This window comes from Carettochelys insculpta, chromosome 4 (genome assembly GCF_033958435.1).
Source record: "Carettochelys insculpta isolate YL-2023 chromosome 4, ASM3395843v1, whole genome shotgun sequence".
NCBI classification, from domain to species: domain Eukaryota; kingdom Metazoa; phylum Chordata; order Testudines; family Carettochelyidae; genus Carettochelys; species Carettochelys insculpta.
Window position 1 is genome coordinate 102,484,832 of NC_134140.1, and position 483,556 is coordinate 102,968,387.

The 483,556-nt window shown below is 42.4% G+C and overlaps 5 protein-coding genes and 2 long non-coding RNA genes across 17 annotated transcripts; 3 read left to right on the forward strand and 4 right to left on the reverse strand.

The window, feature by feature from the left end:
• Positions 1 to 34,308: 34,308 nt before the first annotated feature.
• PDE5A (phosphodiesterase 5A) lies at positions 34,309 to 130,097 on the forward strand. 6 transcript variants are annotated; one of them, XM_074993384.1, is made up of 21 exons: positions 34,309 to 34,501; positions 50,920 to 51,508; positions 54,350 to 54,439; positions 71,920 to 71,991; positions 73,553 to 73,642; positions 74,690 to 74,827; positions 76,036 to 76,103; positions 80,293 to 80,401; positions 84,285 to 84,369; positions 93,832 to 94,007; positions 95,400 to 95,459; positions 106,422 to 106,568; positions 108,428 to 108,553; positions 110,241 to 110,335; positions 113,981 to 114,068; positions 115,905 to 116,005; positions 116,097 to 116,174; positions 117,156 to 117,219; positions 118,949 to 119,023; positions 119,974 to 120,057; positions 124,555 to 130,097. In XM_074993384.1, the coding sequence occupies exons 1-21, from the start codon at positions 34,398 to 34,400 to the stop codon at positions 124,690 to 124,692; spliced, it is 2,577 nt and encodes an 858-aa protein (XP_074849485.1). In that variant the 5' UTR covers positions 34,309 to 34,397; the 3' UTR covers positions 124,693 to 130,097. The 6 variants fall into 6 exon arrangements, with proteins under 6 accessions (XP_074849485.1, XP_074849487.1, XP_074849486.1 ...); XM_074993386.1 differs by having other exon boundaries at positions 115,914 to 116,005; XM_074993385.1 differs by having other exon boundaries at positions 95,400 to 95,450.
• On the reverse strand, positions 108,659 to 170,026 carry LOC142012696 (uncharacterized). 2 transcript variants are annotated; one of them, XR_012645426.1, is made up of 5 exons: positions 169,651 to 170,026; positions 114,429 to 114,501; positions 112,010 to 112,133; positions 110,256 to 110,345; positions 108,659 to 110,155 (listed from the first exon to the last, which is right to left on the reverse strand). It is a non-coding gene; the product is annotated as an uncharacterized LOC142012696 (long non-coding RNA). The 2 variants fall into 2 exon arrangements; XR_012645427.1 differs by lacking the exon at positions 114,429 to 114,501.
• Positions 147,550 to 158,691, forward strand: FABP2 (fatty acid binding protein 2). Of its 2 annotated transcripts, none has more exons than XM_074993392.1 (4): positions 147,550 to 148,408; positions 154,938 to 155,110; positions 156,675 to 156,782; positions 158,297 to 158,691. In XM_074993392.1, exons 2-4 carry the CDS (start codon positions 154,949 to 154,951, stop codon positions 158,345 to 158,347), a joined length of 321 nt encoding a protein of 106 aa, XP_074849493.1. In that variant the 5' UTR covers positions 147,550 to 148,408; positions 154,938 to 154,948; the 3' UTR covers positions 158,348 to 158,691. The 2 variants fall into 2 exon arrangements, with proteins under 2 accessions (XP_074849493.1, XP_074849492.1); XM_074993391.1 differs by lacking the exon at positions 147,550 to 148,408 and adding an exon at positions 153,319 to 153,691.
• Positions 170,027 to 184,791: 14,765 nt separating the features above from the next.
• Positions 184,792 to 245,079, reverse strand: USP53 (ubiquitin specific peptidase 53). Of its 2 annotated transcripts, XM_074993393.1 has the most exons (16): positions 244,662 to 245,078; positions 227,948 to 228,691; positions 225,353 to 225,445; positions 220,083 to 220,217; positions 216,378 to 216,491; positions 216,208 to 216,290; positions 212,626 to 212,731; positions 211,216 to 211,362; positions 208,536 to 208,685; positions 207,844 to 208,015; positions 206,644 to 206,793; positions 204,137 to 204,283; positions 203,102 to 203,825; positions 201,219 to 201,295; positions 189,689 to 189,788; positions 184,792 to 188,722 (listed from the first exon to the last, which is right to left on the reverse strand). In XM_074993393.1, the coding sequence occupies exons 2-16, from the start codon at positions 228,089 to 228,091 to the stop codon at positions 187,750 to 187,752; spliced, it is 3,315 nt and encodes a 1,104-aa protein (XP_074849494.1). In that variant the 5' UTR covers positions 228,092 to 228,691; positions 244,662 to 245,078; the 3' UTR covers positions 184,792 to 187,749. The 2 variants fall into 2 exon arrangements, with proteins under 2 accessions (XP_074849494.1, XP_074849495.1); XM_074993394.1 differs by lacking the exon at positions 206,644 to 206,793 and having other exon boundaries at positions 244,662 to 245,079.
• Positions 245,080 to 245,222: 143 nt separating this feature from the next.
• LOC142012701 (uncharacterized) lies at positions 245,223 to 310,925 on the forward strand. The gene is made up of 4 exons (XR_012645428.1): positions 245,223 to 245,551; positions 270,936 to 271,030; positions 308,511 to 308,574; positions 310,544 to 310,925. It is a non-coding gene; the product is annotated as an uncharacterized LOC142012701 (long non-coding RNA).
• Positions 260,024 to 282,018, reverse strand: MYOZ2 (myozenin 2). Of its 2 annotated transcripts, XM_074993397.1 has the most exons (6): positions 281,860 to 282,018; positions 281,168 to 281,271; positions 275,190 to 275,359; positions 269,521 to 269,650; positions 267,007 to 267,190; positions 260,024 to 260,455 (listed from the first exon to the last, which is right to left on the reverse strand). In XM_074993397.1, the coding sequence occupies exons 2-6, from the start codon at positions 281,241 to 281,243 to the stop codon at positions 260,224 to 260,226; spliced, it is 792 nt and encodes a 263-aa protein (XP_074849498.1). In that variant the 5' UTR covers positions 281,244 to 281,271; positions 281,860 to 282,018; the 3' UTR covers positions 260,024 to 260,223. The 2 variants fall into 2 exon arrangements, with proteins under 2 accessions (XP_074849498.1, XP_074849499.1); XM_074993398.1 differs by lacking the exon at positions 281,168 to 281,271 and having other exon boundaries at positions 281,860 to 282,013.
• A 789-nt stretch (positions 310,926 to 311,714) lies between the features above and the next one.
• SYNPO2 (synaptopodin 2) lies at positions 311,715 to 455,672 on the reverse strand. 2 transcript variants are annotated; one of them, XM_074993396.1, is made up of 5 exons: positions 455,428 to 455,672; positions 352,522 to 352,673; positions 343,337 to 344,145; positions 337,859 to 340,047; positions 311,715 to 315,406 (listed from the first exon to the last, which is right to left on the reverse strand). In XM_074993396.1, the coding sequence occupies exons 1-5, from the start codon at positions 455,530 to 455,532 to the stop codon at positions 314,834 to 314,836; spliced, it is 3,828 nt and encodes a 1,275-aa protein (XP_074849497.1). In that variant the 5' UTR covers positions 455,533 to 455,672; the 3' UTR covers positions 311,715 to 314,833. The 2 variants fall into 2 exon arrangements, with proteins under 2 accessions (XP_074849497.1, XP_074849496.1); XM_074993395.1 differs by lacking the exons at positions 311,715 to 315,406; positions 352,522 to 352,673; positions 455,428 to 455,672 and having other exon boundaries at positions 335,799 to 340,047; positions 343,333 to 343,375.
• Between the last annotated feature and the right edge of the window lie 27,884 nt (positions 455,673 to 483,556).

Here is a 483,556-nt window from a genome sequence, read left to right on the forward strand (position 1 = left end):
TTATACCAGCTTGGGATCTGACCCATACATGAACTGATTTTCTTCTTTCTTCCTCTAGCATAAATTATAAGGCTTTGAACTCACAGTGATGTAGAACTAATTAACTTGAGAAAATACATGATGGTATAAATACTTTATAGGCATGCTATCAAATGGTAGCATTATTTGCATAGTGAGTGATTTGAATCCATAAACCCAGAGCACAATGCTGCAAATATATCTCAGAATTTTATTCAGCCTCAGTACTGACCCATCAATCTCTCCTGGGTAACCTAGGCATCTGACCTGTACAGTTGCCTGAAATGCAACCCATTTTTACCCAGCTCCATCCAATCTTAGATGAAACAGTCCAGGTTTATCGAAAGGAAGGTAACAACCCTGAATGTCATTTGGTTTGTGAGGGTGAGGTAGGAAGTTTGCCCCACTCCAAGAATACTGTACACAATAGAAATAATTCCAATGTTTCTGTATTCAAGGATAATGGTTTTGTATTTTATTAATTCACTGGAAGCTTTAACCAAATAAATATGTGCCTTTATTAGAATCTTGGGAAAGGCCTCACTATGTCACTGCATTTGTTTAAACAAGAAATGCAAGAGTTCAAAGACACCACCAATGTGCATAAAGTAAGGAAAAAGCTAATGTAAAAACGACTTGAAATTGCATCCAAATAGGCTTGCTCTTATTTCATAGAAGCATGGACAATATAATATGGCAGCACATAATATCCTCCCTTTCCTCTCTCTTCGCTCAGATTTCCTTTGCTGATTAACGAAAACATATTGTAGATTTTAGAAAAATAAAAAGGATAGTCTAAACTGTTCTCTTACTACTCTTCTGAGTCACAGGGTATGTAGTTCATTCTCTACAACCACAATCTGTGCTCACAAATGCACGGCCAATGCAGTCTAAGAGCGTGTCTACACAGCAGTTATTTTAGAACAGCCGCCGCTATTCCAAAGTAACTTTGTGAGTATCTACAGAGCAAAACTGCTATTTTGAAATAATTTTGAATGAATGACTGGTTTTAATAAGTGGTTGCATATTTTTGTTAGCATCTCAAACTTGAGGTACTTCTGAACAAAAAAAACAATAACGAAAGGTATGGCCTCACCCACCTTGCTTCAAATTTCCTGGGACCAACATCTCCAACAACACTGCCACCCAGCCCACATAATCTGGATTTTCTTAGTTATAGCAACAAATTAACAATCATTGGTCATTGTGATAAAAATGAGCTTCTCCTAGAAGAAATAAAAGTCTATTCAGTATTGCTAGGGAGAGTAATGTTTAGCATGTGCCTAGAGGCAGACTGACAGGAGATAAGGCACGGGCCCTATAAACTCTGCTCAAGGAGACTGTTCAGCTTCGGGAAGCTTCTATCATAGTTGGAGTTTAAACAGTTTTCATACTCAGTTCCATACTAACATTAGCATGGTCATTTCCCTGCCAGCAACACAATACTTATCCTAACAGAGGAGGATTTTTTTTTTTTTTTAAAAGATTTTATTTGAAAAGCAAATAGTGTCAGACTAATCATTTAGTCAGAGAGTTGTTTTATTCTGGCTGATGTAATGCATTCAGTTTCAAGGCATTTGGTGATTTAGCTGAAAGGAGGAGAAGGCATTTGATCAAATCCATATACCTGTTCAGTAGGAGTTGATCCTGAAAAGGGCCACATGACCACCTACAATTCCCACAAGCTCTTAGGGTCAGGACTTAACAGTCAGAGGAATAAAAGCCAAACAGAACAAAGCTGTAAGCTCACATTCCGGGGCAATGTTGAGATGCCTCATTTCTCCTTAACATTAATGGGAGATGAGGCTGTAATACTTGCACTGCACTCAGGTGCACAGTCTCAGGCAGAAGAAAACATCAGTTACCGCACCGCTGCAGGCACAGTCTAGTTTAGTATCACTATATGCCTACAGGACTGGAACAAGTGACACTCCACTGACATCAGCTATTATTTTAAAGAGACAATGAAGTGGATGCATAGAGCCCTGCACAGATCCAGAACTTGCATCTGCATCTGTATCAGCACGGACATTCACAGATGTGGATACCTGTGATATAAAGTGAGTATCTGCAAATTTGTAGGATTCTAGATACAAAATATGTATCTGCAGCTACACCTGTACCTGCAAAAATGAGCCAGATCTTCCACACCCACGGATGTGGATACCTGCGGATATAAAGCAACTATCCATGGATTTGCAGGGCTCTATGTATCGAATCCTGATCATTTTGCCTTTCTGCACACTATGAACAGCTAAAATTCAGAGGGTTATAACTACAACAATTTTTATTAGAATAGACCTTCCTACAGCTGCTGTTTTCAGACTGCCTTATTTTTATTTAACAAACTTCTTTGAGCATATTCCAAACTGTTTATGAGGAAGAAAAATAACCCTCTGTTCCTCTTGATTTCTGCTAACTACTCATCTTATTCCTTTTTGCTAACTTTAACAAGGGTTAAAATTTTTAACAGCAAGGGTGCTTCTTGAGTTTTTTTCCTTTCCTGTCCCCAGGATGAATGGCTAGGCACAAGTATATTGCCTTCTGCTTTACAAGCATCTAGTTCTATTAATCGTTCAAAGCATTTTCTCAGCACATTCTCACTGAGAATCATGAATGCTAGCTCTCTGCTTGATAAAGCATTCTGTCTTTCTTTCTATGTGTGTTTGTGTGTGTGCAGAAACAAAGCCCTAGCATAGAGGGAAAGTATCTGGCTCAGGATCTTTTTAGTAAATGTAACCTAAAAAGCTGGAGTTGTTTACACGTGGAAATGACCATTGAGCAATTTTGCACTCTTTATAATTCACAGTGACTTCTTATTAATATGGCTAATGCTTGCTGGAAGATAAAATGGTGCTGTAAAGCACTGTAAGAGCAATAGTGCAATTTTAAACAACTTCAAATTTGTCTGTCTCTTCTCCTGGCTTTAAGTTAAGGGTGTTCCTTCTGTCAATTAAACAGATAGCAAAGCATCTATTCTACAGAAGCAAGAAATTAGAATGCTCCAGAAAATCCATCATGTATTGGAACTATTTGTAAACTCACTGATACAGTGTACAATGAAGAAAGTTAATCAAAACAACTTCTTTGTTACACTTTCCAAAAACTGCTCTCATGGGATGGATGCACTGAGGGCTCACAGAAGGGAATCCAACTCAAAAAACAAACTCAGGAGCTAGTGCTGGAAAAGGACAGTAAAATAAGACAAATTAACGAAAAGCTAAACTCAGCCTTTCTGAGATCTAAAGTGGAGGCTGGTGGAGAAGGAAAGCAGTTTGCGCAAATCAAGTATGACACAAATATGTTTCCATGGGATCCTGAAAGTAAAAGCACTTATGTTTCTAGAGTTTGATGAACTCACTAAGTGGGTGGGAACATCTTCTGTTTCTTTATACTAGTTATAAACTGCAGTACAGTTTGTAGGAAAGTCTTTATGCCCCCACCTATAGTGTGTTAAATAATGACTGAAGCATTTTTTTACTATATTTGATATGATCAAAGCTAAACAATGACTGCTCTGTTATGTCTTTGAAAGGAATATATTCACATGCACTCATCACAACACAATAGCGGCTATGTAATTGTATATTAAGTATTTTGAAAGTGGTGTTTTTTAAGGAGGACTTTTTTCCTCCTAGCCCAAGTTTGTTTGTTTGGTTTGGTTACTTACAGAGAAAATAATTTTGTCCACAAACATTTTCTGACAAATTTTTTGGAAAGAATTAGAATTCTTGTCTTTTAATAATGGACAAGGACTGAGTTGACAATCTGATCCTTGAAGAGTTAAACTGAAACTGAAGTTTGCATCACATTTTGCAGCAGATGAAACCCTTTGATATATATGTGAGTTTTCCCATTTGAATAGAAAACTGGCTTTAGGAGCGTATTGCAGAGATCACATTTAATAGCCTCTAATGGAGGACTCGAGTGAAGCACTAATAACCTTTCCTCCTCCATTGTCTGTAAGTAATACAAACCATAATCCTCTGTCTCTTTTCTCTGATCTGCCTTACACTGATGAATCCATAGGACTGCCCAGAATTGCTTACAGTGCAATGCGTTTCAAAAAAATATGCGGAAAGTAGCTTTTTAGTTATTCTGCCCTTCTGCTGTTGAATCACCAAATATGGATTGTAAAAGTGGGCAACACGCTGCTACAGACTATGGTAGTGGGAGTACAGCTCCAATTTGGCAGCTTGCTGTTATCTGAATGTTCCTTCTCTATTTCCTGTCACCAACATACATTTCATAGACTGAATAAATTAATTATCAGCATATGGACTGAAAGTAATTAAAATTCAGAGATGTGTATTTGAAAGGAGATGAAAAACAGTTCCTAGATTGGGCACCAATGAAGTGTGACCTACAGATGGCTGGAGCCCACAGTGATATAATGTAACCCATAGCCAAGGCAAATTAGATTAAGCCAGATAATCTGATCCTGGTATTTTTAATATGTGATAATTGCACTTCTCTATATGGGTTTCTAAATGGAAATGCTTTTTTAGGATGGGCACGTTTCCATGTTAATACTAGTTTGTCAAAATATAGCATGGTTCTGGCAAAGATCTCAAAGCAATTTGTCAACATTAATGGTTTAAGTTTACCAGGGAAGTAAATATGCCTGGTTTCTATTGACTAAACTGAAGCAGAAACAGAGGGTACACTAATTGCCCAAGGTGAATTTTAAATGATCAGTTCCTCAGGGCTGGGTTTAGTTGGTTTTGTAATCTTGTTTATGTGGTAGGTGGTGCTTAGCAAATAATAAGTTTCCTAGTTATGTGACCACTACTGTCTTCCTACTGCCTTAAACATTAGACAATAATGGGAGCAAATCAAATGGAAACATCACTAAAAAAATACTAGTTCTATGCTGTGAGAGAACCACACCATGAAGATCCCTGTGTGTGCAACTGTCTATGTGTGTGTTAAGTACTGCTTTCAATTGGGCCATGTGATTCACTCAATATCACCTCTGCTCCTGGACAGTAACTTTTGCTTCCTTTCTCTCTCTGATATTCCTGATCCTTGCACCACACCTGGAAGTTGATCTGTGCCATTTAATATCTTCTTTACTAACAACAGAACAATTCAACCACACAGGAACGCAGTCTCTAAGTGAGAATCATCCCCCATATCCAGGATGAAGTCTTGCATGCTCCACACAGGTCTGGCTATGCATGATCTCTCTTTTACAATGGCTATCAGAGAACAATTGTCAGATCTGGCTTGACTTCCACGTCTTGCATGGCCTTTCCGCATGCATGATATTTGGTTTCTGTGTTCTCAGATTGGCATTGCAGTACAGACCCTGACTACAAGAATAGTGCTGACAGCTGGCATAGTATAGGGAGAAGTTATTTTTTTTCCAGTATTTCCCAGCTGTTGCCAGGTCTCTCCCCTTCACTCTATAATCCAAGAATTGTGTTGCCGACAGCATCATCAATCTGACTTTGTGTGAATGAGGGAGTGTGTGTGTGCACCAAAAAACTAGCAACCGCCAAATATCAAATTCATGTTTTTTTCCTTTCTAAAGTGACTGCCTGTTGTTTTTCTCTCATGTTTTGAGTCCATCTGCATCTTCCCAGGCTGTGGCTATGCAGACATGTCTGCCTAATTTTGTAAGAATGAGTGTTTACTTCTAAGGGAAAGTTGGAACCAGCCAAGGAATAATTGCCAAGTCCATTTTTTGTTCTGTTTTCCTCCTTATATATGTTATTTTGAACTGAAAAGGTTTGGCTCTCCTTTCTCACCACTGTAAATCTGGATTAAGTTCATGGAGTTACTGGTGCAGATACCAGAGTAAGAGAACCAGGGCCTTAAATCACAGGACAGCTGTACCCATCTGTAGTGGTGTGATAACCCACTCTGGCAAGAAGAGGGTTACAAGCAAGCCAGACGGGGCCTGCACAAACCTTGACAATCAGGGAGAGGAACAGTCAGCCTGTCAGGGTCAGGCTGAGCCCTATAAGAGACTGCTGAGCTGAGGGGAGTTAACTCTTGCTCTGGCCGAGGAGGAGGAAAAACTAGCTCCTGGTGGAGGAAGCAGCTCCCAAGACATGCAGTGCTAGGCAGGGTGCCAGGGCAGCATGAGCCCTGGCTAACCACTGCCAGTCCTGAGACAAGAGCCAAGTGGGTGCAAGAGGTCATGGGGAAGTGGCCCAGGGAATGGGGGTCAAAAGAGGGGCAGGAAAAGGCTTCTGCCAGTGAGTCCCTGCATTGGGACCCAGAGTAGTGGGCAGGCCTGGGTTCCCTCCATCCCCCTTGCACTGCATCTTGCCAGTTTGGAGCACGGCCAATGTTGACTTTGACTTGCCCCTGAGAGGAGGGGCTTAGTCGCAGCTGCAGTCTGCCAGGCAGACGATAAACCTCCAGAAGGGAAAGAGAGCAGAATAGCTGGCATTGCTGGAGGCAGTGTCCCAAAGAGGGTGCCACAGTACAGGGAGAGCCATGGGTCCAGATGGCAGCGGCATAAGAGCGGAGAGGGATGATGGGGGAAAGACACCAGCCAGAAGGCAGTGCACTCCAAAGGACTGAGCTAATTCCTGGTGTGACCTGCAGGAGGCACTGCAGCAGTGAGTCAACACAGTGACACCCTCCCACAGCATATCCATGCACTGCATTTGATCATACACGAAGATGGGGGTCTACGCTTCACTAATTTTTTTCTTCCTTCCGCCCTCTCCCCTCACAATTTCTCACAGTACTTCAGCTCTGCACATTGTAGCAATTTCAGAGGATTACAGCGGACAGCGCCCCTGGGTGCATCTAGTCTTGTATCCAATGTGTCATCTAGACTTGGTCAGGGCATAGAAAACCTTGCATTCCATTTGGTTGCTGCGGGACTTTAAGATGATGCCCTTGCAAACCCAACTTCTCTGAAGGAAATCTTAGAAAGGGGTATACATGGGACACATTTTAAGAAGAGTCTTTTACAAACTTGACTTCGAGGAAGAAGACTTGAAAATGACAAAACTATGATTAGCTTCAGTAAGCACAAGATCAGGCACCAGATTTTGCTGGCTTTGGTTATATTTCCAAGCCAGTTTTAAAGACTCATGCAGTTTGAATTCAGAGAAGTATCCAAACTTGGATTTGTTCGTCAGAGCCCAGCCTCCAAAACTTTAGAGAGCCATGCCTCTCTACAAATTACTCAACAGATTTCTGGTTCTTTGCTTTGTCTGTTCAGTTCTATTATGTAATTTGTCACAAGGCAGCCAATAAAATTAAAAAGCAATATGTTTTTTGTTCCATTCTGCAAGACGTGGCATGTTTCCCAAGAGAAGAGTTTTACTTCATACCTATAAGAACATGTAACATACTGAGACACTACACACTAAAAATTTTGCATGGCACGGCAAGCAACTCGATATGGGACTTAGCTGTTTTATGCTCTGAAGGCTGTTACTGTTATAATTAGGATTATGAGGAAGACAAAATCTGTCATCCAAATCTCTCAGCTGTATTTTTTAAAGAAGAAATATTGCTCTTCTTTGTCTTTTCCTTTTGTTTTGGAGTTTGTATCTAGGCACTGCAGTTCATCCTACCTGAACAAATGAAATTAGTTCATTTGAAATAAAAGGGTGCTGTGATATGAGATTTTCTAGTTAAACTGCAAATATTAAACTAACAACATAAATGTTTTTGTTCTCTCAAGACCAAATTCTGTTCTCAGCCACACTAGTATAACATCTGGCATATACTCCCAGTGTGAGAGAACTTTGTGTATAGCACTTGAAAACACAGAATCTTGTGACTTAACTAAAACAATGGGGTAGATTCTTATCACAATTACACCGGTGTACATAAATTGCAGACTTACTTTCATCTAAATGTGATGATCACAGTTTGACCCTGTATGTTTAAAACATGAAGCTCTTGCATCTTAGCATCAATGGCATGCAACTGAGTATTACATAAGCAAGTTAGCATTTAATAGTGTATTCTATATACATCCCTTTCTCAGATTCCTTTCTGCATGGAATGACAAGTTGTCTTCCCAGAAATCAGGTCTGCATGAGCTTCTTCTTAAAGTCCCACTGCCAAAAGGAAGGAAAGCTTTCCTATGAAAGTGTTAGACTCTCCAGGTACTGATGGATCTTTCCTACCAGAGAAAATTAATCTGCAGGATTCATACAGTATTTCTTTGAAGAGCACTGTTTTTGCTTTGGAACTTAACAAGTGGCAGGTATTTTCAAAACAACATTAGGTTTCCATAGAAGGTTAAAAATAGTCACTAAGCCCTCTCCTGTGTCCAACTGCAAAGCTGAATACTGCCATGTTATCAATACAGCTAGTATATTTTTCAGAAACAAAGTATAAACATGTAGCTAATGCACTTAATATAACTTTGCTGAGTACTTTCGCTTCCTTTCTTGGTTATGGTTATATGAGCAAGTGTTTGTTTAAATGGGGGTGGGGGGAATGAATAGATTCCCCAGACTCCTCTCCTCTGCCAGCACACACACGCCTCTCTGCATGTTGTGTAACACAGGGTGAAAGGAAAACAAATGTGAATCCGTTTTAAAATATTTGCAGTATGTCCTTGCTTTTTCCTCCTGCAAATGCACACTGTAGGCACTATCAATGGGAGTTTGGCCACTCACTTCAACAGAAGTCAGGTTTAGTCTCTCAACATAATCAGAAAAGTCTTTGATCCCAATTTTGCTTTGACACTGGCATGAATCCAAAGTAACCCCACTCCCCTAGTGCTTTCATGTAAATGTTGAATAGGATGGTGGAGGATATTAAATCTGTAAAGGTGGAGGTAATTGCTCACCACCAGCCGCTGCCATCATTAAGAACGGAATGGTTTGAGCCATTCCCTGTGCCACTGATGCCAGCATTTTGTCTCTGATATGCCCCACAGTGTTCCCTCTATTTCTTTTCATTTATGGACAGAATAAACTTTATGTACCCCAAAGCACATGTGGGTGTGCATCACCAATAGACACACAGGCTGCCCACCCTGGATAATTCTGGGTGCTAGTCGAATGGGCGGCGCCTGAATCTCTCCTGGGTGGCTGCCGAAGAGCTCAGCTTACAGGGAGCACTGATGCCCCAGCAGTATCAGGTGCTGCAGAATGATCCAGTACAAAGAGTCTGAATGTTTCTCACTGCCCATGGTTAATGGAAGATCATGCAACAGTAGAAACAGCACCATCTCTGGGGTGCCTCTGTTTCTAGTCTAAATCGAGGTTAATAATAACCAAAACTTGTTGCTGCCTGAAGGAGGTTTGGCAGTGGAAATAAGGTTTTGTCATTACTGTTCACTCTCCAGTAGCCAAGTGCCAACATAAAAAAGCTACCACCATAAATGTCGTTAATTGGCAAACTTTTTGATAGCTTCTGGGAACACCAAGGATTTGGAGGCCTGGACAGTGAATATAATTGCCATTGCTGTGGCATGTTGGATATATTTACACTGCAAAAAAATGCAGCAATGAGTCTCAGAGCCAACTAACACAAGCTAATGGAGCCCATGATATGGGGATAAACAGCAAGAGTGTAGATGAGTTCCCGGCATCCAAGTTTCTGAACCAGAACACCAGCCCAAGGAGAATGTCCACACTTCCCTTTTTTGCCTTGTAGCGTAAGCCCTGTGAGCCCAAAGCAATTGACACAGGCTCCGAGACTCACTTTCACAGGTTAGTTGGCTGGTTTGCAATGTAGAGATCCCCACTGACACAACTTGCTGTATCTACTCTGAGGATAAGAAGAGTGCTCCATTCTCTAGTCATGCCACCCCATCATCCTTCAAGAGCACTAAAATTCACACACAAATAAAATAGTAGGCTTGATGTTGATCTACTGCATTACCTCTTGTCTCCAGTTTTCAGCTCTGTGTTTTTCATGAAAGGTCTTCTAATTACACAAAACAGACAAATTCTTTTCTTACAGCCACGTGGGTATTATTCACCAGGTCCCCATGTGTCTGACTCAGAAGACAATAAAACAACTGCATTTATTAGCTCTAAATACCTTTGAAGTGATTGTTTCATCTCTGTAGGTCAAACATCTGTGGATCATCTCCAAAAACTTTGGCAGCTGGTTACAAAGCAGGTGCAATTGAATGCATCTGCGTTCCAGGTAGCTCAGCTGTATGAGTGATTCTGTTGACCTGTCAAAGCAATGCACTCCATGCCAGCGGTTTGAGAGGATGCATTGGAATAGAGGTCAAAGAAAGACTATTCAAGAGACCCTGGTACAATTCAAAAGCATTTTTCTTACTACTTCTCTCTTTTTTATATTTGTTCATACTGTTTGAGTTATTTTTCCATCACATCAGAGCAGTGGTGGTGAGAATTAATAAAAATGCAAGTGCAGCATCAAGTATTGAATTTTGAATAGATTCTTTGGGTATTGAATATATAATCACATATTTTTTCAGATTATCTACCTACCCCTGCATATTAATCCAGAAGTACTCATGCAGGTAAAGTAATTACAGTCTACTCTGCTACTGATTTATATGCAATATGATCTGCACTGCAAGTTTGTCTATGACCAATTATGTATTTTACAGAAGAGACCATTGTTTATGTTAGAGATGTTCTTACCCTGAATTGTTTTCTTTAAACAATTGTTTTTCATTTTGTTATACTGATCTTGGTAATTAATCTGCCCTGTTGAGAATAAAACATTCTTTCCATTTTTGGGCTAAATCCCGGACTAACCTGAAAACCATTTGCCTTTTTAGGCAGCAACAAAGAAGGGCAAATAATGAGAATTACTGGACCAGATCTAAGGATTTTACATATGAGTTTGTAGAGCTTTTAATTTCAGTTTCATGGATGTTTATGTCAGCAAACTTTTATTGGTACAAATGAAAGGACAGCACTAATTTCAGGCGCATAGCAGAGATTCATTATCTCCTAATTTGTTTCTTAATTAAGAAAGTTCATTCTGGCAGAATCAGATTTTTTGAAAAGGTCAGGTCATTCAGGCAGTGAACAGAAACACTACTAGATATTTAACAGAAAGGCACTGTTAAGATGTATAGTTTTAATATATTTTTGATGTTTTATTATAGTTTAATCAATTGTATGGTTGATGGTTTATTGGTAGTTCTGGAGTGGATCATTGTTTTCTCTGGATCCAACATGGAGTTTGTGAACTCTGACTCTTGGACTCCATTTCCAATCCTGATTGTAAACAACCAGGGCAATGGGTCCAGACAAGTTCTTCCTGGATGTTACTATTTTTTTCTTCTGGCAGAGCTGGCACCCAACATTCTATCACCTCAGGTTTTTTCCTACCAAAGAGACTATGTAAGGGCTCCCTCAGTATCTGTGTGCTGCTGTCCATATGAGAGACAGTGTTTGTGGTATGGGCCTCTGAGCTCCTCAGACAGATCCTCAGAGGATACCAGCATTCCCAAAACAAGACTGAGGAAAGGAGAAGCCTACCGAGAACACTAGTAATATCAGTCTACCTATATCGGAGGGGTAGCCGTGTTAGTCTGGATCTGTAACAGCAACGAAGGGTCCTGTGGCACCTTATAGACTAACAGAAAAGTTTTGAGCATGAGCTTTCGTGAGCACAGAAATCTCATGCTCAAAACTTTTCTGTTGGTCTATAAGGTGCCACAGGACACTTCGTTGCAGTCTACCTATAGTGACTCCTGTGACCCAGTTATCATCTTTCTTGAGGGCTTCTCCACAAACAAAGACAAATATCATTCACTGGATGCCCCAGAGTTTCCTCATCAGAGGCTTAACATTAGCTGGAGAGTTGTAAGTCCTGGTCCTTGTTGCCACATTCCTATCAGCACCAGGTGTTTAAGTAGGAAATAGGTTTCCATCTGGGAGTATCCTTTCTTTTACTGCATAGTCATGGAAAGACTTTATTTGGCAACTGAGCTTTATGCTCTGGGAATCAGTTACTGCACACTGTAGTGTTTGAGTTTGTCTTAATCTTTTATCCCAACCTTGTATTAGAACATAATGCAGTTCTCTGGGTTATACCTTTCCTGCTATCTCCTCTTTATTTCTAATTTATGGCTTAGACGCACCATAGTTTGGTTATTCCACTGTTGATAGACCCTGAAATAGGTGAATCTGAATCTTCTGAGGAAAGGGGTTTTCCTATTTCTATTCCCTCTACCATTATATAGGTTGAAAAGCATTACCTTCCTCCCCCTGGGGTAACATTCTTTGGTGACTGTGGCAGGACCTCTTTGGGAATAGCCACGCATTTAGGTCCTATGAGCATCCGATTATTATTTGATTTGTGACAGTGACCGACAGTCCAACTGACTCAGGGAGGGGGTGGTTTGGGTAAAAAAACCCACACCCTTCCAAAATGTGTGGCAAAGGGTTGGGATTTAATTCTGTCCATGGAAATCTTGACTTGGTGATTAGTGTTGCATGGATGCCTGGACCCTTTGCTGATAAGGAGGTAGCAGTGACGGTAGCCTGCTTATCAGTGCTGTTAGTGTCCCTCTGTCAAAGGGGTGGAAATGGGATGGTACTGGGCCCCATAAAGGCTGCCACCTTTCTTAAGCAGGCAATAATTAAGGCTGGAGTCGTGAGCCACCATCTTGTGAAAACTGGATGTTTCCTTGCGCAGACCTTTGAGCTGCAATATCTTGCTGGCCTCAGCTTCGTGGCCAGGGTCCTACTGGGAAGTGGTTTCTTCTTGTGGCCTTTCTGGCGTGTGTTGCTTTGTTGTGGTTGTTGTTGTTGTTTTTTGTGGAGGGTAGGGGGTTGGCGTAACCATTCTGTCACACAGCTGGGTAACCAGCCAACAGTGTGCTGATGGATTGCGTTTTCAGCCATCCCAGCTTAGTAAAAACTCGCTTGACTATTGTATTGATATATTTGGTAAAGGTAAAAACCCTTGGAAAAGACGGTCAATAGCAGGAGTTGACTCACTGTGTAAGTTCTTCATGCTGTGGGCCAGGTATTTAACTATTAAGCCTGTTCCAAACAAAAGGACACAAATGCGTGCACTGATTTATGGCCTAGTCACGGGAAGGGTGTTAAACTCACAAGTGCAGCTGTTCACACAGCAGACCGCTCAGACACTTGAAAAGAAACAGTGGCTTAAGCAGCAGTGTGAGCAACGAATTGCAGAACAGCAGACAGCAACTGCCCACATCACCAGCCTCACAGTGCCAATCTCCCAGTAAGAACAACTGCAGAGTTCAAACACCTCAGCTGCTGGGGCTGAAAAAGCTGTGGAGATAAAATGCGGGGAACGTCAGGAGTTGCAAGCAGCAGGATGGCAGCTCCTGAAAGAGACCCAGGCAAACAGCAAAGGGTCAGTAAACCATCTGACTTGCCCACGCCAGATAGAAAAACTGCAAAAAAACAAGTACAGTTAGCAAAGGGTTTGATGGGAGCAATGGAGACAGACCCGTCAGCTGCTTTTAGATCTTGGATAGATGAAATCAACTCAGAGTTTGGAACAGGAGACCTTCCACCAAGGTATTCATTGGAAGAAAGGCTGGAACCCTCGGCTCTTCAATGCTTTTAGGAAGATCTGCCCAACACTAAGGGATGTCCACTGGTCCTTATAATGACTACCATAACACAATATGATAATCAGAGACCTTCTGTGATTAAGCATGAGAGTAAGGGCCTTATCTCAGAGCACCCCAGGGCTCCTAGGAAGCAGATGGGTCCTTTATAATAAGGGAACTGTGTAAATCTTGCTGACTAAACTGTCAGTAATATCAAATCGTAGTCAAGATGATGCAGTGACACTTTTAACAGATTGTATGTCCACTAACGAATTTGCTACCCTACCATATGGAACAATAATTGATATGAATGCTGATCAGTCACCTGTATATAAATGTGCATTGCAAGTGTACTTCCCTAATGAGATTATTATTGTAAGGCATATGCTGAAAGGCAAAATGCCAGAAGAACGCCCAGAAAAGTACTTTTTTAAGAAAGAAGCTGTTGTTTTGGTTTGCTGGTATGGGTATAAACAATGGTGGTATTTGCGACAGTGATATCCCTGAAATGAGAGAGTTATATTTGCAAGGTCTGTTACCCACTGTAATATTGGAACTAGGCTATATAAACACTCATTTTATACCATTACCTATATTAGAAGCTAGAGTGAGGGAGTGTATATGAGCTACACAACAACTAGTATATCCTGGTGCAGGAGCTAGGAGACAGCAGCATATAATAACAAAACTGCTCCTTGTAAACTTCCAAATAAAGGGCCAGTCCAGCAACCAATTAAGACACCTAAATTTAGCAGTAAAATATTTCATGGGTCAGCAGAAAAGATGAAGATCGTGAAAAAGCTGCGTAAAAAGGATCTTACAACATCTGACAAAAACACACTCAGAGCAAAAGTCTGGTGATAACTACTGGAATTAGTATTTGGATATTGATAGTATTACAGCGATGTCAGTGTTTGTGAAACCAGTGAAAGTATATTTTTCAAGAGGAGTTTGAGAGAGGATAGTATCTGCTGTACGACAATACAAGACCTATTCAGGTCTCAGGAATAAATAAGAATAGAAGAGGGAAGTGCAGATGTTGACTCTGACACCGCTGGTAAAGCAAAGATGTGTGATGAGGTGTACAAGAAACAACAGGGAAGTAATGGGGCAAAACTGTGGAAAACCTTGAAGAGGCCAAGAAGGACCTTAACTGTTTAATACATGAAGAACTTTGTGGGGTGGGAGTTACACGATAGGTGCATTGAGTCTGAAGAAAAAATTGGCTGTTCCTTTCTGGAAGTGACAAGTTGGGGAAGAGGGAGGAAGCTGAGATATCTGGATTCTGAGATATGGTGCGATGGGAGAAAAATAAGTGATTTTGGAATTGCAGATGTAAATAGTTGAGACAGTGTTGGCAGAACTTCACTTTGAAGAAAAAAGGCATTTACTCCCCTTTCTTTTTGCTAGACTAGCTAGTCTTCCACGAAGTATTGTACTGCTGCATTCACTAGTGCAGCTCTGGGAGAGCATTTATTTTTGTATGGGGAGGCTGCTGTGATACGAAGTTTTCCTGCTGTAACAGAAAGGACTCCAACTGTCCTAATGCCTTGAGCCTCGTTCAGTGAGAAACAGATGGACCCCCAGGCAGAGCAGAAGCAATTCAGTGCTGCTAGTGAAGAACAGTATTGTATTTCAGTTGAGAGCTCAGTATAACTCTACTTATGCACAGCGCATATTCAAAAGGTGTGAGGTTACTTCAACTTCCTTCTAGTTTTCACTTCAACTTTACCAACAGGTCAAAAAAACACCCTTCTTTCCATTCCTTCATTCCCCTTTGCCTTTTTTTTGGGTTTCTGAAACATTAAGTCTGTTTTCTGCTCCTTTAGTGTGTATTAGTAAATAGTAATACTTCTTTCAGATAAATTATCTGTTCTTACTTATTTAAAATGCAGCCATTGATAGGGCCGCAGGTTTGCAATGAAGAGGAGAATTAGAGTCAGTCACTTTAAAAGCACCATGCCTCAAGGTAACGCTAAGGTCCATGACTTATTTAAGCTGGGGAAAGACATCAAACCAGACTGATTAAAATCAGAGAACATCTTTCTACTTCACTCAACAATTCAGAGACTGTTCCTTTTCAGAACTTTCAAAAAAGTCTGGTGTTTTTTTCTTTCTTTTGCTACTTTCCTTTTCATATCCTTCCCTGTTTGTGCTTCCAGCCTGTCTGCTCTTATGATATTTTTGCAAACAGCAAGTACTAGAAAGGCAAGGGGGAAAAGTCTGTTCTCATGAAATTTTTCAGTTCATTTTACCAAGCAAAGGGGTTCAGATTAGCATTGTCTTGTACTAAAGCATGCTGTAAGACACACAAAATTCAGGTACATTTCCTGGCTTTGCTATAGACATTGACATGAGCTTAAGCAAGTTAGATTTCTCTGTGCATCAGTTTTCCCTGTCTATAAACTGGGGATAATATTTATCTCCTCGCAGGAGTGTGAGAAGATAAATCCATTGAAATTTGTTAGGCACTCAAATATACAGTGAATGGAAGATTTGCCCAGAATTGCCCAGGTCCGAGGTTGGGCTGGGTGGCGGACTGTGTGGCCCACTAGCTGGCTTCTTCTTGGGGCTGGCCTGGGGCACTGGGGGTGGGGGCGGTGTTAACCAGCCTGGTCAGTGGCACTGGGTTAGAGGGTTCTCTCCAGGACTGGGGCACTTGACCCTCTAGTCATTTGTATGACTGTGCCTGCAATCACACCCCTTCCTTTCTATCTGATGCAAAACAGTCACACTCCACGTACATCTTATTGTACTGGCACAACCAAACCCTGATCTTGCTTTGAGTTATGATAAGAGAAAGCAGCATACCGAATTTGGTTGTCCTCTTATTGTTTAAGAGGGGTTCCTGAAGAAATGGACTAACAGATGGATGGACAGGCACATAGACAGATGCACAAACTCTCTAAAATATATAGTAGATGAGGGACATAAAATATTTTAAAGCAATAGTTTGACCAAGTTTTCAGCCACAGATTAGGCCTTTGTTGCACTATGAGACTATTCTAGTGACTGCTTGCTGATTTACCCAGTGCCACTGCATGCTTCAAGCAAGACCTGAGCAAGAGATGTGGCCCAGGATGGTCTATAGTACAGATTATGGTTATCATTTTTTTCTCCTACATACAGAGTGAGGACAAACATGATCAACTGCAGATTGTTAGTGCCAAGCAATTGATATTCAGCTGTCAAGAGATGAGTTCAAATATTTTGGTGGTGGAAACCTATTTTTTTAAAAAAAGTAATAAACTTAAATGCAAGCTAAATAGCTTTTGGCAAGCTACTAAAAAGTTCTGGGAATGGCACATTTCCGTCACATATTGTAAATTTGCCTAAAATCGCCTTCTAACCTTCTTCTCAATATGCTCTTTACTTTCATATACATAGACATAAATGAACTCCTATCTGGAGCTCCAGCTGCCATAAAATCATAATTACACACATAAATACATCCATCTGGCTCGATCTATATCTATATATTGTTAACATGTGACGCACAAATATCTGACCGCCCAACAAAAATAAATCCCTCCACTTTAGCTCACTTTCTACCTCAGAACACCCCATGCCCTAAGAAGCAGGGTAGGGAGAACCCGAGTATGAGTTGCTCAGTTGCTTAGTGGCAGGAGAACCGAATAGTTAGGTCTTAGGCCTGGTCTATATTACTGGGGGCCATCAATCTAAGTTACACAACTTCAGCTAAACAAATAATGCAGCTGAAGTCAACTTACTTAGATCTACTTAGTGTGGCTTCTTCACTATGGTGAGTTAATAGCTCATGCTCTCCTGTCTACCCTGCCCTGCTTCTTATTCTGGTGGAGTATTGGAGGCAATGGGCATGTGCTTGGCAGTCAATTTATTTGCATCTGTACTAGACATGATGGATCCAGTGAGAATTGATTTATTGCTGCCTGTCGATCCAATGGGTAGTGCAGATAAGTCCTGAGATTCGTAAATAAAATGCTGACACCATTTCTTTCTGTGAATAATGATTGTACCACTATTTTATTTTTCCCCCCGCTCAAGAAACTACTAGAAAAAGTTAGGCACCTTCTTGCAAGTGACTCACAGCCTCCTTGTTTAAGATTTAGCTAAAACAAAAATTAATACTCTGCAGACAATTTTCTACAAACAACTGTCTGACACACCAGCATCTTTGGCACAGCTGGGGGGGAATTTCAGGTTTCTATAGTCACAGTCCCAACTGATTCAAAACACCAGCTTCCATGAAAATATGTGCTTAGTGCCTGTCATATCCCTGTCCAAGTGCACCCATTTCTTTCTGACTGCTTTGCTCTCCTTGGGCCTAATTCAGCTCATATTACTAGCTTTGGCTAGATCTACACTATGATGAAGAATTGATTTAAGATATGCAACTCCAGCCTCATGAATCGCATAGCTGGAGTCCATGTATCGGAAATCGATTTATCGAGCCATCCTCTCACTCCATCGACAGTGAGGAGTACCAGGATCAATGATGGAATCCTGATGGTTCAATTTAGCATGGCCTCATTAGGAGTGCTAAATCGAACTCCAGGTGCTTGATTACCCTCACACTGATTTTCCGGTAAGCGTAGACCCTTAGTTGTGATTTATTATTTGTAGCACAGTAGTGCCGAGAGGTGATATCTGAGATTGGGGCTCCAGTGTGTGCTAGGTGCTGCACATGCACAGGGTAGGAGAGAACTGCACTAGTTATTCATGGCATGTGTGTAAGTCCATGGATTTCAGTGGAATTACTCCTGATTAATATCAGAATTGTGGCCTTTCAGTCTTAGGTGACTGTGCACTGGGTCAAGTGATTGAGCAAACCCTTTCCATGCAATGCACATTTATCCAATCTGCACTCACAAGTAACTGCTTCTGCAGAGATCTGGGATTTTTTTTCCAATGAAAACTTGTCCCCCATACTCATTATGTTAAGGATATGAAACCATGACTCCTGGAGTTCAGGATTCAAAGCACAAAATTTAGCCTATGGACTTAACTACAGTCCTTCTTCTCTCCCCATTCCTAACAAACTGTTGAGGAGTTTTTCTGCTACAGTGTGGCAGCTCCATTTTCTCGTAAAAGGTGGCTTCATTTCACATGTGAGTGAATGACATGTTAGTGTATCAGATGCCCTCAACCTACCTTGCTTGAAGTGAACAGAATCTGAGGGACCATGTTATTTCTCAGAAAACCTTTCACATCTTGCAGGATTAAGTTTATAGACTGGGGAGTCCTGCAGGCACTATGGCCCACTCCTCAAAAATCAATGGAAATTAGCAACCTAAATAGCGTTCAGGATTTGTCCCTCTATAAATGTCAATTGTTAATGTAATGTGTTGTTATTGGTCTGCTTCTAGGCAGCTTCATTTCTGCTTTATTCTTGAATGGAATTTGCTCTTCTGAGCTTTGCTTCTTGTGGACATGTTCTATTCATGCTAAATAACTTTCTACTATCAATTGCTTCCTGTTAGGTATTATGCTGACCTATTCATTAAAAAAATGTTTTCAGCTCAAACGAAAGATTTCTTCACAGGACTATGACATAGCATCTCTCCACATGCTTTTCCGCAATATGATTCTACTACTTTTCTTGCAGGCATTATTGGTTTGCTTTAATGCAGCCATGCCAAATTGCACCCTTTTAGCCATTTACTGCTAGGTGCTGGCTGCTAAACCTGTGCCCATCTGATAGAGTTGCAGAGCTATCAACACAGATAAAGTTAAATTAAAAAAGGAAATGTTTTCAATTTTCAGTAATCCCCGGATAATCCCGTCTGATCAATGTATAAAACAAGTTGTTATAATACATAAACCATTAGAAGTATTTCACTTAAATAATACGTCTTTGTGCCAGATTTCAAATTAGGTGTTATACTTCACAGTGAGGAAATGTTTAATTTAAATAATATATCATATGCTAATGAGAATGAGCAGCATCAGATTTTTAGATGGTGTAAATCACGGGAGCTTCATTGTAGTTAATGAAGCTACAGTGATTTATATCAACTAAGGTGTGGCTAGTAATATGCTAGGAAAAAAATGTTTTGTTCTCTCTATTACCCCATAATTAATTTCACCATTGTACGATGGCTGTTTTTTTCTTTTAGATCCAAGTGTCATGGAGATTGTTTCGTAGGATGATGAGCTCTTTCGATTCCCAGTGCAGTCAATGGGAGTTGACGGTGCTTTGCGTCTGACAGGACCAGGCCCTAAACAGCCTGATCATAATTTCCCATATATCAGTTTATAGATAACCAATTGTTTCTTCTGTATTGTGTATGTTATTTCTTCAAGCTACCATTGTTGTATGTAGTGTTGTTGTAGCCAAGTTGGTGCCAGAATATTAGAGAGACAAGTGGGCGAGTTCTTCTCTTTCATTGGGCTAACTTCTAAAGTTGCTCTAATAAAGATACTAACTCACCCATCTTCTCTCTCTTTAAGCTACTGGCAGTTGCATAGGTCTCAATTTGATTTGTACTGAATCAAGCTGACTTACTTTGAGCCAAAGCCTTAATGCTCACTAATGAACCCAAAGGTGGATGAAGAGAACTTTTCGAAGAATACAGGAAGATAGCACTCTTAGTCAAATAAGGCTCTTGTTAATAATACCCAGGAGGCAAGCCCAAACTCAACAAGTCTGAGTACTGGACTTGTGAAATAAAAGTAATGACAACTTTTGTAAAGGCACCATGAACGAGGGGAATGTAAGGATATGGCCTTTTCTGTAGTCATATTGGAAGGCTTGTAGTCATATAGAAAGGTCTAAGCATGAGGCCAGGTCTACACTATGAAAAAAAAATTGATTTAAGATGCAACTCCAGCTATGTGAATTGCATAGCTGGAAACAACGTATCCTAAATCAATTTTTCATGCTGTCCTCACAGCAGAAGGTCTCTGAGAGAAACTCTCCTGTTGATTTTTCTTACTCCTCATGACTGCGTGGAGTACCAGGGTTGACAGCAGAGCCCTGGTCATTTGATTTAGTATGGCCTCACTACATGCACTAAACGGAACCCAGAAAGATCAACCGCTACCATGTCAATCTTTCAGTACATGTATTTCCCTAAGGCCTCCATCTACAACCAGACTGAAAGAGCAGCAGCCATTAGTTGTAAAGCAGGGAGTCACAGCCTCACAGTCCCTCTAACTTGTATTAAAGTAGTGTAATACCAGGCTGTTAAGGAGATCCTGTCCTAACAGCACCCACTATCACCAGACAAAGAATGGGAGCTCAAGATGGGTAAAGAAAACTTACTTTGATAGCATGTGGTCTGGCAAGAAACTCCTCATCAGTGGTTGAGTTTGTGGAATCATTCTATGATTACAGTCCTAACCTTCCTATTAATTATTTGTATGATCTCTGTCTGGTGCATAATAAATTTTGCTAGGTGTAAATCAAGTAAGGTGGTGGGGTACGATTGGTCAGGTAATTCTGTTACAGTACATTAGGACTGGTTAGTAAAATTTTAGTAAAATAATTGGTTAAGGTGTAGCTAAGCAGGACTCAAGTATCAGTATACAAGCTTTGGGAACCAACTCCAGGACACAGCTCTGAGACCAGAGCTGCCAGACCTCAACCCTGTGCCAATTACATTGTGTAGAAACTGGAGTCCCCCAGATGGACCAGCTCCTGAGTGGGGATCAAGACAAGGTCATTAGTCTTATGGGGAATGGTGAGCTTTATATGTGCATTCTTTGTTGTTTTTGTTTTAAATGATCGTTAATAATAAGAGATTAAGATGACTATTAGGCAGTGGCCACACTAGCCCCCTCCTTTTGGAAGGGGCATGGTAATGAGGGATTTCGGCAGATGCTCATGAGGCACCAATGTCAGCTAGAATGGCAGGTTATCCTGCACTTACCAATGTTTGTCCCAAAAAATATTACTGAAAATTACAAATATGCATTGAAAATGTCCTAGTAGTTGAAGGCTGTTTGCCCCCAAGACACTGCCTTAATTGGAGAATTATTGAAAAATGTCAGGAATTATGCACAGATTCCAGCACAAGCACCTCAGTTTCAGTTCTTCTGCAGCAAGGGAGGCTGGTGGTGACTCAGCTGGTTTGATGGGAAGGGCCAAAATCCACCTCTCTAATCTGCTCCCTAGTCAGAATGGCAGCAACTTTGTACCCATGATCTGGAGTGGTTTTAGTTAGTAACAAATTGTGAAAGGCTCTGTAGTCCACTATGATGCCCTAAACCAGGGCTTGTCAGTAGACAAATTGTGGGCCAAATAGAGATCACCATAAGTTTTTGAATGGACATCAAATCTTTTTATTTACTTATTATCATCATTATTGTTTTCTCTGGAGTCTAAACTGTGACTATATGTGGACGAAGGAAATTTAGATTATGGATAAAAAAATATTGAATAGCCCTGCTGGAACCATTCAGGCTCTAGATTCCCATTCCCTAGGTCAGTCAAAACTAGGTAAAGGCATCAGAATCCACAGCCACTGTGGGGAATACCTCTCATCTGCTTTCACTTGATCTATGAACAGCAATGGTGGGCGCTGAATGGTTCCATTCACATTTCCTTGGCTGAACAAATGTCTGCACCACAGAAGTCTTTAGGGAGGGGATATGAAGGCTGAAGGGGAAAATGGATGGAACCTGAACAGATTACGCCATACCCCTTCCAAAAAAGCAAACAGAATCCAGAAATAGACTTGTTAGTAGGTAACAACTTCTTTCCGTCTTAACTGTTCTTATAAATTTTGTTGTTGAATGTAAGTAAAAATACCACACAAACCCATTTATACAATTAGAAGTGCTGTGGGTAATATTACTTGCAAATTAATTTCTAAAACATTTTTCATATACTTTTTCAGAACAGTAGTGGAGATTTAAGTTCAAAACCAGTACCTCTTTTAACATATCCACCATAATGTTATGTTTAATTAAACTGGCTGTTCACTTTGTTTACTGTTTTATTTCTGTTGCTAAGAAGTTGGTAAATAGGAAGAGCTTCCACTGACTTTCAGAATCACAGATTAAGGGTGGCATTCTTGTAAAAAAAAAAAAAAAAAAAAAAAAAAAAAAGAAGTGCTGGTATTCAGCCAGCTCCCCTACTTCCCCCCTCTCCCCCAGCAATCCCATGGCTGGGGCTGTCGAGGTGCCAGTACTCAGTACTGGCAGGTACTGGCACCAAAAATGCACTGCAGGTTAGTACATTGCTTATTTGAGTCTGTCACTTCATGGTGTAAACTAACTATATTCCAATTTTCACCTCCATTGCATAGTCCCCCTGTGTATCTTCGCCGCCGGGGGAGACTTCCCCTGGCAGCAGCAAGCACCACTATGGGCGAGCGGTGGGAGGGGGAGCGGTGTTCAGTAGAGGACCACTTAGCCACCGGGGAAAACTTCCCCATGGCAGCAGCAAAACCTCCAGTATCTTAGTTGCCAGAGGAAACTTCCCAATGGTGGCTGCTAGCCCCCAAATATCTTTCCTGCCCTTGGAGCCCTAAATGTATGCAGTCTATCATGGTGCTGCCTGGAAGCATGGTCAGTGCCAATCAGCAGGCACATCCTTTCATTGGGTTGGCAGCTACCCACGTGATGTGGCAGAGCACAAGAAAGACCCAGACTGTGTAGCACCTGGTGGGGGAGGAAGGGGGTTCACACACAAAGGTAAACCACTGTGAAGAAGTTTCTCGGCGTCTTATGCAAGCACGACCCCCACCACAGCCTTGTTGCCATGTGGTGCAGTGAGGCAGTGGCTGGTGCCAGGCAGCACAGAAAAAAATAACAGTCGCAGAGACAGAGCCACAAACTCCCTGCAGGGGCTATCTGAATGGGTAGATGTGCTCACAGTCCTAATAGCAAAAAAAGACAGACATTTCAAACATGAGCCCACAGCCAAAGACTTGCTGTTCCCTCTTGGAAATTCATGGTCTTCCTATTACTGGAGAACAGCAGCTAGAGTGGGGCAGTGAGGAGCATTATGGGTTATATACTGGACACCTCTGGAGGCTAATAAATTTGATTTTAAGACAGGGTGCTTCCACACTGGCCTTTAATTGAACTTCTGAATTCAAGCTTGATGCTATACCCATCAGGTAAATGCAATTTTATAATCCCAATATTAGCGCTCCCTAAATCGAGCTAATGTTATTTACAGTGAAGGCAGTCACATGGTAATATTGAGCTAACTGCCTTAAATTCAAATTTATCTCGTAGTGTAGATGCAGCCTGTGATAGCAACAAATATAGGGGTTGACTGCTCACCTCAGACAGATTGCATGTCTGCAACAGATACGTGAAATCAAAATCGAACTCCAGCAGGTTGACCCTGACCAGCTGATCTTCCCAGAAGCATAGATGTGCCCAAGGGTTTTATATGCCAGATCTTGATCACCTGAGTTAAGAATTTTCCCACACTTACAGGCAGGTAAATGATGGGAACAGCAGGGAGCTGAGTGTATATGGGCACAGCTCAAAGGATGCTGAGAAAAGGCTGGCATTGGTACGCTCCCGAGTGATTTCTGATCAACAACTTGACAGCCTTGTTATGTCTACATAAAATGATTTCACATCAATTAACTAAGGCAAATTGGATGCTTACAAGCGTTTCTGAGGGAAAAAAACCCAAATAGTATTGTTATCACATGCGATAAGCTTCTGTGCAAATTTGATGCAAGGAGCCACACACATCCTATGCCAACTTTGGGCTGGCCAGAGTCTCAATGGGGAGTGCAGTGTCTGCTGCCTCCTAGCTCCTCTGAAGCTGCTTGTTCAAAGGGGGTGGGAAGAGGAAGTCATTCCCCCGCTCCTCTGCAACAATCCAACAGGCCTCCCTGGTTCTGGCATACATACATTCATCCTGGCCTCAGGAAGTGTTCTGGCTGACTAAGCTAGAATTCCTCCTGGGGTCTATATCTGCACCTTGCCCCCTACATACATCATTCAGAACTCCCAAAGTGAACAAAGAACCATATCTTACTTATTGACAGTCCTATAACATAAACGTGCAGAGCTCTGTATAAATAAGGAGTTTAATTCAGACCACAGTCTATGAAGTTGTGCTTAGCTACACTGAGCCTGAATTTAGCCCCAAAGTCACATTTAAATGCTTTATCTGTGTCTGGCCACATTTCCAATTGCATATTCTGTGCTGCATTGGAAATATCACTGAAATTCCTTTTTAGCTTCATCCTTCATAAGTTTACAAAGATCAGGGCATTAGAACTGTCCCCTGCCCCCAATGAATTTACAATCTTGCTTTAAAACCCTGGCAAGATCTAAAATAGTTCTCCTAAGATTTTCAGTGTAAAGCAGGAGAGAAAATCAAAACAGTAGACCTCAACTAATAAGTTAAACTTTAAGCTCAAAGTCTAAGCTCTGCTTTCCAGGCAGTGAAATAGAAGAGGCTGTTATGATCCATCTGATAATCATTATATTACAAACAATTTGAGAAGCCTCTCGTTTCCTGACAGTGAGAGAAATGTTAGCTGCTGCTTTGATGGAGATAGAATACTGTATCATGTTAAAAACAAAAACACAAGGAAACTACTCCTATGCACGGCTTCCTGTAAGATATATGCAATGTAATCCCAAAGGAGAAAGCAGTGGAGGTAGTGTGGTGGCAGCTCTGTGAAATTGCATTTATTTGGGAAACATTTCCAGTAATTACTAGGAAGGAGTTAGAGGAAAAAATTTGCAAGACATTCTCATGTGTTTATAGAATTTGAAACATGCTTTTAATTACAAGGAATGAGATTCTAGCCCCCACTTTGGCCGCATTTATCACTTCAGAAATGCAAAGGGAGCAGAAAGCTTGCCTAAATAGCCAGCTAGGGATTCCCCCCACAGTTTGGAGAACCTTGCTGGGGTAGAGCCAGCATAGCTTGCTGGAGCCATTTCTTCCTGGTCCCTCTGGTAGTTCAGAACAGCCCTCAGGTTATTTTTAGTTGTGCTAAGAACCAAAGCAGCCCAGTCATTGGTCAGCCCCAGGATCAGGGATGGCAGAAAGGTGGTGAAAATCTATGTTGTTCACAATGCCCAGCCCTGCTAAAGTCTGCTCCAGTGCATCTGAGGGTGGAATTTAGTACCACCATTGCTATTAAGTAAATTGATTTAATACCGTAAAACAGCTCTGTTTATGACTCTATAAACAAAAATACACAAATAATGACACAATCTTTAAATCAGCCTCTTCTCTCTCATAGTATTGGTATTCTGTCTCTTTCATTTGTATATATGTGGGTAAGAAACACCTATACTGGGTTTCCACAGCAGATGATTACTTTCAAATTGACTGGTATACTGAATATTCTTGTACATCTGAAAGTGAACTTTTAAGTGTGCTGTTTGCTTCTAGGTGCATCTCCTTTACACATTTGAAACTGGGTTAGAAATAAAAACTTCATCATACATATTAAAATAGTTTTTAGGCTCAAAGAATAAAAGTCCTTCATTTAAGAGAAATTCCTTGCAGAATTCAAGGAATGTGGGTCTGTGTCCAAGCAACTTACCTGACATACCAAAAATGAAATAACACATAAAAAATGAAGTGTGAACAGTTCAGATTCTCAAACTAAAGGATGTTCTTGAGATTTTAATCCTGGCATGATTTTTAAGAGAATCAATTTAGTACTACTGCATTCTGTTTTCCAGTTGTATGGACACAATAAGATTGTAGCACTTGTGTCCATAGTCTTAATTTCCCGTTCTTGCAGCTTTAAAAAACAAAGATTTATTCTTAGTGAATTGTGTGCACCTGAAAGATGCTACATGATCAGCCCTAGAGACTGCAGGTATTTCTTTATCCCCATTCTGTCCCACCAAGATGAATTATTCATTTTTTGCATTGTTGTAGCTCTTACGAGCCTCAGTCCTGGACCAGTATCCCATTGTGCTATACCTCACTCCTGACTTGGAGAAACCAAGGGAAAGAGTAGATACATCAGCCTCCAGAACCATTCAAGGGTTGGCTCCCTCCCTGAGACTAAGGCACTTCTTGACATTTCTGAGCCAGAGATTTGGTCTAAATTTTGAGAGTGGTGAGTAATCTCTGTCTCAGTTATTAGGTACCAGCCTGGGAGATACTAAAAAGCTTTGTTTTCAGAGGCCAGGAAGAGAGTATGTGTTCTAAATTCTATCCACACATTCATGAAAGACTCCTTAACTTTTTTTCTGATTGTCTTCAGTTCCATTAAAGCACATTCTCCTCTACCAGCACCGGACAGTGAGGGGAGAAATGGATGAAATAAGGACCTAATGCCTAGGAGCACAAGAAAGAAACCAGACTTTATTTCTTAGTCTCTGTAAAATGATTTTGGCCAGAGTGATGAAGGCCAGTCCTGTCAGAGGATGGGGCCAATGTCCCCTGACGACTGTTACAGTTGAAAAGTTGCCATCTTTTGACTTGGCCTTCTGAGAACTTTTAGTTGTGCAGTGGGGACAGCAACAATGGGGTCATTGGGGCTACCAATCTAACTGACAATGAGCATTAAGTAGTAGAGAGAAGTTAACTATGGGATGGCAAAGTAAAACATCAACTGTGTGTGCCACAGTAGATGCATCTCTTGTACCAGCTTTTCTAATGCAACTTGGAGCAGATCCTGAATATCATGTTAGATTCTAAAACCATAAACAGAATAATAAGCAATAAAACCCACATTCTCCGGGTATGAGCTGGCAACTATCATAAGAACATAAGAACATAAGAATGGCCATACTGGGTCAGACCAAAGGTCCATCAAGCCCAGCATCCCATCTGCCGACGGTGGCCAATGCCAGGTGCCTCAGAGAAGGAGAACAGAAGACAAGTGATTTATCTCCTGCCATCCATCTCCTGCCCTTGTTATGAAGGCTAGGGCACCATACTTTATCCCTGGCTAATAGCCTTCATGGCTAAGAGAATTTGGGATGAAATCCCTGATTTAAATATAAGTTTTTTCAATATAAATGCTTATTGGTATGTTCGTCAAATTCCATCCCCAACCAAATCTGCCAGAAACTAGTTCTGAAAGTGTAACAGAAACAAGTAAGAACTAGTGTTTGGTCTCCGAATAGCTATATGGGAGCATAACTGACACACACACATATCCCAGCTATTGCCTCTGGTGTTTTTGGTAATATCTGTTTTTGCTAGGTATATCATAAAGTTGGTCCCATTGCACGCATTTCCCATTACAAGTTATAGCGTTCCATTTATTTATTTGACACCAATAAATGGTTGGCATAAATAGTCTTGTCTGGATTCTCAGCTAGATCTTTTACACAGATGACAGAAGGGAAGCAAAGGCAAATTACTTGTCCCCTAATGCTGCGGAACCAGCCCCCGCAACGCAAGTAAAAGCAGCTGTACACTTGCTCTGGCTTACAGTACTGAAAGAATCCCTTAGGGTTCCACCCATGACTGTCAGGATGCATTATGTTCCAGCTGTTTTCCCTTGTGACCCCCAGCATGCCCTGTCCTTGCTTTGGAACATCCTCTAAAATAGGGAGATTATGAGCGGCATAAAGTGGGCTACCTTGGCTTTTTACCAGCTGCGCAGCATTCCCCGGCTCTGCATGACTAATGCAGTTTTAAGTCTGTAATGCACCAGTGGAGCAATGCAAAATGGGCTTATCCAGAACTGAGGATGTGGCTGTGTGCAAAGAACAGTATCATTCATGGAGAATAGTATTAGCAAGCAGGTCTCTGTGTGCCAGAATCAGAGAACAGGACTGTTTAAATGTTGATAAATGACTGCACGATGTACTATAGATGGAAGCAGAATTTCATTTTGGCAGCAATGTTGATAAGTGTACTGGTCACCTCACTACAAGGATTTTAGATGGCAACTTTCCACAATGGTGAAAAAAAAAATCCTGCAAGCCCAGTACACAGAACTACATTTGCTGACAGTGTAGCTATAGTAAACATCTATAGCAGCCTGTGCTACAGATCAGGTGGCAATCACAGGTTTTGAGAAGCCGATCTCCAGAAAGTGAGATCGCTGGATGACTTGCCATTGCTGTAGCTGAAGCAATATACTAAACTGCGCAGAAGGCGGCGTTTATTCCTTTTCATGGGGAAAATATGTAGGAATGACTTCTTTTGAATGAAAATGAATAAACAGACTCTCTTTATGCATAACAGAGCATGCAAATAGATCATTCTCTATATACTTTCTTTGTTGTTGCTACTGACCAAGATGAGTTATCACACTCTAAATTATATGTCAGACAAGCCAAACCCTATTCTTATCTTGCAGTAGTCTCCTTGCTTTGAGTTATTTTCGAAGCATATCCAGGAAGAATTCAGTGTATGTCAAAGCACTCCCCAACTCTACTATGTTTCCATTAGCACTTTTGCACAACAACTTTGAGCTGGAAAAGCATTCTGGATATTATACTGAACGTGACAGTTATTGCAACCCTCACCTAGTATCTTTGGGGATGAGAGTATTAAATTTATGCATAGTTTATATATGATTGTGTTCTATTTGATGGAACAGGGATTCCACAGTTCCTCTGGAAGCTAAAAGAGTATGAAGTGCTTACCTTAGAGATAGTAATCAAGTCCAGAAATGTTTCATCCCTTAGGTATTCACATAGACTGATTCAGGATGTATTCCCCAGAGATTAAGAAACAAAGTTTTGGTTTGTAAAATATACTTGAACTGACTCAACCTTCTTTCCATTTGAGCAAACAGACAGGCCCTTCTGGCCAAGGAGGAAAGCATGAAAAGTCTTTGGCCTACTATGATTGCACAAGACTGATGGGTGAGCAATTCCTGGTATGCTAGTGTGTGTTTAAATCTGCTTTGTTTTTCATTATGTTTTCTCTGTAATACCATTTTACCTTAAGCATAAATGTGCTTACTTAGAAAGAGCTGCAAAATAACTTGGCAATGCACTCTTCATAGCCCTTGGAAACAAGGTGATGTGCAGGCACTGGCCATTAGGCAAGCTGGTTTGCTGTGGTCAGAAGGGAATGGGGCATGGTCCCTGCCCAGAGACAAATGACTGCTGGAGTCCTGAGACCTGACTGGGACACTCCTGAAGTTGACCATGAAGCGGGGTAATATCCTGAAACGGTGACACAAAACACAAAAATGTCCTGCTTTTCCACAAGCAGCTTTTGACCTTAAATAGGGTTTACTTATTCATAGATTATTACTGAGCATCCTTTCCAAGCTCATAGCTATTACTTTGGGCTTACCATCAGCCTAAAGAAGACAGACGTACTCGGTCAGGATGTTGCTGAATCCCCATCAACCAACATTGACATCTATACGTTAGAGTTCGTCCACGAGTTCGTTTACCTCAGGTCCACCATCACTGACACCCTGTCGTTGGACACTGAGCTAAATAGGAGGATTGGAAAAGTGGCCACAACTCTGTCCAGACTCAGCAAGAGAGTGTGGAATAACAACAAGCTGTACACTCACACCAAAATGCAAGTCTACAGAGCATGCATCCTCAGCACCCTCCTTTATGGCAGCGAGACTTGGACCCTGTATGCCCGCCAGGAAAAGAGGCTGAATGTCTTCCACTTGCGCTGCCTCAGGCACATCCTTGGAATATCATGGAAGAACAGAGTGACCAACACCCCCGTCCTCGAGCAAGCTGGAATCCCAACCATGCACACCCTCCTCGGGCAGCGTCGGCTCCGCTGGCTTGGCCACGCCCACAGGATGAATGATGAAAGGATTCCAAAAGACACCCTGTATGGTGAGCTAGCCTCTGGCAAAAGACCTCCCGGACGCCCCCAGCTGCGCTACAAAGATGTCTGCAAGAGAGACCTCAAAGAGGTAGACATCGAGCTGGACAACTGGGAAGAACTAGCAGACGACCGCAGCAGATGGAGGCAGGGGTTACACAAGGGCCTTCGGAAGGGCGAGAGGAGGATCAGACAGCTAGCAGAGGAGAAGCGAGAGCACAGAAAGCACACTAAGGACTTGCCAGACACCCACCACATCTGCAAGAGATGCAGCAAGGACTGTCACTCTTGTATGGGTCTTCATAGTCACAGTAGCTGCTGTAAATGAAGTCCTCAATTGAAACTATAAAGGGCGTGATCCATAGTCTATGCAGACTGAAGGATGCCTACTAAGCTATTACATATTAATACTGTCATCTGAGCTCTGGGACCAAACTGAAAAGCCTCAGTGTGAGCTGAGATGCATAGTTCTTTCCTGCATGCTTTGCAAGCCAAAGTTTTGGAAGGCTTTTTTCCACTTTTAGCCCTCATCTTTGTTGTGTATGGCTTCAACAGCCACTTTTCACCTTAAAAATGGAAACAGCATGTCCAGGATAGCATAAATAATACATTCATGGAAATATCCAGTGACAATCTCCTTCCCTCTTTCCCAGCAGTTTCATTCTAACCTCTGCATAGCATACTTCTCAGCCACTAATGTCTTGCAACAGAGAATGCAGGAAGATAATTTCCTGTACTAACTACATTGTCTCTTCTCTATGGGCTAAGTTATGGCTTTGTGACAAGCCAAAATCAGAGTCTACCAGGTGGATTTCCCCTTGCTTTGTGTCTGGGACAACACAATATATACGCTCTCCTACCTGGTGCAGGTAGGCTGATCATTCCAGTTCATACGTCATTGCTCACATGCGGCTATGCTAACTGAGTCATGATTTACTTCGACATTTCCACAGTGCCCAGAACAATGGGAACCCATTCTCATCTGAGACCTTTGTGAGGTGCTACAATAATGTACATGTTTATTACTACTAGTGGTACTTCTACAAGTAATCATCTGAGATGGGGGACAGCATGTGTTGCAATTGCCATGCACAACACACAGAGAGTCCTTTTAATTGAGAGGAAGATTGTAAGGAACATTTCATACAGTGAAACATCCATTGAAAAACTGTGACAGCCTCTGTAAGTGAGTGTTGTCAGATTGTTTATAGTGGCACTTCTTCTTGGCAGCCACTCAACGAGTAAGACATCATCATGTCACCCTCCTATTTGTGGTGTATTTCCCTTGTAAGTACTAACTTGATATCCTACCCAAATAGTGAAAACTAGCTAATACAAACACCACAATCGTGATATCACGTGTTCTGATTTGGCTCAGCTAGGAGGAAAAAAAATAGACCACTGTGAAGACATGGGACTGTAGTAGCTTTTGGAGGAAAATTACCTCTAGATTTTAAAACCAGGAGAATTTCTGGAAAAAAAAATAATTATATGTATACTGCAAAGAAAACGGAAGGAAAAATATAGAGAAGATAAAAATATTAATATTTTCATGTCTTTCCTGTTTATTTTGTGAAATAATCCAAAATATTTAAACCACTTGAATATAAGTGAATGTTCATATTTCCTACCAGACAACAGACTGGAATGTGTGTGTTGACATCATAGGATCACAGAAATTTCCATACCAGACCAGATCCAATGACAAGCTAGTCCGGTGTCCTACCTCTAGCAGTAGTCAATGCCAGATGCTTCTCCAGCAAACATAAGAACCTCTCAGGCAGCTGCAAGATAATCTGCCACCACATTAGGTCTCATCCTGATCTAATAGTTAGAGATTGGCTTAAATTTACAAATGCTAGAGTCCTCCCAAAATACATTCGTGCTAACAATGACAACTCTGGATATACTTGTTACCCATTTAACGGTCTAGTCCCTTTTTGAATCAGATCATGTTCTTGGCCTCAGTAATTTCTTTTGGCAATGAGTTCCACAATTTAATTGTGAATTGTGCGAAAAAGTATTTCTTTTTAAATTTTCTGTCATTTAACCGACCTCTTGTGCTTGTGTTATCAGAGAGGCTGAAGAGCAGTTCATGTTACACCACACCATTTATTAGTTTATATTTTTTCACAGCCACCCTTATTTGACTCCTTCAAATCCTGTAGACCAGTGACTGTTTTTAAGAAGATTACATATTTTCATTCGCATCTTGGGAACTTCAGACCTGAGCAGCCTCATATTCCCAAGAGTTCTGAACATGGGCCTGGTAACATTGTTTTTAAATCAGCATTGCCTATTCCTCCAACATCTGAGAGCATTTAATCTCTATTATCAAAAGAGACCAAGTATTGTGTAAGTTTCTCCTTTCATCATCTGTAGTACGATGGAAGCAAATTAGCATCTCAGCAATATCCATATTTTCCTTAATTACATTTTTTAGCCCTTGATAACACAGCAGACCTGCTGCTTCTGCTCAGTTTTCCTGCTTCTGATGTACTTAAAAAATCACTTGTTCATTTCACTCCATTAAGGCACTCAGTCCATTCTGACCCTTCTAATTTCCCTCCTACTTATTGCCTGCTGTACTTTATGCCCCTGTTTATTCACTTCACTAGGGTCAGATTTTGAAGGATTTCTGTTTAGGATGAATAGTCTCTTGAATATTCCCATTTAGCCATATTTTTTCTAGACTTGGCCTTCCTAGTTCCCTTTCTCTGCAGTTGTAAACATGCCTTCTGAGGCAATTACAACACAAATTAGGGAAGTTCATGTTGCTTCCCTTTCTGTATGCACCACTTTATTTCACCACCAGGTGAAATTCATAAATCTTGAAACACAAAGGGATTACAGAGAATCTTTTCCCTCAGGCTGCATAGGTGCAAGGCCTGTTTAGGAGCTGGGCCAGTCACGATTACCACAGTTCACACTCTGAACTTGTACATCAACCTATCGGGAACTGCAGCGCAGTCACCCTAAATAGCAGACAGAGCATGTTTGCAGCTCTTATCTGCATATTAAATGTACCTGTCACTGAAAATACTGCATTGGCTTCCTGCAGTTAGGTGACTTTCACCCTGCTTGAATACCTCTCAATCCCATTTGATTAGAAAATAGACCACTCATTTTAAACTCCTGTTTTTCCATTTCCATAAAACTTGCCTCTGCATGTGAGATGCAGCCATAAGAAATGCTAAAGCTGGGAACAAACAGCGAGGCCTGTTAATTATTACACTTAACATTCTGCTGCTCTACAGTATTTGATGCTTCTCATTCATCTTTGTCTCAAATTTAAAGCTCTGAAACCTCACATTTTTCCTTGTTGAAACATCCAGCCTTTAATATTATGATGGCTCTCTAGAAAGAGAAGTTGAAGTAGGAGAGCTGTGATTCTTATTGGGGTCAGGCATTTAGCCTTCAGTTTTCAAACTTTAGAGAAAATATGAAAAATTGAATGCCAGACACCTATGAAAACCAGGCTACTGATGTTCTGGTACCCAAAAGGATTAAGGAACCTAACCATCAACACACAAGATGGGAAATGGGTGTGTAGAGCTGCCTTCTGGTAAGAGATGCTGGAAAAGGGTTTCAATCTGCCACCTTTTAAACATAAGAACAGCCATACAGAGGGGAGACCAAACGTCCAGCTAGTCCAGTATCCTGTCTTCCAACCGTGGCTAATTCACACAAGGGATGAAACATAACTGCTCTATAAAAACGAATGCCATGAAAAGCCTAAGGCCCTGAAAAGGCACTCAGGAAGCACGCTTCTGTTTTGCAACTTAGTTTTCTCTCTTTCTAGGGCCTGCTGGGGCATCTGCTTCGCCTTCCGCCTGGCCCCCAAACAAATGGCTCATTTCCCCCGCCGGTCACTTAATCAAGGGCTCTCCCGGGCTGCAGCTGGGGTGGACGCTGTGCCCCGAGTAGGCTCGCCCCTGGGTGCTTCCCCCTGCGTGGAGCAAGGACCTTCCCGCCATTCCCCCGTTTGAAGCAGGGCACGCAGCGGGCTCCCCTCCCCTGCACGACGACGGGAGAGGAGCCGCCAGGGGGCTGGCGCTGCGAGCCAGGAGGGCCGGGCTAGGCCAACACCTGGGAGCGGGAGCAGGAGCGAGGCGGCGGGCGGGGTGGGGCGCTGGCTGCGTGCCAGGGTCCAAGCTCCGCGCGGAGGCGGAGTAGGGTCTCCCCAGCGCTCCTGCGGCGGCTCAGAGCCGCGGCCGGAGGGGAGGGGGCGAAAGCGACCGGCGGCGCGGCTCGGAGGCGGCCGGGAGCATGAAGCACCGCTGCCTGCCCCCGCCGCGGCAGGAGGCGGTGGAAGCCTGGCTGGACGATCACCCGGACTTCACCCGCGCCTACTTTGTTCGGAAAGCCACCAGGTAGGGCGGCGCGGGGCGAGGAGCCGCCGGCCCCGCACAGGGTCCCCCGCAGTGCCCGGGAGCTCCACCCCGGCCCCGGCCGCGCTCCCCTGCGGATAGCAGCAAAACCGAAAGCGACACCCCGCCGCCCTGCGGCCGCCCTGCCCCCCCCCCCAGCGGCGCCGCGGGGGCCCAGCTGCAGCTCCCACACCACCATGCACAGCCTTTGCCGGGTGGTTCCCGGGGGCAATGGGAACGGGGCGCGCTGCGCTCGGGCGGCCGTCCCGCGCTGAGAGCCCCGGCCTGGCCTGACTCCGGACAGCGGCCAACTACCTCGCTCGCTGCGGGACACCCTCCCCCGCCACTGCGCACCGGGAGGGAGCTCGGCCCGCGGGGTGGAGGTGGGGGGGGGGTGTCACTCGTTAATTCCCACACAACGTGCTGCTCGGCCGGGACCGGATGTCTGCGCGGCGGGCGGGCGGACTCCGCAGGCTCTGGGTGAGCCGTCGGGGCGCGGCGCAGCTGCGGGGTCTCTCCAGGCTGGGGAGCTGGGCTGGGGGCGCGGGCTGGGGAGCGAAGGCTGAGGGGGGAGGAGGAGGTGAGTGACCGCAGATGACCCCAGGCTGGGGGCCCCTGCAGCGGCTGGGGGTGTTTGGGGCGGGGCGCGGCGGGGCGCGGCGCCCACATGGGCAATCCCAGCGGGGCTCGCAGGGAGCTGGGGACCCGGCCTGCGGCTGGGCTCTTCCCCGCCAGGGGGCAGCGCCGCGCCGCACTGCGCAAGGAGCCGCCGGGGCCGGGCCTGGCGCCGGCGCGGGGAAGTTTTCCCGGGAACTCCGGCGGGCGGCTTGGAGGGGAGGCTTTGAGCTGGGCGGGTGCGCGCCCGGGGGCGCTGGTCCGAGCGGAGTGCGAGTCCCCCCGGCCCGTCATGCTGCCGTTCGGAGACAAGACGAGGTACCTTCGCGCCGCTCCTCCGCCCCGCGCCGCTGCCGGCGGCTGTTTTTAGAGGTGGCATCGGGTTTCCACGGGGGATATTGTCCTATGAACAAAGCGGCGGGGATGCAGCGGGCCGCAGCTGCCCGGGTACAGCCGAGCGCGGGGCAGCTGCTGGGAGCGTGGGGCACAACCTCTGCGGCTTCCCGCCTGCTCCTGGGCCGCTTGTACCATCTACTCCGCTCCGCTCCCCTCCCGACGGGTCGGAAGCAGTCTGGCCGCTGCCCCTCTCTGCTGGGCGTGGGGCGGTAAGGAGAGCGCTCCCCATCACTTATTGCCCTGCAGGGGTCAGTCACCTGCTTCCCTGGGGCCATCTGCGTGAGGTCCTTTCCCCTCCCCTCCTGCTGCTTTTCTGTGGGGCTCTCAGAGCCATCTCTCTGGAAGCCAGCAGGCAGAATGGGCTGTTTAAAAACCCGGGGAAAGGAAGCTGAATGGGGGGACTTGACATCTGTGGTTAACCTTTGTATTTCTACGAAACACGGGCGTGCGGTATATGAGCGAGGGATAGTTTGCTTATCTATTAAAAATAGGGTAGTAGCATTTTAACTAGGTTTGAGAAGTAGCATTTTGTCAGGTCAGTGCGCCACACATCTTAGTAAACTGGAACTAGCACCAAACAAATACAAATGCTAATTAATAATAGTGCTGATTCTGTCGATTTGTTTTCCCCATGGAGTAGTTGACTGGTCTCTCTTTTTTTGGCACTCAGAAACATTTGTAAAAAAAAGGCAGTGGTTAACAAAATACAAATTAATCCATTCCTGTGACTAATTCCTGTGACTTAATAAATACCCTTATGTTTTGAGACGTTTTCTACAGAAAACTGTAAGCTTCATATATTTGTCTATTTTTTTTAATAATAATGGAGATGCCACATTATTTTCAGAACTGTCTGCCAGTCTGACTTAAGTGTTTGTGGCTTTTTTGTTTTAATTTTTGAATTTACCTTATAAGTAGGGGTCTGTACAAATATGGGAGGGAGTCCACATTTTATGTGCTGATTTGTAGTTGAAACAGCAGAATTTCTGCTATTTGATGGCCTGTCTTGTTCTCCTTGTATACTGTCAAAATATGCTTCAGAAGCCTGAAGAATTTGAAGCAATCTGTATAGTTGGTAAAATGTATAACTTTCTATAAGGTGGATTTATTTTGGAACACAGTTTGACAGAAGACTTGGAACACCATTTTATGTTTTTGTTGTGGGTTTTTTTTTTTTGAATTGCATAATTTTGCAAAAGTAATAATTACCTTGATACAGGGTGATTGCAGTTTATTTTTCTGAGTAAGTGTTCGCAGAATCAGTGTTTTACTCTACTGTTTTGATTGCTTAATGCTGTACTTTTTCTGTATGGTAAATAGGATTTCTCTGAGAGAATTTTTAGCCTGTTCTTTTAAAATGTAACTTAGTGCTGCACCTTTTTAGTTTGTTTCATCAGTAATATATAATATGGACCTTGAATTATTCTGGTAACATGAGACTGGTACATCATGTTTGAGTCAGAATTTATAGTGTGTGTGTGTGTGTGTGTGTTTAATTTTATTTTGAGGCATTAGAACATTTGTTACATTTCAAAATATGAGTACGGAGAACTGAGCTCTATTCTTTCTTGAAAGGAACAAAATAATATTGAAAGTGTGATTTAAAACCCAATCAGCATAATTCTTTCCATTGATTTCAGTGGGTTTTGGATCAGGATCTAACTGAGCAAAGATGTTTTACAAAGTTAAAATCAGTTATACAACATGCACCTCTCTTTCTTCATGGATTAATTTGTATAATCCCTCACTCATAAAATAATCCCACTGACTTCCATAGGAATACTCACATGAGTAAACAAACAGAAAAGAAAGACAAGATTAGATGGTTTTATCCCATGTGTTTTATAAATAAGAGCCACCATATCACACACAGTCTCTAAATTGTTGGGGATATTTTTCTATTTTTTATAATCACATTACCTTAATGGCTTTCTGCACATAGTTTACAGGGAGAACACATTTCCTAGAAAGCAACACTTCAAAAATGTGTATTTCAGTTAATTTATAATTATTTTTAATTTACATATCTATTGAAGCTTTGCTGACCAGTATTTTGGGCCAATTACAGTACGGACTACAGGACTAGACCACCTGTGCACTAATTTGGATAGCATTGTTATCCTTTTTATAAAATTTTAATGTATAGCAACAGTTTAAACCTTATATCAGTTAAGGCAGCAAGCTATGGATCTAATTCTGCAAGGTGCTGAGCCATCTCATGTAGGTTGCTCAGTGTTCTTCAGGACATGCACCTTGTAGGCCATATTACTACTTTTCCACAGTTTATACTAATTGGGTGGATGATGAATTCTGTGATGCAATATGTTATGTTCTGATATGAAAGTGTGCCACCTGGGCCTGATCCTACAGACATTAAATGGGAAGTTTTTACCTGCATAATCATTCCCATTGGCTACATGGAAGTAAGGATTACTCCCTTGATAATGGTTTACAGTCTCAGGACCCACAGGTGTTTTACTAGATTTAAACTACAGGGTGAACCTCTGTCTGGCACTCTTGTCCAGCAACATCCATAATCCATCCTGATTTTAATTAGACAGACAACCACTCGCCATGGGTGTGTCCAATTTTCCCCTGGTTTTATAAAGTTTGTTTACAGTCACCAGTCCTGGCTCTGTGTTCTGTGCTGCTGTTTAGCTGTAATTTGTCTCAACTGTCCTCTAAGAACCCAGTCAGCAGTGAAAGTATTGCTAATGTGCTAGATAATATTGACCGCCTGTGGACCAGCAAATTCTCTCATCATTCATGGGTCCAGTTCTGAGGGTGCCACATGAGAGAGGTTCAACCTGTATTTCTTTTTCTAAGAATTCCTGTACTAAAATTAATCTTTGATGTTTAGAATTTTATTTGTAAAAGTGGCTTTTCAGAAAATGGAGGGGAGAGATTTTGAATTCAGTTAATTATTTTCATTCTAGTATAGTGTATGGCCTTTATTTTAGACTGTATCTTCTGATTTTTTCCCATACTTTTCATAACTGATGGTCAAAATCATTCTTCAGATTTTATTAAGTGCATTGAATGGTATACAAATTTTAATGCTATGTTAGACTAACCTTGCATTTCCTGTTCCCAACAACGTCTGTTTTGGTTAGAAATTAGTTTATAGAATCATAGAAGAGTAGGACTGGAAGGGACCTCGAGAGGCCATCGAGTCCAGCCCCCTGCCCTCATGGCAGGACCAAGCACTTTCTAGACCATCCCTGAAAGCCATCTATCTAACCCCTTCTTAAATATCTCCAAGTGATGGAGATTCTACCACTTCCCTTGGCAATTCGTTCCAGTGTTTGATCACCCTGACAGTTAGGAACTTTTTCCTAATGTCCAACCTGAACCTCCCCTGCTGCAATTTGTCCGTTGCCTCTTGTTCTATCCTCAGAGGCAAGGAAGAACAAGTTCCCTCCTCATGCCTTATGACACCCTTTTAGATACCTGAAAACTGCTATCATGTCCCCCCTCAATCTTCTCTTTTCCAAACTGAACAAGCCCAATTCTTTCAGCCTTTCTTCATAGGTCATGTTCTCTAGACCTTTGATCATTCTCGTTGCTCTCCTCTGGACCCTCTCCAGTTTCTCCACATCCTTCCTGAACTGCGGTGCCCAGAACTAGACACAATACTCCAGCTGAGGCCTAACCAGTGCAGAGTAGAGCTGGAGAATGACTCCTCGTGTTTTGTTCACAACATACCTGTTAATGCATCCTAGAATCATGTTTGCTTTTTTTGCAACAGCATCACACTGTTGACTCATATTTAGCTTGTGGTCCACTATAACCCCTAGATTCCTTTCTGCTGTACTCATTCCTAGGCAGTGCTTTCCCATTCTGTATGTGTGACATTGATTGTTCCTTCCTAAGTGGAGCACTTTGCATTTGTCCTTATTAAACTTCATCCTGTTTACCTCAGCCCATTTCTCCAGTTTATCCAGATCCTTTTGAATTACGACCCTATCCTCCAAAGAAGTTGCAACCCCTCCCAGCTTGGTATCATCTGCAAACTTAATAAGTGTACTTTGTATGTCAATATCTAAATCGTTAATGAAGATATTGAACAGAACCGGTCCTAAAACAGACCCCTGCCGAACCCCACTAGTTATACTTTTCCAGCAGGATTGAAAACCATTAATAACTACTCTCTGGGTATGGTTATCCAGCCAGTTGTTCACCCACCTTATAGTAGCCCCATCTAAGTTGTATTTGAGTAGTTTATTGGTAAGTATATTATATGAGACCGTGTCAAATGCTTTACTGAAGTTTAGGTATATCACATCCACCGCTTCTCCCTTATCCACAAGGCTCGTTATTCTATCAAAGAAAGCTATTAGATTGGTTTGACATGATCTGTTTTTAACAAAACCATGCTGGCTGTTCCCTATCACCTTACCACCTTCCAATTGCTTGCAGATGATTTCTTTAATGACCTGCTCCATTATCTTTCCTGGCACAGAAGTTAAGCTGACTGGCCTGTAGTTTCCCCGGTTATTCTTGTTCCCCTTTTTATAAATGGGTACTATATTTGCCCTTTTCCAGTCTTCTGGAATCTCTCCCGTCTCCCATGATTTTCCAAAAATGATTGCTAAAGGCTCAGATACCTCTTCTGTCAGCTCCTTGAGGATTTTAGGATGCATTTCATCAGGCCCTGGTGATTTGCAGACATCTAATTTTTCTAAGTAAATTTTAATTTGTTCTTTTCGTATTTCAACTTCTAAACCTATCCCTTTTTCACTAGAATTCTCTGTCAGGCATTCCTTCAGATTTCTCAGTGAAGACCAAAACAAAGAAATCATTAAACATCTCTGCCATTTCCAAATTCCGTGTTACTGTTTCTCCCTCGTCACTGACCAATGGCCCTACCCTCTCCTTGGTCTTCCTCTTGTTACCAATATATTTGTAAAAAGCCTTCTTGTTTTCCTTTATGCTTGTAGCTAGCTTGAGCTCATTTTGTGCCTTAGCCTTTCTAATCTTGCTCCTGCATGCTCGTGGTGTTTGCCTATATTCATCCTTTGTAATTTGTCCTAGTTTTCATTTCTTATACGATTCCTTTTTTAGTTTGAGATCATGCAAGATCTCCTGGTTAAGCCAACGCAGTCTTTTGCCATGTTTTCTATCTTTCCTACGCGGCGGGATAGCTTGCTTTTGGGCCCTTAATAATGTCCCTTTGAAAAACTGCCAACTCTCCTCAGCTGTTTTTCCCCTCAGTTTAACTTCCCATGGGACCTTACCTACCAGCTGTCTGAGTTTACCAAAATCTGCCTTCCCGAAATCCATTATCTCTGTTGTACTGTTTTCCCTTCTACCCTTCCTTGGAATTGTGAACTCTATGATTTCATGATCACTTTCACACAAGCATCCTTCCACTTTCAAATTCTCAATAATTTCCTCCCTATTTGTTATCATCAGCATCAGGTTAACGGTGGTATACTGTGTGTGTTATGTGGCACTATTATTTGGGTGCTTCGTCATACCTCTTTTGTCCCTTAGACAGCACCCTTGCTGAAGACCTCCATAGATCAGTATTTCTGGTTTCCTTTATTGTTCCTCTGAAAAAGGGACTTTCTCTTAGTCCCTATTGCGCTTACAGGCAAATTCATTGTTTATTGCTGATTCACTCAGCTCAAGGAAAAGTGTGCTCCAGCTGTAAGCAACTTCATTGTTCCATACGTTTTTTTCCCCCTGACTTGCTAAATGTATGGTATGATAGATGAAAAGTTGTTAAACCAAGCTTTGCATTTGTCCTAGTGAAAAATAAGGGTCTTTGCTACAACTATTGTGGGTTATTAGGCATGGCTGGAAGTCATTTTACAAATTAATTAAGAGGAAGTTGTTTTAGGAACAATACATTTCCTTAATAGTGTGGTATTTTATTGCTTTTTGCAGATTTCCAGAGGAAAGGACAACCTGCTTAGAATTCCTAGATAACAAAGCTTGACTAGCTCAGTGATACATACTGACAGAGAGGTAACTATGTTAATCTGTATCCTAACAAACACACAAACCCAAAAAAACAAACAAAAAAAAAATCCACAAAAAAGTCAGATAACACTTCAAAGACTAATAAAACAATTTAATAAGTTGTGAGCTTTTGTGGGGCAGACCCACTTCTTCAGCTCATCACCAAATAAATTTTGTTAGTCTTGAAAGTGCTATGTGACTGCTTTTTTGTTTTGTTGCTGATACAAGAAAGAACAAACACAGCTTGTTTCTCTTAGGCTGCATGTACACTAGCCAAAAACTTCGAAATGGCCATGCAAATAGCCATTTCGAAGCTTACTAATGAAGCACTGAAATACATATTCAGTGCCTTATTAACATGCGGGCGGCCGCGGCACTTCGAAATTGATGCGGCTTGTCCAGACGGGGCTCCTTTTCGAAAGGACCCTGGCTACTTGGAAGTCCTCTTATTCCTATGAGCAGATAGGAATAAGGGGACTTCAAAGTAGCCAGGGTCCTTTCGAAAAGGACCCCCGTCTGGGTGAGCCGCGCAGCGGCGAACTGCATCAATTTCGAAGTGCCGCGGCCGCCTGCATGCTAATGAGGCGCTGAATATGTGTTTCCGCACTTCATTAGTAAACTTCGAAATAGCCATTTGCATGGACATTTCAAAGTTTTTGGCTAGTGTAGACATGGCCTTAATGACAGTTCCAAGTATTCCATTTGGGATGGCTTCTCTGTTCAGAGGTCTTCTGTCTCTCTGTTCTGGGAGACGCTGGAAAATATCTTTAATCCTGAGTCATTTATTGGGTGTGTTAGTTTTGTAAGTTTATTTTAGTTACAGATTTTCTGTGTCATCTCATAGTTTTGTGTAGTAATATAGGTCTGTGCTTAGTTGTTTCTATAGAAGGCAAAGTCTATGCATTTTTATAAGTGTACAGCTCAGCTCAGACTGTCAAACGCATTTTGAATGTGTGTTTTGGAGAGTTAATTTTGAACTACCAAATTTGAAAATACTTTGGTAATCCCATCTGAAAAAATAATATACTGAAAATATAAAACATTTTAAAAGGAATGAGTCAAATCAATCCTTGGTGTAACCTTATTGTCATTAGTCACGTTACACTATTCAGGCCATGGTAATTTGTCCCATTTTCACACTTTGTTCATGTTTTATGTATTTGAGGATTTTTGCCTGAGAAAGTCGTTCATGTAAACGTGCTTTCTATAAAAAGACATGATGTGTTTTCTTGGTTTTTTTTCCCCCCATACACTTAAAATCCACTAAGTAGCCCATACATGCTTAAACTCTTCTCAGGAACCTTTGCTCCCCAAATATATTTATACAATGCGCATGAAGACCATTGTAAAATTTTAAGGCTCCAGTCCAACAAATGTTTAGGCATGTGTAGAAAGTTACTTGTAAGAGTCAAGTTACACCATATAAGCAAGTTATTTACACTTGTGTCTATTTATTTGCAAGAAATGTTCAAAAAGCAGAAGCAAAGCTTTCTATTAATTCAGGAAAAAGCAGGGTCCATGGCCTCCCCTGCCTTTGTACAAAATGGAAGGAGCATGATTCTAGAGTGCTTTGACTGCTGGGAGCTTTGTGTGCATCAGGGTGAGAGGATACCAAAAATAGTGTTGGGAGGGAAGTTTAAATTTCATCTGAAGGAGGTGGGAAAATGTGCTGAAGAGTTGTAATCTTTGCCATTGGGCTAGTATTTCTCAACTGTAGGAATTCACATAAAATTTGGCTACTGTTTTCTACTGAAGAATCCTCTCAGATTTCAGCTACTGATTTTGAATTAAGTTCACTCCCTGTGCAGCAGGCTGTCACAAGGCTATATAGTACTTAAATCACACTGAAGCATGATTTTTGAGGCTTTAATGGGATTTAAGTGGTGCAGAGACATTGTATTGGCCCTCTGAAAAAGGATGAGATTTTGACCACTACCCAGAATGTGTTCAGGCCAAAGAAAACATGTTCAGATTTTCATAGTGTATTTGCATGTTTTTGAATGTTTGTCTAAAGGTGACTAGCACAGAGAATGTAGGATCCAGGTCAAGCATTCTAAACCATGCAGCCCAAACTTACACAATATGTTTCTTGAGTCAGACTAATACTGTACAGTCTGTTTTCATTTTCAGCATTGAAGAGAATGTGTGTTGCTTTCTCAGAGACAAATATAATTACCAAAGTCACACAGCATAACTCTCCTTCTTTAGTATCCAAGAAACATATATGGAATAACTTATGATTTATTTAAATTGCTCAAAAGGCAGCATTAGGTGCCAGACTCCATTTAGAAAAAGCCTGTGTTCAGATGGCCCTTGAGTAATTCAGTAGTTTTCATTTCACATTAGACCTGTCACCAGTCACAATACATATTTTGCTTAGTTTAAAAAAAAAACAAACCCATTTACTTATGTTCTGTGGGTGAGTGCACCCCCGTACAGAGGGCCAGAACAAACCCACTGCACCAATTAAACCCGAATTAAGTCCTATTTGGGGAATTTAAGTGGGCCTGTAGTAGTACCTAGGGGCGAATTTTACCTTCTGGGCTTAAACACTTCCTGTTGCCCTCACAGGAAAGTGGATGGGTGCCTTTGTTATTTTGAGGCTGGGACAAGAAACAAATATAGTATCAGGAAAGTTAAGATACAATTTTCTTATATAAACCCTTGATCTTTGGGCCATGTATCTTTATATCATTGTAGTTTTGCTATGCCTTTTTTTGTATAGTGAATGGAAAGTCCCTTCTACGTCTTCAGCTGTATTTGAAAAAATGTTGAGATTACGTATGCATAGTAAAAGGTGATTTGTGAATAGTCAAGAAAAACAAATTACTGTGAGGATGTGCACTTTTTGGGTATTCAAACTATATGGCCTATTTAAAAAGAACACCAGAATCAGGCAAGATTTTAAATTATTGTACAACACTGAAAAATCATTTAATTTCGGCTCATGCATGAACATAGTATCTGAATCAGGAGCAGGAGTTCTTAATTTGCATTTATATTTGGCAAAACATATGTTTAATTTAAGACCATGTGTTGTTTTATTCAGTAGTCACTCGTATAAAACTATACATGTGCATAGGAACTTTGCTGAGTATGTCCTTATGGTAACTGTTATCTTTAAAATCACTCTTCTATCTTTTACAAAAAAAATTGTTTGGTGTTACAAGTTGCATTTAAAGGGAATAAGGCAAAACAGTTTTCTATGTCTCCCCCAGTGATGCGCATTTGATAGCACTTCATTATTGCTGTTTAAATTATTTCTATCTTGTCGTACAATTTCTCCTGTTGGTTACGTCTTTAACAAAGCAGAGGAAAGGAAAAAATTTTTAAAACGTATGTGTAGGGAATGTGGCAGAAGGAATGCAGTGCTGCTGAAGGCTGGGAGGAATGAGCCTTAGCTCTGTAAGACATTGATTACACAGGGCTCCCTGGTTTAAAGCATTGTGAGAGACAGGGGAGGGGTACTGGTTGAGCCAGCTTGCTGAGTGCCTTGGCCCTGCCTATGCCTTGGCCATATAGCTATAAGCCTGGCTTGACTAACCCTCCCCACCTGTTAAAAGACAGAGCTGGATACTAGGGTGTTTGTAAAACCCCACACTAGACATACCAAGAGCTGAAATCACAGAGTGGCAGCTGAGGCCACACAGCTGAAATCACTGGGTTCTGCCTTAGGGCAGTCCCAAGCAGTGGGGTTAGGACCGGCGGACAACAGCAGGACCAGCGGGCGGCCGGTAGGAGCGGCGGCGGTGGCGGTAGACGACGGCGACCGGCGGGCGGCCGGTAGGGGCGGCGGTAGACGACGGCGGGCGGCCGGTAGGGGCGGCGGTAGACGACGGCGGGTGGCCGGTGACAGCAAGGGGAGGCTACAGACAAGTGGACAGCTAGTATTGCCCTGGAGATACTGTGGGCTTTGAGTTTGGGACTGCACCGCAGAGGGTACACCCTGTAAGTGGAAAAGGGCCAAGAGCCCCAGCAAGAGACTGGGTTCTCCTGCATATGGGGATGGTATCTGGGTAAAAGGGGTTTTGTCTCTTCTATGCTGAGATATACTGCATCTGTCGCTGTAACCTTGGGGTAGGTTACGGTCATTAAACAAGCCATTTCTATCTCAGACTCTGTGCTTGCGAGGGAGGAGGGGAGAACCGCCTTACAGGCACCCAGCACGGGGGTGAAATTGTCCCAGGCCACTGGGTGGGGGCTTGAGCCGGTTGGTTGTATCCTTGATAGGAAAACCCCACAAGAGTTGAACCCGGCCCTTCTGGCAGGCATCTGGCGTTAACAGAAGGGTTACATATGAATATGTGAAAACCTCAACGCTTGGCAAGAGCACTCAGGGGCAGGTTTAGTACCAGAAACTACCTTAATTTTTTTTGTTAAAAATCAAGTAAATTTGAATTTGATGACGATCTTTGAAATGACTTCCTTATCTAATTTCATTAAAAAAATTGAAAGAACATTTGTTGATGTCTACTAGTCATTCTGAAAAAAGCAATTTGATAAAGACTAATTATTAGGCCTAACTTGGAAAAACTGTCTTCAATAGCATTAGGACCAGACGCTAAAAATTAAAGCAATTTATATTGATATTGTATACCCCAGTGAGTCCAAGCTTGATTGCCTTTCTTCTGAGAGTCACAAAGTGCTTTACAGATGTTAAGGTGATCATAGTGTAACCCCTAATGACACAGCTGGTATCACTTCTATTGCTCATGTGAGGAAGGCAATTTTGATTTCTTCTTAATTCATTAAATATCATCATTTTCAAGGGGATAGATAAGTAGAATATCTGTTTTACAGATGGGTAAAATGGAATATATGGTGATGAAGCCACTCTTGTAAGGCCACACAGTGAGTTCTGTGGATGAGAGCTATTAGTGGGGAACAGTATAGTTTGTGGGATGGAATACTTGACCAGGAGTGCTCATTTTTACTCCTAGATCTCCCCTGGCTTGCTGTGTGGTCCAGGACCAGTCAATTCTCCTCTGTTTCCCCTTCCACCCACTTTCTGTCCTTGTCTATTTAACTTGGAAGCTCTTTGGCACAGGGACTGTTTCTCATTATTGTACAGCACCTAACATAGTGAGGCCCTGATTTCAGATGAGACATCTAGGGCTGCTGTAGTACAAATAATAAATGTAGTTCTCTACAAATGAACATACGTACTCAGGAGTATATAATATTCCCAAAAACATTTTATTCCCTATTTTCAAAAGTAATAACCCTCAGCCTCTCCTCCTCCTCCTCCAAAAAAAAAAAACCTATCAAAGGCTGCATCTATAATACAGTCCCCTTTTGAAAGTGGAATGCAAATGAGGCAAATCAGAAATGTGACATAAGTGCTGATTTACATGTCTTGCGCTTCATTTGTATAATAGCAATTTCGAAAGAGAGTCTTTAGAAAGAAAAACAGTAGTGTAGATGGGGTTCTTTCGAAAACGGGATTTGATTTCAAAAGAAGCCTTCTTCCTAATTCCAAAACAGAGTGCCTGTTATTTTGGAAAAACATTTTGAAATAACGGGCACATGCCAAAGACACATATACCTTCATATCCTGAAATAGCTCTGCTGTGTAGACATAGTCTAGGTGTCTGATACTGTTAGACATTACTTTTATGGCTTATCATATGCTGAGAAAATTGTTTTGTCATGCACGGCTAAATGGAAAATGGTGCTGTAAAAGTGAAAACAAGTCAAGTCAATCCTCTGATTTTTAAAATGTATTACAATGACTCTGTTCTACATTTCAGCCAAAACAGAATTTTAGTTCTTCCACCCATACATTTACAGTGCACTCAGATCACATATTCTGACTTTTCTTTACAACTAGGAAGGCTAGACATTATTTTTGTTTAATGAAAGCTGAGGTTTTTAGGTGATTGCTATCTCCAGGAGTGGAGCTAAGGCTTAAAGAAAAATACTGAATATCGCAAGTCTCGTGCTCAAATTGCAAGAGTTGGGAACAATGATTTTAATCCGGGGCACTCACAGTCATCTTATACAACTATTTATTTAATAATCACCTGTTTAGTTCCTCAGGGTATGTTTGTGACCATTTCCTTCTTTTTTTCCTTCTGAAAAATTTCCCTTTTCCTCCTTCAGTAAGGAGAACGATTAGATGTTGGCATCTTATTTTGTCTCTTATCCAAACAGCTTGCAGGATGAGTTTGCTGACATGCCTCTTGCAAAATATGATTTCATGTATTTCTAGGGTACAGATTCTCCCCTCCTACATCTTAACATTATCTGTGGGAGCGCAGCATATTAAGTGCTTTAAAGAAGTACTTGTTAAAATCAGTTTTATGATAAGGTATTGATCATTCCTCCCCTTGACATAGTTTTTCATATGAAAAATGTTATTTCATAAACCACTTGGATTGGACTAGATTGCTTTGAAGAGGAACTGTGATACTGTAATAAAGACAGATTATTAGGAATCTGTATTAAATAAGCTCAGATGTTACTTCCTAATTTTTAAAATGTGTAATCTGCAGTCACATTGCTCCTTTTACTAGACAGGTATTCACTCATAGACCCACCACATTTTAAGTCTATCCTTACTCAGTGAATCAGTTTTTAATACTGCATCCATGTACTTCGTAGTCCCAGTCAGGATATCAAGTTATACATCGTTGCTGAAACCTTTGCAAGGCAAGACAAATATACTTCTTTTTCAGGTTATAGCTCACCACATAATAGTGATAATATTTATTGTTTTGAGGTATAGTTGATATAAATGACTTTAGGGACTAATCAATCAAGTTCAACAATCCCTTACAGCTTTGTGTTTTACAATGCAGTGGAGACTCTCTGATAAACATGGAATATGTATACACAGAGTTATTAATATTTAATGTATGCAAATACTCATAACTAGAGCTGATTGAATACTTTCCTAGGAAACTTTTTTTCCATCTAAATGGTTTCTTAGGTCTGGGATGGAATATTCTGTGAAAGAGTCCCACCCCAGAACAGCAGTGGTTGGTTTCTTGGTCTTTCTCTTTCATTCTGATGTGGAGCAGAACCATATTCTGAAACCTCTGAACGTTTTTTGTAACAGAATTCTTGCTTTCGAGCACATCTCACTGGTAGCATATCACTGACCAGCTAATGGGATTCATTCTGCTCTCAGTCAGCTGCACCTTTGAAGGTGTGCAATGCTTCTTCTATGGTATGCCGAGAAAAGAACAAAATCCCAAATTTGGGATATGACCTCTGACCTCTCTGTCAAGGCTACCAAAAGACCAGACACTTTGACTGATTTTTTTTCAGCTGTCCAGGTTGCCCACACATTACGTGATTTGCAAAAATTATATTCTTTGAGCTGGTCATGGACAGTATGCCGCCTCCACTTGAGAAAAATGATCATCAGCTGTGATTGCAAAATTCTATGTTTCTGATTTTAGCCAAGAAAGTTTTGATAAATGTTCATTGAGTACACGATTTAATAATTTAATTTCGGATACGATGCATGTTTTTGTAAGTAGAGGGGCTGGTGACTGTCTTACTGTGTACATACCTTGGGGAATCCCCTAGAGACACAGGGCAGCCATGTGGCCTTCCTGATGTCCCTTACGTTAAAATGATAAATCTAAATAGTGTCGCCACATTTGAGGGTCATTGCTTGCAAAAAGCATGCATGTGCTCTACCATCAGACTGTGATTGCCACATCTCCCCAAAGAACATACTGCACAGTATTTACTGAGGTAAATACGTTTATTTCAAGATTTTCAAACCAACTCCTTTTTATAATATTATGGTCCTTGTTTGGTAAAGTTCTCATGTGTACTTCATGTTTTTCATTATAAAAGTGAAAAAATCATTCAAAGGGTTCTAAGTAAAGGCCTGGTCCTGCTACTTGGTAGTTTAGATATGTGGTTCCTTGCAGGAGTGGTCCTTTGGGCCGTAACTCTGTTCTAAGGATTCCCATGTTATCTACCCCAAGTTCTCATTGCTGTCTCTCAGTCTAGTACCGCAAGTTCTGTTTCCAGAATTTTGTTTGTTCTGTCAGCTTTTCAGTTTCCAAGGAAGCTTTTCCACTCTACCCTGACAAATTGGCAGTCATTGCTGTACCATCTGTATGAGATAAAGTTCTGTACAAACTGGACCTTATAATATTGTTACTGAATTTCAAAAGCAGTTCTTTTAGAAACAGGGATACTGGATAATGTGCCAACAGCTCAGTATTCACAGAGGGTGTGGGGAAGGGAAACTCTGATTAAACTACCAGTATGTATGGTACATGTGTCCCAAATTTTATACCCTACCTCTATTGCTCCATTAATGACACTAATCAAATGAGTAGAATAATGCGCATTCATAGTGTTTCTAAGACCCTGACTTTAGTGAGTGACCAAGGCACAAGCATGTAGTGGAAGTTCATTATATAGTTAAGAAGTGGCATATGGGTATACAGTTAAAGACTGTATCAAAATGAATATGTTCAAGGGGTAAAATTAAGGTGGCATGTTCAAACTAAACTTGGTCTACTTTTGAGTACTTAACTGTTCGAGCTTCGGAAACAATGGTTGCATGAGTAGGGACCATGTAAGGGAGTAACAGTCTGAACACTTTAGGATCTAATCAGGCACCGTTGAGATTGATGGGAGCTCAACTTTTGAATATTAATTATCCAACCAAAATTGGATGACAAATGTTTAAATGTATTGGTCAAAATCACAGCTGACCAAGCTTTTTTGATCGAAAATTCTTTTTGTTGAAAAATGGCCTTTAAGTGAAAATTTTCACACGTTGAATTTTTCTCATGAGTTGATGAAAGCTTGGATGTTCTCCCCTGCCCCCAGAAAACTGTGGAAAAAAGAATAATGTTGTTTTGCGTAAAGATTTGTAGCATTTAGGGTTAGTGAGTCTCATTACTGTTTCATGTACAAATGAGGGATTCTTTCCCCCATGCAGTGTGTTGTGCATAGTGTGTATGTAGGGAAAGGGATCGTGTGATATGTTTGGGGTGTTTTGGTTTGGAGTTGCCTTTTCTTTTTTGGTGTCTTTTTCTGAAGTGTTAGGGATGACCACATCTGGAGATAGGCCATTGGGCAGGGTCGGTGGGGGTTGGAGAAGTCCAGGCCAGAGAAGGCATGCCCCAGCCAAACCCTTTTACCTGCCTAGTGAGTCTGTCTTGATTGGTGGTGTTGTGGTTTTTTTTGTTTTTTTTTTTAATGGTTTTGTGAGAAGCAATCCCATTCCAGGCACACCCTATTTTCCTGGCACAATCCAACCTTTATTTTTCTTTAAGATATGATAAGAGGAAGCTGTAAACAGAATTTGATGGTCCTAGCTCCTATCATTTTAGGAGGAATTCTTGAACAGATAGACAAACTCTTTCAAATATATAGCAGACTGTGTAAAAGGGCTGGTCCCCTTAAATAATTATCACTTGGAGATTAGCACATAATGTTTATTACCATTCACTTCTGCTTTACAGAGAAATGGTCAATGCATGGTTTGCTGAGAGAGTTCATACCATCCCGGTCTGCAAGGAAGGAACCAAAAACCACAGTGAAGATTGCTCTTGTCCTGCTCATCAGACTACCGGAGCTGAGAGCCCCAACCTTGGGACACCAGCAAGAAAAATCTCTGCTTCTGAATTTGACAGGCCTTTAAGGCCCATCATTGTCAAGGACTCTGTCGGGACCGTGAGTTTCCTTTCTGGTGCTGAAAAAAAGGAACAGATGCCTCTGCAATCTCCAAGGATTGGGACTGATGCAGGGGATCAGTGCTCAAGACTCTTAGAACTAGTGAAAGATATTTCCAGTCACTTGGATGTTACAGCCCTTTGCCACAAAATTTTCCTGCATATCCACGAGCTTATAGCTGCTGATCGTTATTCCCTTTTCCTGGTCTGTGAGGATAGCTCCAATGAGAAGTTTCTTGTCAGCAGGCTGTTCGATGTTGCCGAAGGTTCCACCTTGGAAGAAGCTTCAAACAACTGCATTCGCTTGGAATGGAACAAGGGGATTGTGGGACATGTAGCAGCTTTGGGTCAGCCTTTGAACATCAAGAATGCATATGAGGTAAGTGTGCAAATTTTGTGTAAGTAAAAAGAGGCCAGATCCTCAGCTAGTATAATACAGTGAACTCTTGAATATCCAGCAGCCCCAGGTCTGGGAACTTGCCACATATTCCAGTATGCTCTGGGTGGGGAGCCATGCCGTGTGGGGATCCACTGTGGGCAGCTCACGCATGGCTGCATGGGGAGCCACTGTGGGTGGGGCACTATATGGGGAACTACTCTGGCCGGCTTGTGCCTGGGCACGAGCTGCTCTGGACTGGGGCACCACACCATCTGGTGAGCCACTCTGGCTGGCTCCTGCATTGCAAGTCACTTTGGGCAGGGCACCGCGTGCGGAGCCACTCTGGGTGGTTTGTGCATAGCCATGCTGCGTGTCTGTCTGGGCGGGGCACTGTGCCTTGTGTTGAGCCACTCTGGGAGGCAGGCATGGGGTGGGAGAGCAGAGGAACCACCAGCCACTCACACATGGGATAGAATGCTGGTTAACTGAGAAGTTTGGGTATTTGAATACCAGATAAAACAGAGTTTAGCGTATATGCACTTCATTGGATCCAGATGGGTTCACACTAACAGAATTTGGCTTCAAATGGCTCTAAATATATGTGCATTTAGCTACAGATGATGTTTGTGGAATGCATTTGAAAAAAAGTGGTGGACATTTGAGGGCAAGGGTCAAGGTTTCATAATGGTTTTAACTGGGTCTCTCTTTTTCCACCCATCTTAATTTGCATTTGCAATTCAGCAAGTAGGGTATGTATATGACAAAGCAGGCTAAATTATGGGGTAAATAATTGCTTGCACTTTTGAAAAATAAATGTGGGCCAATACATGAAAATCTGCTTCTAAGAACTGTATAAAATCGAAGGCTGCGTAACTGGACATAATGGGATGAAACTGAACAAAGGAAAACGTAGGCTGACTGTCAGGAAATAAGCCTCATAACAAGCTGGAAAAATTTTTTCCAACCAAAATGGTAAAACCCCTATTTTAATAATTTAAGCTTATACTCCTGGTTGTTCTGTCTATCTTGTAATAAACAATCCTGCCTGATAAAGCCTATTTTGTGCATTCAGAGTTAGGGACAAGGGAAGGGTTCCCAAATGAAAAGGGGGGAAAAAAAAAAGACTAGAGTTGTTGGTCATCCCAACCACCTCCTGAGTGGATTTTTTTTCTACAGCAATACGTGGAGGGGTAATTACAGTCTGCTTTAATAGTCATCATAGATGAAGACTGTCATAGGCCAAAATCCAGAAAAATACATCATGTGTTTTGCCTTAAGCACATGAGATCAGTTGGAATATTCATGTTCTTAAAAATAAGTACATAATTTAAATATTTTTCCTGGATCAGGCTCCTTGTACTGAACTTTAAAAGGGAGATTTCTAATTCACCCAGATTTGATTTCACGAACATTTTGCCATAATTTAGTTAGAGGAAAAAAAAATAAAACCAGTATGATAAACCATTTAAGGAAAAAAGCTCAGATGAAAAGGAACAAGAATGAAACTCATTTAATAATTTGTGCTTGTTGTACTTATATAAATTTTTGGCAGTCTGTGCTAATTCTCATTGGTCTATAGGTAAATATAAGGGAAATGTGTTTTACTCATGGTACATAGTCGCCGACCTATAATACAAGCAGGTCTACACTTAAACACAGTTATGTTACAGAATGTGAAATTAGGATTAAGGCTGGGATTCAAAGGAGCCTCATTAAATTTCAGTAGTATTAGGCTACCTAACTCCCTTATACACCTCTGAAAATCCCAGCCTGGATGACTGTATCTTTTTGGTTACAGCAAAAATATTATATTGCCAATGGAGTCATTTTCAGTGTTTCTTTTTGCAGTAATAACAGGGGTTTTATACATACACAGTACAAATCAGATTTTATATGGAGTGTTTCTTTTTCTTCTGGCCATCTGACCTATGCCTTACACTTAAGACCGTTCTTCCTGCACAAGCACTAGACTTTCCCAAAGCTGTGTTGTGAGAAATCCAGGACAAAAGTTCTTTCTTTTCAGTTCCTGTCCTAGAGCATATTCTTACAAATGCTGTAATACTTAGTTTGCCAGCTACCTATTAGGCTGATTGCATTGAATGACTAATCAAATAAGCGGTAAGAATTTGTTCCAGTTGTAGATGACTATTTTTCGGTACCTTAGAAATAAACCTAATGAGAGCTTCAGTCAGTTTTTAGAAAATGATTATTTTTGCATTAAACCTGCTTTCTGAAGCACATGGGATTGACTTTTCATGGAGCGTAGGAGAGAGACTTAGGAAAGCTCGGGAGCCTGTCACACTCTTCCAGCTAATGTTTTCAACACTGAAAAGAAAAATAAAGTACATTTCATATATTTTTGCTGTATATTTCATAAAAGCCCATTCTTCATATTTTTTTCTCTTATGGGGTATTGTTGATTTTAATCACAAAATGGAAATACTACTCCTATTAATAAAACATACTTAGCCAGGCCTGCCTGTCTTTTTGGTGTCTTGAACATTTCCTCTGAGAACAAAAGATATACTAAAATTGGTTATGCAGAAATATACAGCTGAACAAACAGCTTTTCCTCAGCATACTGCATTTTCTGACACTTGCATTTATCCACAAGCGTTTTATATTCTTCATAAGCAGTTTGTTTTCTACAGTATTGCTCGAAATTCACTGTCAGTAATTTATATTTACATAGTCATTGGCTCATAATGGAAACATTGTGTGAGTAACAGTAAAGACAAATGTGGTAATTCCCCAAGGGGCCTGTAAACTGAGAAATTAAAAAAAAAAAAAAGACATTCTTTGAGGGAAGATACTTAATTCCACTTTTTTTTCCCCCATCAGGATCCCCGATTCAATGCAGAAGTTGACCAAATCACAGGGTACAAGACACAAAGTATTCTTTGTATGCCAATAAAGAACCACAGAGAAGAGGTAAGCTGCAGCACCTGGACCATCATATACAATAGTGTTTGTAGCGCTGTTAACTTTTTTTAAATGTTTTTCAACAGTACATCATGATTATACAGTAGAAGAAAATTAGAAACCATGTTTTTATATCATTCTGTGGAATATAGTTTCATTTCTTCTACTTAACTGATGTTAACCAGAGTTATTAGAACAGCTTACTCATAGCTATTTTTTAAAAATTGTGTTTATATTTCCAGTTACAAAAGGATTCTGCTTTCCTTATACACCAAAAACTCTCAGTTCACTTAAGTAAAATCACTATGGCTGTGGCCACACTTGGCCAGACTTTCAAAAGGGCCATGCTAATGGCCAAATCGGAGGATACTAATGAGGCGCTGAAATGAATATTCAGCCCCTCATTAGCATGTTGCTGGCCACAGCACTTTGAAAGTGCTGTGTTTCGCTCACACACGGCTCATCTACATGTGGGTCCTTTTCAAAAGGACTCCGCAGACTTTGAAATCAGCTGTTAGGAATAAGGGCATTTCGAAGTCTGGGGGGTCCTTTTGAAAAGGACCCCTGTGTAGATGAGCCACGCGTGAGCGAAATGCGGCACTTTCGAAGTGCCACGGCTGGCAGCATGCTAATGAGGGGCTGAATATTCATTTCAGCACCTCATTAGTACCCTCAATTTGGCTATATAGCATGGCCCTTTTGAAATTTTGGCCAAGTGTGGACACAGCCTTGGAGCTCTGTATATGGAAGAAGCACAGGAGCAAGTAGTAAAAATAAATGAAATTCTTCTGAACTTTTTTAACATACGCATGATAAACAGCTATATTTAAATACGTATCATACATACCAGTAGTGCCCAGTAACTTTAGACCTAATTACAGGCTCACTGATTGTCCCATCCATTATAATAAGTTATGAGGAGGGACTTACCTTATTTTGAAGGCATCTTTTCTGAGTTAAAGGAGTTCTTTAAAGGTTTTACTGTATCTTTTTTCACAATCCATATAAATCTTATCTTTAAATGACATTTTTAGGCGATTATACAATGGTGACCATTACATTCTACCAAACACCTTGCAAGTTTAAGATACAGAGTAAAGGCTCTTTTTCATAGACCCAGAACAAGATTTTCAAAATTATGTACTGCAAGTTTGGCACCCATGTTCACTCTTTAGGTGCCCAGATAAAAATTGTGTGATTCAGAGAACGTGCGCATCCACAGCCCATATTACCCTTACTAGATTTACAGTGAGATGCATGCTATTAGAATCTGGTCCTCAGGTTCTCTGAACAGCTCTTCCCTCCAATCCTGTGTCACTTCTCACAGCAACACTCCATTAAGTTCTGGTTCTGCTATAACTAGAATCAAAAAAGTTTTTTGTCAAGGCCTTCAAACCATACACAAAGTAGGCCTCTATTTGGTGACAACATGTAGAACCATATCAAGAGGACATTAGAAAATGAGAAATTAAGTGAGGAATGTCATCAAGCTGAAAAAAAAACACCATTAGCCATTTGAGTGGCATGAGCCGGCCTTCCCTCTGACATTCATGTAGTTCAGGAGTGATTCCAATTAAACCAGTGCAACTATAGGTTTCCTTTAAGGATGTGTCTAGATTGCCAAGAACTGTCTGCAAAATATATGCAAATTGCACAGTGCATTTGCATATCTCCTGTCCACCATTCTGTCGGGAGACGCTTTTCTGACATTTGGCCTATCTACATGCAGCCAAATTTTGGGGAAAAAACCCCCTGAGCTATCCCTCCTTTCTCGTGGAATGAGATGCATAGAGATGTCAACAGAACATTCACGACCAGCAGATCTCTTTTGAGAGATCTGCAGTCTGGACGCATATCTGTTGACAAAGAAGCCTGCAGCCTAGTCATAGCCTAAGGAACAAAAAAATCATTTTTGCATTTTTATGTATTGCTAATAACTGTAAGAGCTGCTTGAAACTAGAAGACATAAGATTCAACTTTACTATTGTCCATCCTTTTTATGATGTTGGCACAGCACAATGACCAAGAAGTGCCCCAGAAATTTTCAGACAGGGATTTCTTGTCCACTAATTTTTCCTCTTTCAACAAAGTTCACAGTTCATATTGTTAAAATGACTGACTGCAAAAACTGATTTTGAAAGTACCATTTTCCCTTTTTTTTTTTTTTTTTTTAAACCCCTCCACTCTCCTTGTGCTGTTGTGTTGTAAGAGACAGATCTTGTCTTGAGTTATCTCATTCATTTGGTTCTGCTGGTCCTAGCTGACCCAGTGATTAAATGTGGGATCTCTCTTTCCTTTTCTGCATCTGATTTCTGTTTCCATTTTTTCCCCACTGCTCCAGTCTTGTAAGGACACTATTTCAAATTTACAACCCACCACCTCAGGGTGCTTGTGCTTTTGATATTGTTCTCCCAGTCAGATGTTGCTTCCACTTCAGAGTGCCTCTCTGTGTGTTAGTTGGCCACAGCTGCAACTGGCCATGAGCAAACAGAATGCCGTGGGCAGTTATGTCTGGCTGGGAGAAGGGTGATGGTTGTGTGATTGAAGCAGGATGGAGGGTCTATGTTTTGTCCAGATCACATGTTTTGTGTGTGTGCATTGGAAAAACACAAGAATGCTATAAACTAAGGACTTGGAATCATAAATTACAAGACATATTTCAGCTGGCTGCAATAGATGGGTGCTTACTTCTGACTCTGGCCAGACATGAGCAAGAATTAAGTACAAACACCCTTTGCTCATATACACTAGCACAGACTTATTGGGCTGAATGAATCCGTAACAGGAAATTTGCAAATCCTGGGGGAAAAAAAACTTAACTGGGTTTCTAAGTGCAACAAATGGGTAGATTAACAAATTGGAAAAGGCTAAATGGGGAGGGCAGAAATGATGCTTTACTCCTATATGTTGTAAACTGGAGGATCTAAACTATGAAATTTGTGTTAGGGGACTCTTTTTTATTTTATTTTAAAATCTCTTCCCAGAAGGTTTTCATCACACTCACTGTAATGCTCTGCTGATGCTTTTCTGGAATGATATGTAATTCAGTGAGTAAATTACCATTGACTTTCAGCCATTTTTTCTGTTAAAAGCAACCTCCCCCAACCCCCACAAAATAACCCATCTTCCTCCGTGCCCCCCCACCCCACACCTAAAAACAGCCCAAGCCTCTGTAGTAATATAGTATCCAGAATCTAGGGAAAACTGCCCTAGTCCAGAATTTCACTGGTCACAGTCCAGATATATAGCTACATAAGTCTGAGACACATCTGAAAGTAAATGGTTAGAGAGAAAAGAAGGTCTTTTCTGCTTTGAAATTTGGCCCCTTGTTTTGTTATTTTAAAAGCAAAAAGTTAGCGTTTGAACTGCAGAAATATTGTGGTTGAATATCAAACTTCAAGGCCAGGTGGAGAATGAAGTAGAGATTAAAAATAGGCTCCAATATGTTTAGACTACCGTGTGGAACCTGAGCTTAAAGAGCTCAGTTTAAAATGACAACGAGGAGTAAGCTCTTCCAGGAGCAGATCCCATTGAGAAGGACTAATAAATCTGTTGTGATCTTAACAACAAAAAGCACCAATATGCAACAGCAAGAACCTCAGTACGTCATACAAAGACTGGAAGCAGATGTGTTAACAACAAAAAGTAAACTTGCAAAGCTTCTCTCCTACTTAATTCTAGGTGAAAGAGCCAATAGAAATTGGGCATATCAGGCCCAGGACTGGAAAACACCGCTGTATGTATTCTTCAGACTCAGAGCAGTGAGAGAGTTACGCAGGGCTAGCTCTATTTTCTACAAGCTCCTATTTTCCCCAGGAAGAATTACAGATGCAAGCTGGCCATGCTTTGAACAGGACTTGAAAGGGTTTGAAGCAGGTTCTGATATCTGCAGGCCACTGCTGCACAATCTCTGGTAACTAAATGGAGCCTCTGTCCCATTCTGCCTGAAAAACATTGCCCCATAGTTTGTTTTGGCGTTTCAGAATATGCCATCTGATGTTTATAACTATTTAAAAAAATCAAGAAGGAAGAAGGATGAGAAACCTGACTCTGACTTTACAAAAGGGAAAACAAACTACTACCATGAGAGAATCAATTTCTGACTATTTTTGTATTTAAAACTGTCACACAGTAATTGCATGGCAACTGGTGCCTTCTGGTTTTTTAGTTCTGGCAATTCTCTAATAATAGCTCCATAACTTATAGTCTCTTAGTTTATGAAACCGCCACTCCGACTATGAAATGTAAGAGAAAACACACAGCTCTCAAACTGAGTGAATTCTTAAAATCAATGGTTCAGCGACCACCAGAAAAACGTTGGCATTAGCCAACTGTTACCATACGATTATGGTTATTTCTTGTTCTAGTTATAAAGGGAAACTGGCATCTGTGGGCCACAGGTGTAGCTCTGGGACCTAATTATTATCAGTTCAGTATTACTGTGCATTTCCAGGAAGCAGGAATGTTTAAAATACTTCCCTTCCGCTAAGTTGATAGTTCATGCATTCTGGAGTCATAGCACAGCCTTCCAACATTTTTAATGTACCAAGAGCTCTCATCACTGCAGGAGAGAAGCCTACATCTGTATTTCAAGGGCTTACATTTGTAGTGTTCCCCACATGCACCTCCTCCAACCCAACAAGCTATAAAAACTCCAGGGGGATTGAAAATTATTTACCAGAGCACCACTCCAGACAGCTCCAGCTGATTTTTAAGCCCTGTGTATTCCTGGGTATATGTGCTGTTCCACATCAGCCACGATCCAACAAATAACTTAAACACATGCTTAACAATGAAGCCAATAAGACTACTGGCCTGCTGAAAGTTCAGCATGTGTTTAAGTGCTTTCTTTGATGGAGGGCCTGATGTTTGTTTGGCTCTGCGCTCAAGAATTAAGCAGGGTCTTTCTCTGCATTTAGTTCAATGAAGTAAGATACTGCTCAGCATGAGTAAGGGCAGCAGAATTGGATTTTGTGTGTTCTGGTCCCAGGAAGGGAGTATGGGATAACTAGAGATTTCATTTGTGACCTTGGACAAAATCACTTCTCCTTTTTGATCTTCACCTGTAAAATGAGAATAACAACACTGTTCTACTTCAGAAGAGTGTTTTAAGTGTAAAGTATGCATTGTATTGTACATGCAAATTATAATTTATCATGTGCTAACGGCAGTGGACCAGCAAACAAATACTTGGTAACCCAAGATTTCATGATTCATTAGCAAGACAGCCCCCACCGCTGGGCCACCAGGACTCTGGGCCGGATTGTGAAAATGCTCTGGCCAGAGGCCATGAGCTTGTGACCCCGAGCAAGAGAGAACAGCAGCAGGGCAGCTCAGAACCTTGTTCTCTACTGCCTGCATACACTGAGTCTCTAGAAGATGTTTTTCACCCCCAGCTAGAGCTTTAATCATCTACAACTCATGGATGCCCAAGAAATACCGGTGTCACTGATTTGCCCTCAGGCACAATTATGCTGAAGTGAGTGGGTTGCAGTAGCATTGGTTTTGGATAGATTCACAGATCTGAAAATGGACTACCAAAATTGTCTACTGTAGTTGTCATCTCTACTTCTCAACACTTCTCCATCTATTTTTTCAGACTTGTATAGGATCTGTAGCAGGGCTTCTCGTGCTCCTGGGCCCCCGGCCCCTGTTTTGTCCATAAACTCAATGGAGAGCACTCCAGTTCCAGGCACCCATGCTTGTATTATGTGTGAAAGTCCACCACCTCCTATATACAGTTGATCATAGAAATCCCGCTGGTTACCCAGCAACAGGGGAGCAGAGCCTTCCATGCCCTGGCTCCTCCCCTTCCTCTCTGTCTTTCCCCTTTCCTATGCTCTTAGCTATAACCCCCTCTGTTCCAGGCTCTCAGTTGCCAGCAATCAGGCCTGGGTTTGATCAGCCAATGCCTATAACCCTTGTTGGTCAGGGCTGCCGTGACAGAGCTCTGGCTCAGGCTCTCTGGCCAGTAGTCTGTCACAGATCATTGTAAAGATGGCTTCATAGAAATGTCTTGTAGCACTGCAGAATCAATGGTGTTTTTGTGGAATTTTGCAATAGAATTCCAGGTTAAATTCATAGTTGGTTTAGAAATCAGAGAATTCTCTATTAAATCCTGTAGACTAGCTAGAGTAACATTATATTTTTGGTTTCACCCTTATTAATTGTATGTGGGATTTTCCCATGTGGGAGCTCTGAGCTGACTTAACTGAGGTACCCCTCCCAAGCTCTGAGCCAAAGTACAGGAGACTTAACTTCCTGCTGGCCTGCTAGGTGAATGAATCATTCTGGCAGTGATTACTACAATTGTTTTGGCTTATTTAATTTCATTTTTATTTTTCCCTGGTCTTCTGACCCTGGGAAGCACTTCCCAACAAATCAAGAATGCTGTGTTTTTTCATAACAGCTACTTTTGTTGTTGCTGCTGTCTTGCTGACTTTTATTTTTTGTAAGGCTTAGCTGAGTGCATTAGTGACAATCATTGTGGGAAAGTGGTTCTTACCTCCCTTCTGCAACGTAGACATAGTTGTCTTTTTGCCTTGATGTTGACATTGCCTAATGAGCATCTGTACATGTTGACACTCCAGTAGTTAGCTAAGACACATTATGTTGAAGAAGATAGGAAATGAAAGTAGTTAGTTAGTTAGTTAAAAGCTGGAGTCTATAAACAAATGAGCAGGACTGCATACTGTCATGGCCATGAATCACACTCAGCCTCTGCAGTAGTAACAGAGACTCGAAAGCTGTGCTAGTCTATATACTATGAAAACAAAAAAGCAGTCCAGTAGCACTTCAGAGACTAACAAAATAATTTATTAGGTGATGAGCTTTCATGGGACAGACCCACTTCTTCAGATCATAGCCATACCAGAAGGAGCAAAGTCTAAAAATCATACAGGCCATAATTTCATATGGGTTGGATCCAGTGTTCCCTGTAAGCTCAGCACTTGGGGGTGGGGGAGGGAGGGGTGGAGAGTGTGCCATCCGGGAGAGATTCAGTTGCTGTCCAGTGCTCACTGCATCCAGAGCTGTCGGCATATGGTTCTTCTGGTGATGCACATTCCCAGGTGCCTTGGTGCACATAACATTTGCTCTGCCTTGGACAGAAAAAAAAATTGGCAGGAACCTTGGTTGGATTCCTTCTTTTTTAAATGGGTGTTGTTTTTAACTCCTTTCACCATTATTTGGCACAGTAAGTCATCTTTCTCAGCAAGGGGCAACCTAGGCTAGTGAGTGGGCCCCATGAGTGGCCCTCATTCATCTCAGTGGGTCGCAAGATTGTCATAACAAAAACAGTCTCCCGGGATAGGGCGGTTTTGCTACCTCTGCTTGTCTACCTAGATTTGCAGATGTGGTGACTGAACCATAGCAATCCTTTGATTGGATGCAGAAGAAGTGCACAGCTCTGTGTTTTGTGCAATCAGCATGCACCTTACTTCACGTGCCCTTGCTTTGAGAGTGTGTCATTTAGTAATACTGACAGGAAAGAAAACGTATGTGGACGAAAACCAGCAGAATCTGACAACCTTGTGCCTGGGCAACGGCAAGCCAACTGTCTCATGGGCCACATGGGCTACGTCTACACGTGCACGCTACATTGAAATAGCTTATTTCGATGTAGCGACATCGAAATAAGCTATTTAGATGAATAACGTCTACACGTCCTCCAGGGCTGGCAATGTCGACGTTCAGCTTCGACGTTGGGCAGCACCACATCGAAATCGGCGCTGCGAGGGAACGTCTACACGCCAAAGTAGCACACATCGAAATAAGGGTGCCAGGAATAACTGCAGACAGGGTCACAGGGCAGACTCAACAGCAAGCCACTCCCTTAAAGGGCCCCTCCCAGACACAGTTGCACTAAACAACACAAGATCCACAGAGCCGACAACTGGTTGCAGACCCTGTGCATGCAGCATGGATCCCCAGCTGCCGCAGCAGCAGCCAGAAGCCCTGGGCTAAGGGCTGCTGCCCATGGTGACCATAGAGCCCCGCAGGGGCTGGAGAGAAAGTGTCTCTCAACCCCTCAGCTGATGGCCGCCATGGCAGACCCTGCTATTTCGATGTTGCGGGACGCGGATCGTCTACACGTGCCCTACTTCGACGTTCAACTTCGAAGTAGGGCGCTATTCCCATCCCCTCATGGGGTTAGTGACTTCGACGTCTCGCCGCCTAATGTCGATTTCAACTTCGAAATAGCGCCCAACAGGTGTAGCCGTGACGGGCGCTATTTCGAAGTTGGTGCCGCTACTTCGAAGTAGCGTGCACGTGTAGACACGGCCATGTACAGCTGCCCAGATCTTTCTTTTGGGCTGGGTTGATTGACTCCGTAAGTGTTCTCAGAATGCAAAGCATGTTCTGAAAGTCAGCAAAAAGGAAATGACTGAAAGAGGGCACTGGCTGTCTTTAAATTAGACTTGAGGGCTGAGTGTGCAAAAAATGCAGCAAGAAGCAATCCAGGTAAAATAAAATTCAGAACACAGCCATCATCGTTGAAGAAATGTTTGCTGTGTTCCAGGAGATCCTAAGGGGTTGCACTGCCAGTGGTAGGGAGAGGAATCAGCTGTCCATTTCAAACAGTTAATGACTGTAGTGGTCTCTGACAATTAAAGGATTTCTCGCTCTCTAAGGCTTGGTCTATACTAGGCAGGTAAGTCTATTGAAGGTACACAATGCCAGCTATGGCAGCTGTGTAGCTAAAATCAACATGTCTGCAATCAACTTACCTGGTTGTCCTCACTGAGGGAGGTTGATGGGAGAAAGTATTTCTCCCGTTGACCTCTCTTACTCCTTGAGATGGAGAGGAGTGCAGAGGTTGATTGTCGACCGCAGATAGTTGATTTTGAATGTCTCTACCAGATGTGGGAAACTGAGCTCCGAAATTTCACTCCTGAAAGAGTCGATGTTCCTCGTAGCAGAGACAAGACCTAACTTGAATCAGGCCTTATGAAAGGGGAAAACTGATACTCCTGGAGCCAAAAGCCCTTTATCTTCGGGACATTAGGCACTTCCCCATGCTGTGTGCTATCATTGGGTGGGTGAAATGAAGTGGAAGGCTGGTGTTGCCTTATTTATTTATTGGTCTTCCTTCTGTGATTGGTGACCAGGGAGCTAGCTGAATCACTGCAATTCTGAAGTTGCATTTGTTTGTAGTGTCGGGTTGTCTCCTATAAACTGGATAGACATACCAAAACAAACAGCCTTTGGTACCATAGGAGTCTTTCAGTTGATTTTGATAGCTTTTCAGGACCTTAGTTACCCCTCACCCCCCCTAATACACAGACATGTTCTTTATCTCCCTCTGCCAGATTCTGGCCCCAGCTCCTACATGCTGCTCTAGTAACATGTGAGGGGGCTGCAACAACTTGGGGGGACAATTCCCCTTATATAGGAGCCTCGTAAGTTTGCACATGCAGTCCTGTACTTCCCTCTCTCATCACCACAGCGTAAGGGCGGTGCTGGGCTTCAAAAGGAAATAATTAGTGCTCAGCATTGCAGCCCATTGGCAACCATAGAGTGGCCCATCATAAATGAGAGGCCTCCATAAATTGCCAGTTATTTCAGTACTAAATTCTTTCCTGCCCAGTTCTGCCTATCATCTTCCATCCTCGCTTGCTGAGCCCCATCTCCTTCACTGCCAGGGCTCTGGGAATACAAAAGTACATGGATCAGAGGGGTAGCATGTTAGTCTGTATCTTTGAGAACAACAAAGATGATTGCTCCATGCTTAGGCTGCAAAATGTTAGTCTATAAGGTGCCACAGGACATCTTGTTGTTCTCAAAAGCACATGGGATGATTTTGTGGGCAGATTTTGAAAGTAACAGGAAAATGAAAAAATAGCTAACTTGACTCCTGTTGCTAACCTATTCAGCATTCAATCCAGTAACATGACACCTGCTTACTAAAGAATCAAAGAATGTAGACTATGGGGCCTAAGCAACAAGACATTTTTTTTTCACACCATTGCAGTGTCTTCATTAGCTAAAAATGCTTGAGGGTTTGTGGATTGATAGTGTCTGCAGCACCCTTCAGACATTACAGAGAACAGTAGAGGAATTCTGTGGAACCCAGATATGTAAATCTGTTGGTTAGGTGTATTGTGCATTCTGCCAATATACATGCACTTAAGACAGGCTTCCTATGTTTTGTGTTCATGGACTCATAGATTTCAAGGCCAGAAGAGACCATTGTGACCATCTAGTTTGGTCTCTTGTAGCATGCAGGACATAGCACTTCCCAAAATAATTCCTAGGGCAGATCCTCTAGTAGCATATATCTGGAATCATCATTACAATCACTTTGGGGCTGGGTTTCCATCAGGTTTAGACTAGACTAGCTCCTTTAAAGTCAGTGGAGCAAAACGAAATTACCCTAGCTGAAATCTGACCTATTTTCATTGTATGATATGTTGCAAGGAAAAAATGTTGATGTTTTGGTTTTATATAATGCTTAGATCTCTAAAATACGGTTTCTATAATCTTCATGGCTTGTGTGCTGTAATATGAAGTACAGTTGTCCTAGTTACTCTAGACACTTGAGTTTTATGACTCTTCTAATTGCCTGCCAGTAGGAACATTTCTTAGTTTGGCTAAGAGCCTTATCCATCTGATTTTTTTCTCATTACTGTCACTGGGCCAAATCTTATTGAAATTAATACGGTTTGTTAGAATTTATACCAAAATGTCAGTGAGGTCACAATCTGCTTGTGTTTTACGTAGAAATGGCAAACACCCCTAAAACATCTTTAAAAGTGATATCTTTAATGTCATTGAACCAAAAATTGCTAAGCTTTGTCATCTACTTTGAATTTTTTTATCGCAGAAGAAAAGCCATGAATTTAAGGTGGTTTTTTTTTTTGTTTGTTTTGTTTCTTTTTTCTTTAAGCACCTATTAGTGAAGGATTTTTGCAGGAGTCTTAGAGGAGTGCAAGTTCACTCAGTATGCATCCTTCTCTCAGCGAAAGAGAAATCTGCAGGGCTAATGAGGAGAGACTAAGCGGTCTTTTTAGTATATGCTAACATAGTCCTTTTACTGTTTCCTTGTGGCCCTTTAAGCACCACAAGCTTTCCTTTCATAGAGGAAAGGTGTTTACACAGGATAAAAGTGCTCACCTTTCGGATGCCTCAGAGAGCCTATGAGCTCATTAAAATTATCTTAGCTTCTGTGGCTCAAAGCTAATAAAAATACAAGAAGGCCAGTGGTATGAATAAAGACCTAAGCATCAGCCAGCATGCCAGTAGGTTACTGCAAGAGCATATGAAGGGGCTAGACAGTCTACTTACTGTTCAGAGGCTGTTGCAGAATTAAGGAATACTTCATCTCTGTACAGGAGTGAGAATATTCATAGGATCAGAAGCATTGTTCATTGTGTACATGCCTGCTCCTGTTCCACTGAATTCAGTGGGAGTTTTGCTGAACCATATGGTCCTCACAATAAAATCTTTTTAAAAAATGGACCATATTAAGCCCATAGCTGGTAGTGGTCCATCTTGCAAAACAATGACCTATTTTGTACCACTGATATTTTGCAAAGGTTCACCTGGGGGTTTGTAAATTTGTCTTCTCTCCCATTAAGAAAAAACTATTTTTCCATCTTCTTTAAGCATTGGTTTGAGTTACAATGTTAATGCATAATAGGTAAAAACAATTCTTCAGACAGATACACAACAATGTTCTTTTTATGTTGTCTGTACTAAAAGCAGGATGGAAAATACCATTGTTTTGCCCATTCACTGGACTTCACACTGCTAGGGTATCAAATGATGCCATTTCTCTGGAGTATGGCCATGACTTTCTGCAAGTGTGCCAGAAAATCTGAATTAAATTAAAACCATAGTTTCAGCTAAACCACAGTGCTGCTTCACTGTGCAACTTCACAGATTCTCATCCTATATACCTTGGGCTCCTTCTGCACTGGTGAGCTACTTAGTCATATTTTGCCCCTAATGCATCTCCATAGCAGGAAGTAATGGTGGAAAGGTAGGGCAAATGCAATCCAGCTGCTTTAACTGTGTCTCTGAGTAGACCTAAATACCACCATGATAAAGCTCTTGGATCCTATCCTTTTCAGCTTCCACTCTTGTTAAATTTGCTCTCACTTGTGGAAGTGCATCATTCTTGATATGCAGATATAAAATTGTACTGCATAGCAAAGGCTAAAGCAGATTTTACTTTTGCCAGCTCTTTGTTGGTGTCAATGGGCAAAGCCTCCTTAGAAGGCAGTGGATCTACATCACTTCATACCAGCTAAGGACTTGGATTCCAACTGAATCTGTTAGGCACTCTGAGAGAGACATATTAATTGATTAAAGTAGCATGTTAAATATGGAGAGAATGAAAGAATGTAGGACAGATACATAGGTCTGTATTTGTATTCACAATAGTAATAGAATATGAATTAAAGGAATTTTTAAAATGGAATGGCAGAAGCGTTAAGCATAACAACCTCTTGGTTTGATTTTCCTCTCATTTACAGGGTAAATCAGGCCTTTGTCTTTAGAATGCATTCTTCCTTCACCCTGGAGCCTGCCATTAAATCCCAAAGTTAAACTTATGACTGCCATTATTCACGTGGCAAAAGATCATGCGCTCATAAGCATAAGTAGTGTAGGTTCAACAAGAAGCTGAGCTGGTGTGTGGGATGGAACACTTTGTCAGCACACAGATGCAATAATTGCAAGGGGAACACAGATAAATTCTGTCCAAGTGAATGATTTCTTTGGACAAATATTCCCTATCCTCACATTTGCTCCAATGTTTTTGTTGGCTTCTGTCACATACTGTAGCTTCTAAAAAGGCCATCCATGTCCTTCATCTGAAAGGCTGGTCTCTAAATTGCTCACACGATGAGGACTAAAACTCCAGAACAGCCTGGCAGTTTCATTTCTGTCCCGGCAGCAGAATCACACTCTGCGGTAGAGAGCTGGAGTTGATGCTAAGCAGTGACCTCATTTCCACCCTCATCCACGTGAGCAGTTCAGCAGTTTGCTTGGCCAGATGGATTTTTTTGGTGGCTATGAAGGTTTGGAGAACCCATATGTGGCTTGCTGGTGAGAAACAGCTTTATATGGTCAGAGGATACACACACACCAGGGAACAAATAAACAGAAGCCAGTCAAACCAGCGGGAGAACAATTACAAAATCCAAGTAGCCAGTGGAATTTTCAGATTAAAACTTAAACTGGATTGCTAAATTGGAAGGTGGGGAGTGTGTCAGAGTTTCCTTTGGGCACTAAGCCATTTAGGGACTGATCGCTTGGTAAATGGAATTAAGTCAGAAAGTTTTAAATGCAGAGTTTGCATCCCTCCCCGTAGCCTTTTGAATTCTGATCACCCGTTCAAAAGTATGTGTGTACGTGGGAGGGTGAGAGGAGCTCCTGCCCCAAGACAAAACTGAATTTTGAGCCTGGTGCAGGTGCATGTGTAAAGGTCTGCATGTTTACCTTTTGTTATCCTGGAAGTGTAGCTGTATTGGAAAATTAGGCCCTCAACTGAAGAAATGATAGATCAGATCTTGGCCTCTTCAGCATCTGCTTTGCCCTGGTCTGTTGGTTTAAAGCAAGGGAACTGTCCTTCTGCCTTTGCCAGACGCAGTCTCACAGCAGTGTTGTGTGGATTATGGATCTAACCCAACACACATTCCCTAGAAGAAGGTAATGGCAAAACTAAGCTACTCTTCCTTTTTGTTTTACCCTTTCTTTGAGGTAGTTTGTTCAAGCAGATGTTCTTGCATTGGCCCATACTGTGAGAAATGCATCATGCAGTCTTCACTTGTCCCCTGTATTAACAATAAACATTGCATTAGCACTGCGGAATCAGTTCAATTTTCTTTAGGTTTAGCACTGTCTACAGAATGCAGTTTGTCAAAGGTGTCTGAACGTGCCCTGGGAGCTGCAAGCATTGAGCACCTGGAGGAGGCATGCTATAGCTCATCAAATGATTTAGCAAGTACATTTCCACCATGTTTGGAGCAAACCCATTGTGCTGCCAGGTTATTCTGCACCTTTTGTCAAAATCAGCTACACTGCTTGAACAGGTCACTTCTTTGGCTGAATTTTTTTCTCTGCAGTAGATCTCAAGAATGTGAGAAATTAAGATCTTAATTGACCTCTCCTGGAGGATTATTTTCTGTATCTAAGAAGTGAAGTTTTAATCTCACAATAGAGTTTGTCAGGAAACTTGAAATGAGATGTTTCCCCACAACTGTTTTGTATACAAAAAAAGATTCAGCTAGTAATTTAAAATAACTTGAACTTAAACAAGCTTTTGTAAGTATGTGTTCTCTTGGCAAATACAGCTGGTCTGTTGAGTTCTCTAATTGTTTTACAGCAGAAATTATTTTTCTTGTTAAAGACACGAGGGGCTTGTCTGCGCTTCCCCCCGCCTTTGAAGGGGATGCGGTAATCAGGGCAAAGGGAAATTACTAATGAAGTGCTGTGGTGAATACGCAGCACTTCATTAGGCTAGTTCTCCCTTCTAGCAACTTTGAAGTGTCAAAGTGCACTTCAAAATTTTGAGCAGTCAAGGCACTTCGAAGTGCCTGTGGCTGGATGCATGCTGGCACTTGGAAGTTTGATGCTTTGAAGTTGCCATGGGGGAGAATTAGCCTAATGAAGTTCTGCATATTCACCGAAGCACTTCATTAGTAATCTCCCGCCACCCTGATTACCATGCCGCCTTCGAAGTTGGGGGCAAGTGTAGACCCAGCCTTGGAGCTCTTACTATCTGGAGAGTGCTGTGATATATGCAGATAATGTGATATGTATATGATCTTTGTTACGTGAGGCTAGTTTGATATTCATTCTAATGCCTATGGAAAAACAACAGCACATCTGAAGGTTAGGACACTGGATATTTCCAGACCTGGAGTAAACAATCAGAACAAGGACATTAAACAAGGACTCAAACAACCTGGGCTCCATTCCTAGGTGAGTCACTGATTGTTTCTGAGACCTTAAGCCTGTTACCTTCTCACGTCTGTTTCCCAGTTGCAAAGTGGAGTGTTTCCCCACCTCCCATGGCAGCTATGTAATCCATTGATTGTGAAGTGCCCGGACACTATAGTGGCAAGGACTGTATAAGAATGTGGCTAGAATGCAATATTCACAATGTTAACGGAGGAAATATACCTTTGGTATAGGGGCTGATTATTGTGTTTATAGGAAGAGCCCAACATTTCAACAGTTCCTTAGTTTGAAGAATAAATGTGAATCTTTTAAGAGTACGTACACACACACACAAAATACCCATGTAATATATAAAATGTATTGTTTATCACTGATTAAAAAAAATCCACATAATCAAATTATTTGGACAGAGATTGGGAGGAGAACATACTCTGATTCTAAGAACAAAACCCTGGACTTTGCCCACAGTCCCACAAAACAGGCTGTGTGCTGGGAAGGGATTCTTCACCTCACAGAAATAGCAGAGATGCTCCAATGCTGCTACTACTACAGGATTTAGGTTGCCAATGGGCCTGTAGCTGTTGCTACTCCCTGGGAACAGCTAGGTTCTGTGTAATTGTGGACCTACTCGCCCCCTCTTTTTTAGACTTAGCCGTGTCTCATCCCAACAAGCCTACTAAGTGTGCAGCATTGCTGACAGCTGTCATGGGTTCTGGGACAAGCTGGGAGAGGGGACCCAGCATGGTGCCAATGGCAGAAGGGATGGGACGAGAGCATTTGGCAGGGCAGCAGCCACCAGCCTCATCCCCCTCTCCGTCTGAGCTGTGTGCAGCCAGAGCTGCACTGCCACAGCACTTTAAAGGGAACCTTTGGCAGCGGCAGCAGCTCCAGGCCCCCTTAAAAAGGCTGGGCCTGTGGCAACTGTCCTTGTTGTCCCTCCATTGTTGGGTGGGTGTGTTTTAACTGAGCAGACCTCCCTGCACAGGCTGCTACAGAAGGGATATTCACTCCAAGCAGTAGATCTGTATTGATTCCATTGTCTTCAAAGCCTTTCATGGCAGCAGAGGAGGGGAAGGATTTGCCCCCATAGAGACTAGAGCCATGCTTCAGCAAGAGACTACAGCATGTGCCTATATGCATGTGAACAGTCACACTGAGGTCAGTGAGATTTCTGGCATATTTAATGTATGCAGGTTCTCGCATATCATGTTGAACTGAGGCTTAGTCTAGTACAATTAAATCAGCTACATTAACACATTGTTTAGTAGCCTCAAAGGTAAGTTAAAAAGTAGCTTTGAGTATTGCATGTGCCTCTGAATCCTGCTGCTAATCTTTGCAGCAATTGCATTTTCTTATTTTTAATGGCTACGTCTACACGTGAAGCCAACATCGAAATAGCTTGTTTCGATGTAGCAACATCGAAATAGGCTATTTCGATGAATAACGTCTACACGTCCTCCAGGGCTGGCAACGTCGATGTTCAACTTCAACGTTGCGCGGCACCACATCGAAATAGGCGCTGCGAGGGTACGTCTACACACCAAAGTAGCACACATCGAAATAAGGGTGCCAGGCACAGCTGCAGACAGGGTCACAGGGCGGACTCAACAGCAAGCCACTCCCTTAAAGGGCCCCTCCCAGACACAGTTGCACTAAACAACACAAGATACACAGAGCCGACAACTGGTTGCAGACCCTGTGCCTGCAGCATAGATCCCCAGCTGCCGCAGCAGCAGCCAGAAGCCCTGGGCTAAGGGCTGCTGCCCACGGTGACCATAGAGCCCTGCAGGGGCTGGAGAGAGAGCATCTCTCAACCCCCCAGCTGATGGCCGCCATGGAGGACCCAGCAATTTCGACGTTGCGGGACGCGGATCGTCTACACAGTCCCTACTTCGACGTTGAACGTCGAAGTAGGGCGCTATTCCGATCCCCTCATGAGGTTAGCGACTTCGACGTCTCGCCGCCTAACGTCGAAGTTAACTTCGAAATAGCGCCCGACGTGTGTAGCCGCGACGGGCGCTATTTCGAAGTTGGTGCCACTACTTCGAAGTAGCGTGCACGTGTAGACACAGCTAATGTGTGGTGGTGCTGGTGGTGGTGGTATTATCATCCTTTGTCCTGAGGTAGCACGGAATGGAACCAGGCCATGCTACATGCTGTACAGGCACATAACGAAAAGATGTTCCCATTCTCTTGTGCGAAAGACTCATACAATGAAAGGGACGTTAGGTGACAGAGTATGAAAAATGTCATCAAGTGCACAAAATAAAAAGTGGCAAATATGGGGGAAGATATCCACAATCTTTCTGTTGCAGCAGGCTTAGGTGTTAGTAACAATAGTAGGTAAAAACTTTGCAGCAGCTGTACAATTTTTTTAGTTAACAGCCAGTACTAAAGATCTAGTCAGGAATTTTTAAAAATAAATGAAAACCATAGATTCAGCTTTCTAACTAGTCAAACATCAATTGCAAAAGTAACCATAATCAGAGTTTATAATCTTCTGTAAATGTTGCTTTCCAGACAGTGCAGAGGCAGACAACTCCTGGTTATGTAACTCTTTGTTATTTTCATTGTGTTAGGTTGTTGGCGTGGCTCAAGCTATCAATAAGAAATCTGGAATTGGTGGAATTTTCACAGAGCAAGATGAAAAGGTATCGGGGATGGCGGGGGGAGAGAGTGGAGGTGGAGGGGGTGTGTGGTTTTCTTCTGTGACAGCCAGAACTCTTGAAGTTATTCAAGCTGCACTAATCTTTGAATAAGTAAAAAAAACAAGTCTTGATGAAACTGTAATTGTTTCTATCTAAGGTGCTGCAGAAAGGTAGATGAGAATCAGTTTAATTTCTGGGTCAGTTTGCTTTCTCTCTCCTACTAAGGCCCAAAATGTTTCCATGGTTAATTGAACATATTATAAAGAGGTGTAGGCTTACAAGCTAGTAGCTGAAATCACCTTATCTGAAAGGAATGTTAAAATGGGCACTTGGAAGCAGCTTAACCTTAAAACTGAAGCTTGCCAAGCAACTTAAAAATTACCATATAACTTAATGTCTGTGTACTCCAGCAGTACAAAGAAATAAAGCACTGGATATGTTACAGTCATGCCTGACCTAATCAGTAGTGCAGAAAGCACCCAAATTCTGAACTCTCACATTGCAGCCACTTTCAGAATGCTCTTAGGCTTCACATGCAAACTGTGGTGCACCACGAAAGGTTGAAGTCAGGCCGAAGAAGTTGACTCAAGCCTTGGCAATAACAAAGTAAGAATTTACTCCTTCCCTGCCCCAGTGGAATGTGGAATGAACATCCCCTGGACATCAGAATTAATCCTTTTCCTGAAGAGAAGCAGCTCATGGCTTCTCTGCTTAAGCAAGATTCGATTTTTCCACTTTTAAAAATACTTAATTTCTTATATAATAGATGCTTATTTTGTGTGTTGAGGTTTTGATGGTGAGATTTTGGTTGGCATGGCTGGCCTGTTTCTTATTCCAATGTAGTTCAATCACTTTGTTTCCAGAAAAAGGTGGGAGATTCCTGATGAGATGGCAACAAGAGATCAAGACCAGACACACAAACCCTTTATGCACACTTAATAAAAATAAGCATACCAATTGCTACCACAAAGTCCAAACAAACAAAACTAACTTGCAGAGTGTGTACCTGAGTAGATTTCAAGGGGTTGTTTTGGTTTTTACCAATTCTTAAATTTAATAGAGTGTTCTGCTTTTGTACATGGATCAGGGCCAGTGTATAGGATTACTGTGTAAGTTAACAGGTAAGGCACATATTGAAAACCACTTTTTCTTCTTTGTATATATTTGCAGGTTGTGCACAAAATGGTACTGCCAGAATTCTGGCCACAGTAGGTTTAATTAGATGGACTTTTAATAAAAGATATAAACAAACTTATTTATATTGAAGCTAAAAGCTAGGAAAAAGAAAATAATATAACTTTCTAGTTCTTCATACACAATCAGTGGGCATTTTGGATGTGAAAATACCGGGCTGTTAGAAATAAAAAAAAAAAAAATAACAAGAACTTTCCTGGGTGTAAATAACAATTTGTCAGATCCAACGTGTTGTGAAATAATTTTAGGTCTATACCGTTATCCCACACAGGACTCGGCCTCTAGTAAGATACTGAAATAACACAGAGAAGTGCAGGTGTTCGCAGACCTTCTCTTAGTTAATTCTTGACATGTAATTATCTGTTTTCAGGATTTTGCTGCTTATCTGGCGTTTTGTGGAATTGTTCTTCACAATGCTCAGCTATATGAGACATCACTGCTTGAAAATAGGCGTAACCAGGTATGACCAACAGATTGAGTCTAGCCTGGGTTGTGGATAGTAGTGATTTGTTATATGCACCTTCTGACTTTCGCCATGTGGTAGATGTTCCTTGCTTATATTTATGTGTGTGTCTCCTTGCAGGGATTCCTGTGAATCTCTGTTAAAACCCTACTGCCCCGTTCTGCATAGTGGGCTGTGGCAGCAGAATGTTTTTCAATTTGTAACTTTAATCAGGAGCATATGGCTTTAATACTTTTGATCTAGAGAATTATTCCTGGAACTTGTGCACCTTGTGGAGGGCAGTGCAGAAATCTCTGTAACCTCTTTCCACATTAGTATCCTGGGTTTTGCATCAAGTCAGAATGTGTCTTATTGCATGTATTTCCGAGCACGAACCTTAAATAGCTCAAGCATTTTTGCTAAAGTTACCCATACAAAGTGAAACATTCTGCCTGTTAGATTCTGCAGTAGCAGTGGGAAGCAGAGCTAATCTCTTTTGGTATGTTTCTGGCAATGCATCTTGCCACTATCTGCTTTGTGAGAGTTGTTTATACAACTGCTATGTATTGAGGAAAGTACCTGGATGTTCTACACACAATATGGAAAAGATATTTAGACGCAAACAGGTAGAAATGGTTCCAAAGCTTTCCAGTAGGGTAGAAGGTTAAGCCTGTTCCTTGAGTTTATAGGTCGAAAAACATGTCAGGCTAGATTCTCAGATCTGCCTGCATTCTCCATGTCACCTGACTAGGGAATCAGCAATATAATCCGGCCACATCTGGCTGGTTGAGAATTTGTGCTTCCGTCCCCCATCATCCTCTTAGTCTACCAGGCTCCAGTTGGACTCTGCATCTAGGTATGCTCTTTGCCTCTCTCATCAAAGATGCTCACAAGGGATGCCATTAATGATATCCCACATAGACTGTTGCCTGGCAAAAACTTAACTTTGGTCATATGAATATATTTTAATGTATGAGACTGAAGAAAAAATTCAAGAATAATAAAATATGATAGTTTAACTCCTAGCTATTAGAATTTTCACAAAGGGTTTCACTTTTTGTCCAGGTGCTCCTTGATCTTGCTAGCCTGATTTTTGAAGAGCAACAATCTTTGGAAGTAATTTTGAAGAAGATAGCTGCAACAATAATCTCCTTCATGCAGGTGCAGAAATGCACCATTTTCATAGTAGATGAAGATTGCACTGTGAGTATCCCATGTGGCTTTGCTCTTTATTGCCCCCCAGATCAGATTCTCCACTTCCATTTTCCATTCTGTCTGGTCACATTTTAAACCCACTTTGCACAATGTAAATTACTACACAAGTGCAAGGAACTGGCAAATCAGGCCTCCACTGTAAAGGAGAGGGAAGACAGGAAATGGTTGCAGCATATGCTTTGTTCGCAGGAACAGGTACCTTCTGTCCACACTTCCACTAGCCTTCCATCTCTGATCCCAACAACATTTTCTGCTCCCATTCTCATTCCTCCTCATCTCTATTTATATGACATCCATTCAGTGTAGATGTCGGTTCTTCGGGACATGACCTGTCTCTGGGTCAGATTGTGATTTGGTGCAGCTGTTTTGCACTGCCGGCTGGTGTAATCTGTCCCTATGGCCCTCTTAACTGTCCCAACAAGAATCATGCCCCCCACCCCCAGTGGTAAATATGCTCCCTCCATGACAGAGAGCTGCTGTGGGCTGTCGCTCTGCAGCTGCTGTAGCAGGGAAGAGGGGTGTGGCTGGAGGAGGAATGACATGGCCAGGACCATTTTGTTCTAACAGAAGTTAGAGCATCCCCTGCATAAAGCTCAGGAGGGGCTTCTTTTCACAGCAGCATTACTGTCACAAGAATGCAAAAGCCCAGTTCCTCTCTACCTCGATTTCTCATCTATACAATGGGGTAATGATAACGCCTTGCCTCACAGAGGTGTGCAACAATAAATTCATTAGTGTTTGCAAAATGCTCACGGACTACAGTGGTACGAAGCTATAACGAGATATATCAATACATTTAAGGTTTATTAAGGTTCTTGGGATTCTATACATACAAGCAAAGTGATATGACTTAAGCTGATCACAAATACATTCTTTGTGTAGAGTTAGGTGAATGTTAAAATAGACTCTTTTTATTAACAGCTAGCTCCAGAGCTATTTGTAAACATGCCTGTCCTCATGTGGGGTGAATGTTTCCCTGGAGATGCAAGGGACTTCAGTGATGCAGAGAGGTTAAATTTCCTTGTTCTGGGCCAGAACTGCCATGGGTGTGTGTATGTAAAATGCAATGAAATATTTCTCTTTCTGCTTAATGCAGACTCTTTTACTGCTGACTTTCTCCATATTATTGTAACTGTTAGTCAGAATTATAATTTGTACTAATTGCCAATCAATAAGAATCCTCCTCTTATTCGTAGGAATCATTTTCTAGTGTGTTTCACATGGAGTTTGAGGAACTAGATGATTCAGCTGACGTCCTAAAACGGTAAAACAATTTATTCTCAATTTCTGTTCAACACAGGCAAATGAAAATTACTGAAGAAACCTGTTTTTTTTTTTAATAATTGTAATGGCAAACAATTTCAGTAAACAAAACAAGACAGTGAATTATCATCTACTGTTACCTTGAGAGATGTATGTACCAACCCCCCAGGTCTCAGCAGAATTTGTCCCACAGTTGTGCCTAAGGACTGCTTTGCATAATTTTCTTCAGCTCATGTGGTGTTTTCAAAGTTAAATATTCATGCACAATGTGTGCTATACCTTTTTCCTGCACTGTGCTATTATCTCCCGCAAAAGCCTGCTAGCCTTCATTTTTAATGTGATTGTTTTAGATTTTAAGTCTTAACATCACACACATCTTCTTCTGAAGAAAGAGAAGTTAAAGGAATATAGAAATTCGTATTACCCAGCACAACCAGCTTTAAATATCTCCTAAAGCCCCTTATTGTAGAGCTAAGTACAGAATGGGAAGTTTACCACATTATTGCAGCCTTTTTCTGTGGCTTTAGAAGGCTTGGAAATCTAGACTATACCTGGCTCTCCCATGCCACCTATTGCTTGTCCTCTTCTGCAGTAACCAGCAGAAGGGTCATTGGAAGTAAGCAGCAGTATGTGAACCACAGTATGCCACGCTGTTGGCCGCTGCCCTATGCAAAATGAATGCAATGCCATTCTCCTGTTGTGAACCTTTGCAGAAATGTTGCCACCCTGGTACTTAGTGGAATGCCTTGCTAGTTTGTTTCAAGTTGGGCAGGTATTGGAATCTTGGAGAAAAACCTAAGCTTTGGGGGGCATGCTTTTAAATTCTGAATCTAATGTAGACAATGAAGTTAGAATGTTGCAGCCACAATTTCATGTAAACAGAATATTTTCATAGAGACTTTCAGGAGTCGTGACAAGAAGTCCAATATTAAGTCAGTTTCGTTCCACTGCCTAGTTTTTGTGAATTCCTAGTGATTTGGTATCATAGGATTTCTGTCCCGGTCTAGAATTCTGATGATATGGCTTTGTGTAACAGTGGCACCTACTGGCTGAACGTGTTATGAATATTAATATTATTGAGAAAATTGCAATAGGACCCTATAACCTCAATCAATATCCCATCCCATTGTGCTTGGCATTGTGGAAATATGCAGGATACTACGGTCCCTGCCACACCTATCTTATAAATATGGCCCTGGTCCTGGGAAGACTCAAATATGTATAACTTGATATGAAGTCTCTTGAAACCAGTTAGAGACTACTCGTGCCTAAAGTTACATACATACTGTGTAGGGACAAAGCCTAGGAAAGATGTAACTGTGTGCAGCTTACGAATAGCTGTACCTAAAGCCTATTCGGTAGGTCTGTATAGATCTACAAAAGGCAGAAATCCAGTTCAGATAGGCACAAATCTCTGGTCTGCAATTTATCTGAGGACTAGTCATGAGAAGTATGAAGACCTATGCTCAGTTGTACAACAGGCAATAATCATAGTATTAGCTGTCTGTAATTAGTGCTCCATTTTAATCAAAGTATCTGAGTACTTTACAAAGGTGCATAAGTATTAGTCCCATTTTATAACTAGGAAGACCTGAGATTTGAGGTGGTATTTCAAAGAATCAGGAGTAGAATCCAGTGACCTGACTTCCAACCTGCTTTTCCTTACCCCTCCATGTAAAAAGAAAAAGAAAAAGGCAATAATTGGATTAATGTACCTATGTTAAATAGATTTCAAATTCAATCTCTGCCACAGAATCTGTACCTAAAATGCTGGATTATCACCTATTCTCTAAATGTTTCTGTTGCTTACAAAGCTGTTATTTTATGTAGCACGGAGGGCTCACTTTTCAGAAGCATGAGATCAAATTGTACACAGGGAACACTATTGGATATGCAGTGTCCACATCCAGCATTGTGCACCCTGTTCACCTCTTTCTGCTAATGACTGCTTCACATGTGCAGTTCTCACACACATTTTAGAAAATTCAGCTCAAGAGTCCAGTTTAAGCAGCAGCATTTTTGGTTTATATTGGGACTTGGACTGCTTGAAAGTATGAGTAAAGGCCGGGGCGGGGTGCTTTCTTACTCCTTTCTCTAGAGCAGGCAGGTGGCAAAATGGGCAGGCCATGGGTCCTTCCATTCACACCTCCCTCCTACTAGCTCGTGGATGCACCTGAGGGTAGTTTGTTGCGTACAGAGGCCAGCAGTGAAGTCTTCTCTCAATCTGAGAGCAGGGAGGAAATTTTGGTCTCCTAAGTCGTCATTCCTCCCCTGAATCGTTCTGGGGCAGCAACTTTATGGTGGGCTGTCTTGTGATCCACTCAGCCCACTGAAGGCTGATCCTCTAAGGTCACAGTTTCAGGGGCCATAAACGGCACCGTGACATGCCTTAGATAGAATAAATGTTTACAAAAGCTACCCTTGGATACTCATCACATCATCTGTGAGCTGAGTCAATCCCAAATCAGGCCAGTTTTCACAAGGGCAGGGTTTATCCCTAAATAACAGAAGAATTCTTTCCCGCCTCTCATGTTGTGCATGGATTCTTTGGGCATGTGCATTTATAGTTGAAAAATAATTGAATCCCATTTACAAGTCAAAGAGAAAAAGCAGAAGCCTGCGGGGAGCAGGTATATTGATAGGAGATGGGTGCTCTTCTAGAATGAGTGGGACAAGAATCAAAGGGCCTTAATTAAATATAGAAGTACTCAGCTGTTTGAAAAAAGCGATGATTGATTTTTGTAATGTTATTTTAGTCCCTGATTTAGGGGAAACAGCTGTTCTGTGTCAATAATGCAATCCCCATGCAATTAATTGTTCATTCATTCTAAGAGCACATTTTACATGAACTTAAAAGCAAAAAATCACAAACATGACCATCTGCTCTCTGTTTAAAAATATGTGAATTTTGTCTATTGATTTTTTTCAAATGTATAAATGTGTCAGATTGCTAGATGAATATTGGTTCTACTTCTGTGAACTCACATTTGGCTGGTTGAGGTAATGTCTTTTATTTGACCAATGTCATGCATCTTTTCTTTCTGATATCTTGGGACTGACGTGGCTACATCTGTCAAACATTTTTATCCTTCATTCTTGTAAGCTGCATTGATTTATTTCTTAAGTTTAGCATTTTAATACATCTCTTACTATCCTAACATGTAAGAGTATTATTTCCTCTGGAGGGGGGGACAAGGCATAAAGCCTTAGATCTTATCTACATGAAAAAATTGCCCTTGTTTATCTGAAATTTGTTTTTTAAACCAATTTATTTCAGTTGGTGCAAGCCCCTGTGTGGATACTTGTTTCAATTAAAATCAGGCTATTTCAGTTGTGCTTAAATGAGTTGGGCAGTTTTAAACTAAACAGAAATAAGCCACACTTAAACTAAAAGGACTGCAAAGTGGCTTGTACCAGTTTAACTTTAAAATAGTTATTTTTTAAACTTTATTTATACTGGTGCAGCTTTCTCATGCATACAAGTTCTTAGCAGAACCACAAATATTGAGAGAGAACTTGTATGGATTTTAATAGAAGTCACTTGCGCACATGGAGCACTAAATACACCCACGCAAATCCTGCATTTCATTGTAATTGATTAAACAACAAAAACACATGCATCAGAGATAAGACTTATGATGTTACTTTTAGAATATTGTTAATTGTTTGGCCTTTTGTAGTGACATGCACAGTATGGAATGGCTAGACATTCGTATCGCTCTTAGCTTAGTTTAAATGAATGTGGATAGGCAAAATGGGGCTGTCTGAGTCATCTAACTATAGCACAGCCTACAGTGATGTGGAGGCAAGTATCAGAGAGGTAGCCATGTTAGTCTGTATCCTCAAAAACAATGAGAAGTCCTGTGGCATCTTATAGACTAACAGATTTTTTCGAGCGTAAACTTTTGTGGGCAAGGTCTTGCTTTGTCAGATGCATGTGCCTGCATTCGTCATGCATCTTAAGAAGTGGGTCTTTGCCCACGAAAGCTTATGCTCCAGAAAAACAAATCTGTGAGTGTAATAGTTATGTGGAGGGTTGGAGATAGTGGTGGATCTCTGCTTGGGAATTGATCACACCTTTCCCTTTGATTTACACGATATATTTTACATTGGCTTTGCATTATTGCATGTCCCAGTGCCATACAAAGACTGCTGTGAATAGTACCATTCTGTCCTTGCTGTTCCCTCAGGGACTGTGATGCAAACAAAATAAACTATATGTATGCTCAGTATGTCAAGAATACCATGGAGCCTCTTAATATACCAGATGTCTGCAAAGACAGAAGATTTCCATGGACAGTAAGTAAACTGAAATTGAGTTTAGAATCCAGTAACAAAAGACAGATGATTTTTTGTTTGCCTTTCATTTATGACCGAGATGTGCGTATGTTTAACTTATTAGTATGATCATTGCTCCATTTATTGACTGCCAACACTCAGAACTGTTTCAACTTAGCAAGAAGATACAGTCCTTGCCCCAGGGAGTTTAGAAACAACACATTTCTGACACAGAATGGGGCAGGGTGGCCCAGAAGATGGATTAATCGCAAAGAAAATTGGTATAAAAATAAATCTAATTATACTTATTTAAAGAACACATGGTCCTGCTTCAAGAGAGAGACGTATGTTCTAAGGGAGTTTTGAAGGAAGACTGAATCGAGGCTTTGCACATCACTCCTCAGGTTTGCTGTAAGATTTGGGGAATGGTCTCAGAAGTTCTTTCTCCCATTTTCGGGCTGGTAGAGTTTAGCCATGATATAGATGTGAACTGTTTGCTGTTCGGAGGAAGGCACAAATGTTCTTCAACACCTCACACTTCCCAGTCTGCAGAGCAGCACTAGGAAGAGTGAGTTAGTGGCAGCATATCCCAGACACCACTTGGATAGAAGCTGGAGATTTAGGAAGAGAGGAAAAATTGGTAACAAAGAGACCAGTGTGGTGGAGTCCCCAAGCACAGGTCTAGTGCCTTGGCGTCCCTGTCTGCAAAAAGCAAACCTGTCACTGTCAGGAAAGCCACCTCCTCCTCTTATTGCACTTTTGCAACTGCCAATTTTTTTTTTTTTTTTTAAAAAAGCATAATACGTTTGTAGGTAGCCTCTGGCTGAGGGAGAGAGCGGGGGCGTGTTATTGTCAGCAGATGGGCTTCCACTATACTTTCTCCCTTCTGGGGTCAAGTAGCAGATGGGCAGAAGGTACAATGTCCAAAAAGATTGTTCCTGTAACTGGATAGTAGGGCTACTGGAGACCCGCACAGCGATTCCATTTTCAGCTTTGATGGTTTAGCAGCTGAGAGTGCTCTGCACTTTGCAGGTTAGAGCCAATGTGTAGCCCCATTTAATGTCTCATGGGGAGCAGGGGGCTACAAAATTAGTTAGACAAAGAAATAGGTGAATATTTGGCAGGAAATTTAAAATACATAAATATCTAGGGAGCAATTTCAAACAGGGTATTTTTTAGGACAAACCATTTGATTTGGCAGCAGAATTAGAATTCTCTGCTCAGGCAGAAATGCATTGCTCCCGGACTCTCAGGCTATGGCTACACTAGTGAGTTTTGACAACAAAACTGGGATTTTGACAACAAATCTGGTGGAACTTCCACACACACAATCAGTTTTCTTGACTGTATGCTGACAGAAGTCAGCGCTTCCGCCGACAACCTTCTGTCTCTCCAGATGAGGAAGAGTGCCTTTTGTTGACGGGTTCTGTTGACGGACTAGGTGTGTGGACACTCTGGGGTGGCCTTCTCTTGACAGATGGGGTGTCCAGGTCAATGGGCAGCCCTGTTAGCTGGTCTTCCAGGTGTCTGTTTTGTTGAGAGAGCAGCAGGCAGTCCAGCTGCTCTGTCAACAGAGCAGAGCACTCTTCCAGTTGCTTTTTGTGCATGGCTACACTCTGTCAACAGAAGTTTTGTCGGGAAATCTTCCAACAGTGACTTCTGTCGTCAGATTGCTGTAGTGTGACTGTAGCCTAAACGATTTGTTGACATACATTTAATTCTAGATACAAGGATAAAGAAGAAACAATACTACTGCTGGAGAGGAATTCCAGGTTATCTATTTCTTCAGCACGATGAAATAGAATCCATACCTTGTATTCCTTTCAAATCTGTTTGCCCTCCCTTCATCTCTTCAACAAGTTGAGCATTGGTCTAATTCCTCTAAGTAATATACATGGGGTAGGGAGTTGGGGAGGGGCAGTGCTCCAAAAGCCAATTCAGGTCAGTGGAGGGACTCCACTGGCTCAGGATTAGGCCAGATCTGAACATTACTTGGGTCATTGAGTCCCTTTCTCCACCAATCACTTAACTGGCCCTCATGAAAGCCCTCCTTCAGTGCGTCTCCACAGTGATTGCTGGAGAATTAGGAGGGAAGGAACATTTGGAATAAATGATGGACAAATGATGGTTGCCATTTGAGATGAAAAAGGTTAATGCTTTAAACACTCAACAATAGGGGAATCAGGAATCGGAGGGCAGGAGAAAAGAAGACTGAAGAGCAGCAAGAACAGAAGGAAATATTAGTGAAGGATAAAAGAGGAGAAAGTGGGAAGGAAAAAATGGGGTAAAAATGATAGTGCAGAGACAGGAAGGATGTGCATGAAGAGGGAAGAATAAAGAATAGAAAACAGAGATCTACAAGGAGTGGCTGGGATGATTTTCATCATTGACTCAAGATAATGGACAAATCTTTCTTGTCAGTTAACCAAGGAGAACTTTCCCATGGCTAATATGCCTTAGAAGGGCAGCAAGCAAGCAAGCATGCATGCAGCAGCTTAGTCTCATGGTGTCAAACAGAAATTTCAGGATCATCACAGGGTGCCATGGCTGGTGCTGCAGCTGGACCTGCTGCTGCTGCCACCACACACTTGTCCCACCAATTGGTGGGGTGCATGCGCAGAGCAAGCAGAGGGCATTCCATTTCAACACATGTCAGTGTCTCGTTCGCCATATGCGGCGAACAGGAAGCATATTGGACACCGCTGACTTAGTCCACAGTGCCACAGAAAATAACTAATGTGTTTGTGTCATTTTGAGGAGGCAAGCGAATCTTTGATTTCTGACGTGGAGAGGTGGTGTATGGGGATGAGAAATGAACCAAGAAATCAGGGCTACGTGCCAGTCTGTCTTCTCTCCATCCCAGTTTGGGCTTTAGGACTTTTGAGAACACCAAACATTATCTGCTTGTTTCTCACCAGTGCGCTGCACCTGTGGCAAGTTGTTGCATTTATAATGAGTGAGCTTACCCTGGCATATTCAGACGGGTATTTTCATGGCTGTGTAATTAGGCTACTGAGTAAGCGTATAAAATGCAGCAGCAGATCTTTGAAGATAACTCTTATCTCAGGTGCATACAGATGAGACAGTAGTCGTTACCAGCATAAATAAAAACATGGCAGACAGGAGCAACACATTGTGTTCCAAACTGCTCTCTCTGAAGAGCTGGATGGCTTTGGGAGGTGCACGGGAGGGCTGGTGTTCCTTCTTCTTTCCAGTTAATTTCACTGGTATCGAGGCTCTTAATTGCTAAGAATTGCCTGGAGTCATCTAAAGCATGTCACACATGACATCATTCCTTCTACAAAGAATAGCATATGCTATCTTACACTAGGCAAAATGTTCTTTTATTTAAGAAGTGATCATGTCTGTAATGTTGAACAGAAACTAACCCAGGCAGCCAAGAATCAAAGAAACTTCGGAGCTGAAATATTAGCATGCCAATATTTTTCCTTTCCGTATATAGCATCAGACATTGGGCCCCACTTTGCTCTCAGTTATCTCCCTGGGTCTCCAATAACTAGGTGTTACAGAGCAGAATTAAGCCCATTTTTTCCTTTCTTAATAATCCTCACAACTGGGGAAGTGCAAAAGGTATTTCAGATCCTCACCAATTTTTCCTCAGCTGGCCCTGAGTTGAAAATCCGTCCCTTGTACACAATATGTTCATTTTCATTCTAATGAAAGGAACATAAAATGAAGAAGTGGACCCAAATGACTATAAATTCATCTGGAAACTTCATTACTCATTTATTTATCTCCATTAGAATAGACGCTGCTCAAACACAAGGAAGACAGGGCCCCTCCACCATAGAGCTGTGGTGTAAAAATAATTTTACAGTCTGCCTCCCTTGCATGGTATAGTTCTGTGTGTAAATTTTAACTGTATTCTTTATTTGCTTAACAGAATGAAAATGCAGAAAATGTAAACCAGCACGTAAAAAGTTTGCTTTGTACACCAATAAAAAATGGGAAGAAGAATAAAGTGATAGGTATTACCATTTTGATATGTTTATATTTCTTCTTACACACTGCATGCCCAGTTGTTAGATGCATGTTATGGTATTTTGTTTAACTGTTTTAGGTGAGATAAAATGTATTTATATTATACTCATAGAATGTAACTGTTAGGTTTTTTAATACTTGTATATTATTGCTGTATTGAAGTATTTCTGTACTACAAAGGATAATCTCAGCAATATGAAATCCAAAATCACAGACAATGACAAGACAATGAAATTCAGGTTGCCTCTCCCTTATTCAGCATCCTCCAGACTTGACAGGTCCCAAATAAGAGAATTTGTCAGACTAGCAAAGGTCCAGGGCTTCTGCACACAGACAGCCCCAGGCTCTGAGGCTGCTGCTGTCCCAGCTTCCTGCCTCCCTCCCCTGGGATTTTGACCCCAGCTGAGACTCCAGGGGCTCCCAGACGGCTCCAGCCCCTGCTCCCCAGCTGCCAAGGCGCTTCCAGGGGGATCTGGCCAGTCCTGCACTGTCAGACCATGGATGTTGCCAGATGAGTGAGTACCGGATTTGAGAGATGCAACCAGTAGTTGTCCTACTTCTAATTCATGGCACCATCATCCTGTCTGTCTGTCTTTTTTGGCCTACCATAGGTGAAAAAGTACTAGTAAGACCTTAAATTATTTTTCTCTACTTTTTCTGTTTATTTCCTTTGTGCATTTGGCAGCGCTTTGTTGGTAATTATTTTCATGTTAACTATTTCCTGTACATAGAGTCCCTGGTTATTTGTATGGGTATTTTGCATGGTAGTAGGTAAGAAAAAAATTTATTTAAAAAATAGAAAAATATAAAAACCTGAGGCACCTGGCATATGCACTAAGGGGGAGCAGAAGCACCTGAAATTACTTCTAACTCTTTTATATTGTTTAGATTTTATGTTGATAGTGACTTTTAATCAATCATATATGCTCATTTAATGTAACAAATTTAGTATGTTAAATATTAATCTCATCAATATTATACTGAAGAATAGGAGAGACAGACAATGGGATGTCCTGTCTAATACTATCCAGCTCCTTTGTGCCACTCAGCTGGTGCAAAGAGGCCAGAACTAATCATACCTAGTCAACAGAAAATCTCCCTCTTGGAGGGGAACACCCAGGAGTTGTAAGTGTGCTTGTATTGAAATCTTCACCTGTCTAACAACTCATCTGGCTTGGGGACATCTCGAGGATGAGGAGTGAGCATGGTGGAACTGCACCCATTAAGCATGCAGCATCAGTGGTACAAGTTGGGGTTGCTCTGAAAGTCATCCAGGGTGTGACCGGCTGATTACAGATTGGGAAATAGTTCTGAAGAAGCCTCCACAGTTAGCGCAGGAAGCAAAGCTCACCCATATCAGTGAAACACTAAAGGTCAAATATGAATTTCTAAGGCTTGGTGTACCCTAGGAAGTTTAATTGATTGAAGATATGCAATTCTAGCTATGGCAATTGCGTAACTAGAGTCAACTTATCTGCAATCGACTTACCTGGCCATCTATACAGACAGAGGAAGATGGGGAGAAACTCTCCCCTTGCAATATCAAGGAGTCGAGGGGTTGACTGTTGACCCCAGGTAGTTTGATTTCACGCATTTCTACCAGGCACACACAATGGAACTCTGGAAGATTGACCCTGAGCAGGTTGATCCTTCCAGTAGTGTAGACATACCCTAAGTCCTTACACAGAATTCCTGATGTCCTCAATGAACTGATTGAGCTCAGTGGAAGGTCACTTGGATGAAGTCTGAGCCAATAGTAAGGAAGGGCCTCAGGATTTCCACCACTGATATTTCACACAGTCCTAGGCTATGTCTACAGTACAAGATAAATTAAAATTTAAGGCAGTTAATTCAATTGTACCAAGTGACTGTGTTCACTGTAAATACCATTAGCTCAATTTAGGTAGCACTAATATCAATATCATAATATCGTCAGAACCGGGTGGGTGTAGCATCAAGTTTGAATTTAACAGTTTGATTGAAGGCTGGTGTGGAAGTGCCATGTCTTTGAATTGAATTCATTAGCGTCCAGAGGTCAAGTGGCACTGCTACATCTGGTTCCTGGCTCCCTGCCGCTCACGGGAGCCAGGAAACCGAGTAGCACAGCACCTGGATCCCTGCTGCACCTGGCTCCAGGCTCCCATGAGCCAGGTGCAGCAGCACTGGTCAGTTTCCTGGTTCCTCCAAGCTGCAGAGAACCACGCAGCGGGGTAAAGCAGGGCCAGGGGAGAGGGCACAGAATGCCGGGCTGAGGGAACTGTGGGATAGGTTCCCACAATGCACTGGTGCAACAGTCAATATTTGGCCACTGTAACGTGGCAGCACTAACTTGACTTTTTGTGTGGACTTTGTGGGAAGTGAGGACACTCAAAATTGAATTTATAAAGTCCAGCATTATGAAACTGAATTTAATAAAATCAAATGTATTTGGTAGTGTAGACATAGCCCTAGTCCAGACTAGGAGTACAGATGTATTTTTAAAACTGACACATTTTAAAACTTAAATGTGCACATAGAAATCTGTATTGTAACAGGTCTTGGTAGATTCTAGTGGGCAGCCTGGGATTTGTCTCAACTAACTTGTCAGTTTAAAATACAGCTGGCAGTGCATATTGGGAGCTGGAAGGCTTTTGTATGGAGTTTTGCATAAAGCATAAATGAACTTGGGAAAATAATGGATAAGCTCTGGGTGGTACCTCTGAGAGGCACAGCACAGAACTTACAGCCCGAGGGACATGGGAAGCTATGGTGGTTTTAAGCCACAGTGTGGGTCTTCATATAATGTTCACTGCACTGGGGTCCTGTAGAAGTAATGGCAGCTTCCCTAGGGGCTGAAGCCCAACATGTGGCAACCCCGCTCCTGATGTGCCCTTTCTGCTCTCAGCCATGTCCCCACCAGACTCTACTTCAAGGCTTACAAGGGGTTTCTCCAAGAGCTAGCAGCTGCCTGCCTCAGTTCCTGCATCGGGAGAATCGTCCCAGGGCCAGATTTGGGTGTCTGAAGTCCCAGTACATCACTCTAGACCTTTTTAAGCCAGAATACAGTGGTCGGACCTTGGGTGAGGTCCTCATTGTAAGTGTTCTTGGTCATTACTGTCTGTGTCCCATAGGACTTTAAAAATCCTTAGTGTGAAAATTCTCCAAAAAGCAAAGGAAATCAAAGGAGAAAAATCTAGAAACGAACAAAGGGCATCCATTGAGCCATCTGGTGAATAGATAGTGCTAAGTCCCTCTTCACACACAGTTCATCTGTATGAAGATGCTGCTCAGCAGTTAGTTGTTACCACTATGTCAGAAGAATTCAGCACCTACATCTGTTAGGTAGTGGAAGAGACCCAGGGTAATAAATGACACCTTGTCATGTTTTTCATCTACTCCTGATAAAATCTTTTAATATTCTCTGTAATATATTTCATTAAAAGATCTGTTGTTGTTTGAACAAAGCTGTAAAAAGAGAATCTACTTGTATAAATCCACTGAAATCACTGGAGTCACATGGTGAATCAGCCTCAAAGAACAGAATGTCTGCAAGTGGGTAAATACAACAAATACATGGTCCTGTGAAGTTACACCAGGCTCTCTAATTCATGCACTTCTCAGATATTTATTTAAGAAAGAAGAGGTTATAATCATTGCAAAATGTGATTGTTGGTACTGTGTTTTTCTTGATGAGTTCAACTGTAGTCATTTCATGGGATCCATATATGCCCAGATTTTGTCTCACTTTCTGCTGTCTCTCCCATTTAGTGTAAACATCTCCATTGCTGTAGTCAGACAACCATTTTGCAAGGCTGCATCTACACTAGTAAGCTTTTTCAGAAAAGTCAGGACTTTTTAAAAAAAACAAAACAAAAAACTTGTCTACACACAAGGCTTTCTTTCTATCTGAAATTGAAAGAACATGGCCTTCCTTTCAGCTGCCCTCTTCCTCTCCCAGATGAGTAAGAGCATCTTTTTCGAAAAGATTTTTTTTTTTTTTCAGAAAAAAGCATGTGTAGATGGTTCACAAGCCCTTCTATCAAAAGAGCAGTCCTCATGGCGCTGGATCTTTCAATCCCTGGCTTGCTCTTTCAAAAGAGCAGGGGCTGTGTGGACGCTCTCTATTGAAAGAGCAGATTGATCTTTCAATCTGCTTTTTTATGTGTGTTTTTTTTTCCCCAGAAGATCTCTTCTGGAAATATTTCTTTCAAAGGATCACCTGTAGTGTAGAGACAGTCCAAGTGAGCAGTTGATTTTCTTTTTTAAAAGTTGAAATAGGAACAAAAATAAGCAGAGTTTCTATTTGTATTTTTTGTTGCATTTCACAACGGTGGTCGTCTTGTTTCATTATATTAATAGAGGAGCAGGCACCAAGAAAAATTAGTTTGCGGGTTAAAATAAAACTATTTTTAAAATGAGTATTTGTTTACTGACACCTTTCACTTCCCTGCTTAATTTTCACTCTAAAAGATAAACAAGGGTGCCATATTCCCTGTAGCCTATAAATAGCTATATGGGTCTCAGAGATCTGACACACAATTTCTGTCCCTCCCTACTCTTCCTGAGATTCTGCTGGTGCTGTGATGGAACAGTGGCAATGCAGTCATTGGTTCAGTAGGGTAACATTTTCAGAAGCATCTAAGTCCCATTTTCAAATGAGGCTAAGGCAGTTTCTATGCTACCCCTCCCTTTTGGAAGGGATATTTAAATGACACAGATCAGAACTGGTTAATGAGGTGCTGATATGAATATTCAGTGCATCATTAGCACAATGGCAGCCAATTGTGCTTCAAAACTGCTGCTGTTGAAACACAAACTGGCTAGTAGATGTGATCGCTACGAAATGAACCCCAGACTTTGAAATTCCCTTACTCCCACTTTGTTTTGTGAATAAGAGAATTTCAAAGTCAGGGGTTTAGTTCAAAGCACCCACATCTACACGGCCAATTTGCATTTCAAAAGCAGCACTTTTCAAGCATGACTGGCTGCCATTATGCTACTGAGGTGCTGAATATTTGTATCAGCGCTTCATTAACAAGTTCCGATCCATGTCATTTAAATACCCCTTCTGAAAGGGAGGTGGTGTAGACATAGCCTGAGAGAGGCACCTCAGAGCTTTAGGCCTGTTGACTCTCAAATGGGACTTCAGAATTCCTAGATGGAAGTCACTTTTGAAAGTGGAATGTTAGTTCATGTAGTGTGTCTGCACTTTGAGTTGGAGGGGTGATCTGCAGCTCCAGTAGACATCCCTTCCTTCGCTTTTATTTGAACTAGGGAGCTGAAAATAACAGTGTAGCAGAAGCAGGATGAATTCCACCAAAGTATGCAGAGGACCTAGTCTGGTCAGCTAGTCTGTCTCACTGCCCCCATCACTTTAGTTGTGCATCTGTTTTCGGCATGCTGATTCCATCTGAGTACATGTATGTACCCTAGCTGGAATTTCTACCACCAGCTCCAAGTATGGATGTACCATAAAGTCACTTTGCAGCTTTTGAAAGTGTTATCCCTGGTCTGTAGATTTTCAGGGTTAGAAACAAGGTACATGTATGTGCTGTTTCCAGCAGCAAGAAGTAACATCAGACTCTGTATATCCTGTGCTGGTTTCTGACAGCAGTTTTGTCCCTGCCTTTCAACCATCCACACCATCAAATTCTGCTGTGTCCCAAATGTGTGATGTTTTCTGGAAAGGAGTTTCTAGTGACTACATTAGAGGATTGGGGGAATACTTCATAGTCAGTACTCCTACTTCCATATGTATTTCCAGGCCTCATTTCATGGAGACATTGTTCTTAGCCATGAGCTCTGTGCAGTTGATGGAAACAGGAAGTCCTCAGAGTGGAATTATCTGTAACTTGTCTAGTTTTCAGGATTTATATTTTATACTTGCTGCTTTTATGGGACTGTAGTTCACTAGATCTCTTATTTTGAATACTGTACTGAAGCACACAGAAGGCTCAGTGGAAGATTGAAATAATTTGGGCACAATTAGGGATTCTTCACTGTGCTTGTTGCTCGAGGAAGGGTTTCTAACTCATCTCATACAGGTTCTTCTGTTATTTGCTGTTCAAATGCATGATTAAGAGTTTCTGGCAGGCTGCTTCGTATATGTATTTTTTACTTGTACACTAAAGCTGCGTCTACACGTGCACGCTACTTCGAAGTAGCGGCACCAACTTCGAAATAGCGCCCGTTGCGTCTACACGCGTCGGGCGCTATTTCGAAGTTAACTTCGACGTTAGGCGGCGAGACGTCGAAGTTGCTAACCTCATGAGGAGATAGGAATAGCACCCTACTTCGACGTTCAACGTCGAAGTAGGGACCGTGTAGACGATCCACGTCCCGCAATGTCGAAATTGCTGGGTCCTCCATGGCGGCCATCAGCTGGGGGGTTGAGAGATGCTCTCTCTCCAGCCCCTGCGGGGCTCTATGGTCACGGTGGGCAGCAGCCCTTAGCCCAGGGCTTCTGGCTGCTTCTGCGGCAGCTGGGGATCTATGCTGCAGGCACAGGGTCTGCAACCAGTTGTCAGCTCTGTGGATCTTGTATTGTTTAGTGCAACTGTGTCTGGGAGGGGCCCTTTAAGGGAGCGGCTTGCTGTTGAGTCCGCCCTGTGACCCTGTCTGCAGCTGTGCCTGGCATCCCTATTTCGATGTGTGCTACTTTGACGTGTAGACGTTCCCTCGCTGCGCCTATTTCGATGTTGGGCTGAGCAACGTCGAAGTTGAACATCGACGTTGCTGGCCCTGGAGGACGTGTAGACGTTATTCATCGAAATAGACTATTTCGATGTCGCAACATCGAAATAAGCTATTTCGATGTTGGCTGCACGTGTAGACGTAGCCTAAATGTCTCTTCTGTGAACAGTATGTGGTTCTGAGAGAGTCGCTTTCTCCATCTGCAACAAAGCAAGAAAACCTTTCTATATGGTTTCCTTTTGGACTTGCATACTCTTTTTTAAGATATGCTGAGAGCGTGAGAGAAACCTTCTGTAGTTTTATAAGTATGCTCCAAAAAAGAATTAAAGCCCCTTTAAATCTGATGCATATGAGCCCACTGATGCCTCATGGAAAACTTTGGAGAAACATCATTTAGTGATCCTTTGGCTTATATATCATGCAATATATTTACTGTAGTTCTCTCTGCACTTATTTATTGAGTCATTTACATAAAAACAGTCTTCATTTTTCAGAGGTCATGTGATCTTCTGGAAGTCATAATTCCCTATTCATTAAATCACAGTTGCTATGGAAATAAATATAATGTCATAAACAGCACTAAACAGAGTAGAAAGTCAGACCCATGAAATTGTCCCACACCCTCAAAAAAGTCTAATAATAGATCACTTCCTCTGCCATAAAGGGAAACCAATCCATTTTTCAATGAATTTTTATTCACAGTTGTGTGTTATCTCTTTTGCTGTTGTGCTGAAAGTTCCCAATGAGGGATTAGGCAACTGTTTTGCTGTACTCTGCCCCCAAAAAGCTTGCAATTGCAATGTTCCTATTGATTTAATTGAGAGCAGGATCTGGTCCTTGGAGGATTTCCAAAAATAGGGCCTAATTTGGCAAAAGAAGCCACGCTCTTACTGTGATATAGGCAGGTTGGAAACTGTTCTGTGTATAAAATCTTATTTCATAGAACTTCTGTATGTGGGTGCAGCGATCCTTTTATTTGAGTTGCTGTAGACTGTTACAGAGAAGACACATCTATGCATTATGCTTGCACATCAATACTTTGAGTCCTGTTTTTCCGTAATCTAAAATGGGTAATTTTAGACTAGAAGTGTAGATTGTTAGCAATGGTGGGAATTTTCTATAAGCATTCTGTAGTGTAGACTAAGCCTTCAAATAGGTGCCGATTACACCTGCTGTTGATACAGTGGCAAAATAATTTCCATTATAATTCCCACCTGCCACCATCCTCCTTTTTGAGAAGCTGAGAGCAGCTCTGGCATTGTTGAGGAGCTCTCTTTCAGAGGCTGAACATTATGGCTACATCTACATGGGCAGCTTCTGTCGACAGAGAAACTCCAACAAAACTTCTGTCGACAGATCATACCTACACACAAAAGGAGCTCAAAAGAGCAATGTGCTCTGTTGATAGAGAGCAGCCAAACTGCCTATCCCTCTTTCGACAGGTTGGTTAACTGGAAGCTCTGCAAATGGGACTGCCTGGGGAACTGGAACCCCTGTCTGTCGACAGAAGTATCTACATGGGCACTCTGTCAACAAAATGTTATACCTGATCGGGAAGAGGTATAATGTTGCAGTCCGAACAGTTGTGTAGACAAACTCTCGACAGAGCACTTTAGCTGTAGATGCTCAGCCTAGTTTAGTTGACCCACGTAGATGCGGTCTATAGGTAACAAAAAGTCAAAGATCAAAATTCTATTCCCATTGATAGTGGTGTAATTCTGAAAGTAAGAAAATGCTAGACTTTACAGTTCCAATAGCAGTAAAAGTTGGGTGTCAGACAAAATAATGTTTTATATTTCTTTTCACAGGTTAAATATATAGTGTAATACATTATTGATTTAAATATGTGGCATAAAAAGCACAGAATAGTCAAAATGACAAAACTATATCTTCAACCATAATTTTACATTTTCTAGCTCATTACAATGTTTAATTGTTTGTAACTTTTCATTGGTATAATGACTTACATTTAATCAGACAGGTGTCTGCCCTCACAATCAGACATTTTAGCAGCATACATACGGAAAGTTCAGTATGTCTGTTACTGAATAATGTCAGTAGGACCTTTTGATAACATCTGTAGCTGTTGTATTTTTAATAAGTCATCTGCAGTTAGAGATTGAGCCCAACCCAATGAAGTCAACAGGTGGCTTTCTGGTGCCTTAAATGGGCCTTGATTGGGCCCTTTCTTGGAGAGACCACATCTCCATAGAATCATAGCAAGCACACTTGAACTTTGAGCCTGAACTTGAAGTGTTTTCCATTTAATTTTGTTTTAACTTTCTGGTTCTGTTTCAAATAAGGAAGTACAAACTTTATGTGCCACTATCCTGACATTCAAAACTGTTCTTTTGGCATGGTTACAAAAATCTAATTAGCCTCTGAAGGACAAATTGTCTTTGGGGATTAAGTCAATCTAAAGCACTTTTAATAATAAATCAAGAAAAAACTGCCCTGTAGAACTTTGGAAAATAACGGAGGCTACGCAGAACTATATATCTGTTTTGGAGCTCTTAATTAATACTTGCAAATCCACAGAACAACATATAATAGTGTAGATTTTAGTCTTTGGCATATGAAAAAAATTCTAGAATAGTTCTTTTATAGCATTTAAATTTGTGTCCTGTATATGTTTGCTTTAAACATTCACTGTTTATATGTTTTATTGACTATAAGATTTCAGAGAACTAATATCTTTTTCTGTTTTGTCTCATGTAACAGTGTGGTATTTTAGCAGTTGCTATATTACTTCTTTTCATTCCTGTGACCTGACGTAGGGGTTTGTCAGCTTGTAAATAAGATGGAAGAAAACTTGGGCAAAATCAAGGCTTTCAACAGAAATGACGAACAGTTTCTGGAAGCCTTTGTCATCTTTTGTGGCTTGGGGATTCAAAATACACAGATGTACGAAGCAGTGGAGAGAGCCATGGCTAAACAGATGGTGACATTAGAGGTGAGCTCAAAAGCTAAGCAATCCTTATTTTGGCCCAAATACCACTTCCCTAATCACAACCTAAAACTACTACTATGAGTAAAGTGAGCAGAATTTGGCTCACTGCATTAACGGGCACCATACTTATTTGCTGCTTGTTTCCATATTTGCATGAATAGTATTTTATTTGTTGTTTTTTTAACTGCACTCATGAGATCCCATGGTAGACATGAACGCTGCTTTTCCTGAACACCATGTTGCATGTTTGCTACAGTCATCAACATCACTGGTTTGTCCAACTACATAGAAAGAGGAAATGGTTTGGAGGATTAAGGGTGTCTTTTTGTCTAAGGTTTGCTGTGATGATTTTGGCTCAGTTCTGCAGATAAACAAATACATGCAAAACCAGCAGGATTACTGTAGGCTTTCTGCAACTTCCTCTAACTCCATCAAAGTATGTCAAGCATGAAGGTCATCTGGTTCTAGCCTTTGAATTGTTTATGGTTACGTTTAATGACTGTGGTGTTAAAGAAAGTTCCAACACAATATGCTAAATTACTTGGAAAATGGTAACTGTAAGCCTAAAACTTAAATTTTGTTGCCTTTGGATCTGTTCAGTATGTATAAAAGTGTTCGCAAAATTTCTAAAATGTGGATTATGCACCCAGTAGTTTCTAAAGGAAACACTGCAACTCTCATGTAAACCTGTACTTAGTCACTCTAAGTAGGGCAGATGATAGCCATGCTTCCAGCTAATTTATGTGCCTTTAAACCTAAGATTAGGTGGCTTCTTTACATCTCACATTAGTGGCTCTGCTGATTTATCATTTAACAAATAAAATTTGTATAGGCTTTTCTCTCTTTGAGCCAGAGCTAGTCTCTTAAGCACACGTTTAAAGGAACCTAACGCAGTACCATTATCCCGTCTTTAATTGCACAACTAATTATATATAATCAAAATATTTGCTCCTGGACTTAAAGTCGTCTTCCAAATTTTATCCATGACAAAATTTAATATCTGAGTTATAAATCCATGCAAGAAAGGGACATATTTTCAGGAGAATGTTGTCCCATAGTTATAGCTGCGTTGTGATGTATTTGTCTTTGAAATGGCGTATGAAAGCTTTCCCAAGAGAAGGGGGGGTTGTTGTGTTTTGTGTGTGTGTGTTTTTTTTGTTTGGTTTTTTTTTTAAAAAGAGCATTCTTTGCTCATTTATAGATTTCTTGGCCTGACTATATCAAAAAGCTGTTCGGATGAGCATCCCTCTGCTCATGCAGAGCTCCGTTAAAGTCAGTGCATTGCAACATGAGAGACACAATCAGAATCTTTTTCTCTCACTTTTTTTAAAGTCAGTTGATTTTACATTGCATGCTTTCATTTGTACTTAGGTTTCTGCATTCCTTATCCCACAGGTCCTCTCTTACCACGCTTCAGCCACTGAGGACGAAACAAGGGAGCTGCAGGTAACAGCGGTAATTGCATTTTTCTGTTTTAAAAATATTTTCATTCCACAAAACGTTTTATATTTCAAGTCGTCATGTGCTTTGGGAGGAAGACAAATATTGAAATACTAGCATTTCTACAAGACAGAAATTTTTTTTCTGTCAGCTCTACTTAAACAGTAATCCTGAGATATTGTAATTACTGTATTCCCCTGGTTTGCTCATTGTGTACCTCTGTAGTTAACATCCACTGCCTCATGAGCAACTGCATCTAGTAGGTCAAGGTATGTTTCATGCTCACTCTCCTCCAGTTCTGGGGCCTGTTGCTGATGCCTATTGTTTGTCCTATTGAAGTTCTCAGTCACATATTCTTTGTTATAAAATTGAAGCTTGTTATTGTTAGATATACTTCTAACTTATCTAAGGCTATCCATCTCTCTCTTTTCCCTTCCTGTCTCTTCTCTGTCTGATAGAGTACTCAGTTCTTTGATACCTGTTGTACTTTGCCTCCTAAGGACTAGAACTTTGGCCATACTTCCATGGACCACTTTTCCCCATCAGAGACACCAACCAGGAGAATGGGCCTCTTCATTCTAGTGGCTTCCATTCAGGCCTTGCCTCTTGATCACTGATTGTGCTGCTGACCTCTGTTGGGTTCGTAGTCTGAAAACAGAATACCAACTGCAGGCACAACTGTTAAAGCAGCTCCTTTGTGTACTGTCTTTTCTTCTTGCAGCTTTTAGTTTTCATTGAAGCCACACTTCTCCATCTTCCTTCATTTCCTATAGCCTCTGCTGCGCTCTGCATTCTCTCAAATTGCTTTAACTTTCCTGAAGGTCAGTTTCATCTTTTTTCAGTTTCTTTCTTCATGACTTTCCTCTCCTTTATTTTGTCTGCCAGTCATGCCTCTCCATCCTTCCTCCAGATCAATTAATACTTAAAGATGGGTATTCCATATGTTCTGTTCATCTGTTGTGCATGTTCCCCTCCGGACTAATTCCGATCCTTCATTTGCCAGTCTTGATAGTTCATCAGTGTTGGCAAAGAGCTTTGAGAACCTCAGATGGAAAGTGATATAAAAGTGTAGAATGTTGTTATTGTTACGGCAAATGGTATTTCCTACTTTAGAATGTTGCTTCATTTCTTGGACCTTCCTAGTGTCAAGGATCTGCTACAAGAGCTCCCATGCTGTACTGTTTGCTTCTCAGTCAACTTAATTCTATGCACTGTATTGTGCTCCCATTTCTGCTACTGCCTTGGTTCTGGCTTGCTTTATCACTCAGCACCTAACTTCTACACAGGTCAAACCTTTTTTCGAAATCACCCCATTGCTAGGTCTCCTTTTTCCGACCAACAATAAGCTTGAGGTCAATGCTGATACCTGAAATCAAGAGTTCTAAAACAAAAGGCAAATTTTGCTAAATGTATAAATGCTTTCTAGATTTGTTTGTTAAACAACGTCAGGGACAAATTTGGCCTTCAGACTGAGGCCTACAGGTTCCATTGACTTCAGTGAGAGCTTGTTTTTTCCACTTTCTTTGAGCTTGGCAGTTATCACAGGATCATAGAACTGGAAGGACCCTTGAGAGGTCACCAAGTCCAGTCCCCTGTACTCATGGGAGGACCAAGCAATCTCTGACAGGTATCTGTTCTTAAATCTCCAGTGATGGAGATTCCACAACCTCCTGAGGCAATTTATTCCAGTGCTTGGTTACCTTGACAGTTGGGCGGTTTTTCCTGATGTCCACATCAGCGCTCTGCTAATCAGCTGGGCAGCACCTGAATCTCTCCTGGGTGGCCAGCCAAGCGCTCAACTTACAGGGAACACTGGTCCAAACTAAACTTCTCTTGCTGCAATTTAAGCCCATTGTTTCTTGTCCTATCATCATAGGTGAAGAAGAATTTTTTTGTTTAAATTCCTCTTCCTTATAGTAACCTTCTAGGTATTTGAACTCTGTTATCACGTCTCCTCTAAGTTCTCTCTTTTCTAGACTAAACAAACCCAATTCTGTAAGTCTTCCCTCACAGCTCATGTTTTGGAGATCTTTAATCGTTTTGTTGCTCTTCTCTGGATTCTTCCCAGTTTGTACATATCTTTCCTAAACTGTGGCACCCAGAACTGGACACGATACTTCAGATGAGGCCTAATCAGCGCAGAGTAGAGTGAAAGAATTATTTCCTGTGACTTGCTTACTGCACTCTTGTTAATACATCCCAGAATGATGGGTGGGGTGAGGGGTTTGTAACAGTTTTACACTGTTGATTTGTATTAAGTTTTTGGTCCACTATGACCCCCTATATCCCCTTCTAAAGTACTCCTGCCTAGAGAGCCATTTCCCATTCTGTATGTGTGCAACCAGTTGTTCCTTTCTAAGTGGGGCACTTTGCATTTGTCCTTAATGAATTTCACCCTGTTTATCTCAGACCATTTCTCCCGTTTGTTCATAGTCTATCTCTGCACTTAAAGAATGCAAAATAATAACATGTGAGATGTTTAACAAGCTGCACCACAACAGAGATATTCTGGGTAGGCTGTCAGAGGCTGGATTCCTCCCAGCCCATCTGATGATTATCTGAGAATTCAGAAACCACTAGTGAACATTTTTTGCTCTTTAGAAATTGTAGGACCATGAACAGCCTGTTCCACTTTCCTACCACAGAGAGCAATATACTTTCAGTCTTGCTACTCTTTTTGAAACAGATCATTATTGTCAGAGAGCTTCCTTCAAGTGAATAGAAGATTAAAGTGCACATGATTGTTGTAGATGACATTCAAAAGAAAACTTTTGTGTTCTGGTTTTATATTCCATCATTCAGCGTTTGAATAACATTCTAAAGAATCTCTCTCTTCATTGCGTGTAACATCTTCTTGGAGGAGCTGTTATTTTTAAGAAAGAACCGTCACCAAATCAATAGATTTTTCTGCAGGCTGCAATTCAGAATATGAGCACTACTGAGTGTGTCAATGTTTGTTTGCTTATGTTTTGTACAAAAGAGGAAGAGTTTTTTCTGTTTTTATAAACCCAAGCTCTGATACCTCTGCCATATGTTTAAAAATACAATCGAACCAACGCACCCAAAAGTGTTAGCAGCCTCTCCAAAACCACAAATGGGGGTGGGGGGGAACCTTAAGACACACTAACCACAGACTCCAACCTAGAGAGTATTCATCTTCCTTCTCCAAAACCCTGGAAATGTGATCAGATTTTTTTAGCATGTGCTCGGGGTCCGCAGGCTGGTGCTAGTGTGAGCAAGGAGGAGGATTGACTGCAGAATACCACGTTCCTGATAGAAAAGTCTCTACCAGCAGCTTTCCCCGCTTTTATTTTTTAAAGCTGGCCCGGGGGAGGGGATTTCTATGCCTGTGCTAGTGAATGTACCACTGGGAGCCTCACTCAGAGCAGTGTGGTTTGACACCAAAGCTGATCCACCAAACATTTTAGATCTTTAGGCAGGGGACTGGATTTAGATGACTTCTGAGGTCCCTTCTGGCCATATGGTTCTATGATCTAAACTGGCACTGGCCTAAGAAAGGGGAGAAATTATGGGAATGTTTTTTTCCTTCAAATTTTGAAACTGGATCAAAGTTCAAAACATTCTGACCAGTTCTGTAGCTAGTTGAAAAATGGGAAATACACATTATAAATAATGTCTCATCTTTTCTCATTTATTGTTTGAATTTCAATATCTCAGGTTGTGACTTGTACTGGTCAGTGGCAGGATAATAAGTTTCAAAGGTATGTCTGCACTGCAGCTGGAAGAGAGCATTCCCTCCTGGATAGACTCACAAGAGTGGGAGTCGAGCTAGCATACTAGTAATTGTAGGGTGGATGTTGTGGCTCTGTAACGGGGTCCACCCGCTCATTAGCACCCCTTTGTGGTCAAGGGTATTGCATAAAGTCTTGTTTGGTTGCCCTCAAGGTTCTGAGGGTGGGATGTGACTAGCCCTGTCCAGGGTTCTATCTGTTTCTGTATTAGGTCTGTGGCCTGTCTTTGGCCATAGGGCCTGGGTCTTGCCCAGATCTAGGTTCAGCTCACACTCAGAGCTGTCTGTAGTGCTGCTGGTCTCCTAGCCCAGAAGCTTCTTTTATATGGGCCTGCTGGGTCTGACTGGCTGCCACAGAGAGAGCTTACTCTATCCTTCTGGGAGGACCTCTCTTCTTCTCCTCTCTCTAGGATGGGGTGCGGCCAGGCCCCCTAGTGTGCTGTAAGGCATGAGGGCTTAGTCCACCCTATCACAGGCTCCATCAGAGACTCAGACTGGCCACCTGAGCACATGCTTATGGAGTTGGGTGCCCCACATAGTAAGGTTGCCCATTAGCTAAACGGACTGCCACTCCCTGCCCTAGCAGCCTTTTCTGAGTTGATTTAGAGGCAGCCCCAGGTTGTATGCATTGCAGCAGTCTAATCTCAAGGTGACAATGGTCTGGATCCTGGTAGTGAGATTCACAACCAAAAGAAATGGTCTCAGTGTTTTGGCCAACTGTGTAGGACAAGGGTGCCATTTCAGGAGGGGTGGGGGCAGAGTGGGGCAGCCATGTATCCTGGAACACTGTTTGCTCTTCTTCCCACTCCCTTGATTATCAGGGAGTGAGGGGAAAGTACCCTGCTTGAATGCATTCCTCCCACTTCTGGCCAGTGAGGGGAGGGGATGGAGGAGTAATTCATGCAAGCTTTGTACTTTCCCTTCATTCCCTGATAGTCAAGGGAATGGGAGGAAGAGCAAACAGTGTACCAGTATGCTTGGTTGCTGCTCCCTCCTGAAATAGTGCCTTTGGTGTATGGGCAAAGAAGCCCTCCCTGTCACTGCAGTTACATGATTTCTAGCAGCAGCTGGGGATCCAGTAATGCCCCAGATCTTTAACCTGAGTAACAAAGGGTGGGCTGAGGAGATCCATTAAAGGGCCAGGTCAGATTCTTGCCCTGCCTTGAATTGCACTGCCCCATTTCTATCTTAATACCATCTGGAGGCATAGTAAACCCAGCAATATGAGTCTGTCTCAGTTGATTTAAGGACATGGAATGAGGCATGTGGCAGCATTTGGGTCAGATGAAATTGAGACACAGAGCTGGGTGTCATCACAGCATAGTAAAAACATTGTAGCCCAAGCCTAGCACTGATTCTTCCAGTGACAGAGTATTCATGCTCAACAAGAGGGAGCACAAGGAAAGAGCCCTATAAAACACCACAGGAGGAAATCATTGACTTAGAAGAAGTTGCCCAAAATACCTTTCAAGACTTCTCAGAGAGGAATGAAACCATGAAAGAATGACCCACCTCTGCTCTCTCTGTGGTTTGCAAATGAACATAATACAAATTGCTACTGTGCATCTAAAATAAAAGCTAGAACAATTGCCAGGTGGATGTTTTCATTTAAACTTATTGTAGCCCCCCAAATGCCCATTCAGTAATTTTCAAACAGTGGACAATGTAGTATTACAGTCTATTATGCAATATGATGCATTGGTAGAATTTTTATTCCTAAAACCAGGGTAAGAAGCTGATCTTGCTCACCCTTTACAAATCTGTAGTCAACAAACCCCATGTCTGATATATACTCATGAAAGCATTTTTCTTTGTTTACATTTTTAGCAACAGACTCAAAGACTCAAAAGTGGCAAAAACTGAGCTGTCATCATGTTTATCATATTTTTCTGAAGCCATCTGGTGTTTCTGTATATGCAGCTGCTTTAGGAGGGTTGGAGGTCAAATAACTCTAGACACCAAATGGGCCATTTTAGGTTGGTTGGAAATCAGTGCTCTAGGCCCAGTTTTAACTTAAATATAGGGTAAAGGTTTGTTCCTAAATCTGAGCTTACGTTTCGCATTAGGAATGTGTATTTCTGTCTATGGCTAGAAAAAAATCAGCTGTTTCTTCTTTTAACTTTTTAACTTGTTTAAGTTCATCTATGCATGTGCAGGTATAAGTCTATCCCATTTTAGGATTGTGCTTACACCCATGCTTGAATGCAGTCCTGAATAGGGTTACTTCCCTGAAGCAGAGTACAAGTAGTCACAGGAAGACATACATTTCTGAACCCATTGGCGTGATATTAGCACACTGGAGTTATGGGTGAGAGGGGGCTCAGCCCCCAAAATGTGAGCAATGGTGTCACTACCTGGTGGCCCAGCAGCAGGACAAGCAAGAGTCATCCCCGGAGCCCAGTAGCAAACAGCGAGGTCTGCAGGCGCTGGTATGAGCTGTGGGCAGAGATCTTCCTGAGTGTGTCCAGTGCTCAGAAGGCCACTCCCCATTCCTGTTATGGTACTGGTGAGCCATCCCATCCCTTCCAGCAGAGCTGGGGTTGGTGCTAGGAAGGGTGAGAGTAGCGAGTGAGACAACAGGAGGAGAGGTGAGGGGGAAGGGGCTATGGAGGAGAGAAGCCAGATCCAGCTTTGGCCACTGGAACTTCTACAGAACTCCCCGTGCTCCCAGCCCTTCCCTCCACCCACAGCCCCTCCAAATAATCCACCAAAGCCTGACCTGACCCTCAACCCTCTCCCACCCCCAAATAAACCCAGATTCCACAAACCACATTTTCCTTTCACAGCCCTGCCCATCTCTCCTTCCCACAACGCAAACCCTCATCTCCCCAAATACACGCATCCATCACACAACACCCCCAAGAGGCCCACCTTCATTGCCCAAAGCCCCACATATCCTGCCCCACCATTGCTTATCCCCGATAAATCCAGCTCTTCAAACCTCCCCTACTTCCCTGTCCCCAGAACACTTCTCTCCCACCAGCCTCCCCTTTCGTTCCTGCCCCGTCATTCTACGGCTCCTGCCTTCCCCCGATCTCAGCAATTCTGCTGCCCCAGCACCCAAGTCTACGTACTGTACAAATCACCTCAAATGTCACCAGCTCTTGGCTGCATCCATCCTTCAGATGCTCTAGTCACTTATGACTCTCTCCAGGAACTCCTCACGGGGCCCTCACCCCTTTAGTCCTGGTAGCAACCACCCAGCTTCAGTGTGGGACTGGTGTCCGTTTTCCACCTCTCCTTGGGGTCGGCAGACATCCAAATGTCCTCCTGCATTTGGAAGTGCTCACCACAAGAGCTATTGCTGGCCCACGGAGCCAGGCCCTGTCAGGGTGAGTGCAGGCTCTATACACCCTGTGATATTTTCCAGGGATATCCAGGGTTGTGTGACACCTTGGTGTGAAAGAGACCTGCCTGTACCTTCCCTGGATCAGTTTCCTGACAACCCCAGCTTCAGGCAGCACAAGGGCGCTCTTCTCAGCCCTGTGGCCTTTGTTCTCTCTCTGCAGGCAAACAGGAAGCGCATACCAAGCCTTGAACCCTCTGAGTGCCCTTGTGGTATGCCACACCTCAGTTCCACTGAACACATATGTCGACACTCCTGAAAAACAATACACCCCAGCTTGTTAGGATTCCTTTAAATCCTTACTTCACTTAACATGCAGCACTTAAGTATTTTTGAAGTGAAAACAGGAACAAGTTTGTAATCAACAAACAGAGATTCAAGTGATGGAAAGTAAGAGTATTGGAAACAAATGGTAATTATATAAAACAAAATCATAGTAGGCTTTTGAGAGCCTAAACTTAACTCCTACTGGGTAGTTTACCCCCATTCCTTTTCCTAGTATTTTCAGCCACAATGTGTTTTGTTCCTCTTTCGTAAGATCAAGTCTGCTGGTGGCTTGTCCTCACAGACTGAATGAATACTGGAGAGTTCTCTGCACCCCAGGTATAATTCCAAAAGTTCGTTAAGTTTCCCCTAAGCAATTTCTTGTTCATTCCTAAAATCCCCACAATCTGTCAATTAGCATTTTGTTCGGACTGTAAATGGGTAGCCTTAGGACTCATCTAGTTCTCAGTTTGCCCACGACCAGCCAGAGAGAGAAACATCTCTTCTCTCCATCCTCCCTGACAGGAATAGGTGGGTTACCGTTTGGTGACCTGCATTAACACACAGACCTAGAGAACATAATTCATAGTGTCTATCCATGGTTTCTCACGTACTTTCCCTACATGCATCTCACTGTGATACAGGCTTTCAATAGAGACTACATGGCATTCTTTGGCAGACTGGTATGTAAGTATCAGGCCCAGGGAATCTCTGTAACCGTCATGTACTCTTGTGCCCTCTGCGAGTTGGCATCAAAAAAGTCCTTGAGCCATACCCTCATCAGGGCCTCTTCTCCACACTGGGCAAAGATAGTGACCCATACTACACACTGGAGAGCAGAATGTGACAGTTTCACTCAGCTCCCCTCAAAGAATACTTTCACCAGCTGCCTATGATTGGAGTCCCTAGTTGAAGCCTCTGGGCATGATCAAAATACATACAGCAAGCAACAGTAATTACAGGCCAGCTCATTTCACCACAGTTATGCAGAGTTAACAATAGCTTCTCGTCCTTCCTTCCCAATGCTATACTGGTTTGTAATTTTGCTGAGGTGGCAAAAGTGAACATTCTGGATGAAAGAAGTGGTGGTTTGGGAGGGAGGTTACTACTACATTCAGAAGGTACAGTGCATGTCACTGAGCCAGGCTAGGAACAATAGTGAAAATGGCTTTCAAGCAGCATAGAGGAAAAGGAGCTCTGGTGTGTCTGGGAACTAAAGGAGAAAGAATTGAGCAACCATTGTGTTGGATGTATAGCTGGGAAGCTGTGATTTCCGTCTCTCAGCTGGGGAGAAGCTTGTTGCTCTTTTTCCCACATGGGCATCAAAGGCAGGACATCAATGCATAGAAAGAGATAAATTATAGAAGAGGTCAGAATGCAGGCATGAGAAAATGTCCTGCCACGTTCTTGCTGTGTACATCCTTTTACCTCAGGAAAGAGCTGGTTGCAAAAGCCGTGTGTTGCCGTTACTTTGCATAGCTAGGGAGCAAGTTGATACACAGCTAAAAGGACGGTGATGATGTAGTAAGTCAAGTCGTAAGTAAAATCCTGTGTGTGCCACTCCTCCCTCTCCCTGCCCAAGACAGGCTCTTATCTTCTGTGGTTTATGTGCCTCAGGACAGTTGAAACCTCTCACTGGAGTGGATGTTAATTTATTGGGGGAAAAGATCAGAATCTCCCATACTGAGAATTACACTGATCACAGAACTACCCGCTTTAACTGTTTTGAATGAGGTGTAATGAATGTTGTGATGTTTTTATTCTCAACATTTTAGGTTGGAAAGGTTGGTGCTTCAAGGAGGACAAAATAAAACACTCCTAGTTCACTACTAAATCATGGTGTTGACCCTGGGAAACAATGCAAAAAGCTGTAGCATTTGGAGTTACCTCTTAGATGGCCATTCGGTATTCCACGTAGTTGTATTACTTCCTATGGAGAATATTGGCAAAATGGTCCCTTCATCTAGTAAGGCCCAAATGTGGGTGAACTCAAAATGAGACGCAAGACTTTCAAAGAAAGAGGCTTAAAGCAATATAGGATTCTTTCTTACATGCCAGTTTCCGTAACTTCGGTTTCATGATTCTCCATATCTGATGTAAGTAATACAGGGCAAGGAAAGTGAGAAGAAAGGAAATGGTAGCTATTGAAGGAGGTTGTCATTTTTACCAAGAGAGAGCTGAGCAGCATGATCAGAAGTAGTACTACTAGTGTTAATAGAAAAATACCTGGACTTATACCCGGACTTCAGTAAGGACAAAGGCGAAAAATAAAACACAACTCTCCTTTTTATCGGTACAGTCTTGATTTAATAAAAACAAAAAAAAACAACTCATCAATAGATACAGGGTTGAAACACTGCAAGGGAATTGCACTGGAAAATCCTGCCATTTTTATTTGATATAAAGAACTGGTAGGAGCTTTTGGATCATAGTGTCAGACTTCATTCATCTTGATATTTATTTCTAATGCTCTTAATATAAAGACCCTGAAGATGCTGCAAAGTGGCTTCTATAATGAATTTCACACCTGTATAATGAAAATGTGACACATGGGCTGTGTCTACGCTAGCCGAAAACTTTGAAATGGCCATGCAAATGGCCATTTTGAAGTTTACTAATGAAGGGCTGAAATACATATTCAGCGCCTCATTAGCATGCGGGCGGCCGCGGCACTTCAAAATTGACGCATGTTGTCCAGATGGGGCTCCTTTTCTAAAGGATCCCGGCTACTTTGAAGTCCCCTTATTCCTATGAGCAGATGGGAATGAGGGGACTTCAGAGTAGCCAGGGTCCTTTCAAAAAGGAGCCCCGTCTGGACGAGCTGCGCGGCGGCAAGCCGCATCAATTTCGAAGTGCCATGGCCGCCTGCATGCTAATGAGGTGCTGAATATGTATTTCAGCGCTTCATTAGTAAACTTCAAAATGGCCATTCGCATGGCCATTTCGAAGTTTTCGGCTAGTGTAGACATAGCCATGGAGACATTGGAATAGGTAGTGCTACATGTAGTGCTTGATTTTGAAGGTTGTGCAGGGTGGAGCTGAAATTTTCCATGCCCAAGGCTTGACTCTGATGTGTTTTAAAAGCATTTCAGATGGGCAGTTTCAGCCATTTCTGAGAATGAGGTTAGAGGAAAACACGTAGTGTGAGCCTCTTTAAAGCAAGCTCCAGCTATTTCTTTGTTAGGTATGGTGCTTCCATAGTTTAGAGCAGGAGCTCAAAATCTATCAAGTCCTATGATCAGAAAAGTGCTTTTTGCTGTCTCTAATGCAGAAGTCTCAGAACATTACCATATGCACCTTTTTCAGTAGCACACATTAGAAGGTAGTAGTAAAATCTGCTTTAAAATCAATGACGTGATATTGCCCTGGGTAATTTTAGATGACAGGAGGATGGTCCATGTAATTCTTTTCGGATCATGGATAAATTACATTAATTCTAAGACCCATACAAGATTAACATTGAACAGTGAACAGGACAGATAAGGGAACATGGTCACCAGCTCTGAATTTCATGTACTTTAGCACAATACTACTATTCTTCTATTGCATGGAGATTTGATTATTCAAGACTTTCTAATTGCTGCTAATGAGTTTGTTCTCTTTTATTTTCCCCCAGGCAGCTGTGGTGCCATCAGCACAGTCTCTGAAGCTAATGGACTTCTGCTTCAGTGACTTTGAGCTTTCTGATACTGAGACAACACTGTGCTCAATTCGAATGTTCATGGATCTCAACCTCGTGCAAAATTTCCAAATGAAACATGAGGTATGGAAGATATAGAATGCTATTTACACATGAAGGAAGCATCAGGCAACTTCATTTCAAGTGTGTGTGTGTGTGAGAGAGAGAGAGAGAGAGAGAGAGAGAGAGAGAGAGAAACTAATTTGGTAGTCTGAGTAGCTGGGGCGATTGATGTGAGCTACAGAGCCTTTTAACTAGATCAGTTCATAGACTCTCTATGATTACTAGAATTTAAAATTAGACAAGACCATTAGATCATCTAATATGACTAATATAGACTCGAGAAATTCATCCAGTTCCTCTGGATTGAGCCCAATTACTTGTGCCTGATTAATGTGTATCTGCCAGTTCGGAGTGAGTGTGTACCAGGGTGAAAGTGAGAACAGAAGTCTTTCCCACCACACATAATGAGTTGGTTTCAATCCAGTTCCTAATGTAGAGGTGCCCACATCATAAAAAAGCCTCACCACAACTGGCAGCCATATTGAAACCCTCACCAGAATCACCAAGGCATTAGTGGACATGGAAGTTGAGTTATCTTTTTCCCAGAAGCCCTGGTCTCAGCACAGTCATATTAACAGGCTAGCAGCTTACATTGCTCTTGCCTTTTGCTCATTGCTCTTCTTGGCCTATGGATAATATTAATTTTCCGTTGCTGTCAATGTGACATCTTTTGCCGGAGCACTCAAATTCCCTTATACAAAGTGATATCAAGATCCTTAGCTGCCATAAATCAGCAGAGCTCTGTTTAAGTGTATAAATTTAGTCCAATTTACACCATGTGGCAGTCTGGCCTTTATACCTTTTGCTTTCATGAAACAACTGGAGAGTCTTTTTCTTTCCTTCTGTAAAATACCTAGCTGTGATTTGCATAAATAATAAACAACATGCTAAGCACTGAAAAGCCTTTATATCATTCTAACATGCTTTACAAGGTCCATCTGTCTCTTCTTATGTTCTGGTCCCATCTTGTGTGAGGCAAGAACCCATGTTCACTTTCCAATCCACTTTTCCAAACACTCTTTGCAGTCCCTCTAATTCAGAATGGAACAGCTACTGGTGACCATACAAATACCATGGAAAAAATTCTTCATTTGGCTAAATCATCTTAACTCCAAAGTCTGGATCTATACTAGTGTACCTGGGACCATAACTGAGTTGTTAGTTTATGTCGTGGACTGGTAACTTTACAGAATACAAGTGTTCCCATAATAAATTTTAAAAAGCTACAATTGCCTAGGTCAGGGGTGTCCAGTGTGTTTACCACACACCATAGGACCACAGCTGTGGCCCGCCCGCAGCTCTTGAGCCACATGCAGCTCTTGGAGCCTTTAAATACAGCTCCTCTTGAGAGCTGCAAGCAGGGAGTGCCATCCACTTGATCTAGGTATGTGCCCCACCATTTGGTGGGAGAAGCATGTGGTGGCCCCAGAGAGTTACTGGCACTGAATTGGAACGGGAGGCTGGGGGTCCCTGGCTCTGGGGGAGGGAATTTTTGGGAGGGGGGTTAGGAATGCCTGTCTCTGGGGGGAGCCTGGCGGGGGAGGGCGAGGGGCTGGGAGTGCCTGGCTCTATGAAGTTTTATATAATGTAATGTGGTGAATACAGAAAGATGACAACCACGAGTGTGGCAATCTTTGAATTCCTGTTGGACACCACTGCTCTAGGTTTAGAAAGTCAGGAAGTTAAGCTAAGAGACTGCAGATTATCCTTATCTGTATTTTTGCATAAAGGTGTGTCCAGGTTAATCTTTACTGAAGACAAGTAACAAGGAAACTCTTTCCACATTAAATCTATAATAATTAGCATTTATTACATTTGTGAGCATGAAAGGAGTAAAGTAGTGTATTTTGCATTTAGCTGATTGATGTTGTTTGTTAAAGGTTCTCTGCAGGTGGATTTTGAGTGTGAAGAAAAATTATCGAAAAAATGTAGCATATCACAATTGGAGACATGCCTTTAACACAGCCCAGTGTATGTTTGCTGCTTTAAAAACGGGTAAACTGCAGGTATGTTTGACTGCTTTCACCCCTAACAGTCTTTTTTTTAAACTAAGTATTGTAACAGTTGCACAGACCTATGTCAGTGTGGGACTGAAGTCAGTGCATCTTCTCTGAAGACTTTGGAACCTGGCCTTTGAATCGGAGAACTGTAGGACTGGAAGGAACCTTGAGAGGTCATCTAATCCAGCCCTTGTGCTGAGGAAGAATCAAGTATTCCTAGACCATCATTAACAGGCGTTTGTCAAATTTGTTCTTTAAAACCTCCAATGTCAGGGATGCCACAAATGCACTTGGAAGCCTGCAACAGAAGTTGTCTACAATCATAGTTATAAGCTTTTCCTAATATCACCCCAAAATCTCCCTTGCTGCAGATTCAGATGATTACGTCTTATCCCAGCATCAGTGGACAGTTGATCACCCTTCTCTTTATATTGCCTTAACATATTTGAAGACTTGTATCTTGTCCCCACGTACTATTCTTTTCTCAAGACTAAGCATGCCTAGTGATTTTTTTTTTACCTTTCCTAATATAGACTTTAAAAACTGACCACCTATTTGTTGCTGTCTTCTGGACTCTCTCCAGTTTGTCTATATCAATGGTTTCTAACCTTCTTATGGACAAGATCACTGTGGAAATTTAAGAGCAACCCAGAATCTACCTTGCCTCTTCTCTGGGGCCCTGCTCTTTCCCCAAATCCTGGCTCCCCTCACTCCACCACCCTGTTGCTTGCTCCCCGCCACCCTCACTAAGTTTTTACTGGGATGGGATGGGGGTTGGGGTTCAGGAGGTGATGGAGTGCAGGAGGGTGGGTGTGGTTGCTGGCTCCGTGAGGAGGTCAGGGCTGGGGCAGGAGTGCACAAGGGGGTCTTGCTCTGGGAGGGGCTGGGGGATGCGGTGTGGGCTCCTACTGGATGCTTATTGCCCACAGCTCCAGGTTGGGGGTGCAACAAGTCTGAGGCAGGTTCTCTGCCTGCTCTGGCCCTGACCCCACACTAGAGTCCTGCATGGATGCAAACGTCTACCCACAGATAGGCAGGAGTTGTTACATGCAGAGCAGCAGGGCTCTCCTCCAAGTGCAGTGCCACTGTTACTTCCTGTGATAATTAAACTACTATCCCTTTATTGGCCAAATGATCAATGGAATATTTGACCTGACTCTATTGCCTGATCAGTCCAAACTTCAAAGATACTTATGTGATGAAGCTTTTGACCGAAAATAAGACCATTTCTCAGCTGATGTAAAGTGGTATAGCTACATTGAGGCAGTGTGATCTAATGGGTAAGACACTCAGGAGACAAGGTTCAGTTCTCAGCATTGTGAGTGGTTTGCTGGGTGACCTTGGGAACTAATTTCCCCGCACTGTGCCTCGGTTTCCCCATTTATTAAAAAAGGGGGGGATAATGATAGTGATCTCCTTTTGTGAAGTACTTTGAGATCTACAAGTAAAAGGAGCTATACAACAACTAGGTATTATTGTTATGTTTTACACCAGAGGAGGATCCTGGCCTGTTGTTTTTAATACACCAACTTCTTCAGTGAAGATTTAATGCCTATGAGGAAACTAATTGTCCTATTAGGACTATAGTCACATAAATATATCAGTGTTCTGGAAGACAAGAAAAGAGACATGATGTGTTTAGTATTAAATCTGTACTGCAAAGCTAACAGACATCTTGTATTTCCTGTTACAGAACAAGCTTACTGACCTAGAAATACTTGCTTTGCTGATAGCAGCGCTGAGCCACGATTTGGATCACAGAGGGGTGAATAACTCTTACATACAGAGGTAAGCAGATCTGTTAGAAGGGAAATGATAAGCACCAATGTGTTTTCTTCTTTCACAAAAACAAATAAAAACCCAGATAATTAGACAGAGTAGAATCTTGCTAATGTGCACTAATGACTGGGAGAGTCCTGGGCATGGAGTTTGCAAATGAATAAATTTGATAACGTTAGGGTAAATCTACCATGGCTACGTAATGTTACCTCATCAACTACCCTTGTTTCTCATGAGCTCATTGAATGCTGGATTGTTTAATCTAACTGATTTAAGACTTCTTAAACATGAAATTTTGATCAAAACAGAAGCTATGTGAGAAGTTACAGAAAATAATAAGCTGGCTATTCACTAGTATGTAGGAAGTTTAAGTGAATGAACTCAACATAGGATTTTACATATATCACTTCTTAATACACTGAAGTCTGAGTAATTTCTCAGGTCTATTGATCCACACTCAAGTACTGGGGCTCAGAACTGTTCCAAGTGTGACGTGTGAGAGAGGCATGCAAAAAAAAAAAAAAAAAAAAAAAAAAAAAACCTGAAAAGCTGAACTGGTATCAGTCCTTTGGCCCACAAATAGGGAATCTCATAGCTCACAGACAAACAGTGATTGGAACCAGCTAGCTATATTTTGCCTTTATTTATTTTAAAATAAATTTCCTGGAAAACATCTGGAGATGCGTCATCTGTTCTTCAAAAATGTCCTGGGAAAAAGTCATAGACAGCAAAATCTAACATTCACACAGGCCACAAAGCAGAGTCAATTACAACTTCACATTTTTTCACCAACAACAGTTTCAAGGATTTTGTTTTTTAAATTCCTCAGTCTAGTAGAAACCAAATTAAAAGATTTTGCCAGTGATGAACGCATTTTTTTTTAAAGTTGGAGGACGGGGAGTGACAAGATACTTTTCTTGGTCAATAGGTTTTTTTAAAAAGGAGGGAGGGGTGATTGTCTGCCAAGCACATACTACAGGAAATAGACTTGGTTTCAGGATCTCTTGGCAGATAGACAATTTTCTTTCCACACGTGTGTGTAAAAGAAGTCAAGAGCAATGTGAGAAGGTTGTATAATCAAATCACTGTATTCAGAAAGAGCTGGTGTCCTTTGGCCTGGTTTGGGATCCTAACAGAAATGCCATGCATTGGTCATGCTGGGAACTTGAATTTGTTCCCACCACTAATATATTCCTTCCCAGAATAGCAGGGGCTGTGAGTGCTGAGGGGGCAACACTCTTGTACCCAGTTTGGGACCATAGCTGGCAATATAAGTTGTATCTTTTGTTAGATATGTGTGTGTCTGATCAGGATGAATTCATGGCCCCACTGAAGTCAATGGGGGTTTTGCCAGTGACTTCACTGGAGGCAGAATTGCACCCTTGGCTGCCATCCTAAATATGTGTGGAAGGACACACACACACACACACACACACACACACACACACACACACACACACACACACACACACACACACACACACACACACACACACACACACACACACACACACACACACACACACACACACACACACACACACACACACACACTTTGACCAATAACCCTGTGCACCGGTCTCCTGAGTGGCACAATCCTGGAATTCCAGTTCCTCATATGAGTAAATCTTCCTCATGCAAGTAGCCCAATAGGAGTGTGCATTTTAAGTAAGGGTTACTCACATGGGTAAGGAGTTGCAGAATCACAGGTGACTACAGTTCATGATGGAGAGTCAGCCTGAAACAAGCTTCAGAGGGAATCCTGATTAGTCCTTAGCTGAAGGTGTCCAGGCAGAGATGTGTAGGCCTAAAAAAGGGAGATTTTCAAGGCACAATTACAACATCATAGAATCATAGGATTGGAAGAGACCTCAGGAGGTCATCAAGTCCAATCCTCTGCTCAAAACAGGACCATTCCCAACTAAATCATCCCAGTCAGGGCTTTTGTCAAGCTGGGACCTAAAAACCTCTACAGATGGAGATTCCACCACCTCTCTAAGCAGCCTATTCCTAAGTTTTACCACCTTTCTGGTGAAATAGTTTTTCCTAATATCCAACCCAGACCTCTCCCACTGCAACTTGAGACTATTGTTCCTCATTCCGCCATCTGTCATCACTGAATGTAGCCTCTCTCTGTCATCCCCCTTCAGGTAGTTGAAGGCTGCTATTAAATCCCCCCCCACTCTTCTCTTCTGTAGACTAAATAAACCTAAATCCTACCACCTCTCCTTATAAGTCATGTGCTCCAGCCCCCTAAACATTTTTTGTTGCCCTCCACTGGACTTTCTCCAATGTGTCCACATCCTTTTTGTAATGGCCCCAGAACTGGATACAGTATTCCAGATGTGGCCTCACCAGTGCTGAATAAAGAGGCGTAATCGCTTCCCTAGATCTGCTGGCAATACTCCTACTAATGCAGCCCAATATGCCATTAGCCTTCCTGGCTACAGGGACACAAAGAACGCCATTATGCAATGGGAAAGAAGAAATTTTCAGAGAAGTTTCCATGTTTATGCAAAACTAAAGAAGCACAATAAGCTCAATGTCCTATAATACAATACAGGGTTGAGCTTCGCATCCATGCAGTTAATTTCATGCTGTTTGTTCTACCAATGATATAAAAAGGGTAGCACAACTCAGATGCCATTTTTCATTAGATGTTTTGTTGATCTCAGAAGAAATAATGCTAGCTCAGTAATGTGTTCATTATAAATCAAGGCATTTATTTTGGCATAGAATGAGTAAGATTATTGCGGTTCATAGGGTCACAAGCAAAGAAGGGTATGGCTAGCATTGACTCCTATAGGATCTGATCCAAAGCCTCCTGAATTCATACAAGCTTTTTCATTGACTTTAGTTGGCATTTGATTGAGCCACTATTGCCATTTGCTGTTTGCAAGCTCAGTAATTGCAGACAAGCAGCCTCCCTAAATAGACTATTGAAGAAGTTACCTGACAGGTAGTATATAAAAAAAATTCTCCTCTTTTGAAGTGTTCAAGCTCAGCACCGTTTCTCATTGACTCGTTCACTTTTAGATGCTTGCTGCTTCCAGAAGTCTCTTATTTTCTCATTACTTGTATGTTAGTGGCCTCTACAGGCACCAGTTTAAACCACAACCTGAACTTTAGAGCTGTCAGTGTTTTGAAACAGCAGATGTGTTGTTTCTAATGTTTTTGCTGCCTCATCCATCTCTCTAAGTGCATTTTCTGTTTGACCAGTCACGTGGAAGAGGGGAAAAAGAGAACAGGGAATAAAGTGGCAGGGGCAAAAGGATAAGTTATGTTGGATGCTGCAGCCGGGCACATACTCGCTGATGGGGCAGTGGGGCAGTTGTCCCTGGGCCCAGCATTTCAGAAGAGCCTGGAGCTCCAGCCACTGCCACTGCTACTTTGGCAATGGTGATGGCCGTTGCTCCAGGCCCCTTTGAAGTGCTGCAGCTGTGCTCTTCCGGCTGTGTGCAGCTGTGAGGGAGTTGGTGTGGGGAGGGGGCGGGGGCCACGAGATGGTGGTCTGGGCAGTGCTGTTGTGGGCCCTATACATCCCTTCTGGGGTGCAGAGCTGGGGCCCACAACAGCTGTTGGCACTGCTAGCTGAGGGATGGGTGTCTTTAAACTGCTCTCTCATTTTCTCCATGTGATGTTTGTACTCCTCAGAAGCGAACATCCACTGGCTCAGCTCTATTGCCATTCAATCATGGAGCACCACCATTTTGATCAATGCCTGATGATCCTGAATAGTCCGGTAAATGCCTTGTTTTTGTGTGTGCACTGTAGGAAGCCCCAGCCTATTTCACTTATATTTTTAGTTTCTGGATAGATTCCCAGTAATTATACATTCTTAAATGATCTTCATTCCTTTTTGGGTAAAGAAGGCAAATGCAGAGTCCCACGTCTGAGTCACCAAACCCTTCCAAATGTTTCCTGATAAGGGAAGCTTTGCTACTCTTGTTTGAGTACCTGCTTCCTTGGACCCAATAAAACAAGAAGCTTTGTTGCTGTTCCTGTGACCTCTAATGAACCCTTGTTTGGATTGGCAGCACTGCTTGCCTTGTAAGGTACATCCCTGCATGCTCACAACAGTTCTGAAAAATAAATTAAGTACCTTTTAGCTACAGATGCATCTTAACCAAACCCACAAGCCAAACGCTGACATTCAGAAGTGAGCACAAACATATCTGAAATAAATAAATAAATATATGCATAAAATGACCACATTCTTAATCTACTGCTACATTATTAATTCTTTTGCAGACACTACTCAACACATACAATCATTTTAAAATAGCACATTTATACTAGTCATTCAATATCAGAGGCTTGGTAATGTTGGGCTACCTAACGGGACAAGTGATTCACCTTGATTCACCTGACAAAAGCTAGGAAACGCTGTAGATGTGATCTCATATCATCCCTAATATGCTTTAGTGTGTGTCATGGCAATGATTTATTTTTGATGCTTTTTGGTAAGTGAATGAGTCTTGTAAGTTGTTTACGATATGTTAGGTAATTTGGAAAGTTCCTAAGCAGTATATAGGTTGCATCTTTCTGGCTTGGCATCTTTCAGGGCCTGACCCCAACTGGAGAGGACCCCCACCAGCTGCTGGCTCCGTTTTAGGCCCCCCCCCATATCCAGGTTCCCTCCTGCCAACCTCCAGTCCTGGTGGCCACCTTACTGCCGGCCCTGGCAGGGCCGTCACTACCCCCAGCAGGGCTGTCACCAGCCCCTATGGCACTAATGTTGGCCCCAGCCACCAGGCCAGGGTGCTGGACACAGACACTGCCCTGCAGACACTGGCTCCAGCCCCAGCTGGGCTGCCAGACATGGCCCTGGCTGCATCCCCAGCCAGGCTGCCTGATGTAGCTCCGGACCTGGCCAGGCTGCCATACACAGCTCTGGTTCTGGCCTCAGCCAGGCTGCCAGGCCTGTCCCCAGCTCTGGCTCTACCTGGGTTGCTAGGCACAGCCCCAGACCCAGATGCTGACCTCCAGCCCCCACAACAGAAGTCCCTCAGGGCTCCCCATGCACAAGGCTGCTGCCCCCTCTTGCCCCCCCACCCCACACTGGCTGCCAACCCAGCAGGACTGCCACCTGCTGGCCCTCTTCCCACTAGGCTCCTGGTTCAGACCTCTCTGGCCCAGGAATATCCATGGTCCAGCCCAGAGATTCCCAGTTTTGGGAGTTGCAACCTGTATTTGTATGTTACCGTCTCTGTACTGGAGTTAAAAAGCAGCAGCTCTGGAAAATGAACATTTTGGGATGAAATAAGGACTTGGAAATGTTGTTGCTTTCTGATTGCACTTTTTCTTGTATATACCCTGATAAAATACTATAGTGTTTTAATATACAGTCATTTACTATAGTGCTGCTACAGAGCACAGGGCTATTATTCAAGAATACTGAATTTATGTTTTTATTGGGCGCATGAGAATACAAGGGAAAGGAGAGTAGGGAGAAACCTTCGGTTACAAGGAGACAATTCCCAGGGATTTAGGAGGGGATGTAGTAATCGGCTGACATATTCCAAGTTTTATTGTTAACACTGTTCTTTTGTTTTTTGTTTTGCTTTGTTTTGGAAAGGGAAACCAGATTCTCAGCAACCTTTCCATTGACGAGTACAAGGCCACACTGAAAATGATAAAACAAGCTATTCTTGCCACTGACTTAGCACTGTACTTTAAGTAAGTTAGAGGGATGTCTGGCTGAACAGCTGCTGGCAGATGTTTGGATTGTGTCAGACTGATTATGAATCTTGTGTTTACTGGCTTTAAGGAGAAGAGGAGAGTTTTTTGAACTTCTCCGAAAGAATCAATTTAACTGGGAAGACCCTCTGCAGAAGGAGCTATTTCTGTAAGTAAACTGCAGATATTTAACAACAAAGTATCAGGTTTTCCACTCCATACTGCTGTCACTTTCAGTAATGCTAATGTAAATCGGTTTAATTCAGGCTTGTTCAAGTTGACGCAAATCAGGTGTCTAGGTTAATGGACATCTGGGTCTGAATATTTTTAAGAGAGCTGCAGGGGTTGGTTAATGAATTATTTCTTGTGGTCTCCCTCCTGAAACAGTCAGCAGAATTGCTAGCAACTGTTGGTGATGACAGGGATACTTATAATGTGGCACCTGCTCACTAGCACTTCTATTATTCCTAGAGGGTGCAGGACTCCTGACAGAAAGCAGTGTTGTTCTTCTGCTGTATGTATGTTGTCAGAAGGCAATGAAGTGTCACAGCTGAAAGATGCAGGGAGCACTGCCTCTTTCATAGGAAGTGAATTTGCTTCAAAATGAAAGGGATGTAAGGCTAGAGACACGTGGGATAGAGAACAGCCATGCCAGCAGTACTGTCATACTTCCTATGCTACCTCATCTAATTTAGAAGGCACTGCCTCGCTGGGCAGACTTGTTCAGTTAACATCCATGCCTATGGCTCATTGAGTCATTGGCCTTCATCTTCAAATAGCCAGCAAAGGTGTTCACTGTTGTCAGTGATGGCAGCCATTTTTCCAATGTGGCACCTGTCCGTCTGCAAACAGACAGACAGAGGCCAACAATCTTTGTACATGGGTCTTTCCTGTAGTAATAGATTTGATCTCAACCAGTGTGATCCAGATTTGCTCAGGTCAGATGATCCAGGCATGGTATCTCATAACCATTTTTCAGTCATCTAGTCTCCCATTAAAGGGTACTTTTATCACCTTACTGCAATTTCATCCGTTACCCTGGCTTTGATTTTATCTGATGTTGGGTACCATATTTATTAGCTTCTAAACTGAATGGTTACGTGAGTTTCCTCTTACAACAAACCATGATTTTTTTGTTTTGTTTTTACAGAGCAATGCTAATGACTGCCTGTGATTTGTCAGCAATAACAAAGCCATGGCCAATTCAACAACGGGTACAGATTAATTTAGACTTTCTCAAGGTTTTTGTCCTTCATAATGTCTGCTGCCTGTGCCTGTCTTACCTGTCACTTTGCAAAGACATTGTTGGAAGGCACAGCCTTTGGGCGCAACCCGCAGAAGCCAGATGACCTTTGTTTATATTTGTATTTATCATTAATTTGATTTATGAATGTCTGGCTCCACGCTCCTCCCAGTTTGGTTGTGCTGTTGTTGTAAATGCACATGCAAATACAAGGGCATTTTTGTGCTCTGCGTGCGTGCACATGCACGTTTCCTGCTTAACACACTTTAAAGAGGACTGATTTTAAAAGGGTGTATGGTCAACCCTGTCCAAAAGCTAGCAATCAGGCTTGTCAAATTGGACACTCATCAAGTGAAGTGCCCAAAATCACCAGCCGTTTTTGAAAATTGTAGTTTAAATATTTGCTTGTTATTTTCATACTTCAATTTACCTATCAGTAAATTAATCCTTGTCTCAGTGGATTGCTGGGAGTTGAACTTTTAACATATAAAGAGCAAATTTTGGAAGAGGATCTGTACAAGTGCAATTTGTGTATAATATCTTAAGTCTCTCAAACATACTGAATCTGATTTGGCCATAGTTTCTAACCCATGCAACTCTGCTCAGGTCAGTGGAATCAGACAGGTGAAAGGCTTGTACTAACGTGCTTGCTTTTTTCAGAACTGATGTGCAACAAAGGCCAGTTTCAGAGGTAGCTGTGTTAGTCTGTTTCAGCAAAACAATGAGTCATCCTACAGTATCTTAAAGACTAACAAATTAGGGCATGTAACACTCGCATCTTAAAATAACTCTCCCCTCTTTGCATGTACAGTAAAAGCTCTGTTATCCGATACCCCGAGGAGCTGGGGGTGCTGGATAATCAAAGGTGCCAGATATCAGAGTGGGCCCCATTGCCATTAGTCAGGTGGTCCCAGCTGGTCAGCCAGTCCCATGGCAGCTGGCTCCAGCCTTGTAAATGGCCCTACAGCATGTCAGTTAACCCAGCGTGCTGCTTATCCAGATGCTGGATTAACCGAGCTTTTACTGTATATGTAAAATCCCTGCCCTATTGAAACTTCCACTTCATGCATTTGACAGAGTGAGCTGCAGCCCACAAAGTGCTAGTTGTTTCCTATGTCCTCATGTGTAATGAAATCTTAGTGCTAAATAGTTTGAAGTATCTAGTCTGGTTTGTTTACTGCTAAAAATGTTTCATCTGACATTGCCCTATTTGACTGAGACGGCTTAGTGGGCCTACCTCAATATTAGAGATTTTGCATGTAGGCTCATTTAAACCAGCTGGGACTTCACATAGGCATACAGAATTTTTTTCAAGATCAGAACTGTCTTCTTCCTTTTTCATTCAGAGCGGACACCCAGCCATAACGCTTTGTTTTAACTCTAGGCCGGTACTCACCAACCCGTATCGCCTCGTGGCACACTTCAGCATTCTTTATAATTTCATGGCACATCCAATATACATATAACCCAGTCCCCCTCCCCTCCTCCAGAGCCAGGCACTCCCTGCCCTCTAACTCAATGCTGGAGATTCACCAGAGCCGCTGCCACCATACACTTCTACCACCAATCAGTGGGGCACGTGCACATAGCAGGAGACAGCACTCCTAGCACATGGCTGAGTGCTGCTCTGCAGCACACCGGTTGCAGAGCACTGCCTGAGGCCTTTAAAACTAATGACCAGCATGTGACATTTCTTACAGATAGCAGAACTTGTTGCTACAGAATTTTTTGACCAAGGAGATAAAGAGAGAAAGGAGCTCAACATCGAACCAATTGTAAGTAGGAAAGCCATGTTTGAAAGCACCTCCTTCAGTATAATTACTGCCAGCAAGACACCCCCTCTGCCTTTTTTTAAATGTTGTTGTTTGGTGGGGACTATCAGAATGCACAACAAGCTCTTCCCCAATCATTCTGACACCTGGGCTATGGCTACACTACAGAGATCTTTTGAAAGATCTCTACCGAAAGAACTTCTTTTGAGACAGTGCATCCACACACAACAAAGCGATCAAAAGAGTGATCCGCTCTTTTGAAAAGAGTTTCCACACAGCCCCTGCTCTTTCAAAAGAACAGGCCAGGGATCGAAAAAAATCAGGCCCCACAAGGACTGCTCTTTCAGGGGGAAAAAAGGGCCTGTGGAGCATCTACACGTTTTCTTTCGAAAGAAGCTTTCTAAAGCGGGTGATCTTCCTGAACCAGGAAAGGAAGAGTACTTTAGAAAGAAGTGCCACATTCTTTTGATTTGCTTTCAAAACGCTTTTTGTGTGTAGATGCTCCGTGGGATCTTTCGAAAGAACTTGTTAGTATAGACACAGCCCTGATCACTAGTTTACTTCTGTTGTTCCCAAACATCTGGAACTGACCTTCCAGACAGTATTGCAAGGAACCTGATTTCCTCCGAAGTAGATGAATGCGCTTTTAAACTATAAAGGAATGGAATTCTTAAAGTAGTGCAAATATCAATCTCACCCTCTTCAAGTGGGCTTCAACATCCATAGATGATCTGTGCTGTGCCAGTCCAGGAAAAAGACACAGAAGTTGTTCATGCAGCCAAGTCATCTGCTTGATAACATATCATGCTGCTAGACTTCTGTGCTTACTAAGGTGTTACTACATAGTTCCAGACTGACTCTTGGATTTTTTTAAAAAACTTATTTTAATATATAGAGCTGAGTCACCATTTGAGCTTCTTGTGAAAACTGACTACTACTTTTTGTGTTTTCAGGATCTAATGAACAGAGAAAAGAAAAATAAAATTCCCAGCATGCAGGTTGGATTCATAGATGCCATTTGTTTACAGCTCTATGAGGTACTCTAATTGAGAGGGGACTCGTCCCATGGACTGTACAATTAACTAAACCAGAATAGAGCTCAGAAGCCTGCAACAAAGGCAGAGGCTGAATTCAGAGCCAAGTTTGCTGTTGTTCATTAGTTGTTTGTTCAATATTGAATCTGGCCAAAAAACTAATTCAATATTAATCATTAGCTGCTTACTTATTTGATTAAAGTGTTTTTAATAATCATTACAAAAGCAGGTGACAAGGTAGTGTGGTCTCCTGATTGCACCCGGCAAATAGGAGTTGGATCCTTGAATTCTGTTCTTGTCTTTTGCTGCCAAGTTGCCATGTGCTTTGGGAAAACCTCTCTGTGTCTCACTACACCATCCATAGATGGGCACTATCCATTTTATCTCAGAGCTGAAGTGTTGTGAGGTTTTATTAAGGGTTGTAAAATGCTTTGAAATCCTGTTCAAGTGCAAACAGTTATGTCTACTTGGATATTCACCAAGCTTCAGATTATACACACATGGTAAAACATAACCCACTGAAATGTTTTGCCTCTTAGCTAGGTACTGAATCAGATTGTTGTGTACTAAAACGTAATTAATTTCCTATCTTTGAGACTAGATGAAAATCTTCTCCGAGAGCTGCAACTTGGGGAGAAATGGGATTCTAACCCCAAAAATCTCTCAGGGGAAAAGGGACCAAGATAATTTCACACATCCATCCCTCATTATCTGTCCCTGCTTCAAAGTCACCCTGCGTGAATGCACAGTGCAGCTTGAGAGGAGGCAGAGCTGGATGCTCTCTAATGCCTCTGAAATCCACAGAACAAGTTACTGAAGATAAGAGTCTTCAGTCATGTGTGCAGCTTCCCGTTCTGTGTCTTGGAAATCCAGCATCAGGGGAATGTGATGGTAGTTATGACTGGAGACCCCAGACAGCTCCTTTCAGTGGCAGGCAGGCAGCTGTAGAGGGTAGAGTGGCTGTGCATGACAGATCTCTCTCCAGAAAATCCATTACGTTTGCAGATGCACTATGATCTGTATACACATCAGGTTCCCCAGGTTTATGGGGCTGAATATTTACCCTTTTCCAAAGGGGAAAGGCAACCCAACCACCATACAAGAATTCAAGGGAAACCTCCCAGTCCAAAATGCTAGGTCTTATGTCAACTCTCTATCAAAATATATTGGTCCAGATTTTGCCCAGCCCTTGTTGGAGGTGCAAGGGTACAGGGAGCACAAAGAATGACCTTTGTGTGCCAGTGCTTCATAACACAATTGTATTTGTTGATCACTCCTGAAACAAACAAAATTTGCTAGTGGCAAATGACTTACACAATGACCTTCGCTGCACTCACCAAGGACACGTCTTCACTATAGAGAAGATTGACGCTACCACAGTTGATCTTCCAGAGTTTGATTTAGCATGCCTGGTAGGGATGTGTTAAATCGAACTCACAGGCTGCCCCTCTCGGTGCTGGCACTCCTGCTTCTTGCATGGAGTAAGGGAAGTTGACTGGCGCATGTGCTCCTGTCAGCCTCCCTTAGTGGAGATGGCACAGAAGCACAAATTAAAATACTTCACGTAGCTGGAGTTGCATATCTTAATTTGACCTTCCCCTTTAGTGTAGAACCGGTGCAAGATACAAGGGAAGTTTGTACTCCTGCTTTTATAAGGACATTGCACATCACAGGAGCTCTGGGAAACATATGTACTTGAGAGAGACTGCCACCTTGTGCTTCCCTTGGTTCAGGGCTGTGCCTAAAATGCACAGCTGAACCACTGAAACTCATGCATTAGGAACTGAAACTCTGTAGTGGGTTGGCAGCTTCTAGGCACTTGTACAGGAATGCAGTGGCTCTAGAGAGTATCAGTCCTAGACTGGGATTTCACTGAGCAAGGCATCGTACAAACGTGTCATGGAAAAAGGAATCCTTGCCCCAAGGAGAGTCCTTTGTCCAGAGTCTCATCCTGTACTTGTTTCAGCATTATTTTCTGCAGATTCATGCTGGCAGGTGGGTCCTCTTGGCTGTCCCCTAGGGTTACGAGACAGTTTGGAATAGCTCTGTGGAGCAGAAAGAATGAGAGAACTAGGGTTTTACAGGTAAATGCCCTGGAGAAAGCTTAGGCTGGGACATATGCTTTGTTGTGTCATTCGAATTTAACAATACACCTAAGCTGCATGAAAGAGCTAAATTTGGTTTCAATCCATGCTAGATGTATTGTCTGGAGCAGGACAGGGACTCCACCTGGTTCCTTTAATGATTAACAATTAATGAAACAATAAATCATTTGCAATGTCATCTGGAAAATGCACAAGCAGCCAGTTCACTCTTCAGTGTTCTAACTGTGTAAAAATGCACAATAAGCACAATTGTAACTTTGACCTGCCCACTCATAGGCTTTGTCATCAACTTCCACTCTGTCCCTAGGAGTGCATTGCACAGGCAGCACCTAAAGTCGGATTTACTGTTTTACCAAAAATCATTCAAGTCCAAGTGAATGGGCTTGAGGCAGAAATAACTACGGCTATGTCTAGACTGCAAGCTTCTGGCAGGAGACCGGAAGTGTCTCGGCAGAAGCGTGCCATGGTGGGAGCATTCTGCCACCATCCCTGTCTTCCTTGTTCCGTGAAGGAGGAGGGATGTCTCAGCAGAAGGGGTTTTCCTCATATTTGGCCCCATCTGGACAGGCTAAAGGTCAAGAAAGCCTCTCCTGACATTGCTGGCAGCAAGAGATGTGCAGATTGGTGCGTGATTTGCAAATCTTTTGCCAACAGTTTTCAACAATCTAGATCTAGCCTAGGTGAAATTCTCTACCCTGTGTTATGCAGGACACCAGACTAGCTGATCATAATGGTCTTTCCAGACCTTAAAAAAAATCTGGGAACAGCAAAAGTGTTTTCTCATTTCACTGACTTCAGTGCTGACCTGTAACTAACTGTTGTAGTGTTTTTAAAACGTTTACACATGCTCCAAAAAATTAAATGGTATAATTTCAAGTGAACTGTGCCTAATGGGCCTGATTTTCTTCCCTGTGATGTAAATCAAGAATAATTCCATTGAAAACTGTAGGCAGCTCCTTGGTTTTACTGGTGTCCATGGAATTATACTGATTTAAACCAGGATATGGTCCCGTGAAAATATACTGTTGTAAACTACCAGGAGACAAAGGAGAATTTGGCATCACCACCTTTTATTGTTTGAATGAAAAGTTCCACAAGTAAAATCCTGATTGATTTTTATCCCCTGCTTGTTAAGTTCACCCTGTGTCTCTCATGCAGTCGGGCACCATATGTCTAGGAGTAGGCACAACCGGTGTTCCATGTAAGCTGTGCGCCTGCTCAGGAGAAACTCAAATACCTCCCAGCTGATTAGCAGAGCACCCATGTAACGGCCAACAGCTGGAACCGAATCTGGGACCTCTGGAGCTTTGTGCATGAGCCTCTATAGGTTCAGCTAAAAGCTAGCTGGGACTCAGCTAAGGATGTAGAGTAGATTTAGTCTCTCTCTCTGGAAGTAGTCTTTAGTGCCACTGTATGGAACAGTGAAGTACTTCCAGTAGTGTGTGGCTTACAACCACAGTTAGCTTTTTTTTGTTTCTGCTGGCAATGCACATTCACACATGCCTTGGCATGCACAAAAATTTATTCTGCAAATGGATGGAGAGGATCAGAGGAAACATGGGGACCACTTATAGAATCTTAGTCATGCGAGTAGTTCTACTGAATTCCAGAGGCAAACAGAAGTAAAGGTCTGTGTGTTCATCATGTACAATTGCAAATTGGGCAGAAAAAATATTCATGGATGTTTCCATTATTCATTAAAATTTAGTTTCAGTGGAAATTTCTGGACCTGGTCCTAGTATTTATCCATTCTCTTCTAACCCAAACGTTGGAGTCCAGTTCTCTCTAAAATTTGTTCTCTACTTCACTCTCATTAGTCCTTTAACTCAGTATTGCCTGGTCCACACTAGGAGATGAAAACTAATTGAGAGTGGCTATTAAACACAGCTCTTCTCTAGACTGTTCTCAATCAGCTGCTGAGTACTCAGGGGTCAATGGTCCTTTTGTGGTTCTGTCAGGTCATCTCAGAGGGGTAACCCTGTTAGTCTGAGCTTCACAAACAGTCTTGCAACCCATCAGAGACTAACAAATTTATTAGGTCATGAGCTTTTGTGGGTAAGACCCTCTTACCCACGAAGGCTCATAACTAAATAAATGTTAGTCTGTAAGGTGCTACATGACTGCATATTTATCTGTTAAATTAGTAATTGCATGATCAATAAAAATGGCTGAATTTTGCTTCATTCGGAGAGGACAAATGATTAAGTTGTTTTTGGATTTGGAGTGAAAAGGAGTCTTGGTTAAAACTAGTTTTTCCCAACACAGCTTCACACTCTAGTATAAATAAGTGCTACATGTCAAAACGTATTCTAGTGCCTCCAGTGGCCACATCTTAAGGAACAGGAAGACTGTCTTATTACACATTTACTGTTCTGATTTGTTTTATTTCTTGCAGGCCCTGACACATGTATCAGAAGCCTGCTACCCTTTACTAGATGGCTGTAGAAAAAACAGGCAAAAATGGCAATCTTTAGCTGAACAACAGGAGAAGAATCTGATTAATGGAGAAAGCAATCAGCCCAAGCGGAACTGAGATTCTGATTTAGCAAATACAATTTTGAGTTTACACAGAAGATACAGTAATTTGGGGATACTATATTTTCTCTACGCCGTAGGGATCTGGTGTATTCTTTACCACTATTATATACAAAAACAAATATGTATTTTCCCCCACCGTTAAAAGCATAGCATGACCATTTTTATTTGATTGAGGTATAATGATTGTACATTTTACATTTCAGAGGTAAAGTAGAAAAAAAAGAACTGCAGAATTAATTTAGTTTGAGTTCTACACAGGAGGTACAAGTACAGTTGCTGGACTACCTTTGAAAGCCTTTTACTTTACAGATGTACATAGCTGTTTAGTGTCTCATGAGTGGCCAGTATCTTAAAGATTACGACATATGGCACTTTTCTTCATCTTTTTTTTTGTTATGTCACTGTAAGTAATAAGCAATGTTGTTCATTCTCTTGCGAGAAGCCTGGTGGCAAAAAAGAGCCTGAAGATTAAAATTCACTCTGAAAGCCTGCCCCACTGATTGTTATACAAAAATAACTCACTGAAATCAATGAGAGCCTCATTTATAGGGAAATGGAGGACTGGGCCCCAGTTGACAAAGCACAGGGACTTGAGATACAAAATGCCTTTTACAAGTGTCTCAACAAAATGGTCATACCTTTTTGAGAAGCTTTTAAAAAAATACTGTGAATTACTAGACAATCAGGGACCTAAATGAGATTTGCAGTGGAAGTGCCAAAAAATTATACAGAGACGGTGAAAGCTGCTCAGTGAATAAAATACTACAATTCATAATCTAGCTAACAGGGTGTTGGGAAGAGCTTGACTGATAACAGGGCTGGGAGAAGCAGAGAATGGATGTGAAGAGAAGTAAACTGAGCTGCCCATAATATCTTTATACTTCAGATGAGCTGACTGTCATAACCCGCTGACTAACCCAAGAGAAGGAACAACAGCACAGGAGAATGAGATTGTGAAAGCATGTGATGAGAAAGATGGCTCATTCAAGAATATGAGCTGGAAAAGGGCATGTTCATGGTGGTTGTTAGCAAGTCTGATTAAGTGCTGCTAGTCTAGCCAAACAATGACTATGACCACTTTGAAGGCTTGCTTGAAACTTCAGATGGTTTTTATAAGTTTTTTATAAGTTAAGATTAAAAACTAGAATGCTTTTATTGGAAAAAATCTTTTAGGACTTACTCTACTAGGAATAGTTTTTATATCCAGATAAAGTCTTAAAGCAATAAGTGAAAGGAAAACTGAAAGCAAAAGCAAATAAGAATACTGCAGGGACTTAATTTTAATTAAGGTATAACAAAAGCATTCAGAGACAGCAGATTTGCAGAAGATATGGAGGAATTCTCTCTTTTAAATTATCACTTTTTTAAAACTAGCAAATGCCTAATTAATAAAAAGTTCTTTTTAATCTGCCACTGAGCATGAATTCAAGGAAGTTTATGGACAAGACAAACCCAAAAGCACTAGAATAAAGGGAGCACAATTGCCATGTGTAGCCATAATCAGAAGATTAAAACTGTAGCACAGATACAACATTGACTGTGTAGAAACTCAAAGATGATGATGATGATTGTCATATTTATAACAATATTTTGTATTACATACCAGCTACAGCGATGGGCAAGCCTGCTATTTGAGTGTGCGTTCCATTTGCTTGAACCATTCAGGTTCAGGCAATTTTAGTTGGAAACTCCAAGAAATGTTCTTCCCCGTGAGATTTTCAGTACCATCTGCTTACAGTTCATCTTTAATGCTGTGAAAACAACCTGTTTTGTCATCTGTCCTGCTTCTGGTCCTATAAGGAATCAGAAGAGACAGAGGCACTCAGGAAAAAAAAAAAAAAAAAAAAAAAAAGGGAGAAATAATAATTGAAACATTTACTTAACTTTTCCAAATTTTCCAAACACTAAGTTTTATTATAGTAATATGGAAATGTAGAGGAGGTTGTTCTTATTTTTTCTGCAGGATTTCAACTAACCCAATCAATAGTAACTGATTTAACTCTGTTTTGAGATCCTCTGTGAACACCAGCACATTATTATTGCAGGTAAATTCGAAAACATTTCCTGTGAAAAAATATTTTTATAAGCTGTTCATTGCTTGCATTTCTGTCAATCTGATGTGTACTTTAACAATGAAGAATTCTTGGGGTAGTAAGATCTTCAGTATTGTGTGTCTGCTTACATAAAATGAGATCTGTGTACACACATATATATTATTTAGAGGCACATATACGGTCATTACCCTTAATACCTTGTCATTGCTCTTTAGATAAATAGCTAAGATTACCTCAGGATATGCAGTATTCCTGTATTCTCCTTTTAATTGTAGGAATTAACATACTGCAGTTACTGAAGTAAAATTATTTGCTTATCAGACAATTTTATTTGTGCGTGTGGATAAAATATTTGTTGCTTTATTCTTGTAATGTGATTGAGAGCAAAACTCATTTGGGAATGGCAGAGCAAATTGACCATAATATTATTGTTAGTGATACAGCATTAATAATAGGAGCCCAACTATTGTGTGTCTTGTTTGCTGTAATCTATGTGTGTGCACACAGATTTCTCATGGCTTGATTTGTATTTTTAAATCATGCAAAAGAATGCTGGTATCCTATCTTTGGTAAGTAACACAGCCATCATTTTTTATTTCCACTGATATATACACAGTTATATAGGATTTGTATATATTTAAAGCAGTCCCACAAAACTCTCCCCCTTTAGAAGAAAACATTTATTGGAACAAATATAGAATTCTATTCTAGGTAGGTTGTCTGTCAAAATGTTGTCTTAACATACAAGTATCTGTGTTTATTCTAAAGAACACAATCTTTTAAAAGCTATTGATTTAGGGTCTTAAGTTTTATGTATTTTAGACTAATTCAGAGAATGATCAGGGCATTATATTGTGTTTCGGTCTGCCTGAAAGCCAAGTCAAGAGTTCAGTTTTTGTGGTATGGCTCTAGCATGGCTGGTTTGTGTGCAGGTAAGACATATTTTGTCTTTGGTAAACATATAGGAAAAGCGATGGTTCTCTGACAGAAATGTAACCCTCTGGTCCAATCCTCCTCTCATTGCTGTATTCCGGAATTTTGAGATCAACATCTCTGGGAGAAGGAGGGGACCCACTGTGTTCTTCATATTCTTTAAAATCAAGATACCAAGAGACCAATGCTAAAGGGAGGCAAATTTTGCCATCAGATGGGCACGCATACTCCCATTGAAAATAATGGAAAATATATGTTCACCTGCTAGGACAAAATTTAGATATTAACTGTAAAACAAAACAGGCTTCCTATTACTTCACATTTGGTAAAAGCAGCTAAGGAAAATCACGCAATAGACTCTTCATAGCTAATCATTTGTACTGTTAATTATAAATCGATAGCATGTCATCAACCAGTCCGTCTCTATCTCCAGTCTGAAGCTAAGTGGGTCAACACATATTGCTTTCAGATGGTGAGGGCGCTGACAGGCTATTTATAGTGAGTTCTTTGCTCTTTGTGAAACATTCAGTAGTGGCAGGGCTGCCTCTCTTTACAACTATGGGTTTGATTTTTTTCAGACGCCTACTTTTGCCTAGTGTACATGCAACCCAAGTGCATGCAAAAGTGAGGCTTTAGAAAATCCGACGCAATGTATTTCATTGAGGGCAGGCTCTGAGATGCTAGGTTCAGATGTGAAATCTAATCCAGATCTAAGATGCTTCCGTTTTAAGGGGCCAAGTATTCTGGTTTAGCCCATTACACAGAGAAGCCTGCAGTCAAATTGGTCAAATCTAGATCCTAAGTCTATGGGGTGCTGGACTTACTGCATTTGTGAACCAGAATCAGTGCAGAGAGTGCTGATTCATACAGATTCAGAACACATTATGATGCTGTACAGGAGTCTCTCTCAAACTCCTGATCCTGTGGGTAGAATTTTCTTCAGCTGTAAATGGGGGTTTGGCCTATGTGAGGGTTGTAGATTATGCCCCTGCACAATTAATCATGTGCTGTGTATGTTCCATAAGCACTCTTCTACTTCTAGAATCCCCTGGCCTGTAACAATCACCCTTGTAAGAGCTCTCCAGACCACAGCCTTGATTTAAAAAATGGGTCTGAGGCTGTTTGTTGGATACTCATAGAATTGAGAGCCTTCATCTGAGTCAGGTCTGGATACTAGTGACATACAGAAAATTGTGACATCCAGCTATTTCTGTGATCAGGATTGCTAGCTGAATGAAAAGAGCACAGAGAGACTTTTTTCCACAGGGATTCTATGGCAAAATTCATATGTAATCACCCTTTGTAAATGTATAGTAAGAGTCCTCGCCTTCTGCTCACTGCTGCACCATGTGTCTATTCCATGATACAGGAATGATCAAATGCCCACCTGAAGTCAATGGAATGATTCCCATTAACTTCCCTGAAAGTTAGACTGGGCCCTACACAGAGTGACAGAGTGGGCCAAATTTACATGTGTTTTTTCCTATACTTGTAGGCTATGTGTACACTAGAGGGTTTTGTCATCAAAACCCAGGCAGTGTCCAGATTCCCAAGGCATTCTGTCAACAGTAAATGGACAGAATGCAGCACTTTTGTTGACAGTTTTATCCTGCCCCCCCCCCAAGGCATAATGCCTCTGACAGAAAGCTGGTCTGGATATTGTGGGGGAACCTCCATTGACAGACAGGGCTTCCAGGACACCAGGCTGTGCTGTCTGTTGTGCTTCCAGTTAGCTGTTTTGTCAAGTGAATGGATCGCTCTTGCAATCCACTTGGCAATTTGGCCAAGGTCTGTAGAAAAATCGCTGTAATCTCGATGTAGACATAAAGAGCCTGGACCAAGTTCTTTCTCTCAGTGACACCTGCACAGTGTATAGTTTATTCAGCCAGCCTCCACTGAGTTCAATAGTACCACACAGCAAGTGTAACTGATATTAAAATTTGAACTCTGTATAAACACCTTAGACACACGCACGTGTCTGTTAAAGAATGTAGTTTGAAAGCACTGTATATAGTTTAAAAATAAATTTCTATTATAGTTAAATAAAAAGAATTGTAATAAATTACTTGCCACTGAGTGTGTCTATTTGTATTCTACCTTTTCATATATTTAAACAAATATATGGTTTCTGGGCACAGTATTTTTGTACTAGGCTAACAGGGTTACTGGGTATATTATGTTCAGCTTTTAAGTAGTATTAAAGTCTTGTTCTTGCTTCTTCAGTTTTCCATACTACACAATTTTTCAGCAGAACGCTCTTAAGGTAGTCTACAGAATTTTGTCCCAGTTACTGTATAGTTGATAAATATACATAGCTAATTAATTTTCTATGATCAGACCGCTACCCATTACTTATTCCTCATTCTATTTTGTACTTGTTTTTCATGCTTTCTAAAATAAAAAAAGGAAGGTATCATCTATGTTTTGCTGTTTTGTCACTAATTTTACTATGCATAAATTTTCAAAGCAATGTCATTTTCCTCATCCACAAGAAATTACCTCTAGTAGTTTAGGTATTATTGTAAGTATCTTTACCAGTTTATAGAACAACAAGAAGTCTTGTTTCAATTTATAAAGCTCTGATGAACCTGAAGATCCTGCTTTGGAGCATTAGGGAATTTTTGCCTTAATATTAGGAAAGCTTTGTCATAACTGAAAACCAGTGGCATACTATTTCTTCTCCCTCCCCAACAAAAAAACCAAACAAAGCCCTAGAAAGGGGGGGGGAGCTGTAATTTCCCACTACAGAGCACTCCAAATACAACTGATTTTTTTAAAAAAGAAAGGTAGGCAAATATAACTGCTATAAAGAGTGCTGTGTCCATAAAATTAGCCCCCAAAGGGCAAGTCATATAGAAGAGATTAGAAGAGTCTAATCTGGTGAGTTTTTCTTAAAAGCAGCCCTGTGGCCACTTTGAGACTGAACACACTTATTAGGTCATAAGCTTTTGTGAGCCAAACCCACTTCCTCGGACGAAAAAATGTACTCATAAAAGCTCATGACCTAATAAATGTGTTAGTCTCTGAGGTGCCACAGGACTGCTTGTTTTTGGAAAGCTATAACCTACTATGTTATATGCCTCAGACAATTTTTTTGAAAAAGGTAAATACATTTTGATCTGACAGCATAATCATAAAAGTTACAGCTTGTGCAGACTGCTGACCTTGGGTGCTCAGTCAGGCCAACAGGCCTCTCAGCACTGATTATTCTTTGCCTTGTTAGGTTTTGAGCAGCAGCAGCAGCTTTTCTGGCACTAGATGGCTGACCTCTTGGGTGAGTGCACATGCAAGCAGCAGGCACTTTATAACAGAGTAATAACGTGCTAGATTTTCTGAGCCTCTTATCAGGAGCTGCATGCAAGGTTTACGCTGTCAGTTTCTTAAACTAATCCCCTTTTGCATGGGCACTTTAAAACCACCTAATCAGGCACGCACATAGCTAACTATCTTTGGACAATGCACAGCCATGTTAGGATATGTTTATACTGCAAAGAAACATCCAAAGCAGTCCCATGTTGGCTGATTTGGGCCACAGGCTCCAGGGCTGTTTAACTGAGGAGGGAGGGTCCCAGGCCTCAAGTGTCTACAGCCCTGTAGCCTGAGCCCAATGAGTCTCAGCTGGCACAGGTGAGCCTCAGGTGCTGAACAGCAGTGTACCTTTGGGAACATCATAGTCATTACTATGTGACACACTGTAGCTGTGCAGAACTTCCCAGTGATAGTGGGAATCCCAGTTAGAAGAAACACCTTTAAATATCAGCAGCATGACTCAGCAGTTGAGCAGTTCTGGCTCTGCCCAGTAGAGTTCACTGCTTTATACACAGCAGTTCATTAAAATCTCTGCATGCTTTAATAACCTTTATATCAGTTTAGTGCTCCATATTAATTTTCTGACATGGCTGATTCAAGCTATTTAAAGCTGTTACCTCGCTCTAGTAATCATTTAACAAGAGTTAACACGATGGATCCAACATTCAAAAGCCCTCAGTGTTGCCTTAACTCTGTTCCCACTAACTTCAGTTGTCTTTTACCACTGATTTCAGTGGGAGCAGAGTTAAATTAACACTGAATTCTTTTCAAAACACAACCCCATGGCTATACCAGCACATACAACTTAAGCGGCTGTACCAATATGTGTACACAAAAAAACCTGAGGAAAACTTCATCCCATATAATGGCCCCTTATATTGCTGAGCATAATGGATGTTTGTGACAGATATATATGCTTATCATTTGTCTTAGCATCTACCTTACTTCCTGGTATGTCACACCATAAATGCATGTGGTCCAGTAACTTGTGGGGGGAATTGAATTAGTACAATCCTCATTCCTTTCTTCTTAAACACTGGAGTTGCTATCAGCTCTGTAGAGTATTAAAAATCAAAAGCTGGAAATGAGGCCCAAATATGTATATATTAAAAGAATTACCCAGCATTGCTTGGGTCAGCAATGCCCCCATACAAACTGGGGAGTGGGTGATCTTCAGGCTTCCCCTCCCTAAGGGAGACTGGGGAGGGAAGCTTGGGTGGGGCTAGAGATGAGTTCAGTATGCAGGGGGCCCCAGGGACAGACAACTACCACAACCCTCTCTCACTGCAGCCGCTCGGGGCCAGGGGAGACGTGCCTCTCCAGAGGTGCTACAGCTCCAGCAGGCACAGGCAGGGGAGGGGTGCATGTTCCCCAGGTGGGACAGGCCCACGTTCATCTGTCCCCTGAGCTCCCCAGCCAGAGTGAGAAATTCAGCAAAATGTGCACTTTCCCCTGGCTTCCTAATGAAGGGCATCAGCGAGCAATGTTCCTGGACAAATTGGGGATGTAAGGGGATCTTCAGCCCTTCCCTCATCCATGCTCCTTAAATGGACTGCCTGGAGCTGTGTCTACATTTGCATGCCTTTTGAAAGAGGAGTGCAAATGAAGGAAACTGAAAATGTTATTTTGTTTCAGGAAAAAGGGTTCTTTTGAACATGGGGTTTATTTTCAAAAGAACCCTATCTACACTGCTTCTTTCTTTCACAAGCTCTTTTGAAATGAGAATATGCCAGTGAGGCACTACATATATAAATCAGTGCTTCATTTGCATTTTTGATTTCCTTCACTTGCATGCCTCTTTCGAAAGTGGAATGCAAGTATAGATGGCTCAGGTGATGGGAGGCATGGGGCTGGAGAAGTCACAGCTAGAGCGGGTGCCCTCTTTCCCCCTGTTCACCTGCCTGGTGATTGCCTCTTTTCCATATGGTTTTGTGAGAAGTAATACGATTCCAGGAACATCATATTTTCCTGGCATACCCAAACCCTTTCATTGGTTTAAGTTATGATAAGAGGCAACTTCATACCAAATTTGGTGGTCCTAACTCTTACTGTTAAAGAGAGGTTCAGACAGACTCAAACGTTCAGTAGATATGTTGCACTTTTACCAGCAGATGGCTCCCTACTTCACAAAATAAGACGCCCCCATTGCTCAGGTCCTTATCTCAATTAATTTTTGTTCTAAGCACATCCCGTTCTCCTGGCACAATCCAACCCTTACTTTCCTTTGAGATATGCTAAGAGGAAGCCATACACTGCATTTGGTGGTCCTAGCTCATAGGCTATGGTTACACTACAGCAATCTGTTGATCAAAGTCACTGTCAAAAGAGATTTCCCAACAAAATTCCTGTTGCCAGTGCAGCCACACACAAAAGCTAAGGGGAAGAGCTCTCTGCTCTGTTGACAGAGGGCGGGACTGCCTGTCTGCTTTCTTGACAAAACAGGCACCTGGAAGCACAGCAGACTGGGCTGCCCATTGTTCTGGATGTCCTGTCTGTCAAGAAAAGCCCCACACCAGAGAGTCCACATGGCTTTTTTGTTGACAGAATCTGGCTGACAGCGCTGTTATGCCTCATGGAAGAGAGGCAGAACACTGTGGGTGAACATGCTAAGGTTTATTGACAAACTTAAGAAAACGCATTTTTGTTGACAAAACTCACTAGTGCAACCATAGCCTTACTGTTTAGGAAAAGTTCTTGAACAGAGAGCTGCACAAACTCTTAAATATACAGTAGATTTTTCTAGAGCTAGTTACAATTTTTTATGTTGAAAGTTTTTCCATTAAAATATGATTTTGTTGAAACCAAAGTTTTACATTGGGGAAATATAAAAGTTGGACCCCGACCCCCCCCCCCCCCAAAGATGCCACCGCTGCAGAAGGGAACTAACAACCAGCAGGAAAGAATGCAGCTACCTATTTATAAGCCACACACAGGAATAACTGCCATGTAGAAGATAATTTACAACAGTGGTTCCCTAACTTTATGGCATCACACTCCCCCTTATGATTTTTCAGACACCCTCACGCCCTGCCCCCAACCGCTTCTTTGCTATCATCCAACCCCCCTTTTAACAAAAACTTAAATTTGTACTTTAAAATAAAAACAACCTTGATATAAAAATGTTATTTAAAATTAAAACTAAGTACAAATAGTTTTTCTTGGTCCCTTGCGGGTGCCTGGTGCAGCCCCAGTTGGCCAGCTGCCCACCTGTCAGAGCTGCCTGCCTGAGCTGACCAAGCCCCATGCTGCTGGGGCCACCTGCCTGAGCCCCTCCCCTCCCCCAAAGCCAGGCACCACCAGCCTCCCACTCTTACCCCATTCCCCTCTCCTGAACCAGGCACCCCCAGCCCCCACCATCTAACCACCTGCTCCTACTCCTTACCCAACCAACACTCACTCACCTTTGCAGGAGGCAGCTAGCTCCATGTGGGTCTTTGCTGGCTGCCTGCTTTTTATAGCTGCTATGCCGGGCTGCCCACGTAAAATGGCAGGGGCTGAAAGCTGGTGCAAAGACCAGCTCGTTCTTGGGATGAAGCAAATGATGGGGGTGAGGCTGGGTTTTCTCATGCCCCCCCCCCTCCCCCCAGAATTTCTTCATGCTCTCCAGCCTGGGAAACCATGATTTACAAAATCTTTCTGAAGGTAAGGGGACTGTTGGCCCCTTACTAAAACTCTGTGGGGGTTTTTGGTTGGTTAGCTCCCAGTATCAAAAGGGAGGGGAAGAATCTTTGAGAAAGAAGGATCCTGAGACTGAGGATAGGAAAAGGCTAGCCCCCCATGTTAGCCTGATTGCCAGGGCAGGCAGCAGTGTCTGACCTGCCACAGAGCCAGGCTCTGAGGCAGCGGCTTAGGACCTAAGCGGAACAGACTGTGACCTGTTCTGACCTGCCTGAGACAGTTGTTTGTGAGGGCTCTGAGTCATAGAGCAAAGTAATGTGTTTTCTTCTCCCATTTTTCCTCATTTCTCTTTGTTTTAAACAGATTGTTTTTCAGTAAACTATCTTCTTTTAACTACATGTAATCATCAGTGGGCCAGGGAAGCATTCAATGTGAAGAGAGGGCACCCTAGTCCCTGCCCAAGGACACCACAACAGCTATGTTTTGATCCCTCAGGAATCATAGTCCCAGCCTTGGAGTTATGACTACTCTGCCAGGCAGGAGAGTGGAAGGGGAGCCCTCAAGGCCAGGGAGGCCCCTGGGTAAGCAAAGTGGAAGTGGGGACTCAGATCCTCTCTCTGGCCCATTTCACCAGTGTATTGTAGAAACAGAAAAGTTCCCCTCAACAGCTGGACCATTTCCCCACCTACATCTAGCACCACAGCCTGAAAACTGTGGAAATTCCACTCAATAACAAGAAGAAAATAGGTCATACACTGTCAATGCAAAAGACCCATACATTTGTCAAACACATCCCTCCTTAGCTCTTGCAATGCAAGCTTGCTCCTGCCAACTCCAGATAGTGCCCAGTTCTACAGTCCTTATGAACGCTATTGCTGATGGGGAGAAAAGGGGGAAGATGGCAGGATATTCAGTTTAGTCTGTTGGTGGGGAGAGGGATGTGGGTGTTCAATACTCAAATTACTTGACTGTATTGCCAAGACATACAATAGACGACAAGTTACTTTCTTTAGCCACAGGTAATATGGAATTGTTAACCTAACTGCTAACTTGCTATCAGTAGAGCGTTCCCATGAAATCTTAATCCTTAAGTGTATAATCGAGTTTTTTATGGGTAATGGATGGATACTCCTCCTTTTATCTATAACTAGTAATGTGCAACCTTGAAACATTTTTACTGAACTTCAACAAACGTCCAAGTACACTACCCTACAGATGGAATATTTGGCTAGGTTAAATTTTATGAACCTTTAAAAATATATGTAAGATTTCACTATCACAGCTAGGTAATGAAAAGGATAGCATATCTTCTCAGAATAGACAAACAGATAAGATAGTCCTGTTGGAACACTAATTTACTTCATTGGGACACTACATATTCGGGCTATAGGCTCCTGCCACTATATGATGTTGCACAGGAGAACCCGTTTTAAACCTGCTAAGTTTGGGAGTGTTGGTGCCTGGCTCAATCAGGTGTCCCAGGGTTCTCAGCTTTTAAGACTTCTAGATATCCCCCCAGCAAACTTTCACTTTGAACTTTTGAAACTAACCCTTTTTATTTATTTTTTCAAAATGAGTTGGGGGGAATGTCCCTTCTGTGTGAAAAGTCAATGTTCCTTTTTAGTTCCAAAGTGGTACAATTTTTTTAAATTGAGAATCCCCAGGGAAGGTAAACACCATATTCTTCTTCCAGTGTTTACTCATGCCCATACAACATTGTGTGTCTGTGCTTGCCACATGCAGGAGTGCCAGAAGTTTCCCTCTCAGCATTATCCATAAGGTAGCGGCTCTGTAGACCCCCACCCCCCGAGTGGCACCCTCATGACATGGTATAAAGGAGGGCTGTGCACTCCCCCAACCCTCAGTTTCCTCTTGCTGCCAGTGACAGTGCAATGGAACGTTCGCTGCTCTAGTGTTACTTATGCTTCATTCAGAATTTGTGAAGTTGCTGTAAATAGTTGAGCGTTGGTACCTTAGCAGTTGGTACCTGTGTGAATTCCATCTGGGACTTAGCTGGGGGACAGGGCGCGCTCCAGTCCCCAGGCTTTAAACCCTGTGACGACTATATGTCCTATGCCCATTAGTGACCTGCAAAGCAGTTGTCTCAGGTGCCTAGGGGAACAGTACAGAAGAGACAGAGGAGGAGCATTTCCTGTTAGATGTGCACTTGCATAGCCCACTCTGGAGAGAGTCAAATGCTGCCCAGCTGATTAGCAAAGCACCCACAGCTGTTTTTGTCCGTATGAGTGATGAACACTCTCACATACCTTGCCCATAAAAAATTATTCTGCACATGCATCCAAAAAATTCGCACATGGGTGGAAAAGATCAGTGGGAACATTGTCGACAAGTGTGAGTCCTCTAAGCTGAGAACTGAGGAGGAGCTAGAAATGAGACTTAGAGCATCCCTGATGGAGTCAGCACTTGCTCTAGCACCAGAGAAGAGGTCCAATTTGGCACCCAGCACCATTGTCAGCGTGCGATGTCCCACCAGTGCATTCTATGAGCTTGCACCCATGTCTATCTGCAGTTCTGGCCAAGAAAACCATAAAAGCTGGTAGGGATCAGTCTCCTACTCCCTGTCAGGGGAAGGACAGGGCCAGGACCAGGGCGAGGGGTGAACTAAGACCCACGTTGGGCAGCTCTTCACCCTATTCAGGAAGTCAGGACCCCTTGTTGGTTCCTGAGGTGAGCATGACCATGCCAAAAGTGTCCCTCTGTAAATTGGCCTATGATACTTCCCAGTCTCCAGTCTTGTCCCAGGACTGCTCTTAAATCATGAGGCATGGATCCCACTGGTCCCTGAGGTCACTGAAGAGGTGCTCCTCCTGTTCTAATATCTCCTCCAAATAAGAATGAGGACACTGCCATGTGCAAACTTGCTGTTCCAGCAGATCAGGGTTGCTGAAGACCAATCTTTCTAGACACAGTTCTGGAATGGATCAATGCTCTATTTTGATAGCTCAGGGCCTCAGCACTATCTAAATCAGTTACAGCAAAGACTGCCCCATGGCCAGCCCCATGGTATCCTTGGATCTCATGGGATTCACTTGTCCTTCCCAACCTGCCCAGTTGGCATTGGGAGCTTCACATAGGCCAGTGACCTCCATGGCTCATCCATCTCTGGTGACTGAAGTCTTGGAGAAGATCTCCAAGTCCACGTGGATGAAAGGGGCCGAACCACTGAACCACCAATGGGCATCATGGACCCTCAAGGACCAATCTCCTCTTCATCAACGAACGAGGCTATCACAGTGCTCCTCGTCCTGTTCCTCAGGATGACACCAAGGTGCACAAGAAACTTCTGAAAAGGTCCACTTCCAATCACGGCCAGCAGGAGGAGCAGTTGGAAGAGCAGGCAGAATCCTCTCCTCCACAGCCCCATTCCTCTTCATGACAAGCATCCTGGCTGCTCCTCTCTGGTTTATCCCGAGGCTCAGCTGTTGATTCAGCGCCTCCACTTTGATGGCCATGGCCTGTTTGAACAGCAGCCAGATACTAATTTACATGGGTTAATTTTAGTTTGAAAAACAGAAGACTGAGTGGGGACATGATCCCCTGGAAAAGATGACCATTCCTGCAGTGATGCTTACCTCCCTTCAACAGCTGATCATAGAATCATAAAAAATTACAGTGAATGAAACTACAGGAGGTCATCTAGTCCAATTCCCCTGCACAAAGCAGGGCCAACCCCACCTGAATCATTGGAGCTAGGAGGCAGGGCTTTGTTAAACCTAGCATTAAAAACCTCTAAGGATGGAGATTCTACTACCTCCTTTGATAACCAATTCCAGTGCTTCACCATCCTCCTAGTAAAATAGTTGTTCCTAATATCCAACCTAGATCCCCACCCCCACTGCAATTCGAGACCACTGCTTCTTGTTCTGCCATCTGCCACCACTGAGAACAGCCTTATTCCATCCTCTTTGGAATCACCCGTCAGTTAGTTAAAGGCTGCTATCGAACTCCCCCTCTCTCTTCTCTTCGGCAGACAAAATAATTCCAGTTCCTTCAGCCTCTTCTCATAAGGCATGTATCCCATCCCTGTAATCATTTGCACTGCCCTCCACCGGACTTGATCCAATTTGTCCACATCCTTTTGATAGTGGCAGGGGGAGGTCAAAAATTGGATGCAATACTCCAGATGTTACCTCCCAGTGCTGAATAAAGCAGCATAATCACTTCCCTTGAGCTGCTGACAATGCTGCTACTAATGTAGCCCAATATGACATTAGCCTTCTTGGCAACAAGGGCACACTGACTCATATCCAACTCCTTGTACGCTGTAATCCCCAGGTCCTTTTCTGCAGAACTGCCACTTAGCCAGTCAATCCCCAAGCCGTAGCTCTGCATGGGATTCTTCCATACTAAATGCAAGACTCTGCACTTGTCTTTTCTGAACCTCATCAGATTTCTGTTGACCTGTTAATACTCCAATTTATGTAAGCCACTCGGGACCCTATCCCTGCATTTCAGTGTATCTACCTCTTCCCACCAGCTCAGTGTCCTCTACAAACTTGCTAGGAGTGCAATCCATACCATCATCCAGATTATTAATGAAGACATTGAACAAAACTGGGTCCTGGATCACTCTGCTTGATACCGGCTGCCAACTACACAGTGAGCTGTTGATCAACATCTGTTGAATGCACTGATCTAGCCAGCACTCTATCCCTTCATAGTCCATTCATCCAATCCATACGACTAACTTGTTTGCAAGAATCTACAGGGGACCATATCAGAAGCTTTGCTAAAGTCAATGTATACCACATCCACCACTTCCTACATACAGACAGAGCCAGTTTCTCATCATAGAATGCAATTGTGTTGGTCACATATGACTTGTCCTTGGTGAATTCGTTAACTGTTCCTTATCACCTCCCTCTCCTCCAAATGTTTTAAAGTGGATTCCTGAGGACCTGCCCCATGATTTCTTCACATACTGAGCTGAGGCTGATGGGTCTGTAGTTCCCTGGATTCTCCTTCTTCCCTTTTTTAAAGATGGGCTCTATTTGTTTTTACCCAGTTGTCCAGGACTTTCCCTGACTGCCATGAGTTTTCAAAGAAAATGAACATTTATTCTCTACACTCACATCAGCCAACTCTGTCAGTACTCTTGAATACATTAGATCCACCCCCAGTATTTGTGCATGGCCAGCCTTTCTAAATAGTTCTTAATCTGCTCTTCTACTCCCCTCCTCCCCATACTGGGAGATGGTCTTGATCCAGACTGATCCAGAGAACACCCTAGAAAGAGTTTCATTCATCAATACAGCACCTTCTCTCAAGCTGGTACCAAATGCCTTGGACCTCAGCTGGGATGTGCAACTCACAACTCTCCTGACCAAAGGGATGTGGACTCTGGATATCAACACTAAGAAGCTGATAGAGGTTCATCTGGCAAATCAGGGTCTTCCTGTCACGCAGGTTGAGCAAAGCGGTACAAGTCCTCATGGAAAACATGGTCTCAGTGTTTTACATCAGACAAGGGAGCATGAGATTGTTGGCTCTGTGCCAAGAGGCCTTCTATCTCTGGGACTTCTGCACCAGCCACATCATCATCTGGAAGAGGGTCTCCTCTTAGGAGTCAGGAACTCCCTAGCAGATCACTAAGCAGGGACTTCTACTCTCATCACGAGCGTTCCCTTCACCTGGAGGAGCCACATCATCTTCCAGAAGTGGGGAACTACCCAAGTGTACCTGTTCACGAAGCAAAACAGAAAGTGTCCATAAATTCTGATCCCAGCAGGGACTGGAGAAGGGCTCACTCTCTGGCACTTTCCCCCACTGAGAACTGAGGGCCTGATCGACATGTTTCTGATGATTCCTCTTGTCAGATCCTAGTAAAAGGTAAAGAGAAACAATTGCTGCAGCACGGCCCTGTCAGCGTTGTTAGGGCATGCTCATGAAATATCAGCAGGCTCCTGCACCCCTCCCTATTGTCCAGATCTCATGTTGCATGACTGTGGTCAGCTCTTACATCCTAACCATAAGTCTCTGCCCTTGCAGCATGGATGCTCTGTGGTTGAGCCTGGAGTAACATACCTGTTCAGAAAAGGTCTAGAAGGTCCTCCTAGGAAACAGGAAGCCATCCACAAGACTGATTTACCTGGCCAAGCAGATGAGGTTCTCCTGCTGGGCATAAGAACAGGGCATTTCCCCCTGCATTCTCCAGTGCAGTCCACCCTAGACTACTAACTGCAGTTCTGGAACCAGGATCTGGCACATTTGTCCCTCAGAGTACACATAGCGGCATCCCTGCATTCCACCTGCAAATTCAGGGACAGACTGTGCTCTCCCTTGACATGTCAGTCAGCTTCCTGAGAAGTCTTGAACAACTCCACCTACAGGTATGAGAACCTGTCCTGCTGTGGGTCCTCAACCTGGTCTTCTGTAGGCTTCCTGGCCCACCATTCCAACTGCTGGCTTCCTGATTCCTTTCCCACTTGTCTGGGAAGGTTGCATTTCCAATGACAGTGACGTTGGTGATACAGGTCTTAGAGATTAGAGCTTTGACCTCAAAATCACCTTACACAGTTTTCTGTATAGACAAGATCCACCTGCATCTCCATCTGGCCTTCTTGCCGAAGGTGGTTTCCTGCTTCCATGTGAACCGGACATATTCCTATCTTTTTTCTGCCCTAAGCCTCACAGGACAGTGGAAGAGAGGTGTCTTTCATTACCTTGACACCCCACTGGCCTTGGCCTTTTACACAGAACATACTAAGCCCTTCCAGAAGTTGACACAACTTTTTGTCACGATGGCTGAGAGAATGAAGGGCCTTCCAGTGTTGTCACTGAGGATTTCCAACTGGTCACCTCCTTGCATACAGATCTGCTAAAAGCTGGCAAAGGTTTTGCCGTTGCTGATTGTCCAGGCTCACTGAACCGGAGCGCAGGTTTTCTGGGTAGCCTTCTTGGCACACTTGCCAAGCCAAGACATCTGTAGAGCCACAACATGGTCATCATTCCACAGTCACGTCACACTGTGCCATCACCCAGCCGGCCTGAGATGACACAGGGTTTGGCAGGGCTGTTTTACAATCAATGTCACCATGAGCTGCTACCGGCCTCCATGTGTACTGCTTAAGTCACCTAATAGGGCATGGACGTGAGCAAGCACATGACAAAGAAAAGACAGTTACCTGTTCCGTAACTGGTGTTCTTCGAGATGTGTTGCTCATGTCCATGCCACAACCTGCCCTCCTGAGCCACTGTTAGAGTTTCCAGCAAGAAGGAACTGAGCGTCAGGGGACCATGCATTGCCTTTCACAATGTGCCATGGAGACACTGCTCCAGGGGTGGTCAGAGCCACTCCACTACAGATACTGCTGAGGGGAAAGCTTTCAGCACCAACGCATGTGTTAAGCGCACACCTCTAATGCTGCTTACCTCCATTCCATACATCCTGATGAACACCAGTTACAGAACAGGTTTGTTTTGAACGGTCACCCTTTCCTTGCAAAGGTTTGACTAAGGCAGTGACAAGTTCTAGATGTTGATGGACTAAAGGATTATTTCACAACTTAGTCTCACTGTGCTCACAGTGACCCAACCTCTGTGTACCTCTTAAAACTGCATGTGTTCTTCCAGCACACATCTTAGCAATTATCAAAACAAAAAAAGCAGTCTGGTAGCACTTTAAAGACTAACTACTGGACTGCTTTTTTTGTTTTGATAGTCTATAGACTAGCACGGCTATCTTTCTGTTACTGTTCAACATCTTAGCAATTGTAATTCATAAAACAAGAAGGTGGGTAGAGAAGAACTAACCCAAAGCCTTGCAGACAAACCATGGGTACCAGGGGAGTGGGCTATATGGGTAAGAATAGCCACTTTTCGTTTAGAATTAAAAGGGCAGTACAGATAAAAATTAAGAAGGATTTTCCAGAAGCACCTGACATAGGTGAAAGTCTATTTAAAAAAGAATAAAAATGCAGACAAACAAGCCAGTTTGACAGCGATGTTTAACCCCAAGAGAGTCCCAAAACCATTGAACAGTTTATCTAAGTGGCTCTAATGCTCACAGGTTCTTTGACCCATTTGCTGGAAAAGTGGCATGGCAGAGGTTGGTCTGACACTCTTAATTTTCTCTGAGTAGCTTATATTTTCTCTGGGGTGGCAAATTATAGGACTGACAAGGCAAGAAGGAAAAAAGACTCCATGTGCACCTCAGTGGGACAGCGGAATGTCAGCTCCAGTGAACACGTGCATGTCCCCCTGATCTTTGGAATGTCATTCCATTTCTATAGTACAGCTCTGTGATATGGTCTTGACTATCAGCGATGGCTATGATTAGATGGCTGTGCTAGTTAATAATTTCTTTCCACTCACCACAACTGGAGGTCAGTGCCAGGCAATACAGATCAAACTTCAAAGTTAAAATGTTGTGCAGTTGATTTCCTGTGTCTTAAAATTGATACAAATTGGAGAGTAAGATACTGGGGAGGAGGCCTCACACAAAAGCCCCAAGTTCAACCAGTTACATCTGTGCTACACAAGGTCCTGTAAAGAGCAATGCTGTGGGACAGCTTTTTTTTTTTCGCCAGCAGTATCCTTGAAAACTAGAGACATGGTTTTCACATGCAAAACACTGGTGCCCAAAAATTGCACAGGCAACTGCTTAGATGAGAAAAAAAGACATAGGCAACACTTGAGCTACGGATAACAACAAAAAAATAAAAAAGGGCAGAAGCATAATTAGAAAGGCTGGGTTGAGGCCTTCTGGGGGGAAACAAACAAACAAACAAACAAACAAAGATTTAAGAGCCATGGTAAAAAGGCTTAAGATTAATAAAGCTGGTATTTTACCTATGAGAAAATCAAGATCAGATTTTACTGTATGAAATTTCTTGAACTGCACAGGTAACGTGGGAGGGCAGAAAATGCCAACATGTTCTTACAACACATTCTATTATTGAAAGACCACTAGTCCTCAGAGCAACAGAGAATGCAGCACTCACAGTCATACATATAGTCACTAGTGTGTAGATGTGACCGAACATGTCACATACAGCTCCTACAGCAGCCATCTATTGTACTGGCGATAGATTTTTTTTGTTTGTTTTTAATTTCAGAAGGGCTACGTCTACACTAGCCGGCTACTTCAAAGTAGCCGGCACAACGTCGAAATAGCACCCATCGCGTCTACTCGCGCCAGGTGCTATTCTGACGTTGAAATCGACGTTAAGCGGCGAGATGGCGAAATTGCTATTCCCATCAGCAGATGGGAACAGCGCCCTACTTCGATGCTGAACGTCGAAGTAGGGTGCATGTAGGCGAGCCACGTCCCACTACTATGAAATAGCAGAGTCGTCCATGGCGGCAATCAGCTGAGGGGTTGAGACGCTCTGTCCAGCCCCTGCGGGGCTCTATAGTCTCTGCACTCAGAGGCTCTTAAAGCCGCGGGGACCCAGAAACCCCGTAGCAGGAAGCTGGCAGTGTGCAAGCAGCAGCCCTGCCATGTGGTGTCCCTGCACTGTCAGAGGGACATCATGGCAGCCAGCCAGCCTCACGAGCGCCCCCAGAGCTCCCCCCTCTGGGCCATCCCAGGGCTCCCAGGACTCCAGCTGGCGGGGTAGGAAGCGGGGCCCCTCCTGGACAGACCCTGAGCTCCGAGACCTGCTGGGGCTCTGGGGGGAGGAGGAGGTGCTGCATGTCATGGGTAGCAAGCGGCGGAACGCGGAGGCGTTTGCCCGGCTGGCCAAGGGCCTGGCTGCCCGGGGTCGCCCTGCCCACACTCCTGTCCATGTCAGGAGCCAGGTCAAGGAGAGTTGCGGCAGGGTTATGCCCAGGCCCGGGACTCGGCCAGCCAGTCTGGGGCTGCCCCCGCTGCTTGCCCCTATTACCGGAAGCTCAGGGTTATCCTGGGCCCACGGGGCACCTCCTCCCCCACCAGCCACCCTTGACACCATGGCCGACGAGCCCCAGCCGGCCTTGGAGACAGGGTCAGGACCAGAGGCCAGCTCGCCGCACCTCCCCCCACGCCTACAGCCAGGACCCTCCACCCCAGCCACGGAGTGGTCCAGTGAGGAGGAGGAGCTGGTGCTGGACATGCCATCCCACAGCTCCAGCCGGGTGCCTGCCTCATGGGCATCTCCAGAGCCTGGCAGTGCACCATCAGGTACGTACCCCACAGGGCACAGACCCCCAAGCATGGGGCAGGGGCACCACTTGACCAGGGGCACCCCACATCCCCACAACACCCCAGCCTGACATGGCCTGGGCAGTCCACAGCACAGGGATGGTGCCACAGCCACCAGTGCCCAGCAGCACCTCTACCCATGGACAGTGCCGTGCCCCACCCCCGGTGGGAGGGGAGGACCACTGGAGGGGGCCACCCACAGGATCACTGCATGCACTAATGGGGGATGATGGGGCGGGGACACAGGCCCTTGGGGGGATGAGGGGGGGTGGACCACGGGTCAAGGCTGGGTACTCATGGCCTCCCTTCCCCCTTTCCCCCTATTTCTGCAGGCGCACCATCTGTCATCCCCGACAGCCCTCCCAGACCACCGGAGCACCAGCTGTCAGGGACACCGCCTGTCCCAGTCCGGGTCCACTCCCGTGGATGACACCGCCACACCACCACCACCTATGACCCGGAGACGGCTGCCGCCCTCCGGCGCCAGGCAAACCTCATGCAGCAGAGGCTCCAATTCGAGAAGCGGGAGGCTGCCTGCTGCCAGGAGGCCTGGCGTGAGTTCATGGCCACCTTTAACCGGGTGGCCCATCTGCCTCCCCCGCCCCGATGTCCTCCATCTTGCCCTCCCTGCCGCCCCGCCCACTGTCGTCCCGCCTGCTGCCCCACCCACCAGCTCCTCAGAGCAGGAGCCACCCGGGGCCAAGGACCCACCTCGGCCATACCTCCCCATGCTCCCGGCTGGCAGCCAGCCTCGCCGGGGACCCCGGCTGAGAGGGGGACTGGCCAGCCAGACGCGGTAGGGGTTGTGCCCTTCCACCCCCGCCCCAGAATGATGTGCCGATGGGTGGCCTGCCCACATCTCCCCCCATAAATAGTTGTCCCCACCCTTGTATATAGTTATTTATAGTTGACCCCCCCCGGTTATAGTTTGTAGAGACGTCCCCACTTGTACATAGTTATTATTTTCATTAATCTGTTTTTTGCTAATATTATTATTTATTTGCCAAAGAGGTGACATTTTTTTCTTGTAAATAATGACAATTTTATTTTTCCCAAAACCTGTGTCCCCTGCGCTTTTGGTGAGGGTGAGGTGTGGGTGCTGGGGCGGGGGTTGCTCACTGGGCTCCCTGGTGAAAGTACTCCCTTAGGGCCTCCCGGACCCGGACCCCGTCCTGGTGGGCCTGGCAGCTCAGGGCGGCGGCTGGCTGGGGGTAGGCTGTTGCGGCCTCCTGTGCCCAGCCCTGCACGAAGGCCTCCCCCTTGCTTTCCACCAGGTTGTGGAGTGTGCAGCAGGCCCCCACGACCTGGGGGATGTTTGGGAGGCCCAGATCTAGGCGTACCAGGAGGCAACGCCAACGGCCTTTCAGGCGCCCGAAGGCTCGCTCGACCACTTGTCGGGCATGGTTGAGGTGGGTGTGTAGCGCTCCTGGCTGTCAGAGAGGTGGCCTGTATAGGGCTGCATAAGCCAGGGCTGGAGGGGTATGCCGCATCTGCCACAAGGCAGAGGGGTACGGTGGTGGGATCTCCCTCTGGGGGATGTAGGTCCCCGCTTGCAGTTGGCGGCATAGTCCCGAATTCCGGAAAACGCGGGCGTCGTGGGTAGAACTGGGCCAGCCCACGTAGATGTCCTGGAAGCGGCCATGGCTGTCGACCATGGCCTGCAGGACCACAGAGTGGTAGCCCTTCCTGTTGACATAGTGGCCACCACTGTGATCTGGGGCACGGATGGGGATGTGGGTCCCATCAAGGGTTCCGAAGCAGCTGGAGAATCCCATGGCGGCGAATCCCTCGACGGCCGCAGCCAGGTCCCCAGCTCGGACGACCCTCTTCAGCAGCAGGGCATTGAGTGCATGCACCACCTGTGGGAAGGGAACACAGGTGCCTGTGAGGGTTTGCAGAATGTGACCCCCTCACCCAGACCCCCCCTCCTGAGGCCCCCCTCACCAAGGCCCTCCTCACCCAGGCCCTGCTCCCCAGCAGGGAGTTCAGCCCCAGGCCTCCTTACCTCCATGAAGACAGCCCCGACTGTGGCCTTTCCCACTCCAAACTGCTGTCCCACGGAGGTCGGCCGGCTCATGCGGAAGTTCCGCAGCCACTGGTCATCATTCCATTCCCCATAACCAGGTGCTCCCACCACGCAGTGCTGGAGGGGTGGCTCCAGAGTCGGCGGGGCACCTGGCGGGGGAGGGCGAGGAGGGCCCAATGGTCAGGGGCGTCTCCTGGTGCTCCTGGGGAGGGCTCCCATTCCAGAAGCTGCTGGGCAGCTGCCCAGGCAGCATCTAGAAAGGTGCCTGCTCCACGGGAGACAGCTTGTAGGGCTTCCAGCTGCTGCTGGAGGTCCACGTCTGCGGGCTCGAGGGCTGCAAGGCTTGTCTCACCAACGCAGGGCTGCTCATGCAGTGCAGGCCGAGTGTGTCTGGGAGGGGCCCTTTAAGGGAGCGGCTTGCAGCTGCCCCGGAAGGGCTAGTGTGCTCTTTGACCCGGTTCGTGGGCTTTCCTGGCCCCTTATTTCAAAATAGGGGGCTTGTGTGTGTGGACGCTCCGTGTTTCCCTCCGGGGCGGCTCTTTTTGATGTTCCCCAGCGCTACCTCGACGTTGAACGTCGATGTTTGCCAGCCATGGAGGACACGTAGACGATAATCGTCGAAGTAGCCTATTTCGAAGTTCTTACTTCGAAATAGGCTACTTCGACGTTGTGTCCTAGTGTAGACATAGCCAAGGTGGAGAAAGTTACCAGGGGAGACGCTGTTCTAGATATGATTTTTCCAAACAGGGAGGAACTAGCTGAGAATTTGAAAGTGGACAGCAGCTTGGGTGAAAGCAATAGTGGAATGATAGCATTCATGGAATGGTAGAAGGGAAAAGAGAACACCAAAGACAACAGATTTCAAAAAGGCAGACAATAACATGTGCAGGGAGATGGTAGGTAAAATCTCAAGGGATGCAAATGCAAGAATCAGCCTGACCTGGGAGAAAGACCAAAGACCTTTGACTGGAAAAAAGGACATTGGGCCCACTGTGGGATGAACATGTGAGAGGAACATTTACCCAGGAGTGGGAGCTGTCGGGTGGAAAAGTCCATCTGGGTAGCACAGAAGTGTTGGTGAATCAAGGTCTCCTCTTAATTAGCACCTGCAAGTCCCCTGAATACATAACCTATTTTCTTTAAATGTTTAGAATAATTATCAGACTAAACCTTTCATCAGCAGGAATTACTTAAGGTGACATGCTACGGAGTGAGCTATGATAAATAATAATGAAGCAGGGCAGTTGAGCAGCAATAATGTATATAAATAAAAACTTGGTACAAACGACATTAGCTTTATCATGCTCAGCTTGGAATTTCCTAAAATAGATTTTTTTTTCCAGTGACTACTTGGGAAAGAGGAGAAAGGGGTTCAAAGCAAATTCAGTCTTGTAGCAATTCTGTCCAGTCCTCAGAGATCTATTTTGAGGAGGCTTTTGCCAGAATGAAATCCTGTTAGATGTAGCTCTAATTACAGCCTCATGTGACATCAATATTTAGGTCTTCAAAGATATCAACAAGTGGCGCCAGCAAGAAAAGGGAGAACCTGACAGCTGCCTCTGACGTGGAAAAAAATGATTAAACCCTTTAAAAACTCTCTTTATCCAGCACACAGAAGCACTAAAAGGTAAAGCATACATTTCTTTGTTTTAACTTCACATTTCACATCTCTGGGAGGCTGGGGCACTGTGAAATCAGTAGGCAACTTTTCACAAAGCAGAATGTAACCAAGAAATAAGCTGCCTCTCCTAGAACGCACCAAAGAAATGCTAACTCAGGTTGAACCTCTGAAATCTAGAATTCTGTGGTCCAGCAACATCCATGGTGTAGCAGGGCCACAGATGTTGCTGTATCAGAGATTCTCAACAGCTGGGAGCAGAGGCTATCTGAGAGTACAGCAGCCAGGAGCTGGAAGCCAGCAGCAGGCAGGCAAGCAGTGTTTGGGGAACTGCAGCCAGGAGCCCTGCCAGGGTGCTGAGCCAGTGGCTGTAAAGCTGGTGGTGGCTGGGGAGTCCCAGCCAGGGTGGCAGCAGGGGGAAGAAGGGGAAGGTGGCAACCAAAAAGCTCAGGGAGTTGCAGGCAGGAGCCCTGACTGGGGCCAGGCTGGTGGCAGGGAAACTAGTGGCCATCAGAGAGTCCTGGCTGGGCTGGTGGCAGGGAAGCTGCCAGCAGCCAGGGAGTTGCAGCCAGGGGTCCAGCAAGTGGGAGCCCTGCTGGACTGGGAGTGGAGCCCAGTGGCCGGGGCTAGTGGATGAGAACAGGCTGACGCTCCAGAGGGCAGCCCAGGGGCAGGGCTGGCAGCCAGCAGGGAAGCACTGACCTTCCCTAGTCTGGCAAACTCCTTAGTTCAGGATCAATCAGATCCCAAGGGGGCTGGACTAGGGAGGTCCAACCTGTAGTATGCCTATATGAAGTCCAGTAAATGCTTCGAAATCATGTAAACTAAAGGTCCACTGTTTCCATGGAATATTTTCAATTTTGCCATAGTTGCTAACAATAGAGAAGCAAAGTTCTGCAGCTGTAAAGTCCTGTGCTTGTTAGATATTTATTACGTTGGCCGTGAATTTGAGGTTACAGAAGCAGCATCGCACAGTCTTTCTATTTTATTAGGCTGAACAGAAAATATACATTATTCAGAAGTTGCATTAGGCCAGGGGCAACAGATTCCCCACCACAGAAACCATGAAGCACGTTAATAATTTATTAACTGTCACTAAACTGTTATGAACTATAACCGAACACGAAGCATCTATAAACTTAACCTATAGCATCTGATATATAGGGAGATTGATAACTTTGTAGGTCAAAGATAAATTCTCGTATAATAAAATGATTAGTATATCTGCCTGCATCACTGAGGGCTTGATTATGCCTTTGTAAACACAAAATACAGTAAACCTCTAACCCCAGTGCTCCCAGCATCACAATAGAGCCAGTGAGGGGGTGTGGGAGAGTGGGGAATTGATCTCTACCTGCTAAAGCCCAATAGATTACCCCTCTTCCCCTGCCTGTCATTCTAAGTCACAATAGCCTTCCAGGGTTGCATGCTGCACCCTATGTCATGTGAGACAAAGTCTTAATTTTGTCTTTAATACAAAACGAATTCAGTGTCCGGTGTGGGAAATGATGTTTAATATCTGGTATTTTAACCATCAAGATGGTCTTTTATTTTTCTACCTAAAATATTCTGGGGTTTTTTTTTGTTAAAGTTTGCTTTTTGCAAATTTACTTGGAAATCTTCCGAGTACCATGTAATGTTAACCTGCATTTAGAGTTTATTACGGAGACTTAAATGTTGTTAAGTTCCTACCTCCCTTCTATTTTATTTTTAGGGTAAAAGAAAGGATATGTTTCTCTGGCATGTTAGCTGAATAAATACAGTGAAACTGGCTGGAGTGAAAAGCCATTCTACATTATCCTGTATGACAATTCAAAAGGTTTGCTTTGTAGGGAGCAATCAATTATGCAGTGTATCAACCAAAGTCCAATCTAGCTAGTCCTAGAGCTAACACTCAGCCAGTTGTCCCTATAGAGTAACTTCATCCAAAAATTTTGTCCCCTTTGTTTGCCACTCCTGACCCCAGCTTACTGAGGCTGCGTCTACATTATGAGATAAAATCAAATTTAAATCAGTCAGCTCAATTTTACCACATGACTGCCTTCATGGTAGAGGCCTTAGCTCGACTTTGGGTGCAGTAATCTCAAGATTACAAAATCGCAGTTACCTGATGAGCATAGCACCAAGCACGACTTCAGAAGTTTGATTAAATGCAAGTGTGCAAGTGCCACATCTTAAAAGCAAATTTATTAGCCTCCAGAGGTGTCCTGTATGCAACCCATAAGGCCCTCTGAGTGCTGCTCTCTGGCCGCTGCTCTCCAGTAACAGGAAGAGCCTGAATTTCCAAGTGGGAGCAGCAAGCCTTTGGCTGTGGGCTCATGTTAGTTCGACAGCCTGAGAAATGGCTTCTTTCCTTCTAGGCTATTAGCGGTACACATGCACCTACCCATTCAAATAGCCTCTGCAGAGAGTTCGCAGCTCTGTCTGTACATTTGCTATTTTTTTCTGTGATGCCCAGTGCCAGCCCCTGCCCGGCCATACCACATGTCAACAAGGCTGTGCTGGGTGTCATGCTTGCATAACACACTGAGAAACTTCTTCTCAGCGGTTTACATTTGTGTGCGAACTCTCATCCCTCCCCTACAGGTGCCACACGGTTTAGGTCTTTCCCCGCGCTCAGCCACATCACTTGGTAGTCCCAACCCAACCCAATAAAGGGATATGCCTGCCATTTGGTGCTGACAAAGCTGCCAGTCGTGCGTTTCAGGCTCCAAGGGCAGGAAAGATATGCTGGGCTTTGCTGTTGCCATGGAGAAGTCTCCCCCGGCAGTTAAGATACTGGGGGCTTTGCTGCTGCCGTGGGGAAGGAACAGCTCAACTGGTCATCCACTGACACCCCCCACCCCTTGGCCCATACCTGGGCTTGCTGCTGGCGGGGAAAAGTCTCCCCTAGCGACTAAGGGGCTTGCTGCTGCCGGGGAAGGAACACTTGAACTGGCTACCCACAGCATCCACCCTTCACTCACATGGGGCTCGCTGATGCCAGGGGGAAGCCAAAAATTCTTTTTTTCCCCTGCACTTTTCTATCCTTTTTCTTCTAACTTTAAAAAACAGTCTGGGACCCCGCATTAAGACCCTCCCCACCACCAATACCGTGTATGGGGAAACCAAACATTCTTTCTTCTAATTCTGAGGATCTCTGCATTATTTCCAGGGATCAACATGTTTTCAGGGGTCAGGAGGGGAATTATGAAAATGCAATGGGGGAAGATGATGTCAAGAACAGTGAGCATACCCAGAATGCTATGGGGATGAGGATATTGGGGGATAGCTTCCCACAATGCACTACCAACAGTCGATATTAGCCAATGTGTGTGTGGCAGCAATACCTCGACTTTGCGGGGAGCACGGTGGAAGTGAGGATGGTCAAAATGAACTCGTAAATCCAGTATTAGAAAAATTGATATAAATAAATTTGATTTTGTCTCATAGTGTAGACACAGCCTTAGTATGTGTTCCTTCGTAGCAGTCAGAGATCTGCCAAATGTCATGCAAATTGTGTGACACTCACACATTTGACAGATCTCAAGTTCATACATACAAATGTGCGTGTGCGTACATAAGAGATTTTTCCCTGCAAATCAACCCTTAATCAAGAGGTATATGTGCTGAGCTATTACCCACAAGGCTGTGAACTCCAGCTCTTCCAGCAAAAAATGTTAATATTTCTTTGCTATTCATAACTTCTATTTACCATAGCCTCGTATTCCCACTGTAGTCAAGGCACCTATCATTTACCCATTTTACAGATTAAAATAACTGCAATTCTTGGTTCAAAGAAAGAGTGAGTATCTTGACCTGTCCAGGGTGGCTGGTAAACTTGTCATAATCTCTTGAAAAATAATTTTCCTGTCATCCACCGTGTATATCCCCGGTGAGGTAGCTACTTTATTGCCGCCCTCTACACATCTGGATACATGAGGAATTCAGCTGATGTTTCTGAGTTTGCTTTTTTTTTTTAAAATGACATACTCTGAACAGTAGAAACAGCAGATTCCCCAGATTGTGTTTCCTCTGGTCTTTTGATATTTGGGGCATAGGGAGTAATGCTTTTGGGAAAGAAACACAAGGACCATCTGATGGGAGCTGGCACACATTCCCTGTGTAAGATTGACTGTTTGGAACTCTTCACTTGTATTCTAGGCCTGCACGAGTGATATAACAATAGGCTGACTTTCTTACTAGTCTACAAGTTTATTCAAGAACAGTCTCTTGCTTCTCTCTCTCCTAACATTTTCCAGGCATACAAGTTGGGGGTCAGAAGAGGTATCTCAAACACAAAAATATTAAACTCTTGATTGAAATTTTGAGTAGATACTTGACTTACACAAAACCATCAGAGCCTCCACTTTTAGCAATGAGATGGTGATAGAGTGAAAACAGGCCTGCTTCTTTAGCAGCTTAATGGGTCAAATGCTCCTTGCCTTATCCACACTTGCAGCCTCTTTAAATTCCAGCAGCAAGTATGCTCCTAGGGCTTAGATTTGGCACCAGGCATAGAGTTTTCATTGAAGTCAAAGGGAGTTATGCATGAAGCAGCAACAGATTTCTGTTCATGTCTACAGGCTTATTCCCATACACTGCATCTCTGACAGGTCAGGAGCTGGCATTATTTGGGATGATGTTAATATTCTCTTCCCTGGCCAACTTCCTTCCAAAACAGATCAGTATAAATGTGAGGTGTGGATAACTTGTAGATGCTACGCAGAATTTAAGCCTACATGGTACAGCAAGGACACAACCAAAGAAGGTCATGACAACATTCACAAGTGTAATGCCATCAGAAGCCTGGGACCTATGGAGCTAAATGCATAACCCTCTAGTGCATGAGCTAAAAGCCACATAACCCTTATATTGAAGGGACACCCAATGTAAATAATATATTTCTGAAAGACATTGTCAGATCCTTGCTTCAGTGGATTGCTACTTACACTACCATTGTAATGTCAGATGTAATGTGAAGATACTATCTATTATATTTTTAAGACAGACTATTCAAGCATATCAAGTTTGGGGGAGGTGAAGTTTGACAAGGTGATGAGAAAAGACAGGTCAGTTGAATATCCAATAACTTGACCTTGAAGAGATCACATGGTGACATGAGCTTTAGCCTGCCACCTCACCCTGGGAAGATAAGCCAGATCATAAATTCCCTGTGCAAAGCTGAACTGCATCTCAGGTTGGCTAGAAGCTGCTTCAAGGAAATTCCCCCTTCAGTCTGAAAAATGGCATTTGATGGCAGCTGGAAGGTAGACAGAAGTGAAAACTATGAAAAGTTCATGGAGCAGATGGGTAAGCAGTACTTTGCCAATGGTACTATTATTGTCTCAGTGATATCACTGAATACTAGTGCTGCCCTCTGTCTGCTTTTACATGCCCTTCTACTACCCCTCTGATTGCCTCTTTTTTTCCCCCACTGCAGAAAGAGACGTCATGACACTGGGGTAGACTGCAATCTCGGTAGTAAATCTCTTAATTCCATAAATGAGAGATTTTTTTTCCACCTCACTGAAGTTCTCCCATTATTGAAAAGTACTATAGAATTTGAAATAATCTCTTTGCTAATTCTACAGCAAGGATATGATTGTATTTTTAATCATACTTATAAAATATAGTATCAAAGAAAGATCATTCTCTCCAAACCTACAGGTGTTAGACTAATTGTTAGAAAACTAGCCTCTCTCCTATAGACTGCATTTGATTCCATCGTTATTAGATAGGACTTTTCCATAAGGTACAGAAAGAGTCAGGGGGCTTACTGGAAAAATATTCATTGAAATGTAAAGTTCTGTAAATAACATACTGACTGGTAAAGAGCTGTAACTGAGGTGCGTAAAACTGTGCACCTCACTTTAGAAGCTGCTTTTGAAAATGTTCCCAATTATGCTTGATGGTCTTCATGTCTGAAAGTGCAAAAGAATTTTTATTTGCAGTTTTGGAAATAGGGAAGACAATATATGTCAAGCAATCATTTATGCTTTCTGATGCTTATTTAATTTCTGAGTTCAAGAGGTCTGACCCAAAAAAAAAAAAAAAAGAGATTGGGATTTTTCCTGCTTTTTTTGACTGTAGGACTAAAGTCATCAGTGGAGCAAATCCCATCAAAGTCAGGCTCACTTATACCTGCAATGCATTTGATCCATGCAACTCAAAGTGCACACATGAGCACAAGGCTGAAAGATTAGGAACCTGGTGCTAAAACAGAAAAAAAAGTAGAGATTAAATTCTACACATGACAAGTCCCATAAAGGAGCTGATTCGCCACTGCCTTGCACCACGTGTAATCATTTAAACCTAGGCAAAGTCGGTGGGACACACACTCGGGTGTTTTGGTAGTGTTTTGGACCAGCTTTGTCCAGGTAAAAATGGCTGCACAAAATTAAAGACAAAAGGTGGGGAACTTGGACCCAAGCACTCCAAGCAGGCCCATAATGTATCAAATTCACTTGTCCAAAAAGGGTCCTTGCAAAAGGACTTTGGAAAAGAGAAGAATCTGATGCTGAAATTTAAGTTGCTTAATGTCCAATTGTTTTTCTAGGTATTAATGTAATGAAGAGGAAGCTAGGAGCCCACGACAACCTGAAGATAGTTATTCAGCAGGAGGGAAACAAGTTCACTGTCAAGGAGACAAGTACTTTCCGCTCTACTGAGATAGTATTCACGCTGGGAGTCAATTTTGAATACAGCCTGGCTGATGGGACCGAACTCAGTGTAAGAAATCCACTTTCATATGACAAGCCTGTATTTAATAAAGTTATCCCTAGGGTGTGGTATTCACCTTTCTGATTTTATGTTAAATGTGACTCTGTCTAGCAACACAAACCCATATAGCAGACAGCGGAATCTGGCCTAAAGCCTAAAAAGATTGAGTCATGAAACATTTATTTACTTGCTCTATACCAAAATGAAATGCATCACAATGAAATCAGTGTGGTGTGAGCCAACAAGAGTGTACAACATCTGTTCTTTAGCAGCTTTGCTGGCTTTCTATTTTCATCTATGACCAATGTCAAAGTTTTGACATTACATCTAGGAAGTTCGATGTGGTGTGGGACTGAGTACTTGAGAGACAACTTCCTGCCACATGAACCAAGAGACATCAGCTAAGGAATTGACCAAAAAGGCTCTAACTGAAATGCTAGCACCCCTGATATCAAGCAGAGTTTTGTCACATATTCTAATTGAGTCAGGATTTTATCTCCTAGCTTTAAACATAAGGCTGTAGGGCAGGATTTTCTTGCAGGGCTCCTACCTCTGCAATCCACTGCCTGAGCTGCTCTGATGAAGCAGGTTCTTTGAGTGGATTGTCTCTCTCTCTCAAGCATCTGGGAAGCAGGGAGAATCAGGGTCTGGAATCAGGTTGTGATAGAGGATTAAATGGAATTAGTTATTTATGAGGAACTATGCTTTCTATGTCAGAGACAGATGCAAAGTAATATATACATTTAATTATGGATGGGCTCTGAGCTCTGTGGAAAGAACTGTATCCACCTCATAAATTTATTTTATTTGTGTTATCATTGCAGCTAGGAGCTTTAGTCCTGGACCAGGCACCCATTGGGCTAGAGGCTATACAAACAGAACAAAAAGATGTTCCTTGCCCCAGGAGGCTTATATTCTAACTGTAATATAAGAGATAACAGATGGATACAGAAAAGCAGGGGGGATACAAGAAAACAATGAGACAATATTGACCCGCATGATAGCCAGTGGTCTGAGGGCAACATAGCAGCCTGACTGCTGACAATCTTTATTTATGCATCAAGGCAAAACAGATCTCAGCAGAGATTTGAAGATGAACAATGAAGTGGCTTAGTGGCAGAGTAGGGACAGTACCTGGCATAGCATGGAGGAAAGTGTGGAAACTCTCTGGAAATTTAACAATTGGGCAGTGGAGGCTGCATGATGGGCTGATCAAGGTGAGCACAGGCAATTTGCTCGTGACTAAGATACAGCGTGGATATTGACCACGAAGGACCTTAAAAATGAAGAATGAAGCTTATGTTTGATATATAGGAGAAGGGGAAGCCAGGGAAGGGATGCAAAATAAGGCGGGGGGGGGGTGTGACCTGACCAAAGTGACAAGCTAAAAGAATGCTTCTATACGTGTATTCAAAACTAGAAAGGTGCTGGCACTCCTTTACTGTACCTGCCATTTTACAGGGCTGCTGGCAGAATGCAAAAACCTGATAGGGATTTACTCTTCGCCAGACAACACATATACAGGACCAACACTGCCATGAATACCTTGGATGTTTTTATTTTTATGCTGCAGGGTACTTGGACCCTGGAAGGAAATAAGCTTGTGGGAAATTTCACCCGGAAGGATAATGGGAAAGAGCTCAAAGCATTCAGAGAAGTCGTAGGAGATGAACTGATTCAGGTGAGTTAACAAGCCAATTGTTTTTTCTTTGTGCACAGCATCAAATCATAAAGAACTGAACTCTCTCTTACAGCTGCATGAAACTGGGAAGTATATTTGTTAATTTTGTTTCTTTTTCCAATTCCTACTTTTTAGACAATATTTGAAATTTGAACAAAATTGAATTTCAAAATACTGAACTATTTTACCTCTTCTACTTTTCCTATTTCCCTACCCATCTGCATTCATTTCAATTATATAAGTGCAGCCTGAGCTCTGTCTAAAAAAGCCCCCTGCTGGGTCCAGGCACATTCCGACCAAAGGTCACGAATCCCAAAGGTTTTATCTGTTAGGGTCTAGAAAGGCCCTTCTCACATTAGAGTCTGAGTCTCTCACTACAGATACCGCATATATCTTTGCATGCCTGAGGCAGAAAAAGTACATTATGCCCATATTTTAGAGATGGAGAGTTGATGCACAGTTCTATTAAATGACATCCCCAAATCACACAAGATGTCTAAGGCAGAGCTGCACATGGAACTTTGATATTTTGAGATCAACAGCTCTTGTATTGTTAACTTCAAATCTTCCATCCTTAGTCTTTTGAGCCTGAATTGAGAATTTGTCCACACTTGAAATGCAACAGCTGTGGTGTTGAAGCTTTGCCACTGTTAACATATCAGTGTAGGCATGGCCAACCTCAGTAGGAGGGGTTCACCTCTCAAGGTAGATAATCCCCTTTTCTGAGTGGTGGTAGCAAGGTGGATAGAAGAATTTTTCTGTTGACCTAGCTCTATGGGAGTTAAATTAGTTTACCTGTATTGCTCAGGGCTGTTGATCTTTCACAACATAGCCATGGAAACTTAGGCTGTGGCCACAGGAGCCCCTCCTTTCTGAGGCACTATGATAATGTGGCACTTTGATATGCTAATGAGGCACTGCTATGAATATGCAGTGCCTCATTAGAATAATGGCAGTCATGCATGCTTCAAAACTGCTGGTTTTGAAACACAGCTGCCTGTGTGGCAGGGGGAGGGCCTTTCAAAATGACCTGATTTTAAAAGCCCCTTATTCCCATCTGGTTTTGGGAATACGGGGCTTTCAAAATCCAGGGTCCATTTCAAAAGGTGCCCCGGCTACATGGGCGGCTGGGTTTCGAAATGTGCGGTTGCCGTTATGCTAATGAGGCACTGCATATTCATAGCAGCGCCTCATTAGCATATCTCAAAGTGCCACATTAAGGAGGGGCTAGTGTGGCCACAGCCTTATAATGTTTTAGTGTACATCAGGCCTAAGTAAGGTAGTACAGGTCTGAGTCTAACGATTTTAAAAATCCACAATGTTGAGCTGTAATCCCTCTCTTTGATTTGGATGGAAATACTTACATGAATGAGGGTTAATGATGGAGTGGTAGCTGGACTGAGCTCTTTGGTGGTAAACCTGTGATGGATGATAAATATTCTCTAGGTGGGATCTGTAAAATAAATCTCAATCATCAGTGACAAAAGCGTTTCCTCTTCATTATTTTCTTTCAGACTTATATATATGAAGGAGTTGAAGCCAAGAGAATCTTTAAAAGGGGTTAAACATCAACCCAGAAAGAGATCTGAAGGGAGAAGAATTATGTTGTATATAGCAACTGTTTTCCCTTCCCAACAAGCACCAAGTTACTGATTGTTCAGTCTCCATTTAAACACAGGGCAACATTTCGCATTTCCAGTCTTGACAATATTACATATTTGTATTTACATCAAGAACTGTTTTGATATATGGCATTGTTAAGCGTTGTTTAATTACATTTTGTAAATTAAAATAAATATTGACTCTGCACTGATTTTTCAAGTGGCAATTTGTCTTTACTATCATAAAATATGTTTGTAGTGTCTCTCCATGCATTGTATATTGAATCACATTAATTGTATAATTCGAAGCGAATAACCTCCTCCTTAAAAATAAATCCTGAACAATCTGCAGCCTTTATACATACATAACTCCTAGAAGCTTGTGTATCTGTAGATGTAAAGATTGTAATTTACATATTTCATCTTTGAAAAAAAGCAATCCAACTTCTGCTGATGTCAGTGGGATCAGCACAGGTTTGTACTGCAGATTTAGGAAGGAACAATCAATCGGTTTCACACATACAGAATGGGAAGTAACTGTCCAGAAAGGAGTATGGCAGAAAGGAATCTAGGGGTTATAGTGGACCACAAGTTAAAGATGAGTCAACAGTGTGATGCTGTTGCAAAAAAAAGCAAACATGATTCTGGGATGCATGAACAGGTGTATTGCGAACAAGACACAAGAAGTCATTCTGCTGCTGTACTTTGCGCTGGTTGGGCCTCAGAGTACTGTGTCCAGTTCTGGGCGCTGCATTTCAAGAAAGACGTGGAAAAATTGGAAAGGGTCCAGAAAAGAGCAACAAGAACAATCAAAGATCTAGAGAACATGACCAATGAAGAAAGGCTGAAAGAACTGGGCTTGTTTAGTTTGGAAAAAAAAGAAGATTAAGGGGGGACATGATGGCAGTTTTCAGGTGTCTAAAAGGGTGTCATAAGGAGGAGAGAGAAAACTTGTTCTTCTTGGCCTCTGAGGATAGAACAAGAGGCAATGGACTTAAACTGCAGCAAGGGAGGGTTAGGTTGGACATTAGGAAAAAGTTCCTAACTGTCAGGGTGGTCAAACACTGGAATAAATTGCCTAGGGAGGTGGCAGAATCTCCATCTCTGGAGATATTTAAGAACAGGTTTGATAAATGTCTATTAGGGATGGTCTAGACAGTACTTGGTCCTGCCATGAGGGCAGGGGGCTGGACTCAATGACTTCTCAAGGTCCCTTCCAGTCCTGGCAGTCTATGATTCTATTATTCTATGATTTACAAACCTGATCTGTGTTTTCATACAGGTCATGCAGTAACAAATGAGCTCTTGGTCACCAAATCCAATCAATTACAAATTTGTAGAGGACTATGTGGCCCATGCCCTTATATAGTTTCACGTCTAATATTTTACACTAATATTTTAGAACAGGCTGTGTGTATACCACAGCTGTAATAGAATTGAACTACCTATTTCTGTGATATAATCTTTGTGTTGGGAAAATTCAGAAGAACTGTGGCCTCCTATATTTTTAATTTCTATACAGTATTCACTAGCCTTTCCATGGTGACTTTCCTAAGAGATTATCCTGAAATTTTTCTAAATAAGATCAAAGAGTACAACCAAAGACTTTTTCCAACACAGCACAGGACATCTGCATACATTCAGTTATATTAACAAACTTTATAGAACTAGTAGGGAAGAAGTTGGCATATGTCGTTGATGAATCCTTGGCCGTTATCTTTGAAACGTCGTGGAGATCAGGAGAGGATCCCAGATGATTGGAAAAAGGCAAATGTAGTGCCCATCTTTAAAAAAGGGAAGAAGGATGATCCAGGGAACTATAGGCCAGTCAGTCTTACATCAGTCCCTGGAAAAATCAGGGAGGGGCTCCTCAAGGAAGTCATTTTGAGGCACTTGGAGGAGGGCAAAGTGATTAGGAATAGTCAGCATGGATTCATGAAGGGCAAGTCATGCCTGACCAATCTGATTAGTTTCTACGATGAGATAACTGGCTTTGTGGATGGGGGAAAAAAAAAAAATCAAGTGGATGTGATTTATCTTGACTTTAGCAAAGCTTTTGATATGGTCTCCCACGATATTCTTGTCAGCAAGTTAAAGGAATGTGGACTGGATAAATAGACGGTAAGATGGATAGAAAGCTGGCTAGAAGGTCAGGCCCAGAGGGTAGTGATCAACGGCTTGATGTCGGGGTGGCGGTTGGTTTCTAGTGGAGTGCCCCAAGGTTCGGTTCTGGGCCCTGTTCTGTTCAACATATTTATCAATGACCCTCAACAAGTTTGCGGATGACACTAAGCTGGTGGGGGGGGGGGGAGTAGATATGTTGGAGGGTAGCAACAGGGTCCAGAGCGACTTCGACAAATTGAAAGACTGGGCTGCAAGAAATCTGATGAGGTTCAATAAGGACAAGTGCAGAGTCCTGCACTTGGGCCAGAAGAATCCCAAGCATTGTTACGGGTTGGGGTCCTACTGGCTCAGTAGCAGTTCTGCAGAAAAGGACCTGGGAGTTGTAGTGGACGAGAAGCTGGACATGAGCCAACAGTGTGCCGTTGTAGCCAAGCAGGCTAATGGCATATTAGGTTGCATGAAGAGGAGCATTGCCAGTAGATCTAAAGAAGTCATTGTTTCTCGTTATTCAGCTTTGGTAAGGCCGCATCTGGAGTACTGTGTCCAGTTCTGGGCCCCCAATTATAGAAAGGATGTGGATACACTGGAGAGGGTCCACTGGGGGGGCGACCAAAATAATTAGGGGGCTGGAGCATATGACATGTGAAGAAAGGTTGAGGGAATCAGGACTGTTTAGTCTGCAGAAGAGAAGACTGAGGGGGACTTGATAACAGCCTTCAACTTACTGAAGGGAGGTTGCAGAGGCTGGAGAAAGGCTGTTCACAGTGGTCACAGATGGCAGAACACGGAACAATGGTCTCAAGCTGCAGTTGGGAAGGTCCAGGTTGAACATTAGGAAAAACTTTTTCACTAGGAAGGTGGTAAAGCATTGGAATGGTCTACCCAGGGAAGTAGTGGAGTCTCTATCCCTGGAGGTGTTTAAGTCTCGCCTCGACAAAGCCATGGCTGGGCTGATCTGATAGATTTGGCCCTGCTTAGAGCAGGGGGCTGGACTCGATGGCTTTTTTAGGGCTCTTCCAGCTCTATTGTTCTATGATTCTATGAAACCATAAGGGCTACATCCACACTAGTGAGGTTTTTTTTTTTGAAAAAAAGCTTGGGGTCTTTCAAAAAATCCAGTGGAGCATCTATACAGAAAATGCATTCTTTTGATATTAAATGGGAAGAATGCAGCACTTTGTTCGGCAGCCTTCCTCCTCTCCCAAATGAGGAGCAACACTTTTTCCAAAAGATTCTTTCAAAAAAGAAAGATGTGTAGATGCCCCAGGAGCTCTTTTTCGAAAGAGCAGTCCTCATGGCACCATATTTTTCGATCCCTGGCCCGGTCTTTCAAAAGAGTGGGGCTGTGTGGACATGCGCTACCAAAAGAGCAGATCGATTTTTTGATCCACTTTTTTGTGTGTGGACAAGCTCTTTCGAAAGACGTTTGGAAGAGATCTTCTGGAAGAACTTCTTTTGAAGGATTGTTGCAGTGTAGACGTAGCCAAGGGAAAAAGGAATCCAGGAGAGATGTCAGTTTCATGATGAGATGATATTAAAGCCACAATATCAAACTATCCTCATGTGAAAGAAAGACAGGAAGACTAGTGAGAGCAGGTAAGTGAACTAAAAAATAAAAAAGGGAATGCGAGAAAATGTGGAAACATGAATTAACTGAAAAGGATAAGCATTGAAAAATAGCATTGAAATGTGGGGACAAAATCAGAAAGGTTGAGACCCAAAATGAGCTATACCTTCAAACCTTAAAAGGTAATACAAAGATCTATAAATACATGGAGGACTCAGATGGTGCAGTGCATCCAATTAAAGACAGTGCAAGCCCAGAATAGAGAAACTAAAATGATAAAAGGCTTAAAAAATCTGACCTACAAAGAAAGGTTTAAAAATGGCCATGCTTAGCTTTAAGAAGACTAAGAGGGGACTGGAGAGTCTTCAAATAGATTAAAAGGTGGTTATAAACAGAATAAAAAGTCCTTTTGTTCACACAACTTGGAACAAAATGTAATGGGGCTTGATCTGCAGCAAGGGAGATTTAGGTTAGATATTAAGGAAAACTCTCTTAGTATGAGGCTTGTTGAGGACTGAAATAGGACTTCCCAGGGAGGTTGTGGAACCCCCATTATTAGAGGTTTTTAAGAACAGGTTAGACAAACACTTGTCAGGGTGATCTACTTGCTCCTGCCTCAATACAGGAGGTTAGGCTCATCATCTCTTGAGGTTGCTTTTAACCCTATATTTCTGTGATTCTGTTCCCCGTACGCCAGGTGCTGAAGGAGCAAGTACAGAGGAGGTGGCCAAACAGCCTTTTTTTTTCCCAAAAGAGATGTATATTTAGTGGTCCTGCTAGTTGAATGATATTTGGAAGCATCTGCACCTGAATATGATTATTATTTGATGTGACACATTCCACCTGCCTGCTGCAGGAGTAGACTCACTTTGTTCACCTTATATTGACTTCTGGAGGAAGGGTGTGGGTGTAAAAAGCAATGGTCCCCTCTGCAAGACCTAGAAGTCAGCTCTATGCCCTAAGTTAGCTCTATGCTGCAGAAGAACACAGTGAAAGGGAGGCTCTCTCCATTCAGAAAGTGTTAGAACCTAGTATTTGGGGACAGCAGCCATAGGGGAAACATCCCTAGAAAAAGGATCCCTAGAGAAGTTTATGAGAGAAGGTTGTGTCTTGGCACAAGTCAAAGTTTTCTTCCCTTGTGCTGTCAAAGAATCAGATCTCCAAGAGGTGTGGAAAACTGATGCACCAGTAAATATCTTCCTTACCCTCTGAGAGCCCTAAAGAATTAGGCCTGACTAAAGATAACCTTTACTTTCTTCAACCTGAGGCCAGTGGAGGGGAGAGCTGGCGCACAGCCTCTCCTCCAGCAGAGTTTGGATGAAGGGGACTGAAGTGTCTGTTGACCAACTTGTAAGCTGTACTGCTTATCTCTTCTAAGTGGGTCTGTCAGTACTCCTGGCAGCAGCAGATGTAGGATGGCTGGTTAAATGCTCAAAGAATAGGACTATGGATAAATAAGGCAAGTATGTGCAATGTTTATATTGTTTACATTCTAAGGCTAGAAGAGAACACTGTGATATTTAGTCTGGCCTCCGGGATAACAAGCTATAGAGTATTTAACCCAATAATTCCAGCAGTGGGGAAATTCTTTTTCCCCATTTATAAGTAAATGCTACCAATTTCACCAACTTGTGGCTGAGCTAGGGCACTTCAGAAAGACATTCAACATCTACATAATGGTTCCAAGAGGTGATGAATTTACTATAGCCTTTGATAAACAGTTCTTATGGTTAAGTCTCCTCGTGGTTAAAAAATTGCATCTAAATTTTTTCTAATTTCCGCTTCCATCCACTGGATCTTTTCATGCCTCTGTTTGGTAAAGGAAAAGCCTTCAGGTGGTAGATGTCAATATTCTTCTTATGTAAGTGTTTATATAGCATGATCAAGATTCATCTTATTTTTTCTCTTTAATAGCAAATTTATTGAAGTCGAGCTCTCATGTTTAGACAGGTTTTTTGAACCAAAAATCATTGTTGTACCTCTTCTTGAAATCCTGTCCAATTTTTCTACGTTTCTTAGAAGTGTTGATACCTGAACTGGATATATTAGTCCAGTCGAACCAATGCCATGTAAAAAGCACATACAAATAAAAGTAGAAGATTCCCTGATTCCACTTGATATTCCCCAGTTCACACATTTCAAGATTATTAGTATTTCTAGACACAACACCACATTAAAAGTTCATTTTCAGCTGGTCAGAGACAAGAATCCCTAAGAGCTTTTCAGAATCTCTGGTTTACAGGATTAAGTTGCCCATTTCATAAATATGGCATACACTCTTTATTCCTAACTAAATGACCTTGCATTTGTATTAAAACACAATTATCTGGGTGGTTCCTGGTTTATCAAAAGATAGAGATTTCTCTGTGTCAGTGACCTGTGCTCAACATTATTTTCTACTTTATCAATCTTTGTGTTAAGTGCAATCTTCAGCTGTAATGATTTTATGATTTTTCCTCACCCACTAATGAAGACACTGAATTGGATTCAGCCAGTGCTTTGAAAAAAGCTAAAAGGTATGTTCGGACCAAACTAGCCCTGGATCCACAAACCTTTACCAGCTACCCTGATAGCTACCTATTGGTGTGTCTACACAGCGAGGTTATTTTGGAATAACGGCCACTATTCTGAAACAACTTTACAAGTGTCTAAACAGCAAAACCACCATTTTGAAATAATTTTGAAAGAGTGGAGGGTTTATTTTGAATTCTGTAAACCTCATTCTACAAGGAATAGTGCTGATTCTGAAATAGGTATTTTGTAATAGCGGCTGTTTAGACAGGGAATAAGGGCTATTTCAAAATAAGTTATAGTGCTTCCAGGGCTTCTAATCTGAAACAGGCTCTACAGTGTGTGGATGCTCTATTTTGAAATAGCTGAGTGCTATTTCAATATGTATTTTGTGTTTAGACACACTATTTCAAAATAAGCCAGAATTCTCTTCCAGAATAGTTTATTCTGAAATAACACTGCTGTGTAGACATAGCCTACTCACTTTTTAATTGCTTCTTACCTATTACAACTGTCCCCTCTGCCCTTGGCTCACATCATTTTCTTAGTGTTTTTGTGAACACCTTGGACTAGATGCATTTACTCCCCCTCTATTGCAATGGCAACAGGTGACTAGCCAGCATCTGCCATGTATTGGGTGGTTTTTGTTTGTTTTTTTGAAGTTTCCCTAACTTCACCTACCCAGAGCTACTCTTTTCCACAAAATCTAAGAGCTCCATCTGCTGGTTATATGAAACATTTTTTTAAAAGATACCATCACTGGTATAATTTTTTAGAAGATATCACCACCTAACCACGTCAGTCACATCATCAGGGGGTCACATTCCTGCACGCCCACTAAATGTGATAGATACCATCATGTGCCAGCAATGTCCCTCTGCCATGCATATTGGACAAACTGGACAATCACTTTGCCAAAGGTTGAATGGACAAAAATCAAACGTTGGGAATCTCAATACACAGAAACCGGTAAGTGAGCATTTCAGTTTGGCAAGACACACTATCAAAGACTTAACAGCATGCACTCTAAAACAAAGAGATTTTAACACCAGACTACAAAGATCCCTTTTAAGGAGCTTCCAACATACGAATTGGAGTTTATTTTCAAGTTTGATACCTATCACCATGGGCTCAAAATAGATATCAATTATTTTATGCATTATGAGGACAATTTCCCCACCTTTGATATTTGCAGTGACCACAAACATCCCGCGTAATTTAACAGATACTTGCCAAGGTTTTTTTTCTCCTCCCGCCCCTGCTTCTTTCTCCCCATCCAGTGATTCATCAGCTTTTTTCTTTCTTTTTTTTATATCTTTTTAAATATTCTTTCTTTCTCAGTTATTATTCTCCAGATCTGAAGAAGTGGGTCTGTCCAATGAAAGTTCATCACCTAATATACAATATTGTTAGTCTGTAAGGTGCTCCAGGACAGCTTTTTTTTACTTTTTAAAATAGTAAGTTGATTCGCCAACTAATTGCTGTGTCAGGGGTTTTTTTTTTCCCGGTCTGACAGAAATTTTTTGAAGAACATAAGAACGGCCATACTGGGTCAAACCAAAGGTCCAGCCAGCCCAGTATCCTGTCTGCCGACAGTGGCCAGTGCCAGGTGCCCCAGAGGTGGTGAACCGAAGACAATGATCAAGCGATTTGTCTCCTGCCATCTGTCTCCAGCCTTTGACTAAAGGCTAAAGGCACCACACTTTACCCTTGGCTAATAGCCATTTATGGACCTAACCTCCAAAAATTTATCAAGCTCTATTTTAAACTCTGTTAAGAGTGCTGGCCTTCACAGCCTCCTCTGGCAAGGAGTTCCACAGGTTGACTGTGCGCTGTGTGAAGAAAAATTCTCTTTTATCAGTTTTGAACCTACTACCCATTAATTTCATTTGGTGTCCTCTAGTTCTTATATTATGGGAACAAGTAAATAACTTTTCAATATTCATTTTCTCCACACTATTCATGATTTTATATGCCTCTATCATATCGCCCCTCAATCTCCTCTTTTCTAGACTGAAAAGTCCCAGTCTCTCTAGCCTCTCCTCATATGGGAGCCTTTCCAAACCCTTAATCATTTTAGTTGCCCTTTTCTGAACTTTTTCTAATGCCAGTATATCTTTTTTGAGGTGAGGAGACCACATCTGCATGCAGTACTCAAGATGTGGGCGTACCATAGTTTTATATAGGGGAAGTATGATATTCTTTATCTTATTTTCTATCCCTTTTTTAATAATTCCTAACATCCTATTTGCTTTACTGACTGCCGCTGCACAGTGCATGGATGTTGTCAGAGAACTATCCACTATAATTCCAAGATCCCTTTCCTGATCTGTTGTATCTAAATTTGGCCCCATCACCTTGTATGTATAATTGGGGTTATTTTTTCCCAATGTGCACTACCTTACACTTACCCGCATTAAATTTCATTTGCCATTTTGCTGCCCAATCACTCAGTTTGCTGAGATCTTTTTGAAGTTCTTCACAATCTACTTTGGTTTTGACTATCCTGAACAGCTTGGTATCATCTGCAAACTTTGCCACCTCACTGCTTACCCCTTTCTCTAGATCATTGATGAACAAATTGAACAGGATTGGTCCCAGGACTGACCCTTGGGGAACACCACTAGTTACCCCCCTCCATTGTGAAAATTTACTATTTATTCCAACCCTTTGTTCCCTGTCTTTTAACCAGTCTCCAATCCATGAAAGGATCTTTCCTCCTATCCCACGACCACCTAATTTACATAAGAGCCTTTGGTGAGGGACCTTGTCAAAGGCTTTCTGGAAATCTAAGTATATTATGTCCACTGGATCCCCCCGTCTGCATATTTGTTAACCCCTTCAAAGAACTCTAATAGATTTGTAAGACACGACTTCCCTCTACAGAAACCATGACGACTTTTGCCCAACAAAGCATGTTCTTCAAAAATGTTCAAAGGTGTTCTGCATAAAAAAAAATAATTGTTTGGTGTTCCATGGTCTCAAAAAGTTTAAAAAGCACTGCTATAAAAGTCTGAACTGAGTAGCAGACCTCCAAATTTTTAAGGATTAAGACCGAACTATTTTGAGGCTATGAACGCTGTCTTCACTTATAGACAGATACCAAGCTTTGTGATGTATCTGTTTTTTTCTCTTTAAATGGAGCATGCTAACTCTGCAACCCAGAACTTTCTGGGTAAGTAGGAGAAAGGCAATAGAACTTCAATGCACGTACTCTACTGATCTACAGGCCCAAGGTAGTTGAGGTAATAACTTTCATTAGATTCAACTTCTGTTGGTGAAAAAGACAACCTTCCGAGCCTCACAGAGCTCTCCTACTGACAAAAGTATTTCTATCACACCCAGCACTGTAATGTAAGTATCTACTACATGGCAGGGCAGAATATTACCATTAGGCTACAGGACCCTGTTTGCTTTGACTTGTTTGGAATGTGCTTCGACAAGTGTTGTCAGGTAAAGGTGTGATTGCTTAGGAACACCACTTTATTGTTACTGACCACCAGAGAAAGGAAACTGTGTATCATTGGATTTATTCATGAAATCCTTAGATAAGTGATACAGAATATGAAGTATCATATATAAGTGATGTGTGGAGGATTACACAGGGGTTACATCACCTGCACTAACCATGAGCACTGTTCTGCTTCCGATGAATACGGGGGCAGTCCTGCCCCTCCCCCGCACTGACAGAGACCAAAAGCAGTACCCTTAGGCCGCACCCTTCCAGGAGAGGTAGGGGATTGCCCCCAAACCCACTGGAAGCGGTGAGGCACTTCTGGGGGAAGCAGCAGGTGGGGACAGAGAAGGGGTGGAGCGAAGGCAGAGCAGGGATGGGAGAGGAAGGTTATGAGTGGGGAAGGGGTGGAGAAGGAAAGGATGGGAGGAGCATGAGCAGGGAAGGGGAGGACATGAGTGAGGCAGGGACGCTTGGCCAGTAGGGCTCCCCCACGATCTCTAATACCATAAATACTAATGGCAGACTATGTAACAAAGTTTGTAGAACAGTTCAGCCAGATATGCTCATCAGGTGTGGTATCAAATATCCCACCCCCATCTTTTAGCTTCAAAAATCCAAGTCCTTGGCACTTGAGCTAATTGAGAATCCCCACTAGCACGGAAAAAACATTTACATCCTTTGAGAGCAAATGCCAAAAAGACAACATGATCACAGACTTAAGCCAAGTATAGGACGAGTAGCCATGTTAGTCTGGATCTGTAACAGCAACGAAGGGTCCTGTGGCCAGTACATGACAATGGCAGTTCTCCCTGTTTTCATAATTTCAGTAGAATAAATGACATCACCTGTTTTGCTAGGAAACTGTTTCCTTCTGGAGTGCTACACTGAATAACGCAGAAAGCCATTTCTGAAACAACAATACTTTGCTTCCTGGTATTAGAGTGAAAAGCATTAACAGCTGCCCTGCTAATGGTTTGGCTCTGATCTGCAAACAGTAATATTTGGTTAAAGCCCATGAGTGCTCTAAAATCCCTTCTCCCAGGCTACAGAAGGAATAATTAAGCTGCTTTAGGAGGTAAGATAGCACAACACAGTACAAGTCACCATTTAATGTGACATGGCCAATGGGAGGTGCAGGGGCAGTATCTCTGGATGTGGGCAGCATGTAGAGCAACTTGTCCCTCCTCCCACCAGGAGATGCTGCTGAACATGCTGTTTGCTTTCAGGAATGGCAAAAGACTACGATGGGAGCAAGCCTGCCTTAGCCCCACTATGCCACCACCTGGGAGCTGGCAGAGGTAAGCAGTGCCAAGCCAGATCCTGAACCCTTGCCCCAGCCCTGAAACTCGCCTGCACTCAAGCGCCCTGCCCCAGGCTTAGCCTGGGGCCCTCCCCCACACACTCCAAACCCTCGGCCCAAGACCACAGGCTGCATCCCAACCCTTTGCCCCAGCCTGGTGACAGTGAGTGAGGATGGGGCAAGTGGGGGGGATGAAGCCTCAGAAAAGGGGACAGGGCAAAGGTATTTCGGGTTTGAGGTGGAGCCTGGATTGTGCTTCAATTCGAAAGGTAATTTCATGCTCACAAGCTCTGAGTTTGTCCACTCACCTGTCTGGCAGTGATTCCATAGGCAGGGGCACCTGGTGCCTGCAAGAGGGGAGGCATGCACGGAGGGCCACCCAGAGCGACGTGGAGAGCACTTCTTCTAGCCATTAAAACGTTGGGGGGAAGGCAGGGAGCGACGCCGCCCCCAAGCCCAGGCCAGAGACGCATGTGCCACGCTCCTCCCAGCAGCGCTTTCTGAGCCAGCACATACCTGAAGCACTGGGGTGCTGTGGGGAACTGTTCTCTGCGGCGCTGGGCAGAGAGCAGACCACACGCACGGGGAGGCGGCACTGAGCACACCACGGTCTGCTAACCCGCCCCGGGGCGGAGCGAGGCCCGCGCTGGCCCCACCCCCGCCAGGAAGCTCGGGCTTGCTACGTGACTCCCAGAGCGTCGCGAGCGCAGCCCTCCACCCCCGCCCAACCGGGGGCTGTCACGTGACCAGGCGAGCCGACTGCGCCCCGTTGCTCCCATTGGTGTGCAGAGCCGCTCCTTCTTCTGAGCGGACAGGTGCGCATGCGCCAGGGCGCCGTATCACTTCCGACCTGCGCTGGTTGGCGGAAGTCGGAAGCTATCCGGACGGCGACCGATGGAGCCGGCGGCGCCAGAGCAGCGGCAGCGAGGCCGGGAGCTAGAGGCGCCTGCCGCCAATGGCGGCTGCCCCTGCCCCCTGTCGCTCTCCGGGCAGTCCTACTGGCTGGACGTGTGGCTCTTCGTCCTCTTCGACCTGGTGCTGCTCGTCTTCGTCTATCTGCTGCCCTGAGCCGCGGGTGAGTCATTCCCGGCTCCGTCCCTTCCCCTTGTCCGCGCCTGCACGCCCCGCGGAGGCCTAGCCACGGCTACCCGGTCTGTCTCCCGCGGTGAAAGCCCCTGGCTCCCCGCCCCTCCGGGCAGCCCAGTGCTGAGGACCGCGAGGGAAGCAGGCCCGGGCCGGTAGGGCTGGCAGGCCCGCCTAGCTGGGAGGCGCTCCTGTCAGTAACGTGCATTGGTGCTGCGTTCAGTGCCTCTTGGCTGCCTCAGGCTGGCTTTCCATGGAAGGGGGCAGGCGGAGGGGGCCAGCTGCTACTGGGCAGGAGGCTCGAGAACAGTATGTTTTGCTTTGCCCAGGTTAAAATCTAATTCTGGCTGCTACTTCCTGGACAAGTCCATGTTTTGGAGCAGGGACTCAAACGTTAGACAGGGACAGCTGGTGTCAGGGATCTGCCGTTTATTATTCCCGTGAAAATGCCCGTGCATTATAAATAAACTGTAGTTTGTACCCACACAGTAGAGGCTTTATAGCAGCTTGTGGCTAAGGATTGTGAAGGCTCTTAACATACTTAAGCTGAACAGGAATTTCCTTGTCAGCTGTAGTTCTGGGCTGCCCCAGGCTACTGTGAGTTCATGTCCAGGCACCAGAACTGAGAGCTGGGATGGAATTTGTATACTATTTTTGTTTCTTTTCTTGTTAAGTAAAACCTAGGAAATGACACATGCTACATTAAAAGACCATTATTGAGGTGGCAAAGTCAAGCACTCAGATTATAGAATGCCTGTGCAATCTTAATTCAGCCCTATCCCCTCTTTGTGCAAGGTTTCCTATAAACTGCCTGGCCATATGGCTACCTAATAAGCCCCATGCTGGGTCTCAGAGTTGTTGCACACAATGCTGATGTACAAGGGGAAAGTGTCTCTCCCCCCTACAACCCCAATTCTCCTCTCCAGCTCTGAACCCCCTTCTGCACCTCATACAGTTTATCTTCAGCCCCAACTAGAGCCCTCATTCACCCCAACCCTGAGCCCTTTCCTGCTCTCTGAACCAAGGTTTCCTCTAATATTTTAAGCGTGTGCAAAATGAATTTTGTGTACACCAGTGTGGAGATAATGTGTGACACATCTGGGAAGGATTTAGGATGTGGGATTGGACTCAGGACTAGGGCCATGTGGGGTGCTTACTGGGGGCAGCTCCCATTTGGTGGTGGGGAACAGGTGACACCTTGTGGTGTGTTTGATCTCCCACAGGCTATGATTCCCAGCCAATGGGAATGCTGGGGGTGGGGAATTTCCATGTGAGGGCAATGATGTGGCTGGGGAGAGGGAGAGGAGCTATCCTCCCTCACCCCCAACAGGTAGGGCTGGTTCAGAACACGGGGGCTGACAAGGTCTATTCAGTCATGTGGATATGGCCCATTATCAGCAGTTAACATGGAGCTGTGAACATCGAGAGGAGAAATCAAGTCACTTGGGGGGGAGTGTGGCCCTTTGTCAGTTGCTAGTGTGGAGGTGTGAACATCAAGAATGGAGAAACTGCTTTGGTAAGGGGCCAACCACTCCCAGTCTCTGTTCAGTCCCTGGTTGGTTGAGTCAAAGCAGGTCTTTGCCCAAAAAGCTTATGCTCCAACCTGTCTGTTCCTGTATAAAATGCTGGAGGACTTGTTGTTTTTGAAGCTACAGACTAACTCAGCTACCTCTCTGATACAGTTCCTAGGCATCTCTCATTGGACTCCAAAAATTAGTAGATCTTTTACCTGAATCTGTTCGTGCTTCCATTCCTCATCTGTAAAACAGAGATAATTCCCTCTCATTCATGGAGTGGTATGAAGAGTAGGGATGTTAAAGGTGAACCAGTATAGGTTAGAGTAGCCCCTGCCCACCATGTGCAGGGAGTTGCTTTAGCCCCCACAGGGCTGCTGCATTTGGCATTCCAGCTGTCCTAGGGTAGCCCCATGTGTGCTGGCCTGCCGAGAGAGGAGACCCCTGCTGCAGAGGCTTCTTTGGCCAGGCTGAAGCACCCCCATCTGCTATGTGCCAGGGCTGAGGCTGCTTCAGTTTGGCTAGGGTACCACTGCCGTGCAACTCACCCAAGGCAGTGCTGCAGGAAGGGAGGCTCTAGCCAGGCTGGAACAGCCCCATCCTTGGCGCATCACAAGTGAGGGCTCCAGCCTGGTCGGAGCCGCCCTTCCCTGGGAGGAGGGGGGCTGGAGTGGGCTTCCCAGCCCCCCTCCCCAACCCATTAAATCAGTTAACTGGTTAAACCTGGCATTTAAATGGGATTTTACATGCCTAATGAAGATGAATAAGCAGTGCGTAAAAAATATTCTGACACTATAGCAGTAAGCACCAAAGAAAAGCCCATAAAATATAAAGTCATTAAAGTAAAATACAGGAAATAAGGCATGGGGCTGCACTGTGAACAATGGGAACATATGAAATAGATGCTCATTTAAGTGATCACCAGCCATCCTGTGCACTGAATGAACCAGGAATTCAGTATGGCTATGTGTAGACTGCAGCTGTATTTTGAAATAATTTGCACAACGCAAATTGCATAAATTATTTTGAGATACCTTCTTTTGAACTTGGTGCCATCTAAATGACACTGAAGTTTGAAATAAGGGCCTATTTTGAAGGTTCCATTACTCCCGCTCTGGACTGGGAAAAGCCCCAGAGTTGCTATTTCAGGATACCTCTGAATCTTGAAATAGCAACTGCTGTCTAAATACCTATGTGGAGGCCAGGCAGTAGACCGTATAGGCTCAAGGATTCTAAACTAAGCTGCTTTTGCTTCTGGCATTTTAAAACTAGCTTGCTTTATCTTTTCAATCTTTGTTCTTCTAGCGTGTGTCTGTCTCTGTGTGGAATATAGACTTATCTACCACTATCCATCCCTTCACAAATAAAATGTCATCCAGTTTCCATCTGGCGAAATACCCATCAGATTACCAGACTTGACCTTTTCTGTGACAGGATGCCTAGTGAAACTACAGTGTCTCTACTTATCTATGGCTTTGTCGACATAGGAAAGTGCCCCAAAAGGCTCAGTGCATACATTGACTTCCCAAGAGGGATCAGTAATAGGGCTACAGTAAACTCTTTCATATGTGGCAGTCTATCACCTGGAACTCTCAGGTAACTGGCATGTTGCTGATAAGTAAATTTTAGTTACATTTTCCATGATACAAATAAATACAGCAAATACAGTAAGTTTACATTGTACAATAACTGCTGTTGACAAAGTACTCTGCATATTTTGTTTTAATATCTAATCTTGGTTTTCTTTAGTGTTAAGCATTGCTAGGTATACCTCTCATTCAGAATTATTTGACTATTCAGCAACCTCCTGGGCTTAGGGCTGCTTGATAAGAGTTTACTATATAATGACTCTCACTAGCAGCATTGGTGTCCATTGCTAATGATAACGGGTTATGTCTCGCTTAAATACCAGTTTTGTTTTAGATTTAAGATGCATGCAGAAATTTATAAGTCGCAGATTTCCAAAATGAGTATAGACCCCTTTGATCCTGCATGACTAGATGATAAAATGCCAAAGTAGAAGTGGCAGTTGTCTCTTCATTTCCATGGGGTGGAAGTGACTAATCTTTATGTAACAGTAGGCCCTCAAGTTGAGTGTTAACTCTCATTAGCGAAGCAAGATGAGAGAGGATTTAATTTTTTTTCCCCATCTTGCAGGGCTTTTTCAACTGGTACCGAAAGTTGCAAGCACAGAAGAATACTCACAGAGGGGGATCCGTGCTAGTCACACTCTGATTTGCTCACTTTCATCACTTTTTTTTTTCCTGATTTGTTCTCCTTGCTTACTGTTTTTGGTTCTCTGTGCCTTAAATATTGAGTCTGTTCTGGTCTGGCTATGGTCTGAAGAAGTGGGTCTGTCCCACGAAAGCTCACCTAATAAATTATTTTGCTAGTCTTTAAAGTGCTACTTGACTGCTCTTTTGTTTCAATAGAAAAATACTCCTTCTGCAAAGGGAATGCTGGCATCAAACTCTATGTGCCTGTGAGCTGACTGACATTACTAGCTGTAGGCACTACTCTGTCTTCGCTCTTTTTCTAGAACGTGGCAGGACAGAACAAAGTGTGTGGCTGAAGTGTGCTATGCTTTTGTAACCTCTGCTTGGTGTAAAGTTCTTTAGGCAGCTCTTAAGAGTAGTATAAATTAAAGAACAGATTCAAGTCTGTGCTAATTTGTTTGCAGGGCCCAAGGAAGCACAAATGGTTTAAAAGCAGTCTTTCACTTTCTGTGTGGAACTGTCATATTGAACAGAGCTCTGGTAAGACTTGATGTGACCTAAGCCCAGTAGTATAAAGTACATTCCACAACCAAAGTGCTGATGAGTTAGTAAGTAATGGTTAATTTTGGTTTATTCACCACTTTATACCTCAGATATAAAAGCTTTTGAATTGAAAAACTTCTTTCCAGGTTTTTCCATTTACTTTTTTTTCTTGTCTTATTTGTTAGGGTTCAAATATGGCAGACATTAAAATAGAATTAGAACTCTGAAACTTGAACTTTCAAGCAGATGAGCAGGGAAAAATTATAAAAATTGCAAGTAGACAAAAGCACTTGTTGATAGTAAATTTTAGATACTTAATTTCAAATAATGTTACTGTTACTTGACAGCTCAGGATTTAACTGATACTGGTGTTAAAATTTTTTTAAAGAGACATTAAACTCTGATTAGTTTTATAGCTCAAACACTGCATTCCTGTTACAAAGGTAATTAAGCCATATATTCAACTATAATGAGGAAAATGGTATCTAGTCTATGGGTATATCTGTAGTACAGCAGCATCATACTGTAGATGCTTCCTACATTGAGGGAACAGATTACAATATGCATATAGTCTCAAAGGCAGAAGCTCTAGCCCCATCTACAGAGAGAGTTAACGTTGACCTGCCAAAGGTCTTCAGGGTGCAAAATTTTTCAGTGTTGTAATGAGGGTTTTGTTTTTTGAAGTGTAAACTTGTGCTTATTTCCTTCCCTCTTGGTAACCTCATACTACAGAAAATATAATTTGTTTCCATTCCTCAGTGGCAGTTCCTATTCAAGATGATGAACCTTATGAAAGCAGACTGTGGAAGAGAAAGACCTATGCAAGCAGTAGAACCACTCAAAATGATTCTCAAACCAGTTAAGCCACTGAGTGCTACCGCTACATGTTGATCCATTCACAGATGTACTGACTGAAGAGGCCCGGGCTCATCTTTAGCCGGTTTACTGCAGTGCTGTGTAAATTGTGCCTTAAGTTAAATTGCTCCATAAATTTGAAAATATTCCATTTTTCATGGTAGTAAAATGGATTGTTCATTTCTTGTGTATTAGTGATTAAAGAAATTGAGGAAATAAAAGTGGAACTTGTGGCTGTCTAGCCCATGCTGTAAGGGGTCTAAACAGATTCTTGTATGAGGATGTTGCTTGGTTTCAGTTGAGGTTAGTGGTTGCTTATTTAAGTGAGCACCATCCAACTGTGGACTGAATGAACCAGGAATTCAGTCTGTTGGAGCAGGGGAGTAAAATGCATAGGCTCAAGGATTCTGAATCCTATACTAGCCTCTAGCTCCATACCAAGAGCCTCAGTAGTTTGTACTTGCAGAATTATCCCAAACCTGTGCTGCTGCTCTGTAGTTTGTGTACTAGTGCACCTGTTTGTTCATGGGGAACATGTTCTTGCCTTACCCTCAGTGAAATTGTTCCAGATCCCCAATAAATATGCATTTGCCTTTTTCACCCAATGAATGTGATGCCTATGATCTATTTGCAATAATTAAGTGTTGCAGGATCACTGATGCTTTAAGAGAGCATGAGGACTGAAGAGGACTCACAGGAGGAGTGAAGGAAACAGACAAGGGGCCCTCTGTGGCTACTTCCTTCAAGTTCAAGTGAACTAGGATGGATAGAAATAACATAAGGAAGGAAAAAAATGGTAACTACAGCTCAGCTGTTAGAACTGTTTTTGACAACAAAACTTCAAAGAGTACCTACAGGCATGGTCCAGGGCACAAAACTACTAGGTTCTGTTATAGAAAACCCTCAAGTAAAATTGGCTGATGTTGGCCACTAAACCTTGTTCATCCATATATAGGAGATTAGTTAAAGTTGAGCTGAAGCATTGGATTATGCATTAGATTACATGTAAAACCATATCCACATTACATGGTGGACTGGCATTGCAGCAGTCTATCCATCAGCCATGGATTTGTTGTCTGCCGTAAACCTGATCACCAAGCTTGCTGTTGTCAATGCTGGTATCCTCCCAAGATGAGTAGCCAGTGTTGACAGGAGAGTAACCCTTGACAGTCTTATTGCACACAGACACTGCAGTGAATGTCTATTTTAACTACACTATTGGCATAGTTTAAATACACACAGGGCCAGTAAGTGAAAACAAGGCCTTGGTGTCACCAGAAGCTGTACAGCTAGATGTCAGCCAAAGCAGATGTCTTCATGCATGAAAGTTTTACATAAGTGTTTCTTGCTTGTGTACTGTAAAGATGAACAGAAAAGAACAACCTTACTTTTGAGCCCTGTCTGAAATGCAGTAGCATGCTACTGGTCATCTTTAAAAAGTGGCCAAGAACTAATTTCAGGATTTGTCTCAGGAAAAGAGAGAGCGAGCGAGCGAGAGCAGGGTTTCCCAACCTCTGGGTTGGAACCTAAATAGGTTGCAATTACATTTCAAAAGGATCACAGCTGAGCTGGGCTGGATAGGGCAGCTCCATGGGTGGCTATTAAGAAACCATTCACACTCCTGAAGTGGTTCTCAACTTAATTGGATTAACAGCTGTCAGGCCCTTAAGCCAGTCAATTACATTGAGAACCATTTCAACTGCAGGGCAGAGAACTGCATACTTGAGGAGCAACACCCAGCTCAGGTAAGGGGGGGAGCCTGAGTCTGAAGTTGGGAAGGAGAGAGGGCAGAGCTGATCAACTCTCTGGCTTCCAGCCTCTGCAGGAGATGGGGACCCCTCAACCCCAGCCAGGTTCCAGCAGTCTGTGCCCTAGCCCACTTCCCAGGTGCAGGGGTCCCTGGTACCTCCCTTAGCTCCCTCCAGCCTGTGAGTGACTCCTAGCCCTGTGCAGCCCTTGGGCTGAAGACGACTAAGGGTGTCTCCCACAAGTGACTCCTCTTGCCCTCTGCAAACCCTGAGTGACTCCCAGCTGGTGTGACTCCCATGACCCTGCCCATGAGGTTTTAAGCCAGGGGGAGCAGTTTGGGGATGAGTATCTTTCCACCACCACAGCTCTGACTATAATAACACTACATTTACTACTTTTCCCTTTTCTATGAAATACCTATTATGAATATATAAATATTAGGGGCCATAATTTTATATTCTTGCCTCAGGTGCAAAATTAGCTAGTTAGGGCTCTGCTCTCCCTCCACCCCATTTTCGAATTACTTGGATCACCCACTCTTTCTGAATTGTCAAAATGGGTCCCCCTCTGGAAACGGCTGGGAACCACTGAGAGGGAAGAATAGAGATTGCATTTAAAAGCTTGCAAGCCATCAGGCAGGCAACTAGCAGAAAAGAGAAGTTACTCACCGTAGTAATGGTGGTTCTTCGAGATGTGTCCTAGTGGGTGTTCCACATTAGGTGTTGGGCTCGCCCCGGCGCCGCAGATCGGATCTTCCGAGCAGTTTCTGCCGGACCGCACATGCGCCGGTGCGCGCCGCTCCCTTGCGCACTCCCGGCCACATGCGCGATCCGGTCCCCGCCAATTCCTTGACCAACCGCCTCGGATGCTCCTGCAGAACACTAAATGGGGATCCGAAGCAGGGAGGATGGGCAGGTGGTGGAGCACCCACGGGGACACATCTCGAAGAACCACCGTTACTATGGTGAGTAACTTCTCTTTCTTCTTCGAGTGTCCCCGTGGGTGCTCCACGTTAGGTGACTATCCAGCAGTAACCCAAAATAGGAGATGGGTAATCGGATCATGTACAGCTTGTCCCCGAGAGGACCACTGTCGAGAGACGGGTATCCTCTTGGAATACCCTGTGTAGGGCATAATGCTTGGCGAAGGTGTCATAGGATGACCATGTCGCCGCTCTGCAGATGTCTTTTAGCACAACGCCCTTGAAAAAGGCTGTTGATGCCGCCACCGCCCTAGTGGAGTGAGCCCTGGGTGTGGCCAGTAAAGGAGTCTTTTTGAGTTCGTAGCACATTTTTATGCAGGATACGATGTGCTTCGAGATTCTCTGCGAAGAGAGACCTTCTTTTGATTTGGGAGCGAGAGAGACTAGGAGTCTATCCGTTTTCCAGAAGGACTTAGTCCTGTCTATATAGAAAGCCAGCGCCCTCCTCACATCCAGGAGGTGTAGGCACGCCTCTTTGTTGGAGTTATGAGGCTTTGGATAACGAGGGTAAAACTATAGGTTCGTCAATACGAAACTCTGAAGAAACTTTGGGAACAAAGGCTGGATGCAGCTGTAAGGTTACTGCCTCCTTGGAAATTACTGTGCAGGGTGGCGTTGCCATGACTGCCGCAAGCTCGCTCACCCTGCGAGCTGACGTGATTGCAAGAAGGAAGGTCTTCTTTATCGTAAGGAGATGGAGGGAAACCGTGGCTAAGGGTTCAAACTATGGTCCCGTTAGCGCATTAAGCACCAGGTCCAAGCTCCACGGAGGTGGAAGCGGTTTCCGAGGGGGGTATAGGTTTACCAGCCCTTTGAGGAACCTGATAACCATGGGATGGGCAAACACGGTGTGCCTTTCCTCTTCATGTCTGAAAGCCGATATAGCAGCAAGGTGGACCCTTCAACGAGGATAGGGAGAGTCCGCCTCTCTTGAGGTCCAGTAAATACTCTAGTATTACAGGTATATGCGCAGCAAGGGGGGCTAATTGCTTGGTAGAACACCATGCAGTGAATCGAGTCCATTTTTGCTTATAGGGCTTCCTGGTGGAAGTCCTCCTGCTACTTTCTAGGACTTGTTGTACTCCCTCCGTACGCGTGCTCTCTAGGGAGCTGAGCCATGGATTAACCATGCTTGCAGTCGCAGGCCTCGGGGGTGTGGATGCCCTATGGACCCCTGGGCTGCGTGAGCAGATCCGGCGCCACCGGGAGGGGCATCAGTGGACAGTCCGACATGCGCAGGAGTAAGGGAAACCATTGCTGTCGATCCCAGTTTGGGACTACTAGGATCATTCGGGCTCTCTCTCTCCTGGCTTTCTGCAAGATTTTGTGGATAAACACTGTGGGAGTAAAGGCGTAGAGCAGGGGGCCCCTCCACAAGATCGCGAATGCGTCCCCCAGTGGCCCCCGTCCCAGTCCTGCCCTGGAGCCATATTGTGGGCACTTCTTCTTGTGTTGAGTGGCAAACAGGTCTACCTGGGGAAAACCCCATGCGTGAAAAATTGGTCGTAGCAGATCGGAACGGATCTGCCACTCGTGTGCAAGTGTGAAGCGCCTGCTCAGCTGGTCTGCCTTCACATTGTGAGCACCTGGTAAATACGAGGCTTTCAAGGTTATATTGTTGGCGATGCACCAGTTCCACAATCGGACTGCTTCTGCACATAAGGCACGGGACCGAGCTCCTCCTTGTCAATTTATATAAAACATGGTGGAGGTATTGTCTGTACTGATCCCGACTACTTGCCTTGTATGTGGTCTCAAAAGTGTTTGCAGGCATTGAACACTGCTCTGAGCTCCAGTATATTTATGTGCAGTGACTGTTCCATGGAGGACCACAGTCTTTGCGTCACCTTTTCGCCCATGTGTGCTCCCCACCCTATGTGGGAGGTGTCGGTAGTGAGAAAAACAGATATTTGTGGTTGGTGAAAGGGCACCCCTGTTAGCATGGTCTTGGGGTTCACCCACCATTGCAGGGATCTGCACACCTCTGTCGTGGGCGACACCACCCTGTGGACAGTGTGTGCTGCCGGTCTGTAGATGCTCGCCAGCCAGTGCTGCATGCTGCGCCTATGCAATCGGGCATTCTGTACCACAAACGTTGCTGCTGCCATGTGGCCCAGCAGCTGTAAGCACGTCAGAACCAGCACCGTAGGGCTGAAGGTGATGACTTGCATGAGGGAACCAATGGTGCGAAAGCCAGCATCTAGTAGATAAACCCTTGCTGAGATGGAATTTATACGTGCCCCTATAAACTCTATGTCCTGTGCGGGGTCTATCTTTGATTTTGCCAGATTGATGACCAGGCCCAGCGAAGAGAACGTGTCTGCTGTGACGCGTATCATGCGAAGTACCTCCTCCTTCGAGGCCCCTTTCAGTAGGCAGTCTTTTTTTTTTTTTCCCTCCAGATATGGGAATGTAAACACCCCCTGTCTGTGCAGGTAGGCTGACACTACTGCCAAGGTCTTGGTGAAGACTCTGGGGGCCGAGGAGAGGCCGAACGGCAGAACCTTGTACTGAAAATGTTCTTTGCCTACCATAACCCGGAGAAAACGCCTGTGAGCCGGGTGAATAGTTATGTGGAAATACGCGTCTTGTAAGTCGAGGGCTGCGAACCAATCTCCATCGTCCAGTGCCATAAGTATAGAGGCGACTGTGATCATCCGAAAGCGTTGCTTGCGCAAGTACCAGTTGAGGCCTCGAAGATCTAGGCTGGGCCTCCAGCCTCCTGTCTTTTTCTCTGTGAGGAAGTATCTTGAGTAGAACCCTTTCCCTCGGAGTTGCTCCGGCACTCTTTCCGCTGCCCCTATAAGCATAAGATGGCCTACCTCCTGCTTGAGTCTCACTTCGTGGGAGGCGTCCTTTAGGTGGCGTCTGGGTGGAGGTCGTGGCGGTGGGAGCAACTGAAAGGGAATCGTGTAACCCATGGCCATGATCTCCAGTACGCATTTGTCTGTGGTGATCTTTTGCCATTGGTCGTAGAATGGTCGGAGGCGATGGTGGAACAGTAGCTTCAGATGACATTGCGCGATGGTAGCGATAGTGCAGCCCTCGATCTGTGTGTTAAACTTGTGGCCTTTGGCCCTGCCCCGAGGAAGCACGGCTCTGTTGAGAACGTTGCCTGGGAGTTCTGTACTGTTGGTGTCGCCCTTGCTTGTAGCCCCTGTGGTACTGGGGACGCTGTGGTTGGTACTGCAAACAGCTTCTGCGTGTCAAAAGGGGAGATCAACGATCTTCGCCTGCATATCCCTCGGGATACCCGATGTCTGGAGCCAGGACTCCCTGCTCATGACTACTGCCGTAGCTGTTGAGCGTGCTGCCATATCCGCTACGACTAGGGCGATCTGAACTCCCGTCCTCGAGGCCGCATAGCCTTCTTGCACGATAGCCTTGAGCACCGGCTTCTTGTCCTTTGGAAGCGAGTCCATGAGGGAGGTTAAGCTAGAGTAGTTGTAGAAATTGTGGTTCGCTAGATGTGCTGCGTAATTCACCATTCTCAACAGTAGGCTGGAGGAGGAGTAGACCTTTCTGCCGAACAGCTCTAGTTTCTTGGCATCTTTGTCCGTTCCCCCTGTTTTGAACTGAGACGTTTTTGATCTCTGTTGAGATGATTCTACCACCAGAGAATTTGGTTGCGGGTGGCTGAATAGGAACTCTATGCCCTTCGCCGGCACGAAGTATTTCTTGTCCGCTCTCTTGTGGACAGGCGGAATAGTCGCAGGGGTCTGCCATATCGTGGTGGTGGACTCCAAGATTGCTTCGTCAAGCGGTATGGCTATTTTAGAGGAGGCCGGAGATCTCAGATTTTTAAGGAGCTTATGGTGCTTCTCTTGCACCTCTGCTGTCTGGATGCCTTGCATGAAGGCCACCCTTTTAAACAGCTCTTGGAACTGTTTGAGATCGTCCGGAGGATGGACGTCCCCCGGGGCCGTAGCCTCATCCGGGGAGGACAACGAGGAACCGCTAGGGTACGCCTCTCTGGACCCCTCCGCGTCCTGTTGACGGTGGTACATCCGCTCGCTAGAAGCTTGCGAGGGAAAATCCCAGGGTTCCAGAACCAACTCCCCCTGAGATATGAGTCTCTGTCCCCGTTCGCGATTGCCCTCGGGGATACGGAACCTTCTGTAGGGATCTGTCCCTGGTAGTATGCCTATGGTGTCTGTGCCCCGCATGATAGGGGCGACCATGGCAACATGGGCACTGCTCCTGGGATGGTGACCTGGACCACTCCCTTGGTGCATACCCCCTACGTCTGGGGGAGCGAGATCTTCTGGAGACCTGGGACGCTGGGGAGACCGATCTGTGATGAGTACTCAAGTGGCTCGAAGCCCAAGAAGGGCGAAGCTGGTCCAAGCCATGGGGAGGCTGGCTGTAGAAATGGAGATGGGGGCTCCGGATAGGCTAGGGGTGACCCCTGCCTTCTCGTTGGAGTCCGCAGCACGAGCAGAGGGCTCAGAGAAAGCAGCTCTGCAGCCCTGTATGGAGAGGGACTGTAGTGCCGTGTTTTCTGTGCTGCCTTTCCCCTCCCCTGTGGGGGTGGTTCCGCCCCCTGACGCGTCGGGGATCTCAGCCCCGTAGTCTGCACCGCGCTCGGCACGCTCCTCAGCGGTGCTGCGCGGACAGTCTCCCCCAGTGCCTGCAGGCCGTGTGCCTGTGCGCTCTGTGCCGCTGGTTCCCCGGGGGTCGGTGCCGCTGTTTGCAGTGCCACCGGTTCCGGCGCTTGCTTGGCCGCCGCCCTGCCCTCGGTGCGGGGCGGCTGTTTGATCATCGGAGGCTGAACCTCCGCCACCTGCGTCTCTGCGCCGCCGCCGATCAGCTGTAGCTGCGGCTGGGGGCGGTGCGCTCCACCCGTCCCGCTCGCTGTTGCTGCCGGCAGGGATCGGGTTGGAGAGATTTTCCTCCGTTTTTGCGCTGATGGGGTTAGGGACGCGGCTTTCCTTTTATGGGCCCCGGAGGTCCCTCCTGCTGCAGCTGCTCTGGCACGTCTGGCTGGAGGGCCTTGTCGAACAGCAGCATTTTCAGCCGCATTTCCCTGTCCTTCCTTGCTCTGGCTGTTAACTTGGCACAGAAGGAACATTTCTGAGTGACATGGGATTCCCCCAAGCACCTTATGCACTGACTGTGCCCATCAGACGCTGGCATCGCGGCATGACTCACACTTCTTGAATCCTGAAGAGGACATTGTGGTGAGTCTTTGAGTTGTTAATAGGGTACTTAGCACCTTCTCTGTGCTTGTTCCCCTCTCAGATAAAGCCTGCCGTGGCAGGAGGACTAATGGCCCTAGGCTCCTGGCCTCCGGTGCTCCGCTTGTTACTAGGATTGGAAGCTTTGAATTCCTTTCCTTTCTTTGTTTTTTTTTTGAAAACAACAGCCGACTAACTTAATCTAAGACTGAAGAAACTTTAACACAATTAAAAACATTAAATACGCTAACTCTGGCCGTAGCCTGAGCGGATTCTGTCTGCAGCCGATGGCGGTTAAAGAGGAACTGGCGGGGACCGGATCTCGCACGTGGCCGGGAGCGCGCAAGGGAGCGGCGCGCACCGGCGCATGCGCGGTCCGGCAGAAACTGCTTGGAAGATCCAACCTGTGGCACCGGGGCGAGCCCGACACCTAACGTGGAGCACCCACGGGGACACTCGAAGAAGCAAATTTCACACCTCTTGCTCATACAACACTGACTGTTCAGTTGTCATTAGCTTCAATAGAGAGATCTAGAAACTTCAGAGTCTATGCTCTATATTAAATAAGTGAGGAGTTTTTTTTTAAAATAAGGTTTTCCCATTTATTTCAGTGAATGTGAGCACCACTGTTCAAGTTAGACTGCTCAAACTACTCAAGCACCATCAATCATACTCATCCCTCATCAAATGAGTACTTTAGTTATGAGTACTCGCTTAAATGGGGGACATATTTATCTACCGTAGTTCACTCTACAAGTGAGCTCCACCCTGCTAATACAAGCCTTACCCTCCTCCCTGTGGCTCCAACCCCCTTGTCTAACGCCCCTTCCCCCCGCCAGCCCCAACCCACTGCAGACAGACACCCTGCTGGCCCTGCAGCGTGACCACCTCCCCCACCCCCAAATGCAGCAGCCTGACACCCCTGCCAGCTCCACAGACAGACCCCACTGCCACTTGACCCTCCCCCCCCAGCAGCCCTAAACTGCAGCAGCCAGACCCCTTTCTGGCCCCACAGCCTGGAACATCCCCCCTACCCCCCTGCAGGCCCCACTACCTGTAACCCCCACAGCCAAACATCCCACCCTGCCGCTGGCCAGACCCCCCTCCGCCACCTATAACCCCTGCAGCCTGACCCCCTGTGGCCCCACAGTCTGATCCCACCCCTCCACTGGCCCCAAAACGTGGCAGCTTCAACCCCCCCACCACCAGATTTTAACCCTCCCTCCTACTCACAGCCCCAAACTACCCTCAACCTTTAATCCTCCCCAACCCAAGGTTCACTCACCTTTCAAAAGCAGCACCACCCACTGCCCTTCCTTCCCCAAATTAGGAGCCAAAGGAACCAATCAGAATTCTACATATAATTTAACAGGAATTTAGTGTCCCTCTTACGAGTTTCTGCCTACAAGCAGAAAGTTGGGAACCAATTGTACTTGTATAGCGAGGGAGGAGTGTATTGTGTCATCCAAGAACAAATCTGATTTGGAAATAGTTGATTGGTGAAACAAAATGCATGTATACTGTTTTAAACTATGTTTGTAAAATAGAGAACAGAAGTAGCAGTCAGAAAATTAGTTTATCTAATGATCTGAACAAGCAGAAAATATGCAACTTTGCATGAAAATAAAATTCTAAAGACTGAAAAATATTAATTACAATACCTGTTAAATGCATTTAAACATTACAAAATGTCTGTTATACAAATCTATAACCAGAAGAGGACATTTGTAAAAAAATAAATAGGCACTCTAGCTAAATCAATGGCAGGTTACACATTAAATATTAAACATCGGGTCTGTGGAGCAAATATAAAAACTGAGTGTGTCAGTTAATTATATATATAGTGCACATACAACTTATCTGGTAAACAAGTCATATACAAAAGGTTTTGCCTGGAAAGACTGCATCGAGCAAAGCAAGGAAACGCCAAAGTTATCTGAAGGATTTCAGTGAAGATGGTTGCATTTGAGGACTCCCCTGGAAGAACGTAAGTAGCCATTCTTGAATACACCTACCAATTTCACTCAGCTTTCTGGAAACTGAATTCACTTTTTTGTTAATAATCAGCCTTTACATTGTTCCTTTGCAAAGAAATATGAACAACATTTACAGTTTATATTTACATAGTATCAACATTCAATTGTGCTGCTCCTACATTAAAATACTGCAATTTCAAATACAAGATTTCTCGAAAAGCTTCACAAGTTCTAGTACTATGAAGTTTTTAAAAGATGCCTTTTTAATTAAGTAGCTGTGTGTATTAAATCCTATCTGGTACAGATTAAGATTAAATTAAAAAACAAAACAAAGATTAACATGGGGAATCTTCCATGCTTCCAAACATTCAAATATTTTTAAATCAAGTTCCTTCTCCCTATCTAATTTATCCTCTATATAGAATGTAAAGATTTTCAGCAAGTATAATTTCATTGAATTCATCTCCATACACATTGAATGTATTTGCTTTAGATGCAACAGTACCACTTCCAGAGGTTATTCTTTTAAATGCTACTGACTGGAAAGGGGATGGTTTGACATATTTGGTCTGCTGTCAGTCATGTTTATTTTAAATTACAAATCTTAGGTTGAATTCATATTAAGACAGTGGCAAAGTAACCACAGCTTCTGGTTTTTCCCTGGATAATTAATACACATGATTTTTGCAATTTGGCTGGAGCACTAATTTGCATAATGTACATAACACATTTGCAATTGTTTAACCACAGGGCAAGCACAACATATATAACATTAAGCCCTGAACTAAAAGGCATTTACACTTATCTGTAACTAGTACCTCCCAATTTAAAAAAATCTAAGCATTTTGCTTTAAAATTTAAGAAAGCTGTGAGTTTCAACTACTCATTTCACACACTCCTGATTTGGTAGTTTTATATTATTACAAGTTACATAATTTCAATAAGAATCAATGGTACAAAGCATTTAGATACCACTGAAGCTGAATTCTGAGCTTCTCTAAGGGGTACAGGTTCAATTAAAAGACTGTCCAACGGAGATGTAGATTTACACATTTGCTAAACACTGTCTAGCTGTGTTTGAGTGCGAGACTGCTAGCGGGGAACAAAAAGTTCTGTAACAGTATATCAGAGTAACTGATCCTGTAAGTTTGATCAGATTTGTGAGTGGCACAGTGATGTATTTTGAAGAAGGACGTGAAAAGAGCGACAGTTGGACATAGCGTGGTTGATTTTTGCAGCACTAGGCAAACTCAATCTGATGTGAAGAATAAGGTCTTGTATAAAGGTAGTGTTTCTTAATCTGTTACAGTTACATATGACAACTTCATATCCTATTACAGCACATTGCAGAGGACTTAATTTGTAACTTCACACCTAAATTAAATTGCAGTAATAAGTTGAAGTATCACAGCTTTCTTTGCGGAACACTGACTACAATTTAAGTTTGTTCCTTAACAGTTGGATTTTAAAAATGCACAATAATGGAACTGGATTTTGAGAGTGAATTAAAAATCTCAAATCACTTGTTCTGTTTGACGTTCACGTAGACCTCAAGTAATGTGTGAAGTTGTTCATTAAGGCATCTTGAGTACTAAAATTGGAAATTCTCAGGGGAAGCTTGCATTAAAAGACACTTACAGGATAAAGGAAATTAAGTTAGACTGTCGTGGAAGTCAGATGAAGAAATAGGTAACACCTACTGTTATTCACTAGGAAAAATGGTTCCATAAAGTAGTTACCATTCTGACTAATGTACTATATTATGTATTGGACTGTACTCATGAATATCGTTCCAGCTGGTTTAAAAGGATTACAGGTTAATTTATATCTTCTCTGTCTGTGGGCACTAAGCGTATTAAGTTCTCCACTAAAACGAACAAATTGTATTTTTCATACACTGATTATTCTAGTTATTAATTAAAAGCACACACTTTTAAAAAGGACCATTTGTAACAGACTTGGTGAATAAGCTTGTATTATCACAGAGGTAACATCATTAAGGCAAGAAAAATGAGAAATTTGTGAATATAGGGCCAAAATCTTAGCACCTTTCCCCTGCTCACCCAGATTTGCAAAATTAATCAGCCATTCTTAAAAGCACGGCCAGCAAGATGCCAAAGTATGCAGTGTTGCAGCTATGTCAGTCCTAGGATCTTAGAAAATAAATGGGTGAGGTAACATCTTCTATTGGTTCAACTTCTGTTGGTAAGAAACAAATTTTGAGTTTTGCATACCTCTCACCACACTGAGAAGGTCTATGCCTCCTACCCATAAGTAGACTCTGAAATGCAGAAGAAAACCAATTTAACAATCTACCTATTGCAATGTATGCCTTCTGTGCTAGGTTTGTATCTGTGTTCAGATGTGGGATAACTAGAATCAAGAATGCCATGGCATTCAGTGCCCAGTTCAGTTCCAGCTGGTGGTGGATGCTTATCTTTATGGAAGCCACCACTGTCTGCAAAATACAGTTTGGGTCGCTGGTGGTATTTCATCCTGTACGTATCTGTCATGCAGCTATCCACTGAAAAATAGGTTGTTAGAGATACGCTATCATTTGCATCAGGAGAGCTAGCACTTGGTCCTGTGTGCTGAGATCCTTTATTAAATATACTGCCAGATACAGTGCGGAAGTCATTAGCTGATGAGCTAGGCGCTGAATCCAGTTTGTGAACTGTGTGCTCATTCCCTTGAAATGTTTCTTTAAACCTTTCTTCATTTGTAAATGTACCTTCTGATGCAGATTTTGAAGCAGTAGATGTAGTTTGCCTTTCAAAACGTGAAAGATTCCTCTGCAACACTTCTGACAATTTTACAGCAGCTGTGGATTCATTTTTTGATCCTAGGAATACATTCAGCGTATACTTCTTTGGTGGTAAAGGAGGTGGAAGATTTTGGTAAATTACTTCTGGAATCTGAAGATTATTAGTCCTACCAGATGAGGACAGATCAATGTGGGACTGTTCTGGCAGATTCTGTTGGACTGAAGTTGTGAGCCCTGACTTTGATCCAAGAGTTCTTGTATGAGAAGGCTGCAGATGAGATGAGAGAAATTCATTGTTGTTCACTCTCTTGCCACACACAAATAAGTGTTCAGCAGTGTAAGCATGGACTGAGTGGTCAGCACTGTTCACTGGTATACTAATCTTCTCAAATTTATCAGGAGTAAGCCACTCTGAGCTCTGTTCATTTAAGTTGCTCATCTTTGTTTCTCTCTTAACATGGTCCTTAAAATTGGGCTGTAGAGTTGATGAAGGGAACATTTTTCTTTCTGGTAGCTCTGCTCTGAAATATAAACAAACAAACTTTCACAGGTATTTGTGGACCAGTCACAAGAGATTCCGTCTCACAACCATTTAGATTTTTTTAAGCATGCAACACACCCTTACATCCAAAGTACTATGAATTTTTTTTTCTTTTTTTAAGAGTGATATTGGAGTGATATTTAGAGTGATATTAGAGACACTGTTTAAATATCTTTTACCCTTGATATGACTGGGGGATTTAGAGAATTATTCAACAAATACTCATTTTGCTCACAGGTCTATCAAATTACTGCAGATTTTCTTCCAGAAGAAATTTGAAGGCAAGAGAAATCTTACTAAAGATGGAGTTAAGACCAAGAAAAGAATCCAGACCTATCACATCAACATCTAAGCAAGTCAAGAATATCAAAATATCTGAAAAAACGTCCAGTACTTTTGGGTGCCCAATTTAACACTCCATGTCCCAATGTTTCGTGAAGGTAGGCACCTGCAGCTCCCAAAGACTTAAGATGGAGCTGGGGGTACATATTACTGCAGAAAGACAGATCTAGGTGTTTAGGAAATTGCTACCTGGTTTTTTTAATTACAGTTTGACAAATTGTTATTTGTTGTATGGATGCACAAATTAGATCACTTTAAATTCCTGACCTACTTAAACTTGTTAAACAAGATTAAGGGACAGATTATTAAATGCTAATTTGGTGCTTATATGAAATTTTCAGGCACCTACACCCTCTTAAAAATCTGACAAATTTAGTTGTGTCTGACCCTTTAGAACAATCAGGTTTTCACGTCTTTTCATAAAGTAAATTTATCAGCCAAGTAATTCCGATACACTAAGTACAAAATTGAATGGCTGAAGGCTAGATTTAAAAAGCATGTGGACGTATATATATAATCTCCTGGTTAACAAATGGAGTTCCACATAGACATTGCATTTGAAATAGAAAATATTCACAGTAAAGAAAGAAAACAGTTAAATTACCTCTTCAGTGGAGGACTGTGCATCTGCAATTGTGATTCTGAAGGAAAATTAGTATGTGGTCTGTAAACAGCTTCCATATTCATTTCATCTTTCCAGACATCTGGAAAAGATACCCCAGATTTACTAAAATGATTCCTCTTCCTTAATTTAAATAACTTGTAATGAACCCTGAACAAAACAAACCTCCATTAAACAGAATATTATTCATTATTTTCAAAATTACAATGGAAAGAATACAGGTCAGCAAAACTACTTCCACTAAAAACCCTCTCCATCTTTATTCATCAGCAGTTCAATCTGTTACTTATTAAAACACCTTTAAGAAAGGCCTGCTAAAATATCTACATACCGAATAATTTAATTACTAAATATACCTCTGGCTTCTCTGATCATCATCACATGCTTAAATACCTAGTAAGTAATGGACACAGTGCATTTCTAAGATCTCTAAATGTTGTGGGAACTTATTCCAAGCCCCCCATAGGGTTAAGGTCAAGGTCGTTCGGCAAGTCACATCTACTGGAACCATGCATTTGCCCTAGATGTCCAAGGCATAAAGAGCAGAACAGGCCCAGTTGTTGTCAGTTCCTTTGCCAATGCAGAATCACAGAAAGGTGACCACCACAGTAGCAGAGAAGGAATGAGAGCTGAAGAGTTTACATGGACAACGTAACTTGAAGAATCACAGCTATCTTAGACAAGCAACCATTCTTTCAAGCAATTGTTCACATCAGTTCAGCTCTTAGTGATTACCAAGCAGGTGCTTGTGTGCTTGGAGTTGGATACTAGAGTTCCTACTTAACTGCAGAACAGCCTTACCAAAATGGGCATTCCTTCTGGAAGCCTCCACCAACAGGCAGTATAAGGTATATGCCAAACTCCACATACCTGCATACCAGATTGTAGGGAAAGGGACATTCTTCAAAGAGACAGCAGAGGATGCATTAAGTCCAGTAGAATGAGGTCTAATGGAACAAGGTGAATATAGCCTTGCTGTCTCACAACCTATCCTTACACATCAGGAGGCCCACTTACATAAGCTCTGTAAGGGTGAGAGTTACCCCTTAACTATCATTAAAGGCCATGAGTAGATTGGGCATATTCTTGAATGATTTTTGTCCTGTTGATATAAGATAGTTCCCCTCGCTATATTCATTGTGCATGAAGTTTAGCTTCCCCAGGGTTGAATAAGGTTCGGGCCAGAAAACCAGGAAGCAAATAAACTGGATCAGATAGAACTCAAACCACCAAGTGGAAACTTCAGGTGATGCTTAAGAGAGACCCTGAATATGAAACACTGTATAAAGGGAATCTGATATAAAAACATGTATTTCCTCTAGCCTTCTAGTCAATGTACCAGTCACTAAAAAAAGGCAACTGTAATGTTGGATAACTCTCCCTTTAATATGTGCAGTGCATTTTTGAATATGATCCTGGATCTGTGTTTTGATTGTGTTGCTAATAGTCTTGATTTTGAAAAGGAAAAAGGAAACTTGCAACATTCCTGCTGTGAAGGACAGCACACATTTTAAGAAAGAGAACTGACATTAAATGTAAAGTAAAATTGGCATAATTAAAGTGGGTTTGAGAGTGAAAGTCAGGAAGATAGTACAAACATACACATTTATAGCATGAAGAAACAGAATATGTAAAAAGTTTGAGAATGTCCTGCAGTAAACGTGTATGGCATTACAAATCATTTTGTGTGCACTGGTCTTGAAACAGGGGGAAAAAAGTGTGGTTTGACCTTATTTATTAAAGACCGTCTCATATTCACATGCATTGCTGCTCTTGAGTTACTGAGTTTTTACCGAATTAAAAAAAAAAAAAAAGGCTCTTCTTGCCCGTTTGGTTGCCAATCCCTGACCTAGTTAGTACAAAACTGATGAAACTGGGGATGTCGAGTGAAAGCTGGTGCTGAGATGCTCAAATGGAAACTTCATTCCATTTTGCTCATAAGTCAGTCTGATTGAAGGTTTCCTCTTCTGGAGCAGAATATTCTGAATTTAAGATGACAGCTTTTTGTGGTGGCATCATCCAGTTAAGTCTCCTGGCTGACAGATGTAATGAAGCTTTGTACAGTTACAGGATTAAGCACTGTTTTGCAGAACAACAGGGGGCACATCGGACTGACTGTGGGATAGGCAGAAGGTGGAATGGACTATACTGAAAGGCTTCTCTGTTGAGAATAGAGCAGTGGTTCCTAAACTTTTCGGCATCACACCCTGCCTTGTGATTTTTGAGAAACTCTCATGCCCCGCCCCTTCTGTACCATCATCCAACCCACCTTGTAACAAAAAATTAAATCATGTTTAAAATAAAAAACATGATATAAAAATGTTATTTGAAATTAAAAATAAGCACAAATATAGTTTTTCTTGGCCCCTTGTGGGTGCCTGGTGCAGGCCCAGCTGGCCAGCCACCAGAGCTGCCTGTGCCAGCTATCCACCAATCTAAGCCCTGTGCTGCCAGAGCCACCTGTCCAGCTGACCGAGCACTGCACTGCCGGGGCCAGCCACCCAAGCCCCTCCCCCTCCAAAGCCAAATGCCCCCAGACCCCACTCACGCCATCCCCCTCCCCCAAGCTAGGCACTCCTAGCCCCCATCTAACCCCATCCTTCTCTTCCTTCCACTCCCCCCACAACCCACACACCACTCCCCTTTGCAGGAGGCAGCTAGCTCCATGTGGGTCTTTCCCGACTCCCTGCTTTTTATAGCAGCTGCTATAAAATGGCAGAGGCTGAAAGCCGGAAGCAAAGGCCGGCTTTTTCTCGGGTAGGAGAAAAGACTGGGGGGGGGGGGGGGAGGCTGGGTCGCCTCACACCCCCCTGGAATTTCTTCATGCCCCCAGTTTGGGAAACCATGGAATAGAAGAACTGTAACTCTATGCTAGGACTATCAAATGCTCTGCTTCATGTCTTGCTGCAGGGTGCACCTCACTGGTGTTCCACCTGTATGCCCCTGTACTTCTCCCTCACATACGTCTTTCACACTGGGGCACGTGAGCCCTGCCCTTAGCTACTTCCTCTCCCTCCCAGCTTTTCTGGAGCACCATGAATCTCCTGATTTCTGAAAATAAGAGACGGTTGCCAACAGGAGGTCAAAATGTCAAAAATGGCCTCTGGTATTTCTTCCAGGCTTTTGAGGCTACCATCAAATTTGTTGCCTGGTGAAAGCCGCAGACTGAAAAGCAAATGAGGAAACAGAAGAATTGCCTGTGATGGAATTGCTCTTCTTCAGCTAATCTGATCTCCTCTTTTGTTTGACAGCACTCCTCTGGCCTAGTATCGCTATCTGAAAGATGGCTACTGGCATTTGCACTTTATTCTTTGGAACCATGTTCCTAGTCCAAGAAGAGGCGGGGGAGGTTGCTTTATGGTAACCTCATACTCGAAGCCATTCTGCCATAAACATCTTAATGAATTCAAAACAAAATTTCTACTTTTTTTCTATTGAACAACATTAAGATTTCTCCTATGATGTATTTTCAAATCAATACATTGAAAAGTCTAGATCCAAAATTAGAATATGGACATGGAAGAAGTTTAACTTTTAAAATAAAAAACAAACTAACATACGTGTTAGCCTAAAAGTTGTTACTAGCCACAGAAAGGTAGCCATGTTCTGTATCTTCACAAAACAAAGTTGTTACTTGGTTTACTGTGATTTCAGTTAAGCTTTTAACATGCAAAATCCGAATTCATCTTTCATATAAGTTCTTATTTATATAGTTACTTTTTCCACATAATTACTCCTTACACCCCATAAAATAACCAGTAAGAACTACTGTTCCAAGGTAAACTATTCAGTAAATTAGTTTACTAAGTTTTGTTCCAGGAGCTGTGAACTCCCTCTGTGAAACAGTTATTTAAATTAAACACAAGGAGGCAGCAGAGTTTTGTAAGCAATTACTACAGTGTCACCAAGGAGGCGTTCAATCACAGTCGTTCACAGACACTGGGAGGTTTGTGCCTTTGGAATTCCAGCTAATTTAAAAATAGATGTGTTATTTTTCTCTTCTGCTGACATGGAGATCCATGCATGGTTAAAACCAGAGAGAGAGTCTAGTGGGAATTTTGGCTCCAACTTCTTTGCAAACCTAAATATGGCAGATGTTAGCACACTGCAAAGCAGAAGCCTCAACACCATTAGAAAAAAAACTGAACAGTACATTCAAGATAATTTTGACTCTCTCACATACAAGCTGGTCAGATTTTTGGGATTTTCCATCTCACTTAAGATGCATCTGAACAGACAGCTTTGTTTAAAAGGCAATAGCCATTCTTCTACCCCTGAGTAATCTAACTCCACCCACCCACAGAAGCTGAAGATTTTATTTCCACGTGCTTTAGAAAATATTTTCTACAGTATTGCCAACATATTACAAATATACAAAAGTCCAACTTCAGTACACAGAAGGAACTTCAGTTTTGCAAGTGAGGATTCTTATAAACATACATTAGCCTTGTATGTCTGGCAGGTTAGATATGATTACACATTTTTAGAGTAAGTGCAGAACTACTAATGAGAAGCCAAAGTATAATGATTGTAGTATTTTGTTTGATAAATGTTAAAGGTGCTTTTTGGGGGCAGAGGGGATGTGGTTATGTTTGAGAATTAAATTTGGGAATGAACCTTGGAAAAACTAGACTACTATATTGCTGTCATGGATGTTTTAATAATAGAAATGAAATGAAGGACCTTCGTAACTCACAGACAACCACTCGTTATATACCTTCCCATCATTAGAACATGCACATCACACTTACATACTTTTAAAAAAATTACTTTTTATAAAAGACCTGATAAGGCTTCATTCCATTGTCAGAATTAGTTTAATTTTGTGTCACATGCACAACTATCAGAAAGTTTCACCCTAGCTGCTACCTGCGAGGTCGGCTGTAGAGCTCTATATATGACCTAGCCAACCCAATCACCCTTCAGTTCCTTCTTGCCAGATTCTCTAATAGTGGGGAAGAAGTGTGTGTTTTAAATAACTATCAACACCACATTTTAAAGAACAGAAGGGTCAGTAAGCTTTTTTCTTTGAGTGCTTGCTCGTATCTATTCAAATTAGGTGATTCACAAACCGAAACTAGGAGGAAGGGTCAGAGTCAACACGTGGCTGACTCAAGGACAGCAGCCCTATAGGCTGAGTCCCATCTAGACTGCTGCACAACAGCATTGTTAGATATAACAGTGTGTACAGAGGACTTGTCACAGCTTGATAGATCTTCTGCAGAAGCCCATGAGCCAGGAAGACAGTTGAAGAGGCCTGAGCTCACATAGAGTGCACCATAACAAGTGGAAGGATAACCTTAGCCAGGTCATAATACATTCGTATATAAGACATGATCCAGGAAGGGATGTGCTGTGACAAAATCGGAAGCCCTTTTCTTTGACCAGCAACAGGTCTTGCAGAAGGGCTTGGGTCATTTGATGCAGAAGGCAAGCACCCACCTCATATCAAAAGCACAGCTGCTGCTCCTGTCAGAAGCTCTGAAGTTTAGGATGGAAAACAGGAAGGAAAATGCCCTAGCTAGTATGGAAGATGAAGACCAATTTTGGTAGGAAAGGTGAGAGGGCAGAGTTGAACCTTGTCCTTATGGAACACCATATACATTATGTGCTGGTCAGTTTTCTGGCTCTTACAAGCAGAGGGGAGCCAGAAGCCAAGCTGCTGCCTGGTCCCTGTCTCCCCTTGCTCCCTGGAGCCAGGAAACTGACCAGGGTTGTGCCTTCATCAGTTTCCTGGCTCGCCTGTGTTGCATGGCAAATTTGACTTACGCGGGGGTTGCGAAAACACAATCCCTGCATAAGTCAGGCATCTACTCTACTGTGTATACTGGTATGAACTTTGAATAAAAGGCCTTCAATTGATCCAGAGTAGTTTTATTCCTGAACTACCTATTAGCTGCTTCAAAGTATCTGCAGTATTTTTATTTAGATAAAAAGAAACCCAAAGGCCATTATCTGGAGGGTAAATACCAGCTTAGATATGATGTACTTCAGATCAACCTGCACATGTCAAGATGCTGGGTTTTTTTGTTTGCTATTCGTAACTACAAATTCAGTGTAGCTAAATCTATAACATTACAGAAAGACAGAACTCATTATGCAGGCCCCCAACAAATTGTCAGTCCATTTTACGGTCAAAGGATTTAAAAAAAATAAAATTTCACAGTGTGGTAGATGTAGAAGTTTTTCCCAGAAAGAAGTGTGGGGATGCATTGCAAGGTTATAATAGGATGGTATGGTACTGCCATCCCTACTTCTACACTGCTGCTGGTGGAGTGCTACCTACGGAGGTGGGCTCCTGGCCAGCAGCATCACTGTCCGGCACTTAGTTTGGAGAGTCCACACTGAAGTAAGTGTGAAAATGCCATGACATTTTTCCCTCTCCTGCAACTTTCTTTTCAGTCTGAATCACCAATGTGAGAAACACTGGTCTCCAGGAAATCTGTATAGCAGAGGGTACAAGCACACCAAAGACCAGATTTCACACTTTGTGGTGTATTTTCCTCAGCCGTGAATTTGGTAGGGCCTGCTCATTAACATTTGAAATCAAATAGCCAAGACTACAAACTTTTGTAAGGTGCTATATGGAAAACAGTTTCATACTGGTATGAAAACAGACCAAAAGCGTATTACAGGTACTTGTAAATTGCAGCTACAAAGCCAAAAGGATAAAACAAATCCTTCACAACCCCTCCCAGTCTCAAAGTTTAAAATTCATGGTGGAAATGGCAGATTAAAAACCTACCAAATATCTACAATCCAGAACTTTGTCACATCATGTTATACCTCAAACAAGCATGGAATTTCAAGCTTGGACCTAAACCATTTCATAATGTCCCTTGACAACTTGAGTTGGTATAATAGCTGCTGTAAGCTCTGCCAATAGGAGGAAAAGAACAGAGCCACTAAGAACTTATTTTAACAAAACCCCAGTGCTCAAAAAAAGAGAGAGATCTGGAAACTAGAAGTACAAATTATGTACAGCAATGCATGCTTCTTTACACTAGCAGTGTGTCTGATGGAGGTGGTTATCCTAAAGGGGCTAGGGGGGCCAATTAAGTGCACAGGCTGCAACTAGAAAGGAACCAAGGCTCAATATTGCTTAATTATGAGCAAAGCTCCTCTGGGCAGGATCAGGCAAGTCTTCAATAAATTTAAGAAGCTGAGAACAGAAGGGAACTGCACTGGGGAAGTAGTCGCATGTTCCTCCATGATGGGAGATGTGTGATAGAGACTACAGGGCATGGAAACAAGCCAGAGAGGGAAGTAGTCATGGGGAGCAGAGGAAGCTTGGATGCTCAGAGGCACCAGAGAACAGGAGGAGGAGCCAAGAAAAACAGAAGACAGGTCTGGGAGCAAGTGGACTGTAGGCACAGTCCCTGCGTTAGGACACAGAATACAGGGAGGGGGCTTGCATTCTACCAGCCACTGGGGAATTGGCACAGAACTGAGGACTGCCAGGAAAGGCAGGGGGTACAGTTAATCCAGATGAATGAACTTCAACAGACCCTAGAAGGGGATGTATTTGTGACTCACCCAGAGGATCATGTCATGAAGAGGGAGAAGCCAGAGTCCCAAAGACAACTGCTATCCTAAATCTGGGAGGGTGAGTGTGGAACAATGACTAAGTGACCACAGAAAGGGATATCTGACCAGTGGCAAGCTATTTCCCAGATGAGCTGCACGGAGGCATGCCAGCAGAGAGTAATGAACCCTATTACAGGCTCAAAACCCTATTCTAAGGAGGGCAGACTCAAGGATGACAGGGCAATTCTGTTCTCCTTCAGTCCTTAGCATCTGCACAAGACTGTCAAAGGGGCAGTTGTTTTGTGGACACACATCTACCAAGATTCAGGTGAAGACTCAACCCTTTCTAAACATCACTTAAAAAATTTTGTGATGGGAAAGGCTTTAGTCATTATGAAGCTTCATTAGCTACACACAATATTTCATAATCTTTTACCAATTCTCTGAAGTCATAACATCCATGAATGTTGATAACTGAGGCCAAAAAGACAACTGAATATTTCTAACTATCCATTTAGATGGAATGATTTAATCTTCCTGTTGACTGATTTGTAGTTCACCTTTTCCATCCCTTTCATATGAGTTGCTTTAGTGTGTCATTCACACCTAACCATGGTAAAATAAATGGTTTGATTAAAAATACTTAACTGAGATTTATAAAATTGTGGTTATAATCCTCTTGCTTAGCAGATAAACGTGGAGTTGCAGTATGGAGCTTAGGTCAATAGAGAATAACCATAGTCATTTTGGAAATGAACTATCATAACATAGGATTCATAAAATGTGATAAGATATGCACAGAAGAATCCTAATAATACAATGCATAGATCAACTGCACTACATAAGAGAGGAAGCCATCTTGAGTCAATTAACAAATGCTCTCTTCATTAATTAGCATGGACTGTGTCCACACTGCAAAAAATTCCATCAAACAGGCTGCAGGCAAAAGGTAGGAGATGAAAATAATCTCTCTTCTCACGCATGAAGGAGGTCCCATCAGCTCAGAAGTTTCAGAAACACTACTGGGACAACTGAGAGGCCTGCATTGCCACTACTTATGCTGTGTCTCACTTGTAAAAATAGAAGGACTTCGGTCTTTTGGATGTCAGGGTGGCAGATTTGATGAATTCACTCCACGCATCTGACATTGTTTTTTCACCCACAAAAACTTATGCCCAAATAAATCAGTTAGTCTTTAAGGTGCCCCAAGACCCCTTGTTGTTTTTGGAGATACAGGACTAGCACTGCTACACCTTTGAGACAAATTACTATGTAAGAGCAAAATACCATGAAAGTGCTGTATCAAAACTGATTAACACCTTTCTGAGTCAAGGGGGAGATTTTCAAACTTACTCAACATTTACTGGATAGCAGAATTAAACCAAAGTTTATTCCATTATGAAAGAGGAGAGGGAGAGACAAAAATCAGAACTGTCCAAGTTCAAACAAGTAGCCAATAAGAGCTGGAATGTGAAATAAGATTGTTTTCTGTTCAGGGTATGTGTAACTTGCTAAACTATTATTTCTTATATACCACTTACCCAATAAATTAATACAATAGTTGATGGGGGACCTTGGATGGCTTAGTTTGATTACTTGTTGGCTTAACTTAATTCAAAAAGTATGTGTAGTGCCAAACAGACTTTTTTTGTGTATTTTGAAGGAATCTAAACAAAATCTTTGGCCCAATGGCAGTTTAAAAATCATAAGGTTTTTAAAAAGACAAAAGGGATCTCTAATAGCCCACTTTTGGTAGTAACCCCTCCCCATCTCACTCACAAAACCGCAACAAGTCCCTCAGCATCCAGAATGTTATACATCTGACCATGTACCGACCTGATCTGTTTCCCTAAGTGCCATTATCTCAATATTACTTGCCCTACTCAACAGTTGGAATGCACTATACCCATTACTTACATAATTATGATTGCTTTAAAAACTAACAGATTTGTTGTAAACACCCAGTTTGAGCTCAAAAGGTACACAGACATAGGGTGCAAGAATTTAACAGGAAGTGTTCAGTTACTGAAATGGAATATTTAGGCTTCTGCATACAAAACATCAGCAAACCTAATCTCAATCATTTGGAACTGATGTATTTTTGAAGTAGTATTTGCCATAGAAATATTTTAAGCATAATACTTGAACAGTTTATTCAGTAAGACCTGAACACCTCAGCAACTGAAAATTTCAACTACTGACTAATCCTAGGAAGCATAACCACCATATAAAACACCCCCACGCAAATACTTCCATCAATAACTGAAATTTACAGACATTTAAAGAAAAATGCTGCTTGAGAACTTAGCAGTTTGATTTAAGGATATGTAGTATATTTTGGCAGAAGAAGTTGTCTTTTTGTTTTTAAACTATCAACCTTTAACTTTTCCAGTCTCAGTGAATACTTACTGTTCAAGCTCCACACTGTCTCTGCCACATGATTTACCTCAATTACGAGCATTTAAATCCATAAAAATTAAAAAACTCAAAAGTTTAAAATACATAATACTGAATTCTGCCATGCCTGTGTACGATGTACATAAGGAAGGATAGGTTGTTTGTGCAACCTAGTGATTAGAGTACTGGGCTGAGATTCAGGACACCTAGGATCTACTTCCAGCTCTGCCACTGGTCTGGCCACAGGGTGACATTCAGCAAGTCCCTTACTCTCTGTACCTCAGTTTCCTCATATACAAAAAAGTGCTTGGGACTCAACCAATGAAAAGCATGGTATGAGAGCCAAGTAGCTACAGAAACACATCCCGTCCAACTCAGAATGCTGAAAGACACTGGTAATCAAAAAACTGCACTAGTGCACTGCAATTTGAATTATGTAACAGTCAACTCAGATTTACAATGAAACATATATGATAATACACAGGCACTTGATAATCTGATCCTTATGACCAGTTTAAGGTGGTGGGGTCCCCCAAGCTTTTCTTTGTTGCAGCATGCGGTAACAGTGTAAAGACGACAAGAACAACTGTTCCAACATACTCCCAGGGTTTTCGTTTGTTTAAAAAACACATTTTAATAGTTTCGTGTGATTTCTGAACAAATGAGATAGCCTAATAAATGAGTTTGTTCGTTCTCTCCCCCCCCGCCCCCACAGATTTATTTAAAAAGTTTAGTGTTCCTGGAAAGAGCAACATAGTTACCAAATACCAAACAGAATCAGTTCAGCAAGGTTTACCAAGTTGTGGAGAACTCATTATGATTAGTCAGAACTCTGAGTGATGAACAGTATTTGAAGTCAAGATATTGGCACTCATTGTGAAGAAAAGGAACAAGCTTGCTACGAGGAAGACAGGATAAACATATAGGCTATGTCTACACTAGAGCGTTTTGCAGACAAAATTGGGGTTTTGTAGATAAAACCTGCAGAGTGTCTATGCACAAAATGTTGACCAAAAAGCTGTGTACACACTCCAGGGGGCTCTTTTGTTAACAGAGCAGATCAAAAGATGTATCCACTTTTATGTGTGGATGTGCTCTGTCAGCAGAAGTTTTGTCAGAACATCTCTTCTGACAGTAACTTCTGTAGACAGATGCTTTTAGTGTAGACTTAGTCATAGGATAGGTATAGAATGAAAGCAAGGTATCTCTCCATGGTAAATGTGGTTGCCGGGGGCGGGGGCCACCATTTTCTTAACTATATAGATTCTATTTAGATTCACCCAAATACAAAATTAACTTCATATATGAAGTTGTCTTTTTGCCAATCCAAATCTCAGACATGCTCAACTAGAGCAAAGCAACAACAATTGGTACAGTAAGAGAAATTCAGATTTTCATTGTGTTGTCAACTCTGCAAAATCTGAAGTACCAATAACTAAGCAAATTAAAAATGTTTTACTTTTTAAAAGTAAAAACCATTTCAACTTTTTACTTGTTGTTAAAAATCAGATATAAGCACTTTTGAAAAACAGTACATCTGGAGAGTTTTTAAAAACCTCATAGGAGATACACAAGTTAAAATTCTCACCATCAAAATAGCTTCTGTTCTGTTGGGAGGTAGATTGCAATACACTTTCAGCACATCTGATTGACAGATTTTGGTCACTGAAAAATAAAAAAAAAAAAACAGACCTTGTAGTTTAAATATATATATGAGAAAAAAAAAAAAAAATCACAGCTGCCCATACATGTAAGTATAAAATATTTTACACTATAAACAATGTACTTTACAAAAACACTAAATTTAGAACCTGTCTCCTTATAAAATTAACAAATTTAAAGCTACTGATAAATAACTGATGGCTGAGTAGGGGAAAGTGGTTTAATGATTTAGAAAGTACATGTAAACAACTTGCAACTGAACTTCAGTTGCTTATCAGGAGTATTTCTGTGGCCTAACAGTTAGTGGCTAGGAAGCTAAGACCACTTCTAAGTGATAGAGCTCGGTATAGCAGATTAGATTTTTTTTAAAAATGGTTCAGAGGAAGAAAAATACATTCTAGAGTATAGAAAACACTGTTTAAAGTATTCAGTGTTAGAAAGCACTAAAAAGGAGCTGACAAAAGTTTATATCATCTTACTTTCATTATTTCAATGTTACAGTTTGCAAACAGTTTAACTAATCCCTAGTACCATTACATTTATATATCTGTTGAACCAATCTGTGAACTGAGCTTTATAAACTCTTTGAGGCACACAGATTTATTTGGTGCACTTTCCTCACTGAACTGTGAAATGTACATCCAAAGTTCTACATAAATTAAATGTTTCATTCAAGATTATATGCAATATTGATTTCACATCAGTCTCATAGATTTGTCCATCAATCTTCTCAAATTATATTCACAGACAGCCCAATGAGAGATTCAGCAGCGGACGAGGCTGACAGGAAGTAGGTTCAGGGCACAGGGTCTGGGAAGGGAGTGTGTAGGAGCTGGCTGGGAATTTTTTATTTATTTATTTTTTTGCGCGGGGGGGGGCGGGGTCTGGGCAGGAGGGAGGTGCATGGAGTAGGCTGAGGGTGTAAGATCTGCACTGTTCCCCCAACCCAGGAGGGTTTGGAGGAGGGGTCAGGGTGAGGTTGATGGATCTGGGAGAGACGGGGCAGGAGCAAGGTAGGGATTGGGAGTCTGGGTGGGAGAGAGGCAGAAGGAAAGGTAGAGGGATGCAGGGCCTGAGCAACAGAGGTACAGCTGGCCTGTGCAGCACCCCTCTGACACATGTCTTTGTACCCTCCCCTGCTGTTCTGAGGCACCACCCTCCCCTTCTCTGACTGTCCAGAATTCCAGGCAGAGTGGCAGGATAAAGCCTCCAGGCAGTACTGCTGCTTTTCCCTTTCCCCAGCTGGGGGAATGACAGCAAGCAACAGCAGCACTATGCAGAGCTGCTCCCGGGGCCCCCACCCTATCAGAGCCTGTGGGCCAGATCTGGCCCAGGCTTGCCTGACTCCAGCCCCCATGGCTTGGGACTCCACTCCCCTGCAACCCACCAAGGGCCAGATGCTGGAGAGGAGAGTCCCGAGCAAGCCTTTGGGGCCAGATCCAGGAAAGCCACAAGGGTTTCCCACCCTCTTTCATGTACAAACACTCACATTCGAGTTACTGAGAGTTTTGAATGGTATACGTGTTGAACCATGGTGCATATATATATATATACACACATACACACACACATATACATACACACACAACTCATAACTAGCGTTCATTTGGCTTTGCATTTGTTTCCCACTCAACTCTTCCTACCCTCCAGTACCTAATTTCAACATTTCTTCAACTGTTGCCTAAAATAAAAGATGGAATGTTTCAGATAGTGAATGTAACCCACAATCCAGAGAATGCCCTGTGACAATAAGACAATTTACACTTGGTAGAGGCTCTTTTTCAGGTTAAGAGTATTGTTTAACATTACCTCCAGGAAACATTTTCTTTAATAACCTTGATGTCCAGTGGGCTGGTTCCTTCAACAATAGGGGATTCCAGATTGGCAGATCCATTGCTGATATGATCACTACTTTCATATCCAGATTCAGTCCTTTGCATCTGCCAGTTATCAGAGTGGACTCTTCTCTCTGTAAGCCCTTTACCTCTCTCAATATTTCCTTTTCCTTCAGAATCCATGGAACTCCGGCTCCCTGTCTCCTGTTTTGTTTCGTCTTCATAGATAGTCATTAACCCTTTCTGGGTTTGGTTCTCTTTTGGCCAATGGATAAAGCTCTGCTCCTTTTCATGTTTAGGTTTACTGCTTGGATTTGCCTTGTGTCGTGGGCTATGCTGCTTCTTTTCAGTATCACTAAAAATGCTGTCCACGTTCAGTGTCTCCCGCATAGGCTTCCAACCTCTGTTTCTGCTTTTGGTGACACTTCCTTTGTCCCTAGAGTCTTGGCTGCAGTCTGTATCATAGCCAGTGGCACTGTCAGCTCTAGTCCTGCTTATTTTTTCCCCAGCAGGAAAAGCTTCTGTTTTATTTGATCCTGGGGCCTGTGCAGGAGGCCTCATTTGGTTGGGTACTCTTTCATGTTTATAAGGTCCTCTTCCCTGGCTACCATATAGGCGTTGATCAGCATAGTGTCTAAATCCATTTCCGGCAGGAGGGGACCCTGCCTTAAAATGAGAGCGGTTGTCACCTATTAAATCTTGTAAATGAAAGGAGGGGTGGGGGGGGAAAAAAAAGCTCCAATGAAGTTCTCCTTCAGATACATTCTTTTAATAAAAAACTTCTCTGTCTGACATAGTTTTGCCTAAAACAGCTATTTACTCCTGCCATACACTAAACAAAAACATCTTAAATGGCATTAATTTTTTAAAAAAAGTCCACAAGAGTGGAAACTTTCAATCTGGTTTTTCCTTTGCCAGAAGTGGCAAATGTAGCACGCAACTGATATTTTTAATCTAGACAAATTGATATTTCAGCCCCTCATTTCTGAAGTTTGATTTTTAAATGTACCTCGGTTTCTCCCAGTCTCCCTTCCTGGTCCTCTGTCTGCATCTTTTCTTTGGTAGGATGAAAAGTTTTTCATGTCAGCTGCTTTCTGAGCACATTCTCTGGAGATGTCCTTCAATCTGTCCTTTTGATCATTATACCCTAGCTTAACTGTAAAGATAGTAATTATTACATCTTAACAACTGAACAGTTGTTTACTATAACTTCTGTTAATAGCAATGGAAGGGCTTAAGAAGACTATACCGCCTTTCATTTACCTCAAATTTTAAAAATCCAGAACAATCTGAACACAGCAAACCTTAATAGATTTATTAATACGACAGCGTATATTGCCTGAAAAGAATTCTTACAAATGGCATGTTCTAACATTGATAAAATTAGTAAACTGTGCTTCATGCAAGCAAGGTTTATTTGTAGGGGTGAACATACTACACATTTTCCTTTAGATCTAAACAAGAATTAACTTTTAGGGCTCATACTAAAACAGAGCAAAGAAAGTTTAAATACTAATTACTGCATCAAGATTATTTCCTTTGTAACTTGAACTTGAAGCCAGACATGATGGCAAAGGTGCTTTTTTCTTTTATTGTCAACTTCAGAAACGTTCAGCTTGCTACTAATTCACTTATAACCAATCAATGTTGATTCAGAAATGGACACTGACTGGAAAACACAAATTTAAATAAAACAGATTCTTTATTGAAACTTGACTCTTTTTGAGATTGCAGGTAAGTTTCAATAAAGAATCTGTTTTATTTAAATTTGTGTTTTCCAGTCAGTGTCCATTTCTGAACCAACATTGATTGGTTATAAGTGAATTAGTAGCAAGCTGAACATTTCTGAAGTTGACAATAAGAGAAAAAAGCACCTTTGCCATCATGTCTGGCTTCAAGTTCAAGTTACAAAGGAAATAATTTTACAAAGGAAATAATCTTGATGCAGTAATTAGTATTTAAGCTCTTTTTTCTCTGTTCTAGTGTGAGCCCTAAAAGTTAATTCTTGTTTAGATCTAAAGGAAAATGTGTAGTATGTTCACAGCTACAAATAAACCTTGCTTGCATGAAGCACAGTTTACTAATTTTAACTAACCTCTAGACACTAGGGAGATAGGTGGGGTTAATTAATAGAAAAGATAAATAAACCACTTTATTAAGCAGTGCCAGTTTCTCTTTGTTTCTCTTACTGGTCTTTTTAAAGGTGTAAGCCAAAGTGGCCAGGGAAAAATTGCCTGTAACTCAATGAAGAGGAAGGGATGGAAACAAGGGCAAGCCATGTCTTTCTTGCATCAGCATCACCCAATTGTGACATCCTGATATGAGAATTTTGTAATCTGTCAATTTGAAAATCTGAGAATTCTCAGAGATAGTCGTGTTAGTCTGTACCTGTAAAGACAATGAAGAGTCCTGTAGCACCTAAGAAACAAGCAGATTTAGGACATAAGCTTTCATGGGTAAAACCCACTTCATCAGATAAACTGGAGTGGACATACAAAACCAGGTATATATGTAAGAAAAAATACTGCAAAAGAAAAATTAGTATCCACTGTAGATTAGGGTGATCAATCAGGGTGACTGTAGTCATTTAACGTAGCTGATGTGGAGATATGGATATCCATCAGGGTGAAGTTATTCTTACATATAATATACCTGCCTTTGTATCTGATGAAGTGGGTTTTATCCACAAATAGCAATAGAATTAAATCCATTAGTCTCTAAGGTGCTACAGAACTGCTCATTTTTGCAAGTTTGATTTATACATAAAAATGGACTGATGTTTTAACAAATGCAGTAGAAACCCACTATAAAAAAAGGAAGTGACTATTACTACTTATGCTTCCAAACATATAAGGAAAGGTTAAAGAGCAAAGAATCACATACAATAACTAATCCAACATATTATAAATAGTGGCTTTTTACTGGAGAACTGTATGGCTACATTTACACTACAGAAATCTTTTGAAATAAGCCCTTCTGGAAGATATCTTCCAAACAAAAAACAAAAGACAAAAACTTCTTTTGAAAGAGTGCGTCCACACAAAAGAAGTGGATCAAAAGAGCAATCTGATCTTTCAAAAGAGAACATCCTCACTGCCCTTGCTCTTTTGCAAGAACAGGCGAGGGATCAAAAGAAGGGCCCGCAGAGCGTCTACACAGTTCTTCCTGAAACAGGAGTGGAAGAACACTTTCAGAAGGAGTGCTGCATTCTTTCAATTTACTTTCAAAAGAACACTTCGTGTGTAGACACTCCATTGGATCTACCAAAAGAGACCCCTTCTTTTGAAAACTCTTTCGAAAGAACTTGCTAGTGTAGATGCAGCCTGTGTGTATAGTCATAATTGGTTACATTCAAATACAGCTTTTCATATGTCAATCATTTTGTGATTATACTGAATTTTCCACCCATGACAGAACTACTTCAGAACAAACTTTGAACCTAAAGAAAATGCATCCAAAGTTACATTAGTGTGAAACAAAAAAAGTTAGTAAGCTACTTATTTAAAAGGTATATACCTGGACCTCTACCACCACTTGCTTGAATATGGCTTCTACTAAATTCTGCACTGTCGCTCTGAAATTTTTTATTGCTCTTCTGAATAGCACAGTCTCCAAATCCATTCTCTTTTGCATGATCTGCCTTTCGAACAGATGGCTTCTCAAATCCTATAAAATTACACATTACTAATCTTCAGAAATGAAATTCTTGCTCTTTACCACTTCACCATATTTATTTTAAGTTTCAAGAATTAGAAAGTATATTTTTAGATTACTTAAAGATTTATGTAATAGTGAAGATTGTGGCATACGAGAAGATACTTTGTATCATGTTACATATAATGCAATTTGCCAATATAAACATGGTGATGGTGTTTATTTTTGATTTTTTTCCTTGAGACAATCTGGTGGCGGTTTGCAAAATGAATGGGAACAGGCCAAATCCAAATTTTCTTTTCATCACTTTTAAAAGGTTTTACCACAAATAGTTGAAAACTGCCAAACAAAGAAAAAGGGCTAGATTCTGACAAGGCACTTAGACTTCATTGACCTTTCATAATGAATCCCTCAATAGAGATTTCCTGCAACCTCAAGACTTCCCAAGATTCTGAATGGTCCTCACTTGCTCACAGTTCTTCAAAATATTTTTCCCCTCAATTTTATATTATTTTGGGGCTAACAGAAGGAATCCATCATGTATCTACTCTCATACAGACAAAACATGCTTTGACTACATATTAGATACTATTTAACAATAAAATATTGGTTATACTATTTAGTCACAAAACAATACAGAATAGATAAAAAAAAATCAATGTTCACTCTCTCTTGGTTAAGTGAGATAACAGATAAATACAAGAACATAAGAATGACCATACTGGGTCAACCCAATGGGTTCATCTAGTCCAGCATCCCATATTCCAACAGTGGCCAATGCCAAGTGCTTCCAACGGAACGAACAGAACAGGCAATTGAGGATTTTTATTGTTATAGAACTTTTCTGGTTACGGATGCTTTATCCATGGCTTAAATCCACAGTTTTTACATTTACAACAAAACATTATTTGATACTTCTAGTGTTAAACATATATACAACAGATGCTTAAAAAAAATTTAGAAAATTATTCATAAAAGCACTTAAGAACATTACAAATACTCAATTAACCCCACATATTTATCATATTCTACAAAAAATGGTATTAGTCAAGACTGACTTACCCAAATCATCCTCATTTCCTGAAGTTGCTTTGTAATGAGACCAGTGAATGATATGCTTAGGGGCATCTTCTGCCGATACAGCCGTACCATCCGGGTTAGCATAAAACAGCAGCAATGGCTGAAAGTGACATCGAATGCACTTGGAGGCCACATCTTTCCATTTTGTTCCAACCTAGTAAGAAAATGCTCATATTTTTGTAACTGTAAAAATGATCTAATACTTAAATGCCATTTTAAGCATGTCATCATAAATCAAAGACATTTTACTCAAATTGAATGTCTGATCCTAAAAAGAAAAACAGCACAATTAAATGTACTACTCATTTTGAATTTAGGCCAGTTAGAGCAGAAAAGCTAACATTTGCAAATTAATCAAACTATAAATACAACCATCGAGAGTTCATCATATTCATTACTTATTAAATCAATATTAATAAAAATCATACTAATATCTACTACGAAATTATGGTGCATTTCACAAGAATGAAGTTGTGCATTAGTTGCTTAAAATTGACTGTCAGACTATTTTTCATGAAAATATGGGACTGTAGTTCTGTTTTGGAAGTTTAGTTTTCAGTTTAGGGTGAAAGGAACAAAATGAGATCTACTGTAGAAAAAAAAGTTAAATTTTGGGCACAATGGACCACTTTAAAAATGATCATTAAACCTAGCAGCAGTAATGCAAAGCCTACCTCTTTCACATTAGCATCATCAAAGAGCACCCACTTGCAACTCTTGGCATGAAAGGCAAAGGCACAATAATGTCGGCTCGTGTAGCAAATCATCCCCACAAGAAAAAGTTCACTATTTTTGGCCTGTTCATCTGTAACCCTATAGAACAGCTGTAAAAAATTATTATATACGTATTAAAGAAAAACACACCCGTGATGATAAAGTTAGATTTAGTTAATGCTAATATTCAACAACCACTACTTGTGTGTTTCAAAGCAATTCTGTGAGTATTAAGGCAAGCTTCAATTAATAATTCACTACAATATTGAGGATTTAGACTTTAACTCATCTTTCATCAATACTTAGAATTTTTAATAATCAAGTTTATCATTAAAATATTTATATGCACAGTTCCAAAGCAGCATTTTGAATCCTCAAAAATGTTTCCCAAATGTCACACTAAACAAATCCATGTGTTTACATCACTGCAAACAAATACATCAATATTCCAGGATTTTTGTAGCTTGGCACAGAAGCTGGATAATTTCCCACGCCAACAAAATCTTCAATACTGAACTCAATTTCCTTAGCTATTCTGAGTGGCTGAAATGTTGGTCAAACAAGTATGCTGACTAGTGACCAATATGGGGGCCTATGCTACACACTGAAGATAAGTCGTTCACAAGGCATATACAAGAACTTAACTAACTGCTTTCTTCTCATCAAACATCCTAAATGAGAGGTTTGATAGACTACACAATCGAATCCTGGTAGACAAGCCAGCCCTTCATCTTTCCAATGGGAAGTTCCATTAATTTTAAAATCGGAAAATCTTTGGGGATAATTTAAAAGGGGAATCTCTGCTTTGTGTGGACACTAAAGATTACATGGCACTTTTTAATAAAGGAAGAGTTATGTTCTAATGCCTCTACCAACATTAACTTTACAGTAACATTTGCATAGCATCTGGTTGCTGCTGTCTTCCATTTTCAAAGGAAGATGTTTTTCAGTAGAGTTTCTATGTGACAATCCTTAAGGATGAAGTCTTCTCTATAAATACACGTAAATGACTTAAAGCAAGTTTAGGTTCCAAAGTCAAGCACCCAAAAATTAGAAAGTGTTAGAATTAAGGTTGCATGCATGTCTTATTGTGTGTCTATCTGTAGGATGACAAGAATTACATGTTCACATAATTAAGTGATCTCTGCCTCATTCTATCTACCAGATGACTGATACTCAGGAAGTTAAACCCTTGTGTGGTGAGGGACACGGATGTCTTCAGGGACTTTGCTTCACTTATTGCAGAAGTTTGAAAGTGTACAGTGAATAAGGCAAGGACTAAAGGAAAAAAAATTATGTCACGGTTAAGGCAACCGAATGCCACCGTGGAGAATCAATCAATCAATTCATTCTCTCCCTCTCCCTCTCTCTCGATACTATGGAGTCATTTCAACCACGTTTTCCACAAGCGGACACAGTCTGTGTTCATTTTCTGGGTAATCAATGTTGATTAGATCTGTGCTTTGAACATATAGCCTATCTGTACACTAGCCAAAAACGTCAAAATGGCCGTGCAAATGGCCATTTCAAAGTTTACGAATGAAGTGCTGAATAGGAAGTTTACTAATGAAGAGCAGATAGGAATAAGGGGACTTCGAAGTTGCTGGGGTCCTTTCGAAAAGGAGCCCCATCTAGATGAGCCACGCAGCAGCGAGCCGCGTTGATTTCGAAGTGCCGAGGCCGCCCGCATTCTAATGAGGCGCTGAATATGTATTTCAGCGCTTCAGTAGTAAACTTTGAAATGGCCATTTGCACGGCCATTTCAAAGTTTTTGGCTACTGTAGACACGGCCATAAAGTGCTATAAATATGCCAGCTACACATCCCTCACTATACAAGCAAAATCAGTTCCCAACTTTCTGTTCGTAAGCAAAAACTCATAAGAGGGACACTAAATTCCCATTAAAATACATGATTTGTTCCAGGTGCTTGTAATTCAGCAAAGAAGTGGCAGCATGCGGCGCTACTTTTGAAAGATAAGTGAACTTTGGGTTGGTGGGGGTAGGTTGGAGACGGTTAAAGGCTGAGGGCAGTTTGGGGCCATGAGCAGAAGGGAGAGTTAAAACCTGGTGGTGGGTTGGACCTGTGGGGCGATTAAGGCTGCAGCAGGTTGGGTCCACTGGACATGTGGGTTAAGGCTGCAGCAGGCTGGGTCTGGGGGCTGGCAGGATGTTCAGGTTGCAGTGGGTTGGGGCTCATATCAGCAGGTGGTGGGAGTTCTTTCATCTACTGAACAAAGTAAGTATGTGTGTCCCTCATTTTAGTGAGTACTCATAAGTAAAGTACTCATCTAACGATAGATGAGTGTACTCTGAACACCAGGTCCTTTCCATATCAAGTTAGCAGACACTTGAGAATTTAGCCATTACTCGCAATGCCCCAGATCCCCAACTGAGAATAAATAATAAAACAGGATTATTGCCACTTTATCCCCATAGGTGTATTGTGAAGATTAACAGAAATATTAGTTCACATAAAATAAATCAGAGAGTAATTTTTAAATATTAATCGTAATTCCAAAATTAGCTATATAAGAAAGTTATTTCAAAAAACAAGACATAAAAAGGAAGGACATGAGCATGATGAATCATCTGTTCACACCAAAAGTTTAGACAAGACAAATTAGTTTTAATTCAGATACCCCAGGAAGATAAAGCTGTGTTGCCAGATTCCGTATGACATCTTCTGTAAGGTCAGAATGTTCTGAATCCCAGACTAAACCAATTGTCACAATCTCAGGGCAGTTCATGAGGACACGACGAACTTTTATTTTTTGACCACAGTTACTCTAGAAGAAAAAATGTGAGAGTGAAAAGATTCAGCATGCCAAAATTTAAGAAAATGAGAGTTACTGGGTGACCAGAGTAAAACAAAGTAGTTACACACTTCTTTTTAAGCCTCAAATTTAAATTTAGTTACCTCTAAACTGGTCAGTATCAGTCACACACATAGGGCTTGTCTACACTACCACCTTCCTTCGAAGGAAGGATGGTAATTAGGGTGTTGGGAGTTTACTAATGAAGTGCTGTGGTGCATAGGCAGCGCTTCATTAAGCAAATTCCCACCCCCACCGGCAAATTCTAAGTGTTAAACTTCGAAGTACCAGCATGTGTCTAGCCGTGGCTCACCAGCCTGCACTTCAAAGTACTGGGGGGCAACTTCAAAGTCCCTTTACTCCTCAAAATTTTTGAGGTTTCACTTCAAAGTACTGGTGGGTGTGCCACAGCTAGTCACAAGCCAGTACTTTGAAGTTGCCTGGAGGTGGGGGGGGGGGGGGCGGGATGTGCTTGATGAAGTGCTGCCTATGCACCACAGCATTTCATTAGTAAACACCCTAATTAACATCCTTCCTTCAAAGGAAGGTGGTAGGGTAGACAAGCCCATATGGTTATAAAACACTAGACACACATCCTGATCATGTCACCTCCAAAGTCAGACAAGCTTCAAACCCCCTCCCCAACACCTAAAATAGAGGGCATTGACTTTATTACATTTCCCCCCCTCTGTTCACCACTGTTTTGTCAATAGTTTGGATTCTTCTGGAATATTTCTCTAGCTCTGAAACAAAACAGTAGAACACAAAGGCAAAACACAAGACAGAGAGAGAAGGAAAGGCAGGCACAAGTAAGAAAGGAGAAACTTGTGTTTGTTAGGAAAAAGTACAAGATAAACCAGGTGGCAAAAAAATCTATTTGTTGTCATATCACTACCAAAACAGTCTAAAGGAAAGTGCATTTAGTCAGCAGGTATCATTAAGCTTTATCAAATCCAGCCAAGTTATAGGGTTTGTTAGTAAGTGAAGCGTTCCTACAACAAAACATGGACTTAAGTACCTTATTTTCAAAATGGCCATTCACATACAACTTTGTATGTGAAAATACTTACACACAGATGATCTCTGCACATGTAGGTAACTGCTGACAAACTGTTGCTCAAAAAGTGGATGCAAGTATTTGCACGTTCAAAGCTGAGCTGCAAATAAATTCTGTCTAAGACATTCCCTATGTCCAAGCCATAAAAAATACAGGAATTGTTTATTGTGTATACATACAGGGCACTTCCTGAAGTCATCAGTAGTATTTGCTGCCTGTAGCAGTTCTGCAAACATTTCTGGCTTGAAACGCTCATGCCTTTCCAACATTCTGTCAACTTCATTGCTATAAACAAGAAATAGGAATACATTTGTCAAGAGTACACAGATTTAAGCTCTCTCAGGAATGCCTCAAAACTTTAGCATTGCAATGTATACCTAAGACTTAACATGACTGCCCTGCTTTGTTAACTGATTTTTAACCATTATTTTTAATTTAGTGAAATTTGTTCTCCCAAAATTTGCAGATTATCAGTCTTGAAACCCATCTATCCAGAGAAAAGGATTACAGGGAGGACTACAGACAAGTAAGTTTCCCCACAGTGGCAATACTATATGCCTCACACCTGACCTGGAACGATGATGTTACTAGTGACAGGGCAGTTAGGTTACTAAATTCTCTGATGCAAAACATGGGTACTTGGACATTGCTATCTGTCTCTTAGGAACTATACTAGATCAGCTCATTTTATGGTTGAGAGACTGATGAACAGCAGAATTTTTGTACTGAATAAGTTAATTTCAGTAACAAGTTAAAATTATCAGCCTGAAAACAGTCACAGTTGATGGAAGCAAAAGGTGACTCAGAGGCTACAGTAATTGTTTTCAGTCTTGAAGGAAGATAATGCAGGGAGTTTGCCCATCAATTTTTAATCTCACTTCCCAGTACACCAAGGGAATATTTTAAAAAAATTGTGTGCCCCTCTCCGTGTTGCTTAATGGACATAAGATGACAGGTAGAAGAGCTTATTTTCAGTGTTTGTTGAAGGAGGCCCAGGCCCTCTCTTTAAAAATAAACAACTTTGCTTTCAGGTAATGCACAAAAGTTCACAAAAAACACCCAAGACATGCTAGAGATACTCCTGCAAAACTGAAGGAGATCAGACTTAATTTTGTTGATATTTTGAATGGTAAAAGACACAAAAAGGTCTCACAGCTTAAGAAAAAAATTAAGACAAGCCTTTCATGCTATACAGACCATAAAAGTAATAATTTCACTTAAAATTTCACCACCTCTCTCATTTATTGGGCTTATAACCTTTTGTTCTCCATTCCTCTCTTCGCAGCAGAAAATCTTTTGCCATCTATGGATTTTGGAGAAGCTATCACAGAATCATAGAACACTATAACTGGAAGGGAGCTTGAAAACTCCTCAAGTCCAGCCCCCTACCCTCACAGCAGGGCCAAGAACCATCTAGACCATCCCTGATAGGTGTCTATCTAAACTCCTCTTAAATATCTCTAGTGACAGAGATTACACAACCTCCCTAGGCAATTTTTTTCTAGTGTTTAACAACCCTGACAGTTAGAAAAAAGTCTTTCTAATGTCCAACCTAAATCTTTCTTGCTGCAGTTGAACCTCATAGGAGAAAAAAATATTGTTCCTGGCCATCTTCCTTGTAACACCGTTTTAGGTACTTGCAAACCACTACCATGTTCCCCCTTAGTCTTCTCTTTTCTAAGCTAAACAAGCCTAACGTTTTCAGTCTTTCCTCAGAACTCATGTTCTCTAGACCTTTAATCATTCTTGTTGTTCTGGACCTTCTCCAATTTCTCCACATCTCTCTTGAAATGTGGTGCCCAAAACTGGACAAAATACTCCAATTGAGACCTAATCAGTGCATAGTAGAGTGGAAGAATGACTTCTTGTTCCTTGCTCATAACACTCCTGTTAATGCATCCCAGAATTATTTTTTTTTTTTTTAAAAACAGCATCACACTCTTGACTCATATTTAGCTTGTGGTCCACTATGACACTCGGTTCCCTTTCTGCAGTACTCCTTACTAGACAGTCACTTCCCATTCTGCTTGTGTGAAACTGATCATTCCTTCCCAAGTGACATACTTGGCATCCTATCTACCTCTGACTATTTCTCCAGTTTGTCCAGATCATTTTTAAATTATGACCCTATCCTCCAAAGTAGCTACAACTCCTCCCAGCTTGGTATAATCTGCGAACTTAATAAGCATACTCTTTATGCCAATATCTAAATCATTGATGAGGGTATTGAACAGAACTGGTCCCAAAACAGACCCCTGCAGAACTCCACTTGTTATGCCCTTCCCGCATGATTGTGAACCATTAATAACTACCCTCTGAGAATGGTTATCCAGCCAGTTATGTGCTCACCTTATAGTAGCCCCACCTACATTGTATTTTCCCAGTTTATTCATAAGATCATGCGAGACTATATCAAATGCTTTATGAAAGTCTAGGTTTACCACATTGAATGCTTATTGCTAATCTACAATATCTGTTTTCCTATCAAAGAAAGCTATCGAATTGGTTTGGCATGATTTGTTCTTTACAAATACATGCTGACCATTACCTATCATCTTACTTTCTTCCAGATGTTTACAGATGAATTCCCTAACTACTTGCTTCATTATCTTTCCTGGTACAGTTAAACTGATTGGTCTGTAATTCCCTGGGTTGCTCTTATTCCCCTTTTTATAGATGGGCACTATATTTGCCCTTTGCCAGTCTTCTGGAATCTCCCCAGACTTCCAGGACTTTTCAAAGATGACAGCTAAAGACTCAGATAATTCCACTATCAGCTCCTTGAGTATTCTAGGATGCATTTCATCAGGCCCTGCTGACTTGCAAACATCTAACTTTTCTAAGCAATTTTTAGCCTCCCCCCCCCAGTTTATCTTCTAGACCTCTCCCTTTCCCACTGGCATTCACTATGTTAGGCATTCTTTCATCCGACTTGCTGAAGATGAAAACAACTAAGTCATTAAGCAACTCTGCCACTGCCAAGTTTCCCGATATTGTTTCTCCCTCCTCACTGAGCAGTGGGCCTATCCTATCCTTGATCTTCCTCTTGCTTGTAATATATTTATAGAATGACTGCTTGTTACCCTTTACGTCTCTAGCTAGCTTGAGCTCATTTTGTGCCTTTGCCTTTCTAATCTTGCCCCTGTATATCTGTATTGCTTCCTCTCCATTATCATGACTAAACACATCTCACTCTTCAACTACTGAAACACTTCTTTCATGCCACTTTCCTGAAATAATGTAATACCCCAGAATAGATTCAAATTGCAGACAGTAGAAGAATAGCTTGTCTGCTGTTCTAACAAATATACAGAAACATTTACACAATAAGGAATTTGAGAGAGACGTAATAGCTGGTAGCAGTCATGCATTACTATTCAGTTACCATAATTTTCTCTCCTTCTCAGAAGGCTAACTCCAGTGGGAGATTAATCCTCATGCAGCAGTCACTGACACAGATGGAATAAGCACAGCAAAAAGTATTGTGTATTACTACTTCAAAATTAAAGGGCAGTCAATTTAGAGTACTTCCTTTTTCAGTGGTAGTATAAATAGAAGGGATGGCTAGTTTTTCGTCACGCAATTGATTTTGAACAATCAAATCCTCTCTACCCTCTTAATGATCTAAAATTTTTATTTATATGTATTTTGAAAATATGTCAATGTCTGTACAGAAAAAATGTACAAGTAGGAACATTTATAGCACTAGTTTTCACAGGATTTTGCATTTTTGGGGGAAAGGAGGAGAAAAAGGAACTTACCACAGGGCTGTTGTAGAAACATAGCGCACAAATTCGGTAAAAGGCAAGGGATCTGAAGATGCTCCACAACTACGGCACACACACTGCAAGCAAGCAAGATATCTTCTTTTTCACAGATTCACAAAATTGGCAATAAAACTGCAGATAAAGTTGAAACACAAAGATCTGACCTGTTCATATAGAGTCATAGCAAACTTCTGATGAGTGATGCAGGATTTCGAAGTGCACATGTCGGATTCACTGCTTGGCACGATGTGGAAATGAATTCTCTCAAGTATGTTTTCCTAAATGAAATGATGACATTGATAAGAAATCAAAATCCAGCCATGACCAGTAGCACGTTACTATGGCCAATGTTCTGGATGGCTCCAGGAGACAGTTACTTGACTGGTGGCAAGAAATTTGTATCAATCACTGTCCCAGTTCATGGTGCCCTATAATCTCTTTACAAAGTTTCAGCATTAACAAAACAGAATGAGTGTTACCCAAGTGGCCTTTCAGCCATGCTGTCTCCCCCCCACAATTAACATGCTGAGACCAGAGTTCTCTTTTCTACAAAAAGTATCCTAAGAACATACTTCCACTGCAAAGTAAGCCAAGGTCAGACTCGGGCTTGAGTCCAAACTGCCATTCCATCCACTTGCAAATCTCACATTTAGCCCCATGGACCCTTCTGGGGTCTCAGCCAAAGTCCAGTTGGAATCCAGGCTTCAAGCTCTATTGCTTTTAAGTGTGCAGAAAGCCTTCCAGAAGTCCACCAAAAGTTCCCCACAATCACAGAAACACAAGACTGAAAGGAACCTTGAAAAATTATCAAGTCCAGCCCATGAGCTGTGACAAGGACCAAATAAACTTAGACCACTCCTAACAGGTGTTTGTTCAACTTGTTTTTTAAAAAAAAAGTGTCCAACAAGGACTCCTCCATGGTCATCCTTGGAAGCCTATTCCAGAGCTTAACTACCCTTCAAATTAGAAAGCTCTCTCTAATATCTGAAGGTGCATTACCACAGATTAAAGCCCATTATTTCTTGTCCCATCTTTTGTGGGCTTGTAGAACTGACTGCCTTCCTCTTTATAGGCCCATGGATCAACTGCCTTTGTCCTCTTTGCCCCAAGAATCTCCAGTTTATTCCAGGGAAATTAAAGCAACTCCCCACTAGTGTACTTCATCAGCTTGGTGAGTCAGTGTTTAAACCATCACCACCTTTTGGGGACCTGAAGCAAGGCTCTAGGACAAAGCAATACACAATAATCATCATGCACCAGTGCAAAATGCAATGATACTATAGAGATGCAATGACATATCTGACATCTATGAATGCAAGAAAGTTTCTTGCCTCCACCACTGCTGAGAGAGTGCAGACAGTTTTGTGAAAGAGAAAGGAATTACCATGTTAGATCTAAACACTAAGATCAGAACCCTCTGGACAGCTTCAGTACCACGAACAGCAGAGTACATTTCTATGAGGTTCCATAGATGCCTCTCCTTCACACACCGCCTGTCCCTCACCTCCAGGGCCTGAACATAGTGTTTCTGCTCCTGGACTCACTACTATTATTTTCATGCACCCATCCCCTGTAAAAGGCCAGGCCTACAACATCACTCTTTCCCGGGCAGAAGGAGGTGGGTGAAGAGATTCATTTGCAACTTTCTGGGGGGCCTAAGAAGTGTACAAAGTTTCCTAATGAGACCACAGAGTATCCAGTGGCTCTTAGATTTGTCCCAGTGCTGCTGGAAAACCAGTATATCCCACATGAGATGAGAAAGGGGAGATTTAACACTATCATCATCATGTAGCTTGGTACATTCTACTGTATTTCTTCCTCTGTAGAATCTTTGGAAAGAAACTTGTAAGTGCATCTCTAGGGAAGTCACAAGGGGTCAGCAAGATTCTGCTGAGACAAGGAGAAGGAAGAAGTTACCTTCAAGTCTGGCTGGCCAGTTCTCATTATGTAAAGTACCACAGAGTCTAATATACAATGCTTCTTAGAAAGGCGCCTCACTTTTGAAGTGGAGTTGTTAGAAGCTTCTGTTTGACCTGCAACTCCCCTTTCTATGCTCCGAACCAGAGTTCTCCTGCCAGCAATATTACCACGAGCAAGGGGGAAGTCAGAGCACTACGCTAGTACCAGATATAACTAGTTAAGAGGTTTTGCTGCTTCATAGTTATGCTCTCCTCCAGTAAAGGAAGTCACTAATCAGCTGCAAAATAGCTCAAAACTGAAGATATATCACAAACTGCAACAGGAAAGGTCTGTGCTAGGCACAGCTAGAGGGTGGAGAGACTAAAGCTACAAACAAGAAAAATGGTGTCCCAGTTGCAGATCAGGAATACTTCTTGCAGAAAAATTAATCTAATTACAGCAGGCTATCACATAAATCAAAATGAATTACTATTAAGCTTGATACCAATCTTGTTAATTGACACCACAGGCATCTCAGCAACAAATTACTATAATTATTTACTAGATCAATTCCATGCCATCAAATAAGTGCAATACATTCAAGAAAATTTTTCTAAGCAATCTTTTCATTGCTTTTCACAGCATGAGAAATGAGGCCAAGTCCTCAGTATGAAATGAAGATGTGCCAATTTACACTACGAACTTGGGTCCCATAGTTTCAAAAAGTCTAGTACCATCAGTTTCATTAAAGAACAGGAAAGAGTAGTAACAACTGAAATGAAATTATAAGTAATTTATTATAAAGCTGCTCTTAAAATCCTAATCATATTGGGACAGACAGAATGTTTACTTAACAGTCATCTAGCACTACCTGGACACAAGGTGATTTATTTTCATTAAGAAGCTTGCAATCTAGGTCAATTAGCAAGAAACAAAGGCCAAAAAAAAAAAAAAAAAAAAAAAAAAAAAATAATACATCAGCCATTCCCAAATTTGTATGCGGAGAAAACATGAGCTGAAATGCAATGAATATACAGGCTGTTCATGAAGTCTACATTCCCTCAGAAATAATTTAAAACTACTGGTACAATAGTGTGCCCCGTCAGACATAACTGTAATTTATATGAAAACTTAAGAATGTCTGTACATCAATATTTCCTAGATCTCCCAACAACCCTCTGAACAGATTTAGATGACACTGGGTTTTTTTAAAAAAAAAAAAAAGAAGTCTGACTTTGCTCACGCTAGCATTCCCACATTTGCTGCTGGCGCTGCTCTGGGGTTAAACCAATAAGAAGGTGGTTTCAGAAGAGGGCCAATGTAGTTAAGTCTGAAGACAGAAATATACCCTCATATTTCAAATCTAAGCATTTCACGTTTTGCAATATTTAAAGTAATTATCTTTTGTGAACAACCATCACACATTAAATGAGCTTAACACCAAGCAACTAACTATTTTACACGGTCAATGAAATGTTTCTTAGATTTCTGCACCAAGTTTTAGCCATTTGTTTGTATTTCACATATTAGGTCACACTGATTTAATCTAATGAAAACATTAGTTTCTTTCCCTGTGTTAAGTACATCTCATCGATCAAGAGGATATTTCATATTAAAATGGCTGGGTAGACTGAAGTGCACAGTTCAAGTCTTGCAAGTGCTTGCTAGGATCAATGCTCTCTCTGTATTTAACAAGTTATTTTTAAAATTTGTGTAAGATGGCACTTGTAAGTGGAGCTTGAGAAAGATCACTGGTAAGGTACAACAGTTAGTCGGTTAACAGAAAACACTGTTTTCTGGTGTACAAGGCCCTTGCTTAACTAAGTCCGCAATCTTTCACGTTCTATAATACCACAGTGCAGGAGTAAGTAAACTGTCAGAGCTTAATGCATGGAGCCAATTTGGCAACATACAAAACAAACCCAAGAAAGATTTCTGCAAGACAAATTAACAGCATTGTAAATACTCACAAAACATTCTGCTGCATCATCCATGAAGCCAAGCTGAAAACGCTGTTCATCTTTAAAGCTTTCAGCCAGGGCATGCCTCATATTATCTGATGGAAGTGCCTTTTCTCGACTGTGTTGAAACTGTGCAAATATAGTCTGGAAATAGATTAAATGACTGATAGCTTCACTGAAACTTCTTCACATTATATCAGAACAGATGCTACTGCTGAAAAAAATTATTTTGTGCCACTGCATTTAATACACAAATGTCTACAATACATTAACGTTGCAAAATTGAATAGTAAAAGAGGAAGCCGTGCTAGTCTATACACTATCAAAACAAAAAGCAGTCCAGTAGCACTTTAAAGACTAGCAAAATAGTTTATTAGGTGAGCTTTCGTGGGACAGACCCACTTCTTCAGACCATAGCCAGACTACAACAGTCTGTTCTGGTCTGGCTATGGTCTGAAGAAGTGGGTCTGTCCCACGAAAGCTCACCTAATAAACTATTTTGCTAGTCTTTAAAGTGCTACTTAACACAATTTTGCAAGACAAAAAGCAGTCATCTATGACCTCAAGTAAGTAAAACCAAATCCCACTACCATCCTTCAAAATAAAACTATTATAAAAACTATGAGAATATACTTCTGAAATACTTTGAGTTATCAAGCTAAGTGAAGAGGTCTCTATACCAATCCAATACCATATGGATATAAATAAATGAAACATTTGTACATTTTGAAATTGGCTGGTAATTTTCTTCCAAAAAAAAAAAAAAAAAAAAAAATATCAATCCCACTTCAGACTTTTGGTTGAGAAGTAATCTGTTTCCTCTCATCAAGTTGAGCCATAATATTACAAAGCAGGCAAGTAGATTTTACACTTGTACAGTTAAAATCATGAAACTGTACAGAGCTATGATTAATCAATTCTGCACAGCTTTTACACAGCCCTTAGTTTGTAAGTATACTTTATATCTTGTTCACTAAATAGTTACTAAGCCGCACATAATCTTTTCATTCAGTTTTATGGTGGGCGTACATTCCACAGGGATGGAATTTAAAAATAAAATTTCATAGAACTGGAAGATAACCTCCCAAGGTCCCAAGTCCAGTCCCCTGCCTTCTTGGCAAGATCAAGTACTACCACCCGCCTCCTTTTTTTTTTTTTTTTTTTTTTTTTAAAAAAAAAAAAAAAAAAAAGGAAAATTTCTTTGCCCCAGATCCCTAAATGGCCTCCTCAAGGATGAACTCACAACCCTGGGGTTAGGAGGCCAATGCTCAAACCACCGAGCAATCCCTCTCCCTTGGAGAATGTTAGAGTAACTTGAGCATTATTTAATGAATGACTAAGTTTGTAAAAATAATGTAAACAGGTAGATCATAAACATTACACCTGTCTCAAAAAGTGAAGATAGATAAACATGAAAAACAGTTGTTTGGAAATTATACACTTTACCTGTTAAAGATGGCTACGATCATCCCCCCAACTTGTTTTGGTTGTTTAAATAGAAGTTCATACAGGGCTACTGAAAATCCTGTAATTGAGTCAATTAACTACAGAACCAGTGAAGATTAGTAGAAGCTGGGTCAGCTGACACTAGAGTTAAACAAAGATGCTATGTCTACACTAGGGGAAAACTTTGAAACAGCCATGCTAATGGCCAAATCAGAGAATACTAATGAGGCACTGAAATGAGTATTCTGCACCTTATTACCATGCTGCTGGGCACAACACTTCAAAAGTGTCACATTTTGTTCACACGCAGCTCATCTACACAGGGGTCCTTTTTGAAAGCCGACCCCCGCTCTCCCGTGTAGCCGATCCCCACACAAAAAGGACGCCACCCATGTAGCCAAGCCATGCGTGAGCGAAACAGCACTTTTGAAGTGCTGTGGCCAACAGCATGCTAATGAGTCACTGGATATTCAGTTCAGTGCCTTACTGGTATTCTCCGATTTGGCCATCAGCATGGCCATTTCAAAATTTTCCCCTAGTGTAGACGTAACCATTGTGTGTGTTCTTGAAATTACTATTGAACAGACATATTGAAGATTACATAGAGACTAAATAACTTTATTCCAGCCAAAATTTGTAGGCACTGGTCTAACTATTAAAAACTTCAAAAAAAAAACCAAAAAAAACCCACAACTGATAAAACAAAAAGTTAATCAGGTAAATATAATGTTTGGGACTTTAAATAAGGGACAAAAAAAACCAGATAGTCGGTGAAGTCTATTTCCAAGAATTAGCTGTAGGTCTCAAATTCTTAGTCTTATAAGGAAAGTCACATCAAGTCTAAATAGTGGTATTTCTCACTTCTTTGAAGTCTACAGTGACTATGTGTGCTATATGAAACAGTTAAGTTTGTCTAAGATTCCATTAAAAGGTAATGCTATATAATATAGTACATTTTATAATCAAAAATAGCAGAACTACAACTTCTTTCCAGCTTGCCAAAATATCAATTACTATGCTATTAGTTTGAAAAAAACTAAAAGTGAGATTAACAGTAATAAAACTAACAATGCTCAGTTCACTTTGTTTTGTAAGCATATATCATATGCCATCTCTCTGCTCTACCTATTGATCCAGTTTTTGGTAATGTTCAAGAGTATTAAACTTAAGAATTTTGAGCTCCTGTACAAGAACAGGATTTTAAAATGCCTTGCCACTTCTAAGGAGGAACACAACAAGAGGCAGTATTACAAAGATATTCATATTCATGAACCAAAACAAAGATTTTTAGATCCATTTTCAAGCCTTTACAGGAGAACCAGTGTACGCATTTTAAGTGAAAAAAATTCTGATTGTACAAAAAACTTAAGGTATTTCTCCCAAAAAACACACAAGACAAAGTGGGTTCTTCCTACTTCCTTATTTTACCTCTTTTTTTTTTAAATCACCCTCCAAGCTCAAATTTGTTGGTTGGCTTCCCTTAAATTCCCTTTCATTCTGTCTTCACTTGTATCACTGTAGTTCAGTTGTGCTGCACACCATACAGTATTACTTGTTAAGAATCAGTTTGAAACCCATATGGCTCAAACAAAACATAGCTGCCAACTGAGCTGTTGTGCTCTTTATTTGTGTGCTGTACACACACCTCAAACCACTAATTCAAGCAGCACAACGGACAGGTCTCTCCCAGGCATCATTTATCCAAAATCAAAGCTGGCACTTACATACAAAGTAAATGTAGAACAGGGAATCAAGCGTCTCTTCACTGATGAAGTGTTTCTAAACATTTTTCTAGAGTTGTTAGACATCTGGTTTAGAGCCATACAGGTTGACAGGGCTGCTGAAAGTTTGGTCGGCTGCCTGCAATGGGGTAGGCTGACTTCCTCCTGCTGGGCTCCATACAGCTCCTGGAAGTGTCTGGCATAAATCACTCTGTCTACTAGCCACAGGGGCTCTGAACGCTGCCCCTGCCCTGAGAGCTGGCTCTGCAGCTCCCATTGACCAGGAACTGTGGCCAACATGCAAAGCCACCTAGCCCCCCGTGAATAAGACTTGGCTACTTCCACGAACCACCTAAATTCAGCTAACATCCAGGTCTCACACCCCAAAACCCCACCCAATTCTGAACCCCTTCACACACTGAATCCCTCAGCTCCAGCCTGGAACTCTCTCCTGCACCACAAAACTGTCATCCCTAGCCCCACCTAGTATCTACACTTCCAGACAGAGTCCTCTCCCTCTCCTGCACCCAGCTCCTTGCTCCCAACCTGAGCCCTCTCCTGCAAACAAACTTGTTCCCAGAGCCTGCACTCCCACCCCTACCATGAGCCTTCCCTCTACCCTCTACTACCTTATTTCTGTAACCAAAACCCACAGTCCCAGACAGAGCCCTCACTCCCTCCCCACATACCAATCCCCGACTCCAGCCCAACAAAAAAATGACTAAATAAGTGAGGGTAGAGAAGACACAGTGATGGAAGGATGGGAAATGGCCATAGAGACAGAGCGTGGCAAAGGCTTCAGCTTTCTCTAAGTAGAAAGTTGGCAACCCTAGCTTTTCCCAATATTCCCTGTAACATCAGTTACTCTCAGTTTTACATGTTACTATCCATTCCACATGATCATATTGGAATTTCAAAAGTGTGTGTTTTCCAGGGAATCTGGTTAGTCAAGAACATACAAAAATAAAAATCAGGTGGCGTATATAAGATTTCCCCTTAAAATTATTTATTTGGCTATTCCTCTCAACATTAAACATAAACATTACAATAAAGGGGGCAGAATAAAATCTTATATAGAAAAGAATATTTGTTTATAAACTTCAAGGAAGATCTGATGCAGTGTTAGGGGTAAATGTCAGACAAGAGTTGAAATATGCAGATTTGATGCTGACGTATCAACATGTAGCACGTAGGAGCTTTATTTTAATTATTCAGTAAGTATGGTAACTGTTCCCTGCTTTCAAGCAGAAAAAATAAGCCAAATACATTTAAAGTTGGTCAGTTACAAGCAACTTACATCTTATAAACAGGGTTACAATTTTATAGGATATGTTCAACACGCTTAAAACATAAAATTCCAAAATAGCAAAATATGTTAAATATTAACTTTCAAACACTAAGTCATCTATGCAATTGACAAAAGGTGGAATTCTCCTTTGGTTTAAATATCAATACATGTGCCTCTGCAACATAGATCCGAACAACAAGGAAAAAAAGATGTTGAAACACTGGCTGCAATTTCCATAAACCTAGGCTATGTCTACACTTGAGGGTTCTGCAGACAAAACCCACAGAACATCCACATTGAAAACACATTGTCAACAGAACTAGACACTGTCATCGATACCCTTCTGCCTCTCCCACGTGAGGCAGAATGCCTATTCTGTCAGCCAAAAAAAAAAAAGCCATGTGGATGCTTCAGGGTGCCCTCTATCAACAGACAGGGCTTCTGGGTCATCAGGCAGCCCTGTATGCTGTGCTTCTGGTTGGCCATTCTGCCAAGAGCAGGGCTGGGCAGTCCGGCCACTCTCTGTCAACATCACAGATCAACAGAGCAATCTCCTTTTTTTCCCCATGTGTGGCTACAATCTGTCGACAGATGTTTTGTCAGAAGCAACTTTTGTCCACAGATCACTGTAGTGTAGACATAGACCTAGAAAACAACTCCTCATTATTTAGGTCTCTCTTTACAGCAGAAAGGGTGTATGTACCACTGATTAGTGTCTGAAAAGTATTTATTTGATGAAAATTAGTCTTCTCATGTCATGAAATGAATAGAAAAACTGGAAGTACAAACTAACTTAACTTCCATTTGAAATATTCAGTATTTACCTTTAAAGCACAAAATATGCAAGCCTCTCCCTGACAGACATGTCCAGTTAAACCTCTTAAACTCCTTCGGAATATGTCAAGCTGCCATAAAACCTACAAGAAAAATAAAGTTGAACAGAAAATAACCTAGTATAAAGATTTATTTTCTAAAAGTAAGAAAAGATACATTTAAACTTTGTGACAAGTACAATGTTAGCATGGTTAATTTCTATAAGAATTGCAGGTTCCCCCCCCCAACCCCCCCCATGCATCTGCAAGCATATACAGAATTTTTAATTTTAGAATGGTCCCTGGTATTGCATAAATGGAGATGTCTAAAATATTTATAAATTTGCTGAGCAAGTGAAAGCATATATTTATAAAATAAAGTGGCAGACACACATGGTGGTTACAGGCATTATATACAGGTTGAACCTCTCTAGTCCGGCACCCTCAGGATCTGACCGATGCTGAACCACGGGAGGTCAATATTGTCTACCAGCAATACCGACACTTCCATTGTTCACTGGGTTTTTAGAAGATATTTAGCAGTGAATTAGAGCTAAACAACAGCACCGAACACTGAAAGCTAGGACTGGTGGCTGGAAACAAATTTTATGGGTCTGCAGGAAAACTGGCAACACCCATGCGTAGTGGACTTTCTGCTAACTAAAATCATGAGGGACCCTGAGTGTTGTTGGACCAGAGAGTTTCAACCTGCAAATACAGACCACAAAATGTAGATGAAAAGTAAATCATATTATGGAAAATGCACAAAGAAGATGTAGACGTCTCTGTCTGACTTAACTTTACTCCACTCTCCCAATGCATTCTTTCAATGGAACAACTGTAGGCTACAATACTGTTTGTATACAAACAGCCCATACTGTACCATCCATCTTTTTATTCTAATGGTTGGTGAAAAACATTTGTTTTAACAGGTTATAATAAAAAACATTCACTATATTTTTGAAGTTTTGGGAATAGAACGAGGAAGTCTTAAGTTATGGAAACAAAAGCGTCAGTACTTGTTCAACAGATCAGAGTTCACACATCATCTCTGTAAGAGGAAAAAGGCTGGGAATCACTTTTCCGCCTAAAGCCTGATGCAGCAACAGTAAAAGAGAACAATAATACTACCTATAAATTTAGATGCTGAAATGAATGAGTGAAGAATATTTCAAAAGTAGAGACTAAAGTACTTTTGAAAGTGGGAGGAAGGGAAATGGCGCAGAAAAAATAAACCACACTCCCCCTTGCAAAAAACAGTTACTAATTACCTCTCCTCCAAATCATCTGTTATGAGTAGACTGCAGATGTAGGACTGTCTAAAACTATAGCTAAAAATGGTTTCTGGGTTTAATTTTAGGATACCTTAAGGAAAAGCAAAACTAAAATCTTTAATATAGGTCAGGTTGTTCCAATTAAAATTAATGTAAAGCAGCATATTCAGTCTGCTGCATCCACATAATTCTATTGATTTACATACAAATGCAGCCATACAAATTTAAAAAAAGCAATATGTCAGCTGTCAACATACCCATTAATGGACATAATTGACACCCTCATCTAAAGAGTACTGCAATTTATATATACGGGCATTTTTTTTTTTTTTTAAAAACTGAAAACTATTTTATAACAGATCTCACTAAAATGTGGTGCAACAAAAGACAGATGTCCCTCTTCATCCTTTTTAAATGTAATATAAATATGAAGAATGGGAAAGATCCCCTACAGCAGGATAACAAAGGATAAACAGAAAGTAATAGCAGGCATGTTAAATATTGAATTTCACCTTTTTTTTTTTTATTTAAATAAAAACATGAAAACCTTTTGGGATCCAAAACCATTCTGAGATTGTTTTTGTTGGTGTACTGCCCACTGACAAGATATAAAAGCTTACTATTATGGAAATATGTTTTCTCCCACTTCTAACAAGTGTCTACTCCAATCACCTGAAGAAGTAGGTCTTATCCTCAAAAGTTCATGACCTAATAAATTCGTTAGTCTTTAAGGTGCTACAGGACAGCTTGTTATTAGTGAAGCTACAAGCAAACATAGCTACTCCCCCGCCAGGACTAGATGCTTGTGTCACTCTTCATTACAATTTGAAAAGTATATACTAGATCTCAGAGATAAATCTGTCCCGATTAAGTGAAATCCACAGAATGCCAATACCATAGCTTCCTGTTTCTTTCATTTGTTCAATCTTCCACACTCTGTATTGATAGCAAAGGATCTGTAATACTGTCAATCCAGTATTCAAAAATATATGCCAATTAGAAAAGATTTTCCAATAATTTGCTATTTGTAAAATATTTACCATTTGTTCAGGAAAGTGATGTGTTCCAACAAATGAGAAAGCATTAGGATGGCTTTAGTAGGGGTGCAGCATCATTATCAACAGATTAAGAAAGGTATGAACACAGTCAAAACCACTAGATGAAAATCTTACTGTACTTCTACAGTGTAAGAAACATAAGCATTACATGAAAGCTTTCACAGCAGCCTTTCAAAAAGAACAAAATATATGTTCATAATACATATAAACTGTTGCAAACAATTTGTTTTTACAAAGAAAGAACCAATTGTAAAAGTGGGATAATCTTCTCTTACCTGTACAGCACTGTTAAGAAAGCAACTGTTTTGTCCTGGCTCGTTTAACAAGCCTTTGGTAGGGGCCAAGGACAACATACTTCCAGGCTGATACATTTTCCCAAGGTTACCTGCAGGTTTCCGCAAGAACTTAACCCATGCCATTATTTTAAAAAACACATATAGAAGTGCAAATAGCTCAATTTAAAATTAAGGATATGATGAGCACAAGGCAAAGGAGGAGGACTAAAGAGAAGTGCCTTAAAGTCATGGCATTTTGTCCAGAGAGCTCAATAGCACCCACTTAAGGAGTTTGTCTACAGCAGCTGTTGGCTATTTATCAGGAGTAGTCATGTCAACTGAACTTAACCATAAAAAATGTTCTGTAACTTTGGAGACTAAAATAGATAATGAAAAGCCCATAAAATGATGATGTCCTGTTACAGTTAAAATATTTTGAAGATCCACCTTTGTTAGAATAAAAGTTCTTGCTGAACAAGCCACACAATATCTGATATTTCCTTTTTAAGATGTCTTTGAAGCAAAGTCTTACTGCAAAGCATGTGTTGGAAAATACTTTTTGGATACTATGTTCTTAATATACTACAAAAATAGAAAATTCTTCTCTGGTATTATATTGCTGTTCTCTCATTTCCTTGAATCTTCCTTTTCCTTTTAATAGCGTAGGCTCTCTCCCCCATGGTCCATGAAATATATTCCAGGACAGAGGACTCCATATTTTATTTCATTATTTTCTCAGTAAATCTGTAACAGGAAAAAAAGTTTCAAAATAAGCCCTTTAGAACAATATATTTAAAAAATTTTACATGTGAGATAAGAGAATGTGGATGAACAAAACACAGTAACAATTAAAGGTAAATGGAGTTTCACAGAGAGAGAAACCAAAGAGGTGAAAAAACGTAAAAAGCGTTAAGATGGAAAATTCAATCTGACGCGGTTCAGTAGTCCTCATAGTGCAGGTATTATTTAGTCTAGCAGAGACCATAACAAGGATTACTTTAAAGAGAGCTAACTTTTTTCCAACACTAAGTGTCTGCTTGTATGAAACTGCAGAGAACAGATGAAGAAAATCTGATAGATGCCGAGTCTGCACTAGGAAAATAAGTTGCTTTCAAGATATGCAGTTCCAGCTGTGGCACTTGCATAGCTAGAATCAAAGCATCAGAATCAATTTATTTCCCCAGTGAAGACCTAACTTCTATATTCTTGAGTTGACCTCTCTTACTCCATGCTAAAGCATGGAGTGCAGGGGTTGACTTTCGACCCCAAAGAGATCAATTTTGCCACACCTTCACCAGATGTGCAAAAATCAAACTCCAGAAGAAAGATCGATCCTGACCCACGTCCATCTTCCGCTTAGTATAGACAAGCCCTTATAAGCTCAAACCTGAACACATACTAGTTTGCCTTTTATAAACTGTATTTCACTACTAAAAGATTTTGATTTCATAATTGCAGCATTTGTATATGCATGAAATACCTAGTGGAGATATTTCTGGTTTTTGAAGCAGATTAAAAACAGATGTTAGGGAGAGATTTACTTGATACCACATGATACTGTAGTCTCATTTCATGTTATTGTGTATGGCCATCTTGAAAAACATTTATTTAATAATATGGCAATTGGGTTAGCTGAACTCTCCAAATTTTATTACAAGTACCAACTGAGCTGGCCAACTGATAATTCTTTTATCTCACCTACTGAATCTTTATCTCAGTTCTGGCTTTACAGCCATGGAACTTGTTACTCATTACATTACTGCAAGAATGTCATCACTATTACATAATCAGAGCCAACAGTTCAAGCTCAAAATATTAGATTATCCATTTAGATCTGCATAAATCACTGCTGTATTACAATTTACTTATTTCAGATTCTAGCCTAACACAAACCCAAAGATTATCAGGCAAGAAGAGTTATGTCATGTATAGATAGAAAAGTGTGAAGAAACCAGGCAAGAGAGACCTTGATGGAAGTGGGACCAGAAAGTCAGATTTTCCCTCCAGATTCTAAAGATACTGAAAACAACATATTATAGCAGCAGTTCCCAACCTTTTCAGGACAGGGACTGATTTTGACAATTCAGGCAGACTTTGTGACCCAAGGCAATTCAAGACTGGAGGGGTGGGGAAAGGACTTTCTCCCCTGGGAAAAATATCCCCCCTCCCTTGACTTAAATCCCTCTCAGCCCCAGAACACCCCCCACTTAAACCCCTCCCACCCCACCACCCCTAGGCTTGCACCCGTTAGCTAGGGTTGCCAGATTTTTGGAAAACTCATGTGGGACAGACAGCCCCACCCGTGGGATCCCCAGCCAAGGCTGCCTGTCCTGCATAAGATTTTCAAAAACTGCGGGGGGGTGGGAGGCAGGGTAGACCCTGGCAGCCCTGCAGCTGGGAGCCAGCTAGGGTGACGACCCCTGACTGGCAGGGCCAGCAGCAAGATCCCCAGCAGCCCCATGGCAGGAGCCAGCTGGGGCACAGAGCCCTTGCTGGCTCTCAGCCTCCCCCCATCCCCAGGCTTAAACCCCTATCAGCCCCGCTCCCTGCCCCACCTCACGAGTTCTGCATGATGCTGCCCCCCGGTGCTCCTTCACTGGGCCACTGCTGCCTCCTCCTCTGCAGGGCTCCCCCCAGCCCACCTACTCCCTTCCTCCAGCTGCAGTGCAGGAAGTTCCCTGTCTTGTCACACTGCGATGGGACTCAATTTAATTGAATTAATGGCTGGATCCCTCCTGCTGGCCTTTAAGACAATTAAATTAAGTTTCACTTCAGTGCAGCAAAGCAGAGCAGGGACTGGGAGCTGGAGGAGTGAGCGGCAGCAGAGCCGCAAACCTCTCCTTTAAGAGCCACACGTGGCTCAGAGCTGCGCAGCAACACTTACAATATCCAATCACTACCCATGTTTGGGTCCCGACCCATAGATTGGGAATCCCTGTGCTTGAGCTTTTGGTAAATCAGCGTTATCCCTACGAAGATTTTTCCCCATTACTGTGGCAACCCTACAGGTCATATAATACCAGCTGAGGATTACAATTTATGTTTAGAATGCTATAAAGAACAAATAATTGTTTCATCTAGCTATGTAGCCCCAAAAACAGTTTTATGGTTAAATAATTTAATAGCATTTAAATGGTACAGAAAATAAGGCCTTATATAGCACCAAATATATGCCTTTCAAAAACATTCTTAATGAGAAAATGTCATTAAACCCCTAAAATTAGCTTCCTTTTTATTCCTAAAATTTTCTCCAATCTTTAAAGGGCACAGTGAGACTCCACATTCGTAACACTCAATAACTGGAACTTCACCAGAACTCTGTGTTGACCAGCGTATAACCAGGATTTTTGTTTACTGATGTTAATGTCTCAACCATAAGTAATTTGAGCCTTAAAATGCAGAAACAAGCATCAGGATCTACATTTGTGTTGAACAAAGAATGTGCTAGAGATTTACATATGTAAGTTAATTCTCTAATTAAAATCAACCTCAAAGTCCATGGTAATAGGTTTTTGCCAAAGTGAAGTTTTCATTTCCTTAAGATTATTTAAATACACACATAAGAAAAAAGCTACAATTTAATAAAGATTGTGAATACATACCACTTCAGGAAAATCTCTTATTATAATCTTAAAATTATTAAAACAAAACACCTGAAAGTTACAAAACTCTGAGGGGGTGGAGGAGGAGTCTTACAGTGGAAAAAAAGTTCCTTTTTTACATAACTGCCTTCTTCCAAAAAGGAGCAAGTGCAATCTAAGCAAAAAAAGCCAAAGAGGTGAAGGTCAACTGTACAGCACAAATCAACGTGACACAGGATTTCAGGAACTAAGGCAGGCAGAGGTGACAACAAGCATGCACATCACTACTAAGGAAGGTAAAATTTCTAACAAGTATTTTTCCAGCAGTTAAAAGCTTTTATGGTGATATATAAATAGCAAATAATGCAACACTGCACTAGGGATATAAAGAGTCAAGGAGAGGAGGGACATTGTGCATGGGGATGCCAATTTCATTACTCCAAGGAATGGGCACTTCAAGGGATTTCCTAGCACAAGTTAGCAGTGTTGTGGGAAGACCCCTCAGTGCACCAATACCCCAGACCAGAGAGCGAGAGAGACTATTTTCATAGTGATGCTGCTTCTGTCTGGAGAACTGACAAGTGCCAAACCCTTCCAAGACTGATGTTACCCTGCACTACACGCTTCCCCACCTCACTTCCCACAGTTCTTACCTGTACCCATCACTGTCCACTCCAAGTGAGACAACACGCTGGGGGGATGGGGATGGAGGGGGGGGCGGAGATCTGTGGCATCAAACTGGAAACAATTAGGTATGTTGGAAGCAATACAGAACAAAAAATGTTTGTTGGTGGTGAGGTTACTGGGCCGTGTAGGTAACTTGAGATGACAGTGCAGAACCCCAGTGTATTTCCATTAATACCAGAAGGGGATCCCCCACATGTTGTTACATCAAGCAGCAGGAAAAGCCCAAATACACTGACATGTAGACCCGAGTTGATATCGCTGCACTGCAAGAGACGCGACTTGCAGATTCGGGATCTCTAAAGGAAAAGGACTACACCTTTTTCTGGCAGGGTAAAGCCCAAGAAGAACCCAGAGAGAATGGTGTTGGCTTTGCTGTCAGAAACACCCTTCTACAAATGGTGGAATTAGTCATGGGCGGATCAGAAAGACTTCTTCGGATCACGCTTCAAACTTGCGCCGGTCCCGTCCACCTGATCAGCGCTTATGCTCCAACCCTGTACGCCACACCAGAAGTAAAAGACAAGTTCTATGACGTGCTTAGTGCTGCCGTAGCGCAAATACCTGCTCACGAACAACTGTACATCTTGGGTGACTTCAATGCAAGAGTTGGAGCTGATTGGGCCTCATGGCCTTCCTGCTTAGGACACTTCGGTGTGGGAAAAATGAATGACAGCGGACAGCGTCTCCTTGAAATGTGCACGTACCACAATCTGTGCATCACAAACACATTCTTCCAAACGAAGCCACACGACACTCTGTGCTGGAGACCCCCACGCTCGAAGCACTGGCATCAACTAGACGTGGTCATCACTAGGCGTAATAACCTCAAAAACGTCCTTCTGACACGCAGCTATCATAGTACTGACTGTGATACAGATCACTCGCTAGTTTGCTCCAAGCTCAAGCTGAGACCCAAGAAGCTGTACCGCTCTAACCCTGCTGGAAGCCCCCACATTGATGCCAGAAAGATGGCAAACTCTGAGAAAGCTGAAAAGTTCAGAGACCCTCTCCAGGAAAATCTGCGCAGCAGCCCTGGGGGCACCGATGTGACATCCAAATGGCAACATCTGAAGGATACAGTTTACAACATGGCCTTGTCGGTGTTTGGAAGAAGAGCTAGAAACATGAACGACTGGTTCGAAGCTAACTCCGATTAGATGATTCCAGTCATTGAAAAGAAGCGTGCTGCACTCCTGGAGTACAAACGCTCACCGAGCCAGAGTACCCAGCAAGCACTTAGAGAGGCCAGAAGAACAGTACAGCAGACAGCCAGGCGCTATGCCAACAACCACTGGCTCCAGCTATGCAACAGCATCCAGACCTGTGCTGACTTTGGTAATCTCAGAGGAATGTACGAGGGTATGAGGAAGGCATTAGGACCCACCCAGAACAAGATGGCACCTCTGAAATCCAAATCTGGTGAAGTCATCGCTGACAAAGCCAAACAGATGGAGCGCTGGGTTGAGCACTACTCTGAGCTGTACTCATGCGAGAACATTGTGGTTGACGCAGCCCGATGCCATCGAGCTCCTACCAGTAATGGATGAACTGGATCAGGAACCGACTGTGGATGAACTGAAGAGAGCCAGACAGCATTGCAGCAGGAAAGGCCCCTGGCCAGGATGGTATACCACCAGAGGTAATCAAGTGTGCCGCGGACACACTCCTGGAACCCCTACATGAACTACTGTGCCTGTGCTGGAAAGAGGGTGAGGTTCCACAGGATATGTGCGACGCTAACATTGTATAAGAACAAAGGAGACAGAAGCGACTGCAACAACTACCGTGGAATCTCCCTCCTAAGCATCACCGGTAAACTGTTCGCTCGCGTCATCCTTGGCAGACTCCAGAAGATTGCTGAGAGGGTGTACCCTGAATCGCAGTGCGGATTCCGCGCAGAGAGGTCTACCGTTGACACAGTCTTCTCTCTAAGGCAGCTGCAGGAGAAATGCAGGGAGCAGAGGAAGCCACTCTACATAGCCTTCATTGATCTGACCAAGGCCTTTGACTTGGTCAGCAGAGATGGTCTGTTCAAACTGCTCCACAAGATAGGCTGTCCTCCACAGTTACTCAAGATGATCCAGTCATTCCACGAAGACATGACAGGAACCATCCAATATGACGGCGCTTTATCGGATGCTTTCAGAATCAGGAGCGGCGTCAAACAAGGATGTGTGCTTGCTCTGACATTGTTCGGGATCTTCTTCGCACTCCTCCTGAAGCATGCCTTTGGATCTTCAACAGAGGGCATCTTGCTGCACACAAGATCTGATGGGAAACTGTTTAACCTTGCAAGGCGGAAAGCTAAGTCTAAGGTGTGGGAAGTCCTCATCAGAGACATGCTGTTCGCAGACGATGCTGCTGTAGTGTCTCACACAGAAGACCAGCTTCAAAAACTGCTGGATCAGTTCTCCAAAGCGTGAAAGGACTTTGGGCTTACCATCAGCCTAAAGAAGACAAACGTACTCGGTCAGGATGTTGCTGAATCCCCATCAATCAGCACTGACAACTATACGTTAGAGGTCGTCCACGAGTTCATTTACCTCGGGTCCACCATCACTGACATCCTGTCGTTGGACACTGAGCTAAATAGGAGGATCAGAAAAGTGGCCACCACTCTGCCCAGACTCAGTAAGAGAGTGTAGAACAACAAGCAGCTGTACACTCACACCAAAATGCAAGTCTACAGAGCCTGCATCCTCAGCACCCTCCTTTATGGCAGCGAGACTTGGACCCTGTATGCCCGCCAGGTAAAGAGGCTGAACGTCTTCCACTTGTGCTGCCTCAGGCGCATCCTTGGAATATCATGGAAGGACAGAGTGACCAACACCGCCGTCCTCAAGCAAGCTGGAATCCCAACCATGCACACCCTCCTCAGGCACCATCGGCTCTGCTGGCTTGGCCACGCCCACAGGATGAATGATGAAAGGATTCCAAAAGACACCCTGTATGGTGAGCTAGCCTCTGGCAAAAGACCCCCTGGACACCCCTAGTTGTGCTACAAAGTTGTCTGCAAGAGAGACCTCAGAGAGGTAGACATTGAGCTGGACAACTGGGAAGAACTAGCAGACGACCGCAGCAGATGGAGGCAGGGGTTACACAAGGGCCTTCGGAAGGGCGAGGTGAGGATCAGACAGCTAGCAGAGGAGAAGCGAGTGCACAGAAAGCACACAAAGGACTTGCCAGACACCTACCACATCTGCAAGAGATGCAGCAAGGACTGTCACTCTCGTGTGGGTCTTCATAGTCACAGTAGACGCTGTAAATGAAGCCCTCAACTGAAACTATAAAGGGCGTGATCCATAGTCTATCCAAACTGAAGGATGCCTACATGTCACACATCACCTCTGTATTAAAATTTTCTTATATGCATCATTCTGGTTGGGATTGAGGGGAGTGGGGAAAGCTACAGGAACTTAAAACCAGTGTTCCAAGTGTGTGGAGGAGCTGAAATTGTTCACCTAGAAGTCCAAAGCATGGGCAGAAAGCAGAGAAAAATTTAAATGAAATTTTTTACAAGTATTTGCGCTGTACATTTTTAAATAAATAAAGTATTTCTTAATTCATGGACACCCTCCCTTTCAGTTTCCCTTCAGTGTTTTGTACCGAATTAGGACAATGAATTCAATCCTTTATGTGCACGACAGATTTTATACAAATTATATACCAATTCCAAATACAAATCTCCATGTAAATCCAATCCTGCAAGTATGCAGTGTGCAATTTTGACTGTGAAGGTAAGTAGTTGCTGGAACACTCAACCTAGCACCACAGTGGATTCTCTATCACTGAATTTTTTTAACTCAAGATTGGATGTTTCCCTAGAAGATACTCATTTGGAATTACTTTTAGTTAGCTTTATGGGTCATGTTATACAGGAAGTCAGACAAATTATAATGATGGTCCCTTCTGGCCTTAAAATCTATAAAACTCATACCATGTGCAACTATTCTGGTGATGTCACATTTGTTCTCTCATCCCCTCCACAGCATAGTGAAGTGGGGGTGGGAATATTTTTTTACATCTACATATATAATTCACACACACAGTTTGCTGGAGACCCATGAGGCAGAGTTACATATATCTAAACCATTCCTGACCAGGTTTTGTCTAACCGGTTCTTAAAAAAACCTTCAGAGTTAGGGATCCCATAACCTCCGTAGATAAACTGTTCCTGTACTTAACAATCCTTGCAGTTAGAAACATTTGCCTAATACAGTAAATTTCTCACTTATGTTGCTCATTTAAAGTTGTACAATGCTTCCTTAGATGTTGGGCCTCCTACTTTCTCCACTAATTGCAGGAATTTTTGGAAAAGTAGTCTTTTTCTTTGGAACCAGGAGCGGCTGGCAGCCCCCACACCACCTCCCCTAAGTTCCGTGAAAAGTATTGTATGTGGCTGGACAGCTGCCAGAAGCAGTTCTGCTGCTCCTTGCCTTGGAGCTGCTCCCAGCTTACCCCCCAGCCTCCACGACCAACTTCCTACGTGTTTGGGTGTGGGAACGAAAAGGGAAGAGGTTTTCTGATGCCCAGGATGCCCTCCTCTCTGCCAATGAAGACTCCAATGCTGTACCCCATTTCTAAAAACAATCAGGTCTGTTGTGTCTCCTCCCTCCTGCCTCAATCCATAGTGCCTTATCTAGTCGGAGACTAATTGGGGGTGGACAATAATTTTTTGACGTGAGCGTCATTCCAAGAATTTGGTAACTGGTCAAGGGCCACACTTTTATAACATTAATGGGGGGGGGGGGGGGGGGAAACAGCGGTTGGATGCTGAAGGGAGCTCAGGGTATGCAACTGAGGTGCAGGGTCTGGGAAGGGCCATGGGTGCAGGAGAGTATTCTGACTTGGAGGAGAAGTGCAGGATGGAATACAGTGGATTTGGGTTATGACCTATGGCAAGGAATTTGTGGGAGAGAGGAGAGGGAGTGAGGTTCCAGATGAAGGCTCTGGCTGAGAGATGCTTGCTTTAGGCAGCTCCTGGCCAGCAGCCCAGCCCAGCAGGATCATCAAGCAGGCTCCCTGCCCGTCACTCAGAGCAGCCAACTACTGAGGCCACATACCTCGCTGCATGCTCTTGGGGGGGTGGGGAGTGGGACTCACCAGACTGCTTGCACTGCAAGCACAGCTCAGGCAGCTCCCAGTAGCCAGTTTCCAAAAAATCAGAGTTGCAGGATTTTGCTAGTCAGAGGAAGTGAACAATTTTCTGCCTGCACTACCTCCCAGGACATGCAGTGCACGGAGACTCACTTGGCCCCACAGCCAGGCACTTTGAGCAGGATCCTGGAATACAGCAGGCAGAGAGCCTGCCAGAGGCTCCTGCTTGGGGCTGCAGGATAACTGCAGGCTGGATCTGGTGGTTTAGCGGGCCAGATTTTGTCTGCCCTATGCTACATTAACAATACATTAACCCTTGAGGGCTTTAGCAGACTCCTACTTCATGATTTAGTAGCAAGACATTCCATGGGAAATATTCCACCTCTTACTATATGACATCAACCAAGCTTCACAATCACCATTCCCATGTAGATTGTTTAAAGCTTATATATAGGGTTTAACCTCTCTGGTCCAGCGCCCTTGGGACTTGACCCATGCCAAACAAGAGAATTTGCTGGACCACAGGAGGTCGATATTGTCTAGCACATTATCAAAACTTCCACTGCTTACTGGACTCTTGAAATACATTTAGATGTAAATTATAGCCAAACAATAGCACAGAACATTGAGAACCAGGACTGGTGACTATAAATAAACTTTACAGGCCCACAGGAAACTTGCCCATACCTGTGATTAATGGCCATCGGGCTAACTAAAATAATGCCAGATTACAGATGTTGTCGGTAAGAATGCTGGATTAAAGAGGTTCAACCTGTACTGTCTTTTATGTTAAAAAAGATTTTCCTGGAATCTAGCCTTCCACTAGCCTTTATGGGAAAACTGGATTTACTTAATATGGTTTCATTTAAAGTAGTTTTTTCCAGGAACATTACTACAACATTAAGTGAGGAGTTACTGTATCTAACCTAAATTCCCACTACTGAAAACTAATCCCATTACTTCTTGTTCCACCATGTCTGGACAGGTATTTCATACTTTGTACTCATGCTCTTGATTTTTCCTTCCTAACTGTAGTACTTTAAACTTGTCTATTGAATTTCATCTTACGTATTTCAGGCCAATGTTCCAGACACGAAACAGGCCCCTGCGGGATCCTCATAGTTTGAGAGAGAAACATTAGTAAATCCTCTTTTAGTAGCCTTTCAACCAAATGTGTATGCAGTTATAGTAATTGTCTATTCTGCTACGGGACTGTGTCTAAGCTTTAACAACATCCAGACATGTCATGTTTACTGAGATCCAATATCTAGTATAGGTTGGTTTGGCTGGATTTGTTCCTGATGAAAAAAAATCAATGCTGGAAAATACTAATGACCTTATTCTCCTCAAGGTTGAGCAAACTTATCCTTTTTTTCCCCCACTGTTTCTCAGGGAATCAAAATTACCCTCTAATTACTCAGTTCCTTCTCAGTCCCCTTTCTGAAGGCAGAGCTATGTATTTTGCACACTCCAGTCCCCTGGGACCTCTCCTATCTTTAGCCTAAAGATGATCTGTTTATCTTGAAGATAGATACTAATTATTGCTTTGGCTAATTCCTTAAATGCTGTCAGGTGAATTTCATCAGACTTCAATATAACAAATATTCTTTAACCTGTCATTCCCCTATTTTGATCTTCACTCTTGTTATTAATACTCTGTTTAGTAGACTAAATATTAATCACTGTTTTAGTAAATATCCTGTTATGTTGTTTGGGTTTCAGCTTCAACCAGGTATTCTTCATCCTCAAGCTAAATGTCTTCCAAGCACTGGACCATCCTAGCAATAGTGGTGAAGTCACAGAGAGAAATTATTTGTGAGCAGGGGGATCACCTGGATCACTGCAGCAGCAGTGGCTGGAGCTGAGCGAGCGGCTCCTTCTCTCCCCCTTGACAGGGGGATTACCTGGACCTACTGCGGAGGAAAAGTTGCTGCTCAACTCCAGCCAGCACTGCCACAGTGGGTCCAGGCAATCCCCCTGTCAAGATTCCTTTCCCCTCCCTCCATGGGGTAAAATGCTATTCATGAAATTCAGCATTTGTGAAGGTTCTCAACACTGAAACCTCACGAATGTTGAGACCCTACTGTACTGAACTCGAGAAATGTAGGTGAGCTGTCTAGTGGCGAATATAGATGGAGGAAGCTTCAGTGATGAAGTGACAATGAAGACTCTTGCCTATAGAAGAAAATCTGTGGCACTAACTAAATCAATTTGGAAACAGATTTTTTTAATTCAGTATACCAACTTACGTAGATATTCGTTTCATTTTAAGAGTGCTTCATATCCACTGAGCTTCTCTCAACTTAGGATAAATTGAAACAGCAGAAAAATAAAGTGTCAACACAAGAGGGTGCACTGTATCATCAGTTTCTATGTTCTAAGATTATACATAGTACAAGAAAAAGAGATGACAACAAATAAGAGGCAACTCCCTAATGCATTGCTCGGGGAACAGGAGAAGAGTAAAGAAATTAAATGGGTTTAATCTGAAGTGGGGAAATCAGACTGGAATTTTGTATAACAGAGAGTCACTTTTTCTACTAGAACGAAAGGACACTAATCCTGTAATCAAGACAGGCTGAACTTCAATGTTCCTTGAAGCATTTAAGCTGCCATTTAAAAGAATTTAAATTTCTAGACCTGGTTACTTGGTCTTTGTATTGGGTTAGTTCTCAAAGCCCCAATCCCCTTTCCAAATGTAAACAATTGAGTGATGTCTCCTCTTGACAATACAGAATGAGACAAACCATTTGCTCTAAAGCCATAAATCTTTTACATTCACCTCAGTATTATGTTAATACAAAAGCCAATTGAGAATACTAGATTAGCTTTTCCTAATATCCAACCTGTACTCTGCCACCCCTGACTGCAATTTGAGATCTCTGCTCCAAGTGCCATTATCTCCCATCACTGAGAATAGCTTGGCTCCATCCCCTCTGGAACATGTCTTCCACTGCCACCTTTCAGGTAGATGAAGGCTCTTATCAGAATTCGCCCTCCCACATTCTGCAGGCTAAATAAAGCCAGTTCCCTCAGCTTGTCCTCATAAAGACAACTGCCCCAGTCCCATGATCATTTTCAATGCCCTCTGCTGGGCTCTCCAATTTGTTCACATTCTTTCTGTAGTGGGGTTCCCAAAACTGGATGCAGTATTTCAGATGTGGCCTCCCTAGTGCCAAATAGAGGGGAATAATAACTTCCCTTGATTTGATGGCAATGCTCCTACTAATGCCCAATATGCCCTTAGCCATCTTGTCTACAAAGGTACCTTTTCACTCATATCCAGCTTCCCATCCACTGCAATCCACAAGTTGTTTTCTGCATAACTGTTGCTTAGCCAGACTGTGGGCAGCCTGTAGCAGTGCATGGGATTCTTCAGTCCTAAATGCAGGATGCTGCACTTATGCTTGTTAAACCTGATCAGATTTTTGCCCCAAGCCTCCTATTTGTCAAGGTCACTCTGCTCCTTATCCCTCCAGCATATATACCTCTGTCCTCCAGTCTAGTGCTATCTGCAAACTTGCAGAGGGTGCAATTCATCCTAACATCCTCATCATTAATGAAAATGGAGAACATAACTCCAGGACCCATTACTGGGGCATGCTTATGTCAGATTTATGCTGCCACTCTTATGTTAGCTTTGAATAAGAAGCCACACACAAAGCTTTTGAGCAAAATACTGGCTTAGAATACCAAAGATTTTTTTTTTTTAAAAAAAAAAAAACACGTTAAATCTATGTACCATAAGTTTCACATAAGTCCCAATAAGTCTACTCTTAAGTGATACTGTAATGTCAATTTCTTATTTGTTTACCTTCTACAGTTCTGTGTTTACTGTTTACAAAACAGCATAACACATTATGACTCCATTAAAGTTCTGCATCAAACTCACCCATTTGAGACTGGTCACATCTCAACAGTGCTGGACCAGGGAGGTCCAAGCTGTACCTCAGAGTTCTTTAGACTGAAACTGTGCTATGTTGTTCCAAAGAACCCATCAATACAATCTAAATTTGAGGTAGAGGTATTGATCTAATATCTGTAAATGAATTTTACTCTGATATGGTTTGCATGGAAATGACCTTTACTATTCATGCACACATCATCATCAACCACCACCACAGGCTCAGCACCCACTGGTGTCTTAATCACTCTCTCACTATTTCCTTCCATCTTTGTTCATTGTGGAGTGGCTTAGTTTCTGTAGACTAGCTCTGCACCAATCTACCCATTCTCTGTGGGTTCTGCTTCTCCTATTTGAGCCGTCCATTATGTCGCATACAAGGGTCTTGATTTTTCGTTCATCATTCATTCTGCAAACATGCCAGAATAGCCATAACTGGAGTCGTATAACCTCCTGCAGTAGGTTCTCTTTCGCCTGTATCTTCTTACATAACTCCTCCTTGAGGACCTTCTGCATCCATCCTATTCTCAGGGTCTTTCCATAACAACTCCTCTTGAACGCCAATATTCTTCACTTTGAATCTTTTGTTATTGCCCACATCTCACATCCATACAAAATGCTGCTGAATACACGTTTTCAAGATGCTCGGCTTCATTTCTAAGCTAATTCCTTTGCTTTTCCAGATCTTATCCTTTGCCTTCAAACTTGCTCTTGTTTTCGCTATTCTAGTCGCTATTTCCTTCTTAAGCTCTAGATCTAGTTGTTGCTGCTCCCCAGATACTTGAACTTCTCTACGTTATCTAGTTCAATCCTATCTACACTGATCTTCCTTTCTATTTCCTTATCTCCAAATACCATTGTTTTTATCAATGTTCATAACCAGTCAGCACTATTTCCCTTCCTCATTTAGAGCCTGCACCGTTCTCACTAGCTTCTCCTCACCTTCCCCAGTGATAATCATACACGAACCTCAAGTTAATTTTTATCCTGTGCAGATGTTCCTTTCTAACTCTACCTTGATTTTGTCCATTGCTCTCTCTGGATGCATGATGAAAATACTCAATGATAGCAGCTCTCCCTGTCTCATACCTCTGCTTGTTCTAAACAAACTTCCCAACTCTCCACATGTTCTCACCACTGCCTCCGCACTGTCACTGATATTCTTCAACAACCATATCAGTCTGCTATCCACTTTGTATGAGTCCATCACCGCTTAAGTCACTTACTGATCTATACTGTCAAATGCTTCGGGGGGGGGGGGGGGGAGGGGGGGGCGTGGAATTAACAAAGCAAGTGCAGATATTCTTGTTCTTCTGTCAAGCTCTCTCTGCTATCAATCTTAGTGCCAATATGTGTTGTATGATACTTCCATTCTTCCTGAACCCCGCTTGCTCGGCTGCTACATGTTTTTCTATCTGCGATCTTAGTCTCTCCAGCAATACCATTATCATCCTAAGTCTCTTCAGCAGTACCATTATCAGCATCTTGGCTAGTTGTCAGGGCATGCAAGATCCATTTCTTCTACAGAGGTTCTTATGAAGTTACATTGATGTGAAAGTTGTCAAATACTTAATCAAGTGAAGCGGTATAATGGTATTTAGTAGGAGATGCTTTAAAAATATCTGCTCATTTTGACTAATCAGATATTTGTATAAATGATCTCTTATGTCCTTAGGTAAAACAAAGATATTTCTGCATCATATACCTCAAGCTGTTCAGAGTACTCTTATGAAGCTTGAGATGCTTTATATGAATACTAATGCAATCTTTGTGTTTAATTCTGATTAGATACCACACACATACAGATAGCCTCCTAATGAAGAGGGAGGGTTTCTACATAATTCTGTTTGAATATTTACAAACCATACATGTGCCTCTGAAAGATTTCCATGTACGTAGTCCTCTCAGATATAACCAAGTATATCCCCTAAAAGGATTTTATTGCCTACAATACATATTTATAAAAACAAAAATCATTGTTGACAAAATACTGTGAATTTAATACTACTACTGCTTACTTTTGTTATAGCAAATTTCACTGGTACCAAACAGCACCATGTTAGTTAATCAGGCTGGAAAATATATTTTTCAAACCATATCAACTTTCACCCTTTTAAGACCTCAAAAGTTTGTTTTAATTCCATATCATCAGAATAGTGTAAAAGAAACGATTCAACCATGTTTAGATTCACAAATGTAATTTAAATTCACTACACAACCTGAAGTGGCCTTGAGGGACCTCACCAAACAAAAGATGTGTAATTATTTTGCACTCTGAATGGTCCCACTAACTTCAAAGTTCAATTTATGTAATTACTTCCTAAGTAAATATATTTAGCCGATGATGCATCCATTGTTTTACAAAGCACACCAGGAAAGGATGCTTTGGAAAGAGAATGGACAATACAATTAAATTCTGAATGTTTCTCCTTAAAAGTCTGAAAAGCTAGTCAGACAATGAACATATACAGAAACCTAAACATTTACCTAGCTGCCACACCTCATGCACTGAGAATGCATATCACAAACTGTTTCTGAAATATCCTTAAGTATAAAGGAAAAACATCCAGGAGCTGTACGCATACAAGCAATCGCATTTCTAGCAGTGGAAATCCACTCCATTATACCTGTACTTGCATTTCCTGTTTTCAAAGAATGTTTACAACTGGCCCATAAGCTACCAGGTAATGTTTAACCTAACTGTGACCTGCCCATGAACTACACACTAATATTTACATTTACATACATAAATATGCACTTGGTTTAATATTACAGTCAGTCATATTATGAGGGGATCTAAACCGATGAGTTTGTTTATGGGCGCGGCAGTGACCTGTACAATATTCACTTCTCTTTGGAAACACGTTTTAATATAAAGACAGCCCTGTTCTCCATTTAAAGGACGGTGTAATGTTTAACTCCGGGTCGCACGACGAATGTTAACACCACCACGCTCCCTGTACATGCCGTTCAACCGAAACGAGGAGAGGCTACATTGCAAAATCTGAACCCCGAGACGCCGGCACCTGGTCGGAGTCGGGGTGTCCCTGGTGAGTTAGAAATACGATTTAAACACTGATCCGGGGCGGGGGGGAAGATTAGGGGATGGGATTGGACAGGCTGAAGCCACTGGAAGCTGCGAAGCACTCGGGGGCCGGACACAGGCAGGTAACGTACCTGGGCACCACCCTCACCCCACATACACACCGAGCAGAGCGGGGGCAGACGGCGGGACTCTGCAGCCTTGCACACACCGCCCCGGTCAGCTCGAGTCCCGTAGGAACAGAGGCGGTGTGGCCAGGGTAGAGGGACCGAGACCCCCAGTGTCGGGGTTGATCGCCGCCAGCCCTGTCATGGCCCTGACGTTGCGCTGCGCCGCGCCGCCCTGCCCCACCTCAGGCCACCACTGCCCCCCGCAGCTCCGGGTGCCGCCGCCGGTACCTACCGCCGCCTGGGCTGAGAGAGCCGCCGCCGCCGCTCGCCCGCGCTTCAGCTGCGGAGTAACCCTGCCAGCGGATTCACCTGCAGCCCCGACCGGCCCCGCGCGCACAACGCCGCGTCTTGCCCGGCCACGACGCCGCTCTGCCCTCGGCTGGGAACTCTCTTCCACTGCTCCGCGGCTGGCGCGTGACCGCTGAGGTAGGCAGGCGGCGCGCGCCCGACAGCCGGCGCCGCGAGAGGAGCGGAAGAGGGCGGGGCGGAGGCACGTCTCGCGTCCCTTCCCTCAAAAGCCCGGATTCTGACAAACCGTCGCGACCTCCCGCACATGAAGCAGGTGTGCACGGCACGGCCTTAGTGACTAGCGAGGAGTAGAGGAGCCGACAGCAGCCCGAAGACGATTGGAAGAGCAGGGCAGTGACGTATATGAAGCCGAGCCAATCACAACGTCTGATCCCGTCTCGTCTTGCGAGAGCACGGCGGATGGGCGTGAGGAGTAGGGTGGAACGGTGCATGCGCGATGAGTACTTGCTGTGATTACAGCCTGTGGGGCAAGCGTTGGCCGCGTTCCCCCTCCCTTGCCCAGCGCTTTAAGGCAGGTTGGGGCCCTGGTTGGAGGTGGGCGAGGTCTATGACCCCCAACCACCTGGGCGAAGGACTCTGGCCTGGAGAAGGTCATGTTAGTAACCCCCCACCCCAAAGGAGTCCTGGCCGAGAGAGAGAGACTTTCACCCAGACACACCCACAGGCGCTGGTTTGTTCCGAATTTGTGATCTAGCCTTCAGTGGATGGTTGTCAGTGAACTAACACATCTGTCAACTGGAGTCTGGACAAACAAATCCAGGCTGAATTCAGAGGGAATCAGAAATCTACATACAGTAACCCCCTGACTTTACGGTAGGTTGTGTTCCCAGCCAACTATGTGTAAGTCGAATTTCAGGCAAGTCTGGGAAGCCAGGAAACTGACCAATGCTACTGTACTGATCAGTTTCCTGGGTCCCTTCCTTGCTGGAGCTAGGCAGCTGTTTCCCAGTAGCCTGGCTCCTGGGACTGGCATTAGTTTCCCAGCTCCTGCATGTGGAAGGGATCCTGGAGCTAGGCTGCTGCCTGGTTCCCGGGCCCCTCTCCTCTCCTGGGAGTCAGAAGACTGAGCAGTGCAGTGGACTGACTGCAAGCAGAGGGGAGCTGGGAGCCACCTGGTTCCTGGCTCCCCACCACTCAAGATTTTTGACTCATGTTAATCCAAGCAACATGCAAGTCAAAATCATGTGAATAGGGGTTTTACTATACAGTCACAAAAGCCTTTGTGGAGAAAGTTATGGTGAAGTTGTGTGGTGGTACCCACTCAAGCGGACACTTTGTGCAGGTCGTGTTTTTGAGCTTCTCTTTAAAAGCATGTATTCTTTTCAGTTAGCTGTTGGCACAAAAGCCTACTGAAACAAATGTATTGAAATGAAGGGTCATCTTTAAATTGGTTACCATGGAATTTAGCTCAAGTTTTTAGTCACTTTTCTGTAAATGTGGGATACTTAGATATAAGCATAATATCCCAGGTGCAGTCAAATAAACAACTTTTACTCTGATCCAAAAAGGATTGCTCAGAATACATTGAACAAAATACATAACCTTACATTAGTCTTAACTGCTGTTAGTTGCATAGTTAGCTCCTTTTTATTGTGCTGTCCAAAAAGACCCCTAGCGCTCTACCCTCAGCATGTTGCTTTCCACATTTGTTTCTTTTCATTGCATATCTGTGGTTTGGATTATTTTCTCTTCCAAATAGGTTGTTTAATTTTATTTTTTCATATTTCTAATTGCTGTATTTTTCTGTGCTTGCTGGTATTGGAACATCCCCAAGTTTAGTACCCTAGGCATATTTAATTAACATACTGTTCACTCCACCTTCTAAAATGTTAATTGGTATTTTAAATATCTGTCTCTTGGAGTGCACTATTAGACATCAAGTTGATACAATATTTATTTTTCCATTAGCCTTTCTACACTGTCATTGTGTGTGATATTCTTCTCTTCCACACTAATCTGAATTAATTTTATAAGTAGTGTTAATTAAATAACATCTGAAATACTTCACTATAGTCTATAAATGTTGCATGTACTATGTCCAATTTATCCATTTTATTTCCTATATATAAATAAAATCACTGAGCTTGTTTGCTAAATTAACTATTTGTAAACCTACTGTACCTGTCGCTCCTGGCTTCCTTTTTGTGTCAGTGATTATTTTATCTTAATATTTCTTCCATTAATTTACTATCAACAGTAGAGCTGGTGGAATTTTTAAAAATGCCAAGCACTTTTACAAAACTGTCAATCAATTTTTGATGAAAACTTTCACCAACATTTTTGGTTTTTGACTTCATAATTTCAAAATTTGGAAGAGTTCAAAGTAGTAAAAATCAACTTACAGCATCTTTACTAGACCATAGAATTTGAACCACTGTTAATGGAAATTAGAATTACATCTAGTAACTGATAGCTTCATTCTTTTCTTTTTATGACTAGTGTTACATTTGCTTTTCTTTCATTTCCAGTGTTTTCTCAGCTTTCCTTGACTTCTCAAAATAAATGAAAATACAGTACACTGTATCTTAAGATACATATTGGCAAGATTATCTATATCTCTGTATTTATGTACAAGCTATTTACTTTTTTTACTTCTATCGCTTTAGCTATCATCTGTTTAGTGCTTAATTCTTCATTACTTTACTGGAATGCCACAAAGATGTGTGTATCCCAAAGTCGGATTAGGCACTTATTCTAATTTTATGCTTATCTTATCCCTTTACTGTGTGCATTTTTATTTTGTAGCTTTTTATTTTTTCCAGTACACATTTTTTTTTTTAACTTCATATATTTGACATGTCCTTCATGAAACCATGTTGGCTTATACCCATTTCTTCTAGTTCTTCTTCACAGAGGAAAAAAAAATCAATATTTTGGGCTTTAAGTGTACTAAGGTTCCCTGCTATTTTTCAGCCTGGATAATTTTAATATGACTTTCACATTATTCTGACTGAGAATGACACAAGTGGTCACAGGAACCCTGAAAAGAACTAAAAGAGATTTTAAGCTAGTGGTAGAAACTCATAACAGTACCGCAGAGGTTAAATGATTTTCTGCTGTAGCTATTGTCAAGACACAATCAGCATTATGTGATCAAGGGCTGTAGAAGAATGTGACCTTGTTTTTGGAACTGAAGCATGAGAGTAAATGGGCTGTTAGAAATTAAAAGTGAAGCTGGGGGAGGACAAATAAGACCCAGGGCACAATATATGGGGAGACCCTGAACGTGTCCAAGAGTTTTTCCCCCCAATTAATTGGGCGCATTGGACTACATTTAGAAAAGAAGTCCTGTTCAGTCAAGGACCAATCACATTTGGAAAAGGTGTGCACCACAAAAAGAGCCATGCCTGGGAGAGTTAGTGAAATACCAAGAGACATTGGTCTATTCAACGGCATCTGTGTCTTGTTGCAACAAAGTTCTGTTCAGTTATTCAAAGAATGTTACTTGCACCATGTACACACAAAACATTTCCCTAAGTCGAAAACGTATTTGCCCAGCTTTTAACAGAAACTGTGCTAGATCTTCTACAAATCAATAAGACGAGCATGTCTTTCAATTCTATTTGCTTTTATTTAGCCTGCAGCACGCACTATTTTAAACATCCTTTTTTCCTTATGAAAATAGATACCAAACAAAGTAGCTGTAAATCTTTCCCCCTTGTAGGGTTGCCAGTTTTGGCTGGATATTTTCCTGGAGGTTTCATCACATGACATAACCTTTAATTAAAGATTAATCTTTAATTCATGGAAATTCCTGGAAGGTTGACTACCTAGTAGAAACCTTTTACAGTAGAAGCTCTTCTTGCAACAGAATTAATGCCTTTCTTCTGAGGTGAGAGGAGGTAAATAAAAGAGCAGGCTTTGCGGGGGCTGTGTAGGAAGCAAGAAATCCCCACATGACACAGACACCAGGTCCCAGTGATCTCTGTGCTGCCACACCACATCTGTGGGTATTCAGCCCTTCTAAATCCCATAGTGGAGATTCAGTGTTCATGGAGTAGCCAGGGAGACTCTGCTCCCTTTCCCAATACAATTGAAGTACCATCACACTCAAAATTACTGGTAAACTGCTAAGAAAGATAGCTTCAAATGAGTAGAAGTAACGCATTACCCATAAAATGTTTGACATATGTCAGCATCTTCTGAAGCTGGCCCATTGTAAGCCAAGAAGGATCGCAGATGTTATTTCATTAGGGGAAGCTTTCACAGAGCATAAACACTCATTCCCTTTTTTCTTCCTCCTCACTTCCTTCCCTCTAGACATAACTCCAAACACACAAAGTAAACTGTTTTTCCTTTATTTGTTTCATGTTACACTAACCTGACTGCTAATGTTTCTCCAGTTTATTTATCAACAGTGCTGACTTCCCTACAAATGCTAAGTATTGTGTCAGGAGCTATTTCCCTGAACTCATCTAAAGTTTATTTATTTCCTGGTTTTTTTTTAAAACAATTAAGATTTTCAAAGATGGATCCCTAAAGTTGGACTCCTAAATCCATATTAATCCCTTATATAAATGGCTTGATTTTTCAAAGTTCTGAGCAACCAGCAGTACCCACTGACTGCCCACTGCTCATCAGCCCTTTGTTTAGAAACCAAAATATACAGTTAATGATCAATTAGAGACACATTTTGAAAACTCTTATCCATAAAGAGTTTAGGCATGTTTTCAGGATTTTTTTTCTCTGTCTTATTTTACTAACCTATGGTAAAATGCAAGCACTCATGTACACCCACTATACACTCATTGACTTAATATCAAACTGATGTCATATCTAGGAATGATTCATAGATACCCTGTGCTGTAAGGAGAGGATATGAGTGCTACTGCCTAGTAACACAGAAACTTCCAAACTTACAGTCAGTCCTGGATGATTTGTGTTCTCTGCTATCAGCATAACTCATTGATATCTGGCTTGGGGGCAATTTCCTCCTCATATATTCATTCTCAAACCAAAGCTATCCTGCCTTTTCTATCTAATTTTCACCTTCCTTCTCCTGCTGTTTCTGCCCTGTCCATTGTTATTGTTCCCAAAAGACTGACAGAATGATAGACTGATGAGCCTGTAAGTTTGTAGTTTTTTTTTCTTTTTTTGTTTCTTTTGTTCTTCAGACTCTGTTTTCTCTCTGGCTTCAACACTGCTTTTTCCCTAATCATTTCCCAGTCAGTGAAAGATATTTCAAACATTGCAAAGCTGTAACACAGAATAAACACATTATAGTTTAGTTCAGAAAAAGATGGCTGCAGGAAGTGGTCCGCTTGCTTTCCTTCTGCCTATCTGAACTAAATATTCTTGTTTTTCTGTTTTCCTGAAAATATCCAAAATACTGAGATTAAGAACTCAAGGATTGACCCAGTGATTGAATTTAGCTGTAAGAATTAAGGAAGGGGAAAAACACTGTTTGGCCTGACCTCCCCCAATGAGGAAGCAAGTACCTGTTAACCTTCCTGGTTTACAATGGCCAAGCTTTGGATGGTCCAGACGTGTTTCATATGTTATGTATGCCTTTCACATTATTTCTACTCATTGAAATTATCTGTCATAGTGGTTCATTAACTTTACTGGAGACATCTGCTGTGGACAAGGGAGAAGTGTCTCCCCACCTACTCCTCAGCCACTGAATCTCCACTACCAGATTTGGAAGGACTGAATATGCACAGATGTGATGTAACAGCACATAGAGGTCACTGGGACTTGGGATTTCTCACTCCCTGTGCAGCCCCATCGAATCCTGCTCTTTGTTTTACCCTCCCCACCTCAGAAAAAAAAACACTATTTTTGTGCCAAGAGGGACTCTACACAGATAGCAAAGGAGGGAAGATTTTAGGCTACTTTGGTTATTGTTTATTTGATTCTTTTTCATGAAAAAAAGATGTTTAAAATATTACCCATCTGAGGTTAAACAGATAACCATTTTAGAACCAATGTGAAAAAATTCCTGCATTAATAAGTCTACAGTCATATCTAACTTGGCAGAGTTCAAAATGTTCTTTCTGAAACCCCTATTGAACATTTTGATCTCTAGTTGTTTTTGAAGGAATAGCTGGCTCACTTTATTCGCTGCTACTTATACACAGGGGTTGAGGGATTTCAGTGCCCTTCACAAATATTATTTGATTTAGTCTCACAGTATCCTTATGAGTTATGGAAATTGTATTAGCCTTATAGTCACAGATAGGTAGCTGTGTTAGTCTGTATCTTCACAAAACAAAAAGTAGTCCTGTAGCACTTTAAAGACTAACAACATAATTTATTAGATGATGTGCTTTCGTGGGACAGACCCACTTCTTCAGATCTGGAACATTCAGATTTTCCAGATCTGAAGAAGTGGGTCTGTCCCACGAAAGCATGTCACCTAATAAATTATGTTGTTAGTCTACAAAAAGCTACAGGACTGCCTTTTTTTTTAAATTAGCCTTATAATACTAAGGGGGGGAATTGGGGATACAAACAGATTATATGTCTTGTCCAAAATCATGCTGTGACAGAGCCTTGGATTCCTCACTTCAAGCTTTATTCTTCAGTCATACAAGAACAGCCTTTCTTGTGGTGTTAGATCCATTTTCAGGAAACTTTATTACGTAAATGTAACTTTCATATAGGTAAATAAATAGGGCCTTTGACTCATAGGGAGTTGATTTCTCATTTGATTTCTGTGATGTATAGTCAGTAGGTGTGGACACTGAGAGTGATCCTGGCCTATTTTAGTCAATAGGGGAGCAATTGGAGTCCCATTTTTTACACATCACTGCAATTCACAAAACTGCTTGGATGCCACCTACGTGCATTAACTCATTTGATGCCTGTGTGTTTGTTTTAGTAACAGTTCACTAGGCACCCATGGAATGTTTCTGAGGCACCTGCTGGTGCCTCACTCTAGGTCTGGGCACATATCTCCTGCCTAAGCAAACCAGAGAAGACATCTCTCTGGTGTAAACATTCAGTCATCTGAATAATATATGGCAGCCTACTCAATTTGGTATGCTGCAAAACTACCTACCACATTGTTCCTCTGGTGAGGTCATACAAAACAGAAGGGGTAGAGAGAGTTAGGAGGAGGAGGAGAACCTCTTTTATCCCATTTGATTTAGAGCCTAGATTACTCACCTAAAATGTGAAAACCTTCTATTTTAAGTTCTTCCCTTTTACCTGATGAGAAGTGATATGAAAAAGAATCTTCATTTCATAGTAACAAAGAGGAAACCGTGCTTCCCCCCCCCCACCCCTCCACTCTCTGATTTGCTCACCTTGATTATCTTTTTCTGATTTGTCCTCCTTGCTTACTGTTTTTGGTTCTCTGTGCCTTAAATATTGAGTCTGTTCTGGTCTGTCCCACGAAAGCTCACCTAATAAACCATTTTGCTAGTCTTTAAAGTGCTACTTGACTGCTTTTTGTTTTCATTTCATAGGTGAGTGCCATAGTCATTATGCAATGGAGTATTTTGATGTGGGTCTCCCTCAATCTCTTCTGTTGAAATTGTTCCACTTTAATTAAATAATTGAATAATTACATATCAGTTTGGTCAGATAAAGAGTTAGAGTGATTATAGCCTAGTGGTCAGGGCACTCATCTGAGCGGTGGCTAGTCCCTCTTCAAATACCATCTCCTTTCAGGAGGAGGTGGAACTTGAATAGAAGTTGACCCACATCCTGGGTTAATATCCTGACCAGTAGGCTCAGGTCAGGCTCCTTCTTCCCTGGCTGAATTTTTTTCAGCCCCACCCATGGCTGAATGCTTCTCTTTCCCTTGTTCATGGATCAAAAACAGAAATAGGTACCTCTCTGCAGCCCAGACATAGGTATCTGTCTCCATGAAAGATATGGGATTTAGCACACATCCCTCTGGCAAGCATCTTCCAATGGCTAGTTTTGGCAGCCTCTGCCTAGTCTGTTGGGTTTGTGAATTGCATTTTAAGGAGTCTGTCTATCCCCATTAGTAGTGTGTATGTATGTGCTCCTTACTTAGGCTTTGTGGATTGCACTGTTTTCTGTGGTTTCTTTAGGTATCCAAAAGGTGCTGCAGTACTCAGGGTTGCAATGCCAGTTTCCCTTTGTGGATCCGACCCTGGGAGTTTTGCTTTTGACATTATAGAGGTCAGAAGCACATCTAGAATGTAGAAGAGTCCTTAATACAAAGTCCATATTCCACATTTTGATGCTGATAGAGTACATAGCTGAGTATGGTAAGAATGTACATTATAAAGTCCCCTCATCCAAATAAGGGATTTGCTGTCCTATGGAGGTGTCCCCAATTGAAAATTGTGCTCCTGGTATGTATTTTTAATGTGAGTTTGGTATAACGGAGTCTCTGATGTAAATAGCATTTAACTGACTGGCCCATGCCACTTTAACACTATGTTTCTCAAACTTTGTCAGGGATGATTACATTTTAATACAGTAATTATCTTCTAGTGCACCTCCTGTCTCTCTCATATAATGTCTCTTTGTCAACTACAGTTATAGACATGGATAGTAATATTAGGAAATACTTTAATGTACTCTAGTTGCCTGTCAACAAGCCTCTGGAAATAACAAGGAAGACCCAGCACCATATGACCACCCAACTTTAAGGGAACTACAAATAAGTGTTGCATGGACTGCTTGTGATCTAAGGATCATTTATTTGAGTAAGTTTGCCTTAATTTAATATTTCATTTTGCATATATGGATTTTATTATCTCTTTTCTTCATGTCCTCGGTATGTCTTGGAATACATTGGGCAGGTTACTGTGGTTGTATAGGTTCTAGGCTGCACAAGAGCTGAACTGTAAACAGTTAAAACTTCTCAGATACCAAGAAATACTAATTCAGATCCATTGTCCATCTAGTCCATAGTTCTGTCTCTAACAGTGTCTGGGTACTGGCTGCTTCAGAGGAAGATGCAAAAAAAACACAAAAGTGGATTAAGTAAATTTCTTCCTAACCTGTGTTGGTGAATTTGTCTGTCATAGCCTATTCCTCTTTTTGCTGCAGAATTCTGGTTTTTATTATTGTTTCAATCAGTCTACCTGAATTTTGGAGAAAGAATCAAGACAGTTTGCATTCCATCTTTACTAAAGTACAATTGTTGTTCAGCTGCCAGTATGGTTAGCCCTGTCCTTTATTCTTGCAACATTGATTCTGATCTAGGGTACACATTGGAGTAAATAGTGGCGTAAACTTCACTTAAAAAATTTGTTAAACATGCTTTGTGGTCTAATAAAAATAAACTACATGTAGAGTGAAATATTGGCTCCACTGAAATCAAAGGCAAAAGTCCACTTAACTTTTGTGGGACCAGGAGTTCAATCCTGAACATTTTGTTTCATTTTCAGATTAACCAGGTAATTATGTCTGAGATTTTCTCAAAACAAAACCCTACTAAATGAATTAAAGCACACAATCTTGGGACCAAAATAATCTGAATTGATTTCCAAAAGAGTGAGATATTTGGATTGAAAAAAGGCAGTCAGACAGACTGATACAAAGATCCCTAATTACACATACACATCACAGAGGTCCTGCCTGTATCAATGTACAGGATTCAGTATAAACATGAAACTTCTTCAGGCTACCATTACTTTAACAGGTGCATTGTGAACAAGACATGAGAAGTCATTCTTCTACTCTACTCTGCACTGGTAAGACCTCAGCTGGAGTACTGTGTCCAGTTCTGGGCACCGCAGTTCAAAAAAGATGTGGAGAAACTAGAGAGGGTCCGGAAAAAAGTGACAAGAATGATTAAAGGTCTAGAGAATGTGACGTATGAAGAAAGGCTGAAAGAATTGGGCTTGTTCAGTTTGGAAAAGAGAAGATTGAGGGGAGACATGATAGCGGTTTTCAGGTATCTAAAAGGGTGTCATAAGGAGGAGGAAGAAAACTTATTCTTCTTGGCCTCTGAGGATAGAACAAGAGGCAATGGGCTTAAACTGCAGCAAGGGAAGTTTAGGTTGGACATTAGGAAAAAGTTCCTAACTGTCAGGGTGGTCAAACAGTGGAATAAATTGCCAAGGGAGGTTGTGGAATCTCCATCGCTGGACATATTTAAGAACAAGTTAGATAGATGTCTATCAGGGATAGTTTAGACAGTACTTGGTCCTGCTATTGGGGCAGGGGGCTGGACTCGATGGCCTCTCGAGGTCCCTTCCAGTCCTAGTATTCTATGATACTTTGTAAAGTGCTTGGTAACCTAAGACCATAATATGGGAGGCACATTCTCATTTCCTGGAACCAGTTATCAAAGACCCTCCTTATGCAGGAATGAGAAGAAATTGATCAAAATTCTTATTGAAACGGGACACCACATGGATTTAAGGCTAGCTTTCATATTTTCTTTCCAATACACAGCTGTTGCCATCTCCACAGCGCTGTATAAGTAACATCATAGTTACAAGTAATACTTGCATGTCTTTAACCTTCTATAGCCATTGGAGGCCATGAACTTTGTTTTTTCATTACATTTATTCTGGAGAAATAGAAGTACATTGTATTTATCATTGAGGACTTTTACTCGGGTGAATTTTTCATGCCAGTGCTCTCCCACCCGTTGATTTTGCATATTTTAGTAGCAGGAGACTATCACACAAAAAATATTGCATAATTTGAAAAATAAAGCCCTAATTCTCAATTATACGAAGGCTCCTTTGCACTACTCTGTCAATAAAATTGTCTACCAAAGCAGTGTAAAGATGCCTTGGGTAAATGAGAAGAAAACACTGAAAATTTTAGGGACAAGAAATCGCCTTCTGGGTCAATATACCTATAAAATGCCTGATAGGCTTTTAAAAACACGTCCTTAATTCTTCTGCCTTCCCACATTTTTATCATATCATACTATCCTCTCCTTTTCTGGAAACAAATAAGTGTCTCCTGGACTCATTTGTACTCTGCCTCAGTCACCTTTGCTGGTAACTTATTCCTTAAGACTGTTCACTTATGCATAAAGTAGCAGTTCCCCATTTAATCCATGTTGTTAGTCATGTTCCTTAGCTTTAGAAGAGCCAATGTTTAAAAAAAATGTTTTTCATGACTTTGTCAGTCCCTGGAAACTTTTTTTATTCTGTCACATCAAGGCCATCTCTTTATGAGCAAAGACAAGCCCATATCCTTACTCTTGACTCATGAATTTGACTCATTAGTATTGCCCTTCTCTATGTATCCAAAGACGATAATATTTCCAGTGGTAGGGTAACTTCATGGAATATCCCAGTGGCATCTTGCAATTGCTGCTCAATGTAGATGCCCAATCCAAATCCACCGAAGTCAATTGAGAGGCCCTAAATTTCCAATCCTACAGTTGAAGCTCCCTCAGTGGACTTATACATAGGTACAGAGTTTTGCTTGCTTTAGTGAAATGCTGTTCGGTAAAGGTAGATCAAGGGAATTGCTTTGCACATTTGAGATTTAGCACAGTATGACTTGGGGAGGCGAGGGCAGTGACAGTTAACAAATTTATCTGTACGTTGAATTAGTGATTTCAGTGACCATATACCTACAGCACTTTAGCAGTGCAGCTGCACTGCTATCATGTTTACTCTGCTTGTGCCAATGGGAGGGCTTTTTCCATCAGCATAGGTACTCCATCTCCATGGGAGGTGATAGCTATGTCAACAGGAGAAACTGCCGGAGATTCAGTTAATATACATTGCTCTGGGTTGTGGCTAGTTACAATGGCATGCATTGGTCATGTAGACTAATCTGCAAATCCTTTGCCTCATCAAGATGCTGGAGCCATGCTCACAGGTTTTTTTCAATATCATGGATTGAAATGTGTTACTCATATGCTGGCCCAATCATTTAACAGTTTTGATCCCTTTGAATCTGACTGTGATGTTCCTCATTATTTACTTTACCTCTGTTCTCTTTGTGACACCTGCAGAATTGGCAGACTCACATTTTAGTATCATTCTTATTATGTTGGCTGTGGCCACACTTGGCCAAAATTTCAAAATGGCTGTGCTAATGGCCAAATCGGAGGATACTAATGAGGTGCTGAAATGAATATTCAGCACCTCATTAGCATGCTACCCACTGCGGCACTTCAAAAGTGCCGCTTTCAATTGCATGCGGCTCGGCTGTACAGGCGTCCTTTTCGAAAGGACCCTGCAAACATCGAAATCCCCTTATTCCTATGAGCTGGCAGGAATAAGGGGATTTTGAAGTCTGTGGGGTCCTTTCAAAAAGGATCGCCGTGTAGCCAAGCCATGTGCGATCGAAAGCTGCACTTTCGAAGTGTCACAGCCGGCAGCATGCTATTGAATATTCGTTTGAGCACCTCATTAGTATCCTCTGTTCTGGCCATTAGCATGGCCATTTTGACCAAGTGTGGCCACAGCTTTTATGTGTTAACTGCAACTATCCTAAAACTGAAACCTGATGGTAGGCACAGTTGACACCTGTAAAATTTGTGTTCACCTTTGTGGCACAAGATGACTTTCTGTTGAAAAATCAGGGAATTAGTGCCCCTAAATACTTGACTTGAGCCCACAATTGAAATGCTGTGCAATTTTTTCAGATACAAATTACAAGCATAGTCATGGAGGGTAGGTTTCAGCTCATTTGAAACTGTTCTTTCAGGATCTCTTTCCTGTGTTAACCATCTGTGGTTCCTCTTTAATTCTCTTAAGCCTTCTGAGCTCTCCATTTTACTTCTTAGGTGATGACTCTTTACCTCAGTCACATCTGATGCTTTCTGATTCACTCACTTTAAACAAGCACTCCTGTAGCATGTTAAAGACTAAGGCTGTGTCTATACTACAGAGTTTTGTTGATAAAACTTGTGGAGCATCTACACACAAAGCGCATTTTGGTGACAGTCTTGACAAAACAAAGTGTTTTGCCCGACAGCATTATCCCTCTCCACGTTGAGGAATAAACCTTCTATCAGAGTACTGTGAACAAAATTGTAGTGTAGACACTGTAGGCCCTCTGTTGACAGAGAGGTCCTCTATGGCGCTGGCCATCTGGACCCGAGAGGCGCCCTCTGCACCAGAAACAGGGCTCTATGATTTTTGCCTACGGAGGCCCTTAAAAATGCTTGACACGATGAGTGGCTGCCATTATGCAAACGAGGCACTGAATAGTCATATCAGCCCCTCATTAGCATTTTCGATCCACTGCATTTACATGCGTCTTTCAAAAGGGAGGGGCATTGTAGACACGACCACACAGTTTGAAATAGCACTTAGCTATTTTGAAATACAGTGTCAACACACCTAGAGCCATTGGACACACTGACTTATTTCAAAATAGGCGCTTTCCCTGTCTACACAAACTTTGTCTCCAAATAGCTATTTCAGAATGGGTCAAAATAGGCACTATTCCTTGTGGAATGAGGTTTACCAATTTCAAAGTAAGCCAACCACTATTTCCAAATTATTTCAAAATAGAGGTTGCATTGGGAAGATGGTTGCAAAATTATTCCCAAATAAGGGCAGTTATTTCAAAAATAACTTTGCTGTAGACCTACCCGAACACAGCTATTCCTCTGAGACTATCACTAACTTTGTAGCTGAACCCACTGTGGATCAATACCATCTGTCAGAGAAATGCCTTTGAAAAAGCAGTGTCTTGATGCATTACATTTGCCTATCCATCATATATATGGCTATACTATGGCTTTAGTCAATGTAAGTTGCTTTGAGATGTGAGTTAGCCATTCCTCCGAGACATAAGTTGTGCTGATTTAAGCTTTGGTGTGGACAGTGTCATGTTGGCAGGAGACACTACTAATACTCATGGAACCTGGGATAATTAAATGAAAGGAAGAGCTCTCTCTTCTTGGCTTAGAGCAGTGAGAATGCAGGATTTCCAGCAGAAGAGCAGCATTGGTTCAGCTGCACTAGTGTAAGCTCTCTAATGTAGCAATGGCCACAGGCTAAGGTGGGCTTAATCGTGATCTGAAGTTTAGGGTTGCATATAGGTGTGGATCTTGTTAAACTTTATACACACCTGCTCATTTCCCAAGAAAAATAGAGATGTGAACCTTTATATTTTTTTATCAAAAAGTTCATGGTTGTTGCATGTTGTTAAGTATGGATTCAGCACACGTTAAAAAACAGCTTTTAGAGCCAAAATTCAAAGTCACCAGAGTGTGTATTTAAAAATATATCATGCCAGTGTTATATCCTTCTCAAACAAAAGATAAACTTAATAAAAATTAGTTATTAAAATGCAATTCTAATTTGATACTGTAAAAATGGCACCTTCGTACTTAATCTGCTTTGTGTACATATCTCAATCATATCAACTTCTTTTCAGCCCAGCTGTTCCTTTTCCTAATACATTGGGACTTACTACTACACAACATACAAAAAACTTTTTTTAAGTTTGGGCAACATTAATTTACCCATTACTGACTCATGTATATGTGGTTTTACAGACATCCTTTCCTGTATGTTCTGATTATTAAATTTGGATGGGGATAACGCCAACATAGCTGAAAACATCAGACTGGGCTTGACCTGTAGATCTAACAGAGATCTAAGATAAACAACATTAAAAACAAATCCGTAATATTAAAACAATGACTGCTGTAACAAGTTGGACCAGACAGCTGCAGGGCCACATGTAGTGAAGGCAAGAATATCAGCCTTAGAATGGTTAAGCCCTTTGTTCCTGTAAGCTAAAGAAGTTACCTCAGGCTAGTTAAGAGATACCAGAGCCTGAATAAAGACTTCTGATAACCTCTAAAACCCCTTCTGATGAGAGTGAGGTGGGGAGGGACAAGAAAGATGCTGCAGAAAGTTGGAGACAGCACAGAGAAAAGGTTTCCCCATAGGAAGAGGTCTGTTCTTTCTATAGTGGAAATGCTGTTTATTTCTATTTAAGCAGGGAATGGCAAACAGGAACAAGCATAATAAAGGACAGGGCCCCATGGAATCAATGAAATGTGGGATTTGTTTTCCTGTGGCGATAGAGGGGAGGGTTTCTTCAGAAAAACAGTTGGGTCAGCCCTGAGGTCTGTCTTGTGAAGATTGTAAATTAACCAGTGATAAGCCTGCTCTCACTGAAACCAATAGCAAAACTGGCTTTAACCATAGAGGGGGCAAAATTGGAGCCCAAACTTCATTTCCAAATCCCAGGATAAGTAGGCAGGTTTATTCCACATCCTAGTAGTACTGCCATGATATTGAGAGGATCTGATAGGACTAGACTAGACATGAAATGCCATGATGTCAGAGTCATTTTTTCTTCATCACAACTGCTCTTAATGTGGCAGCGGAAAGTTTTGAAACATCTAGTTCTCATTAAAGAATACAAGTGAAAAAAGTAAAATGTGAAGACAAAAGTAAGATGCTTCAGTTAATAGTTGCCAAATTATTTTATTTATATTAAGTTTGTAGATGAAATTAAACTCGTGAAAAGAGATACTATTTCAGAAGCTATTAGACTCAGCAGGAGGTTGTGGCAAGTAGCATCTATTAAAGTCAAAATAATAACATGCTGATTTTTATGGTCAGCTTTCAGAATTTTGTATCAAATATACAACCATAGCTTCTCTTTCACAGGTCATCCGTTTCTGGAACAGTATTGGAATCCGAAGGCTGGATGAACACTATGGGAATATTCTCAGACGTCCATCCCTTAGGAGTCCTGTTGAAGGACCTCCTTGTAGAAAGAGGGTTAGCGAGGATCATGAACCTAGGATCATTTAGCAGCAGTAGATTAAAATCTGGTACCTTGAATTTAACCAACTTTGATGCTCTCTCAAAACCACCAAATGGAGTGGCAACTCTGTAGATGGTAGGAAAAAATAAAAGTGAAATGTGATTTTAACAATACTTTTCTTTTCCTGCAGGAGCTGAAAAAGTTATGTGGTTTTGTTTTAATTTGGTTTGTTCTTTTTCATTACTTTTTTTTTCCAGATTCCTAGCTTTCTGAGATCTGTTGAAAAACTTTTGGAGAAGTAATATGTGAAAATTTTTCTGGCAAACTTTCTTCAGTTACTGTGTGTGTTCTCCTTTAGATACATGGCAAAAAAGCAGTCCTGTAGCACTTTAAAGACTAACAAAATAATTTATTAGGTGATGAGCTTTTGTGGGACAGACGCACTTCTTCAGATATGGAAAATTCTGATAAATTCTCATTGTGCCCATTCACTTTTATCAGAAAGATGAGGAAAGAATGAAATGAAAACTAACAACTCAGCTACGTAGGACAGAAGGAGGGGAGGGAGGGGGGAAGAAAATTACTTACTGCAAGTATCTATTAAGTTGGTTGTTTTTTGGTTTGTGAAGATACAGACTAATATGGCTATCTCTCTTTAGATACATTCTTAGCTTCTCTCCTATTCATAGTCACTCAGTATTAGGGTGGAAAAATTGACCATGTAACATATAACATTATAATGATTGCAGTTATAACAAAATACCTGATGACTTCTAATTTAGTCACTGGAGTTACATTGTGAACAATAATTCTTGTATGTGCTCCAGTCTCTTCCCCTCCTATTTTGAGTCAGAAAATGTTTGTCTTCTAGACATACTAAGGACCATGTTCTACTTGTCAATGTGCATGACAGACCTCAAGAATATGCGTTAAAGCATTAATAGTCAGATTCTGATCTCACACTACTATACACAGTGGTAATGAGGCTGAAGTCAGCTGGTTAACAATGTTTGACCTTATCTAATAACAAGAGTTGTACAGCTCCAACTAAATTGGTTTAGAAATAGACTTAGTTAAATTGGTGAGGAGAAAAAGTTGCAATTGATACCGACTATCCGAAGCAGACTTTGTGCCACAAGGTCCTGCCTAGGTTTCACATGGTGGAAACTTAACAGAAACTCAGACTGAACCTAGCCCATTAACTGCTGCCTATCTTTCATGTTATTTAAAGATAAATGTTCCTGAGGTGACTTGCTGGTGACACTTAGCAAGCATACACAGATACATGAATTTGAAAATATTTTAAAGCAATATTTCCATACACAATATGATTCTTTTGTATGGCAGACTCCTCAGAAGAGTGTTTTCCTGTAGGTGTTCCGATCCCCAGGTGTAAACAAACATGTCCCAATGGAAATAAATTATGCCAAATGTAGCCATGCCTTTTGGTCAATCAAGTAGCTTTCTTGGGATATATATCCAGGTTTATGTCCAGTAAAAAAAGCAATTATGATTTGTTAACTGGACCTTGGTTCTTGCTTGCCACAAAACCACATAAATAGTGACACACCCAAGTGAACTCCACCTGAAAACAGAGCTGTCAGTTGTGCCCCTTGGTTTTCTATATGTGATACAGAATAATGTAATAGTTTTTTCTAGAATTCCTGGGGAAGTGGTGGGGTGTCCTGGTCCTCCATTACAGACCAAAACAAATAACTGAACACAAGCAGAAAACAAGAGAGAACAATTGAAGATTTTACAGGTACGTTAGCAGGTTAGAATGGGTTTTGTTTTAGCTTGTTCCAGCTGAGCAAATCGCAAGGTTCAACAAAAAAAGGGAAAGATGGAGACTAGACTGCACTTTGTGGTGCATAGAAATTGCTTACTGACATTTCGCAATTATGCACATCACAACATAGCCACCTCTACTTCCAAAAATTGATCCAGGCATGATAGCAAGAGCCTTGTGAAAGGTTCTGGTAACCCGCACTCTGTGGAAATGGAGGGTATTTTTTTGGTCAGGCTGAAAAAATATATCTTGATACATAAAGGACCAGATCTTATAGCAGCAACCACTCCATGCACCAGATTCTCTTTGAAATCAACAGGCATTCTTCACATACATTGACTGTCAACACCAGTGTGGAAATTTTCTTCCAGGTTACACATGACAGTCTATACTGTACTTCACAAATTAAAACTAATTATAATCATAGCACAGCTTGAGTACTTTGACTAACACGATATTGAAAAAAATGATCATTTTAATTGCTGCTCCAATTAAGATGTATGTTCTCATAGCCGTGTTTCTGTAATCTTTAATGGTTTTGGATTTGTAAATTAACAAAAGGAAAAACAGTATTAATTTTGCATTTGTGCTTTGCCATTTCATGAAATAATTGCTTCCTTTTAATATCCTATATATATGTAGGCCATCTAGGTATAGATAACACATTAAAAGGTGTGTGTTCTCTGAAAATTCACCATGCTTTGAACTTACAGAAATGAACTACTGCTATATAAAAAGCAGGCCACATTGGATTATGCATTAACAAGTACCTGTGTGCTACACAGAAATACATGATTATCTGCATAAAGGAGAGTAGAGTGATCAGCTAATAAATATTAGTTTGTCCTTCATGGCATAAGTATATTTTCATGTGAGCAATAGCCTTTATGATAACACAGTAGTGTAATGTCCTCCATTGTTTGGAAATTTAGCAAATAATCTGAGTTCTCATTCATAATCCAAAAACTGTGCTTAAAAAATTCCAAATGGTCATTACATATTACAGGAGGAGAAAACGCTGGTTCCAGGCAGTGGTACCAGGAAGTTTAGGGGGCAGTTAATACTCACTTTAGATATTCCTAAAACGTTAATGCATGATTTAAAAACATCATGGCACATATCTGTATTTTTGGCCTGTGCTATATATGTACACATTTATTTTTTTTATAAATTTTTAAAATCATGATTAAATTGTCCCTAAAAAGGAAAGGCTTTTTATCTGAATTTTTGGACATTATCAGATGGAGATGGAATATTTTAAACTAAGCTGGCTTATCGTCAGTTACAGTTACATAACTAAAGCAGTAAAACAATTCTCTATTTGCCCAGACTTCTTCCCAATCTGAATAACATTTGCTGAACCTCCCTGTGCAGTGGAGACCTGCCGCTGACACTCCTACGGTGGAGAAAGTAGGACTCTGGTCATGTCCACTCCCCTACCAGAATGCCTCAAGATAAAAAATGCAGAGAGGAACCATGGAGAGCCACCCCTGAGCAGGGCCATACTGTACTCTCCTTTATGCAGACCATCAGCTGAAGAAGCAGCCGAAACAGGAAACTTCAGCAATGCCTCTACAATGTCCAAAGTTTCCACTATACTACTTTTTCCATGTACTGATTGGCTGTTCCTCCAACCTTCTCCTTCCTCAGCGTCTTCACCTCAGTTTCATTCCTTCTTCTCATGGTCCCTGTGCATGCCCCTCACCTCCTTCCTTTCCATGCCCCGCTGCCTTTACTTTCCTTCTAATTTAACCATTTCCCTCCTAATTAAAGCCAGTCACAAAAATAAGTAAATCATAGCACTAAATTATGTTTGCTGCTGTCTGCTTGTGTGTTAAACACTTCCTCTGTTTTGCGCTTATCTTGCCTAGTACATTCTTTGGGAAACACTGTCTGCATTGCCAAGACGCTGCCTGCCTTCTGCAAGGTGATGGCACTTGACACTTGCGGCAGACATTTGGAGTTTTGCAAGATCAGATCCAGCATTTGTAAGTCAATAAAACAAGGAACTAGCCAGATAGACTGGATTCTTTAGTGTTTGGGAAGCAGTAGATTGGGAAGGGAGAGGCCTACCTAAGATGTGATCTAGTTGGAGAGGAAGAACCAGTCAAACCTGCTTGTTGTCAGATGCAGGCATGGTTCAGTCTTTCACTTGCAACCTATAATTTTACTGTTGACATTTTTTTCCCCATTGGCAACAGCATAGAAGGAAGGGGTTAAGTAAATTAATTAGCAAAAATAATTCTCGCTGGCTTTTCCATACAGATTCTTGGATAGATTCTTCCAGGCTGTCATTTTTACCTTTGTGCCAGCTCATTTTCTTTGTGTCCCACTGGGGCCATGGTATCCAGCATGCTAGCCACTAGTCTCAGGTGGCTATTTGGCCAGTTGAGTGTGGCTAATTGCTTGAATAATAAATATATTTTCAGAATAATGTGGCTAGTTTGCTATAGCAGTAGCCACTGTAGTGGCTGTTGCTTCAGAGAGTGTTGGATGCCATGACACTGGAGAATCAACTCTAAAGGAAAGCAAGTGGTTTTCTCCTTTCCATTTTAATGACAGAGTAAGCCACCTCTAATTTTTACCAGGAGCATTACAAGATCCTTACCAGCAGAGTCTGCTTAATGTAACCTTCGATAATGCTGAACATACACTCAACTCCATACCACATATATTTCAGGCTACATTGGCTAGCTATAAGCCCTTAGCAGAAAGGAAACTACAGCTGCTTTTTGCTGCCACAGCCTCCTCCCTGGTAGATTTACTGATGATACAAAATTCCTGTTGTGTAAACCCAACCACAAATTGGGCCATTGGCTGTATTAATTCTTGAGAAGTGGTCCTGCTCCCATTAGAATCAATGATTAAACTTCCATTGACATGGAAGAGGTAAATGGTACACTTTTTCTCACAAAAAAAAAGTTCTGAATTCTTTTCTCACTTCAATACACCTCTAAAATAGTTATGATTTAAAGTTATGTGCCTGAGTCTTATTTAAAAAATCAGGCATAGGGGAGTGCTGACAAAGGAGGTTTTTACTGATGGAGCTAAATTTACACTGCTTGATTTCTGCCACAAAAATCCACATTACCTTTTTGAATATGCACTGGGCTATATGAATATGCATATGAGCCACCCTTTTCCATTTTTGAGACTGCTTATTCTCATCAAACTGTTGGCACTGGGGCTCAGTGTAGACACAGCCCCTGAGGAGGCTGCAAATCTACAGAAGACACCACTAGATATCAACCAGACCTCAGAACACCTGTCTATGTCAATGCTGCTTTAGTGCCACTCCTAGTTCCCAGCTGTAGTAGGATGTCCAACTCAGTTGCTCTCCGTAAGTGCCTATCAGGTTTTCTGTAGTACTAGCAACTATAGTAACTAAACTCTGCTGCTCTTGCTCCCATAGCAGTAGTTGTGGGCACATGAACTCTCCATTCAGTGTCTGTCACATCTATTTTTGAGATCAAAATGGCACACAGGTTTCCAGCTCTTCCTCCTGGTGGACAGCTACAACTCTGCTCATCTGGCAATAAGCATAGCTTTGGAGCAGATTGAGGGAAGGCTGTGCAGTATGTTGATACGATAGCCACATTTCCCCTCTTCACCACCTTAATTTAGGTCTTCCTGCTTGTCACCATGCTCCTGAATGGAGTTGTTGCTTTGGGCAATTTCCTACAGATTTACATTGCCAGTATCTGCCATTTTCTGTGGCAGTAGATTGCCACACAGCTGGGTTTGTTTGTTTGTTATTTTTGGAGTTTTGGCTTGGCTTAGTCAGCTGGAGCTAAACAAGAGCCGTTTAAGAAAAAACAGGTTGTGACTTTAATAAAAGCAGATCTTGTGCACAATATAAACAAAAGTGGGAGGCACAGTCTTGATGTATTTAAAGCTCCCAAAATAGTCCCAAGCTCCAACCAATGTCAACATAACAAGAGGTTCTGATGAAAACCACAGCCTGCAAGCTACTGTGCAAATAACTTTTAATTCAGCTCCTTGCTGGCTTCACACAGTCTCTTGTATTTGGTGCCTAGTTTTTATTTTTGTTACTCTATTTTGCAGCCTTAAAACTGAAATCTCTTATTTCAAGATGTGAACAAAGATTGCAGCAGCTTGTTAAATATGACTGAACAGTCTAATGTTTCAGGTAGTTGAATAGCCACTGTGAGGGCTAAGCATTCTCAGCTTAGAGTGAAAGTTGAGGGCACTCAGCTCTTTGCTGGATCAGAGCCAAAAATGTGAACCTGTTGACTGTGGCCTGTAACATTCAGAAACAAAAATTGCTTGTTTCTGTTATGGAGCTTCCAAGCCAGACTCTGCTCAGAACTCTCCTTTGCACCGTGATCGCTTAGGGCCTGATCCAGGGTCCACTGAAGTCATTGGAAAGAGCTAATAAATTTGGGATCGTGCCTTTACTATAGCCTATTTATTCCATCAAGTCAGAGTGCTGGAACAATCTGTATAGTGGCAGTGTTGAAATCCATTGAACCAAACTGTAAACCCAATGTGTGACAGAATCCGCTCCAAGCCAGGGGACAGGAATGCAAAAACACCCTCAGCATCCCTAGCTCCAGCAGCTATTCATGTTCATCATTTCATTGGATACTTCATTCTTACTTTTCGTTTTTTATTTAATTATTTCTCAGTCTCCTACCGTGACCTTCCTCTTGTGCTGTTTATGCTAGAGGTTATTTTAGAATCCATTCTTTAGATTTAGACTAACTGTGATTTCCACTTTAATGCTGGGAGGCATGTGGGGTGGCTGTGTGTGTGTATGCATTCATGCATGCATATGAACTAGTTTCTTTCCCTATAGTTTGGTAAAAATACCTATGTGTAGTAGATTATTTCTACCTAAAATTCACCACCCTCTTCCCCAGATTACCTGTTAAAGCTCCTGTAGTCAGGCAGCTGTGGCTTTGCTTCAGGCTTAAACAGTTTAGGATATAGAGCCTCCAACAGCTCTGGGTCATTGCTGATGGCTTCTATCCAGGGGGACTGATAATATTTGGGCACAGAAGTAGTGTTGAACCTCTCAGGAGGAATTTCTTTTAGTGGTCCCGAATATCCTTCATGGAAATAAATCAAGGACAAATAATTATAATTGTGCATTACATTCACCTAAGTATCTCAAGCAGCAATTACACATTAGTTACTTTTCACTACCATCCTAGCTAGTAGATAGGAATTATTCTGTACCCATTTTATAGATATGTAAGCTGAACAATAGAGGGGATTGAGTTACTTGCCCAAGACTACATACAAATAAGAAGCAACCATAGGGGATTTGTACCAGTTTAGTTAAACCAGTGCAAAAGGCTTTGTAGATGTTCTTAATTTAGGTTTAAGAAGGGTTTATTTTGGTTTAACTTAAAACTGTTTCTTATTGATTTAAGATGGCTTAAACTAAAGTATGAGTGTCCACACAACCTTTTGCACTGGTTCAGCTAAACATGAGTTTAAAATCAAACCTTTAGTTAAAACAATTCACTTCTGTCTGTAGGCTAGGGGTTTTTTTTTGTTTGTTTTTGTTTTTTGCTGGGGGAGACGCTTTAAAAGCTTTAAAAGGAGTTAGGAGCACAAGTCCCATTGTCTTTCAGTAGGACTTTCACTTCTGAAAATCCAGTCTGTATGCCTGGTTTTCCATTTTCTTGCGCCATGGGAGCAAGTGAAGAATCGGAACCATTCTCTCCCTCACCAGTAAAGGATAGAGTCTGACATACTTACTCCTGGTAACCAGTACTTTACTACACAAGGGCTAGGTCAACACTTGCCCACTTCTTCAAACAGGGCATGGTAATCAACCTGATGTGCTACAATGAATATGTAACACTTCATTAGGCTAATTCTCCCTGCAGGAACTTTGGAGTTGCAAACTTTGAAGTGCTGGCCTGCTGTGTAGCCGTGGACACTTTGAAGTACCCATGCAACTTCAAAGTGCCCTTACTCCCCAAAATTTGAAGTGCCTGCGTCTACACAGCATGCCTGCACTTTGAAGTTTGTAACTTCAAAGTTGCCATGGGGAGAATTAGCCTAATGAAGTGCTGCATATTCATTGCAGCACTTCATTAGTATTCTCTGATCAGGTTGATTACCATGTCCCCCTCGAAGAAGGAGGATAGTGTAGACACAGCCAGGCAGCTCCATGGACTTTAGTGGGATCACTTCAATAGTAAGATGCTAGAAAACAGAAGGAAGGGTGGCAGAATCTAGCCCTTAACATATAGTTGACCGTACTACAAACGGCAAGGGGTTGTTTTAAGATCTGGACCAAACTGTTTCTTGGAAGAAGAGGGAAAATTATTCCTAACTTTTTACCTCACTGCATTTCTAATGCTCTGTTTTATTTTTCCATTTCAGTGTAAAAATATTTTGTTTTCTACTCAGAAAGAAAATGAGTTCAGGCAAATATTTTCTGCAGACACAGAGTTCATCTATGACCACTCAACTTTGGAAACAGAGATTGCACCCATTCACACTGTATTTGGCTCGTGGACACACAGTGTACTAAAGCTCCTAGTACTTTTAGCAATCACTGATCGAGTGGCATCGATCCAGTTTGTGTTGGCTGGAAAAAAGTCAACTCAAAACATGCATGCTCTGAATAATGCTGAACAAAGGATAATTGTAAAAACCACAGCCTGCTTATCAATATTCATGACCAAGTAAAAGAGCTATATTCACTGAATAAATTGTCACAAATTAGTTGGCCAGCTCTAAGCTTTAAAAGATAAGGGTTACACGTAGCTTTGGGCTTTAAATAAAGAAAACAGGGTCCTTGCAACCAAGGTCTTTAAAATAGAAAAATATCTCTGCAGCAAGAGAGACAAACTCTCCACATAAAGGGCTCAGTCAGAATCTGCAGTGACTTCAGATTCATATTTAGAGGCTGTAATAAAATTAGTAATGCTGAATCTCAGATCGTTGAAAAGTTGGCCAATAAACAGTCAATATTGGCAGGATGAGATCAAGGGGTTTATGCAGATTTAGGGTCTGATGATATGGCCCTAGATGTTTATGCAATGTTATCAAATATAATTTTGGCTGGTGATCAGGAGGGAAAATTAATAAAACTAAACATCACATGGGATTTCTAGTGTTTCATGACATTAATTAACGTACTGATAGCCATGAGACTAGCTTCTCTTGATGTATCTAGGTATTTCCACTTGTGTGTGAAATGAGACACTGGAGAGGTGTATGAAAATTTTTATAACACACACTGAAGCAAGCTAAGCACTCTCGTTAGCTTTTGAGATGGAGTCATATAAATTCTCTCATTTCAATCAATTTGCTGATCCCTAATAAGTATTCCATTAATGATCATGTCAAAATGTGCTGCTGTTTTCTGGGCTGTGATATAAGCTGAGTTCTCAGCGTGCAGTAGTTTGTACTTTACCTGGTGCAATGCTTTCAGGATTTGGTGGGCTCCGTGGGTCAGGTGTATTAGGGGGTGTCATTGGTGCATGCTGTTGGCCAACTTCACCACTGCTAGTTTCCATTTTAATACTCTGCATAGGTTCACTGCGCTGCATCAGAATAGAAACAAATACTATTGGTAACACTTTCATATAAAGAGATGTTATGTGATCCTCTGAAGTAAGGAAGTAGTATTGTCATATTACAGATGGAAAACTTGAGGTATGAGAGAAAGTGAGTGATTTGCCCAAAGTCACGCAGGAAGTGTATGTTGAGCTGAGAACTGAACCCATCTCCTAGTCCAGGACCTTATCTACTAGATCAGTGTATTTCAGCTTTTTCACATTGGGACCTCTTATTCAGAGACAAGTATGTTTGTGAAAGCCCTCACATTATAAAAATAATATGTATTATAAAATAAGATTAAATAAGATTTTATATGTATTATAAACATAAATAAGATTAAAAATGTATCAGTGACAACAATGGGTATGTCTATATAATTCAGGTGTGCCTGTCTTTTAAGACGCTGACTTTTTAGAGAACTCTAGCCTTTGAAGGGTGTGGGTATTGGGGAGTGTGGAGGAGTAAGGTTTTTTTGTTTTTTTTTGCTTTGGAGTGCAGAACATAGTTCAGTACCTTAGGACCCCTGCCCTCAAATTTTTTTATGAGGCTTCTCTTTCTGTAGCAGTCATGACCCCACCCAAGGAGAAATACTGCTGTAGATCATCCTTCCTATCCTAGCTTTCAAGCAACCTGGTAGGTTTGTGTAAAAGCCACTGATTCCCTAATAGATGCTTTTTGTATGCCAATTGAAAATGCATCAGCCACACACAAAATCGATACTTCTTTGTGGTTTGTTTCCCCCGTCCCTCCCCCCACAGTAGTCACAGCCACTTCAGTGCAAAAAATCCCTCTTAGGGATTTTTGATAGTTTGGAGTTATCCCCACCTCTCGTCTGGTCATTAGTTCTGGAGTTATCCCCACCTCTCGTCTGGTCATTAGTTCTAAGGAAACATCCAAAGCCTTAGTCATTGTTTCTTTTAAATACAGAATCAGAGGCTGGCTTAAAAAAAAATCCACCATCAGTAACTTATTTTCGCAATGACAAAGTCTAAAAGGAACTTAACTACAGAGTGTTTTGGAGTGGGATTTCCTTAACATAGAATAAAAACAATCAAATACTTTTCTTTAACTTGAAACAAAGGAAATATTTTTGATCAGGTCACTCACTGTGTTTTAGAATGCTCCATATTGGAAAGATCATTTTAATCTTATCAGGCAAAATCATATCTCCATAGGACACAGAGTAGATCAAGGCAACATAAGCACTGGCCAAACATATAACGGCGGGCAGCAGAAACTAAAAAGGCATCATTTGCTCCCCTCCCCCAGGCTCTGTGTGTGAATACTAAATGGCTGGAGCTCATCTTGCATTTGTGAGGAACACCAAAGAGAGCAGAACAAGGAATTGGCTTCAGAGATCCCAGGTGAGTTGTGAGGCTAGTGTCAGACTTTGCCTGCATAGCTAGTTACCTGTTGCATAAGGGAAAATTAATACAGCTGTGACAGGAGGGGAGGGCTGCTGGCTCATATTTCCTGAAGAACTGGCCAATTGGTTTTATGGCTGCTTTGCTCTGGAGTAGTGCAAATCAGCCAGAGTGTACTGGTGAATCTGGCCCTGATGGAGTGCCCATAGCTGTGTCTACACGTGCACGCTACTTCGAAGTAGCGGCACTAACTTCGAAATAGCACCCGTCGTGGCTACATGCGTCGGGCGCTATTTCGAAGTTAACTTCGACGTTAGGCGGCAAGACGTCGAAGTCGCTAACCTCATGAGGGGATCGGAATAGCGCCCTACTTCGACGTTCAACCTCGAAGTAGGGACCGTGAAGACGATCCGCGTCCCGCAACGTCGAAATTGCCGGGTCCTCCATGGCAGCCATCAGCTGGGGGGTTGAGAGATGCTCTCTCTCCAGCCCCTGCTGGGCTCTGTGGTCACCGTGGGCAGCAGCCCTTAGCCCAGGGCTTCTGGCTGCTGCTGCGGCAGCTGGGGATCAATGCTGCAGGCACAGGGTCTGCAACCAGTTGTCGGCTCTGTGGATCTTGTGTTGTTTAGTGCAACTGTGTCTGGGAGGGGCCCTTTAAGGGAGCAGCTTGCTGTTGAGTCCGCCCTGTGACCCTGTCTGCAGCTGTGCCTGGCACCCTTATTTTGATGTGTGCTACTTTGGCGTGTAGACGTACCCTCGCAGCGCCTATTTCGATGTGGTGCCGCGCAACGTCGAAGTTGAACATCGACGTTGCCAGCCCTGGAGGACGTGTAGACGTTATTCATCGAAATAGCCTATTTCGATGTTGGCTTCATGTGTAGACGTAGCCCATATGTCCCATTTTTCCTGGGACAGTCCTGTATTTAAGCTGTCTCACAGGTGTCCTGACATTTTTAAGAAAATAGACAAATTGTCCCATAGTATGCAGGGCTCCTGTTCCCTGGCACTCTGTGTCTGGATGAGGCAGCCTCTCCTGCCAGGGAGCATCTCCACTGGGTGGCTGTTCTGTTCCCCAGAGCTCTGCACCTTGTGTCAGCAGCTTCTGCTTCAGGGGAGCTCTGTGGGGCAGCTGCCACATTCCCTGGCACCCACACTGGCAGCCCCCACTGCTGACAAACTCCGCAATGCGGCGGCTGCCTCGTTCTCTGCTGCCCTATGCTTGGGGGCAGCAGCTCCCACTGCTAAGGAGCCCCTCCACAGGTCGGCTGCCTTGTTCCTGGCCTCCCACACCTCACTCAGGGAGGCAGCTCTTCCTTCATTCCTAGCCCACCTCCCCAGTTGGGAGGCTTTGGAACGCCCCCCACCCCAAACGGGGTTCTGAAGCTCCCATTCTCCACTCCCCTTCATCCATGGTGCCTCCCCATAGGAGGCTGCAGAGCCCCCATCCCTGGAGCAGAAATCCCCATTACCAAGGAGTCTTGACATGCAACAGCAGCCTTGCCCCCATCTCTGGAGGCTGGTGTCCTGTATTTGCTGAGTTAATGAAAATCTAAAGCTCCAATGACCAGCTGTTTTCATTGCACTCATCACGAAAACAAGTATAAAATCTATCATTTTGTCTATGACAGGATGTTGGGACAGAGATGTTCTCATCTCTGGGCAAAATCCATTACTGAGCTGAAAAAACAGGAGCGTCTGAATGGTAACAGATCACAGAGATAAGAGTTCTTCCTTGAATAGCTAACAAGACAAGTTATTGAGTAGTTCAGGGACTATACTGAAGATTTCAACTCCTGTTTATTAATATAACCTTAAATTATTTTATTGCCATGACCTTCCTCAGTATTACGATTAGTGTAGGGAGTGGAGAGTAGGAAAGGCTCTTCTACTAGTCTGCTACCAACAGGTCCTCATTATGAACAGGACCAAAAGCTTCCTAGAATCCGGCAGATGATAAAGTTGTTATATTGCATTTTTTTCTGGCGAATTATTAGGACTAATAGTTCTGTAACTTTCAGATCAGTTCATAATTACTTAACCAACCTGACTTAAGTATAGTACCCAACTCTTCTTCCCTAGCCCCATGTTTGCACCTGCACAAGAGTTGGTGAAATATTTTCTCAGAACAAAATACGTAATGTTGTAGTGCAATATAGCATTTTCCTTGATAATTGGTGCTTTGCCACTCCTGAGTAATGCGCTGCTCCTCTCCTACTCATGCCAATAAAAATATTATACTATAATAAGCCAATAGCATATATATAATGCATAAGACTTGGATCCAACTGAAGTCAGTGGAAGTCTTGATTCATTAGCAGATGGACTGGCCCCTAAAGCATTAGCACCACCATCTGAAATACGTTTGTAACTTTAAAATTTTTGGGGGGATAGGAATTGTTGTTTAGCAATAATTCAGCATAATGGACATTTCGAATAGGAGAGGCAGACCCTACAGAGAATGGGTAGATTGGTGCGGAGCTAGTCTATAGAAACTGAGCCACTTTGCATTGTACAGGGAAAGATGGAAGGAAATAATGAGGGAGGCATTGGACATCAGCGGGTGCTGAGCCCCTGGTTGTTGATGATGATGAAGAATAAATGTCTGCTAGGTAAATTAATAATAATTATATTCATGTATAGTGATACAGTTCTCTTCATCTTCAAAGCAGTTTAAAGATGCTGTGAGAAATTCTGCTCCGCTGTTACATGTCTTCATAACTGCACTCATTGGGCAAATATGCATGGAATTGAGACACAGAATTTAGTGCTTTGAGGGCCTGAGCTAGTATGGAAGTCATTGGGGCTGCTCACTTAGATTTAAGAATGTGTTTAAGTGTTTTCCTAGATTGGAACTGACATCTTGCAGGATAGAGCCCTGATAAAATTTCACAACACAACTGAGAGTGAGGTAAATCTGTAAATGTAATTATTGCTGTTTCTACAATTTCAGAAAACAAGGCAAAGAGATTAGGTGCATTACCCGAGGCCACAGAAGGAATGAATGTCAGACCCAGTATTAGAAAATAGGAGTGTCTGATTTCCACTCAGCAATTTCCACTGCCCTGCCAATATGTCTCAGTGCTATTCCTGAGGGACAGTTCTGTCTCCATAGGCCCTTTACTTCTTTTCTAAGAGTGCCAGAAAGGATATCTATGAGTGACAATTGCACTGGTAATGTTACTGATTATGAACTGGAATAAGACCACCAACCTATTTTTAAGACTAATAATGTCATTAATACTTGCTATTTATAGATAACTTTACACCTTCAAAGCTTTCTGCTGTTATTAACAAACTAATTATTTCACCATTCCTAAATCACCAGTCAGCTGTCACATGATAATGACTTTTGGTCACTACTGACCTGAGTCAGATTTAGATGTGAATCCTTTCAACCTGAGGCCCTGGAGCCTGGCTGTCCCATTCTGAGGGACCTAAGGATAGGGTGACCATAACTTCCTGTGCCAAATACAGGACTGGGAGATATGGGGGGAGAGACAGCTTCTCCTGGCTCCACCAAGCTCCAGGGAGCCGGAGAGGATGCAGCAGCTGCAGGCCTTCCCCGAGTTCTGGGGAAGCGGCGGCCCCTGGCACTCCCTGGAAGTGGCAGATGCCAGTGCTCTCCAGGAGCCTTGGGGAAGTGGCAGCCCCCAGCGCTTCCTGAGCCTCAGGGAAGCAGTAGCAGCCACCCCTCCCTGGGAGCCCTAGAAAAGCAGCAGGGATGCAGCAGCTGCCCACGCTCCCCACAGGCTCCAGGAAGTGACCTATGAGCTCTCCGTCCAGCAGCTGTGCAGCTGCTGTCAGAAAAGGTCAGCAGTGGGAGGTGGGGCCAAAAAGGGAACAGTTAGTCCCTTTTAAAAAATAAATAGGGATGCCTTTTTGGCATCCCAAATACAGGACCATCCTGCCAAATACAGGACGTATGGTCATCTTACCTATGCATAGACCCCAGATCTGAGCCTTTGTGGCTTGTTTTTGAAGACCTCAAAATGACACAGTTCACTTTGTGCTTCACGCTGGTCTTGTTCCAGCTCATGGTTCATTTCACATTTTTCTAAAGCTATGGATAATTCTTGCCCTCAGTACCATGCAAATCATAGTTAAGCCCATGCTGGTCTCCGTGTACTGAATTTAGAAACTTGTAATGCAAAATACTCACATTCCTTTGCTTATTTGCTAAATAATGATAGTTTTCATAAGTGTACTTGTCAGATCTCCTTTGACGCATCTTAAATAGCCTTGCACCTCTGTTGCTGAGTACTGATAGTTCCTCCACCATGATGTCTTGGGGGATGCTGATTTTCTTTCCAAGGTCTAGGCCATCTGACTCTGTAACATAATAGCCAAGCATATACCTTATGGGATATTCTTCTCCATGTTGCTAAGTAATGCTTAGTATTATATTCTCTAGATCTGTAGTCCAGCAAGAAATGCATCCCAGTTCCCCGATAACACATAGCCTTTATTAGTGAAATCAGTCACTTTTTCAGGGAGTTATGAAGTATGCCATAGCCTGGAACAAGCTTCTAACCCACTTACAACCTGGTTTACAAGCGTCCACAGTACCCACAGCTCCCTTTTACTTCTGGTAAGAGTCGTAGCTGCTCAGTTCTTCTGAGAATCAGGCCTTTGGTATCTCACAATATAATTTACTATTGGTCAGTAAAATCATACTTTCACCAAAGTCAGTGCCAAAACTTTCCTTGACGTCAGCAGTTCAGTCTTGGACCCTTAATAAATCAGAATTGTAAGGACTGAAGATAAAGAACTCCTCAGCATATTTTACATGTATCTTCCTATTTCTGATTGCTTACAATAGTTTTTGTATCACTGATTCACTCACATTCAGATTTGTATTATCTGAGCCACTAATTAATAGTTTTATTTAGAGAATGTCAGAATAAAGGTCCCGTTTATGAAAACAAAAGACTTAATGAATTAAAATATGCTTCCAACATCTCATCTTCTTTTTATGTGATTCCTACTGAATAAGTATCTGGGTTTTTTTTTTCTTCCCATGGTGCCATTGTTTAACAATTCTCGTTAATAGGGAGCTTACAAGCAACTCTTTTGAAAAGATTTAACAAGTGCTGGAAATCTAATGACTGCTGTGAGGGTTACTTAGGCCCCTGTCTGGGGAAGAGATCACTTCCATGACATTATATGTTATCCCTGGGGCACTTTGATAATGAATATACATGCCTGTGGAGTGGCGGAGGCGGATGAGTAAAACTGTGGGCAGAGAACTGGCATTCAATTCTGGAAATTGGGATACTAGAGGTACTGAGTATGCAGATGCTGATTGAAAGAACTCTCTGATCTAGCGTCCTCAATTTTAAAGCTCTTGCTTATTATTTAAAACACAATAACTTCAACACTTAGAATTTAACAAAATAGTTTGCTTTCTTCCAGAGCTGGGAAGTTGTCCTTGTCAGATGTGGCCATGATTAGATCACCCAGTAAAAATAACATTGTTAAGCATCTTCTCCAACTTTGTCATTTACAATTACTTCAGTAATTGAATTAGCGTCTGTGGGAGTTTATAAGCCTCAGGATAAGATGTGAGATAACATCATGCTATGCAAAATTGAGGCTTTAATATGAATCTTTGGTCTGTTTATTCAAAGTGACATTTTGGTATGTGCTTCAAACAAGCACTAATACTTTAACTGATTTTATGAACTATGGAATAGTTCAGGTTCAGTTAGGGTGTAATATAGTAGAATGAATTAAAATCAAATTATATATAGGAAACCATACTTCACTTCTTCCACACAGAAGAACAAAAGTTAATTTTGCACTACAGATTACAGTAGGGGAGCAGTGAATAGTTATGGTAACATTTTATATTAAGAACTACAAAAATGGAGATGTTAATATTTGTTTTCAGAGTTTCTATAGTATTCTTTTTTAATTCATTGTGTAATATCTACTGGAAGCTTAGCAAATCTAAAAAGCAAATTATGGATGTTCTTGCAAATATAAATCTCTTTTAAATGACACAGGCACATTAAATATTTATCCCAGGCTACTGAGAATCTGGATTTCCCTTTAACTCACACAGAGAGAAGTTTGTAGGCACAGGAGTTGCATCTGGGTTGGTTCAGTTCTGCTCCTACTGATGTCATCCAGTTTTTGCAGTTGACTTCAACTGGAGCAGGATCAAACCAGCTATGGATAATGCCAGGAACAGGAGCATGCACTTCTGCATTGAAAACAACATGAGCAAGAACCCTAATACCCTCCTGTTATTTAAGAGAACAATAAAACTAAGAGAGTTCAGTATGAAAGATGTCTCAGCTTGCCCACTGCCTAACCTACGCCAGGTAATTGTGATTTATAGGCATCATGATAGAGTTAGAGTGCACTAGTTATGAGCTACATAGCCACAAAAATATTGATTCCTAACTTCTTTTTAAACTCCCTCCACATCCCTCCACATCCAAATCTCAGGTATATTTCAGCATGCATCCTGAGTGGTTGGAGCTGACAGTTTCACCTCTTAATCCACCCATGTTTTCATGTAAAGCAAAGCTCCTTTCACTCATATTTTTTTTGCTCCACTGCCTAGAACTCAGCCCCTATTGAAATTTTGGGGGAACAGGGTGATGAGAATTCAATTCAGCCACTCCTCAGTCTTTGTCAATCATCTGCTCCATAGTGAATACTAAATTCCATGTATTTGGCTGTTCCTTCAGACATATACTGTCCTTGATCTAGATGCAGACTTCTCATTTATGTAACTAATGGTGTGTTTTGTTGTGTAGCTAGGCAGCTTCTCAGAAATGAAAGTGTGAGATTTTACTTCAGTCTTCTGCACATTAAAATCTAATCGGCTGCCTGGTTTAATAATGTGCATAAAGATTGCTTGGGTGTCAGTGCAATGAGAGTAATAATAAGAAAAAAACTGGCATTTGGAGGAAAATAAAAGTATCGGCTCCAAATGCAAAAGTTAAAATTCAGTTCATTCTCTGTTCCTGCCAAGTCCAAGCTGCCCCTTAAAATCACGACAGCTTTCATTTTAAATATGATTTATATATTTCCTCCATCATCCACCCCAATCTCTTTTAATCCTCTACTTTAAAGTCTTCTAAATATCTTGTTGTAGATTATACATTTTAATCATGGATACTAGATAATATATGTTTGTCATATAAACAGAAGTAAGAATATATAAACCTCCACAAAAGTAGTTAGATGTGTAGCTGCTGACATGCATTAAAATATTATACAGAACTGGAAACTAGATGTAAATATGAGCAAGGAGTAATTAACAAATATTAAGGGCTTCTTTTACCAAAAAATATTATTTAAAAAAAAAAAAAAGAGAGAGAATGACCCAAGAATTTTTTTTAATATTTTTAAAGGAAATTAGACGGTAGCCTGTTCTTAAAAACATTTTGAAACAGTTTTCTACTTTCATTTAAGCCTTGTACAGTGAAACAAGAGTTTGTGAAGGGAAAAGATTGCTGGCCCCAGAAAATTAAGTCCTCTATAAAATAAATTTAACAAAAGCGAGAATAATGCAAGTCTTTCTCCACCATTCTGCCAATGGCCTTCCAAACGTAACTGCTGAGGCCAGAACAAGGGCACCATTTTTTGGGAAGGCAGCAGCCCTGCGTATGGGGATGCTGCTTGTTCTTCTCGTTCCCCTGAATAAAGGGATAGTACATGGCTTGCATGAATTACTTCTCTTTCCCCTCCCCTCAGAGGAGTGAGAGGCATGCACGCAAGCCGTGTGCTTTCCTCTCACTCCTTGATAGAGGAACAGGAAGAAGAGCAAGCAGTGTCCCAGCACACAGGGCTACGCCTTCCCTGCCTCCCCTGCCCTGCCCTCCTAAAATGGTGCCCTTAGGTCAGAAAAGTTGAACAATAGATCCATTTGCCCGTCAATACTAGAAACTCTCTTGAGAGAACAAAAAAGACGCCTTTTAGTTTCTACATTTGTAGCGTTTTTCACACAACGACCTTGTGTAATAGTCACAGGAATAATAATCAAAACCAATTTTACTAACCCACTAAAGAACTGGTAAACAGTAACAACCTTCAGTCTCTGACAACCTGGGCCAGATTTGAAACAATGATGGGGAGCTAACAGGCTTTGCATTGTATTGGGAATTGTAAGTCTCTTGGTATGAGTCAGTTTACAAAGAGTTTGAGTCTCAGTACTTATTTTACAGTGTTATTGAAAAGTGGTTGGATGAAAATAGGTCCCCTTTCTGCAACAGACCTGCTTCATGTATACTACTGCAAGCTATAACTACTTTCTATACTCAATCAAATACAATTTTACTGTTTTTACACTAGTTAACAATAAAGAGCTGAAGCAGCTTTTGGGCCATGGCTGTACTACCCCGCCCCCTTTGGAAGAGGCATGTAAATTATGGCGGTTTGAAAATGCAAATGAGGCCAGAAAAAAGGGAAGAAGAGTGCTTTTGAAATTGGAGCACCCTTTTGAAGGAACTCTGGCTACATGGCCATTTTTAGCTTGTAATACGCACTTTTGATGGGCTGGGTGGGTGCCATTATGCAAAGGAGGTACTGAATATTCATATCGGGGCCTCATTTGCATTTTCAAATGTCCATAATTTACATGCTCCTTCTGAAAGTGGGGGTAGTGTAGCCAAGGCCTTGGAGAATGAGTGGGATTCCTTTGTGATTCAAGCAGACTATTGAATTGCGAGCTAAATTGCAGAATCATTACTAGTGGTTATGATACAAAAGCCAAAATGAAAACAGATCAACTTTTGAGATCTCAGGTTAAATTTTTCAGGCCAACAGTTAGAGAGAAAAACAATGGCCAAATCAAAATCCCAGATCCAATCTTTTTAAAGGGTCAGCACAAACATGTGGATCTGAACTTGAGGATTTAAAATCCACATTCAAACCCAATTTTCTCCAGAGGTCTAGAAAATGTCCAGGATTTAAAAGTTTGAATTAATTTGATGTGTTGACCTGTGAGTCTCAAAAGGTTAGACACATCCCATAGTTTCATTGCTTCTCCAAGGCTTTCTATACTTCAGTGATTTGGATATGAGCATGGAAATCTCATGAGGGAAGACTTCACATGATTTCTAGTGCGACAAAATTTCTAGTGCTGAGCCAAAGACACCGAAAGGGCAGTTATTTGTAGTGTTTTGGTCTTTCCGTTCACATTCCAAGCTGAAAACAGGATGTGCCAAAGTGAGTAAAATATGTCATCAACACTTCTTTGAATCTCAAAAATGTCAGAATTCAGTTCAAGTTGTATGGATGCTAAATAGAGTCAGATGCAACAGCATTTTGTGCCCAGTCTCTTGAAACAAATGACCTGATTTTCAAAAGTGCTGACTGTTAAATGATTTCCATAGACTTCAAGGGGGACTGCTAGGTGCTCATTGATTTTGAAAATGATGCCACTTATTTAGGCATCTAAACAATGTTCTGTGAGTGGGATTTTCTAAAGCATCTGAGTTAGCTACACAGTCTCAATGGAAAGTCAATGGGGTATGTGTTCCTAAATCGCAAAACCCTTTGAAAGGTTCACCTTAGAAGGATAATGTTAAATACCCACTTCTGAAAATCAAGCCAAGATTTTCATGGCTGTTTCCATTTCCCTTGAAATGGCAACAGAAATGTTGAGTTGTTGCTTAAGAGAGCAGCCAATGACTATATATTGGAGAGAACAGGCAAGGGCTAGTGAGGTTTATTAATTCCTGTAGCTAGCTTTGAGGGGAGAAAAAAGGAGAATCATAAATTGATACAAATACTTTTGATTGACCATATTAAAATAAATGGAAAACAAGAGAAAATATACACAGATAATCGTGATTCATACATGAACAGTCTTGTAAAATGGAATCCAGTCATATTAGCCCCAAATTAATATTCTGAAAGGTTATCCAAGTAGAATGTACATCAGCTGTTAGATTACTTCATTCCTTCCCAACAGTTGTTCATCTGAAAATAGCTTTCAAATGAAAAGAGTCAACTACAAAAGGATTAGTTACCATAGGCAGCATGATACCCTCAGAGGATTATTTATGGCAGAATACCCAGAGACAGAACCATAAGAGAGTTAGACTGTGAGATTAAAAGGAAATGTTCGGAAGAGCTAGAGGTACATTGGACATACAGTAACTGGTTTTAGTTTCATACCATTTCTGTGGATTTCCTTCATAATGTCTGCTGCTTGTTGTTTCCTCTCTTTGACCAGGGCAGAATGTGATAACATTGTGATTTGTCTGGTGGGGTTTTCCTCACTTAAAAAAAAACAAACGAAAAAACCCAAAACATATTTTTACATTGTTGAGCTGGTGTGCAGAATCCAGTTGACTTATTTCTAACATTGTCTTTGGGATGACTGGTGAATATACCTTTCCCTCAGTTGGCTAAGATGCTTTCTTAATAATGCCAAAGACACTGGCAATCATTCCTTACAAACATCTGATCAGAGACATGTTTTCCCACTCAAGGAAAAGAAGTCCTGAGTGACATGCTGTCATTTGGCTACGCAAACTGTGTAGCCAGGGCTGTGGCAGTGGTCTGGGCCTTCTCATTTTCATACACTATGTTTAAAAATGCAAATATGTGATCAATTTCCAATGCTGTATTTTGTTAATTCTTTATCTACAGTCTCAAAAACAGGTAAGTTCTGGCAAACTGCTTAAAGTGACAGCAAGACAGTTGATGAGCTTGCTAAAGCATCTTTAAGCAAAGTAAGTGGATTCTCTACTAGAAGAAAAATGCATCTTATTTTATCCCTGAGATCAGGTGTTACTTAAATGTCTTGTATGCAAGATATTGTAGGACAAACAATGTCAAAATATTTCAAGAAACAGTACACTTACCCTATAGTTAGGATTTGTTGTGCAGAAAAAAGCAATCCCAACCCCTTTTGGTGAAGTATCTGTAGTTTATGAATGGGGATGATCTGCCTGGTCCTGGATGGTTTCTATCCTTCTGGTTGGGTCTGCATGGTACCTAGCACAGAGACAAACTGGGGGCTGAGCCTCTCCAAAGAGACTGGCATCCAGCTGACATCAACCAGCTATATATAGAACTAAACACTTCAGCTAGTCATATCTTCCTGGCGAAAGAAGAGAACAGAATGGATTCTGCTGTACCCACCACAAAGAGTGTGTATCTCTTCCAGAGCTTATTGGGAGATTTCATGGAATGCTCTCTTTATACTTGTTCACATTGTCCCATCATCACCTTGAAGATAAAGAATCTCCATGTCATAACCAGGGGAAAGACATTTAAAAATAAGGTGATTATAGTCTTCCTCATCCATGTATTTAATTGATGGGAATGGAATAGTCTAATCCTTCAGTGAAAGATAAAACCGTGCCTTTATATTATCTGATGACTAAAGTTAGTGGCAGACGGCTGATGTACAAAGCCTACTCTTAAAAAGAAATCAGAAACTTGCAGTGCTATTTGTGTTACGGCAATACTTTTATCATAGGCTACAGTTTTTCTTGAGAAATAGTACAATAATTTGTTTCAATGATTTTTAAAATTTGATTAAAAAAACTGCAATAATTTAGAATCCATTAATACCCAAGTACTGTATCCCTTTCTCCTAGAAACTTGCTTTATGTAGGATCACAGGTATCTCAGAACATTAGCTACTTTGTCAACCTGCAAAGAAAACATTGTGGGGTGGTGTTCCTCCTTCTCTTTGTCCTACAATCTTTTATGTATAAAATGTACCTGAATTTATAAGGGTAAGGAAATAAAGAGGCTGTTTTTCTTGTTTAGGGATTGGGGGTGCAGATTATTCTAAAGGATTTTGTTTTCTGCTTGTTTTTTACATCAGAAATTGAGTTCTTGCATCCTTCAGTAGAGGACTGGTAGGATTATGGCATTACAGCACAAAGGAAGTAAAATCTGTATAACTGAATTTGATGTGATTTTTATTCAGATTCTTTAAAACAGATATATAATTGTTAATGCATTTTAAGCAAGAGGCCCCCTTCTCTAACATATATACACGCTTTATAAAATTCCATCCAACATACTCAGAAACATGAACCTCAGCCTAAGCTTTCTCCTCAAGTTTGGCTTTTCATATTTTCACCCTTCTGAAACCTCTCTGTTGCAAACTATAGTTCCCTCTGCCCATGTTGGAGACTCATTTTTAATACTTTTGTTAGCGTCAACAGAAACCACCTACTAGTATACTCAATGGTTACTCAGTTGCTCTTTCAGGCAGAGTTTAAGCTTGTGATAAAAGGATTTTCTAACAAACACTGGGGGGAAAAATTATTTGAGAAAGATTCAGTAGCTGTTACCCATTTAATAAAAGATCCAGAGGTCTCCTGGTTTCTCTGAGACCTTTACCAAGTCATCCAGCAAAAGCTGGGAAGATCAGACTTAACATACTTGAGATTTCAATGGCAAAAAACAAACCAGAAAATCAAAAGCAAGCTCTCTACTAAATAAAACAGACAGAAAAGCATATATACTTGAACTACCCTTTCAAGACATCTTTATGCACCATAAAAAAGAAGAGGAAGAAAGCAAATGGAATGAGGGCAAATTGGAGAGACTGGGAAGGAGGTGGGATTGGGTGGGTGGGTGGAGCATAGCTTGGGTCAACACATCCCGCCTTTGACAGCAGCACTCCCTATCCTGTACCGCACCCGCTTGCCCACCCACTCCTCATTTCCTGACCACACATAGTGCATAGAGAACAGAGAGTAAATATTTTTTCAAGACAGCCAGAATTTGGACAGATGCCTCAGTGGTAAAAATCCAAAGCTGTGCCTCCACAGCAGGTAATTTACATATTTTGCCCTGTACATAGACACAGGGAACATGACAATTTTCCCCTTGCAATTATTTTGCTTTCTTGCTTCAGAAGTAGGAACAGTTGTAAAGAAAACAGATGAAAAACAATATTGAAAACAAACAAAAATCCAAAATTATTTCTAACAATACTAAAGCTCTTTTGTAATAGAGAGAAAGCTGTGCAAGTCTATATACTATCAAAACAAAAGAGCAGTAAAGTAGCACTTCAAAGACTGACAAAATAATTTATTAGGTGAGCTTTCGTGGGACAGACCCACTTCTTCAGGCCATAGCCATACCACAACAGACTCAATATTTAAGGCATGGAGAACCAGAAATAGTAATCAAGGTTGACAAATCAGAAAAAAATTATCAAGGTGAGCAAATCAGAGAGCAGAGGGGCAGGGGAAGTCAAGAATTAGTTTAAGCCAAGCATGCAAAAGCACCCCTATAGCATCCCAGTTCAAAGCACGTGTTAAGACTTAATGACTTAAGAGTTTGCATCTTATTGAAGAAGAATTTTCACACCGCTTTGGAAAGAGAGACTGCTGAACTCTCTTTCATATTCAAATTTGACACATTAACACATGGTTTGAACTGGGATGCAGATTTTCTGGGATGCTATGGGGTTCTTTTGCATACTTGGCTTAATCTAATTCTTGACTTCCCTCGCCCCTCTGCTTTCTGATTTGCTCACCTTGATAATTTTTTTTTCTGATTTGTCAACCTTGATTACTATTTCTAGTTCTCCATGCCTTTTTTTTTGTTTTTTGTTTTGTTTTTGCTTTTTACAGTATTTACTCCCTAGTAAATAGGACAGTTCTTACAGAAGGAGAAAAAGAAGAGAGTTGACAATCATAGAGTCAATGGTAAATTCATGAGGCAACATCAGGTTTGCTGTTGCATAAAACTTCTTAAATTCAGATATTTATTGAAAACTATGGCATTGACTGTGGACTACTTGGCCGAACCCAGAGGGTAAATCACACTTTGATACAGCTTAAAAGGTGAATTGCAAATCATAGATAGATAGACATTCAATCTCACTTGTTTTATTTTTTGACTGTTCCTTGATTTTGCGTTCACCATTTATTTTTGAGTTAATTTTTTGAAAGCTGTCTTCAGTCTTAAACTAAGACTACACTATGCTTTCTATTTTGGGATACATTTGTATCCCAAAATAGAAACCCTGCAGCCAAACAGAGTGCTCAAAATAGCAAATCTATTTTGAGCACAGTATTGTGTTCCTGGTAACCATTGTCTTACAAGGGTTAGCGAGAAGTTCGAAATAAGCACTTATTTCAAACTCTGGTGCAGTGTAGCCTGCACTGGGTTCAAAATACGATGCTTCAAAATAACTTATGCAATTTGCAAACTGTGTAACTTGTTTTAAGCTAGGATCTAGCCTTGCAGTCTAAGATAGGTAATATTGTCCAAAAATTAAAAATAAGACATAGTGGTAAAAATGAAAGTAAGAAGTGAGAGATCAAAAAGGCATCATAAGCATGAGGAACATGTGGACTTTCCTCTATAGTAAACCTTTGAAATGCACGATTTCAAGTTGTGCTTAACTCACATTAACGCAAGTTAAGTGCAACTCAAAATCCCACTCCTCTGGCCCTGGCTCAACCCCCTGGCCCATGTGGCACCAGTTCAACCCCCTCCCCTGGCCTCGCTCACCACCCGCGCAGGGCTCTGGCTTACCCCCTACCCTCATGCCTGGCTTGGCTCTGGCTCTGGATCTGGATCTGGCTCTGGCTCCCCACACCACATGTGCAGCCCCGGCTCAACGCCCCCCCCCAAGCCCCTTAGTGGCTCACCACACAAACATGGCTCTGGCTCACCACCCGCCTGTGTGGCTTTAGCTCAGTCCCCTTGTCCCGTTTCAACCCCCCTGTGGCCCGGTCCACCATCCGAGCATGGCTTCAGCTCACCACCCCTGTGTGTGGCTTTAGCTCAACCCCCCACCCCAATTCAAACACCCTATGCGTGGCTCTGGCTTAACTCCACCCCCCGCCTCCCTGCAGCCCTAAACCACCTCAGGCTTAACCCCTCCGTGCCAGCTCCCACAGTCCCAGTCCACCACTAGGCTTAACCCTGCCCAGCTGCTCACCCCCAACCCCAGAGTTACCTTTCATAAGGAGCTTCAGGTGCTCCTGCTGCTTCTCTGGCTGCAGAACGTGCGTTCCACCAGGGAAAAAACCTGCCCCCGACTTATGCGAAATTCAGGTTATGCGAGGGCATGTGGGAACACAACCCTTGTGTAAATCGAGCCACTACTGTATTACAAAATGTCCCCTGTTGTCTTTTTCAGTGTTTCCTCCAAAGTGTGTCAGGAATGAAACCAGTACATTTTTAACCACAAATGGAAAACTCAAATGTTTGGCCCCAGACTCACCCCTCCACTGACAATTCACTCCCGTCCACTCCCTTTTGTTAAGCCAGTCACATGGCTTGTCCATGATAAGGGGCAAAACTAATGTAAATAAGAGAGGATACTTGGAAAGCACTACCTTTCTATATGTGAAGAAACAAATTGCCAAAGTAAGCCTACTTTTTTCCTATTTAATTATGAAATACCAGAGTCTTATCAAGAGACTTTATCACATTTTCTTTCAGAGCTCCTGCCAATGTTTAATTTTCCTCTAATGTACCAAAGCATTTTCTTTGACAGATATCTCACCTGCAAGAAAGTCCACACACTTGTCTCGCACAAATTTAGCATGACCTAATTGCACTAGATTAGGTTTTGACAGCAGTAAGACGAGGGTTTCTTCTTTTATAAGGGACAAGATCATATAATATGTAGACCTGTAAACCCATTTTTGTTTAAAAAATAAAGTGGGTGTTTTTACAACCTAATGTTAAATTAGAAATACATTTTAAAAAGGGGACAGAGTTTGTTTTTCCCTTCAGCTGAAACACTGTTCCAATAGTGCGGTGCTGGTGTGTTAAAACTATCTGTGAAATAAAGGCTCTGATCCTTCCATCAGCTCTATATGGAGGGGTTCCAGAACCCATGGAGCATCTCAGTGAAATCAAGAGGGTTCTGCTTCAGTTCAGGGTTTGTCCTGCGTTGATCTATGTCAGGATTGTTACAATAAAGAGAAGGCAAGATTGACCTATTTCAATGTCCAAGTTGAGTGTAGTACAAAAAACCTTAAATGTAGCACTGCTTGGGGAAATACTTTTTTCTTTCTTCACAAAAAAGTAAACAAAACAACAATTTTCCATTTTCATCAGTATTTCTCCTCAAAATGTTTCATGTTTTTCAAATCAAACATGAAACTGTTTCCAGTTTTGCTTATTGAAATCCAAAAAGATTTCAGTTTTAACACTGTGCAATTTCAGTCTTTGGTTGCTGAACACCTGAAATGTGTGGTTTTGATGTGTTCATAAAAACACCAACATTGTGGATGAAACTCAGAATTTTGTCCTTTATAGAAACAGATTTTAATGAAAAGCTGTTTAGAACAAAAGACAGATTTATTTAAAAGTTTTCCTGACTTTTTCCCACCAGTTCCCCTTAAATGTTGAAAAATAGTTTTGTTTTGATTTTTAAAAAAAGTCTATCTGTTTTAATAACTAAGGTGTTATTAAGGCATTAGGGGAGGATTTGCATGTAGATGCTAGGATGTTGCACTGTACTGTACCATGCGTGCTCTGTAACTATGAGGGACTTGGACAAGTAGACAGCTAAACAGTATCCCCTTTTACTGTTCTTTATTGTATTTATGCTTATCTTTTCAAAGGCACATTTACTCTAATGTCTTTCTGATGTTTGTAATTCTGCAATATTTAATAAAAGCCCCACCTCCTCACTAAGTCACTGATTAGTAAAACATGTAAGCACATATCACTTTTCAAGTGTGCTTAGTTCCATTCATTGCACATGGGCTGCCTCTTGTCAAACCCAAGCTTTGAACAGTGAGTATGAATCACATCCCCCAAAAATCATGAGATTGGCTTTCAAATCATGACTGAGTTAAAATAAATATTAAAATGTATATATTTTGCATGGGGTTTTTGTGTTTTTTTATTTTTAGGGTGTGTTTTGAGTCATGCTTTTCTCTGCAGGAATGAGGGCTAGAAACTTCTTGGGGCTTAAGAAGATATGACAACACTCAAGCGAAACTGTGAGAATTGGCAACACTGCTTTGGCAATGGGGCTTAACCTCAGGCCTCCCCCAAACACACACACACCTTGTCCACAGATGGATGAGGCATCAGTGGGAATCAGCAGACTCTCAGCCTTTCAGAGCCTAGCTCTGCACATGGAGTGGGCCTTACCGCTGGGAAAATGGTTTGCTGTTTAGCCCAGGGCCCTGAGTCCAGCAGCAGCAGCTGTGAGGCGCATAATCAACTGTCTTACCCAGGCAGCTAGAGCCTAAGCTCGCAGCTCCAGGAATTGTGGCCCCAGGTTTCCTCTCCCCAGGAGCTCTTGAGAGCCCCCTGGATGCCCCTCTCAGCCTCCCTCAGGCTCTCAGAGCTGTGATTCCTGAAGCTGGGTGACTTAGGGTCTGGCTGCACAAGTGGAGGCTGGCAGGTCCCACAATGGCTATAGATGGGTTTGGGGCCTGGGGAAGATCCCCTGCCTTATAGCCCATGACTGGACCACCCCCTGCTCTAACCTGGGTAGGACTTGCCAAGGTGCCACCACTTGGGTTGATGATGAGAGCTGTTATTCCATAATATTGGGGGCGGGGGGTGAGCTATATTTGTGTCCCCACACCTCATTCCCTGTAAGCTGCAGGTATGTGGAAGCTGGGGGTGCTGGAAACAGGAGTGGATACGGTGGGGCTGAATTGGCTTCGATGGCATCTGTGAACACACAGGAACACTCAGCCTGAGTTCCTTTCATAGTGAGATTCAGGTTGCAGCCCTGCTGAAGCCTAATCGGAAGGTAAGAGGATAATTGCCATAAGAACAACCATACTGGGTCACACCCGTGGTCCATCTAGCACAGTATCCTGTCTTCCAATGGTGACTAGTGGCAGATGCTCCAGGCAGCATGAATGGAACAGGACAATTTATTGAGTGAGATCCCATCAGTATTGTCCAGTCTCAGCTTCTGGCAGTTTAGAGATACCCGGAGCATGCACTTGTGTCCCTGGTTAATTGTCATTACTGGATCAGTCTTCCATGAATTTAGCTCATTCTCTTTTTGAACCCAGTTATAATTTTGGCCTCCACAACATCCCTGGACAACAAATTTCATAGGTTGACAGTGTGTTGTGGGAAAGAAGTACTTCCTTATGTTTGTTTTAAATCTACCTGTTTTTACTCATTTTCTTCAACCATTCATGATTTATAGACCTCTGTCATATCACCCCCAGTGATCTCCTTTCGAAGCTGTCTTTTTTAATAATTTCTCATATGGAAGTTATTCTACATCCCTAATCATTTTTGTTGCCCTTCTTTGCATTTTTCCCAGTTCCAATATATCTTTTTGAGATGGGGAGAGATCAAAACTCCATGCAGTATTTAAGGTATGCGCGTACCATGGATTTACATAGTGGCATTATGATATTTTCTCTCTTATCTATCCCTTTACTAATGGTTCTTAATATTCTTTTTAGCTTTTATGACTGCTGCCACCCTTTGAGCAGATGTTTTCAGAGAATTATCCACAATGACACCACAATCTCTTTTCTAAGTGGTAACAGTGAACTTAGACCCCATTATTTTGTATGTATGCTTAGGATTATGTTTTCCAATAGGCATTACTTTCCATTTATCAGTGTGTATTGAATTTCATCTACCATTTTGTTGTCCAATCACCCAGTTTTGTGAGGTCCCTCTATAACTCTTCTCAATCAGCCTTGGACTTAACTATCTTTAGTAATATTGTATCATCTACAGACTTTGCCACCTTACTGTTTTTCTCAGCTCATTTATGACGATGTTGAACAGCACTGTCCCTCTACATATCCTTGCTGGATCCCACCACCCCAGTTTCTGTCTCTATATTTAGAAAATGAATCAGTTATTCCTAATTTTTGCTTCCTATTTTTTATTCAGTTATCCAGCAACTAACACTTGCTTCTGTCCCCAGATGTAAGATATCTGGATTAAACACACTGACCTAATGAGATTCAGCCTTTTCCTTAAATTTTGGGACAAATATTTTTTGCTTCTTTTCAGGTTAGCCCAATGACATCAATGGGCCTATTCATATGAATAGAGTAAGTGGGATTTGTTCTGATAGCTGTTTTATAATTCACGTTTTTTTTTCTCCTTTCAGAATAATATTGTTTTCTTAAAAACACAAACAACAAAAGCAGAAACCTATATCTCAGAATCAACTCTACAGTAATAAACCACTGTGCATACAAAATGGAGAGGGAAAAAAAAACAGTAGTGAAAAATATGTTTCTGATTTAAAAAAAAAAAGAGGCTGATCCTACAAACATACACTTGCTCAGTTTTATTCATTGTATCAATGAGAGAACTCCTACGAGTAAAAATAGGCAAGTATTTTCCAGGGCAGGATTTTAGTAAATAAAAGGTGAATTTTCAAGTACCTCAATTGAATTCTCTTAGTTGACAGAATTAGTTGACTAGCGTTTGAGTTTTCTGTCACCCATGACTAACAGTACTTAGACCAGGCATGAGAGAACCACAAGCATTTGCTTGTCAAGTGTGATTGAAATAGTTGTTCTAGCTAAGGGGATTTTAAACTGAACATAAAATATGTCCCTTGGAAAATCTCACCTGAATTCAGCAAGCATAGACATTAAAATAGAGCCCTGGGTGACTGGTAAGTGTCAGGGCATATGCTCACAAGCATGAAAGTGGGCAGAAATCAGTGGGAGTTGAGTGGTCAACTGTTTTCCTAAAGAAAATGTTTGTAAGGAAAATACCCTTATGTAAGTGTTCTGTGCAAATAGACTGACCAGCTTATTTTTCCCCCTTACTTTTCTTAAGAAAGAAAACAGTCATCAGCATTTTCACTTGTTTCAAAAAATAGGCAGCCTGGCTGGCAGCCATAGGCAGCCCTGCTGTGAAAAAACATTTCTCTTTGGTTGATCCTAATATGTTATTGTGACCACAGTCAAACAGGCAAGAAACACAGTACAGAAAATTAACACCAAAGGGTCCTGTGGCACCTTATAGACTAACAGAAAAGTTTAGAGCATGAGCTTTTGTGAGTTAACTCACTTCTTCAGATGCCCAAATTAACACCGTGACTGTTGTAGTGAACTGAATCAGTCATTCCAAACACTTTTCCCTCTAACTAACATGTAAAACAATAACTCTTACATTTCCTATAAAATGTTGCAAATGAAAGCAAGCTGATTTTAAAACCCTAAAAGCCAATGTACTGCTGAAGGAAGCCCTGATATTATTTTAGTATTTAAACGAATTAAATTCATACCAGAGAGCAGTTGTCAAAAATCTTTAATCGTACACACCTTTATTATTATTTAATGTTTTATAGCAACAAAATATTTTTAGCCTGGTTACAGTATCTTCCTTCATGCTTATTCCATGCCTAGTTTAATAAGGCTAGGACTGGGACCACAATACAATTTGTAAATTATCTTCATTCCTGTTTATTTTTTATAGTAAACTTACCACCAGGATCTCAGTTTCACTTAGTATTTGCCCTTTGAGTCTTTCCTCTAACAACTGAGTGTATCTCATTTTCTTATAAAATTTCAAGGTTCATTTAGGTTCATCTAGATTACAGGCATTTGTCTACAGACGTTTTTGTCAGAAGATATCTTCTGACAAAACTGCAATCAACAGATTGCAGCCAAACTGCTAAGTGGATCGCAAGAGTGACATGCTCTGTTGATAGAGAGCGGCCGGACTGCCTAGCTGTTCTACTGGGAAAACGTCCAAACAGAACCACAGCAACCAGGCTGCCCAGTGACCCAGAAACCCTGTCTGTCAACAGAGGGTCCCCCAGAATGTCCAGAGAGGCTTTCTGTCAACAGATCTCTGTTGACAGAGGTGTTCTTCCTCATGGCGAGTGAGGTACGGCTGTCGACAAAAGTGCTGCATTCTGTCGACTTACTGTCGACTGAATACCTTGGGAATCTGGACGCTCTGTGGGTTTTGTCAACTGACAAAACTCTGTAGTGTAGACATAGCCTTAGTCTTTTGTGGAAGCAAATGTTTAATTCTAATTTCCTAGTTATGATCTTTTCCCCAGAGGTCCATTTTCTACCTAGAATCTTTCTTTTCTATTCCCCCCCCCCCCATTTTCTAGACAGATTCTTTCATCTCTACAGGGAATATGATCTAACAGGACTTCTAATTACTGCTGTTGCAGCTTCCCACAATCTGCCAACACCCACTTCATTATTAGCATTAGCTGAAAGACATTTGGCTGGTTTTCTGTTAAGGGAAGTAACAAGTCTTTTTCCACAACAAAGAAAAACATTTCTTTTCTCTCTTTTATGAGGAACCTCCAGCAGAGTGCCATTCAATGGGAGGAATATTTGAGACACGATCAAAGCGTATCAGAGGGGAGCTGTGTTAGTCTGTATCTGCAAAAACACTGAGAATGAGAAGTCCTGTGGCACTTTAGAGAGATTTTGGAGCATAAGCTTGCATGTGCAAAGACCCACTTCATCAAATGCAAAGAGTGCAACCTCCCAACTTCAGGGCCCAATACACCCCATATTTCAGATCATCTATTTAAATATAATCATGTCCCCAGTGTGACTTATGTTGGTGATGTTGTTCCACCCCCGACCCCAGGAGGGCATAAAATGTCTTATGCAGCAGCTAATTTAATATTTTTCATGTTTAGCTTTTTTAAATCAAATGTTGGTTATTTTTTCACTCTAAAGCTATGATCAGCTGTAGTAGGACCAAATTATTATGTTACCAGTCTCATATTTTGTACACTCTCAAGCGTAGTTTCAGGCTAAGGATCAATGTAATACCAATTTAACATCAGTTACTTCCTCCGTTAGGAAATCATATCCTGTCTTTGCTGGTGGCTACACTCTTTGATCTAACAGGTCTTTTCCAGCTCTACTCACTATAAATTTAGAGTTATTTTTGAGGAGAGTATATAACTTAAGGAAAATTATTTATTGAGTGAGTTTTTAGAGCTACTTCAGGCTGTGGCCTACAATTACCAAAATCTTACTTGAGTAAAAGTGTATTTGCTTGGGGGAGGATGTACTCAAGTATGAGTCACTGGTGTCCCTCTGGAAGACTACGTAAGCATGCATACATGCGCATGCGTGCACACACACACATTATATCGTTGTTGCACTCAAGTATCCATAAGCGAAAACAACTGCATTTTTACTCAAGTAACTTTTTGGGTACCTTTTCCAACTCTGGTAAGTGGCCGATTGTTAGAGCTTTTCTATATATATCTCTGCATGAGGGCAAAGCCCCAGCATCTTCTAAATTAGGATGAAAACAAAAAAGCAGTAAAGTAGCACTTTAAAGACTAACAAAATAATTTATTAGGTGAGCTTTTGTGGGACAGACCCACTTCTTCAGACCATAGCCATACCAGAACAGACTTTGGTCTGAAGCAGTGGGTCTGTCCCATGTAGTAGGCATCCTTCAGTCTGCATAGACTATGGATTGCACCCTTTATAGTTTCAATTGAGGACTTCATTTACAGCGTCTACTGTGACTATGAAGACCCACACGAGAGTGACAGTCCTTGCTGCATCTCTTGCAGATGTGGTGGGTGTCTGGCAAGTCCTTAGTGTGCTTTCTGTGCGCTCACTTCTCCTCTGCTAGCTGTCTGATCCTCATCTCACCCTTCTGAAGGCCCTTGTGTAACCCCTGACTCCATCTGCTGCGGTCGTCTGCTAGTTCTTCCCAGGTGTCCAGCTCGATGTCTACCTCTCTGAGGTCTCTCTTGCAGACATCTTTGTAGCACAACTGGGGGCGTCCAGGAGGTCTTTTGCCAGAAGCTAGCTCACCATACAGGATGTCTTTTGGAATCCTTCCATCATTCATCCTGTGGACGTGGCCAAGCCAGCAGAGCCGACGGTGCCTGAGGAGGGTGTGCATGGTTGGGATTCCAGCTTGCTCGAGGACGGCGGTGTTGGTCACTCTGTCCTTCCATGATATTCCAAGGATGCTCCTGAGGCAGCACAAGTGGAAGACGTTCAGCCTCTTTACCTGGCGGGCATACAGGGTCCAAGTCTCGCTGCCATAAAGGAGGGTGCTGAGGATGCAGGCTCTGTAGACTTGCATTTTGGTGTGAGTGTACAGCTTGTTGTTATTCCACACTCTCTTGCTGAGTCTGGACAGAGTTGTGGCTGCTTTTCCGATCCTCCTATTTAGCTCAGTGTCCAACGACAGGGTGTCAGTGATGGTGGAGCCGAGGTAAACGAACTCGTGGATGACCTCTAACGTATAGTTGTCAGTGCTCACCTAATAAATTATTTTGTTCATCTTTAAAGTGCTATTTTACTGCTTTTTTGTTTTGATAGTATATAGACTAGCATGGCTTGCTCTCTGTTAATAAGTCAGGATGAGTTTGTCATTTTTCCAAAACCGCTGAATAAGGCCTTGGCAGAGTGTAGTTGCGCTACTCCAGGAAGAGATCAAATTTCAGGTTTTTTTCCCACATCTTGTTCCAACAGTGATGTAACCTGCTACGGGATTTAGCTAGCATAGATTATCTTCACCTCTGCACCAGCTCACCTGCACTGGCCAACTCAATGTACTGGAGTACATTGTTCTATGCAAGTTCCTGACCACTCACTCACCAGAAGAGAGAGTAGCAGTCCTGTGGAGGCTGCTGTGTCTTCTAAGTTACAACCTCAATAAAATAGTCCATGTAGCAGGGTAACAAGCATAGGTTTGCATTGTAATAGAGGTGTGATTGTAACACCAGTAGGTGTGACCATTCTAGCTTTAATCTAGCTAGTACCATTAAAAATAGCAACAAAGACCCAGAAACATGAGCTAACAACACAAGTACATATGGAATCCCAGGCAGGCATGCATATCTATGCTCTTATTTATAGCTATGCTAAGTAGATTAATGATAACATGGGTGTATCTACATGAGCTGTAGTTACACATCAGATTGCAACACTGACATACCCTTATTATATGCCAGTGCATGTAAGACAGGTTGTAAATGTTTACTAAAACCATCTCTTGATACAAGCAGTCTTAGCAACAATTGCATTTTACATAATTTTTTTTAAGAGTAAGATTACTTAGAAAATTTGGGCAAGGCAGCTGGAGAGAGGGGTCTCAAAAGTCCTCCAATTGCCTTGATCCCTGTCAGTTTGATTTTAAGCCTAGGTATAATATGAACAACGAGAAGTCCTGTGGCATCTTATAGACTAACAGATTTACTGGAGCATATGCTTTTGTGAGCAAAGACCCACTTCATCCCATACATGAAGAAAAGTAGGTCTTGCCCATGAAAGCTTATGCTCCAATGTATGTGGGTCTGTGGGGTGCCGCAGGACTTCTCATCATTTTGGCAGATACAGACGAAAACAAGCACCTCTGATACTACGTACAGTATGGTGGTGACGGCATACTTCCTGTGTGGTGAGGGTTGTGGGAGGGAGCTAGTCTAATGCTCCAGAAATTGTCTCTGGTTAAATGTGGTCCTGTGTGGTCTTTTAATTATTTTTACTAAACATGTTCATGGGGATACATTAATGGGTGCACTTTACTGTCCATTGGAATACATATAAATACATTCCAAAACATCTTGAAATAAAAGTGGGGATAGGTTTGTCATTGGAAGCATCAATACAGCTGAATTCTGCTCCCTTGAAACTTACTGGCTGAGCTCCTGTTCACTGCAATGGGCGTGAAATCTGATCTGCTTCCAGAAACACAGGCTGTGCCTTTAAGCACACTTCATGCCAGCAGGCAGCATGTTTCTTTCTCCTTTTACAATTATGTTTTTCTAAATTATAATCTCATTAATCATAATAGCTGCTCCCCTTGTTCTGTGTAATTAGTTTGCCCTGGGCAGCCCTTCCCAGGTGTGAAAAAATGTTAAGGAAAACAACTAAATACAATGGTTGGTTCAGGGAGAGGACAATCAGCATGTGGGAATGGGGGCTGTGCTGTTGCAGAAGCATGAAGCCGCAATATAGCTCTGCATTCACTGGATTGCAATGCCATGTGGTAGTGTCAGCTCCCAAAGAACATTTTAGGTAACCTGTTCCCTCTTCAACATATGTGCTCAACTCCCTGTAATGCCAATAAGAACTGTATATGTACACTGAAGGAAGAAGAGAGCCACAACTGAGTTTTAAAGGTAGTGTCAAGTCCTGCCAGCTTATCCTTTCATTTTTACTTCTGCAAAAAGTTGCACCAGGTCTCTAACAAGCAAGGATATAACTGGCAAAGAGACTCAATCTCTGTGCTTGTTACTAGTGACGCTTGTTTTATTTTGGACTATTGTTTGAAAGCACTGGGACTACAATTTTCAAACTTGCAAGGTTTACCATAGGCATCTACTCCAATTTATAGTCAGCTAAATAGAAACAACCTGGTTATGAGAACCTCTGGGCACTCAGAGCTGGCACAGACTTTGCCAAGGCCTGGACAATGTAGGGGAGATTGGCTCTGGGTCCCATGGAAGAAGCAGGGCTGGGGCAGTCAGCTTTCCATGTTGCCCAGATTATACCATATCAGGCTCTGCAGCAACTTAAGGGGCCCGGAGTCCCAGACCCTTTTAAATAGCTGGAGTTGGGCCTGGCCCTTGGAGCAATTACACCCTTTCCTCCTCACACCCACTTGTTTTGATAGTGTATAGGCTAGCATGGCTTCCTCTCTGTTACCACTACCAGCAGTTCTGCAGGCATCCACAGCACCTTTTAGTTTCAGGATTTCAGCACTTGTGAAAGGTAGAGCATTTTTATTTAGATTGATTTAGGTACTCTAGGGGCTCAAGTCTGAAAATTTGGGGGACTGGCTTTCAGGCTTCATAATGTGATTCTGGGCAAGTGGAGTTTTGGAACAGCAGTTTCTAACTCTGAGACTACAAGATGGAACCTGAATTACTCCTTGTCTCCCCTGTCATAAACCACAGCAAGTGAGACCACTTGGGGTGCATTGACACCCCACTGGGACATCCAGGAAAGGGTTAATAGACGGGCTCTGTATCCCTCCAACTGTGACTCAGGAGCCAATTAGCAACAGCTGTTATAGAATGCACAGCAGAGTAGCCTTGAAACACCTCAGTAGCTGGCTGAGAAGAAGGCATATGAGGAGTCAGAACTCAGAGGCAGGAGGAGTAGAGTCCAAGGGCCTGTGCAAGATGTGGACAAACAAGGAAAAGGTAGGAGCAGCCCTGGTGGCAAGCAGTGAGGTGGTGTAAGAAGGCAAACTTAATTGCCTAAGACTGTGGTGTCCAACATATTTGCTACTTGCCACGTGTGGTGAACAGGACGCCGCAGTGAGGCGATTCTGGGCTCTGGAGCTGCATACAGCTCTTGGAGCCTTTAAATGTGACTCCTAAGAGCTGCACGTATGGGTGCAGTCTGCCCTCTTTGCACACATGCCCCACCACTTGGTGGGATAAGTGCATGGCAGCGGCTCCAGCTGCTGCAGCTTGGGGCCCTAGCATGGCTCTGGCCTCTTGCCATGCAGCTTGGGCCCCAGCATGGCTCCGGCCTCTTTCCTTGATGCAGCTCAGACCCCTGCATGACTCCAGGGTGGCCCCAGTGCAGGTCTTGCGGCAGTAGCTCTGGTGAGTGGCTGAGTGGAGGTGCCTGGCTCTGGGGTTGCCTGGCTCCCGGGGAGGGCATTCAGTTAGGGGTGGGGTGGGGGAGCCTACCTCTGGGAGGGGGCATCTAGTTAGAGCGGTGTGTGTGCGTGTGTGAATACAGAAGGATGACATCTACAGGTGTGGCTATCCTTGAATTAGTATTGAACACCACTGGCCTAACACAAGGGCCCTGCATCGGAACCCAAAGCAAAGTGTGGCCCTGGTTCCTCTCCCTCAGCAAGAGGGGAAATACAAGCCTCAGAGGCCAAATCTGAGCCCCAGGTGGTGATCAAAGCCCTGGCATGATAACCATTAGAATTTTTTCTGTTTGCACTTTTCTGTTACCCCAGCAGGGAACTGAAATCAAAGCTGACTGAATCAAATCACAGCTGGGGGGCAGGCTATGGAAGCTGCAGACTGCTGTAGTAAAGCTGATAGGCCATGCAGAGCAGAAGAACTCCTGCTGTGCCATGTGGTGGCATGAGGGGTTGCTCTGGCTGTGAGTTTGCCCTGTGACATGGAGACTGCAATAAAGCCTTTAGATTTAAGGATGACTGGGCTAGTGACAAATGGTTCTGAGGAGGTGGGTCCCTCGAATTCACTTCCCCAGTTCATCTCCTAGATCTTGTGCTTGTCACCCTTCAGGGTATAGTGCAGCTTTCCCCAGGAGATGTTTGGCTGGGCTGGAGAAGTGAGTTCCAGAGGTGGGAGCCACCCACTAGGAAACACCTTGGGTATATCTACATGGGCTACCTTTTAAGCTGACTGGCTTCAGTACCGGAGCAGTGGAGCTATGGCAACAAAAGCTGTACAAACCTGCTTCATCACTCAGGAAGCTAGCCCACATTGACACTTGTACTGCTGCAGCATCATTGCTTTGGTGCCAGAGCCAGGCAGATTAAAACTAGCGTGGGTTTGTTAACATAAACTGCAATCGAAGCTTGTTGGTGAAGTGTAGATGTACATTGAGGCATGAGGAGATGACTGTTACTTTGGGGAAGGCTACTTTTATTCTACTTCTAAAAAAATTTTTATATTTTAAGTTTGCCTTAGTTATGCAGAAGAGTAAATTTTACATATCTTAAAAACAAAAACACAGTATGCAAAGTCCAAGGAAAAATTGTGCAGGCCATACAACCTTCATTCAGACAGTAAGGATACTGCAGTTGCAAATTAAAACTTGCTGCAGGCTGCCTGTTGTTTATCATGGGGAACAGACAGCTTGCCTGGTAGACACAGCAGAAGTTAAGAGATTTAAGTAAACTCTGGTCACCATCAGCTGGTGCTTATACAATCAAAACACCACTGCTTCATATTCTATTTTAAAAAACATTTTATACAGAAAGACATGGTTGCTGATACTAAGTGTCAGGTAACATTGAGACTCATGAATCAGGCATGTCTGGATATATTTTTAAAAGCTGTAAAGAAATAATTTCTCTCACACATAATGGAAGAGACATTTATTGCAGATCACCAAAGGCACAATCTTGCCTCAGAGTACGGATGATATTTTTGAAAAGCTATTCCTGCATCTTTCTGTAATTAGACGTATCTAGAGCAGAAGCAAGTACAGGTTGGACTTTCCTGGTCGGGCACTTCCAGGATCTGGTCAGTTCTGAATGAAGGAATTTGTCAGACCAGGAGAGGTCCCCTGCCTCCAGTTGCCCAACAAACTTTCCCTCCCTGCTGTCACTTCTGTTTGTGCCCTGGCTAGACCCGCCCCCCCACCTTTGACCCTTTATTGCCAGTCCAGTTGGGCTGCTAGCTCCAGCCCCAGATGCTGTCTGAGCTGCCAGAATTGGGCCCCAATTCCTCGGACCCCAGTCCCACCCAACTGCCAGACACCAGCCCCCTGGATACCAGCTTTGGCCCCAGCCAGTTCCACAGACAGGGCTTCCAGCCCACCAGGGCTCCCAGATACTAGCTTTCCTCCTACTAGATTCCCTGGTCCAGGAATATCCGTGCCCGACCACGGATATTGCTAGATCAGAGTGTTGGTTTTGGAGGTGCAAAGCTATACTGTACCTTATTCTGAATAATCAAAAATGAAGTGTGTTATTTTGAGTAAAGTTTTGGTTGAACTACCTTTCCGTTTGGAGTTTTCATTCAGGATTAAGTTCTCCAACTTCAGGTTGGTCAAAATTAATTTTCTTAAAAAAAGAGACATTACCTCTTCCCTTCATGCAACATATTCTCTTTCCAAGAGGAAGATTCTGTCCTTTGAAATTAAACCACAGTCACGTCAGATATAATATGGCTTCAATTCCATCCTTCTGTCAGAGGCTTCAAGCACAGCTTTCTAGACTCACATTTTCGTCTTTTGCTTCACTGAGGCAAATTCTTCTCTCTTTTGTTACATTGAATGAATATGAATTTCAATGAATCTTCCCAAAGTGGTATAGGCTGCTACTTTTTGCTGCAAGATCCAGAGTTTGACTATTCCCTGGTAATTTGACTATCTTGTAAATTCGTGGAAATACAATTGAGAATTTAGCAGATAAGCTGGCAGATATGTCCCAGTAATGGTGTCACAAAAGTAATATATTAGCTGTTCAGTTTCAGGGTTGCAGTGCATGCCAGGAGCTTTCTTTCAACACTGCTAAAATTCCTAACTAAACTGCTATTTAATACCCCACATCAATATGTGAACCAATATTTAACTGAGGGATCAGAGCTATACTGTCTTTGGAGCCTGGATCCACTTGGGAGCAACCAAAAAATTGCTACTCTTCGAAACTCTTCCCATTTGAGACACTAAACGAAGCAGTGCCTCTCACTGTAAATTGTAGGTGTGTTCACAATTATGAACATGAGTGCCCTGCTGAGTCCATTGGGTTTTCTGGCTTGGCTTCCCTTTAGTGGGGTTCAGACATACCCATGTTTTTTGCTGAGATCCTTAAGTGAGGCTTCCCTTCAGTGATGCTTAAGTGCGATTCTCAGCTTGACTTTCCCATGGTGGGGTTTCGATATACCACTCTACTCTGCCAGGCTCCATGAGTTTGACTCCTTCCTATCTGGGGAGAAATATGTAGTGGCATTCTCTGAAGTTCTATTAATTCATGAGCCATCACTCTCAGTAGATAGGGCAGACTTTGAGAATGTGATCGTCCCTCTTCATTTTTTCCAGACTTTGAGCAGTTCAGTTGCTGACATTTCAGCACATCAACTCTGGGCATATGAGTTAACATCTCACTGAGGAAAATGGAGAAGTTTCAGGCCAAGTCAGGAAGAGTCAATGCATAAATTCCATTAGGTTCACATTGTCAGTCTTTTTTTTTCTTTCCACAACCATATTACCTAGAAACTTCAGCTTGGTTTGTGTTTTGTTTGTTTTTTAAGGCAGCTTACACACTGGAACATAATATGGACACTTGGAAAGCTGTGAAGATGCTGTCGTATCACTTACCTTTCCCCTAATTTGACCCTTTGGAGTGCAAAGACACTGTCACTGTTTTTAGCATTACTGGAGAGTGTCCTTCTGGATAATTTGTAAGTGCTGTGAATAGTCCTTGTAGTTAGACTTCCTTTGGAGTTGAAAGGGTAGACATTAAACTGCTGGAGCATAGATAATTCTAAGTGACTGTTTCAGAGCATTTCTTTTGAGGGTGGACAGTGGTGTTATGTATTACTTGCTTAGCACTGACAATGTTCCGTCAGTGACACTTGCATTCCTCTGGCCAGAATACAGTGTGCCTTCTTTACAGCTCTGCTTTCTCCCAACATTACACTCAGTGAAATGTATCTAAATAATTCTGACATGATGAATCTATAGCACAAAATGATGGAGAATGAAAGATCCAAATATTAAATCTTCACTATTGTCGCTTTTAGTTTTGAGCAAGAACAAACCTATGCAATAAGCAGTCATTTGAGATATTTGTCATCTTTTCTTTTATTCCATTCCTTAAAGGGAAATAATACCCATTTGAGCAGTTTAGTCCTTGCCCATTCCTGACTCTTCCTATGTATTTTGCAAGGTCAGTGTTCTAATAAGGTGTTTTGGTTTTTCTTGATTTGATCATTTTTGGAACATGTGAGGCGCTTTTACTGAGGAGGGTGGAAGGTCCTTTAATTTTGTTTTGTTCCATTTGTCTCTTTTAGCTTTACAGACTTTTAGTTTAGAAACACTTAATAATTAATGGATATGTTCTCATTGGGTGATCAACAGAAAATAAAACTCTAACTGGCAAATACTTTCCATTGCGGAGCAATCCAACCATACCAAAGATACTTTCCACTCTCAGCTCTGACTTCCAACAAATATGGAATTTACATCCCATGAACTATGCTAGAATCGTGCATATATAGTGTATTTGACATTACTAAATCTTCGTACATCACATGGCCCTTCTAAGTGTGGGCAGCTTGCCCAGCTGAATAACAGTCACCATAGTAGTAGTACGCATCCTTCAGTCTACATAGACTATAGATTGTGCCCTTCGTAGTTCCATTTGGGGTCATCATTTGCAGCATCAACTGTGACTGTGAAGCCCCACACGAGAGTGATAGTCCTTGCTGCATCTGTTGCATGTGTAATGGGTGTCTGGCAGGTCCTTACTGTGCTTTCTGTGGGCTCGCTTCTCTGCTAGCTGTCTGATCCTCATCTTGCCCATCTGAAGGCCCTTGTGTAGTTCCTGCGTCCATCTGCTGCGATCATCTGCCAGCTCCTCCCATGTCTCGATGTCTACCTCTTGCAAACATCTTTGTAGCACAACTGGGGGCGTCCGGGAGGTCTGTTGCCAGAGGCTAGCTCGCCATACAGGATGTCTTTTGGGATTCTTCCATCATTCATCCTGTGGATGTGGCCAAGCCCGCGGAGCCACCGCTGCCTGAGGAGGGTGTGCATGGTTGGGATTCCAGCTTGCTCAGGGACGGCGGTGTTGAACCCTCTGTCCTTCCATGATATTCCAAGGATGCGCCTGAGGCAGTGCAAGTGGAAGACGTTCAGCCTCTTTTCCTGGCGGGCGTACAGGGTCCAAGGCTTGCTGCCGTAAAGGAGGGTGCTGAGGATGCAGGCTCTGTAGACTTGCATTTTGGTGTGGGTGTACAACTTGATGTTCTTCCACACTCTCTTGTGAGTTTGGACAGAGTTGTGGCTGCTTTTCCGATCCTCCTATTTAGCTCAGCCTCTAATGACAGGGTGTCAGTGATGGTGGACCCCAGGTAAACAAACTCGTGGACGACCTTTAACGTATAGTTGTCCATACTGATTGATGGAGGTTCAGCAACGTCCTGACCAAGTACGTTTGTCTCTTTAGGCTGATGGAAAGCCCGAAGTCCTTGCATGCTTTGGAGAACTGATCCAGCAGTTTCTGAAGCCAGCCTTCTGTGTGTGACACTACAGCAGCGTCATCTGCGAACAGCATATCTCTGATGAGGACTTCCTGCACCTTAGATTTAGCTTTCAGCCTTGCAAGATTAAACAGTTTCCCATCAGATCTTGTGTGTAAAAAGATGCCCTCTGTTGAGGATCCAAAGGCGAGCTTCAGGAGGAGTGCGAAGAAGATCCCGAACAATGTTGGAGCAAGGACACATCCTTGTTTGACGCTGCTCCTGATGCTGAACAGTCACCACACACACACTTTTACACACCTCGATACGTACAAAGCTTATATGTAAAACCAAACAGAAACTGCTAGCTCTTGGAAATTGTTTACTTTCCTAAATTTCCCAGTTGCTTCAGATAGTTAATACAGCAAAATAAAACAAGGAAACTGTTAAGCACAAAAGCAGTAAAATGTTTAGCTAAAACTCCAGAATTTCCAACTAGCATCTGCAGTGCCAGTCCTCTTGGATCATGCATAGCATTGGGAAAAACTACATGCAAGAGAAATGAATTTCTTGGGGGGCCATCCAAGAATGTTGGACTCACTCCCTTCAAACTAAAAGATCATCTCTTGTCTTGCCACTTTGCAGTTCAAAGGCAAGGCTCCCTTCTTCAACATTGCTTTTACACATAAAAGCAAAGTGCAGATTTTTTTAAATTGTGCAATTTTTTCCCTGGGAATTGCAATGGAGAAGAAATCTCACCCAATGATTGTTAGTCACATTACTTCCCAGGCTGCTTAGCTCAAATACCAATGAGCAGTGGATATACATTCTCAAGATCTTTCAGAATCCATGCCTGTTCCATCCGTCTAGGGTGTCTGTACGTGACTAGGAAGTACTCTGAGAATGGTATTGAATTTTGTGTTGTCCTTGTGAGAAACATTTGCTGTTCTGTTTTCTGTTTGTAAGACAACATTACACACTCAGAAACATGGAAGCCTAAGTACAGCAAGCCAACCCTTTTGCCCTTGGTATCACACAGTTGCTGCAGCTGGTCCCAGGAGGCAGCAACCCATCTTCTGAGTGTTACAGATAGACAGGAAAATATTACCCTGACACACACTACACTTGTTCCCAGTGAGCATTAGTTCTAATTCAAAGTCTTAGCCTTTCCATGCCTCATTAGGCTAGAGCCTGATTAAGGGAAGGACTGCTTCTCCCACATCATCTCTAAAGTATGTAATTACCAGGCAGACAGGAGCAGCTGTTGGTACTCAGAACAAAGTTAATTAAAACAGGGAAAGCCATCATTGGCAAAGGACAACCAGTTGTGGAAAGTTGCCATAGAAGAGTTTTCAGAGAGCAGAATGCCAGAGTAATGTTTTCACTGTCCGCTTAATTTAGGAGAGGAGGTAATATACCCACACTCAGTACAAGCAGTGTCCAAAGCGAGCAGGTAGTATCACCAGACCAGGGCCATTCAGATGCTTGATACAGACCGGCATACACAACCCTACCTTTTAAATGGTGCCTAGATGCTACGATGATTCTTTCATTTTAGATAGAGGTCTTTGGTGGTAGAGAAGAAACAGTGATATGTGTTCAGGGCTGTATACACCTTGTTTTTTTTTTCTTGACATAAGGTGTGGAATTGGAAATTAAATGTAAACAAATAGTATCACTATTCTAATGGGATATGAAAAATAATTGTTGATTTGTCTAATGGCACACCAAAGTCTACTATGACACGTGGTGCTCCATGTAGCCCCTGTTAATCCTGACAACTTCCTTTTAATTATCCCTTTTACTGACATACCTTTTCTTTCTCACCCTTTCTTAGTATCTTTAGAGGAAGCAGGTGATTTTCTGTTTTTGTGGCTGCAGATGAGGGCAGCTGTATGCATGTACTTACTGTAGCTCTTGCTGTAGACTTCTGTTTTATTATTATTGTGAAATACTCATTATGAATGAGTGTGTCTCGCCACTCTTTTTGCTGCATCTTGCTGGAAGCATTTATACTTAATAGGCTTTGACAGCACTAGTAGGCCAGTATTGATCTACTTTTGTCTCCCAGCAGAATATGTCTGTAAAAAATTAGACTGTCTTTATTGTGACACACATCTAGGAATGGAGATGGCAAGTACCCCTGGTAAACTGGACAGGTATTTGTGAAAATAACCCTGTCTAACTACAGAGGTATTAAGGAGACTGTAGCATCCATCTTGATGCCAATCTATACCAATTGCTTATTAGTTCTATTATTCCATTTCATGTTGATGGAAGAAACGACTGCGTTAGAACTGTTTCACACTAATGGCCAGTTGCCTCCTTCTGATACCTAAGTAAATGGCTGTAACTTTTAATAAAACAGTTTGTCTATGTGGTAGCAGGAGCTCTACATTTTAAATTATTACAGCAATTTGACTAAAACACTTAAAATACCAGTGTCATTCCTTTCAAGAAATTACTGGTCCATAACTTGGTCTCTCAAGTAAAACATTGAGGACTAGTATTAGTGTATGGCTGAGGAGATTGTGACAGTGAACGTATTGTACATGAGCTCAAGGAGAAACTCGTAGACTTTGATTATTTGGTTAGAATTTTTTGCTTTGTTATAGATTCTGTAGAAGTTTGTACAATGGGATTGTAATTCTGAAAAGCCACACTGTAAGGGAATGGGACGTGTTTCCAACAGATGGGGAGAAGGGGCAGATTTTACATAAATAAATCCCTGCATTTTACTATCTTATGAGTCGAATGCTTTCTAAAACTTACATATGGTCCTTCTGATAACCTGGTTTGTGTTACTATGCTCTCCACAGCTGTGATAAAACAGTTTATTTTTCTTTGATATAGGGGATTATGGCTTGCATTGGGACTTCAGAGACTAGTGGCTCCAGCCTGGTTTTCTTAGATCTGTAAAAATGTAGTGCCCTGGTTGTTGTATAAACACTACCACTACTGGCAGCTAATGGACTGTGCATAGACCTATGTGCCAGGAAGACCGAAGTTCTAACTGCATCTCCACCACTGACTCACTGTGTATGGCCTTGAGCAAGTCATTTGATCTTTCTGTGTCATCTCTTCTACATCATTTTAATGGGAAAAGGAAGGCTACCTGCCTCATAGAATTGAGGTCAGGAATAATTAGCTAATGTTTGTACAGTGCTTTGAAAATATAAAGAGATCTGTTCAAATGCCTGCTATTTATTCTACTTTAGTTGAAGCTGTAAAGCTATTTTTTAAGCAAGTGGCTTTGAGTTCTGCTCCCACTGCAGCATGCATGTGGATTAGCTGGTACTTGTGCAGTCTATAGTATGCTAACATGGATCATTACAGATTGGCATCTGGCTGTTGGACAGAATTCCTATGACCTTCATCCGCTCTCTAGCTTTATCTGCAAAGAATATATATTATATTGGCTCGTGTGCCTTGCATACCATTGCCCTCTACTGGGCAGAATCACATTTAAGAATTTGTACTTGTTTTGCTGTTTTGGACTTGCGAGAGAATGGGCAAACCTGTTTTTCCTTCACAAAAGTCATTTCACTTTTAAAAAAGAAACACTTGCTATGGTTATGCTCATGCTTTTTCACCTTCTCTTCCCACAAATATTGGAGTAGTGTGAATTTTGTTGGCATGTGTACAACTGTTCATGAAAACTGAACTGCAGATACATGAGTTTGAATAACTGTGCCAGAAGCATGTGTGCAGTCATCCAATCAGTGAACAAAAACAGCATCCTGTGACTTCTCTGACCAGTCACAGTTAAACAATTCAGTCTGAATAAACAAAAATTCTGTGACCTTGTAAAAATGAATATATATTGCAAAAAGCTGATGGAGTGTCTGAGGAGAAAGATTAATGCATCAGCTAATTTGTTTGTGGATCATGTGCAAACCTCTAGTGCTGTGCATCCCATTCAGTGCCTTAAACTTCTTGCAGAATCAAACCCTTATTGAAGATGAGTCTGCTCTGTGAAATCGGTATTTGACTGAAGTAACAGTTGTGGTGCATGTTATATAGATACAGGAAGGAAGTAACTTATTTTCCTCTGATTTTTTTTTTACTTGATTTTTCTAATTGGGTAAGTGCTAACAGTGACCCAATAACCTACAAGAGGCCAGAGAAGGAGACGTTATATCTGGAACCATCAGAGGAAGAGATGGTTGCAGACTCAGAGGCAGCTGATACAAAAACTTGTCTTCTGTGGTGCCTTGTATTGTTCTTGTAGCAAAACTGAAACTAATACCAAAGTGAGGCTTTGCACTAGGGATGGAAGGTGGTGCAGCTCAAATATTCAAAAAGAGAAGACACCACACATACTTTGCCATTGGCAACTGCCAGCAGCAAAAGTCCCCAGCTGCTGAAGATGGAACACTAAATCAGGAGGCTCTGAGTTATTACAGAGAATTGGTTACTGGGTATTGCCTGGTGGGTCTTGTTCTCATGCTTTGGATGTAACTGATTGCCATATTTGGGGTCGGGAAGGATTTTTTTTTTTTCCCCCTCGGACAGACTGGCAGAGACCCCAGGGGCGAGTGAGGGCGTCCTTCTGAAGCACAGGGCATGGGTCACTTTCAGTTTAAACTAGGATAAGTGGTGGATGTTCGGTAACTTGAAGTCCTTAAACCATGACTGAGGACTTCTGTGACTCAGCCAGAGGTTGGAGTCTATTTCAGGAATGGGTAAGGACAGCAGTGTGCTGGAGGCCAGACTAGATGTCCCTTCTGACACAGTTGTCCCTTCTGACCTTAAAATCTGTGTCTGAGTTAGGTACCTGGCACACTGAGATTACTGCCCACCATACTGACTAGTCTCTCTGCTTCCTTGTGTTCTGCATCCACCTAAGCTCCTTGGGTCAGGGATTATCTTTTGTGAGAGTAAAGTACCTTTTACAATGGAGATTAACTGACTAGCCAGAAGAGCTGTAGGCATGTATGCATATACTTCACACTCTTACTCCTCACCAAGTCATGGGAACATACCCTTACAGTCTGAAATGGGCAGGAAGTGGTAATTCTGTTTCAGAAACAATTTCAGAGATTTTTGTAATTTATTTCCATACTGACTTGGAATGCCAGAACATCACTGAAAACAAATGGTCTCTGCAAAAAGTACCAGTCTCAACAAACTGGCAAATTCAAATAAAAATTTATTGGCATTTTTCTGGCCAACTGGCTTATGCTCATGGTACAATGTCCTTACAACCAGCTTCCCTTCCGCTGCTTTACAGTGAATGCTTTTTTGTAATCTACCTACCTATTTATCTGCCTAGCACCTCTCTTACATGGTCCTGAATGGCTTTCATTGGTTTGCCTAGCCATCACAATACACTGAACATTTTAAATAAATATAAATGTACATATAATGAAGAAGAAGAACAAACAAATTATGTAAATAATTAGAGTAAGACTCCCAAAGAGAAGTTCACCTCTGGCACAAGTCACAGCTTCATTGCCTTTGGTGGAGATGCTCCCATTTGCTCCTGCAGTGCATTTAGCACTGAGCTTTTCATTCTTCGTGATATCTGCAATAGAAATGGTAGCATAGGGGTAGTGAGGAGAACAGATTACAAAGGAAAAAGGCCAAGGCCCCTCATCTTCTGCTGTTACTGATGCCCCTCCCTGTTCTCCTACAGGGGGTGCAGCTAGAAGGAAGAGGAATGGCTTTCAAATAAACTGATCCATCAGCACTACCTTCACTGCAAGGGAGAAATGTTGGCTAACGCTTTCTGCTTTTCCACAGCTTAGCCAGATGTGTGAGATTCAGACTCCGACGCAGACCAGGAGGCCAAGTTCACCAATGTCAGGTGAGAGGCGTAGCCCAAGCAGCCTGCTGGGCCTGATTTTCCACTTCCCTTCTGTGTAAGGATTTGTATCTGCACAAACTGCAGGCAAAATGCCACCAAACCAGAATGGTAGCCTTTTGCACGCACAGTGTAGACTTTGTCCTGATGTATACAACTGTGTTTGAGTACCAAAACAGAAACTGAGGTCAGCACCTTCCTGTTTAGGGTGAGGTAGATTATATTTTTCTCATCTGTGAAGTCCCCTTGACTTCCAGGTTTACCAAAGATATTTCAGAATACATCATTCTGTGGCAACTTCTGGAAATCCCCACTTTACCAATTCAGGTTGTCCCTGGTATTTGCATGACACACAGTGATGAACCTTGAAGCATAAGAGGATTTCACACAGAAAGTTCAGTTAAAATTTCATTGTCTGATGAATGTCATGCACGGATTGTTAAGAGGCAATCGGCACAGAAAAATTCTTCTGAGACTCTCATCAGCTTGTTCCATGGGTTTCTTTCACAGAGTCCAGCTTTTTGTTTGACTCTTTTTTTTTTAGAAAGGGTTAAAGGATTTAATCTAACAATTCACTGAGGTCTGCCTGGCCAGGTACATCTGAGGGACAATCACCTGCAGAACTCCTGGATGTACCAGGGATACCTTACTAATCCTTTGACATCATTCACATACCACTACACTATGTTTGCCTAGTGGGTGCACCCAGGAAAGTGACCTTTGAGCTCCAGAGCTCAGGAGAACAAGGATCAGGAATAGTTACATTATCTGGGGCCAGATGCTAACTTTGCCAATTCTTCTCAAGGGAAAAATGTGTAAGCGATTTTATATTTGTCCAATGTTACCAAAAGCATTTGAATACATTTTAATGTAAATATTTCATAAGTTTTTTTACATACAGTGTAATTCTGAGGAGGATTTATTGCTTTTAAAGTAAAGGAACTGGTTATGTTTTTTTGTTTTTGTTTTTTTTAAAAGAAATGTCCTTTGAAAACTCTAATTCCATGCTGACTTTACTATTCAAGAGCACAAGAAATGTATAACTTTAGGACAGCAGTCTGTTTATACTGATAGTGTTTTGTGTTTCCCTTGGAAGAATAAATTAGAAATGCCATAGCAATAAATAAACTGTCTTTCTCTAAACTCTGATGTTTTCCAAAAAGCACTGATTTTTTTTTTTTTTTCAGATTAAACTAAAATCCAGCTATGAATAACAGGAAATGTCTGATTAAAAATAAAGTTGCCTAGCCTATTAAGGATATTAAAAATGACAATTTTTTGGTAATTTCCACAATCCTGAAGGGTTGATGTAGGGAAAGGTTATTACATGTTCTTTTGTTGATGGTAGAAATATGTTTGTTACTATAATAGTTATGTTTCCCATTTGCCATTTCTTCTCTCATCGAATTCTCTTGGCTTTTGCATGGTGTCTGTCTGACAAGTTATGTAAGTAATGGGCACCATAAATCTGAAGATCAATCCAGATGTAGAGGGGTTTGCTTCTACCTGCAATCTCAAATTGTCCAGTTATTTTGGATAACTTCTATTTCTATTAGAAAAGGACCTGCACATAACTGCTTACCTACAGTCTGCCTTATAAAGATCTCAAAATGTACAAGATAGATGGAAATAAAGTGTCACCTATTTATTATTCTTGGCACATTCTCTCTCTCTCTCTCTCTCTCTCTCTCTCTCTCTCTCTCTCTCTCTCTCTCTACGTATAGATATAATATAAATGCGAAGAATATTTTTTACCAGTGATTAAAATCTTTCATTTTTTTAACTAAAAACTTAATTTCAGTAAGTCTTGGTATTTTGATTTTTATCCTGTCCTCTTTATCTTTTGGGTTTTTGCTTTTACTCTAAAATTGTATACCACAAAATGTATTTAAACTGTATCAGTCGTTATTTTGTTCTTTTTTATCTGTTACTTCCCTATCCTCAGCTCTTTATCTGGGATTTGTGTCTCTAGGGTACATATAACTTCATTGAAACCTGGCTGCAGGGTTTTTCCAAAGTCCAGACGCCAGAACCTGTGGGATGTCTACACTGATATTTTAACCCTGTAGTGTGAGCTGGATTCATTTGTCCCAGTCTGATTGCTACCATAAGGTTTGTTTACATTGCAAATGTTCCCCTAGACTACAAGTCCCTTCCCCGGAGACCTGTTTGTAGCAGAGCTTGTACCATGCCCAGTACAGGATCTGTGGAATCAACCAAAGTTAATGCTGCTGGTTAATTACTGTTGTTTGAATTTATTAAACAACTCCCTTTTGGAAGACATCTAGTTTTAAAAGTTAAAAGCCAGACTTAATTTAACATGCTTGCCTGTTTTCCCCCTGCAAAACTCAAATACGTGTATGCAGTGCTTTTTTCGTGCCAGTTCTTGCTGGTACTGAGTACTGGCACCTCCGCAGCTCCAGCTGCAGGAAGCCTGGCTGGGGAGAGGAGGGTTGAGTAGCCGACTGAGTACCAACTCCTCTTTTATAAAATAAGCACTCTGTGTATGTGCACACATCCTTCAAACAAATAGGTTGAAAATGGCTGAGCCAGTTGTAGTAGGGCTGTTACTTTTGTGTTATTCCAGCACGTGCAGTGGACTTTTCTGTCGTTGGGTTTGACTTCATTGGGACTAGTTTATATGAGTTCAGGAAGCAGAATTTGGCTTTCTATGAGCCAGACTGTAAACAATTTTTTTACACTGGCGAGTGGTTTCTGACCTGAGATGTGTGACACAGTTAGCAGTCAGTTCACTGTCTGTCCCTCTGTAGCTATTTCTTTTTGGAAGCAGCAACTTTTCATTTAAAAACATAACATTCCAATAATCCCTCTCTTCTGAGGAACCCTATAATGACTAATCCAGGCATTTATATACAATGGTGGCTGAAAAATAATTCTGGAGGGAGATGGATATTACTATCAAACTTCAAAGGGGAACCATGCTGAGAGGGAAAGGTTTAAGATGATGCAAACTGCTTTGAGAATGCCATTTTGCATGTGTTTATTTCCTCTGCTTACTCAATGTGAAGATGCAATTCTACTGACTTTGACATGTTGTCATTTGATCTGAGAATAATTTAAGCTTCTAGAAGCTCAGACCAGCTGCGGGTTTACAGACGGGTGAATTCAGTGACTCTTAAGAATGGTATGGAATGAGTGATTAAACTTTATTTGGGTTCACATTATTTCAAAACTGGCATGTGTACAGAGAAAGCAGCATTACCTTTCATCTGATGAGTGAAATCTCTTTATTAAATGATACAATTTACATCTCTGGTGTGCTATCTTCAAATAAAATATTCTTTACAGTGAACAAACAGTGTGTAAAAATGAAAATTCATTTATAAAGCGAGCATAGACTTTTCCTACAATGCAAAATTGTAATGTGAATAGGTATCTAATTGCAATACAGCTAGCTAAAATGAAAACTATGAACAAGAAATGTGAACATCTATTTTTCTAGTGTAGCTACAGAAACTAAATGCTTGGTTATATTTGAATATTCAAATTCTCTGAATATTAACAAAGACAACACAGGTTTAAAAGTCAGTTCTAATGTAAATAGCAGGCATCTAAGATATGGGGACAGGCTATTTTTCTCATGTTAACTGAATAGATGTGTACATTCAAAAACAATAAAATATTGGAAACACTTTAAATGAATATTCAGAGCTCACATACAACACAATTACATGATTTTCACTGAAAAATATTTTTGCCTTAGAGATGGGATAAGGGAAAGAAAGAAGATTGAAAGGTGCAGAGTGATGCTTCAGAAAGTTCTGTATGCGCTAATATCTGATAAGGTCTGAAACTGCTCCTCTTGAAGTTAATGACAAAAATTCCATTGACCTGAATAAAAACAGAGTGTGTGAGGTTGTTCTGTTACCTACTGAAAAAGAGGATTCCTGTTTGTCAGCGTAAAACAGTGATAAGTATACTTTCTCTAGAGGCTTAGTGTATTTATAAACTGGTCTCTTCCCCCTTCAAAATCCTAATACTTATGGCTGACCATTAGGCATTGTTTGGGTGTGATTGGCTTACCCTACTTTAAAACCGGGAAAGAAGGTAGCTCTGTGTTACCAGAGCTGTCATCTATACATGGATGGAAGTGCTGCAGCTCATCCTACATCTCCTACTCAGCCTGATTCCATGGACATTTTCTGGATTAATGGCCACAAATTGGTGTTTCAAATTCCTGATTCAGTTGCTGCTGGAGTCAGTTGGAGTCTTCCCCCTGACTTTAGTGAGAGATGAATCAGTTCAAGTGTAGAAGTCCAGCCCCAACTAGAATAGTGATGAAAAGTTTTATTTTGTATAAAGATTGTAGGCATTTTTCTAACCTACATATTACTTCCAGATGGATGTTATCCTGAGCTTTATATGCAAGGATTGTTATATTTTCAGGGTTCAATCCAGCAAACACTTGTACATGATGAGTAAGTTTATAGCATGTGTTTACAGTAACTGTTTGCAGCCCAGCCCTCATTTGGTATAATTTTGTTTCACAATGTATTTGCGATATTTTAAAATACGGGCATTTTCGATATCTTTTGGGTGTTTTATTTCTAACCATGTATTTCCATACTTCATTTGGATGCATGATATCACTTTCAAAGGAAATATGAAGCCATTTTCCAGATTCTGAGGAATGAAATGCTTTCCCCACTCCAGACCGTTCATTTGATCAAATTATTATTTTCTGGGCATTGCTTAATTCTATTCCTGGTATAACAACATAAACAATACAGTTCCAAACAGAAACCAGCAGATGAGTCAGCCTCTGATGGAAAAATTATATTGATTTATAACATGGTTTCTGTGTATGCTTTCTTGATTTTTTTCTTTTCAAGTTACTCTGCTTACACTTACAATATACTATAAGCACAGATATTCAGCTGTGTTTCAGCAATATTTTAAGTGGCCATGCTTGATAGATATTTGAAAAATGCCCAACAATGGTTGCAGTGTGCTCTCTAAAATTGGATATTCATTTTGACCATGAACATGGTCTCTACTACCCAGTGAGCTTGTAAAATATGACTTAGCCACATGTCACTATCAACTAAATAGTAACAAAATTATGTACCATCTCTCCAAATCCACCTAGATATATTGAACACTCAAAGAGCTCTCCAAATATGTTGCCTTAATCAGACTCAAACCAGCTAGCACTTATCATAAATCATGTTCCACGTACCTCCTACACATACCATGAATTGTCCTTGCTATACAACCTATTTTGGTCTTTCAAGATGAAACATACAAATTAAAAGCCTTTTGAATATTCAACTAAGACTAGTAGAATCTGCTGCACTAAGTGTTCATCAAGTTAAATATTTCACAAAGAAATAAACAAAGTTGACATTCAACACAAGACTAAGATATATTTGTCTGTTTATTACAACAGTTGCGTGTAGCCCAGTTTCAGCATAGCCTAACTATATTAAATATTTCTCCAATTCATTTTGTTATCTATGTATCTTTCCTCATAATGTTGCCCTCTTTCCAAACTGTTTTCAAACCAGGGTAGGTAATTACAACAACTGAAGCTTACAATAGAGAGTTATGCCCCAAACTTCCTTGAAATTACTTTGAACTTTACAATTACATTAATTTAACATATGTTAATGTGTACCAGAGCTTCAAATAAAATATTGACAGAAGTATTGTGTGTTTGTCATAGTAAAATTATAAGATGATTTAATTCACTAAAATCCCCCTTTTAAAAAAATATAAAGAAATTGTATGATCTATATTTTGCTTAAGCCTTTCTGAACTTTGGCATTCCATTGAAAAAATAATCCTTTCTGAAGTCTATGTCCAGTGCCTTAAAATTCAGCTATCAAACACACTCAGAAATCCTGCAGATTCCACGTGACAATTTAATTTATGAAGCCTTATTTCATTCTTTGTATTTCATGAACTCATCTGTCAGTGTTTTTGTACTCTGTTCAATTAAATCTTCTTCTACATGTACTTTGTAATGAGCACACTGATTATCCCATCAAAGCCCAGCTGCAAATTTGACCTTTTATAACAAAAAACAAAAACAAAGCTGTGGGCTGAGAGTAAAACTGAATCTAATCTAGGACTGAAAACCCTGAAATATCAAGAAAACTACACCATTCTTCTCATCTTCCTCATTCCTTCAGTTCAGAAACTGTCAGACAGCCGGAAGGTGCACAGACAGGTCACTTCTTACTATTGTAACTGGTATCTTAAGCTGGCAGGAGGGAAATATGCCAGGTTCTTCTGCCTTTCAGGTCTGATGCCTCCATCCTCTTGGATGGGCATTATAGTTTGAGTTGGCCATTGACAGGCAGTAGTCAGACCTGGAATCCATGAACATCACGTCAGGATCTGTTTGGGATCGCTGACCACAATATGCGTATTGAAACCGAGAGCCAGACTGTAAAGTGGAGCTGGGGGCAGACGCAGTGCTCTTTGGTGGGGATGTGATACTAGACTGCCTCATCCCAAATGATGCAAGGTCAGCGTGAACCCCTGCAGCTGGAGGAATATAGGAAACCCTTTTTTTCCATTCATCTGGTGGCTCAGGAAGCGTTTTCCTGCGGGCAGCTGATACAACATTAGCAACAATGGATTCTTGAATGTTTTGGGGGCCAAAAGCATCATCCACTAGGCCAAGAGGGGACTTGGCTGCTGCTTCCCAGGGAGTCAATCTCTTGCCAGGCTTGTTGGCTGCTGCTGGTGGTTTGCAGAAGTAAAAAGGGCCAGGTTGGAACATCACAGGTGAAGCAGGGGACACAGCTTGAGAGGTGAGTGAAGAAGGCCTCCCAGGAAGTGATAATGAACAGCCACTGCCTCTTTCCTAGGAACAACAAAACCTCAAATATAACCATTGAATATCAATTGAATTGAATATCAATGACTGAAACCCATTCCTGCACTTCCAAACTGAAGCAGATTATTGTTGGGCTTTTGGCATAGTGTTTTGCATTTTTAGTATATGAAAAAGTACGAGAACTTGCCTGCAGTATGAAGAAGAAACAACAGATCTGTAAGAACATGTCGTTCTTCAGCTATGTTTAGATTGCCGAGAACTGTGGGCAACAGATACACATCACAGTTTATTTTCATATTTCTTGCCTATAGCTCTGTCAGAAGAGGCTTTCCCAACCTGTCTACACAGGATCAAATATCAGGAAAACAACCCTCTGCCAAGACATCCCTCCTTCTTCATAGAACAAAGATAACCGGCACGTCAGCAGAATGCTCCCAGAGTGGCAGACTTCTGTCGGGAGACCTCTGGGCTCCCGACAGAAGCCTGCAGCTTGGACATAGCCTTGATGTAGCTTATTATCTTTGTGTGTGTGTGGAAAAGAGAGAAATTCAAGTGTTTGGGAAAGTCACCAGTTTGACAGACCTGAAGGAATCCCTAATATTACTGAACAGGTGCAGCATAAATAGCAACACTACGAATTTGCCTACATCTCTTCTGCCCTGATGATATGTCCTGCCATCCCTAATTGATAAAAAGGGAGATGGGAGGGAAATTGTTCTTACCAGTCTGATTATACCTACAGGATGAAGATATAAACTTACTGACTTTGTGATTGGCTCTGTCCAACAGATCTAGCCAAGAGTGTATTTTATGCACCCCTTACTGAGAAGGAACTCTTTTCCCCTGAAATTACTGAATTTATTGTGGGTGGAAAGGGGACAAGAATGAAAATAACTGAAAATGCCAGTGCAATAACTTTCCTAATACTATTGCAGGACATTATTTAACCTTGTTCCTTTTAAATGACAGTGCCCTAAACATTTCAGAACACTGTGACCCATTTATAGAAACACATTCATAGTCTACAAATCCTAATCCTCTTAGTAATACAGTACTTTTAAACAACAACTCTGTTCATGAAAAGGATTTTGTCCTCAGCAGTCTTCATGAAACAACACACAGAAGAAGTACCCCATTTTTTGCAAACATACCGAATGTGCACTGTGCAGCAGGCAAATCACCCTGTTCTTCCTAATTTAGGAACCATATGGACAGAAGTGGCTTAATTGACCATGTCTTCTGATTCATATCCTGAAGTCTCAAAACAGTCTTTAATTCTCATACCCTATGATATCAGGAACTATGATCTAGATGCTCAAAGCTATTTAGGAGTCTAACTGCAATTGGGAATTAGGCTCTTGAATACCTTATTCTATGGAGTAAGAGCATGACTTTGATGATCTGACTCTAAGGCTATGTCTACACGGCAGGTATCCTGAAATAGCTGCCCATGACTATGCATCACACCTATTGGCCCAAAACAGTTTTGAGATAAGAGGCATGCTATTCTGGCACCTCTGTACACCTCTGTACACCTCGTCACCTGAGGATTACAGGGATGCCTTGAAATAGGTCTTTATTTCAGCACGTGGCACCATTTAGATTGCTCCACATGCCAAAATAGCCTATCTGAAGTCTGCTCTAAATAAGCTACACAATTTGCATAGCACATATTGCCTAGCTTATTTCGAGCATATGGCACCATATCGACATACCCTAAGTGACCAACGGTTTTGCTGAGTTTCTCTTGAAACCAATGGCCTGTATCACCTTTCCTACGTAACTTTCAAAGGCCATATGTTAATCTAAAGCCCACTAAAGTCAACAGGAGCCTGGATCACCCACAGCAAACAATCATCCAATAATGATTTTGTTTAGCATTCAATTAATGTCATATTTATTTTTCACTTTCTTCTAGGCCCTTCCATCCAAAGATCTCCAAGCATTCAGCAAAATGTCTTAGCTTGTATTTCATACACTATTTTGAGATACATATTATTAGGGCCTTTTTTAGAGATGTGGAAACTGAGATGAAAAAATTAATTTTCAAAGGTCTTAAGAATCAGCAGCTCTTACTGAGTGAAATAGGTTTAGTCAGTACCTATTAAAACAGGCCATCAGTGTCACACTCAAATTTCATAGTGAGTTTTTCATAGAGTCATAGAAGATTAGGGTTCAATGAGACCTCAGTATGTCAGCTAGTCTAATGTCCTGCTCAAATCAGGACTAACTCCAGCTAAATCTTTCCAGCCAGCACATTGTCAAATCTGCCCTTAAAAACCTCTCAGGATGGAGATTCTACCACCTCTCTGGGCAGTGCATTCCTGTGCTTTGCTATCGAGCTAGTGAAATATTTTTCTAATATCCAACCTGGACCTCCCCTGCTGCAACTTTAGACCACTGCTGCTTGCTCTGTCATCTGCCATCACTGAGAATATCCTGGCGCCATCTTCTTTGGAATGCCTCCTTTCAGGTAGTTGAGATCTGCTATCAAATCCTAACTCACTATTCTCTTCCGAAGAAACTAAGTAGGACCAGTTTTCTGAGCCTTGCCTTATAAAGCTTTTGTCCAGCCCCCTAACTATTTTCATTGTCCTATGCTGGCCTCTCTCGAATTTGTCCACATCCTTTCTGTAGGTGGCTATAGGAACAAAACTGGATGCAATGCTCCAAATGTGGCCTCACCAGTGCCAAATAAAGGGGAATAACCATTTCCCTTGATCTGCTGGCAGTGCTCCTACTAATACAGCCCAATATGCCCTTAGCCTTCTTGGCAACTGCTGACTTATATCCAGCATATTCATCCATTGTAATCCATACTTTTTTTTTTATGCAGAACTGTTGCTTAGCCAGTCAGTCATTGCCCAGCCTGCAGCACTACATGGCATTCTTTCATCTTAACTGCAGGACTCTGTACTTGTCCTTCTTGAACCTCATCTGATTTCTTTTGGCCCAATCCTCCAATTTGTGTATGTCATTCTGGACCCTAGCCCTACCTTCCAGTATATCTCTTTCTCCCTACATGCCATCTTAGTATCATCTGTGAACCTGCTAAGGGTGAAATCCATCCCATCATCAAGATCATTAATGAAAATATTGAATAAAAGTGGCCCCAGGATGCATCCCTGGGGCACTTTGCTTGATACTGGCTGCCATCTAGACATTGATCACTACCAGTTGAGCCTGATGATCTAGCCAGCTTTCTAGCCACCTTACAGTCCATTCATCAAAACCTTACTTCTTTATCTTTCTGTGGACTCCACCTCTCTTCTGTAACAAGGCAATCCTTGTCCTTGCCCATTTGAGCTAATCACCAGCTATTCCCAACATACAACAAAAAGATGTAGGGATAGCTTTTCAAAAATATCAGTAGAACTCATGACTGTGAGCGTGACTTTAATGACCTGCATTAGTGTCCTTTCTGTTACTGTGTTAGAGAAATAATCTCTCCACAGCTTTTTAAATATATCCAGATGTGTCTGATTCATGACTCTCGATATTACTTGACACAATAGTAACAGCCACGTCTTTGCATGTAAAATGGTTTTTAAATGGGATATCAGGCAATGTGAGTATCAGCTGAAGGTGACCAGCATTTACTTAGAATATTTAAGAATGCAATTTCCATGCTACCAGGTATAGTACAGTTGAGTGTGCCACTAGCTGATGTTGGAAAACATTGGACAAGTGAATCATCTTCAAGATGTATAGGTGAGATTTTTTTTTTCTATTCCAGTACAGTTTACTATAATAAATACTGATAACTGTTGTCATTTCTTGTCCATATACCCAGAACAGTATTTGAATATTTCATTGCTAGTCTTAAAAATAGAAAGCACATATAGGTTTGTCATTAGCTAACTAGATTCCTGTAGATTCGCTTAATTCTAACATTCTGCCTAAGTAGACACTACTTGAGAAATACTCCTTATACAGAGGAAAAGAAGGATCAGACAATTAAAGAATGATGTCTTTGGTCTCGGTGCAGTATCAGAAGTTTCCTGTTGAAAGTCTTATCCTAGATCCCAGTTACATGAAACTAAAGATATACATTACTGAGATAATTCAATGATTAATTCACTTGTGATGATGAGGGACAAATCACATTGCCTCAGAGAGAAGGAGATTCCCAGTTCAAGATCAAACCCAGAATAAATGTCACATGGCTAAACACAACACAATGAGTTTGCCAACTCTAGTTGATTCATATACAAAAAATGCAGTTCTAGTAGATATTCATGACTGTCTTGGCTTTCTTGGATGCCTTGAATTTTTAATACTTTCCTTCAGCTAACATGAACCAGTACTTAAGTTTAGACAACTACTCATTAACCTTTTGTCTCCTCAAAATTAAAATATATGTGAAAATGGCATTCTTCAACACCTACTCAGGAGAAAGATGAAGTAACCTCTTCTTCTTTGGACAAGGAGCTAGGTTTTTTTTTTTGTTTGTTTTCGCCTTCAGGGTTATTGCCACGTTGAAATCTCTTTAACTGAAAGATGCCTCTGTATCCTAAGGGAAGAAAAGAACTGAGACGGCAAGGGTTTTTTTCTGGGATGTATTCTTTGGAAATAGGCTGATGTAAGCAGAAACAAATTTGCCTTTCTTGGTGAGAGACTTGAGGAATTCCACAATTTTGGGATGTAGTTTAGAAGGCTGGAGACTGTCCTGCCACTTTCTAGGTTGATACTTACCTCAGAATGCACTCCACTCCACTGCTGAACCTTGGATTTGTCTGTCTGGTTCTCCAATGGTTGGAAAGGTTCATGTTAGAAAAAGGCAGCTTATTGTCATTTACCTTGTGTCTTAGATTGCTTTGCAGTCCTCAAGTAATATCCTTTAGTTGATGTGGAGAGTTTTGACAGAATTTTTCAAAATTCTTTGTCATGCTCAGAAGTTACAGAGAGCTAGTGCGAGGTTCCTAGAAAAGGATAGTATCTTTGGCTAACAGGTACATGAAGACATCCTGCTCATTATTGAGTGACTGCCAAGACCTCATTTATTCTGGACCAGAGATTTTCAGAACAAAAATAGAAACCACCTTCTAGCAAAAAATGGACAATAATGCTGTTACCTTCCCTTTGTTCTTGTTACCATTTTTTAAAGAGCCCCCAAAATTTAAAATTAATGGACCTGATTATGTTCTCTATTATATTGATGCAAATCAGGAATAGCTGTATTGAAGTACTTTTGTATAAAATAGATACAACCATGAGAAGAATCAAGATCAAAATATATTAGGCTGTATTAGTAAATTAGAAAAATAAATAGTGGAGGCCAAAGCATGAAGTCAGTACACAGTTTTTACTTTCCTCAGCTGGAAAAAAGCCCCTATTAGCTTCAGTGAGATTAGGATTGAACTGAGTAAATACTGAGTAAAAAAGAGTCTCAGGATTTGCTCCTAAGAGGAAAATTATCAGGCCCAATCCAATATATCATAATTCAAAAGGTACAAAAATTTAAATAGAAAGTTAATTTGTGTTCCTAGCAACAATTTATAATACGAGGTAAAACCTGTTTTACTTCTTTGGTGTTGATTGTTATCCAAATCAAATGTATCATGCAGTAGTTGCTTTAGCTATTCATAAAGGTGTAATGAGTAATTACACAGAAATTCTATTTCATTCTGTTTCTCCTAGTACCAGAAATGATTTTAGTGGAGATACTGTACATTTTTACTGATCTAACAGAAGAGAAGTTGGCTTTAGGGGCCTGATCATGAAGAGATTTGCACACATGCTTAAATTCATGAACAGTGAGTTAAACATTTAATTCAGTGGAGCTATTCACATTCTGTAAAATTAAACATGCATAGGTCTTTGCAGGATTAGGTTGTATTAGTTACACTGTACTAAGCTGATGCCATATTTTATCTTTATGCTTTGTGTCTCTGATAAGAAATATAACTTCATGGACTTGACTTGCAATAGTATTTATGCAAAGTTTTTGGGGTTTTTTTTTCAGTTTTACAGAGAAACCATGAAACAAAATGAAACAGTTGTTTTCTTCTGACAGTTAAGTCTGAATCCCATTGAAGTGAATGAGGGTTTTGCTGTTGTCTGTGGGGGAAGAAGAGATCTTTGATGCTCCTGTTACTATTGTACTAGGGAAGATAAGAAATCTCTTTTTAACAAGTTTTCAACTTCATTTGACTAGGGCGTTTTAAATGAGTATGTTTTTTGCTGAAATTATCCAAGGGCCTTCTTCATTGTCATATCAACTTCACATTAGTGAAAGCCCATTCATTCAGTTTATACTGGTGTAACAGTTGAATCCGGCCCCGACTTCTCTCATTATCCATAACATTAATACAGCACAGGTAGTAGCAGTGCAACAAGTCTTTCATTTGGTGCCACTTATGGTGTTGGCTGTTGCATACCATTGTTATTCCCTAGCAACCTATACACCTATGCTGGAGTGTGCATAATTCCATAAACTCAGGTCATCACTTTTTGCAATCACTTTTTCCGTTTCTGAGTAAGAATGCTTCTATTTGGTTGGTTTCCACACTATTCTGGAATGGTATACTCCTAGGCCTTTTTTGCAGAAAGGTGCTCTATCTGCTTGTATTCTTCATAAATAGACCTGAAGGATTTTCAGGAAAGTATAATTTCTGCTAAAACACAAGCATATCTCCTGTTTTTTCACAGGTAAAAACTGGGAGATGATGATGTTGTTAGAAGTAGTACATACCATTAGTCGAGAGTGGACTGAATCCAAACATGGGGTTAAACATTCCTGAATTTGTATCAAAATCCAGATTTAAATGTGTGACTGATTTCTGTCAGTAATTAGCTGTTCAGATCCCTGGACTTAACCACAGTAACTCAAAACTTGCACCAGTCTTTAGTCATTAGAATTCACTCAAAATTCATTTACCAAATAGTATTAACTAAGCACTGTAATACTCAACTTTTGTTCTCAGTCCATATTCTGTTCTTCAAGGTTCATTGTGCAGTTTTTAAGTTACGGCTCAGAATGTAGCTGGTCTTAAGGAGAATGTACAAAACACAGATCACACAAAATGCAGTGGGAAAAAGTAACAGGCAAACATAGAGGAATTAGCAATCTCTTCCTTTCCATAAAGCACTAAATAAATTTAGGGAAATAGAGGGAGAAAGAAAAGACTCCCTTTTACCCATCCCTCCCCCTTCCAGAAATGGAGCAAGGAAAGAGAAGAGATATGTCATCAAATGAAGCAGCAGAAAGCAACAAAATCATCACAAGACCTTGGTAGCACTCTATTGCAATGTTTTCATAATGATGTTCTTTTATCACACAAAAGACATTGTGTGTGATGTTGCAACCCCATGACAAGTCAGAATGCTACTCTGTGATTAGTCTGTGCTTTTCCATTACTCCATTTGAAGCTGTTTTGAAAAGAATACCACTGTCCTGTAAGAGTTACTGAATGGAGACAACAGCGTTTTTGTGAGAAGTGGATGAAAGACAAATATTTTGTCAGCCAAAATCATAGGGAATTCTTATAGCTGCAGTTGGCTTCTCCAGCATACACGAGAACAGTTAAAATACTTGTCACGTTACCATTTAAAAATGCAAAGTATTTATACAGTGTTCAATAAAGCAAACATTTATTTTGCCATGGAGAGATCTTTAATATATTTGTGTGTCTTCATATACACTAAAGCGAATGTGGAATTATTCCCAAAAGTAATCCACTAAGTTAGATACACATAGGTGACTCAATGAACACAAAATTTTAGTGTGCGTATATACATGGAAAATGTCTATATGTTTTGTAAAGTAAACACAAAAGTAATTAGAAAACATAATATGGAGCTAAGTGTTATTTATTTGGTATGAACTAGGCATCCAAGCTCCCATTTTAGAGTCAGGGGGTAGGGGAACAAAGTGCTAAGTAACAGATTCTCAGAGGCAAAGGGGGAATCCATCTCCAGGAGAGTATTCATGGGTGAGAACCCCAAGTGGAGTCAGGCACCTGAGGCAGGTCAGCCCTTCTCAGGAAGAATCAGAGAGATACTTCCCCACCCAATATAACTAGTACCTCTGTGCTTAGCGCTGTCCTGAGATGGGGGACACTTGTTTCCACATCCTTGCTCTGTCTGATTTGTAGCTGAAATTTCAGGAACTTGAACCCAGGTTTTCCCACATGTTGGGGAAGTGTCCTTACTCTCCCACTCCAGTTATGTCTCCTGTTGAAGCTGTTCCATTTTGTTTAACTGTTCCTGGTGGGTGTGTGGTGTGGGGGTGACCCACTAGCCCAGTGGTTTGGGCATTTAGCTGAGATGTGGGTAAGTTAGGGACAAATCCCTGCTGTGATGGAGAGTTAATTACAAAATGGAACCACTTTAATGGGGAGACTGAGGGAGCCTTATCTCAGAATACCTCCTAGCCTGGATATTTAGGAAACTCTTGGGAGATCTGGGTTCTGTGCCTTCTCCAACTAAAGCCAAGTGACCTAAGCAAGTGGGTGGTTCGATATAATGTTGGGTGCACATGCTTGCCCTGACTGTCCTTTATTTTGTTTGAGTTAGGTGTGCTCAGGGTATGCCTGCTGGATTGGGCCCTTCAGGCAAGACAGGCAGACCACTGCCTAGTTAGAGAATCCCACTTTCAATGCAGCATGACCAAGGATGTCAAGCAGTGCAGTGGCATCAGGATGTAAGCATCTTGTTTGGGCCAACCAGTGGAAACTTATGAGCTTAGAGGGGTAGGTGGTTTTGTCAGTGATGCCTCTTCATTGGTTTTAGACAGAAAAGAGGCAATTGGGTGTCTAAGTTCCTCTGTGAGTTTAGCCCAATCCATTCTCAGAGAAAGTCTATGAGGCCTAGACTCTTACCTATATAAGTCACTATCGAAAAATGGAATTGGGCTTTTGTGTCACTTCAGGGTTTGAAAATTTTGCCCTTGCTCCAGAATTCCACAGCAAAAGCATGTTCAGTCCTGAACCAACTTTGGCTTCCACATGGACTACACCCAGAGCCCCAGGCTGTAAAAGAGTAAGGGGCAAAGAAAGAGGAAGAAAGGGGGCATCTGTGTCACTACAAAAAAGGATATGTAGCTGCTCCAGGTTTTAAAGGCCCAAAGTGATGTCACCCATTTGAGGAGCATTTTACACTACAGATCCCTGCTGTGATGGCAAGTTATCATTGTTCCATTTTGTATAAATGATTAAATACTTCAAGTGATAAGTGGAACCATTGCAACCAGGGTGGGAGCGCAGGTGGGAGAGAGTTATGAAAGAATGAGGGTCCATGGTTCTGGAGAAGCTCAGCAAACAGACTGCCACAGATCCAGGGCATTCCCATTTGAAGAGAATTTCAAAAATTTTGGTTTTCATTCCAAATCTGAAGGAACCAAGTTTTAAAATATCAAACTTCTCTGCAAAATGGAGATCCCTTTCTTTGTACAGCTCTGCTGCTAATCACAGACCACTTAGATATTGACTTAGCTCTGTATATCTGTTTAATTTGAGCAAAGGAAAATGGTTGCTTTAGTTTGTTGTACAACTTTTATATCAGATCTGACTGTAAAAAAAGTCTTATTTGCAAAATGCAGGGATCTGGAGAGCCCTATTTTCAATTAAGCAGAGCTGTAGGTGGAGTGGAGGTAGCATGTTTGCCAAAGGAAAGAGCATTTACTGCCACCTTCTGGAGTTTAACAGTTACTGTGTACATGTAAAAGTAACGAAACCAGAGAGCATTTGAAAGTAGGTGCAGTTTGAGTCTGGCTGGTTAATGTAATGACTAGACAACTGTTTCTGATTTTTACTGTGTAAGTTCTATTTAAGGGATGGGTCTACACAGAGCTCTGCCCAGTGCTGCTGCTGGCAGAACTATGCAAGGTGAGCCTCTCAGGATTGCAAATGGCTGCCCATTTGCGTACTCCCAAAGCTCATTACCATAGCCATGTGAGAGTTTGGTGCTGGCAGAAGAGGGTGCTGGCACTGCAGAGCCTCTGTGGACATGCTTCTGCCAGCTAAACCCCCCTCTGTTGTGATTAGTCTGTCACCAGTCATAGCCAAGGGCCAACTCTTGTACTCTGGGTTTCTCTTGTGACTCTGGTTACTTTTGCTCCAAATAGTTATATTTAGGGGCTATGGTTACACTAGCGAGTTCTGCCAACAAAACCCCGGTTTTGTCAACAAAACTCATGGAGTGTGCACACACAAAATGCGTTTTGTCAACAGTTTGTGGACAAAACTCAGCACTTTTTCCAGCAGTGTTCTGCCATGAGGCATAACGCTGCTGTTGACAAACAAAGCTGTGTGGATGCTCTTGGGGGTGGGGCTTTGCTTGACAGAACAATGGGCAGCCCTGTCTGCTGTGCTTCTGGGTGCTTGTTTTGTCAAGAGAGCACCCGGGCAGTCCTGCTGTGCTGTCAACAGAGCAAAATGCTCTTCCGATCCACTTTTAGTATGTGGCTGCACTCTGTTGACAGCAGCTTTGTTGGGAAATCTCTTCTGACAGTGAATTCTGTCAACAGATTGCTGTAGTGTAACTGTGGCCAGAGAGTGAGAGGTTGGGTAAAGAGGTCTTCTCGCACCTACACACACGTTGCCTATCCTGCCATGGCAAGTGAAGTAGGGTACTCCTCCCCCCATGCATATTTATTTTTAAAACCACACGGATCTAAAGTAGTAGTTGCTGTCTCCTTTATACTGTATTGACAATGAAGCAATCTTAAATAAAGACTGAAAGAAAGGTGCTGAGTAAACAACTCTTTGTACCAAAGAGCAAACAATAAATACCAAACTCACAGAATAGCAGGGTTTTTCCATCTATTAAGTTGTCTGGCACTTTACACTGTAGAGCTCTTGTTTTCAGTTGCTTATAACTTGGCCAATATTTAACCATCTGAGCTGAAAAAAACTCGTGTGATATTTGCCACAGGCTGATTTCTTTTGAAAGTTTTTAACCAAAATAGTTAAGGTGTTTTAGAGAATGAGGTTGGGAAAAAGACTTGTTTTGTTTTGTTCTTTTTGTTTTGTTTTGTTTTGTTTTACTCATTATAAAAAAATCTGGTGATCTGTTATTTAAACAATGCTAGTGCCCCCATGCTCTGAAGCTGGAATTGAAATTTGCCATGGGGTATCCTTTGTGTCAGGGATGTAGATTTTTGCCATAATCTTGAGTATATGCCCAATTTGGCCACAACATGAGCCTTTAAAAGTTGTCGTTTGCATATTTACAGAACAGCCTTCCTCTACTTTAACAGCTAAATTCCCCAGTGTCCATTTGGGGGAGAGCAATTTACCCTGCAACTGCAAATCTGGGCCGCTGAATGTCATGCCAGGCCCAGCTCTAGGCATCTAAACTAAGAGCAGGAAGATTCTCTCCTGTGCACTTAATGATCTGAGCCAAGGCAGTGTGGAGGAGGATTTGCTACCTGATTTGAATGTAGGGACAAGAGGTGGACCAATGGCAGGAAGGAGAAGAAGGTGAGACACGGTATCTTGGGAAGAGGGAGAGAGGTTTGGGGCTAGGAGAAGGAGGTGGGAAAAGACTGGGACTGGCTGGATAATGAGATTGAGAGCAACGTATGGAAACTGGGGAATGGGGCAGAGCCAGAAGGGTGGAAGGAGTCTGAGCTCAGAAGAGGGGAATTGGGTCTAGCTGGGTGAGGACACTCAGACTGTGATGTGGGGACTGGAACTGGAAAATCTAGAAGGATGAGAATGGGACTAGCTAGATGGGGAGAATGGGATTGGGATGATGAGCCAGGCCTGGGAGAAAGAAAAGACTGGGACAGATTGGCACAGGAGTCATCTGTGGTGTGAGTGGACAAAAGAGTTTGTGCCACTGGAAGTTAGAACATGCTCCCTTCCAGACCTGGAAGGGAACCCAATATGCCTGAGTCTCATCATTCTTCTACAGGTTGATCCTCTCTAGTCTGGCACCCTTGGGACCTGACCAGTGCTGCATGAATGAATTTGCCAGACCCTAGGAAGTCAATATTGTCTAGCAGCATTACCAACATTTCCACTGCTTTCTGGGCTCTTAGAAGACATTTAGGGGTAAATTGCAGCTAAATAACAGCACAGAACACTGAGAGCCTGGGCTGGCGGTTATAAATAAACTTTATGGGACCATGGAAAATGTGGCCACACCCATTATAAGTGGTTTTCCAGATAACAAAAATCATGTTGGATTATGGATGTTGCTGGATGAGAGCATGCCTGACTAGCGAGGTTCAACCTGTACCATGAAACCCAGTGGCAGTGTGTCCCATTCCCCTCATGTTGGCCCACATAGAGAATGACATCCTACTGTTTGTTACTCTGTTAGCACAAGTGGCAGAGGTCTGAATGATGGAACTGAACATTTCAACCCTGATGATGACTCACATAGGTGTAAATATAATGCTATGTCATGGATTTTCTATTTTTGCTTTTTTAAAAAATAGAAAATTTACATACACAAAAATCTGTGTTAAAAACATGAATAAGGTCGTGGAGTTGAGCACACACAAATTAAGAAATGTCAGAATGGAGGTTTTCTGTGATGAGCACAATTTGTTGCAGAAGAGTCAACATGGTTTTTGTAAAGGAAAATCATACCTCACCAATCTACAAGAATTCTTCAAGGGGCATCAACAAGGATGTGGGCAAAGGTGATAGAGTGGCTAAAATGTACCAGATTTTCAGAAAGCTTATGATGTTTCTTTAACAAAGGCCATTATGAAAAGTAAGTTGCCGTGGGATAGAAAAGAGGGTCTTCATATGGATTAATAGCCGAGTAAAAGAGAGGAAACAAAAGGTAGGAATAAATAGTCAGTGTTCGGAACAGCAAGCAGTAAACAGTGACATGCCAGAGTTGTCTCTACTGTGACCAGTCCTGCTTAATAAATTCATAAATGAGATGGAAATTTGGTAAAGAATGAGGAGGCAACATTTGCAGATGAGACGAAACTACTTAGACTGTGAAGCATTATAAAAGGATCTCATAAAACTGTGTGACCTGGTGGCAAAATGGAAGCTGAATTTCAGTGTGGAATAATGGGGTCTTGATTAGTTGTTACTACTCCAGAAAGAGTTCCCAGAGTCATTGTAGATAGTTCCACAGCAGCAGTCCAAATACAAACAGAAAGATGGAGAATCATTAAGAAAGGGATAAATAAGAGAGAGAATACCAAAATACCACTGTGTAAAATCCACACTATGCCCACAATCTGAATTCTGCATGCAGCTCTGGCTCTCCCATCTCAAAAAAAAAACAAAAAAAAAAAAAACTGGAATTGGAAAAGGTACAGAAAAAGGCAACAAAACCGATTAGGAGTAAAAAAAACAGCTTCTATGTGAGATGTGATTAATAAGACCAGGACTTTTCAGCTTGGAAAAGTAATGACCAATAGGGGATCTGAAAAAGGTCTATAAAATCACGTCTGGTTTGGAGAAAGTAAATAAGGAAGGTGTTATTTACTCCTTCTCCTAATACAAGAGGTGGGGGCTACCAAATGAAATGAATAGGCAGTAGGTTTAAAATGAACAAAAGGAAATATTTCATCACACAATGCACAGCCCACCAGTGGAACTATAACAGGGTTCAAAAAAGCACTAAATAAGGTCATGTAGGATAGGTGCACCAATGCTTATTAGCCCGTAGGGTTGGGATACAAAACCCACAGCATCTCTACTTCTGTCAGAAGTTAGGAATGGCCAATGGGGTATGGATCAGTTGATGATACCTGTTCTGTCCATTCCCGCTGAAGCACCTAAGATTGGAAGATAGGATACTGGGAGAGATGTAACATTTTTCTGAGCCAGTGTGACCATGCTTATGTTCTAACTCCTAATTTGATACTCTTAGGCATCTGCACTATGATAATCTGTAATTACAAGATCACATACCATTTTTTCCCACAGGAACCCTAGAGTACAACCTTTATCAGACCACCCTTTCAATAGGAAGGTAAATAATCATAACAGTACTCTTGCACACCTTGCCATTTATACCTGTACTGTAATTATCTAGCAGCTCTGTAATTTATTTTCCCTGTAAGTGCCCAGCAATGTGAAGGATCTCTTCCTTTTTAAGCTTCTTTATCTCAAGCCATATAATAGGAACCAAAAACTACAGCCTTAAAAGAGTTGCTGCTGGTATATTAATTAGATTGTTTAAGGCAATCAACCTTGTGCCAGATTAAATCCTCAAACACATTAGTGTGCATGGAGAAAAGAATCCCTCCCCTCACCCCTCCCAGGAACTGTGAAGACAAATATTAAGGCTTGACTGGCATGAGGCTTGTCTTCACTGCTCAGGGAACCTGGCTAGAATCATAATAGCATCACCATTTGGTGAATACCAGCATGGCTCCAGTGTAGTAGGTAAGAGGGGCTTGGATTTTGTTGTTACAAATGTTCCCTCCAACATAACATTTCACTGAGGTCACAGGGGGCGGGGGGAGGTATGAGTTTTCATTAATTTTCTGGCAAAAATAGTATTTCCTTCAATAAGTGCTCAGCTGGATGGCACTTGTCTAACATACCTCTTGAGTAGGTTCAAACTGTTTCCTTTGATTTAGTCATGGGAATAGGTGGACCTTGTAGGCTATGAAGTTAGAACAGTCATATATCTTCCCAAGAAAATGCCTGGTGATGAATATATTCATAGCTTTTGAATCCATTGTTTTTGATGCTCTTATTGTTAGTTTGCTTCATTGTACAAAAATTCTGATTTTGAGCTGAATAGTGTCAGTATATGATAACATTGTGCAAGGTCGTAGTAATGAAGTCTTAATGCTTCCAGGTCTAACTATAAAAGTGATCAAGAGAGACTCAAGTGTGTGACTGTAAGCAAAACCAGTTGAATCATATCCAGTTAGAGGGCAATGTTGAAGCAATCTGTTTTTCCATAATGAATCAATTTTAAACAATTAAATACCATGTAAAGTCACAAAACAGTATAGGGAAAAATCTTCCAAAGTTCTTATGGGAATCAATGCCACTGCGTCCTTGGTATTTTCCCCATCTCAGGATGAGCGGTGAACTGTCTTCAGAAGGCTGGAGCAGCTGAGCAGCCTGCTAAGGCTGACATTGAAGTGAGATCCTGGATACAGTGTTCCTGTGAGATCCTGTACACAGTGTTCCTACATAGTCCAGTTCTCTATTATAAGGTTCCCTTTATATGTTGCTTCACAGTGCTCCTGAATAGCCTTGTACATAGTCTCCCTTTTGTAATGGCTCACCTGGGTGCCTTTAAAAAGAGTCCTGGGCTGCGTCTTAACTTACTGTTGTTTGTTTAAAAACAACCTCACATTTTTTCCACTGATTTGTATTAGGAAAGAACACTGCAATTCCCTTAATTTGAAGGCTATATGTACAGTACATGTGAGAAATCATAGCTGGTGATGGACATAACTAGGAAAAAAATTGCCAGATATATCAAATCTAAGGGCTGGAGATCAACCAAGCACTGAAAGGTTTTAAACTGAAATTATAAACCACTTGAATAATTTCGAAGGACTCCTTTTTCTCTAAAGCAACTTAAAGACAAAGAATGGTGTGGCCTTCTGGGATGGTTGTTCCTATTTTCACTGTCTCATGCGCCTCTGGTTCTGACTGTTTGAGCACAATCTCTGCCTACTCTTCAGGCATGTCTAGTAAAGATGCACAAAATTGATCTGTCTGGGGTTGGTAGTCAACCCCTGTACTCCTATCACAAGGAGTAAGGGAGGTCGATGGGAGAAATGCTCCTGTTGACCTTCCGTAGTAAGGATAGTCAGGTAAGTTGATTTCTGATACATTGATTCTAGCTATGCAATTGCTGTAGCTAGAGTTGCATATCTGAAATCGACTTTCAGGTCTAGTGTAGACTTGACCTTTCTCTTGTAGAACTTTCCTCAATGGTTCTGGCTTCCCCTAGTTCTGGCAGTTCTTCCCTCAGACAACCAGTGCTCTCACACATAGAATCATAGAATGAGAGGACTGGAAGGGACCTCGAGAGGTCATCGAGTCCAGCCCCCTGCCCTCATGGCAGGGCCAAGTACTGTCTATACCATCCCTGATGGACATTTATCTAACCTGTTCTTAAATATCTCCAAGGATGAAGACTCTACAACCTCCCTATGCAATTTATTTCAGTGTTTGACCACCCTGACAGCTAGGAACTTTTTCCTAATGTCCAACCTAAACCTCCCTTGGTGCAGTTTAAGCCCATTGCTTCTTGCTCTATCCTCAGAGGCCAAGAACAAGTTCTCTCCCTCCTCCTTATGACACCCTTTTAGATATCTGAAAACTGCTATCTTGTCCGCCCTCAATCTTCTCTTTTCCAAACTAAACAAGCCCAATTCTTTCAGCCTTCCTTCATAGGTCATGTTCTCTAGACCTTTGATCATTCTTGTTACTCTTTTCTGGACCCTCTCGAATTTCTCCACATCTTTCTTGAAATGTGGTGCCCAGAACTGGAACTCCAACTGAGGCCTAATAAGTGCAGAGTAGAGCGGAAGAATGACTTCTCGTGTCTTGTTCACAACACACCTGTTAATGCATCCCAGAATCATGTTTGCTTTTTTTGCAACAGAATCACACTGTTGACTCATATTTAGCTTGTGGTCCACTATAACCCCTCGATCCCTTTCTGCCATATTCCTTCCTGTCACTAACACTCTCATCTGCATCACAGTATCACCCCTTGCTTCCTATTTGTTGCCTGCTCACTGATACCCTGACCCATTGGTAGTGCCTTACTTCAGACACAACATAATTATGAGGAAAATTCACTATAAAATCAGTTGATACCAGTTGGGCAGAAAGGAACTATGGAAATTGGCCAGAAAAGATGGAAGAAAGTGTTGTTGTCAGGGGAGACTGGTGCCAGCAGCTCTGTGGGATGTAGCAATTTCAATGTGAACCTTTTATCTATGATTCCTTAATGTCTCGAGCAAAGATCAGAAGCTGCAGGGAGGGTAATATGATTAGGTTACAGGAACAGAGCATATTGAAAGACCCTTATTGTTTAAGTGTCTACTGACAGCTGATCTTGTGGCATTGGCTTTGGCTTCACACAAGATAATTCATCTTCCCTGCTAGCTGTAGGAAAGTAACCACAGAGCCCGTGACAATATCAGGCTGGTAAGTGGTACGTATAAAGCATTTCTGAAGAACGACAATTTCCTCCTTAGCCACTATTATTTTGAATTAACTGAATGATGAGGTAAGCCCTTTGTTATCACAGCTGCCTGTCATCATGAGGATTAAAGAGATTCTCAGCCTCCTTTTTAAAAAGGAAGTGTTACTTTTCCTTGTAAAAGAGCCTTGATTATGTAAAGTGATATCTAGGGTTCAAAGAAATAAGCACCTGCTCTTCAGCTCTTCCATAGGAGGATAATAGAATTTAAGGATTCACCACCACCCATTTATTATGGTGACACTTCCCCAAATCATTGAACTGAGTTCTCTGCACAGCAGTGAGGAGTAGATAGGAATTGGTTATATTTCATTTGGGCAGCCAAACATGGTGTCACCAGTCTATGCCAGAATGCTCATTGAGACAGTTGTGATAAGCTGGGTGCAATCACTGTTATTAAGGCCATGTCAGCTGCTGCACAAGGAACTTCCCTGATGCTCATATACCAGTTCTGGTAGGAGTATACAGAAAATGTTGGAAGTCCAAAGTCCAGCATCCCCAGCAGTTCACCAGAAGAAATAAAAAGAAAACAGGGCTTAGTTGCCCTGCAGCCAGCCTTTCATCGTGACAAAGCCTGACTGCCCTGCCAAATCAGCCAGGAATGTGAATAGACAGTGATGGGAGGAGCCTGGATCCCTGTGTCCTTTTCAGCCATACACCACTAAAAGAGAGCCCTTGGGTGCGTCTACACTAGGAACTAACTTTGAAAGTAACTTTGCAGTTGGACACTACATAGAAGTAGCCAGCAGAGGGTCTACACACATTTTCCCTTCCTTCGAAGTTAAGTTCAAAGTAGGGAGCCCAACTTCAAAGTCATTACTCCATTCCCAGCAATGGAGTAGTGCCCTACTTTAAAGTTTAACTTCGAAGTAGGGTGTGTGTAGATGCTCAGCTTCGAAGTTATTTTTATCATGTGGACACAGCCCTTTAGTCTCACATGCTCCCATACCAGTTAGAGAAGACTACCAGTAGATAGAAGGATATCTGCCAGTCTCAAAAAATAAAGGAACTCACAAGACTGAGGCAGTTTTCTTGGTAAATGTACAAGTCCTGGATTGAAGTAGCTTACTAAATGGAAACCACTACAGAATTTAAGCTCAGTAATCAAGTAAACTAGAAACAATGTGAAGATCTGAAAGAATTTTTTAACCATATTGTGAACATATTAGTTATGTCTGGTACAGACTGACATTGATTTTCGTAGACAAGTGTGCTCATTCATTGTGCCCAAGCCAGTGTGTCCTCATCAGAGTATATTAAAATAAAGTCAAATTGCTCCTTTATATATAAACCATATGTTTTCGTAACACTTGATATCATCTACAGCTTCTAATTTAAACCTGACTGACAATATTCAGCTGTCCTCTACTGTCTACTTCTCTGGAAATGACATTACTAGTGCAATAGTTAGTATAAATAGTCTATTCTTATGCTGAAATGCTATTAAGAACTGTTGACTTACCTTACTATTGGAGATGGGCTTGAAGTAAACCCGAGATCCAAACACTCACAAAATGCATGTGCATGTGTGTGTGTATGAAATTATATGGTTGTGGGGAAGTTGTTTTTCAGAGTGTGACACTCAGGTCAGATCTAGATGGAATTTTCAAAAAAGCAACAGTAAGTCACTAGTCGCACTACAAAACGTTATGGCTTGTTTCTGACTTATTTCAATGCTTTTGAAAACCCCATTCTTAAGGTCTACCTCCTCTTGTATCACTGCAGTGGTTCAAACCAAAACCTTGGAACTGAACACTACTGGCAATTCAAAAATCTAGAAACAAATCCCAATTAGCAACTTGAATTCATCTCTCTCTTTTGGTCAGAGTACAGAGATGCTAGATTAAAACTTAATTTTAAAATTGCTGCTACAGAAGCTGACTTTTTGCTCATTTCTGTATATAAGTGCTTGAGTAAACTAATTGCCTAAATGCATTTTTACCTTGTCTTATGACTACATGCAATGCATTTTTCTGTTAATATTTTTCATGTGAATGTAATGTTAGTGGAAGGTGCTGGGTCGGTGACCCAGGAAACTGGAAACCTCTCTTCATACCCATAGCTTTCTCACTTCCCTGACAACATGGCTCATTCCTTATTAGGGAGTGATCATTTTGGGGGACAGAGAGTGTAACCCACTCTTCACATCTATCCAGTCTTTGTGCTCTCTGTTGATACTTCCAACAGGAGTGTCAGTCAGTTTTTCCTGAAAGCTGAGTGCTCGGGCAGCCACCCAGGAGGGAGTCAAATACTGCCCAGCTGATTAGCAGAGCATGCACAGCACCCACAGCCAGCAGCATGTGTTTCTGTCTGTGTTTCCACATATGCCTCGGTGCACATAAACAACATTTATTCTGCCCACAGATAGAAAAAAATTAGAGGGAGCACTGGTGTCAGTTAATTCTAGTTCTGATATCCTGGCTGTATTGGTGATGCAGACCTCTATATTTTAGAAGCTGGACCATTCATTTCACGTGGGGCTTGTCTACACTACCACCTTCCTTCGAAAGAAGGATGGTAATTAGGGTTTTGGGAGTTTACTAATGAAGTGCTGCTAGACGCGTGCCGGTACTTTGAAGTTGCCACGCAGGTTGCAGGGGGAGTCGGGGGGAGAGAGATTTGCTGAATGAAGTGCTGCCTATGTTCAGCAGCACTTCATTAGTAAACTCCCAACACCCTAATTACCATCCTTCTGTTGAAGGAAGGTGGTAGTGTAGACAAGCCCGTAGACCACTCAACAGCTGGTCATGACTTCCAGTAATTAATAATCTAAGCCACAGCTGGACTGGTGCTTAAATGGAGAAAGGCATTGTATCTTATTACTAGAATCCCCATGCACTATCCATACCCACTTGAGTTAAAAATATAAAACAGATATAAGTCTCCTCATCAGTGGAAGTTTGTTTTTTAGCATGATTATAATATACAAGTGTCATCCTATTCAGAGAATGGCTTTTTATTTTTTTACTGGAGAATACTATAGAGTCCCAGTCTTGCACTGACTAGATTTATTTGGCACTTTTTATCTGTCTAGATAGCCAGCTACCTGCCCCTGAAAAAAGTGGGATATCCCACAACCCTTATCTTTGGTAACAGTAGATTGTTTTCCTGTGTAAATATCTTTTATGATTCAGAGCTTATTGAGGAATTTATGTAACTAAGGTATTTAAAACTATCATGATATTATATGAGGAAGGATGGAAGGAAGGAAGACGATCAGTTGAGATTGTAATTGAAATGCATGGAAAAGAGTACCAGCAAGAAAATACATTGTCAGTGTATCCATGTAAATGAATAAAAGTCAAGCAGGTAAAGAAGGAAGGAGCAAGTTTAATGGTAGAGGAAAAATACAGCAGATTGACAGTGGAAAATGAGTGGAAATAAGGAGATCACAAGAGGATTGAAATATTGGTACCATATGTTCTTGGGCAAGTCATGTTTGCAATATACCTCTCTGTTTGTTTATTTTTCCATGAAGAACCAATTTTTTTTCTGCAGTTTCCGGCAGTTATCCTTGATTCGTCATGTAAGCTGATTCACCCAGGCTGTGGTCCCTGATTATTCTGCATCAGGATCATTATCCAAAACCCACTGAAGCCACTGGAACTCCTACCAATGACAGCAGTGGTCTTTGAATCCAACCCCTGGTGACCTGCACTGTCAGGGAACATTTGTTTTTTATATGTACAATAGAAGTTTGTTTTCAAACTAAATAGCTGTTAATTTGATATTATGGGGATAAATTTTAGAGGTTTTGCTCACTGATGAGCACTCGCTCATGCAAGTAGTCCCACATTGAAACCAAGCAGACATTCTTAACTCCATAATTGCTCCATAGTCTGGCCCACAGCTGGCTGGCTGGTGGCTTAAACAAATATATCTACACTAGACTCTACCACCGTTACCTACTGTTAGACCATAATTATTCCATTCTGATACCCTTCCTCGTGATGAGTAGCACTTTGCTTCAGAAGTGATCCCACTGATTTCAATGGAACCATGTAAGGAGTAAGATGCTGGTCAGTGTGAGGAAGTGTATCAGAAGCTATCCCTTTGACTTCAACTGGCCTCTTTGACCTGGAGTAGGGTATAACTCAGCATGATGATAAATGGCAGAATCTGGCCCTCTCTGAGTAAATAGAATTTTACATGGTAGCAGTGCCTTGATCCTCCTGGTCCACAGTACATGAAGTAAGGGGTGAAAGTCCAAGAACAGAGTAAAAAGAATAACAGTTGAAAAAGCACCATACAGCCCAAAATGCAAAGAGGAGACTGTCTGTGAGATACCAGCAAAAAAGTGAGGTAATCTTTATGCTGTATGCTGATTTATAAGGTATGTTCTAGGCTGGTTGCAAAAATCAGTACTGTTATTATGTATCCCTTCAATTCTTAGTCGCTATACTTTCATGAGAAATTACAGCATCCTATCCCAACTGCACAACCCAGCTCATCCATCTTAACTGCTCTACAGTTCTAATTTACTGGCTTGTATAATGTATCATTGGCTAGACTCGAGGCAAATGGTTATTAAAACTATGCCTGCACTGGGGTGTAAAATGCAGTTTTAAATTTCCTAAAAATGGAAAAACCCTTAACACCTTTTTCAGCCACTTTCCAATTTCCTCTAAATCAGTCTTTTTTCAAACCATTGCAACATTCCTTATGACACATTCTCTGTGAAATCAGAGAAGCAGCTCGTGACTTTGGATCAGAGTTGATCCACATAACATACATACTAAGGCCCTGATCCTGCAATCGGAAACCTGTGGAAGTATCCTTGTGCCAATGCGCAATCTTCCACTGAAGCCAAGGGGGCTCTGTGTGGCTATCCGTAAAGATCCTATTGGAGGTCAGGGCCTAAAACTGTATCTATTTTGTATGCTACATTCATAATAGATATTATTATAAGGCACTTTTAAAAATAAATCTAAACTCAATAAATCTTATTTAATTTTACTCAAAACCTTGAGTAACCAGAGCACAGTTCAGAAAAATAATATGAAGGCTAATTGCTTGAAATACAGGGGACACTGCTTACAGTCACATTTGTTTTTGTCTTAAAGCTTAAAACCTAGCATCCTGCTTACTTAATAGAATAGTATGTGTCCACTTCATGTTATATGTATAAAGTGTGTGATAATGTTCATAAGTGTATTATCTTAATGTGATATCCATTTTGAGACATTTAAAAATTTTGAATAGCTTGGACTCAGATTTGAGGGGATACATGTGAAGTTATTAAGTAAGCTAAGGACTGCTATAGGCACTTTTGGTGTGCCAGATCACCACTGCAAACAATTAATTGCATGCAAAGTGGATGCTGCATCACAACTACAAGATTTACTCTTCAATGATTGATGGTTTCCACACCTGGGCTGTGACACCAACTTTCTTTGCCGAAAACTTTGGCCTCGGAGCAGTAAAGAAAGAGGATGTGATTGATTCTTGCTTAGAAAATGAAGGGTAACCACTAGGCTCATAGGATTCATTTACTGGGGTGGATGCGTTTGACAGGAACGATGGTTGTGAACTGTAGGCTGGTACGGAGTACACTGAAGATGCTTGGACGTTGGCAGAAGAACCAGCACTGAGTGGTCTTGAAGGTAGAGCATGTTTTGAGGCAGTCACTGAGTCGAACTTTGTGGACTGCTTAGTAGTTGGGCCTTCCTTAGTAGCAGAAGGAGGTTGAAAAGTAAATAAAGATGCATTAAGCTGATATGGTTGATGCTTCATGACATCTAAAGAACTGAGAACTTTCTTAGGTTTTCTTTTGGTATTTTTAGTAACTGCAGGTGATTTAGATTGAGGTTTGGTAGCAGCAGGTGGGTAAGAGGGGGACTGGATGGGATTGTAAGCAACAGGTGGAGGTGCTCGAACATTAGATGAATACTTCCAAGAAGCTGGTAAAGAAGGAGTTGGAGATGAGGCCCGTGGCATGTGGGCCTGCACAGTTTCCGAGTCTACCACATACTTCTCCATTCGAGATTGCCTTTTGGCAAATAGCTGTGCTCCTTTTCCACTAAAAGCTGGTGGCATCTCAAAGGCTGGCCCTATTCCTCCAGCAAATGCAACATTTCCTATTGGTGTAGTAGGTGTTATTTTGGGCGTATAATTTTGATTTGATACTGTTGCTTGAGGCCCTTTAAAAGGACCTGTTATCTTAAGAGTACTTGGCGGTGGGGGAGGATGATGAGCAGGCTGTGTTTGCTTGATTGGATCAGGAACTGCAGCTTGGGGTGAGTTTGGAGTTGGGAAGACAGGAGGCTGGGTAGAAGCCACAGCCGGCGGTGACCAGACTGGTGAAATGGGAGTGGCAGCAGTAGGAGAGACTTTGACTGAGGGCTTTGGAGCAACAGGTGGAGGGGTCTTTTGTTTTGATGCTTGGATCTGCATGAAATTACAAGCCTCTGCTCCTAAACTAAGGTAGTCTTCCTCGGGTCCCGATTCAAAGCCAGCTCCAGTACTTCGTTTGCCTTCTGTATTCTGTACAAGGGATAATAGGGCAGGGTTAGGACTCACTTTTGGAGGTTCCTTGAAAGTAAACATAGGCTTTGCAGTGCTTCTTTTCTTTGCCTCTTGTAGTATGCCAGTTCTTTTGGCCGGCACTGCAATCCTTTCATCTCTGGAGGCTATGTGCTCTGTTGACTCTGTTGGTGACCAAATAGCTGGCTGAGCTCTACTGGCCACTGGACTTGATCCTGCTCCATAAAAGACTTGAGGCAGTGGGCTACCTGTGGAATAGGATGGTGGTGCTGGTAAATCCGAGAGAGGGCTAGTCACATTTCTTGTTGGTGAAAATGGTGCTGCTGCTCGGTTCTGTACACCAGGAAAAGGTTTAGCTGTTCGGTTTAAAGATGTTGATTTATGGGCATCGTAAGACTCTGGTGCTCCCCCAATGCCATTTTGTTGAACCATTTTGCTATGACTGTGGCTCACCTCTATGTAGCTTTTGCTCATGCAGCTCTGCATTCTTGGTGGTTCTTCCTCTCTTGCCTGATAAGACGAGGAGCTCACTTGTTTGAAGCTCTCTTTTGGGGTGGTTCCCCTTTGTTGTTCCGCATGCATTCCATGCAACTTCATCTCTTCTTGTTCAGCTGTTATCTCATCCATTCTCTGCCGCCGCTTGGCAAACATGAGGGCCCCCTTGCCCTTGGTTTCTGGCAGCATCTGCATCTCGTCTCCACCTTTTATTTTATTTTCCACCTCAAGCAGACCAGTATCCCAGTCAAATGTCACAATCTGGCCTTCGTTGTCAATGTCAGAGAAGAAATCTTCATCTATTTCTGACTCACTTGTTCCAAGTAAAGTGACCTCAAAAGTGTTTTCTTTGTCACCTTCTTCTCCTTCCCCTTCTTCACCCTCGTCTTCGTCACGTTCTAATTCCCCGGTGCCGTAGCTGACTAATGTGTATTTCCTTGCTCTTTGGCGTCGCTTCTTGAACATCAACACCCCTTTGGAATTGGGATTGGGAGCTGCTGTCAGCAGCAGGGCAATGCTTTTACATTTAGATTTGGCTTCTTTCACTTGCTTCTCTGACAGACTCTCATTCCGCCTGAGTCCTGTGGGAAGGATCAAAGGACATAGTTAAAGAAACACTCCACGGAAATATGTGACATTGTCAGGCTATAGTGCATCTGGAATACACCTTCTTAAATGTGCTGCCCTCCAGCACATAATCTTTCTTTTCTTTAATAATAGACTTAGTTTGTGTCCATAGTCCACAAGTCTTTCTACATGTGTTTGAAATATAATATAAATATGAATCTATAGAGAAGACATTAAAATTAATCTTTTCCTGCAGTAACTGCTGTGGAACAAATTCCATAGCAATCATTCTTTTTTGTGAGACATGTCTCAAAACATAAAGCCAACACAGCTGCCTATAGAAATTTCCTACTTCAACTTACAAGAACTTTTGTTCATCACATATCTATTTCTGTCATTACACGATCACTATAGTTTATTATACATATAAAATCTCTGATGTGTTATATATAATATGTTTATATATTATATTACAAATTCACATAGAAATACTTATAAACTATAGATTTGAATTCTGTTCTTCTGCCACTGAAGCCAGTGGTAATTTGACCATTGTGTTCAATCCAAACAGGTTTAAGCTCTTTTAAAGGAAAAAGAGCTTTTTAAAAATTTCAAAATAACAAATAATAATAATGACTGGAAGTAAATTTATAATAAAAATGTATTTAAAATAGATGAATAAGGTTAGTTGTGTAGGATGTAACATTTCCAGAATAGTTCTTCAAAACCTGTAGCAAAAATAGCAACTTCCTACAATAAAAACTGTCCTGCAACTTATTTGAGAAGGCATAAATAACTCTTAAACAGTATTCAGTAATATATTACAATGCCATGTATCTGTTAATGCATAAATTAATGCTCTTTATAATTTACGGGACTGCAGTTGGCCTCACTACACTCTCTTCTTATTTTTTAAATGAGTGTGCAATCCTACTCTTTTCTAAATTAATGGTCAAATTCCAATTAACTCAAAGGGAGAACGATGGATTGCTGGTGTACTATTCAGGGCAGTAGAAGAGTAACTTTTCTTTTCTTTTCTTTTCTTTTCTTTTTTTTACATCTAAAATTGCTATTAATGTACAGATAATGTCATTTAATAAATTATGTACAGCATTTTATAACTAATGATCATTTCAGTCACATGGGGGGGGGGCACATGGAACCTGATCCTTCTCTTGTTGAAGACCAATGAAGTTTTGGCATTATATCAGGTGAAAGCATGACCAGAGCCATGGTTTTCACAAAAAGCTATGAAAGACAATAGAACGTGGGTCCAATCTGGCAAAACTTTAACAAAACTAAATACTGAAATCCTCTGCTTGATTATTAATTAGGCAAAACCCTTGCTTGAGTCACCAGGGGAGTTTGTCAGAGTATGGGCTGTAGAACTAGACCCATTTTCTGGAGATTAGGGAAGTTGCTATAGTAGCTAGATAATACAGACCTGATTCTGCAAATCTACCTCACAAATAATCCTTAATCATGCATGAAGTATTGTTGGGCTGCAAATGAGTCTGCTCTTATCAGCTTGAACCACATTTATGGGAAAGGATTTGCAGCTCTGATTTTGTGGCAAGGAATAAATTAAAATGTTGTCTTAGCAAATAATTTTACAGCTTGTTTACATTTGGTTTAATCAATTGTTTCAAAAGAAAATTTTAATGAAGAAAATTGTGCTCTTGATTAAAATTAATTGAATTGCTATTTGCAGGGAAATATCTTCGTTAAAGAGAGCAAAACTTCACAGTACTTTACCTGTTCTAGTTTAAAGTCTTAGAACCACACAGTGGTGTCTTGCTTCATAAAACAAACATGTTTTATTGGATTCACACTTGCTACTTCAAGCAAATATCTTATGAGGCTATGTAAGTTCATGGCATTCAAAGGCTTAAAAAATATCTTAAAATAGTTTTATCATTTGATCAATATCTACCTGTGTATAACTTATGTTTAGCCTACAGTTGATTTAAGGTGTAAAATCCTGCCAATTGCTGCAAAATAATTTGGATATTATATGGAAGGGCAAAGTTTCTGTCCTAAACAGAACAAGTTTAACATAACTACATTTTGTTGCATATGACAGGTCATTCTGTATTAAATAGGAGTTGCTTCACACATCCCCTATCTCATTAGACAGCCAGAGCATTACAGAGCTAACATTCTCCTACAGTTGCTGCTAGCTCCACTATCAAAATGTAATGCGTGTGCACTCTTCTTTTATATTGCATTTAATATGCCATAAATATGTGGATTACGTACAGACACTTACAGCGTAAGTAATGGCTTAACCCACATGCCAATAAGGAAGCAAATAGTTATCATTCTAAAAATATGCTTACAGAGGAATAGCAATGGGTTAGCAGACTTATTCCAACACTGCATATAAAATAGCTCGTTGCTGCAGTATAGCATTGCACACATTCAAACACCTTTACCATACTGTGATTAAATCCTTGAACAAAATGCTTGACATTGTTGGAAAAGAACAAACAAGCATTAAAAATTACCCAAATAAATAAATAACTGTGCATAGATGTCACTCTTTAAAACAGCATTGGATTCAATCACATTTTCAGTTGGTTTTCAGTTAAACTCCTTAGATTTTGAGCCTGGCCTCTGGGTATGGAAGGCAGAAGAAATAGTAAGTTCACTTTACGTTCTAGAGAAGACTTACAAAACTCAAAGGATCATATAACTAGCCAGTAATACACATGCTGGTGTCTGTCAAGCTGACTTTTGCAGGCATCATCAAGCTTTCCTATGAGCCCCCTTTATTCGTATCTACTTTTAACAGCAGTGACATAGCTTTGATTTTTAAAGTTGCAGTTGAACACAGTTTTTGCTATAAATGGAGAAATCCAGAACACCTAATCATGTTCAAGAGATGACCTTGCTTATTTGTTTAACATTTTACAAAATCATCCTTGTAATGTACTTTAGAAGCCTAGCACAATTTACCTGTCTGGAAATTCAACTACTTTTAGTTGTACAAAGTGAGATATCACCTCTACAAGTAAGTAGCCTTTAAAATAAAATAAAGTAGTCTACTACAGCAATGTCATACAGCACTCTTAAAGCATGGTTAAATATGGGCTGATATCTTTGCAACTTTTTTGTTTTAAAAAAGACACATGAAGTTTGAGTCGATATATCAAGTTTAAAAAAGAGCTGGGGGGAAGTTAGAATGCTTGAGAAGAATCTCTTTAAACTATTTACTAATGTAGGCATGGTTCTGAAAAGCTGTTTCAAGTTACAAAATTTATTTTCGAGTCAATGCAAATGATTTAGCTGTGACATACTTACTTGCGTGCCTTGCCCTGTGCTTGTGAGGTCTGCTGTGGTCTCTTTCGGAGTGCTGGTCGTCTTCTCCCTGCTCTGTGCCTTCTGATGAGATTCCAAAGGAAACTACAGAAGGAGGTGCTTCTGACTGCCCTCCTTCCTCTTGAGAATCAACACACCCCTTTTCAGCCAGAGACCTGGATACTTCCTTCTCCCTGTCAGAGCAGTCTAGGATCACTTGCACTCTCGGGAGAGATGGATCGCCGACCTCTGCTCCTTGGATCACTTTGACCTCTTTGCCACTAGTGATTTCGAAAGTTTTACTTGACCACTGAACAGTGGCTTCTTTTTCACCCAGTGCAACTGCATTTACCAGGCTAGTCCCATCTTCTTGTATGGTGGGTCCAATTGCGGAAGGGCTACATTTTTCAGCTCCCAGGAGACTAATGGCAGGAACACTGGTGCCCTTGTGGCTGTCAGAGAGAGACAACTGCAGCTCAACCACAGTGCCTGGCCTTCTTTCTGTTGTCCTCTGTTTGAAAGCAGCCTCATCTGTCACAAGTACTCTAGAAGTTTCTATCACTTTAGGAGTAATTTTGTGGCACTGCATTGTCTCCTTTTCTTGTTTTGTTGCAGAACTACCTAAATCACTTTCTTCTGCTCCTTGGGAACCTTCATTTTGTATCTCTGCAATGTAGAATTCCTTCTGTGGCTTTTGTGTGGCTGCTCTGATTTGCAGGGTAGTACTTTCCCTATACTCCTCATTCTTTATGTTATCGTGTTTTCTGTTTTCAGTTTCCGGACTCAAGCTTTCGTTTAGTCCATTGGATGATCTGCACATATATACACATACACACACAAAAATAATAATTCAAGAAGATAAGCTGTTGCAAGTACAACTGCAAAAGAGATCTTCTTGTTTAAATGGAAGCACATATTGCTTCTCCCCCTAAGCTTTACCTGCACTATGTGTTAGAAGGTACAGTTAGGTAACAGAATTTCCCAAACATTTTAATTACAAAGGTTTTTGAACCTCCCCTAACATCCTGCAGTAGCACTAAGGCATAAGCGCAACTATATTACCGCAGTAAATTTTTGTTCTATGATTCTGGTATAGTTATTCTTGAATCCTTGATCGATGCCATTCCTAAACCATGTACACAACTTTACAAAAAACATGTAATGTTTCCAGACAAATCTTGAATCATCTCAAACTCCTAGGATTTATACTCCCTATTTTATGTTTGAACATAAAACAATGGCTTGCACTAAAAAGATAGCTTTTAATTCATTTTAGCTCAAAAATTTTTATTGTTTGTGTTCTGCCAGTGCCCAAAATGTGTTCAATGTTATCCTCTCACACAGGTCCCTGTCCCAAAGAATTTACTATCCAAGAAGATAAGTAGTGTATATAGGGCAGGACGAAAACAATAAGTAGTTAAAATACTTGTTTAAAAGGGAATTCCTTTTTTAAGCATCATCCCAGTGTGTCATTGAACGGTTATATTTTAGGGGCACAATTCCTGTGACATATGCCTTTCCCTCTGAAGTGCTCATGCCTTTAACTCCCACTGAAATCAGAGCAAGCCGGTGGTGCTCAGTACATCACTGGATCAGTCTATATATTTTTTCAGTTATTTTATAATTACTGAATCTGTTACTTCAGCTCCTCTAACCCCACATATCAGACTGTCTCTTTATTTTTCTATTTATTCCTCTTGTCCTCTGTTTTATAGATTTCTTGAAAGGTATTTTAAACTTTACTGTAATTTCCAGTTCCCTTTACAGTGTTGTTTGCCTCAGGGGCATAATGTTAATTTCAGCAGAAACTATTTCAGTTCTGTCTGACACAGTGACATGTTCATTTTTCATTTGGCTGTAATGTAGTACATCTTTCTGATTAATTAATAGATGCATTAGGTGCTCGCAGTAAGCTACAAATCATCAAGTATTATAGAAGGAGTTTGAAATCAAAAGCAGGTTCCTGGTATTCTAAAACTATTGGATCATGCTGCAAATACAGACCAGAAACAGCAACGGAAAATGACGAGGTAAATCTGTCACTGCAATGAAGATGCCTCAGTATAACTCATATTTATAGCCTCTTGGCATACTGATTGCATCAAGCGGGATTTGCCTCAAATAGGAAACAATGTATAACATCTATTGCACCACATATGGGACTGCTGAAGGGTCAGACAGATTTTCATTTAGGCATCTGTGTATCTCTGTCTCCATTCCATCATATTCTGCTATTTGGACAATCAGTTGTTTGGCTGCTGACTGCAGAAAAATACTGTATGAATCCATAAACATTTCCTTGTAGGATATAAGACTGGGTGTGGGCCAGCTAACTTTTAGCCTTTATTGGTAGCTCAGTGGCTGTGTGTCTGTATGAGAGAGAGAGAGAGAGATTTCCACCTTAAAAGGCCCTCACTACTTGTTGATATACTGTTTATAGACCTTGCTGTATGTCTGTGTGTCCAGTGGCAGAGTACCGTACCTGGTCTCTCTCTTTTTTTTTTTGGTTATATTTTTCATTCTATTTTGTTTGATCCATTTTTTTGGACTGCTGAATTCACTGGAGGAATTGCAAAACATCTGCGAACCCATACACTGATGGTATAATTGCAGTAAGGGAGGCAGAGCTGCGTGAAGGGGATGCAATAGGATTTGGTCCAAAATCGTGTTTACAGACTGAATATCTCAGTTCAGTTTGTTATGCACTGAGCATGAACCGTTCTTTTTACTTTCATGGAAATATTCCATGCCTCTCTCCACCCCACCCTCTGCCAAATCTCCAGTGCCTCACACTCTCAGCATCCACTGGGAGCCAGATGCTCATCCGTGAGTGCCCTAGTGGAGGCTAATATCTCTGTTCCCACTCCTGCTGCTTCCATGGTACCTCCTTCTAGAGGCTTTCTGGAAAGTCAGTCAAACATTCTCTCTCTATGATCTCTTTAGGGCAGTTGCCAACCAGGGCCATAGGCATGGGATATAGGGCTGCGGGAGTACTGCCTCACCCCCCACTTTTAATGCAGGTCCCACCTCTGTTCAGGATTCTAATTCTGCCTTCCCAGCGCCCAGAGCTCCTGCACCCTGCAGTCCCTGCTTCAGGACTTATGCCTGGGGCTCCGTTCCTGGTTTGCAAGCAGGGCCCTGACTACCTCCATCCCTGTGCCTGGGGCTTTGCTTGTGAGGTCCTGGCTACCACCAGCCCCATGCCCAGGACTGTTCACAGCTCCGCACCACACATGGGGGTCTCAGCTGCCAGTGACCCTGTTCTGGGAGCTTTGCTCCTGGCTGCACACATGGGATATCAGCCTTGGCCCCAGCTCTGCAGAGTTGGAGGGCCATGGACAGGACTGAGAGTGTGAGGACCACTGTCTTTCAGCAACCACATGTAAAAAGTGTTCCAGTGCCACTGAGCAGGGCCTTTCCCTCTCCACATGCAGTCAATATGAAGGATTTTGGGGAAAGCACCAGGAGGTAGCCTGGCCCCTGTGCAGAGGGCAGCAAGACACCTTCCTCTAAGCAGCAAAGATCCAGGAGCATTTCAAGACTTAGGGTGGGACTTTTAAAAGCTCTAAGCATTAGACTAACTCTGCTTACATAGAATCAATGGTAAAACCCATCTCTACTTCAGCAGAAGCGGAATTAGGCTAGTACTGAATGTTTTGGAAATCCCCCTTTGATTGTAGCAGCCAAAAAACAGTCAAAGCCTCCTAGCAAGTGCACAAGTACTCACCTCTGCAAAAATGAAGTTAATGGTGCTGGGATGCAAAGATCATCCAAGGAATATACCACAGTCCTTTACAGCCTAACCTGACTATACCTATCACCTCTCCTTTGCAACTGAAAATTTGACTCCTGCCTTCACTCAGCCCATGAGGCCGCCCTCCTTTGCCCATTTGTGAAATTGTTAAACAAGCAGCATTGTGCTTTCTCCCACCCTGCTTGAGAGGAACTCCTTATAAGCATCCCCAAAGCTGCCTCATTTATCCACCTTCAAATTCCACCTCAAAACTCTGCCATGAGGCCTACAAATAATTTGAGCAGTTAGGTCATTGATGCACTGATACCACACTGCTTTTCAGGCTGCCCAGTATTGTCTCATTGTTTCCTTGTATTGCTCTGTCTGTATCATTTTGTTCTCTCTTGTCTTATACTTGGAGGCTATGTCTAGATTACAGGGATTTGTCAACAGAAGATTTTATCAGAAAATATCTTGCAACAAAACTTCTGTCAACAGATCACAGTCAAACGGCCAAGCGGATCGCAAGAGCGATACACTCCGTCAACAGAGAGCAGCTGGGAAGTCCAGTACTGGCAAAACAGCCAAACTGGAAGCACAGCAGACAGGACTGCCTGGTGTCTTGGAAACCCTGTCTGTCAACAGAGGGCTTCCCGGAAAGTCCAGACTGGCTTTATGTGGACAGAGGCACTAATCCTCATGGGAAGTGGGGTACATGTGTGGACAAAAGCGAGCCTTGGGTATGTGGATGCTCCACAGGTTTTGTTGCAAAACAGCCGTTTTGCTGACAAAACCCTCTAGTGTAGACATAGCTGGACTGTAAGGTCTCTAGTGAAGGGATCATCTTTTTATTTTGTGTTTGTACTGCACCTTGTATAAATAGGGTCCCGATTCATGACTTGGGCTCCTAGCAGCTATGGTAAGTAGTTCAAATAATAATTAAATAGGCACCATTCTGATATTAAAATGTACACTCTTCTTTTAATGCTTGATTAAGAGTTGTCTGCAGCAGATGAAGAGTTTGCTTCTCCATTGCTCTGTGATGATGCTAGGTCGCATCACTCAGAAGAATCTTGAGGGCTCAGTTAGCCAGCACCTCCAAAGATTCCCAGAAAGGAACCACAGAGGAGGTGGCAGCAGGCTAGGAATTACAGAGGAAGTGTGGGATGGGGGAAGAGGAGTTCTCCTTTCTTTCTCCTACCCATGAAGATACCAACTGTGAACAGTATAAGACGGGAGATGTCTAAATGGATGAGAGGCTGGGAACAGGAAGTTCAGAGATTGTGCCAATAGGTGAATTTCTTTTAAGTATTCTGTGCAACTCCTAAAGGAAGGTCTCTGTTGCTGGAAAACTCTTAGCTCCTCATGATCCTTGGCAGGCTGGAGTGTCATTCCACTAAAGAGTGTAATGCTCCAAAATTATTTTTTGGTTTTGATTTTCAGTCCATCTTATGCATTCAGACAGGACAAACAAAGTGGCAGAGAAGTTTTTCTATTGACTTCAGTGGGGCCCCAGTGGGGCCCTTCATGCATTTTAAATATCAATTACCAGCAGCAGCTGTGAGTGGAAGTATGAAAAGTTATTTATGCAGCTGCAAAGTGTGTAGGAAGTCAGCGATTGAGCTTATTTCCAAAAGTCTAGCTTTACCAGTTATCATCATACAGTAAAAGAATAACAGTGCTGATATCACATGGGGAGCTCTCAAATGAAGAATTAGATTTTTATCTGTAAGGCTGGATCTACACTTGCCCCCAGCTTCGAAGGGGGCATGTTAATCAGGGAGATGGGAGATTACTAATGAAGTGCTGCGGTGAATATGCAGCACTTCATTAGGCTAATCCTCCCACACAGCAACTTCGAAGTGTCAGCAAGTGTGTAGTCATGGGCACTTAGAAGTGCCCGTGCTACTTCAAAGAGCCTTTCCGCCTCAAAAAAGGTTTAAAATAAATATGTATATTATCTATAAACATTAAAAGTAATAAAAATCAAATTCTGCTGTGCCTAATTATATATATTTATCTTAGGAATAAGAGCATCAAGACAGTATGTGAGCTGTCGCCCTCAGCTGTCGCTGTTCCAGTAACTTCATCAAGCTGAGTAAATGAGTCAGCCCACAAAAACAAGTAAACATGAAGCATTTAAAATAAACTCCTATTATGTATGTTTGTAATAAGATTAATACCATTCAATGACTCTTTCCCTCTCAGGGCAGATCACACTTTACCCTTCATGACACACTGGAACTGTTCCACTGCACAACTGTGGGAATCCCCAGAGGAATTCTATCTTACTCATTCAGAAGTCCCTTGCAAGCCACAGGGATGTACATGCTGAAACAGGAACTTGACAGCCTTTCAGAGGGTGCGGCTCTATTGGTGTTCAGGGAGTTGGTCACAGCCATCCTCGCTCTCCTGGTCCCCTTTTGTAGAGTTAATTTTAGACTAGCTGAGAGCAAACGTCAGTGTTAGCTGCCCAGTTGTGTCTGGTCTTTGCACAGGAGGAAGGGTCATCCCCTTTTCTGACCCACATAGAATTGTTACTGTGTACTAGCATATTTACTCAGCTTTGCTCAGGTCCTTAACTCAAAGGTGGTTTTTTTAAATTAAAGGAATATATACATGTTTTATTTAAATAATTGTATTGTTTTAAAAAAGTGTTACTTGTGAAGTTCACTTTTATTTCAGATTTCTTTTGAAAGGGATTACTAAAATTTGGCCATTTATTTATTAAGTAATTTTTTGAACTGGGAATTCCATCAAATGTTTTTTTTCATCCCTATAAATTCTTATCATTTTCTTTAACACAGAAGGCCTCTAGCCAATTTGGTTTCCAATAACATTTCTTTGCTAGTTTTCAAACCTTAAGCATTAGTTTAGCTGTGCCAATACAGAGCACTACTCCAAGTTTCTCCATTTTATCTCTGTTCTGTAAGGTTTATTGAGAACCAATCCTATGCCAGGTTCATCCTGTTTTCTGGCTCATCTTGGTTCAGTCCAGGCCCACCAATGGAGGTGGGGGCAAAGGAGACAGTTGCCTCAGGGCCTGACAATTCAGAGTCCTAGGGCTCCTGGCCTCTGCTATTGCACACAGTTCTCAGGGCTGGCAGGAGGGCCCAGAGCCTCAATGAGGGCTTCCCCAGCCCTGCCCCTTCTGCCTGAGCCCCTGCCTCTTCTGGGGGCAGGAATCAGGGCCCCATATACCTTGCCCACAGGCCCATGGAAGCTGTCAGCCAACCTGGTTCAGTCTCTTACAGCATTTGCTCAGTTATGTCAGTTTTGAGGACTGTACTTGCTTTGGTGACTCTGTCTCTTTTCTGGTTTGGTTTTGTGAGATGCATTCCCATTCCAGGCATATCCTGTTTTCCTGGCACAACCAAACCCTTACTTTGCTTTAAGCTATGATGAGAGGAAGCTCTACACTGAATTTGGTGGTGCTAGCTCTTCCCCTTTAGGACGAGTTCTTGATCAAACAGACAAACTCTCTAAAATATATAGCAGACTAGAGAGGTAGCAAGACTGAATGTAAGACTCAGTGTTACATAAAGAATAAATATCTCTATCAGCTTTCTATACACAGAGAAACTGAGTTACAGAGAGGTTATGCAACATACTAAAGATCACAGAGTGAATAAGAAGCAGAAATGGAAGTCATGCATCCTGACTTCGGGTCCCTCTTGTGACTGCCTCTCTGAGGAAATTCTTTCTCATGTCACCTACACGCTGTGCTGTTGTCAGGTATGCAATCTTTGCTCTTCTTACACCTCATTCAAAACGTGTTTCTTGTATCACTCCTGCACGCTCATATTCCTTCCACTCCCTATGCTTAGAATTCCTTCTCTCTCTTACATGCCAGATCATCCTTGTGACATCACTCCTGAAGACACATTACTGTTGCGAAGGGTGTCACTAGTAAACCATAATGCGCAAAACAGAGAGCTGTGCTTTTTAAAGGCTGAGAAAGGGGGGTCCAGCACAGTGGTATGGGAACATTTTTAAGCATGGGGGGTGCTGACACTGCTTTTTAGTTCTGTCCTCCACCGTCCCAGCTAAGGCCAGGAGCAAGGCCCTGGTGTTCAGGCCAGTAGTTGGGACCTGAGGCACAGAGAGGGCAGCCAAGCCCCACTGCACAGAGAGTCAGTAGCCAGGACCTCAGACCCCGAGACATCAGCAGCTGGCACCCCAGGTGCAGAACCAGCAGTAGGTGTCTGCCCCGTCTACTCACCAGCAGCGGTGGAGGGAAGAAGTGGAGCAAGAAGGCTTGGCTGTTTTGCCCTTTTGAGCACACAGATCCAGGAGGAGAGGCAGGGTGGCCGGAGGAACAAAGCAGCGAGACTGTCTTGATCTGCTTCTTCCCCTCACCACTGCTACTGAGTGCAAAGGGGGAGCGGCAGACCTCTGCTTCCGGCACCTGCCTCCGGCCCCACTAGTTCATGGGCCTCCTTAGTTGGGGGAAGTGGAGGGGCAGGGATGGAGCAGAGGCAAAGAACGTGTGGGGAGAGGGCAGGGAAGAGGCAAAGCTTGTGGCAGAATGGCAGCTGGGTCCCTGGGCATAGGCTGGCAGCACATAGAAGGACAGCTGGGATGTTAGGCTGGGAATGTTGGGAGTGCTACAGCACCTCTACACCCATAGCTTCTGTGCCTATGGTCTAATACCTAGGGCACATGCCTGGGATAGAGACCTTAATCACTCTGTGCTTCAGTACTGGGTCTGCACAATGGCAGTAATAGTACTTCCATATCTCACAGAAGTCAACACTCTTGTGAAGCCAAGTCCATTGAAGATTCTGAGGCTCTCGGATGCTATGGGGAGGAGGCCATATAAGTGGCATAGATTGATAAAACTGTGCCGTAAAGTACACTATCCGGAATCAGTGCATCAAGTACACGGACTGTGTCGTCTGAAATCTCCAATGAGAGCTTTCTGGCTGAGAACCGTGTCTTCCTTTACATTTGTATAGTGGTGAGCAAACTGCTGGAGATAAATACATAAATAATAATATACAATATATAAAATATATAATAATATTACTATGTACTGGAAATTCACAGTACTGCAAACTCTTTCATATCCAGCATTCTATCATCCAGACCTCTCAAATAACTGGCATTTTAACCATAAGTCAGTTTTAGCTGTGTTTTCCGTAAGTGTGGTATGGTGAAAGTCAATACAAATAAATACAGCAAATGCAATATAAATTCACAGTGTACACTACTTTTGTTGTTGGTAAATAAAATACTCTGCATACATTTTTATTTGTTTCTTAATATCTAACCTAATCTTTAGTGTTCTGCATTGCTAGGTATATCTCTCTCTTATCCAGAATATTTGAATATCCATCAACCTCCCTGTCCCAGGGCTGCTGGATATGAAAGAGTACAAGCATGCACCCCCACCTTTTACCTGTGAGTTTAGGGAGCAGAATGTAATGCCAGAGCATTCTGAGCATTCCTTTACCTCTTGATAAGCAGCTGGAGCGCATCAGTCAGACCTTCCATGAGAGTGGTAATTTCAGAATAGGTTAAGTCTGCGCAGGGCTTGCCATTGATAGACACCACCTCATCCCCTTCACACAGCCCAGCTTTAGCTGCTTTGCTCTTGCTGCGAACCTGAGATGAGTTAAAATCAAATTAAATTCAGAATTGTGTGTTTATTGTTTATTGAAAACAACAGCAACTCTGTCCTCACATTCTCAGTGGAAGAAATTAGTTCATTAGTATATGCATACTTATAGTACAGTACTATTGAGGAATCTATATCAAGGAGCAAGCCATACTGAGCTAAGCTATTGTACTGACAAATGACAAGGAAGACCAATTCTGCCCCAATGAGCTTTTAGATATCGAGCAGAATGAAAAAGTCAGATGAAACAGGCCAAGAGGTTTGTGTCGATGGCCCGGTAAATAAGGAGCTGACATTCTCTGAGCAGGCTAGGCAAAATTTTCAGAAATCAGGTCCCAAAGAAAGGATCCTCAAGGCCAGGTTTTTCATACTGGCATGCCATTTGACTTGTGTGGGAGCTATGGGTGCCCAGCACCTCAGACAATGGGTTTAACAATTTTATTTAGATGTGTGATTATAGGTAACTTGGGCTACGTCTACACGTGAAGCAACGTCTACACGTCCTCCAGGGCTCGCAACGTCGATGTTCAACTTTGACGTTGCACAGCACCACATCGAAATAGGCGCTGCGAGGGAACGTCTACACGCCAAAGTAGCACACATCGAAATAAGGGTGCCAGGCACAGCTGCAGACAGGGTCACAGGGCGGACTCAACAGCAAGCCGCTCCCGTAAAGGGCCCCTCCCAGACACAGTTGCACTAAACAACACAAGATCCACAGAGCCGACAACTGGTTGCAGACCCTGTGCCTGCAGCATGGATCCCCAGCTGCCGCAGCAGCAGCCAAAAGCCCTGGGCTAAGGGCTGCTGCCCACGGTGACCATAGAGCCCCGCAGGGGCTGGAGAGAGAGCGTCTCTCAACCCCTCAGCTGATGGCCGCCATGGCGGACCCCGCTATTTCGAAGTTGCGGGACACGCAACGACTACACGGTCCCTACTTCGACGTTGAACGTCAAAGTAGGGCGCTATTCCTATCCCCTCATGGGGTTAGCGACTTTGAGGTCTCGCCGCCTAACGTCGACGTTAAATTCGAAATAGCGCCTGACGCGTGTAGCCGTGACGGGCGCTATTTCAAAGTTAGTGCCGCTACTTCGAAGTAGCGTGCACATGTAGACATGGCTACGCTCTGGGAAAACAAAAAAACAACAAAACAAAAACAAAAAAACACGCTGGCTGTGTCTACACGGGCACAAATCTTTGAAATAGCCATATGTAGAAGATTACCAATGAGGTGCTGAATTGAATATTCAGCGCCTCATTAGCATGAGGATGCGTCTGGCCGTGGCTATCAGTGATCAGCCCCTTATCAGTGACCGGAATCAGGGGATTTCGAAAGGTGCAGGGTCCTTTCGAAAAAGACCCCCGTGTAGCCGCACCAAGCTGTGCACTTTCCAAAGCGGGGCTTTCGAAGCACCATGGCCAGAAGCATCCTAATGTTAATGAGGTGCTAAATATTCAATTCAGCACCTCATTGGTAATCTTCAAAATATGGCTATTTCAAAGATTTGTGCCCGTGTAGACACAGCCCCTGTGTCCTTAATTCAGATTGTTATCTTAAGTGCCCTGATTTTTGAAGTGCTAAAGTCAGTGGTTGCCACTGGATGCTCGACACCTTTCATAATCAGGGCATTTATTTAGGTGCCATTGTATGGACTTAGTGGCCTAATTTCTGTACAATCTGACACAACATTGTCTTGCTCTTGAACAACAGTTCAGCTACAGAAATGAGTTTATGGAATGTGCATATTTGTATATGTTAGAAAAGGAGAAACATGAGTTAAACTGTAAATTGGCAATTGAAAAAGTATACAATCTGTTGCAAAGATTCACTGCTGGGAAGAAAACAAGCCATAGTGATAAATCAGGTAAGTATCATAAGTAGGAATGTGACACAGACGTCACAGACTGAGTAATCACTCACTGAAAGGAGAATTGCACATTGAAAGATGGGTGAAGAGTTTTCAGATTGATTTATTTTTATTTCTGAAGTGTCTATGTATTACTGATGCCCTTATGAACCTTACACGGCCAAAATGAGCGTTCACAGGAAGTGCATAAAACAATAATAAACTCTCTGAATCCCACTAGTTAACCCTCAAACTCTCCCTCCATTGCCACCTTCTCTCCCCAAAAGTTTTTGCTGTAGTCATATTAGAAAAAGTCAGGAAGAATAAATGGAGTAAACAGGTTCAGGTTCTTCTAAGCAAAGGCAGAAATCAAACCCCAGTGCTGAAAATTCCTCTCCAAGAATGTCCCATCTCCAACACCTTTGTGATTAAATTAGAACATAATCTTACACCACCTGGACTATCTCAGGTGTACGGGTATGCCATACAAAGAGCAGGAACTCTAAGATATCTAGGATCCAACTCATTTAGTGCATTATGGGTCAAAAACAACATGTTAAATGGTTGGAACTGCAGACTACTTGCTGAAGACTCTGCTCATTCATTCCTTTTAATAAATAGAGTATACCTCCTTTGGATGTTAACAGAAGTTGTAAACCCACATGAAGGAATTCTCTAATATGACTGTCACCAACCATTCAGATAACTAAGATTCCCTCATGTATACTTGTGTTCCTCATGGGGACTTGAAAGCACTGTATGTTCACTAACCAAGCCTCACTGCAATTCTGGGGAGTACAGTTGGTAAGGAACATACAGGGATAACATTGCTAAATAGTAAAGTCCATCTGCCTTGTGGTGGAGGGCGACAGCTGTTCAAAGTGCACAGCAACATGTCACAACAGTATAGGACAGAAGACTGCAATTACCCAGACAGGAAGGTGGCTAGAACTGTGGGGTTAACAGTTGCACTTTTGCAAAAAGTGCAGCAGAAACTTTAATAAACAAAAGTGACTAGAATTTACATCTTATCCATGGAAGATCACCTCCTCCCTCCCAATGCCCCATAACTGATACTGAGGTATTAGACTAGTACTGGTGCAGAAGAAAGAACGTTACCTGTTGGGACTACCCAATATAACATCTATGTTTCCCAGCCAAGTGTTCACCCAGTCTAATGTGCTAACTTGAAAGATCTAGCAAGATTACAGCACAAGGTGGTACACAATGGTGCAAATCCATTCGGCAGGGACAGAGAGAGAGAGAGACAGAGCATCTTTCATTTTTTGTTCTTGTCCCAGAGGGTTTTATTCTCCCTTGTCAGCTCCTTAAGCCTAGGCGTGTACTAGTGGGAAACTGCCACTATTGTTTTAAGGTCTATTCATGCTCTTCAACAGAGAAACTAAATAACCTGACCTACCAAGATCCTCATTCAAGTATCTGCCTGCACAGACCTGTCTTTACTGCTCCAGTCCTTTTTCCTTTTCCAGTTCAACACTATAGCTGTGTCCACACTTGGCCAAAACTTCAAAATGGCCATGCTAATGGCCAAATTGGAGGATACTAATGAGGTGCTGAAATGAATATTCATCCCCCCATTAGCATGCTGCCAGCAGCAGCACTTCAAAAGTGCCACATTGCACTCACTCAAGGCTTGGCTACATGGGGGTCCTTTTCAAGAGGGCCCCACAGACTTCAAAATCCCCTTATTCCTATCAGCTGATGAGCTGCACACATGCAGCATGCTAATGAGGCACTGAATGTTCATTTCAGCACCTCATTAGTATCCTCCGATATGGCCATTAGCATGGCCATTTCAAAATTTTGCCTAAGTGTAGCTACAGCCTATGACGTGTCATAATTACTTTATAACAAACCACAGCCATCTTTACCACTACTCAAGGTATGCCATCTGGTTAACTACTATTTATAAAATATGTATTTGGCAAATGATGTGTTATATTAATCAGGAAGTGTGCAGGACTCTTATAAAACAAAACATAAACACAACTGGGTTGACATGCAATCTGAACTCTGAATTTTCTACTCTTTGAGCATGTGTGAATTCTTCAGACTTATTATTGTGTGCACAGGTTATGTCACAGATATACAAACACATACACATGATCATCAATATTTATTAGCTATTTTATTTAATATTATCACAGGCTGAGTATAGTAACATAAATATGTATTGTCCTCAAAGCATCCATTTGCTAATCATGCATTTTGGTATTTAAATCATACTCATTAGCATGCTATCAGCCCCATAGTCTCCAAAGAAGTTAATCTGTTTGCACTATGACCGTTAGCAGCTGAGCTGCTGCATAGGAACCCATTTCTGGAGGCAATTCTGTTAGGCAACCTTTACTGGAGGCAATTCCTGGACTCATAATGCTATTTGACAAAAAAATTCAAAAAGTGGGATTTTTATCATTTTTGCTGCTGCTGGCCATTTTTCATTGCTGTTTCAATTTTTAAACACCCATGGATCACAATATAGTCTTCTGGACAATGGAGAAACAATAATCCAGTGCGTCAAATAGGCAGTTACAGAGCCGCTAACATTTACAAATATGGAGTGGTATGCTGTGTTTATCCTTTTCTAGTGGGAATATAAACATCCTTTCACTTTGGGAAGCAATGATGATTTAGACAGTCTTTAATAGGTTCCTCTGTGTAAATGAGGTTGGATTTATTTTGTTTTATAAACGTGACTGACATTTCCATTAATTTTTTATAATGTAATATAACACAGAGTAAATATTTAGTAGTCACGTTAGAAACAAACTAAATTTTCCTAAGTTTTTAAAATGCAGAAACGTTAACATAAATATATATGAACTCTGAAACACTGTAAATGGAAAATAAATAATTTCCTGCCATTTTCACTAAGGAAATAAGGAATTCCTGCAACTTTAAGGAAAATCTCCTGTTTCTGTCCATTCCCTTCTGCTGCAGATTGCCATTTTGAATCTGACCTGGGTCAGCAATTATTACCTATTTCATAGCTGTTTGGTGATATATGTGAAATAAAGTGGGGGTGTCCCACATTTGTTGTCCCATGGCAAGATTAGTACAGGAGTAGACTAACACATTATACATCATCAATTTTTAACCAGTATTATTGGAAGCATCAGAACAAAATGGATAGGACAACAATTTTCACTCTCTTATCCTTATATATGATCACTTCAGACTAGGTCTCAAGCCCATTGGCTGGGGACATGGGGAATATCCTATTGTATTGTCTGAACTTTTCAATGGGGCCCCAAGCCTGTAATGAGCTGAGTTGCTTTCCCGAGATTCGTAAGAAGTGCCAAAAACCAGCAGCTCTGCAATGCTCAGACCTCCATGCTGATGTCCTGCACCTTGTGGGACAGGGCATAAATACATAATATTCATCTTCAGGGCCCTGTAAAACATATAGGCTACCTCTACACCTAGATAGTTTTATCAACAAAATTGGAGTTTTGTCGACAAAACTCATGGAACATCTACACACAAAATGGGTTTTGTCAACGGTCTGTTGACAAAATTCAGCACTTCTGCTAACAGCTTTCTGTCTGTCTGTGAAGAGGAAAACGCCTTTTTCAACATTTTCTGTCAACAAAAAAGCCATGTAGATGCTCTGGGGGGCTCTCTGTTGACAGACGGTGCTTCCGGATCACCAGACAGCCCTGTTTGCTGAGCTTCTGGTTGGCTGTTTCTGTCGAGAGAGCTGCTGGGCAGTCTGGCCACTCTCTGTCAACAGAGCAGATTGCTTTTGTGTATGGATGTGACCTGTCAATAAAAGTTTTGCCAGAAGACATCTCTGTCAACACATCTTTCTAGTGTAGACATAGCCGGTACAGCTTTTATGTCAGCACTTCATTTCTTCCTTTTGTCAGCTGCCAGGAAGGGTTTCTTTGAATTTCCCAGTTTACCCATATAAGTCAAACCCTTAATGTGATTTTGTGGTCATTGTTGTACTATATTTCCTTTAAAAAATTTAACAAAAATAAGGTTTTTATCTTTAATAATTCCCCTTCTCCTTCAACAGCTCTCTTGTCACACCTCTGCTGCAAAGGCCTCCCTCCTTTTCTCCTTTCCCTCCACTCCAGAACTGATCTCTTCTTTTTACGCTGCGTGGTGTGCAAGTTCCTCATCTGACTGTTCAGAAGTTCTTTCCCCAGCATAGGCCAACCAGGCAGAAGGTAGCTATACGTGTGCAGTGCAAGTTCCCGCTGAAGTCAAGAAATACTGAAGGAGCAGCTGGAAACCAGTTAACTGGTGCTAGCTGTTGGACAAGGAGGAGCTGCTGTGCTCTGCGTGCAGAACATTAAACATTGGTTTGCTCCTGGCTATCGCAAAATATTATCAGGGATTGTAGTTACCCATTACAGATGCGGGGAACTGATGGTGGTTCAAAAATAGGGTGGAGGAAATGCTCTGTTGAGTATTCCTACAGATTAGGAAGAAAATGGTTCTCATCAGAATTTGCAGTGGGAAATTTTGACAGTTAATTGAGAAATAGCCAAAAACCTGAAAATGTTGTCTTCCCCCTCCACCCCTCCTTGTGTTTTTAGGTTTCTGGCTTTCTGACAAAAGATCAAAAATGCTCAAGGAAAGCAGATTCTTTCTGTGAATCAAATTACTCACACAGAACCTTATTTTCCATTCCAAAATCTCCACAGACAAATCTTTACCAGCCCTAGAGAAAACTGAGTTGTTTTTTCCCCAGCTGGCAGCCATGCAGTTCAGTTGCAGAGTGGAAATGGAGGACCCTTTCTTTGGCTGTGGTGATTCAGTGGCAAGACTTTAATCTATGTAAATAACAAAAGACTCAAACAAAAGTTGGAAGAGTATCCATGCTATAAAATCAGTGAAGCCTCACAGCTCAGCCTAAACTCTTTTGGGCACTATCTGCTTCCACCTTCTTTGAGTTAGTGTTTATAAAAGAATCAAAAATGTCCATGTTCTGAAACTACAAAGTAGGTTGTCATTGCTAGGGAAACTTCTGTAAACTCCAATAGCACCTCGTTGTTTATAATGAATTTTGTCATACAGTCATCACGGCTGCAGCTTTCCACCACTTGTTCTGAACCTGTCTAGACAACAGCTGTTCTGCTGGAATATTCTAGTGCTTTACTTCCATCCCTCTGATACAGAATGTGTTGCTAATGCTAAAAACTCCATCTCTGAATGCAGGATTCCTTTCTTTTCTTATTGTTATTATTCTAATTATATACCACCCGCTGGTGAGAAAAGCAGACTGCCCTATTATTTCTTCATAATACAAAATTAACATTATCAAACAGTGAAATGTCAACGCAAATATTTATTCTGAATTCTGAAGGATTTGAAGGAACTCTTACGTTTGGCATGTTGGCGTGGCAGCAGTACCATGTTGTAACTGACAATTCTATGCATATTGACTGTGTTCTTCTGCATTTTTATAACATGGCCAGTTCATTATCCTTGTGTGTTCCCAAATAATTGAACAGTGGAAAAAATAACAGTTTTCAGAATATAAAATTATCTTTGTTGCATTATTTAATATAGGCAAGCCTAATAATCTGTCTCCTGATCGTAAATTGACGACTGTGCTGATTTATTTTAGAGCATGTCTAACCATTACTTGTAATCATATTCAGCTTTTCAGATCATTTTCTTCTAGAATGGCTCTGTGTTATTTTGACGATTTGGTACATTTCAGTAGGACCTGAGTATGTAGCTTTAAGTACTATTTTGAAAAACCCAGCCATGAAGTTGGTTAACTTGGCCAAATAACTTGATTAGAAGCAGGACTCAGCCCTAAGAAAGCATAGGCACTCTAAGGCTGTGTCTACACTACAGAATAACTACAAAGTTGCTGCAACAACTTCGAAGTAGAGCGTCTACACACAAAGTGCACCCTCCCTTACTTTGAAGTAGGCTTCCCCCTACTTCGAAGTTAAACATCTACACACAAGTAGCCCCTACTTTGAAGTAAGGGGCCAGGAAATGATGCAGGCATGGGGTTGCATGGCTGACCCTTTAAGGGACCCCTCCGAACACCCCCATCCTGCACGTGCTCAAGGCTGCAAGGCTGCAGACAGCAACAGAGCATGTGCTGGAGAGAAGAGCCACACATCATGCCCACTCCTACCCTCCCCAAGGACAAGGTCCTCTCCACCCTGGCCAGCCTGCTGGCCATGCTGGTTGCCCTTCTATTCCAGCGGCATGGCCAGATCGCCCACATGGGACTCAGCCTGCAGGCCCTGGCCACAGCACTGCTGACCCTCCCCTGGGCCCCCGATCTGGCACTGGTGGGCTTTCACCACCAGCACCTAGTCGTGGGACCAACTGGTGCTGGAGGTCTGGGATGACAATTGGTGGGTGAGGAACTTTCAGATGACCTGCCAGACCTCTGCCACTGGCTCGCCCCAGTCCTCCAGCCCTGGGACACCTCTTTGAAGCCAGTGCTCCTGGTGCAGAAAAGGGTAGCCATCACACTATGGAGGTTGGCCACCCCAACAGCCTTCGATCTGTCAGCCATGAATTTGGAGCTGTCAAGGCCGCCGTTGGAGCAGTGATGATTGAGGTAAGTCCGGCTCCTACCTGGACCCAGCCTGGGAAGAGGGCTACTAGGCAGGGGGTCCCTGGTGGGAAAGGGGCAGGGGGCCTTTGGCGGGAAGGGGGTAGGGGGCCCTGGTGGGGAGGGGGCAGGAGGGCCTCCTGGTCAGGCATTCATGGATGTGTCTCTTTCCCCCCCGACGCCCCGCCCAGGTGTCCAAGCTATCAACAGGGTCTTGATATAGGTCTGGTGGAGTTCCTTAACTTTTATCTTCATGCTGCTGCCAGGTGCCAGTTTGCTGAAGGTCCTCCTCCTTCCCCCAAAGAGTGAGGAGGTCCTTCAGCTCGTCCTCAGTCCATGAGGGTCCCCTCCCTGCACAGGCGCTGTGAGACCTCAGACTCCTCGTCCGGGGCCCCTGGTGGGGCAGCGGGGTCCTGATGTGCTGCCATGCTTGCCAGGGGTGTGGAAGCAGGCTGGTGCTTCAAGCAGGGGCAGTCCAAATGGGAGCTCATGCTGCCTCTGCTTGCGGCACAGTCTCAGCTTCTTGCCTGGGTTTGCAGGGGAGCTGTTTCCTTTCAAGTGGCTGGCAGGGACCACAGAGCCCTGCCTGGGCTGGCCAGAGTATCTCTGTCCTCCAGGGGTGGGGTGCTTCCTGGGCAGACTCCTTACTTTGAAATAAGGAGTACAGAGCATCTACACACACTTAATTTCAAAGTTAAACTTCGAAGTAAGCCACTACTCCATTCCCGGGAATGGAGTAGTGACTTCAAAGTTAGCCTCCTTTACTTTGAAGTTTACTTTGAAGTAAGGGAAGGTGTGTGTAGATGCTCTGCATGCTACGTCGAAGTAGCAACTTTCTTTGAAGTTAACTTTATGTAAGTTTGTAGTGTAGACACAGCCCAAGAGCTCTATTGGTGTTTATTAACTATTTCAAAATTAAAATCAACCAAAGCGTTTTAAGATTAGATGATGCTTGTAGAAAATCTTTTTATTTAGATGGTATACTTGCCAAATCCAGGTTTATAATGATAGTACTTGTAATCCTGTAATTATTGCTAGTTGCTATAGTAATCAAATAAAATATGTGTAAAGATAAATTAAATGCATGATTATATTAAGATAATATAGTCAAACATTAAATATACTATAACAAGTGTTTCATCTTTTTCCAGTAATCAAAATTATCATTAATTTGTTTGACCTTGGACACACAGTTTACAATCTATTTTCCCAAATGTCTTTCTCTTTCTATTTATGCTAAAATGTGAAATTTCATTTCCTCTCTGGTATGTACATCCTACAGCAAATATGCAGAATTGCAATTCCATTTAAATGTATTAAGAAATTATCTGTCAATTAAATAGATTTAGCGGTGTACAGTACACTATGTAATATTATGGGCAGGAAAGGGAAGCATTGAATGGTACAAAGTGTTAAAGCCTATTACTGCTTTTTATTTATTTATTTATTATTAAATCAGAAAATTAAAATTGTGACTGACAATTAACTTAGCCTGAATTTAGCTTATCATAAACTGCAGATACTAAGCCCAAATTTTGCAGCCCATACACAGGAGTCCTTCCCTGATTACATAAATATTCTAATTGATGCCAGAATCATGAGAGAGAGTGTATCGGAGGGGTAGCCGTGTTAGTCTGGATCTGTAACAGCAACGAAGGGTCCTGTGGCACCTTACAGACTAACAGAAAAGTTTTGAGCATGAGCTTTCGTGAGCACAGACTCACTTCATCAGATGCTGGTCTTGGAAATCTGCAGGGCCAGGTATAAATAAGCCAGAGCAAGGGTGGGGATAACAAGGTTAGCTCAGTCAGCAAGGGTGAGGCTTACTACCAGCAGCTGATCTGGAGGTGTGAACACCAAGGGAGGGGAAGCTCGCTGCCAGCTTCCCCTCCCTTGGTGTTCACACCTCCAGATCAACTGCTGGTAGTAAGCCTCACCCTTGCTGACTGAGCTAATCTTGTTATCCCCACCCTTGCTCTGGCTTATTTATACCTGGCCCTGCAGATTTCCAAGACCAGCATCTGATGAAGTGAGTCTGTGCTCACGAAAGCTCATGCTCAAAACTTTTCTGTTAGTCTATAAGGTGCCACAGGACCCTTCGTTGCTATGAGAGAGAGAGTAACTTTGGGTTAGTCCACATCAATGTATATTTATCTTCCACGGTTTTCAACACTGCTACTATTCCTGTTCTGAGTCTTCCCAAGAAGATACTGTCAGATAATGGTTTTGTGCACCTAGGACACAATGGTTTTGTGCACTGTGGACTAACCAAAGAGTACATTCACTGCCCATGTTATGTAAACACATTGAGCTCAGGCCTCCAGTAGCTCTCAGTGATTACTCAGCACCTAAACTGCTTGCAAGAGCCCTGCTTTATTCTGTGTCATGTTGCAACTGGCTGTGTGTAACAGTAAGATTTCCACAATGCCCTACCATGACTTCTGCCTGGGAAGTACAGTCTTTAAAGCTAGGGTTGTTTTCTGGCCAGGTTTTTAATCAGCCTATCTGGTTTTTGTACTGCTTTGCTAGTGAAAAGATTTAATGTGCCATTTTTTCTTCATCTGGGATATTTTAGCATGCTGTACAATTCACACTCCCTTAGTCTGGACTGTGGTACTGTGGTAGGATAAGGTAAGTAAAAGTGGTAAATAAGCATCAGAAAATATGTATTGTTTTATGCGTATTTGTGTTTTGTAAAACAGTTTTCTAAAACTTTTTAGTAATAATTTGCTGTCGTTGGCATTAGAAGTGGATGGGCAGCCAGCGGTGGCTTTCCTTTATCTCAGAGGCGGTGGCGACCCTATTTAACACACAGCCTCTATTAGGACAGCATTCATATTTCTTGTAGTATAGGTTGAACCTCTCTCCACCAGCACCCTTGGGACCTGACCAGTAGCAAACAAGAGAAATTGCTGGACCATGGAAGGTCAATATCGTTTACCAACATTACCAACACTTCACTGCTACTGGAGTCTTAGAAGACATTTAGGCGTAAATTACAGATAAATAACATCTCAGAACACTGAGAGCCAGGACTGGTGGTTCTAAACAAACTTTATGGGACTGGAGGAACTTGGCCACCCCCATGATAAGTGCTCATCCAGCTAACTAAAATCATGCTGGATTACAGATGCGGATGAGAGAGTGCTGGTTAGAGAGGTTCAACCTGTCGTTTAATTCCTCCATCCCAAGTTTTATATCTTCAGACAGAAATACCTTTACCATTAAATGCTTTAAACTGCTATACATTACACATTTATAACATCACTGTATAGGTATAAATTAATATAGACCAACATAAAACTCATCTCCTCTGAGTAAAATGGCCTAGATTTTCTGTTGCTTTCACTTTAGGTAGTTATTTATACTAACTCAAAGGTTGTGTTTATATTACAAAAGTAACTTTGAAGTTACTTTGAAGTACTACTTGAGTTGGGCTCCCTACTTTGAAGTTAACTTCGAAGTAAGGGAAAATTTGTGTAGACTCTCTGCTGACTACTTTGATGCAGTGCCTAACTTCGAAATTAACTTTGAAGTTAGTTCCTAGTGTAGGCACACCCAAAGTGAGCTACAAGCGTGTTACCAAATCGAATTCTCTACTCATTTGTAATAATGGTGGCACTTTATACCAATAAACATACAAAACTTGATCACAGCCCTTTCTCCCATCCATTGTTTGTCTTTAACTAGCAAACACATTACTATGCATAAATTAACTCATCTGAGCAGTGACAAATGGGATACTTGTGAGGAGGAACAACTCGTGTGTGTAAGGTTACACAAAGTGTTTGCTCTATTGAAACTAGAAATTGTTTGGTTTTTTTTCCTTATGGACCACAGATTGTTTCTTTCCATGAATGTATGGATACTTTCTCACACATGGGTGCTACTGGAACACAAATTGTAGTGAAGCGTGACATTCTCTGCACCCTGCATTGATTCAGTTGCTTGCTTCTTCTGTGGGTTCAAGAGCAGGCAACAGCATTCTATTTGCAATTTCTTTGTGCACCCGGAGCACGTTTGATTTGTGAGCACACACTGTAGTTGCTGTTAGGTTACAGAATGAACTTTTATAATGTTAGTTATGCACAGATATCCAAGAGTACTTGTATTTAGGAAAAAAAAATGCTGATTCCAGACATAAGTAGATAAAATGCGGGGAGAGGGTACAGTCAGTCACATGACCAATCAATGACCTTTCTAATCCTTTGTCCTTCTCCTCCATCCTTAATCCTGTGACTATTTAAAATAGTATTCATAGATGTAAACGCCTATGTTTGGTCTGTCCCACTCTGTGGCCAGCAACCATCAAACTACAGACGTCTCCTGTTGTGCTACAAATCAACACCTCTGGGAGCAGTGACACCTTATGTCAATCACTCCCTATGCCCTGATTCATTGCACAAGTCAAATCCTGTGCTGGCATAAACTCCATGGAAGTCAATAGAATTAGACGCATAGAGATTCTGACGCAGGGCATGGAGGGTGACAGCTAACAGTGACTTGCTGGTCACTTGCACAAGCAGGTCTTATATTTAAGAAACAATGAGACAGCCTGAAGGGGGAAGGCAAAATTGTGGACTGATGATACCATAGGCCACAACAGAACCAAGTTAGTTTTTGTTCTTATTTGGTATCTAAATTTAACAATAGCTGGGTGCAGGAGTTCCTTACAGTAATTGATAAGCAGAAGAATGGAAAACCCATGTATGTTCTAAAGAAGGCTGATTTACCTGAAGAGCACTGTTACGGCCAAAACATGAAGTACCAGTTTCCAGAGAATCTCAAATGCTGGAAGATCGTGTTTTCAGCTCATATAAAGTGGCATGCCCCCATTGAAATCAATGGATTGTATCAATTTATACCAGCCTGAGATCTGTCCCAGAACACTTAAGCAGCTTCAAAATTCATATCGGTTAGTTCACCAGCCCACTCCTTCTGACATTCCCCGAGGAATATTTTTGATTTGTATAGTGTAATCCCTTGCCTTTGAACTCTTTCCAAATCTAACATATTTGCATTAGAAGGCTGGAAATACAGGCTAAAAGCAGAAAAGCGCAGGCTGGAGAGGGAGAACTCGTAGTTCACCCCTGAATGTAAAACTCTTTTTTCACAATCTGATAACTTTAATTTTAAAGTGTTTCTTTCTACTGTACAGTAATCCCTTTAGTGGGAACTAATTAATAATGCCAGAATACATCTCCAGGAAATGTAGAAAGAAAAGAAGTTGTGTGTTTACACACTCACACATTTTTCTGTTGCCCAAATCCATGTTCAGTTCCGTGCTCATACCCTGGCTATTGGACATAGTGTAATAAAAGGATGTGATGTAATGCAATTTTTACTGGGTATGTTAGAATCAGATTTACTGGTTTTACTACTTGATGTTACATCACATTCTTCATAAACACTCCCGATTTGTTCTTGTTGCTATATAAAAGATGATTTCCCAAGTTTGCTTTGTCTCATCTCAGAGAAGTCTACGTGCAGTACCTGCTCCTTTTCCTCATGAATGGAACATGGATCCTAAAGTATCGTCATGTAGAAGTTCCAATTTTTTAGTGCAAATCAATGAAATGGTGATTGTATTAAAAACTATGCACATGCTGCTACAGTGGAGTGAAGAAGCGGGTCACACTGTGTATGAACTGTAACAAAGAGGAAGCCGTGCTAGTCTATACACTATCAAAACCAAAAGCAGTCAAGTAGCACTTTAAAGACTAGCAAAATGGTTTATTAGGTGAGCTTTCGTGGGACAGACCCACTTCTTCAGACCATAGCCAGACTGCTTTGTGTATGAACTGTGGAGTATTTGTATTACCCAGAGCCAGAGAGCAGAATGATCTCAGTAGATGGAAAAGCTTGTCCAAGTTTCAGAAAGCTACTCCTAAATGTACTAATGGTATAATCTTGCTAATGGTTGCCTTTAGCTCTGGCAGAAATCCAAGGGTAGCAACTGAAGAAGGGATGAAGTAATGACCTACAAAATATTGATCTGGTATGCTGACGACACAGCAGATTTCTCAGCAGTGAGCCCTGTGCATTATTTTAAGGACATTGTGCTAGATGGTCTTCTCCAGTTATTATTTTCATTAATACAGTAAGAGTGTGTCTACACAGCAAAGCTATTTTGAAATAATGGCCACTGTTCTGAAATAACATTGTGAGCGTCTACACAGAAAAACTGCTAGTTCAAAATAATTCTGAAATAGAGGATGGCTTATTTGAATTCTGTAAACCTCATTCTATGAATAGGGGTTGTATAGACAGGGAACGGGATATTTTGAAATATATCCAAATCTAATCCAAAATAGACTCTATTGTGTGTGGACGCTCTATTTCAACATAGCCGAGTGCTATTTTGATATGTATTTTGGCTGCGGGTACACTGCACTCTGTTTTCGGAAGCAAAATGCAAATGAGCAAAATTGGAAATGCAAATGAGGCATGGGTTTACATATCTTGACCTCATTTGCATATTCACATGCAGTCTCTCTTCAGGAAGAGCCTTTTCCGGAAGCAAAAACAGCCATGTAGATGGCATTGCTTTGAAAACAAACCCCGTTTTTGAAAAACCCCTTCTTCCTATTTTGTTTCAGGAAGAAAGTTTTTTTCAAAAACGGGGTTTGTTTAGGAAGGAACCCCATCTACCGAGCTGTTTTTGCTTCTGGAAAAGGCTGTTCTGGAAACGAGATCTCATGAAAATATGCAAATGAGGCATGTAAATCCACTCCTCATTTGCATTTCCTATCTCAGTCATTTGCATTCCACTTCTGAAAGCAGAATGCAAGGTAGCTGCAGCCTTTGTGTGCAGACACGCTATTTCAAAATAAGCTATTCCAGAAAATCTCTTCCAGAATAGCATATTTCAAAATAATGCTGCTGTGTAGACATAGCCTGGTGTTACATTGCAGAGACATGGCTGGTGTTACAATGCATAATGCTGGTTGGCATTTTGAAGTGTTCCATTTACATGGCAAAGGGTACCCCACTTCCTCTGCAAATGCTCCCATTGATTTCAAGACTGTGTGACTAGGGTACAGTTACACTGGAGAGTTTACAGCAGCACTGTTGCAGCTATGCCACTGTAATATCTCTAGTGTAGCTGCTCTAAGCTAATGGAACAGATTTTCTCATTGGTTTAACTACTCCAGTCCCGTGAATGGCAGAAGCTATGGTGGTGGGAGAAGCCCTGCAGTTGACACAAGGCTGTGCATACCAGTGCTTGTGTCAGCATAATTTATGTTGTGCAGGAGGTGATTTATTCATACCCATGAATGATATAAATTATGTTGACATAAGCTGTAGTGTATAGACAGCCTAGGAGAAGAAAAATGATACCAGCCCCTACTCCTCACTCCTTTTCTTCCTACCACATTTCTCTACTGGTGGCCTTACTTTTCAACCTTGGCAAACTCCAATTTTTTGTGTCTGTAGTATCTACAGCCTTCTCTTCTCTTCTCTTTGGACTTTTTTCTTCCTAGTTGGAGAGCATAACTGATTCGCTACTGCCCTTATGCGATACAGAGGAACCAGTACTAATTCAGGGAGTGTGTTTTATTATTCAGGTAGCATCACACTGACAGGCTTCTTCCTCTCCTTTTCAGCACTGATTCTGAGATCAAAGGTCCTAAAACCAGGAGAATATTGAGGCCTAAATTATTAACTGTAAGCTCTGTGTTCTTGGGGAACCAGAGCACAATATTCAGCATGTATGGCTCATGGAAAAACCTTCAACCCTCTGCTTGAATCAAAGCTGATCAGAAGAAAGGCTTATGAAAAGCCAGGGGATGGCACACCTAAAGCCCTCTGGACAAAGGTGGCAGGATTAAGGAAATTCTCCTAGCCTCATTTGCATGCAAGATGGGACGGGGAGGCATTTCTGAGCAGAATTTTCCAGATCTGAAGAAGTGGATCTGTCCCACGAAAGCTCATCGCCTAATACATTATTTTGTTAGTCTTTAAAGTGCTACAGGACTGCTTTTTTGTACTGTTGTAGTAGGTAGCACTCCAGATAACCAAGGTGAAATAAAGTGCAAGGGGGAAGATTACTTCTTCGTATTCTCCATTGTTTATTTTGAATATCAGGTGGCATTTCCTGACATAGTCGCTCGGTTTCCCTTCTGGTTGTGTGGGGATTTCACACACCAACAGGGAAAGAAAATCACTGAAAAGACTAGGAAAACATGATGTTTTTAAGTATGCGTGTGCGCCTAAACTTGCTCAGAACAGGACTACCTGGCACTGCCATAGAAATGCTTGCAACCACCTGGCTCTTATCTACACTTTATCTACTGATTGTGATAATGATGATAATTTCCTCCTTATCAATCATTGGTGAGATGTGAAGATTTTAAAAAAAGACTAATGTAGACGAGGATTTAGGGCCTGACCCTGAGGTAATAAGCACCTTTAACTACTATTAAATTCAGTCCAATGTTTGGATAGCATGGAGTCAGCCTACAGGAATAACCATATTAGGAGAAAGGGACGTTTTATGGATCCAAGTTAGGCATAGAATGGTAACAGTTTATCTGCTTGGGCTGAAACAAGTGCTGGGATCAGACTGTGGGCCTTAGTTAGGTTAGACTGGGTCTTTGTTGGAGTTGGTGTTGGTTTGTCTGTGTTGGGAGTTGATGTGGGACAACTTCGTGTGTTCATGTTGGAGTTAAGGACGTCGTCTGCCACTGGGCCAAGACTAGGGTTGGGGGGACAGCAGTAATGGGTATTGGCATTTGTTGTGGTGTCAGTGTCATTAGAAGTGGGGCCATCTTGTAGTGCCTGGTTAAGATTAAGGTTAGTTCCAGTTCATGGGATTTCCTTAGATTAAGTGGTGGGGCCAACCAGAAGCTGGTGTCACAAAACCTTCCAGGGTAAATGGTCCTCCGAAGTCACCTCCCCAGGTGGAGAACATAAACAATGTAACATGACAGGCAGGTCATGTGACTAAATAAGGAACACAGGCCTATTTGATCCTCATGTGCCAAGCAGCTCCCCAGTGGATCTCTATCAGGAGAATTGAAGCAACAAGCGATTGGAAATGGGCCCCTATGTGGGGATAAAACAGAAGTCTATGGAGAGAAGGAAGGAGAGCAGGTAGGGAGCTGGGGGAATGGCTTCTTAATAGAGAGCAAGGAGGGACTTCAAAGAGCAGGAGGGCTGTGTGAACAGAGATGTGAAGGCGCAAGTCTACAAGGGAGCAGGAGCCAGCAAGGATGGCTAGAGGATGGAGAGCAAATCTGCTATAGTAAAGTCTCAACAGGGACAGGGCTAAGAGCTTTGCATCAAGGCTGGGTGGCAATTCTTGTGTTTCCTTGTGAGCCTTCATACTAAACCCAGACCCCTGCTCCAGTCTGCAGTTGTGTTTCTGTTTCTTTGGTAAAAATGGGATGATGTTTTTTTCTCCCACATGGACATCCTGGAGCAAAAATTGTATTTGTAGATCACTTTTAAATATAGCTTTGCACTTTAAAGCTTGGTATGGACTCATCTCTTTATTTCCACAGCACTAATGTCAAAACACATAAATGCAAGAAATAATTTAGCTCCCTATGGTGAGCAGCTCCTGCACTGCCACACAGGAGTGAGCAAGCAGCTTCCCTCCTCTCTGTGGCTGTACATAATACTATTTACTAACTGTTTATCTATTTGTATTACAGTGGCACTAAGAGGCCTCAATCAAAGTCTGGCCTCATCATGCTAAGCAGGACAGAGACACACACAGGAAGACACAGTTCCTGCCCTGAAGAGCTTGCACTCTACACAGAAATGACAGAAAAAGTGAGTAGAGAAACAGGTTTGTAGAGAATGGAAGTGACTTGTGAATCACTGAGCAGGTCAGTGGCAGAGCCAGGATTAGTTCAGGGGCTGCTGGCTTCTATTCCTCCTTCCCTACCTCTGCCACTCCGTGGGCAAGTCCAAGAAAGTATGTAGCACGAGGATGATGAGTAGGGCCAGCGGGTTGAGAGGAAATGGCTGGTGATGCAAACTACACACAGACAGACACACTATCTTGGGAGAAAGTATGTTTCAGACAGACATCATCTCTCCTTGGTGCCCATTTTGGTGATGAGCAGTTGAAGTTCTGCCCTTATTACCGTTCAGATCTTCTCTTAACTTAATTACATATTAAGAGTTGGAATGTGGCATTTTTAGCTCCAGGCATTGTGCCTGTAAAGGAGTATCTCTACAACAGGGCTCAAACACTTTTCTGGAAGGCTACAGAGTTTGGATGTGAGTTTTTGAGTTGGTGAAGATAACAATACACATTTTGATGATAGGGAATTCAGCATTATCTCTTTTTCTAAGTCATTTGCAAAGTTTCTTTTATAACATCTGATCTCAAGGTGAATATAAAAATAGTGAAATATAAAGGTAATCCATAACAACCCCGCTGGGATGAGGATAGAATTGGATTACTCAGTCTGCTGCACTGCAAGCATGCATCATTTCAAACCATGTTTCATTTTACCGAGACCTCTGTCCTTCCTTACATCTGGGGTTATGTATTGGTTTATGTAATGTGGTAAGGTACTCCTGTTTCTTGCCAGGGTTCCATGCCTCTCCCTTTGGCTGGAGGATTTAAGTTGCATCCACCTCTGTCTGGGCTGATTGGTCACTCTTTTGTCCACCCCAAACATGGTCAGGACTTTCAGTCTCCTGCGGGGAGGGGAACCAAGGCACATTCCTGTTAAGTTTCTCCTTTCCCCCTTCTCCCCTCCCCATCCACATCCCCACTGTCTTTTGCAAACGCTTCCCCGCTCCTTATTGGCCTAGTCTAGGGTGATCAACCACCCCATATTGGTGGGACGGTCCCATAGTTGGGATGCCAAAAAGGCATCCCTAATTATTTTTTAAAAGTGATGAATTGTCCCATCGTTAGGCTCTCAAGGGCTGGTGGTGGGGGTAGGGAAGGGGCAGGGCGCCTGCGGCTGCCACTTCCCCAGAGCTCAGGGCTGGGAACTCCCGTGGCCGCTGCTTCCCCAGGGCTCCAGGCTGGTAGTGCCCACAGCAACCGCTTCCCTGGGGCTTGGTGCAGCCAGGAGGAGCCACCCCTGCCCCCTCATAGCTCCCTGATCCATATTTGGAACAGGGAGATATGGTCGCCTGAGTCTTGTCTCTTCTTAACTCACTCTCCACTGTTTTCCTATCTCGTCCACTTCCTCTCTGTCAGGGTACCTCTTCCCTCCATGGAAGATTGACCAGGTTAGGGTCACTCTTCTGGGCTTCAAGTTCACACACCTAGTAGGGACGCATGAAATCGAACTGTCTGGGGTCGACAATCAACCCCTGTACTCCTCAGTATTGTGAGGAGCAAGGGAGGTAGATGGGAGCGTTTCTCCTGTCAACCTCCCTCTGTGAGGATGGTCACATAAGTCAATTGCAGATAAGTTGATTCTATCTACTCAATTGCTGTAGTTAGAATTTTGTATTACAATTGATTTTAATGTCTAGGGTAGAGCTGGCCTCACTCTCTCTCTCCTCTCTGACTGGGATAGCTTTTTAGAAGCCCTGCCAGCATGCCAGCCATGAAATCAGTTGGCCTTCATTGATGGATCACATTTAAACACCTTCCCCTGCTGCTGCCGCCCCCTGGGTGTTTAATCAGCTATTTCCCTTCTTCCTCTAGCCAGGCTGTGTCCTGAGCTGCCTTTCCCCCTTCCTACTATGGTCTGCTGGTCCAGCCCTGTCACAGTAAGTGTAACAGTGAAAATATGAATATATTACCGGCAGTATTGTTCCATGATGTTTTGAAAAGAATGGTACCTTGAAATCTGCACTTTGTTTTGTTGTTGTTCTTGCTCTTGTTCTATGGAGGGGTGGGTGTTTGCCAGAAATCTTTGTTCTCCACATATCTTAACCCAAGAATGCCTGTGTGAAGCTAGGGGATCCTCCTGACATATGCATCCAACCCCACTGCACTGATTTTCCTGACTAGCTCATTCCTAATTAGTGATGTGCGCACCATAAATTCACCCTACTAGCAGCAAAGGAGACACTCGGCCACCAGTATGTACTTACATACATATACTGGTATCTCCATATCCTGTATCAGTTACTCACTCCTATGTGCCTAACCAGTCTCACTTTCACTCTATCAGTCATCTGTCCTAACCCTGTAGACATGGCAGGCTTCTTGTTACAAACTCAGACAAGAGATAACAAGCTTGATCCATAGCACAAAACTAGTCCAATGGGAACTACCATTGAATTCAATCTCCTGAAATGGTCTCATTTGTAACAGTCCCCTACCATTGTATCATGAGGTTGTACATATACAAGCAAGGCGTGTGTCCATCTGCCCAAAAGGAATAGCAGAGGAAGCATTAAGAGAAACAAGTGTGTTGTTATGGTTTTCTTTTTCACTGAGTACCACAGCTATCACTGGCAGTGATGTCACTGTGTTATACTGATATGTATATCTAATGAGGTATTTTTTGCCACTTGTCTCATTGCCTGTGCAGCAATTCAGTCAACACCAAGAGGGCCAGGAGATGACAAGGAGTGGTTCTGTTTCACTTCTAAGAAAGCAATGGCATTGTGTTATTCAAAACAGGGACTGCCTTTAATATGTTTGTATGATGCCGAGGACAGTTGGGCCTGGATCTCAGCTAGGGCTTCTAGAGACTACTGTAAAAAATAAATAGTAGTCAAATCATGCACTAATACAACAGAATAAGTAGCTGTTACAGGGATAAACGATTAAATAATACTCCTTTATTAACATACACAATAGTCTGAGAGGGGGAGCCTTGTTAGTGTGTAGCTTCACAAATAACAAGCTGTCCTGTAGCACCTTAAAGAATAACACATTTATTCTGGGACTAAGACCCACTTCCTCAGATTAAGCTCATTGTCTAATAAATTTGTTAGTCTTCAAGGTGCTACAGGCCTGCTTGTTATATGCAATCAGGTTCTTTGAGATGTTACCAGCTGCAGTATAAGTGGCCCTTACAAACAAAACCACAGATCTGAAAGTCCCTGCTTAGCTGAGAGCACAAAGTTGAGAGTTGGTTCCAAAGCCAGTGATTTGGACCCATTTCTAACTGGAATATCAAGTCAATCAAATGATCTGATTTTCAGACACATTTAAATGTCTCAACCTGTTTGTCTTTGAGTGATTCTGAAGCTCTTTCCCTCTAGTTTCACTTTTCAAAGTGAAACTCTGTCAAACTGTGCCATCTTTGGATTGGTTTCATTTCAAACCATGCAAAAAGCACAGAACTTTCACCATTTCCCATGTTAAATTGAAATACTGCCAATATTAGAGAATCTTGCTGAGCTCCTCAGTAGACCTGGCCCAAGTTAAAACTTGTCATGAAATAAGAAGTCAAGTGGTGTTACAAAAACTATACACAAATGCATTTAGCAAGCTCCTAAGTTGCTCAACAATTTCTCTTCCATCCCTTCCTATCTCATTTCAAAATAACTTCCTGGTCACTGTTGTCCACACCAAAGACTGCAACATGCTTAATACCTCAGCTCTCAGAAGGGAAAACAATACCAAGCGGACGTGTGGAATCAGTTTTGTTTTCCGTGCAGAGATGTCCAAGTAAAATGTGCACAGATACATGGACTTTGGCCTGTCATCCCTTTGCTCTTCCTAACAGCAATTTTCTTGTGACTCAGAAGAGGATTCCAGGGTTCATCTGTTTTCAGGCTCCTGCTAGTTTAAAATAACAGAACAGGAGAGAAGAGGGGTGAAGACTAAGCACCACACATGTATACCCCAAATGGGAGGCCAATAAACCCAGTGTCCTAAGTTTCCTTTATTTGGGTTTCCAAGCTTAAGAAATTTGATTTTAAGGCTGAGCAAGCCTCATGCAGTAGTGCTGGAACTTGAGGTACTTGGGGTATATAGTGGGGCAAGTGCCCCACTTCTGCAAGGAAGAGGTTAAGGCAGGCTAGAGGGAATCTGCGCAGCATCCCAGCCAATAGATTAAAGGCCCCTGGGAGCCAATCAGAGGGCAGCTTGCTGGAGCAGCCTTGCATATAAGGAGGTGCAGAGCTGGAACAGTTAGATCCTGATCAGGAATGGTGAAGGATCAGCTCCCAGTAAGAGCAAGCACCTCAGTTAGAGCAGTACTGGGCAGGCTAAGGGGAGCTAGGGAGAAGCTTCAGCCTGATGCTTTACCAGGCTGCTGGCCGTGATAGCAAGGTCCAGAAGGTGCAAGGGATCTCAGGGGAAGTGGCCCAGGGAGTAACACTGTAAAGGGGAGAGAAGAGAAGGGCAGGGCAAGGCTGCTGCAAGAGGGTCCCTAGGCTGGGACCAGAGGTTATGTCTATGCTCCAATATAAATTCAATTTTGAGTATCCTCAGCTCTGCACAAAGTCCCCACAAAGTCACCTTATTGCTGCCACACTGAATCGCCAAACATCGACTGTTGCAGCAATGCACTGTGAGACCCTATCCCACAGTTCCCTCAGCCCCATAGCATTCTGGGTATTTTTGCTGGTGCAGTATTGGAAAAAAATGTCCTGCGCGTGGTTGTGGGTTTGTGATGTCCTTTTCCCACATTGCGTTTCCCTCATTCCCTTCCCATGGAAAGCAAATGGCCATTTTTTCAAAATGAAAGAAGAAAAAGTAGGGAATCCCAGGTGAAGGAAAACCAAGTAGGGTGGCTTCAGAAGGTGACTGACTCATATCAACTGGTTACTTGGCTGTTTTTTCCCATAGAAAGAACACCTTTAGGTACGACTTTTACATTATCAGCCAAGTAGCATGTCAGGCAGGGGACTGTCATACTGCCCTGGGATGACCATTTTAACTGGCCCCCCCAAACACTTTGTCCCATCCTGAAGCCAGAAACATCCTCTGTGAAAATATTACAAGAACAGACTGCGGAAAGAGTAGGATAGTAAAGTTGAGGAAAATGCAAACCATAACAACTAAAGCCAACTCCCTCAGGCAGAGGAAAGAAGACAATTTGTGGTGCACTGAGTTAGAAAGAATTTTTGGCTTCCCACTTCACTACACAGACGTGTCCAACGTGGGGCATGGGACTCACCAAATTTCCACATGCCAGAATGACTCTGTGCCTTGTGATCACCCAGGTGTCTGTGTCATCTTAATTGGCCTTCCAGCCACTTTTGTCCCCCTTAAAATAAGGAGCAACCTCCCTGCAAGTATTACAGGAACAGATTACAGCTTGTGATATACAGCTCCCCGCAGTCTATAAGGGATGTTGTGGGCTTGGGTGGAGGAAATGGTTGAAGGGCCAGTTGACACAGTCCCTTAAGCAGGTTGCTCTGGCAGGGTGCTGTTGTCCTGGTGACAGCCAGCCCCCGAAAATCTTTGCCGCTGGGGGAAACTTCCCCCAAGTGATAGCCAGCCCCCAAAATCTTTGCCACAGGGTGAGACTTTCCCTTGGTGACAGCCAGCTCCCAAAAATCTTTCCTGCCTTTGGACCCCTCCTCACGCACAAGCCAGGACATGGTGCTGTCTGGCAGCCTTGTCTGCAGTGTGCTGCAGGCATGTGCTTTCGTTGGGTCAGGGGCTAGCCATGTGATGTGCTTGGGCACAGGATAGACCCTGACAGCATGTTACCTGTGGAGCAGGGAGGGGCTGCCCCTGTGCAAATGTGAACTGCAGAAAAGAAGTTTATCACCCTCTCATACAAGCACAACCCCCCACAGCCTAGCCCCCACGTGGTGCGGTGGAGCAGCCTCTCCTGCTACATCCTGTGTGGGGAAGAGCCACTCCATGTTGGGACTATTTTGTCATGGGTAGATGCTATCGCCACACTGATAATGAAGAAAGAAGTTCCTTGGCTTCTCATACAAGCATGACCCCCACAGCCTAGCTGCCATTGGCTTCCCTGGTGCTGAATTCAAATTCTTGGGCTTCCTGTTACCTAATTCCTGCCTACCTGGAGAGCAGCGGAGATGGAAGTGGCCAGAGTGGGCAACTGTGGGGAATTATGGGATACATACAGGACACTTGCACTAATTCAACCTTTTAAATTCGACCTTGATGCTTCATCAGCTCACTTTGAGGGTGTTATAGTAGTGACCTTAGTGCTCCCTAAAATCCACCTAATGGTATTTACAGTGAAGAAAGTGACATTGTAAAATTGAGCTAATTGCCTTAAAATTGACTTTACCATGTGGTGTAGACATAGCCAGAGTACTGGGTGGGCCTGAGTCCCTTCCCTCCCCACTTGCACCACACCAAGCCACACCGCTGTAGCCAATACAGGCTGTGGCTTGCCCAGAATTAGGGGGCTAGATAGGGGCTGCAGTTGGCGATATTTGTGGGTGCCCTGAACAAGGACTGCTGAGATCCCCAGAAGTGGGTAAGAGACTGTAGTGAGCACTGCCAGAGGGCAGTGTCCTGAAGAGGACCTGGTGATCCTGGGAGCAATGCGGGTCCTGAGCAGAGCACAAGGTAGAGCAGGGAGCAGCAGCGGACAACAAGCCACCAGAGAGAGGTGCCCTGCTGAGGCGAACAAACTACTTCCCTCGTCGACCAGCAGGAGGTGCCGTGGCGGTGAGTTTGCTTTCTGACACGGTGCAGCAGTAATAACAAACAAATATATGGTTTCCGCTTTCATCACCCTCACTAGAAAAATTGTTCCAGCACCTCTGCCCTCCCGTTGAAGGGACCAACAATAGAATAAATGATTTGGCAGTCTGGCCAGTGACTTAAACTGACACAGAACTTCTGGGTTCTGCTCCTTCTGCTGCAGCATCCACAACTGACTTGATGTATTACCTCAGGCAAGGGTATGCCTCAATATTGGAAAGGGTATTCCTCAATATTGGCCCCTTAGCCTCTCTAAGGTCTTGACTAAACTCTGAGTTTGCACTGGTTCAACTTATAACTTAGGTTTTAACTTGATTTAGTTGGATTGATAGTAACCCTTAAGGCTTATTTATTCCGATCTTGTAGAGCTGAAGGGACCTTAAGAGGTCATCAAGTCCAGTCCCCTGTATTCACAGCAGCACCTATCACCATCCCTGACAGACTTTTTCGGAAAAACAAAAAAAAACAAAACAAAAAAAACCCTATTTGCTGCAGATCCCTAAATGGCCCCTTCAAGGATTGGGCTCACAGCCCAGAGTTTAGCAGGCCAAGGCTCAAGCCACCAATGCGTCACTCCCTGCTTGTTCCTGAAGGGTTTAAACCTAAACTGAAATAAGACTGGCTTAAATTAAAATTAAAATATCCATGAAGCCTTTGTTGCTGGTTTAAAATCATGCTTGAAACTGCAGCAACTCTTTCATGGTGACAAGCCCCTGTACAATAACATAGCCTCACTACAGCTCTGTGAAGGATTAATGTGTGTTGAGGAACTGCTTTTTGTTCTTTAAATAAAAGATGCTACCAAAAGTTTTACCACAGAATTCCAATCAGAGGGTTAGCTCTGCCTATCCCAAGGTAGAAATTGTTCAGATATGAAACCTGCCTTGGAATCAATTGAGAATGAAAAATACTCTATTGTAGCAGTGCGTCCAAATCATGGCCTACCTCTTTGTACACAGGTTTAAGGCAGTATGCTCCATTTGCATTTGACATATTGTTTAGAAATAGCTAACTTGTAAACTAGCCTGAAATTACATGAGTAGTGATGACGGAGAATAATCTTCCTGCATGATATTCTAACAAAAGTTACCTGGTTACAGAAAATGGTATCTTCTTTCCCTGACTTTCAGCCCTCGGCTGTAAGCAGTCTAGCTGTGGTGCCCCCCAAGCACACACATGCCTGGAACAGGGCTGAACCAGAGAGGTACTGACGCAAAAGCTCCCATGAATTTCAAGGCTTGGTACATGGCAAGCTTAGGTCTACCCTTAGGTTTCTTTTCAGAGCACATGTTGTTGAGCTCAGTCTTTCTTATTTGCTGCTGACAGTTGTTTTTGTCATTAACAATAAGCTGTTGCTGACTTCAGTCAGAGCAATCAGTACTCTGAGAAGGTCAAATGAAAGATGCTATTTTAGCTAAAGTAAGGAAATCAGCTGATTTCTCCAAGCGCTGTCTTAGTGCACACACACTCCTCAGTTCCTTACCCCCATCAGAGTGAAACTTCAGGCCTCTTGGATATTTCCCACACCATTGACTAGTTTTCAGTGACAACACCACACCACTTTTCTGTCCTGTTGGCCAGCCACGGACTTCACAGGAATCACACGCCCATCATTGCTTCATCATTCAGACTTTACTTTTCTGTATTCCTATAGGGCACTTACGTATCTGTGGCTGTGTCACAGAATACAGTTCCATTGTAACAGGACAGAAGTTCTGTTTGCTTATGATACATTTATTCATCCCTGTTTTCTCAGCCCCAGGTAGCGATTCCTCTAGTTTAAGGATCTTTCACATTGGCAAGGCCATCTGGAGAAGCCTGCACTGAGGCTGGCAGAGTTGTACCTGCTTTGTGGGAAAGAGAGAGATAGAATCCCCAGGGCTGTAAATCCAGCAGCTTTTGCTAAACCATTCATTCTTTTTTATTATTCGTTCTTAAAATGTAGTTGCTTGTTGGATGCTACTGAACTCTCCTGTCATCTGAGGCCAGATCATGCATTTTTCACATTTGCGAGACGCTTACAAAGGAAGTACATGATGCACCGTCCAAAATGCCAGCTTGAAATATAACAGTTTCAATATTGCCTGGCACCTCAGTATCCAAGAGAATTCTATTTTTAGAGTGGTGCTCCACTGAACCAGCTATATAAGGTTGTGCTGGGGAGATCACTGCTTTTGTATAATGTATCAGAATGCCCATTATTCACTGGGGGGGGGGGGGAGAAAAAGGTCCTGATTCTGCTCTCTTTTACATTGGTGTTTAAATCACAGGGAATTTCATTTAAGTCAATGGTTTTAAAAAGCAAGTATAGGATCAGAATCAAAGTCAGTGTATTGGTTTTCAATAGTACAGCTACATATTCCCCTTCTCCCCCCCGCCCCCCGAGTATAACATCTTAAATATAAATATGCTAATCTTTAAAAATACAAGAGAGGGTTCACTATTAAGCCAAATGATGCAAGGGAACATGGATGTTCCAAGAACATGGAAATGAGATCTGTTTGCGTAGTAAGCTAACAATAGACTAGTAAACGAGCAATAGACTCACAGGGAAAACCCCCTGAAGTTTCTACTTACTCGCTACTTGCTCCAGACAGAAATCACTGGATTGGATACTTGATACCTACTTTAGTGCTGTTTATACGTGGTAGTTATTTGGTTTTGTCTGTAATTCTATTAGTTACAACAGTGAGGACTAAATGAGATATCAGCTAAATCACTGCCTCCATTTCTGCTATAGAATTTAAGCTGGGAACTGCAAGAAGGTAATTGAATGCAGCACTGGATTGATTCTAGTCTTCTTTGGCTTTATACCGTTACATGCAACTTTTCTGACTTCCATCCTAATCTAACCTGTTTTGCTTCAAGTACAAGGAGCCAGGTTGTTTCCTGCTGGACTAACTAATAGCAACACACACATTACAGGAGCCTCTGAGGATGAGACACAGCAACTGGAATCAATGTTCACATTCCAGTAGCATAAGGCAAGGCAGCAATCAGTGGCATGTTGCAAAACAGGGCTAGGAGGGCCTGGTCTGGCGGCAGAGCAAAAGTCTAGGCAATACAGTGAACTCTGTTATAACTGGCAGCCCTGGGACCAGGAGTTTGCCGGACATTCAAATATTCTGGATCAGTGTTTCCCCAAGTGTGGTCTGCGGCCCAGTACCTAGAAAATATACAAAATTGTACTGCAGACTCTACAACTGTTAAAATTCTACTGGTTAACTTGTAATTAAGGTAATAACAATAAGTTAGGCACTCAAGTATTTTATATCAAGATTTATATTATTATATACTATTATTATTGTGGATAAATAATAAACAATGAAAATGTATTCATTTTTCATTCTTTTTATTATATGCACTTATATTTTTGGGCCACAAAAAAGGGGTACTGAAAAAAATGGATTCCAACTATATAAAGTTTGGGAAACCCTGTTCTGGATGATAGAGAGGTACACCTAGCAATTCATAACACTGAAGAAAAACAAGATTAGATATTAAGAAACAAACAAAAATGTATGCAAAGTATTTTATTTTCCAAAAACAATAGAATTGTACACTGTAAACTTATACTGTATTTGCTGTATTTATTTGTATTTACTTTAATTCTGCTGTACTTTTGGAAAACGTAACTAAAATTGACTTATGGTTATCATGCCAGTTATTTGAGAGTTCTGGATGATAGAATGCTGGATATGAAAGCGTTTACTGTAATCACTGAATAGCTATGGGGGAACATTCTCCCACCCATCACACCTGCTGAGCTAGGAACAGCAACACAAGGGCCATATCTACACTAGCCGCCTTCTTTGAATGGGGCATGGAAATGACACAGGCCAGGGAATGTCAATGAGGTGCTGCCATGCATATGCAGCACTTCATTATCATAATGGCAGCTGCATGAATTTGAAAGCTGCTAACTTTGAAGTGCTGAGGCTAGATGTGGGCACTAGAGCTGTGTCTACACGTGCATGCTACTTCGAAGTAGCGGCACTAACTTCGAAATAGCGCCCGTTGTGCCTACACGCGTCGAGCGCTATTTCGAAGTTAACGTCGACGTTAGGCGGCTAGACGTTGAAGTCGCTAACCTCATGAGGGGATCGGAATAGCGCCCTACTTCGACGTTCATCGTCGAAGTAGGGACCATGTAGATGATCCGCGTCCCGCAACGTCGAAATTGGCGGGTCCTCCATGGCGGCCATCAGCTGGGGGGTTGAGAGATGCTCTCTCTCCAGCCCCTGCGGGGCTCTATGGTCACCGTGGGCAGCAGCCCTTAGCCCAGGGCTTCTGGCTGCTGCTGCGGCAGCTGGGGATCCATGCTGCAGGCACAGGGTCTGCAACCAGTTGTCGGCTCTGTGTATCTTGTGTTGTTTAGTGCAACTGTGTCTGGAAGGGGCCCTTTAAGGGAGCGGCTTGCTGTTGAGTCCGCCCTGTGACCTTGTCTGCAGCTGTGCCTGGCACCCTTATTTCGATGTGTGCTACTTTGGCATGTAGACGTACCCTCGCAGTGCCTATTTCGACGTGGTGCCGCACAACGTCGAAGTTGAACATCGACGTTGCCAGCCCTGGAGGACGTGTAGACATTATTCATCGAAATAGCCTATTTCGATGTTGCTACATCGAAATAAGCTATTTCGATGTTGGCTTCAAGTGTAGACGTAGCCTTTGAAATACACACCCAACTTGGAAATTCCCTTACTCCCAATTTGTTTTGGGAGTAAGGGAATTTCAAAGTTGGGTGTGTATTTTGACACGTTTGCATCTAGACTGCCTGTCAGCACTTTGAAGTTAGCAACTTCAAAATTCGCACAGCTGCTGTTATGCTAATGAGGTGCTGCATATGCATGGCAGCACCTCTTTGATGTTCCCTGGTCCGTGTCATTTCCATGCCTACTTCGAAGAAGGGGGCTAGTGTAGACATGGCCAAGCTCATTCCCTGATTCTTTGTGACATTTGAAACTCACAAGGACAAGCCTGGACACTCTGGAGCATTTCACTGCAGACCTATTAAATCTAATTACTATTAATAGAAATAAAATGCAGGTTTTTATGACAAGCAGTTCATGCATGGAAAGTTACTCCTGTTCTGGTGTGCAAAACCCTATCCCTCTTCAAGCCATATAACTTATGTTTTAAGCATCTTTTTCAAAGATAATAAAAGAGATTTAAACAGAACAGCTGGACAACCTTATGGTGACCTAGGATATTTTCCATGTAATTGTAGGGACTGTTCAACATGACCTAGGAAAGGCTAGAAAGAGGTTAGCTGACTAAACTGAGCTAAACTTTAGTTTTCAAGGCTTTTAAAATAAAGCAATGCTCCCCCCTACTGGCAAGTTTTAGGCCATGCCAATATCCAAGCAAAGATGTATAATTAGCACTTTTTTGTTTATTAGTTATAATCCAAAACACTATCATAGTTGGCAGGTAGTGACAGTAATTGTAATACTATTAATCATGTTGAAATTTTGGAGAATTAGTCATGCAGGCATTCTACAGTAAGACATTTAGGCTATGTCTACACTAGCCAAAAACTTCGAAATGGCCGTGCAAATGGCCATTTTGAAGTTTACTAATGAAGCACTGAAATACATATTCAGCACCTCATTAGCATGTGGGCAGCCGCGGCACTTCGAAATTGACGCGGCTCGCCGCCGCATGGCTCATCCAGACGGGGCTCCTTTTCGAAAGGACCCCACCAACTTTGAAGTCCCCTTATTCCTATGAGCAGATGGGAATAAGGGGACTTTGAAGTAGCCGAGGTCCTTTCGAAAAGGAGCCCCGTCTGGATGAGCCGTGCGGCGGTGAGCCGCGTCAATTTCGAAGTGCCGCGTCCGCCCGCATGCTAATGAGGCACTGAATATGTATTTCAGCGCTTCATTAGTAAACTTCAAAATGGCCATTTGCATGGCCATTTCAAAGTTTTTGGCTAGTGTAGACACAGCCTTAGTAGCACTTCCAATGCAATGCAGCATTTGCTCTGAAGTACTAAGAAAGCGTCCGTTACTCATCCCTCGCATTGCACCCTTAAAGCTCCTCATTCTCCTCTAAACTGCTCAGCCCCACTCTTCCTCATTCCTACAAGACCTTCTGGGTCTCTTCTCTTATGTGTGTAGTGCACCCCCAAAAAGCTCCTCCTCATGATAATTCTCTCCTTCCTGAATGTTCCCTCTCACCACTGGCTTTTTCCATGATACACACCGCCAAAAGACATGAATTCCGCATTTGATCCACTTCCCAGGGCTTAATTCATATCTGTATGGACTATGTATTTGCATACTTTTATAATGGAAGGACAATACACAGAACTATATACACTGTGGCACTGAATGCTGTGCCTTTAAGGCTGAGCTTTCTAGGCGGAGACTGAGTGGGGCTCTGTGAAGTTCTAGTTATGCACCCCTGGACAGAGCACTCTTGTAAGCACTGGGGCCCAGATGAGCAAAGGGATTTAAATGCCTAAACCCCAAATTTAGATGCTAATCTCTCAGTTTTAGGTGTCACAAAAATCCTGCTCCCTCCCCACCCCAAACTTGTATGTGCCTAAACTCACTTGAGATTTGAGTTTTAAAAGTAAAATTATTTAGGAATGTCTAAACAGCAGCATTATTTTGGTAGAAGCTATTCCAGAAGAGATTTCTGGAATAGCTGATTTCAAAATAGCATGTCTACACACAAAATGTGTATCGAAATAGCACCCAGATATTTTGAAATAGAGCCCCCACGTTGATTGGCCAGCAAGGTCCTCTATTTCAAAATAGCCGCTATTCCCTGTCTATACAGCTCCTATTCCAAAATATCTATTTCAGAATAGGTGCTAGTCCTCACAAAATGAGGTTTACACACTGTTTCTCAATCAAGGGTACGTGTACTCTTAGGGGTATATCAAGATCCTCCAGGGGGTACATCAGCTCAAAGATATTTGCAACAGGCTACGTTAAAAACACTCATAAATCCAGTACAATCTAAAGCTACGGTTACACAAGTGGGTTTTGCTGACAAAACCCTGGTTTTATCAACAGAAGTGGTGGAACATCCACATACAAAATGCATTTTGTCCACAATTTGTCAACAGAACTCAGCACTTTTGCCAGCAGTCAACACCACAAGGCATAACGCTTTCCTCAACAGTTCCTGTTGATGAAATAAGCATGTGGATGGCCCAGCAGGGGGAGTTTTGTTGACAGTATGGTCCTTCATGGCACTGTCCAGCTGAAGCACTGAGATTCACTCTCCACAGCAATCTGACCTCTATGATCAGTCCCTCCAGCCACTTTCAAAGACACAGGCAGCCCCAGAAATCCTGTGGCAGGTAGTTGGCCCTTGAAAGTGGCAGAGCCACTCCCTACCAGCTGCAGGTGCCAGCAGCCTCCCCTGAGGCACAGAAAAAATGAGTTGGGACTCCCAAGATGCCCCCAGCCCCTCATAGGATTATCCTGGGGGTCCCAGAACCCACCCTGGGGGTTGAAAAGTGGGTCCCCTCGTGGTTGGGCCCCATGCTGCAGGGACCTCATTGCCCTCTGGAGCCAAGAAACCATCATTCTGGACTCCAGCACCAAATGCCAGAATGCTGCTGGGTACATCCTGGTGGGGCGCAGACACCCAGCCTGCACCATGGAATGGGTGCGGGCCAAGGTGAAAGAACTCTGCCAGGGCTATGTGAGGGCCCAGGATGCCAGGTGATGTTTGGAGACGGGCAGGGAAATCCACCTGTCCCTTCTACAAGGAGCTCCACCAGCTTCTCGGAGGGGAGTGGGGAATGATGGTGCCCCGATGGTGGAGCATGTTGACACAGCCAAGGTGGCCACCTCACAACAGCCAGACCTGCAGCTGTACCAGCCGCACACCCCGCAGGAGTCCCAGACGTGGATGACTTGGAGCCAGACTTAAGCCAGGGAGCCTGGTCATCGTCTTGGGCCCCTCCAGCGAGGCCACACCCCAGACATCACCATACCTGTTCAGGGTCCCCTCCGGTGAGTACCCCACGCATCACACACCCTGGGGCATGGGGGGCAGACACACATGGGGTGCACCATGGCACTTGCCAGGCTGGCATGGGCATGGCCCCAACATGTGGGCCCAGCACATGCAACCATGTGGCTAGCGATGTGGCCCACCACAACCCAGCGCACAGCTCCTGCCAGGGAGGCCAGCCTAATGACAGCTCCCCAGGAGTCTCCATGTGCCCCAGGGCCGTGGGAGAGGATGGACCGCAGAGAAGGCCAGTCTGTGCCCAGCCTATCCCCCAGCCATGTGGGGACTTTCACATAGTCTGACCACCCCCTGGGCCACTAGACCATCAGGTAGGGGGCATGGGGAGGTGCAGTGGTCAGCCCACTCTCCATGCCTCGGTGAGGCCATCATGAGGCAGGACCCACCATACAGGGCACAGAAGGCCGTGTTCCTGGGATGGCGTCCTCCCATGTGTCATGAACTGGGCTGCTGCTCACAATGGGTAGAGGGGAGGGCCATAGGGGCCACATGGTGGTAAATACACACCATCTTTCCTTCTCTCCTCCCACACAGCTGCACCTTCAGAGGTTCAGGCTAGTGCCACCACATCTCCAGGGACAGCCAGTCCAGCACTGGCACCTGCTGCAGCTGAACCACCAGCACCACCATGGGAGTGGGCACACATGCAATGATCCTATTGCATCCCAGGGGATGAGGCACTACACCTGTATGTGGCTGCTCTGGTCCACCAAAACCAGCTGCAGAAGCAGCACCAGTGGGAGGACTGGGAGTGGCGGGAGCAGGCCCTCGAGCTGAGGGAGGTAGCATGGGGCCATGACGAGGTCTGCAAAATCAGAACTGTGTGGGAGCACACACTGGCCCGGCCATACCCACCCGAAGCCACCGCTGCCCTGGTCACCGTTCTGCACGCATCCCCCTGCCTGCCCATCCTCGAACGCCATTCCCCCACCCATCTGGTTCATCCCTCCTAGTCCCCACCCCCACAGGATGCCATGCTGTAGGCCCTGCAGCAGTGGGCAATGGCTGTGCTCCCCAGATGGCCCCTCCCACTGACCCATCTGACCCCACTGACCCAGCTCCGTGTGCCCCACATTCTCCTGTGCTTCCAGCCCCAACCGAGACCCAGAACCTGTGTCAGGAGAGGATCCTGCAGCTGAGGCCACTCGAGGTCCCACCCCGCCTGTGTACATAGTTACCCATAAGTGCTCATTGTACATAGTTCACAGTAATCCAAGGTTTATCTTAACAGTTTTTTGTTTGAGAAGTAAACTGTTTCTGGTTTCAGCACCCATGCATCCCTCTTTATTGGTGCAGAGTGTGGGAGGGAGGGGTCAAAGGGAGGGGTTGTGGGGTAGGGCTTTGGGCCCAAGGTCTCTGCCGGGGAACCCTTGGGAGGGTCACTGGGAGAAGGTCTCCCATAGGGCCTCCCTGATGTGGACTCCATCAACATCCACCTGGTGGGCTGGGGGCACAGCTGGCTGCTCGTAGCTGTGGTCCACGTCTACCCCACACCCCTGGGGGAAGACGTCCCCCTTTTCCCCTCCACTAGATTGCGAAGGGTTCAGCAAGTGGCCACCACCGTGGGGATGTGGTCCTCCCCCATGTCCAGGTGGGTGAGGAGACAGTGACATCTCACCATTAGGTGCCTGAAGGCACACTTGACTGGGATACATGCCTGGTTCAGGCAGGCGTTGAACAGCTCCCTTGTGTAGTACAGGTGTCCAGTGTACAAGCGCATTAGCCATGGCATGAGGGGTACGCAGCATCCCCCACCATGCACAAAGGCTTGCGGCCACCCCCAATGGCTATGGCACGCTGGGGGATGTATGGGCCTGCTGCCTTCCTGCAGCAAACGCTGGAGTTCCTGAAGACCCTGGTGTCTTGGTGCTCAGCCCACCCACCCGGTATAGATGTCTGAGAACCATCCATGGTGGTACAGTAGGGCCTGCATGATGATGGAGTGGTACCCCTTCCTGTTTATGTCGCACTTTGTGCTGTGGTCCAGCGCACAGATTGGTATGTTGGTCCCATCAGATGTCCCAAAACAGTTCAGGAAGCCCAGGATGTTGAATCTGGACATGGTTGTGTCCTGGTCACCAACTCAGACGAGCCTCCCCAGCAGGATGCTGTTGATAGTCCTCACCACCTGCAAGTGGAGAAGAGCAAATGCACATGTGAGGGGCATAGAAAGAAGGCCCCTGGGCCCTGGCGGCCTCCCCCACCCTCTCCCGGTCCCTGCCCCCTGGTTCCTCCCACGGTCCCACCTGTGCAGCACCCCTCACCCAGCTGCAGGTCTCTGTGACAGTGGGACAGTCCAGCCCCCTGGGGATGGGGTTTCCCCGCTCCCCCTCCTCCACTCCTCTGCCCCCACCCTGCCCCCCTTGGATTCCCCTTGGCCGGGGCCCCATCTTTCCCTCTTCCCCCCCACACTGAGACTGCAGCCCAGGAGTGGCTTACCTGCATCATGACCACTCCATCGGTGGACTTCCCCACCCTGAATTGGTTTGCCACTGAGTGGTAACTATCCGGGGTGGTGAGCTTCCACAAAGAGATGGCCAGCTGCATTCAGGTGTCTTGGTGCTGGAGTGCAAGGGCGAGCCAGGTGCACAGCTCCTGGAGGGTGTCCCTTGTCATCCGGAAGATTTGTAGCGATTGGATGTCATCCCATTCCCCCCATCACTAGGCACTCCCACCAGTCTGCCCTGATGTTGTGTCACTGCAGCCACCATGGCATCCAGGGGGCGGGGGTGAAAGGGACTAGGGCAGCAGAGGTGTCCTCATCAGCGTCGTGATTCAGCCGTTCTCCTCAGATGAGGTGGAAGTAGAACAGGAACATGGGCAGAAGGACCTGCAGCAGCTGCTGGGCAGCGAGAGGCTGGCCCGGGGGCTGCTCCTGGTTCATGCTGGCTGTGCCCTGTGTTTGATCCCCTGGGGAGAGCATGGGAGCCTAGCCTGTGTGTGCCTCACAGACCAAGGTAAGGCTCAGCATGGGCAGGCACTGGCTGGGGGTGGGGAGCGGGACGGCCTTTAAGGCACACTTGTCCAGAGCGGCTTCCCGGCGGTACGACCCTGTTTGCAGAGCTTCCGGGGCCCCGTTTGTTGAGAAAGCAGCCATGGTGTCTGGCCACTTTCTGTCAACAGAGCGGATCACTGTGTTGAGCCACTTGGGTGTGTGGCCGTAATCTGTCAACAGGGGTTTTGTTGGGAAATATCTTCCAACAGTGACCTCTGTCGACAGATGGCTGTAGTGTAACCATAGTCCATAAATTCATACAATGACTTGTTTCTACTGCTTCATATGCCTTACACAGAAATGTAAATACAATATTTCTATTCCAGTTTGTTTATTTGATAATGAGGTGGCAGAAAGTCAGCAAGTTTTCAGTAGTAGTCTTCTTTGATATTTGTGCATGTTTCTGTAAGTAGTTTTTAAATAAGGTGTAACCTGGTGGTATTCAAAAAAAAATCTGACTCCTGAAAAGGGTACAGTAATCAGGAAAGGTTGAATGGCACTTCTTTCAAGAACTCAGGTTACCTAAGGACCATATTTCTCAACTGGTGATACGTGTACCCTTAGGAGTATGCAAAAGAAGCCAGAGGGTACTGTTTTTTTTCCTAAAGGAGGAACTTTACCAAAAAAAAAGGTTGAGAAACACTGGTTTACAGAACTTGAAATAAGCCATCCACTATTTTAAAATTATTTCAAAATAATGGCTTTGCTGTGTAGAAGCTTGCAAAGTTATTTCGGAATAGCAACTGTTACTTTTAAATAATTTTGCCGTGTAGACACACCCTAAGTGTCTGCATCTGGAGATGCACACAGCTGCCTTATCCTAGGCCTTTCTCCCACCTAAACCCCAATGTGATCCGAAAACCAAGAGATAATAGATGTTCCTTTGCTAAACAGAATTTCTTGTAAACCCTCATCCAGTAGCAAGTTTAGAGCATGCCAACCAGATTAAGCCCAATGCAAAACCTTGCCAGAGGTTATGGTGCCTAATTTATAACTTGTAGCCCAGTGGTCAGAGTACTCATCTCAGAACTGGGAGACCCTGATTCAACTATCCCTCTGCCTGAAGATATGAACAGGACTCTCCTGCCTCTCAGGAGAGCCACCAGAATGGTGCCCCTAAAAGACATATTAGCACTAAAAGAAAAGTCACAGGCAGTAAAAGGTTAAAAAAAAAAAAAAAAAAAAAATTAAAAAAAATGGGGGGCAGGGAAGCCAGGACTTAAAATGGTGAACTTTTCTCCGCTAAGGTAGTATGAGACCTAAATGTGTATGTAAATGTCAAACTGAAAAAGATAAGTTTTGTAATAGTACCAGGATAAAAAGAGGGAAACTTTGGCTTTAGTCCACGAATGTAAAAAGTTTCATGTCTTTGTTTATGGAAGCTCTATTTTCAGCTGAAACTGACCATAAACCACTTCCTGCTGTTGCCAACCAGGGGCTTGGTAATGCCTTGTCTCCATAACACAGAGGCTCTTCTTTCTTTTCAATTACAAATGTATGACCTGCAAATTGAATGTAAACCTGAGAGGGATTTGGTGACTGCAGATACCCTCTCAAGGGCATTTGCAGTGGAGGAATTTCAAGAGCTAGATTGTGTATGTATCATCCGATGTAAAAAAACTACTCTTGTCTCAGGCAAAATATGGACTGCAATTGCCAGAACTACTCTACAGAAAGTAATTAAGGTTATCAGCACAAGATGGTGGGGCAACATATTCCCAGCCCCTGGTGCCAACTTAATAGGGGGGTTTCCATGTTAGGTGTGATTTTGTTTAAACACACCAAGATGGTGATTCTGGAGAAGTGCTTGCGGCTACACTGCCTGTCAGTGCTTTGAAGTCAGCACTTTTGAAGTTCCGGCAGTGGCCATTATGCTAAAGAGGTGCTGCATATGCACCGGGGCACCTCATTAGCCTCTCCAACCGTCCTGCTTAGCGTGCCCCCTTTGCAGGAGGAAGCTAGGGGAGACGCACCCTGTGAAATAATGGTCACAAACAGCAATGCTGTGACAAGAGTTTGCCTTGTGGACACAAGCTGTGGAGGAAGAGCAACACTTTCCCCAAATCCTGTAAGTAGCAGGAAATTAATGGGCACTGAATCTGCAGTTTTGCTAGAGAAGGTCACCGACAGGCAGTGGTCACATCAGGTGGAGACAATGGAGACCCAGAACCTGGAACATGAACCATTTGGCTCTTGAGAGGAGTACTGTTGATTCATGACAGGGAACCTCAAAGACTAATTGAACATAAAATCATAGAATACTAGAGCTGGAAGGGACCTCCAGAGGTTATTGAGTGCAGTCCCCCGCACTCACCACAAGACTGAGCACCATTTAGATCATCCCTGTCAGAGGTTTGTCTAACCTGCTCTTAAAAATTTCCAGTAATGGCAATTCCTCAGCCTCCCTATGTAATTTATTCCAGAGCTTAACCACCCTGAGAGTAAATTCACATTGTTAGTAAATGTATTTATTAGTTTGGTTGTAAGTATTTAATTATGTGTTATTGCTACTTACGGCTTGAGAGGGAATATGTGATGTTAGGGGAATGTGTCTTTAAGGGCTGAGCTTCCTAGATAGCATCTGATCAGGACACTGGAGCTCTTTTTATGCTCAGAGGCTACCTGCTGGAGCAGATCACTCAGACAAGCTCACACAAATCAGAGAATGACCTCCCTTAGCACCTTTAGGCTGTGTCTACACTACCACCTTCCTTCGAAGGGTTTTGGGAGTTTACTAATGAGGTGCTGTCCCGGCACTTCGAAGTACCAGTGGGTGCACCACGGCTAGACGTGTGCCCGTACTTCGAAGTTTAAAACTTTGGAGTTGCTGCAGGGGGGGAATTTGCTTAATGTAGTGCCGCCTATGCACGGCAGCACTTCATCAGTAAACTCCCAACACCCTAATTACCAGTGGTAGTGTAGGCAAGCCCTTAGCCTAGTTGATAGGGTACTCACTCAGAATGTACAAGACTCTCTGGGTCAACTCTCCCTTCTCCTAAGAGAGAAGAGATGGGAAATGAAAGCAGCTACTGCTCAGGTGAGTGCCGTAACGACTGGGTTCTGGGACATTCTGATGTAAGCATCCTCATGGAATTTGTTCCACTTAACTTAGTGATTGAAAAATTAAGTATTAGTTGGGCCAGAGAAAGAGTTTGATCCTCTAGCCTCATGGTTAGGGGACTCCCCTAACAGGGGTCTACCACCACTTCACTTCCCTTCCCTTCTTCCCTTCAGGAAGAGGTGGGGGAATTTAACGGGGGATCTCCCACATCATGAGTTAGTACCCTAAAAGTTAAGAGTGAGTTGATACTCTTCCTTCCTTCCTTCCTCACTCTGTTTCATTTTGGGCCCCAGTCTGAAGAAGTGGGTCTTACCCATGAAAGCTGATTACCTAATAAACAAACTTGTTAGTCTCCAAGGTGCTACAGGACTACTTGTTTTTAACTGAAATTCTGCTTAGGAGTCTCTAATAGACAAATAAGATTAATAGCACTACATTATAAACAAAGAACACTATTTCATAAGTCATCTGGTTTATACAATGATTTCATCAGACCTTTTCTGATTGAATAGACAGAGGTTAAATCAGCAAAAAGCAGAAAGCACACAAAGTTACTGAAAACAGCTGCATCTTTTTATACAAAAACCTGCATTTAATTACAGACCAAGATTAGAACTATGTTTATAAATGCTTTGGTCATTACTTTATTGTTTTTGTTTTCAATTTAAATGGAGTCATTTGATGCAACTGCCACAGAATATATACTATGGCACGTATATTCATAATGTCCCAGATTAACGAGTGATATAAACTGGGTTAAAGGAAATTATATACCACAGCACAACAAAGTGATAAAAACTTTTAAAAACTTTTTAAAATGTTAAAAAAACTTAGTTTTTAAAAACTTAGTTTAATACTAGTAGAAAATGGAATTTGACTCAGCATGGGCAGTGGCAATATACAAGTGTGATCAACTGTTCTCTCATCACATTACATCACATATATGAAGGCATACGCAGAGGACTGAACCCAGAACTTTAAACGTGTGCCCCTACCACTCAAGCTGAAGGAATAACTCCATTAGCTTTAAGTAAACAGCAGCCTATTCTTGTTATTATGACCACCTACTATATGGAGGCTTGATTGCAAAATAAAGGGTCTTCACCAAGAACAAACAAGCAAACTTGGGTTAACTAGCTCTGGTTAAAATAACTCTGAGGACACTGTGACTTTGCTTTTAACTTAGGTGAACAGCTTGAGTTTAACACCCCTTCCCCTGTGTAGGGTATAACTTGAGCTGCTAAACAGAATTACAAATAAGTTGCCATGTCTTCACTGCTTTTGTAACAAAAGCTAAGAACATGCCTTCTTTTCAGTTTCTGAAGTTTTACATGCTTATCTGTTCCACCTCCCATTGTGCCACAACCTGACCCAAAGAGTGGCTGTCTTTTGGGGCGTTTGGTCTCAGCCCTCTGACTCATTCCTGAACAGGATTCCAACTTCTGCCCATTTTGATGGTTATAGGAGCACAACCAGTTCCACAAGGACCTGGACTGACTTATAACACTAGCCACTAACAGAGGCCCTAAGACAGCTTGCCCCTGATGGCAACAACATTTTATTTTTAAATTAAGCATGTTGCAAAACCCCTGAATTGCAGCCATTTAATATTTTGAATAGAATTCTTTCAGGTTATCTATACAGAAAGATCAGTCAGCCTTCTAACCCTCCAGTTCTTCTTTTAGGTGCACCTGGATCCTGAAGTACTGAACAAAGCTTATAGAAGGGATACAGTCCTTAAAGTACACAGCCTACTCGGCCAATGTGCAAGAAATATACACAGATGAAAAACACATTTGAAGGAACTACTGACCCCTCCTGCCCTACCCCAGCCAGAAGAAGCTGAAAGAGAAGAAGGGAAGCCACGCAAACATGAGCAAGGAATGAAAAAGCAGAATGAGTCCTCCTCCACAGTGTGCATGGGTGCTTCAGGAAAGGTAGGCCTTTTAATAGAGATTAAACCAGGATGGCAATACAGAATTTACTCTGAAACCTATGGAAGGTAAATGAGCATTATACCCATTGGGTGTGTGTAGACAGATAAACAGAATTTGTATCCTTGCTCTGAAATCCTGTGAGTGAAGTCCTGGCCCCATCAAGTCAATAGGAATTCTGCCATTGACCTTAGTGAAGCCTCAATTTCCCCCTTATGTTTTAAAATTCTGTAAAAAGTGGCTGGTTCTCTACTGAATTTTGCTGCCCTTTCTTAAGGAATAGGCCAAATGACACACAAATGGTGGTTGTCTGTGGAGCTCCCTTGCCCCTTCATGGAATCAAAGATGCGCCTCTGGGAGCAGCAGTGACCCAGGAAATGTTTTGGTTTTAAATAAGAGATGAGACTACAGTAGACCCCTTAAGTGTAGGTTGCATGGGGCAACTCCTAAGCAACCACATGTAACTCAAATTTCATGCACGTCAGGAGGAGCTGGGAACCAGGCAGCAGCCTGCTTCCTGGCTCCCCTCCGCTTACAAAGCCAGTAAACAGCTGGGTCAGTTTCCCCACTCCTCTGAGTCGCAGGGAGTTGGTGCCTGGCAGCCCAGAGCCAGGTGCCAGCTTCCCACCACTCAAAGTTGCATTAACCCAAGATACACACAAGTTGAATGCACGTATCTCGGGGTTCTGCTGTAGTGGGAGCTACATGTGGAAAGAGGTGACTATAGTGATGAGGGGAAAGAGGTGAAGGAACTGGTATGATGCTCTTCCCTTACAAAGCAATATGTGCACGTCTTGTAAATTGAGTACATCTGGTACTGGTGCCCATGGAAAAGAGAAAAGTCCAGGGAATTCTCCAGAGCCCCTCTGCTGAATTAGCTGGGTCCATCACCATATTCAACCCTGACTCCTGGAACTGTGCAGACCTCCCAAGTCTACTCTTTTCCTCCTATAACCTACAAGCTTGTGGCCCTTTTCCAGGTCTAATTTAGAGGAACATTGAAGCAAAATCTACTGTTTTTTCTAATGCCAAGCTCAGTTCAGGGTTTGTATGATTTATATGTTTTAATGAGAAATAGCCCTGGCATTAAAATATTTCATAGTTCTCTGTTTCCCTGATATCTCTTATAATTTAGGTTATGCAAATCTAAATTCCCCAGACTTTCACAGGACAGAACTCAAAGCATCATTTCTCTCAAATTTGGTAAAATGCCTACATTTCTTCCCAGGCTTCTTGGCTCATGCTGTCCAAGTCAGAACTTTTCAAGAAGACCTTTTGGGATGTCTGTTGGAATTTTTAGGGTATTTCCTAGGTTCAAAGAGCAGAGAAGAAAACATAGGAATTAATTTTTTTATCCCTTGCACTATATGCACATACATTGTTCAGCCCTGGTGGGAGGTAAGTGTAATGTGTTTCATGTTCATGTAAACATCAAACATGTTCTATAATGTTAAAAATGTATCTGGGAACATCTACAAAAGCGTATCCAGGAAATGTCAAATAAAAACTGTGATCCTATATAAAATGTCAACATCATGATTCATAACACACTCTGTTGTCTGTGTTCTATTCACTGTGTGTAACTCTTTCTTACCCTTTGATGTATGACAGCCATGGTCCTTTTAAGGAAGATTTGTATTTCCATTGTAGCATGGTATTGAGGTTTCTGTTTAACAGTCTGCATTAGTGTTAATCCATGCTAGCAACAAATGTGTTTGACATTAATTTCTCACTAGTGTGGAGTGGAACTTTTCCCATTGAGAACCACGTTATAAAGCCACACAACAGAGTCTGAACTATGATGATAGTCTGTTATGTAATTTGACTGGCAAAGTTCTTGGAAAAAAAATTCCTTTCCATATCAGTTAGGGAATAGCCTATTAGCACTTGCTGTGTTTAAATATGATCATAGCTAAAATGATGTTAGCTACAGAGTGGCTAGTGCCAAAATAGTCTTCTGTCTGTAAATAAATGTCAGTCAGTATGTAAATTAATACTGCTAGGGCTCTGCAAACCCTGTGCATTGTACAAAGATCTTAGTTTGGAGACCAGGCATGCAAACTGTAAGCTCTCTGAGACAGAGGATCTCTCTTCAGGTTTGTTTATACAGCACTCAGTGCAACAGAACCCTGCTCTTGCCTGGTGTCTTTGAGTGCTACCTTGGCTGATGAGAGAGTGGGGAAATGGGAAACAAATGTGTGGGGACCACATGCTCTGGGGTCCCCTGAAACATCTGTAACTGGGATAAAATGAGGATGAGGATGCAGGGGGCATCAATGAACATGATATACACGGGCCCCAAATTTATCTCAGTAAGCCAGGGTGCTTATGTGAAAACAAATGGTGGGATATGGGGAGTGATGCTGTAGGAGGATAATGAATGCCTCACTCAACAGTACCCTAATCCATTCATGCCCAGTGATGGTTTGGGAAGATACTGTGACTGTGGCCACACTTGGCCAAAATTTTGAAATGGCCATGCTAATGGCCAAATCAGAGAATACTAATGAGGTGCTGAAATGAATATTCAGCGTCTCATTAGCATGCTGTCAGCATTTCCATCATGTGCAGCTCGTCTACACGGGGCCCTTTTCAAAAGGACCGCACAGACTTCGAAATCGCCTTATTCCTATGTGCTGACGAGCCGCACACCTGCAGCATACTAATGAGGCACTGAATATTCATTTCAGCACCTCATTAGTATTCACCGATTTAGCCATTAGCATGCCCATTTCAAAATTTTGGCCAAGTGTGGCCACAGCCTGTGTGTTTTGCCAGTATAATGAAAAGTGGCATGTGGGCAGGGAGGGAAACATATTAATCACTTGAAAGGCAGCACTGAGAGAGGCTTTCAGACCCTGATCCAAATTTTGCAGCTTAGGCCAAGCTCTACACAAAATGGACATTTCTGAAATATACCATCCAATATTAATTTTCAGTGAATGTACACTCCATGTATACAGAAGCCTGAGCAGCATTCTGAGTCTCAGTTATCGCTGCTTAAATAATTATTTCAGCATTGCTTGAATGCACACTAAGCAGAAGTGCTTGGAAAATTTAGGAATTAGGATCTGAATATCTAAATATGGCAACTGTCCTATAGCTTCTCCTAGTAGCCATAGAAATGGTTAGGGTGGTCCTGTCATGCTAACCATGAATTAGCATGGCATTATATCAATCATAGATTCCCATATTTTAATCCTTAATGCTCAGCTCCACATGACTCATGTTATTGTCTTTCTTTTCTGTCATTATAGGAGACATTTTCAAAACACCCAAATTTTCTGTAGTACTGAGTGCTCCACTAACTGTTGCAAGGTTTAAGTGACTTATGAGCATATGTTTATTTTTTAAAAGTGACTGAAGCATTTATCAACCCTAAATTTCACTGACTTAGAGCCGTTAAGCGTCTGTCACTTTTGAAAATGAGAATTAGAAGCCATTCCCATTTGAATATTTCTGGAAATGTTATGCTAGGTCTTTCTGTGATACAGATTAATCTAGTACAAATATTTCACTTTTAGAAAATAATTCCAAGACCTTTAGTGAAATGCTATGCTATTTTAAGGAATACTCTTTTGTTAGTAGAACGTCTTGCTCTACACAAGAGAGAGTTGGGATTGTTAGCTATTTCATAAATCCAGTGTTTCAAAGGCAGGTAAACTTTCATTTGGCATGCCAGCAAAACAAAATATTCACTGATTTCGGTATTAATGGTTTTCTCTGAAATCAACAGATTCTGTGTTCACTGTTCTCATCTAGTGCAGTAGAGGGCAGTGAATACACTGCTGAGGAGGAGAAAAATTTACAACCAACTGGGGAGGAATATCATATTTCTTTACAACCACATTTCCTGGTCATTTCCCATCAGAAATCTATGCCACAGTTCATATATATGAAGGACATTTTCAATTCTGTGGTGTAATAAATTAAACAAAATTGTTTCAGTTTGGGGATCTTATTGAAATATACAGAGGGTCTCCAATAACTTCACTGGAGATTAAGACAGGCCCAGTGTGTATCTGAGTTTTCAGATTATACTATGTGATGAACAAAAATAAATTATGTTGCAGAGTTTAAGCTATTTCCTTGATGTGCTGCAGAGGGAGGGAGTAGTTAATTTAGGAGTAAGTGAGAAGGAAGTCGGAAAGGATTGAGGTGGAGAGAGACAGACAGACTGACCACAGGCAGAAGCACAAATGACATGAAAGGATGTAGGCAACAGTGAAGAGAAATATTAAATTCCAGGCATTTGATTGTAGAGTTAAGAAAATGATGTTTCACCTCAGGCAAAATAGCTGCCGAGTGAAAACCTGTAAACATTTAGACTAAAAACTGAATACCAAAACATTTTCAGCACAAAATTTCTGACAAAAAAAACCCTAAAAGTTTTCAAGGAAAAAAAAAAACACTATCAGTAGAAGTGTTAATTTTGTTAAAAATCCAATTTTCTGTAGAAAAGTAATATGATGGAAAATTTTCAAACTGCCTCGATTGGTGCATCACTGAAATTATTATTATTGATAACAAACATATATCAAAATTTTAAACATGTGGAATATTTAAAATTGAAGATCTTACTAGTAAGGCAAGCAAAGATGTTTGTTAAAATATGATCTTTAAATTTACAGCATCTCTGTAAAGTAGATAAGCATAAACAATTACAAGGTTGAATAACCCTTCTCCACCAGGGCATAAATGGATCCAGCTGAGATCAGAGAGAAATGCATCCCACTTGATAGCCAACTAGTTTTTTCTGGTATAGCAATTTCTGTGCTCATGCATCTTATTTCTCACATACTGTTTGATGTTGCTTTTGTAAGAGTTGCCTCCAAACCTCAGCGTGAAGAAGAAACAAAAGAAAAAGATGTGCTCCGTGCTGAAAAGCAACTGAGTTATAATTGATTGAATCTTTTGCAAGTATGTGTTTTCTTTTGGACATAGGACACCATTAAGTCAGGGTGGATGAGCTGAAAGATTCTGGCTTTAATCAAAGACTGTTAAAATGATGAGCTTGTAGAAAACAATTAATGATTATTACCAATCAGTACAAGCATTTATGAGGTACACATTCCTGCCATGTCTAGGTATACATTACAACATTTAAATGTGCTAGAGCTGAATATAGCCAGCTGAATACACCAAAAACAAGTGCATATGCTCTTTGATCTAATGCAGAATTAAACTGCCTAACTATTTGAGCAGAAACCCAGCCAGTAGGCCCAGTGACAGGGTATTACAGAGAGCTATTATTAATGCAAGATATTAGGATGGCCTGCTATTAAGCTCTCTCTCTCTCTCTCTCTCAGATTGTACTCCAAATATGTCCAGGTTTGGTCTGAGGCATATTCTTGAGGGAATGAGCATGTATAAAATGGACCCCAGTGGAAAAAAAAATGAGTCCAATGACACCTTAAAGACAAACGAATTGATTTGGGCTTAAGCTTCTGTAGCTTGAAGCCTGCTTCACCAGATGCATGTCTTCATGAGTGACTGAACCATAGACTACTCTGTAGATCATAGCATAGACTGGCAGTTCCCAACCTTTTAAGTAACATGGCACACTTCAACAAGACAAACAATTCCACAGCACAGCCACTTTTTTCAGCTGAATCGATTGCTTATAAACATCACATTTACTTACATTTGCTATGGTTAAAGTCTTATTAGAGAGGTTTGCATCACAGTAGTGTATACAACCACCTAAATACAGTAAACCCTTGAGATGCGTGACTTCGAGTTGTGCTTAACTTGCATTAATGTGAGTTAAGCACAACTCAGAGTTGCTCTATGTCTGTCTGCCTGCCAGCCTGTCCCAGCTGGGGGAAGTCAGGCAGGCAGACAGCCACCGCTGCTGGGGGAAGCCAGGGAGAAGTGACACCTGGCTCCCAGAGTGGCGGGGAGCTGGGAACCAGGCTGCTGCCTGCCCCAACCCCTCACCCTCAGGCCAGTTGCACCCTACCACCCACCCAGACCTTACACTCTCATCCTCTCCTGCACCCCACCCCCTGCCCAGACTCTGCGCCCCCATCCTGCTGCCCAGCAGTCCCCTCTCTCACACTGAACCCCTCATTTTGTCCCCTGCCCCAAAGCCTGGGGGGACAACAAAATCCACTAGCTCTGGGGCCCAGAAGAGTTAATTTGGTCTGTAGGAAGCCCTGAATCTCATGCCCCACCCCCTCCCTTGGGGCTGGAACACTTGGGGACTGAGGTGTCGAAGTTGGAGGCCTCATCAATAAGGACAGGTTTTGGTTTGTTTGCTTGCTTGCATCTCCCCTTTGTGTGGCCCCGGACTGATTTTTCTGTGGGTCAGTAACCTCGACCCCTAAAAGGTTCCCCACTCCTACCATAAATAAAGACAGTGTTGAATCCTTTTGCTTTGAACATAAGTTGATATTTTACTTCATTTAAAATGAAACCTGGCAAACTAACATGATAGAAGCAATAAGATCTAAACATGCGACTTCCTTATGCTACAGCTACGTATTTATGTTTTTATGCTCCAGTAGCCTAATGTGAGTAGTTTAGTATTTAAGGTATTTAGAGATAAGCAACTGCATTTTATCATCAGGGTTGATTGGCTGGTGGTCCGCAGAAAGGTTTCCATTGTTTGGGGTGAGCCGCAGGCCAAAAAGTTTGAGCGCCACTGGAAAACGGCTACACAGGAAGCTTCCATCAGCACATCTTGCCCCGATTTTGTGTGAAAGAATTTGCAGGGGGGAATTCTCCTACTATTACTGTAACGACAGGCAAGAAACAGAAATTTTAGTTCCTGGATGCACTCACGTGAAACGTTGGGTTCCAGAATTAATATCCCTCTCATCTGACACTGGGATTCCAAGAGCTCCTGCTACAGTTACCACCATCTTGACTAGACCTGCAGTGAGCACCATTTAATGACACAGTGATAACAACACCAGTCCACAGTCTACACTGGTTGTTAATGAAACAAAGGAAGATTTCCCCAGAAGGACTAATAATATAGACACAGTTTAGTCACCATTATTATGTTGACACTTACATGTGGATTTAACACACCTCTTTCTTTGTGATGTATCAGTTAATAGAAACATTAAGTTTTGAGATCAGTCTGAAGAAGAATTGCAGGCATGTCACCTCCCTTCTTCCATTAATAAACATGTACACACCTGGATTATGGAGAGTCCGAAAATAAGCTTTCTGCTCAATTGGCTGTAAAACCTCAGAGATTTATTCCCTACTACCCCTTTCCCTTTTCCACCACCCACTTAGACTTTAATTAGACTCCTCTTAGGGAACTAAAATAAACTATATTGTAGATAACATCAGCACAGTGCACAATAGCAGAATGAAGGGAAATATTTGCCAAATGCAAACTCTTAAAAATATCACCACAGAATCAGCTTGCTCCCACCCACCATTGGCCTGCCCTTGCATGGGTCCTGTCAGTTGCTGTAGAAAGCACTCCAAAGGCATCAGGGGATGGTAATGATACCATGAAGGCAACTGACCAATCCATTTCTTCTACACAAGTGGGGTAAAATCTGCAGACTGGGCATCCCCTCCATTAATATGTACAAAGGGCGTTTTAATTCAGACTAATTAAAATATAACATAATGGCTGCGTCTACACGTGCACGCTACTTCGAAGTAGCGGCAGTAACTTCGAAATAGCGCCCGTCACGTCTACACGTGTTGGGCGCTATTTCGAAGTTGAAATCGACGTTAGGCGGCGAGACGTCGAAGTCGCTAACCCCATGAGGGGATGGGAATAGCGCCCTACTTCGACGTTCAACATCGAAGTAGGGACGTGTAGACGATCCGCGTCCCGCAACATCGAAATAGCGGGGTCCTCCATGGCGGCCATCAGCTGGGGGGTTGAGAGATACTCTCTCTCCAGCCCTTGCGGGGCTCTGTGGTCACTGTGGGCAGCAGCCCTTAGCCCAGGGCTTCTGGCTGCTGCTGCTGCAGCTGGGGGTCCCTGCTGCATATACAGGGTCTGCAACTAGTTGTTGGCTCTGTGTATCTTGCACTGTTTAATGAAAGTGTGTCTGGGAGGGGCCCTTTAAGGGAGCGACTTGCTGTTGAGTCCGCCCCGTGACCCTGTCTGCAGCTGTGCCTGGCTCCCTTATTTCGATGTGTGCTACTTTGGCGTGTAGACGTTCCCTCGCTGTGCCTATTTCGATGTTGGGCTGAGCAACGTCGAAGTTGAACATCGACGTTGCCAGCCCTGGAGGACGTGTAGACGTTATTCATCGAAATAGCCTATTTCGATGTCGCAACATCGAAATAAGCTATTTCGAAGTTGGGTGCACGTGTAGACGTAGCCAATGAGTCCTGAGACTGTCTAAAGAGCATGCAGAAATGTCGGGCCAGTCTTAGCCATTCTCTTGTCCCTACAAGAGCAGGGAGTGAGTTCTTCAGGTTACCAAAATGGAAGATCGAAAAGGCATTCCCAGTATTTTCTTTCTGCAAAAGTAAGTTTGCTCTCTGACCCCAGTTCTCACACTGTGGCAAACAGCAAATTCTATTGGGACTTGGAAGAAATATGAGAAACACAGACATTAAAAAAAAATGTTTTCCTAGAATTAGTCACTAAGAATAGGAAGCATCTGGATCTGGATAACCTAAACTGAGGGAGAAATCAGGGAACCAGGAGATGATATTTTAGTACAGAACTATATCTTAATATAAACAAATCACTTCCTGATTATTCTGAAAGCCCCTGTTATGAACTTGGTACCAGACAGTGGTTGCTGGATTTTCCAGAAAGAAAATCCTCAAAGCCATTGTCTATTTGGAAAAACAGATCTGAACGCTCATTGGCCTGGGCTCAATTCTAGCTGTTGGGTTTGTGATGAATTAGGAAAGGATATTTCCTGGCTGTAGTGAAGTCTTAAATGAATTTGTGAGAGCCAAGGAAGGGAGAGGATTTTGCATCTTCAGAGGGAAACAGACTATCTTGTTGTATTGAAAAGGTAGTTCTTGAGCATGGGAGTAAATCCTATTGTCCCACAGGCAGATATGCAAAGCCTCAAAGTGAGGGCAGAGATGGAAGAATGTATAGGCCAGAATTGTATAATCTGCTTGTAACACACCCAGCACTGTGGAGCCTAATTAGGGCCTTTGATACAATGGTGATAATAATATAATAATAACACGCAGTTCCCATTCATTGACTTTCCTATATCTCCCCCTTGCTGCAAAAATATACGATGAATTCCTGGTATTATAAAAATCAATGGCAAAACTCCCATTTACTTCAGTGGGGGCAGGGTTCCATCCATTACACAGCTGATCTGTTTCATTGCACCTCCTCTCCTATGCTCCCTGCTAGAATATGGAAGAGGAGAGTGTGGATTTGATAGGCTGGTGGAAGGTTCATCCCCAATGAAGCAATACTCACTGTAAAATGACAGTAACACAAAAGGAGAAAAGGAACAAGTCTTATATCGGCTTCCCAATAGAAGCAGCCACGGCCCACCTACAGGCAAAACCCTTTTACTCAGGCTTTGCTTGCAAGACCAAAGTTTGTCTCTTATTGCCCAGTTTAAATATTAATATTTTCTGACTCAGCAGTATTCCCCTTGCTGAGAACAAATAAACCAACCATCTCTAGCTGTTGTGGCTTTTTCTGTTGGCTGGAATGTGCAGGCCTGTTCTGCAGACACAGTGTACAGCTTTTCCAAGAGCCAAAGGTCACCCTGAAATCTCACGGCACACTGCACAAAAGCCAAGCAAGGAAATGAGCAACAAGCTTTTGGAGAGTAGTATCTCAAACCATCAGTTTATTTTAATTGACAGTCTTTCCAACTCCATATGCCACCTGCCCTGAATTTTCCACTAGGTTTGATATTAATGTAGATCAGCTATCTTCACTGCAATCTGGTCTCAAATTATAGGACAGTAAAATGTCATGAAAGAGGCACATCCCTTCACCCCCTTGCAAATTAAAAAACAAAAAACAAAAAACAGAAAAGGAACAACATTTCATTTAAATAGCCTACACAATCTGTAATAAAAGGGTTGGATTTTGGTCTTTATTAATCTGTGCAGTTCAGGTTAGAATCTGTCCCCAGATATCTTCTTTTTTTCCAGTATAGCACTCTTCTGTAAGAATCCTCTGTAAAACATTAGAGCATTCTACTAGGGTCTTTGTCCAAACTCTCTAGCTTTGTTAAGCCTGCAAAGCTGGAATGAGTTTCATGAAAACCTGTATTCATTTGGCACTCTCAGTTCTGACTCCAGTGAGAGGTATATTTGCTGGTGTTATGGAATATTAATATTGTTCACTGTAGAAGAGCCAATACCATAATATTTCTATCGCTTTTTTAATGAAGGTATATAGATAGATGTTTCATCATATACATTCTGAGAACAAGAAGTTGTTCTAAACAAATATGCTTTCATTTGGACCTACTTCACCACTGATTCTTTTCTACAAGGACATAAATCACACCTATTGACTTCAACAATAAGTACTCATTTTCTGCAGTGGGAGAATATGGCTCTTTGTTTATCAGTTTTAAGTGGGCTACAGAATAAGGTAAAACATTGCAATTCAAAGCAGTAAAAGGGATATAGCTTTGGTACATTGGACTACACATATCTCACTACTACTTTGGCACGGTTTACTGATATGGGAAATTAAAACAAGGAAAGCAAGACGTTGGGAAATTGCTGTCTAAATAGGCCCAAATAAATAGAAATTACCCTATTTGGAAACATTATTCCTCTGAGTACAATAAAAATAACAACAGGGATATAAATGAATAAAATCATATTAAACTTTTAAGGACTGGAGTAAAGTTGGAGAGTTTCAGCATCATACCTATACAAAAGTCCTTCATGTTTTCCATAGACTTTGATAGTTTTCAGTTAAATAAATAACTAAATTGTCAGTCTGAGCCTACTTCCTCTGTCAAGGGCAAATCTTCCACTGATTACATTGGGAGCAGCAGCAAGCACGTCAATTTTAAAAAGGACCACGCTAATTGACAAGCAAGCATGGATAAAATGGGAACTTCCCTCTTCCAAACCTTTTCCTCAAATCTTATTTGCACCATTTTGGAGGGTCAAATAAATGTAGCTAAGATGTTCATGACAGTTAAAGCAACAAGAAAGGCCTTCTCACTGGGGCCAGAAGTGGAAATGCCAGATTAATACAAGTTTTCATGAAACATTCATTCCAGCTTTTCAGACTTAACAACACTAGATAGTTTGGTTAAGCGTATGGACATCTGAGCTGTTAGTTTCAGACTTTCAGAGGTTCTGGCACTTCTATTTATGATATGTACAACATGTTATCTGTAAAGCAAAATGTGTACCTCATTGTAACGTTTGCTCTATCGTACAAATTCACAAGTATCTAAGAATCTGCTTGCTTTGATGTAGACATATAGTACTTATCCTAGCCCTCACTGAGGCAAAACCACTCACTGAAGTCTATACACATTTCACTAAGGGCTGTTTGCTCAGGCCCATTATCCTTAATCTATTATTTCAATTCCAACTGTTTAAAAATATCCATTTTCTGTGACTGCCACTCTGGAACATCGACATCACTGTGATAAGTTTAGACAGAAAATTATAATTATTTCCTTTATTTTCTATCCCAATAGTTACAAAATTCTAACTGGGGAACCTTTCACTAATTCCTGTTTGCCTCCTTTTCTTGTTTCTCCATTTTCATTTTTTGTGTGGTATGTCTGTGTAAAGGATTTGCCCCCTACTCGTGCAGGAGGATACTTTAAGTGACCTCATTCTCCTTAAACAACAATCCCATCTCTCCCAGAAAAAAAAGAAAATCTTGTGCTTTTTTAACACAATCTAAGAGATAGAGAAAAGGGTAGGTCGGCAACAATTATGTAGGTAACTCCTTTAGGTTGCTGGTTCAGTCTAATCAGGTTAAATGAGTCAGTATCTGAAAGTTATTATTGTCTAATGGCTGTGCTGTAGCCTGTGCGAAAAGTTTTTCCACCAAGTTCTCTGTGCAGTTGTCTTCAGCATAACTGCACCTTAGCTGACTGGCTCACTCTGAAGGTTACAAATCCATCTCAGCCCTAAAGGAGATTCTTTCAAAACAGGATGAGATGGGTTGGGACACACCTCCCATTTATTCCCTTATAATGACTCTGTGCTGCCACTCAGTTTCCCCATATGAAGAATTCCTTAAAGGATGGACCAATCTGAGTTTCAAGTCTGTAATTAATACCTGAAAATCAGGCATAAGGAAGCTTCTGTTGATGGTCCTTTTGCTGTACCAATTCTGAGCAGAGATGTTTTTAGTCTTCAGGGATGACAATACATCACTAATTCCTATCAGCCTCCTTTCCTTGTCAGTGATTTTTTTTTTCACCCTGTGCTTATGTGCTGAATGCCAGTTCTGTGAGGGAACAAGTTTTCAGTGTGTATAGACGTGTGTGTGTATATATATATATATAGCAGTGTGATTGGCAAGCTGGAATAACCTGTTCAGTCTGACTTGAAAAAATTAACCTGTTTGTCAAAAGTGATAGGTTAATACTTGGGATCGGGGACAGGAGAAAAGGCTTTGAGTAAATTTTTGTCAGAAAACATAAATTATTCTGTTATATTAGTCATAAAATTTACTGTGTGGCCTGGAGAAGAAAGTCCATATGAACACACCAAGGGCACATTGAGAACACACTCTAACAGCAGCATAAGTTGTCCAGAATTTGCTATTTGGAGAAGAGGTTTTCAGGACACATGGTTCTTTGAATGGGATCCTTGAAAGCTCTGTGACAGCTCCCAAAGAAATTGCACATAGATAGGACTGTGAGGAAGAAGCTGTTCACTGAAGTTATTTTAACTTGCTGAGTCTCTCTGATTAAGGGACATATTCTCATCTAGATGCACAGGGATATGTACCTATAATTAAACTCTAGTCAGAGCTGATAAGCCCCTCCTCCTTTCAAGAAAACATAAAATGAAACAGTCAGCATGATCCAATCTGGATTGTTGTATCTTTGCAGATGTTAAGGGGAACAATACAGTAAGAGAGAATATTGTTTCACTTTGCCATTTGCAGCTTATTGTAGATTCATTTGGTTTTCCCCACAAATCCTGGCCTCACTGAAGTCAATGGGAAAACTTCCATTGATTTTTACCAGGTCCACAGTTTAGAATTCTAGCTTTACAAGTGGTTTGTGTCTTTGAAATTCAGCCTCCCCTAAAAGGCTGCATATGAGAAGGGCTGCGCTCTGCTTTCCCATGCTATCAGGTGGAAAAGTGGGTTTCCAAAATCCAAGGAGAGATTTGCAATGGATAAAATCGTTCGCTCTTTAGTTCTGGTTGGTTATTGTTTTCTTATTTGCTTTTGCCTCAAGTTTGTCCATTCCAAAAATTGTTTGGTGCTGAGACCCATCCACAAAGATTAACATATATAAAAAACACACATAAAACACATAATAAAAAAATTAACATATATTATCCCCTGAGCTGTGCCACAGACACTATCTATGATGGCGCATAAACAGGAAGCAAACAAAGCTGAGTAATGTGTTCTTACGTTCCACCAGAAACAAAGGGACAAAAGGAAGACTGTCAAATAGATAAGAGCATAGCTGGTGAGAAAATTATTTTCAAGCTTCTAAGAGAAAATTGCCTGAAATAATAGAAAAAAAAATTCCCATTTAAGTAAAATCAAGGAAAACTGAAACATCACCTACTAGATCATTAGATGATTTCTGCATCTACGCTTAACCAAGTGGTAATCAGGTTGAATTGTAACAGTGGTTTTCCTGTAAGGCTAAGCGGAAACTCTTGGGATAGCTACCCACAAATCAGACAAAAAAGGGAGGAAAAGTCTTATATTTTGTGCCAATACAAAACATTTAACATTAGTCTTTTTTATTCTCTGTTGGCCTTTTAATGTCTATAATATATGTTGCCTAAAATCTATTTAGCAAATTTCTTGGAAAGTGCAACAGACTTCCAAGTTAAATTTGCAAGCTGTGATTGGGCTCTTTATATAAAGACGATGAGCTTTTAAATACAGAGGTGATGTTCTGGCCGATCCAATACATTCCACCGACTCTGATACCCTCATATGGTTATGTGAAATTGCTCTGTTGGTGGCAACAGATCCCTTGGAAAGAGATCTTGGCTTATGCTGACTTTTTTCATGTTTAAATTTTTACAGGAATTTAATTATATAGCTGCTGACAGTTTTATAGGCTTCAGTTCTGCCATGTACTTAAGCACATGTCTAACTTTAAGCTTGTAAGTATTTCAATTAAAGTAAATGAGAGTAGTCACATGCTTAAATTAAGCATATGCTTAAGTTCCTTGGTGAATTAAGAGAGGAATACAGTGTAAGAGTTGCAAAATCAGACCCAAAATATCAAATTAACTGCAACTTGGTTTGAAGTAAATGCTATATGCTTAATTTCTTGTATGTACCCACATCTCTACAAACCATATCACTGGTCTGTTGAATCCTTAGTATATACTGTGATTCTGCATGCACATTTTTTCAGTTGTTGTCGTTCCTATTTTAGGTGCACATTCGATAAATGATGATTATTAGCCTATATAAATGTTCTTTGGTATTATAGATACACATTTTTGCTAATGCAAGTTCAGACAAAAACATTAATGCATCAAGACTGACTACTAACCAGAGCTCTGTCATGGCAGCCCTGCCCAAAGATAGTTAGAGGAGCCAGCTGAGCAAACCCAGGCCTGGGGCCCTGGAGCATGAGGCCCCATTACAGCGCATATTCAGCAGTGGAAAGGCAGGTGTCTGATGGCTTTTCCCTTCTAAATATATTTATATAAACTTTAAACATTCAGCTTTGACATTTAAATCTCTTGCCAGTCCAACTATGCATCTTCCATGCTTTTTCTTCAGGTAACAGAGAGCACACTATATTTTGTTTCAGTACACAGAAATTCACACACCTTGAGATTCATATATAAGTTTGAGTTTTAACTGAGAAAACTCAATGCAAAACACTTCAAATTGCTACACCTCATTTGTTTTAGCCTGAAAACTAAAGTAATGACAATGACCATGGCATGACTTTGATGCAAGCCCACATTCATATGAAACTGAGCTGAGGTTCACTGAGACTTGTCTAGATGGAGAAACCAAACAGAAGAACTATATGATGTTGTAACTCCTCAGATAGGCACTCTTTCCTGCTACTCAGGTTTGCCCATATGTACAAGTCCTTAAAGGATAGATTGGTCTGAATTTCAGATCTGACATTAATACGTGAAAAATCAGACTTGTATTTTTGATTCCCTTGTAAATACACTGCTGCGCTCCAGTTGAGTCTGCATCCAGATTATCATGATCAGGACCACATTAGAATTAAATTCAACTGTTTTTGTTTTTAAATTTCTTCATTTTGAGATGGAGCCCAAAAATTTGCAGAAAAACAGGAAAATAAGCAAGATCACTTTGCCTTTTGAAGCTTGTAATAGGTATCTGCCTCCTAATTCAATGCAAAGAAGTGTTTTAGCAGCATTAAGATGAATTATCAGAGGCTTTTCTACATCATATAATAATGATTAAATTATGCTTCAAATGGCCTAATCAATTCAAGGTGTCAGTTCTAGGATTTGAAGGTACTTTGCACCTCACAAGAATCATGATCTAACAACACACATCCTTGACCCAGTAAATCAAACATTTCAAATTTGTGAAGCGCTTCAAGTATATTTAAAAAAAAAAAATCCATGGCCTTTGGCTTCTTGTCTAACAATTACCCTTCATGGCAGTTTCAAGTTATTCATCTGGCTGGCCAGGACCCAGAGTTTTTACTCTATTTTAGTAAATCTGCATCTTGTTAGACACAGGTTATATATGCACCCGAGCCTCATCACCCACTGATGTGTACGGTTAAAGTCAATAATGCACTAAATGGTGCTATATGAAGACATGAAATAAGAAAACATCTTTCAGTAGTATTCATTAATTTAAAATACCAGAAGCAACAACTACAATAGAGGAAACTTCATGAGTCTGTTGGAGGATCACTTGTGCCTTATTTCACACATTCTATTCTGAAAATTCTTTGCTGGGACTTTCCTTCTAGACATTTACACCTTTTAAATGTTCAATTTCTTTATCTGCTGAAAGCCGAAGTGCTACCAGTGGGAGGGGGATATATTAAAAAGCTAGACATGGACACTGAAAATTAAACTGAGGGTACTGCTTGTTTCCCCTTTGATTCATAATTAGTGGGAGTGCAGAACATGTAATTGATGCAATACCTGCGTTAAATCAGAACTGCTGCTTTAGAGGGAAAAGGGAAGGAATTGGAGAAGGGATGGGCAGTGACGAGCATTGGAGTGGGGGCTGCACAAGTGGCCCTCTTTCAGCTCAGCGGGTTAGAATCATAGAATCCTAGGGCTGGAAGGGACCTCAGGAGGTCATCAGGTCCAGCCCCCTGCAGGATCAACCCTACCTAAATCATCCCAGTCAGTACTTTGTCAAACTGGTACTTAAAAACCTCTAGGGATGGAGATTCCACCATCTCTCTAGGTAACGTGTTCCAGTGCTTCACCACTCTCCTGATGAAACAGTTTTTCCTAATATCCAACCCACACCTCCCCCTCTGTAACTTTAGACCATTGCTCCTTGTTCTGCCATCTGTCACTCCAGAGAACAGTCTCTCTCCATCCTCTTTAGAACCCCACTTCAGGAAGTTGAAGGCTGCTACCAAGTTGCCCCTCACTCTTCTCTTCTGCAAACTAAATAAGTCCAGATCTCTCAACCCCTCCTCAGAGATCATGTGCTTCAGCTCCCTCATAATTTTGTTTTTGCTCCTCCACTGAACTTGCTCTGATACATCCACATCCTTTCTATACTGGGGGTCCCAGAACGGGGTGCAATATTCCAGATGTGGCCTCATCAGTGCCAGATAAAAGGGGAATAATAACTTCTCTAGATCTGCTGCAAATGCTTCTCCCAGTGCAGCCCTATGTGCCATTAGCCTTCTTGGCTACAAGGGCACACTTTTGACTCATATCCAGCCTCTCACCCACTGAAATCTCCAGGTCCTTTTCTGCTGCACTGCTACTTAGCCAGTCAGTCCCAAGTCTGTAACAGTGCTTGGGATTCTTCCATCCCAAGTGCAGGAGTCTGCACTTGTCCTTGTGGAAACTCATCAGATTACTTTTGGCTCAATCATCCAATTTATCTAGGTCACTCTGGATCCTATCCCTACCCTCCAGTATATCTACCTTTCCCCCTAGTTTAGTGTCATCCACAAATTTACTGAGGGTGCAATCCATCCCTTCATCCAGGTCATTAATAAAGAAGTTGAACAATATTGGCCCTAGAACTGATCCTTGACGCACTTCAGGAAGTGGGTCTTACCTACAAAAGCTCCCTAACAAATTTATTAAGTAGTCTTTAAGGTGCTACAGGACTGCTTGTAATTTGTGAAGCTAATGACTAACACAGAATCATAGAATCATAGGGCTGGAAGGGACCTCAGGAGGTCTTGTAGTCCAGCCCCCTGCTTCAAACATGATCAACCCCCACTAAGTCATGCCAGCCAGGACCTTGTCAAGCCTGGACTTAAAAACCTCGAGGGATGGAGAATCCACCACCGTTAACACAGCTACCCCTTTGCATTAGAATCATCAACTCTGACCACTGAAAGTCTCTGTGACTTCTTTAAAACTGTAAGAGAAAGCTTGAGAGTTGGAGCTGGGAAGCAAAGTTGCAGACTCTTCCTCCACTATCCAGTTTTTGAGACAAAAAAGAACACAAAACAAAAGTGGTGCCTGGGGATGGACAAAAAGGGACATAAGGATCATTCTGTTTGGTGCTTTTCATTGCTCAGCAACAACATAGGATCAGCATTAATGTTATTACTTGCCTTGTGTTGCACAGTGCCATATTTTGTTCTTTGTTCTTGTCCAAAAATGGGCAAGAAATCCTGAATGTTCCTCCTTAATCAGTGTGTTACTGTTGCTAGTAATGGCAGAGTTGTACACTGGGAGATATTTATAATATCAGTTCTCCAACGTCCCCCAAAGAGCCTGGTGTCTTTTCTTTTATATTCTCATGGTCTCTCTTTCTCTATCTCTCACCAGCTGCTTTAAGAGGAGCTGGTATCATGCACTTTTGGGGGAAGACGGAGGAGGGTGATTTCATCTTTTTATGGTTACAGAGAAGACAAAAGTACCATCAGCTTCTGTCACTAAAGTAGATCCAAGAATGAGATGTTTCTCTTCAAGGGATAGATGCCTTTGTTTTCAGTTGTAAAGGAAAAGGGCTCTGGTCTTAGTTTAGTAGGAAAGTTTGTGATTCTAATAATTGTGCCTGTCATCAACAACATATAAATTTGCTACACTGAGAGAAAAGAGAGGGTAACCTCTCTTCTTACAGATGCAACAACAATACTGGGTCTTTCTACTCCAATCCACAAGTTTTTACTTGGGCAGAACTCCTGATTTTCTCCTGGCCATCTCCTATGCTCTGGTTTATGTACTTAATGAATAAAACCATGAAAGGTGTAAAAGCAAAACTGACTTTCTTCCTCTATTTCTGATACTCATTTAAAGTCCAGGAAATTTCTTATGTTAAAAAGTGGAATGTTAATTACAAGCTGAACTATAGAGAGACCAAAAGCTCTCCAGGAGTGTATTCTTCCATTGGTATACAAATATGGCATCTCTTTCTTGACCTTGACATTGATATATTTTCATGTATTTCAGTATATTTTTCATAAAATCATGGTTTAGTGATTTTATGGTAATAGGCTGTAATTTAAAAAATGTTACAAACACAAAAATGAGTCAGTTATTAACAGGCAAAGACACTAATAAAGACTTGAGGTGAGTGGAAGGAAGAGGATACTAGTGCAGAGTTTATAAGCATGATCTTGTTTCATGTGGTTTTAATCAAACTTGGGATGTGTGGAATTAAGGGTCACCACCTAGCCATGTACCTTCAGAGGAATTTCTGTTTCAAATAAGCCCAGGGCAGCTGCTGACATGAATGTGTCTGTGAAGTTGTGTTTTATTGGAAACCACGCATAAAAGGAGGAAAAAAACCCAACCCTAGCATAATGCTTTGAAGAAGGAACGTTGTGGCATTTCCTAGCATGTCTTATTATTTGCCCCCATAAAAAAAGAAACTTAACCTGACCCAAACTCATTTTTCAAACACATATTGTAAATTATTTCACTATTTAGGTGTGTAACAGATTGTAGCTGACTATTAGGTTATGGAGTACTTTTTTTTAATATCGATTATTCTAACCTAGAATTTGTGGATTCATAGAATCCAAGGCCAGAAGGAACCACAGAGATCATTCGGTCTGACCTGTGTAGCACAGGCCAAGAGCTACAAGGATTGAGAATGAGAGAAAAAGAATAAAAATACAATGTTTGATACATAATAAAACTGCTTTTAATAAAAGGGAGGCATATCAATGAGCCACAAATCTGGGATACAAATTTCAGCTTTCCAGCACTTTCTGGCAATGATGATGGTGCTGCTTGTATTGAGTTTTTGTTTCAACTCATTATGAAAATAAGAGCTAGACACAAAATCTGTTTCCTAAGAATCCTGGTGTCTGCATCCAGAACTTTGCTTTTGGTCATCTCTTTAAAAAATCATATGAGAAAGACAAAGCATAATGTAGTCATGAGAGGACAGAAATAACTAGTGCCTTTTAAGCTCATCAGTGCCAAAAAAATCCATTTAACAAAGTTTTATTTTTATTTTATTCCTTGCTAGAAGATTTACCCAGTGTTGCTTGGATCCTTAACTCAGTTACTTTTGGAGGTTTTTTTCGGAAAATAAAATGAAGATATACATGTCTCCTTTAAAAACAAATTCTCTGGGGTAGGGATGAGGAGTTTAGTATGCTACCTCGGTGAGGGAGGACTACCACAGCCCTCTCTCATTGCAGCAGCTGGGGGCCAGGTGAGAAGCACCTCTCCATGGCCACCACAAGTCCAGCAGGCACAGGCAGGGGAGAGGTGCATGTCCATCGGCTGGAGCAAGTTGAGGTTCGTCTGCCCCCTGCGCTCATCAGGCAGAGTGAGGAATGCAGCCAGCTGTGCATTTTCCCCTGTCTCCCTGCTGAAGAGTCACAGGCAGCAATGTCCTCATATGAATTGGAAGGGAGCTTCAGCCCCCCCATCCCTGAATGGCACCTGAGGAGTGAGTGGACTGGGGCTGAGGCAATCCCAGACACAGGTGGGGAAGGCACCCCGCCAGCCTCTTTTACCTGACTGGTGATTCTGTCTCATTTCTGTATGGCTTTATGAGAAGCAATCCCATTCCAGGCACATCCCATTTTCCTGGCACAACCAAACCCTTACTTTGCTTCAAGTTATGATAAGAGGAAGCTGCATACCAAATTTGGTGATCCTAGCTCTTACGTTTCGGAGGAGTTCTTGGACAAACAGACAGACAGACTGACTGACAAACTCTCTCTAAAATATATATTATATATGTATTTACATCACTTCATCTTTAAATGATACCTATATGTGATGGTTTGTAGTTGAGAGGAAAAGCTACACAAATCATACATTCATCCTGAAGATGGCATAATATTGTATATTTAACTGGAATTTTGTTTCAGCTATTTCGTCAGCACTGCTCTGCTATCACATCAGATTTTGTGTGATACCTGATTAGTTTTTTTTTCAGGAGGAGGTACCACTAAGGCATAGTAATATTGGAAGTTAAGAGATGTGTAAGCACAGAGGCCCCAGCTCTATAAACACTAAGTTATGTGCTTAACTTTAAGCATAGGAGTAGTCCCACTGAAATCAGCGTTTTCAGGATTGAAGCCAGAAAAGACAAGTGATCCATGCTGAATTGTTCTCAGCGTTTCCATGGCATCGCTTGAATAGCTGCTACAGAAAGGAGCACTGACGTTTCTGAAATGTTGCAGGGGTGCAGAGAGCCATTGAATCAAATTGTAAACCCTGCATATAATGGACATCACTTCAATCCAGGGGGTGCTGCAGCACCTATGAAATTTCTCAATCTCAGTCTCCTATGCCAGTGACGGGGATTATTATTTAGCTGTTCCTACTGCTGAGTCTCAGTGGTGCACATCAGTAATAGTAGTAGGCATCCTTCAGTCTGCATAGACTATGGATCGCGCCCTTTAAAGTTTCAATTGAGGACTTCGTTTACAGCGTCTGTTGTGACTATGAAGACCCACACGAGAGTGACAGTCCTTGCTGCATCTCTTGCAGATGTAGTGGGTGCCTGGCAAGTCCTTATTGTGCTTTCTGTGCACTCGCTTCTCCTCTGCTAGCTGTCTGATCTTCATCTCGCCCTTCTGAAGGCCCTTGTGTAACCCCTGCCTCCATCTGCTGTGGTCATCGGCTAGTTCTTCCCAGTTGTCCAGCTCGATGTCTACCTCTCTGAGGTCCCTAATGCTGACATCTTTGTAGTGCAACTGGGGGCGTCCGGGATGTCTTTTGCCAGAGGCTAGCTCACCATACAGGATGTCTTTTGGAATCCTTCCATCATTCATCCTGTGGACGTGGCCAAGCCAGCGGAGTTGACGCTGCCTGAGGAGGGTGTGCATGGTTGGGATTCCAGCTTGCTCGAGGACGGCGGTGTTGGTCACTCTGTCCTTCCATGATATTCCAAGGATGCGCCTGAGGCAGCGCAAGTGGAAGACGTTCAGCCTCTTTTCCTGGCGGGCATACAGGGTCCAAGTCTCGCTGCCATAAAGGAGGGTGCTGAGGATGCATGCTCTGTAGACTTGCATTTTGGTGTGAGTGTACAGCTTGTTGTTATTCCACACTCTCTTGCTGAGTCTGGACAGAGTTGTAGCCGCTTTTCCAATCCTCCTATTTAGCTCAGTGTCCAACGACAGGGTGTCAGTGATGGTGGACCCGAGGTAAACGAACTCGTGGACAACCTCTAACGTATAGTTGTCAATGCTGATTGATGGGGATTCAGCAACATCCTGACCGAGTACGTTTGTCTTCTTTAGGCTGATGGTAAGCCCAAAGTCCTTGCACGCTTTGGAGAACTGATCCAGCAGTTTTTGAAGCTGGTCTTCTGTGTGAGACACTACAGCAGCATCGTCTGCGCACAGCATGTCTCTGATGAGGACTTCTCGCATCTTAGACTTAGCTTTCAGCCTTGCAAGGTTAAACAGTTTCCCATCAGATCTTGTGTGCAGCAAGATGCCCTCTGTTGAAGATCCAAAGGCATGCTTCAAGAGGAGTGCGAAGAAGATCCCGAACAATGTCGGAGCAAGCACGCATCCTTGTTTGACGCCGCTCCTGATTCTGAAAGCATCCGATAATACGCCGTCATATTGGATGGTTCCTCTCATGTCTTCGTGGAACGACTGGATCATCTTGAGTAACCGTGGAGGACAGCCTAAGTTAAAAATATATATAGTGGACCCAATCCTCCTCCTATTGAAATCCAAGGCAACATTTCCTGAGACTTAAATGGGAGCAGGGCCAGAACTACCAATGTGCTTTGCCCTTCGCCAATTGCATTCTCACCTGGTCTGTCTTCTAGCTATTTAAAGAGAACATCTTTTTTCTGCTTGCTCATATGCCAGTAGTCCAGCGAGCAAAGAAATACTTGGTGCCACTGCACTGCTGGTGCTTGTTTAGGACAATCTTTAATCAGATCTGTCACACTCACATGGATGTGAACTGCCTGATGTCTGTTTATACTGCAAAACACATCGGATCTCATTCCCTTCTAAGCTAAGGCATCTTTATACCACACTGGCTATGTCTACACTAGCACCCCCCTCTTTCAAAAGGGGGATACTAATGAGACACTTTGGGATATGCTAATGAGGTGCTGCAATGAATATGCAGTGCCTCATTAGCATAATGGCAGCTGTGGCACTTTAAAAGTGTCGCTTTCGATCGCACACGGATCATCTACATCTGCATTTGGTTGTAGGAATAAGGGGATTTCAAAGTTTGCAGGGTCCTTTCAAAAAAGACCCTGTGTAGACGAGCCGCACGCGATCGAAAGTGGCACTTTCGAAGTGCCGTGGCCACCATTAAGCTAATGAGGCACTGCATATTCATTTCAACACTTTATCAGCATATTCCTGAAGTGTCTCATTAGCATCCCCTTTCGAAAGGATGGTGCTAGTGTAGACACAGCCACTGTTAAAGTAGAGAATCCTTGAAGTTGGTGTAAATGTAATTTAACAGTGTACAGCATGGGCGTCCAACCTTTTGGCTTGCCTGGGCCGCATTGAGTGAGATAGTCTTGGGCCGCGTACAAAATATATAATATAGTTAATGTATATAAATCACATAATAATGTTAAAAGTTTATGATCTTGTGGGGCCGCATTACTAGCTGTCCAGAGCCACATGCGGCCTGTGGGCCGTAGGTTGGACAAGCCTGGTGTACAGTATCCTTACCTGAGAGAATCAGGAGCACTGTATATAAATGGAAAAAACCCAAGATGGTGCAACATTTGACTCTAGATATCAGTACTCAGTTTCAGGGCATTAGCATCTGGGACTTTGGCACATTATAATAGTAGAGTGGGGGCATTTGCATGATTCAGCCCAAGCTTCTGGTTCAAATTTCAGATGCTCTGAAGGTCTGTTATGACTAAGGAGAGTGGCTGAGAAATAAAAAAACAAATTTCACACAAAAAATCATATTTTCAATCTTATTTTCATTTTAAAGGGTTCAAAATGGATTGATTTTTCATTTTAGCAATTTTCTGTAACTTATTTTATTAAGAATATCAATATTTTGTTTACCCAAAATCCATTTTTGATAAAAGAACATTTTTATTGACTAAACACTCACTTCTGATCAATTAAAACTGTCTGTCAATTTCAATTAAATTAGTGTTTCAGTCAAAAAAATTGAAATGAGACTACAAACAACTTTATCTCAAATATATCAACAATATTATGAATAAAATAACCATGATAATCTAGTATTTTTTAAAGGAAACAGCCTATTCTGCATGCATAATACCGTACCATTGGGGCTTAACATATAGACTAGTGAGGTTTAAACTAGCTTCTGTTTTCATATGTACTGTGTACTTATACTGCACACGATGTAGCAGTCTTCTTATATCTGGTGATGTATTTGCCAGTCAGTCATTTTTTGGTGGAGAGAGTGCTCATTACTGGAGAATGAGTTCGACATAATTCTAGTGTTACGCATGTGTATTCTGTTTGACTCTCGTAATCTCAGGTGTGGCTTTCATTGTCTGGAAAAGGAGAAACCAGCCTTCCAGGGTGCAGTGTCTCACAGATCAATAACACCTCATCAAAATCATGTCCAAGTTCAACATAAACTAATAAAAGGAAGAAATTTCTGAGGGAAAACTTCCAACACTTCTAAAAGCAGCTCCATATTTCATAAGCTTTGTAGCACGTAGAACATAGCCAAATTCTCTGATCTCAGCTATAAACTATCTAAGTACCTATTAAGGAGGATGACTGTGCTGTGAGAAGAGCAGTGGTTTCCCTCTAAGCCCCCTCAAAATAGAACAACCATCAGTGGTCCCCACTTCCCCTCCCAGACAAGCTGCAGCCCTCAAGAGGTTAAAATTTAGGTTTTAAAGTGAAATGGGACCTATGGGGAAACTCACAAGGCAGCTTCCTAAGGTGCCAGAGTTAGGAGTGGAGGAAAAAGAGCAGAAAGAGGGTGAGGAAGGAGAGGGCAAGGATGGAAAGAAGGGGGTCCAACAGAAGATTCAGACTGCAAAAGAAGTGCAGACTTTGGCTATATTTGCTGCCAAAATCTGTACTATTTTAAGAGGAAAATTGCAACTCTGTAATACTTAGTTGAGGGTGAAAAGGAAATAGCATAAAGATGTGAAAAAGTCTTTCTAAAACATCTATTTATCATATTCATTTCATATAGTGGTAGAAGGGTTTTATTCTCTTGTTTTAGTGGTGATGTCCCGGTTGCAGATGACTTTTGTTGGTGCTCAACAGGACATCACCTTGGCAGACCAGCCCAGCCAATCAGATGTGACTTTCTCTTTATTTCAGCATGGGGATATTCATTATCTTTGAAAATCAGGCCACCTGTATCATTACCCCAACCTTATTTTGATCTGGAAGACAATGCTGCTGTGTTTTGAATAAAGCACAGCACATACCTAACATTGTTGAGAACACCAAGTGGTACATGGCAATTCAACCTTAACAAACTGGACCAGTTCAAACTTTTCTCCCTGTGTTATAAAATGCAGCAGTCTTTCCAGGATGTTACTACTGTTTGCCCATGGACAACACATGTATTGTGCGGGAACTTGAAATTGTCTCCTTTGTACGCAAGACACAAGAATTCTTCTACTCTACTTCTCACTGACTAGGCCTCAGCTGGAGTATTGTGTCCAGTTCTGAGAGCCACATTTTAGGAAGAATGTGGACAAACTGGAGAAAGTCCAGATAAAAAATATTACAAGTCTAGAACAGTGATGGACAGTAATTTTTGCATAGGGGGTCACTCCAAGAATGTCGGTAAGTGGTCATGGGCTGCACTTTTCTTTTATATGAATGGATGGGTGTGGGGTCTGTGATGGAGTTTAGTGAAGAGAGGAGTTCCAGCAAGGGTCTGGGCTGCAGGAGTGGGTGCAGAGTCTTGGAGAGAGTTTGGAGGCAGGAGGGATTCTGACCTAGGTCAGGGATATAGGAAGGGTTTAGGAGGGACTTTGTTTCTAGGTGGAGTTCTGATCTAGGGCAGCGGGGTTGGGGTACAGAATGGAGCTCCAGGTGTAGGCTGTGACCCTTGCCAGGAGTCACTTACAATAGGCAACTCCCAATCGGTGGCTCCATGAAACACTAAGGCCACTTGCATGTCATGGTGGTCCCACGCTGCTCAAACCTGCCACGCAGCTGGCAAGTGTGTCTCTGTGCACCTTTGGAGGGCAGGGGCAGCACACAGAGACTTTCTTGCCTCCCCTCCTACATGGAGGGAGATGCTTCTGGGCCATGTCAGCCAAGCAAACGGCTGCGTTATGTTTTCCTTCAGCCCCAGCCCACGGGGTCATGGCAGGCTGAAGGAAAATGTTGGGCGGTCTGGATCCAACCTGCAGGCCATATTTTGCTCATACCTGGTCTAAAACATGGGCTATGAGAAAAGATTAAAAAATAGTTTGTTCAGTTTGGAGAAGAGAAAGCTGATGGGGGATATAAATTTCCATGTATGCTAAAGGTCTTTACAAGGAGAAAAGAGTAAACTTGTTCTCATCAACCTCTGGTGATAAGATAAGAAGCAATGGACTTAAACTGCAGCAAGGGAATATTTAGGTTAGATATTTGGAAAAGTCTGTCAGGGCAGTTAGGGAAATTATTCCAATGCTTACAGAGGTTGTAGAATCTCTGTTATTGAATGTTTTTAAGAGCAGCTTTGACAAACACCTGCCAGGGATGGCCTATATAATACTTAGTCCTGCCGCTCAAGGGCCCTTCCAGTCCTACCCATCTATGATTTTATCATTTTAATTATTATTCTGATATTTTTGTACTGATTAAATAAATCAGGGTTTGAACCAGCTAGCTCCCAATGTGCAGAGTTCTCATTCTGCACACAGAAGCCTTGCAATGCATGGCCCACAAACATTTTACAGTGGTTTTTATTGAACTCCCAGCAACGCGGAGTTTGACTGCATTCTGATTCTCTAGAATGACACTATCATTTTGGATCAGCTTGTTATGTTTTCATATCCAGACAGAGCACTCTAAACAACATGTACAGACTAGGAGCAAATGGCTATATTGCTGAATGGTACACCATTCAGTGCTCTGTACAATGCCAGGATGTGAATAAATATTTTTTTCATTCTCTGTACCAATGCTAATGACATACAACAATATATCACACTTGGATATATTTATTTGAAAATTTATATGTAATTATCTCTGGATATTGGCAAATTTGAATTCTGTTTCTCATATTCTGATATGGAAGACAATACTGCTGTTTTGGATATAAGCACAGCATACATTTAGTACAGGTAAGCCCATGAAGGGGTGCATTACATGCAACATTAACAACAAAAAGGATCAGTTTAACCCTCTTTTCCAGTATTCTAAAATGCAGCGTAATCTTTCCAAGCTGTTACTACTGTTTGCACATGCAGAATATGAATATTTTGCATAATTTTTAAAAGAAGGTGTTTGGCTGGTGGACAAGCAAGAGGTTGGCTGGCTAAGTGGATGGATGGCTACTACACATGTTGAACACACCATTATTCAATAATAAATATGTTCACATAATGTACTGGACCATAAAAAGCCTACATAATAGTTATTTCAGAAGCTCATCTTTCTTTTAGAAAAATATGATACAAACATTTTAGAAAAAACCCTAAAACAAAACAAAATGAAAACAAAAGTCAGCATGTCTTCAAAGGTGACTCAAATATACAGACGTGCTCTATGAAACAGGTAGATCTACTGTGATTGTCATCTTGTGCACACAGAATCCCCAGGAAAGTGATTGTTACCTTTAAATTTTTGTTCTTACCAGTCTGATAAGCTTCAGACTCTTGTATAATTTTAGTTTCACATAATGTAATATCCATATAGTTGAGCTTTATTTGGCTTTGTTTCTTTAATATAAACAGTCTTTCAGACGTGTGAAGAAGGTAATGGCTGAGAGAAAGACAAATTAAAAAGGCAAGATAAAAAAAAGACATTTGAAATGAGATGGACCAGCTGTGAAATGCAGGCAGTCTGTTCCAGATGGCAGGAGGAGTAAAAGGGAAGCATCTCACATCAAAGTAAGGAAATTATGGGAGGACGCAGAGGAGACTAGAGCCTGATGAGAAGAGGGACAGTGTAGAAAAGCAAAGGAAAACTAAAAATAGATGGTAGGCTGGGGCAAGGAGATAATTGAAAAATGACAGGACAGGGTCCTGTTCTATTATGGAATCTAGCGGAATTGCTTAAGTACAAGGATGACATGTTCTTGTTGCTTTTTATATGTGAGAAGGTAGGAGCAACAACTTCCATGTGTTGGAATCTGCAAAGATGATATTTGGAAAGCGGGGAATTAAATATAAGAAAAGATGAAGGAATGGTTGAACATGTGAGCTGAGCTGAGTTTAGGAAGTGCTATACCTCAGGCACTGTTTTGGAGGTGATGAAAGACAGGTTTGCAGACATAGGAACTAGAGAAGAAAAAATATAAAGAAGAATCAGAAATATTTCCTAAAACGCTGTGCCATTAAATTTAGATTTCAGGTTACAGGAGAGAAGTTACTCTGGTATGAGACTACTTCACATGAAGTCTCTTTTCAGCCTCTTTGATCTGTTATGACAAGCATGCATTTATGCCTAGATCCTCCACTGGTGGTATCAATTGGCATAGCTCTGTTAAAGTCAATCAGCCATTTTGATTTGTAGAACAGAAGATCTGCCCTTAGGCTCCTAAAAATAACCTGATTTATATCAAAGGCCAGAGCTGCAAAATTTGGATCTGGATTTCAAATCCCCCCACACACCAAGTCCAGGGGTGTTTACATCCAGAGGTTTGACTGCAGCATTGCAGAGAAGCAGCCAGATGCAGCATTATACCCTGGATCAGGATTGGAATTCTCAATCTCTAGTTCTAACGTTTTGGTTTGTGCCCCATCTTTATTTGTGAGTGAGCACGCAACTGACAGGAAGCTGTTGCCACACATAGCGTGGGTGTATCTTGCTGTTTTGTTTCAAAAGTAATTATTGTACATATACAACACATCTGACATGAACCATGCTGTGTCTTTTGAACATTTGGATTTTGGTTGCCTTTTTAAGGAATGTATTAAAAGTGATATTTTGCAGAGTTGGCTGTATAGTAGATTTCGTTTATCAGAGATGGGCTAAACTGCCACTTGATATTTTTGCTGTTGGCAAGAATGAGCTAATAGCCAGCTGCACCGGTCTGTTATCCAAAAAAGGCGTTAAAATCTTGTAAGCTCTTTCTTCTTTTTTCATTTCTGGTGGCTAAACGTAAAGTAAAAACCACTTTAAATAGTGGGAATAATTCTTTTACATAATCAGTTGTCAAGTTATCACTATTGTAAGCATGGAGTTCTGGGGCTGAATCCTTGTTGTTTAGAAATCGACATAGCTGAGAATGGAAGGCATCCAGGAACATAATGCCATGAGTTAGCAGACATATTCTCAAATATTTGTGCCTTTTACGTGCGCTACATTAATCATGGCCACCTTTAAAAACAGAGGGCTAAACCCTGAAGTCCTAACTCCATTTTTTTTTCCTTGTAACAGCTTCATCCTACCAGGTATGTTGAGCACTACGGTGATTGCTGAGTGCCTCTGAAATCAGCAGGAGCTGAAAACATTAAGCACCTCACAGGAATACTCAGGAACCAGGTAAAAAAGAATTACTAAGAGGGGAAGGAATGAGAGAGACTGCACTCGTCAGTTTAAAACTTCGCCTCTCATAGGCGTTTGTTGCTCTTGGGAGAAAACAACTGGAAAGAATTGGTCCTCACATGAAAAAGCCTGAGCACTCTGTTCTATGGACACTTGCCTTTTGAAAATTTTCTGAAAGGAGGAGTGACATATGTATACATTCCAAACTATTTTTTCTCAGGAAACATTTTTATTTAAAATATTTTGCACTTCAATCAGCATATTTTCCCTGGGGATAATTTTGTACTCCCTCCATGTACCTCTTTATGAAAATGATTTGTTTATTCTTTTGCTTAAAAAATGACAAAGTCTTTCGTTTAGGGCCTGAGGGAATTTTCTGCACAGTCATTTGAAGATATGATAGTACCATCATATTGGGACTTTTTTTTTTTTCAAGAAACAGTAAGGATACAAGGGTTTTCTCTATGGACATCATATTGGTTCCTTGATTAATCATAAATGAGCTGTGAAACATTTACACTATACACTACTTTCTCCTGTTTCCATTATCAATATATTTTGTGTCTCTGAAATGATACTTTTTGACTGAATTCTGAGGCCTAACAGACAGTCAGCACTCAGATTACTGTCACCTGAATTAGTTTTGCTAGCCTTAGCTGACTGAGAAAATTGGGAAGAATTAGCAAATCAGATAGGGAGGCAGGCAAAATGAAAGAGCTAACTGGCCCATCAGCTGATTAAGTTAACAAAAGGTAGGATGAAAATTTCAGAAGAGGAAGCTAAGGCCTAAACTGAGTATGATCCAAAGAAAGGAAGGGCTGGTTGGCCAGTCAGCCCATCCGGGTGAATGGGGGTTGAAGGCAATAGAGTCATAGGTATTATGTTGCATGGTACAGGTGTTGGTGGAGGGGATTTGAATGACATATAGGGTGAGCACTAAAAGGAGGGACTCTGAGTGGCTTTTGGAGTGACCCATGGTGGGGGATACCATAATCTGTTACATACCTGTTTACAAGTTCAGCTGTGATACAAAAGAAGTACGGACAGTATGTATATATGTGTGTTTCATATGTACCACACCACTGACCTTAAATGTAACATTGTACTTCTTGGGATGGATGCAGTTGTCTATAATAGCTATCTGTTTACATAGAATAAATTGCAATGTCAATGCATTCCTCAGTCATTGTATATTTTTTTCCAAATACATCAAGGATGTATCATGATGGTGGTGAGGCTTAGGAGAATCCATGGCCATGAGAAATTCTTTCTGAGTATTCATGTGCAGACATCCAAGTCCGAGGAAGGTATCTGGCACACCACTGGGGGCTAAGGAGATGGCTCTGTTTCAGGGAAGACACTGGCAGCTGCTTATTTCTGGCAACAGGCAGTGCTCCATCCCTGCTCCCAACCTACCCATCATAATTTTGGCAAACCATTGTGCAGCCCAGGATATGAAAGATGAGGAATCACTCCCAAAGGTGGAGGAAGAGAAGCTGTGTGCCCTCACAGCTTCCCAGCTACCCATCCCAGGAGGAAATATAGAGTAGTGGCAGAGGGAGTGTCTTCTGAGGGAGGATAGAGGCACCCATCCATTCCCCTGACATGGCATCCCCAGAGGCATCCCCTGCTAGGGGCCTGTATCTGAGAAGTTATGAGGGATTGTTGAGATCATCTGGCCCTCTGACAACTACCCCATGCTACTCATCCATGTGGTCATTAACGATACAACATATCACCCAGAGCAATTAAAAGCAACTACAGGACTTTGGGACTACAGGTGAGGGAGTGTGGGGCACAGGTGGTAGTCTCTTTGCTCCTTCCAGTCAAAGGCAGGAACCCAGACAGAGATAGATGCATCCTGGAGGTGAATGTCTGTCTGCAAAGAGGATGTCACTAGGAGGGCTTTGGCTTCCTTGACCATGGGATGCTGTTCCAGGAAGAAGGACTGCTAAGAGGAGATGGGGTCCACCTATCTATCTGTCTGTGCTAATTAGGCCACAATTGGAGTACTCTGTCCAGTTCTGGGTGCTGTGTTTCAGGAAAGATGTGGACAAATGGTAGAAGGTACAGAGAAGAGCAACAAAAATGATCAAGATCTAGAAAACATGACCTATGATAGAAGATTGAAAGAATTGGATTTGTTTAGAGAAGAATTGGATTGGAAAAGAGAAGGCTGAGAGGGGACATGATAACAGCTTTCAAGTACCTAAAGGTTGTTCCAGGGAGGAGTGAGAAAAAGTATTCTGCCTAACCTCTGATGATAGCACAAGAAGCATTAGACTTAAATTGCAGCAAGAGAGGTTTAGACTGTACATTAGGAAAAAAAACTTCCTAGCAATCAGGAGGGTTAAACAATGAAATAAATTGCCTAGGGATGTTGCTGAATCTACATTGTTGGATATTTTTAAAGAATAGATTAGTTAAACATCTGTCAGAGATGATCTAGATCAGGGTGGGCAAATACTGGCCCACAGGCTGGATCCAATCCACCAGGGCTAGTTCCTGGCCAGCTCCCATCCCTATATTTACCTGCACCTCCACAGGCATCAGGTGACTGCAGCTCTCATTGTCTGCCAATCGCCTTTCATGGTGAATAGAAGTGATGGAAAGTGGTGCCGAACCAGTCCAGTCTGAACCGCTTCCCACCATTCCTATTGGCCACGAACAGTGATCCACAGCCAACAAGAGCGATGATCTGTGGAGGTGCAGGTAAATATAGTGGTGGCAGCCTGCAAGGGACTAACCCTGGTGGACAACTCTTTATTGCCCACCCTGATCTAGATGATGGTTGGTTCTGCCATGAGTGCAGGGAATTCGACTCGATGACCTCTTGAGTTCTAGTATTCTGTGATGTCAGTCATAGATATCATCATGGATATTAGTCATGCATTTGTTCAATGAAGAATGCATAAACTATTTCTGCACAGCTAAACTCTATAAGTGCCTGGACAGCTAGTCCTTTCAAGATGCTTTCTTTTAAATGTGGGAAGGATCTCTAATTTAAAAAACAAATACTTTAAAAATTACCTTAACACACTTGCAACTCAGACAGCATTGATTTTTGAATGTGGAACAGATGGGGTAGTTTCATGGGGCCATACTCAGCTCTAGTGAAACTATTTGAGAGTATCCGCAAAAACAAAAGGAAGTCCTGTGACACCATATAAACTAACAGATATTTTGGAGCGTAAGCTTTTGTGGACAAAGACCTGCTTCATCAGATGTAATGTCTGAAAGTAGTTATACCTAGGTTTGATTTAGCCCATGGTCTTTGTTAAACCAGCAGGCTATCTTCTAGAACTTGCCAGGGGAGTGCATCCCAAAAGCAAGATGTGATGTCTCACCCTACTGGAAGAAGAAAACAAACCCTCTAGTTACTAGGACCCAGCAGGAATCCTTGGCAGAAGAGGGAAGGAACAGCTGCCTCCATCTTCCTCATCCTCTTGTTGCTGCTTCCTCCATCTTTCTCTAGAGATTTTTGTGCTGTGTGGCAGTCAGCCACTGGATGAGAAATGGACAGAAATGTGGACTTGAAGGATCAGACCCAAATACAGTGCATAGCCCGATCCTGGGTGGGTGATACCCACCTCCGAAAGACCTAAGAAATCTTTCTCTTACAATATGGCAGCCCATATCTAGCTTATGTCATGTCAATGAAGACTCACTGAATTGAAAGGAGTAGCTCTCCTCTGTTCTCCCCACTCCTCAGCTGTCAGCTCTGACACACTTCACACAACTCTATGGTCTCCAACAGCAACACTCCATCCCACCACCCAGACACCAGTCTCTCAACTACATAAGCCTCTTCCTTCAGTTCTAGACCATGAAGTCTTGACTGGGTCTGGGATCTTTTATGGATGCATAGAACTGAGAGATTTGGGTTACAGGATAATTTTTTGCCCATTTTGGGGTTGCAGTTCAAAAATACATCTCTTCTCTCTTAAAACCATTCTCCACTCTCCACATGATCAAGACTTCATGTTCTAGACCTGTGTCAAATATACTGTAGAAAGGATAGTATCCTGACTTAGTTAGATCCATAGATTCCCAAAAATAAAATATTTCGGAGCTTGATACCGATGTGAGATTTGTTTAGAACAGAGTATATCAAACCTGATACGTGGATGAATTTTACTTTTACCTTAAAGACAAATATGGCAGCATCGTATTGTAAATGCCTCAGAATTATTATAGTGTGATTGAAATAATGAAAATTCAAACTGTCTAACATTTTCCTATTATCTTTTTAAGAGTGGGAAACTGGTCAGAGGGATGATTTTGCCAGAATATTTTTTTTTCTTTCTAAATATGCACAAAGCAGGCTTCATCCAACTCCCACTGAAATAAGTAGAGTTCTTTCTACTGATTTAAGGGTAAACTGGATCAAGCCTGGAGGGAATGGGAAGGGGAAATTCCTTAAAGCTAAATCAAAACTATTTTTTGTAAATCATCCTACTGATGCCTTAGGATACATTAACTGATGCACATGGCCAATATTAGATACACATGTTCACAACAAAATTAAGACATTGAAGCTGCTGAATATTTAATATCAGAAAGTATGTCTTGATATGTGAAAAAGCAATTTAAAAACTCAAATAATATACACATCTTTGTATGCAGGACTGAGCAGGACCATTTAAAATTATGAACTTTGTTGAAAAGAAAAATAATTGCAAAATGTTTACAGAGTAGAGGTTTTTGGATTGTACAGTGAGAAACTGACCTGTTATGACCCAACAGATTTATGCTATCAGTTTTTACTTCTTTGGGAAGTCCTTTAACTTCAATTCAAAATGTTTTTTCCAGTGTATTGTACTTCTTTCCAGATGGCCTCTACAGAGTCTTGGCAGACACATTCCAAGATTAGGATTGTTGCCCCTCTAATCTCCCACTTTAAATAGACATTTTTGTCCAAGATCTTTTACAAACTGTTTAGCAGATCTATAACTGGGTTCATTATCATAATAAGTTCAACATCCTGGCCTGTTGCCTGTCTGTTCAGATAATGCATGCATGCATTTTAAGAGAAGAATATGTAGTTCAGATTCAGCATACTGTACACAAAGTCCTCTTAACTGAGTGGAAATAAGCAAATAGCTAATGCCAAATTTTAGATGAATTCAACTTCTCTAGTGCTTGGCATGGTGTACTTCATATAAAAGTCAGCAGGCTCTCTCATTTCTGGGTATTGAACCTTAAAAACAGAGAGACAAGCTCGATGAGGTAATATCATTTATTGAATCAACTTGGTGAAAGAGACACATTTAAAAGCTTATGCCTTGCTCAACAAAAGTCTCTTGAACAGAAAAAATATTACTTCACACACCTTGTATCTCTAATACAGTGAACTCCTTCATATCCAGCAGTCCTGGGACTGGGAGTTTGCCAGATATTTATATATTTTGGATAATAGAGAGCAGTGTTTTTTTTCCTAGGAAAAAAGGGTGCCAGAACTCTAGCCCCCACCTCCCTCATCCTCCACTTCAGCCCCAGACTTTCCCCTCTCACTCCCAGGCAGCTTAACACCCTGACCCCAGCAGTCCCAAACCACCCCCTTCCCATCCCCATATGACTGAACCCTCCCCCGAAAGCCCCGAACCACCACCTCCCTCCTGTCCCCACACAGCTTAATCCCCTCCTCGGCCCCAAACTGCCCACCTCCCACCTGTAAGAGCCAAGGAACCCTGTTTCCTTTTTATCTCCCATCCTCTCCCTGATCAGGCTCTCCTCTTGGATGACACAATAAAGCCAGTCCAAAGATGTCTCCTTAGGGTCCCTATACTATACCAATAGTTTCTGTGTTATATTGCTGAGCTCTGTTGAAGAGACAAGAGGTTCTGCCCTGTGACACTATCCCAGCTAGGCCACCAATGACCTGACAACAAACATGGAGAAGCAATGTGGTGCCACTGGGAAGGCTAGGTCAGATAGATTTTGTATACACAACAGAATTTTAGGAAGAAGTCCCACCAATGCTTCTACCAGTACAACTGCATTGATGATGATGCCTGAGGAAGCCCTACTAATTGGAGATAAACTTCTGATGACCTCTGATTAGTTTTACTGCCATATTAATTAGACAGCAGGTGCAAGGATTGACAGGTCTACAACAGCTGATTGCAGGTGCCTGGGAGACTGATGTTTCCACATCATCTCTGGAGAGTCAGCCAAAACACTGTCCAACCATTACCTAAGGGTTAGGCACTGCAGGAAGAGATCAGGGTGACAGAACCCTGCAGCTTCCTGATCTCTCCATACCAGCTATTTAAACCAGGAAGTGGGGCTCAGGAGCCCTCAAAGGCTCAATACAGACTCTATACTTTTACTGACATAGATCTTGTCTTTTTCCGTGTCTTGCTTCTGACTCCTGCCTTTGATCCTGGCACAGCTTGCTCACTAATCTCACCTCCTCTCTTTAGCCTCATCCCAGTTACTGATTTGATTGTCTGACTGTGTCTACACTAGAAGCATCTGTCTACAGAACTTACTGCCCCAGAAGAGATGTTCTGACAAGACTTCTGTCAACAGATCGCATCTATGGATAAAAACGAACCGATCCACTCTGTCAACTAAAGGGCCCAGGAGCATCTACTTGGCTTTTTTTCAGCAGTTTGTCGACAAAATGCATTTTGTGTGTAGATACTCCATGAGTTTTGTTGATAAAACTCCATTTTTGTCTACAAAACTCTCTAATGTAGACGGAGCCAGTTGGTGTCCTTGGTCATTACAAGCAGGCAATAAATCAATGGGGGAGAGAATGACTTATGTATATTAATGCAGCACTTGTGATTGCTGTTTGATACGGCATGTTGGTTTGTACAGCTTATGTAATTTAGACTCAAAGTACTTTGTTTATGTAGAAAAAGACAGGATTGGAATTTGGCCTATTCTATTTAGGTTTTGTAGAGGTTCCAAGGAAACTAAAGTGTACAAAGTGCAGAAGTCATCTTTCAGTTATCTAGGCACTGCTGAGCAAGCTGTTTCATTCCTGGATATACTGTATAGATAGTTTTTAATTCTCTTTTGGAACTTAATTTTTTGCACTGCCAGCTGTCGAATCCCAGTACTAACCCTGACAGAGATCAGTGCAATGGGAATTTGTCATGAGCACGCCTGGAACTACGGCTCCTTGGTGTGCAGCAGCGCCCTGTGGCTTGTTTTAATTTGATTCACTAACTGTCACTATACAAATTTTTCCAGCCCCTCGCCCCACCGCCCCCCACGCCTCAACTGTGAGAATAGAATTTTGACTGGTAAGTAAAACTAAGACTTGAGTTAAAGTTAAATCAATTTTGTCCTAAAGGCACATGATAACCTATAGAGTTTGAGGTTTTCCTCTTTAAAACTTACCACCATCATGTTCAGTACAGACTCTAATTGGGCTCTATCTTAATAAAATCCTATCTGAACTCTCTATTCTGTGGCTGTGTTCTGCAAGTGAGTCATACCATAACAATTCCTACTTTGTAGCCAGTTCTCCAGAGAAGCAGAAGAAAAAAGAAACAACTTCCTTTTATGGAAATCAGACCTCTTTGTAGAGATAAAACTCTTTCCATTTCTATTTGAAGACATTCTCCATAACCCAAGACTTAATAGTTCTAAAAGAACCCTACCTAGTCTATTTGGATGACAAAAACATGCATTACTATAGTTCTTTAGTATGTTCTTTTAAATTCTATGTACGTAACACACAGTTACTGTACAAGCAACATGTGACATTTTAAGAGAACACCTTGTTTAGTGTATTATCAAAGACACAGCCTAGAAGTTTTATTTAACTTTATTTTATTCTGTGTTTTACGCAATCTGTATGGTGGAATAAAAATTATTTAATAATATGTGGCCACAAGTTAAAGTACCACGGAGTGGCTATTAAAGAATTAATTTCTGGCAAAAATTATCATGGCATAGTATCTCAAGATACTGTATTTACCTGTCCTTAGCATAGAGGGATATTACCGTGGTATTTTATACCACTGTATGATAACTTTCTGACAATTCTCATTGTAATGAAAACCACCGTGTATCACAACAGATGCAGTTTTAACTTCTCACCATATTATTATATTGTGTATTTGGTGAGGTTAATGTACTTCTCATGTTCATAACTCACTGCAATTATTTGAGACTGTTACAGTGAAGCCTCAATGTTATGGACCCCTCAGAAATAGAGCTGCAGAGTCAGTGCTTGGAGAGAGGCCATATATGGATTCATGTCCCACCAGGGGCTGCAGAGACATGACAAGCACCTCTGTATGCGGCGTGGCACAGCATGAGAGAGGCAGAGCAGGCAGGGAGTTGCTTTAGCCCTGTGCTGCTGCTGGCACGTCTCTGAGTGCCCCTAAGGGTGAGGTGGACAGCAGATGGCTGTGCGCTGGCCGGGGTGGAGAGCTGCGCATGTAGTGCTGCCTCTCCCCATCAGGGTGCACAGAGATGTGCCAGCATCCAGCCACTTCCAGGAGAGGTGTGAAGCCACCGGTCCTGGCATGCAGGCAGCCTGCCTACTTGAGCCCTACTGCACTGCCACATTTTGGGGGACCCCTCTTGCTGGGGGGCCCATACCACTGCACAGTGTGTTTAATGGTAAATGTACTATGATGGGAGCATCTCAGCCTTTTGGGTGCAAATGGGAACTGAAGAGCACTTTACCCATCCTTCCTCTACTCCACCATCATTCCTTGCCCCAAAACAATGTGTCCTCCCATAAACTTAAAAAAATTAATCCTATTCTCAACACTGTGATTCATGAAGGGTGGCTGAAAATTTTCCATCAAATCTTTCCAAGAAAAATTGGGTTTTAACTGAACACATTTTTTTCACAAAGTGCGTCTGCTTTCCATGAAAAGCTTCAACTTCTTTGCCAAAACAAGAAAAAAATAAAACCCTGAAACGTTTCTGGGTTTTATCCAAAACCTTTTATATTAAACAGCCATTTTTTTCCCAGAGAAAATGAAAGTTGGGCTTGTCTAAACAGTTAGTTCATGACAAGCTGGGGTTTGCATCTGCCATTCATCCTCCTGCGATGGGCCAACCGTCCAGGTGAACATACAACAACAGCTTCCTAATGTGCTTTGATCCCGTCCTCTTCCAAAAATTAAAGCACATTAGCAAATGGTTAGTGTCCATCAGCAGGATCCACATAGCTGGTGGCTTGTGGAAGTTAGATTCAGACCCCAGCATGCTGTGAGCCACTTGTTTGTGGAGACCAGCCTCCTATTTTGTTTTTATTGTAAGTTTTTGCAGCAGGGTTTCAGGGGGATAAAAACCTTGTGAGGAGCTCTACCATTCTGTGACCAAAATATGCTGCTCCCTCACACACTAACCAATTAGTGTCCTGCTTACTAGGCATATCTATTAGCACTGCCTCACCATCTACAACCCAGTAAGTTTTGTCTCTCATGCTCTATACCAGCCGCTTCATATCATATCCTGCCCCGCAAATTACCTTTTGGGCCCCATCACAAACAAGCACATTAATTTGTCTTTGCTCTTACCTGTTAATTCAATTTCAACCCCTCTCATGCACACACATCTGTCATCAAAGCCCCTCAGCTCATTTTAACCTTCTGCCATCTCTTCTCCTGCAGGCCTACTCACATACTTTCCAAAGCCAGGACAGGTGTCATAAATATTGCCCCACCCAACCTTGGAAGGAGTAGCTTCAGTGTGTGTGTGTGTCTCTTGAGCCTCCACCACCAGGCCTTGAGTTGTGAGGTTAGCTCCAGAATCTTGGAAGCCAGGGAAAGGATTCCCCATCCACAAAGGCTGCAGACTCTCAGCCAGGATCTTCCTTCAAGGGCCCGGCAGGGTGTTGGCTCTGGGTTTTCCTTAGGGGAGGGAACAGATTGACTGACAGGCTTGTCACAGAAGGGGAGTGGCTATGGAATGGAGGAGCATCTGCCAAGAGTTGTTAGCATGGGTGGTCAGTGAACTGAGGGCTGGGAGGCCCCCAGCTGTGCCCTTCCACCTGAGACACCATCCCTGCAGCTCATGGCCATGGTGGGAGACAAGACGCCACCCTCCCACGCACACTATAGGGGCATCCCCCTCCCTACCAGCCCCTCTCACGGGCAGTCCATGTCCCTCAGCCCTCCCAGCAGCTCCTCTCCCTGCCCCCAGAGGACTTGCAGCCCATGCCCTCTCCTCACCCCCTGGAGCACAGGCAGCCTGTGGTCCCAGCCTTCCCCAGCCCCAAGCTCCCTGGCCCCAAGGCATGTAGACAGCTATGAGCACAGAGCCACAGTCTCAGCAGGGCTGAAGCCTAGGCTGCCCCAGGAGACTGGGGAAGCTGGGAGCAGTGTGTGAGCGGGGCCAGGATGGCAGTCTGGGAAGGCATTGCCTTCCCTCCCTCTTTTGCTGACCAGCCATGTTTGTTAGGATCTTTCTACTCATTGTGAAAAATACTTCTGCTTAGCTCTGCTGCACTCCCTCCCCACTCCCCTGAGCAGCTCTCCACCATCTCAGGGGAGGAGGAGGAGGAGACAGTAAGCAGAGCCAATACCCTTTTCCCAGGACCAGAGGTTGGTGAGAAAGAGAACAGAAAGTGCTAGCAGATCAGGCTTGAATCTACTTTCCCTTCCTCCTGAGTTAAAAAATGCATTGGCCCAGATACCCTCCTCTCTCTCATCTGGCTGTCCTGTCCAAGGAGATGAGAGAATGTGGAAAGGCAGTGTGGCACTGGTGTTAGGGCTTGTGCTTTTCGGGACAGCAAATCTGAGCAGAGTGCTGTGAAGCTTTCGATACGCACAGCCAGCTGGAGTCAGACACACAATAAAACCAAGCTCTTGCTCTTTGAGCACCTTACAAATTGAGAAAGGAGTCAATGTCAGTGTGTGAATCAGACGTGGATTTCCCAATAGACTAGGGATTTTCCCCACAGATCTATAAAGGCAGAAGACTGTAGCCTATGGAAAATTGATAGCGTTGGATAGCGTTTGCCCATAGTAATGATGAAGAATGCAATAATATCTCCCAATATTGCAGCTTGGATCTCACTCAGGGTAGGCAGTGTTGCAAGATTATCCCTGGTTGCTGAGGGATTTGGTCAAGGGATTCCAGAACCACGGTAGAGGTGGTTCAAGAGCTCATTATAGTTCTCCTTCTGGTGGGAAACAATGGCTTCATTGTCTTTCGGGAGTTCGATACTATCCTTTGATCTGAGGGGATTGATTCCATGGTTTCTCCGTCCATAAACAGCTTTGGTAGCATTGAAGAAACCTCTTGTATCATTGATGTATGTGAGATGCTGGAGTTCTCACGCCTTCTCAGTCCACCACTGGTTTTTCAGAGTCCTTGTTTTCTGTTGGACTTTTGCCTTGTTCCTGGCGTGTGGTTCTCTCTTCATTGTGCAGTTGATTTTGCTTTGCGAGGCTCCAAAGGGTTTCCTTTTTGCCTCAGAATGACTGGCACATACATCCACTGTCTACATGCTGGTCCATGACAAAAAGCTTCCAGATTTAGCAATCCTGCTCCCATTGCCATTTGCCAGTCTCTGTAGGGCTTATGTTTAGGAGAGTAGTATGCAGAGGAAGATGCCAGTGCGTGAAATCTTTTCACATGGGGGGGACTGTTGCACTGCAGCCACCACACAGTTCTTGATGGGTAGGATGCTCAGGTCCAGTGGCATGCGCTACTCACAGGGGAGGCCATGCAAATGCCTTCAGCCCTGCTGTGCCCACTCTGCCACGTCCTCGCAAAGTCACAGGAACGCTGGAGTACAGAGACAGGTACTCCGGGAAGTTCAGAAGCCCAAATTAGATTCCGCCTCTTTTCAACGTGGGAGGCAGCTTCTGGTCTGGTCTTAACAATCTGTGGCAGCAACGACCAGAGTGCTGCTGTGGCCCAGGACAGTCAGCCCTTACTGCCACCTGGACCATGGCACTGTCCTCGCCCCCCCCCACACACACCCCGAGCCACATGGAACAGCACTGACATAGCACTTCCAAGGGGTCCAGAGCTCTGGTTGTTGCCAATGTCAAAGCAGCTGCTGTGGTGGCCAGAGCTCCGGCCCCTTTGAAACACTGGGCCTTGGAGTTACTGCCCCCCCGCACCTAACCAACAGCATTGGCACAGCTAACAAATGCCCATTTTTTCAAATTCAGTCACAAAATTAATACTTCAAGCGCTGCAATGCACATGAATTCAAGACAGTCCTTAATAAATAACGTCAAACCGTACCTTTTGTAACCCCTCTTTTAAGAACAGAGCGCACATTGGTTTGTACCAGTTAGAAAGTTGTTACCCCCATCTCCAGGCTTTACCTGCCTAATCCCCCAAATCTGCCCCCTATTCCCAAGCTTTACCCCCATCCTGCAAACCTGCCCCCCATATGCAGGTTTAACCCCTCTGAGTCCCCAACCTGCCACACCAGCCTCAGGTTTAACCCCGCTCAGTTCCAAGCCACAACCTCCCCATTCTCAGGTTTAACCTGCCTCAGCCCCGTCCTCCACCCACCCCTAGCCCCACCCCTACCCCCACCCCCAGGATTAACTCACTTCAGCAGCTGCTTCCTCCCCCTTGCTGCTCCCCACTGCTTCCTCCTCCTTGGCAGTGCTGCACAGCTGTGGCAGCAGCAAGCTTGGCCATCCCTCCCCCGACTCCAGCTCTTCTACAGGCTTAGCATTTCCCCCACATGCAGCGCGGGCAGTGCCCTGCCCTGCTGGCTTTCTCTTCCAGGGCACCCTGCCCTGCCACAGCTTTCTTCTCCGGGGCTCCCTGCTGAAGCTGACTGCTCAGTGGCTCCAGAGGCTGCTGCTGCTTTAACAAGAAAACTGAATTCAGTTGGTTTAACAGCCGGCAGCTGAATTTAGTTTTCTTGTTTAAGTGGTGGCAGCCTTCAGAGCCGCAACAGGAGCCAGCGGCTGCAGTGTGCAGAGCGGCAAATGGCTCCTTAGGGAGCCACACGTGGCTCCAGAGCCTCAGGCTGCTGCCCCCTGATCTAGATCTTAAATTCTCCTCTAAATTTTTGCTGTTCTGGAATCATCAGTGGCTTTCATGTATTTATAGATGTCAAATATTTGAAATCTACTCTAAGATAATTACCTCTCTGAAGGGTAATAAGCTATCGGTGGTTGGCTCAGGGCTCATGGTTGCTTCCTAACTATAACATCCAGGAGCCTTCCTTTGTTCCTGTGATACATGTGTACTTTCCTAACTTTGGAGAAAATGTGCCAAGAAACTCTTCTGGTCAAGTTCCATTGATTTCAGGGACATTACACAGGGGAGAGAGATGCCGCATTACATCAAGATCTATAGTAATAAGTAAATACTGGAATTTCAATTGTTCAACTGGTGTTCATAATTTTAATAGGGAACAAAAGAGTGAGAGGAAGGAAGAACATGTAGAAATGCTACAGGGAATAAACTTTTATATTGTTCAAGTTACGTCCCAACTGCTGAAGTGATAACAAGCCTTAAAGCATTTTCAAAAATAAAGAAAAGCAAGAAATTGAATTAGATGATGAGAAACATCTGGAAGGTGACACAAAACAACTAGCATTATACAGATTTAATTTAATAATTCATGTGGTTCAAACAGTTTAGCCTATCCCTCTACCCTACCTACTTGCTATTCAAAATTCTTCACACCAGGCAGATTTGTAGCCAGCTGTTGGCATATATAGCAAGGGTGTACAAGCCTACTGACTGAGCTGTGTACGACAATCTTCAGAAGTTCAAGAGTCAGGGCATATTTGCTGGGGCTCTGTGGGAGTTGCTTGCAGGGGCTTGGGGCTTCAACATTGCTCCAACTGAAGTCCCAAGCTCCAGCAGGCATGCCTTACAGAGAAGAAGCCCCAACCCTCCCTCCCTGTTTGGTTGACACCCTTAGCCCACCATCCCATTGTGAGGCAGAGGTCCTGAGCTCCCCTCAGTCTGACTGGTGGAGAATGTGGGAGGTCTTGAGGGTGCTGCAAGTTGTACCTTAACTGTAAAAGAGACACAAGTTGCTCACAAGTCTCTGTTTGGCCACCCCTGGATATAACATTTTATTAACACAAGAGAGAGACAGAATCACAGGGCTGGAAGGGACCTCAGGAGGTCATCTAGTCCAGCCCCCTGCTTCAAGCAGGATCAAGCCCCACTAAGTCATCCCAGCCAGGACCTTGTCCAGCCGGGACTTAAAAACCTTTCCTTTTTCATTTGGTGTTTCTATTACAGCTTTTGTTTATTTTATAAACTCATCAGCTATTGTGCAGCCATGGAGATAAAGAAACTTCACTCTGAATGGTTTCCAAAACAGTACTGAGTCATCACAATTTATTTTGAGTGAACATAGCTTGCCTGAAGAAGAAAACAGAAATTTTTAATTTCTACAGAATCAAAAGGAGCAATTTACAAATACTTGTGCTTAGTGCATTGGTTCCCTCTAGATCTGAGCTGTGCACTCACTCCCAGACTAAGGTCAAGTACAAGGTGCAAGACAAGCTGAAAGATATGAGATACAAAGAGGACAGAAAATGAAATTAACTCCATTTATTCCTTCTCTCACAAATACTGTGCCTTTTTCAGAAGCATTTAGTGAAATGAAAAATAATCCAGAAGAGGACAGTACATAACGAATGTTTGCTGTGGTTTTAGATATTGTGGGTCCCAGTGCTAGGCATCTTTTGAATGGAGTGAGATAAAATTAAGAACAGGAAAATGCATAGAAACAAAACCAAAATACCTACGTGGATGACTTTTGAGTTAGTTCATGAAAATATTGGTCAAATCCTGCCACAGGAAGCATGCGATCATTGAAGTCAGTAGTTCTTTTATGTGCTTTTTTGGCCCTATTCAAGGTTGCTCTTTGTTTTTTTTAAAGACACAGCTCCAAATTCCATCATGGTACATTTTCATTTAAATAATTGGACTCACTGATGACGCTAATAAATAAGTCAGTTAGTGGTTGAGAGCAGTATGAACAACAGAACAGAATGTAATGAAATGTGCTGTTTTTCTTCCTCTACAAAGGGAATAATCTGGCCCATGCTGTCAAAGATAATGGCCATGACTTTGCTGGCCCCACTTTAACTGATCTAATTCTGTGAAGAAGGGCCATTTTGACATTTTGTGTTGTAGCAACTGCAAGTACCCTCTTGAGTTTCTCTAGGAATTGCTTGTGTCAAAAGCTAGATGGCCTTTAAACCAGTCACAAGTCATTGCCTTTATACACAAAAATAAATTAAAATGAAAAGCCAGAGCTCAGTTTTCCTTTCTCTGTTATTTTGCCCTGAAACTTACCTTCCTACTCAAAACCTGAATGCATTCATTAATAAAGCAGCTGTGTGTAAGTAGGGCGTTCTTCTCAAATGCTTCTGTCTCCCACTTATACTCAACCCTCTGTGACCTCAGTTCTCTAATCCTTACTGAACAGTCTGTTTATAGTTGCTCTGCAGAAATAGTGTGACTCATAATATTTTAATGTGAGTGTGCCTTAAAGCACAAACCCGTTCAAAAAACATTCCTCCCAGCACCCATGTGAGCAGACTCCGTCAGCTGGGGATAAAAAATGTTTTCTTTCCCCACTTTAGCAGTGGATCAGCCTTCCTTCCCTCTCCCTCCGCCTTCCCAAAAATGGCTGGCCAGTCAGCAGAGAAGTGTAATAGTCTGGTACTCTCTCGAAGCTAGCACTTGGGGGACTGCTCTAAGATCAGCCCCATGGCAAGTACATCTGTGAAACTGTATCAAAGGGAAATTACTGTGTGTTGCTTTTCAAATCTCTTTTTTCTTGGTCCATCTGTTCATGATCCCAGTAATCTGCATAAGGAATAAACCACACCCCTCATCCTCCTGAAGGTCTGAAAGGTCCAGAACCCCTTGGACCACTGTGGTTCTGCTAAACTGGCAGTGGGCTGCAAAAAGTCACTACAGGGAGTCTGCACCTCCATTATACTACCGACCTTCCGAGATCTATTGCAAAGGCATTTTAAGGTATGGGGAGAGCAAATCTGTGATAGTGCTGCCAGAGCAATACAACAGATTCCATCCTCTCTCCCACACGCAGAGATCATTTAAACAGGCTGTATTCTGGCAAATATATTTCACCTTGGATGCTCCCTTGAACCTCAACAAGGCATGTATGTAAATGGGTCTCACTTCTGATCAGAGATGCTCCTAAAAGCTGTTCTAGCTCCTAGAGTGCATCTGAACTGGAAACTGCTTCTGAGGGCTGGTATGCGCACAGTTTTTGTACTGCATTAACTGTGTCAACCTGACATCACTTTTGTTAAAGCATTACAGTCTGTTAGTGTAGACACCATTATACCACATATAAATCCCATTCTTCTAAGCCACTAAGGAGTTCACAGGCTTGCAAGTTCCTCAGCTGCAGCTAATTGCTGGGCCAGCAACAGCTGGGGAATAAGAAGACTGCAGATCAAAGATGAGGATATTTCCTGGAAAGACTGTTGAGAGGAGACAGCAGCAGAGCAGTAGGTGGTCAGACTTCTGAGGCTGAGATATTGAGTCTGGAAAAAAGCCTGTAAGAGACGGGAAGCAGGCAGTCGTGAGGAACTGGGAGGAAGTGGTCCTAGCCACTTAACACAGGGTTTCTGAGCTGGAACCAGAGTGGAAGTGGATGGGAGGGTGTGGGTTCTCCAACCATCCCCAGCAAAGAGGTCAGGAGTCTGGGGCCTGGGATTATTGACCCATTTCTAGGGGCACAGGACTTCTGGTCTGTTGGACTGTTTGTTTATTGCCCCACAAGGGGTGGAACTAAGAGGAAACCAGCTAGAGTTAAAAGTTGAAGCCACCTGGCACAGGGTTAAATGAATGTTGATGAGGTAGGAAAATCAAGGTGAACTCAATACGGTATCTTGGAGAGCCATACGGGGGTCGGGAGGAGGGAGGGTTCCTGGCTGGCTGGCTGGCAAAGTCACACTGGGAATACTATTGCAAAGATCCTCGTGGGAAAATAATCTAGACCAGTAGAAAGCAGTTGTCATCAGTTTCCACTTCTCTGAGTTAAAGACAATTCTCTCTTCTTGGTTACACAAGTACAACTGTGGTGGAAGTCAATGGAAATTCCTTGGATATATCCAAGGACAGACTATGGCCTTTAGTGACTAATGCTTTTTAGTGGATCAATATGTGTTTACCTGGTAATAATCTTCATGGACCTTGCCTCTTTGTTTCCCCCCATTTCTTCCCACCATCTCCCCTTCAGACTGGGTGCCAAGCAACCTGCAGTGAGGCTATAAAGCTACTTCATATCAAATAGCAGAGGAAGCTGATAGGGTAGTAAACTGTTCCCCACTCTTACTCAGACAGCAGCCTTGTACAAAAGCATTTCAGAAGCTATCAGGGCCAGAAAACTCAAAGCAATGAGTTCATATGAGATTTCCAACACAATTTATAGATTCAAGAGCTTTGCTATACTTGTCTAAATCCAGCCTAATTTTAAAGTCCATGCTGCAGCCACTGGGGTTGCTGAACTCTCATTGAATGCAGGGGAGGCTACTGTTACCTTGCAGGATCCTAACCCTAACCATTGAAAGATCTGCCTCTTTGGAGGTTGTTAGAAACCTATTAGCAGAAGCTTTAACATTCTTTAGCAAGTGAAGGAGTAGCAGCAGGCTATATGGGACAGTGTCATTAGGTGACATATTTTTGGCAGGTTACGGGAAAGAAGTCATGGCTGCGATGCATGGAGAGGATGTACACCACACATGGTCCTTCCTGTTTTGAAAAACGTACATTATTGTGGCAGTTCCCTCTCCAGCTCTGGTAGGTGGAGTCAAGAGTGACCTAGACAAATGGCAGGATTGGCCTAAAAAAACTCTGATGAGGTTTAACAAAGACAAGTGCAGAGTGCTGCACTTAGGACACAAGAATCCCAAGTACTGCTACAGGCTGGGGACTGATTGACTAAATAGCAGTTTTGCAGAAAAGGACACAGGAATTACAGAAGACAAGAAGCTAGATATGAGTCAACAGTGTGCTCTTGTTGCCAGGAAGACTACAAGCGTAGTGGGCAACATTAGTAGGAGCATTGCCAGCATATTGAAGGCACCGGTGAGGCCACATCTCAGTACTTCATCCAATTTTGGGCTTCCTCCCTCCGCACCCTTAGTCTGGAATCTCTGGACAGAAAACATTTGTCACTGAGACCTGTGGCTTCTTCCCCATCCTTTTCAATTTGAGCTACGATTTTCCCAAAATGTGACTCAGCTGCAGGGAGCCGACAGACTTGCTCCTGCAGCAATTTAAAGCACCTGCAGCATCAGCCACCACCACAGAAGCAATGGCAGCAGGTAGGAGCCCCAGGCCCTTTTGAATCACCTGGCCATGTAGAAGTTGTCTCCTTTGCCTCCACCTCTCTCCATCACTGGGCCTCTCCAGCTGCTGTTTCTTCATTTTCATTGTATGGCCCAGAAGCTGCTGAACCATGCTTGTGCTTAATTGTTCTTCAAAGCTGATTAAGGCACAATCCAAAGGTGACAAGTTCAAGTCTGAATTGAAGAGTTTGCTACAGCTCTAATTTTAGTTTCAATCAATAACACAAAGTCTGTTAATTCTGATCTATGCAAGTTTTTCCAGGACAGCTATGCTACTCATCAGTTGAAGAAGACAGCAACTGAGTGACACACAAGAGTTGTATGCCACCATTATTCCAGGGAACACAGTTGAATGCTTCATTGAGTCACATAATGACATTTTTAAAAAATCACAGGACACAAAGATGATCTTCCCAGACCTAATTGTCAATTCCTTTGCCCTGTGTTTGCCAGTGTAATATAAAAGGCTCCCAGTATCCCCTCATATTAATTAAATTTAGATTCACTGGCTTCTTTTGCACAGTTGCTGTATAGTTTAGTAGTGGAAATTCCTAACAGTGAGGGTTTGAAATTTTTTTCCCTTCTGTTATACAACAAAAGTTTGTAAATCACATCATTGTTTGAGTCAGTTATCTAATTAATTGTCCGCTGAAATAATACATAAACATTACTTAAGGTACCATATGTTTAATAATTAATTACATAAAGAAACGTGCAGTTTCTGTAACTCAGCCATGTATTTCAAGTTGAAGAACAGTTCCTTTGTACTATTCAATAATATATATTGACTTGAATCACCGAGAACTTAAATGAAACCATGCCGGTGGTCTAGGCACCAAGGAACTCTGTAAGCCTAGCACTTCAAAATTTTTGGTTTTTGTTATAGTACAGGTTGAACCTCTCTAATCCGGCACCCTCAGGACCTGACCAGCGCCAGATGAGAGAATTTGCCGGATCGTGGGAGTATGACCAATACTTCCACTGCTTACTGGGCTCTTAGAAGACATTTGGGGTAAATTACAGCTAAATAGAGCATAGAACACAGAGAGCCAGGACTGGTGGCTGTAAACAAACTTTATGGGACCACAGGAAGTTGGCCACACCCATGATAAGTGGTCATACAGATAACTAAAATCATGCCAGATTAAAGATGTTGCCAGAAGAAAGAGTTCTGAATTAGAGAGTTTCAAACTTTATTGCAATGAGTAATGTCAAGCAAGTAGCACCCTGCAGAAATGTACCTTCCAAAACATAAAATAGACAACCTTGCATAGTGATAGTTCCTTCTAATTAGAAAAATTATGTATATAATCTTCCACAACTATTCTGGAATATTGTTTTCATGTCTGTTCAGTTAAATATCTATGCAATGTTTACTTATTTAGCAAAAACTTTTTGCTGTACCCTCATGATGTAGGAAATTATCCCCCACCCCATCCCGCAGATGATTTCTATATCCTTTTGTGTATCTAGGTCAATTAAATTTGTCAGAAGGTATTGGAAATGAACTCTATAAAATATAGCTTCTAGAACAACCTGATGAATGGTACGCAGCAGCTATATTAGCTGTGACCTCCTAGCTTCTTCACGTGGGTGGCAAGCAATAGTTTGTTCTAGGCAGAAAGCTTTTAGAACTTATTAGAGATTTCAAAGGGATTCTGTTTTATATAGGTGGCAACCACTATTTCAGTCAAATAGTGATAGCAACGGTAATTCATAGAGGAAGGGAAGGAGAGCATGGAAAAAATACAGTCTGTGAGCCAGGTTTCAGGGAAAGTAGGACAGAACTCGGGGCAGGGAGAAGTGGGGAAAGGGTGTGCGTGGAATCCAGTTAAATAAATAAGTTGTATTCACTATCTCAGGGTAGAAACGGCAATATACTAAACTAGCAGAAAAATTCAGCAAACCAAAATGTCCAAACAAGATAAATGGTCGTGGTCTCTTCTGACCAGATGTATCAAAACGCAGCAGATGTCTGCTGATCCCAGACCAGACAGAAGTATCAACCTGTCTTGCCAAGTGGAAAAGAAGGGGACTTGTGTATAAAGGGCCCCACTTTGCAAAACTAAGTAAAAGCTGGCCAAGATAGCCCCTTAAGGTGGTCTGGATTTAGCAGTCGATCCATATTCAGCAAAACATTTAAGTGTGTGCATAAGTCCACCCACATTTAGCAAATGAGACTTAAGCACAGACTTATATTCTCTCCTAAATTGAGGCAACATTTTCAAAATTATTTGGGAATCTAAGATGTAGATAGGAGTCCAGTGGGATTTTCAAACCTATTACGGTTCTTGGCAGAGCAGTCAAGGATTTGAATGGGCATGGTGGACTAACTAGCTGTAGTTTCCAGACTTGGTCAGTGAAGAACTTTGGTGTGGTATTGTGAGGGGGTTTGTACAGCTGTACCACCTTTACTGTATGAGGCATTGTCTTGGAATGTGAGCAGCAAATAAAATGCCATGGTGCAACCACTGTAGTGTAGGCACTACCTACTTCAATGGGAGCAGTTCTCCCCAAGAGGCTGTCTACACCACTATAGATATCTCTCTTGAGGCAGGGAGGTAGATTTTTCACCTCTGTAAGAGATCTGGCTTTGTTGACGTTAGTTCCCTGTGTAGACCAGCTCTAGCACTACTATGTGTCCATCTCTCTCTGGTTTGTCCATCCTCATCCAGGAGCCTGATCCTGCAGTCCTTCCATTACCATCCAGTGTTTTTTATTGGGCTCAACTTTTAGGACCCTTAACCTGTCCTCTGATTTTGCAATTTTGTTCCTGCCAACAATAGTGTTGGAAATGAACTCTGGGCTCAGTCAGTTAGTTCACTGTTTTAATGCTTTCATGGCTGCCCACAGTTAATTGCAGGAACAAAAATATTCTTCCAAAACTAGAAGCAATTTCTTAAACTAAAACCCATTTTATAATGTGATAAGCTCTGAGCAGTAATCCCTTAAAGAGTCATCCCTTAATTTCTGCTAGAGACGGTAAGCGTAAAACAACCCAACTTCCCCTCTAAATGCTAGAGTCCAGTGTGTGATACAAATAAGTACGGGAGTTATCCTTTCTAATAACCTGACAAACTCCTAAAGATTATATGACAATCATTTTCTGTAATGTAGTCTCTCTGCGTATTTGGTCAAGAAACCTGACTATAGTATCAAGTTTATAAGAATAGAATGGCAGGAAATGCAAAACAATAAAGTATAATGTCATACAGTACTCTTTAAATGTTTCCAGAAAAGTGCTATACAAAGAACTAGTGTAATTTTAGTATTTAGATACAGACTTCATTTTCTTAGGTTATTTAGACAGAGCCAATATGTATTGTATTGTTCCTTCTGTCCCACTGAAAACTCTCTTGGCGTAAAGTTTTGAAGTATTTGCCATGTATCCAGACCATAATGTATTTGCATAAATACTTTTGGGAAGTAAGACAACAACAGTATACTCAAAACACGCTATACAGTCCTGTTAGTTCTGTTATGCAATACTACACTAATATCTCGGTATTAAACACTTCTATTGGCACTGCTGCTGGAGTACAAAACCTTCCTCCTTCCTTCCCCCTGCAATGAAATTACTTAAAAACTCACAACTCCAAACTTTAGAAGCCCAGATAACCCCCCACAGCCCAGTAAAAGTATAGGGAAAGATTTCTTTTACGAGAGAAATATAGGATAGCAACATCCGAGTTCAAAACTAGCCAGTTTCTACTTGATTTTGGCAAACTGTATTTATTGTTTCAAATGTCAATATTTTTAAAATCAAATCTCTATGGCTATGTCTACACTAGCCAAAAACTTCAAAATGGCCATGCAAATGGCCATTTCGAAGTTTACTAATGAAGCACTGAAATACATACTCAGTGCCTCATTAGCATGCAGGCGGCCACGGCACTTCGAAATTGACGTGGCTCACCGCCGCACGGCTCATCCAGATGGGGCTCCTTTTTGAAAGGACCCCTGCAACTTCAAAGTCCCCTTATTCCTGTGAGCAGATGGGAATAAGGGGACTTCGAAGTAGCCGGGGTCCTTTCGAAAAGGAGCCCCGTCTGGATGAGCCGTGTCACTTTCGAAGTGCCATGGCTGCCCGCATGCTAATGAGGTGCTGAATATGTATTTCAGTGCTTCATTAGTAAACTTCGAAATGGCCATTTGCATGGCCATTTTGAAGTTTTTGGCTAGTGTAGACACAGCCTATAAGGGGCTCCTGCTACCCTGCTGAAGTGAAAGGAAGTTTGCCATTGACTTAATCAGGAGCTGGATGAAGGTCTGTGTGCACAGGCAAAATTGTGTTTATTATTAAATTGTGCCAGTAGCATTTAGGGGACTTCATAAAACCTCCTTCAGAAAAGAAACTCAACCCCTCCAAATAACTCCTCGGGCAAAAGACTGTGTGTAAATATGCGTTACTTGGTGCCTGCAGATCAACAAACATAGGCTCCATCAGACCAACAAGAGAAGCGAAATTCAGAGTGAGAGTTTGTCTAAACTGGCAAACAAGTTCTGTTTGGAAATGTATCAGCTCATACATTTTAAATAACTTTCTCCTGATCTAGGCAAGGCACCAAACATCAGGGCTATGTCTACAGTAGAGTGATCTGTCGACATAAGTTACTGATGGAAGAGATCTGCTGGCAAAATTTCTGTCGACAGATCACATCCGCATAGCAAAGCAGATTGCACTGTCGATCTGCTCTGTCTACAGAGAGTGGCCAGACTGCCTGCCCACTTTCTTGACAGAATGAGCCCCAGAACCCTATCACACAGGGTTGCCTGGCCAGCAACTTTTTCTGGGAGCCCCAGCCAGGCACACCCTTAAAGGACCCATACACACACACACATTCTCTGCCCATGCTGAGGCTAGCCTAACTCCTTGAGGGACAGCATAGCAACTGCAGGGCTCACAGGCTTGTTGAGAGAGACTTTGCACTTTCCAGATAGCTATGGTGCCAGAGAGGCCCCCCAGGGGGCTTGCATGAGCCCCACATGCAGGTACTGCAGCTTCTGCTGCACCTCATCCCAGCTGCCCTCCTCTTCCTCAGGGGAGACGAGCCTGGCACTGACTTCAGCAGCACGCTGTAGCTGCCCCACAGGCCCACCTGTACTCACCCCCTCAGGAGCTCAAGCAGGTCTGGAGGTACGTCACCAGTTCAGACTGGTGGAACCAGTTCATCATGGGGCAGTGGGACAACCAGCAGTGGCTCCGGAATTTCAGAATGAGAAAGGACACCATCGTGGAGCTCTTCACCTCACTTGTCTCCACCCTCCAGAGACAGGAGACCTGGATGCAGCCCATCATCTCCCTGCAGAAGCGGGTTGCTATTGTCCTATGGACCCTGACAGCTAGCACATTGATGGGAACCAGTTTGGCATGGGCAAGTCTACCATCAGGGCTGTCCTCATGCAGATAAAGCATTCTTGGGTGGCAGGCCCTGCATGGGGACGGGGCATGTGTGTCACCCAAGGGGGACCCTTCAGAAGCAGGAGTTGGGGCAAGCCCCATCCCCAGGGGAATGTGCATCCCACCTTTACACAGACCTGCTGCTGGGGGAGCAGCCTCACATGGGGGGGTCCCGGAGAGCTCAGGGCAAGGGGAGGGGGCGGGAGGGCACTGGGGAGACACACACACACACACACACCACAGAGCCCAAGGGCTCCCTCCCACAGTCCCTGATGAGTGTGTTTGGTCCCCACCCCTTCCAGGTAGTGATGGCCATCAACCCACTTCTGCTCCCGAGGGTCATCCATCTTGCAGACATGGATGCCTTCATGGCCAGATTCACTGCTCTGGGGTTCTCCAGCTTCCTTGGACCTACTGACAGGACCAACATCCCCATCCATGCCCTGGACCCTGGGGCACAGTACATCAACCACAAGGATACTACTCAGTTGCGTTGCAGTCCCTGGTCAACCACCAAGGACAGCTCATTGACATTTATGTTGGGTGATCAAGCTGGGCACATGACACTAGGATATTCTGCAACTCTAGTCTGTGCCAGAGGGTGGAGGCAGGCACCTACATTCCCCACCGGGAACTGACAGTCATGGATTTGAACATGCCATTGTGCATTGTGGGGGGACACCACATACCCCCTTTTGCCCTGGCTTTTGAGGCATACACTGGCCATCTGAACCAAAGCCAGGAACTCTTTAATGCCCGACTCAACCAGGCATGGAACCAGGTCATGTGTGCCTTTGGCTGTCTCAAGGCAGGTTTTAGGTGCCTCCTCACCTGGCCAGACTGGAGAAGCACAGTGGCCACCTGTTGTTCTTTCCAAAACATTGTGGAAAGAAAGGGAGAGGTCTTCCTCCCAGAGTTGGGGGGCAGATGCCAGCTGCAGCTATGAGCAGCTGGGTCTACTAGGCCCATCAGGATGGGCTGCAGATCTGGGAATCCCTGAGGGATTGCTTCTTCCACAGCCCCCAACCCTCTCCAGGGCTCTCCCCACTGGGGCCTCAGGCCCACAGACCTACCCCATCCCCTCCACAACACCTTCCTTCGTACCCTCACCCTTCTTTAGCCCCTCCCTAATAAAGAGGGGCGCAGGAGTGGTGTTTATGTAACTTGTTTACATACAGAAATGGAAATGTGATAAAAAACAAATGTTCTGCAAAAAACTATTTACAATGAGAAAGATGGTATAACTATATGCAGTTATATATGATATATATAATATAACTATATGCAGGGGGGCGGGCCATGACCCCGCAGGGGAGTGGGACCCCAAGTGGTGGTGGGATCGGGATCCCTCTCAGGGCTGAATTGGGGCCAGGAGCATGGGGAGGTATGGAGGCGGGGGAGCTGTGGCAGGGTCAGGCTTCGCAGGGGCTCTTGGGGATGGAGGCAAGCATGGCTGGGAGGGCCTGGGGGCAGCCATGGCCATCACCCACCAGACGAGGTCCAGCATGCCTTAGGGCATGGTCAGTGAGGGCAGTAGGAGCAGCAGCAGTGGGAGGGGAGTGAGGGTGGCAGCGACTGGTGGCTGGGCCAACAGTGAAGGTGTCTAGGTGGGACATCAGTTGGTCCCAGGCCCATGTCTGCCACTCCCAGTCTTCCTGCAGCCACCACTGCAGAAGGTTGGTGAGCCTCCAGATGGCAGCGGTGTGGGCCCTCTGGAGGGTGTCATTCCCCTGTTGATGGCTTCTCTGGCTGCTGGCCCACCTTTGCCAAAGTGAGGTGCTGGCTGGTGCAGATGCTGGTATTGTGCTGTCTGGCCCTGGTTCTGGGATGGGGCTGGCCGGCCCTGGCATGAAGGCAGAACTGCCCTGGCCCCTGGATGATGCAGCTGTAAGGAACAGAAGGAGGAGAGATGGTGAGTCATTCCTGCAATACAGCCCCAAAAGCCCAGCCCCCTCCCCCACCCACCATGAGCAGCAGCCACCATCCCACAGTCTGAGGGATGGGGTTGTCCTGGGAGCAGTGGCATGTGTGGCCAGCATGGTGTGCCTCAGGGACCGGGAGGAGGGTTGCAGGTTCCCCACCTGCTCAGTAGTGTTCGAGGGAGGGTGTCCAGCCATGGAGAGGTCCTCACATAGATAGTGGGTGCTCTGGGTGCAGCCTGGCCCTCCCCGGGACCCCCTCTCCCCACCACATGTGTGGTTCATAGCACTGCCTGCAGGAACTGGTGCTGACTCTTGCCTGTGGGTGTGCTTGCATGCCAGGAGCCGCACTCAGAAGCTGGTCAACTTCCAGCCATGGCAGGGGCTAGCAGGCCCCCGCTCCATGCGCTGGGGCTTGTGATGCATGGGGTACTTACCAGAAGGTCCCTCAAACAGGACTGGGGGTGCCCTGGATGTAGCTGGGCTAGATGGGCTTGAGTCCAGGGCAATCACCAGTGAGTCCTCCCTCATCTTGGACCCCATGTCTTTTACCGGCTCTGGCTCCAGCTGGGTCCCGGGCTGCTCCTCCTCCTCTGCCTCCGGAAGTGGTGGGGGAGTGCTCCTCGGCCAAGTTGTTGGCGACTGTGGGCAGGGGGATGAGTCCTTGTCCCTCGAGAGGTTGTGGAGCTTGTGATAGGGGCAGGATGTGGGTTCTGCCCTGACCTCCTGGAAGCATCCCAGGCCTGGATGTACCCCTGCTTCAGCTCCTTGACCTTCGCCTGGACTTGTTCCCCATGCCACCAAGGTGGTGGCCAGCCAGATGTAGGCAGTGGCATTCCTCTTCTTGGCCAAGGGGTCCAAAGGAGCGATTCCTCAGCTCAGAGGCTGAGAGGGTCCTACAGCTTGGGCCTGGTCTAGGACGGACCCCAGCATTTTGTGCCCCGGATAGGCTCCTGAGACCTCTCCTGCAGCTCCCTGAGGGGTCCTGGGGGGGTTGCAGGGCTGCTGGCACATTGGCAGAGACAACATGCTGCTCTGCTGCTGCTGCCACACTCTCAGCTTCCTGCCATGGGGTTTCTGGGGCTCCCTGAGCCTTTAAGAATGGCTGCAGACAGGGAGCATAGAGCTGTGATTGCTGTGGACAAGGTGTCTCCCAGGGCCATCTATGTGGCTGGCACCATGGAGGACTATCTGTCCACAGAAGCCTCTCGCTTCTTCCCCCCTGCCCTGCCCCGCCCCCAGAACATCCACGCTCAATTTCTGTTGACAGAATCTCTCTGGAGAGGCATTCTGTCTCATGGGGGAAAGGCAGAAGGCTGTCGACAAAAGTGCCATGTTCTCTCCATTTACCGTTGACAGAACGCATTTTGAGTGTGGATGCTCCATGAATTTGGTTGACAAAACTCTCTAGTGTAGATGTAGCTGCCCTGTTTGAGACTAACCTTAGTTTGCTGCCTGTGGTTGACCATGAACAATTAACTCAATATGACTTGCTCAAAGTAATGTTTAAAACTGTTAGAGAAACAAGGTGGGTGAGGTATATCTTTTATTGGACCACCTTTTTTTGGTGAGAGACAGTTTTTGAGCTTACAGAGATCTGGGGATTTTTAAACTCTTTTACTAACTTGAATTATTTTCCCTGTCTAGACAAGCCATAAAACGCCCCTCATTGAACATACCCTTCTGTCAGTCTTAAGATACCAGGCCCTTCAGCTGCTTTTAATGTTGGGGTCACGATACAAGGAGAGTCAATCTCTAACATGGCTGGGACCCAACCCCTATATGGATTATAAAGCACGAATGAATTGTACCCAAGCATGAACTTTTCTCAGTATTATTTCAGGTTGTTTTAACCTCTTTGCATTTCACTTTCGGTTTCGGGTTCCTTTTGAAGAAAATATGGTGAAATTAAATCCATATTGAAACCAGAGAATTTTGTTGCAGAAGTGCCTGAATGTAACATAATTATGTATCCAACTGCCATATGGTTCATTACTAACCCTAAGCTAAAACAGTCTAAAAAGATTATGCAGAGGCAGCAAAATGTTTTGTGGAGAATTATGCCAAAATGTTCATGAGCCATAAAAAATTTTACATGGAACCTCATTGGTTTTGATTTGAACTCCAAACTAGCCAAGTATCTCGTGCCTTCAGGTAGGCTGTGAATAATAGTTGCAACAGAACATTAAACTTAAAAAGTAAAGGTTTTCATTCTGTTTTGTGTTTTGAGGAAAGAAAAAAAATGTTTTTTGTGTGAAAACAAAATTTCATGGGTGCAAAATGGTTGGTATTTTTGCTTCCCAAGTAGCTGCTTACACCTTTTTTCAGTGCAATAGGATACACTTGTAGGCTGATATGGCATAAGACAAAGGAAGGGAAATCTGCAGTGGATTTTATTCCCTTTCATAGGGAATATTCTGAAGTTGAGAATGAATTCAGTTGTGTGAGAAAGCACGTTGTGTTTCGAATCCTAATTTTCAAAAAAGGCCCAATTCTTCTACCAATTGAGTTGTAGATTGTTCTGCCACTGATATTAATGAGAGAAGGATCAGACCCAAAGTTTGTGCCCACAGAAATAAACCACAGTAGTGTGACACCTTTGAGCAGAAATCTTCTTATTGGCATAACCTTTTATTATTACCAGGATATTTGCAGAGCTGCTCAGAAATCAGTAAGGCACGCTTCTCAAGTGTGTTAATTTTCCAACCACTTCAAAGAGAGTTAGACATTGTTCTTCTTTACTGTTAGTGCTAAATCTTTTTCTTTGCAGTGAGCAAATGTTTGAATGTCTTTTGAAGTGTTAAGTATTGGACCTTACATTGCTTGAATAGTTCTACTCTGCAAATAAGCCTCCTACCTTAAGTTAACAAGACTTTGACATCACTACACATGACTCATTTGATTACATATTTGTGACACGTAATAGATCAAATTAATCCATGGTATAAGTCCTTTAATTCACTTGGTTTCAGTAGCGCTCCAGGAGGAATTAATTGGGACAATTTTATATCTATCTATCTAGCTATCTACACAATATTGATATACATATTAGTGCTTCACTTCAGAGAAAAACATGACTTTTCCACCTAGTTATGTGAGTTTTCATTGTAAAAGCTTAACATCAATTTTATATATATAAATAGATGTTACATGGACATTATTTTTTCCTTAATTTAGTTTTAATATTTTATAAAAGTAAACATTTTAACAAAAATCCAAGTCCTTCACTTATCTCATAGTAGACACAGAAGGCACATGAACATTAAAAAAAATTTGAAACTTAAAAAAAAATCGAAACTTAATTTCATGCATATTTGTTGTTTAGACTTTCAGGGTCAGTTTCACCGTTATTTCAGAACCATTCTTCTGGTTCAGGAAAGCATTTAAGCATATTTTGCCCTGAATATGGACATGTGTGAATCAGGGCCTTAGTATATCTATTACACACTGGACATAACCATTCTATAATTTTCATTACTCTGAGTAGCTAAGTATTTATTTCTTTTTTAAGTAAAACATTCATTGTAATAGATAAGAATCAGCAAGGGCACTTCATTATCTTGGAACACTAATATGTATATCGATATTTTGTTGCGAACACACATTTTGATATCACTGAAAAGAACAGATCTAGTTTACCGCATTGACATCCATAAAACCATTTTTGTTAAATGAAATAAAACTCTATTCAGTATTAACAGCATTGTTAGTCATGCTATGTTTGGAGTCATACCTACACAGAATGAGGTTTTCTGTTTCATTATTTCTACCAAATTAAAAAATAATCCAGAGATATTACTTAAACTTCCTGTGGGGGGAAGTTCTAGTTCTCCATCAGCTCTTAGAATGATAAGGCCATTCTGTTGAACACAGAAAAATGTAAGCAGCAGAAATGTGGCACTTTAAAGACTAACGAAATGATTTATCTGGTGATGACCTTTTGTGGGACAGACCCACTTTAATGTATTGGATTTCAGGGGTGTTGTGTGGGGCTTTTTGTGGTTGCTGTTGTATTGTCATTTTGAGAGCACCCCATGAATAATCTGATTTCCCACTCTGTTCCCCACACTCTCATCCTGAGAGCCACATCAGAGCTAGTATTCTGCTGGCTATGAAGACCTGGTTGGGTATGCCTACAGAACACATAAATTCTGCTGAGTACTCTTGCTGTTCTGGACACCAGTGAGAACAAAATCTGTGCAGCTCTCCTTGCTCCTGCTGGTTCAGGAAGCCAGAAGTAAACATTTAGGGACAGATCCTCAGCTGGCAACCCACTGATTTCAGCTGAGGTATTCTAATGCTCACCACTTGAGGAGCCACCCCTTACCATTTTTTTAAAACATTTTTGGCTCTTTGAGCCTTATAGGAAAATATATGCACATGCATTAGCTGAGTACAGGTTGAACCTCTCTAATCCAGAACTATCTCAGACGGCAAATTTCATAATCCTTCATGATTTTAGTTAGCCAGACGAGCACTTGTCATGGGTGTGGCCAAGTTTCCCATGGTCCTGTAAAGTTTGTTTATAGCCACCAGTCCTGGCTGTCAGTGTTCTGTGCTGTAATTTACCTCTAAATGTCTTCTAAGAGACCAGTAAGCACTGGAAGAGTTGGTAATGCTGCTGGACAATATTGACCTCCCATTGTCTGGCAAAGTCTCTCATCTGGCACCAGTCAGGTCCTGAGGGTGCCTGATGAGAGAGGTTCAACCTGTAATCAGAATTGTATACCTTGAAATCCTCTTCACTTTCTTTTTTAAAACACTTGATTTTCGTGCTCATGAAGCGTGTGAAACTAAAAGCATTACAGGCTAAAGATATCTGTCCATAGAATGAAGCCCTTGGCACTGGAGAGTTTGATTAAGGGGACTGGCATAAGACAGCTAAAAACTCTAATCTGCCTGTGAACCCAGAACCCATCAGTGCAGCCTGTATAGTAGACAGGGCTGGCCAGCTTGGAGATCTGCCAGTTCAGAAGATCTCATAGAAAGTCAAAAAGCTGGCCCCTCTTGAGCCTTAGCTGGTTTTAACAGTATTTCTCAGTCAGTCACTATAGGAAAAGACAGGTAGAGAGAACAATATTGACAAGTTGGGATACCTTGGCTTTGTGAAGGAACAGCCTTGGGCCAGAGGTAAATGACACCTTCCAGACCCTAGCAATCTGGGTCATATCATAACCAGCAGCTAAGAAAGTAAAGTCCTGGTACCCCTAACCAACTTCGTGAGACATTAGTCTCCCAAAAAATCTATCATATAATTGTGCTTTTATAAAACTCATTCTGAAGATTTTGGCATTACCTGATTGATTGTTTTTAATTACAAGTAAAATCGTGTATATTTACCTTAATGATCCTTTCTAAATACTATTGATTTGTACTTTTATCGATGAGTCACCACTATAACCATTTGGCTAGTTGTCCCAGCCACAACCAAAATATTAGCTGGTTCTGGGATTTTGTTAAACCCCTGACTTTCCCCATCTTTGTAACAGTACAATGGTTTTGCTGCGCTTTGGCGAGACAAAACCATCCCAGTTCTACCCATGTCCTTTAACTTTTGCATTCCTTGCTGTTTTCACTAGGTGGCAGGATTTCACCGTTACTTGCAAAGAAACAGTTGCATGCAAAGAGGTTTTGATTTTTTTTAAAACGAAACTGCTGTTGAGTATTGCATAGCATTAAAAAATAAACATTAAGAGACAATGATACTTACAAGTGATAAGGGGGAAATATGTTCAATAAACTGAAACTTGACTATTGATTAAGATTAATTTTATGGCTGAAAATCATTCAGAGAAAACAGAATTAAAGATGTTATTTTCCTAGCAAAAGAATGGACACAACTCCTTGGTTTTAACCAAAGTAAAATTATTTTCTCTCATATTTAATGTTTCTGCTACATTAGAAAAACTAGTTCACTTAAGCACACCTCTAATTAGTAAGTATATTACTATCTAAAAGAAATATGTTTAAATCACTAGCTTAATAATGCCCCAAAGTCAAATTCCTAACAGTTTAGCAAGTGATCTAGTGTTGAATACTAGAGAGAATGAATATGGCCCCCATCACCAGCTTTTCCCTTTTTATTTTATCAGTATAAAATGCAAGTTAATCTGACAGGATTTATTATGATTCACTAGCCCCAAAACTTCTCTCACAATATTGAATTAGCGCTCATACCGTGGCTGTGGACAGAATAGCCCCTTGTCTAAGATGACAGAATACAGCAACACAGCTAACTTTCCACAATTCCTAATGACCTGGAAAAACCAGAGTCTGTAATAAAATAAATATTTGTTAAACCAAACTACTTTGAAAATATTGTTCTAAAATTTAATCATTCGAGACAGTTACATTTCAAGTCATTTTTGACTTCATAGATATTATATATACTGTGATACTTTGAACAATGTTCTGGTTATAATCCATGAAATACATATCCGGGCGTGTTTGGCAACTATTATAGCTATTTCCAGAGAGTGTACTTTTCATTAATATGACTTGATAACTCTCTGGGAATGATTTCCAGGAGTCCCAAAATAGCAGGAACACTTTCTTGTACAAAAGCTTTTGTCTATTCCATGCCAAGACTAGCAAGAGTGTCACAAACTGATATTTAAAACTGGGTTTGCTACTCGGGGGCCCAATCCTGCGTGGTGCCAAGTGACAGCCACCAAACCCAATGAACTTAATGGGCACTGAAGCCACTCGTCACCACACAAAAATTGAGCCCTTCCCGGGCAAGAAAACACTTGTACTTGTGGTACTTGCAGATAATCCAAAGCATTACCAAAACATGCACTCCCCCAGTCTGTACCTGTGGAAGCAGCTCACCAAATATATTTACAACAAACGTATAGCCTGCCCCACAATAAAAACCGACACAGACTTCTTCCCTTCTCTCCATGTCGTAATACACTGACAATCTCTCTCTCCTTGTCCTACCTTGGCGATTTGCAAAGGCTGCTTTTGCTCCTTGCCACCTTGCAGTCTGAAGCCCCAAGGTGCCCCTCCACTCATGGAAATGCAGATATAATCCCCTGTGCCCATTTTCCTGGTGCAGTTAGGCTGTGTTCATCTGCAGAGGAGGATGAAAAAGTTCTCTAGCATTTGTAGCTGTTCCCTGAACTTGAGGCTCGCCTGGCAGGCAGAGCTGGAGAAGCAGAGCACCACTCCGTGGCTGCTGCAGCCGCGTTACTGCTCTCTGTAATGTAGTCATTCACAAGAATGCAAGAGCTCTCACTGATCAAGGGCCCAGCCCACTGTTTCGTCAGACTCCTATGCTCAGCCCACCTTCATAGTGAAGTAAAATAATGCTGAGAAACCACACACAAAAGACACTGGGCCATGAGACTGAAAAAGCTATTTTTAACTATACAAACGCTGCCCATGACAGCTACATCAAAACACCAGAGTAAGTAGTGTAAATTTCCCAGTGATGAGTTAAGGCCATGTTTACATTTTACACATGGTACCTGGCTTGCTAAACTTTAATCTCTGTGTCTTGAGCTCAGATTCTAAACAAAGGAGGGGAGACAGGATATCAAGAGAAACTCCATTAAGATCATCTGAGTAAATTATATTATTAGATTCCTAGAAGTACCCACTAAGCACTGCAGTTTTGGAGGTAAAAAAGTCAGTTGTGACTTTCTATTTCTGGAGATGGCTCTGTGCTGGTCCAGTTCATAAGCAGTCTTCAGTCTCCATCAGTTATGGCCCCAGGGTACCAGTGTACTTCAGAGGATCACTGAAACATGGGAGCACTTCAGCTACCTCTCCTTCCTCTTAGCCACCACTCCCTCTCCTTCTTCTTGCCCACCACTTGAGAAGCGGCACTCAACAGGATGTGCAGCAGTTGCCTTTACTGACACTATCCACAGATGGTTGGAATTTATCCACCAGAGCACATCATATTGTAGAAGAGGAAAGATGACCAAGTGGGACTGGGACTTAGGAGACCAAGGTTCAGTTTCCTCCTCTGCCACAGACTTTCTGTGTCACCTTAAAAAAGGGATAGAAAATAAGACTACGGCTACGTCTACACGTGAAGCCTACATCGAAATAGGCTATTTCGATGAATAACGTCTACACGTCCTCCAGGGCTGGCAACGTCGATGTTCAACTTCGACGTTGCACAGCACCACATCGAAATAGGCGCAGCGAGGGAACGTCTACACGCCAAAGTAGCAAACATCGAAATAGGGATGCCAGGCACAGCTGCAGACAGGGTCACAGGGCGGACTAGCACTTCCGGGGCAACAGCTAGCCACTCCCTTAAAGGGCCCCTCCCAGACACACTCAGCCTGCACAAAACGTGGTCTGAGGAGCCATAGGCACACAGACCCCGGGCGACGCAGGCATGGACCCCCAGCAGCAGCAGCAGCAGCAGCCAGAGGTCCACCCAACCCTCCCGGCAGGAGCAGGGCTTGCCCTGCTCCATGCCATGCGGGAGGCAGCTGAGCACCTCCTTGCTACACCGGAGGAGGCGCTGCCCCCAGGGCAGCAGGGCTCAACCCCCAACCCTGCAGAACCCCGCCCCCCCCACCTCACACGCCGGCGGCTGTGGAGCTACCCCACCAGCACCGACTGGTGGGAGCGGCTGGTGCTTGAGGAGTGGGACGACGACCGCTGGCTCAGGAACTTCAGGATGAGCCGGCAGACATTTATGGAGCTGTGCCAGTGGCTCACCCCCGCACTCAGGCACCAGGACACTGCCATGCGGCGTGCCCTCCCTGTGGAGAAACGGGTCGGCATCGCTGTCTGGAAGCTGGCCACTCCGGACAGCTACCGATCTGTGGGACAGCAGTTTGGTGTCGGCAAGGCCACCGTTGGTGCTGTCCTCATGGAGGTAAGAGAACCCACGGTGGGAGGGCAGGGCAGGGGAGGGGGGCCCGGGCAGGGGAGGGAAGGGGAGGGTGGGGGAGGGCAGGGCAGGGCAGGGCCACGCACACCCTGCTCACCCCTCATTGGTGCTCTCCCATGTGCTTTCCCTGCAGGTTGTGCGTGCCATCAACGCCATGCTCCTGCACAGGCTCGTGAGGCTGGGGGACCCAGATGCCACCATCGCGGCCTTTGCCACCCTGGGCTTCCCCAATTGCTTCAGGGCTCTGGATGGGACTCACATCCCCATCCGCGCCCCGCATCACAGTGGAGGACGCTACATCAATCGCAAGGACTACCATTCTGTGGTCCTCCAGGCCTTGGTGGACAGCCGGGGCCGTTTCCAGGACATTTATGTGGGCTGGCCTGGCAGCACCCACAACGCCCGGGTTTTCCGGAACTCGGACCTGTGCCGCTGGCTGGAGGCAGGGACCTACATCCCCCAGCGGGAGATCCCTGTGGGGGACACCACCATGCCCCTCTGCATCATCGCAGATGCGGCATACCCCCTCCGGCCCTGGCTCATGCACCCCTACACGGGCCATCTCTCCGCTAGCTAGGAGCGCTTCAACCAGCGCCTGAACCACGTGCGCCAGGTGGTGGAGCGCTCATTTGGCCACCTGAAAGGACGCTGGAGATGTCTCCTGACCCGCCTGGATGCGGGCCCCAACAACATCCCCCTGATTGTGGGTGCCTGCTGTGCCCTGCACAATTTGGTGGAGAGCAAGGGGAGGCCTTTTTCCAGGGCTGGGCTGTGGAGGCTGGCAGGGCCGACGTGCAGCCACCCGCTGCCCCCAGTCGGCAGGTGGACCCCGAAGGGACCCGGGTCCGGGAGGCCCTGCGGGCCCACTTCGATGATGAGGCCGTGGGGTGAACTCTGCCAGGCCCCCCACTGCCCATCCCTTCCTCCACAACACTCCCTGCCCCAACGCCCACACCATGGAGCACCCAACAGCACCCCCCTCCCACTTTTCCTGGACAAATGACAGCACGCACTTGTGGCTGAACTTAAACTGCTTTTTCTTTTAGAACTTTTTTTTTTAACTATAAATAAAACAAGAACAAACTATATACAACATGTGTGGAACAAAAGTAATGTGTACAAATAAAACAATAGTAATAAAAAAGTTTGTTCAGTAATAAAAAGAAAACCAGCGATGATAAAGGGGAGAACTATTTACATGGGGGGGACGGGGCAAACGGGGGGCACAAATTAATGTCACAACTATATACAAGGGAGGGGGGCCACGTCCTGGGCCCCTCGCCCCTAAAATCCGGCACTGGGCGTGGGCGGCCGGCAGCCCCGCCGCGGCCGCAGCCCTGTCCGGGGCTGGCTGGGGGCGGGGCGGACCGGAAGATATGCCCGGCGAGTCTCAGCTGGCTCCAGGGGTCCCTCGGCGCTCCGGCCCTCGGTGGTGGGTGGCGGGGCGACGGCGGACGGGATGGCGACGTGCGGAGCAGCTGGTGGTGTGGCGGGTGGAGCAGGCAGGGCAGGCGCTGCGGCGGCTGGCGCGGCATGGGGGGGCCAGGTAGTCCACCAGGCGGTTGAAAGTGTCCATGTAGGCCCCCCATGCCTCTTGGCGCCAGGCCAGCGCCCGCTCCTGCAGGTGCAGGTGGCGTTGCTCCACCCGCAGGTGCTGCTCCGTGACCTCCAGCTGCCAACGGTGGATGGCCAGCAGCTGGGGGTCCGTCGCCGTCAGCTGGTGGTGTTGCGGGGTACGCCGTCTAGCCCGCCGTGGGGCCGGTCGGTCCTCGGCCGAGGGGCTGGCCTGGAGCGATGGTCCCGGAGGGCTCTCCGGGACCACTGATGCCTCTCCGGTGCTCTCTTCCGGTCCTTCCGATGGTGCAGCTGCGGGACACAGGAGAGGAGGTGGGGAAGAAGAATGGAGACAGGCGTTAGTGTGGGCCCCGAGCCGTGGCCTTTGTCCCCCCAGCCCTGTGCTGCAGGTTCCCCATCCCTGTCCCCAGGAGATGCTGCTGTGATGGATGGGGTTCAGGGGTCCCCCCCTGCACTGCACCCCGTCCCCTGGTGGGAGCGACTCTCACTTCACTCTGCAGGGTCTGACAGGAGAGGTTTCTTAGGCCACAGATGCCCAGTTTCTCCCAGGAGTGACAGCACCAGCTGTCAGAAGAGACAGTCCTTCCAACCCGTCCTGGGGAGAAGACCCCAAGGGGTGCCCCTCTGGGGTGTAGCTTTCCCCCTCCTCAGGCTGGCTGCCTTCCAGCTCTCCCTTCCCCTAGCCTCTACCTGCGGCCCCCATCCCCCCCGCCCCGATTCAAAGCCAGCTCGGCTCCTCCCTCCTCTTTGTTCAGGGCAGAGGTGTCACCTGCCAGCTGTAGCCCCAGGATCATCCTTTGCCCCGGGAGCTATTCGGCTCTTGTTGCTCATATCTAGCCTGAGTCTCCCTTTTGCACTCCCCCCACTCCATCACATGCTGCTGCTGCTGCTGCTGCTGTGGGGTGTCCCACCCCCTCCTCCTGGGGGCCCCTCGAGGTTCCGCTCCCCCCTGCCCCGGGGATGGGGCATGGCACTGTCGTGCGGGGTGAGGGGGGGCAGGGGCTGATGCACTGCTGTGGGAGACATGGCCCTGCTGTCTTTGGGGCCATGGCCATGTGAGCATGTGGGGGGCCCTGGACACGTATCTATTACCCCTGCCCCTCAAGCCCAGGGGTGTACACCAGAGGGGGGTACATACCTGTCGGTCCACTCCCACGGTCTGGAGATCCCCGGGGGGCGGAGGCCCGGCTGCTGCTCCGGGATGGCAGGAGGAGGATCTGCAGCCCGGATTCTGCAGAGGAGGAGCCCCCCTCCTCCTCCTCCTCCTCCTCCTCCTGCCGCGATGGCCCGGGGATGGGCTCCGGGGGGGGCCCCCGGGGTTTGGGGCTTACCTCCGGGGCGGACTCCGGCTGCAGGGCCTGCTGGGGCTCGTCGGCCGAAGTATCAAGGGTGGCTGGAGGGGAGGAGGTGTGCCGGGGGCCCAGGATGTCCCTGAGCTCCCTGTAAAAGGGGCAAGTGACGGGGGGCGGCCCCAGATCGGCTGGCTGCATCCTGGGCCCGGGCGTAACCCTGCCGCAGCTCCTTCACCTTACTCCTGACGTGATCAGGAGTGCGGGCAGGGTGACCCCGGGCGGCCAGGCCCTTGGCCAGCCGAGCGAACGCATCCGCGTTCCGCCTCTTGCTCCCCATTACCTGGAGCACCTCCTCCTCGCTCCAGAGCCCCAGCAGGTCTCGCAGCTCGGCCTCCATCCAGGAGGGGCCCCGCTGCCGCTTGCCAGCCTGGCTGCCAGCCTGGCTGGGCTGGCTGCCCTGGCTCCCCTTGGGGGGGGTCCCCTGGGGGCGCTGCGGGGGCTGCCGGGTGGCCATGAAAGGTCCTGTGCCTCCTGTGGCTGCTGAGGGACGTGCAGGCTGGCCGCATGTCTGAGCTGCTGCCTGCACGTTCCCTCAGCTTCCTGCACAGGAAAGGAGGGGGAGGGGACCTTTAAGGGGCCGCTCCATGCGGCCACCATTGAGCTGAGGGGCTGGAGAGAGCGTCTCTCAACCCCTCAGCTGATGGCCGCCATGGAGGACCCCGCAATTTCGACGTTGCGGGACGCGCAATGACTACACGGTCCCTACTTCGACGTTGAACGTCGAAGTAGGGCGCTATTCCTATCCCCTCATGGGGTTAGCGGCTTCGACATCTCGCTGCCTAACTTCGAAGTTAACTTCGAAATAGTGCCCGACGCGTGTAGCCATGACGGGCGCTATTTCGAAGTTAGTGCCGCTACTTCGAAGTAGGGTGCACGTGTAGACACGGCTTAAGAATATCATACTTCCACTATATAAAACTATGGTACTCCCACATCTTGAGTACTGCGTGCAGATATGGTATCCTCACCTCAAAAAAGACATACTGGCGTTAGAAAAAGTTCAGAAAAGGGCAACTAAAATGATTAAGGGTTTGGAAAGCGTCCCATATGAGGAGAGATTGGGACTTTTCAGTCTAGAAAAGAGGAGATTGAGGGGCGATATGATAGAGGTATATAAAATCATGAATGGTGTGGAGAAAGTGAATACAGAAAAGTTATTTACTTGTTCCCATAATATAAGAACTAGAGGACACCAAATTAAATTAATGGGTAGTAGGTTCAAAACTAATAGAAGAAAATTTTTCTTCACACAGCGCACAGTCAACCTGTGGAACTTCTTGCCGGAGGAGGCTGTGAAGGCCAGCACTCTTACAGAGTTTAAAATAGAGCTTGATAAATTTTTGGAGGTTAGGTCCATAAATAGCTATTAGCCAAGGGTAAAGTATGGTGCCCCTAGCCTTTAGTCAAAGGCTGGAGACAGATGGCAGGAGACAAATCGCTTGATCATTGTCTTCGGTTCACCACCTCTGGGGCACCTGGCACTGGCCACTGTCGGCAGACATGATACTGGGCTGGATGGACCTTTGGTCTGACCCAGTATGGCCATTCGTATGTTCTTATCACTAAGGATATGTCTACACTACAACGTCAGGTCAAATTTGTTAAGAATGACTTTCTATCAAGCAGTTTTATGAAGTCGAGAGTGCATGTCCACACTGGCAGATAAAGTTAAAGGAGTGTGTCCCCATTAGCCTTGCCAGCAATGTACTGTGGGTACCTATCCCACAGTTCCTTCTATCCTGTTGTATTGTAAGTTTCTTTCCCATCGTCTGATGGGACAAAAATCTGCTGAAGGTGGTTCAGGGTGTGTGTTGTCAACATCCCATAGTGCACTTATCTCCTCCTTTTGAACGTAACAGCAAAAAGTGTTTTTATGTCCTTTTCCGTACCCATGCAAACACTATTCCAAGGCTAGCATGGAACCTGTACAGCTTAAAACTGTTGTGGAAAATATTATGAGCACCTCATGTGTTGTGCTATGGTACATGCACAGCCTAAACAGCCTTCAGGCTAAGTGGTGTTATAACACATTAGTCCCTTAATCTGACAGAAGCATAGGCAAGCTGCAATAGTCTCACTATTGGCATAGAAAAACTTCATTCAGAGCACAGGAAAGCACTTTTTCTCAGAGTTTCAACATGAAGTATGGCCCAACTACCCCTGAGAAAGTAGCAGGACAAAAAAACTACGAAACATTAAAGAAACAGCAGCTTCTGACTGACACATCTGGATAAGAAACCAGTATGGAAAAAGCTGTGGATGGCAGGTCCTTCAGTATTCCAGATACAGAATTTGAAGGTAAATTTCAGATACAGAAAATGAAGGTAGGATTTCCCTCCAATATAACTTCTAAAATGTGCTTAATGGCTGTGAAGACACATAACAATAATGGGCATACAACCTGCACAAATGGAATGGAAAATAAGGGTATGTCTTCACTACTGGGAAGATCGACCTGCTCAGGGTCGATTTTCTGGAGTTTGATTTTGTGCACCTGGTAGAGACATGTGAAATCAAACTTTCTGGGGTCAGCAGTTGACCCCTGTACTCCTCGATATCGTGAGTGTTCAATTTCCACTCTACCACAATTTCCACTCTGCCACTTGTCAGATGATGGGCCAAACTCCCTTAACTTCCCTGCTTTAATTTCTCCAATGGGTTAAAAGGGGGAGAGACAAAGTCACTCTGCTGCAGCTTGTTGGATCATGTTATTTGTTGTTTGTGAATATTCATAAGTTTATTCAGAACATGGTCACATATTCCATGAATTTCAGCAAAATGAAGTCACCTGAAACTTCATGCTGAAGAGTGTTTTACATTAGAGTCATCATTTTCTATTTACTATTTGCCACGTCCTATTCTCCTGTTTTATAAAGCTTAGTTCAGTCAGTCAGGCATCCAAACAATATCCAGTGCCTTAGGTATCAAATCTCACATGACACTGTTGCAAGGCGGCTCATTTTGCCAATGTTGCTGCTTTGTGACTGTCTGGCCTTGGAACGTAAGCCAAGTACTAGTCAACGGGCGATTTTGTGAGACAGGTTCTCTGCTGTGAGATCAGAAACACCCCAGGGTCCCACTTTTAGAACTTCTCATGAAGTTTTGCACCTCAGAGAACATATATGCAGTTGACTGGAGATGCAGGTGGGGAGAAAAGCATGTCCCCAGTGCAGTGGGGCTGACAAACAGGTCAAGCTACTGGGTGAGGTGGGTGATGGTTCCATGACCCAGAAGGGGCGGGGCCTTGGGTAGTTGGGGCAGGGTTGGGGCTAGCCTCCTCCAGGTAGCCCGCTGCACCTCCCTGACTGCGTTACAGCTACACCAGGGACTGGGAGAGAGAGGATGGGGAAAAGCAAACAGTCATTTGCCAGGGGAAGATGATGAGCTAGTTTGGTGAAGGAAAGGGAAAACTATAAGGTGATAACAGCAGCAGTTAGCTCACCTCTAACCTGAAGCATACACTATTGGTCTGGAATGCTAGGACTGAAAGCCAAGACCATTGTTCTGTCAGGAGAACAAAAACAATGTATTCTTCCTCTTTTGTGTTACTACAATTGTATTCAGTTCAAGTGACTTCTGTTTTCTTAAGACCATATATGTTGCATGTAACCCAGTAGTGACAAAAACAACTGAAATCTGTGACTCCTGCTTTCCGATAATGGAAAGTTCACAAGATTCCTAATGCCTAGGAAATACTCTTCAATGAGCACTAAAGAAAAATCCGTGTGCCGTATGATTTTTTTAAACGTTTATGCATCAGTGTGTCTTGGTTTTTTAATGCTGTTCTTATCTCTTTTTCCACATTCACTTCATCCTCTGGGATTTCTGCTCCACTGGTCAGAAATCATGTAAGAACCCTGATAAAGACTGGGTAATCCATTTTTGTGACATTTGTGCAAGATAAAATGGAGGCAGATGTAAACTGGACTGAAATTAATAAAAAAACCTGTTTTGCAACAATTTTCTCAATCCTTCTTGCCCACCCTCAACTCTGCCCCCCACCCAAAAAAAAAGTTAGAAGCCAGACACTAACTGGAAATATTTGAATTTGTCCAAATCTTCTCAGTTAGCTCCAGCACCACAGTGAAATATACCTGGCAAAATTGAAACAGAATAAAAGTTGATTTTCCTTGCTAACAGAGACCTATTCCCCTTCCCGCCCCCTCCCCCACATTGGTAAAACTTAGCCAGGATCTGATCTGAGACAAAAATAAATTGCTTGTATGAAAAATGGCAGAAAGGAGATTCTGTGTCTACCTCCTTTGAACCTGTTGATACCTAAGACGTGGATTGGTCTTGACATGCCTTTACAGTTTCAACTACCAGCTCTTTGTATAGGTTATTTGATCATTGCAGCCTACCCAAGTGATAGTGAAGGTTTCAGTATCAGTGGATTTGTATAAAATCAGCTTTCAGTTGGGTCGCTCTTAACAGGAACTAGACCAAAAACATGGAACGCATTCTGAGAAGAAATAAAAATGTTTTCCACCCTCACCTCAGCCAGAGCTATAGGAAAAGCTGTCTCTTCATGTGGGCTTCACTCCAATAATACCTTGCTCTCGTGGATTTATTTAAAAAAAAAAAAAAACAACCTGCTTAAACTGGCTTCTTGTTTGCAGGGAGCAAGAGTGAAGGAGCAAAAGAGGGGGAAGATTATCATCAAATTTACTGGAGGGGTTCAAAGACTACAGTGATGAGGGTCAATAAGTATATAGATGTAAATAAAGGGAGGCAGTTCATGTTTAATATGTATGTCAGTTTTCTTCTGTAGCTGATATATACAGATGTTTTGTTTGAATTCAGAACTAGAAAATCTGGTAAAAACAGCTATATATCTTCGCTTTACGACATACAAACCTGTCAATCTCTGCTGTCATGGAGTCTAACAATGTCTGCTATAAAACCATTTAAAAAACAGGTCTCTTTGGGACTACCTGTGCAATCCCTTTTTTTTAGGATCTGATCAGGAAAGTCAACAGCAAAAAGCCTAGCATGTTTTAGCCAATGCCTTTCCTTTTATAAAAATTACAAGGAAAATGCCTTTAAAAGGCCAGTTAAGTGGAAAAGAAGAGTGATTATTCAGGAAAGTATGAATTACAGTCTCATCTACTCAAAACAAAAGTAACCTCCTAAATATTCTCTTTCTGCAAAAAATATCTTGTTCATGCAAATATGGCAATAGAAGTCTAAGCCTTGTCTAGCTTCTCAAGCTAAATTGTGTTGATCTAGTCTAACAGCTACAGCAAGTGCAAGCAAATATTAAATCATAGCAGAATGCAGTTTGTCCCAAGCCATATGTAAGTGAATAGATATGTTGTTGCTTAATTCCTTCCCTAGAATATTACAAAGTTTTCTTTCTTTAAGAAAAAAATTCTAACATTTTCCACCAATACGAAGTAAAAAGGACCAAGAGCCACAGTTTAAATAATTTAGTTTTCACAAACAGTACCAAATGAGAGGCAGTTGAAAATATATTATGGAAAACTTCAAGTGCACAGTGCAAGTCAGATAACACTCATTAAAGTTGATTTCACTTCATCTTTTCTCTTCAAATTCCTCGCATCCTGCACCAGAAAAGAATAGGATCCAGATGTTGTGATTATGTGAAAGACTTAGCAAAGTACTCAAAACAAAAGAAGGCCTGCTAACTGAAAGCAAACACTGGCAAAGAGACACTGTTATTTAAAAAAGTAATGCCAAGTGTTTTGTTCAAACAAAAAAAGTTAAAATTAAAAATAAAGAAGAAGACAAAGAAGAAAATAATTATTTTTTTTGTCAGCCAGTGTCCAGGACACTGACCCGCACGGTTACAATAAAGTAGTTTATGATGTCATTATCTACATGAGTACCATGACAAACTTCTCACTGATCAGGGTAAAAGCTTCAGAATCTGGTGTGTCATGTGACTCTTATTTGTGTTGTACAGTACAAGTTATTAATTTTAGTACTGTTTTTGCCCCACATTTCAAATATATAGGGGAACCCCGGAAAAAGGATCTATGGCTCTTAAAACTCCTCTTCCTCAGATAGGATTGTGATAGGAATTTGGATTCTTATCACTGTAAACCAGCATTGATAAGGTGTTCAGAAAGTAGGTTCCTCTCAAGTAAAATACACAGGCTTATGCTACCATGTTTTGAAGAGATTAACATTACTGCCTGCGCTGGGCAATAAGCTGTGCCTAACTGTGAGACCCCAGGAGTGGAAAGGAGCTCATAGCCCAGGCTTCATCCCAATCCCATATGTCTACATCAGAATTAACACATCCAGAGCTGGAGCCCTGTGAACCTGAGTTAGCTGACTGCAGTGTAGATTTAACCTAAATGGCCTCCTCAGTGTAGGAGCAAAACAACTCAAGTCAACTGAGCTCAATTGAAGACCAAACATTTTCCACTCCTGGACCAAGCAGGTCCTTCCTTTTTCAGTGATTAGACTGTATGCTATCCCAGCCCAGGTGGTCTTAATGGGTTTGCTTCATGTAAAGAGCTATACAAAGGAAGCCATTTGCAGTGCACAATAGTGCAGACTTTTTTTGTTCTTACAAAACCCAGGAATTATGCTGTATATTCTTCAGTATCTCCTACTGGCACCTTGACAACTGGGAGAGACCAGTTAGTCACACTCCAAACAAAAGAGACTGAAATTTCCAGAGGCAGCAGGCCACAGAGCCTGCACCATTTAGGAGAAAACTACAGCCTGCTGAGAAGAGGGGAAAGGGTGGTTGATGGAGGGGAAAGATCTCATGACACGTTAAGGCATGGAGGCAACTGAGAAATTAGAGATGGACTGATACACTGGAGGAGAAGAATGGCCCTCCCTGCACCCTCTCTCCCTGCAGGCACCAGTTGCCTGGTGGAAGAGATGGGTAACTTAGTTAAATAGCCACGAGTTTGGATGACTGTTTGAACAGAACCCATATTGACTTCCTTGTGCTGTTCACCCAGCAGTAGCTAGGACAGGCTTCATTCACCAGGAGATAACTCTTCTGAACTCCTGGGGAACTAAGTAGAGATCCTACTTACTGGCCCTCCAAAGGCTGCAGGAAGGGTCGAGTCCCCTGCCTTCGTAGGCACTGGAGCTGGGCTGTGCGGGAGAAGTAACATGTAGAACACGCACAGAGCATTGCTGAAGTTAAAGGAAAAAAGTTTGTGAGCGTGGGTAAATATCATGAAACTGGACCTTAGCCTGCCTGCTCCCAAGTGTTTTTACAGTGGTAGTTTTGCCCAACCCTAATTCTTCATTTTAGCAACTCAAGATTAATTTGATTTTTACTCTCTGCAGAATAATATGCAGAAATTTCAGTTCCATTAGCTGGGTGAATATCTGCTGGAACTATTAAAAGAAAACAGGAATCCACATTTTTATCATGTTTCCCTTTTGTTTTTCATAAAGCCCACAACTACAGCTTCTTTACAAACCTTTTGGATTTTGAATGGCACAAGATATAGAAACACAGCTCTGCATTTATAGAATACTTCACACTGACCACTTCAGTTGCCATTAGAAGGCAAAGCTTAATTAGCACAAGACCCCTTCATCTATCTATTCACCTTAGGCCTTTGTAATCTATTTTCTTACAGAAAGAACTCCGTGAAAACATTTCCTGACTAGCAAATGTACTAAACTAAACTCAGCATCCAGTGATATTTGTGGAAATGCGGAATAACGCTGTCACCTTTAGCAGAACAACTCTAAATTTTAATGGCATGTGTAAGTGCAGAATTTGACCCAGAATAGTCTATTAAACCGTAGCTGACCCCATTGAACTGAAGTTTTAATACTAGTCTGACATTTATATATCAGAGCTAAATTTCCTCTCTAGTTTTCATTTACCCAGCTACATTTTTTATTTTTGTGAAAACAGAGTATTTCAGGACATTTGCATGTAATGTTAGTTAGTTAGTACCAATGTGATCCATTCACTGAATATAGCTCTAATAAAGCAGATTGCTTTGTTACACAAAGGGTCACTATCACATATAAAAGTTAGCCCAGGCAATTTTGTTCTTGCCATTTTTAAAACAAGTGTAGCTTTATAATGTGAAAGTCTCATAGGATTGAATTCCTCACTGAGGAAACCTAGGTGCAATCCTCACTGAACAAATCAAAATTAGAAGGGCTGGGCCTCAGAAAAGCTGGCTCTGCCAGAAATTTACTGTGTGACCTTTGGCAAGTGTCACAGTTCACTATAAAATTGGGACAATAACCTCTCCCTAAATTTTTTCATACCCTATTTATACATTCAAGACAGGAAATTCTCTGTTGCTGCCATAAGGTGTGCTTTGACATGTATTGAAGGATTGAGATGCTATTGTTATTGTAATACAAAAACAATAAGCTGTAGATGAGCATGCTAACGCAGGACTGGATATGGCCCATCGTCTCCAATTTCTTCATTACACATTTATCACTCTTTAGCCATGTATGGCTATCATTTCTGTAAATCTCAGGGTATGCGTGGCATACTTGGGGTTGTATTTAGTGGATAGCTCTCCCTTAGACGTTTTCCTCCCATCGAGAACCTGTCTTTATGGTGGTCAGTATTATTTTATTTGCATTATTGTAGCATTTAGGAGCCTAGCCATGGATCAGTCCCCATTGGACTAGGTGCTGTACAAATACAGAACAAAAAAGTTCACTGGACTGTATCCATTTTTTCTTATGTCTTTTTCTTTCTGTCATTATCTTTACTTATTAAGTACCTCAGGATACGTTCCGTTGATATATTGTTTATCTAAAACTAAATTCCTACCTCCTCACCTATATAAAATGTTGGGACATTTATTTTTAGGGAAGAAAGGGAAATTTGGATGACAGGAACCAGATGCCTAACTTTTCTATCACCTATGAGGTAAAGGCCTCAGGAGACCAGAATCTGTGATTTAACTGCAAAGTCAATGTAATCTTGGCCAATCTGCTTAAGCGCTCTGTTTCTCGGTTTTGGTTTTGTGCTTGTAAATTGTATCCTTGTCTTTCATCTCTCTTCCTTTTTTATCAGCTTAAACTATAAGATATTCAGGGCAAGGGCTCTCTCTTCCTGCATATTAGGCTAGTGCAATGTGCACTTGATACTAGTTGGAGGAGCATCAGTGGCTACCATAATAATTGTAAGACGGACAGACAGGATCAAGAAAGCAGTTAAACTGGGTGGTTGCAGTACAGTCCCAAGACTTTGCCACTTCGTCCCACCAAAGCCTCTGTCCTAATCGAAGTGGCTGTTCAATTTGGCCCAGCACCTCTGATGAAGGGAGGAGGTCACAGCTGAGCTAAAAATGAATGACTGCCATGCACCAGGTCACAACACTGCACTCACTCAGATTTGGTCCTCTCCAGTCAAGGCGGTGGCCAAACCCGGAGCAGCCGTGTAACCCCATGCACCAGGATGTAACATCTAGAATGGGGAATCGAGCCCAGCCAAGTCCACAGAGCAGAACCCACTGCTGCAGGATGTGTGCAGGCTGGGCTTGCTTTGCAACTCTGTCCCCTTCTTATCCTCTCTCCACACAAATGTCCTCCATGTCTCCTGCTATAGTCACCTGAAATGATGGGAAGTGTGGGAGAGGATGAGCAAGGAGATGACCCTGCTCTCCCCTCCAGCCTTTCTGTCTGTCGTCTGATTTTGCTTTCCCCCTAACATAAAAGCTAAAGCAGAGCCAGGCCTTCTCCACTAGAAGACCAATAACTCAGCCCTCATTACCAATAAAGAAGTGGAGGCTGCTGTTTGTTGTCCTTAGAACCACAACAACCTCAAATAAGACACCAATTAAAGTTACAAGCTACATGATATTTTACAGTAAATAAACTGCAGCAAATAAAGCAAAAAGAAAAAAACCAATCCAAAAATATCCATGTCTAATCATCTGGGCTATCATCCTTGCTTGCTGGCTTGTTTCTGGCACCTCTCACTCCTTTCTGCACTGGGTATGTATACTTCCTGCTGGGACACTGGCGGGTTTAAAAGGGGCACTGTTCAAGCATAGCTAACTGTTTGGCCCCTGCTGCTCCTATGTGCTTCTCTGAAATGCTGATTTTTTCCTCCCAAAATCAACTTGCGAGTGTTGTTTCCATCTGGGGGATCCAGCCACTCCATTACAATCTCCCTTCTTTTTTTTTTTTTTTTTCCTATTCCTCTTATTGGCTACGTCTACACGTGAAGCCTACATCAAAATAGCTTATTTCGATGTAGCAACATCAAAATAGGCAATTTCGATGAGTAACGTCTACACGTCCTCCAGGGCTGGCAACGTCGATGTTCAACTTCAACGTTGCGCGGCACCACATCGAAATAGGCGCTGCGAGGGAACATCTACACGCCAAAGTAGCACACATCGAAATAAGGGTGCCAGGCACAGCTGCAGACAGGGTCACAGGGCGGACTCAACAGCAAGCCGCTCCCTTAAAGGGCCCCTCCCAGACACAGTTGCACTAAACAACACAAGATACACAGAGCCGACAACTGGTTGCAGACCCTGTGCCTGCAGCATGGATCCCCAGCTGCAGCAGCAGCAGCCAGAAGCCCTGGGCTAAGGGCTGCTGCCCACGGTGACCATAGAGCCCCGCAGGGGCTCGAGAGACAGCGTCTCTCAACCCCTCAGCTGATGGCCGCCATGGCGGACCCCGCTATTTTGAAGTTGTGGGACACGCAACGACTACACGGTCCCTACTTCGACGTTGAACGTCGAAGTCGGGCGCTATTCCTATCCCCTCATGGGGTTAGTGACTTCGAGGTCTCGCCGCCTAACGTCGAAGTTAACTTTGAAATAGCGCCCGGCGCGTGTAGCCGTGACGGGCGCTATTTCGAAGTTAGTGCCGCTACTTCGAAGTAGCGTGCACGTGTAGACACGGCTATTCTCACCATTATACAGCCTAAATTTTCTACTGTTCACTAAAGTTGTCATATATAATTTAATTGTCTTTACCTGCATTTAAAAATGTATTGTTGGTGATGGGGAGGGTGTTGATTAGTTGAAATTTGTGTTGGGTAAACACAGCAAAACATTATTCCTGAAAATAAATATTTTGGCAATTAAAACAAATATTCTGGACAATAATACATTTCAATTTACTTTGGTGGAATTTGCAACCTTTTTATTTGTAAATATTCAGGGGACAGAATTTTTATCCAATGTTTATGGAAAGCAAAGGCCTGGTAAACACTAGTGTGAACAACAGTCACAGTAAAGTATTCACATCCAAAGTGCTCACATGACCATGTCAAAAATCTCTTTTTAACGTGCAATAGATTGATCCAATTGTTATGAATGTTCCTAGATAAATGGGAAAAGAATTCATCCTGCTTATGAAGTTTGGAGTACAAATAATATTGTGTGACTTACACAAGGTGGCCAATCATGACTAATAATAAACAATAAACACCGATAAGGAGGATTTTATAAACAATCAGTTGAAATTTGATACTCAAAATATTCACTGGTCAACTGGAAATAACAGGTCTGACAATAGAAAAAAAAGAGTAAACTTAACCGAATAACTAGTTTGCTGCAAATAGTTTATCTATCTCTTGCTGAGATATGCAGTCTCTGAATTTACCTATGACAATACACTTCCTTATCCATGTTCTTTATGTACAGCAAGAGTTTCAAATATACAGCAAAATTTTTGCATGTGATTGTGAAATGTTTGTTAGTTTTGTGAAACTAACAAAACTGAAGCTAATTTAAATGCCTCTAGATGAAAGCGTGAAAAAATATAAATGTCTTTGGGAAATGCCAACACACAGTCCACCAAGCAAATATTAAAAGCGTTGCATAAATCTGTACTGTCCTTGAGTTGGTGGTCACTGAAGGTTTCATTTCTATTTATTGCATTGTACTTTATGCGCGATTGTGCGTGATGCTTATATGTATATTCTGCATGACAGTTTTATTTCATGTAAATATATAACACAGTAGTGAAGTTACTTTATTTTTCAAGAAAATACTGTTGTTCCAGGCTTCAGTTCTCCAATAGCTAGACAATCACCATTAATTAAAGAAAGGATTAAAATTCCTTAGCTGAAACATCACAGCAGTATTCTCAGAGCACTGGATCCAAATGCTGAAAATGACCCAGATCAGCTTGCCAGAAAGCTCATTTCATTAATAGCTGCAGCCAGCGTGAGTTGTTAGAGCTTTGCAACTTTCTGATATTTAGTTATCCGGAGGCATTCTGTGTTTACCAGGAGATCCATCTGAACCTTTTAAAATAAAATAGGCATATGTGTTATAAAACATATTCCATATCATAACAGCACATCACATTTATTTCACTTTTCATCCATAGACCTTAAAGTATGTGACAGCAGAAGATGGAGAAACGTAGATACAGCGAGGTGAAGCAACTTTTGCAACATCGAGATGACAAACCCAGAACAGAAACCAAGACTCTTGATTTCAGTTTAGTGCCCTACCGATAGGCCTCTGTGGCCTCATAGGAAATGATATTTTGCACTTCTACAACATCTTTTCTTCAGCCATCTGAAAAGATTTACAAATATTTCATTATTAAACAGCACGTTACCACCAGCATCAGTTTACCTACAGCCAAAATTGCAGCCACCCCCAGTGCGGAATAGAGGGGCTGTTTAACACCATGCAACAGCAGTAGACAGCAGTTTAGAACAGGAAGTAAACAATACGCTGTCCAACTGAAATGGCAGGGGAATTTTGATAGACAGGATATAATATCCTGAGTTGGAATTTGGCCAGGGCGTCAGGGCTCTGGCACTCTTCCTCTTACAAAAAAGGATTTGGTGGAAACTTTAATGAGTATAACTGGTTGTGATGTCTGTTAATGTGCCTTCCTCTTAACAATGCCAAATAGGAGAGCACCCGCTACCTTCATTCTGAGGCATTTAGCAAGAAGGAAAAATGAGACCTGCTCACTGACACCATGCCCTGCAGCACTGAACCCCCACCAAAGTCTGGGAGGAAGGATGGCCAGTCTAGGTTAGTTTGCAACATATGACAGGACTGAAGCCCATGCTGCTTTGACTGCCGACATGCATGAGTGCTGATCCTGCAGTGAAGCAAGAAGGATCAAATTCTTCCTTCACTGAGTCCTTGATTCTGATACAGAAGAGCACTAATGGATGGGGATAAGTACTTCCCTGAACAGGGATGCTTTCCTGAAGCAGGGAATATGCTAGAAATGAAGGTACTGCATGCAACTTACATCCACAGGAAGATATTGGGTTATTTGATTTTGAAAGCATTTGTCTTCAGAAAGGCTATTAGTTAATATATGCTACTTAATGTGTACATAAGAGTTAAACACCACATTATGAAATTTTCTGAGTAATGGTAGTTAATTCGGTCTCTAGTGAATTCTGTAAAACTTTTTTACCTTTTGTTATTAATAAAGGCACTGTACATATCTATCTTCTGGTGATATTTATAGTTTAAAAATTACTATAAATAAAACTAAGAAGTGAATAATTACAGAACTCAAGACGTCATCATCAGACATGACAGACTACCTACAAAACTGTTTAAAATTAAATCAAGTATAAGTCTTATATTTAAAAGTAACCAAAGATCCAAGAGATTGTATTTTATGAAAAATTATAGGGGAACAATGAGGTCAGTTTAAAAAACCAGCCCCTATATTAAGAAAGAAACAAAGAAAGAAAGAAAACACATTTCAGTAACTACAGTGTTACAGAAAAGTCTAAAGTAAGTTTGTCAGTGCCATGTCTCAGCTACAGTAACTAGAATTTGGAAGGAACTAAAGCACTTCATATGCTTGCAACAAATGCAAAGTAACATTCTGCAGTATTACATACCTTTGTTTTTTGCACTAGCAAAAGGAATCAAACAGAAATCCAGGATATTTGCTAATAACGGAAAGTGTGGGGGTTGGGTTTTCTTTTCTCAATTTATGAACGGATGGAGTTTTATTTACTCATTCACATGAAGCGTTAATAAAAAAAATCACATACATAGTGTTACCCTGATCTTTCCCATCATCAAGGTTTGAATTTCAAGCTGTTTTACATTATAGTTTAAAACAAATCATGCAATGCTGAACTTATTGCTGGTCTTGTCCTTTTAGAGATAGAGTACTCCATGTCATGCTAGCATGCACATCACAAACATTACGGCTGTGTCTACACTTGCATTCCTCTTTCAAAAGAGGTATGCAAATGAGGGAAATTGAAAATGCAAATGAGGTGCAGATTTACATATCTGACCTCTCCTTTGCATATTCTTCTTCCGAAAGAGCTTCTTTTGAAAGAAGAACAGCAGTATAGGCACAGCTCTTTTGAAAGTAAACCCCCATCTTCAGAAGAACCCTTCTTCCCATAAAAAAATGTAGCCCTTGAATGCAGATTTTACCTGGAGTTATTGAGGGACAATAACCAGAAAAACCTCACAATGCCTTTTCTATCATATTGCTTTCCAGACCAGAATTCCACTTTACTCTTTAATGGTGTCCCACATTTCTAACATTAAAGACACATAGCATTGAATGCCTGTGCCTAAAGACTATGGCATCAGATAAATACTAGCCTTGTGACAGTTCTTAGAAACTTGGTCTAATCCTGCAAAGTGCTGAATGCTTCTTCTGAACATTCTTAGTGCCCTGAGATTCTGTGAAATCAATGGAAAATTAAGCTACCCAAAACTTCAAAGAGGCCATAGTCCACTGAAATCTTGGGCCCAAAACAAAAAGGAGTAAAAATTACCCAGAAGTTTTTTAGTTACCTTTTTAAGTTCATCCTACCAATTTCAATGGAGCTAACTTCAAGAGGAAGAAATGTGATTGTATTCAATAGCAAAAAATCAGTGCAGTGCTCATATGTGCTGAATTATCCCCAGCTGCCTAATGTTTAATAGCCAACTCAAAGCACTGGCAAATAGGAGCTGAGTCCTTTATCAACATCCCACTTGAAAACCTGTAGTACTATATAGATTGTTTATACAATAGTTCTCCTGCCCTTAGTAGTGTCTATATTTTGGAAAGAATTTATATTCCTTCAGATAACTACACTTTAATCATAAGCATGAGCATTTCTATAAGACGAGAACAGGCACATCTCAGCCAATAGCACAGCCACACTGAGCAAAAACAAGTTTTTCTGTACTTGCCTCAGAAAGTAACCACTGGGGGCTTTTGTGAAAGCATTCTTGCCTAAATACTCCTAATCCTAATTATAGAGTTGGGAGTTATCTGAAAACTTTGATTTATTTTTTCCAATATAGCTCAGATAATGTCTCCAACGACACAATTGGAAATTGCAAAGATTGTAGGTGTTCAATGATACATTTCTATATGTTAATAATGGCCATCCTGAACATTTTCTGATATCTGCTCTGATTATATTGGTAATTTAATGTAGTAAAGGAATTTTGGGGGATTTTTTTATATGTCTATTACTGGTTCTGTTACTATCACTGGTTATTTCTTATATATCTACTCTGGTTGACAAAGCATACTACTACAGCCTTGTACTCTGCGTGGAGCATAGCTCATCTACAAGTCTCCTCCACTTCACTTTGTCTTGGGACAAAACTTCTATCTGGCTCCAGGAATACCCCAGTTGGTGTCCTTCATGCTTTACATTAAAACCCCTCCATTAAAAGAACTCTATTGAGGTTGCAAAATCAAGCACTCAAAAGGAAAAATGTAATTCAACTTTAATTTTGGCCCCTTGTAATACTACTTTTTAACTTAAACAATCTGCTTAAATATATTGTTTTATGCAATTTTGCTGCTTCATTCAGCAAATGGATTGCTTTTTTCTAGCTTTAACTTCAGGGTAAGTTTTTGGTATTTTTTTTCCCCTGGGAATAACCACTATATTCATCTTAACAGTACTTTTTTTCTTTTATTGTTCCAGGGAATTAATCAGGAAAATATGGAAGCTCTCCAGTGACCAAAATAATCCTGCAAACTCACTTGCATGATCACTAAAGATAGAGCAGCTGTGCAGGTAAAATTGCTGCATCATGCTTAATGAGTTCACTCTTGAAAATATTGTTGCACTTCGTACAAGTGTGATGGAGAGGTGCTGCACCAGGCCTTTGAAAAATTTTCTTTATACAAACTGACACCACTTCTTAAGGTTTTTAAGATTTTTAGGGAAAAACAAAGTTCATAAACCATCTGTCAAATTAAGCTATTTATACCTTTGTTAATTAGCAACATATCAAGTACAAACTAATGAATAGAAAGGTTATCTTGCTACATAATTAGGTCTTGATCTTTCAGAGACTTACATATGTGCTTAACTTTATGCGCACAAGAGGTCCCAGTGATTCTTGAGGACTACCTGTGTACATAAAGCTGAGCATGTCTAAGACTAAGGGCCACATTCAGTGTTCTGTACTCAAGCAAAGCTCCTGCCTGCTCAACAACTTTGAGGTGCCTCAGATTGGGAATCAGAAATGGAACTATTCAGAATTAGTAGATGCTTTGGAAAATGTTAGTCTTTATTTCTCTCTGCTTCAGTTTTACCCACTAATAAAATAAGGGCATGTTTCCCACTGCCTCCTGGTTATTGTAATATTCAGTTATGATTAAGATAAGATGTTTGCAAATTCTGCAGCATTTATAAGTTGCCTCTATTGTCTTCCTATTTTTCTAAAGCTGGAACACACCTCTAGTTCTTATAGAATTGGGTAATAAAATGTTTATTATTACTTACTTGCAAAATATTTCTATCACAAAATGAATCATTTCCATAACCCAGTGGAAGGTCTCCAAATTAGTCATTGAGTACAAGTGGGAAAAAAAATAGCCTGCAACTGTACTGCTTTATTCTGTGTTCCCATCTGCTCTCATAAACTAAACAGCATCAGCCAGGTCTGTGCTCAAGAGCAACCAAATATTGTACAAAGTGATTTAGTGAGTGGCACTTTTCCCTCTGACTCAGCACTGACCCAATACCTCATCCTGGTATGTTTCAGAATGTTATGTTGTGACTTTTTAAACAAGACAAATAAGCAAAATCCTAAAGCACCAGTAATCTAAGGCACATTCCCAGTGTATTGAGCTCTCTGTGCTGGCAAAGTTCCACTTTGGGTACCTTACTTTCTGCTTACATAAGCTCACCTTGTATTTTTAAATGGACATGGCATGTTTCGCCTCCTGCCTTTTAAATTATTGTTGAGTGTTGCAAGGCACTGCTAGAGAGGTGCCACCTTTCACTTCAGAAGTGGTGACGTTATAGTAATCCTTTGAGTTGAACAGTGCTATATAAACATTAAATCATTACTCATTACGTCTGCTCAATGGGGGCTTACAGTCACAGCCCTACTCAGCTATTTGTGGGTTAAGCAAGCCACGTAAGTGTACGACAAAGGTCTACTGTTCAAATAATGTGTACTGGCAAGAGGAGTGGTCTGAGACCCTGTGATCCACAGCCTACAAATCTAGGTGTTTTGAGGATATGAGCACATAGTCTGAGGGGAGTCTGACCAAATCCTAGGCTCCAACAGTGGGAAATGTGGGAGGAAAAGAGAAGGTGGTAACAATTTTAAAGTGTCTCTGATGGAGTAGCAGAAGGTGCACTTCAACAAAACAGGGCAATGAAGCAGAGTCGTCAAACTGGGAAAAAGAAGAAGACAAAAAATATAAATAATAGGACCCCAATAGCCAGAAAGGACCCAGCCTTCTATAAAGAACTGGTACCAGTTATTTCAGTTAGGGGCATTAATCAAGCCTCAGTTCTATTTCTTTCTTAAAGCTCCTTGAATATGACCTGGACCTAAAGGCTAGCAACCTCCACAGTTTATTTAAAATCAACCTAATTATATATGATGATTCTGTGCCTGGTCAAACTGTGGCACTCAAAATAACTCATCCCATCTAGCTAGTGACTCTGGAGTTCTAGCTCTTTGGACTGGTTATAATATATATTATTTTTGCTGTACATCCTTCTGCCTGTCCGAGCAAAGTTCTACCATATCCCTCCCTCCTGCTACACACACACTGGGCTGGCCCCAGCCCATCCCTCAGCCAGTGTTGGACTGGCCCAGCCCCCCAACAAAGCCCCCCCTGCACTGTGCCAGCCCCTCCCCTACCCCATGTGGGGGCTGGCCAAGTGCCCCCAACAGAGCCTCCCCCACAACATGCCAGCCAGAGGCCTGGCCAATACACTTTCGACGTGTATTACAACAAGTTTCTGTGTAGAACTTCTAGCCCAGCTTCCACTTGAAAACAGAGCTGCAACCGGGCCTCTAGTTCTAGAGGAAAGTGCTCAAGGGGGAGACTGTCTATTCCTGAGGGGCAGAAGGAAGGATACATAAAGGTCTAAAAGTTGCACACTCAGTTAAAAAGCATCCTGTGAAGTAATTTGCAAGTAAAAATGAAAATATAAGATAATTTATTATAGGGAAAATAATGTCCCACCCAAAGTGTTCATTGAACATTTGGAGTCAGAGATCAAAGCACTTGGAAGGGAATACGCTCCTTACAAACAAATCATTGGTCTAGGCAGAGGTCCTCTTTTCTCTTCCCCCATCCCTCTAAGAGTGTGAGGTATGGAATCAGTCTGTTTTACAGCAAACATTTGTTAAATAAAACTACACATAGTAACAGGTGGCTTCTGCACAGATCTCTCTCTCTCTCTCTCTCACACACACACACACCCAGACACACACAGACGCACACAAACATAATGGACCACCCCTACCTGAAACTCTATACAATTCACACAGACGCTTACTGGCCAAATAAGGTAATGCAAGCATATCATACATACTGGAAACTCTGCAATGTATGTCTTGCAGAAGATTGAAGGAAACAGACCTTTCCCTGTGCCAAACTACAGTAAACCCTCATTTTATGTGACTTCCCGCTCTGGGAAAGTAAGGGGAAGGCTTTTAGCTCGCCTAGCTACCTGCCCCTGCGGGCATCCAGGTGGGCTAAAACACCTTTCTCAGAGTGGCGTGGGTAAACCTCCCACCAGCTCAACCCCCCAACTCCTCTGCCCCCATACACCCCAGCTCACCTCCCCCAGTGGGGGGCTTCAGCTGCACAACTGGGGCTCCCCTCCAACCCCCATGCCCCAACCTTCCTGCATGCCCAGGCCCCAACCATTCCCCAGCCCCAGCTCAAACCCCCCCCCCGGCTTTCAAATCCTTCTTGTATTCTGAATCCTTTCCTAAATTTCACCCTTGTTTGTGGACACCAGCACTGGAGAAAATATTTAATTAATGCTTTCCCCAATGCTCCTCCCTACTCTTACATGCTGTTGATTTTTCTTTATACTCTGAAGGATCACATTTGCTCTCTCAGGGTAGGTCTACACAGCAGTTATTTCAAAATAACAGATATTATTTTAAAGTAACTGTAACCCCTCCTGTCCACTAGCCCAGTGTGAGGTTAATCAGCACAGGGGAAACCTTGCAATTTCTTGCATAACTTGGGAGACTAGGCCGGAGGCTCCTTTGTGTACCCAAGAACCTGCAGTCTCAGCTGGAGAGAATGTAGGCAGATTGACCTCCCTACAAATATTGTCTGCCTTAGATCCAAATATTGTATCCATCCATCCATCATACCTTAGGAAGAAACTTACAACTTTCAGTTTGATTAGCACCATTTTTTTGTATTCTGAGTGATACCCATCAAAATTTTTGGGACAGCAGATAATGACAGAGTATTGTAGCTGCTATTAAAACTTGCATCACAATTTTATGGCTTGCAAAATAACTTCCTGTATAGGTATTGAAGCTAAATAAATAGCAAGAAATCTTCAATTTGTATCTGTCAGGAAATTAAACACAACATATCTAGAATCAGACAGTTGCAGGTTAATTCAAGAACAGCTGGTGGTCTCTATCACACTTATTATTCACTATTTGAAAAAATAGAGAACAAATAACTTAGGCCATGAACTAAATCAGCTGCACAATTCAATCCCAACCTTCACAAAACCCACCTATATAGGAAAATTAAATTCTGTACTCAACATGGGTCACTTTCTTGTACTAACAAACACTACCCTCTCTCTGTCAATTGATAATTAACAACTTGAGAATGATGTTATGACAGTACCATTTGGCCTATCTATTCCAAATGTGGTTTGAGAAATCTACGTAACTACTTGAATATAATATTCATGTGAATAACTACCTTCAGCTAACCTTTTACAAAAGGAAGATAACTCCTTCAACCTCTGAATACCTGCTCTGCTGTTAAAGTGGTGATCTAACTACACTTACTGCATCTGTTTCCTAATTTGGCAAATGATTAGTTGCTAGTAAGAATGATGATAGTGCTGTTTTTTCAGGAGATTGTTATCACTGCCATGTTTTACACATTTTATATGGCTAAAGTTCTATGTGCTTCAACTTGTGCTTTTCTTAAATATACAGATAATGAGCATTTTCCCCCAAAATATCCTATTTACTGTATTTGTGTGTTAATGTGTGCGTGTGTACCTCAGACCAGACGCACTCAGACAAACCACCAAGAATAGGCTTTATTCTATAGAAAAACACAAAACAGGACCACAGTTCAGCAGCCCTGCTCCTCTGCCTGCAGCCTGCATGCTGCTTCAGCTCAGTCTCTGCTGAGACTCTGCTGGGGGCAGGGTGCACATCCTGGCAGGGACTAGGGAGTCCTCCCAGCATGCTGCAGTTTGTAGTCCACAACTTGTAGTTCCCAGGGCTGGGGCTGAAATCATAGACTCATAGAACACTAGGACTATATCTACACTAGCCAAAAACTTTGAAATGGACATGCAAATGGCCATTTCGAAGTTTACTAATGAAGCACTGAAATACATATTCAGTGCCTCATTAGCATGTGGGCGACCACGGCACTTCGAAATTGATGTGGCTTGCCGCCGTGCGGCTCATCCAGATGGGGATCCTTGTCGAAAGGACCCCGGCTACTTTGAAGTCCCCTTATTCCTATCTGCTCATAGGAATAAGGGGATTTCGAAGTAGCCTGGGTCCTTTGAAAAAGGAGCCCCGTCTGGACGAGCCACGTCAATTTCGAAGTGCCGCGGCTGCCCGCATGCTAATGAGGCGCTGAATTTGTATTTCAGCGCTTCATTAGTAAACTTCGAAATGGCCATTTCAAAGTTTTTGGCTAGTGTAGACACGGCCTAGGACTGGAAGGGACCTCAAGAGGCCATTGAGTCCAGCCCCCTGCCCCAATGGCAGGAACAAGTACTGTCTAAACCATCCCTGATAGAAATCTAGCCAACCTATTCTTAAATATCTCCAGCAATGGAGATTCCACAACCTCCCTTGGCAATTTATTTCACTGTTTGACTACCCTGACAGTTAGGAACTTTTTCCTAATGTCCAACCTAAACCTCCCCTGCTGCATTTTAAGCCCATTGCCTCTTGTTCTATCCTCAGAGGCCAAGAAGAACAAGTTTTCTCCCTCCTCCTTATGACACCCTTTTAGATACGGGAAAATCGTTATCATGTCTCCCCTCAATCTTCTCTTTTCCAAACGAAACAAGCCCAATTCTTTCAGCCTTTCTTCATAGGTCACATTCTCTAGACCTTTAATCATTCTTGTTGCTCTTCTCTGGACCCTCTCTAATTTCTCCACATCTTTCTTGAACTGCGGTGCCCAGAACTGGACACAATACTCCAGCTGAGGCCTAACCAGCACAGAGTAGAGCGGAAGAATGACTTCCCATGTCTTGTTCACAACACACCTGTTAATGCATCCCAGAATCATGTTTGCTTTTTTTGCAACAGCATCATGCTGTTGACTCATATTTAGCTTGTGGTCCACTATAACCCCTAGATCCCTTTCTGCTGTAGTCATTCCTAGACAGTCTCTCCCCATTCCGAAATGTGTGAAACTGATTGTTCCTTCCCAAGTGGAGCACTTTGCATTTGTCGTAATTAAACTTCATCCTGTTTACCTCAGACCATTTCTCCAATTTATCCAGATCATTTTGAATTTTGACCCTATCCTCCAAAGCAGTTGCAACCCCTCCCAGCTTGGTATCATCTGCAAACTTAATAAGCGTACTTTCTATGCCAATATCTAAATCATTGATGAAGATATTGAACAGAACTTGTCCTAACACAGACCCCTGCGGAACCCCACTTGTTATACTTTTCCAGCAGGATTGAGAACCATTAAGAACTATCTCTGGGTACAGTTATCCAGCCAGTTACGCACCCACCTGATAGTAGCCTCATCTAAATTGTATTTGCCTAGTTTTTTGATAAGAATATCATGCGAGACCGTATCAAATGCTTTACTAAAGTCGAGGTATACCACATCTACCACTTCTCCCCTAGCCACAAGACTCGTTATCCTACCACTGGTCCTTGGGCTACATAACTAGTGTCTACACAACACAACCACTATTTTGAAATAGCAGCTGGCTTATTTCAAAATTGGTAGATCGCATTCTGTGAGGAATTGCACCTATTTTGAAATAGCTACGTCAAAGTAGGGGCTGTTTAGACAGGGAATAGAGCCTCTTTTGAAATAAGCCAAAGTGGTTTTAGGAAGAAGGAGCTTTTGAAATCCAGAAAGTCCTTTTGAAAGGCGAGTGGCATGCATTTCGGAAGTGGCACTTTCAAAACACACGCAGCCACCATTATGCTAATGAGGTGTTCCATATTCATGGCAGTGCCTCATTAGCATCTGCCAAACTGGCTCATTAGCATCCCCCTTTCAAAAGGTGGGGGGCTAGTGTAGCCACAGTCCATGTGGCCAATGGTTCTATTTCAAAATATGCTTTATGTGTGTAGATGCTGAATTTTGAAATAGCTAAGTGCTATTTCATCTGCATTTTTGGTGTCTGTATAGCTGCATTATTTCAAAATAAGATATTCCGGAATGGATTATTTCAAAATAACACTGCTGTATAGATGTAGCTTTACTGACAACACTACCCAGGGGATCTCGCTCAGTTGGCTTCTTACCATCACCAACGGATTGCACAGCAGCATGAAATCCGATTGCTAACAAGCAAATGGCACCTCTGCATCCACACATCATGGCGGTGCTCTCTGTGGGATGAAGGGGTCCAGCTGCCAAACACTGAAGTACCCTCACAATATTGCCATCCGTAAGCATTCTAAAATAGGAGGAAAACCTCCAATTAATTAAAGAAACCCTACAAGGCTAGTTTTCAAACCAGCTTTTAAAAGACAGAGAGTCCTTCTAAGCCTAATGTGAACCTACGACGGGGATGTGGGGGAGTTCCAGCTACCCTACCCCACTCCCAGTCTCAGCGCCACTCTCTCTTTCAGGATGGGCAGAGAATCCCCGGACTCCAGGAGCCTGGGATTTAAGGCACCACGAGCAGCACAGTGCTGCCCCTGTTTCCTCCCTCTCTGCGTCCCGACCC

What these genes read in the sequence shown, in the direction of transcription:
- USP53 (XM_074993393.1), bottom strand. Translation starts at nt 228,091, where the DNA reads ATGGCATGGGTTAAGTTCTTGCGGAAACCTGCAGGTAACCTTGGGAAA. An exon ending in GAACAGAAGCTATTTTGATG is followed by an intron (nt 189,789 to 201,218) that starts GTGAGAATTTTA and finishes TATCTTTTCCAG; the next exon opens with ATGTCTGGAAAGATGAAATG. An exon ending in CACAGTCCTCCACTGAAGAG is followed by an intron (nt 188,723 to 189,688) that starts GTAATTTAACTG and finishes TTTATATTTCAG; the next exon opens with AGCAGAGCTACCAGAAAGAA.
- MYOZ2 (XM_074993397.1), bottom strand. Translation starts at nt 281,243, where the DNA reads ATGTTATCACATTCTGCCCTGGTCAAAGAGAGGAAACAACAAGCAGCA. An exon ending in TCCTGAAAGCATTGCACCAG is followed by an intron (nt 267,191 to 269,520) that starts GTAAAGTACAAA and finishes ATTTCCATGAAG; the next exon opens with GATATTCGGGACCACTAAAA. An exon ending in GACTACAGGAGCTTTAACAG is followed by an intron (nt 260,456 to 267,006) that starts GTAATCTGGGGA and finishes TACCATCTACAG; the next exon opens with AGTTGCCACTCCATTTGGTG.
- FABP2 (XM_074993391.1), top strand. Translation starts at nt 153,625, where the DNA reads ATGGCATTTGATGGCAGCTGGAAGGTAGACAGAAGTGAAAACTATGAA. An exon ending in AAAGTTCATGGAGCAGATGG is followed by an intron (nt 153,692 to 154,937) that starts GTAAGCAGTACT and finishes TTGTTTTTCTAG; the next exon opens with GTATTAATGTAATGAAGAGG. An exon ending in CTGATGGGACCGAACTCAGT is followed by an intron (nt 155,111 to 156,674) that starts GTAAGAAATCCA and finishes TTTATGCTGCAG; the next exon opens with GGTACTTGGACCCTGGAAGG.
- SYNPO2 (XM_074993396.1), bottom strand. Translation starts at nt 455,532, where the DNA reads ATGGGCACAGGGGATTATATCTGCATTTCCATGAGTGGAGGGGCACCT. An exon ending in CTCCAGCTGCTTATCAAGAG is followed by an intron (nt 344,146 to 352,521) that starts GTAAAGGAATGC and finishes ATATATGTGCAG; the next exon opens with ATCATCCAATGGACTAAACG. An exon ending in GCACAGGGCAAGGCACGCAA is followed by an intron (nt 340,048 to 343,336) that starts GTAAGTATGTCA and finishes TCCTTCCCACAG; the next exon opens with GACTCAGGCGGAATGAGAGT.
- PDE5A (XM_074993384.1), top strand. Translation starts at nt 34,398, where the DNA reads ATGAAGCACCGCTGCCTGCCCCCGCCGCGGCAGGAGGCGGTGGAAGCC. An exon ending in GAAGAAGAATAAAGTGATAG is followed by an intron (nt 84,370 to 93,831) that starts GTATTACCATTT and finishes GACCTGACGTAG; the next exon opens with GGGTTTGTCAGCTTGTAAAT. An exon ending in ATTTCCAAATGAAACATGAG is followed by an intron (nt 106,569 to 108,427) that starts GTATGGAAGATA and finishes TGTTTGTTAAAG; the next exon opens with GTTCTCTGCAGGTGGATTTT.